Consider the following 576716-nt stretch of genomic DNA (forward strand, 5'->3'; position numbering starts at 1 on the left):
AGATGTGTACCATGCGAGTCTGTCTTGGCATAGATCTGCACACTTCCCTGAAGGCCCAGGGAGGCTTGTGTCATGAAAAGTGTAAATAAAAAGATTATGTGAGACAGGCCTCAGGTGCCCCCACAGGCTTTAGGGTTCCTCTGAAGAGCGCATTCCCTGGCAGAGCCAGAATGATGTCTTGGGCTCTAATGTAGGACCCTGTGGCACATTTAACTAGTACCTCACTTAAATGTAGATTTTTGTACCTAGAAGCAAGACATTATTAATGCAGCAATATTGTTCACGGTTAATGAAATATGGATTTTCTTGTAGTATTGAAACAATTTGATTTAAACTTGTTTCAATACTTGACAGACCATATCAAGTATGCCAACTGAATGAACCAATACCTGAAGACCATCACTGTAATGAGGATGCTTCCTGTTTAAAGAAACAATCTGTGCCAATCTTCACCTGAAAAGAGACAATTCCTTTCAAGGTTTTAATGACTAAATATGATCTGAGTGATGGATTTTCAAAGGTGCAAAAACTGGATTTTGGGTAAGTACTTCTACATTTGCTTATTTAAAGGTTGTTGTTTAATTGAAGCTGTTAATTTCAGTTGACGCTGTCTGAATCATCTGCTACCCAATGGAATGTTATGCATTGACTTCGATCACTGAGAGGTACACCCCTGTACTTCTAAACATTCAATTGCACAATTTAAAATGTAGATAGTTAGATTATATATACTAAGTAACATAGAATACAAGAAATGAAGGGGATAAATGCTGGAAATGGATTTCATTTTTAGGTTTCGCCTGTACAGCGCTTGCGCTATGCTTGTGAAATCTATTGTATTCAATAAAATGTTTACAGAAGGGGTCGCTGGCAGTAATACAACCCTCTCTCCTCTTCTAAACAAGGCTGAGTGGAAGCATTTACTGTTTGTTCGCCAAGATGACTTGCTTGTTACACACCTTAATTGAAAAACCCTTACCCAGTATTAGGAGCTAATTTATTGCTGACATTAACGCCCTTCTCCAGACGTCATCTATTTCATCAATGTTGCCAAATACCACCTCTGTGTCGCAGAAGTCTAATTTACCTAATGCATCTAAATTGGGCAATTATTATGTTCTGTGCCTACTGTGTCATTATTTCTGACATGACAGAGATGTATGTTGGTGTTTGCTTCACCAGAACATGTTTTAGGGAGGTAAAAGACGTACATTTGTACGTAAGCAAGCAAAATGCTTTCTCAAAAAACAAGTCACAACACTTTTATGGAGATTCTTTAACTGACATTGCACATATGTTCACCAACTTGAAACTTTCAATAACTAAAAATATTATTGATCACAAGGACTAAACTGAGTGCATTTACAAATGCTTGTTATCCTGGGCCCCATTGGAAATACTCCCCCTCCCTCGGCTGAGCCAAAAGGCCCTTCCTCCTGTGTCAATGGACAGTGTGTGACTACAGGAGAGGTGCCCCCAATCATGACCAAGGCAGTATGTAAAAACCAAGAATTGGGTACGTTTTATAAAAACAAGAGGTGTGAGTGAATATTTTTCCTTTTTTCTTGCTGGTTTGGCATTAATTGTATGTCTTGTAATGCTACCAAAGAAACGGAAAAGACTGAGGAAAACCACAGCCTACGTGGAGCACAGCTATGGACACAAAAATGTCTCAATGCCTTATACCAATAATTCTGAAAAAACTTTTGTGCTATATGACATTTATATTTATTAGTCAATAAAAAGTCATAAATTGAATTCACAATACATGAAAATGAAAATCAAAGAACATTTAGGGAACATACACTTAATTGCAATGCAGTCAGAAAATGTTGACTCAATAGCATCAAATCAGCAAGTTCATACGACCATACATATAATTTTACATATCAATGGAATTCCAAAAGACAATCCCAATACATTTCGGGTTCATATTCAACCCTTCATCAGGGGCTAGATGATATTGACAGGTAGAAGCTTGAATCAAGCAGCTTTGTCCTCCTCAGGGACCTACAGCACAATAGGTTAAGTATGTCAGACACAGTTTCCTATATAATGCAATAGAATTTGCACTCAAAAAAGGAAAAAAGGAAAGGATATGAAGCTTCTTCACCAGAATGATAAATAGAGAGGGGTGTATGGGGCATGTCCCCAAGACAGTCATACTGTCGAAATGTGAATTCACATATAAAGTGCCACCCTTGTGATACACATGACCCATTCGCATCAGGAATAGCCACGAGTAAAAACCAGTGAATCACCCAAGTGACGCAAGTGCGGAACGGGGGATGCTTACCCTCCAGAAAACTGTTGGGTGCTTAGAACTGAAATTAAAGTAAGCCAGTGTGAGTGAAGACTTATGGTCTGGCTAGGAGAGCATTGAATGCAGCACCAGTACTTACATGTATCTTACCCGTCTTGTAACGATCAAGTATATATTCCTGTGTATCCTTAAATCTAACTGTTCAATATTGTAGTCCGTGTCCTGAAACATGAGAAACTTAATTAACTCTGATCCCCCCAACTGTTTCGAAATCAGCAACAGATTAACTGCAATCTAGAATTCTAGGATGTAAAGAGCGCAAATCTCACTGTACCTATGGAATGTCTTAAGGATGGACTGCTGGCGTGCGCCAATTCCCGACCACTGCATAGCGAGAAAAAAGTTCTAAAAGTACGTAAAAGGGGAAAATTAACTCAACGATTCAAAGTAGGTGTCTGTTAAAAACACGACTATAATGCCAAGAAAAATAAACCACAAAGTTCTCACCGTAACGAGTATAGATGTAAACCACAGCATTTCTCTCCGCCTGTGTTTGTTGTATTTTGCTTCATTGCCTTGCACTTAATACAGTTTGATACGAATGAGGTTACGCGGGTGCCCTTCTGACATTGTCTTTGTAAAACAAACGCGGCTCCTTTAAATTCACCAAGGTCTATGGGTATTCCACACGCATTACAGTTACTAGCGCGACAAACACAGGCGGAGATAAACGCGGCGGTTTACATATATACTCGTTACGGTGAGAACTTTGTGGTTTATTGTTCTTGGCGTTATACTCGTGTTTTTAACAGACACCTACTTTGAATCGTTGAGTTAATTCGCCCCTGTTACGTACTTTTAGAACTTCTTTCTCACTTTCCAGTGGACGGGAATCGGCGCACGCCAGCTGTCCAGCCTTAAGACATTCCATAGGTACGGTGAGACTTGCGGTCTTTACAGCCTAGAATTCTAGATTGCAGTTACTCTCTCGCTGATTTTGAAACAGTTGGGCGGTTCATAGTTCATTACATTTCTCATGTTTCAGGACACAGACTACATTATATAACAGATAGATTTAAGGATACACAGGAATATATACTTGATCGTCACAAGACGGGTAAGATACATGTAAATACTGGTGCTGGTATACACCCGTTACGACGCAACTTTTACTCCGCACTACCATTACAACGCGGGCATTACAACGCATGACATTACAACGCATTGCGCTGGGGGGCGCTCTAGGATAAGAGGTAAGTTTAATTTACTATCCAACACCTTCCCTAGGGTCCACGGGGACTGGAGTTAGAATAGTAAATTATACTTACCACTATCCAGCACCCCAAAGCGCTATGCGTTGTAACGGTATTCGTTGTAAATACCGCGTTGTAATGGTATGCGGAGTAAAAGTATGCGTTGTAACGTCATACATCCACTGGTGCTACATTCAATGCTCTACTAGCCAGACCATAAGTCTTTACTCACACTGGCTTACTTTAATTTCAGTTATAAGCACCCGACAGTTTGCTGGAGGGTAAGCATCCCCCGTTCCGCACTTGCGTCACTTTGGTGATTCACTGGTTTTTACTCGTGGCTATTCATGATGCGAATGGGTCATGTGTATCACAAGGGTGGCACTTTACATGTGAATTCACATTTCGACAGTATGACTGTCTTGGGGACATGCCCTATACACCCCTCTCTATTTATCATTCTGGTGAAGCTTCATATCCCTTCCTTTTTTCCTTTTTTGAGTGCAAATTCTATTGCATTATATTGGAAACTGTGTCTGACATACTTAACCTATTGTGTTGTAGGTCCCTGAGGTGGACATAATGTTTGATTCAAGCTTCTACCAGTCAATATCATCTATCCCCTGATGAAGGGTTCAAAATGAACCTGAAATGCATTGGGATTGTCCTTTGGAATTCCGTTGATATGTAAAATTATATGTATGGTCGTATGAACTTGCTGATTGATGCTATTGTGTCAAAATGTTCTGACTGCATTGCAATTCAGTGTATGTTCCCTAAACGTTCTTTGATTTTCATTTTCATGTACTGTGAATGCAATTTATGATTTTTTATTGACTGATAAATATAAATGTCATATAGCACAAAAGTTTTTTGCTGAATTATTGGTATAATGTATAGAGACATTTTTTGTGTCCATAGCTGTGCTCCATGTAGGCTGTAGTTTTCCTCAGTCTTTTCAGTTTTTTTCGATTGTCTTGAGAGGTTAAGGGCTATATCCCTCACAATGTGGATGCACGCAAAACTCATTTAAAATTGTATAAATTTAGGTTCTACAAGTATTTAATTCTTGATATAAATTAGGTGTCCGGAGTCACTCCTCAAACATATAGCTTGCAATGCTACCAGACATACACAAAACACACATCTTGCTTACCTGTTTGCAGTGTCCATGTGAGGGATTGAGTATGGTGAGAATGTGTTATGGTAGAGCACACCATCCTGCATTCCTCCTACTAGGCCATTTACAATCACTGATTAAGTTGACTTAGGGCCTCATTATGATGACTGCAGACCGATGGATTGCTGTAGCCACGGTGGCGGTGCGGGAACCGCCGTACCAGCTGTCTGACCACCCTATTACAACTTGGGCAGTTGGACCACATTGAAAACGCCGCAACCGCCAAGGACCAGGAATCCCTGGCTGTGTTGCGGCAGTTTTTATGGCCGTAGTATATTTGGAAGGGCTGGTACGGCCCCTCCAAGCATATTACAAGTTTTCTCTCTACCTCGCCCTGCCATGAAAACTATGGCAGAGAGAAAACAAAGAGGGCCCTGCAGGGTCCCCAGTTGCCTCTGGGCCATTGGGTGCATACAGAGGGGCACATGGTGAGCCCCCTGCCTGTCTGCATGCCCAGTTCCTACACGGCATGGAGTTTAACCCCTCCCATGCGCCAGCGATTTTTCAGAAGTGCGGCACTTCCGCAAAATGGGCGGGCCCGCGTCGGCCATTGGCCGACGGCAGCACCAGTGAGGTAGTGTTGCCAATGGCCGACGGCAGCATGGAAGGGGTTAAAGTCGATGGCGTGCAGAAACTTGCTTTGGCGTCCATTGCAGTGCCTTTTTAATAGCCACCATCGTGGGAACACCATTGGTCCGCCCACCAGAGACTTAAAAAGTCGTAATCTGGGGGGGGCGGTCTATTTTGGCTGTCCTGGGGCGGGCGACGCTCCAAGACCGCCAAAGTCAAAATAAGACCTTATTGTTTTTTTTTTCATTTTTAAGCTGGAGCTAACAGAGACTTTTGATTTCACTTACAAAATATATAAGATATATAATGACTTAAAGAGGCCAACTCTCTTTACCCATTGGTTTGTTGGTATGACATTTCCATTTTGCTTCATCCACTAAAGCATATAGCATTGGGCAGTCAGTCAGCCTAGTTACTCCTCTGGTTAACGTCACTTACAGTGACCGCATTTTGCTCAATTACAGTGAGCACAAGGGCGTTTATTTCCTTTTAATGTCAGTGTTGACTTTTAGTGTCAGTGTTGACTGATGCAATAGTAGAACTCATTTGTAGTGAGCACAGGGATATTTCTGCTTTATCAGTTCCTTTCTCCTTGCAATGTAGTTGTAAATTCGTTATGAAGTGGACGGCTGCTATTTCACTGGATACCATACTGTGGTGCTGTACCGTTTTACCAATTGTTCTTTAGTAGAAGGGCAGTGGGTGTGTGAGGGAGAGTTGATAGAATTGTGGATGTGCAATGTGCACTGCTTAGTTGTGCCTGTGTGCCATTGGGCCAGTCTCCCCCCGTCCACCCACTCCCTGGTCAGTGCACACCCTGTTGATGTGTTCTCGGGTCATGTTGGACAGTGTCTGGTTCCCTGACTCTTGTCATCGTCTCCCGCCTGGTGACTGTGGCCACCATCTTCTCCATGTCATTCTACTCCTGGTGTTCCGCTGGCCCCCCTCCTCTGGGGAGCGTTGCTGCTTCCTTGTTGGCAGCGAGTTTCTATTTGGTTTTGCCATTTACATCAGTCCAGGGCCTCTTATGCTCTTCCATTGACCTCCACTGCCAAGTGTCAGCATTCAGATGGTCCTGAGGTGATGTGCCATCTTTGCCTCTTTGTTGCCAATGACACGTTGGAGGTGACGTACAGTTGGTGTTGGTGTTCTGGCTCATCCATACGGTACTCGGGTTTTCCTGGCGACTATGCCCTGTCTTCCTCTTCCTCTTCTCATTGGCCTTCCACGGGTCCTGCATTCCTGGGTTTTCCTCCGTGGGGATTGTGGGGTTCATGTTGTTCTCTGCAATTGGGACAGGGTGAATCTGTGGTACTCCGCAGTTGAGGTTGGTTTTTAGTGACATTTTCTGTCTGCTGTTATTGTGCTTTTTAATGCATTACTCGTGTGTATTGCTGGTCTCGCTGGTTGTCACTTTTTTCTCATCGCGTTTTGGCACATCACGTGTCTTTCCGCTTTGTGGTTTGTGTTTTTATCTCCGCCGCGGTGGTTGTATCGCGGACATTGGCCATGGTTTCGGCAGACTATCGCATGCTACCGCCTTGTTGTGAATTATATGTTAACACAGCGTTATTTTCCTGTGATCGGCTGCGATGTGTAAAGGTGCATTAGCATTTTTTGGTGATGTTTAGCACACGTTCTTGTGAATATACCCCTCAGTTGGTTAGATACTTGCTGCTCAGATCTGGGTAGAGCTTGTTCTTAAATACCAAGGCCTCTGCACAGAAGCAACTAGGAAAATACAGACATTTTAGGTTTGGCCAGAGGATGAGCCAGCTCGCTGTGGGGACATTTTACTGCAGCACTTCCAATTAACAAGCTAATATGGACTGCCCAACATTGAGAAGTAAAAAACAGTTCTTTTTACAGCGTGCTGCCTTACTAACTCTCACCAAGAATAGGCAATGTAGAATGTAGATGTGCTTGATTAATGTGGACGGTTTTGTAATATATTGTGACATTATTTATTGAATGACTCTTTAACCATAAGAGAGTCAGAGCAGCATTTCACGTAGGGAGAGCAGAACAATAATCTGATCTAAATAAATAAATGTACCCATTCCTTAAAATTCCACTTGCAACAAGACAAGTCCGTTTGTGGGCTGGGGTGAAAGGCGGCAAGGTGTCTCATTGAATTTTAACGCTCACTGCTGCAACATGCACTGTTCTGCAAGTAACACTTGTTGGTTACAGAGCATAGATTTTCTTTCAAGTGGTTTTCTGCTTCAATTATATCCCTTCATTCCTCCCCAAATACAAACATAAACACGCTAAACTATGCTGTTAACATATTTCTGTTTGGAAACGGCTCGAGAAAAGAAGAACTGATGTTGCCTGGAGGCTTGAAATGTGCTTCTGTCAGACGTGTGTACACATGGACCCGATGTCAGACAGTTAATATGTATGGCTTTGAAGAGCACGGTGTGTCGCTGAATGTGAAATTCTGCATATTTAGTCTGAGGGCTGCCTTTTGTTATGGGATCACTAGTCATGCAGTTCAAGAAGAGTAGAAGCTTCAGAACGAGAAGATGTTTATTCTAAAATAAAAATGGCTCAGATGGCATTTGTTTTCCCAAGTTAACATCCTAGAAGCTTCACACTGTGCAACTAGATAAGGGAAAAACCATTAGTTGATTCGAAAGGGAATTTAAGCAACTCAAATACGGCATATGATTGGGACATGCTACTGACTGTTCTGTGTTAAAGTTATCTCAATTTGTTTAGTGAGGAGCCCAAATGTGATGAGAAAACAGTGACAACCAGCGAGGGACCAGCAATACCCATGCGTAATGTGTGAAAAAGCACAAGAACAGCAGACGGAAAATGCCACTAAAAAAACGACCTCAACTGCAGAGTACCATGGATTCACCGTGATCCACTGCAGAGGACAACATGAACCCCACAATCCCCACAGAGGAACACCCAGGAATACAGAGCCCGTGGAAGGCCAATGAGTAGAGGAAGAGGAAGACAGGGCACAGTCGCCAGGAAAACCCGAGTACCGCACGGATGAGCCAGGTCAAAGGTCTTTGCAAAGGTGTTTTGAGTGGATCTGTTTGAAATGTCCCAAAGAATAAACAAGGCACTAAAAAATGACAGGTATAACTTTTAATGTATCTCCTGAAAACAGTTTTGTTAACCAACAAAACCCAAATACAAACCACACTTTGTTGAAGGAACATAAGTAACACACCAAGATATTAAATTGTATAGATCAGCTTTCAGAATCTCGGAGCCCTCTTGGTGACACTGAGTACCAGATTTAGGAAGCAGAAAAAAATTAAGCATGTACACACCTGGTTGCTCGACTTAAATGTACATGTGGTTTCTCAGTACTGTTAATCTCACTAAAATGTAAAAGTAGGGAGCAGTCTGCTCTTTGTGCACCACATTTAAGATTAAATGTGAGACCCATGAGGATGTATATACCCTCCTCCTGCTGTGCCGGGCCTCGAGCTTGCAAAATATAATAACAGTATGACGCCCATCCTACCCCCCGTTTCACAATGAAAGCTACTAACATAATTAAAAGCAGATGCTTTCCAGAACGTTTATAATCTGGGCATTGGTGAGATGCGCAAACACTTCCCTGGGAAGTTGCCATGAAAATACAAGCAAGAAGGCAGGGATCTTACAACGCGTCGTGAAATAAAAATATATATATTCGGGGGAGGGGGTTCCTAGGGAGAGCTTGCCTTTGTTCATCCAGTTGTTTATTGTTCTGACAGCGCCTCGGTGTTAATCACACAAAAACATGTAAAGCAGCGCGGCCTCTCGTCGTCCCACCCAAAAGCAGTCACTCTAAAGAGACAGTGCAACTCAACGCACTACAATTCATTTTGCGATGCAGGGGCGCTACGAAATTCGTTTTATTTATTAAATTGTTTACTTACCTCCAATTATCCATATTCCGGTTTTAGTACCCCCCCACCCTGCCCCTCCCCCTCCCGCCTTCCTGCCCCCACCATAACTCCCTCTACGGGCCGCGGCTGAAAGCCAAATGGCATGGAGACTAATCCAGCTCACATCAACTGGTACATCAAACTATCCCCTTGCTCCCCTTTATCAGTCCAAGCATGCATGTGCGCGCTCCCTTTTGCAACTCTACAAATTTAGTGGAACACTCAAATCTGGTGGATAAATAAAAGAATAATTTGCTTTGTTGCCTGATTGAGAGGCGGGTGAAGGGACACTAATGCCAAGTGCGCTCGGAAAGATTTACAGGCAAGAAGCTGCACAGTCAAGGCCCATAAAAAACAAGCAGTGACAAGCGTCGTCGGCATTAAAAGAAAAAGAGTTCTCCCACACAACAGCTGAACAGCAAAATCATAAGGAAACTGTACTTTACCGGTGCGCCTCAGCCTGAAGGGATGTGATGTATCGGCAAAGCAAACAAATTAGGAGGCAATAAAGAAGAAGGACAGTGGATTAAACCAATGGTAAGTAGGAGGCGGGAAAAAAGCAGTATTGTTAATTACAGCAGGTCTTGAAGACAGTGCATGCGCACTGTAGCTCGACCTAAAAACTGGCTGCAGGCCCCAGAATGCAAACATTGAACATGGACTCAGTGAGCTACTCGTGTATAGACCTAAAGTGTACTTTCCACAGCTGTTTACATGTTAAAAGCCGTCAAATGTATTTAGTGCGTCAACACCACACAGTGCAGGGTAATCGTGCAATGTGACTGTACTTCTGCGTGTCACGTGTGTCAACAGTAATGCCACAGAGACTGCCTCAAAGCGCTCATTAGAACAAATTCCTACAGCCTCGGGAGGGTGAGTAAATGATCATCCGGAGTCAGTGGAAATTCCCTTCTTGCAGAGGCTCGAGAGGTTTCCCATATGTAACAAAGTCCTCTTCTTCTGTACCACTGTCCTGCGCCACCATCATTCCCCGGCTACAGGAAGCAAACAGGGCCAAACTGTTTCTGGTACAGTTCAAATAGGGGGAACAGCCTTTACAGTCTTTTGTGCTCCTTGCACGTTGCCTCTCTCACTGTCTTTAGCGCGTGGACACGCCGGTGTGCGTAACGCAGCGCTTTTACAAATGTCCCTATTATTATTATTATTATTACAACGCGGGCATTACCATGCGCTGCCATTACTACGCTGCTTTTACAACGCAAGTCATTTCAACGACTTGCGCTGGAGGGCGCTGTTGGACAAGGAATAGTTTAATTTTCTATTCCAACACCTTCCCTACTGTAACGTGGGCTGGAGTTGGAATAGAAAATTAAACTATTCCACCATCCAGCGCTTACAGCGCAAGTCGTTGTAACGACTTGCGTTGTAAAAACAGCGTTGTAATGGCACGCGTGGTAATAGCCCGCGTTGTACTGTCATACAACCTTCAAATAGGCACTGTTAAGTTTCAAAAACTTCATTTCTTCCATGTGTACATTGGCATCCCCCCATTGCCAGCACCCTAGGTAGGTAAAAACAAGACAAATCCCATGGAAAACATTTCCCATAAGTGTCAACTATAAAACGCCGTCCTTACTTCCCGAGGATAAGCTTAGAGTTGCCACCTCATAGCAACAAATACGTTTTCCATTGCTGAAAAAGTAATCTGTTGAAGCATCCTGATACTTATGCGCAATACTTCTGAATGCACTAACATTATTTTCAGTGCAATAAGTATAAGAAACCAACTCCTCATTCGAACGGTCAGTGCTTAGTTTGTGCCGGTGGAGAGCCCCTACTGGATCTTGTTTTCGGAGGCAAGGACTTATTTTGCATCCTCCTCCTGCAGCCCAGACAAAATTCAGAAGGTGAGAAAGAGGGATGGATGTGAAGATAGGAAAACAGCGACAGAGGGACGCACAGATGAAAAAGAATGTGCAGGCCGGCGATATAGTGTCAGGTAGTGCAGGGTTGTGAAAGAGCGAGGCACGAAGTGGAAACAAGGCAATGTAGCCTTGGTATTCTGCGGTGACGGGCTCCTAAGAAAACATATGAGCCCATTCTTTAAAAAGACAGCATTCTCATCGAGTGGACACTTGCTTCGTTGCCTGAAGCAGCATCTGAACTGATAAAGACTGCATTACCATTCACAGTTCTATAAATGATTCTGAAACTATCACGATCTATCGGATGGGAGAAGTTGTACTTTACACTTGGAAATGGAAAGCCAACAGCTACGGCCCGTGGAGGGTGTTCCAGTGGGGCAGGGGAGGGGCAGGGTGGGGGGGTGCTAAAAACCGGAATATGGATAATTGGAGGTACGTAAACAATGTAATTAATAAAACGAATTTCGTAGCGCGCACTGCAATTCATTTTGCGATGCAGGGCGCGCTATGAAATTCGTTTTATTTATTACATTGTTTACTTACCTCCAGTTATCCCTATTCCGGTTTTTAGCAACCCCCACCCTGCCCCTCCCCCGCCCGCCTTCCTGCCCCACCGTAACTCCCTCCACGGGCCGCAGCTGGAAGCCAAATGGCATGGACACGAATCCAGCTCACATCTACTGGTACATCAAACTATACCCTTGTTCACCTTTATCAGTCAAAGCATGAATTTCTGCGCTCTCTTGTACAACTCAACAAATTTGTGGAACACTCAAATCTGGTGGATAAATAAAAGAATAACTGCTCAGCAAAAAAGGAGTGCATCGGACGCAAGTGAGGAGCTACAAGTAGACAAAGGGTGTCTCTTGTGTAAAAAGAGTAGACCGCGGCTGGAAGTGCCTGAGGTAATGCAAAGGAATGAAATAATGACTGATGTTTCTCTGGTGACATCTCAGCATGCAATAGGGGGGCTAATGGGGGAAAACAAGACTTCCTCAGTGCGCCACTCCCCTGCTCCACGATGATTGTGGCTTCCTGGGGAAGCGGCGGCTTAGAACCCCCTCACATCACACTTTTGCACCTTGCCGTTGTTGCCCCCCCATTGCGGGGGTTTGTATCTTGCCAGGTTCCCCCATTGGACGGCGACCTGGGGCCACTCTGGCACCCGTGAAGGGTCGCGGGGCTGCCATGTTCTGCTTCTAGGGCCCTCTAGGGCACCCAGTACCGGATCCTTACATGGCTCGGCATTGGGTATAGTGCCGGCCCTTGCGGATACCTTTGGGGGCTGCCTCGGCGAATGCGGATGGAAACAGTACTTGACGCGAAACGGCTAAGAGAAACAGTATGCTAGAGCTGCTAGAAACGGAGGAAAAGTGAGTGGCAAGCACAGAAACCAATGAAAAGCAGGGAAAACAAGGGGGCGGGACGTAAGCCCCTTTTAAGTTTTGTAATAAATACAACAGATTTAGCAAACAAAGCACCAGCGTTGTGCAGGCGAAACCTAAAAAGGAATAGCAAAAAGGCTGGCAGCCAATGCATGACCTATTAGTTTTGCCAATGCTTGTTTGCTATAGTTTTATCTCTGGATGGTGCCAAAAAGTTATAGTCTTGCTATCCAGGCTGATGAAGGCTGATAGCCAGAAACCGGTCCATGGATGCTTGATTCCGGTCTGGGAAATACATGGCTTGGTAGTTCGGACTGGACTGTTCCCATGAGGCACAGGGTCAGAGCTGATTTGCTTATAGCCAGTGTCTAACCCGGGGGGGGGGGGGTGTGGAGTGCAAAAAAATGATGGATTTAGGCCCAGATCCTTGTACTGGGGTGAATGTATGACATTGTTCTACATTCTGTCCATCAACTGTGTTTTTTGCAATTTTCACCCCGAGTGGCTGGGTATGCTCAGACGTGAGTCCCAGGCTCTCCACACCACTGGAGTCAAGTTATCCAGGCTGATGAAGGCTGATAGCCAGAAACCGGTCCTTGGATGCTTGATTCCGGTCTGGGAAAGACATGGCTTGGTAGTTCGGACTGGACTGTTCCCATGAGGCACAGGGTCAGAGCTGATTTGCATATAGCCAGTGTCTAACCCAGGGTGGTGTGGAGTGCAAAAAAACGATGGATTTAGGCCCAGATCCTTGTACTGGGGTGAATGTATGACATTGTTCTACATTCTGTCCATCAACTGTGTTTTTTGCCAAAAAGTTATAGCACAAGACAGTTTTGAGAGCCTTATGCCTCATAATTATGGATGAAATGTATACAGCATGATAGGGAATAGTTAGGCCCTGAAGAAGACCATGGACCCGTTCTGGCTTATAAATCAAACGAAACATCTAGGTAAAAAGACTGAATTGATAAGTCATCACATTCCATCCGAAAAACGCCCAAAGCTTTATTTTATTCATACCAAGGGTAACCGGGAATAAAAGGGAACTCCTAGGTTTTACTCTTCTGTATTTTATTGCTAAATCCCTTCTTAATTCCAAAATAAGAATTGTATGAGAACTTCCTACAAGGTTGAAACCACCAGAGTGTTATTCACCTACTGTGGTGAGGATGTCTATGATGAAGCGTCAGTGCTTAGATTGTGCCGGTGGAGAGTCCCTACTGGATCTTGTTTTCGGAGGCAAGGACTTATTTTGCATCCTCCTCCTGCAGCCCAGACAAAATTCAGAAGGTGAGAAAGAGGGATGGATGTGAAGATAGAAAAACAGCGACAGAGGGACGCACAGATGAAAAAGAATGTGCAGGCCGGCGATATAGTGTCAGGTAGTGCAGGGTTGTGAAAGAGCGAGGCACGAAGTGGAAACAAGGCAATGTAGCCTTGGTATTCTGCGGTGATGGGCTCCGAAGAAAACATATGAGCCCATTTTTTTAAAAGACAGCATTCTCATCGAGTTGACACTTGCTTCGTTGCCTGAAGCAGCATCTGAACTGATAAATACTGCATTACCATTCACAGTTCTATAAATGATCCTGAACCTATCACGATCTATCGGATGGGAGAAGTTGTAGTTTGGACTTGGAATTGGAAAGCCAAATGGCATGGACACGAATCCAGCTCACATCAACTGGTACATCAAACTATCCCCTTGCTTCCCTTTATCAGTCAAAGCATGTATGTGCCGCTCGCTTGTACAACTCTACACATTTAGTGGAACACTCAAATCTGGTGGATAGATAAAAAAACAACTGCTCAGCAAAAAAGGAGTGCATCGGACGCAAGTGAGGAGCTACCGGTATGTCATGAGGACACAGGGTGTCTCTTGTGTAAAAAGACTAAACCGCGGCTGGAAGTTCCTGAGGTAATGCAAAGGAATGAAATAATGACTGATGTTTCTCTGGTGACATCTCAGCATGCAAAAGGGGGGCTCATGGGGGAAAACAAGACTTCCTCAGTGCGCTACACCCCTGCTCCGCGATGATTGGAGCTTTCTGGGGAAGCGGCGGCTTACATCCCCCTAACATCACACTTTTGCACCTTGCCGTTGTTGCTCCCCTATTGGGGGGGGTTGTATCTTGCCAGGTTCCCCCATTGGACGGCGACCTGGGGCCACTCTGGCGCCCGTGAGGGGTCACGGTGGCTGCCATGTTTTGTTTCTAGGGCCCTCTAGGGCACCCAGAACCGGATCCTTACATGGCTCGGCATTGGGTATAGTGCCTGCCCTTGAGGCTACCTTTGGGGGCTGCCTCTGCGAATGCGGATGTAAACAGTATTTGACGTGAAAGGATGTACGTTGTTACAACACATGCTTTTACTACGCATGCCTTTACAACGCAGGTTTTTCAACGCAAGTCGTTACAACGACTTGCGTTGGGGGGTGCTGGATAGTGAATAGTTTAATTTACTATTCCAACTCCAGTCCCCGTGGATAGTAGGGAAGGTGTTGGATAGTAAATTAAACTATTAACTATCCTAGAGAGCCCCCCAGCGCAATTCGTTGTAATGACTTGCGATGGAAAACCTGCGTTGTAAAGGCACTGCGTGGTAAAAGTTGCGTCATAAAGGATGTTTCCCGACGCGAAACGGCTAAGAGAAACAGTATGCTAGAGCTGCTAGAAACTATGGAAAAGTGAGTGGCAAGCACAGAAACCAATGAAAAGCAGGGAAAACAAGGGGGCGGGACGTAAGCCCCTCTTAAGTTTTATAATAAATAAAACAGATTTAGCAAACAAAGCACAAGCGTTGTGCAGGCGAAACCTAAAAAGGAATAGCAAAAAGGCTGGCAGCCAATGCATGACCTATTAGTTTTGCCAATGCTTGTTTGCTATATTTTTATCTCTGGATGGTGCCAAAAAGTTACAGCACAAGACAGTTTTGAGAGCCTTATGCCTCATAATTATGGATGAAATGTATGCAGCATGGTAGGGAATAGTTAGGCCCTGAAGAAGACCATGGACCCGTTCTGGCTTATAAATCAAACGAAACATCTAGGTAAAAAGACTGCATTGATAAGTCATCACATTTCATCCGAAAAACGCCCATAGCTTTATTTTAATCATACCAAGGGTACCGGGGAAAGAAAAGGGAACTCCTAGGTTTTACTCATCTGTATTTTATTGCTAAATCCCTTCTTAAGTCCAAAATAAGAATTATATGAGAACGTCCTACAAGGTTGAAACCACCAGTGTGGTATTCACCCACTGTGGTGAGGATGAAAATGATGAAGCATTCCATGATAAGTTGTGGGTGAGGTGCCACCTCCAACATCTTTTGGATTTCTGTGGTCAGGAGTGAGCATTGCAACGTGTACCTATGAAGTTCGCCATAATTTTACTCTGTGCATCCAAGAAACGATTTTGATATATTTACTAAATAGGAGGATGTCCTTGAGTATAAGGCCACTTCTTCTCACATTTACAAGTTTTAACAGGCTTCTGGAATGTCAGTGGAAAAAATAGTCCATGTTGTGGATGAGGTGATAAAGGTGAGAGGGTTAATAGAAAGTAGGTGGGATACAACACAGTATTATGCTATAATTGTATTTATGGAGCACATTGGAGCCCTGAGAACCCGCTGAAGTGCCATGTATGCTGGTTGCACACTACACCACGGGAATTCCATGGATGGAAGAGTACTGTAGCACAGTGAGCACGGTACCCACCTCTTGACAGACATACCCCTTGCTCTGAGGCCTTACAAAGTCTCAGCTACTGGGAATCCAGCAACACCTTAGTAAATGAGAAATGGGGTTCAGAAGCGTCGGCTGCCCTGCATATGTAGTCATATGATATTCCAGTAGAAGGCCTAGAAACCTGCTCCAGCTGCACATTTCCAGGCACACTCTTGGGAATGTTGGAAAGTAGCACAACTACTATCTTATCTATCTATCTGTCTGTCTATCTATCTATCTATCTATCTATCTATCTATCTATCTATCTATCTATCTATCTATCTATCTAACTATCTATCTATCACAAAACTTTAGAGTATATGTAGGTGGATATTGAACCTTCCACCAATACATTTAGGATTTTATGGGTGAATATGCCCCTATTTTTCTACAAGAAAAAGATAATGCCGATTCGAAGGATTGGGGCAGTGCCCACAATACGCGCACCATTAGACGTTTGACAAATTATTGTCGAGACATAATAGAATGCTTGTATTGCTATGGGAAGACTGTAAGGACTGTCCCCTTCTCCCTTCCTATTATAAAGGCAATAGATTCCAGATGGGATACAGTAGGCGCACACATGGAATGCATACCCTGACATCTTTTTGGCCTGGATGCTTTAATATCCATCTGTTCTCCCTTGTCTTTCCACTATGAGGACAGGACAACCTACCTGACCTGATGATTGTCAGTACCACTAGCATGAGCATCCCTACTCTCCATACCAGGAGCTTTCTCCCTTTAAACGTTTTACTTCCTCCTGGAATGCTGGTTGGTCCATACCCTGGACACTTTCTGAAGTTGACCCTCAAACTGTACACATTGCCCTCATTGGCCATTATCATCTCGGTCTGTTGATGCAATTGTCCTACATCTATGTCTAATACATGGGAAACCTAAAAACCCTATACGAAAACCTGTCTCTTACCTGCTAATTGATACACGTGTACAAAAAATATATCGTAGCTGCTCATCTGTAATAACGTATTACAGTTGAGTTGTGATATCACGATGCTAGCAGATACTGTGAAGTGAAAGCCATGGGGCAGAATTCTAACTGCAGCTTAAACAATGAAAATTAGCTTTTTAGCTCCTATGGCCTGTTTTTCTGAAACAAACAGTTATTAGCATTATTGAGACATTTATAGCAGAATGTTTATTTTCTAAAGGCTATATTTCATTACATCAAAGGTGGAATCACTCTGCTGTTTTTGGAAGGGGTTATGTTCAAATGTACCTGATATGTTTTTGCAACAAATTGGTGAGTTTAATTTCACGCTACAGATTCCACATATATTCCTCATTTTTGAAAGCAATGTATCCCCATATGAAGAATGTTCATCCTATAAAAAGAATGAATGTTTAAGGATTTTGGGGAGAGATACAACCATGTGTTCTGAAATATAAAATATTCTCTGCCATACTTTAAAAAAGTTTTGGAAGCCACATCGGAGTGCCGTGACCTTACAAACGTGTTCGACCTTCAACCTTGCTCATAACCTTTTGGTAACTTGCAATCTGCTTACAATGTACAGTGCCTGAGATTGTCCACGTATGTGTTGCAGAAGCAAGCGGACGAGTAGAAACCTGGAAAAATATTGCTGAACATGTGCCCTTCAGGCTATAGGACACCAGGGCGGGGAAGAGACAGTACTTGTTTTACATTTACATAAACATTTGGAATAAAAGCAGCCCAGTGAATAAATGAAGCTCAGCTTGGTCTGCCCCAGATGGAATAGAGGAGAGAAAGCAGGGTAGAGTGAAGAACTTAGAAAAACACAAGAGAAAAGAAGGGATGGGGAGAAACAGAATTCACATGTAAAAGGCAGAAATAGAAAACGAGATAGATAATAGAGCTAAAGAGAAGGGGGAGAAGAAGCAGGTCCAGAAAGATAAAGAAGGGGGATCAGAACAGGGGAAAGTGGGTAGAGAATATTCCGTTCTGTCAGGGTTGTGCACAGGAGAACATCAGAGAGGAGAGACGTGTGTCCACCATGCTGTCCCTCAGTGCTGCCTTATTGGTTCTGGTGGTGGCTGTAATCACAGCACAGTATTGCAAGCTTCAGTGGTCCAGGAGAAGGTATCCTTCCGGACCCACCCCGCTGCCCATCATCGGCAACCTGTGGACCATCAGATTTAACCTTCAGCAGGAGACCCTCATGGAGGTATGGATGCTTCTTTAATGACTCAGTGCTAGTGTGTGTGTGTGTGTGTATGTGTGTGTGAGTTTACTTACCCTGGAATGACTAAAGGCACCTCCCTATCACAGTTACTTCCCATGTCCTTTCATGGGTAAGACATTTTGGACCCTGAGACAAAACATTTCATTTGGTTGCATGCTTTACTTCTAGCAATAGTTCCTTTTTTAGGACGTCTGTTGCCACCTGGCACCCTTGCATGGTCGTTGGTGGTGCCATAGTGGCTTTAATGTAGCTCTGGCTCAAGTACTGGGGCTCATGTTGACACAGAGTTGTTTATAGGATCTCTTCATTCTTTCCCACAGATAGTGCACTTTTTTGTGCTTGTAAGGGTGCACTATGGTGCCCCATAGAAGTCACCTCACATGAACTGGATTGACCAATTGTATAGGGAATCTAGATAGTATCTCCAAAGCCTTAGTAAGGTAGGGTGTCTTGCAGGGTTTGGGTGTACCTAATGCTACCATCCATACACAATGCTTGGACTCATTCTGAGATTCCAATGCCTTGTCAACAACTCACTTGTGTCCCTGACTTTGGAAGCATATAACCGGTTTTTACACTTGCCAAGGACTCGAAGCAAAGGTCATTGAATTCAACTCTTCTTGGACCGTCCGAGGAAAGGACAACCTCTTTCTGGAGCCCCAATGTCACTTCACGGATTGAAAATTGTGAAGATTTGGGGACTGGTAGCCCCAGGCATACTTAAATATTACTGGGCATCACAATTGGTGGTGGTTAACGATTGGGTGTTTGCTGAGCGTGGTTAACCCTGCCTACTGGGTGGATCGAGAGGCTAGGGGACATGGGGGCACGCAGTAGTTCTGTATTGGCGGACACTGAAGCAGGAATTATAAATGCATACCCAAATGGTGGCAAGAGTGCAGAGAGAAGCCACTATCTTCTTAGGATGGGTGGGTAAGCTCACAAATCCCATTATGGGACAGTGACCTCTTGCTGCAGGTGAACAGCTTGCAGGGCTTTTCAAAGTAGGCCGTGATTGGTGTAAAACAGCTGGACGATATCTGGGGGGGAGCAAGCACGGGTCACATTTAAGGTCTTGCACTATGAGTATGATATGGCAGAGTCTGTGCAATATAGATACCTACAACTTGAAGCCTCCTTCAGGAGACATATAGTATAGGCTGAGCAACTGCCAGAGGTGGTTATATGGTGGTATACCATATACACAGCGCCAGTAAGTTGAATTCTACTAGTGGTGATTGTGCCACCCACATGAATAGCCTTTCTTTTTTCTTTTTTTCCTTGGCATTTTTTCACAAATTCCCCACAAGAACAGTAGTGATAATAGCATTTAACTGGCAATAATTCATAGTACAGAAACAAATACATTCTGAGCAGAAATATACATAAGTAATAAGTAATGTTTGTAAAAATACAATATATATATAAATATGAATAAACATTTGAATAAATAACTAAATAAATCGATGAAATAGAAGAAGAGTATATTTAAGATAATAAGTAATGTGAACATGCAGAAGAATGAAATTAGATATCAAATAGTATAATATGATGTAAACTAAAGAAAATAAAACAGGATAAGAGAATAAGATAGGATAAGATAAGAAAAGTTGAGATAGAATAAGGTAAGATTCAATAAAATAAGATAGAATGGGATAAAATAGAATAACTAGGGGAGGGAAAGAATAAAGGGTATGGGGAAAGAAAAGAGTTGAACTAAGTTAAAGAAACAACATCATTGTGGGTATTTACATCAATATTAATACCACTATTCATATTCAAGAAAGGTGACCAAACCTAAAGGAATATGTCAGTTTGATTCTGGAGGTTGTAAATCACTTTTTCGTGTGATGCTGTGTGTATCATTGTGGTCAACCATTCTTCTCGTGAAGGAGGAAGGAGGAGACAGGGACTTCAAATGTCGTAAGGTTCAGATTTTTGCGGTGGGCAATGCTGTATGAAAAAGGCGACATTGAGGTTTGAGGAGAGACGTAGATCATGAAGAAGAATATTAGCAGATGTAAGCAGAAGAGAGATGAGATAAAGGCATTGTAGATCGTAAGATACTACCCACATAAGTCCAAAAAGGTTGTATCATTTGGCAATCAGATACAATGTGTGTGGAGTCACAATTGGTATTAGGGCATCTCCAGCAGTTAGCATGCGACAGTAAACCATCTTTCTGTAGTTTTGCAGGGGACCAATGCCATTCCTTAAGGATTTTAAAAGGGCAGAATTTTAGTCTAGCTTCACGGGTGCCTATGTCAAAATTCTCCAGTATGTCCTCCCATTCCCCATCAGTGTAAGATACTGAAAGCCGATTTTGCCATTTAATTTGCAGCGTCTGTGACAAGGGTTGAAAATGAACATGCAGTGTAAAGATTTTGTAAAGACCTGATATTATCAATTTAATGTTTGCCCTAAATATTTAAATATGTGACTGTGTGTGAAGTCTGAAGTATGGCAGAAGGTAGAGGGAAGTGTTTCTTCAAACATTGTCGAAGTTGAGAATATATCAAACATTGATCCATTGGAAGACCAAATTCTTCTCTAAGTTGTGAGAAGGATTTAAAATCACCATTGTGGAAAAGCTGATCTAATGTTTGAATAGCTGCTAAATGCCATAATGGCCAGGAAAGCACTTTCTAAACTATATGAATACTGATATTATTCCAAATAGGGGCTTTTTCATGAATATTAGGGTTTAAATCTAATAATCGGGGTGCTCTTTGCCAGGACTTGAGCATTGCTGATAAAATTGGGTAGGAAGCATGCCTAGGGTATATAAAAAAACGTGGTAAACTAACCATTGTAACAGTTTGCTCTATTCCCCACATGGGAAGACTCTGAATTTTCCATTTATCAAAACAACGCTGCATCTGAGTTATCAATGGATTAAGATTGTCAGAAACCATACATTCCATACCTTTATCTATTAATATACCTAGATATTTAAGGTGTGAAAATTGCCAATGGAAAGGGAAACCATGAATAGCCGCCTTTATGGTACCATCCGAAATTGGTAGAGCTTCGTTTTGTCCCAGTTTATTTTATAGCCTGAAAAAGATGAAAAGGTATATATGATTTGAAACAAATATGATAGGGAGCGAAGAAGATCCGGTAGAGTGAGTAAAATGTCACCTGCATATAAATGCATTTTTGATTTACCTGTGGGGAGATCTATGCCCATGATTTCATCTGATTGACAGATAGTGGCTGCCAGAGGTTCTAATGCCAAAAGAAAAAGAAGTGGTGATAAAGGACAACCCTGACGTGTCTCTCTGAAGATTAGAAATGGTTCTGATTGAAAACCCCCACAATTTACTTGTGCAGAATGATTGTCATATAAAAGATGTATTTTTTGGATAAACTGAGTCCCTAAGCAGAAGTGTTCCAGTACTTTGAAAAGATTTTCCCATTTTATGCGATCAAAGGCCTTTTCGGTGTCTAATGATAAAGCCAGTGCATCTTGTGGGAGATTTTGGGCATGCCATAAAGTATGTGCCAATGTTCGTATGTGGTTCCTAGAAGAACGCCCTGGAACAAAACCCACTTGAGTTGGGTGGATTAAAGAAGGTAATACCTTCTTGAGACAAGAGGCTAGAATGCTGGCAAGAATTTTTACTTCACAATTCAAAAGTTAAATAGGTTGATAGCTGGCACAGAGTAAAGAGTCCTTTCCAGGTTTAGGAAGTACTGCAATTATTGCTTTGTTAGAGATAGGACATAGGGAATGTTCTAGATCAGCCTCCTGGAATGCAGCATGTAATGTATCAATCACATTATACACAGACCAGCAATAGAATTCAGATTGAAATCCATCCTCCCCAGAAGCTTTATGATATGATAGTTTGGATATGGCTTCTGCAATTTCATACTTGCTAATCTCTCCCTCTAGAAGGGCTCTACCTTCATCAGAAAGATGGGGAAGATCTACCTTTGAAAGAAAGTTAGTCAATTCTTCCATGTCAATTTGTTTCTTAGGTGTGTAAAGAGATGTATAAAAAGAAGCTAATTCATTTACTACATCTTGTGGCCTAGTAAGAATGGTACCTTGGGATGATTTGATAGCTGAGATTAAAGCAAAACAAAAGGGGATGATGGACGGAGTGTTGAACATTGCAAGCACTCACCCCCAGTCAACTGATCTGGGTTTAAATCCATCATCATTCTTTAGCTCACTCCGTCACCCCAGTTAAGACATGGCCATATGCAAATCAGTCTGAAGCTGTGCCTCATGGGAACAGTCCAGCCCGAACTGCCAAGCCATGTCTTCCCTGGACCGTAAACAAGCATCCTGGGACCGTTTTCTGGTTAATCAGCCATCATCAGCCAGGCTAGCTTGAATCCAGTGGCAAAGTGAGCAAGGGACCCATGTCTGGGCATACCATACCAATTTAGGGCGAACAAAGCAAAACCAAAAGGGGGTGATGGACGGAGTGTTAAACATTGCAAGCACTCACCCTCAGTCAACTGATCTGGGTTTAATCCATCATCATTCTTTAGCTCACTCCGCCACCCCAGTTCAAGCTAGCCTGGCTGATGACGGCTGATTAGCCAGAAGCCGGTCCCAGGATGCTTGTTTCTGGTCCAGGGAAGACATGGCTTGGCAGTTCGGGCTGGACTGTTCCCATGAGGCACAGGATCAGACAGATTTGCATATGGCCATGTCTGAACTGGGGTGGCGGAGTGAGCTAAAGAATGATGGATTAAACCCACATCAGTTGACTGGGGGTAAGTGCTTGCAATGTTCAACACTCCGTCCATCATCCCCTTTGGTTTTGCTTTGTTTGCCTTAAGTTGGCAGGGTATGCCCAGACGTGGGTCCCTTGCTCACTTTGCCACTGGATTCAAGCTAGCCTGGCTAATGACGGCTGATTAGCCAGAAACCGGTCCCAGGATGCTTGTTTCCGGTCCATGGAAGACATGGCTTGGCAGTCGGGCTGGACTGTTCCCATGAGGCACAGGGTCAGACTGATTTGCATATGGCCATGTCTGAACTGGGGTGGCGGAGTGAGCTAAAGAATGATGATGGATTAAACCGAGATCAGTTGACTGGGGGTGAGCGCTTGCAATGTTCAACACTCCATCCATCATCCCCTTTGGTTTTGCTTTGTTTGCCCTAAGTTGGCAGGGTATGCCCAGACGTGGGTCCCTTACACACTTTGCCATTGGATTCAAGCTAGCCTGGCTGATGACGGCTGATTAGCCAGAAACCGGTCCCAGGATGCTTGTTTCCGGTCCATGGAAGGCATGGCTTGGCAGTCGGGCTGGACTGTTCCCATGAGGCACAGGGTCAGACTGATTTGCATATGGCCATGTCTGAACTGGGGTGGCGGAGTGAGCTAAAGAATGATGATGGATTAAACCGAGATCAGTTGACTGGGGGTGAGCGCTTGCAATGTTCAACACTCCGTCCATCATCCCCTTTGGTTTTGCTTGATAGCTGAGATTGTCATAGCTGCTTCTCTTTGTCGTAGTTGTGCCGCTAACAATCTGCCTGCCTTTTCCCTTTGTTCGTAGTGTTTCATTTTCATTCTTTGAAGTGAAAATTCTGCCTTAGATGTAAAGAGACCATTTAGTGCCATTCGGGTTTGTTCTAAAGATTTGTGATTGTGTAAGGTTGGTTTCTTGGTATATAAGCAGGTGTATAGTAATATTTCCTGCTCTAATTCTTTTTGTCGTGCAGCTTTCCTCTTATTAGCCAGTGCTGCTTCAGGCATTAGTTGACCTCTAATAGTAGCTTTAGCCACAGCCCACAACATTCTGCTTGAAGTTACAAACCCTGATTTGTGGATAATCTTGAAAGTAAGTTTGTAACTGAGTTTTACCCTTGGGAGATTTGTGTCTGTGTATATTCATGGGCAAAGGTTTGCGTCCTGTTCTGGGTAAATCAATTTCCGGAGCTAAGAAAACTGGGGAGTGATCAGATAATGCAGCTTCAAAGATATATGCGCCTTGATCCGAGTGGATAATTCCCTAGGATACTAAAAAATAATCCAAACAAGACAAGGTGCCGTGCATTGGGGATACAAATGTATATTCAGTATCTGATGGATGGGCGAGATGCCAGTGGTCAATTAAGCCATGGTCTGTTAGTATGTCATCCATTAATGCTCTGTCTGCTGCATTACTTTATTCTAATGGACCTGTTTTGTCTAAGACGGGATCTCTCACGATATTCCAATCACCACCTATGAGATAATGCAATGCACCAATCTCTGTTAATAAGCGGTTCAAATGGAGAAAACATTATTTTTTTGTTCCGGTGGGGGCATAGACTGAACCTACACAAATACATGTGTCTCTGATACGTAATTTGGTAAATGTATAATGGCCTTGTGGATCTGTCCATGTCTTAAATATATTAACATGGAGGGATTTACGGATAAGGATAGCAACTCCACATTTGTGAGTGGGTCCTTTATGTGTCTGGTCATTTTTCTGTACGCTACTATGAATCACTTTACCAACCCACTCTCTACACAACTTCTCACATTCCAATGCATCTATGTGTGTCTCTTGTAATAATGCTACATGCGCCTTTTTAGATTGGAGATATGACAGCACTTTTTCCGTTTGATGTAATGAGTGAGACCATGAACATTCCATGTTACAACAGAAAGAGGGTGTGTTGCTGTTTAGGTGGACATGACCATAAAGTAGAGAAGGGATAAGAGGAAGGTAAGGAGGAGGGGTGAAAAATAGGAAAGAGGAACCCCTGATTTGTAATGAGAATATTTAGAGTCAATAAAACAAAGAATGTTTGAAGTCTTAGAATAAAAAAAAAGAATTGTAGATGTAATAAGATTTGAAAAAGGACAGCAATTAAGATATGTAAATGATAGAGAATGATTCCAGCACTAAAACTATTAAACTGTTAACCGCGGGTCTGGTTCTCCTAAGGCACCATCTTGGAGAGGAGCTCTGACAAAAGGATATTAAGTGTGGGTGATCATAGATAATATACACATTATATTATAATGTAGAATATACCAATGCGTAATAGCTATGTAAAGATCGAATATAAATACAAATATATTATATGATAATAAGATCGATAAGCTATGAGGATCTATGATGAAATGCATGTCTTGTATTTATAAGAAATATGCGTTGTATCGGGTAAATAAACATGCATTATATTGCATGAAGGTATGTAAATTAAAAAGGAGATTGGATAAAAATAGTAGAAGAAGTATGATAAATAGAAGTGATATAAAATATAAAATGGATTAGAAAGTGCTGCATGGAATTTCATAATATAACATCTGATCTTGACAATATAACAATCTATTGTAATAAATAATGGAATAATGACATAATATATTAGAATTTTTTTTCCATTGTTCAGTATATAATTGTAACGGAGTATAAACCTCTGACTATAACATAGATTATAGGAATATATTAAGGCTATGTGAGGATAAAATATGAGGACATATATAGAGTAACAGGATACTAACTTTGGATAGTAATGAGATTAGTACTTTGTAATTATAAGACATGATAAACATATTAGAAATGGAAATATTCATTATAGTGTAAAATATCTATAAGTTAGAAATTGATTTAATATGTGTAAGAGGAGAAAAAATGCTACATAGATTATATTAGAGGTATAAATTAAATTAAAAAATATTATGCATTATTTTATAAAATAATATCCGACTAAAACAATATGATCTAAAACATAGCAATATGATACATTAAAGATGATATTTAAATATGTAAAGTTATATAAAGCTTAACCATAGTTCCATCTTTCAGTAGATAACCTGCCACTAGATAAGATATACACATTACTATAATGCTGACCATAGTAATACATTACATTTATATAAATAGAAAGTATAAATACCTATACAGTATAGGATAATAAAATCAGTAAACTATGATGAAATTAATATAATAAATACTTTAGATATTAAATATGAGTACATTCAAAATAATGCATGAATATATATAAATTAGAGATTAAGCAAGAACCTAGAAAAGAGGAAATATGTTAAATAGAGGGTGTGCATAAATACAAATTGAGAAATAATATTGCATAATATTTTATAATAGAACATTCTAATAAAAACAGTGTAGTTGAATATATAAAAAGACAAAATGCTACAGATAATATTCAATAGTATTACGTTATAGGAGATTGAAACATATCTTCAAGTTACAGAATAGAACCTGTTATTGAATAATCAACCCTACTCAATGATAAACATGCAAATATCCATCTCGGGTTGAGATAAATAAAATGAATTACAGTCACCAAGTTGAAATCATGAAAATGATTGTTATCACGCTTCATCAGAGGCTGATTTCAGAGGAGAACGAGATTTATCTATTTGTTGGTCTTGTGTAAAGTAGGGACAGTATGCACCACTGAAGACTTGTCATCTGATAAGATAATATTCTATTTTGCTTGATTAATTAAAATCTTTGCAAATAGATGACAGAAAGATTGCCATTGTGCATATATAAATGCATTAAAAAACTATTAAACACCGCACAATATAAAAGAGTCAACAATTGCATATTCCTACTGTATACAATCAGCTGTTTTAAAAAAGATTTTCATAACTATTTACATCTCATTTGATACTAACTGCAATGTCTACCACAACTTCTCAAGTCGGATGGCACAGCTTAACCAGATCCATTGTCCACGTTGGAGGCTTGGTTATTAAAGTGCAAGTACAACTAATACAAGATAGGGAATTAATATACTTAAGGAGCATTTTAGCATGTTTTGGATAATGACAAGATTTCAAGTCTGTTATTTACCAGCTCAAAAATTTTTGTTAGCGGACGGTTAAGCTGAACGTCAGTAGGATTGAAGCAAAGCTTCACTGCCTGCCTACAGGACCGGATGCCGTAATGCCTGAAAAAGGGACGTAGCAAGGTGCATCTTATGTCCTTTAATATGGGACAGTTGCAAATTACGTGAGTGATGTCTTCCTTCCCACTTCCGCATAGGCGACAAGTCGGAGTGCCTCCTTTCCTTTCCCATGGTGGAAGATGGGGTTTGATCGCAATTACCCCAAGCGTAACCTTAGAAAGTTTTCTTTCCTGCTTATCTTAATTCTGGCACTCAAGTAGGCTTGGGGTTTTTGCCTTACATAGTCACTGAGCACTATCCAGCCATGTGCCTTATTAGTAAGAATTACTTTGTCTTCTAGGACAGATAGCATGGATGTTGTTTTTCTCACTGCTTTTTTGAAGGAAAGATGGTCTGTTGGAACAGCCCAAAGCTTGGTCAGGCCCAGCAACTCAATAGAGCCAAACAGATAGTCCCTGGCTAGACATTTTTCTTGATTGTGCAAGGCTTTCCAGAGGTGGGAGTTTAAAAATCCAGCCTCGGCACTTCAAATTTTGTGCCAATTTTTAACGTAGGTACTCCTTCTTTCCAACGTTTGTCTTTGGATCCCAAATTCTAACCGGATTTGAGCTGGGGAGACATATTTTTGGAGATGGAATATTGCTCTATATGAGTTGGCTGTTATGAAGTCTAAGACGTCTAAGACTGCTGCATCTTTACCTTTAAGAGCCTCACTCCTGTATGTCAATGTTGGCAGCAATTTGGCCCTCAGGACTTGTAAAAAGGGATCAAGCATGAGGTCGGGAAGCCGTCTCTTCAGTGACTTCAGTGCTAAATACTTTGTGATCCCCATTCTTCACATGGACTCTAGCTGACACAAATAGATCAATCTAGATCTCTTATTTTATGCCTTGGATTACTAAAATTACTTCTTAAATTATCAAATAGCTGTAGTAAATAACCTAAATGTGTACGAGCATTACCAGTTGAAGCATCCAGTGTTTCCACATTTTGTATTTTCATCTGATCTAAACATTTAATTGTTGCAAATCTCCTGGATCAAAGAAGTCTCTAGAATCACCGTTCTTTGTGATTCGAAAGCGAGCTGGTTCGAATAAACCGTATTTAATGTCCATCCGTCTTAATTGAGACCTGATGGCGAGGAATGCTTTGCTTTGTTCATTGGGCTCTTTATAAAATTCTGTGGCTATATGAATGACGTATCCATTATATGAGAAGGAACTTTGTGATTTTGTTGCAGTTAGTAATTGCCTAACTTGTTCATGTCTTAAGAAACAAGCAATGAGGGGTCTCGGTCTATCTGTTTGATCCTTCCGTAAAGGTCCAATGCGATGAGCTCTTTGAATTTCTAATGGAGGATCAAATGAGATATTAGTTAACTTTGGAAGGATAATGCAGAGAAATAACCGAGCATTTTGACCCTCAAATGTTTTCTGGAAATCCAAAGAAGAGAAAATTGTCTCGTCTAGCACGGTCTTCCAAATCAACTACCTTACTGCGAAGAAATAAGAGTTCTTGGTCCTTGTTTTGTACTTCTTTAAGACGACTTTCTACTGTTCTTAGTCTCAGGTCTAACTCATCAGTTTTTGTATGAAATCCTGAAAGTTCTACACTGATAGTTTTAGTTTCAGTTGTAAGGGGTAATATATTAGCGTCCATATCCTCTGGTCGTTGACTGACAGCGGAGATTTCCTGTAGTATACAATTCATTGTGTCATCTTGTGGGGAAGTAATGACATTCTGAGATGATTTCTTTGTAGAGGGAGTACTTCCCTTTGTAGGCATTTTGCTTGGTTTTTTAAGGACTTCAGCAAATAGAAGGGGTGTAGAGGAAGTAGACCCGTGCTTGCTGGTTGACATTAAGATTGGACTCCACAATAGTGTGTGGGTACACAATGTAGACCGCTATAGTGGTACTTCAGAGTAATGCCCTCACTAGATGATTAAAAATCATTGAGGGTATTGATCATGTAAGAATTATTAATGAGAACACAACTGTTTTTTTTTTTTTAACTTATCAAAAACCTTTATTGTGCGTTTCAAGCGTTTACACCGCTATTCAGCCAACAACCCAGAGGCAGGCAGCAGTAGTAGTATCTATGGGACCACAGCTTGTAGTCACGATTTTACACACTTGTACATATTGTTCAGCATAACTTTTCTCAGAACTTTTACAACCAAATTAACAGCGCTATGTGCATTGGTATGTACAATTGGTGGATTCAAATTGTAATTCGTCAACATCACCAGATTATTATTCAGTGCAGTGTAAGTGTAGGGGGGGGGGGAGGCGACTAATCTATCCGGAAGCTCATAAACACATACCATTTCCCACCTTCCTCACGCAATCCCATGGTCCAGTCTCATACACCCTCAGTCGCCACAACACCCGTGTACATCACCTCTGTCCTTCCACATACAGCTCTCGAATCTCCATGCAACCCAACACTCTCCTAGCTCCAAGCTTACATCCACATCTCCAACCACATCATTCGGCCATCTCTTCCCCAGTCAGCCAGGTCGTTAGGGGCTGCCAGATATCAGCGGGTCTGGATCTCAGAGGCATGAGTTCCCAATAAACAGTCAGCTGGACCCGACAGTACAGTGCCGAGTTAATCCACCCCGCAGTTGTCGGAGGCGCCCTTCGTTTCCAATGTAGTGCTATCTGCCTCTTCGCCAGTAAAAGCAGCAACGCGGCTAATTTCCTTGAGGCACTTGGTATGTTCGCCACAAAACCCAGGAGGGCCACTAGCGGATCCGGATCGAGCTGTTCACCTATTATGCGTCCCAATTTCGAAAACACCTCTACCCAATATTGTAGCACTGGTGTGCATTGCCATGTGAGGTGAAAGAAGGTTGCATCCTCACTTCCACATCTCCAGCATCTAGCCTCAGATAGCAGTCCCATTTTGAAGAGTTGCGCCGGCGTGCGGTACGTTCTATGGAGGAAGTTGAAATGAATTAGTCTCAGCCTGTAGTTAGGCGATAGGTTTTCGAGTCGGGTGCAGCAGAATGTCCACTGCTTATCCGATATGCCTATACCCGCCTCCGCCTCCCATTGCGCCTTCGAACCAGGACGCACCCATGGCGTCGTGTCCTGTGTGATTTTGTAGATCCTAGTAATCAGCTTGTTTGAGGAGCTATTTGTTAATACGTCCTCCAGTGCTGCAAGAGATGGGGGCACCTCCGGAAACATCGGGTACCTGGCCTTACATGTCACACGCAGTTGGTAGTAGAGGAGTAGCTCAGAAGCCGTAGGTACTCCTGATTTGCACATAGCCTCCAGCGTTACAAACGTGTCGTCTGGGTACAGGTCACTGGCAAGTGACAGCCCACGTCTCCGCGCTCTCTCCGCTATAGCCGGGTCTTGTAACGGCCCCAGCAGCGGATTACCGCCCAGCGGCATGGACGGGGCGTACAATTCAGTAATTTCTGCCCGCTTTGCTATACTTTGCCAGGCCCACCTCACCGTTTCCACCGTGTCTACGTCTTCAGGTGAGCGTTTGAATTTACGATAGAGCGCTGTAGTCAAGGGGGTGGGCGCTGACACGTCTGTTTCGATCGCCACATGTAGCTGATACGGGATCGGGTGGAGCCAATAATGCAGGTACTGGGCCTGGGCGCAGTAGGCATAAAGTTCAAAGTCTGGGGCCGCCAGACCTCCCTGACGGAAGGGCAGTGTCAGTATTTTCCATTGAATTCTAGGCTGTTTGCCCGCCCACACCAGTTCCAAAAGTGCGGAGCGTATACGTTTAAAGAGGGATAGCGTGAGCGGCAGTGGTATGTTCGCAAAGAGGTATAGAAATTTTGGTAATATAACCATTTTTGTTATGGCTATCCGCCCCGTAAGGGAAAGTGGCAGGGTCACCCATTTCTTTACCTTGGTCTCGAGCCACTCCACCGCAGTGCCATAGTTCAAGAGCCACAGGTCTTGAATCAATCGACTAATGTGGATTCCCAGGTATTTCACCTCATCCTCTACCCAAGTGATGGGGAACTCCGTGTGACACCTAGCTGTGCCGTCTGTCAGTGGTAGCATTGCTGACTTGGACCTGTTCATGTTAATGCCAGTCATACCGCTATATCGCACTAGTTCCCTCATGAGTGGGTCGAAGTTTTCGGACGGGTTTTGCATAAAGATCGTTATATCGTCTGCGTACATAGACACCAATAGCCCTCTGGACGTGAAGCCAATGCTGCGTTGGGTGTGGTGCTGCCTCAGGCGTGCCGCCAGTGGCTCCGTAGCAATTGCAAACAGCAACGGCGATAAGGGGCAGCCTTGCCTGGTCCCTCTCGTGATCTGTATAGGCCTCGAGACTTGCCCATTCACCCTTACTCTAGCCGTAGGGCAATTATAGAGGATGCAGATTTTCTGAATGAATAATCTGCTGAGTCCCATTCTGGTGAACAGCGCCTGCAGAACTTTCCACTCAAGAGAGTCAAAAGCCTTAGTGGCATCCAACAGGGCCGCCGCGGCCTGAACCTTGGGGTCCAGGTAATGATATCCGGAGCGGACCGTGCAAAACTAGGCACCCGGCGAGATCCTGTCTTGTGGGAAAACTCCCAGACGGGCCCCGGTTTCAGCTCCATGGAGCATTTTCCTTGTTTACCACAAGTTTTTACTGATTAAAGAACTAACAACATGGTAAAACCGTGAGTTCCCATCTTTTAGAATTGACCATTGGTTAGGGTACGCCTTAGCGCGCGTATACCGCCATGGTCCCACTTTTCACTTAGGTCCTGATGAATGCTTAGCAGACATTGCTATTGATAAGCAGAAACATGTTCATGTCGACCATTTCTTTTACTTTACCGGATCTCCTAACCCCATTGTCCAGTTAGTATTGGTCCGTCACCTGTTTTTACTAGTACCCAAATCACCTAGAAATAAAGTTTTGAAGGGAGTATTTGGCTACTTTTTAACTTGCACTTATTCACTTGCACAATTTCACAACCCGCTCCGCTGCAATTGCAGGCGTCGTAGCACACCGGAACGGCATTCGGCTGATCCGGTGGGGACCCAATGATGAAGCATGTCACCAACCAGGTTGGTGAGTGAGGATCCTTTTAACAACTTCTGAGTGTTTCTTTCATTGTGTATTTTGCTTATGTAGTCACTCTTTTGTTGCTATTGTTTGTCCAGGTAATGAAGTAATCCAAACAGGGTGCGCAGGTTGTGCGATGTGGACCTACCTGTCACGAATCCCGACTGATCCAACAGTGCTATCTGGGGTATCATTGGTTTCAGCCGTTCCGCCAGAAGCTTAGCATACATTTTGGCATCTAGGTTTATCAGGGATAGTGGCCTGTACGATTCCGGATTCGTGGGGTCCTTGTTGGGTTTGAGGAGTGTAATAATCATGGCTTCACGAAGCGACGGGGCAAGACTTCCCGCCTCAATCGCTTCCATGTATAACTTATGCAGTCTGGGCACGAGAATATCCGCGTATTCCTTGTAGAACGACGCCGTGAGACCATCTGGGCCAGGTGCTTTTCCAGAGGGCATGCCAGCTATAGTTTGCCGTATATCCTCCTGTGTGATTGGCAGATCCATGTACTCGCGAGCCCCGTTATTGAACCACGCCAGTGCTATCGTGTCCAGGTAGTCTGTAATCACCTGGTCTTCCGGCTGCACCCTTGAGGTGTATAGCGTCTCATAATATGATTCCATAGTTTGCAAAATATCGCGCGGCGCTCGGATGGGTTCACCAGCGTCAGTTTTGAGTTCCAAAATATATTCCGCGCCTCTGGGTTTTCTAAGCATAGCGGCTAGTGTCCTACCAGGGCGGTCTCCCTCTCCATAGCGCCTGGCTTGGGCATATTTATGCAGGAATTTCACTTCCCTCTCGGCTTCCTCCTGATACTGAGTAAGCTTCGCCCTGTAGTCGGCACAGGCCATAGCAGTGGGGGATCTGGTTAAGGTGTCTTCCAGAACTGCTAATTCTTTTTCAAGCTCTTCTAGCGTGTTCCTTATAGATCGCAGCACTCCCGTTTTGAGCGCCATGCAGTGCCCCCTGGTTACCACCTTACAGGCTTCCCAAAGCGTTCCAGGCGAGTCTACTGTCCCTTCATTGAGAGTAAAAAACTCCTCTAGTTTGCCTCTCAGCTCCTCCTTGAAGACCTGATCTAGCAGGGCCTGTGATGGGAACCTCCAGCTGAACAGTTGTATGTATTGTGTGGGGGTGGTGATCGTCACTCCCACTGGGGCGTGGTCTGACAGCGATCTTGGAAGGTGTACAGCCTCCAATACCGAAGTATGAAGGTCTCTGGACAACAGCCAGTAATCAAGCCTCGACCATGCAGCTCTGTGCGCTGTAATGCAAGTTCCCGCCCGCGTATTTGGGTGTAACAGCCTCCAGGAGTCCACCAGGGAAGCCTCCAGGATAATGTCTCCCAGTGCCTCCGCCGCCTTCGGGTGGTGTTCCCGGGCAGCGCCCTGTCTATCAGCGGCATCAGAAAGCACCACATTGAAATCTCCCGCCCACAGTATCGCCGCACTGCCAAGTGTACGCATTTTATTCCACAATCTCTCATAGAACTCAGGAGTGTCGCTATTCGGGCCATACACATTCACCAGCAACATTTGAACGCCACACAGGACTCCCAATAACATTATATATCTACCTTCCTCATCCCTGAGCACCTGGTGTGTCACCCAGTTCAGGCCTCTACGGATCAAGATAGCCACCCCCCTTGCATAATTCGAGTATGGGGCATGTAGTGTCTCACCCCATCTAGACTGTTTTATCTGAGACGCAGTAGTGGTGTGCAAATGAGTTTCTTGCAGCATACAAATATCTATGTGCTTCCGCGACAAGTATGCATGCACAAGTCTCGCTTTCCGTCTGTCATTCATTCCTCTCACATTCCATGATAGGCATTTTATCGATGGATTCGCAGCATTCGCACCAGGGTTTGCGGTCTCACCAGATCCTAAGCCGCCTCTAGATTCCATCACAGTGCCAGGACAATGGTGGCGAATAACAATCGGAGCATCAGAATGCAAAAAGTAATCTTCCGGCGGGATATATGTCCCGACTCCCCATCTAGTAGTGAAAGCGTCCACGTCCATCCCCCCCTTTGGGGTTCAGCAGCGTTATCAATGAACACAATTCGAGCAAAATTAGATGATATTTGCAGCATAGCGTCTTCATAGGTTAACTGTTCAAACCAAACAAAACTAAACCCACCTCCACCCCACCCACCCGCTCCAACCCCCCAATCAGGTCGTGCATACACCCCCCCATTGCCCGCCCCAACAGAACCAAATAACATCAGTAGTAGAAGGGCGAACCATACTCTGGGAGACATCCCTCGGGGTACGCAGTCATGGGCCTTCTAACCCTGTACTCATGACAGGGCGATCGAGCACGGATCTGATCCTGAGCGCTCTAGGACCCCCCCCAGACCCCAGGCCAAACGAAGCAGTTATTACCCACTAGCATGGGTCACAAATTTTGAGCAATTAGTACATGATCCCCACCTCAAGTGGACAGTGTTGCTAATAGTGTTTCAATCAACAATACAGTGCATCATTCAACATCACTTAGCTGCTCAGTAGCACCCCGCTCCTCCTCCGCCAAATGTCCCTTCTGGTCCTTAGCTAGCTGTTTAGCAAATTTGAGGGCCGCCTTTGTGTCCGTGAAGAAAGTGGGATTGCCCGGCCCCTGCACCCTCAGTTTTGCTGGGTAGATCAAGGAGTATTTCGTGCCTGTCTGTTGAAACACCTTTTTCGCGGGCAAAAATTCCCTCCTGGCTGCCTGCACTTGGAGAGTAAAGTCAGGGTACATGGATATCCGGTTACCTTTATATTGCAAATCCGCCATGTTTCGTGCCAGCCTCAGTATAGAGTCTCTGTCCCTATAGTTCAGAATGCGGGCTAGAATGGGCCGCGGCGGGGCTCCCGGTTTGGGTACTGGTCCCAGGGTGCGATGTGCTCTCTCTTCCAGGAACATCGTAGACAGTCCATCCCCAAATAAATCCTTCATCATCTGTTCTATGTAGCGTTCCATATTTGCAATGTCTGTCGATTCCGCCACGCCCGTTATGCGGACGTTATTTCGTCTGGACCTCGCTTCCAAAACCTAATTTTTCATTTGTATCAGGGACAGCACTTTGTCCATGCCTCGCAATTTCTTGTCTAGGTCCGTCTGGCATTCCTCCGCCTCGGTCACTCGGGTTTCCAACACTGCGACCACCCCTTCCTGTTTGTCCATTCGTCTAGTCATGCTATCCATCCGGGCAGCCAAGGCATACATCTTGCCATCTATGCCTTGCAGACTTGTTTTTAGGTCCTGGAACATGGCCTTGATGTCATCTGCCGGCAACACATTGCGGGTCTCTCCCGATATCTCCTGGTCCGGTGCGTCCGGGCTTGGTGATTTTTTAGACGTTTTGTCGAACGTGATTCTGGGTTGTCTGGTGTCAGGCTTCCCCATAGCGGTATGCAGTTCTTTCGCACTAGACGTTAGTCGCCCTGAGATCTCTGCTCTTCCGTCTGGGCCGGGTAACCAGGCTGTGTGGCAGGCAACCACCGTGGCCGTCTATCTTAACGTGGCACCTTTTTGACTGCGCCTGTAGCAATGAAGCTGGCCACCACCATAGGTCTCCACCGCCAGCCAGATCTGCCACGTGGCGCACAGCGTATCTTTGTCCGCCTTCGCTCCAGCAGTGCCCAATGTGCCCAGGGGTGTTACTCCACACTGTGAGGCTGTGCGGGCCCCAGGGGCCTTTCCAAATTAACACCACGGATATTCTGGCCTATGGGTTGAGCCCCCGCCAAGTGCGCCACGCGCTGCAGCCTCCGGCACTAGGCCAAAATGGCGGTTCCTGCCTCGTTTCCGCCGGCCGCCACCAGCGCCGTTGGTCGTCGGCCGTGAGCCGGAGGACCTGACGGCCCGTAGAGTCTTCAGCGGCTAGGCCGCGCACTCAAAGGAGCACTCACTGTGTAGAGGCGGGGTGCCGAGTCCCGCACCTCCGCGACCGCAGGATCGCGGCTCCCGTCCCTTCGGACGCACGTCTTTCACCTCACGCCTAGACTTGAGCTGTCTGGTGTCCCGGCCACCGGGATCCGCACCGAGGCATCTGCCATCCCAGGGTCGCAGCGAGTGCCACTCGATCAACGTCCTGGCGGCGCAGGTCCCGCATATGCCGCCGGGCCCACCCTCACTTCCTGTCGGCCAGCAACAGCTCGAGCCCCCTGCGCTCAATGTCCTCGCAGGCCCCGCAGCGGTCTCTGAGCTGGGTGTCCGTTCTCATTCAGGGCGGGAGCGCCGTGCAGCAAAAAACATCGCCGAGGTAGAGGGAGATGCCTCGTCGGTCAGGGGGTGCACGGGGACCGAGTCTCAGGTCAGGAAAAACGGATCAATGGCGGATTAATTCGCTCGATCAGCGGAGCTGCGAGTTCAGGCAGCCATTCTGCTCGGCAGCCAAGCCACGCCCCCAATGAGAGCACAACTGTAGAGAATGTTGGTAGCGTACATCAAGACTGACAATTGTTTAAAACCTTCATTTTGGAAGTTACCCGGTCTAATTAAATAGAAATGCCATAGATGCCAGGTAATGTGTAAGGCTTGATATACTGTGTGAGGCAAAATGTTATATGGAGTATAGGAGCTTTTCTTGAAAGTTGTGTTTAAAAGTGAGAACAGACGGGTAAAGAACTGTCATCAAAATAAGGATGAACACACAGGTCTAAGTAGCGAGTTATGTGGAAATTTTGGGAGTGAGAATCGCTGCATAAGCTCCTCAGAATATATAACCTCTTCCAGTATTTATGTATGATGCAGCAAACGTGAGGTTGTACAACAAAGTATGTCTACAAAATATTCTTAGTGAATTATGGAGTTAAACGCGCCTTATCTTGACGCAATGTGATTTTCCCTATTGCACATTATTTCGAGGGTTTCACATATGACCAAAGTCACAGTCTTATAGAATCCATAAGGATATGTTTCCTGCGCAGTAAATGTTGCTTTATAAAACAATAATATATATATATATATATATATATGTAGAGAGCTTCCTCAAACTGTTGCTATTTTGGGCAGTCAGAATATATTTGAGGTGATTGCTAGGGAAGTGAACACGTTTCACTGCAGTTAAAAATGTAATCATTTTGAGGCTTTTAAATATAAACGTTACTGCAGCCGAAATTCATGTGCCTCATAGCTCCCCCCATGATTCCTGTCAGATGGGGAGACGCGCCTAAAGGGGCGGAGACAATAAAAGGAATCTCGGCCTCCACGCATGCGAGGACCAAGGATTCCAGAAGAAGCGCATGCCAGCTGATGTCACGCTCACCTTATAGAGACGTCAGCGATAAAAGGGGCGATTTGGAATGCCGGACAGCTTCGGGTCCCAGAGCAAACGTTTCCCCAGTCTTCAAAAAGGCAAAATTCAGCAAAAGCTTATACCTTGCAACGTAGGTAAGTGCATCGCTGGCGATAGAAACAGGCAGCCATCTTCTTCGGTGGTCAGACCGCGCCCCCCAGGAATAGCCTTTCAAACTTGGCAAGGCCTGCCACTGAGTGCCTGTGTGTGCACTTTACTGCCACTCCGACTTGGCATTTAAAACTACTTGTTAAGCCTGAAATGGCCCTGTTTTACACATGTCACCCCTAAGGTTGGCCCTAAGTAGCCCTAACGGTAGGGGGGCTATGTCAGTAAAAGGTAGGCCTTGTGAGGCCTACTCCTCTCATTGGCTAGCATTGAGAGTTCCTTAATACACTATTGAGCTTTCATTCCCAATCAGAGAGGAGTAGCTTTTTCGTGTTTCATATCTTTGGAATGGTAATGACAAATCCTCCTTACTAGTGAAGTTGAATTTAACATTACTGTTTAAGAAATGCCTCTTTTATAAAGTGGATATGTCTCTGCACTTACTGCTCTGTGTGCCTGATACTCTGTGTCCAATACAGGTCGTGGGGGGTGACAGTTGATACTTTTGCACTTCAGAGAGCTGCTTTGAAGTCACCTGCCACATCAAAGGCACTTTTGGGTATAAGTACTGGGTCTCTGACCCACTAAAATCAGACATTTCTGGATATTGAACTGAACCTCTGTCAAAAGGACTGCTCTGCTGCTTAAAGGACTCATATTTGGACTGCAGATTTGGAAGGCCTACTTTTCTCTTGTGTTGTCCTGCTGCCTGCTGCTCTCTGACTCTGCTGAGCTGGGCCTTCCCTCCAAGTGATCTCCAAGGTCTTGTTGGCTTGCCTCCTGTTGCTTGAGACTCAGGGATATCAAAATCTCTACCCCTGTTCATGAGCCCGGCACACTGGAAGTGGTCCAGATACTTGCAACACAGATTTTGACTAATATCCTGTCTGTATGTAACAAAAATGGTGCATTGACCTGGTTGCAAGAGTAAAATCATTGCATCGCCACAGAACCAGCGCTTTGCCTCCAGAGATTCCCAATAAAGGCATTGGTGTATCAGACAGCGTATCGCTCCCACTGCAGTTTGATGAGATCGATGCATCCCCTCCACTGCATGGCAGAATCTGGCAAATCATTCAACGCCTCTCGACTCCTGCACCCGTGTTCGGAACTGACACATTGCGTTCACTGCATCGAAAAGACTTACGCTTCTCATTGCTTGAAACCAGGAAAGGTACTTTGTTCTCTGGGGCCTTATAGGTCCAGTAGCTGGCCTACACTTCCACAAGGTGGGCCTAACTTTGACTTTATCGCGCTCCAGCCCAACCTAAAGTAACCTTTGTTAGCTCTACTTGCTTCTACGAGCTTTATTCCATTCATGCTTTTAAAATTCAATATCTCAACTTCTATACATTGAAATTTTGTCATTATGATCTTGTTATGCTGATAAAATAATAATCTATTTTTATAAACCTGTGTGGAATCTTTTTAAGGTGTATTCATTGTGTTACTCTGTGTGTGTGTATGTGTGTGTGTGTTCCACAAATACTTTACACTTTGCCTCGTTAGATAAGCCTGACTGCTCTGTGCCAAGCTACCAGAGGGTGAGCACAGGTTATCTTTTATTATGCACTTAGCTTGCCCTGACTTGAGTGGTGGCTCCTGCCTGACCTAGGTGCTTACCTCAGTCAACCAGGAATCCCTTTTCAGACATCCCCTTCAAAAATAGTTGTTTTGCTAAGTAATATTAGCATTAAGTTGAACAGAGTGAGACATGGCTGCTGAATTTGTTTATACTTGCAAGGTTTTGTAGAAGCGCTGTAAGGAAAGTCCATTAGGTACATTTTTAACTACGTATTCTTAACTTGCTGTGTGTTTTCCAACAGGAATTGCTAGTTCTTTGCCACAAGAATTGTTTCACTTTACAAATGTGGTTAAATGGTTATTTTGTATTTTTGAATTTGTAAAATTGTGGCACTGATCAGTCATATCTAGGGCATAGAAAGACAGACCGTGCATGAATTCAAGGAACCTTGATCATGAGACCAGCTAGGGCTGAAAATGCTGGTCCCATGATCGTTAATTCACCAAAAGGCCTGGGGTAGTGGAAGTGACATCACACGCCATTTGACCTCTACGTTCACTCACACGCACATGCTTACATATACAGACACAATCACATATGCACAACTCTCACTCACATAAACACACTCTCACCAACAAGCATTCACAGTGAGGGCCATATTCCAGCTAGTTGTAATCCATTTTGTTTACACTAGTGGTGAATATGAGAATTCACCATCAGTGTAATAAAAATATTGATAGAAAACCAGGAGAATGAAGTCCTGACCAATGTCCATTGGGATAAGCTTCTCTTGTGGTCTTGGCACAGATTTTACCATCTCTGAGGCCAGGGGTCACAATTGCAGTGCCAAGGGTTGCAAGAAGCAAGCCAGGGGTTGCAGCCGTCCATATATGGTCCCCTCTGAACTTGCATCTAAGTAACCATTTAGCTCACAGATATTGGTCAGCTTAAATTAAGGCCATGTTGCATCTAGTCCCCCCTTCATCTAGATGGTAACATAAAGAATAGAAGGTGGTCTGCCTACTGTATTATCAGTTGATACCCTCATATTTCTTCCTTAACGTGGCAACCAAGATGGAAAAAGAAAATAGTGGATAATTTTTCTTACTTTGTGCCAAAATGTGGTAGTGGTTGGAGCTCTTTTGACCGCGTGTTAAGCTCTCTTAACTTACAAACTAACTTTGTGACCACAGCTTGCAGAGACCTATGGGAACATGTTTACTCTGTGGATGGGACAGACACCAGTGATTGTTCTGAATGGATGCCACGCTGTAAGAGATGCTCTAATCTCCCACTCAGAGGAGCTTTATGACCTTCCCAGATCTCCGCTTTTGGAGGCATTCCTGAAAGGCAAGGGTAAGTAACACTGTGTGGAATGAAATGACCTAATTTTGGGCTGCAGATGGGCAATCAGAGCAAGAGGAGATGTTGGTTTTCACTGTGTCTGATATGAATTATGGGCATATGACACTAGAAGCACTCTCTCTGGTAAACTAGGAATGGCTGCCAGGCAATAGGGCACTGCTGGTCCAAAGACTACTGTAGGCTGATTTTTGTTACATTACAAGCTGGGAGGGCTTGGTCTGGCTGGGTCCAAAATGGAATGGCATTGCGAGCAACAAAATGATGCATTTAACCCAGATCTAGGACTGTGGTGAATGTTTGATTTGTTCCGCATTCTGTCCATCATCTGTCCTTTTTGCGTAATGTATGGAGGGGCCGGCTCAAGAGGAGAACCCCATTTTACTGCGTTCATTAAGTCCTCTTCCTTTATAAGGGGAAAAGCTGCAAATGTTTCCATCAACGTCTTGCAATGACAAAAAGAAACAGCAGTCCATGGCTGCTATATCTTCTCAGGAGAGGTGGCAGAAATATTAAAGATTAAAAAAAAAAGTTTGCTGGATCATTACAACGGTTGGACAGAATAGACACACGGCCCAAGTCAGGAGGATTAGTAAGAGTTTTAACTACTGCATACAGCTCTTTAGTGGAATTCGCTCAAATATATATTTTTGATGCAGAACAAAAATAACATGTGCATCTCATAGCATAATGATATTTTTAACAGCTCTCTTATAATCAAAATTGCTGCTAGAGTGTTACGTTTTCCTCAATATTGTTTGTAAATTTTTGCATTCCTTCTTTAATCCAGCCAGCCTTACAGGGTGTAGGAGTATATGCTTCCTTACCAGAATGTTCAGATCTAAAGATGCCTTGATCCATTCATTGAATTTTAGATTCACCCCTGAGGTGTCATCTCCTATATCGGGTGTTGTTTTAAGGAGCGTTTGTTCCAATTTGATAGGATCCAACTTTGGCTAACAGTGATCTATTCTCGGTATGATAAGGGAAGATGTGCAGAAAATATGACATGGGAGGTGAATCAGAATCATAATATGGTCAGACTGGGTAACTAGGAGAGGCCTCTTAACGAACGTATAAGGGTAGTTAGCAAACTGGATGGATCAACAAGATGACCTTTCTTATGCATTGGTTGACATAACTTACAGCACCAATTGACTAAGTCCTGTCTTAAGTTAGCTGCATTGGAGCACGTGGTATCATCCAAATGAAGATTCAGATCTTCTAGAATGGTCACATTTGCTTGTTTTAACACCAGGTTAGCCAATAATTTTGGTAAGGCTTCTAAAACCCCTGTAGCCGGACCAGGAGGATAATACACAAGAGCACAGGAAATGGTGAAAGTTGGTCTAAATTTGATCAAAAATAACATACTTTAACAATCAGGTATGGAGACAAAACATAGCATGGGGCCACCTTATATATTGCAATTATGCTGCTAACTTTACCCTGATGTCCACATCTAGTGATACACTTGCCCACCAGTAAGGCCGGTACTATGTCAGACATAGAGCTGCTCTGAAGTCAAGTTTCTATAAAAAATACCACAATAGGCTGTTTACCGGTCTAACATTTGATAAGCAGACAAAAGCTGTAGCCGCAGTCTGCTTTGTGCTTCTGAGAGGATTAAGACCCTTGCTTGGTTTCTTCCCTCCCAGAGTACGTCAGACCATCTTGCAGGCTTCCATCTTGGCGAGGCTTGATTATGGTAATGCCTTATATCTTGGTGCTAACAAAGCTAGCATCAAACGCTTGCAGAGGGTCCAGAACACAGCCGCACGTATGTTAGTGGCTCTCCCTAAATCGCACTCTGTGACCCAAGTCCTTGTGAAGCTGCACTGGTTGCCAATTGAAGCACGCATCCAGTTTAAGGTGCTCTGTATTGCGCATAGAATCCTGGGACTTCAAGCCCCAGACGGGCTATTGGGCCCACTGAAGCCATACCTGCCTAGTAGAGCTTTACGATCGACCAACCAAGGTTTGGTCTGTGTCCCCCGGGTTAGGAAAGCAAGGGCTGGGGGCCGGTCGTTTGGCCTTATGGCGGTCAAACTGTGGAACTCTCTTCCAGTAAGTATTTGTGCCTTCCCCAATCTTCTGACATTTTGCAAGTCCTTGAAGACTTGGGTGTTCCCCATTCTGTGATATCCCTAGCTTGCTGCGCTCTCTTGCTCCGGTTAGGTTTCTGGTTGCGCTGGCACGCCTCGTCGCTGAGGCAGCCATGCGCATTACAAATCCTGCATAAATAAATAAATAATCATATATAAATAAACAAAAATCTAATTTATGCTTAGCTAACAATCTGCAATGGATCAGAAAAACAGCCGCCACATATTGTGTTCACTAGATTCACCTCATTAGTGAAATGCTGCTCTCTTGGGCTAAAGTACAGGTATTACAGAACAATATTGTAAAACAGGGAAAGAACGAATGCAAGCAGGTGGGGTTAGTACTTCCATTTAAAGCATATAGTTCATCAGGAAAGTAAGACATATGGTTTGGCAGGGACCGACCAGGACTCCTGAACCCTGGCTTCATCCAGACTCAGATGGATGTAGACAAGCTTACTTTGCCGCCAAATGTGTTGACAAGAGCTCATTAATTGTCCTTCTCTTACAGGTGAAAGTGCAACTTTATCCTTTATTAGTTTGAATCGTTATTTTAGTTTATTGTTTGTTACCGACCCATTCCGCGAGGATTGTTCTTTCTCATTCAGTTTCCTGAATTGTAGTAGGGGCAACATATTCCCCCATTTGTAGCAGGGAATAAAATGTGTTCCAAATAAATCTGGCAAAAAGTCAATAATAATCTTCAAGAGCTTTTTCCCTTTTGTCTTTGTAGATGATGGTGTTTGGTTTAAGTCTGAAACTTGAATTAATCACTGTCAGAGACTCGGACCTTGCAGAAGCACCTTGTGGGTGTAATGCTGCAAGTAGATCAGTAACAGGGAGAGGGTGCTTCTTGGGATCAGGGTTGCAGCAGGGGTTCTTCAATCACCTCCTGTTCAGACAGTACAAGCGGCACAGGCACACACTGCAGTAAGTCAGTTAGCAATACCCCTTGCAGGCAGGTGAGTTCCATGCGGATCTACTAACCGTTAATGGATTTGTCCTATAGTGCTGTTTGCATTTCTTGAGCAATCCAGCAGTGGTTCCCACTCCTGAATACCCGAGCATCCTTTGGTCTATTTTATCTGTTGAGAGACTGTTGTGTGCTCAATAGCTTTGGTTACTGAAGACAATCCCATGTTATGTTATTTTGAGCTTTGTGTGTAAGAACTTTCCCATATCTATGACTGACTGACTGACTGTACTTATAAAGCGCACTACTGCCGAGGCGGGATGTATGACGTTACAACGCATACTTTTACCACGCATACCTTAACAACGCGGTTTTTACATCACAAACCTACCCTTGGTTGTGTGTTTTCCAACAGAGAAATCACGTACACTGAAATTCACCTCACCACGTGGTGTTACTAGTCAATTTGGTGCATGTTACCCAGTCTGTGTCACGTATATAGGGTCTTTTGTGTCTAAAGCTTTTCCTTTTGACTCCTCAATATTGATGTATCCTTAACTCCTAACAACATTTAGATACCTCATGTGTTAGTAATGATTGATTTGGGTGCCATAGACATGTTCTATGACAATAATTTTGCTGTAAGTAATCAGATTCATGCTGTAAAGAAATATAAACCAGAACAAGGCAGAGCTGTTTATGGTTCTCTACTTTCCTCAGGCCAATTACTCACAGTACAGTGATGGAAAAGATAATGAGTTCTGTAGGGCATACCAAGGAGACATTTTTCGATCTAATGATGCCCTACATTTTGGAGTTGTTTTTGGTCTACCTTGGCTAGCCAAACACAATCCTTTCATTGACAGAAAGAACCTGTAACCTTTGTATAAGGTTTTTTTTACACATAATTGTTCAGTATATTCTAAACAAAACCTGGTCATTTGCTGTGCGTCAGCTGACTTGACAGGCTTTTCATCCGAGTTCCAAAGCTTCACAAATAGCTTAAGCAAAAACAAAGCAGAAATCTTACCGCTGGATCAAACATTTGATTGCCAGATTGATCTAGAACCCGGATATCAACATACAGTGTAGTCAGATTCATGCCATCACGGAACATTATGCGTTCTTTTAGGGAAATAGCTAGCCAAACATTTGATTAATGGTTTAATAAACTCTCTAAATCCTGTGACCCATCAGCCATTTTTTTTTACCCCCAAAAAGTTGGGGATTTCCGTGCTTGCACAGACTACAGAGTATTAAATGAGAGATCACCATTAAGAAATTCTGTCCTCCTCTTTGATATCTGTGCTCTTAAGATTTATTCAGTTGGTCTTTACTCCTAAATCAGTTACGGTCCTCAACATTTGTTTACAAAGATAGTCCTGCGAGGAGCCTTTCATTTGGTCATGGTCAGGGAACAAGATGAGTGTTAAACTACTTTCAGACTTTACAGGTTACTGAGGGAGATGCAGCCTTGGGTTACTAATCACCGTCTTTTGCAATATTTGGATCTTTTTATAATGATTCGTGCAGTTTGAAACAATATTGGAATGTTCACTTGGATTTCTGTATCCCTGATGAAGGACCTTCTCTGGGCCTGAAGATACTGTTTTGTTAATTTAACAGTCAGTATTTAATAGTAACCGATGAAAAATATTTTTCACTGAGTTTGTCAAGATTGTTATTTTCTTTGGAAAACATGATCAAAAGGATTTAGGCAATTCCTTGCCCTACGTAACAATGCACAGAGGGACGACCCCTTAGTTTTGAAACTGTAGCAATAATCAACAATTTGCCCATTTTTTCAGTGTTTCAACAAGTCCATATTGTGTTTCTGCAATGCAATGCAATGCAATGCACTCCCGCTTTGCCTACTTCCAACAATGTCTCAGAAAACATTGCCATTTCATCAACACCACAATATAAAGATGCTGCCAGTTTCCACATGTAGGCTGGCATATATGCACAAATAGCAGATGTAACAGTGCCAACAGGCGCACACAGAATAGGTCTGAAGGCAGAAGAATTGTGAGATTCACATCTACAAAAAGAGCAATTGCCATGTACATAAGGTGATAAGGCTAACAAATAATCATTCATTGTTCATGCCTCTACTGGGGTAGCTTTGGTCCGGAAGCAAGGCTTACTACAGGAGGATTTTACAGCTTTGGAATCAAGTGCAGAAGCACAGTCAATAAAGATGGTCAGTCAGAAGTATTTATTGGAAACTAAAACATGCTTAATACACCAATCAAGTAGGTAAAATATATCATTATTGTAGAAAAACAAATAGCATTTCACTTCCAGTCACCACAACATGATTCCAATTTTCTTTTGCAGTCCTAATCTATGGGGCAAAGCACATCCCAGCATTAGCCACTATTAAATTGGCACACCCATCTAGGTGCTCCACTGATTGACCCAAAACTGTGGGCCAATCCAGTAGTGTCACTCCCTGCCCCTCTACCTCTGGCCATGGCTATTCGAATCCTTCTTGCTGGCCTGAAAACCACTGCCATATTGAGGATCAATAGTGCATACTTGCAACTCTGAAGAAACACCAGCACAGTAACTCAATTAATAGTCCACAAGTGGACCTTGAGAAAGGAATATATGCCACCAGAAGCCATAATCATGTGTCACTCCTCTACAAGTGCCAGTAATGTGCCTGTGCCCACTAACATTTATCTACAGTGTCCTCATGCAGGCGTCTGAATCGAATGGCAATCAAAGACTAGGGCTTTACCAGTGTAGCCTTTAAGGTGCCAAAGGACCAAAACCCATGCTACTTACAGAATACTTATTAATATTTACTGTTATCAGGCCTGATTTTTGGCAAACACTTTTCTTTTTCCACCAAAATAGCATAAATATACATACATACAATACTTACATGCATACATACATACATAAATACATACATACATACACTTATCCATTCATTCATACAGAGGGTTTTTCTTCACCGGTTCTATTGCAGTGCCATTCCCATTTTGCTCCACCCACCACAGCTTAGAAAAATGAGTCAGTCCACTTCGACCATTGGCTCCCATCACTGTAAATGACAGAATTTTTTTCTGCACACAACGTGCAAATCTTCTGCAAAAGTAGTTTGCTTAAGTGTCTGATCAAAAGTACATTTAGTAATCATACATTTTGTCAAATTCTATCTGTGATTTAAAATGAGGAAATCATGGAATGTGCTTCTGCTGCTTATTGTCATCCCAGTTATGTCATTTAATTCAGTCTCCCATTTTTTGCTAGTGACGTGAGCAAGAAGAAGGGGGAGCAGCACATGCTGGGTCAGTCACTACAGTGGACTAATCCATCCCCTGCAGGGAGTGTAGCTGACCCTATGGCCACAGGTTTGAATCCCAGTGGACCTTCTCAGCCTTTAATGCCTCGAAGGCTATAAAATAGGTAACAATACACATCTGTATTTCCGTGTCAAGATACCCTTCAGGGTGAACATGAACCTTACCAATTCACGTTCCTATTACATGCACCCATTATGAACTTTTGCTCTGTTACTGAGTTTCATTAGTCTAGATATGTTTGTAACAGTGCTTAATTTGAGCCGGTGGTTTCCAGTGCGCGACACCAGCAGTTAAATGTCAACTCCGGCTCGTATTGTAGTCTGCTACATGGCTGGTCTATTTGCCTGATTTAAAGATAATGTTATGTTTCTTTGTTAATAATACTTATATAGTGCAAATACCACTGGTCTCTTGGTGCTTATCTACGGGTTGTAAAACATGTTACTGCCACGCTTGTTTATATAAAAAAGATTTCAGTCTTTTCCGAAAGGGAAGAATCTTGTTTTTTTTCTTCGGGCTGTCCGCAAACCCATTCCAGATCTGAGGTATCAGAACTGAGAATGCCCAGCCACCCAAGGTTGCTTTATTAAAGCAGGGACAGGTCAGTACGATCACCTCAGAGGACTGTACGCATCGACCAGGCACATAGTGCCCCAGAGGTTCCATAATGTAATCTGGCACAGTACCATATAGTGAAAAACCAAAGGTGGTGATGGACGGAGCGTTGACAATACAAACACTCACCCCCAGTCAACTGATCTGGGTTTAATCCATCACCGTTCTTTAGCTCACTCCGCCACCCCAGTTCAGACATGGCCATATGCAAATCAGTCTGACCCTGTGCCTCATGGGAACAGTCCAGCCCGAACTGCCAAGCCATGTCTTTCCTGGACCGGAATCAAGCTTCCCAGGACCGGTTTCTGGCATTACAGCCATCTTCAGCCATGCTTGCTTGACTCCAGTGGCAAAGTGAGCAAGGGACTCACGCCTGAGCATACCCTGCCAACTTAGGGCGAACAAAGAAAAACCAAAGGTGGTGATGGACGGAGCGTTGACAATACAAACACTCACCCCCAGTCAACTGATCTGGGTTTAATCCATCACCGTTTTTTAGCTCACTCCGCCACCCCAGTTCAGACATGGCCATATGCAAATCAGTCTGACCCTGTGCCTCATGGGAACAGTCCAGCCCGAACTGCCAAGCCATGTCTTCCCTGGACCGGAATCAAGCTTCCCAGGACCGGTTTCTGGCATTACAGCCGTCTTCAGCCGGGCTTGTTTGACTCCAGTGGCAAAGTGAGCAAGGGACTCACATCTGAGCATACCCTGCCAACTTAGGGCGAACAAAGAAAAACCGAAGGTGGTGATGGACGGAGCGTTGACAATACAAACACTCACCCCCAGTCAACTGATCTGGGTTTAATCCATCACCGTTCTTTAGCTCACTCCGCCACCCCAGTTCAGACATGGCCATATGCAAATCAGTCTGACCCTGTGCCCCATGGGAACAGTCCAGCCCGAAATGCCAAGCCATGTCTTCCCTGGACCAGAATCAAGCTTCCCAGGACCGGTTTCTGGCATTACAGCCGTCTTCAGCTGGGCTTGCTTGACTCCAGTGGCAAAGTGAGCAAGGGACTCACGTCTGAGCATACCCTGCCAACTTAGGGTGAACAAAGAAAAACCAAAGGTGGTGATGGACGGAGCGTTGACAATACAAACACTCACCCCCAGTCAACTGATCTGGGTTTAATCCATCACCGTTCTTTAGCTCACTCCGCCACCCCAGTTCAGACATGGCCATATGCAAATCAGTCTGACCCTGTGCCTCATGGGAACAGTCCAGCCCGAACTGCCGAGCCATGTCTTCCCTGGACCGGAATCAAGCTTCCCAGAACCGGTTTCTGGCATTACAGCCGTCTTCAGCCGGGGTTGCTTGACTCCAGTCGCAAAGTGAGCAAGGGACTCACGTCTGAGCATACCCTGCCAACTTAGGGCGAACAAAGAAAAACCAAAGGTGGTGATGGACGGAGCGTTGACAATACAAACACTCACCCCCAGTCAACTGATCTGGGTTTAATCCATCGCCGTTCTTTAGCTCACTCCGCCACCCCAGTTCAGTCATGGCCATATGCAAATTAGTCTGACACTTTGCCTCATGGGAACAGTCCAGCCCGAACTGCCAAGCCATGTCTTCCCTGGACCAGAATCAAGCTTCCCTGGACCGGTTTCTGGCATTACAGCCGTCTTCAGCCGGGCGAGCTTGACTCCAGTGGCAAAGTGAGCAAGGGACTCACGTCTGAGCATACCCTTTCAACTTATAGCGAACAAAGAAAAAACAAAGGTGGTGATGGACAGAGCGTTGACAATACAAACACTCACCCCCAGTCAACTGATCTGGGTTTAATCCATTACCGTTCTTTAGCTCACTCCGCCACCCCAGTTCAGACATGGCCATATGCAAATCAGTCTGACCCTGTGCCTCATGGGAACAGTACAGCCCGAACTGCCAAGCCATGTCTTCCCTGGACCGGAATCAAGCTTCCCAGGACCGGTTTCTGGCATTACAGCCGTCTTCAGCCGGGCTTGCTTGACTCCAGTGGCAAAGTGAGCAAGGGACTCACGTCTGAGCATACCCTGCCAACTTAGGGCGAACAAAGAAAAACCAAAGGTGGTGATGGACGGAGCGTTGACAATACAAACACTCACCCCCAGTCAACCGATCTGGGTTTAATCCATCATCGTTCTTTAGCTCACCCCGCCACCCCAGTTCAGACATGGCCATATGCAAATCAGTCTGACCCTGTGCCTCATGGGAACAGTCCAACCCGAACTGCCAAGCCATGTCTTCCCTGGACCGGAATCAAGCTTCCCAAGACCGGTTTCTGGCATTACAGCCGTCTTCAGCCGGGCTTGCTTGACTCCAGTGGCAAAGTGAGCAAGGGACTCACGTCTGAGCATACCCTGCCAACTTAGGGCGAACAAAGAAAAACCAAAGGTGGTGATGGACGGAGCGTTGACAATACAAACACTCACCCCCAGTCAACTGATCTGAGTTTAATCCATCACCGTTCTTTAGCTCACTCCGCCACCCCAGTTCAGACATGGCCATATGCGAATCAGTCTGACCCTGTGCCTCATGGGAACAGTCCAGCCCGAACTGCCAAGCCATGTCTTCCCTGGACCGGAATCAAGCTTCCCAGGACCGGTTTCTGGCATTACAGCCGTCTTCAGCCGGGCTTGCTTGACTCCAGTGGCAAAGTGAGCAAGGGACTCACGTCTGAGCATACCCTGCCAATTTAGGGCGAACAAAGAAAAACCAAAGGTGGTGATGGACGGAGCGTTGACAATACAAACACTCACCCCCAGTACCATGTAGTGTATTGTGTGCAATGAACAGACCCTTAAACATAAGCACAACAACAGTTCTTTATTCATTCTATATACATAAAAATTACTACTAGCTGTCACCCAAGCCACATTCATAGCTTTGGGGGCCTGAATAGTCTGCATTGTTACACTTGTAGAAGTGAGATAGAAGTTGTGTTGGTACTGTAACTAGAGAACTGGCAGGGGCAATGGGTTGTGCAAGCACTGGTGGCCTCCTGTTGAGCACCCTTGCAATTATTATTATTTTTTTACAAATTAGACAGTCGTTTCTGTTCAGCAGTTTCAAGGCCAATCAATGGGGCAACCAGGTTATAGTGATGTGTACCTGAAGTTTTTTTGGGCCCCTTGATAATGAAGCAATTTAGGTGCGTCAAAACTGTCTGGGATACTCCAGTTTTGCCTATGCCAAAGGGTGAGTAGCCCGAAACGTGTCGGCTTATGGCATGCAATAACGCTGTTGGGATTCCTGACATTACGCCTAAGCCTCTAAATAAAAAGTAATGTACCATCCTCTTGTGGGGGCTCTTCTTCTGAGTGCAACCTCTTTGTGTGTGGATTTGTACGGCTGACCCAGCCTTGGGGGAGCCCCGCTGCTTGTGATCTGACCCGTGGTAACGCCAACCGGCGGTCACCACTTGGGACAAGTGGCAGCTTTTTGGAGGATATAAGATGACAGTGATAGTTTGCACAGGACTGTCCAACGACCCACGGGGGTATTTTAATGAACTTTGTCAATGGAGTACCAGACAACTCACGAGTAGAGGAACACTGGGGGCACCACATATACCAGAAGGCCGTGCAAGCTACCTCGCCCACTGGAGGCGGGTATAAGGATAATGAAGCAATTCAGGTGCGCCAAAACTGCCTGGGACACTACAGTTTTGCCAATGACAAAGTGCGAGTAGCCCGAAACGCGTCGGCTTATGGCATGCAATAACGCTGTTGGGATTCCTGACACTACGCTCCAGCCCCTGAATAAAAAGGAACGTACCATCCACTTGTGCGGGCTCTTCTTCTGTGTGTGTGTGTGTGTGTGTGTGTGTGTACGTTTGTGTGTAGAGAGAGAGAAATATATATGATTTAAAAAATATGATAAATCAAGAGAGCTGAACACTTTCACTGTATGAATTTATTAGTATGTATCAATTTCATGTTACCCTACTAGGCAGCAGGGATCACAGGTCATCAGTCATAAATGGTGACAACTGGTACTTTTTACATCAATAGGCGATGTAAAGCAATATTGTGGATCTAAGGCTGCCACTTTGCATTTAGTATTATAGTTTTGCAATTTGCCACACTTAAAGTTGTATATTGCTAAAAAATAACGGACCAAGTTTCCTCTGGCTAAAAGATATGAAGTGCTCAAGTTAAGTGGATACTGTGATTTTTAATGAACACTAACCAATAATTATTTACCTCAGGCATTTTCACTACCCCTGAACACACCTGGAAGCCACTGAAACGCCTTGGTCTGACCATCCTGCGGAGCCTGGGACTTGGAAAGAGAGGTCTTCAAGAAAGGGTCCAGGAAGAGGTGCAATGGCTGATAGAGGCTCTTGCAGTGAGTAAAGGTATGTGATGGAAAGCGTGGGTGCCATTTATAAACCTTTAAACAAGTTGGGAGCAATTGCAAGGTGTTAGGAGTCTCATGGAGCTTCACATTCTATGATCGGCCAACACGCTACTACATTATTTGAGTCAATGACAAAGACAAAAAAATTACAGCCAAAAGAAAGGGACCTTAAATGTAATTGACTCCATTGCGCCAAGGGATGAAAAAGAGACACAACAGTTTCCCTGACCATCTATTTGCATGGGAGATGGCCCATGTGTGTGAGTCCAGTGACTGAGATCTCTGCAGCGGAATGGTATGTGTATGCTAGTGTGAGTCCTTCATAGAATCACGCCAGTTAAAAAATGCACATTCTAATGCCTCTACCTGGCTCAAAGAGAAGAAGGGTATATATCACACAAGGATGTAGGAATGCTGCAAAAAGATGCATTACGGCAGGCATGACCATCAGAAAGTCATTTGTTAGGAATATATATGACATTTACACAATGATATGATGCTCATCTCCACAATACATCTAGCCTCAGTGTCTCACAAATTTAGGAATGGGATATGGTTTGCAGTCCAATAGGGAGAGTGTTATTCACACTTAGTTCTAGTGGGTAAACATACCTTCCGTAGGGCTAATTGCAGACAAAAAACATGTTGAGACAAGCTAAGTCTATGAGTGGTAATTATAACCCGGTACTACTCAATGAGTTCACCAGGGGCATAGCATTGAAATGCTTCTTGTTGGAAAATCAACTATAGATCTGTGTTATGCATCAGAACTGAGGTGGGCCCCAGCCATGGACAGTAGAGTGGAGGCCTGACTATTCTTTAATCACCCACTCATATTCAGCTATAATCCAGCAGCCACTTACTGGCCAACGAGGTACCCGAAAATTCTGTGTTTCATCAGCTTTCCATCATCTACAGCTGGTTTTGGCATCCTGCTGAGATAGTGTAGGGAACAGCGGATCAAAGAGGAATCTGCCTCCCAGTGACATGAGTCAGAAAACATTGGCCTGTTCTGGATTTTTTAAGGGTTCTGTTGCACCATTGGGAGTACCTTTCAGTCTCACAGAAATTACTAGGAATCCAAGATCCCTGTCAGATTATTCTCAAGCATAGTTTTCATTCAAGAAAGACACCTGTTGGAAAAGTGTCCCTCTCTGACAGGGCACCCCAACTTTGTGCCTTCTTCCTCCTCTTTTTCTGAACTTCCTTTTGTTTACTTTAGGACTCTGAGCACTTTACCACTGCTGACCAGTGCAAAAGTGCATGTGCTTCTCCCCCAACCATGGTAACATTGGTGTATACACAATTGACTTAATTAGTTTACTTATGAGTCCCTTGTAAAGTGGTATACCTTATACCCAGGGCCTGTAATCTAACTGCGACTAGTTGGCCTGTAGCACTGGTTGTGCCACCCACACAAGTAGCCTTTCAAACCTGTCTCTGGGCTACCATTGAAAGGCCTGTGAGTGCAGTTTACTACCACTTTGACTTGACATTTAAAACCACCTGCCAAGTCTTAAACTTGGCTTTCATTACATTTAAGTCATCCCTAAGGTAGGCCCTAGGGAGCCCTAAGGGCAGGGTGCTGTGTAAGTGAAAGTTAGGACATGGACTTTTAAGTTTGACATGGCCTGGTAGTGAGTGACAAACAGCTAAATTTGTTTTTCACTACAGTGGGGCCTCCTCCTCTCACAGGCTTGCATAGGAATTGGGAATTGCTAAAAATACCTTGAAGATGTAATTCATGAGTAGAAAGAAGCAGCTTCATAATGTTTCATATCTTTGGAATGGTAATGATAAATCCTCTTTACTGGTAAAGTTAGAATTAATGTTACTGTTTTAGAAATACCATTATTGGGAAGTGAACATTTCTCTGCTCTTACTTCTCTGTGTGCCTTGCAGCCTGTCTTTAATACATGTCTGGGGTGGGTGACAGCTACACTTTGTGTATTTCCTCCAAAAAGCTACAAACACAGGATGGGTGAGTGTGAAAGAGAATTCATCTCCATTTGTTTACATTCTGATTTACCCTGGGCGTAGTTTGCGTAGTAGCGCTACGCATAGCTACTCGAAGTGCACTTTGCACTACGCGTAGCTACGCAAAGTGCAGAGTGCGGGGTGGAAAATGCAGTTCGGACTGATTGCACAGTGCCGGATGCTTGTCCACACTGTGCAATCATTGCAAGAGGCACATTGCACAGTGCAAGCGGTCGTTTTTTGCTACTCGAGTAGCTTTGTAGTCGAGCTGCAGCTTTCTCAACCCGGACTGGTAGTTTCTCATCGCAAGCAGTTGCGAGCATACGTGACCACACGCAATGAGAAACCTGACTTCCCCGTGTTGAGAATCTCGCCGGGAGGTTTATTTTCCACGCTCGTGGTCGGCAACTTGATGTTGCTGATGGCGAACGAGAAAAAAGACTCGCCGGGATGGTGTTTTGCTCTCTCGCAGTTCCCAACTTGACGTTGAGGACTGCGAGCGAGCAAAAAATGCCCGCTACGCGTTTTTGCACAGTGCTGCATGCAATTTGCGTAGTTGCGCAAACTATGCACACTCCGTGAGCGTAGCGTAGTTTTCCGCCCAGGCCTAATTCTGATAGCTCTTCCGGGGCAGGAAGAGAGGGGGGGAGCTGATACTTACAATTGAATAGGCAGTGTCCTGTTTCCTACACAAAAGGCTGATTACCCCCTATTGATAGTCTTGAGCCAATGCTGGGATGAGAGGGGGACCTGTGCACTTCAAGGGCCCGTTTTGAAGTCACCCCCATCTTCATTAGCAGAACTGGGTATAAGTACTGGAGCGCTGACCCTACCAAGGCAGTACGCTACTGGACCTGGGAAGAACTCTGTCAGGAGTAAAGACTGCTGCGCTATAAGTATTGCCACTCAGCTGATTGGAGGAACTGCTGTTCTGCTTTGCTGTGCTGCCCTGCTGCCTGTTGCTCTATCCTCTGCGGAGGACAAAGACTGGACTCATTTCACTTGAACTCACAGTGGCTCCAAGGGCTTGTTAGCTTGCCCCCTGTTCTGAAGTCTCAGGGTCATGAAAGACTTCCTGCAACTCTGCAACAGCACCTGAACTTCAGGAGACGATCGATAAATGACAACACTTAGACAGACTGTACAGCCCAACGACAATGAACAGCTCAACTCGATGACAGCACAGCACCTACATCGTAAAGGGGTTTAATGCCAAAGCCTTTTTTGACTGCATGGAGCAGCAGAGGCATTGCCTATATTTACGGGTTCGACGATGACAAATAATCTCCTCTTCCCCCGCATGACGTCTTCGACGTTGATACTTGCTCCATCCAAGGTACCTTTTTGGTGGGACCTGCTTGAGTCCTAAGCACCATTTGACTCTAAGCACTATCTTTTGGTTTATTCTTTAAAAATTCATAACTTTGGTTCATCGTATTGGATGTTTGTCATTTTGGTCTTGTTTTACTCAACACATTATTCTCTAATTATCTAAACCAGTGTGGTGTATTTTTGTTATGTTTTCATTTTGTTATTGTGTGTTTCTATTGCACAAATACTTTAAACATTCCCTCTCTAGATAAGCTTGACTGCTCCGTGTCAAGGTACTAGAGGGTGAGCACAGATTATCTTTTAGTGTGTATCTAGCTTACCTTGATGGTGTATGATTAGTGTTACCCAGATAGTCATAGAGATAGTATGTGTTTATAATCATGTTCAAGTCTCCACTGAGATAGTGAGCAAATATAGTGATATCAAGTCCCCACAGTGATAGTGTGCTATTGTAGTCAAGTTCAAATCTCCACAGCAATTTGTATAATGATAGATATGTTAAAGAACCCAAACTTATAGCATTAGTTGGAGGCTTAATGGACTTAAGTGTATCCTCTTGAGGGATCTGTGTTTGACATCCTACACACATGTTTGAATCCTGGTGTTTCTATTTAGTCTTGCATCCTTCCAAGTTGATGCAATATTGAGTTACAATACAATAAACATCTATTTTTCAGCACCATGAAACCTCTAGGTGTGAATGTGCACTTTATAACTACACATGAGATGACGTTATGTGGGAATAGTGTTATTCAAGCCCGCACAGGAGCTAAACTGGAATAATCCCATAGATTTAATAATCTAACTTTAAATAAAGTAATAATTGACTTAAACTATGTTCATCCAAGAAGTTTTACACTTACGTAAGAATGTGGGCTTGATGCAAAAAAGTAAAGTTAGACCAAAAGTGAAAGTTTAAGCCAAAAGTCTAACTTCACTGCTTTTTGGTATTCACAAAGGGTTGTTGCAGGGTTTCTGCTGAGTCACAGAACTATGCTTGGGACCACAGAACCTTAGTTGGCATGTACTGAGTCATCCTACCACCTTAGTACCCATGAGCACAGGCCCAACTAGCTATAGTGTCTCACTTGCCCTCCTACTCATTCACAGAGACACAAGTGATTAGACAATCCAGAATACAACACTCCCGACACACTCAGGAATCAAGGTGACAGGACACACCCTTTCGCTCTCACACTTGTACCTGCCCACAATAAGATCTGACAGAGACACAAGAAAAGTTTAAAATATGTATTTTAACTATTGTGCTCTAGTAAGCAGTATACATGCCACAATAAGTAAGAAAAGGCCTAACACAAATGAGGTCAGCATAGTACGTAAATCATAAATCATAAAAGGAGCTGTCATGATATTAGACAGGGTAGGTTAACCCTACTCTCCTTCTATAGAAGCAAAGTTATTATACATTAGAGGATATATGGGTGTTTGAAGCAGACCTCGTACCTATGAATGCACAGATGAACATTTTATATTTCAGGTATAGTCACGATCTCCTCTCTGGAAATCTCTCTCCAAGTGTGTGTTTTACATGTCTGTGCATACCTATAGTCAAGAGTAGGTGTTCTCCAAACAACAGCTGCATTTGTGTGTTTTGCCTAGTTGCTAGGGCCTGACCAGAACAGAATAACAAGGGGCATTGTCTTTTGGCCTTGTCTACGATGTTTAAACTAAATCTCAGGAAAGGACAGAATGCAAAAAAGACAGCAGGTTCTGTGATAAAGTACAGCCTGGTAGAAAGCAAAATATGCATGTATAGTAATGTGCACAAAGCAGAGTGAAGCCTGCAACGTGCTCAGGCTAACATAGGGAAAACAACATGAGACCTACACAGGACATATGACAGAGTCTACCTAGTTCTTTATCATCAACTTCACCACTAGGCATCATCTTCATACAGCTGTGTAATGATAATCCCCAAAGATATGGCATGTAGTTATAGTAAAGGTCTAGAGTTGAAGGAGAGTGTATGTAGTGATAGTGATTTTCAAGCCCTGTTGAGATTGTGCATGATTATATAGATGCCTAGGACCCCATGCATATAGTGTTTAAATAATAGTCACTCTCAAGTCCCATAGACATAATGTGTGATTATATTTATGTTCACGTCCCTGCAGAGATAGTGTGTGAATATAGCAATACCAAAGTCCCCACAGAGGTAGTGTTCAATTATAGCAATACTCAAGTCCCTACATAGATAGTGTGTGATTTTAGCAATACTCAGGTCCCCACAGAGCTAGTGTGTGATGATAATTATGTTGCAGTCACATTAGATAAAGTGCCATTACAGGGATGCTCAGGTCACTGAACAGATAGTGTGTGATTACAGTCCTGTTCAAATCCTCCAAAAGATAGTGTCTCCAGATCATATGGAAGATTTAAACTTTTCTTTTTCACCACTAAACATTTAAAAAATATATATACTTATAGACCCCTGTGGTCTACTTTCAGGTCTATCACAAATTACCCATCTAGTTTCAATTCCCCTCTATCTTTCTTTTTATTCCTTAGAGATGGATAATATGTTTGTCTTGTGCTGATTTGTGAAATCAGTAGACATGATAATTTTCTTCCATGTTCTGAGGACACTGGCATCAGTGGGTAACTAAATTAGCTGAGGAGACCATGTACAATGGTGTTGCCTTGTCTTATTGAATTTGTCTTTTGTCTTGTCTCTATGGAAGTAGATCAACCAGCAGATGATAAATCAATATCCCCATGGGCAAATGAAGAAAATCCTCCAATATGAGGAAGGCATGATGCACATGCAGTAGTAAAATACTTCATTGTATTAATCAATTGATTACCATAAAAATGCAAAAATTGCAAACCTTACCCAAGGCCATTTTCAATACTTAATTTTGGTGATAACATATTGTCAAGGGTTAATTTTACCAGTAGCCATGTTTCTGAATGTACTCCGATAATAACATTCAGAAGATTTGTATCAATTCCCCATGTTATTAGCTTACTCCATAGCCTTTGTCAATTTACCTTATGGAACGATGCAGAGTAATCCATTAAACAGGCATATAGTGTTGCTTTCTGTAAGCATGATTTTTTCTCCTAATAGAGCCAATGAAATGATATTAGCATTTGCTGAAAACCCTAAAGAAATCCGTTTTGTGTTTTTGGTATTAATGATTTTTCCTCTGCCCAGAGCCTCAATTTGTTTTGGAGTTGTTTTGCCATGACGCATGTCTTTTTAAAATGCACACAGTATCTTATCTGGATCTATATTTGATTGCTAACAGACTGCACTATATACTGGTTTGCAGATGATCCCCTTATATTAATGGCTTATGCTTTAGATGCTAGATAGTGATAGCTTCACTCAAGCTTTAATTATTTGCTCTAGTATAACACATAACTAGAGCTTGGGCTGTGGCTAGATCAAAGATAGAATTTGCACAGCAAGAAAGACCAACATTATTTCTATTAGTGGAGTGTGGCTGACAAAAACCATTGCTGTACCTTTGAACTACTTTGTATTTTATTCTCTCATATTGAGAAGATTTTGTCTGTTAAGTAAATGCCAAGATGTCTCTTCTCCTCAATTTTATTAAATAGTGGGATGGGTTATTTTATTTTATCAGCAATTGAGAAATACATGGACAACGCAACTACTACAGGTAGCAATTTGAGAAAAATATAACTATGTTCTGAAGCGTACAACAATAGGTTATGAATAAACTGTACAGTTTACTAAAAAAGTAATCAAAAAGGGACTCCTTTTTGTGAAAATTAGGAAATGATGAAACTGACGTACACGATACAATCATTACATGAGGTTGGGCATTTGTGTAGATTTGACATCTCAGTACGATTGATGATGATGACTTACTTTACTGAAGAGGTGGATTTTTGTGGTAAATTGACACCTCTTTTGACAAAATACTACTTTGGCGCCAGTCTTCACATTGCATCTTATTATCTCAATGTTTTCTTTCAGTTTAGAATTTGAGAATGTTGTCTATTAAACATTGCATGGGATATTCAGAGGGTTGGCCACATAGATTCCTCTTAAAGAGGGCATTAACTGGCAGCAAATACCTAAAACTCTGTTGAAGGATGTACTAATGTTAAGTTAGCCAATACAATAGTGACCCACACAGCCCTTGCCACCTAGTTCAGCTTAGGGGACTCATTATGATGTAACATCACACAAAGAGCCTTATTTAGAGTTGGGTGTACATGGTACTTTGTCACAAACATGTCAGATGTTCCACTGTATTACAAGTGCCATTGACCATAATGCACTTGTGACAGGTCAGGTGGCTTAGTGGATTAAAGCATCCCCTGTAGGGGCCTGTGTTTGACCTCATGGTCAAAGGCTCAAATCCTGGGAAACATCCTTTACAACACAACTTTTACCACGCAGTGCCTTTACGGCGCAACTTTTACAACGCAAACCATTACAACGCATTGCGCTGGGGGGCGCTCTAGGATAGGGAATACGTTTAATTTACTATCCAACACCTTCCCTAGTGTCCACGGGGACTGGAGTTGGAATAGTAACTTAAACTATTCACTATCCAGCACCCCAAAGCGCTATGCGTTGTAAAGGTTTGCGTTGTAAAAAACGCGTTGTAAAGGCATGCGTGGTAAAAGCATGCGTTGTAATGTCATACATCCCAAATCCTGGAAGATCCACTCAGCCTTTCATTTTTCTGAGGTTGATAAAATGTGTACCGTGGGGTAATAATAAACATCTATTATTCAGCGCCATTATACCCTTCTGGGTGAATGTGCACTTTACAAATATGTTACTCGTAGTATGGCAGATAGGCTATCCATTGCGTGTGTGTCGGAGTAGCTGAGCATCAAATTCTAATTCAGGCCTTACATGTAAACCCAGCTGTCAAGCTTATGTTCTTCTTGGGGCCCAGGAAGCTGTTTTCTATACATACACTGCTTCCAGAGAGTATGTTCTAATAATTGTAACAAGTGTGGTACAGAATGTTATCATTAGATACTTGCCCTTCACCCTTGTTAGGCACCATGACCTTCAGTTCCGCACATAACATGCCAGCAGGCACTTATCACATTGCAACTACTCTAGCACATTCATTACTATTACAAAAACAGAACAAGTAAGTGTAAGCTAAAGATCAAATCTTCTCCGAGTTAGCATTAATAGAATGATAAGTGTGTTGTGTAAAGATACAATCTCTAGAAATAACAATCTCATCATTTGAATTTTATTCAATTTTCTGAAATAATGTTTTAACTAGCCAGTTCACTTTGTGATCAAATGTATGTTATATTCTAGTAACTGTTCCTCTTTTTCCTCTTAGGAAAGGCCATGGACCCCTGTATTGCCATCACCAATTCTGTCACCAATGTCATTGCTCTTGTCATTTTTGGGCATCGCTATTCTAGTGATGATAAAGAATTCCTTCAGCTGACGAAAATCAACACTTTCCTTGTGGGGTTTCTGTTTTCAATGCGGGCCCGGGTGAGTAAATGTAAATGTAAATGTGTTTGTATTTATATAGCGCACTTCTACCCAGAGGTCTCGTAGCGCTGTATTCATACCGCTGTGGAACCCATCCTGACTTTCCTGTGAAATGTCCACTCCTGGGCAACCCCAAGGTGAAGTCAGGCATCCAAGCGCTGCTGGGGCCGTTGTGAAGATTAAGCAAGCTATTACCCAGAGTCACAGAGTGGGACCTATGATTAGACTAGGCACCGAGGCGAGAATTATCATGTCCACCACAGGCTGGGACAATGGAAAGCTAGGCTGTGTCCATGTCTCCCTACCCTCAACGAGCAACTGAATTAGAGCTGGAACACCCCTTTGTAGGTCGAGATTACGAGACAATGCACATGCCGCCTGTTGTCGGGCATATTGTTGCTTACCATGAACATAAAAGGCGTAGAGCCTGCCTATAGCGCGGGGACACACTGTTTCCTAGTGTAACCAGGCGCTTTATAAATTTTGTTATTATTATTATTATTGCTTATCCCTGGTTAGCTTTCATTGTCACTTTCATTTACCTGGTTCTTATTCTTGTCCCAGCTCATCAATTGTTTGTTTTCCTATTCCATTGAGCATTTCCTCTTCACCAAGTGTGTATGTCGAGTGTCTATCCTCAATGTCAGGGAACTACTTTTTTTGTGGTAGCATTCTGTGACAGAGCATGTGTTTTTGAGCTGTCTCCCTGTGTACTTCTTTCCTCCTACTTGTGCTGCTTGCCGCTGAGTGCTTCTCCATGTTGCATCCGCCACCCCACCCTCCCCATGTTGCTTCTGTATCCCCTTGCCCTCCCCATTGGCTTCTACACCTCCCGCCCTTCCCTTATTTCCTCTGTATATCGTCGCCCTCTCCATGTTGCTTCTGTGTCCCGCCATCCCCCATGTTGCTTCTGTGTCCCCCCATTCCTTGGTGTTGCCATTGACCCCTCTGCCCCTGATACTTCGCCCCTTGTGCATCCACCTAACATTCTTACCAGCCTGCTTTAAAAAAAACTGTAAAAACACTTTTGCAGGTTTTGTGTTATTTTTTGTTTACTTAACCAACATGGATTGGTAAAGATAAATCAGAACAGGTTGTTGGTGTTAACGAAATTACAAGAAACACACCTGCACAACCACATTGGGTCTACAACTTTAGTGCTAGCTGACAACAAACAATGCATAAAAAGGGATAGTAAATCTGAAAAGTAAAAGTCACCATATAGGTGTTTTTAAAATAATTAAGAACATGTTCACAATGAAAATATGGATCATACATCATTGTGCTAAGTGCAATGTAAGATCATGTAGAAACTTGTGTACACAAGGGGAAACCGTCAGCCACACATTGGCTATCCCATTTATTAGCCACACTCTACAACATCATACATGTAACTACTCCCCTTGTGTACAGCACATCCTGTATTGTTTACTAAAGTTGTCACAGTATATAAGAAGTTGCAATGCATATATGTACATACCTATAAATAAACAAGCTGAATCAATCACCCTGTAGTAAACTATCCTTTTTTTCTTTTTTTTTACCCATTTTGTTTATTAGCATTTGACATAGAGGACATTTACGCAAATACATATATAGCATAACTCTAGTGCGTCTGCTGGGTTTGGGCAGAAACCTTGTGGTACATATCAGCTCACCTAAAGGGCTGTACATAGGTGTTACATGGATAACGCATAGGGTTATTATGACGTATAGTATGCAATACCACTTAAATGTTAACAGTGATAATCTCACCCTTAAACCACAAGGTATTTGTCCGTAGGCACTTAACCAATGAGCCGTGCTGTATTTCAGGCATAGGGCGTTAACTTGTGGTTCCATGGCCTATTTTTGATTTAAGCAGAATAATATAGACATTTCGGCAGTCATTGACTGTAGCAGCACAAGACAGGGGCATCTCCATTTTTTAGAAAAACATTTAGACAGGCCTGTATATGTGCTAGTAGCCATCCCTCCCCCCAACTCCACCCACAGGTGTGACCCTGCTAGTTTTGGGGGGGACAATGCTATGAGGGTCTCCATTAAATAGCCAGGCAAAAGAGAGCCAATTCAGCCAATAAAAGCAGACATGGCATCCACAACATAGTAAACTATCCTTAAACCAATTGTCAACAACTAATGTTTGGAGTAAGTGTTCACTACTACATAGAATTGCTGCACCTAATTTCAAATGACAATCACATACCATGCTAACCAGTGTATGCACTTAACATAGTAGACAATGTAAATGTAAGCAGAAGTTCCAGCCATCATGCTAAACAAACACATGTACTATAAAGCTTGAAATGAAACATTGGGAATGCACAGCAAAAAGAATGACTGGAAAAAGTTGGTGAAAATCAAAATCATGATTTATTCTCAGAATAGTTATTCGTCTCTCTATGAGTCCAAAATAAAAAGCAAAAGTACAAAACCAAATGTGGACTGCTGTACGGCAGTACACTTGCCTCCAAAAACACTGGCAGGGGAACCTTCCCAAAAAGGGGCATCTTGTGGGCAGTCCGGGCACCTCAATGTTGTCACTTGAGAGGGGTGGGCTTGAATTTGGGAGGGGTAGATTTGATTTTGGGAAGGTGGGTCAGATTTTGGGAGGGGTGCCTCAATACAAATCCCATTCAACACAATCGCTAGCAAATTACAAGGAGAGTTAAAAGTAATTAGTTAACAACATATAAACATTCGTACACTCTCTAACACATTAATAACACCCTAACTCTCTCCTTCAATTAAATAACTAACCTAAATGAAAAATTAACAAAAAATATTTGATCTCACCTGACCACAGCTTCCTCATCCATCCAACCTTGACTGTGAAGATCTGTAGACTAGAACAGAAAGATGCAACAAAGAACGTCAAACAAAATTGCAGATATAAAAGTAAAAAAGCCAATTACTATGATGAAAGGATATGGGAGAGCCTAGAAGAATGTTTAAACAAAATATAATGTTACATTTGAAAATTTTAAATAAATGGTACAGAATTGTATTAAAGTGATAAATATATTATTAACATTAGTCTGTTTCTAAATATTTTTCAAAACGAAAACATAATAAAATATGTTACATTTTTAATGTGTAAGGTTATTATTATTGATACTTTTATTAGCATTCAATAAAATCAATGTGATTTGATTTAAATGTCGATACTATTATTGCAATGCTCATATTTAAATTTTTCAAGATAAGTTTTACTTTTTTTATGTTATTTGTTTTCATTGATTTGTTGTTAAAAAAAATGATTTATGAATGTTATTTGCCACCAGCCGCGGCCCATGCAGGTAACAGCTGTGGGGCGATGGGGCCGGGTGAGGGGGGGATTTCAGCGGATGATGACAAAGGAAAATGTATTATTTAGTCAATTTTGCCTCGTCATCGTCTGTCGAAACCAGCCCCCCACCCGGCTCCATCGCTCTTACCTGCACAGGCTGCAGCTGTTTGTAACCACTGAAAATAGTACCCTTATCTTCTATTCGAAATATAACAATCTATTTAATTTTTGTTAAATAATTTTTATACTATAATATAGAAAATATTTAAAATAAATATTGTATAATATTCAATCAAACATCAACAAATTAGTATTAGCATTCAGAACTGAGCTTTGATAAATTCCCACCCTAATCCCCTTTGCTCCTAGTATCCAAATCCTAAAATAAAAATTAGATAGATTTAAAAATATAATTAAATAATATATAATTTGTATTACAAAAAAATCTAGCATCTTAATTATAAGATTTATGTTACAAAGATTTACAATTTTACATTTTAACAATTTATTTTTCTTAATAACAATTTTTAAATATTTATAACTAATTTATAACAATTGATTACTTTCCAATATTTTGAGAATCTTGAGAGGTGTTGGTCCCCAGGCCTGCAGGAAAGTCCATACGGGCCCCCGGTATTAATTTCATCTTTTGCCCAAGGTAGGTGATGGCCCCGGGGCTCCAGGGTAGGCCGTATAGGCCCCCATGCATTCATTTTATTTTTAGCCCCAGGGAGGCCTGCCCGCATAGATGAGTTTAAGGGCCATGGGAGGTGGTGGCCCCAGTGCTATTGGGGCCCCCACATTTATTTAACACAACTATAGCCCGAACCCCTGAATGGAATTGCACCAATTTTGGTAGGGAATTAAAAATTTTGACCCCCCCCTTTTTTTCAAGATTTACTAGGGCACTTTTTTCCAAAACTTTCGGGAAGATTCATCAAATGGCGTCAAAGATTTAGGCAAGTCAAAAAACGCTTAGTGCAACACTAGGGAAAGTGTTGGACTTTGGAGGGGTTGAATTTACTATTCCTACTCCAGTCAGTGCAACAGTAAGGAATGTATTGGACTCTGGAGGGCATACATTTAGTATTCCCACTCCAGGCTGAGCAACAATAGGGAATGCTTTAGAGTTCGAAGCGGTTACATTTACTATTCCTACTCCAGTTAGTGCAACAGTAGGGAAAGTGTTGGATTTTGAAGGGTTTGAATCTACTATTCCTACTCCAGTCAGTGAAACAGTAGGAAAGGTTTGGAATTCGAAGGTATTACATTTACTATTCCTAGTTCAATAAGTGCAACAGTAGGGAAAGTATTGGACTTTGGCGGGGTTCGATTTACTATTCCCACTTTAGTCTAAGCAATAGTAGGGAAAGTGGTAGACTTCGGGGGTATTGAATCAACTATTCCCACTTCAGTGTAAACACAGCAACGAAAGTATTTGACATAAAAAGTATTACATACATTAATATAAATCATATTAAATTATCTAAAAAGGTTCAACACTTACAATGAAACATTTTTCAATTGGAGTATACCAAAAATATTTATTGATTGAAAAGGTTAACAGTTAAAAAAAAATAGAAAATTACATATAGTAATATAATCTTTACTAACTACAAAACACTCTATAGGTCATTACTATTTAATTTAACTTGATGAATAAAAAATAATTTTGAATAACAAATATCTTCACAAACACTAACCATTAAATAAATTATAACTTTAAGAAAAATAATACACATAAATACATTGTACATAACTAAATTTCAATTAATAAATTGCACAAATATATAAATTAATATAAAACATTAGGGGGCTGATTATGATGTCAGTGGGACCGACATCTGCCCCTGCGGTCCGCCTGCAGCATTACGATGCAGTAGGCAGAAGGACCGTCTGCAGTGGTTCCGACTGGCTCATGGAGCCTGTGGGTGCTTCGGAATGCACCATAATCCCCTAATGACAGCGGAGCCACGCCCGGCTCCGCTGTTGGGATTATGATGGCACTTTCCAACAGTCTTTTCATGTTGGCCTTTCCGACTAGTAAAGGCTGTTGGAAAGTGTCTTTGGTGGCCCCAGCAGTGCCTCCTTCTCCCTGGCCCTCTGCTGTGGGACCTGGGGGGCCCTATGGTACCCCCCTAAACATCCCTGCACAGTGTGGCAGGCACTGTGACATGCCTGCCCGACTGTGCAGGGATGTTTCTAAACATCTATTTTACAAAGGAAGCTTTTGCTGCAGGCCTTTTCAACCCGCAGCACAAGCTTTCATTGTAAAATGCATGTTTGCGGTCACAACTTAATGCTGCGGTCGGAACCACCGACCTAAGGTTCGGCGTTCAAGACAAAATCTATGAATATCATAATTAGGCCCTATGTTCTTAGCAACCTACTCACCTAAAAAAAAGTAAGTGTATTAAAAAATGAATATTTTATAAACATGTAAAAACTCATTATAAAATAAATAAAATGATAAAACAATAATACAATAATTGTGAAAATATTTAATATTCATTATTATTTTTCAAATAGAAATGAATTCTTACAAACAATAGATTTAAACAAAAACATTACATTTATTTCCTCTACTCAACACATTCCCATACGAAATTAACAACCCACAACTAACCTATACCTTAAATAAATCAGCATTAAGCTATTTAAAAAATAAACAATCAATTAAATAACTACGTGTTGATAATGTCTCATTTTAATTAACAGTTAAATAAAATTACCTATACATTTTTAATTTGTATAACTTGATTTACTTCCTATGATATACCCCTACAAACCTGTTAACCCGCTACTAAAATATAACTTACTACAACTAATAATATTACTAAATTGACAATTAAGACTTGAATTTTAAATATAAAATATACCACTAAAATTGTGATTGCTTATTAATCGATGTAAAACATATTTCGCACCCTGCCCCCTTTCAAACCCTACAACCTGCTATGACAGTATAAATCACTAATAGCATTAACAAAAAACACTTAACATTGCAAGCTACACTTATAAAAATGATTACCAATTAATCCAACAATGCTAACAACTAAAATTAATATACCTAAAACTCATTAACATAATCACAAAACAATCTTTTTTACCACTATATCACTAAAAATGATAAAAAAAACATCACTTACCAGCGTTCTTCAGGACCACACCCAATGATGAAATGATCAATTCTGGAAAGGCGATCTTGCAAAAGGTGCCACCATCAACCCCTCCTGTGCTTCCTTCATGAGTTTGCTGAACTTTACTCATCAATCCATTAAGCAGTTTGAGATTCTCTGCTCAAAGAAAATGCTTACAACCTTCTTAGAGTATCCTAATTTCTGTTGAAAGCCACACTTTCAGTAAGTGCACAACTCATCTGCCCAGGTACTTTCTTTCAGCCATTGTTCCATTGGCACTTCTGAGGTGGAGTACTGGTCAAACACCATCCCCCATCCCCTCTGTCTGTGACAAAACTGCTCCTCATCACTTTGAATTGGAACAGTCAGCACTATAGTGAGGTTCCCAATCCCCTCAGCTTTCTGATACCTTTATTGGGCTGACTATATTGATAATAGAAAGACATACATGGTGAAAGAAATGGGCATTATAACTCCAATGAAGTCAGGATTTCAGGGAATGCAGGCAAAGCTGAGATTTACACATCAATATTTCCAAAAGGAAAAAATATATTTCTACCATTTTAAACACAAATCAAAAATTCTTGCCACACCTAAATGCGGCTGCTTTCGTGAGAAACTCATTTATGTGTAACATTTAGTTAACTGTGTGAATTCAGTACATTGAATGTATTGCTCCTTCAAATATATCTGTAACCCAAAAGAATTGATGTTTGATAGTCTGCAATATTTGACAACCTTTGCCAATGTTTCCCCCTCTAGCTCTACAATGCTTTCCCTTGGATGATGCATCATCTACCAGGACCTCATCAGGATTTTCTTAATTATTATACCTTCCTGAACAATTTTGTGAACAAGGAGATACAAATTCACAAAGAGAATTTAGCGCATGAGGAGCCTCAAGATTTTATTGATTATTACCTGATTCATATGTCCACGGTAAGAATCTACTGCTTTCATGCAGGCAGGTTGCTTTTGATTATTGGGAAAGCTTTACCACTTCTAGATAATACTGTATTATTGGAGAAAAGAATCAAATGAATGGAGCCATTTTAAACACTAAGAACCTCATTACAAGCTCTGGGCTAAAGTTGCAAACACTTGTTTGCACAGGGATTGGAATTATGAGTTGTGTGATAATTGTTAGACACTCAACGTTTTCTTCAATAGATTCCAGCGGGTCAAACCTGCTGAAATGTATTGAGGGAAAAAAGCCTGTAGAAAAAGCAATACATGAAGAATTTGGCGTATAAAATACTGATTTTATGTGTTATGTCTCAGTTGAAAATATGGAATAGTAGATATTGATCACATGTGGTAAATATCTAACCCCAGGGTAACAGTACTACCAAATATAGTAAATACCTTACTCCCTTCCGCCTGACTTCATACAAGGGCCTTTGTTTCATGTGCTGTTACTGTAGGTATTTATCCTGACTAACCAACCAGGCCACTTGCCCGGAATAAAATGAAAGCGGTTCAGTTACATCTCAGCATTCTGCAAGATCATAACCTGCTCCGAATTCTGCTAGGCCCATACTAAGAACAGATTATGGGATTGAATTAATAGATAAGCAGGATTTATTGACCACTTTTATCTGCACTAATGTAAACCTTGATTAAATTACTCTTTTTCGTCCCTTTCTGTTTCTTCCCTCCTGCCCTCTTCCAAGCACCCATTCATTATTTCCTCTCTTTTAAAAGAAGCTTAATTTCATCTACCCCAGCCCCAATATTTTTGCTATGGTCTCACCCAACTTAACCTTGCCAAAAATTCACAAAGAGATTCCTGGCAAGGATAAGCTCATTTACATGATCAGAGATATTCACCATGAGGGTTGGATTCTCCATACCTGTAAGTCCCACATAAGGGCTGAGATTACGGGCCTTCCAACGTTTTCCTAGGTGCGGTTAGCATTGACAGATTGTAAACACCTACAAACAACTCTGTATGTAGGCATTCATAAATACCTACATCTCCCTTTTGATTCTTGGAAAGGTCTGATTGTTCTGCAACACTGTGGTGGCATAGATCAATTTCCTGGGGGGTGTTTATCCCCAGGGACAATATTTTACCCACAGAAAAAGTGTGCTTTGAATCATAATCCCATTCCTGCTATGGAGAGCTTCACACAAAGGGAATAGGATCCCAATGGGAATTTCACTTGACCATCACTGGAAGCTACATGAAATTCTGCACCTCTTGCAGCCCTCCAGGTGGATTGCTTGGAATGTTTGTGAATCCCAGAAAGTAGTGAATCGACCCTCAAACATGTGTGAACATTTGCTGGATTAGGTTTACTGCTGTCTTTGTGCCCTGGCTCCACTATTTGTATTTCCCAGCATTTATTTCTAGGATTGATAGAAGCCCTTTCAGAAGACAGATCAAACTTTGGGAGGTATTTACGAAAAAGTGGCGGGGCGTGTCGTTAGCCTCCTGGCCTTAACGTCTCGCTCCGCCACTTCAGAAACGCAAGGCTGCACCATATTTACAAGAATGTGTTGCAGGCTTGTGTTTCTCCCTGTGATGGTGCTTAGTTAATCAACTTAGCGGCAACAGAGGCACCCTTGTACCAGAGCGCAAGGGTGTCTGCGTGCAGGGGAGGATTGGTTATGTGTATGAAGTTGTCCCTCCCTGCACATGAACCATCCTAAAATGCCATTATGTAACTTTCATGTGTGCTGCTTCATGCAGCACACATGAAAGTTACTAAACGGCATTTTTTTTAAAGGTTGGTTTATGATCAGGAAGGGTCACCTTGCTGTACATAAACAAACCATGGCAGTTTGCTTTTCCCGTGTGTGCTGCACAAGGCATTAAACATGGAAAAAGCAAAAACAAGGAGAAATAATGCATTTCTCCTTGTTTCGCCTACTTAAGACCAGGAGTTTCCTGCTCTTAATTTTAGCGCTTCCTCCTATGTATGCAACCCTTGTACATAGGGTGCAGCGTCAAATACAAGGGGTGTTGCGGGGGAACGCCCACCACTACACCCACTGCATGCCCCTTTCACGCTAACCCTAGTGTAAAAGGGAGCTTTATGTACAAGGCAGCGTTAAGCCATGTTCAGTGGCAAGGCCCCTATCGCTGCGGGATTAATTATTGTATTAAAGAGATTTAGAATTCAAGGTAATAATCAGCGTTTCAGGTAAGTTTACCATGAGTATCAATAGGCAGCTGCAGGATGTAGTATAAAACCACACATTCAGCAGAGAGATAACCTTACAGGGAAAAATTGGGAATCTATGATTCCGTGGAAAATGTGCTTGGCAGGAGGGTACCAGCCACCAGTAAGGGCAGGGTGACAGTTCAGGAAGAGTGTTCTCAGCTTAGGCATAGAGTTTAGTCACATTTAGGATAAGAAAGGAGGCAAAATCTGGTAAACCAGGAGTGTCAGCAAGCCCACTGATATGAGCCAAAATCAGCAGAATTAAAGAACTCTCCACTCCAAGAAGGAGATCAGTCCCAACAAGGAAAAGGAGATAGGTGCAGCCTTGACAAAGGAAAAGAAGCCCACTACCACCTCTTAAGGGTGGTCTTTAATAATATCCGTTGACAAGCCGGAGAAGACATCAATTGTCACCCCACTGTAGTCTAAGGTAAATGTGACCATCATTTGTTTCTCAAGAAAAGTCATAAACCGTGTCCGTGGGTCATATCTGCCCAAACGCCGATATTCCGAACGATTGAAAATGACTTTTCTTGAGAAACATTTGGATTTGGATTATCATGTCCTATACTTTGGAATTTTTGAAAGACTGACTTTGAGGATGCTATAAATTACTCAAGTCTGCCCGAATTGTGTGGGTAAAATTGATACCTAGTCACTTTGAATAAGAATGTACTTACGACTGAAATTTGGAAGAAATATCTAGTTATATGACAACAGGATACCGACATAACTTGAAAGAAATAAGAACGCCCTGAAGAATTTCTGTTGTACAGAACGAAACGGGTCGGCTGGCTGTGGTACATAAATTTAAGGAAAATAAAAGCATTTGAATATACACCAAGATTCAGCGCTTCAATAAGGACTGTAAGTGATATGATTTGATTGGACTTGTTGTGCAAGTGGTGCTGTGCCAAACTTTGGAATATTCTCCACTACTCTCTGCTACTCACTCTCTACTACTCCACTACTCTCTAATACTCACTCTCTACTACTCATTCTCTACTACGCTACTACTCTCTACTACTCTCTCTCTACTACTCACTCCCTACTACTCACTATCTACTACTCTCTACTACTCACTCTCTACTACTCTCTACTCTCTACTACTCACCCTCTACTACTCTCTCTACTACTCACTCTTTAGTGCTCACTCTCTACTACTCTCTACTACTCACTCTCTACTTCTCACTCTCTCCTACTCACTCTCTACTACTCTCTACTACTCTCTCTCTACTACTCTCTCTCTACTACTCTCTACTACTCACTCTACTACTCACTCTCTACTATTCTCTCTCTCTGCTACTCACTCTCTACTACTCACTCTCTACTACTCTCTACTACTCACTCTCTACTACTCACTCTCTACTACTCTCTACTACTCACTCTTTACTACTCTCTACTACTCACTCTCTACTGCCCTCTACTACTCACTCTACTACTTACTCTCTACTACTCACTCTCTGCTACTCTCTCTACTGCTCTCTACTACTCTCTACTACTCTCTCTCTACTCCCTATTACTCACTCTCTACTCTCTACCTCTCTACCTCCCTCTACTTCTCTCTCTACTAGTCTCTACCTCTCTACCTCTTCCTCTCTACCTCTACACCTCTACCTCTACCTCTCTACCTCTCTCTAAATGCACACATATACACATATATATGCATATGCATTTATATATATGTATGTGTATATATATATATATATACACATACATATATAAACATATATAATCTGCATATCTATAGAAATTCAAATATAAATGCATGCATACATATACATATATGCATACATATGCATGTTATGTACATGAAAGTTTGAAAAACACTAATAAAAGCAAAGCTAAAAATCCACCTCATTACAAACAGAATGGCTTTAACTTAAACGAGGGCGAGATCTATTGTATTTTCAATGCTTGTTTACTTTGGTTCCATCAAGAAGGCATTCAGATGTGTCTCACATTTGCCATACATTCTGAATGTTAGCACTCTAGTTGCTCAGTAGATCACTGTAGTAAAGCTACTGCTCACAAGGGAAGTCTGCTGCTGGTATTCAAAGTGCATGTTTCAGTCTGCATGTCAGAATTGTTTTAATGAAATAGAAGAGGATTTGAGAAGTCAAAATGTGCCCTAATTTTTTTTTCTTCTATGGCAAAATGAACCATCTTATTTTTTTCCTTTGCAAATTAAATGTTTTAAGTGTTACCACTCTATTCCAATCAAGATGACTTCAGGTGTGCCATACTTTTGTCATAAGTAAGACTGTTTGCGCTCTAGTTGTTCTTTAGAACATTCTGGGACATTCTGTCATTGGGCTATACTTGGGCTACATCTGGGGGATATTTGTGCTACATTTGGGCTCTTTTGTCTCTGGTGGCCATCTTGGGAGACTTATTTCTTATGAAGTTTCCTAATTTCCTCATTTACTACAGTCTCCTCAGTAGGAAACTCTTTCAGTTTTCTACTTTGATTCCATCAAGAAGGCATTCAGATGTGACACACATTTGCCATAAATTCAGAATGTTAGCACGCTAGTTGCTTATTAGATCACTGTAGTAAAGCTACTGCTCACCAGGGAAGTCTGCTGCTGGTATTGAAAGTGCATATTCCAGTCTGCATGTCAGAATTTTTTAATGAAATAGAAGAGGATTTGAGAAGTCACTCAAAATGTGCCCTAATTTTTCTTTCTGAAGCACTAATCATGCTTTCTATGGCAAAACGAACCCCCTCATTTTGTTCCTTTTTAAATTAAATGTTTTCAGACGTACCACTTCATTCCAATCAAGATGGCTTCTGGTGTGCCATACTTTTGTCATATAAGACTGTTAGCGCTCTAGTTGTTCTTTAGAACACTCTGGGACATTCTGTCATTGGGCTATACTTGGGCTACATCTGGGTGATATTTGGGCTCTTTTGTCTCTGGTGGCCATCTTGGGAGACTGCATGTCAGAATTTTTTAATGAAATAGAAGAGGATTTGAGAAGTCACTCAAAATGTGCCCTAATTTTTCTCTCTGCAGCACTAACCATACTTTCTATGGCAAAATATGCCCCCTCATTTTGTTCCTTTTTAAATTAAATGTTTTAAGAGTTACCACTTTATTCCAATCAAGATGGCTTCAGGTGTGCCATACCTTTGTAATAAGTAGGACTGTTAGCGCTCTAGTTGTTCTTTAGAACACTCTGGGAAGCTGCAGTAGAACACAAAGGAATCAACTGACAGTCTCTGTCCTTGTTGGGTGTTTATGTTTTACTGAGAATGTCAGACTTCATTCTCACATGACTGAGAAAGATAATGTGAATTTACAGAAAATATGCTTTCAGTTTGGCTTATAGATCCCCTTCCAAACCACTGTGGGAAAAGCATGAGATAATAGTTTTCTTTCAAACATGATTCATGATATCCCAGCAGAAGGCTTTTTCAGATGGTAAAATCATCTTAGAACACACCACAATTCCTAAAATGAGTATGGTACCATCAACAAATGATTTATAATGTAACTAAAGTCCTAAAACCTTCTATTAACTGCAATGCTTTTTAATGAGGTGCTATCATGTATATTGGTCCCAAGATGGCTGCCAACACTTCTTGGATGAAGTGCTGACAGCCAATCAGATCTCACGATGAGATGGGTGGTTAGGCTCCGCCCAGATATATATATTTTTTTCTTTTGAATTCCTCACGAACTACTGGAGGGATTTACACCATTTAACCAATAGGGTGATCTGCGTACCAGACCCTACCATGTTCCCAAATTTGGTGTAATTCCGTTCAGCGGTTCGGGCTGTAGCCGTGTCTAATCGTCCTATGGAAATTAACATGGGGAAAACACGTTTTGGGACCCCCTTTTTTTCCCAACCCCCGCTTGACGAATCTTCCCGAGACTTTAAGGGAAGGAGCAGAGCGGAGCGGGCCATCTTCTTTGAGAAATTCGCGAAGATTCAACAACTGGCGCCAAAGTTATTCGCAATAGAATGTTGCAGATTTCCTATGGAAACCAGGTCCTAACTATAACTACTTACTAGCGACAGCCAGTAGGTAATATATATATATATATATATATATATTTTTTTTAAAGGTACATTGTAACGATTTTAAGTAATCATATACAATAAACTATTTGACTTGATACTTCCCAGATACTTCCATTCTCAGAGGTAATAACATGTACAGATACTGCCAGCATCTCCAAGACCAAACTGGCAGCTTCTCCTCTCATTCTAAAGCCACTGCAAATGCTCAGTAGCACCCCCAGATCCTGCCAGCTGAACCAACAATACCTTACCAACAGAACGATTTACCAGACAACCGCAGAATAGTAGGTCCACCCAGAGTAAGAAGGGTTGTTCTAACTCTGGAGTAATAGTACAGCCTAGATGAACACAATGCCTTCGAAGTGCACAACTCTCCCAATTCGCCCAAAAAGCGGTCCGTGGATTTTCTGGTAGTTTTGCCATGTGCAAATGCCACACACTTACACACACAATTTAGCATCTGTTGAAAGTCTTTCAAACCATCTCAGAGACTATCCAAAAATAAACAATATCAGCACCTACTTTGGTTGAAGTAGGAGATTTTAAGATGTTCTAAAGTTGAACCAATCAAATACGGCAAAAGCATATTCAGGTAAATGTTTTATTCACAATCGTTTCTGGTGAAAAAGTCAGGTGTAATGTTTAATTCTGCACCATGGAGATATAAACTAGTATTTAAGAAACCAAGGGCCTGATTTTGAGTTTTCGCAGACATGCTACTCCGCCACATATGTGTCCAATATCCAGTCCGCCATATTACAAGCTCATTATATAGTATGGCACTTGTAATACATCAGATGAGGAGAAACCTGCCCACCAAGCCAAACTCTAAATTAGGCTCAATGTTTTAAAATGGTCATAATCCAAGATATTCTTTATTTATTTATTTATTAGGGGGAGGGGCAGGGGTTCATGTCATTAGAGACATGCCAAGAAATATAGTTTCCTAATCTTGTTCACAAGAAGTATTTGGATATTATGGTGCACAATAAACACTGCTAATTTAGAGTGCTCCCCTTTGACCTCAAGACAGAATCACACATTTTCACTAAAGTAATGACTTTGATAGAGATACACATTCACTAATAGGGAATATTCATATTTACCCTTAACTTGGAGACTGGCTCATCAAAACTAGTTCATGTTGTTATTGCGCAGCCTACCACTACCTCACTGGTGCTTTTATATGTGGGTCTCATTCTGAACAAAGCTAATTAATCCCTAAAGAATCATCAGACTCAGTTTGTCATCCAAAACCCTAAGATCTCAGAAAACCTGTGCAGTAGGAAAACAACAAATATGGCTTGGGCGGAAGTCATCTTCCTTCCCTCTAGTTTCAGACTGTTATTACCTGAAAGTGGCACATGAGGAGTAAGATGCTCGTTGCCAGGAGTCAGAGTGTCACTTGGGTGAAAAGGGTGGGCAGTGGGTGTTGCTGTGGGCATTTAACCGCAACACATATTGATTTTGATGCTGCCCCCTGCTTGGGAGGGCAGCGTAAATAAGAGGTAGCACCACAATGAAGACCAGGGAAAACCTGGTCTTAACTTGGCGAACCGAGGATAAATGTTTTATTTCGTCTCGTTTTTGCTTTTTGGAAAAAGCAAAATGCCTTGGATTGTGTATGTGTAGGAAGGTGTCCCTTCCTACACATAAACAATCCTTAAAAAAAGATATTTTGTAATTTCAATGTGTACTGTATTAGGCAGCACACAAATAGGTGACAAAATGGCATTTCAGGATTGTTTATGTGCGGGAAGGGACAACTTCCTACACATGAAAAATGCTCCCCTGCATGCAGACACCCTTGCACTATGGTGCAAGGGTGCCTGTGTTGATGCTACAGTGTTAGGGAGAGGAGTTGGCCTAGCGGCTAGGGCGGTCAACCTTGAATCTGGAGAACCGGGTTCGAGTCTCGGCAATGACTCTGAACATCCTGTGATTCTGGGTAAATCACTTTATCTCCCCGTGCCTAACAAAAATGAATGTGTCCTGATGTAACGCAAATTTGCACTATATAAAAAAAGCTCCATTAAATAAAAAAAGTGGTAGGTGCAGCACCAGCACCACGTGAAATGCAAGGCTGCACCATATCCTTGCAAATATGGTGCAGCCTTGCGTTTCTGAAGTGGCATAGTGAGGCGTTAAGCCATGACGGCTAACGCCTCACTCCACCACTTCCTCGTACATATACCCCTATGTGTCTATGAACACTGCTGTTTACATATTGACCACAGAGGGTTTCTCGCCTGGCAAAAGGATGTTAATGCTGGAATTCTGAAGTTACAGGTATGTAGCATTTATGCTGTTTACATATTGACCACAGAGGGTTTCTCGCCTGGCAAAAGGATGTTAATGCTGGAATTCTGAAGTTACAGGTATGTAGCATTTTATTGGCCGCACCTCCTCTAAATGCGAGATGCAATGTGTTCCGTCAATTCTGAAGGCTTTGGTTTCCAACTGTATCCATTAATAAAACAGCACAGGCCCAATGCTGATTATCCACACCCAGACAGCATCCGTGACTTCATCCATGAGCAATCAAATATATATTTGCTTCTGTTTAAGTGAAACTTCTAGATAAAGTGTGTTCATCCCATGCCAATCTATCCCATCTAGGTAACTGATGATGCCAACTCCACATATGATGAGGCAAACATGAACCATGCTGTGATTGAAATTTTCATAGGTGCTACAGTGCCAGTTTCCTCCACATTGCGCACTGCACTCTTGCACATGGCGGTTCAGCCAGCTATCCAAGGTGAGTCTCAAAGCTATTGATTATAAGACAACATAAACACTTTTAAGATACAAAGGGCGGATGAGTGAGGCAGTGGGCTTGTAGTGGGCACTAATTACATCCACTGAAAGTGAGAACTGGATATGTTTTTCCTGTCCAGCAAAGTCAGAAATATAAGTCTATATTCAACACAGGCCTCTTTCGGGTTTAGTACTAAAATATCGTTGACAGAATATCTTCTGACATGAATAATGGGTCCTAAATATCCTCTACGAAAATATCATCCCACTGCAGATAATAACAAAACATCTACACCCAATGGGATCGTATTTATGGAAATGATATTAAGGGCACAATATTTACGTTAAGGGACGCCTACTTTCATATTCCCAGACATACAGCACATCGCAAATTCCTCAGATTTATGATCACAGGCAGACATTACCAATTCAAAGTCCTCCCATTTGAGGTGACTACTGCATGAGAGTATTCATCAAATGCTTAGCAGTGGTAGCAGCACATTTACGCAGACAAAACATCCATGTCTTCCTAATCTCGACGACTGGCTTATCAAAGCCAGCACTCAACCTCTGTGCCAGCAACACACTCAAAATACAATAGACCTGCTCCATCCACCAGGCTTTACCATCAATGTCAAGAAATCTCACCTTTTACTGTTACAGGTTCAATCATGTCTGGGGGTATCCTAAACACACAACTGGCATTAGCCTATTCCAATACACCAAGAAACAAAAATGTCAAAATGCTACTACCACTTTTCCAAGCCAGTCAACAGTTCACAGTCAGAACTGTCATGCGCTTTCTGGGTATGATGGCCTCATACATTGCCATAGTGCCACATGCACAACTACACATGTATGTGCTACAGAAATGTCTAAAAATAACAGTGGTTTCAGTCACAGGGTCAATTAGAGGATCTAGTGTTGATAGACAACCGCACTCAACACTCCCTGTAGTGGTGGAACACAAACAACCTGTTAAAGGTGCAACCTTTCCTAGACCCTGATCCCCACATCGTCCTGACAACGGACGCATCACTGACAGACTGGGGTGTTCACTTACAAAATCACACAGTCCAGAGTCTCTGGGACACCATACCACCAGGGTCATCACATCAACTATCTAGAGCTTCAAGCTGTTCACCAAGCTTTGAAAGTGTTCACACTTCACCTGATTGGCAAGCTTGTCTTAGTCCGGAGAGACAATATGACAACCATGTGCTATTTACAAAAATATGGAGGGGAACACATTTTCTATAGTCTGCACGTGCCACGTCTATCTCAAACCATATGGCATTGGACTCTACATCACAGCATTTATCTGTTAGCGGAACACTTCCCAGGAACAGACCACCTCAGCAGGATGGGGCAACAAGCCCACAAGTAGGAACTTCACTCCTTGGACCTCCTTCCTTGCTTCCACAAATGTGGATGTCCAAGGGCAATCCTGTATAGATGAACTGCTCAGGGAAATTTGCCTATGCTTTTAAGCCTCTCCCTCTTCTTCCGTTTCTGGTTTGGAAGCTCAGGTAAACATCTCTCATACTAGCAGAACCCGTGTGGGCCCACAGCCCTGGTTCACAAAAATACTAGAACTATCAGTAGTTACCGACAAGAAGCTTCCTCTCAACCTGGACATTCTCACTCAGAACCATGGAGAAATCAGGCCCCCAAATTCCAAGGAACTCAACCTAGCAATTTGGGTCCTGATGTCATAGAATTCGGTCATCTCCATCTCCCACCTGAATGCATGACCATTTGCTTTTTTTTTTCTATTATCCAAAAAAGTTCAAAAGAAATATACAGTTACAATTTCAGTAATTTCATCAATAAGTTACACAGTTCATCCTTCATGCAAACACCATCCCTTAAATACTTAGCTATCTTACCAACGTCATCAATAGCATAGTTTACACTACATTTAAAACTGAAAAACTTCAGCATTGAAGGAGCTGCTTTAATACATTAAATCAAGTTTGCAGTCCCCTAGCCTATCCAAAGTTAATCCCAGACACACGTCCCAGAGACCCCTAGCTAACATCTAGGGTGATTTACGGTTTCTTCCTCTATTCTGCAGCAGATTACCCTTATAGCCAGCTTCTTTATCCTGTCTTGCTACTGAGCCGCGTTGTCATAAGTGCCCAGATCTTTTAGCCCTTCTTCCTGGCTCAGAGGCCCTTGCTCTTATATAATGCAGATTCTTCAGCATAAATGTTTAACAGGCAATGGAACCTTGCCAGATAAGTGGGGGGCTCAGTATCATTCCATGCCATAGCTATTGTAATAAATACAAAATCCTTTTGTGATGTTGATAAGTTAACCCGACCATCATAACCCAATAGCATCAGAGCTGGACTAATGGAGATCACCCTATTAGTTGTTTGTAGCCTGAAGTTCTCTATACCAGTCTTTAAAGGTATCAATATACTGCATGCAGAAAACATGCGCATGCTGCCTGCAGGACCAGTTTGGCATCTAGGACAGTTGTAATTCTCCCTTTTTCCCCATCTAAAAAGGTTTTCAGGTGTATAGTACAGGTTGAAAATGGTTATGTAGTGCTGGGCCATCAGGTTTGCTGACAGAAAAATCTTCTTCCCCATTTCAGCCAACATATCTATATCAATCTCCCCATCCCCCACTCTTGCTGCCCATTTTCACCTCAGTTTTCTCCAGGTCATCTGGGAGGATTTCTAATAAAATTGTATAGTAATCCCTAATCCTGCCGTCCCCTTGGTGTATTTCTTCCAATATTGGAATTTTCTCCAGGTTAAGAGACCCTGTAGGCAAACTCGTAATACATCCCCTGATCTGTATGTATTTGAATTGCATTTTATTATCTATCCCTAGGTTTTGAACTAAATCTGCAAATGTAATAATCTCTGAGTTGTTAAATAGAGTCGCTATCCATTCTATTCTGGCCTGCTCCCAGCTTCTACCCATGACCTCATACATCTCAGCGAGGAGGAGGGAGGAGGGCCATAATGGTGAACACCCATTATACTTTGGAATTTGTAATAATCTACCAACTTTGCACCAGATCTTCCAGGCAGCCTTTATGCACTTAAACTGTATTTTTTTTTATAGTGACTGTGTTCTTGCTGCCTAAGAAAAAGCCCTTCCGCATCTTCCCGATAGCTAAGTGATAGATAGTGGGCAGATCTGGGTCATCAGTTCTCAACCTATCTGTCACAAGCAAAGTACCCATCAGTTGTAGAGCAGCTGCCCACTAATGAAACAGCAGATTAGGGACACACCACCCCCACTGTCTTGAGGGAGTGTCAGTGTTTTCAATGCCCGTCTGGTTATTTGGTGTGCTATATAACATTTGTGAACATTGTATTCATTTTTTTGTATAATAATATCTGTTAGTTCAAAGGGGATGGAACGGAACATATACAGCACTTTAGGGACATTTTTCATTTTTAATACATTGACCCTGCCATTGATTGTTAGATGCAGCTTATCAAAAACCTATATCATCCAACACCGGACCAAGGTTGCTAGGCCATATCACATCAGTGTTAGAGCTTATCCTTACCCCCAGATATATCGCAAATTTAATTTGGCATTGGTATTGCGTGATGCATTGCCATGAGCAGATTATTTGTGTTTTTCCTTTATTCAGAAGATACCCAGATTTACTCCCAAATTCCTCCGCCATGCTTTCAACTTCCTTAATTGCCTTCTCTGGCTCTCTTGTAATGACAGCAATATCATCTGCATAGGCCAAAACCTTAGTCTTGTTTCCATTGGTTGTTATGGGTTTAGAAGTATCCGATTAATAAAAGGCTCCAGATACATGGCAAAAAGAATTGGGGAGCAGGGCTATCCCTGCCTTGTCCCCTGGCCAATTTGATTTTCCCTGATGTATTCCCTATCACCTGCAACCATGCAGAAGGCTTATAATACATCGCTCAAATGGCTGTAATCAGTTGAGGGCGAAACTCTCTCTCTGACAAAACTTTCCAAAGATACTGCCATGCCACCCAGTCGAATGCTTTCTTAGCATTTAGAGGATCACAGCCACATTATCTCAATTGCCTCAGCTATATCCAATAGTGAAATAACCCATCTAACATGGTTTGTGTTCCCCTGCCTGGTACAAAACCATGCTGCGAAGGTGAGACTAATTTGGCGATGACCCTCTGTAGCCGATTAGCTAAGACCTTCGAAAATAATTTGGCATCAGAGTTTATCAGAGAGATAGGGCGATAGGAGGCAGGTAGTTCCTGTGGTTTTCCCTTTTTAGCCAAAATCACTATATCCGTTACCTGCCAAGAGGTGGGTGGGATTCCCCGTTGTTGTACTTCTAAAAAAATATTGTGTATTATCGGGGCAAGCTCATATTGAAGCATCTTATATAGCTCCAAAGGGATTTTATCCGGGCCTGAAGATTTCCCAGAAGATAAAGAGCCTATAGCAGCTACTACCTCTTTGACCGCAAACTCTGCTCCCGTCTCCAGATATGTAGCATCATCGGTTTTGGTAAGTACCAAGTGTCTAGCTTCTGTTCCCATTTAACCAGATAGAAGAGGGTCTGATTGATTTGATTCTTTATACAATTGGCCAAAAACCCCCATAATCTCAGCGGGATTCGTTTCATACTGCCCCTCACTGTTCTTTATTGTTATTATATTGTTTCTAACAGTCTTCTGCCTTGTGCTTAGGGCCAGCAGCCTTTCTGGTGATTCCCCGTATTCGTGGATCTCTCTTTGATATGCTTGATAGGTTTGGGCCACTCTCACATGAAAATAGCTATTGCTAGTTTCGACATGACCTCCCTTAATTCCTCCTCATGTCCCCCTCTGTTGATCAATTTCAGATGTTCCATCTCCAATTGTGCCAACCGTGCTATTAATGAATTAACCTCTTCTTTCTGCATCTTATGATGCTGGCTGACATAGCTAATGACTTCTTCCCTGAACCCAGCTTTAAAGAAATCCCCACTACAATACGTGAGGCACTATATCGATTTATGTCAAAGAACTCTCTTACCCACTGTTTTATATAGGTAAAAAAAATCTTGACTAATAGTTTCTTATTGAAAGTCCAGCTACGCTGCCTGGCCTCTATTCCTTGCCCTGTTACTTCCAACAATAATGGGTTATGATCAGAGAAAAGTTGGGGCAGTTTAGTTATCTCTACATCTTTGAGGATTTTAGTGGGAATCAAAAATTAATCCAACCAAATGTATTTTTGATGGGGGTGTGAGAATTAGGTGTATCCGGGATCAGTAGCTTTCTTATATGCCCATACATCAGTAATACCATGACTGTTCTTAAAGGTAGTTAGTGCTCTATACACCTGGGGCTTCCTCCGAATATATCTTAGCCCACCATCCTGTGAGGGCCCCAAGTGTATATTTAAGTCACCACATATTATCAAGGGGATCGGCCAGGAGGCAAGCTCCACTTCCAGATCCTCCCAGATTTTAGGGTCATCTTGATTTGGGCCATATGTAGTCCCTATCTTCAGCCCGGTAGTTATTGTGAGTATTGCCCATCGCCCCCCTTATCTGCAAATGTACGCTTTACTATCCCAGCTCGATGTCTAATATATATGGCAACCCCTCTTATCATAGAAGTCTGTATAGAGCATACTGCCAATTCACACCCCCTTATCTGACGGACATCCTTATTACACCATAGGGTATGCGTCTCTTGGATACAAATTATCTCTGGGTTAATAAATGTGAGTATTCCATTTACCTTTGCTCTTTTCTTTTTATAATTCAACCCCCCCAGGTTCGCTGAACAAATCCTCAACTTAGCCATAGTTAACTACAGCAATCGTCCATTTGCACCATATAGCTCTAAAGTTCTTTCCTAGATCTTCTACTTTAGCTTTTCCTTTCTGGTGTATTTCCCCTTTATTCCACTCCTACCCCCCTTGAACCTCCCTCTTCCTCCCCCTCCCACCCCCTCATTCACCCCCAACCTTCCCCTATCCTATCCCTCTCCCCTTCCCTTCCACTGGAAGCTTCCAGACCGCTGGTCTGTTAGGTGATGAAGAAGCCCTACACCGAGACCAAATAACCCCCCTCCTATTGAATCCATTAGCTTCCACCAAAATCAAAAGACAAACAGAAGCTTCCTCCCAAAATAGCAAAAATAAAATAATAGGAAGAAAGAGAGAAACACAATAGCTAATACACACTTCAGCGAACCCCTAGTTTATCTCTATTCCATTCCAGATCCTCCATCCTGACCATCCTGACAGTTCATCAATATTTAAGTCCTACTTTCCCTGCACCCACCCACCGAGATCCCACAAGAATCCCTTCGCTTTAATCTCGTATGTGAAAAAATAAGTCCTGTCTCCAACTACCACTTATAATTTTGCTGGGTTTATCAGGTAGGCTTGTGAACCTTTTGCCTGAAATGGACTAATCATCTGCCGTAATCTCCAACGTCTCTTGACAGCTACGTGGCAATAGTCAGGTGGGGTGAAGAACTCAATGTCATCTACCTTGCGCTTACTTTCCGGTCTGGCCTTCTCATAAATATCTGCCTAAGGAGATAATTCCCGAAATACACTAGTACAGCTCTGGGTTTTGCATCAGCTCAAACTGGCTGTTTCAAGGTTAAGGGGACCCGGTGGGTGCATTGGATTTCTTGAGCCCAATTCCCCCCTTCGACATCAGGAAATACGCTTCTTAATAGATCCACCATATAGAGACGCATGTCCATGCCTTCCTTGTTCTCGTGAATACCCAGGAACAGCAGGTTGTTCCGGCGCTGGTGGTTTTCTTGATCCTTCAATTTCCATTGAATATCAACTAACCTGGCCTCACGTGATTCAGTCTGGCTCTCGGCTGCTGCAATACCCGTCATCTACTCTGTCAATCGGTCAGAGATACCGCTGCATACTTTGGAAACTTTTCATACTGACCCTTGCACCTTGCAGATAGCTGTCTGGGAGTGTCTGCTATCCTGCCGTGTTTCTTCCCGATGTGCCATAATAGACTGCAAGATAGCATCCAGTCTTGTGGTAGCACTACCTTCAGAATCAATTGCTTTGCCCCCAGCAGCTCCCATTAGTTAGTTTGTTGGAGAATAATCACAATTTAGATCTTTTCCTTTTTTTTGGTGCTGTCCCAAGAGCCCTGACTTCCTGTTAGCTCTACGCATGGCTGCGCCAGAGTCCATTCCTCTAGAATCGGGTAGGCTTTCATACTTGCTCGTACTGGACAAGGAGACAGAATCACCCTCAGACCAGGTATCATCCAATAGTGAGTAGAAAAAATGTGTTGTCCCTACATCAGTATCCTTCCGGTCTGTCCGCCATCATAATCGGCCCCATAGTTTGATCTTAGCCATGGAGGCAAGAGGCGGAGTAATATCAGTGCGGTTCCTAATTGCGACTGCTAGGGGCTCGATAAAAAAGGCGAAAGGGCAGGAGACAAAGGGCAGCCTTGCCTCGTCCCCCTCTGTACTACAATCGAGCCTACCATGGATGAATTAACAAGAATATGAGCTTTTGCACCCTGATACTGATTTTTAATTAGATTAATAATTTGTAAAGGAATGCCAAAACGCTGTAAAATAGAGAAAAGTGTTTCGCAAACCACCAAATCAAAAGCCTTTTCTGCATCTAAGAGGAGAACTAAAGCCGGAACCTTTCGCGTTTCAAAATAATCTAGTGCCACAATCAAATAGTGGGTATTGGTAATAAGTTGGCGGCCTGCAATAAATCCATTCTGGTCCGGTTGGATCAATTGCTGAGAGACATAATTAAAATGAATAGAAAGTAATTTGGTGACTATTTTATAATCCAAATTAAGTAATGTAATTGGCCTATAGGAATTTGGGTCGTTAGGCTCCTCTCCCTTTTTAAAAAAACTAACCACAGTTCCATCATAGAAGGACGCTTGAATTGGGCCACCCTCCAACATGGAATTTAATAGTAAAAGAAGAAGTTCAGCTAGGGAGCTAAAAAACGTAACAAAAAATTCAGCAGGAAGTCCATCTGTGCCACAGGCCTTACTACGTGGAAGACCCTTAACTACCAACTGTATTTCATCCCTAGAAAATAAAGTAGCCATTGTTTCTTGGTCCAGATGAGAAAGAGTAGGGAGAGGATATTTGTCTAAGAAATCATTAAGTCTATATTGATCCGTAATATGATGTGAAGTATAAATGTTTTCATAGTGGGACAACATTATGGTCCCTATCTCTCCTGAGTCTGAAGTATCCAAGTCATTGATCGGGGACTTTAGGGAATGAATTATATTGGCTGCCGCTTGTTCCTTAATCTGCCATGCCAAAAATGTACCCGTAAAATTACTATGTTCATATGTTTTTTGGGCCTGTCTACAAAAACTTTCTTCACTTCTTTCAAAATAGTATGCATTAAGCTCGCGCTTTGCAGCGTTTAATTGATTCTGTATACTCACAGAAGGATTGTGATACTTCTGATCTATTAGGGTCTGTACTTTTTGCTGCAGAAAATTCTTCGTGTCCCTTAAAACAGGTGATTCCCTTGCGTCTCTTCCTATGACAACCCTCCGAATAAAAGCCTTCAATGAATCCCATACCACATGGAGAGGGGCTGTCCCCATATTACGTCCGATATATTCCCCTATCTCATCTTTAAATGATGTGACCCATGCTTCATCTGATAGATAAGTTTTTTTAAATATCCATCGCTTCGAGATTTTTTTACTGTCCTCCAACACAAACTCAGTGATTAACATTGCATGGTCGGAAAAGCCATTATGCAGAATCCGATGACACCGACTTTTAAGTTTTGTAGAAACGAGGAAGAAATCAATTCGAGACAATGACTTAAACCTTCCCAACCAGCAAGTAAATTCCCTTTTGGAAGGATTCAAAAGACGCCAAAGGTCAACAAGATCAAGGGTGTTTACATTATTAATAATTGATCTAAAGGATTTAGGTTTCGACTGCTTTTTCCCACCAGTGGTAGAGTCTAATTTAGGATTCATAAGGATACTAAAATCCCCCTGATGACAATATCCCCTGCTACCATCAATAGGGACTGAAACAGCTCCTCGTATATCGCAGGGTTATCATTCAGGGGAGCATAAAAGCTCACAAACGTTATAGGTTGTGGTCTAATTTTTAGTTTACAAGTCACCCAGCACCAGCGACCCTGGCCTCCCTCTTCAGTTTGAATAATATCCGCCTCCATTTTCTTATTCAGAAAAAGTGCGGTGGCTCTCTGAGTCTCAGTAAAGAGAGAAAAGCCACAATAGGAAGCCCAAACTTTAAACATAGAAAAATTGGCAACTTTCGGGACGGGAATATGAATTTTTTGTAGCAGTATAACTGCTGGGTTCTCAGACAAAATCCATTTTTCTATGGCCCGCATTTTCTTATTATTATTCAAACCATTCACATTGAAAGAAATAATTCACAATCCTGATCTAGCAGACATTTACACATTTACCTAAATCAATTAGCATTTTTTTTTACTTTCTTTAAACAGAAAACACCACAATCTGTATCGCCCGAAAAGCCGTTTTTTTGTTTGTTTTTTTAATCTCCAGAAATTGCAAAAGAAAACAGAGAAAAAAAGATAACAGAATTTTTGTCAAGGACTCCATTTTTTTACTTTTTACCCACCCTACCCCCCTCTACAACCTGTGGCTCTCTCCTTGCTCTACCTCCCCCTACCCAGGCTACTCACAGGATCCTTTCCCCTAACATTAAGGTGTCAACCCCCAGGGCCGTGCCACCCACCCCCCCTCATAGATTTGTAAAGGTATAATGACTGTAGTGTAGAAAAATTCTAAATATTCAATCCATCTAGCCATTCTGTATCCCACGAAGCAGCTCCTGCGCTTCCTCAACATCGGATAGCATATAAAATTTCCCCTTAATCAGCACTCTCAACTTTGACTGTTGTGCGATCATAGCTTGAGCTCCCTGAGCTTTAAATAGGTGAAGAATTTTCACAAACTCCTTCCTTCGTCTAGCTGCTGCTGCAGACATATCGGAGGAGATTCGGCATTTCACCATAGCATTAACCGGAAACTGCCTCTGTTTGATTGCCCTAGTCAATATTTGCTCTTTAACCCCGATATCTGCAAAGTTTAGCAGAATGGTGCGAGGGAGGGTAGAGTTTGAATCCGGGTGGGCTGGAACCCAGTGAGCCCTAGTTATAGTTAGATCACCTTTATGTTCCGGTATCACCCCCTGCTGAAGAAACATAGTGACCCACAAAAGCATGTCGGCCCCCTCAATTCCCTCAGGAACCCCCACTATGCATAGATTGGATCTTCTGTTGTAGTTCTCCAAATCATCCATTTTACTCTCAAGGGCCCGTGTTGTTTTAGATACGTCTTTAGTCTCTTTCTTCACCGTAACCATTTGATCTTCCAAGGTAGAAATCCTCTCCTCCGCCTCCACAAGGCGTGCTGGAAAAGTAGAGACTAGTTCCTCAATTTTATCGATTTTGTCCAGTCTCTGATGGATGGCAGGAAGTTCAACATTTTGAGACCTCTTGATCTCTCTCACTTCATCTAGGATTAAGTTCAACATGTCTTTCACGGACATCCTCACTTCACCTTCTGTCTAAGTATCCATCTCCAGCAAAGGGCTAAAAGGGTCCGGCGCCACCCCACCGGGTCTCTCATCACGTATTTCTAAGGGGTATGCTACTGCGCTCGTTAATTCCTCTTTCTTTAAATCCACCGAGTCAATTACTTTCTTTGGATCAGGTGCAGCAATGCTTACAGCAATACTTACAACAGTACTTACATCATTTGTCTCTAAGTGCTGATTTTGACTTAAGTCCAGGCTTAGGGAGGGGAAACTAGTTGATGACGGTAAAAACGATTTTTTAACGAACAGGGGAAACTGCTTAGAAGGCTGGGAAGGCTGAGGAGGCTCAAACGTCTTCACTTTATCTTCCAGATTAGGATCATTAGCTTTAACCCCCATGCCAAATTGAGCTGGATTTTCTGTCTCTAATCCCTCCCCCTCATCTGAGTTTTCTGATGAATGTACCAAATCATCCTCTTTGGTGTTTCCTCCATCTATTAATTTAGCCGCTGCCTCTGCCTCTTTTGCCTGCTGTTGATGTTGCATAGCCTTAGCGCGAGCATTTAAACGTTTCCACATATTTGCACACAGTTTAAATGTCGCCACAGAAGTACACCAAGATTAATAGGGGTTACAAATCCAAATAACTCCGCAAATGTTAAAAAAAATAAACGAAGGGTTCACAGGTTTCACAGGTTTCAAAAGTTCAGAGGTTTAAAACAAAATCTGAGTCTGAGATAGAAGAGTCGCAACTGGTATAGCATCGCTCAACTTTTACCAAGTGAAACATATACTGACTCACTCTATGGGTGAAAGTGGCTGTCTTTCCTTCTCCCTCACAACTGTGAGAGCGTCTTAACTCACGCCTCACTAATTAAGCACTCCAGGATCCAGTCACCTCCAGCTCGAGAAACGAATAGAGCTCAGCGGCAGCTGTGGTGAAAAACTCCCTGACTCACCTCACTTCAGCTCCCAAACGCCGTGCATCTAGTGCACTGGTACTGTATTCCTTCAAAGGTATTCCATGAACAGGAGCACAGCACCCAAGAGGGGGAGATTCACACTGCTACGCTTCACTTTTAGACTCGATGGTCAAGAGTCAGGAATCAGAGAGTCAAAAACAGCGGGAACCGCAGCGAGAACCGCAGCAGAAGCCACAGAACGCCAGCAGAACGCCGACCGCCGCCATCATCATCCTCGAGGGAGGGGGGAGGAGCTCGGGACCCAGGTGCTACGTGGAGGCGTGGAACTCCACTGTAGCGGTCCACCGACTTAAATCATTCTCAAAGAAGCTTGCAGGCCTACTACTAGGGAATGCTTTGCAACAAAATGAAAACGATGTGTCTGTCGCTGTCATAATACGAGTATCAATTAATTTAATGCAACAATACAAAACATTGTTTTTTACTTGTATCTACTGCTTTCAGGCCTTGCATTCACATCTATACACCTACATCTGGGTGCAGTGGCTGCCTATTTGCAAAATAGACAACACCTCTCTTTGTTCAAAGTACCAGTCATCAACGCCTTTATGTAAGGGAGTGATTCCACTTTGGGTTCCACTTGCACCTACCTGGAATCTTAGCATTGTGCTCACGAGACTTATGGGCCCACCATTTGATACACTACATAATTGCTCCCTTCAATTTGTATTTTTGAATGTGTTTACTTAATTGTCATTACTTCAGTCAGACGTCCAGGCACTAACTTTGGAAGATCCTTTCATCTAGCTCTAACAAGATAGGGTGGTCCCTCGCACCAACCCAAAATTCCTTCGAAAGGTGGTCTATCATTTCCACCTTAATCAATCAAGTTACTTGTGTTCTTACCTCAACTAGACTCAGTTATGGAGAGTGCTCTCCATGCATTAGATTTTAGGAGAGCCCCTATGTACTACATTGACAGAACAAAAGACTTTCACAAAACCAAAAGCTCTTTTTTTCTTTTACGCTCCCTCATAAAAGAAAGTCCATATACAATTCAAACATTGCTATGTGGATAGTTAAATGCATTCAGTATTTTACGATAATGCAAAAAGGACTTTACCTACACCCCCTAAAGCATACTCTACTCGCAAAAAATGGGCTTCTATGGCTTTCGTGGGCAGTATCCCACTAGCTGATATGTGCTAAGCAGCTACATGGTCTATACAACACACTTTCACTAAATATTATATGGATGTTCTAGCACCCCAGCAAGCTAATGTAGGACAGGCAGTGCTAGGTACACTCATTCAAATAACTGCAACACCCACAGGTTAGCCACCGTGTTGGAGGGCACTGTGATACAGTCTATGCAAAGCATGTATATCGCCAGCCACGCAAGCCTCGAACAGAATATGTAACTTACTCTGAAAGCATCTGTTCTTGGCATGTAGTGCTGTAGATTCACATGCATCCACCCTCCTCCCTGGACACCTGTGACACTTCCTTTACTTTTTTCATATGTATGGACATCTCTTTACTTACACTAACATTACACTCCATTATCACCCTCTGCGGGAAAACAAACTAGCAATGGACTAAGTGCCCATGCACATTATCACAAAGAGGAGAAGTCACTCAACCTTGTGACTTGAAAGACTTCTTCGTAGAAAAACAACTTACACACATCCGGACCGAACACTAGATGGCAGCAAAAGGCAAAGCATATGAATCTACAGCACTACATGACAAGAACAGATGCTTACATGGTAAGTAACACAGGGGTTTATGTACAAGCCATTCGCGCCGCCGGTACGTCACTTTTTCCCATGTTAAAAGTGACACACCGGTGATGCAAGGGGCTTGTAAATCAGCCCCATAATCTTTAGGTCCTGGAGTGAACAGTGAATATAAATGAAAAAAGACTTAATAACAAACATGCTTGTCTGCAATACACAGGGATATTTCAAGCAGTGGTTTTCAATCTCTTTTGTGTGTGTTTCAATTCTTTATTACGTTTGTCTCATTACTGTAATAAGAGTGGCACAATAGAGATACACAAACCAATCGCCAGGCACGGCGAGAATATTAACAAAGTAAAATACAATCCCATAAAGCATTTGTAATGTAGCCTTATGATGACACATAGATTTCTATGGCTGGTCCAATGTTATGTTAAATGTTTAAAAATGTGCAGAGAGCACATACACTAAACAGTTTTTTTTTCTCTGAACTGGAAAAATTCCAATCATATAATAGGTTAAGGGCTATGCATTTTTCGAAGAACCATGGGCCATATTATCAAGGCCGGCAAATAAAATTATCGCCGCTTTAGCGGCAGGAAACCGCCGCTAAAGCGGCGATAATGGGCTTGATAATACGCCCTTGTGAATTCCCATAGAAGCCGAGGATCTGGTGTGAACCTGGGCTTCTACGGGAATTCACAAGGGCATAATATCAAGCCCATTATCACCGCTTTAGCGACAGTTTTCTGCCGCTAAAGCGGCGATAATTGTATCGCCGTTCTTGATAATATGCCCCTATATTTTAAGAGAACGTCTGAAAGAAAGTAGATGAGTCTCCCCACTATAAGTAGCCGGGAGACAGGGTGGACTAGGTGGTGGAAGGATTCCAGAGCACAGGATTGCAGACAAAAAAACTGCAAAATCTGGATTTTGTAAATGTAGGTACAATCAAAACATTCGCAAATGATGAACAAAGAGTATAAACTGGGGTATGCTGAGCTACTCACTTAAAGATGAACGTGGGGCCCGAACCTTGTAGTGCTTTGAAGGTAACACAGAGGGATTTCAACTGGATTTGATGTTCATTGGGGAGTCAGTGTAGGCTCTATAAGAGTGACAGAGAGTCATCACACCTGTGACCATTCAAATATAAACAAGCAGCTCAATTGTGTACTACCTGTAATATATTTAATTATCTCCAAGATAAAGAGAGCTTTCATTTTCTATTCAGCAACCAATTGATGCTTTAACCACTGGTCTTCGTGGTAAAATCTTTAAAATATTCCTAATCATTTCAAAGTGAAAAAAACATGTTAGGACAGCTGAAGGCATTTGGTTAGTTAATGTGAGTTAGTTATCAATTTCAGACACTGTGTATACTTATTGTCCCTTGACATTGCGTCAAAGGAGGACAGCTGTGTGATGTTCACAGGGTCATCTAAAGAGGCAGGAGGGAAAAGTCCCATCTCAGTGTCCACTTTAATTTGTGTAATCTTGTCTGGAAAATAGCATTCAATTGATCAGTAAACAGTTGGGAGGGTTCAATCTACAGCAATATTCTCGTCATGTCAGATTATGGCTATGTTTATAATATTCTTAGAATAAACTCTTACCGTCCACCAAAAAAATCAAATAATTTATAAGATGTCCAACCTTTTTTTTATTATGATTAATCAAGATTATTGCATTTTCCTTCGCCAATTGTGCTCTAACTGATGTAATTTAGTTTTAGTGGTTTTGAGTTCCTGGGTTAACCAGGGAGCTACCCTATTTCATTTGATGATCTGTGTCACTGCTAGGGTGGCGTGGTTGTCTTTTACCTCTCTGAGCCATCTAGTGAGAACTTCATTTTGGGATTCTAATATGTTCTGAGTAGATCTGGCTTTCATATGGGTATTGCAAAGCACATCTGAGCTAGTTTTAATCCAATTATGAAGCAAAACCATTTGTTTATGAGAAGATCCCTTCCCTGCCGATAAACGAATAGAGAATTGAGTAATGTGGTAGTCTGATCAAATTCAAGAAACATTTGAAGTTAAATTGCAATTTATAAAGCGCTCTACTACCCATGGGTGTCTAGATATTCTGGCCGTGTAAAGAAGACAGAGAAAATGACTAACCAGACAGACAATAGGCAGAGAAGTGATGAAGCAATGTGAGCATAGCTATTTTTTAAACAGCCATGTATTGAGGGCCTTTCTGAAAGTTAATAAATTAGTTGTTCTTTTTAAATTCAGGGGCATAGAGTTACATACTTTGGCCATTGGCACCACAAAGCTTCTGCCACCCCAGGTGGCTTTCTTAACTTTTAGAGCAACCACATTAGCCAAATAGGAAGATCTTAATGGTATTGAAGGAATGTACCATTGGAAAAACTGCCCTATGGATTATGGACATTCACTGTGCAGGGCCTTGAAAGCTATACAAAGAGATTCAAATTCCCATGCTTCTTCACTGGAAGCCATTAGTGTAAAGGGAGGGTGGGTGACCGATTAATATTTTGGTATCCCTAAAGGTAGTCTTGCTGCTGCATTTTGAACCATTTGGAGCTTGTGCAGGGATTTTTTTCTGCTCACTAAGGATATCAATAATCAATTTTGGAGAAGACAAGTGCAGCGATCAGTGCCTTGCGCAGGTCTTTTGGGATAAATGGGGGAAAAAGTTCTGAGTATTTTGAACATTAAAAAGCAAGATGAAGCGATGGCATTAACATGTCCTTCAAAGGAGAGTTTCTCATCAAAGTGAACTCCTACGTTTTTTGCTTAAGCACCAGGTGTATGGAGAACTCCCAATTCCTGGGGCCACCTGTTAGGAGACCAAAAGGATGTATGACTGCCAAAGTGCAGAACCTCAGTTTTATCCTAGTTCAGCTTCCGACAGTTATTTGACATCCAACTCCCAATCTGTTGCATGCAATCATGGATCAAGCAGTGGTCCTCTCTAGATCTTCTGTAATAGACACCACAATTTGGGTGTCATCAGCATATGGGACTACCTTGAAACTGTAGCTTTTAATCAGTATTGGTAGAGGTGTTACATACAGGTTGAAGAGAGTTGGACTCAATGAAGATCCTTGCGGTACCCCGAAAGGGTAATTTAAAAGGGTTTTGAATGCTGTTTAGTTAACAAATTCTTCTCTGTCTGAAGGAAATGATAGAAGAAGCTTATGTGCCTTGCCCCGTATGCCAAAAGATAAAAGGAGTTTGATTAGAAGGCCATGGTTCACTGTGCTGAACGCTGATGAGAGGTCTGACAGAATTAAGGCAGTGTTGTCTCCAAGATCCAGAGTTTTTCTAATATGTTCTGTGGCTGTGATCAGAGCCAATTCCGTACTATGCGGACTTCTGAAGCAAAACTGTGATGGATCCAGAAGCTCATATTTCTGGATAAATTGAATTGTGAAAGCTCTGTATTCATGGCTTTTTCTACCATCTTAGCAGGAAGAGGAAGATGCGATATGGGTCTGTAGTTACTGGGATTGCTTGCATTGAGATTTAGTTTCTTCAGAAGCAGAAGAATAGAGGCAATCTTTCATTATCTGGGAAAGTATCCTAGAGCAAACATTTGAAAGATTAAGGGACACAGTTTTATGTATCCTTTTTAATGAGTTGGGGGTCAAACACTCAGGAAATTCCTCATCTTTACCACCTGCTTGGGTGTACTCCACTCAGTCATTGAAATCTCCAGTAACAATATGCTGAGAATCACCTGTGACTAAAGAACTTACCAGCTCTTAAAACCAACACAATAGGCACAGATGCCATGTATGTAGGGCGGACGGTAAGTCAAAAGAATTGTCCTGGTCTTGCAGAAGAACTATTTCAATGTCAATAATGTGGTCAATTGGTTGTATCGAATTGGACATATTGTTCCTTACTATAATGGCAACCCTTTCTCTCCCCACCACACACAATTCGATATGATAACCACCAGATGTAGACATGAGAACGTTGCCCACTGAGGTGCATGTTAAACCAGGTTAGCCAGCTAAAATATCAAAATGCTACAAATGTCCATAGGCTCATCAATTGTGCTGGACAGATTAAAAATAGTATTGCTTGATCCTTTATGCCCCAATTTTAGCTGCCATTTGTAAATGTTTTTGCAAAAAGGAGCTGATGATTTGCTTTGTTAATTTATATTGTGCACCTCTCACTAGAGAGGTGACCGTCCTGATCCGATCAGAAGCGGTCGCTCCTCACGCTGCTCCCAGATCCTAGCTCCCTTGATTGGTATCGTAGCGCCAGATTGCAAAAAGACTGCTAAATTAATAGCTGCTAAGCTCGCATTGCTCACGTAACCAGTAGTGCCTGACTGCACTTTAGAGTTGTATAATAGCGCTATAGTGCGAAAGTGCGCTTTGTATATCATTGTACTGTGTCTGATTGTGCCGGTGCCATTGCCAAATTTTTCGCGTTTTCATTGCTTGTGACTCAATCCTCTTTCGCTTTTGGCTCGCAGCCATCCATTTTGTAGTTTGTTTTTGTGCCTCCCTGCCCGACTATCCACCCCGCCCATGCCTCCTAGCTGCTCCTCCCTCGCCACTCCCCTCCCACTATCCACATATGTCAGATGCCTACGCGTGCAGCGTTCACGCGCAGCGGTCGCGCCCCATGCGCGCCGAAGGTGCGCCAAAGGTAAGCCCGTCTACGCCCGTCCGCGCCTGGACCGCGCCCAGCGCCAGACCCCTTGGCCCCCGCAATACCCATTTCGCCTGCATAAAATACAACACCATAACCCTCTCTGCCCTTAACCCCGGCCGACCACCTAATTGCTACCAAGCTGTCCCAGGACACACTCATGGACCTTTCTCCTGCCACTCCTGCAAATTCGACTGCATCAGGACCCACCCCAAATCCTCTAACTCCAAACATAACTCTGACCCTAACCACCTGAAATGCATCCTGTTGAACACCCGCTCGGTCCACAGACACGCCATTGAACTCTGGAACCTACTCGACACTACATCGCCGGACGTCGCCTTCCTTACAGAAACCTGGATGAAGGCCTCTTCAGCACCCGACATCGCCATAGCCATCCCGGAGGGCTACACGATCATCCGTAAGGACCGCATCAACCAAACAGGAGGAGGCATCGCCATCGTCCATAAGAACACCATCCGCATCACAACCAGCTCAGACGATTACCTCGCTAACGCCGAACACCTTCACTTTCAGATGCACACCAACCCCAAGACCACACTCAGAGGTACCCTCATCTACAGACCACCAGGACCCCGCTCACAATTCTGTGAAGACATCACTGACTTCATCAGCCCACATGCCCTCACCTCCGAGAAATGCATTCTACTAGGAGACCTCAACTTCCATCTGGAAAAGAAAAACGACAGCAACACCAGCTCCCTTGTGGAAAACCTGATCAATCTCGGACTCAAACATCTTGTTGACACCCCCACCCACCTTGCCAGACACACGCTCAATCCTATCTTCACCTCCAGCAGGCACATCTCCTTCGATCACTCCACAGCCCTCCACTGGACGGACCACAGCTGCGTTCACTTCAGTTACAAAAAGACCACGACCCACAACCCCCCACATCCTATCCCTCGAAGAAACTGGAACAAAATCACCACCGACCAGCTCTTCACTTCGCTCCACCAAAACCCCCCTGCCATATCATCGGACCCAAACCAAGCAGCCACCAACCTCACACAATGGATCACCCACAGCGCCAACGAACTAGCACCCTTGAAGAACCATCCTTTCAAGCAAAGTAGCAAAAAAGCCCCCTGGTTCAACGATGACCTTAAGAAATCCAAGAAGACCTCTCGGACGCACGAGAAACCCTGGAGAAAAAACCCAACCTCCGACAACTTGGCCACCTTCAAGAACGCCACCTGCAAATACCACCAACTGATCCGATCCACCAAGAAATCAGCATTCAAGGACCGACTTGACAACAATGCCCATAACAGCAAGGAACTATTCAACATCGTCAAAGAATTTACCAACCCCACCGCTGGCTCCAACGACATCACTCCCTCCCAAGAACTCTGCGACTCTCTATCCTCATTCTTCTACAACAAAATCGCCGATATACATAACAGCTTTGAATACCAATCCAAAGACCAGCCCACCCCACCCACCTCCGTACCAAAACCGCACTCTAACACCATGTGCGCCTGGAACCCAATCACCACCGAAGACACCATCCGCCTTATGAACTCCATCCACTCCGGATCGCCAACCGACCCATGCCCCCACCACATTTTCAACAAAGCAGACTCCATCATCGCACCCCATCTCCGCGATGTCATCAACTGCTCCTTCAACTCCGCTACCTTCCCGGAAAGCTGCAAACATGCCGAACTAAGCACCCTTCTGAAGAAACCCACAGCAGATCCCACCGAACTTAAGAACTACCGCCCCATCTCGCTCTTCCCATTCCCTGCCAAAGTCATTGAGAAAGCCGTCAACAGTCAACTCGCCGCCTTCCTCGAATCCAACAAATCCCTCGACCCTTCACAGTCCGGCTTCCGAGCCAAACACAGCACCGAAACCGCCCTCATCGCAGCAACAGACGACATTCGAACTCTACTGGACAATGGAGAAACAGTTGCCCTCATCCTACTCGACCTCTCCGCAGCCTTCGACACAGTCTGTCACAGCACCCTCATACAACGCCTCAGCAACATCGGAATACAAGGGAAAGCATTGGACTGGATCACCTCGTTCCTCGCCGGTAGAACCCAGAGAGTCCGCCTCCCCCCTTTTAGATCAGAGGCCACCGAAGTCATCTGCGGCGTACCACAAGGTTCTTCACTCAGTCCCACCCTCTTCAACGTATACATGAGTCCCCCCGCATCCATCGCACGCCTACACAACCTCAACATCATCTCCTACGCAGACGACACTCAGCTGATCCTATCCCTCACCAAAGACCCAAACACCGCCAAAACTAACCTACACAAAGGGATGAAAGACGTTGCCAAGTGGATGAAGAACAGCCGCCTAAAACTGAACTCAGACAAAACGGAAGTCCTAATCTTGGGATCATCCCCCTCTGCTTGGGACAACTCATGGTGGCCACCGGCCCTGGGAACAGCACCCATACCAACGGACAACGCACGCAACTTGGGCTTCATCCTGGACTCCTCCCTCTCGATGACCAGACAAGCCAACGCCGTCTCATCATCTTGCTTCAACATCCTCCACATGCTCAAAAAAATCTTCCGTTGGATCCCCACCGAAACAAGAAAGACGGTCACCCACGCACTGGTCACCAGCCGACTGGACTACGGAAACACCCTCTACGCCGGAACCACAGCCAAACTACAGAAAAAACTACAACGAATCCAAAACGCCTCAGCCAGACTCTTATTGGACATCCCTCGGCAAGCTCACATTTCTGACCACCTCAAAGACCTCCATTGGCTCCCCGTCAACAAGAGAATAACGTTCCGCCTCCTCACCCACGCACACAAAGCCCTCTACGACCAAGGACCCGACCGCCTCAACATGCGACTGTCCTTCTACTCCCCCTCCCGCCAACTAAGATCGTCCAATCAAGCCCTCGCCGCCATCCCGCGCATCCATAAATCCACCATGGGGGGTAGATCCTTCTCCTACTTAGCAGCCAAAACCTGGAATTCTCTCCCCACCCACCTCCGCCTCACACAGAACCACCTCGCCTTCAGAAAGCAACTAAAAACTTGGTTATTCGACAAGTAAAGCACCCCCCTTCCCTCTAGCGCCTTGAGACCCTCTGGGTGAGTAGTGCGCTATACAAATATCCGAACTTGAACTTGAACTTGAACTAGAGGTTTTGCTCTTTCCACAGAGCTCTGTGCAGTACCTTCAATGTATTCACTGGTTGCTTACTTTGTCACATACAAAGCATTACATCTTGCGTCCTTTATGTGTTTTGAAGAAATTATTTTTCTTACGTTTTAAATATAAAAATCCCACCTAAAATTTCAAATGAATATTTGTTTATTTTGTAGTCGATATTATTTAAAGTTATGAATAGAATGCATTTCAATTATTTTAAGTCTAAAATGGGTATTATCATAGCTTATAATAAAGACAAAAAAAGTGGATTCAGCACCCATCAATTTTAGATTATTGATAAAAGTTCAAAATAACATCAAGTGTCCATGATGATTTGAAGAAATTCGCAAAGTCCAAGCATTGTCTTTGTATTCAAAAAAGTGTTTTGATCACTTAAAAATATTGGATTTTAAATGACCACTGATCAATAAAGAAAACACTTTTTTGAATACAAAGACAACGCTTGGACCTTGCGAATTTCTTCAAGTCATCATGGACACTTGATGTTATTTTGAACTTTTATCAATAATCTAAAATTGATGGGTGCTGAGTCCACTTTTTCTGTCTTTGTCTTTGGGGTTCTTCCCTAATAGGAAGTGTAGAGGGTTGTACTTCCTGGGTTCTTAGCACCATCACCAATACTAGTTAGCCACGTACAGTGACAGGTGCAGACCTTGCCTCAACACTCTTTTTGTGCCTTTCATAGCTGATAATAAACTATTAATCATATTGTATTTATATTTATTTTTTGAAACAGTAGATTACCTTTTTGAATAGTTCAAAAAGTTAAAATATGTTAATTTAATTTTGTTTTAGTACCTGTGGGCTTTAACTTAAAGTCCCTAACCCACAGTGGTTCAACTTGTCCAAGGAGCACTTCAGTTTTATTTCATTATGGTCATCATCCATCAGCCCATCTAGAGCAGTGGCTATGTCCTAACCTTCATGATCAGTTCCTGTAAGCTGCTATGCCTTCAACTTGATGATGTACTTACCCAGGTTCTTGTCCTCACCGCCACTAACTGGTGCCCTGTGTGCATGGTGTAAACATTTACAGGACACACTGTACTAAACTTCCACATGAAAAAAAACTTTTAACTTTGTAAAACATATCCCAGCACCAAGCAGTAATTCCAGCATTGGCAGGCACTAGAAGTGGTCTTTCAAGAGGAAGTAAGGCCACATGTGTAATGGCAGCACTGCTATAGCCTTTTCTGTACCCTCCCTGTTAAAAAAATATATGGGTGATTCAAAAAAACATTTATGAGTACATAAAGTTTTATGTACTCTTACAAATCTTTGTGAATCATGCCCGAAACATCCAACTTCTTATTACTGAAAGTTGAAAAACTGCACAGTCCTTGCTATTTATACTAATTGTATGTGAATGTTACCTGAATAATCCCATTTTACTCATAGGTTATATGTATTTGCGGTAACTCACAAAATCACGCATGGCCATTTAAAAGAGTACTCCAGAAGTAGTACTTGTGTACTCCGAAATGACTTTCTGAAAAGATTACTTTGTTTAGGCTTCACAAAGTTGGAAGCTCTGGCAATCAATCATATCTCACAAGCACTACAGTAGACGAAAGAAAAATAGATGTGGAGAAAAGCACACATGACACTCAGTGCTAGCTCAGATGAATAAAGCTAGCTCAGTGCTTGCTCAGGTGAATACATTTATGGCTAGGCTAAACACTTTTCTTTTCATTTTATGTGCCGGATACTGCAGTCGTAAAGATATTACTAGTAAAATGCTTCTGAGAATAGCAAACAATCGCAATCATAGGCTTACACAAAAGTGTACGTTTACCTTTGTGAATGGGGCCCTAAGATGGAATTGTACTTGCTGCAGAGCTAGAAAGTCTCTATGTCCATGATCCAAAAAGGCGGCAAACAAAAAAGCAACACAATTCCAGCTAGTCAAAAACTCAAAAACAAAATGTTGTTTTCGTTCAAGCAACCTGTTCATTTATTTCCCCAGAAAAAGTTCAGAAGGAAATGGATACTGTCCTGGGAGAGTCGCATGTGATCCATTACGAGGACCGGGAGAGGCTTCCATACACCAACGCCGTGGTGCATGAGATCCTACGATATGGCAACGGAGGGATCCTTTTTCGACAGGCTATGAAGCAGACCTCGCTGAAGGGATTCACCTTTGAAAAGGTACAGAAACACCACTACTGTGGCTCAGTATAGCACCAACTGCGGATATCCTATAACAAGCCAGGTCCTGACACACCATCAGTGGGGGGTAGTAGATGACACTATCTCTGCAGTACTGGCACACCACAAAATGACGTCCCCACAGCAGAAAGTGATGAGAGGCTCTTATATCTCACAAATATTCATTGGCTTGAGCTGAATGGGGCACCTGAAGGGTAAGGACCCTACAGTGCCGCTACATCCCTTTCCCGCAGAGATTGAGCACGGGAAGGGATAGAAGCACCATGGTTGTGACATGTGGTGCGACATAGACAGTTTCCACCTTCAGGTGAGGTAGGACCTGCATGAGACCTCATTTTATGGGAACAATATTGAGAAAATTAGTAGGTTGACAGCCACTCACCACAGTATCCCTAGCTGCCAAGTTTTCAGATTGATTATGTGTGGCTTCTCTATGGGAATGAGCGACATTCTACTGCCAAATGTGTGGCACTTTGAATCAAAGAGTGACCAGCATTTGGATGCCTCTGAGTCTTTTGTTATTGCACCCAGATGAGTCATAAACATTGTACACAACAATGAACTTACATGCTTCAATTCCTAAAATTTGGACTGCAAGGTCAATAGATGAAATATTCATCGTCAAAGTGTCTCGGTCACTCTCATTCTCCGCTGCTTATCACTTTGCCACAAATTCACAATCGTTAGTGACTTACAGCCTTTTTCTCCATACATCTTTTGGAATTCTTCCATCAGTATGTCTCATACGTCATCTCCTTCCTCTTCATCACCGCTTTTCACTATGTGTTGCATCTACTTTCTGTTGTCCCCTTACCACACACCCATCTATTCTTTCTCTGTCCTCACCTGTAAACAAAATACATTATTTTTGCTTGGTACTGAGTATTTGAACAGCTGTATACCTCCTTCACACACTTTCATATAAAATGATGAATACAAATGGGCACATACGTGATTATCTCTCTGTGTAATCTGCAGAGATGTGCACGATTGGGTGGAAAAATAGCCTGAACACCTTACTGATCCTCAGATAGGCCCTGTGAGAAACGCTCATTGCCTTCAGCCATCAGCTCCAGAGCTCTCAATTGGGCTCCTTCTTGCACATCCACCCATAACCTGAACTTACTCAAACACCTAGAGGTGACTCAGATCACAGCATACTGTAAAAGAGTCATGTGCAACGTGGGAAAGATAAAGAAACATGGCATCTGGATAAAGCATACACTATTAGGGAATGCCAGATGAAGTAAAATGTGAAATGTAAATAAGTACTGCATCACTGAAATGGATTACCTTAAGGGTTAACCATCACTCTATGCACTCTGAACAGGTGCCCTAGAAACAGATTGCACATATTCAGGACACCTTACTGATCCACCGATTGGCACTGTGAGGAATGGTCACTGTTTTTAGCCTCCACTACAGAGTACTGAATCCTTCGCAGTGATGTGCTCCCACCCATTGTCTGAAGTTATCCAGAGACATATAGCCACCAATGACTGGACATGTGGTAACATTTTATAAAATTAGTAATTGTTGAAGGGCATCCTAACTTGCCACTTAGAGCGAGCAACACCACTGTCTAGCGAGCCATGCTCTAGTCTTCCAAGGAGGAGACTTTTTAAACATCTATGGGCGTGCGACCACGCAGCTGGCACGCCAAAGGCAAGCCTGTCTGCGCCAGTAATACACCATGCGCCAGGACTCCTGGTCTTTTTCTTTATTTCTCAAAGGAGCAGTTGCTCAATCTTAACACCTCAGGTAATGTTACTAGGTGTTACTATTTAGATACCAAGATTAACCTACATTTTTATCCCTGCAATTCTTGCAATTTTACCACCTGTCTCAAAGGCATTGATCAAACATTAGGATTGCAACAGTGCTCAGTGCATGCAGAGTACTTGTTTTGCTGTTTTCAGATCAATGTTAGATGATTAGTTAAAATCAAATATGAGCTCTTTGAATTTGGAGAGTCTTATACTCCCCAGTTAGTTTTCTTAACTGAAACTTGGCTAGAAGAAGCTCCCCCCGACCCTAAGGCTAAGTTTCTTGATGGTGTATGTAACTATATTGATATTAATGTTCAATACCCTAATTTCACTATGTAAAGGGATTTTAATTTTCATTTAGAGAATTTTAATGATAACGATTCAGTACAGCTTTCAGAATTGATGATCTGTTTTAGGTTGGAGCAGAAGGTGCAAATTGCCAGGCACAGCAAGCCATATTATAGATAGTGATAGTCCAGTTTAGTATTAATATTCTTACCTCAGACCTCCTGCTGACACACTTGTGAAGAATATATCCATTTGTTTATGGAAGACAACTAATTTTGGAGAGCTGGCAGTGAGCTTGATACCAATTTAGCCTGACTTTACTAATGGCCTCAACAAAGCGGGTGCACAATATCATGATTCGCTAAGTAAGGCAGTCCACAAACATGTAAGGATAAAAAAAGCATTGAATGTTTAGACAAAAGCCATCTGCCCCCAGTTCTCTTTTGCCCTTAGATCTATGAAACAAATATGCCATAGAATGGAGAAATCCTGGAGACTGAATTACAATGAGATAGGCAAAAGAAGATATAGAGATGCAATCGGTGAATATAAAAAACTTGTATAGACTAATTTTTGTCAGAGAAGATTACATTTGCCTCACATTCCTCAGAATAATTTTTAAAAGTAGTTCAGTCTCTTTTAAGCCATAGTCTTCCTTCCATCTTTTCCCCCTGCCAGGTGTCCTGTGATGAACTGATTTTTTTTAAAAACAAAGTGGAGTCAGTATACAAGGAGTTCGGTTATCTCTGCACCTCATCTGATTTGAGTGCAGAAACCTTGTTTACTGACTAGAAACGATCAGAACCATGTAATTTCCCCCTTTTTTTTTTTTCAACAGATCTTTATTGTCAAGATGGCATAATAGACAATCACATAAACAGACATGCATCTAGCTCATGTATCATTGGCATTGTCGAGCAAGAGAGTAGGAAAAACAAAAACATGTCGCGATCCAGCAACTTACGGTTGCCACCTTGATTTGTCCATGGAGCAGTCTTAAGAGTCCGTGAAAGACAGGTTTCAGGTCATACCTTCATAACAGTCTCTCATGGTAGTCCTTACGGTTCTTACTCGTGGTTGGTTTACCCGCTCCCAACAGGCCAAAGTGTAAGCATAACAAAAACAATTAACGCAACTAAGGTCATCACATGGCAATAGGTAAGTCTGTATATGGTCAGCATTCGGCCATTCCACACATGCATTACTGGTCCCAAGATAGCTTCGCCACCCCGCACCCTCTCAGCCCTCCCCAGTTTTCAGTGTGTGGACTCAGTCCATCTAGTCTTCATCCTCCTCCGACTCTGAGTCCTGGCCCTCCGGCAATGGTGTACATGGTTCCCCCCTATATTTGTTCCACGGTGACCATACCTTATTCCACTTACGGGGGCAAGCTCGCATTAGATATACTGCCCTTTCTTTTACCATTAAAAGGTCCATATTCCTGATCCACCCAGCTACTGTAGGCAGTTCCGGGGCACCCCATTTTTGCGCAATATCCCGTTTGGCCACCGTGACTGCCAACGTAACCCACAATCGCCCATACCTGTCCAGGTCAGTAGGTTCCCAAATGTTTAACAGGCACAGACGGGGTTCTGGCAGGACTGATATTTCCATGGCCTGGGAAACAGTGCGCATAATCTGCCTCCACACCTCCTGGATTCGTGGGCAATCCCACAGTGTGTGGAGCAGAGTACCCTCCTCCCCGCAGCCCCTGAGGCAGTATGGGTGTGGCGCCCGCTGTATTCTATGGAGGAGCGGTCTGGTGTAATATGTGCGGTGTAGAATCTTGAGTTGTATTAAGCGGAACCTGGACGATATGCCTACCTCCCGCGGTGATGCAAGCGCCTCGTTCCATTCCGTCTCGTCCATTTCGCCCAGCTCCCCAACCCATTTCACCTTGAGCTTCTGTGTGGGGTCCGGGAAGTTGTTAACTAGTTTTTTATATGTGAGAGAGGTAGCCTTTTGTTCCATAAATTCTGTCAGTAGCCTGTCCTCCAGCGGTGACGAGTCTGGGAGTGTGGTGTCAGGTGGAATCGCTCGTAGGAGGGCGTGTCTGATCTGAACATACCTGAATGTCTCCGTGGGGCCTAATCCATATTGTTGTTGGAGTTGGGAAAACGGAAGCACCGTGCCCCCCTCCCAGAGGTCCCCCACCACTGAGATCCCTATGTTGTCCCACTGTGTGAATCCCTTACAGGACCTCAAGTTTCCCAGCGCCTTAGTGTCCCACAACGGTGTTAACCTGGTAAGTCTGCCCTTCCAGCCCAGACGTGATTGTGCTGTGTGCCACACTGTTGCTGTGTGAAATGTCGGACCTAGTAGGGTCTTAACTTGCGAGTAGTTGTATAACACCGCGAGCATGCCGGCCGTGCCCAGCTGAGACCAGTCCGCCTTATAAGCGGGATCGTCCCGTGGAGTGTGTATCCAGTGGTTAATTATTTTAAGCTGGGACGCCCAATAATATAATTGAAGATTAGGCAACGCAATCCCTCCCTCATACCAGCTCTTAACCAGTTTATCCTGTGCTATCCGCGCTGGGCCATTACTCCACAACAAGCCCGATACCAGTGCAGCGATTTGCGTAAAGTAGCGTGGGTCCACGATATAGGGGGAATTCTCAAGCACATATAGAAACCTTGGGAGAGCCATCATCTTATACAGCGCTGCCCTTCCAAGGAGGGTCAGCGGCAGTGTAGCCCAGAATTTAACAACCGCACGCAGGCGAACTAGAGGCGGCAGCAAGTTCTCTGTATAGAATCCCTTAGCATCAGCAGTAACGAAGATTCCCAGGTACTTAAAAGAGGTGGACGTTATCTTTAGGGGACAGTCGTCCTGCAACAAAGGGGCCGGGCCCCGGAGTATGTATAAGATGGATTTGGACCAATTCTGGGTGTATCCCGACGCCTTGCCATGTTCATCGCATAATGCCAATAGGGCAGGGACTCCTTCGGTAGGATTGATCATGTAAATAAGCATGTCGTCTGCATACAAGGAGACTTTGTCTTCCCAACCTCCCTCCCAGGAGATGCCCCGGAACAGCGGCGTCGCTCTGAGCAGAATTGCCAAAGGTTCCAGCACCAGTGCAAAGAGAAGGGGCGATAGCGGGCACCCTTGTCTGGTTCCCCGCCCCAGTGGGAATGGCGGTGAGATGTGACCATTCGCAACCACCTGTGCGACTGGCGACGTGTACAGTAGCCGTACCCATGCAAGATATTTTGGGCCGAAGCCCATTCGGGTCAGTACAGCAAATAAATATTCCCATTCAACCAGGTCGAACGCCATCCTAGCATCCAGGGAAATTATCGCTGCCTGGTCTGTAAGAAGATGCGCCCGTGCCATCACCCCATGCAGTCTCCGTAGGTTCAGCGCCGTGCTACGGTGCGGCATGAAACCCGACTGGTCTGGGTGTATCAAGGCGTGTAGGTGTTGAGTTAGGCGACCGGCCAGGAGTTTTGCTAGTATCTTTGCTTCAATGTTGAGTAGGGAAATGGGTCGGTAAGAGCTACAATCAGTTGGTGGCTTGGCTGGCTTGGGAATGGCCACGATCGTGGCTGTGCGCTGGTCGAGCGGGAGCATCGCCTTCTCTACGCTTTCAGTGTACATATCTAACAGGGGTTTCGCCAGCACTGAGGCCGTCGCTTTATACCATTCCACAGGTATGCCGTTGGGTCCTAGCGCTTTGCCTGACTGCAGAGCCTGTATTGCCAACTGGATCTCGTCCTCAGTCAGGTCTGCGTCTAGTTCTAGCTGTGTTTCGTTGGAAAGCTCTGGGATATCAATGTGACTAATCGAGGCCATCGCCTCCCGTTCCGTGACGGACCGCTCCGGGGTGTATATCCCCTGAAAGTGGCGTGCCAAGGCACGTACTATTTGTTCCGGGTGAGTCTGTAGTTGGCCCTCACTGTCGTATAGTCTCTGTATCCCTCTATTACTGCCGCCCCGTTTGTCTAGCCATGCCAACATCCTTCCGGCCTTGTCTCCCACATCGTATACTCGGTGTGCGGTGTGAGCTAAGTAACCCTTAGTGATTGTTGTCAAGTGAGCCTGGTATTGCTGCTGTCGGAGGTGCAATGTATGAGTAGTGTCCGGGGTGGGGTCTGACATGTGAGCATTGTTCGCCGCGCCAAGCGCCAGCTCTAAATTCGTAAGTTCTGTTCTGGAGTCCTTTTTATGCCCAGTGATGGCCGCTATGGCAGCTCCACGTAAAACCGCTTTATACGCCTCCCAGAGTACCGAGGGTGAGCAGACTGTTCCTGCATTTTCGGTAAAGTAATGTGTCGTGGCTAGCTTAAGTTTCTTCCTGATCCCAGGGACCTGTAGATAGTTGGGATAAATCGGGTATATTCTGGCGCGCTTTGACTCTTTGGTGGTAAGATGTAGTGATATCGGGGAGTGATCTGAAATGCCCCTGGGTAGAATCTCTAGCTTATCTATGGAGCCTACACCTACCCCCAAAAGAAAGAAGAAATCAATACGTGAGAGGCTGTTATGTGAGGAGGAGTAGTGCGTGTATTGACGTGCTGTGGGATTGAGTTGACGCCATGCATCCGTGAGGCCCATTGCGTTCAGGAAGCTGGGAAGAGCAGAGGCCCCTCTCGGGCGGTCCCGTGTCGGAAAAGTGTCTAGCAAGGGATCTGTTATAGCATTGAAGTCCCCCCCGATGATTATGTCCCCCTCCGGAAGTTCTAGAAGAAACTGCCCCAGTGCCGGCAGCGCAGTAGAGTGCAGCGCCGGGGGGATGTATACTGACACCACATTAAAGGTTCTCCCCTCCCATTGACCAGAGATCGCCGCAAAGCGTCCCTGGTCGTCTGCCTTATGGCTGCGGACCAGAAAGGGCGAGTTTTTCTTAAGAAGTATCCCAGTGCCCCTGGAGCCCGTAGTAAATTGAGCGTGAACTGCCATGGTGTATCCACGTCTATTTAAAGCCTTGCATGTATTCCCTGTCAGGTGTGTTTCTTGAAGTAGAACCATCTCAGGGCCGTGGCGTTTGATGGTGTGCATTACCAAACCCCTTTTTATTTTATCACCCAATCCCCGGACGTTCCACGTAAGTAGTTTCAGTGGGGGCACCATTGTTAGAGCGGGAGCGCCCTCAGTGGGTGCATTTTGTGCTCGCCTTGCCATCCGTATTGAAGGCCCGTGACCCCAACGTGCGGCTATGTGGCGCTATCTGTAAGGAATGACGTGGGCCTGTGCGCCCGATGTGGATGGCCCACAGTGTGACCGTTTTCTTCATGGAAGTAGTGATGACCAATAACGATAACCATAACAATAACAATAACAGTACAATTTTCCCCCCCACCCCTCCCTGCTCCCCTGCTCCACGGACGAAGACCCGCCCGCATTCCCAACTTGGCAGAGTGCTTAGTCCCATCCCTAACTATCTTACTTGCTCGTGGGGTCGGTGAGTCCCCCACAGGCATCGGCCCATGCCCGCCCTACTCAGCTCCAACAGCCACGAGGTCCCAACTGCAGCAGATTTGTCGATCCAAATGTATCACAGTCATTCAGCCCCTAGCAGGTTGTCCCGAGCCGAGAGGGTCTCTTACTAGATCCGAATCCTGCCCCGCCGCCCCTTCTTCAGTTGTAGGGCTGGTGGTTCGGCGTTCCGGCGTTCCTTCGTTACGCTGGTTCCGGCGGTCCCTGTGTGGACGTTGGGGTTGGCCCACCTGCCTCCATCCATCCAGCCATTCTCGTGCCACCTCCGGTGTGTCGAAGAACCATGTCTTGCCCTCAGCCACAACCCGCAATTTGGCGGGGAAAAGCATCGAGTAGGGTACGCCCCTATCGCGTAGTGTCTTTTTTACTTCAGTGAATGATTTTCTGCGCCTAGCCACATCCGCCGTATAGTCCGGAAAGAAGGCCAGGGTCGAGTTCTGGACTTTTACAGGCGGTGCGACCCTCGCTGCCTGCAAGATGGCGTCCCTATCTCTGAAGTTAAACAGCCTGGCCAGGACAGGCCGCGGCGTTGCTCCCGGTTTGGCCGTACCTTCAGGGACCCGGTGCGCCCTCTCAACAGAGAAAAAGTTGGACAGGCCCTTTGGTTGTAGCTTGTTTTTGATAAGGTCTTCTACATACAAGTCCATGGCGCCTTTCCCTTCCGACTCCGGAAGGCCCAGGATGCGTACGTTGTTTCTACGGGAGCGCCCTTCCTGGTCATCCAGCTTGTCCTGTAGTTGCTTCGCGACCTTTTCCATTCTCTCCATCGCCACCTGCAGGTCCGAAGTGTCTTCAATGAGAGATTTTGTGACCACTTCCACTTGGGACACTCTTTCAGACATCTTCCTGAAGTCCGCCCTCAGCAAATTTACTTCGGAAGAAATAGTGCCCACCGTCGCCTGTACATCAGTGAGCGTTTTCATAATGTCCTCCAGGGTTACTTTCTTCGCCCCTTCTGTGTCCTGAGGAGTACCAGTGGAGTGGCGCCCGCCTCCCTGAGAATGGCTTTGTTGACCATATGCAAATTTATCAAGTTTTGCCTGCGTCGTCGTATTCCTTAAGCCTTTGCCTGCCATGGCGTCGCGTTCTCTGTCGTGCGACCCGGACCCCTAAAAATGTCCAACGCAGACCGCCACGTGCGGCCCTTCAGGATTCCCACCGTCTGCAGTCCCTTGCACCGTTAGTTACAGGCTTCTAGTTCACTGCGACTGATGGGGCGCATTCGTAGAGGATCTGTGCCCGTGCCCGTGCCGTGTGGCTCCCCACTCGTGTACTTTGCTCCTCTGCGCGCTACAGCACGTGTACCTTCCGTGCCTCGCGGTGTCTTCTGTGCCCCCAGGACAGGTGGCGTCTTGTAAATAGCGGCAGGATTTCGCCGCGTTTTGAGCCGCAGTGCCCAGGGCAGTGTCCGCTGACCACGGGACAATGTTCAGCACCAGCCCCCCATGTGGGCTGAAGCCAGTGACCTCAGCACGGATCTGTGGGCGCGCTGCCGTCTCACCTCTCAGACGGGGCGGCGGTGTCAGCCCTTCTCTTTCACTGGTGATGGCGCCGCTGAGGAGCAGGGATGTCCTCTCCTGTGTGGGCGTTCCGCCCGTCCGGGGTATGGTCGCTCTCCCAAGGGGCGCAGGTTGGCAGCAGGGAGCGCCGGCGCGAGTCTCTTCACCGGGTGTCCGCAGGTGCCGGGTGAATTCAGTGAGCCTCAGCCGCCCAGGGCGCACTTCCGCCCGGGTCCGCCTAGTACGTCAGCCCGGTGCTGCCGGGCAGTGAAAGGCCGCAGCAGTCCGCCCCTGATCGGAGCACCTCCCGGCCTCTGACGATTGCCGGGAGCAGGTCGGTGCGTGCCGCTGGTTACCCCCAGCCGATGTCGCTCCTTCGAGCGGGCGATGTCACGGATGGGACTACGGATAAGTGGTCAGGCCGTTAGTGCCTGCGGAGCTCCCTCGTTAAGCTGCCGCCATGCTCGGCAGTTGGCCACGCCCCCCGTAATTTCCCCCTTTTAACTGCTGATCAAGTGATAATTTTAATCAAGCACATTAAGTCAGGAGCCCCCTCAGATGCTTGCCCACCTGAGCTAGCACACAATCTGGCTGCGAGTATAGCCCCAGCTCTCATGATTTTGAAGAATATCAGTACTACAGCAGGCATCTTTCCATCAGAATGGAAGAAGGCTTCCATATTGCCTCTACTAAAAAATCCTTCATTGGACCCTACAGAGGAGAAGAATTTTTGCCCAATATCACGGCTTTCGTATGCAGCTAAGTTACTTGAAAAACATCTTAATACATGTTTGGCAGACTATTTAGAAGAGAATTCCCTCCTACACAACGCACAGTATGGTTTTAGAGCAGGCCATAGTAAAGAGATAGCACTGATAGCTGTCTCAGAAGAGATTAGATCTAATGAAGATGCAGGAGGGAGAGCCGCAGTGGTCCTTTTGGACTTTTCATGTTACTAGATCGTATATCCAATAATGGTATTTCTGGTCTAGTGCATGATCTTCTCTCTACTTTTTTTGAGGGACGGGGAACAGATGGTGTCACTGGGTGAATTTAATTCTAGATCTTTCTCCCTTCCCTGTGGCGTCCCTCAGGGGTCCTCACTCACCCCAATGCTTTTTAACATATACATAGCTCCTTTGGCTGAGTTGATTTACTCCTTTAGGTTTGCCACAGTTGTGTATGCTGATGATACACAGATTGTGATCTATGCGGCCGGGAACCTAAAGGAAATTGCTGACCGAACTAACAAGTGTATGAGATCAATTGCCCACTGAATGTCATCTAATTGTCTGAACTTAAATTGAGACAAACAAAGGTTCCTATTTTTGGGAAGGAGACTACTTTTTGGAATGAATCAAGGTGACTCTTAGTCCCTTCCATGAACCTATCACTAAGGTATGGAACCTCGGAGTAGTCTTTGACTCAGATCTGTCTTTCAGGGAATAGGTGAACAAACTGTCCTCTTCATGTTTTTTGATGCTCAGATCCTTAAGGAAAATGCTGCCTTTCATTGCTTTTCAGCTGCAAGAAACTGTGGTCATTGCCTTGGTTTTATGAAGGATCGACTACTGTAACACCCACTACATAGGTGCCTTGCAGGGTGCATTAAGAAAATCTACTGACACTGCAGAATGCATCTGTGACTGTCACAAATTATTAATTGTTTTCCTTGCAGGGTACATACATATCATGTAATCTGTACTCTTTACTAAACGACCCTGACTATTGGGAGACACCTGATCAGTTCAATCCAGGACATTTCCTTGACATAGATGGGAAATTTGTGAGAAAGGAGGCCTTCATGCCGTTTGCTGCAGGTAAGCCTTGATTCTTTCAACAGCATGTTCTTCTGCACCATATGTAGCATTACCACCCGTTAAAGTTTTCAAGTAGCCACATAGTATTGACTTTCTCACCCATTTGTCTCTGATTGGTGGTCTTAATCAGTTTCCATATGTAGGAGTGCAGCATGTCCTATGTGGGTTCTGAGCTCTTTGGTCCAAGGGACACAAGCTGCACCTCATTGATGAGACTCAGTAAGGCCAAAATGCAAGCTGGTTTTGCACGAAGGCCAAAATGAAGTTGGTTTTGCACTTTTTTTTGGGAGAATGGCATTGCCTATACATTTTATTCCGCAGGGTAGCTTTTTATCGGTGTGGTTGATGCCTTGAGTATTAGCAGAAAAGAAATAAAATATGATGGATTGCAATATTTACTAGAGGAATCTCCAGTGATAAGAAGTAATTGATCAATCATTTCTATCAAATTACATTTTTTTGATTGTCCTTTTAATAGAAGAGTTAGCTTCAAAGTCCAACCTCAGAACATGTAGTATAATTATAGACCATTTTTGCTAAGTGGAAAAACACATTTTCTATAGAAAACTAGCAGCCCATCCCGACGTCGTCCGGGGGAGAAAAGTAATGTGTTAAAAAATATTATAAAGCTTTTAATATTTCTCAGTACACAACATTTTTGGTTTCATTTGATTGTGAACGTAGAATAAATTGATTTTGCAAATTTCCAGACCTTGAAAGAGCAACATATAACTGCCCATGAGTGAAACAGTCTTCTCGTAAGTCAATGCCTATAACTTTGTATGTTTGTCCTTGAGATTTTTTAATAGTAGAAGCAAAAGCAATGTTAATAGGGAACTGCAAGCGTTTAAATTGAAATGGTAGATCATTTGGGATCATGGGTATGCGTGAAATGTGTGCTAAGTGTCCTGCGGCAGGGCCAGAGAGAATAGTAGCTTTAATGACATAGGGTAAAAGACTTATAACTTGTAGTCGTGTCCCATTGCATAGATCAGGCGGATGTAGGTTGCGTAATAACATGATGGGAATCCCAACTTTAATTTGTAGTACATGAGGTGGAAGTCCGGATGGGTTAAGTGAGTTTAGGAATTCTTGAGGATAATGCACGGCGTCTTCAGTTTCTAATACTGTATCAATGGATTTATAGACTTTTGCGTCTCCTGGTATTTGAAGTAGTATGTGTTCATTGATATGGTTGACACTTGAGTTTCTGGGTGCAACTATAGCTCTTTCGCAAATCCACCGGAAGTCTTTTGTAGCAATTTGCTCTATGTCCGGGTATACATGTTGTATGAGTTCCTGTAAAGTAGACACTGGCGTAGCAAATTTGTGAATATTAATATTGTCGTTATTGGTAGGTACTTCACCATTACCAAGTTGTAGTAGAAGATCAGCAAAGTGACTATCTCCACCACCTAAATGTGTCCTCATGTTAGTGCGTAATGCGAGAGTTTGAACACAGTCCCAGAGTTGTGATGCTTTTAAGCATGCTTTCAGTATGTCCGCACGTGTTCCTCTTGGAACAACAGGAAGAGTTTGTCTGAAGTCTCCAGCAAACACAATAGTAACACCACCCATTATGGTATTAACATTTTGAATGTCTTGTAGAGTTCTATTGACGGCGTCTATATGTGCGCGGTGTTTCATAGTACATTCGTCCCACACGATAAGAGAGACACTTTGAAGCAGTGTTCCTAAGGGTCCATTTTTGCGTACAGAGCACGTTGACTCTTTTTCCACTGAAACATTTAAAGGTAGTTTAAACGTTGAATGTGCAGTTTTCCCACCAGTTAGCAAAGTAGCAGCTATTCCCGAAGATGTTACAGCAAGAGCCAATAGTCCTGAAGAGCGTATTTTAGCTAGTATGAGGTTTATTAAGTAAGTTTTCCCTGTTCCTCCCGGTGCATCTAAGAAGAATATTTTACCTTCTTTACTTTCCACACTTTGAACAATGGTGTTGTATGCAACAGTTTGATCCGGAACTAAGTTTGGTAAATGTTGTTCAACGTATTGATGGATGTTATAATTAGAATGTAGTATTTGAGTGTGTTTGTTATTGTTATGTATCGTTCTATAACTTTCTGGCAGTTTGAAATCTTTTAAAGATTTCTCATTTAGTTCATAGAGGGAGTCTTCTATTGCTATGAGTCCTTGGTTAAAGATGTCATTAGTGAATGGTATTGAGTCATCATGTGTTTCTTGTTGTTTTCTGTGTAGTATATCCTCACATAAATGTTCTTTGTATTCCTCCCATAAAGACATAGGATTCGAAGGGTTACAGAATAACAGAATAGTAACAAATAATTGGCGTAGTTGATTTGGGCAATCTGAAAGGGCAGCATCACTTAAAGTATGCTTCCAATGTTGGTCGTCTTCAATGAGTCCAAGTGATTTACATGCAGCTTGGTAGGTAGGCATTAATTGTCCATGAACGGTTAAAAGACTTTCAAAGCTTGTAGGTCCCCAAACATGTTGTAAAAGAATGCGTAAATATAAGCACTCAGATTGGTTTGGGTGAATAGTGTACATTCTCCCAAGAGCCGAGTCCTTTTTTACTCCAGGGTGGCCTAATACGTCAATACCACGTTTCCTCTGTGTGAAAATATTTTTTCCCCAGGTATAGTATTGTGGAACCTCTTGGTATAGCAATGTTTTATCAAAAGTGTCCGTGGCACACAATTTAAAGAAGGCAGTAAGTGTTGTAGGAGTTGGATTTTCTGCTACTCGGTTCATTGTTTTTTCATTAAAATATACTCTTTGTCCATTTGGCAGATGTACAGCTAGATATGTGACCGTCGGATGTCTTTCATGAATGTTAAACTGAAGGATGCGCCAAACAGCCTCTGAAGTACTAATATACCTGCCATTGAGATATGTTTCAATTTCATTATGTTTGTTTGCAATAGTAGCAGTTGCTTGATCTGAGCCTTTGTTGATATATTTGCAAATATATTTAATAGCTTTCACTGATTGGCAGTGTTCAATATTAATGTGAGCATTGAAAGTGCGACATAGTACAGGTGAATATGGAACCACCCACTGATTATCGACAGTAATTTCTTGGCCTCTAACAGTCATTGTGATTGTCTGTCCGCCATGTTGTGGGCTCCTTCTACGGTAAATAGGATAACCATTAACACCAGTTTCTGTTTCATTAGTGAGAGGGAGTGTGTATTTTTTGGTACAAATACCATTTTTCATACATGGTGATAGAACGTTGTGTTCACCACATGGTCCATGCAACATGTTCTTTTTAACAATCAAAAATAGTTGTTCATCGTTGACAGGATCTGGCAGCTCAGCGGATATAATGAGATCCACTTCGTCTGCTTGTATTTTAGGTTCAAGCTATAATAGGATATGCACGTGTGGCAGTCCCCTCTTTTGCCATTCTATGGTAAATATGTTAGCTTTGGCATATCCAAAGATATGTTTTTGCGTTAATATTTTCATGAGTGCTCTCACTTTTATATTGAATACACGTGCAACGATGTCATGTCTATCGCATGATCTTTGTTTAGGAAATAATTCTTTTTTAATTTCTGGCCACTCTGGATTGCATGTGAAGGTGATGTACAAATCAGGTCTCCCATAGTGCCTAACGTATGTCATTCCATCTTGTGTCTTTTCGTGCATGTACCTGGGCGAGCCAGTGAAGGTAGCGGGTAAAATTACGTGTTGTCCAATATCCGAAGCGTGAAGGTGCTGATCTTGATTGAGTGCATCTTTTAAGTTTATGTAGTTTTCTACATGTAGTTGAGTTTGATTGCGGCGTATTCAGTCGAGCCTTTCGGTGATCATTTTTGCCATCATATCCACAATATATTGATTAAAAAGATTTCTAAACCAATGTAAGGTATTGAAAGTTGTGGATCTAACCATTAGAGTATAGGCATAGTATTGCATGCATGTAACAGTTTTGTTCTTACCGCAGTTTGCTAGTGGTATGTTTAGACAATAATCATCTTCACCTCTTGGGAATAGAATGGGGTATTGTAAGGGGTCATATGATCTATGCAATTCGGAGACTTTACGTAATATTCCTTCTCGGGTATGTAAGACAATGTCGCGTGGGCCTTTGTTTTCATTAACTAAAAGAACAGCAACTTCATCAGTTGTTGGTGCATTATATCTCCCTGGATGTGTATTTGGAGGGCGTTGATCAGCGTGGATGATAATTTTAAAATCTTCATCATGTGAATGCATCTCATAGTTGTATTTAAGTGACCTAATGTACGTGTTATGAGTGTGCAATGTGGTTTGTAGTTCTTCAATAAGCTGTCTGTTTAAGTTTGGGATCATGTGTGATCGTGCATCAACTTGTTGCATTGCGGAAAGGAAATATATTTGTAGAAATTGTGGGGACTTTCCTTCTTGTGGAAGCATGCTGCCAACTAAGTGGTATAACTGTCCATGTATTTTAAAAGTAGGCATGAAATTTCCTTCTTTAACTTCATTTGCACCAAAGGATGTCATTTGGAATAGAGTATTGTAACGGCGTGTGTTTGTTAAGAAATGATTTGAAAGTGGGTGAGTGCCATCAAGTAGTTGTTCAATGATTGGAGGTGGTTCTTGTATGTTATTAATATTGACCTTTCCTGATAAGCAACAAAGGCCTTTAGGTTCCGCCTTCCCTTTCTGTGCGTAGCACTTGGTACAGACACTGTCCATGTTTCCAATTATAACATCTGCATTGTTCATGTAGTCAATAAGTGGGTTGTATTTGAATGCTGAGTTGAGGCTATGTACTGTTAGTGGAAGCCTAAGTAAAGGTTGGTCTGTAAGTTGTGTTTGAGCTTCTATTGTTGAAGTTTGTAAAGTGGAAGTATGAGGTAAAGTAGTGGACGTTGACGGCTGTTCACTGTTGTGATGAATTGGCTGTGAAAGCTGAGAAGTGTATGGATCAGCGATGTTTGTTAAGTGGTTGTGATCCTGTTCTTGTGTTAGTCGTATGCGCTTATTCCTTTGTGCCCGTGTTTTATATGTTGCCCTTGAAAGTTGTGTCTTCCTCTTCACCATTGTAATAAAGTGATTGTAATATTTGTAAAAAGTGTAATGATATTTATGTTAATTTGTATTGTGTCTTGCAATATTGTATTTGTCCTTGAATGTTCATGTTGTGCAATTTTTTGTAGTAGGCTATGTGTGGTTTGGATATGTTCTGAAAGTGTAATGAATGAGGCGTTACATCCTGTGATTCTGGGCAAATCACGTAATCTTCCCGTGCCTTACAAAAAATGAATGTGTGTCCTAATGTAACGTAACTGGTGCTATGTAAAGCTGGGCAAATCACGTAATCTCACCGTGCCTTTAAAAAAATGAATGTGTGTCCTCTTGTAACGTAACTGGTGCTATGTAAAGCGCTCTGATAGCCGATTCGGGTGTAGTTTCCGCTATATAGGAGTGTTGAATTTTTTTTTTAAAGTAGTACAGTGGGTGTTTTGAGTACAGTAGAGTATGTTAAAGGTGTGTGTTTTAGAAAAACAATATTTATTCTACTATTATAAAGAGAGAACGCTCAAACTTTTGTGCCCGAACAACGTTGTTAGGGGGTGTTAGCGTTGTAAAGAAATAATGTCCTTTTAAATATCCTTAGTTATGTTTGTGATCATGGGTAAGTGTGGTTATATTTTCCGAATAGCAAAGCAGCATCAAGTAACTGTGGTTATATTTTCCATATAGCAAAGCAGCATCAAGTAGCGTAAAGCGCCGTCAATTACTATACATTATGCCTCTTTTTGTAATGTAAATGCGGCAGCATCAAGTAGCATAAAGCGCCGTCAATTACTATACATTATGCCTCTTTTTGTAATGTAAATGCAGCTTATTGACATCCTCCTGTTTTTGTGTTCCTGTCCGCCCCCTGTGGCAACGTGTAATGTATTTTTTTTTGTTTGAAGTGTAAGGAGTGTAATGTAAATCTTCCTTTTTTTGGTTCACTGCCAGCCCCCAACCATCAAGTAGCTGAAATCTGCGTCAATTAGTATACATCATGCCTCTTTTCTCAATGTAAATGAGGCTTATTGAATTCCTCCTGTTTTTGTTTTCCTGTCCTTCCCCTGTTTTAATGTGTAATGTAGCGGGCCTGTAATGTTTAGTGTAATGATTGTTATTTAAATGTTCATGTTTTTGGTTGAGTGCCTGCCCCCTTGTTGAACTTGTGATGTGTTTTACTTTTTTTAAATGTGTTGTTGTATTTTTACTAATTACAGCGAGGGGTGAGAGCAGGGCTATTTGTTTCCCTCTGCAAGCATGTCCGACGTGTGGAAATAGGTATTTTGCAGTTTATTTGTCAATTAGTGCGAGTGCTGCGAGCATGCATTGATGTTAGATGTGTGTAAAGTGACGTCAAGGAGGTCCTGGCTGCCCCCTGTGCTGTGCCTTGCAACAGCGTTATTCTGCCTCGTTCTGTGCCCTGTGACAATCTGTAAGTGCACACAGCATTGAAGTTGTCCCTGGCTGCCCTCTGTGCTGTGCCTTGCAACAGTGTTATTGTGCCTCGTTCTGTGCCCTGTGACAATCTGTAAGTGCACACAGCATTGAAGTTGGCCCTGGCTGCCCCCTGTGCTGTGCCTTGCAACAGCGTTATTGTGCCTTGTTCTGTGCCCTGTGACAATCTGTAAGTGCACACAGCATTGAAGTTGTCCCTGGCTGCCCCCAGCACTGTGCCTTGCAACAGTGTTATTGTGCCTCGTTCTGTTCCCTGTGACAATCTGTAAGTGCACACAGCTTTGAAGTTGGCCCTGGCTGCCCCCTGTGCTGTGCCTTGCACCAGCGTTATTGTGCCTTGTTCTGTGCTCTGTGACAATCTGTAAGTGCACACAGCTTTGAAGTTGTCCCTGGCTGCCCCCTGTGCTGTGCTTTGCAACAGCGTTATTCTGCCTTGTTCTGTGCCCTCTGACAATCTGTAAGTGCACACAGCATTGAAGTTGGCCCTGTCTGCCCCCTGTGCAGGGCCTTGCAACAGCGTTATTCTGCCTTGTTCTGTGGCCTCTGACAATCTGTCACACAGAAATAATGCTGTAGTTCACACAGCAATAATGGTCTGAGTGTGTATTGTGAGCGCTATTTGTCCGAATTAGAGGGACTGCTGTGAGTTAGTGTGTTTGGTTCTCCCTGCAAGACCGTTAGACGGTCAATTAACGTCTATCATGCCTCCTTGTGTAATGGTTTTGAGGCTTGCTATAATTGATTATTTCACTGTCCGCCCCCTGTGCAGCCCCTTCCAACAACAGTGCGTAATTGATTATTTCACTGTCTGCCCCCTGTGCAGCCCCTTCCAACAACAGTGCGCGAGTACGGCAATGGCGTTTAAGGAGCGAACATGATGCCTTGTGTGAAAGAGGCTTGTTCTCCGTCAATCGCGTTTAACCCCTTCCATGCTCATGACGAGCTCAGCTCGTCATGCAGTACACTGGTCGTGTGCTTATGACGAGCTGACCTTGTCATGAACAATGGGATCCACGAGACATCAGCACCGGGGGGGGAATTGCCTTAGCATTGAAGGTGTTAAAGAGCGAATATGATGCCTCGTGGGAAAGAGGCTTGTTCTCCGTTATTCTGTCACTGGCTAAAGAGGCTTGTTCTCCGTTATTCTGTCCCTGGCTAAAGAGGCTTGTTCTCCGTTATTCTGTCCCTGGCTAAAGAGGCTTGTTCTCCGTTATTCTGTCCCTGGCTAAAGAGGGTTGTTTTCGTTATGATGTCCCTGGGCGCCCCCTGTGTATCCCCTTTGAAGAACAGTGCGTGACTACGGAATTGGCGTTTGATGCCTCAATGGCTTGTGTAAATTGCGGTGCAATTTTTTGGTAGCATGTGAGAAATGTCTTGCTCCGTTGTTTGCCCGCGTTAGTGGCCCGGACAGCAATAATGCTCCTAGGAATCACGTGGGTGTTTGACCAATGCCTGAATGTGTTTTGGAAATGTGTTTAAAATGAATATGTTATTTGCGTGATTGCTTGCGTGATTGGTTATTTGTGTAATGTGTGTGGCGCCATTGGTTGTTTGCTGGAAGGCGTGGTGCTTGCGTGATTGGGTATTTGTGTAATGTGTGTGGCGCCATTGGTTGTTTGCTGAAATGCTTGTTGCCGCGATTGGATGGTTGTTCAATGTTGTTTGCTGTGAGGCGCGGGCAAGAGTGTTGCGCGATTGGATGCTTTTGCTGTGAGGCACGGCCAAGAGTATTGCGCGATTGGATGCTTGTGTGGCTTGGATGGATCGTCTTGTATTACCGGCCCTTTTCGTCCCGAAGCCGCGCCCCTTTGTTTATGTTGGCTCGTAACCCTTCAGACTCAGTGAGTATTAAGTTATCGGAATGCACATTCCGATTTTGCACATTTTACGATGTTTATGTCCTGAAGTGGACGTGCATAAAACGTTGTCTATTGTTTGCACATATTAGAAAATTGATGATTATGCCATGAAGTGGACGTGCATAAAACGGTGTTTATTGTGTGTGGTTGCAGAATCTGTTGGTTGCTGTGTTGTGTGTGTGCTTGTGTGTGCTTGCAGAATCTGTTGTTGTGTGTGTGCTTGAGTGCTTGAAACCGAGTGAATGGGACATGCCCCTCTGCCAATGTTACCGCCCACATTGAGAACAACGCCCACAAGGAACTACTTTCTCTGGAATGTTGTTTGCCCTTCGTAATGTATATGTTGTAGAAATGTATAGCCTATGTCCATCTCCTGGACCTCCCCTTTCCAACGCTGTATTGGGTGTTGTGATTGATGTTGCACTTCTGGAGTTTACCCGCCTCAAAGGTTCCCAGTTCTCGCTTTATAATAGTAGTATAGATATACACAACAAAGATTTGAGAATCGTCTCTTTCAGTAATATTTGATCTTTATATTGCATGCTCCCCGCTTTTTAAATTAACAATCCAATTCATTTTAAATACCTAAAAACCTGTATAGCTTTTAAAGAAGGTGGGTTGTTTATTTAACTGCTATAATCATTATTTAATATTTTGAGTGCTAACATTTCAAGTGTGGTCCTATTTCACATCAACACATTTATAGTTACTTAAAACTATGCCACATGTAGTCCCAAATGTTTATGTGTCAGTCTTCTGAGTATTTAAAAAAACTGAAAACATTTGCAAAAGGAAATTAAATATTTGTGTTTAATTTTGAAGTTTAAGACAAATGTGCTTTGAACAACAATTAGAACATCAACAAAAGACGCAAGTTCATTCACATGCCATAAAAGTTATCTATGACCTTTACAAATTTTTGAATTGTTTAAGCCAAATGTTTCAAATACCCTATTTAACTTAAAAGTGTTTCCATTGCTTTATTAGCAATGTACAGGAGGCTGATTACTTACGTATTGTCTTCATTGCTTTGATTCCAGTTCTTCCCTGTCCTAGTTCCTACATTTTGAGATTCACAACCTTAACACAGGCATCTTTACAAGTTAAATGATTGCTTTGAAGAAAGACTTTCTGACTCATGTAATGGACCTTACTCTTTTTTCTTTGATATTTCCATAAATCTTTGCTACAACCTTATCACTTCCTGTAATACCCAATTATGACACATAAAAAGGTAACAATGCATGGAGGGTAGGAATTAGGAGTTAGATGAGGAAAACCAGGACTCAGAGTAATGAAGATTACTTGAAAGTAATTAAGCTATTACCTCCTTATCCATCTTCCTTGTACCAGTTGTTAACAATATATGTGTGTGTGTGTGTGGGTGTGTGTGTGTGTGTGTATATATATATACAATACAAAACAAGGAACCAATTGTGGACAATATTTAACGGGGTCCAGGGTACATGTCCAGATAACTTATCAGCAAAGGAGTACCGAGTTCCCCAGGAAAAGATAAGGAAGAAGGTGTAAGGATATGGAGACAGATCAGAGGCAGGGAACAAGGTGTTCCCTTGTTGGAACTAGGAGACCTCACACACCTAGGAACCTAGGTGTCAGGCTTCATCATCGGTCTCCTGCTCCTCGTCAGACTGGCGCTGCAATGTCTGACGGGCGCCAAAAGGCGCTCTTTGTTGGAGATCTTTTGTTCCAGCCAATGGTTTGAGTGCGTGTAAGGGGTCTGGTGAAGTGTAGTCGTGAAGGGTAAGTGAGGTTAAAAAAGGGTGAGTCAGTCCACACAGGACTTTTATTCGAGTGGCTGACTCCCTTATTAAAAGGGTGAGAGGGGAGAAAGGGAACTGCTTAATTTACAGTGAACTAACTCACCCTCTAAAAAGGTCGACATGTTTCATGCCTGTCTGGCAATTCTTCAGGACCTCGAGTGTTGGGTACTACACAGTGAAAAAAATAAATAAAATATAATTAGAAAGATACAACATCACTGGGCCAATCAGGGAGTAAGCCAACTGGTCCTACTCTAGTGGGGAACCTAGAAAAAACATGTAGAGGAAAGCCAATTTAGCATAAATAGGGGCAATGTCTACCAGAGCTAGGTTCCAACATGTGCTCCATAAAACATACACCTAGCATACATGGAGTGTATTCCTCGAATTACACAATAGTAGACATATTAATGATAACACGTCTACTCCTGACATTTTGACAGTGTAATACAGGGTTGCGGCAATTTATGAACTGCAAGATGCAAGAACAAACAGAATCAAACAGAGCAAAGAGGATTAAAACAGCACTGGATAATGACTGGTTGTGTGCTTACCCTAAGAACAACCCTAAAGGGCCCCGCAGACTGTTCCCCTGGGGCTGTCCGGAAAGGTAGGATACCTGTCAGGGAGAAACAAATACAGGCACCCAGAGGGTATGTTCGTGTAAGGTAGATTATTATTACAGCGAGGCCAAGTGGGAAGGAGGACACTTGACCTAGCTAAAAGGACTGGGAGTTAGTGAATGGAGAGACCAAGTAGAACCATCATAGTCCCCCTCTCTCTCTGCTCCACGGCACAGCCCTCTCAGAGGTGGGTTCTGCGTGAATTACAACAGGACCGCGCGCATACTGCACACATCGCCTCCGTGCACGGCGGCCGGACGGGTCCGTCAGGATCACTCCCGCCCGAACATCGGCAACAGGGCCCGGACAGTCAGACCATTCACGGCCCTGACGTGTAAACCCTCCTCAGGGCACCTGATGGTAATGGACATGTCTAACGGAACAGAGCTGAGGGGAACCCGTAGAGGTGCCCTCCCGGTGGACCCAATCACGTCATCGCAGTTACGACTGCTAGTCAGATAACATTACCGCGACCACGCTTACCTGCAGGTACGGACAGCCTGGGTGAAGAACCTACCCAACACGCGAGGCGCCCCAGCCGGTGGCGCGGAACAGATGGTCCCGTCCCGGAGAGGCCATCGGGATTAAATGCTGCTTGACCGTGACACCGCAGAGCGGCGCCCCGTCAGTGGGTGTGGCCAGAGAGACCTCGGCCGCGCATGCGTGTCAGCGTGGACGCGTGTAGTGCGTCCGAGATGGGAAGGGGCCTATTACAGTGGCGGCCATCTTAGAGAGGGGTGAATGTACAGGGGGGTATTACCCTGCGTGATGTAATTAAGGGGATATGACCCGAAACCATGTGAGTGGTTTGTCAACTACAGTATTCGTCAGCAAGGTAAATTGACATCTGAGTAAGAGGGCGTCGTCCCTAGTGGGTATGGATACCTGAAAAAAAGAGGGGGGAGAAGGGAAGTATACCCGTTACCAAGGGAAACATGGATCGCCCGGTCTACTAAATTTTGATTGTCAACACGGTATAGTAGGGGCCCTAAGGGATAGGATCTGGTGGAAAAGTCCTGTATGGTGGAGTGCACGCCAGTTGGATGGACCCCTGTTATGAATGTTTTCTTTTACGATGATGCCTCCACAAGTGACCTATGGGTAGCAGGTAAGCTGCTTGTACACTTTAGGGTTACTGAATCATTCTTTTCTTTGTGTCGTGCTGAGGTGTCTGTGGGTGATGATTGTGCCACATGAGCAATAGTCACAGAGCGGCTTCGAATGAAAACATATTTTTCCTCACCATTGCCTCCTTCTATCAGTTCAACTTCTCTTCTGTCACTACGACCTATCTTTTCAAACTACTTTTCCCACATGTTTGCATTTTGATTTCTTAGGGCTCAACATGCTGCCTAAGTGTAAAGAGGTCCCAAACTGTGGGATAGATTTAATGTGAAGCCAATGCCTGAAGAACTTGCTAAGGTGGAACTAGGCAGTTCTGTCCACTTTTCTGTTAGTTGGGGAGTAACTTCAGTGGTAATGGTGGTTGTTGCTTTAGAGTTTTGGGCTCTTGACAAGATGGAAGAAGAGTTTTGGTGGTACTACATGACAAAAAATGAATGGAGATGATCTGTACTTGCTCTGTATCACTAACTATGACAAACAATAAATCACTGTTTCATCAAACTACTTACTTCCATGGCTCTCCCGAATCTTTGTTTTACCTTGTCTCCTGTGACAGGTATTGGTGGTGTTCCAATCCATGTCAAGATCATCACAAGGGAGCTTGGGGGATATGGGCAATAGCTCTTTAATTTCCTTGCAGGGGATCATGACGCTGATGTGGCTAATGAAAGAGCAGTCATAACAGCATCTTACTCTGCAGCAAGCTCAACTTCCTGCTCTGCTCTTCTCTCTGGAAGATCAGGTGTAGCAGACCATGGTTGCTACTGAGTTCGATTTTTGATTCACTACTCTCAGCCATGACTGCAGTCACTGCGGTGCTGAGAGACATCTGTTTTGGTTTTGTTGGGGAGGGTGCTATTGATTCTGGGATGATGTTCCTCCCAGCCTCTTCCTGCCTAGGAGAGGGTTCTGCAGATGTGCTGCATTGCATTTGCAAAACAAATAAGTAATAAATACTTGGTGTGCCTCCAAGGCTCATAGGCTCCTATCGGGGAGGGGGTTGTCCATGGCCACATGGCAAGAAAAAAAGGAGGCATGGAGAAGAAAGACAACATGGATGTCACTGACACACACACTAGCTCCACAAAATAGCCATCACCCCATGACCAGGAAAGAAGGAGGCACACAGAGCAAAGAGTAAATTAACAGCCTATGAGATAAACACACACATAAAATGCTATCACCAGCAAAGAAGAAGTCATGGAAAGCAAGAAAACATGGCTGCACTACCCTGTCGGGAGCCCCTTCCTCCCATTTGTAGATAATAAAATTGATCTTAGAGCAATCAAATCTACCTTTGCTCTGTGTCATTTGAAAATAAACAGAAACTGTTTGGGAAAGATACTTCCATTTGCTTTCTAACCTTTAAATTATGGTCTACATCTGTCAAAGAATGGTCTAGGTGCCTAGCTGTCTGCTTCAGGTCTGTCACCTTGGACCTATCAGAGTTGAGCACCGACTGTGGCTACCACTTAGATCTCGCTGGAGATGGACTCTGTAAAGCTCAAACCAAGCCTGTCTGGCCCTTCTTCCTGGGAAAGCCCACACAATTGACTCACAGATGGGGGTGGTAGCTCAAATAATTTGGGTATATGTTGGTTTGTCTTAAATTTACTTACTAAACCTTTGACGCTGAATTACAATATGACCTGGTTTAGTTCACTCCTGACTCCTGAATGACATGACAAACTTATTTTCCATCAGTGTATTGCAGATGGTGGTGTGGCACCCTTTTTATTTTCCACTAAGCTGCCCTTGTGATATCAATGTTTTAACTGTAAAAATGAAAATAGATGTGTTACTATTTTGCAGCACATGAGTTACTTAAGCATACTAGTGTTACTTAAGCATCCTACTTCTTATAACAACTCTTTATGTCGGAAGAAGAAACCTCTATGGTCTTGAAATATATTGCAGTATACTATAATATACTCATTCTGCCAGATAACGTGAATCAGTGCCTACAACGACTATATTGCAATATATAATGGGGTAAAAACATTGTTTCAAATAATTGACACCCACTCTCTTGTTTTCCTTTTGCAGGACCTCGTGGATGTATCGGGGAGCTGTTGGCCATGACTGAAATCTTCATCTTCTTCACTAGCCTTCTACGTACCTTCAACTTCAGGCTACCTGAGGGGGCTAAGAATGTCGTCATAGAGAGGGGTACACTGTTGCCTCAACCATATGAGATATGTGCTGTGCCCCGCTAGATTTCAAGCTATTCCCTAAAATTCCCTTATTTTAGGTATAGTATTAGTACATCAGAACGATTCTCCTGCCACAAAATACAGTCTTCATGGTTTAACAAATGCTTACCTTGTAATCAGAAAATGTTCTAGCATTCACTAAAAAAGTAATAACAAAATAATAATTTTTAAGCCCTATTGTTATAGATGTTAAAGTTGATCTTTACCATTTTGTCAAATGTTTCCCAAATGTTAGTTATTAAGTCTGACTGTCTTAATGTCTCAAATCATCTGACATATAGTAAGAGAAACTAATAACCTGCAGCCCACGCATTAGAAATTGTGTTCACGCCCAATGGAGACGTGTCGCTGCATTGTGGAAAAGAGAGAAGAGGGCAGACTGTAGGCCGTCATGCCACGCCTCTCATTCCTGCTCCAATGTCAATCCCTCATTTGGCTTTTACAAACGCTAAGTCCCCTTGCTGCCTCATCCCTGGAGGAACCCCTACACCGTGCACATTCCTGCTTGGCTGCCATGCTCCTGTGTTCAACATTTGGGCTGACCTGTTTCCTTGGAGAACCGGAGGCTGGGCAATTGCTGCACAGAGTACAGCAGCCAACAGGAGTCATGGTCCAAATGAGATGTTGAACAACCGCTCATTATGCGTTGTGGTGCTGGGTAGAGCCAAGGTGCACGGAGGTGGCTGGCCCAGGTTTCAGTGTGGCTTGTTCGCTGTATCGCCCCCCCCAACCTCTCCCCGTGAAGCCGTTTGGCATTCCACCAAACATTGAGGAGTTTCGTATTGGTTCTTTTCCTTATTGAGGGATACACTACAACTTTGTTCATCCCCACTGTAGGATTTGTGAAGTATTCCCAATGTTTGTCCTAGACACCTTCTATTTGATTGTTTAGGGTGTTGTAGGACCTGTATATGTTTTGTATATATGTCTTTTACACATCACTCAATATTGATATCTAAAGAAATTGTTGTTTTTGTTTGTTTTGTCATTACCTGATTCGAATAATTTTTTGATATGTCGCATTGTCTTTGTAATGTGTAATTGTTTGGACATGATTGGAATGATCATATTGCCCTGTCGTATATAAATGTGTTATGGCTGCATTGTGTACTTTTTCACATGTTATAAATATTTCATAACATAATCTTCTAAAAATTTTTATAAAGAAAAAGGTGAATACAAATCTGATCATGCATAAGTAAGTCATTATTTGATCTCAGCGTAAACTTGGCTGCGCAACTAATTGGTACGAGGGCTAGGTCCATCCCCCATATTCATAATTCTCCCATGTTCAGCATTTGGGCTGGTCTGTTGCCTTGGAGAACCGGAGGCTGGTCAATTGCTGCACACAGTGCAGCAGCCATCAGGAGTCATGGTCCAAATGAGATGGTGAACAACCGCTCATTATGCGTTGTGGTGCTGGGTAGAGCCAAGGTGCACGGAGGTGGCCGGTCCAGGTTTCGGTGTGGCTTGTTCGTTGTATCGCCCCCCCAATCTCTCCCCTTTGAAGCCATTTGACCCTACCCTGCTGCAATGATAATTCCTACTCCTTGACACGGGATGCCGCATTGAGTGCTGTAGAAGAGACTGGTGTGCTCAAGCCCTCCCCTATTGGGACCTCAGTGTGTTGTAGACTTCCAAGGCTTTGTCAGACTGTCACAGGTGGAGAGCCAATGATGGCAGCAAAAACACTATTAACCCCTCTGGGGGTACTGGTTTGGGAGAAGGTGGATCCATTGCAGCTTGTGCACAGCTGAAGTTGTTTTGAACCTCTTGGCTCCTGTTCAAAGATTGAGGAGCATGCAGATTCAGAGTCTGAACTCAAAGGTAATACAAGAGATCCAAATGGAGTACTGATATAATTCCTCCCCCTATCTCCACTCTCTACCCCATTTCGCAAACATCTTTGTATAAACCTGATGTTGAATACTGCAAAACACTTATCCCCTTTAACAGGACATTTGGTGGAAAGGTATTTATTAGGGTGGAATTCCTCTTGAGCTTTTTTTGGAGCAAACAAGATTACAATAAGGAAACTTTGCTCAGAAAGAATGATTCCTCTAAGGGCATGTAAAAGGAGCAAAAGTAATTTCAATTAGGAATAAGTCCACGCACCTGAAAGCATTGAAAGACTCGAACGCTTTTTTCTCTTTCTTCCAAAAGTTAGAATGCGGGACCAGTGATAATATCTAAAAGTTGATCAAACAGAAGGACCTACCCGTCTGCTTGGATGTAAGGAACCCTTCATACCATGTTTCTTCATCTCATTTGGCCTCAAATCCAGGGCACTCCGTAACTATCAACAAATTGCATTGTTAGATGCCATGGGTAAGGGGTGTACTAAGTGCCTACTGGACCATCTTCAGTCCTGGGTTAATGAGGAACCATAATACCACACAGGTAAAACAATGGCACCATGGATAATAATATAGCCCTGCAGCCTATTGAATGCCAGAGGGTCCCCTGTCTATGCCAGCTTCATACAGCGCTTGATGAAGTTGATCCCCCTACCCTGTAGAAAAAGTTGTATGAACTGGGCATGCTTAGGTCATTATAACACCTAATTATTGCTTTTCACTTCTCTATCTGGGGTCAGGTCTCGCTAGGAGGTACACGTACCTCTCTGCTGTGATGCCTACAAAAAATGGCTTGAAGCTCGGCTGTTTGCTTGCCTCACTGCATTTTTCCATTTATATCTCTGATCAACGAGTTGTCCTGAGTAATAGCTTGGGATATTCCCTGAGTATTGGGGTTCACTTGGTGTTTTGCCTGGTATATGTGGATGATATAATTTTTGATCTAACACCTAAGGGATTAAATAGCTGTCTCACTGCTCATCTGTAGGAAGCCGGGTCCCACTTTTTGAAAATCAACATTTTCAAAAGTGAAGCTTTTTGTTTCCAGGTCAATGGTCCATGTAACCACTAAAATTACTCCTGGTATCTTGGTATAGATACATTGGAGATTGTTAAATCTTATAGATTTTTAGGCAAACTTTTATGCAGCACTTTATTTCAGAAGAGATTTTCAACAGGATTTGTAAATCTAAATCTGAGGCTAATGGGTTCAATGCGCCCTATAAAGCGGCAGGGCTGAAATATTTTTTCCAACTTCTCTCTCTATTCCATCCAGAATTCCAGCCACTTTATTGTATGCAGTGGAATTAATCAATGTTGCAAAATGTGGTTTCTTAGACAAAAACCAAAGGACAACTCTTAGGGAATCTTTGTGTCTTTAATACCCAGAAGGCTGATGTGGCCTTAAGTCTTGAATTTGGGTTAAAGAGCTCATTCGTGGAGGGGTTTGATGGGGTCATCACATACTGAGAAGTGATTCAAACTCACTAAGGAACCATATGTGTAAAGAGATTTGTGTAATGAAAAAAGAAAATTTAAGTTTTTCACTAATTTCAAATGCACCTTAAGCTTGTGTGACTGAGATCATGGTCATGTATCATCCATGTCTGTAGTCCAGTTAAAATCCCATCTCAAACTGACCTCTTCTAACTTAACACTTCGCCTGGACATCGATGTTTGTGGTAAAAAGGAAATATTTCAAATTTCGCAAGAAGGGCAATCCTTTGGGGTTTGGTTAAGCGAGTGCCATTTTGCTGTGAACTCACAAACAGGAAGTGTGCCGAGCCTAAAATGGATGTAAAGCATCCTGATCCGGGGAACCTGAGTAATGTCTGAAAAAGGCTCAAGGCATCTTTTAACTTCATATGTTTTTCATTCGTGGAGGGTTGGATCTTTTTACAAGGCCCAGAGGGGGGGGGTTTCATCCCGTTGCCTGACTCCTCCTAAGATGACATGCCACAATTATTCTCTTTTATTCCTCCTATTGCATTGTTTGTATGTTTTTACTGTTATGATCATTTTAACTCTTCAAATGTGGAACTAGGTAACTGTAGTCTATTCCGATGGGGCAGCTGAATATTTGGAGGGTCTAGTATCATATCACCGTTTAGCGCATTGTCGAAACGATAAAACGACTGTGTATTTGTTTTTAAAAGTGTTTTTTATTGCTTTAATGGCACTGGATGTAGAAATAAAACTAGATGATGATGTTGATATAACTCTATAATTTATCTATCTGAAATTTTTAAAGTGAGCTATTACCCCAAATTGTGCTCTGTCCCTGGGATTTGAGTAGGAAGAACACACAAACTCTAAAATTCACATTTTGAAAGCCTCACAGAATGAATGTGGATGGGCTGGCAGCCAAGAAATTTCAGTGACAAAGCCAATTGAGCTCTCCATTTATATATAAAAAATGTTTAGAGCTACAGGCAATGCCTGGTTACATTCTATAAAATAACTTAAAAAACAAAATTCAATTCCAAGAAGGCCATCCATGCAGGATCATATGCATAGTGATGCACTGCTTTTTATTTGATACTTTTTCTATTAATTTACTTTTTCAAGATGGCCCACAACCATTTATGGTAAATTAAAAAGTTACGTTTGTATGGGATGAAGCAAGCAAGCAGGTAGCACTGTGCAGCTGTCCGGACCTTGCATAAAAAGTTTTTTTTTTTTTATTTGAGGAGGGAGGGTGCTAGTGAAGCCATGCGCTTCCATGGCGCACAGGGACAAAAATGAAAAAGCATTGGCGAAACAATAAATCTAGTGTCATCTAACAACCTTTTGACTTTGACCATGCTAGTTTTGTCACAGTTTTTGTAAACCTTCATTTTTGAGAGCTATTGGACCCTTACCAACATAAAAAAATACATTGGCTAAATAATGGCTGCATGACAATATCCAGGTTTCTACATCAGGTCTCGTACTGGTAAATACTGGATAACTTTACTGGTGAAGGCAGAGTGCACTACCCATCCCAGGTAGGCTGAATGCACTGTATTGTCCCTGCACCAGCAGCATGGCTGAAGGCAGTGCGGTATGTGGCCCAGGTGTACTGCTGAAGGAGGTGTGTTCTACCTGACCCAGTGTGCTGTATGTGGTGAACGTATATGGTCAAGGCAATGCTTTGCTGCTGGCCCAGGTGTACAGATGAGAGCAGAGGGCTGTACCACGCCCAGGTATATGACGCAAGGCAATGTGTAGTATCTTACTTTTTATACAGTTCAAGGCATATTGCTGTACCTGGCTTACACATATGGCCGAAGGGAGTGTTTATACCTGGGCCAGTTGCATGGCTTTAGGCGGATTGGTGTATCCGGTTCACCTGTAATGGTGAAGTCAAAGTGATGTATATGGCTGAAAGCAAAGTGTAGTACCTGGCTCAGGTATACTGCTGAAATGAATACGTTGTTCCTGTACCATGCATATGGCTAACTGTACCTTGCCCATGCATATGGCTGAAGGCAGTACATTCTACCTGACCCAGGAATATGCCTTATGGTACTGTGTTGCATATGTCTGAAGGCAAAGTGCTGTACCTGATCCATATATACAGCTTAATTTAGTGTGTTGTACCTAACCCACATGTGGTGATTGGAAAAGTATGACCCACTCATCACCTGGCCTGACAATCTGGGACAAACACCTAAGGAAATAAGAAACCTCAAAATTACCATGGAATCCAAGCTATGAATGAATCCCCAAGTGGACAAATTAGCAAGATCTAGCTTCATTACTTTAAGAACTCTACGACGCATCTTTACCCACCTGGGATTTCACAAAGAGGTCCAGGCTACCGTCTCTCTTGAACTGTCTAAACTTGATTATGCCAATAGCCTCTACCACGGATCATCTTTAACAACTATGAAAAGACTACAACAGATCCGGAACTCTGCTGCCAGACTACTCCTACATGTAAAGCCATAAGGCCACTTCTCCCCGTCCTTGAAAACCTTGCATTGGTTACCGGTTGGTTACCAGAATTTACATATTCAAGCTGCCTTGTATCACCCACAAAGCAATACATGCAACCAGGCTGCTCTTCTTCGGGAAATAAATCACCAAATACATTGAACAAATAAACCTCTGCTCTAGATTGGTATTGGTATAAAATTCCCACAATACAAGAAAATAACATAGGTGGCACGTCCTTCTCTGTTCAAGCAGCCAAACTATGGAATTCTTTACCCCAAACATAAGATCCACAGATAACTATCTTATCTTAAGAAGACTACTCAAGAGTTGGCTCATCCCCATATAACCACCATACTCAAACATAAATATACAGCATATTTCTGTGTATGAAAGCAGTTATTTGGATTATATGTGTGTACCTAGATATGTGTATCCCTTTCTATAAATCTGTATAATAATCTTGTTTATAAATATATAGATTTTCGTTAGTTCTGCTTAACAATTGTACATATTACTTTTTGTTATATTTTCTATGCATGTATATAGGTCACTGCATGAATAGGTACATTTTTATCATAACTATCCATGTACAATTGTTTTACTATTGACTTGTTAAAAGGGAATAAAATATATTTAAAAAACAAATAAATTCACCTAAAGTACAGTAACACTTGAAAGTCTGAGCTTAATAAAACCAACTTAAATCTAGATATATTACCTTCCTTATACATATATACATTCCATATACTTAGGCTCTTCCCACATCTACCCCTCCTTGCATCATCTCAAACCTCATTTACTATTCAGATCTCCCAAACAAGCCTTTCTAAACCCTTCCCTTATGTATCCCTCTTCGACTCATACAATACCTCATCATGCTCCCTAATCCACTTCTAGAGACTCTACCCCTTCCATCTCTCCTTAACTCATCCCAAACCTCTTCCTACTGCTACGATCTCCAAGTAAACACCTTCTAGACCCTTCCCTCTTCTATCCCTCCAATATCCTTTTCAATCCAAACAACAGACTCACATGCCCACCACTCAAATAAATTTCATATTTCCTATAGTAATTCACTACTAATCCTTTTTGGGTTCCGGAGTAGAATGCTACTCACCGAAAAGTGCTTCAGAGGACAGTAGGAGTGGCTTACTGGATGCTCCAAAGTGCACATATCACTTTGGACTGCTTTCTTGTGCCTGTCAAAGTGTCATGTGCACTTTGAGGTGCTCCACCTGATTGTCTTGTACAGCTGGGTGGAGACTAAGCACATGCCTACAGTGCCTGAAAGAGTGTCCAGCCAGCCTGCTCCATCCAGTCCTGGCGTTCCTCTCACAGCATGAGAGCAGCGTCATGATTGGTTAAGGGAGTAGGCTGGGCCCATGCTGCAGGAAAGAAGAAGATCGGGACCGAAGTGAGGAGTGCAGTCAGGTAAAAGATTTATTTAACTTTTTTCTTTTCCTTCTGCCCTCTATTTCCATCCCTCCTGCCCCCCCCCGGTCTTCATAACTGGCAGCCGGCACTGAATATAGTATGAAGAAATTTGTGTGTACATTACGGTTTCATCTTTGTCTTGAGAAAAAATCAGCTGAAGATTTATAAAGCATGGATGGTGGTCCCCATCTATGATGTGAGGATGTGATTCAACCTGTACTTTTTTGGTATAAGTCTGAGTCGGAATACATATTAACACAATACCCCCACTAGGAGTCCATAAGCACACACTAAGCACCGAAGCTGCAGTCATATGTTTTATAACCCTCCGCTTGCAAATGAAAGATAAGGTGGTATTGCTGTGGGGATGGGGTGCTGCCTTTGATTGACCGGATATCACTCCAATGGTGGCCAGTTGATGGTTCTGGACTTAAAAGTGGCTGAAAGATCTGCAAGTTTGGTGGGACTCAAAACCGCTGCTTTACAGCCGCACTACTATCCCATCAAGCTCTAAATTGCCCTCAATCATTAAGTAACATTTTAAAATGAATACCATGTTCCACCACCTTCATAAATAACACAATTATATAAGTATAATAGATTTAAATACTATGCTAGAAATAAAAAAATTATGACACAATCTTTGAAGAAATATCTTGTTTTTCAGTAAAGCTGAATACCATAGCATGGTAACCATAGATATGATACACTTACACCCAATGCTTCAGATATCCCCAAAAAGAAAATTCTTTATAAAAGAAACTGCTTACACATTACAATGAGCCAGATGTCATGCATATCCAATGGCTACAAGTGTTGGACAAAGAATACATTTGCAATGTCTCCATCTAAGATTCTGCAGAGAGTTATCAAAAAGAAGGAACATTAATGTATGCAAGGTCACTGGCTGTGCATCCCAAAGATTTAGGCACTCACACATGCAAAATGAATACGAGAAGTGCCTAAAACTGGATCTTGTTGCATTGACAGCCCCCAGTTTACCATATAAAGTAGTATCACCACATAATATGACATTAATTATTATCGTTCAACACATGAATAACACCACTGTTATTTCTCTATTATTGGTGTATACTTCCCATTCAAAGGAAGCACATTTTAAATATATATTTTTTTTAAAATAGAGAAACTAAGACCTTGTTTCTTTATGAATGACTCTGCCATGCAAATGTCCATATTGACGTTAAACACTAATTACTTATGTAATAAAGAGTATCAACATGATTTAATTCCATTTTTCATATAATCCTGAAAAAGTAGTACTATATATTTATAAATGCAGACATCACATTTGCACTAGTAGAATTTAGTCGACTAATCCAGCACGGCCAGTTAGCATACACTTTGAGGCAGTAAAAGAGAGCCGATTTCCACCGATGATATAAATGCAGCAGACCTTTGGTGTAACCACGTGGGCAACTACTCTATATCCGCCATGGTTACACCCCCTCCGATGGCCTGACAGAGAAGGGCTCTCAGAGGTTGACCTGTATGTCTGCCCACCTAACTTAGATGGTCAGAAGCACATGTCAGTTTTTACTACCCGTCACTGCCAGGAAAACCCTATGGCAAGGAAGGCACTGTTTTTTTAGTTTAAAAAAGAAAAGAAAAAATCCCACTATTACTTTCCATTTTTGAAAAACTAAATCACGCTCTCGCGCTCCATCACTGCTATGAAAAACGTGGTTACAGGGGACAGTAAAAACATTTGTAGGATCCCCACACCATGGGAGACACCTACCACCGTGTGGGGGTCTTTGGTTTTTGTTTTTCCAAATACTAAATCCCGGTTTGGAGTTTTGTTTTTGAAAATAAAAAACATTTTGACTTTGCTATAAGGCACAATCATCCTTGACAGAGCTGTATGGAAAAAGTTACAAAACAATGGCAGGAGCTTCCTGTCAATGTTTGAAATGCTCGCCAGCCCCATGGACATTTTTAAATTTGGCATTCAGGACCTCCACCAGGGCGACGGAGTAATTTACTCCATCACCCTAGTGGAAGCCGGCCCGGACGCCAAATATTAAATCAGTCCCAGTGTTTTATATTTCAGTTTTGACTTGCATATCTTTTCAAGTATAGGCTTCATGGATCAGTTAGAAACAGAAAGGTTATTCTCACTGCATATTCTTTCAAATAAGCACTTTGTGGACCTTATTTATTTCTTGTTTTGTTTCTCAATAAAAATGTCTGATCTGGCTGGCTTTCCTTTTTTAGGTTTCGCCTAGGCAGCGCATGCGCTGTCTCGACGAGAGATGCTGTATCCAGTATAGCGAGGCAAGTTCCGCCCACTTTCCGAGCATAACTTTGATTAGCTACAATCAAAACTTCAGCATTTTGATTGGTGTTCGGCATTTTTGTCCCGCCTCCTGACTGCCCTGGCGTCATTTTTGCACATCCGAGGCTATCAGCCCCTTTACTTACAAAAACATTTACTTTCCCTCCCTCTCCCCGCTCCCTCCCGCAGTCTGTAACTTCGTGTGTCACAACCTCCCCCTCACCCCCTCCTGTTCGTGCCTTCATTCGTGGTCGCTATTCCATTTAAAATGCAATAGGGCTCGGGTAAATCCAAGTCCTATTGCATTTTCAATGCTTGTTTGCGTCGTGATTCGTGGCTTGGTTCGCACTCTTTGTCTTGCATGCGTGCGATGCCTTGCATCTTACGCATGCACAACAAAGCAGTGGCTTTCCTAATTGATGACGGGAGGCAGAGGCAGCACAAGCTGCACCCGTCTGACTACATAATCTTGTTCTATAAGTACAACCTACTAAAATATCAATTGACTATCTAAAAACAATTGAACATGCCACAGAGTAGCAGTAACAAAAGCTGCTGGCTCATTTTTTTTTTTACAAACTAGCCCTCTAAAAATATCTCCCTATTGCACACTAATTTGAATGTTTTCCATGAAACGTATGTTGAAATTATTGATAGGAATCTTATGAGTGCCTGGGTGGAAGAGTCTATTAGTGGTGATGAGCATTGACCCGTTTTCAAAAGTCATCATTGAGAGTTAAGGTATCATAGGTCACTTGGCATTTTCTTCGTCTTGCGTGGAATGGCACAGATCTTATACGGATGAGGCTGCAAAGTGGCCAATAAAATAAAGTCAAGTCTCACTTCCTTCACCCCTTCAGGAAGCCGGAGTGTGAATGCCCGGAGGAGGTTGGTGAAGAAGATGAAGAGCTCAATTCTGGCCAACTGCTCCCCCAAACACATGCGGTGTCCTGTCAGAGAGAGAAGGGGGACAGAGGGATGGCTTTTATAAAACTTTACAGAGACAGTGACGATAAGATTGATTAAGTACGCAGGATAAGCAACATTTTGCAGGTAGAGAAAGACAATAAATGCTTATTAGTGAATTTGACAAAAGCAATCATGAACAATTTTTCATTCTTGAAAGGATCCTGGTGGGAACTTCCATGACAGATGCTCACTGATATGGAATTTTTGCCTTAGACAATGTGATATCTCCATGCCCCTTCTACTTCTCTTCCAATTTCCATTTTGCCTTAGACAATTTGAAATCTTCATGCCCCTTCTACTTCTCTTCCAATTTCCATTTTGCCTTAGACAATGTGAAATCTCCATGCCCCTTCTACTTCTCTTCCAATTTCCATTTTGCCTTAGACAATGTGAAATCTCCATGCCCCTTCCACTCCTCTTCCAATTTCCATTTTTCATCTACTTTTTAACATACAATGCCCGAGTCACTGCTCTCATGTCATCGTTCACTAGGTCACCTACAGCCTTAGCTGACAGGACTTTGTTTAGCACATCCGATTTCTATTCACGTTGTCTTTAATAGAAATAGGTCTGGTGGTTCACTGCCCTACACCGAAGGGTAACAACTTACCTGTACTGGCGAATATGAGATATTAACGCATGATGTTTACAAGGCATGCTTCTACCACAGATTTTAATGACACGCTGTCATTGACAACGTGATGCTTTACAAGATGGCATTTTACAATTTTACAAGGCATTACTCATTGCAACAACTTATATCCTATAAGTGTGTGCGTGTGTAAAAATACATAGTTGTATGTTTCTGTACACCTATTTTCAATGTTTTATATGTGTGTGTGTGTGAGTCTGGGTGTGTGTGTGTCTGTGTGCGACACACATTAATATGCATGTGTATATACCTCATTTTTATTGGAATATATATTTATATTTAGATGTGTGTGTGTATTTTATTTTTGGAGAAAAAAAAACCTTATTTTAAATTGAAGGAAATCTATAAAATCCCCAGTGTTTAAATTGTATATAAAACTAGGATATGGTGTTGTATGGTCGAGGGGTGGTTACGAGCCATTAAAACAACAACAAGGAGCGCTGAAACTTTTCAGACACTCACCCCCGGGTTGAATTCATCATCGTTCTTTAGCTTACTTCGACACCTCAGTTCAGCATCCTGGGACCAGTTTCAGGTTAACACACCTCATCAGCCAGGCTAGCTTGAATCCAGTGGCAAAGAGAGCAAGGGACCCACGTCTGGGCATTAGACGAACAAAACAAACACAAGGAGATGATGGAAGGAGCACCGAAACTTTTCAGACACTCACCACCAGTCACAGATCTGGGATGAATCCATCATCATTCTTTAGCTCATTTCGCCACCCCAATTCAGACTGAGCCATATGCAAATCAGTCTTGACCCTGTTCCTCATGGGAGGAGTCCAGCCCGAACTGCTAAGCCAGGTCTTCCCTGGACCAAAAACAAGCATCCCGGAACCGGTTTTCATATAACACCCCTCATCAGCCCCAGTCATAGATCTGGGTTGAATTCATCATTATTCTTTAGCTCATTTCACCACCCCAGTTTAGACCCAGCCATATGCAAATCAGTTTTGACCCTGTGCCTCATGGGAACAGTCCAGCCCGAACTCTAAGACAGGTCTTCCCTGGACCAGAAACAAGCCTCCTGGGACCGGCTTCGGGATAACACCCTACATTCCTTATCCTGTTGTTTGTCACTTTCACCCCCGCCCCACCGCACTTAACTGCATGGGCCGCTACTGCTTACATCCCTTTACCTCTGGCCACCCTTCGACTCTAAAAACCCTAACCATCATAACCTCTACCCCTTCCTGAACCCTATCAAAGCCTTACTTCCTTTTACTTCAACCGACCACTGAATCCTTACACTGGAACACCCTTTTCTTCTACCTACCTCTGAACCCTAAATACCCCTTACCTCCCTTTACCTCCACCCCTTACCTCTCTTTACCAACACCGGCACTTATGACAGTCTGCCACATGATGGGGCTGTTTGTCTTATTTAGAGATAAGCACACCAACAGTTGTTTATTTTTTCAATATGCATACAAAATTACTAATACATGCTACCCAGGACATTCTTATAGCTTTAGGCGCCTGAAATTGTTTGAAGTGTCACATGTGTAGGAGCATGGTGTTAGCAGATATGTTTTTACTGTCATTGGCAACGCTGGCTGGGTTAAAGAGTGATGCAAGCTGCAGTGGTCCCCTGATGAGGGCCCAGATACTTATATATTTTTTTTAAATTTAGTACTTGGTGTCACATAGTAGAGCACATTTGTCACACTCACATATGCATGCCCATGTCTAGACGTGATATGCGCAAATTATTGGAAACAAAAAATTGAAAAACCATATTGGACAAACCCAAATCATGGAAAACCAGTTTTAAGTAAATACAATGAAAAGTAAAGGAAACATTTTAAAGGAAAGATCATTTGAAGGGAAAATCGAAAATTACATTATTCTTGGGTAGAGTTTAGCAGCAGTGAAGATGGTTTTGCGTTCAGCGATGGGTAGTGTTGGGATTTGAGGTCAGGTATGGGTGGAGTTTAGAGGTGGTAATAGGTTTTAAGGGTCAGGGATGTGTGGAGCTTATGGGCAGAAAAGGTTTTTGGGTTAAAAAATAGGGGAGTTGAGGGGTTTTGAGGGTTCAGAGATGGGTAGAGTTTACGAGGGGTGTGACGTTTCTAGGGATCAGGGTTGTGTCGGGTTTAGAAGTGGTTAGAGTTTTCAAGGGTTCAGGGATGGGTGGGGTTAGGCTTAGAGTGCATCACCCCATGAGCACTAGTTACCAGACACCATGTCACCCCCACTTGAATGTATACTGGCACCCCTAAGAAAAATTTACCCACCTAGAAAATTTGGTTGGTGGGTCTATTCGGAATCTTTGAGCATCCTTTTTGGCTTAGTAGCTAAGCATTGGGCGAGTTCCTCAATATACGTGCAGATAAAAGCTTGAAGGGATAGATTGGTCAACATAGCCTGACTCCAAGGTAAAAAACATTGGGGTATATTACCAACAACTAGCGATAATTTTTGTCTCTAACTTGTTTAGAGACAAAAATTATCGCCGCACATCGGCGATTTTTATCGCAGATAAACCTTGCTATTATCAAGGTTTATCGCAAATGCGATAAAAAACGGCCGCAATGCATGAATATCGCTGAAAAGTCAGCGATATTCATGCATTATCGAGCAAATGCTCTTAGCCATGTTATCCACCTCCCATTGGATAACATGGTGAAGAACTGCTCAGGGCAGGTGTTAGCTTTTGGAGATATTCGCGCTTAGCGCGAATATCTCCAAAAGTTGGTAATAGGAGATAGCGATGTTAGCGACTGTTTCCAGTCGCTAACATCTTGGCACGCCCACTTTGCATGTCATTAGTGATAAATATCACTGACATGCAAAGCGGGGCCCAAGATGGTCGCTATCTCCTATTAGCTGTCACTAACTGGTGTTAGCGACAGCTTGGTAATAGGGAGATAATTTTATCTCCGCTTTCTTGGCTTTTAAAGCCAAAAAAGCGGAGATAAACCCCTTGATAATATACCCCATTATTAGTCACAATTAATGCCAAGTAGCCTGAGGGCCCTGGGGTCCTAAGAAAAGGCCTCACAGGTACAACATTTAATGGGGTATACCCTCTCCGCTAATTGGGGAAGTGCATTGGTGTTACCTCTTCCAACCGAAGGACCTAGCATCACCAACCTATGTGCTCTTCCGTCATGATTCTACAGTAATGGAAATCCACTGGTGTCGACCCTGTCATCATTCTTGCTCGAATATATGAACATTGGTGATAGACATTTTAAAGACTAACCTAACGTGTGCACAGGACTTGTTGTGAAATTTACAGGGTGGCCCCGTCCCACTCGTTGGGGTCCTTTGGGTCTCCCCTGACCTAGTAGCACCGTGTTTATTCTGTATATGTTTCCAACTTCACCGCTATCAGTTAAGAGCGCCATTCTTCCTCTATACCCAAACCCCCACGTAAAACCCTCTTTTTAATGGAAATCAACACTAAGGCTTCCAAACTACTTGTTCAAAATGGCCATTGGAAAACAGACAGATTTCAAATAATTGAATAATATGGATGCCATTGACAATAACTATACCCCTACTGAACGTCTCAAATGTTGTAGTCTGGTACCATTCACAAGTCAAGGCCACCATAGTTCATACCATTCAGAACTATTGGTTACCACCTTTTAGATTTTCTAATGCACCAAACATCTTTTAGGGAATGGTTAATTTGTAAAACAAAATAAGTGCTGGGGCTCTTGTCAGGAGGTAGCTTACACCAGCCCATTTTTACTGTTAGCAGCGCTTAAAACAGAACCAACTCCTAACTACGAAAGTGGGGACAGGATGCAGCGTAGTGGCCAGAGCTGCTGACTTCTAAGCTGGGGGACCAGGTTCGAGTCTCGGTGTCGGCTCAACACCCTGTGATTCTGGGCAAATCACTTAATCTCCCAGTAAATGAATGTGTCTTTAATTGGTGCTCTTGAAAAGCACTGGTTTTGATGATTAAATTAAGTGCTGGTGTTGAGCCCTGGAAAACACTGGATCAAATTAAGCACTGCTTTTAGGCATTGCCCTAAAAAATGCTATGCTGGTAGCAGATAAGGGCTTACATTTCTTCACAATATAATACGAAAAATCTAATTTTGTCAATTATTGAACCGGATGCAGTACTTCATAAGTATCTACTCACTCTAGTGTAAAATATATGAATGGAAAAATAATGCCTGGTAGGTGGAAAACATAACAACGGAGCAGTGCCTAAGATGATTTGTGGGTTACCCAAAAAGATGTGTCTTTAATTGTATGTGGATGTTGTTGCTGCAAAGTTATAATCCCACAGAAATTATAGAAAATGTATTACCTGCAGAGAAGGGTAAGAACGCATCCCTGTTGATGAACTTTCCTTCTTGGTCCAGGAAGTGGCGCGGGTTAAACTGCTTTGGTGTCTCCCAGCATTCAGGGTCATACAGGACTGAGGAAATGTTTGGTAAAACAGTGGTTCCCTGCAATGAATTATAGGGGGCAGTCAGTAGGACCAGGAGCGAGAGCCCAGAATTTTGACCTGCATCGCATTTGTCCCCATTGAGATGGAGAGAACATGTCCCACCTAGCTTGGGGAACATCCCACAATGCTCCTCTGTGGTCCCAAGCATCCAGAACCTCTTCAGACAAGAGTGAGACAATAAAAAAGCAGACTATGAGAATGATAATCAGAATATATTGTTAAAAGAACTCCCTTGATTTTAGGCTAACGCAAAATCTACTCTACCGGATGTGAAGTCATACATACAGGTCTTGACAATACTGATCAAAAAGAATGATTTCAGTCAATTGTGTTCATAAACCAGCCGCCCCTAGAGCTGCTCTGATCTGCATCATATCACGTTGCTCCAGCCCCCGTTATATTCTGCAGGGTAGTGGGGGCTTTTAGTCGCATAGAGCATTTGTTTGAGATGGCCTAAAAATGACCATTCCAGTTTTATGAGAATTACAAAACCTCAAAAATAATATTAGAGACTTGTCTGACAGTTGGGGAGGGTCAATAGTGTGAGGTTAATCAGGGGTCCCTTAATAAAACCACAGAGACATATGGATTGTGTGAGTTTTAATGAATTGTGTGTGTATCCTTTACAAGACAAAAACATAAAAAGCATTTGCAAAGCTTGTAAGTATTCCCATTAAAATGCAAGTGCTGAGCTACTGGCTTTGTCAATGATCCTTTCCACTGGCAAAACCAAAATATTATCTGAAATGAATACTACGGCATCAGTGCACAAGTGCATCCAAGTACATTGTTACTTGAGATCGTTTTTCTTAAATAAACAGTCCAAGAAAGCTGTCAGTCTATTATGATGCATGCACACACATGAACAGTTTATTGGAGAGTTTTTTCCCATAAAGAAAACACGTTCCAAGAGGGGCTCCAATGCATGTGTAATAACAGACTAAAGCTAGTTTGGAATGTTTTAAAAGGTTAATTTACAGTCCTAAAGTGGTGGACAGCTAGCTTAGAATGGTAAATTGAAAATAAAAACAAAATTGGCAGTAGATGCTGGGCCCTCACAGAATTAAAAAAAAAAAATATATATATATATATATTATAAAGCATGGCACTGAAATAGCTGACCTGGTAGCAGTGTGCAGATGCTAGATCCTAGTAAAATGTAAAAGAAATAGAGAACTATAAAGTTGCAGTGTAGAGTTGCATGGTTGCAACAAATGAGCAGAAGGGTTGGTAGCGGCAGTAGGTGGTTCAGAGAGAGGGCAGAGCCATGCACTCCCACAGTGTGCTAAAAGAAACCAATGACAAATGAGTTTCCACATGTCAACAGTGGAAGTATACAATTCAACCTATCAAAAAGGGTGATAAAGAAACCAATCTCTAAGGCCAGGGCAAAAACAATAGTGAGGAAAGCCACTGAATCAAGCATAGGGAACTGATAGACAAGATAAACGTCAAATTATGCGCATGGGGATGATTCCAAGCTCCTGGTAATGGCTAGTTGATACTTTTGACTGATTTTTTAAGCCACACTTCTTCAGCCTTCCTTCCCTTACCATGATATCATGGCTGTTTTGATACTAAATCCCAGAATGTGTACTTTTTATTACACCTCTTGCTGCTATTATGTCATTAACCATTCGAGCCTTCATATTCTGATCATACTCTCTATTTATAGGTTTCAATACCTATGGTGATGTAACTCTCTATAACCATATTTTTGTTTCCTCTTTAATGTTATTCATTTCTGTGTGGGGATCCTGGGGAAGTTGAAGCTCTCTCCTAATCTATCTGTTGCTCATCATTTAGTTGTACTACGCCGCAAATTATTACACCAATCGCAAAATCTGCCTATTTGGAAAATATGCTTACGGTCACGCCTAAAATAATTCTGCAGTCAAAGCTCAGAAGGCTGACCCTACTAAATGCCTTAAATAATATCTTCCCTCTCCTGATTAAGTATCTTCCTCCATATGCTTTGAAATTCTCCAAGAGGAAATACGGGCTTTGCATCCATTTGTGGAGGAAACTAATATCAGTATACAGAAATTAGATAAAAAAGGACTTCCATGGAATTTCAAATTACGGAAGCCCAACAATGGATCAGTGATTTTCAAGACAATCTTTCAAGATTGCGGTCACACAAAGAGAGATTACCTCACTGAAATAACATGCTGAAGAGCTTGAAAACAAAAAAGAGGTGCAATAAACTTTGCATTTATGGGCTTCTTGAAGATTTTGAGGGCAAAGATCTGGTCTTCTTCTTCACCACTTTCTTGCCACAGATTATTAATCTTTCTCACTCAACCAACCTCAATATTGAAAGTGCTCATAGACTTGGTTGCAAACTCTCTACTTAATCTAAATCAAGAGGTATTATTAACACCTCTGGAAACTCTCTTCTGTGGATGCTTCTTCAGTTTTACTGAAGAGTAGACTCCACATTATAAGGGGCAAAATCATTTGAGTAAGCTTCTATTCAGGTATCTCAAAATCCAAAATGATTATGCAAAAGTGGACTCTTTACATTCCTTCATCAGCACACAGATCTTTAAAGATTGTGATATTCTTCATGAATTTACAACATTTTATAAAACACTTTATGCTCCAGAACACCATCCTACAGACTCTGATATTGATTTTTTTCTTCCGACTCTTGACAAATCAGCTACTTCTATGCCTGGTTTATCCAGTTTGGAACAAGATATTTCCCTTTCTGAATTAACACCTGCTCTTTATCTCTTAAAGAAAGGTAATACACCTGGACCTGATGGTTTTATTAGAGAATTTTACTTTCACTTTGCTACTGTACTACTACCCTAATTCATTTAATCTAATTCACCCAAAGGTACCTTTCTAGAAGCAGTTATCTGCCTTATTCCGAAAGAGGGGAAAGATCCCACTTCTTGTAAAAATGATTGCCCTATTTCTCTGATCAATGATGACTATACAATTTTTGCTAACATTTTTTACCCAAGTTACTTAGCCCAGAAGAGGCTGGATTTATTAGAGGTCAAATGGGTTCTGACAATACTCAACGGTTTTTTACAGTCTTATATAAAGCCTCTAATTTCAATTATCCCCTTACTGCCATTAACATCAAAGAAGAAACCTTCGACATATTTAATTGGTTGTTTATATTTAACGTTTTACAATGGTATGGATTTTGATATAAAATTCTTTCACTCTTATCCGCATTATGCGATTTTCCCAGACCCTCTGTTATGGTTAATGGCTTAAATTATTCAAACTTCACACTCCAAAGAGGCATCCGACAAGTTGTTCCCTATATCCTCTATTATATATTTGCATTAGAACCATTTTTTTCAAATGTTTGACAAACCCAGTATAAGTCTCATCATTTATAATTAGCTGCATCTGCTGACAATATTATTCATTTTATTTCGAACTCTGAAACCTCTCTACCACTTCTTTCTCAAGAAATTCTCTTTTTTTTTCAAATGTCTCCAGTTACAAAACCAAACTTGATAAAACTGAAGTTCTACCATTAAATAAGTACTGTGTCAAACCATTATTTGCCTCTTCGGATTTCACCAAGGCTCCTTTCAAAATCATATATTTGGGATTTTTGTTTACCAATTCCATCACTTCTTCTGTCTCCCTTAACTTTTCGGGCATTCTTCTTAAAATTGACTCTCTTCTATCCAAATGTAACCTGCTTTTCTTATGTTGGTGGTATTGTATATATCAAGATAACAATTACCTCCATTATTCTTTATACTATATCCATTATACCAGTACATATTCCCCGCACATTTGTTTTTAAATAACTCACTTTTATCCAAGTTTTTTATGGAATAAAAATAAATCTCATATTTCTCTGTCTAAACTCAGGCACAGTAAATGTAATAGTGGGAAGATCTTCCCTGATTTTCAACAGTATCATGTGGCTTTCTCACTTTGCCAGGCTTCTTATTGGTTAACCAATAACTCTTCCCCTTTCTTACCACTTTGGTTATCTATAGAATTTTTTTTATCCCTCCTTTTTCTTTTCAAGAATATCTGGCTCAATCATGTCACCCCCAACATTTAACTTCCCATTTTCCAACATTTGTGTCAAATACTCCAGCCCCATTCTCCATCTAATTTGTTGAATCATTTGACCTTTTTCCAGCTACCCATATAGTATAATAAGGTAATTATGATTAATAATAGACCCTTTTTTTGGAAAGCATGGAAAGTAAGGGAATTAGTTGGGTCGGTGATTTCATTGAAGGTGAAATTCTGCTCTCTTTCCCCAATTCCAATCAAACTTTAAGTGCCCTAAATCCTTTCAATTTAAACATTCCATTTCATTGAACACACTATTAGACATTCTGGTAACTTTGCCTGATAATTCTCCTGAGACTACTTTTATTAATTTTCTCATTCATATCGTGTCTGGTTGACCCAAAGCCTTTCTCATCTACAAATTGTTAAATGCTTTCCCAAGCCTGAGACCTACTTGGTCATTGGAACCTTTGTGGGAAACTGACTTAGGCCATACTTGACCAACTTTTCGCTGTAACAAGGTATGGCTTAAAATTCACAAAAAGGTTTAAAATGGCTACACTTACTCATACTTTATTTTTTGTTTAGGAGAGAATTTATTATAACGCAATCCATGTCTCATTTTTTTTATTCCAGATGATTCCAAATGTTTGTCCATTCCCTTTCCAGACTGCAATCTCAAACACATATTTTTTTTTGTCCTAACACTTTACTGATTTGGCATAAGGTTTGGTAACAAATTAATTGATATTTCCAAACTTCCATTCCCTTTACTTTTGCTTCTCTTTTCCATGGTAGCCTTGACAAGGATTGGCACTCAACTTTTTTCAATAATAAATTATTGGGACTTTCAATTGACATTGCTTTTCAACAGATTATCATTATTTGGAAGCGTACATCTAACATATCTAATAAAGCCTGTTGGTATGCAGTCTGTCCCCACCATTGGCTGGATAGAATTTACGAAGAATCCATCCTATCACGTAAAAATGATTTGCAATGGTTACATCTTACTTTCTTTTTAAATATCATTTGTGCCCGTTATAATACTATGCAAACTCCATCATTTCATACCTTTAAACCTCACTTATTATTATTAGATTCTCTACTTACCAATTTTTTCATGTTTCCATTTTTGGATACACATTCTTGCTTGTTGTTTATTCAATGAAGGTTATTTATGAAAAATTATATTTCCTAGAAAATCTATAAAATCCTTAAAAAAGAGCTTGCATTATATCTTCAATTAACTAAGCTTTCTCAATGGTAGCCTCTTAATTATTATGTTATTATAATGTTCATCATACATTTTTATGGTTAAGTTTTGTACCTAGACGGATACATTTTTGAATCCCAGGGGGTCCTATTCTATCTTTCCAACTTTGTCTGTTCCATCTGTTATATATTAAGCAGCCTGCATCTGGCTTTTCTCTGGAGGGTTGTATCATCCCGGGAGCAGGGACTTGTGAATGGAATAGGCCTAACAATTGGGCCTTTCCAAGTTGGACGTGCTCTATGCTGTCCAGATCTGTGTGCTCAGGTAAATTAAAAGAACAGGCACTGGTATCAGAACATCGAAGGGGATAAGACTATCCTCTGGCCAGGCAGGTGACATTCCTTTGAGTGCCTGAGCCAAAGTCAGGCCTCAATGCCATGTATTATCCATGTGCCCCCAAGTCTTGAGATTGCATTGAATTGTTCCCAGCACACATGAGTAAATCATGCCCTATTGCTATGTGAAGGGAAGAATCAATACCAGTCCTTTTCATGCTAGAACCGAAGTGTCTTTGGCCTCATTACTGTCCACTCCCAGCCCAAGGAGCAATAGCAATGCTCTGAGTGTACCTCGCAAATCTTTACCCCGTGGTTAAAGGGTGTGGAAAGAGATGGCATTTCCTGCAGTCCTCTGCACTCCCTCAACTTGTAATACAATTAGCTGGTGTTTCCTCTGGAGATGGTGGTAGTGTAAGATGCCTGCATATGATGCCCATGCTGTAAGTGGACAATATGCTATTCTGATCTACCTCTTTTATATCTCTTCATGCCACCCTCTTTCAGCAATCTTAACAATGTAACCAGCAGGTGATGCTAGTTAATTTCTCAGTGTTCCTCAGTTTATTGGCCTTGAAAGGATAAATAACTGGGTTAACTCAACTGGGATTTGATCCTGTAACCTGCAGAGTTGTGCCAGAGCACTGCATTTTCAGACATTTTCTTAGTTCTAGTTTTTACACATTTACCGGAGGGGATAGGGAATATTAAACTTGTCTCTGGCCAATCAGGCCTGGTGCTTCCTGTTGAAGTGTGATTTGCCAGATTGCAGCACCGAAAGCCCTCTTGGAACATGATGTTACTTACACCGAGAGGCCTCTTGGACCATGATATTTCTCAAACAGAGTGTCCTCCTGGAACATGACGTTACTCACACCAAGAGACCTCTTAGAACATGACGGTACTCACATCGAGAGCCCTCCTGACACATGAGGGTGTTCAGTAAACAAAATTGTGTACCAAGGCACCTCTTAATGTATGTGAAGTATGTGCTGAACATCATCTTATGTCAACAGTAAGACTGTATCAGAAAAGGCCTTAGGGTTGTTAAAAGTGTAAACCTCTGCTTCCCACCTTGTTGGGGTTCAATACTTCAGTCAGAGATGGTCTTCCATGCTTTTAGAGAACAAGGCCTTTGCCTCTGTGTCTCCAATTCTGTTAGAAGGTAAAACCTCTGTGTAGCACTCTTCCTGCCAGAGACAACCTCCCAGCTCTTTTAGAAAGAAAGACCTCAGTCAGATGTTGGTCTCCAGTTTTTTTTACTCTGGCAGAGACAGCTGAGATTGCAGCTAAACACATCTTGGTAATAACACTGTAGTCCTGCCTATGCTGTCATCCTGCATCCACCTCAAAGTGACAGAATGCCAGCGGCTTAGAATCCCGCCCAGAGGCCTACTGCACCAGCATACAGGCAGCGGGGAAAATTTTGTAAATACCATAAAATGTATGCAGATAGTCTTGACTGTAATTAAGAACAAATTCCAGGCAGACTTTGGTATTTCAAGCAATTATGTGTGAGTAAATTCTCTCCAGTGATAATATTTCTGCAAAAACATGACTTACTCTTTACTGTGGGTGCTGCTTTGTCCCTCCCTTTCAGGCCTGAGGTCACTGTTGGAGCCTTTGCACAGACCCCACTGTAAATCAAAATCTCAGGCTGTAGCAGGAATTCAATGTCTTAATCTGCCTTTTTGTGTGCCAATGAAGATGGAACCTCCTATTCCATGTTTCTGTGAGCAGTGTGGATCACTCCCCAAATCTGTTCAGTAATGTGTACTGACACCCTCTTAACCTGATTTGTATTAATGTGCACTGACGACTCCTCCCCTTTATCTTACTGCACTTGAACCTCTAAAAGGTATTTCTTGGGCAGTGAAACTGCATTGGCAGGTTGTTCTGGCCTGGATCCATGCCCCTAATTAACCTGGCAAGAAGTGACAGCAGTCTGGAGCTCGAGCAGCAGAGGTACTCAAACTGCTCCAGGGCGCTTTGGGAGCCCCACCCCATGCTCGGCTTATCACAGGGTGAAGCATGGCCAGCAAGGTTTGAGGATCCCACACCACTCACTGTCAAGTTGTGAAAGGTACATCCTCACTAACTGATTCACAGCCTTGGGCTGAAGCCTAATGCGCCTGGGCTGTGTTCAATCTGTAAGCATGTTGTGTGTCGCAGGTGGGTGTGTCCCAACAGGGTCGCAGGCCACAAAGGGTCCAGGCTGACATCAGAAAAGCTTTGCAACAGGGGGAGGGGCACACGAGACCGAGGGAATGTACCAGAGAGAAGCACCAAAAATCTGCATGACCCTTTTCACAGAGTGAAAGTCAGAGTGAAAGCATAATAGTGGCTAACACTGCTGCAAACAAACTTTTAGATTTCAGAGGGAGAAAATAGGGAATAATCGGAGCCCCAACATCCCTTTTAATAAGCCACCACTGCAGTTTAGTGGTGTGTTTCATGCTTGCAATGCAAGCACTGCTGACTTGCTTTAAGACTGTACTTGGAACTATACTTGCATTTTTGGGGTTGCTGTTTTCAAACAGTGGTGTTTCAACAACCTTTATTATTGTAGGTACAATTCTATTCATTATACTTCTGAGGCAATGAGGTTGAATATTCTGTAACCATCTGAGCAACACTGTTGTCATGCTACAGCTTTCTCCTTGGGAGTAGATTTGTTGTCCTGCCTGAGTGACCACTGGACCTTGAGCTTTCAAAAGCTTTTACTACCTGTAGTAAGATTGCTCTTCTAGTACCCAATTGTTATCACACTATTGTCTGAAAGATTAATTAGGACCAATACATTTTGTTTTCTGTGGATCATTGACAGCTGATTCAACCAGTGGTGCTGCATTGTTCATATTGTGGTGCTCTGCAGTTGCTTATCATCAACTCTGATTCATATAGTTCACTGTTGATGCTGTCACATGTGCCACAACTGTAAGCTAGAGCTACATTATCTCTGTTCTTAAACTGATTTCGCTCTGTGGCCCATGTACTTCCTGTTGATGCTTCCACACCACCAGTACATTACTGATTCTAATGCCTTATTTGCAAGTACGATCGAAGACTTCACATTTGTGTTTGCATCTTCTGCATATTCACTGACAGTTCTGATGCAACCAGCCCCTTCTGTAAATCTGCCTTCTTTGAATTTTGGCCCTGGTTTGTCTTTTTTATTATTTCCTCCAATCTTTGAATCTGGATTCAATGCTTCAGTATTGGAAGTCTCACATTTGCATGTTACACCAAGCTCAGACAAAAGGAACTCAGTTCAACAAGAGATGAGAGATCAGTGGCCACTGCTGATCATCCTCTTCTAGCCAGATTATTATTATTATTTTATTTTTTTCACGGTCTACAAACAATTTTTATTCAACGCCAAAAAAAAGAATTTTTTGAAAACCGAATCAAACTAGCCAAAAGCTCATCAAAAGAACTTTCTTTTTGTTTAATCTTTTTATTAACAAAACCAAAAGAAAAAGCATTAGGTGACATATGCCGTTTCCACATTTGCCATATATACATTTCCGTACTACAAGATAATACATACAGAATAACATTTAGGGATAACAGAGATTCATGTATTACCGCTTCATCCAGAGCAACTGTAGGAACACAAATATCCCCCTGATAACTATTCCAGGCTCCCCAAATCTTCCCCCACTTCGCGGGACAGCCCCTAGCAACGTAGACCGACCTCTCCCTGTACATGCACCAGTCCACGTCTTCCATCCACCTCTTGACCCGGGGCGGTTGGCTGGTGCCCCACAGCTGAGCAATATTACGCTTACCAATCATACATGACAGGGTCGCCCACTGTCTCCCATATGCTCAAATCCGTAGGTTCCCAGACATTTAAGACACACCTTCGAGCCTCCAGTGTTATCTCCACCCCCAGAACCTCTCTCATCTTGTCATGAATTTGAACCCGATATTCCTGTATTTCTGCACAATGCCAAGAAAAATGCATGAAGGTTCCAAGCTCCCCGCACCCCCTCCGGCACTCCCCACTCTCCGCCCGACCCATGTGCACTAGCCGGGGCCCCGTGATATACGACCTGTGGAGAATCTTTAATTGCACAAGCCTAAGTCTCATTTGAATAGCCACCACCTTTGGAGAAGGGACTGCCTCCCTCCAGTCCTCATTGTCTAGTTCCAAGCCATCGGCACCCTATTGTGCCCTAATGGTTGCCATCGGGTCTCCCATATTGTTAATACTTTTTTTATATATCAACGAAATAGTATTTTCCTTGAGATGACCATCTAACACTCGATCTTTCAGGGGGGAGTGTGGCCCCTCTGGGAATAAATGTAAGCAAGGCATGTCTAACTTGGATGTATCGGTAGTGCTCACTCTCCTGTAGGTGGTACTTTTCTTGGAGGGCACCAAATGTAAGAATTGTGTCCTTTCCCCAAATATCCTTGTTCTGCGAGATCCCAATGAGATCCCATTTGTCAAATCCCTTTGTTTTCCACAGGCTGCCCAGCTTCTCCGAGTTCCATAGTGGGGTCGCAGGGGTGAGTTTTCCGTCCCACTTAAGGTGCTGAGTATCCGCATGCCACACCTGCACTGCGTGGGCCGATGGTCTGACGAGGGGAAATCGGCCGGCCCTGGCATATAACGCCCTCGTAAAGTCACCCCCAGGCACCTTCCCGCGGCCCATCGCATATCTGGGGTCTGTGGGAGACCCATAAAGTGGGTGGTTCACCACCGCTAGTTGGGGGGCCCAGTAGTATTTCCGCAGATCCGGCAAGCTGATCCCCCCATCATACCAGGGGGAGAAAGTTTAGAGAAGGCGATGCCCGGCTTGCCCTCCCAAAGGAGCTGCCGTTGAAGGGCCTCAATTTCTCTAAAGTAGGACGATGGCACCGGGTTTATCGTGTTCTGGATCGCGTACAGGAATCGGGGAAGAGCCGTCATCTTGAAGAGCACCGCCCTACCCAAGAGGGAGAGCGGTAGCGCCTTCCACCTCGCCACATCTTTACTAAGCCGGGCCATCGGGGGCCCAAGTTATTGGCGCATCTCAATTTCGGGTCTGACGTCACATAAATGCAGAGGTATCAGAATCCTACCAGTTCAAATTGTAACTGGCAGGAATTCGGGACTACCGGAGGGTCTCCACTAAGGATAAAAAGCACTGATTTCGACCAGTTAATTGCGAAACCAGAGTACCTCCCAAATATAGTAAGCACGTCTAGAAAACAAATCAGCAATTCCCTTGGAGTGGTGAGGTAAAGCAGGATTTCGTCTGCGTAAAGCGAGATCTTGTCCTCCCAGTCTGGCGTTCAACGCAGCCCTCTAATCGACCGGTCCCATTGGACCCATGCCGCCAATGGCTAGAGAGACAGGGCAAAAAGAAGTGGGGACAGGGGACACCCCTGTCTCGTGCCTCTGCTCAGAGAAAAGTCAGCAGATTTTCGATTGTTCACCACAACCCTGGCGAGGGGATCTGCATACAAGAGACGGACCCAGTTGATAAACTTAGGGCCAATGCCCATCTTCCCCAAAACTGCAAATAAGTAGGGCAACTCAACCCTGTCAAATGCCATGGTAGACTCCAATGACACCAGCACCCGCCGCCTCATGTATCTTCGAGGCGCCGCCTAATATCCCATGCAGTCTTCGTAAGTTAAGGGCCGTATTTCGATTCGGCATAAAGCCAGATTGGTCCGGGTGAACCAGGGTGGTGATGACTTTAGCTAGTCTCATCGCCAGGAGCTTCGCCAGCACTTTAGGCTCAGCATTTAGTAGTGAAATGGGCCTGTAGGAGGAGCAGTGCGCCTTGGGCTTTCCCGCTTTGTGCATAACTACAATATTCGCTACCCGCTGATCATAGGGAAGCTGACCCCTCTCTTTACTCTCTACAAACATGGCGCAAAGAAACCGAGCAAGACTATTTGCACTCAATTTATACAGCTCTATAGGGATTCCGTTTGGGCCAGTGGCCTTCCCAGAGTGTACACCTCTAATGGGCTGTGCCACTTCATCATTTGTGAGAGGGGAATCTAGGTAGTTCCGATCATCTTCCGACAGTGCGGGCATACGAATGTTGTGTATCATGGCAGCACTGTCTACCTCTGTGTAGACCCTTGCGGACGTATATCCTGAACAATAATATTCCGACAACTCATTCGCTATAATTTGCGGGTCAGTTATCCTATCCGAGTCACTTTTCTGCAACTCTGGCACTAGCCTCGACACCCACTTCCCTCTCTCCAGCCACGCTATCAGTTTACCTGCTTTGTCACCGTGTTCATATATCCTGCGTGTCTGCGTGCAGTGTCTGCGTGCTGTGTTTTGGCCGAATCCCTAGCTAGGACCCTATATTTTCCTGTAGCAGTTTCAATCGGTGTGTACCCTCGGGTCACATCCTTAGATACCGCAATCTCCATCTTGGTCACTTCCGCCTCCGCACGGTATACTTTGGCCCGATTTTCCATCTTTTTCCCTGCGACTAATGATAAAAACTCCCCTCGAATAATCGTCTTGTACGCCTCCCACAGGATCAGTGCCGAGTCTACAGAGCCTGTATTATCATGAAAATACCTTTCCGTGCTCGTAACGATTTCCTTCTTGGTGGCGGGGTCTAGTGCCATGCATTTATGGGGGCTATTCTACCTACGTAGAGTTGGCCAACTTCCACCCGGAGACAGATCGATGAGTGAGCAGAGGTTCCCCAACCCAAGAGTCGCACCTCTCTGACCGTTGCCGCCTGAGCCGCTGGTATCAGTACATAATCTATTCTGGATAGGGTGTGGTGTGCAGCAGATGCGTGCGTGTGGTGTATCCCGCTAGGGTTCTTCAACCTCCAACCATCGAAAGCCCTGTTGTTTCTAGGTAGTCGGGAAGCCACCTCTGGAACGGCTTCAGAGTTCGGGCTGGGTGTCTATCTCACCATCTATCACCGCATTGAAGTCCCCGCCCATCACCAGTAAACCCACGGGCAGCGTTAAGAAGATCGCACCTAAGTCTCGGAAAGTGTCAGTTTGCAGGCCTGGTGGAACATAAACAGACATAAAGGTAACAGTTCTCCCCTCCCACAGCCCCTATATGCCGATATACCTGCCTTGATGATCAGCCCATGTGGCCAGGATGGCCAGGGGAAAGGAATTTATCACTAAGATACCCACCCCTCTGGACCCCGTAGTGAATCCGGCATGAGCCACCAGCTTATATCCTCCTTATGTAGGGCCTTGCAACGATTACCAACTAGATGTGTCTCCTGCAGCAATACTACATCTGGGGATTGTCTCCTAAACAACTGGTTTACCATCTCCCTCTTAATTTTATCGCCTAGACCATCCACATTCTAACTGAGAACATTTATCCCCGATCCCCATCTAACAGCTGGCATTATAGTGGTAAGGAAACAGTACAATCATAGCTATGTCACCAGATGCAACAAGGAAATGAAAATGAATTGCAAATATAACTGAACACAATGCAATCCCAATTCCAAAAAAAACCTTCACTCTCAACCCCCCTCCCCCCTCCCTGCACCCCTGCATATGGCTGACGCCCATCCCCAACTAGCATTGTGCCTGTCGCCCAATCACTAATCTACAAACTAACTAAAGGTAGAAAAAGTAAGGAGGGCCAAAAAACCCCCGCCCCCTCCCCCAGCCTCCATAAACACTTCTTCGAATCCGGGTCAATCCACAGTAATTTTCAATTAACCAGGTCTAGTCAAGATATTGGCTGTGGAGCCACCCCACCCCCTGACCATACAATATAACACTTTAAATCCCACAGCCTTCTTTATGCTTATTCCTGTTGTTCTTCCGCTCCACCTCGATCTCGGTCCACTGGCTCGCTCGAATGCACAACATCCAGCCAGTCCAATGCCTCCTCAGGGTTATCGAAGAACCAGGCCTTCCCGTTAAGTTCCACCCGCAGGCGGGCCGGGAACATAATAGCATATTTCAGTCCCTTGTCTCTGAGTTTCTTCTTCACCGGCAGGAAACTCTGCCATTGTTTCTGCACCATTTGAGCGAAGTCTGGGAAAAAGGAGAGCGTTGCATTTTCATACCGCAAGGGGGTCCCAGCTCGCGCCGCCTGCAAAATCACATCCCTTTCTTGAAATTTCAAGACCCTCACAGTCATCGGGCGAGGGGGGCCCCAGGCCTGGGCCTTCCTCCCGGCACTCTGTGTGCGCGCTCAATTGTGAAAAAGTTACTTAGTCCCTTGGGCATGAGGTGGTTGAGGACAACGTGTTCGACAAACAGATCCGGTGTTTGGCCCTTTGATTTCTCGGGCACCCCAAGAATGCAAATATTGTTTCGCCTGGCCCTTCCCTCATATTCATCAAGTTTGCGATCCGTGAGGGTTCTTGAGGCCTTTAGGTCTTGTACCTCTTGCTGCAGCAATGCCACATTGTCGATTAAACTGGCCGTCTTGATTTCAAGTGATTTCACTTTCTCACTCGACTTTGTGAGATCCGCCCGTATCAATCCCACCTCAATCGTGACCGTGTCCAGTTTGTTATCTAAAGCTTCCATTTTATGGCCTAGGGACGCCTGGACCCCATTTATGGCTGCCATGAGATCCGTCAAGGTTGGTTCACTGGGAGTGACTATGCCGTCCCCTCCCACCGACTGAGCCCTCTTCATTTCCGCTGAGGACCCTTTGGGCATGGTATAGCGATCTAAATTATTGGTTTGGATATTCCTGGACCCCTTGGAAGATCTGGGCAGGGATCTTTCAGTGTCTAGCTTAGTCTCCATCTAGATGCCTTTGTCGTTACTGCCGGATACTGGACAGAGGACTTCACTCAGGAGCCAGGGTCATAAGGCTCCCTGCGCATCTCCCGGACACACCGATTCCAGTCGCTGTGTCGCCATGCCCCCAGGAGTCTCCGCAAGTCAATACACGGGTCTCCCAGCCGGTCAGCAAGTGGGGCAGTCCCCACAGCCACCGGTCATTCAAGCATACAAGGAACAAAGTGCCAGTCGTTAGTGCCCACACCACTGCCCACGAGGCAGGTAGTTTGAATCTTCTGTTTAGCTTCGAGGCACAGAAATCCCAACCGAGGATAGGCCACTCTATTCCAAATGTTCCACTGCCCCCACAGCAACTGGACTCCTCATCTGACACCCACAGTCAGTAAGAAGAAGGACCGGGTCCGCTGAGGGCTTCACTCGCGTCGCGGCGTCATACGAATGTCCACACCACCCTGCAACCTTACCAACAGGCGGACCTCACCATGGCAGGGCAGAGTGCACCATGTCAATGCGCCTCCCGAGCCGTTCCTCCCGCAGTGCGGATGATGGGCACCCCCGCACCACTTGCTCTCATTATCGGCTTCTCAAGTATACGGGCGGTGCAGGGTAGGCAGCGGGAGTCTCAAGGGGGCCAGCTCCACCAATCCAGTGCTCACCGGGGCCTCAATTCGTGTTTCGGGCTCCCCAGCAGTGTCACAGTTCATCTCTGTCCGCCTCGAGCCGCCACGGCGCAATGCAGCGCCTCATAGTTATGCAGGACGGCCCCACTCTCTAATTCCACGGGGCTGTCCAGGCGAGTCACTCGGCGCCCGGGTCTCTCTGCTGTCGCCCTGCCTCTCACGCGGCCATCTGGGTCTGCCCCCCCCCCCTTCTAGCGAGATTTTAAAAACCTTCAAAGCAGCTTGTAAACAAGTTTTTTGTACATGCTTTATAGCCCTGAAGAAGTCTCAAGTGGACGAAACGGGTTGGCTAAAGCTAAAATTAATGCACTTTAATAAGAAGATATCTAATAAAAAGTTTGACCTAATTGGGAGTGCTGAGTGACAGTGCAATAACTTTGGAACAAAGTTTTTGTTTGGAAGAGCGTTGTTGGTGGTGGATCTCTTACACTTGTCCACCCATATGTTTTACTTATTATTTGCAAACTAATGTGATGTACTGTATTGATAGGTGCGTTAGGTTATGAAACATATATATATATATATATCTATACTACTATTATAAAGGAAGAACTTTGAGGCTTTGAGGCGGGTAAACTCGGGAACCACAGCGCCAATCCACACACCCGATACATCTTTGTAATCCTCAGGGTGTGCAGATGGACATAGGCTATATAAAGTAAAAAAATATGTTATATTTAAAAATAATTACATTAAAAAAAAATAGTCCCTGAGAAGTAGCGCCGGCCGTGACCTGCGTGCTCACGTCAGGACATGGCGCGGGGGAGGAGCGGTGACGAGCGACCGGTGAGGAGCAGCGGACCGTGCGGACATGGTTATTGACTAGGGCTTCATGTCATATAGTCCGATTTCCAGTAAGTTCATCTTGGGTTACAAGTTATGTGGTTTCTTTTCTGCGAATTAGTGGTTTTAAAACTGGAAATGTCCAAAGACTGTTGGCTGGTTTGCGGCTCCGTACCCGGTCCCAGGCAAGCCAAAGCACTTCACGGCCTGCTGTTCGCCCGAGTTTGGTTTCGTCTCTGCTTTCCAGGGCGGGCGGAGGGGAGAGAGCGGGTGCTGCACGGGTGAATCGGGCTTTCAGCAGCAGAAGAGAGAGTGAAGAAATCTGCTGCTAAATGAACCCAGTTTGTTCTTAATCCATCATCAGAAAGAGACATTTCAATGCACTGCATCTACCTGCAAAATAAACCCATTGTGTGTGATGCATGCGCCAATGTTCCAGTCCAGGCCAAGCAAAACAAAGCAAACAGTGCTCATCTGAGCCCCGTCTCCCTTCTGTTCTTGCGTCTGCCCTTGCAATCTCGGAGTCTGGGGGCCAAAGAGGGCAGGCCAGGGGTCGTAAGGGGCATGATGCCAACTGAATTCCAGGAACATGAGAGGTCGGGGGCTGCTGGGGGGTGGCGTTGTGTAGTGCCCCATGCACACACACAACCCCTGACAGCAGACAGCGCCTCCCGGACTCATCTTGAGCGAGTTTGGGGTGCTGCTGCTCCCCGGGCGCCCAGTCTCTCAAGGAGTCGCACCCCCGGCCCTGCCTTGGCTCTGCCTTCGGACAGTGCTTTAAAATACCAGAGGTAGAAGAACAAGAAATAATGCTTTAGCACACTGGTGACTGAGGAACGCAGAGGAATGTTTTAATCCATGGTGTAGACGTACAGGACGGCACAGCACTTTATACTCCCACACAAGAGGGTGAAGTGAAGTGCTTTGTGACACAGGAACAGCAAGCAAACCTGGAAGACAACCACATTGAAAGGTGTCTGCAGGACTTGTGCGCCATCTCGTGGTAAAAAGATGTAATGCACGGCGTGTGCACATAAGGAGGTAGTTACAGGGAGGATAAAACCAGACAGACTTTGTGGGGATGCAGTGTGCAGCCTGACAACTTTACCCTCTGGATCCTGGCCCACCATCACATAGCACAGAACCTGACCATCTACCACACCCGGCCTCAACACAGCACAGGAGGTGTTGAATGAATACGTCTTTATTGTATAGAATCTATATCTATATCTATACCACTATTATACCTTTGCACCTTTGAGGCGGGTAAACTCGGGAACCACAGTGCCAATCCACACACCCGATACATCATTGTAATTGTCAGGGTGTGCAGATGGACATACGCTATATAAATTGAAAAAATATGCATTATTTAAAAAATGTACATTAAAAAAAAAGTAGTCCCTTCGAAGTAGCGCCGGCTACGACCTGCGTGCTGACGTCAGGAGCGCGGGGAGGAGCTGCGTCCAGGAACGCGAGGGGGAACGGCAGACATGGCGCGGGGGAGGAGCGGTGGACATGGCGCGGGGGAGGAGCGGTGACGAACGGCGGAATGGCGGTGAGGACTGGCGGACAGGCGTGAGGAGCAGTAAGCGGCGAGGAGCGGCGGAGCGGTGAAATGAGGAGCACGGGGGAGGAGCGGCGGATAAGAATCCGGGCAGGCGGGGGTCGGGGCAGGCGGGAGTCGGGGCATGCGGGGGGGCGGGCGGGGGACGGGACGGGGTGGGAGGGGGCCCAGGCTGCTTGACAATGTCGGGGCAGGCGGGGGACGGGGTGGGCGGGGGACGGGACGGGGCAGGTGGGGGCCTGGGCTGCTTGACAATGTCGGGGCGGGCGGGGGGCCGGGAAGCCTGATTGCTCCCGGACAAGGTCGGGACGGGCTGCTAGTATATATATATATATATATATATATAATCAGTAACTGCTGAATGCCTGAGTGCTAATTCATGTATGTGAATTTATGCTATTTCATGTATGTAGATTTACAGTTTCACAGCGTTTTAATATTTCTTTAATAGTTATTTCATACTCATTAAGAATGACGTTTGGAGAAAAGCACTGGGATTTTGAATTAATAAAGCCTTTCAAATTAATAGTGCGGATTTCTTGTATGAGTGCTTCTTCTGAGGGAAGAGTACTGGCAACCAATGAGAAATATAAATGTATTCATGACTGTCTCTGGCAGAACCTGGTTGATACCTAATACACAAAGGGCCAGATTTATCAATGTTTTGAGTCGCCCTTGCTCCATGCAAAGGGGCTAAGGGCAACGCAAAACATAAGTGAGATTTATCAAGCCAAGCAAGGCCACCTTTGCATGGCCCTGCACGGCCGAGTATTGTCAGCACAAAGCGTTGCCTTGCATTACTCTATGGCAGGGAGTCATTCCATGGGTGAAGTGTGGGTGTTCCTGCATATCCACCCATGGATTTTGGCTCATTCCCTGATTTACCGTTAGTGGTAGACCTGGTAATGCATCAAAATGTTACGCCTCTACAGGTGAGGTGTAACATGGAGAAATAGCTTTAATTCTCCTTGTATTTTCCTCTTTCTAAGTTTGCTGCATATTTCAGCACAAAGAGAAAGAGGAAAATGCCTCCCAGAATTGTTTTTGAGCAGGAAGGTGTCCCTTCGGGCACAATAATAATCCTGCCTACAACACAGACTCCTTTGAACCATGATGTGAGGGTGCCTGAATAGACACTAGACAGCCAAAAGTGCTCCTGAGCTAAAAAAGGACATGAATGCGCTGTATAATCTATACTACTATAATAAAGCAGAAACTTTCAGGCTTTGAGGCGGGTAAACTCGGGAACCACTGCGCCAATCTACACACCCGATACACCGTTGAAATTGGCAGGGTGTGTAGATGGTTATAGGCTACATAAATTAAAAAAATAAACGTTATTTAAAATGTTAGATTAAAAAAAAAGTAGTCCCTCAAAAGTAGCGCCGGCCGCGACGTGCGTGGTCACGTTAGGAGCACGGGGAGGAGCGGCGTCCGAGGAGCGGCGGACATGGCGCGGGGGAGGAGCAGTGACGTCAGGAGCAGAGGCCCGGCGGCGGAGGAGGAGCGGCGGACATGGCGCAGGGGAGGAGCGGTGGTGCGAGCGGACAGGCGGGAGCAGCGCCGGCGGAGGTAAGGGCACTCATCTAGGGGCAGGCGGGGGACAGGACGGGACGGGCGGGGGACAGGACGGGCCAGGCGGGCTGGCGGCGGTCGGGGAAGCCTGAGGACAAGAAAGAGGAGGCAAACGGTGCACTACAAATGTCAGACAAACGGTGCATTACAGGAGGAAAAGGAGGAAAAAGTGACGTGTAGCCAGAGGGGTTTTAGATGCTGTAAAAGTTTGAGCCACCTCGGCTTCCGTAGGATAATCCCATGCTCTTCTCAATGGAACTCTGTGCTCCGCCGTTAACAAAGTGCGCAACGAAGGCCTACACACGGTCAGGAGAAAAACGGTACCCCCTCGAACGAGGCCACCTTCTGTCAAAAAGGGGAGAGTTTGCTCACATAACGGTCAGCGGTGAATATGTTATTGTTTAGATGCGTTTGCTTCACTATAGGAGATTATATTTATAGAGGAGTATTTCCTTCACGAATACCTGCGTCCCTTGGATGGAGTGGAGGGAAGGGGGTGGATGACGTGTGCACGAGGAAAAAGTGACGTGTGCAGGTTACAAAAGTGGGGCGGGCGGGGGCCCTGAAGCAAAGTAAATTACAGGAGGAAAAAGTGACGTCTGCAGGTTACAAAAGCGGGGCGGGAGGGAGCCCTGAAGCCTAATTGCTCCCGGGCAACGTCGGGACGGGTTGCTAGTGGCTAATACAGTGCATTCCCGCACCTTGCCTTTCATACTACATTAAGAAAATAGCACCACTATACATATATGACAGAGAACTTATATCTGTAATTATGTTATGATTTGTTATCTAATGCTTTTGGCAGGAAACTGTCTAGATAGTTTTATATCAATTTATTGATACATATATATATATGCGCACTACTGTCCTTCATCACAATCCCTCCCATGCGCTTACAACCTCACTTTTCTGTGCACCTTTATATGGTTGTTATATTGTATAGTGGTGCTTGACTTTGTTCAGATACAACGGATTAACTCTTGTACACATCTATCTTTCTTAAATTGCTTTCCACTGGGATATTATCTTATTCTAACATTATCTACCCAGGCCCAGTGGCTTTTTGGGTGGCCCCATTGTTAATTGCTGCCTGAAACGTTGCTACATCTGGCTCAAAATCTCTGGGTAAGCTGGGGTCATATTTGAAGTGGGTTTAGAAAATCTACTGATTAGGCACCCATTCAGCAAAAAAAAAGAATATGGATTAAGAGAAACAGGTAGAAAAAGGGCATATGGGATTGCATTAAAAATAAAAAAAACATTTTCAGAGATTAATCAAGTTGAATTTGTCAATTTATTGAACACTGTCCATCTTGAAACTGTTGAGAAAGCATTTTGGTTTGATAGGGTTTATGTGAAACTGTTTCAGCAAGATGCTTATCATCAAGAAGACATAGAACCACAGTTTGTGAATAAATAGCATTAAGAGTAGAACTTGGTGTCTTGAAGATAGCTCTGTAATCCCCTTTCTCTATGAATTCATTTTTTGTATATCACCAGGCCGGAGATAGGCTCCTGATTTACTCCAAGACTAGTGACTCAACGACTTAGCGCTGAAGGTAGTAAAGGAGACTTCCTAAGTCAAAAAAGATCCAGATGACATAAGAAGCAGAGACGTTGAAATAGAGGACTGTAGCTGCTCAACACTAAATTAAGGAAATTAAGGACTTCAACGTCAAATGCATGCCTGAGGTTCATTGACAACGACAATTAAAGTTTACACCCCAAGGGTGGGTCAGAGGAAGAGATATCTGAAATGTCCACGCCTTCAGATAGCTTTATGGAAAACCCCATATATATGTATCAGAATCAAGAAAAATGAGAAAAACAACTCGACTGAAAAACCAGGAAAATTGTTCTTCTTCGAACTGGTTGTGATCAGTTATCTGTGACCAGACAAAAAGCATGCCTGACTGAGCGCCCCGTCCCCTTCCCCCATGCATAATGCTTTAGTGCAGTTTCTAGAAGTCCTAAGGTGGAAGGAACCCCTTCCCCAGCTGTGCTGAGTCACTGCTGATGCATCATTTGCTGCTTTTTTCTTTTACAAAATACATGAGTGAAGTGGCATTGTCAGTCAAATGTTCTATTGTGTGTCAAATGTGGCTCAATCAACTATTTTGTAAATAATATGGCACCTGCTGCCTCCTAAAGACATATTCTTTGTTAAAATGGTTTCAATTTCAGAATATGTTAGAAATGAGTTCCTAGGCCACTGAAATACCTTCACCCTTTGATGACAATCAAACTGAATTCCATAATGGAGACTTACAATTGTGCCATCAGTATTCAAACACATTTACATTTAAGGCTGCTGCAGGTGGGTTCTACGTGCATGTGGGACAGAGTGAAACTGGAATTGAGAACAAGACAGACACTGAAGGTACCTTGTTTTTACCTTTTCAATATGAAAACCCTGGATCTCTGTGTTTTTCAAGGCTTGCCGAGGAATCCCCACAGAGACAATATTCCCATAGCGAAGGATCTCATGAATCACGGCGTTGGTGTAAGGCAGCTTCTTTAGGTCTTCATACTCAATGACCTGCGAGGGTCCAAGAACAGCATCCAGTTCCTTCTGAACCTCACCTGGAAGGGAACAGAGCAAGAGAGGGATCTGTATTTGTAAACCGTATTGGATCATGGCTCACTACAGTGCCTCGGATACCATGCCCCATGCTCATTCAACATGTAGGTGGCTTCTTTTTTCCAATCCTCATGGAATAGGAACATCCTACGGGAAACAATCTTTACAACACAGTCATGACATCACACTACCTTTACATAGCAGTCATTACATCGCAACATCCTTTGCATCGCATGCCATTACAACGCAGCCATTACATTGCATGTCACTACAACGCATGTCATTACAATGCATGTCACTACAATGCAGGCATTACATCGCAAGTCATTACAGCGCATACCGTTACGACGCATAGTACCCTTAAACTATTTGACACTTACCCTACTTTTGCACTCACTGGAGTTAGAACATTAATTATTACCCCTATACTATCCAACACTTACCTTAAATGCAATGTAATGGTATGCGTTGTAAAGGTATAATGCGATGTAATGGAATTCGTTGTAAAGGTAGTTTCTGAAAATGCAATGTAATGGCATGCTATGTAAAAGAATGGTCTGAGCCGTTTCTGACAGCATCAGAATCTGCCCCTAAGTTCTAATTATGAGGTGGGTGTGAAAATCGATGCAGCAACACCAGACCAGTAAGGGACAACTTAAGGGGCTCTGGGAAAGGTATATTTTGTGGGCACTGGTTGAACTAACTTTAAATTTGTTGCCCATTTTCAGTTAATTCAAGGACACATTATTCCAAACAATATTGATTACTATCTTAACCTTCAGAAACAGGGGCACACAGTAAATTAAAGTGCTAAACCAGGTGATTATTTTAAATGTCTCTGCATGCACACTTTTCCCATGCCTTAAAATGTCTCAGCCCAGAGTTATTCATACCACAGGTAGGTAATTATTAGATGTGGTATTTTCATGACATTATGAGTCTTTGGTCTTAAGTGATGAATAACTGTGTGTAAATGTGTGTTCCTCTTATTCCAAAGTCTTTTCTTAGACATATTGGGCCAGATGTAGGTAGCCAAATACCGGTCGGTAACGGCCGATTTCGGCCGTTACCGACCGGTATTTGGCTTTTGAGATGTAGGTGGGTCTGAATTTACAGAATCGGTATATTTACAGATTCGGTAAATTTACCACTTCGGTATTTTACCGAATCAGTAAATATACCGATTCTGTAAATCCATATGTAGGTAACACTCCTAAGAGTGCCACAGGCCCTTAAGAGTCGGTATTTTACCACCCAATCCTATTGGGTGGTAAAATACCGAATTCAGGTGTGCATGCACATCTGTGCATGCACACCTGTGCCATGTGACACACAGACATGCCCTTAGGGCATGTCTGTGTGCCACATGGCACACATGCCTGCACTTGGGGTGCTAGAGGGTGTCAAAGTGACACCCCTGCACCCTTGCAGGATTCGTTATTTACCGAATCTGTAAATACCGAATCGGTATTTCACATTGATTCCTATGGGCTTCAAGGCCCATAGGAATCAATGTGAAATACCGAATCGGTATTTACAGATTCGGTAAATACCGACTCTTACAGATTCGGTAATTTTTTACCTACATCTGCCTCCTTCCTATTTACCGACTCTTAAATACCGATTCGGTATGAGTCGGTATTTAAGAGTCGGTAAATAGGAATTAACTACATCTGGCCCTTAATGTCTAGAAAATATCCTGAATGTGCAGGTTTAACTTTTGATAGGACTGTGCAAACTAATCTTAGATTCTTTTTGCATTCTTTTTGCATAGTTTTGGGAAATGTCATAAAAATTACATGACATTACAAATTCAGCATTTAGCATTCTATTTTAGTGCAAAATGTGTTCTTGTGTTCAATTTTGGAAGCAAGAAGATCACATTTAATGCTAAAAGAATAGGCCAAAAACACAACTGTTGTGAAGAGAATGCAAGCAGGTGTTGTTCACAGCAGTTGTGTTTCTGGACTATTTCCAGTGAGCCGATTTTAATCTTAATGCTTGTGAAATTGTATGGCGTGGCATATTATGTAATATCGCAACACAAACATTACGGAAATGCCAGAAATTTCTCAGGATTACGCCAGCGTAACAAAAAGTTCAGCTAAGCCTAGTTTTAATGTAACACTACTTCCTACAATTTGGGCAGAATTTCTTCCTTAATCACTATTAACTTTAAATATGTAATGAGAACTTCACTTGCTCTATCCTTTGCTTAATCTTCCCATTGTTAACCTTTTTTACTGACATATTTGTATCCCTCGCTTCTCTGGTTTGCTACTTCTTCTCCCAACTATGTAAAATATAGGGGCATATTACCAACAACTAGCGATAATTATCGCTATGTTGGCTTAGCGGCAATATTTTTATCGCCGAGCTACGGTGATTTTTATCGCTTAGGAACCTTGCTATTATCAAGGTTTATCTCCTAAGCGATAAAAATCGGCCGAAATGCATGAATATCACTGAAAAGTCAGCAATATTCATGCATTACCGAGCTAATGCTCTTAGCCATGTTATCCACCTACCATTGGATAACATGGCTAAGAACTGCTCAGGGCAGGTGTTAGCTTTTGGAGATAATCGCGCTTAGCGCAAATATCTCCAAAAGTTGGTAATAGGAGATAGCGATGTTAGCGACATCTTGGCACGCCCAGTTTGCATGTCATTAGTGATACATTTCACTGGCATGCAAAGCGGGGCCCAAGATGGTCGCTATCTCCTACTAGCTGTCGCTAACTGGTGATAGCGACAGCTAGGTAATAGGGAGATAATTTTATCTCCACTTTCTTGGCTTTTAAAGCCAAAAAAGCGGAGATAAACCCCCTTGATAATATGCCCCATAGTTTTGTAGCTTTTTCTCAGCCCTTTTCTTTCCCTCTTAATCAATATTTTTTATGCATTTCTTTTAATCCCTTTCTATGCAGCTCTTTATTTGTCCACCTCCACTTCTTTTTTGTCACAGCTTCCATCTTCTCTGTTTACATTCCTGTTCCAATTGTGCCTCAGGGTTTGTGGAACTTGGGGCTGAATTTTTGACTCCCCAGCCCCACCCCTCAAGACCCCCAAACCTGAACTGAACATAAGCTTCATGAACAGTCCTCATCAATAAAGTACACGTGTTATAGGAACCACGAAACCCTGGCAAGCTTCATGTACCTATGCTGGTCTATTTGCGAGTTCTGCAAATCTAAAACCAGATCCACGGTTTTAGACCTGTCAGTCTTAGCGTGCTCTTCCCCTCAACATTTTGCCTTCTTCCTCCATTTTGTCTAACCTTGTTTTTGCTGGCCTTAGGAATCTGAGCACTTTACCACTGCTAGCCAGCGCAAAAGTGCATGTGCTCTCACCTCAAAACATGGTATTATTGGCTCATACTCAATTGCCATATTAATTTACTTATATGCCCCTAGAAAGTGGTACTATAAATACCCAGGGCCTGTAAATTAAATGCTACTAGTGGGCGGCATGGCTTGGCAGTTCGGGCTGGACTGTTCCCATGAGGCACAGGGTCAGACTGATTTGCATATAGCCATGTCTGAACTGGGGTGGCAGAGTGGGCTAAAGAACGGTGATGGATTAAACCCAGATCTTTTGACTGGGTGTGAGTGTTTGATTGATTCAGATGCTCCGTCCATCACCATCCCCTTTTGTATCGCTTTTGGCCGCCATAAGTGTGGCAGGGTATGCTCAGACGTGAGTCCCTTGCTCACTTTGCCACTGGATTCAAGCAAGCCGTGCTGAAGACGGCTGCAATGCCAGAAACCGGTCCTCGGAAGCTTGTTTCCAGTCCAGGGAAGGCATGGCTTGGCAGTTCGGGCTGTACTGTTCCCATGAGGCACAGGGTCAGACTGATTTGCATATACCCATGTCTGAACTGGGGTGGCAGAGTGGGCTAAAGAACGGTGATGGATTAAACCCAGATCTTTTGACTGGGTGTGAGTGTTTGATTGATTCAGATGCTCCGTCCATCACCACCCCCTTTTGTACCACTATCGGGCTTGCAGCACGGATTGTGCCACCCACTTCAGTAGCACTTTAAACATGTCTCAGGCCTGTCATTGCAGAGCCTCTGTGCAAGGTTTAAACTGCCATTTCGACATAGCAAAATAAACATTGCCAGGCCCAAACTTTCCTTTGTTATACATATAAGTCACCCCTAAGGTAGGTCCTGGACAGCCCAGTGGGCAGGATGCAATATATTTAAAAAGCAGGGCATGTAGTTTCGTTTTTGCTACTGCAAGGCCTATATCTCCCATAGGATGATGTTGGGATTACCCTATTACATTTCATAAGTGTAATTTCCAAATGGGAAAATATAACAGATTTAAGTTTAGTGTCTCTGAAATCCTAATTAAAAAATCCCAAATTCTAGTGAAGTCAGATTTTAATTTACAATTCTGAAAATGCCACTTTTAGAAAATTGGCATTTTCTTGCCTGCTGCAATTTGGTGTCTGCAGCCTGTCTCTGGTCACATGACTGGGTGTAGTTGGCAGTTGGGCTTTGTTTATTCCTCCTAGACAGCTACACACAATGGGAGCTTAGGTGTGACAGAGTGGGCTATCACAGGCAGAATGGGAGGAAGGAACTGGACACAGCCTCACTTACATTTGAATAGACTGTTTCCTGTCCTGATACATAGGGCTGCATACACCATGTAGTCAGTCTGGAGCCAGGGGAAGGAAGGCAAGGCACCTGTGCACTTTTAGAGGCATGCCTCTAAAAGCTTCTCCCCACTTCAAAGGCACCACTGTGTATAAAAGAAGGACCTCAAACACCACCACCTTAGTACACTTCTGTACCTGTGGATAATCTGCTGTGCTGCTGAAGGATTGCCACTCTACTGGACTGCACTCTGCTGGATCCCGGCGTTGCTGTGATGATCTTCTGTCTGCTTCCCTCTTGCCAGGGTGATGACTGGACTTGCAGCTCTTGAGCGTTTTACCCCAGAGTGACTCCAGGGGCTAATTGGCTGGCCTCCTGATCTGAAGCCAGTCTTTCAGCTTCCTGCACCTAGACTCTGCCATCTGTGAGTCATCCTTGCCAAGTGGGCCCACCCCTGTCCTGGACCATTGGAAGTGGGCCTAAGGTAGCGGTGACCGGCACAGGTAAAGCGGGGTGGAAGCGGGGGACGTCGATAGATGACGGAATATAAATAAATAAATAAATAACACCTATTTTGTTGCCTGTCGTTTACCCCCTGCCCTGCCATGCCCCGTAGCTCTGCATTTACCTGTGCTGGCTGCCACTGGCTTAAGTGGCTTGCCAGCGGAATGGAGACATCTTCTCTGCTGAGTGATGTATCCCAGAGCAGAATGGATGCATCTCCTCGGATGAGCGGCACATCCCTGAGCAGAACTGATGCATCGCCGCTGCTGCATGGATTGGACCTGTTACAAAGACCCACATCGCCCACCGCAGTCCTTGGAACTGACGCATCGCCTCCATGGCATAGTGCATTCACAGCGCGGGTCCTCTCATTTCTCATTGGGGGCAGCCTCGACAATGACGCCGTACTCCACATCACAGCCTAGAAGTTCCTCGGAACCAACACATTGCCAGTTGTGTGCCACATCCCTTGCACCAGCCTTGGCATTGCAAGTCCCACCCACAGGATCCTCAATGATGATGCAGCAGGTCCTTGGCAGCGCTGCATCTCAGAAGTGCCGCATGGCTTCAGCTGCAGGGCGCATCTTTGGCACGGATCCATGCAACGCTCCCCAACTAGGATTTAAGGTACTCTGTTCAGGGGGCTTAACGGGGTCCCTGTAGCCATTAATGCTCAATTGCCATCGGCCTGAACTTGTGACTTTGTCCCGGTCTGACATAATCAGACATCTCTAATTGGCGCTTTGTGCTGTTTGGTGTAATTTTCACAACAAACTTAAACATTCAATAACTCTAGTTCTACTAATTGGATATTTGCCATTCTGTACTGTTTTATTTATTAAAGCTTACTCTATTTTTCTATTACTGTTGTGGACTCATTTTGTGGTGTGTTTTAACTGGTTTTCTGTTTGAAGTGTTGCACAAATACTTTACACATTGCCTCTAATTTAAGCCTGGCTGCTCTATGCCAAAAAACCAAGGCGGTGAGCACAGGTTAATTTGGGGTTGGCTTGTGCCTTACCTTAACAAGGATTGTCGCTATTGTTTGACCAAGTCGTACACCCCAGTCAACCAAAAACCTGATTTCCTACACAAGGAGCTCATTGAAGGTCCAAGAGAAAGAAGGGCTTCATACATCCTATTATAGGATCTACAAATCCTAAACAAATAAACTTTAAAAAAGGCAAGCCTCGTGGGACTTGGCCATACACTGTGCATTGGACGCAGGGCCCTTTAATGCTGAGACACTGTGAGAATGTTGGTGTAATGTTCTGCCTTGTTTGAAGGTCTTATTCTAGTTTTTGTGTGCTTTGTACTGTTCTTGTCTCTTGGTCTTCTAATCCTGTCTGTTTGTGTATTCAGAATCCTTGTCTTGAATTCCAGTGTTCCTAGTTCTGTCTGCATGCTTTTAGTCCTTAACTTGTTTGTGTCCAGATTCCTCCTTATGTACTTCGGTGTTCCTTGATCTGCATGCTTCCTGTCCTGTTCTTGTTTCTTAGATTCTAGCCCTTCTCTTCCTAAATATCCAGTTCTCTTGCTCCATTGCTTTTACCCTTTCTTGTGTGTATGTGAAATTCTTAGTTATTGTAAACAGAGATTACCAGTGACTTTTGAAGCAGGGTGGTTCTTTCACAGAGATTCATTTAGTGAGCGTCTACCATAGGACATGTTGGTTGCCTTCCAATAACCGGTGAGATTAACTGTTCCTTGTCTTTGTGCTAGAGGTCTTATCCATTACACAGTGCTCATTTTCCACAGAGCATACAAACTATCAGTTACAGTACTTTGTCTGTTCCTCTGCTTACTTTCTAATTCCATCCAATGATTTTCCGTATTGCGTTTATGCTGTCTTTCTTATTTTATCTAATGCAGGCATTACCCCGTTCATAGCCAGCATCCCAGTTCCAGTACCTTTCATGGTTCTCCATTCATCAGCTTCTATCCGCTTCTTCTATGTTTTCGGATACTCCCTGATGTGTGTTAAACTCCTTCTCTTGAATTGCTTTGTCTCTGTAGAGAACAAGCTCTTACTGTTAGGTAGTGTAGCCCAGTGGCGCAACAAAAGCCCCTGCAGACTCCCCGGTGTGAGCGGGTGGAGCCCAGCATTGGGTCCCCTCTGGCACTGGGACTGGATCTGGAGCATGGGGGGGGCGGAGGGGGGGGGAGGGCTGATGTACATTTTGGAGAGGGGAGTGGGGCACTCGAGTTTTGTTATGCCACCAATCTATCCCTGGTCTTAGCAGAGGGCCTGACAGATGCAGGTTATAGCTGAAGGCCAGGCCCTATAGCCAACCCCTGCCGTGCATAGAGATATGCACAGCATAGTGGGGCCTGGCCACCAGTGGAGGGTTGGATGCAGGTCTTGGCACTAAACCTCTGCTGTGCATGGCTGAAGGCCACGGTTGCTTGCAGAAATTAGGAAGAAGTCCTGTGGCCCACTTTGCTGACATGCGCAGAAGTCTGGCTCTTGGGAGTTAGGCTCAGGGCCTGACTGAAGCACAATGTGAGCTGGTCGCTCACACAGAGTTGGAGGCTGGGTTTGGCCTTTGGCTAACCACCTTATGCACGGCCAAGGGCACAGTACTGGTATCATGACATGATGTCAGCAATTGTGTCATTTCAAATGTTGTGAGTGATGCTTTTAATGACTTCATTTAAATTATCATGAGTGATTTCATATGAAAGGTTATAAGCAGTATGTAAGTTAAGTATTTATATAAATATATAAATATATAAATATATATATATACAATGGGCCTATTTTTTATCCTCATAAAAATTGTTGTTGCACACTGTGAAGACCTCATATGAATCAATGGGTAGAAAAGTTGGGCAAATCTTCATCGTGTCCAATAACAATGTTGAGTTCACTAAGGCGATATGAGAAATCGTTGGCTTGTTCCCAAATTGTAGACAAGGTGTGTAAATATGTATATATTTGTATATACCTATACATAAGCCCAGACGTTTGCCAATATGTGTACTTCACAGAAATGTTGAATAATAATGGCGTCTAAAAGAAACCATGTAAAATGAGCGAGGTTGTTGGTCTAGATTTTTAACAGACATGGAAGAGGGTACTTTCACATTGCACTATAAATGAAGGTCTAGATCACTGGGACTCTATGGTCCAGTGGAAGGCTAGAGTAGCCGAAACGCGTAGGCCGTCCGTTTTGTGATGAGCTGCATCCTGCACATGGTGTGTGAATAAAATAAAAAGTTTTTTGAAAGACTTACCTGCTGCTGTGCTGTGACTTCTGCCGAGAGTGAGGGGCGAAGAGAATCCAGGATATATATATATATATGTATATATATATTTATCAAACACAAGGAGATGATGGACGGAGCGCTGAAACTTTTCAGACACTCACCCCCAGTTGCAGATCTGAGTTGAATACATCATTCTTTAGCTCACTTAGCCACCCCAGTTCAGACCAAGCCATATGCAAATCAGTCTTGATCCTGTGCCTCATGGGAACAGTCCAGCCTGAACTGCCAAGCCAGGTCTACCCTGGACCGGAAACAAGCATCCTGGGACCGGGTTCGGGGTAATACTCCTCATCAGCCATGATATCTTGAATCCAGTGGCAAAGTGAGCAAGGAACCCACATCTGGGCATACCCTGCCAACTTAGGGCAAACAAAGCAAACACATGGAGATGATGGATGGAGAGCTGGATGGCGCACTGAAACTTTTCAGACACTCACCCCCAGTCACAGATCATGGGAACAGACTAGCCCGAACTGCCAAGACAGGTCTTCCCTGTACCAGAAACAAGCCTCCCGGGACCAGTTTCGGGGTAACACACCTCATCAGCCAGGCTGGCTGTTCGGGCTGGGGTGTTACCATGGGGAACATAGTCAAGACGGAATGGTTGGGTCTGAACTGGAATGGCATGGGAACCAACAAAACAATGGATTTAGGGCCAGATCTCTATACTGGGGTGAATGCTTGACATTGTGCAGCATTGTGTCCATCAATTGTTCTTTTAGCGTTTGTCACACTGAGTGGGACAGGTGTGCCCAACATGGGTCCCATGCTCACCGTGCCAGTGGAGTCAAGCTAGCCTGGCTGCTGAGGGGTGATGTCACAAAACCTGTCCCAGGATGCTTGTTTCCAGTACGGGGAGGACCTGGCCTGGCAGTCCGGGCTGGACTGTTCCCATGGGGGACAGGGTCAAGATTGATTTGCATATGGCTGGATCTGAACTGAAATAGCATGGGGGGGCAAAAAAACGATGGATTTAGGCCCAGATCTCTGTACTGGGGTGAATGTTTGACACTATGCAGCTTTCTGTCCATCAATTGTTCTTTTTGCATTTATATATATTTATATCGCTCATTCTCATTCTTAGTTTCTGTCTCTTTCTTGCACTCTGATCAATTTAATACTTTATGTCATTCTTTTCCCCTCCCCCCTCTCATCTCCCTGAATTTCTCTATCTTCCTTCCACGCCTTTCGCTCTGTCTCGTTACCGTCTTGCACAGTCTTACTTTGAATGTCTGGATGAGCCACCATGTAGAGCAATGCCCAACGCAGGGTAGTAGTGGCAGTTTCTGTCCCAGTAAGAAAAAGGTCAGCCACCATCTGTACCATGTTTTCTTCAGTATACGTAGAACCGGGGTCATCTCGGGTCTATGAGTGGTTCACACAAAGACATGGTTAGTACACTGTGTTTTATTATTCAATAGGAGCACATTGAACTGTAGTAATAGGAAACAGTACCAAAAGCATCAGTGCAGTCAAGCCTCATTTAGTATAACATACCTTTGATATCTGATCCAGATAGAAGCCAATATAATCTTGGGGATTTTCTTCTGGGTTTTCCCTGTGATTCTTGACCTCTCTCTCGATGAAATTAAGAAAAATGTGGTAGTGCTGGAAGACATTGTGATGGGGTCCTGGAAGAAGTCTCATCAGTTGTGGGAAAAGATCATAAATCTGCAGGACAAACATAGATGTTATCAGAAGATGAGGGAAACTCAGGGTAAATAAAATTACCCAATGCATCATTGAGGAATGATCTGAATTGCTGATAGTGTCCCATTTTCTGGGCTCCTGAGCACTATTTGTCCCTTTGTGTAATCCGGTGCTGCTGTAAGAGTGCATTCCCACATTTGCATGGAAGAAAGGAAAAAATAAACAGGAAGTGCATTTAATGTGTGTCGAAAAGTGGTGATGCACAGTCAGTGCTCATCCTGAGGGAAACCTTCCAGAGAGAGTAAGGGGGTCCAATTAACAGTAACTCACTGTACACACCTGCAGGAGGATCTCTGTCTGAAGGCCAGCTATCACCAATAAAAAGTCATAGGCAAAGCATGTGAGATTATACATGTAATGGTGCCTGTCCCTTCTCCTACCTGGCGGCCAAGACGTGGAACTCCCTTCCCATCCACCTCCGCCTGACCCAAGACCTGGCTGTTCGAGCAGTAGCAAACCCCCCCCCCCCCCCAACCCCCCCCCCCCCCCCAAGCGCCTTGAGACCCTCCGGGTGAGTGGCGCGCTATACAAATGCCTTGATTGATTGATTTATTGTGCCACTATCCATGGAAAATATATGGACAGAGAAAGACACTTTGGGTCAGCCTCATTCAGCCACTGGTTTCTTTGGCTCTGGAACCTTTGGCCATTGACTGTAGACATGGCAACACATCCTGAATCAGCCGACAATATTATTTCGGTTGCACCATTTTCCTATTGGCTGCTTGGGTGTATCCTTCCGCCCCCACTGGAATGCCTCAGGAGTGCAAAGTACTCTGAATCGCCACATTTTCCTCACATTTCTTTGATACTCGTTTCCTAATAGCACACATGCATTTACTAAACAAAGTCATTCTTTTTTTTTTGTTTAACAAAAGCAGCTATTTTTAATTGTTTTCTCCAATTTGCCTGTTATTGTTAATCTTTTTTTGTCTATTGTTAGTCTTAAGTGAAAGAGGTGTTCCCCTCTGAAAGCACAATACTAGCCTATTTCCATGCAAGAAAGTAAATTACTCTTGCAAAATGTCACAGTGTGTGTTTCCATTCTATAAATAACAATAGTTTTTAATCATCCTCCTGAAAGTGTTTGCCATAATAGTTTATTTTACTTCACATGAATTGAACTATTATTAACAATCTTATATAGAGGTCCTATCCTTTATGGATTTGATAAAAATATACTATACTGAGACAGTAATATGTTGCAAAGGCTTTATTTGTAGACATAATAGAAAAAAAGCACCTATGCAAGCACATAAAAAAACAACAAGCATTGCAAGCCAAATAGGACTATATTTAGGGCCGGACATATCAACAGATTTCGCATTTGCAAACGGACCAGTTCGCCAAACATAACATATAAACATCATGACACCAGTCCTGCTATCTACAGACTGCACTGTTCTGCTGGCAGGTGTAGAAATCACTCTGCATAGTCTGGTCTTTGTTGTTCAAGGATCCTACAATTAGATGAACTTAGACAATATAGCTTCAATGAAAGTGATGAAGGAGTAATACCTAAAGCTCAAGCCAAGAACTTCTTACAAGGTGGATAATCTGGGTACATGCAGTAATTGAATTGAAGTGGGTGGTACATGTACACAAGGCAGGCTTTACTTCGATGCAAATTATGGGAACAGTTTAGGCCATATTATCAAGAACGGTGATAACATTATCGCCTCTTTAGCAGTAGTAAACTGCAGCTAAAGCGGCGATAAGGGGCTTGATAATATGCGCATGAGAATTCCCATAGAAGCCCAGGTTCTGGTGTGAAGGACATCAAACCTGGGCTTTCATAGGAAATCTCACGGGCATATTATCAAGCCCCTTATCGCTGCTTTAGCTGCAGTTTCCTGCCGCTAAAGCAGAGATAATGTTATCGCTATTCTTGATAATATGGCCCTCGGTCTTTTGATCGCTGTGCAGGTGGACCCCATTAGAAGAGAATGGTGACAAGGCAGTATCAGCTTCGAAATAAGTGGCTAAAGAATGACCAAGTGAGTTGAAGTGTAGCAACGAAGCTCTTCAGAACTAATGATGCCTGTTCACGCAATGGTTGCTGATTGAGAAAGGCCAACAGTGTCGAGAGGTGGAGATGTACGCCATGTGGTTTACTATACCTAACCTCGTGTTGGCTCACAAGCTGTTCACATCAACTCAGTCATCATGGTGGATACATATTTAAAACATTCTCTCTTGTATTTGAGCTTGGCCCTGTGATACATTCTTACAGCAATCTTTAGCTAAAAACAATTGCTTTTATCCCCATTTATGTGTGATTCATTGCTTACTCTGTCTGCTCATCCAGGTTATTATTTTATGGCCCTACTTCCAGTACAATCTTGATGCAATTTGAAAGAGTCAATTCTCTTAATTAGTGTTTAAAGACAATCCAGAGCTGACTTGTGGGCCCAAACTCCTGAGTGTTTCATGATGGTGTCCTAGGAATATTGCACCATCTGCATTTAAGTAGTGCATACCAATGATGCACTCAGTTGTTTGTTTAATAGGATCTCTGTTTGGATCAGTACTCTTCCCAAATAAAAAGGTAGCTATCATTTGTTGCCTACTTTCCGAATGGGGCGCTTAAATGTGTTTGTATATAAGGCAGAAAGAGTAGTTAACATGCTCAGTATGTTCCTGACTTCATGCAAGAATTCCTAGTAAAAACAAAAATTTTGAAAAAATATTCTATGTAGCATATTATATTTTAAATGCTTATTGCTGTAATTTAAGGGACTCAAATTTGTGTACATTAAACATTTTAATTGATTTATAGATTTCCTCTCCACGAATTTGGGAATGCAGCAAAACAAATTGCTACTATAATTAATGACAACTGTTGATACCCCACCTGGTCCAGAGTCACTAGATTAGTTTAGTGATCTCATGGTGTCTCCAATAGGATTTGGTGGGTAAAATAGCATCATTTTAATTTTTCATTCCACAATTGTATCCTTTTATTTTATGACCTATAAAAAGTCTTCCTCTGGCTCATCATCAAGTTCTTTGCACATCCTCCAGAAATGTCACAAGTTACTATTCTTGGCTTCCTATTATACGTTCCTAGCACATTTTACCCCTATAACATCCTTATATTGGCATTGACCTTTAGCAACAGTTACCTGTGGAAAATAACCCACCAAAGTTCAAGATGTTCACTGTTGTTGTTTGATTCTTTCTTAGTTTTTAGGTCTCGGCATAGACAGCACATGTGCTGTCTTGAAGAGACATGTATTCACTATGTGGGCTTCAGCTCGCCCATAGACCTCCCATGGTTGCTCTAATACTCGTTCTCTCCATTTGTCGATGCCATGCATGCGTCATGCCTCTTCCTGTGTTTCGCCCTCCCCGAGAGCATGGACCAATTACTTCTTTCGAAATAATAGGAAACAAAAGAGCAAACATGGATAGGAGGATGCCTTGGTGGAGGCAGGTCATTTAACGTTTATGTTGTCTGAGGCTCCACAAAACTGACGTGCTTTTCAGCAATAGTGGTGTAAATAAAATAAAGACTTGTTTTTTCACTTTAAATGAAATCAATGCAAGCAAAAGCGAAGAATCCAGACTCTGACACCTCTCTCAAATAATGTAACAGATTTGGCTGCCAGTAGACTCAGCAGGCTTTCTTTACTTTCTCTACTTTAATATAACAAGGAGTACCAAGTGTGCATTTGCAGTTGTCGCGATAAAATTATGCATAAATATGGTGCCATGTACTGGGTTTGGCCACACTGTTCATTACGACTAATGCTCTGTCGTGCCAGTGTCCCGCCTACCTACAAGGTTTATAGACTCATTACACACTGCTAAGGGCCAGGCTCCATATGCCAGGAACTCATGGCTTAGTCATTTTTCATTGTCAGCGTCAGTGGTGGTTGGATAAGGCGTTTAGTCACTAAGGCAAGTCAATTTTCCCTGTGACAGCCCATCCAAACAGAGCAACATCATTCATCCACACGCCAGTGCCTGCGCATGGAGGACCTATACCTATATGCTACTGTCTATGTGATGCTGTACATCCACACACTGCTTTTTTGATTTTCATGCTGAAAATTACAGAAGTCACCAAATCCCTCACTTCTTCAGCCTCAAATAAAATTGACATCTGCATTCAAAAATCACTTTCCTGACCAGTAGATAGCACCCTCTCCATTTGTCTTGGTGGGGTCGATGTGACACTAACAAGTTGATGCTGGTTCCCTCAACCTCTTTACGCTCTCTAACATTCCTCTCACTATCCCTCTTAAGTCGTACAATAAAATTAATTCAACACTTTCTTCCTTTCTTTGGAATAACAAAAACCTTGTATGTCCTGAGTCAATTCAAGCAAAAGACACACAATTGATGGATGGAATGCAGAACACATCATAACATTCACCCCCAGTCAAGAGATCTGGGTTAAATCCATCATTCTTTTGCTCACCATGCCACCCCAGTTTAGACCTGGCCATATGCAAATCAGTCTTGACCCTGTGCCTCATGGGAACAGTCCAGCCAAAACTGCCAAGCTTGAACCCTCCTTATTATATACTCAATTGTCAGATGATTTAGAATGCACATTTACATCTCCTTATTCATTTCAAGAATTCTTAACGTTCATGCGTAAACCTCGAAAGCATAACACTCCCATTTTCAGAAACACTTTTGTTTGAAAAAGACTCCCCTATCTCTTTTAAACTAGCTCAGACACTGTTTGGTCTCCCAATTACCTTTTGCAGTAAGTTTAACACTCTACAAAATATCATTTCTCACGCATGCAATAATCTCACATCAATTTCTATACCCATCATCTCTACACCTTTACAGTTGGCTAATCTTTTACATGTACACTCTAAGGCCTCCAACATCTATTTCCACCTACTGGATATCTTTATTAATATACCTAAATCTAATACAAAAGTGGCATAGGATAAGGGCCTGTCTACCACTTTGCCCATATCTATTTGGAAACAGATTTGGATTAAGATTAGGAAATCCTCCCATGTGACCAACACAACGCAAACACTTGTTTTTATTTATAATATTCTTTTCCTGAGACCTGAGTTCCTACATAAGATTAACCAGGACATCCCAGAGACCTGCTGGACTTATTCGATGCAACCAGTTGGTTTGAAAGAAAGTCCTTTTTACTTGTTCCTCCAGTTGTGTTTTTGGTCACAGGTTTGGTGCCAGATCAATTCTATATTTCATTACAGTGGGGCCGATTCACAGAACTAACTTAAGACAAAATCGTAAACTTACTACTTTTGGTATTCACAGAATTTAGCATTTTGTCTTAAGTTTGTCTTAAGACAAACTTAAGACAGACTTAAGTTAGGATTTTGTCTTAAGTCTGTCTTAAGTCTGTCTTAAGACAAACTTAAGACAAAATCCTAACTTCTGTGAATACCAAAAGTAGTAAGTTTAGGATTTTGTCTTCAGTTAGTTCTGTGTATCGGGCCCAGTATATCTTATTCTCTTTCTAATTTATTTTTAGGAAGTATATCTAACATTTGGGTATATGTTTCATCTAACATGAAGATATTGGACCTATTATTAGCAATTGCCTTCCAGCAAATCACTCAAAACTGGAAAGACTCTATGAAATTATCATCTAAAGCGTGATGGTATGGAGCCTGTCATAATCATCGATTTGACGCTGCATAATCGGTTCTTTGATCATTCTGCCATTGTGTCTTTTGCCCCTCCACCCAACACCCAGGAGGTTCTACAGCCTCCCTGACTTCCCACTTCTGATCATCTTATGTTTTTACTATGCATGTTTTATTTATTTTAACTGATATATTATACTTATTATCAGTCAACGTTTTCTTTGAATTATGTGCCTATTTCCCTCATTCTTATCCCCCAACTTAACAGCTGCTTTTTGTTATTCTAATGTATTGTTACTTTTCTCTTAATAGACTCAATTTTAAACTTGAGAGTCTTACCCATCTGAGTAAGGAGTTCTGAGCACTGATGGTAAGATTGACAGCCTCCAAGAGCTGGTGGAAGATGGGATCCTCTATGGAGAATCGATGTCCAAAAACTACACCCGAAATCACATTGCTCACAGTATGGACGAGGCTCTGTGAGGGGTCTATAGGATTCCCTAAACAAAAAGAAAACAATTAGTAAAAGGAGAAATGAAATGGGCAAAACCAACCTGAACCGTGGCCCAAAACAATGGAAAAATATGAAGTGAATAAGCAACTTGAATCCGATGGTAGGGAAAGTACTCACTGATTACACGGAGAATAAATGGATATGCAGTGGTCAGCACCTTGGCTTACCTACACATTTGCGCTACTTGCATGGACATGAGGATTTGCAAGGGTATGTCTATCGCATGAACACTTAACACATACACAAGGGCTTTCTTATCAAAAAACCCTAAATGTTGAGTTTGGTCTGAGGGCAGTGAATGGTAGAACCCTGTCGGACAAGCACGACACACACGTATAACAGAGTCAGCTGCCCATCCAGCATCGACTACATTCTTCTTGATGTGAGGCTTTGTAGAGATTTGGTAGACATGAAAGTGGGTGCAACAGCAGAGAGCAACCATAATCCTCTTTGTTTAAGTATGAACACTCTGTACAAATTGTCACTTTACAAGAACACATGGTTAAAGGTATTTAGCATGACCTATTGTGATGTATCGAGGTTCCAGTTCTGGTGTTCTGACATGGAACCTAGTACATGGGGGTTCTAGATACTGGCAGTTGCTGCTTCTAGCTTGATGGCTGAGGTTGTTCAATAAATACCTCCTGTGCTTTCTACCAAACTGGCTCCAGTGTCACCTTATTACACTATTAGTAGGCACTTCCGAGCTCCAGTCCTTGGCTGCTAGCAAATGTGTAATGGCCGATGTAGCCACGGCTCACTCGTGAACTTTTGTCTGACTTAGCTCATACTTTTTAGCCCCTAGGTCGGAACGGAAGTCCAGCATCTCATCAGGAGGAACATATTCGTGGTACACAAACGATTGTAGACATGCACGATCCCTTCTATCTATCGCAATCAAAGCTAAGAACGGCCCTCTGATTAAAGCATCTAGGAAACGCTACAAGGCTACCTTGTGCACAGTAAAAATGGCTTGGGATGAATCCGGCTGGCAGCAGCCTAAGGAACCTGGTATTTGTTAGCGAGTGCACAGCCTGGTGAGTTATAAGTTTGTGGAGGGTTTATATAGTTAGTAGGTGCTCCTATGGTATCGTCTCCTGTCCATGTGACGATATATAACTTGTAGACCTAAGATGTGCTTCTAATTGGAAATTAGTTGCATCCCATAGGGCACACTGAACCTAAAGTGAAAAGCGTGGCTCACCACGCTTTCCACTTTACGTTGTGCACATCACATTTGACACTTTTTTCACTAAGCATGACATCATTTTCGCATGAATATCGTCAATATGTTAATGTTCAGGTTTGCGATGACCTCATGTATTAATCATCAGCTATGTTAATTCAATTGTAGATATGCCCCCAGATGAAGAGCACTGGCCCGAAATGTATTGGAGCCAATATTGAGAATGTGAATTTATTTTCAAATAAGAATGAAGAAATGAAATCAATTTCTAAATCAATGGAATAAAATGCAAATAATCAACTAAAACGTTCTTGAATGAACTTTATTGTTTGAATTTGAAGAAGGATTTCATTTATTAGTGTGCCCTATGGGATGCAACTAATTTCCAATTAGAAGCACATCTTAGGTCTACCAGCAGCCTAAGGAAACCAGCACAGCGAAGGACTCTAAGTCATTCTGGTCCTCAGTCACCTGGGGTAGTATTTCAGGAGCCTGATCACCCCCTAACTTTATCACTGATCAGGAATGGTATGAGCACTTTTGGAAGCTCTATAGAACTCTGGAGACATGCCCACAGAGGAGGCGGCTGACTTCTACTGCATCCTTGCGGAGGATGCTTTTTTCACCTTGGGTGAAATAGAGGCCGCAATACGCAGAATAGTGCGATCCAAAGCTGCAGGCCCTGATGGCAGACCGGGGGATCTATTTTTAGCTGACATTCCAAACTGGGCCCATTATATTTTAATCTTGTCCAATGCAATGGCTAGTGGTGCCCCAGTCCCAGAGTCTTGGAAGGGCGCAGAGGGGGTCCCAATCTTTAAGAAAGGAGCTAGAGATGAACCCTCAAACTATAGGCCCATTAGCCTGATCAATGCTCTACAGAGCGTCATCTGCAGAGTTGTGCTGCAGAGGATCCTACTGTGGATGGACGATAATGCAATCTTATCCCAGTATCAGGCTGGTTTTAGGATAAAGACGGGGACCATTGATAAGGCATTTCGGCTTTTGCTCCTCTATTGGAAAGTGCAAACAATCGGCAAAGGCAGTCTTTACTTAGCTTTCAGCAAATATGACGGTCCAATGGAGCGCCATAGTCATAATCAGGCTGATAGATTAATGGGATAAGTTTTAGCTTATTTGCACCTTACTATATGTTGGATACTGACTAAACGATGACACCAGAACATTCAGATCCTGGAGGGGGTGCATAGCAGTCAGGGACAAGCGGGCCCAAAACAAGGTGGTTGAGGTTGTTCGCCACTGGTGTACCTCCTACGATGGCTCTGTAAGCTGGGCCAACTGCACCTCTTTCTGGCCTTGACTCTCACAGTAGCGAGCAGTCCAAGGCATCTCAAGTAGGTAGAGCTGAAGTAGAACCTTAGCCCTCAACAATCACAGATTAAATGCAATATTATAATGTTCAGTCCAATTACTGTTTTAAGTATTTTAATCAAAACACAATTTAATCCATTACACACAGAGTTAGACACTCTAAGGGATGCAGTACAGGGTCCTCTACAGAAAGGAAAAATGGAAGAATTCACAATAAAATAAAATAATTAAAGCTCAGGTAAAATCTCACTGTGGTGCAGGGGAGCAGCTTCCTAGAATTCTGTGCCCTGTAGGTCGGTCTATACAGCAAATAACTAGTCAGTTCTTGCTCACTGGATAGCAGCATTGGATATATTGTCCCACCAAACTCTGTTAACCAACATTAACACTCAATGTTTCTCAGGTGTGTTGAATTGTCTAATGTGGGGTTGACCATGAATTACCAAGTGTGGGAGGACTGGTAGGCTTTTCATAGAGGGAGCTGTCATGCTCCTTGTGGCTCATTTGTGCAACTCTGCCTCCTCTCCACGGTCAGGCAGCTGGAATGGAAGAGGCTCCACAAAGCCTCCTCCAGCAGGTTCTTCCTCTTTTAGTCCATGGTGCTGGAGTTGTAGCTGAGGTGCAATGAAGTACAAAAGGGGGTGGTGATGGACGGAGCATCTGAACCAATCAAACACTCACACCCAGTCAACAGATCTGGGTTTAATCCATCACTGTTCTTTAGCCCACTCTGCCACCCCAGTTCAGACATGGCAAGATGCAAATCAGTCTGACCCTGTGCCTCATGGGAACAGTCCAGCCCGAACTGCCAAACCATGCCTTCCCTGGACCGTATTCAAGCTTACTGGGACCGCTTTCTAGTATTACAGCCGTATTCAGCCAGGCTTGCTTGAATTCAGTGACAAAGTGAGCAAGGGACTCACGTCTGAGCATACCCTGCCACAATTATGGCGAACAAAGCGGTACAAAAGGGGGGTGGTGATGGACGGAGCATCTGAACCAATCAAACACTCACACCCAGTCAACAGACACTCACACCCAGTGGCAGTTCAGGCTGGACTGTTCCCATGAGGCACAGGGTCAGACTGATTTGCATATGGCCATGTCTGAACTGGGGTGGCAGAGTGGGCTAAAGAACGGTGATGGATTAAACCCAGATCTTTTGACTGGGTGTGAGTGTTTGATTGGTTCAGATGCTCCGTCCATCACCACCCCCTCTGTACCGAGGTGCAATGAAGGTAGAGTCAGTAGAGGACGTCTCCATCTTTCTCCACAGAAGTCTCTGAATCAGGCAGTCTTTACTTTGGGTTAAATTTAGCAAGGCAGACTAACAAGTTGTATCCACTGGGGCTTCAGGTAAAGCAATTCCAAGGCCCTACTGCTTGTAATTATTCGGTCTGCAAACACTAATAATAAAAGAATGCTGCTGACACATGTGAAAACACAATGTCTAAGTGCCACCTGAGCACAAAAGAATGAATAAAAGGGAAACATGATTGAAAAGCTAGTCCATATTCCCTACATCTACAATGTACATTTCTGTCTAGCTTGCATTCTTTAAGTGCTTGTTTATCCACAATCTTTCAAACACTATCATACTGCACCTTTCTCCCTGCTGAAAGTTTCCAGCAGGTGCTGTGCTTCCTTTTGAATCCTATGCTCCAGACCATTCTTCCCAAGCCCTAGATTTCGGAAGGTCGACAGGGCAAAACGTCTCTGCTGTTTCCAGGTGTGTCCAGATGTCGCAATGACTCCTGAAGCAAACAGAAAAGAACAATTATCCCAAATTTACCCTTAAAAAAACGTATCTAAACAATATACCATAAAACCCGGCTTTGAGAAGTATACAATACAAAGCATTTTTGTTGTTGAACTATGCCAAACTTGTCACAGCCTGTGCATCCATGGCATATACCAGCAAGAGAATAATCCTGGAAACTTTCAATGAAAGCATATGGCCTAACATATGCTTGAGTCTTCATGGAGCGCAAGCTTTGGAAGTCACATAAGGTTTCTGGAAATATTTATCCTTGAGATAGCGCCACTATGTATGACGACTAAGCTGGAATTAGACCCAATTTAGAGTTTGGTGGGGAGTGTGCTCCACCACAAATTTGTCAGAGTACTCTGTGAGGTAAACTGATAATTTCTCCATTTTATTTAGAGTTGGACAGAATATCATGTTTCCAACAGCAATGCCACCACTACCTCTGCCAATGGGAACCCTACACTGATTGGCAGACGAAGTTGGGGCCATCGGTATAGGTGCATCAAACCATGCACCCTATTCAGAGTGGACCGTCTGATGTGCTTTTTTTCTGTTTCCAGGTAGTCCTGGTAAGAAAAAAATTAAGAAATGATCCCCGCACTATTGAAGGAAAGTCCAAAACTGTACAGATGATTAATTTTTAGTTTTGTTTTTAAAAAACTCCCACTTTAGGAGTATGGTTTTGAAGAACAACATTTTTTTCCGAGCAGCCCACCTAAAATACAGCAGCTACCCACCAAGATTTCAGGGCTTTCAAAGAAACAACATTGAATGTGGCTCCTCTCAAGGAAGAGAGATCTTCAGAGGGCCAGCCTAGATCTCTAAATATGGTGGGTGGTCGTCCAGTCCAGGTGGTGATGGTAATTGCTCCTCCTCCCTGACAGACAACGTGCCCTTTGCCACACTTTAAATCAGGCCCTTAAGTCCTCACTTAAAGTTTGTGCAGCTGATCCTTCAACTACCATTGTAGTGGATTTTTCTTCTCTGCCAAGCCACCGGGTGGAAATCCACCGCATTTAAAGTACTCCTACTGGGAGACAAAGCTTTCTTTGTGAATGCTGCAGAATCCATATTTAAAAGAGTCCATTATTAAAGACAACTCTAGTGGAAAATATGCCAAACCTTGTTTCTGTTTGGGAAATTTTTCACCAGTGGATGTGGGTTCAGGGAAGGTATCCACAAAGGGTGACTACCATCTCAGCACCACAATATCTAGCATCCTAAACATGTTGGAAGTGCTTCCTACCAAGTCAGGGACACTATATTCATATTTACCTCAAATTAAACCACAATGTCTGCATTAATTGTTAACAGTGGGAACTTCACCAGTCTTGGCGGCAGGTCAGCCAGCAGCAGTAGTTAATTATATTTAAATGTATATCCTGCCACTGGCTGTAATTGTTAACCCATTGTCAGTATATTTACCATAGGAGCTTAGCCTGGATTGATTGGCTCAATCAATCAATGAATAGCTTTAATCAGAAGTATAATAAACTCCAAAAAAGCACATGTAATATTACATCAAATATCATTTATAATAATTCATAATAACAGGTGCAGCAATAGTTAAAAGATAACAATATATGTTAAAATAATTTTAAGACAACCTAGACCTACGAGCTTGCACAAAAGATTTTTAAAAAGCCCTGACATACAAGACAATTTCAGTGTTGGGTAAGGTCATTAGAATTCTGAGGGCAGGCCTACATTGACCAAAACTTTGAAAATACTTTTTTAAAACCTGGATTAAAAATAACCTTGTATACCTTACATAAAAGTTGCAGAAAAAGGTAAAATGGAGCACTGATTGACCTGAAACATTATCACAGGGATATGACACAGCCTCTAAATAATTAACGAAATCCTGTGGGAAGCAGAACAGATATTTCATTGTATCTGATCTAAAGGGGAATAGCAAAATTGAGCCATTAATACTAGTTGGACATGCTGGGGAATCTCTTGTGAAAATAATCCTAGAACTGGAATGGAGCTGAAACTTTTAAATGGATCAACACTACTGAAATAGCATTTGACATGCCCTCTACCATCTGTGAGGAAACTGTCTAAAAGTAAGTGATAATTTAGAAACAGACGAGGCACAGCAAATTCTTCTTCTTTAAATATTCTACAAGGCACCAAAAAAAGGTAGGGAAATTAGGTCTGTTAGACAATGGGGAAAACTAGAGATGTCACAAGACATATGGGGACTACCTGCACATGTTTATACATTGTATTTATCAATGAACTGCTGAAACAATATGAACAGCAGGATACAAATGATTCTAAGGGCAAATATTACCCTTTATTCTTAAGAAATGTTTAATGTCAGGCCTACTGTGTCACAAATACATAAATGAAATCAGCTATAATTGTTAGAGGGTTTAATGGTGGTAAAGACAATTGTACTACAGGAGAGAAAATCAACTTACACACTTCAAATTGGTACATGGCTACTGGGCATGGCTAATCTGTCAGGCAAGATTTTGTTTAAAGAGTCAAATGAATGTATTCAAGTCAATATAGAATGAATTGCTTGAAATGTATGAATATTAGATTGTTTGATACTGGGCGATGTTTTCAACTCATTAGTTTTTCATAAGTTACTGTATGATTCTTCACTTCCTTTAAGTTAAACACATCAAAGTGGTTTACTTTTTGAAAATTCTATATTTTATGTGGTTTCACTGACCTCTCTACTATATGTTAAGGAATTTAGGGGCTGGTGTATCACAGGGTTTTTCATTCTGTGTCAATGAGAAAATTTGCTAGTACACATGGGCTGTAATTATCTTTTATTATACTTAAGCACAGTATCTTATAAGAAACTTTGAAAGCTATTAGAACCAATGTTATATTTGCAGAAATTGCAAAAAAGAACCCATCTGGATGCTGGATTAGGAAACTTTATTGAAAGATTACCACTTTAGGGAAGGGTACCTGCAATGTTAGTGAGTGGCTGACAAGCGCAGTGGACCTGTGCATCCAGTGCATTTATATATGTGTGAGCTGAAGGTCAATCTGGCTGATCATTCTAGTGCAGGTGACAAAATAGGTGTGAAGCAGTTTAGTATTTCAATCAATCAATCAGGTTTCTTGTAAAGCACAACTACTCACCTGTTAGGGTCTCAAGGAGCTAGGGGATCTGTGTTTCAGTTGAAGAGCCAGGTCTTGAGCTACTTCTTGAACTGAGGCAGCGGCGGTGATTACTTGAGATGCCGAGGCAGAGAGTTCCCCAGGTCTTCACAGCAAGGTAGTAGAAGGATCTTTCTCCAGCCGTGGTCCTGCAGATTTGCGGGATGTGACCAAAGCCAGTTTCAGCGGAGCGGAGATGTCTGCTGGGTGAGTAGAAGGAAAGGCGGTGGTTGAGGTATGAAGGTCCGGCGCTGTGGAGGGCTTTGTAGGCATCTGTGAGTAGCTTGAAGGTAATTCTTTTGTTGATCCAGAGTCAGTAGAGGTCTCTCAGGTGGCTGGTGCTGTGGCTGCAGTGGGGCAGGCTCAGGTGGGTGGTGCTGGCGTAGAGAGTATTGTGTCTGCTGCTGACCAGGAAATGGATGACTGTTTCCCTGGGCACACGGTGGCAATTCACTTGAAAATTCTGAAGCAGGCAGAGCATGTGGAAGCAGGAAGACGAGACGCCGCTGATTTGACGGTTCATTGAGGGCGAGGAGTCTAGGAGGATGCTGGGGTTTTGTGCATGATCTGTGGTTTGGCAGGGGTTCCGAGCGCTGTGAGCCACCAGGAATCGTCCCAGGCAGAGGGGGTGTAGCCTAGGATGAGGTCTTTGGTCTAGTCTGAGTTGAGCTTGAGGCAGCTGTCCTTCATCCAGGTGGTGACTCCCTTCTTCCCATTTTGGAAGTTTCTCCTGGGGTCTGTGGGTTCATCGGTGAGGGAGACAAACAGCTGGGTGCCATCGGCATAGGAGACAATGTTGAGTCCTTGGCTTCTGACGATGACGGCAAGCAGGGCCCTGTAGATGTTGAAGAGGGTGGGGTTCAGGGAGGTTCTCAGAGGCACTCCGCAGCTGATCCCTGTAGGTTCTGAGTGGAACTGTGGAAGTCTGACTCTCTGTGTTCGGCCGGTAAGGAAGGAGCTGATCCATTCTAGGGCATTGTCACAGATGCTGGCGTCATAGTCTTGTGCAGAGGGTGTGGTGGGAGACAATGTTGACGGTGATTGAGAGGTCCAGGAGGATGGATGCTGCAGTTTTGCATCAGTCGAGGAGGGTGCAGATGTCATCTTTAGAGGCGAGGAGAGTGGTCTCAGTGCTGTAGTTGCTTCTGAAGCACGATTGGGAAAGTTCCAGGACGTGGTTAATTTCAATAAACTCGGAGAGTTGTGCGTTTATGGCCTTGATGGCATTGATGGCCTTCCAGTGTTTAAAACTGTAAACATAGTCTGAAGAAGTTGGATTTTGCTGGATGTGTGGTCAATGTTGGGCCTGGGAAAAATGAATTTCGTCAAACTCAAAAAACCTACAATTTGAAGAGATCTGTACTTTACCAAACATGCCTATATTTCTGGAGGTTTCAAAATTCAAGGTTAGGTTCGAGTTAGGTTACAATGTCATAAATTAAGATTTCCTTTCCCTTACCCACGTGAAAACAATTGGCGCAAAAAGGAGGGCACATTATGAGGGACACGTTTCAAATAATGCCATGCTCCAAGACAAGTTATATTCATGCAAATAACTATTTTCTAACACTTTATATATGGAGCCACAGTTTCAAAGAGCATATTGTTTTCAGGCTGGGCCTATGGACAACTGCTGTAGGTGAAGGTGATATCATGGATGTGAAGTGCTGCTTCTATGAACTCAACTCAATAACAAGTATTGGCAAAGCCAATGGGCCTTTTCCTTTTAAATGAGGGCACAGAGCTATTGGTTTTGCCAATGCCTGTTTAGTTTGGCATACTTCGAGGCTAAAACCAATGGAAAATGTCTGACCTTGTGTATGCATGCATGGGCATACAGGATAGCCAGCTGGGATTTTTTCTCACCATGAAGTATAAAAAAACATTTCATGATGGCTGCCCACAAGGGTGCATGCGTATGAATCCATAGCGACCATGTATTCTTGATTATTTTTGTTGTGCTTTATGAATAATTTAATATTACAAGATTGAAAACGCCTATTTAGAAATGGTAAATTATAAAGTTGATAATGTTATGTAACTAGACAGAAGCATGCAGTGTGCAGTTGCTGGGTGCAGACAAAAATAATTCAATTACAAAAACAATAAAGTGAGGACATGAAGGCAGGGGTTGGAGAGCAATAGATTATTGGAGAAGCAAGTGTCCCAGTGACAAGATATAGTGCAGATGAGGGAGACAGCAAGGAAACCCATGTGCCCCTAAGGAGTAGTAAAACACAAATGAAAAAAATAGTTCTATTATGTACACATCAGAAGGATAAAAGTCATCCAGTCAATACAATCATAAAGAGGCTATGCTCCCATGTGGGATTAAAAACAAGAATAGGACAAAATGTCATAGTACCAGGAGCATCAAACTGAGACAAACAGGACAGCTGTTCAGTCATGAATAAGGGGCTGATCCAAAGCCCAGCCTGTGTATTATATTGTAGACAATAGGTTTTTGACAATAGCCTTTGAATTGCGGGACCTAAAAACCACTGGCCTAAAGACATAAACACAAATATGTGTACTGAACTATCATTGTCAGAATATCATATGACATACAAGTTGTGTCCTAAATATTGCCTAGCTCACGCCCATTGTAGTGAGTTCTAGTACAACTACATCAAATGGGACAATGGTTCTTGCTAACACTACAAAACAACCAGAGATCATGAATGCCTACTTTTAAGTCATTTAAAAAACACTTTTGTTTAATATGACGTTTACATTTCCTAACATAATATTTTTAGAGGGAAAACAATATTAACAAAATGCTGAATGTCTAGCATCAGCAAAACCAATCAAATTAATCTATATATGGAAATTAGGAATTGAGCCCAATTGAATTTGAGTGAACTATAATTTAAAGCTGATGTCAACAAGACAAAATTAGGAGGACAAGTAGGAAGGTAGAACTCTTCTATTGTGCAGTAAACACTCTGAAGGGCCGAAGACAATTTTCAGCACATGCTATGCCCCTCTGTGTGATGCAAATGCAGTTGAGGCACAGGGGGGCCCTACTGGTTTCCTCCATGTAAACCCTAGAGGAGAGGAAACTCGTAATATTCTTGGTGAGACTGTGGTGGCCCTGAAAAGCATATTGAGGCCTCTGACAGCCGCTCCAGCACCAGGGAACAGCGTTTCCCTGGTGGAGCTGGCTGTCCCAGGCCAGCCTGACTGTCCAAGTTGTAATGGGGCGGTTGGACTGCTGGTGCATTGGTGGCTGGATCTGCCACCGCCGCACCACCCTGAGTCTGGCGGTCATCAGATCGCCAGACTCGTAATAGGGCACTGAGTGTTCTGCATTTGATCCCATTAACGTGTTTTTCAGCTGCATGTGGCACAAGAGATGCATCTCAAAATCTGCAATGTCTGGTAGCTTCTAGATCTACAAACCTACAAGTCTGTCACATTTTTAGCATATAAGTAGGGCACTATGTGGAGGTAAGTGAGGATTGCGATTGTAAAATGTCACACATTGAAGTGTCACAAATATAGGAGCACAGTGATTCTCATTTGGTACCTTTTTCGCCCATCAACTCCATGAAAAAAGGACTCGTAGGCCTCCCGGTCAAGTCTTCTGAGTGAGAGACTAAGGCGTTACGCACAGCTTCATATCCGTTTACCACAATCATCGGCTTCTGTCCCACCCATAGAGTGTACACGTTTCCATAAGTTTTTGCCAACTGCAATCAGGAAAAATAAGTGATTAGTAATATAGATTTCTTAGTAGCAAACTTGGACTATCATTTGTCTTATCACATGACATGATATAATCAGGAGCACATTACCTTATCCTGGTCTTACTTTTTTACTGACAGACAGCTGTGAGCAGTTACCTCAGTCCAAACTAGTCCATTCACATCAATCAAGATGATTCTTACCATACTGATTTGGGTTACTATATTGACACTCAGAGCTTTATGTCTCCAGTGAAACAAATAATCTGGTAAACCTAGAATTCAAATTCTCCCTCTTTCTCTGTAATTTTATGCCAATTTTGCAGCCACACTATAGTATGAAGTCCTGCATTGGTCGCCATATAATGTGCCGGGTTACCCTCTAGTGGAGCTTCTTCTCTCACCCGAGTTACCACCGCTGTGTCGCCTCTCCACGAATCACACAACACCTTAATACATCTCATTGTGAAAATCAGTTATTTGCAATCCGGAATTCAATATTTAACTTCTGACGCAATTCCACTAATGCCAGCGTGGTGTTACACCAACCGACCAATTCCAGTGCGGCCCGCACTGACGTCACAATTCCCTCCTTGCTGCGGCTCACCCTCCTTTACAATTTCACTTTATACACTCGCTCACACATTCGTCCACAAGTAACTGTATAAACTAAAGTTATTAACCAAGTAACTGATTCCTACTACAGCCACAATAACTTACAGTAACAGAAACAAGTAATTGTTCATTCGCTAACAGATCGATAGAACACTCTCACAAGAACATCCGCTGTGACCCCTGACATGCGTTGGTCAGCCACTCGCTGTAGCCTACCCCCGGTACCTGAGGATTTCCACCGCAACATTACTCCTACATTCACACAAAGTTCCCTATCACAAGTGGATCACCGATAGCGCATCACGACTACCAACAATTTTGATCGAACAATTACATACACAGAATTATCCCGGGATATTGGACTTCTCTTGAGTCTGCTCACTAAAACTTCCTGATCCACACATGTCCAGACCTGTAAACTGATTAACCCACAATCACAGAACTTGAATTTTCACTTAGCAAGACAACACACAATAAATTCATCACCCAATCTAGCACACCACACAGTTTCATACTCATGCTACCACTGCTTCCGCCCCACCATCAACATCCGCCGACCTCCATCAATCTTCATTTCTGGCCGTCCTCTACTCCAAGTCCAGAGTCAAATTTTCCTCCACTTTTTCTCTAAATCCCTCATTTCCCTTCACTTTAGAGGCAAACAATCCTCTGCTACCATTTGATTATGCCAAATTTAGTCTCTGCCTCCCCTTCCAAATTTAGCACTGATGGTCTTTTATTTGCCTGCTGAAAGTGGTTGAGGAGAATAAACACTTCAAGATTATACTTACAATTAGTCATGTTTAAAACCCCACAGACTATGAATTCTAGTTCATGGATTTTATTATGAGGCCAAAAATAATTGGATGTAAACACATTGGAGAATCAGCTGATATAGGTACATAAAAATCGATACAGAGCGGAACCTACACATATAATTAATTTGGCACAAAAGGCATAATGTGACAAACTCTAGAATTAAAATACAACACAGGATTGAGGCTGAGTCCAACTCTTTATTCATTAGGAAGGAAAGCTGGAGTTATCTTTCCCTACACTACTCTCGCTGACGGTCCTGGCTGAGTACCCCAACTTCTTTCCCAAAGGTGTCAGCATGTGTAGACTTCCTAAGAAGTACTCCCATCAAAATGGGTCAAGATAGCTTAAGGCTATGGAGCTTGCTCTTAAGATGCTCCTCTCCTCCGAAAATGTAGAAGTCTGATCTTCTGTCCCTGTGCATAATACAAAAAAGACAAAACTCAGCCCCTCCTTAATGTACCACATGACGAATTATTTCATTTGAAAAGTTCCCCAGTAGCTTTCCGTTACTTCTTTAATTAAGTTCTTCTTGTCTTCCAGTGACCTTGAGGTTAATATGGGCCAGGCACAGAAGGTATCCTCCCCTCCCACTTCTCAGACTCTTCAAAGACATTCCAGTTATCTCCTTAAACTAAGAATAACGAGGTCGAACTCCTGTACCTGCAGTGGGATGAGAGCATACTGTCCTGGCACACACAAGAGATTTGTTTAATTATTTCAGTAGCAACCAAGTATTTTTAAACTGTCAACAACTTGCAGCTCTGGGCCTCTAATGCAGGCAACTTGAACAACACACAGTTACGTTGATATGAATATAATGTCATCCTGCACATTATGCATAAAGAAATGATAGTGTCTCTAATACCTGTAAATCCTACTTAAAGGTGCACATTCCATTTCTATGCATAACATGTTGAATAAATGCATTTAATAAACATAATACACTTCAAGACAATAAAAATATATTTGAGTGCATTTGAACTATGAGTATAATGCATTCATACAATTTAGAGTGATGTAAGCGCTTTATCAGTATCTAGTATGTAAACGTTTGGTGGCAGTTACCATCTGGTTCTACTTTTCTTGTGGGTGGTATCACTGTAGTGCATACCATGGGTCAATTCACCTTTCAGATTGCTAATGATCTTGCATGTTGGTGTGTCTGTTTTCTCCCTCCTTAATATGTCCGGATAACAACATGTGTGCTGGCGATGTTGCTCTTTTGGGTATTTCTATACTGCTTAGTGTATTTACACCATGTTCTGCATCACTTTGTGCCGAAAGAGTTTTCATGCAAAATCATAGCAAATACCCCCCTTAGGCCCTCATCACGAGTTCAGGGCTAAATTCCGATCCTTGTGCGAACCCGTGTTTACACAGGGATGGGATTACAAGCTGTGCGGTAGTTATCACACCCTCGTGGTCTTCCCCTGCAAATTACAGCGAGTCATGGAGAAAAGGCCCAGAAAAAAAGGTAAAAAGTGCAGAATTAGATGCGTTAATAACTAGGCCTACATACTGTGCCTCATTTTCCTGTTGAAAACTCAGAATAGGAGGTATTTCCCACACCTGGGAAATACCTTTATCCTGCATGTGGTATCCCCATGTGGTAAATACCTCATCCTATAGTGAAAAACTTTAAAATAAATCCTATGAGTTCTTTTTTCAAGAAACTCTAGGCTTTGCTTCATTTTAGTGTATAGCACTCTCATCTTCTTTGAGCTTGTCTCTATGCCTAATGTATTCTTCTTCAGCTCTATTAGCAGACCTGCTGCCCTTTGGCTTTTATCTCAAAGTAGTGCTTTCAAAATGCTGATTTTAGCATGCAGTTATTGCGAATCTCTAATATGTAATTTTTTTAAGTTCTGTTGTGTCTTCCCTTGCGCTATTCATAATCACAACGATTTTGCACAGGAAAGGCTACAAATGAGGTGGGTAACATAAAGATGTGATGGTGAGGTGAAGTAAGTTTGGTGACATAACGAAATAGGTAAAAATCTAAGCATGTTTACCAATATGTTCATGTTGGTACTACTGAGGAAGTGTGGTGGCGCTTTTCAGAATTCCTGGAGTTTGGTGATTCACGAATCGGAAGTGACATTTTCAAATCACCCATTTAGGGCCATATGTATCAAGCCTTTTTGGATTCGCAAAGGCCGGAATTTGGCGAATTCCGGCCTTTGCGAATCGCAAAAGGCTGTTTAGCATTTTTTGCTATGTATGTAAAAATCGCATCATAAGGAATCGCAAAAATGTGCGATTCCTTATTTTGCTATAGCATTTAAGAAATCGCAATTTTGCGATTCCTTAAATGCTATGTATGATGCAATTTTCAATAGCGATTTTAGCTTAAGAAATCGCAATTTACTACCAACTTTCAATTGATTGTAATTTGCGATTTCTTTTAAAAATGCACAAATTGGCATTTTTGAATGTGGCATGTGACGCACATACATGCCATAGGGCATGTATGTGCGCCATATGCACACACATGCTGATTTCAGGGGCGCAGCAGGGTGTCCTTGAGACACCCCTGCACCCTTGAAATCAATCTCATTTTGCGATTCGCAAATTGCGAATCGCAAAATGAAATGCATTTCACAATCATTCAAAATGAATGGGAAATTATTCCTTATTTGCGAATTCGCAACTTGGAATCGCAAAAAAAAGCGATTTTGTACATACATACCATTTTGCGAATTCTAAATAGCGATTCCTTAAAAATCGCTATTTAGAATTTGCAAAACGGAACTATGATACATATGGCCCTTTATCTCCTAAATGTGGGAGGTAACACTAAGGTAGAGTTAGAGGGGAGTCATAGAAGACAGAGAACTTTGAGTAATCTACATTTCGAGGGGGCATATGGGAGTGTGAGAAATTAAGGAGGGGAGGTGGCTGAGTGTGTGGTGTGTGTGTGTGTGCTTGCGTGTGCATGCGTGTTTGTCTCCAGTTGTGAGAGGTAGTTTAGATCAGTACAATGTATAGTTTTAATGTAAGGGGGACGCGTTTATTCCGCACTCTGTTTTGGAAGTCAGCCAGTCAGCTTCCTTTCCAACCATGAGTTTGACATCTAGCACAACTGACTCAACCGTACATGCGTGAAGAATTTAAAACATGATGATCTTGAGTTAGGAAATAAGAACACAAGCAGTAATTGCAGCAGGTTATATAAATATAAACTATTTATCTATTCCTTCATTAGGTTTTTGTAAGAAATTATTACTATGGAAATCGATGCATTTAACAATGAAAATGATATTGCGTCCTTATTTACAGAATTACCCGTTGTGAACTCTACATCACCCCGACTCACAAATATGTAGTCAAGCAGGCTCTGAAACCTAGGCTTCGGAATCCTAAGTAATAGGTCACAGGTGAGAGGGTGTGTGGCTGTCAGGCAAACACCTGGGCAGGAAACTCTTGATCAATCCCACAGATAGGCGTAGTAACATTACAAAGGGTCAAAAGCACACGTGGCTAAAGGGGATACATGTGTTCCTAAAGCACCATATAAATCAGATGCCACATGAGTTAGGAACACATAGCCAATCAACATTTTGCACACATAGTGATCATGTGCTCCCCATGCAGGATATCTGGACACATTGTCCACTGCTCAAATTTAGTCCACAAAAGGTTGAGAATCACCTGTGGTAACTATTTGACAAATAATTGATGACTCCACAGGTAGCAACCAATATTCCTCACCATATATGATATGCCATAAACTTTTACAACCCATCACGTTTTTGTATATAAGAAGGACATATTGTAATGAAGCTGTTTCACCGGAGTAGGTTAGTAGATAGTGTCTGCATTTTAAGATAAGGCTGTTGTGATGCAGATGGGGTAAGGGGCATGTGGTTAGTAACATGTGAACACGTGTGCAGGCACAGGGTGTGAGACTACCATCGTACATAGCCTGGTAACTGCGCACAGTTAGTTTGGCACAGGAGAGGACTCTGCAAGTTAGATATGGGCGCTCATTGGTGAAGTCAGTAGGGTTTATTGTTTTATCTGCAGTGTCACTGAATTATACACAGAGGGGAAATCTGCCTTAAAATGCAGTTTTGCTTCCCTTAGACATACAAAGTCCAGTAAGTCGCAAACTGGGGTAGAATATGTGTGCCAAGTTGAATAAAACAGGTCTTAAGAACCTACAATCACACCTTATGGGCCCCTTAGAATTGTCATGTCTATCTGGCTCAGCTCAGGTTCAGATTCCAGGCCTTTTGTCACCCTGCCAGGCCAAGCAAATTACTTTACTCCCCAACAGAGGGAACAATTGGGCCTCCCCGGGAGAAAAGGAGCTATTAACAGTGCTTCAATCAACTCCTGAGAAGGAAGTGGTAAGGAACAAAACCAGCATCTGTTAATGAGCTGCCACACTATACCAGTGTTGTGCCAACCAGGACCCTCTGAACAAAGACGTTAGCGTAGGCAACTGCAATAAATGCAGGTGCCGGCTGTCCTTTGAAGTTTTGGTGGGAAAGTCCCTGGTGGTGATGTCAGCTAGGGGTGGAGCTGATGCCACCAGAGGAGTTGTGCAGAGCGACCATTTGACACCATCTTGGATTGTCCCAACATGCTGTGCAGGAGGATTGGGACAGGGGTGGAGGAGTGATGTGGCATCCTAGAATTGGCCACGGTTGCCTGGCATGTAGAACGGTACAACCCCACTTACAAATTATTGCACAAGGGAGAGACAGAGAGTTAGACACTGAAATAGGAAGGCGGGAACACCATGGAAAGCTGGATAGACAAGCCCCCGATGCCCTACTGGACTAAAGACCCTACCTGCAGCTGACCCCAGGACCACTGGGTCTCTCAAGGGCCAGTGAGGCTGCACCCCTCATACCCCCTAAGGACCAGCTGGGGGGAAATCTGGACTTCTCTGCCCCAGCAGGAAGAGAGAATCAACAGAGACAGAGCAAAGGAAAAAAAGCTGCCACAGGGAGCCAGTGGAACTAGAACTCTGCAACATGTGCTGCTTTAGAGGCTAGGAGGCCTGTCAAAAAGGTTCCAGGTGGATAGCGTATAGGGAGCAAAATTAGCCCAGGTTCAAGCAAACCGCCCTGATGGTGCATGAGGTTTTCATGGGGAAAATATTTGACCTTTGACCTCCAGGTTGAGCTGGAGCATCAAGTTTCTCCTTAACAGACTTGCACATAGAAAGAAAAACATATAAGGTGAAAAAACGTCCTTGTCAATCTTTCCGATCTTGGTTGAGTATGAAGAAAAATGATAAATTAGCAAGGCATGAAATTGTTTCTGAACAACAGGACGGAGAATAGAACTGGGCAGAATTTCAGGGGAAGAATCTAGAGGAAAGTGATAGCTGCAAAGAGTAAAACATCAAGTAGTGAAAAGAAAGCAAAAGGATAAAGGCCACTATGAAAAACTACAGGATAGAATCCATTATAGCTTATCCTTCACTAAGAACTGCCTCTACATATATGGTTCTAGCAGGAATTGACATAATGGCAAAAAGAACTTATGTCACCTTGGTGGATGGACATTATCTTATAACATCATTGACTGACCACCATCATGGAAAGTGTGGCAGGGTATGCTCAGACGTGAGTCCCTTGCTCACTTTGCCACTGGATTCAAGCAAGCCGGGCTGGAGACGGCTGGAATGCCAGAAACCGGTCCTCGGAAGCTTGTTTCCGGTCCAGGGAAGACATGGCTTGGCAGTTCGGGCTGGACTGTTCCCATGAAACACAGGGTCAGACTGATTTGCATATAGCCATGTCTGAACTGGGGTGGCAGAGTGGGCTAAAGAACGGTGATGGATCAAACCCAGATCTTTTGACTGGGTGTGAGTGTTTGATTGGTTCCGATGCTCCGTCCATCACCACCCCTTTTTGTACCACCATCATGGAAAGGGCATGTTATATGGCTTCTTTCTGAATATTAAGGGGTACCCTTGGTAAGCAAGGTAGTGTAAGTTCACCAACTTTCACCCAGAGCTACATTCCAGGATCCTGCCACCCCCATTCTTGGCCTTACTCTCAGCTGCTTACGGTACACCCCTCTAGGTTACCAGAGCAGTCCCTGCAGCACAAGTGCTCAGCCAAGCTCTAAGCACAGGGCATTGCTACACGCATGACACTCTGATAACCTCTCTACTTTTTTTGCTGCACTTATTTAACACTAATGTAAGTAATTAAATGTATATTTATATCTTAGCAATGAAAATAAATATGACACAATGTTATTTAAAGCAACTGAACTATTATTTGCCTAATGACACATAACCACATAGCAAATATTAGATTTCATGTAATTGCATTGTATAGAGAAATTGATCTGAGGAAAGCAGTGTTCACTGCATAAAAGATTAAATGCTATGACTGTTTTAAACAGGAACACTACTCTTCCAACAATCTTGAGGCCAGTTCAATGTTACTTTACCTTAATGAACAAATGTAACCCCCTGCCTCCTGACTGTGATAATTTACAATTTTCAAAACACATAAAGGAATGCCACGGCATAAACTATATCTATATGTGTAGAATGCAATATGCAATTTAATACCGTTGTTGAGTCTGTGGTTTCCGGTGCTCGGCATCCGCACTAAATTGTGAACACCGGCACTTATGACACTCTGCCACATAGTGGTGCTCTCTACGTAATTGAGAGATTAACAGACCAACAGCTGTTTATTAATACAAAATACATTAACATTAATAGATTTCTGCCACCCATGCCGGTATGCAACATTTACAACGAAATTTTTACAACGCACTACCATTACAACGCAGGTATTACCACGCATACCATTACAACGCATTGCGCTGGGGGGCGCTCTAGGGTAAGTAATAAGTTTAATTTTCTATCCAACACCTTCCCTAGTGTCCACGGGGACTGGAGTTGGAATAGAAAATTATACTTACCATTATCCAGCACCTCTAAGCGCTATGCGTTGTAACGGTATTCGTTGTAAATACCGCGTTGTAAAGGTATGCGTGGTAAAAGTATGCGTTGTAACGTCATACATCCACCCATGCCTTTCCTATAACTTTGGGGGCCTGGAATAGTCTGAATTATCACCCTTGTAGGAGTATTATTGTTAACAGCTGCGTAGATATTGTGGTTGGCAGCACTGGCAGGGGCAATGGGTGGTTAAAGCTGCAGTGGCCACCTGACAAGGGCCTTGGCACGTTTTATTACAACATAAGCACTCGTCCAGAGGCTTCGCCCCATCCAAATACAACAGTTTATCCAACAGCTTACCCACAAAGGCCTGATAGAGGTCATAGGAAAGCCGTCACTTCCTCCTGCTTTCCCCTACTGGATAACTTTAAATGCTACAATTAACTCTTCTCTTCAAAGGGGCCACTAACATTTCCCTTTACTGGAAGGATGCGAGTTGGGGTAGGCTAATTCTCACATCTGTTGCACAAACATCTTGTTTTGGCTATTAACCCATTCCAGGCTTATGACGAGCTCAGCTTGTCATGAGCGTAACCTGCCGTGCGCTCATGACGAGCTGAGCTCGTCATGTAACGCGGTAATTTTAAAATTGCCGCGTACAGCGGGAAAAGCCGCCGCATCGATGCGGTTAATAGACCTGAGCCAGACAGGTGTTACTATCATGTGTTCTGTACAAGGTCCATTGTAGTTTTCCCTATGTTAGCCTAACTGTGCCTGACACAGGCTGCATTAGCTTTGCAAACATTACTATATAAACACGTTTGCTTCTGTGCCACATTACATTTTCACACTGAAGCTGCGGTTTCTTTCTCGTTCTGTTCTTTCCTGGCATTTAGTATGAACAGCCGACAAGGTAAAACAACAATATCCCATGTTATTTTCTTCTGCTTAGGCACTTGCACCTAGACACAACACAGGAAAGCAGCTGTTGTTTATGCACAAATTAGCCTTGTCATATAGGTATGTACAGCAAGGTAACACACAGAGAGAGACGGGTATTTCCTGAGAGAAGATCATGGATGTGGTCTCTAGCATTGTTCTGCTCCTGAGCAGAATCCCTGCAGAATTACATGCCTTGTCAGCTCCCACTTGGATGACTTTCAGCTAGATTCATCAAAGACCCGTTTTGCAAGTCTTTAATAGCGATTCATAAGGAATCGCTATTAAGGACTTGCAAAACGGGATTCATGTAGGAATTGCAAAAAATATTGCGATTCCTACATCTTCCTTATTTGCGATTAGCAAATTGCTAATCGCAAATAAGGAATAACTCCCCATTCATTCCTATGGGCCTTGAATGGGGAGTTATTCCTTATTTGCGATTAGCAATTTGCTAATCGCAAATAAGGATGCGATTTCAAGGTTGCCAGGGGTGTCCAAACGACACCCTGTAGCACCCCTGTAAAGCAAATGTTGCCAGATATTGCGCACACACATGTCCAAAGGACATGTGTGTGTGTAACATACCACTCAGAAAAATGCACTAAAGTGCATTTTTCTGAGTTTTCCCTATTTACCACGAAGTCTGACTTCGTGGTAAATAGCGGCCAGAAATAGCAAATTCGCTATTAGAAAATGGTTAATGAATTGCATTTAAGGAATCTCAAATAGAGATTCCTTAAATGCAATTCCTCGCAAATATGCGATTTCGCAGTTAGCGATTTTTGCATTTGGGATGATGAATCCCATATGCAAAAATTGCACTCCCAAAGGGCCAGATTCTCAGAATCTGGCCCTTTGCGAGCCGTTTTCGGTTTGATGAATCTAGCTGTATGTTTTCCGTCAATTGCTATTTGCTGCATTACACTCTCAAGCACTGTTAAATGTAACAGGATAATAGCCCTTTCTGGTCACCATGCATGACACCAAACCACTTCCCATACAGGCCCTACTATAAACATACAGCCTTCCAAACGACCACACTGGACAAATGCAACTACACTGCAAAAAACATAAAATACAATCAGTAAAATAACTTAGTGAGCTGCTAAGATACCGACTCTCGCAGGTTTTAATCTTAGCTGGGATATCGTGGATGTTTATCTTTTTAGTTTAGCAAAGTGAGTATCTCTGGATTTGGAAACTGATGCCTACTATTATTAAAGTGGCAGTTACTGTTCTAGTATTTGCTAGAAAGTTATCTATTTACATCTTGGATTACCCGGGAGCACATCTGAAGACTGCAGAGTAGCCGTGGATTTCACAGTGATTCTGCAGATGTGTCTGTCTACTTTCAGAAAGAATTTCACCAGAAAGGCCTAGAGGCATGATTAGACATGCTCTTATCCTTCATCTGAAGACATACCTGAGTTATCTGTTTCTGAGATGTAGAACAATTTTTCCTGTATAATCAGTTTACTTCTGTAGAAGGGAAGGGGGTTAGGTTATTTTGTCTTATAAGATGACAGGTATTTTCATAATATACGGTTTACTGATGCTGCTGGTATTTTTTCTAGGCAGTTGTTTTGGGATTATGGCATGCATACCGCATTCTAGAGCACAATAGTTTAAAAAACATTTCCAACTTCCTTCGTGTCTCTTTCATATCTTATTGTGGATGAGAACGAGTGTGTGAGTGAAAGGGAGTGTCCTGTCACTGCAATCCCTGAGAGGGTCGGGAGTGTTGTGTTCTGGGGTGCCAATTCCCTTGTTCCTCTGGTTATGAGTAGGAGGGCAAGTGGAACACTATAGCTAGTCGGACTCGGGCTCATGGAACCGAGGTAGTATGGTGACTCAGTCCCTGAATACTGATGTTCTATGGTCCCAGCATAGTTCTGTTCCTGAGCAGAATCCCTGCAGCATTACATGCATTGTCAGTTCCCACTTGGATGACTATATTTTCCGTCAATTGCTATTTGCTGCATTACACTCTCAAGCACTGTTAAATATAACAGGATAAGAGCCCTTTCTGGTCACCATGCATGACACCAAACCACTTCCCATATAGGCCCCACTATAAACACACAGCCTTCCAAGCGACCACAATGGACAAATGCAACTACACTGTAAAAAACATAAAATACAAGCAGTAAAATAACTTAGTGAGCTCCTAAGGGATCGACTCTCGTAGGTTTGAATCTAAGCAGGGCTCACTCGGATGTTTATCCTCTTAGTTTGACAAAGTGAGTACCACTGGATTTGGAAACCGCTGCCTATTATTCAAGGGTCAGTTACTGTCTAGTGTTTGCCAGAATTTATATGTTTACATTTTGGATTGCCCAGAAGAACACAGGAAAACTGTAGAGTAGTTGAGGATTTTACAATGATCCTGCAGATGTGTGTCTCTACTTTCAGAAAGAAGGTTCACCAGAAAGATGATGGAGAAGATGTGGTTAACCGCAAGAGCTGCCAACTTTGGACCTGGGGAACCAGGTTTGAGCCTCGGCGTTGGCTCAACATTCTGTGATACTGGGCACATCACTTAATCTCCCCTGTACCTAGGTAAAAAACGAATGTGTTGTGGTGTAATGCAACTGGTGCTCATGTAAAGAGCTCCAGTAACCTGGGATAGAGTTTGCGCTATATAAAACTGCAAAAAGAAAAAAAAGACACAGAGGCATGTCCATGAGAGTCCAAAGAACTCGACTTTGGAATGCACCTATCTCTCATCTGCGGACGTACCTGAGTTATCTTCTTTACGGAAAGCAGTTGAAAACCAACTTTGGTAAAAAACATTCTACTAACACAGTGTATGGGGCCTGAGTGCCTATTTACATCAGCTCACCAACAACACAATGACCCAACAGCCGCAGCTGCTGACTTTGGAATTAGGCAACCAGTTTCGAGTCCTGGCGCAGGGACAAGCTTTTGTGATTTTGGACAATACAATAGCGGCCAGATGACTGGGTGACAATTGCGCTGAGTTGAAAAACAGTAAGATAACACTCAGAAAATAGCTCAAAGGATAAGGTAATGGTCATCCACCATCAGCCAGCCAGTAGCGAAAATTCTCTACCTTATAGACAATACACAAATATATCCTTAGCTTGAATCTGCACAAATAAATGTCCTTATTAAATCAGTACAAAACAGACGATCTTCTTTTTAGTCCTTCATTTATTCTTCACAATTATATTCCAAACTTGGTCCTAGCCAACACGTGTTTCGTCTTTCTTGGTGTCAACCACAGACTTCGTCAGGGCTATTTCAAATATGGGACTCTGTTTCTAACAAAAGCGAGCAAATCGTGTATAGCGATAACAAATGTTCCCAAACTCCACGTATTTGTTGGGGCACAGTAATCAGGAGGTGAAATGTAACCTCTCCATTGCTGTCTTCAATACCAAAGTCCTCTAACATCAGTGCTTTAAATGGGCCGGTACTCACCGGTACTGAGTACCGGCACTTCCGAATTTTCTGGCCCTCAGTACCGGCACTTTTTTTAGGTCAGGGAAGAGTACCGGTACCCTGATTGAGAGCCCAGAAGGCTCAGGTTACTGCTCGCCTCCAGCTCAGGGCGAATGCCGCCCTGCTTCCGATGAGCTTGCAAAACACTGAGCCCTTCAGTGGCCTTTTGCACATTCGCTGCAGGAGATTACAGCAGCTCTCACTTGAGTGCCCAAGACTGCAGGGGTCTGAGAGGGCTGCCTTGCGTCATGCTGTGATCAGCAGGACAGGGTCCAGACAGGCCCTGCACTGTCGATCAGGTGCGCAATGGCTATTAGGCTTGACGTGTTAAGCCCCCCCCTTCCTCAATCAGGCGTGTGAAATTGGCTGGGGCTGCCTGTCTGTAATCCTTATGTTACAAATGATATCCAATATGCCAACACTAGCATTTTGCTATGGGTGTTTCATGTACCAAGAATTACATCTGGTGTGTCAGTGTTTTGCCGTGGGCCCTCCTTGTGACAAAAACTACCACTAATATGCCAGCATTTGCAATGGGTGCCCCTGTAAGCCAATAATTACCTCTAGGCCAGTGGCAGACTAACGAGCGTAACAGACTCAAACATGCTCTCTCACCTTCACTCCACCATATTCTCACCCATACGAGCTCACTCTCTTTCACACTGCCTCACACTCATTTTCACTCACTTTTTCATGCTCACTCACTCCTTGGTCACTGACTTTCGCAGTCTCGCTCTCAGTCTCACTTGTTCTTATTCACTGTCACACTCACTGTCACTTATTCTTACGTCTTCTGATGTACTCACTCACTTTCACACACTCAAATACCCACTCTCTCTTACAATCACGTTTGCTCACTGACATGCACTCATCAACACTTATTCTCACTTAGTCACTCTGTCAATTACTCTCATATGCACACACTCACATGCTAAGAGATGCACGCATCTATGCACACAAATACTTCCCAGGGGCCCAGGGCTGACTGGACATCCATGCAAGATGGGCAGAAGGAGCAGGGGTACAGTGGCACCAATAAAAACATCGGGCCATATTACAATTTGCCAATTAAAATGAATGGTCGGGAGACTAAAGTTCTGCCCAGTACGAATCTAATCTCATCACAGGGAATCTCAGCCACCATAAGAGTCAATGAAAACGTGGTGGGAGGCACCACAAAAAAGAAACTAAAAACCTTCCGATAATTCATTCACCACCACCAGCCTGCCCTTATGTGGTGGTGATGACAGGAGTTCCACCATTGAGAGATGGACAGATCGGGTCTCATGGGGCTCTGAAGAACGAGTGTCTAAATATGGGTGGGAAAGTTCAGGGACTATCAAATATCAAAAGCCCACGACATTCTTCTTACCCATCGAGTAAGGCGGATTGGTAGGGGAATGAAAGACCGCCCAGGTGGCTGCGTAATCATCAACTTCAGGAGCCCTTCTGTGGCCCACCAATTGTTATTCGGTTTTCATTTTCATCAGGCAAGGGGGCACTGAATTATTACTCCATTAGCTGGGGTATTTTTATAACCGCATATCGGCCTTAGAGAGAGCAAAGTTTCAATCCTGAATGACAATTATTCACTCCCCGCTGCACTTTGCACCTTCAGCATTCATTGGGTGGTCTCCCGTTTAACGTGCCAGTAAACAACAGGTTTGGACCATTGGACCATGTTGACTGACTTAATGATGACACACTGCAGTGGTGAGAAATGTTGTGTCGGTACTGGATCAGATGGCAGCCCCAGCAGAAGGGTCCCACCCCAGTGTTAGCGTCTGAAAAGGATACTCCGTGTCAGCCATCTCTTAACCATCACTAGGGGCGGGCACCGACAGGTCTACAACCTGAGAATCAGGAGTTGTCCCATGGCATACACAGGGAGGGGGCAGTGGGTGATCCAGAGGCACCCCTAGAGGCGTCATATCATCATGTAACCTTTATAGGGAACAGTGCCCTGAAACCTTTCTCCCCCTGCTACTGATTGTGTCCAAACAAGTAAAATGAGGCATGTGAAATTGGCTGGGACTGCCAGTCAGTAATCCTGTTCATTTAGGGAAATGCACGGACCGTACTAGAGTGTGCGGCAGCGTCACACAAACATCTACCTTCCCCAAAGCTTTTTTTTTTTTGCATCACTAATTGCTGCCTTTGTATGATAACATGACTGACCTGAATACTGGCTCCATGGGTGTAAAGTAAGCCCTTCCCGTAGAGAAATGAACAGCAGGGGACGTTGCAGCACTCCAGAAATGAGCTCCAGGATTGGGGGAGGGATGACTGTATAGAAGTGAGGTGACAGGTGAAGTTAGGATTGCCACTTTTTGCACATAAAAATACCAGATATTTGTTGAGTTCTGAAATCATGAATGTGCTTTGAAATTGTATTTTAACACAAAATTGTGTACAGTCAAAAATCCTGTGCATTTCTTGTTAACTTTAATAATCGTTTATACATGTCTGTGTGCTTGCCAACCTGTGTGTGCCTATTTTTGTGTGAGAGGGAGAGAATCAGGACACTCGTAAGAGATATTTTGAAGGGAATGGGTGGAATGCTTTTGTGTTCATCTAAGCTTGTTTTGCTGTCAGTGTGTGCCCGCTTGAGAATATATAGTATGGTGCCAAACAACAACCAATACCATATGGCATTAAGAAGCAGCAAATATGACAAAACAAGGAAATGTTAACATATCATTCTGTTTGGCTTTCATTTTGTGTAATGAGTTAACCCGATTTGTTTACATAAACGCATTTCTCATGTGTTTTGATATGTGTTGCAACTGGTACAGAAGTCATTATGTATCATCATATCTTGCCCTTAGCCCCGCCCCTAGCCCCGCCCATTTGCCACACCAATAACTTATTTTAATGAGTACCTGTACTTATTTGTTCCCATTTAAAGCACTGTCTAACATCAATGTCTATCTTCATCGATGTTTCTGCAGGTGAAGAACCGGAGTGTTGCAAATACGCGGAGTTTGGGAACTTTTATTATTGCTATAAGAATAAATAAAGAACTAAAAAGAAGATCGCCTGTTTTGTTATGATTTAATAAAGACATTTATTTGTGCCTTGTGATTTTGAACACGTCACTTAATCTCCCCTGTGTAGTGTCGTAGCGCGGACACAGACGACACTTACTCCAGATATGGTCTATTGACTTCTTTATTTAAGGTACGTCTGCCTTCAACCCATTCCTGCTTCTTACTAGCTTTCCCACTTTCCTAACTCCTCCTATTCCACCTCCCGGCTCTCCTCCCACCTTCTACAGTTGCAGGTCCTAGTGCATGTTCTACAACATTACATCTTCCCCCTTCTTGAACAACTTGAAATACTTCAAAATGTCAGTTCATATCTGGAGAGATAACAAAACAAAATAAAGAACAACATAGTTACAGTTCTTCGATGAGGCGAACAGGTCTTCGATGAAGACGCTGCAGACGGTGTGCCACCTCCTGAGTCGCCTGTTCTCCGTCACTCAGAGAGGTGGAAGGTCGATGCTAAGTTCCTATCTCAGGTGTGTCCCCGTTTAATGCACTGTCAGGTGCAGCCAACGCTTGTCTAACAGTGGGCGTACACTCATGTCACTGGTATGAGGTCCCGGGTGTCTCTCTCTTTCGATGGCGGTATTGGGTGCTCTCATATCGACACAGAGACGCACTTTGCCAGGTGAGGCCTTTTTCGGTACTACAACCACTGGAAAGACCCAAGGAGTGGGTCCAGATGTTCTCTCAATTATGTCAGCCCTGAGAAGATCCTGCAGTTCCTCCTCTACGCACTGGTGGAGATTAAATGGAATTTTTCTGTGGTGTTGTGCTACAGGTGTCACACGTTCATTTATGTGCAATCGAAGTTGACAATGAGCCATTTTCCCAAGCACTATGAATAGTTTTGGAAGCTTGTGAACTATGTCAGGTTCGTCTTCAACACAGTATAATATTTCTACTAAGCGCAGTCGTTCCGTCGTGGGCAAACTAAGAAGGCAATTTGCTGCAGGACCGTCAATGACGTGAATACGGGCTGGAATGGTCCTGTCTTTGTATGTGAGATGAGTCTGAAATTATCCTAGACAAGGAAGAGGTTCCTTTGATATCCATGTGTATGCTCGCACGGCAGCTTTGTGCAGGTGCGGTTGTGGATCCATTTTGTCATATTCTGCCACAGAAATGTAGTTGAGAGATGCCCTACTGTCCAATACAAATTTGGCCATCTGTGTGTCCATTTGAATATGGAGTCGTGGGTATTTCTTCAGTGTGTCAGGATCCGTGATCATGCAGACATATTCATCACTGTCTTGCGATACTGGGGACAACAACCTTGGGATTGTGATCTTCTCGATTTGTAGGTGCCATGAAAATGAAGGCTGGATCTTGAAGAACCAGTGGAAGAATCTCTGCGGTCCCACACTGCTTTGGCATGATGGTGAGTGTTAAGTTGTTGTGATTGTCTGTGAGTGTCTCTGTATGTATCTTTATGGGGTGCTCTGCAGACATTCTCAAAGTGATTGTCCCTGCCACACTTCCTACATCATTGGACTACTGCAGGGCAAGTCTCCGTGTGAGGGAAATCATATCCACAGCGATAGCATTTAAGTTGGCGCCCCTGTCTTTTGTCAATCCAACTGAGACTGCGAAGACGACAACTTGTCAGGTGGGACTGAACTTTGTACCTCGAATATCGTTGTTTTGCAGGGGAAGACCTGTTTGTGTTGCAAGATTGGAGCCGGAACGCCTGTTCTCGTTTTTCATTTCTTCCAGCTTCCATTCGCTTTGCGTGTTTTTCCGCATGATCATGTACTCGTGTCATTTCTTCAATCTCATCAAGAGAGTAACATTTCTTCAACAGGCATCTTTGAGCCACTCAGACTGACATCCTTCTATGATTCGCAGGCAAAGAGCGTCTTCCGTCGTGAAAGAGTCAAACTCACAGTATGGAGCTAGACGTCTGAGGTATGTGAGGAAGGTTCCCATGGACTCATCTTTCTCTTGAGACGCCAGGTCGAATGTATACCGTTCATAATCAATATTCCTTTTGTGAAGGAATTTTCAATTTAGAGCGTCACGCACATCTGTCTAGGAGGATGCAGCCTCAGCCGGAAGTTCCTTTATGATCTGACCAACATCTTTCCCAATTAGATTGCGCAGTGCTATGAGTCGCTGGTCCTCATCAATTACGTGCGAACCTTTCATAAAGTCCTCAAAATCCTCTAGTCATTTCTGCCATCGAAGGCCCATTACTCCCCTAGATGTGAGCACTAGGGGTCCTGGCGGGCGAAGAAATGGAACTCCGAGCATTGCAAGTCTGTGGCCATCTCTTTGAGACGTCGATGTAGCGGAATCATGCCGGGTGCTGGCACCAGCAGAGGTATGGCGCTGTCTTGACGTTGGAGACCCAGACATGGTGCATAAATGTGCGGGGAATAGTTGGTGTCTGACTCCAGAAAGCCTCACAGCGCCTGACACCTGGTGTAGAGTCAGTCACGTAGACGACGTCAGCACTTGAAGAAACATGTAGAATCAGCTGCGAGGGACCCAAGGTGCAGCAGCCACAACAACTAATATAGTTAGACACTACTGACATCCAGTATCTTCCTTGACTTGCAGCAGGACAACTGTGTGTGGATCATGTATTATTTGGCATGAAACTGCATTGGCCAGTCAGTGGCATCAATCAGAACATTTGTATAGCGCACTACTCACCCGGAGGGTCTCAAGGCGCATCTCAGTCAGTATATACGCTGGTTTACATGATATTGGGTGCTCGTCTGACCTCAAAATGGCCGCCGGACAATCCTCGCAGGGGATTGGATGGGGTGCCTGACCCCAACATGGCCGCCAAGCAAGTCTCGCTCCTCGCGAGAATACGGGCCAGTTTCATCAACTTGGGAGCAAGGCAGGCACCGGGAACTTACTGATACGGCAAAAGCAGCCACTAGACCAAAGCACGGATCCATGCGCATTCCGCGGCAGAAACCAGCAAAGTGGGCACCTTGCAGCCCGGATCCTGCACGACCGGGGTGGGCTCTACGTCTACAGATAACAGGCAGCAGGCACAGCAGGGTGAGCCCGCGACTGGGGTGGGCTCCGGGATCGCATCACAGCAGCTCCAATGCAGGGGAGCACTCGTCCGGATGGCACCACACGGGCTGCAGACACAGCAGGAGGAGCACGCGACCAGAGTGGGCACTCGGAGCGTGGTACAAAAAAAACAGCTCCAAGACAGCAGAACACTCAATAGCTGTAGTGTCGTAGCATGGACACAGACGACACTTACTCCAAGTATGGTCTTTTGATTTCTTTATTTAAGGTACGTCTGCCTTCAACCCTGTCCTGCTTCTTACTAACATTCCCACTTTCCTAACTTCTCCTATTCCGCCTCCTGGCTCTCCTCCCACCTTCTACAGTTGCAGGTCCTAGTGCACGTTCTACAACATTACACCCTGTACTCTAAAAACACACTAGTTTGGCCTTACATATTTTAACCTTGTACTCACATAAAAGGCTCTAATGGAATTGTGTAAAATCCACGCAATATAAAACTGCTTTCTTTTTGTAAACTGCCCCTCCCCTCTCACCTCTTATGACAGCTCACAGCCACCACTAATAATGTTGTCTAATAGTCAATGTGAAAGTATTAGAAGTATACGGAAGGTTATCACATTTTTATCAGCAATTCAGGGACACCCTTAGGGCCTGATGATTTGTGGGCTGTTAAATTACAATCCGATCATGGATCAAAATGGAATTTGTGTGGGATAGCTCCAACCTCTTGTAATTCTACCTGGGTGAACTCAAAATAGTTTGGCAGACAAACTCTGCAAATCCCGACACATGCATAATTTGGTGCAGAAAGCATCAAATGATGCTTGTAATTCCTCGTCGTTGCCCCATGGACAGTTGGAATTAGTACTATATGCCACGCCTTTGAAATTGTTCATCTCACAGCAGCATCACTATTTACAGGGTACCTCCCATCCTGGGATGGTACTGGGTACCTCCCATCCAGCTGTCCCACTGGTAATTGAGACTTACGCTTTCTGTCAAACCCACAAAGTAAGAAATGCTTGGGGTCTCTCCCCACTTAAGAATCTTTATTTTATAAGTGTTTTAAAGATGCATTTTTTTTAATATTTGACAACTATGCCTTCAATTAGGGAGAGGAAATAATGTGGAATGTCCCTAACTAATTTACGAGACATTTTCCTTTGATCAGACACATTATGAATACGCCTGAACTTTGCCAATGCTTGTTATCATTGGCAGTAAAGTAAAGGTTATTTAGTGTAAAACATGTGCATTTCGTGCCCTCTTCAGAATCTTTTTAGGGTGCCCCTGTTCTAGAAAAATGAACAATATTATTGTTTGTGACGTGATCCTCACTGTTAAAGCAATTCCATCAAGTTCTCATGAATTGCCTATAAAGCAGTTTGTCCTTGCTACCTGTGGGATGAAAGCTGAATTAGTGAACTGTGAGACATTGGGTTGTTGATTGGGGGGGGGGGGGGACCCTACTCAAGCAACAGCCAAAAAAACCTTGTCAGGGTGCACCACAAAAATTCACTAAATTAACCTGTGCTGAACGTAATGGTAGATGGGCACAAAAGCATTCAGGCTTAATTTACAGGAAATATGCAAAGTATTTTTACAGCACTTAAACAGTAATAAAGGGAAAACACAACACAATAACAATCCCCCATCAATGTAGAGAAATTAAGTAAACTTTAATAAATGTTATGACACCAAAAAGACAAACATCCAATCAGTACAACCGGAGTTCTGGATTTTTAAAGTTTAAAATAAAAAATAGCACCTTAACGATCAAAGCGCCAACCGCGGGCATCTAGTCGCAGAAGACTGGGACAAAATGGAAAGTTATTGCTGACCAAATGGAGAGTGGTACAGATACACAACATGGATTGGGCCCGGTCTCCACTTACTTTTGGACTTCGAAAAAATATTGAAGAAAAATGTCTGAGAAGGTAACGTTCAGCACGTAAGGGCAGTTGGCCGTGTCAGAGGTGGAGGCGTCATTATTGGGGAGCTGCGGTGCGAAGTCACGATGAAGATTTCTACATTCAGACTTAGTCCCTTTTATGGAAGTCAAACATCTCCATAAGGACAAAGCTGCAGGCTGTATTTGACAAGTGCTCTACGAAGCCAGAAACCCCTTCAGTGAGGAGTATTCCTCGGCGGTGAACTCTGCTCCGTTGGCAGAATTTGCTGAGTTTTCTGCGATCCGCGTAGCACACAGAGTTTTTTCCTCACTCGCCATCATCAAGTTGGCGTGATCAACCAAGGAAAATCTACCTCCTGGCAAAATTTCTAAACACCGGTGGTCAGATTTATCAACAAAGGCGGTCATGGATGGTTTTGATCGCTCATGTTGAGAAACCTTTGTTTGCGTTGAGAAAGCTGCCACTCGGGTAAAAAATCTACTCAAGCAGCAAGAAAAGAAGCAGTGTCTTCTTGCACTGTGCATGTTGCCGTTCACGCTGATTTTACAGTGCGAGAGGACCAGTCCCTACGTAATGTTAAAGTCTGAATATCCCGGCAGCAATTTTCACAGTGAGGACCAAGTGCACGCTCGCGACTGGTCCTCTTAAAGACTTTTTAAATTTTTAAGTATTTTAAGTGTGTGTTTTGGCATCTTTTAATTCACAAACATTTACTTTGGTCCTCTGCACAGCACACTTCGGGTCCCAACAAGGCTGGGCTGGCCGCAGCGGGCATCGGGTATTTTCCCGGTGGGCTGGAAGGGTAAGGGATAGTTTTGGAGGGTGTGGGGGCGTTTTTGTTAGCGGGCCGGTTTTGCAACAGTGCTGCAATATCGGCCCCCTGCAACAAAAACAGCAATGTTGGGTATCGGTTTGGTTACGCAGCAGTGCTTCAACCTCACTCCCTCGCCTAACCCCCCCCCTTACCCCACCAAGCAGGGGCCGGTGTGATATTATTGCCAGGGCTGCTTTGTGTTCTCTGTCACGCCCCGGTACCCAAGTAAATACTAGTTGGAGTAGCACGCACACGCGTCATTTGAGTGACCGGGAGGACATCATAAGGAGAGATGCAAAATTATAGTCAATTTTCCTTACTATTTGTCCATCATTATGGGCAAGCTAGGTAACTCTGCAGAATTGTCACTGGTAAATGTGTTATTCTCTGCCACAAATATTCCTATATTTTGGCTGTTATAAAAACCACCACGTCTAGGGGCCCCTCTCTGAACTACATCTTACTTATCTTGATTTTCCTCCGTTTTCCTTACAATATTGTTTAACTACTGCTGTGCTCTGAATATTGCTTTCAAATGGATGAGAGTGACTTTCTGGTTTTGTAGTACAGGCCATCATTGCAACCCTTAGATAGTGCACTGTATAGTCTACTATGTAACCTGATATTGTACCACCGTCGCTTTTTAATTTGTTTTCTCTGCTTTGGAAACTTAATTAAAAAAATTATGAATTCAAATGTTCCTTGCATGCACCAGGGCCTAGGGTATTCCTGCTAAACTACTAATCCTGCATTGCAACACATATTAGTGACAAACATGAGAGAGGGCATATGCTTCTTGGCTCATAAAGTGGCATTCCCCAGGATTCATTGTTGCTCACTTCTCTGTGTTAAGATGGCGCCATGCCAAGTAACACACCGGCTCTCACCCTGGGAGCGCGCACACACACACACGCACCCACGCGCGCACACACACACACACACTCCAAGGCGCACCCAACCACGCGCTCACGGTACCTGCACGAGGGTCTCGTTGCGCAGCTCAAAGCGGAGCGTCCACAGGTTCCCGATAATGGGGAGCGGGGTGGGTCCGGGGGGATACCGTCTCCTCGTCCACTGCAGCTTGAGGTAGTGTGCAGCCAGGAGAATCGCCAACAGAGCCAGAAACAGCTCACTGAGGGCCAGCATGGCGCCCCCCTCCGGCTCCTCGCTTTACCCAGATCGAGCCCCGTCTTCTATATATTTATTTTCCTTCCCCCTTTTCTTCTCTTTAGCTTTTGTATATCTTGAACCGTTATTTTTCTTCCTTTCTCTATTTCTTTTTTTTGCTGTTATGTACTTGCTGCCCTTTACCCGTATTTTTTTTATTTTACCCACGTGCCCTGGGCATGCTTTGCTCTATTTTTCCTGCTATCACGTTCACCCGTTTCCCCTTGCCTTGCTTCTCACTGTTCTCAATAGCTCTCTGGGTCTCTATTCTTTCCTGTCACGTATATGTTGGTTTTTGGGAAGTTTCCCGGTTGTTGTTTTTGCTTTAAAATTCTGGCCACCCTATTCTAGCCTTCTCTCCTCCACTCCTCTGTTTTGCAGCCCTTCGCTCTCTTCTCTCTACCCCTCAGACACAGGTGCAAGCTCAGTGTGAGTGTTGTGCTTCTGCTCAGGTAACTTTTTTAAAAACAAAAATCACAGCGACCAATCAGCAGGGTGGAGGACCTATTACTGCCGCGCCCGCGTCCTCGCGCAAGCCCTGAAGCGCACAGGTTGGACAGCATTCCTCGTGTTTGTGCGGGTGCGCACAGCGCGAGACCCTCGGGTGCTAATTTAAAGAAAAGCAGACGAAAGCACAGCCTGGCAGTCAACCTAAGCATTTATGTTTTAAAAATCTTTACTACAACAAGGCATTTGGCAACAATGAGAAACATGACAGTAAATTAGTTGTGCTTTATTTAACTGGTCACAAAGAGGCCGCATTTCAAACTATGGGGTTAAGGCACCTACTGCAGAAATCTTTGTCTGTCCATCAATTTAATGAGGATTTTAAACATGGTCAGATAGCTCGGGTCGTTATTGCACGTCCTGGAGGGAGTTGTGATTCATAAAGTAACATAGCGGGTTGATGTGCCTGCTGCAGAGCATATTGTGTAACATGCAGGCCACAGATTTTATTTTATGGTGGTAAGTGGGTTACTGCTTTTGACACAGATCCTTTTCTTACTCGCGGTTCATAAATTGCAATCCTTATATAGCACAGTGAAGTAGCATCAAGGAGCTGTACGCAAAAAATGCATGCATGGGTTCAATCTTTATTGTGTTTTTCACCATCTGTCCATTTTCTAATAAAAAAAGAGTTCATATGCATAGTAATAAACTCTTATTAGTATAAACAAACACTACCCCTGTGTCACGTTTTAAATCTTGACTTTGAGGTTCTCCTGACCTTGCCATCTTAATGTATAAGTGCAGATTTACAAGAAACTGACACAACTCTGCGTTATAGTAGAGATGCGTCAGTTTACTTGCGTCTTGCAAAAAAAAACTTGCGCAACCATGGATGCGGCGCATTTACAATGCAGTGCACCATGGCATAAGGATTGACAGATGCTTCACGCATCTGTTGGCGCAAAGGTCACGCATCGCTGGAGTTGTGTCACACGCACAACGCAACTCCAGCAATGCTCAGGTGCGGCGCAATGGCAGTGCAAAAGTGTCGCAAGGGGCTTGTAAATCGGCCCCATAATGCCTACCAATGAGGATGAAATAGGAGTCCTACACCTTGTAGGCTTGATGATCTAATGTGACATTTCCTGTACATTTATTTACACATTTTTATAATATATATGGGCAGATTTGCAAGCCCCTTGCAAAACTTTTGCACCGCCGTTGCATCACTTTTGTGCCACAGCGGCGGTGTGAACAATGTGCCACGTTGCAACATATTTATAACATGACACATCGAGGGAGATATGTCACATTGTAAAGCCATGCGCCACATTATACCTGCATTAGGTATAATGTATGCAGGGTGGGCGTTTCGACTCAAGAAAGCCTCATAAAAGTGATGCAGCGAAAGCTTCAAGCAGGCGAAAGAAGTGACGCAGCACAATAAGAATAGGCCACTCCTGAGCGTTGCTGGGGTTGTGTTATGCTTGCAACATGACTCCAGCAATGCATGACCTTTGCGCCAACAGATGCGTGATGCACCTGCCAATCCTTGCTCCATGGTGCGCCGCATTGTAACTGTGACGCATGCATGGTGGCGCAAATGCCTTTTTGGAACGAAGCAAGTAAACTGGCGCATCTCTGCTATAACGCAGAGATGCATCCGTTTCTTGTAAATATGCCCCTTAATCTCTGTATTAGGTGTGCATGTTAAGGAAAGCACTCCGACACCCTACATTGGGATAAATAGCGCTGTAAAAAATGTAGTGAGTGCTATTTATATCGTTATTTGGGTAATTACTCATTCAGACATGCATCTGACATTCTTACAGTACATGTGTTGAACAAAGTCAAAACCCTGCCACCAAATCATACTTTCTCTTAAGTACTTGGGGGCATATTTACAAGGAATTGGCGTAGGGCAGCTTTGCAAATCATTTTGCTTAGCTGCCCTACGCCAATGCAAGTGGACAGAAATGCTCCGTGTTGACAAGATACAGTGCATTCCTGTCCTTTCAGCTGGTGCACATTTTGCAGCGGAGCCCAACGCAGGCCCCCTTGCACCATGGTGAAAGGGTGTCTGTGTTGTTGGCACAACTGTTTATGTCCATGAAGGGGCATCTTCCTGCACAAAAACAATCACGAGAGGCGTTTTCTTCTTTCTAGGTGTGCTGCAGAATTCAGCACTTGTGAAAAGAGGAAGAAATGAGAAGAAATTTCAACATTTTTCCTTGTTAAACCTGCTCTCGGAAGCACAAGGTTTTGGCGCTGCCCCAGGATTATCGGATGTTGTAAGTCTGGGGCAGTGTCAAATTCCCTGGGTGTTGAGTGGGAACACCCACAGCAACACCCATGGGTAACCTCTTTCCTGCAGAGTAAGGCAAGCCAGCGACTTGCGCTGCCTCGCCTTACCACATATCTCCCAGGCTAAAAAAAAGCCAAGTAGGGTGACTTTACATGTCCTTGTAGGTAAGGAATGTCACAAAAAGTGACGTTCCGGTGTTGCAGATGTCTTTTAAATATGCCCCTTGAAGTGATAAACAGCCATGTGTCCTTTTTTCCCTCCATTGCATTAGCCTATAGGGGCACATGCATCAAAGGAAATTGCATTCGCAAACGGTGCGAATCGCAAAATTCAGCCGTTTGCGAATGCAATTTCCATTTTTGGGATGCATTATGCATTTTGATGTTTTCGCAATTTAGGAAATCGCAAAATTGCGATTTCTTAAATTGCGATTGCATTTATGGAATCTCAAATTGAGATTCCTTAAATGCAATGCATCAAACTTTTAGAATTTGCGAATTCGCAAATAAGGGGTGCAAATTACCATGAAGTTGACCTTCATGGTAATTTGTGAAAACTTTGAAAAATGCACTAAAGTGCATTTTTCAAAGTTCCATTTTACACACACCCATGCCCTTGGGGCATGTGAGTGTGCAAAATGTACTTCTAAGCAGATTTCAGGGGTGCAACAGGGTGTCCTTTGGACACCCCTGCACTCTTGAAATTGCATTCTTAATTTGTGAATTTCTAATGGTGAATTGCAAATTAAGAATGTCTTTCCATTCATTCCTATGGGCCTCTAGGCCTATAGGAATGGATGGGGAGGTATTCCTTAATTGCGATTCTCAATTAGAGAATCGCAATTAAGGAATTTTAAGAAATCGCTATTTTTCTTAGCAATTTCTTGATGCATTACAGTTTTCAATTCCTTAATTACGATTCCTTATTTTTCGCAATTAAGGAATCGCAAAATGCAATATTGATGCATGTGCCCCATAGAGGTTAGGCTTGAGGTAGCTCCAAGCCCAGATAATACTCAAACAAAGGGGCTGATGGCCCTTTAAAACAGTCGTTTTGCTTTGGGCCCAGTTGGAAAACAAACACCCCTCACCACATGCTGCCTGCTGTTCCGAATGTGTGGGCACTGTTGAATGTGTCCTGGTGTCAGAAAATTACACTGGAAATATTCAAAATATTTTACTAGGGCACACCCATATCTGGCTCAATATTAGGTGTCAAGTGAGATTGGCTTCATTTCCGGCACTGCTTGGGTCTTAAGCCGGATTATATTACAGCCTCAGGCACTGGTAAATGGCTTGAACTTTAAAGGAATGTGCTGCATTTCGTTGGAAATGTAGCACTATTTTATGGCATGTCTAAAATAATTGCATAATACAGCAGAACACAGCACCACAGCAAAACGAAGTAACAACCAAACAAAAACATAACAAGGCACAACAAATCAGCAAAAACAGAGAGTAACATAGCAATCAAAGTAAAACACAAAAATAACAGAATGCAATATAGAAAGTGTTTACACTATTCTCAAAGATCTTAGATTGTGTGCATGCGTACCATATATGATGGCAATGCATTACCTAACGCCATTCAATGATGAAAAATATTTGAAGTAGTTATGAGATACATCTACCATACCTAAGCATTGCAGCCAGGACCCGGTAGTAATCGTACCTATGATATTTTTTCAGAGGAATCTCTTGATTTCACTAGTAATTCTGGTAATTGTGCATCTTGAGTTGCAGAGTCAGATTTAGGGGTACCCTCAGTATTAGTAACTTAGGAGTGCAGTTTAACCACTGCAAAATCGAGGGGATAAACCAGAAAATATTTGCATTGTATACACAGAGCAGAATATCCTACAGTACACATTACACAGAACACTTCACACATACCCCACACAGAACAGCTATGCCTCAAAGCTGCTATCATGTAGACCCCAATTGCACTAGTCTATCTAATTATATAACGTTTGGATATTTTTACCTTTCTATAGCACATTTTTTTACAGAGTTATATTAAACTGATTCTAATATCTTTATGCAACATATATCTAACACATTTTTGATGTGTATAATTTTGCACTAAAAATTCTATTTTAAGTATTTATGTTTGCGAACATAATCTTTATTTCATATGAAAAAGCTATGCACCAGGATTCAAGTGGGGTTTGAGAAGGGTAGTGGTGTGATCATGTATTATAAGGAATAAAGTACCGCCCTGCTGTACTTGATGGGGTTATTGCAAATCACAACAGAGTTCTATTCCTGCCTAAAGGAGCTCCTTAATGACTTGGCAATATCCTTATAATGTACATTGGGGGCTTTATTCCATGTATATTAAAATGGAATACAATTGAGAACTGGAACTCATTTAAACTATTGGAATTCATTTAAGCTATTCAATCAGGTAAAGCGTTTATTGTTCTCCAAGTTTTATCTTTATCTATGCTGCCTCTGTTTTTTTCTCGCTCATTTTACAAAAAACGCACTCTAGTATTATATGTGATACTATGTGGAATCTTAAGCCTTCCAAAACAAGTGAAAATGATAGTTACGATTATGTGATTTTTATAATTGTCTTACAGCATTTATTGTCCAACAAGGCTTTACTTGATTTCAAATGAATACGCTGAAAAATCCTACATTATGAATCAAGATTGAGGAACGATGGGCTCCGTGAACCTGTCGGACACATTGGTAGGTCTCTCTGACTGCAGCGTTTGCACTGACTGTATCATAATGTGGTAATTGGAATGCTATGCTGGATTGGGGTCGGACCACCACCCTTCAGCCTGTCGGTTGCTATCGGGCTGCCATCCCAACCTGGCCCAAAGTGTAATGTATGTGTATATGTGGGAAAGTAATGTATTGTATGGGTGGGTGGTTAATGTTTTTATTTACAGGTTTTTATCTATGATCGGCTATGATGGGAATTTGGAGTTTATGATAATTTTTTTAAAGGAAATCAATTTTGGTTTATTATAAACCAATTGTTTTTACTCATCAATTGTTTCTTGGAGCTGGATTGATTGTTTGTGTTTTTGCATTTTTTGGGGGGGCATTTTGAAATGTTTTTATATTGATTTATTGTTGTGGGTGGAAAACTTTAGATACTGTTAATGTTGTGTTTTTTTATTATTATGTGGAGATGTTTATAATATAGTTTGTATTTATTTAATGTGACTGAATTTGTTTTTAAGTTTTTTAGATGCTTAGTATTTCTTTGTAATTAATATATTGTTATTATATCAGTGTTTTTTAATTGTATATAAAATACCGATGTAATCAAATATAAATATAAGTATACCCCAAAAATATTTTGTGTATTGGTTTAGAGTATGTTGTAGTTTGTGAGGTTCTTGGTAGATTTATATTTGTTTTAAAGGATGGATTTGGCTATTACTTCTAAGTAGTCTAGTCCTTTGTTATTTACAAAGATTTGGACTGTGCATGTCCTCATTTCTTACATTTTTTTTGTTTGTTGAGATTAGGGCCAAGTAATAGATTGTTCTATTCTTAGTTTTGGTACATTTACTCTTTTTGTATTGCTTCGATAAATTTGTATAGGATGGGTTGAATTCCACCTTGTGTGGATTGGAAGGCGTTGTGCCATCTTTACTCTGTGTTGTTTGTTTTGGCTTTTTGTGCCAGGGTGCTGTCATAGACATTCCACCATGGCATTTGGAATTTATCGTGGTGACTGTGGCCTGCCCGATGCAGCCTGCTCACCCATGTGTCTTCAAAATAATCTATTAGGGAGACTAATTTTATCTTCACCTTGTTGATATAAAGGGCTTTCTATTAGTATAGTATAGTATTAGTATAGTTGTTGACTACCTCTGTGACCGGAACGTAAGCTAGTGTCATGATTTTTTTTAATTTTGAAGGCAAAATTGGCTGTTGATGGAGTATGTTATGCTTAGAGTAGGTTTTGTACGTTTCGCCATATACTCTGATTAAAGTGGTAGCAACAGCCTTGTATGGCTGTGTGGGGGAATAAAGCATATACGAAAGGGATGTTGCTATTCACCATGGTGTATATTTGAATGAATGGTTTTGGACACATAAGGTTCTATCCATCATTCAGGTTTGGCATTGGGTAAGTTTCATTAACTGTTTGCAGTAAAAATGATTAGGGTTTGTTTAATGTTATTTAGATTGTCGAGTAAAATGAAAGGGCTACTCAGTATATGTACCTGTCAAATGGTCTGGGATTTGTATGTCTTGGTATCTTCTAGGAGCAGGTGGGGTATCACTGGTGGCCCTTTTAGTGCATGCAATTAGACATTGTAAAGTGGGGATACATGGTATTTTGCCTCTTATGTGTTCAGGAACTTGGGGTAGTATGTCTTTAAGGATTTTAGTTGTGGTCCCTTTAGAACTAGTGCTTGCTTCTCTTATACCTAACTTACATTCCTGTTGAAGTTGGGGGTGGGTATGCTCTTTTACATTAATTACAACACTTTCTTTTGTCGTTAGCCTTCTATAACATCCATTAGAGTAATATTTAGTAAATTTACAGTTTATAGTTTCTAACAATGCACTTTCTTTGATGTAGGTGTAGGTAATGTGACTTAATAATTGCTTTTCTTTCTGTGAAGTGTTAAATGTGGCACCTTCTGACATTGTATCTGAAAGTAGTTTAATAATTTAAAAATATTTTATAGTTTAACTTTTGCATGTTATTCATTTAAATATTTAAAACTGCAGTTAAATTAATTCTGTTACTTACTTGCATGTTTTGTGGATTCTGCTGGACCTAAGAGAATCGTCAGAGTGCAGTTTGGTTACCCAAGACGTTCACTAGCCTCGGTTAACCCCTTCAGTGCTGCGCGAATTTAGCTGCAGTGCTGAAGGGTTTAAAACCGTATTGGCTCATGACGGAAATGTTCCGTCATCAGCACCGGAGCACCGACGCTGATGACGGAACCGTTCCGTCATGAGCATGGAAGGGGTTAAAGGAACTGCTGTCTTCCCTGTGTTGGGAGACCAGTAGACCAGCAGCATTTGGTTTTTGGCTGGACTTCATCTGGACTTTGAAGGACATTGACTTGTGTGGCCAAAGTCACCTCACTGTGTGTGTGGACTGAGGGGTGTTACCAGGAAGACCCCGTTGACCAGATCAGCATCCACAGCATCCTCAGTATCTACAACATCTTGTATGCCTTGCATCAGGACCACTCCATTGATGTCTATGGCTTAATGTAAGAGTCCTGCTAAGCCCTATTGGCCATTGTAACTTGCTCCCTGCCATGATGGTTGCCAAAAGCCCGAGTAACCAAACACAACTTTACAAAACTTTTAAAGTACCAGCTACCTGCAGTAGTTGCCATTGCCTGTTTGCGATTGTAGTTAAAAGGCAGTAATTTACAATTTGCCTACAAATATATATCCCCGGAAGACTTTTGGTGTCTAAAAATCTAAAAAAATAAGATCTATTTTTCAAAATTGATGTTAGATTTCCTTTGTGTTGCATTTCCTTCTTATTTGATCCCTTTGGTAGTTTTTCATGCTTTGCTATTTTCCCTTTAATAATCCAGACTGCTCCAAGTCAATGTGACCCAGGGTTTAGCAAAGGTTTAGCAAAAGAGCCAGACTGGACCCATATCAGGTTTGTGAGTTTATTATATGGTGAGGTTGCACAGCCATACCATATAATAAGCGACATTTCCTCACACCACAGTATCTGAAAGTGTTCAGCCTCCATGTGGTGTAATTGAAAGGGGTATTTAGAACGGGAATGTTTATTTTACTGAGAAATTATGGATAAGGGAATTTTGCGTAATCTTATGTAATGTATTTCCTACTAATCTGTAGGATCGAACTGCATGTTGTTTGGACAACATAAACTAAGGGATTGGTGTGTAGACTGGTTCAGGACACGCCCGCAGGATATGTTGGCCAGCTAGCTCACAGTATTACCTTAATCCCCGCTAACCATACCACAGAGGGAATGGACTCTGGCAACCACTGAATTTGACAACCCTGATTATTCACCCATTCACTCATGCTTGCTTTCTCTCGGAGAAGTATACAGAATACACAGTGCATCGTTTTCAATATATTTATTGAACCAATGTTATTCTTGTATAAAATACATGTGCTGCAAAAATTAGGATACAGAAGCAAATAAAGGAGATTACAGGCACCGAAGAGTGAACAGTAGTTTCTACCATGGTGCTGAAGCAATGAATATTTGCAGGCATATATGCAAAATATGGCAAACTAATGTACTCCTACGATGCGGATCCTACTCTGAGTGTACCATGAGTGTGTATCGGTGTAGAGCCACAAACCCCACAAGGGAAAATCTAACCCCATTACCTGATAGGAGAGAGGGAAGGACCCTGTCTTGGTTTCAAGTTGGACACCCCTCATGGAATGTCAGACCGGTGTGTGGAGATTTCTCAACATGCAAAAACCTTCAGTGTCAGCAAAAGCTCCTCTTCTCCCAATCTATCGGGATGCCTATTATTTATAATAAAATGCACATTTTCCAATGTGCACCTTAGAGTAGTGATGTTATGGTTATGTAGATAGCGCTGTTGCCCCTTGGATGTTGATAGGAGGACTTTTGTGCCTAGTGTGTAGATAGGCCTAGTACATGATGTTCAAGGCATCGTGACAATGTTGTGCGAAGCATGGTGTGTAAACAAAGCAGTTTCAGAGAAACTAATCTAACATTGTCGTGCATGCAAATGTGTGCAAAAGTTCACTGCTGGGATGCTATTTTCTTGGACAATGTGAGAAATAAGCTGCTTTGCTACATGGGCCTAATTTGGGATATATATATCATTTAAACTGGGTAAATAATAACCTGCATTACTTGCCACCGTTTTATTGTAAACTAGTTTTTCACCACATTTATTATAAATTGAAAAACATGGTAATTTCCCACTTTTTGAATATTTTTAGGGGCAGCATCTATGTGTTTGTTTATAGCAGAAATCAGTTTATTCCTTTTGTGAGTTCAGAAAGTACTGCCAGTGTAGTGTATTTGGGTGGTCGTCTCTCCCATGTACAGTGTGCACACTGTGTCATGCTGGCATAGAACAGGATTTAATCAGACCCTATTGCAAAATCAGTTATAGTTTCTTCAAACCTCACAAATCTGTCCCCATTGTACAGGTCACCCAATAAACAATACCCAACCTGATACCATTCTGACATTCTAGCCCCACCCCAAGGTTTGTCGAAATGGGGAAGATTCAAAGCTTGGCTGTTGCAAGAAATGGGTGAGCATTCAATTTGTTTGAGGAAGTTTAAAATTGTATGACGGTGTGAGTAAATGTTACAGGGATTGTTAAGCAATATTTTTCAGCCGTCTTGCGGATTTTAGATTCTTTGGAAGTGCTTTGGCTGAATTTGCAGTAGAAAGCACATTATTACCATGTTGTGGCATACTAAATGTTAAGGCTTCCATTGTAGTTGCGACAATTAAATTAGTGCATTGGAAGGAAGTGTTCGGCATGCTCAAAAGTAAATTTGCACACCTCCACCCGTGCCACGTTGGGTATTTGTGATGTCATTGTTAGCTTGTCACAGAGGTGACAGACACACCAGGTAGACTCCGTCCAACGTATAGTTGACTGTAATTACCTTTGTTGGTAAGAACACCCTTAAAGAAATAATAGTGCATACATTTGTGATCTATTCATATTGTGAGCTGACTCAGATCTTACTGGTGAATGACAAACCATTAAGCTTATGACCTAGTATCATTGTGTGCTCACTTGGATCATATTCAGTGACTGACACACCATTTAGGTTCTGAAAGGTTCATGTATTTGTGCTGACTCACGCAATACCCAGTGACAGGCAAACATTTTCTCTGCAAGAACACAGAGTTTGTAAAGGAAGGAACACATGACAACTAGATTTATTAAAAACATAGGGGCGGATTTCCGATGTCCGCGGTCTGAGTGTAAACCAGGCGGTCATTCCTATGTGGTTCCGACAGGCTCTCGGAGTCTTCTGGCCGGTTGGACCCGCACCATAATCCCCTATGAACGGCATTGCGATGTTGGTTTCGCACAGCTTTTTCTTGCCGGCCTTTCCGACACAGTAAGGCTGTCGGAAAGAGACTTTGGGGGCCCATAGCAGGTCCCCCTTGCCCTACGGTTGATGGCCGTGGGGGTACGTAGGGTACCCCCTGTAAATCCATGCACTCTGTGGCAGGCACCATGGGGTGCCTGCCACAGGGTGCAGGGTTTTACACACACCCATTTCTTTATTGGAGCCTGTATTACGGCCAGTTGACAGCCGTAACACAAGCTCCCATAGAGAAATGGAAGTATGCAACCGAACAGTGGGGCCGATTATGATGGCGGACGGACCTGAGTCCGTCCGCCACCATAGAGTAGGAGGGAACCTCCGCATGGAATGCAGAGTTCCCTCCTGTGCAATTAGGATGTGACCGCCACCCTGGCGGTCACATCCTCTATTTTTAACATTGAGGCGGGTGCTGCTTGAAACAGCAGCACCCGCCGCAATGTTAAAAATGAAAGTTGTGCATTTGCATGCACAAAGCGGCAGGCACCGCGCGGTGCCTGCCGCTCTGTGCACGCAAATGCAGGGGGTACCATAGGTACCCCCCATGTGCACCCCCCAACCCCCCTGCACCCCTGGGGGCCCACAACGGGCCCCCAAACAAGACTCCGTATGCCTTTGCACGGCGGACATGCCGCCGTGTAAAGGCATTGAAATTCAGACATCCTAATATGGCTGGCGGTGTCTGAGAGACACCGCCACCATATTAGGCCTTTTCCGCCGCAGTTGGCTTACACATTATGTTCATTTGTGTCAAAGAGGAGTATGTAGCTACAAAAATGTTATTGCTGAATTTGTTTATATGTCGTAAGTTGTTGTTATTAGCAATGTAAAATATTTCTACATCATAGTTTTTCCTTCTCAGACCTCGAGAACCACAAGTACTGTGGTATTTTTTTATAATTATTCTTGTATGCCTATACAATATGACAGTGGATAATGAAATGGCTCTATTGGTACATTGTGTAGGGGTTGAAGGGCAAGAAGTATTGGAAGATTCAGCAGAGTTGGATCTAGAGGAACCTTGTGGGTTAAAATAATAGTACATGTGCATAACAAAGCTTCAGGCCCATTAGTTTATATAAATAAGCACGTTCTTATGGCGTTACCATTTTGGTAAAATGGTGCAGGGATAGAATGAGAGTATGGAGGAGAATGTTACAAATCGTCAAAAGACAGGGGGCTTGTACATTTGCCACGCTGTGTGAAGAACGTATATGTCATCAATGTCTTCTCAACTGTAAGGACGAGAGGGTAAGGGAGGAACTTTGACTTAAAGATGAGCCACCCTTGCATGAAGTATTAATGGCGTATAAAGAAGTGGAGCTCTTCACTTATCAGAGCTATAGAGGAATTTAAGCATGAAATAACAGGCACAAGTTAGTGCTTTGAAGTGTGTGAAAGAAAAGGAAGTAGAAAGAATGATGGGAGAATGATAGCAACATGCTATAGGTGCATACAGCGAGTTTCAGAGATTGCCCTACCCAAAACATAATTTATAACGAAGGCAGAACAAAAGGGAATGTTATGAAGTGCTGCAGGACAAAAAGATGTATGAAGTCAATAAAAGTTGTGCAGCAACACGTGGCAACATGTGTGAAGCTGTAAGAGTGGATGTCGTGACCGTGTTTGTATGGAGAATGTAATAATCTGAAAATATTAGATGTAAAACCAAGAGGTTATGGTGGATTGTAAATCCCTATGTGAGGTTACTTTTACGGTAAATTAGAGTTTAGAGATCGATCAGGTATTACAAAAATGTATGTTTCGGAGAGGGTAATTATTTACTTGGATGACCGAAGCAAAAGGTGCAATACCTTTGCCGAGGTTGGGGAACTTGACTGATGAGAACAGGAATGGTAAAAAAATTCAGAACTCCAACTATCTGAAAGAATATGTTTTAAAAAATGTTAAAGGACGAAAATGAGTTTTTGTTGCACGTATTATATTGTTTTATATGTAGTCTAGTTGCATCTCTGTTTTGGTTTAAAAAAAAAAACAACAACAAAAAAGGGAAGAAATTGAATGTCCTGGAATGTTTATGTGCAAGAATGTGATATAATGGAATGTGGAGGTAATTTTCTATGAGGAGACAGGTGATGAGAAAGCTTGTGGATGAGATCCTTTTGGAATAAAGCTCTGACATTCTCAGCCACATGCTGTGCCATTGGAGCTTACTTCATATTCTGCTTTCAAGGTGTGGTATCCTGCTCTTAGTGCCTTGTATTTCTTCATGGGTATTCTCTGCCCAGCTGCTCAGCCAGGGTGAGTGTGATGTCATAGAATGTTTATGTGTGCCTGGTGGAGTGAATGTCTGCTGGAGTGAGTGGGCTGAGCAGCTGGGATGCTGCTCCCGGTGAGGCTACCTTACTACTAACAACAACTGTGACCTATGACCCCTACTTGAAAATGAAGAATACATTCTCATCTTGATTTCATCATCTACACTGGCTACCCTCATTCTTACAATTCCTTTAATAATTTAAGTAATTTACCGCACAGCATACACAATCAACACTCCATGTTTGTGTCTAAAGAGTGATGTACACTTAAAATGCATTTAACAAGGCAAATTGACACCCTGGAGCAGTTAGGTTCTCTGGTATAACCATCAAGCACTGGGCCACAGCCCAGAAAGACTATTCTGTTAGCAGGTCATTTGCAAGCACTTTGGAAAGGTCATATGATAAAAGTATATCGACACAGGAAATCATCCACCCAGTGTGTTATGTGCAAGAGTAACTGGAAAATATTCACATTATTGTATTAACATGCCTTTGGTCACCTTTTTTCTAGAATACCCACAGTAATTATTCCTTATTTGTATCCGAGGAGTCAATTTAAATGTAATTGGCTCTTTACAATATAAATGGGTCATCAGGTGCTGTGGCATAGATTCCAAGCACAGGACAGGAACCCAGGAATAGAGCTGTGTTTATTGGCAGTACATTTGCATGCACTTACAAGAGGTCAAACCACAGCAGGACAGTGATGAAAGAGCAAATATTCCAACTTACAGGCGATAAGCATGTCTGTTACACAAGCAACAAACCCTCAGATTGCACACCCTGAGGATATACGCCTCCTCTAGGGTTCCTTAGACAAAGTATAAAAGGAGAGAGAACGAGAGAAAGAATGAGATAGACACAGTGGGTTTTACTGAAATAGAAAGGGACAGAGGTGCATAGGCTAAGCTTATGTACAAGAAGATAGACATTGAGGCTGGACATAAATGAGGAAAGTGGTAAAGAGAGAGAACAGGAGACAGGAGATAGCTAGAGGAACAGATACAGGATTCGCAAATAACGAGGCACAAATTGTACTTAGATAATAGGGAAGAATAACAAGTAGAAGAATTTAAAGGTAAAAGTCCATTGTGTAGGGGAACAGCTCGGAGCAGAGACAGGCACCTACCATGCTGTTAATCACAGAGCTGTTCATTGCTCTGTTTCTTACTCTCTTCATTGCAAATTACTTGAAGCTTCAGAGGTTGAGGAGAAGATACCCTCCTGGACCAGCTCCCCTCCCCATCATTGGCAACCTGTGGACCCTGAACTTTGTGCTTCACTACGATACCCTCATGCAGGTACTGTAGACCTGGTTAGAAGGTTGCTGTTACTTCTGTTGAGTGTGTAAATGTTACCCAGCTGCATGTGTAGTTTATAGTGCTCTTTACACATTGATACTAGGGCCTAAGAAAAAAGTGAAGATGTTGTCACTGGTCGTAGATTGTTTGATGCTACATCACAGTGGCTCATGCAAGGCTTGAGTTTGTCTTTGAACGCACACACGCACACACACACATAAGTACCTATTAATCAGAATGCTTCTTCTACTGCTCTTCCATCCACCATGATAATGTTGCTCAATTATAATGATACTTGTAATGCTGCAAGTTTTCCTATGGGTGCATTTGTAGGTCTTCTGTGTACCAAGCATAATTGTTTCCTAAGCTAGTCTATGTCTAGTTTTACTACAAAGTCACCTCAACCAAACTCCCAATGGTGGCTTCTCATAGGCGTATTTTCAAGATGACCATGAATTTTGATGGCTTGTCAATGGTCTGTGCCGCTTTATTTTGTTCCCTTATGTACTAAAAAATATAAACCAACTCATTACAAGACCGAGGGAAAGTCCCCATTCGATGGTTCCACTGGGCTTCTCTGCGCCCACATAGATTAGTAAGTGAGCCCTCAGACTAGTTAGTAACTTGATGGTTCTTCCGGGTATGAGCTCAGGTGCAACAGTTTAGAAACGGTTCCTGTGGTGCAGTTTTTAGTGCACCAAGTATAAACTTTTCCAAAACTGAGCTAAACTCACTTTTACTGCAAAGTTATCTCAGACAAACTCTCAAGGAAGGCTTCTCACAGGCGTTGCCCAAGAAAACGAGGGTCTTGGTTGCAAGCCAGTGCTCTCTGATGCTGAATGTTGCTCCCCCTTGTAGCTCAAAAGTGAGTCAGTTCATTAGCAGGGTGAGAGGATGCCTCATCCAGCCTGCACTGAGGTGCGAAGGATCAGCCAGGGGATTTCTCAGAGATTCATTAGTATATGGTTTCCTAATGATGTTGGTTCAAGAGAAGCAGCTGCCTATTCTATGTGACCACTTTATATGTTCCTGCTCGCATGTTCCTGTTACTTCAGCTCTTTTAAAATCAACACTGTTGGTGCCAGAGTTGGTGGCACAGATTACAAGGTTTGAATGCTTAGGCAGCAGATTTACTCTCAAGCTACAGGGAGTGCAATAAGCTAGTTTACAATTACTCCCCAGAGAGCAAGCTTTATCAAACCAGCTTCCACATTATTATTATTATTATTAATACATTTATAAAGCGCCTGGTTACACTAACTAGTGTGTCCCCGCGCTATAACTAGCCCCTATTGACTTGTTCTGCCAAGATCTTTAACGACAGATCAAATGTCCTTTGGGAACAGAAAGGTTTTTAACTCTTTGCGGAAGGCCTGCTCTGATGTTTCCAGGCGTAGCTTCTGTGGTAGTTGATTCCATTGCTGGGCAGCCAGGACCCTAAAGGAGTGTCCACCCATTCTCACTCTGCTAAACTTGGGAACAGCTACTCGTCCAGTCCCGCACGATCTTAACTGACGGGTAGGGTGGTAGGGGCTTAACAGATTACGGAGATAGGTGGGTCCTTTCCCCTGAAAGGATGCGATGTCCTACACAGAGGGCTTTGAATTTCACTCGTTCCCTAATAGGTAGCCAGTGCAGGGATTTGAGTGCTCTCTTAAAAGAGGCCCTCCTGGGCAACATGAGAACCAGCCGGGCTGCCGCATTCTGTACCCGCTGTAACCTATGAATGCATTTTGCACTGGCCCCCAAATACAGGACGTTTCCATAGTCCAATCTGGACGAAACAAGGGCATGCACCATGGTTTTTCTGGCAGGTAGGGGGAGTATATCCAACGTCTTCCTCAAAACTCTCAAGATGCCAAAGCAAGTCCCTGCCAACTGTTTCGTCTGTTGCTCGAAAGATATTTTATTGTCGAGCCATACCCCCAGATTTCTTACTGGGTTACTGGGGGACGGTAGGGGACCCAGCTCCGAGGGCCACCATGCCGAGGTCCATACTGATGGCGTCTTTCCCACAATCAGAGTCTCCCACAGTTAAGCACACCTTGAAATGCCTGTTTCTAAGTTGCCTATTAAATGACCATGGAGGTGTACACATTGGTCCAGCAAAGCACAGCACACATTGTCACACCACATGATCATGCTACTCTAATCGACCGTGTCACTGCCTTAGGTATCGGTTACAAGGCCAGGGCCCTTGTATCATCATTCCTAGCCAATCATTCACAATCTGTTACGCTTGGCACCTTCACATCCCCCCATTTTCCTTCCCATGCGGGGTGCCCCAAGGATCCTCGCTAAGTCCAACACTATTTAACATCTATGTGTTGGACTTGGCAAGGGTCATCAAATCCTATAATCTGGGCCTTACCTCCTACGCTGACGACACCCAGCTTGTGCTAGCTATACACAATGATGGTCCTAGGGTTGCAGACAACTTCCAGAAGGGAATGCTTGCCATAAGCTCCTGGATGGCAGACAACTCCTTGAGGCTGAACTCTAGTAAGACAGAAGTCATGATCTTTGGTAACCTCTCTCCGGCCTGGTCAACTCTCTGGTGTCCAGCGGACCTAAGAACCGCCCCTTCCCCAGTTACTAAAGTTAGAAACCTAGGAGTCATCTTCGACACCAAACTTTCCTTCATTTACCATGCAAATTCGGTAGTCTCATCCTCATTCCATACTATCAAAATCATAAAGAAACTTCTTCCATACCTCCCAGCCTCAGCCGCCAAAACATTGATCAGTACACTCGTTATGTCCAAAGTGGATTACTGCAATGGACTATTTGTCAATGCACAAGAAAAAGTGCCCAATAAACTCCAGCTAATTCAAAATGCGGCAGCTAGACTCCTGACAGGGACTCCCAAATTCAAACTCATCTCCAAAGTAGTTCGCCAACTTCACTGGCTACCAATCAGAAGCAGAGCCAATTTCAAGGCGCTCTGCATCGCTTACAAAGCCATGCACACTACGGGTCCCAACTTTCTCAAGCAGTCTCTCTGTCCCTACACTCCCCCCAGACAACTCTGCTCCTCCAACACTAATCTTCTCATTGTCCCTCGCACAAAAAAAAGCCTCCTGGGGCGACAGAACATTCCTATGTGCCACCACTAAACTCTGGAACAGGCTCACCCCAACATCAAGACCAGCCCTTCCCTGTTTTCTTTCAGGAAACAGATAAAGACCTGGCTCTTTAATCAATGATCCATCTTGTCCCCTCAGCTCTTGTCAGCCTGTAGCACAGAGACACCTTCAGGTATTTGTGCGCTTTACAAAATGCATAAATAAATAAATGAACAAACATAATAACAGACAGATGTGCACAGAAAGAGAAGTGAATTGCAAGCTCTCCTCACACTTAGGACAGAAAAAGCACAGGTTGGAGAAATGCAAGATTCCCTTACAAGCAACGCAGGAACAGTACAGACAGCAGCATGGCAACCTTCCCTTCTACACATGCAGTGCACAGGCATCAGCATTGCGAGTGTCACAGAAAAAGTTTCAGTTGATGAAGCAGCAATACAATGTCCAGTAAATACCCAGAATAACTACAGCATATAAAACAGCAATGCAAGGTTCACTTGCACTTGATAGGAGTGGCATAGGCAACAGCTGTGCAGGCACAGGCAGTGTAACCCTCAAATGCAAACACACACTCACCTACTGGCATTCAAGTCACAGAGACTCACTACATACCCACAGACAAAGTCACTCACACCATGTAAATCATGGCAGCAACAATGCACACTTTTCTAATGGCACCAGTACATGTATATTATGAGCATCACACAGGTACTCTGCTTATACAGTACAGTATTAGTAAGAAAAACAGACAAACACACTAGCATTACCTGGCTATTACGTCAAGGGTGGTCACCTGGGTAATGAAGTTTATTTGTAAGTAAATAGGCAATCTGGTAGTCTCTCCACACTGGCAGAAGTAATCACATCGAAGTTGGAGGCTCACGGGTTTCACTGATCTACAGCCAAGAACATAATTCCTGCAACATGGTCTAAGCCGAAAGGAATCAGTGCAATCTCAACCCTTATTCAGCACCTGCACTGATAAAAACCTTCTAATCTTTATTTCACAAACAGTAAAGTAACTACCCTGCCAGTGGAGATTTCACAATCCACTATAGTGGCTTTGAAAACCTTGGTGGAGGCCAGGCTGCCCATTCCACCTAAAGTCATTTCTCTTGGTCCATTCCTTACTCAGTGAACTTTTTCCAGAGAGACCACAACACCTCAAAATTCTATGGTAACTCGACCTTACACTCAAACCTCTCCTTGAAATTTTGGGTGCCAAACTACAACCGACCCTTACCTATGGGAGCGAATCACATCATGGAAAGGATGCAGCATTGCTGGACACACTCATAGCTAACTCATACAGGGCTATTTTTAATCTTCCCAAATATGTCCCTCCTGCTCAGATTCAACTAGAATTCGGCATCCTGAAACAAACTTTTGAAAGGCGGAGTGTGTATTCAGCCAGCTGGCATAAGATTCGCAATGCAGAGGCTGGCTGGCTCCTTATGTTCTAACGTATGGGAAGAGTTACTTCGGCATCGCAACTCCCTGCCGAGAGTCTATTTATACGAATCACTCAAAGTTCTAGGCTTGATCGATATCTGGGAAACATCAATAGATCTCTTGTCTTTTAAAAAAGTAGCCAAAAAATCAGCACGCTTTATTTCAGCAATTGTAGACAAGAAGGACCTAGCAAATAGAGCGCATGGATGGCTAACGCTGGGTGATTACGGAAAAATGCAGCCACGAGCATACCTCAACATTGGCATGAAAGTAAAAGTTAAAGAGAAATTCTTAAAACTACGCCTCGGCGTAATTCCCATACTCCCACATCTTCCACCCTGGGAGAGAAATAACCCTTCACAACAGTGTCACCTGTGTAACACTGGCAAGGAGGACATCGTCCATGTGATTTGCATCTGTCCTAGTCTAAAGGACCTGAGATACAACTTCCTACGTCCATCCTTTAACCTACATGCCGTTCGTACCCGTAGGCAGGCAGTCAAACTGTCCTTTTCCACCAGCGACACCAAATTGAATTGCCAGGTCGTGAAGTTCTTCGACTTAACAAGAAAGAGACTTAACAACGTCTGACACACATTTTTAATGCCCTGAGGATAATCATGAACTGTTTCCAACAAATCTGTAATTTTATGTAATCTAATTCATCAAGTTCAAGTTCAAATGGCTTCTTTTAACAAAGATTTTATTGGTGTTTTTACAATTTTGTAAAGATTTTAATTAAACATGTACAAATAAACATTACTTACTTACTTACTATGGTAACTCTTGTCCTTCACTGCTCCACCTTCACTGACACCCTAACCACAAGGGTGACTGTAACTGGGATTCCCAGCATTAAGCTACTCTAAATACCAAGCCAACCCATTCAGAGGAATGGGGAATGCATACGCATTTGGCAGAGTCCAAACTGAGCTGATATGGTGACCAAAAGACCGGTGGGTTGGGATGCTACCCCGAGTAATTGCCAGTGCTTAGACAAATTTCACGAGTTAGCCCCATCACCTTTTGTGTGTTTTATTGTCAGGTTTACGCCATGTTATCTTTGACAACTTTGGTGGCATTTGTGGTGTTGGTGGTGGTATGATCTATGGGTCATGTCTGAAAATCCAGAGAACTTTATAGACTCCAGACAACTATTTCTAGTTAAAGAAATGTATCTTCTCTTGTGTCACTTGAAATCCCTGGACTGTAAGATATTGCCACATTTTAACCCTTCGTACACTGCTTGTCTCAATTGACATTATCAACAGCACCTAGGGAGGAAGCGGACACCCACTGGAAAGAGTGTCTGGAGTTGGCCAACATTCAAGTTCCCTCATGATTGTGCTTAGCATTAAAAGTAAATCGTCTAGATTAAACCTTTGACGTGACAAAAAAAGTATATATCTGAGGGGAAGCTGCGGGTTATTAAACATCATGCCATTAAGATAATACACTCCATTGAGAAGGTAGGTCTCCTATGTGATAAGGCGATATAAATAACTCTTTTGAAATGAAATGTTGTGTCTAGTGCAGTGGGCAAATAATGTTATTTTCTGCAGGTAATATGTATAATTGTATGTATTATGCAGGAGTGGCCATCTCCATTAAAATCATACAGGATATGTGCTCTTATATCCAAAGACAGGGTTCACCCTGGACAGTAAATGACATTCTATGGATTGTCATTCTTTTAGACAGTCTAGTGAAGTTAATGTGAGAGGTTCACTTCAATGAACTCCCGTGTGCTATTTCCAGAGCAAAGTCTGTAAACAGGTGTATGGGGACATTTACATAAGAATCTGGACCATGTGAGAGATATTCAGGTGTCTGTAGCTGCCATTAAGACCTAATTTTAATCCAGACTAGAGAATTTGTTATATACATAGCTTCTGTCATTTGTATCCTACCATGCCCTCTTGCCTGCATGAACTGTAAGCTGAGTGACTTTTAAATTGCTCGTTTTACATTCAATCATTTCTACTAATCAGTTAACAGATCTTTTCAAATGTGAGGATTGGCTACCTTAAATTACCAGGAGGTAAATAATGTCTAGGCAGGGACAAGGTTTGCGTGAGCCACTATCTAACTGGAAGGTGCAAATGATGGATTTAACCCACATCTCTTGAATGGGGGTGAATTTTTTGATTTGCTCTGCATTCCGTCAATCAGTTGTGTGTCTTTTGCCTCCTCACCCTAAGTGCCCTGGGTATGCCCAGATGTAGGTCCCTGGCTCACTGTGCCACAGAAATTAAGCTATTCTGGCTGCTGTGGGGTGAAACTCTGAAAACGGTCCTAGGGTGCTTGTTTCTGGTCCAGGGAGGACCTGGCTTGGCAGTTCGGGCTGGACTGTTCCCATGAGGAACAAGATCAGAACTGATTTGTATATTGTCAGGTCTAAATTGGGGTGGTGGCATGGTGAGCAAAAGAATGATGGTTTTAACCAAGATGTCTTCACTGGGGGTACATGATTTGATTTGTTCTGCATTCCGTCTATCAATTGTGTGTCTTTAGATGCAAGCATGTACATAAAGTAGCATAAGTAGTAGGTAGCTAACATGCCGTGCCCAGGCTGCCCAGGGACTGAAATGGATAATAGTTACCTTCCCCCAAGAGATCATGTATTTATTTGGTGGGGGTAGTACTCTCTTTCCTCTTCTTTGCTGTTCTATTAAATTGCTGCATGATTACTTTCCACCCCCAGCTTGCGAAGACTTATGGGAACGTGTTCACTGTGTGGCTGGGGCAGAAGCCAGTGGTTGTGTTGAATGGATGCCAGGCCATAAGAGATGGTCTAATCTCCCACTCCGAAGAGCTTGTTGGACGCCCTAAAACCCCAACTTACCAGGATCTTACAAGGGGCAAGGGTAGGTAGCTCTTGCTTCACAACAGCATAGTTAAGAAGCAAATAACTTGTTTTATATACTACTTCATACCACACTTCAGTCATTTCGAAGCTCTGTAAATAATAGTTTAATGGTGTTCAATTTACCAACCTTGAAGAACACGAGGATGCAAAAATTTAAATGTGCGATCTGCACAGACTTTTCCAGCATACTAGGTGTAACTGAGTCAGGCATTAGTTCAGATTTTGAGAGTATTAAAAAGCAGGGGTCAGAAAGCAGGAGGAGCTATTCATTGGGTTATGGACAGATGGAGTAAGAGCTGTGTTGATGAAATGATTCACTGAGCGGATATCCTGGCACTGATCTACCTTTCAAAAGAGAGTGGTTCGGCATACATGAGCAACAATCAGAATCTAAGAGCTAGCATTCTATACATAAAACAAAAACAGAGTGAATCTACTGTGTATCCTGGGCTGCAAGGGAGGAAGACAACTGTAGATCCCACAGTGTTCTAAAGACTCTTGACTATCTTCAAATGTTATTTTCAGAAGCTAGAAAAGGCAGCGACAAGATTTGAATGAGTTGTTAATAAAGTAAAAGAGAGAGAGAGAGAGAAAGCACAATATTTTTAGCTAAAAAATAAAAGCCATTGACAAAGCAGTCTTTATTGCAGCCTTTAGAGTAGAGTACCTCTACTTGAACATGCATTACAATAGCAGAGAGGACCAAAGTATTCTTTAGCCAGACTTCAAAAATATAATGGGCATATTACATTGAAGAGACAACTAAAAACATAACACACAATTGTTTACTCAGGAGTTATCTTTTCCACTGGACACAACTGGAAGCAGCAGAGACGCTTTGGCCTGATGACTCTGAGGAATCTTGGGGTTGGTAAGAAAAGTCTAGAAGTGCGGATCCAGGAGGAGGCTCAGACCATGGTGGAGTTCTTTGCAATGACGAAAGGTAAATGATACCAGCCCCAGGGGCTACTTCTAAGATAACAAAACATTCATTCATAAATTCTTTATTTCTGCTGTATTCGCCATAAAAGAGTGTACAATAAAACATGATTTGAACGGAGATTATGGATAGAATTCATTTGGATGGACACAATAAATAACAAAATTCATGCAACGTATAATACACGTATTGGCAGTAAAACAATCTTATGAGTATTTACAGCTTAACAGTCATTTGCAGTTAAATGCCGTCGCTTAAACCACATTGCTAACAGATACTTAGAAAGTGCAAATACAATGTGTCCAGAAGAATCAGATTTTAGAATTCTAAAAGCATTAATGATAACAAAACGTCTGAGCCCCATATTGGGCTCTTTCAGTTTCATCAGCAGTAATGTGAAGTTATTTATTTATTTACGTGGTTTCAATAGCACAAGGCAGACCCAGCGGGATGTCTAAGCACCTTACATAGAAAAGTTACTACTGCATAGAAGCAGCTTGCAAAGAACAGTTGTATGGGTAAGTGTGGTAAGTTGACAGGCACCACGAAGGAGAAGTATTTCTATATTTAAAGTCTTGTTTATTACATACAACTTCAGCCATGGCAAGGAGCGGCGCACTCAGGATCCTGATCAGACCTGACAACTGCTGATCGAACTCCTAAGGATGCACACTCCAAGCAGGGCAACCAGAACACAGGATGAAGAACATTCTAATAAGAGCATAGGCAATACAAACCCGTTACAACACCTCCCCCCTTAACCCAAAAGGAAAACAAAGTGTCAGTCAGTATGTAACAAACCGCTATATGTATCAACAAACCATTTTGCATTTCCTAAATAGCGAATTTTAAGGAATCGCTATTTAGGAAATGCAAAACGGTATGTATGTACAAAATCGCTTTCCAATAGCGATTCCTTAGCATTCCTTAATTTGAGATTAGCAAATTGTCAATCGCAAATTACCCCTTCATTTCCATGGGCCAGGAGGCCCATAGGAATGAAAGTGCAATTTGCAATTAGCAATTTGCTGATCGCAAATTAGGGATGTTTCCAAGGGTGCAGGGGTGTCTCAAGAACACCCTGCTGCACCCCTGAAAAAGACATTTGGGGGCATATGGCGCACATACATGCCCTAAGGGCATGTATGGGCGTCATATGGCACCTTTGGTTTTTATCAAAAAAGATTTTTGATAAGAATTCGCAAATTACCACCAACTAGAAGTTGGTGGTAATTTGCTAATCCTTAATGGCTTTTTTTGCATTTTATTTGTTTGATACATTGCATTTAAGGAATCGCAAAATTTGCAATTCCTTAAGTGCAATCGCAAAATAAGGATTAGCAAATTTTGCTATTCCTTATTTTGCATCAAACTAGTTTGATACATTCCATTTGTCTAATTAGCATTCGCAAAGGCCGAAATTCGCAGAATTTCGGCCTTTGCGAATGCTAAATAGCTTGATACATATAGCGGCTAATCCTTAAACCTGGAAGGAAGTCTTTTACTATGACACCCCCTTGCAAAATTGTCCAAATTACCGCCCAACATACATCCAACCGGCTCCGCGGCTGATGGACTCACATTTTCAGTCCTGAACCCAATCTGTTCATTATCATGCAACCAACGTGTCCACTCAAGACCCTGCTCACTCCTTGAGGCCTTTTAGTTTCTAATCAATTCTGCTTGATCGTTTCCTCAACTAAACTAACTGCCTTTTGTTCCACCAACCTCTGCCTTCTAAAAATGCTGCACCTTTACTGACCTTACAGACTAGAACTGGATCCGAAAATACATATTCACCCTTTTTAACCTTGAATGGTTTTTTTTAAACAAAACCCAGTCCCCCTCAGAAATTTCCAAATCACCAAGAAAACCTCTCCTGTGGAACCTTTTCTTCATATCTGACTGTTTCTCCTTGACTACCTTACCCACACCTAAAGGGTCAACACCAACAGATACCTTGCTGTCCAGCCGTGATGGTAAGAAAGTAAAGTTTGCCTTTCTAATATATGGGCGTGCCTGGAAAATACAAGATTTTAACTTGGAAACACACTTGACACATTTTATTCGGTCTTTGCTAGAGGTACTGCTATATGGATCAGGAGCGGGACTCCCTTTGTGGTCTTAGAGCAGAAGATAGATGAGCATGTAGATATGTGTTTCTCTCTGGCACTTTGGATCGAGAACCACATGTTTTGGGCAGTGTCTACTCCCCCAATATTTATCAAGACAAGTTTTCGGAGACCGAAAATTCGCAAAATCCGCGAGCGTAGCGGATTTTGCGCTCATGCTTATTCTGGGCATGCTGCTATGCCAGTCAACTACAGTGGTTATCCTAGTGGACTGCCGGCCACCACCTGCAGGAGATAGGCATGACACAGATAGCGTGGTAGAAGGGAGCATTATATACGCTGTTGCTCCCCAGGTGCTGTCCCCCCCATTACTCAAGGTGGCTATGGCGTATTGGAAAAAAAACATTCAGTACACCAAAGATCTCAACCTGTACGCCCCTAATATCCCACTGATGGGGTTCCCCACACCGACCGGTATTATTTCGGCTAGGCAACTGTCTCAGTGACTGAGGAGGGTGTGACCACTGTAGGCATGCTTTTCGCGGACAACTTGCTCCTAGATCATGATGCATTTATTAGAGAGCAAGGAGTCCCTAACTCGCTTTATATATTACACGCTAAGATACACAGATATATTAGGAGCACCTGGGCGCCGGATGACACAGAGCCCCAAACAAATCTACTGATACACATGACTTATTTTATTGGGAACGGGGGTCACCTGACCAGATGGCTATATAGAGGTATCCGTACCCATGCCTCGGTCTCACTTCAAGACTCCAGGATAAATGGTCGACAGATCTAGGCCATGTTTTGACAGACAAAGAACGGGAGAAAACTCTGGAATACCCCAAGAAAGTGTTACGCAGCCCTAAATTTAAGCTAATTCAATATATGTTGTTACATAGAGCTTACCTGACACATCACAGACTGAGCAAAATGTTCCCCGATATGTTAGACACATGTCCCAGATGCCACACTCAGCCGGTAAGACTGCTTCATATGCTCTGGTCCTGCACAAAATTGGCACCCTTCTGGGAGGTGGTATACAAATTCCTCGCGGATGTGATACTGGGTGTGGGACACAATGGAGCAGAATTTGGCGTGCTAGGGCTCTGTAGGAAACGTAAATCACAGGGGACCCAGTACCGGTTTGCAAACTTTATGCTTATTCTAGCAAAACAATCTATCACTATGAGGTGGAAATCTCCCCAGCCCCGTCAGTATTGACTTGGCATGCCGAAATGGTGCGCTGGGGGAGGGTCAAAAGTATGGCACTATGAAGGGAAGAAAATAGAGGCTTCAGGAAGAACCCATGTGCACTGGAATGGGATATGATGGTAGAACAGTTTGTGTCCGCTGAACCCTCGTTGGGCTGAAACACTGAATGTGTCTACTGTTCTTCAATTGTGTATATGGTGAATAAATGACAGACCCCATCGTATCCCTCCACTTGTATATAAAAAGCTTTACCTCACAATTACCCAACTTGGTTTATAGGTAGATGATGTCTACACAGCTATTTAGTAGTGAGTTTAGGGACGGTGGGGGAGGCCCTTTCTATTTACTACCTGGGAGGTGGGTGGGATTGCTGGGGGGTTTAGTAGATTCTTTTTACATTAGGAATGTTAATTATCGATTGCTGATCAATGTGTTTTTTCTACTGCGATGCTGATGTTCTGATACCATGGTGCATATTAATTGTATTGCATGTTGCTGACATACCATGGGTGTGAAATTGTTTGCATGAAAAAAATTAAATATGTTATAAAAAAAGGAGTTTGCCTTTTAAACCCTTAGCAACTCAATGGGAGTGAGTCCGGTGGTACAGTGTGGAGAGTTATTCTAATTCCACCCTTTTCTTCCAAAAAAGGCTCCAACATCAAGATCAGCAGCCAGGGCCATTCGAGTGCCTTCTTTAAGGACTTTAGTGCCCCGTTACACCAGACCATTGGAAGCCTGGGAATACATGACCACTTTCAAATGTTTGATATTGTGAGTTTCCAAACATTTATACATTTTATCTGATACAAAGTGAGTTCCATTATCTGTCACTAAAGACCTAGGTTTTCCTTCCAACAAAAACACTCTTTTTAAAAAATGAATGGTATTATCTGATTTGGCAGAATCCACACATTTTTAATACATCCATTTTGAATGATAGTCCACGGCCAAAATCAAGTACCTTAACTCCTTCACCAAAACAATATAAGAACCAGAAAATTCCAGGCCAACTTTATCCCAAGGTTCCCCCTGAAACTCAGTGGGATGCAAAGGTAACTTAGAAAGTTTCCAGTGCTTGTCTGAAAGCAAACATTCTTCGCAACCATCCACGAGACTTCTAACCTGAGCTTCGAAACCGGGCCACCAGTAATGTTGTTTTATTTTCATGAACTTTTTTGTCACACCCAAATGCCCCTTGTGAGCAACTCTAATAATAGAGATTCTCAGACTAACAGGAGGAACAAATGTATCCCCTCTTTGCACAAATACATCCTTAACTGAAAGTTCATCAGCAACTAATGCGAAATTCCTTAATTCCCCAGTTAGATTCCACCACCTTGGAGAGAATAACATAATTTGAGCAAGCAATCCTCCAATCTGCTTCTGAAATAATTGGACCACAATATTCAACTGCGTCCAGAACAGCAACACACTTTACCTCATCCTCATTAAAATCCTCTTCATCATCCTTCTCCATCAACATTCTTGACAAGCAGTCGGCACGAAAATGTTTGCTCCCCTCAATGTGTTTCATATCAAAGTTATACTCTTGCACCTTTGATACCAAACGAGTCAACCTATCCGACATAGTATTATTAGAGACTTAGCTGAAAATAAAAGTGAGTGGCTTGTGGTACGTAAAAATTTCAAACTGTCGACCCCAAATATACATTTTGAATTTTTGAGCCGCCCAAACACAGGCTAAAGTCTCGCGCTAAATGGTGCTGTAATTTCGCTCGAAGAGTTTGAGATATCTCGATGCGAATGCCACAGTCTGCTCCTTGCCATTCACTCTTTGGCTGAGGACAGTCCCCAGACCATTCATACTTGCATCAACTGTGATTATAGAAGGACAATCATCACGGAAAGCATGCAAAGCTTGCGCCCAAATATTCAACTCTTTTACTTTCTCAAGCATGCCATCCAGTTCATGAGACAATAAACCTTTTTGTCCCTTCTTGAGTAAAACGCGAAGGGGCTCTACAACCTGAGCATAATTGCCCTTGAATCTAGCGTAATACTCGGCGAGCCCCAAGAAAGAGCGCAGGGCATTCTTATCACCAGGTGGTTTAGCTTCTTTAAGGGCCCTGGTAACAGAAAATGTAGGTTTGATACCTTTGTCAGCTACAGTATGGCCCAGATAATCCAGCTCCCTCACTCCAAATGTACATTTATCAGCTCTTACAGTCATGCCATGGTCCCCAAGGGCAGACAACACCCTCCTCAACAAACTATAATGCTCACTTGCATTTTCCGAAAAATTCAGGATATCGTCCAAATAGGTTTTTACACCTACCATGCCTTTAATTCCTGTTTCCCTTATCCTCTGGAAAACGCTAGCAGCGGAGGCGAGGCTGAAGGGAAGCCTCTGGAACTTATACGTGCCAAAAGGCGTAACAAACATCATCAGTTCCTGAGACTCCCTATCCAGAGGAATCTGATGATAGGCGGACTTAAGGTCGATAAGGGAAAACCATTTAGCTCCCCCCAAATTATCCAGAAGTTCATGAATGTTTGGGAGCGGTTGCTAATCGATCAACATTGTCTTATTTAGACCCCTCAAGTCTGTACAAAGCCTAAACTCCCCAGTCTTTTTACGGGCAACGACTATGGGGCCCACCCACTGCGAAGATTCTGTCGGTTGGATGATACCTGTAGCACATAAATCATCGAGCATGGCTCTTAACTCCTCTCTTGCACTTACGGGTACAGGACTGACCTTGTGAATCACAGGTTGTGCATTAGGCGATAGCCTAATTTTATGCTCAAAACGTTTCACACAACCCACTTGATCTTTGAACACAGGTTTAAATTCATCCAGCAACATTTTAAAATCCACATCTGGCTCGCCCACACTACACACAGAGGTTTCCTTGACCCTAACTGGGTTATCTTCACCAGGCACTAAATACAGACCCATTTTGGCAAGATCTTTCCAGCTCACAATGTTCTTCCCCTCTACAGCCACATGCACTTTAGTAACAATTTTGCAGCCCAAGACCTCTACATTAGACATAAAAAAAACAACATGTCAATGTCCTTTTGTTCGAAGGCTTTCGGGTTCACATCTGTATGGGATGAAGTAACCTTTTTGCCCCATTTCTCAAAGAAGTAAGAATCACAAAGAATTGTTATTGGCAATCCAGAGTCAGCCAAAACTTTGGCTTCCACTCCATCAATTAAAGCGTCACAAAAAGGGCCTTTAACTTCCAAAAGATCATCCTTATCCACCTTTTTGCAAATAGAACATCATTTACCCAACGCCGGACTGCCAGGAATATTGTCAATGTGGAACTTTGAACTACATCTATAACAATAAGATTGGCCGTTCCTTTGTACTGGTTTTTTAGTCTTATCTTTTACCCCCACAGCAAGCAAACCTTCCTCTGAGGCTTCTTCTTGGTCAGAAACTAGATTAACTTTGGCCGGAGCACCTGCTTGCATGACCTTAGTAGAAATAACAGATCTCTCAATGCTTAAGGCGAGGTCAATTATTCAGAGAGAAGAGGATTTTTACAGATCAGACTCCTTTCCCTTATTTTGTGAGAAGCACAATTAAAAACAAATTGGTCCCTGATGAAATCATCCAAAAAAGGCCCAAACCCACAAGTTGTAGCCAGGACCCTCAAAACTGATATGTATTCTTCCACATTTTCCCCCTCGCCCTGTTTGCGTTTGTAAAATTTGTGCCTTTCAAGCATTATATTAGGTGGTTCAGAGAACTGTTTCTTAAGTCTTGCGATTGCCTCTAAATAAATATTCCAGAGCCTGTCACTAGATTTGCCAGCTGGAGAGGAATTTGAGGCAAACTGTCAAAAATATGTTGTGCTGCTTGGCCCAAACTACCAAAACGTAGAGCAAACTTGCGAGCAGGAGAATACTCTGATGCGTCAATTGCCACCAAGTGATTTTCAAATAAATGAAACCACTCTGACCAGGGCATGCATGGCTTAACGGTTTCGCAAGAAATGGAGGAGGTTGTGTGATTTAATGCGTAGTAGCCATAGTCAAAATGCACCCTTTAATATATATCATCATCATCATCATCTTTATTTCGGCATCATGTGCCATAAAAGGTACATAAAACATTAAAACAGTAAATGTTAAGATATATACAAGCATTAAAACATGTAGAAACATTATAATAATAAATAATAATAATACTGTATTTTCTATAGCGCAAACAGCTACCTCAACTAGGAGGTGTGCCGGCGCTGTGAGAGCAAAACAAAGCCAGACTGCCCGGTAAGCGAGCAAAGTTAATGATCCAGTGAAAATAACCAAAACTTGAGCTGTTTCCTAAAGCTCTGTTCTGACGGGGCCCTTTGCAAATCAAGTGGTAGGGTGTTCCACAGTCGAGCCGTGTTAGCTGAAAAAGTCCGAGCAGCCTTTTGGCATTCTCAGAATATCTAACTCAGGGTTTATCATTTTAACATTTTTCATAGGTCCCCATTTAAAAAAAGTCTCCTCTTATGCCATACGGACCCCAAATATTTGGCTAAAGCAAAGACAATATGCCCAGAAAGATCCGTCTTTAAAACCCTGTATGCTTGCAGGCAATGGGAGAAGCCCACATTTTTACATAGTGGGACAATCCATTTTCTCCGCGCCTGCACATACGCATTACAGAAAAACAATATGTGCAAATCAGTTTCTTGTTCAGATTTGCATCCTGGGCAATGAGACGGGGATGGCTCGGCCCATTTACTAGTAAGGGCCCGTAGTGGTAGACTACCATACCTCCATTGGAGATACAGTTTTCTGATTGATATTGGGGCTATGATATCTAAAACAGTTTCGAGCCTGTAGCTGTCCTTGATTATTAAGAATGATGACGTTAGGGTGCCGGGGGCAGTTCCTTGCATGTGGGTAGCCAATTTACTCTCCTGATACTGGATGATAAGCTGCCTCCGCGTTAAGGATGGGCGGAAAATCCGTTCCGCTCGCGGATTTTGCGAATTTTCGGTAAATTTGCGATCCGCGAACTCCCGCGAATTTGCAGAGAATTCGCAAATCCGCGAGCGGCGGATCCGGGCCCGGGGCAAAAGTTGAAGCCTGGCCTGTTGTAACTATTTTACGATGGCGCCGGCAAGCTGCCGGCGCCATCCGAAAATAGTTACTAAGTTAGCTTCAACAGGAAGCTCTAATAGATAAAATTAAGCAGGTGCTCGATTTTATCTTTTAGAGCTTCCTGTTGAAGCTAATTTAGTAACTATTTTAGGATGGCGCTGGCAGCTTGCCGGCGCCATCGTAAAATAGTTACAACAGGCCAGGCAGGTGTGCCTTCTTCCCAAATCTACCGTCGAAAATCAGCTGTGATGCTGGACAGAGGCCTTTGCATCCTTGACTTTCAGGAGCGCAATCCCTTTGCTGTTCCCGTGACCAGGAGGGTCTGTCTCTTCATCTACTGCTCTGATCGGTCTAAGACCTTTTACCCACACAAGAGGCATGTGCACTCGCATGGAAGCCCCGCCCACACACTCGTGGTGTGCACCGTCTTCCCGCCATTGACCCACTATGATGGACAGCTCACCTAAGGGATCCCTGCGCCCTTCGGGGCGATTGCATATTAACACACACATGGTCGCTGGAACTAGTTGGAGCTCAAATGCAGTGACTCATTCATCAGCCCAAAAAACAATCGTGCTCGTCATCGAGGCTGGGCAGGTGTGCCTTCTTCCCAAATCTACCGTCGAAAATCAGCTGTGATGCTGGACAGAGGCCTTTGCATCCTTGACTTTCAGGAGCGCAATCCCTTTGCTGTTCCTGTGACCAGGAGGGTCTGTCTCTTCATCATGTGTACCTTTTAAACACACAAGAGGCATGTGCACTCGCATGGAAGCCCCGCCCCAAATCCGCGGATCCGCAAATACGCAAAATCCGCCGATTTTGCGGATCCACGATCCGTAAATCCGCAAATCCGCGGATCGTGGATCCGCAAAATCCGCCCATGCCTACTCCGCGTAACCCCGGGACAAGATGTAAGCGGGTCAGACCATAAGGTAGGAATCCCTAATTTCCTTAATTCTTTCTTAATAAAATTTAGCCATGGAATTTTCCCAATATTTGGGAGAGTGAGGATTTCTTGCAGTTCTAACCTATAGTTAGCTAACTCAGGTACTGCCCAAATCCTGCGCCAAAATAACAGGGGCCGCAGGCCCATATCTTCATCCAGGGGTCTCAGGGCCAGGTCAAGTCTAATAGGCAGCAGGGGTGTGCTAGAGGGAAGTGATAGGAGCTGTCTGATAAAGTTGTTCTCGGTTACTACCGGATCACGGTTGCACGTGTGGCCCCAGAGTTCACTTCCATAAATAACTGCTCCCCTAGCTTGTGCTCTGTAGATCTCTAGGGCGGGACCCACCGGCTTAAAGGTAGATTTATTCTTGGAAATTAGTTTGGTAATTCCGCCTGCTATTTGAGCCAGCTTTAATTGCGCTTTCTCCCGTTGATGTACCCACGACATTTTTTCATTTAGGGTAATCCCTAAGTAATCAAAGGTTCGGACCCTCTCTAGCGTATTAGATCCAATAGAAGGATTAGAGCTCGAGATGGAGGGTTGAAGACCATATATTTGGTCTTCGAAGCATTGATCTCTAGACCATGATCTTTACAAAATGCCTCAAAGCCATTAAGAACTCGCTGAATCCCCATTGGGGACTTGGAGAGGAGCATGGTGTCATCCGCAAACATAATTGCGGGAACCCTGCTACCTTCAAGTTTGGGAGCATCAGTATTCTCAACCCCATTCAAATGCTCTATTACCCCGTTGACAAAGAGGCAGAACAGAGTCCGTGCAAGCACACAGCCCTGCCTAACCCCCCTGTCAACGGGGAATTTGTTGGACAATATCCCTTCCCTACCGCATCTTACCTGGGCGTAATTATCAGTATGTAATCTGATAATCATAGTTAATAGGTGTTGTGGCACCCCCAAACCAGAGAGCACGAACCAGAGTTTCCTACGCGGTACCAGGTCGAAGGCCGATCTTAGGTCAACGAATACAGTGTAGAGGCTGCCACCCTCCAGCTGTACCATTTTCCAAAATATCATAAAAATGTGTGCCTTTCAAGCATTATATTAGGTGGTTCAGAGAACTATTTCTTAAGTCTTGCGATTGCCTCTAAATAAATATTCCAGAGCCTGTCACTAGATTTGCCTGCTGGAAGAGGAATTTGAGGCAAACTGTCAAAAATATGTTGTGCTGCTTGGCCCAAACTACCAAAACGTACAGCAAACTTGCGAGCAGGAGAATACTCTGTTGCGTCAATTGCCACCAAGTGATTTTCAAATAAATGAAACCACTCTGACCAGGGCATGCACGGCTTACCGGTTTCGCAAGAAATGGAGGAGGTTGTGTGATTTAATGCGTAGTAGCCATAGTCAAAATGCACCCTTTAAAATATATATATATTTTCCCCTTGAAAAAAATAAATATATATATATATATAATATTGATAATAATCAATATGAGTATTCAACTGCCTTGGATATAATACATTTCGATGGCTGCTTAGAAGAATTGTGCAGGAGAAAAAGTAAGGTGTGTGTATCACCGGATATGCCTAAGATTAAATAGCACTGTGACACATAAAAGAACCAAGAAATGTGAGCGTGTCACAGAGGTCCTGGGGCATCAGCTGTTATAACTATGTAGACGTTGACCCCAAAAGGTGTGCGCATCACCGAGATACGCAAACAGCTGCTTTCAGAAAGGACAAGGCATGGAAGTTGTGCGCATCACCGCAATGTGCAAACCGTTGGTTTGCCAAGTACAGCGCATGCAGGCATTAACCAACAAGGGATGAGAGGTCTGCGCATCACCGCGACCCGCACACAGCTGTTCGCCGAAGGACAAGGGGTGTGTGCATCACCGCGATGCACGAACAGCTGACTCCCACCTCTTTGTCATACAAGGTCTTTACCCTAGCCAAGATTGCCTCCGTGCATCCTCACGTAGCGTCAAGGCGTTACGTAATACGTTAGACCCAGCAGCCCTGCACAGAGAGTTCCAATCACGCTATGACCGTGGAACCTCCGACTCCGCGTGAGTAAGCGTCTGAGCCACCAACGGTCAAGGATATCAATCAGGTCCAAATACGCAGAACATAAAGAAAAATTGGATATTACCGGACCTCCTCTGACACACGTAGGAAGGTGTGAGACAGCTACAATGAGAAGTTCCGTTCCGGTTGCAGGCGCTGAAGGTCGGAGAAATAGTGACGAGTAGACCCCACTGTGTAGATGTCTTCCAGTGGCTGAAGCTGGCTCCCGATCGTCACCAAATGTGGTAAATTGACAGACACCACAAAGGAGAAGTATTTCTATATTTAAAGTCTCCTTTATTACATACAACTTCAGCCACGGCAAGGAGTGGCGCACTCTCAAGATCCTGATCAGAACTGACAGCAGTTGATCGAACTCCTAAGGACGCACACTCCAAGAACATGAAGAACATTCGAATAAGAGCATAGTAAAACCCATTAGAGTAAGTGTTGTGCTTGTCTTTAAACCACGCGCTGTACATACCGATACTGATGTCAGTGCGTCATTGTTGTTTTTATTAGAATATGGGAATGTTAGGGGAATTTGGGCAGTAACAGCTGGACTTCCGATGGGAAAGGACGTGTTGGCCTTGATCTCGCATGAACTTAAATAAAGAAGTTTGCCTACATAGTCGTTCCCGTAGAATATTACTGAACAAATTTGACAAAGAGCTGGGTGGTTGTATCTAGGAATTCCTGCAGTTTTGCGCCAAAGTAACCGCGGAATGGGGGACCAGTCAGCCGGAGCCTGGTTACCCGAGTCAGATTGATCGATTGAGACCAAAATACTCGCAGCACACATGCAGCGATGCTGAGGAGGATTTTTGGGAAGTTGTCGGAGAGGGCTTTTGGCATGTTCACATGCACGTCAAAGAGTTTCACAGATGGCAACCTTTGAGGAGGCAGTTGCTAAGAAACCAGTGATACGTAACCTTGATGTGCACACTTAACGTGACCTCCATTTTGAATTTGGGTTGAAGGCATTTATACGCACAATACTGTACATGCTTCAGTGAGTGCTTAGTGAAGAGTTATGGTGACAGGGAGCTGACAGGCTGCATGAGTGAAAGGTACTTCAGAAAACATAGTGCCCCCACTGCTATAGAATGGGCAGATCTAATCAGATCTGCAATGTTTTTAACATAACATTAGTAACACAACTACCATTTACATACAGTGCCAGCTCAGCCAAGGAGAACAACTATATATTTAATAGACGGTACCACTTCTCTGTCACCCATGTTTAGCACTTGAAGTGATACACCTAACAAGCACTATGTCACAATTAGGTGTATGATGTTATGTTGGGATGGGTCATCCCATGATATGTATTTCCTAAGGTGGGTTGAATAATGGACCAAACCACTGTTGATGATAAAAAGACTTGGGGGAGTCTACTTAGTGGTCAGTATGCAGTACCAAGTAAACCTGTGTCAGTGTGATCGTTATACTCCAGTGGTGGGGCCTAAAAACTAACATGGTTCCACCAACCCAACAACTAGCGACGAGCGAACTCTGATTCACCCGTATGCGTGCTGCCTCTGCTGCTTACGGTGGCCTTCGCTCCTGTATTCTGATTGCAGAACATCTCCTGTGGCCCCGCTGCACCCATGTGCAGTGCAAAAGGGGGTGGTGGTGATGGACGGAGCATCTGAACCAATCATACACTGCACCCATGTGGCCTGTACCTCCGGTTACGTGGTCCGAGTGCATGGCGGTACACGCTCGCATCCTACTGACATGTAGGTGATGCTACCCCTTTTCTGGAACACTGTGGTGCCTGTGGGGATTAGCCACATCATCTGGCTGCTTTTTCAGGTCGGCGCTGCACCGCCTGGTGCCTGTGGGACATGGCATTCTTGGCTGATGGCTGATTCCTGGCCCGCCACCATCTCAGAAGGTTTGTGCTACCCATAATGGGGCAGTAATGCTGCTGTGACCTCCTAGTTCCTGTCTACTACTGTGGACTCATAATTCCTGCATCTGCAAAGGTTAGAGGCGAGAAGTGCCTCGCTACCTGTTCCGCAGCCTACCAAGTGGCACCAGGTATGTCCTGTGGAGTATCCAGCCCTTTCAGGTTCCTTGCGGTGGAGAGTTTTCCTGTGCATTCACCATATGCATACCCTGTAGCTGTGCAGGCTGCAGCAGAGGAACATTTGCAAGTGTGCAGACTGCATGAAGCCCATCAGACCCCGTCCTGTGCAAAGACAGATGATAACATACAACTCCGAGTACCTTCGCCATGTGAACTTAATTGTAGGTCAGACCACTACCCTTTGGCTTCATCCTGCACCTGCTCATCCTTCTGCTGCACCATTTGTGGGTTGTTATTGAGTGACTTTGCCCCAGGTCAGTGCTCAGATCCCTGTATTGGTGGTGACGAGCCTCGGTCTGCTTCATCATGACCTCAATTCCTGCGCTGGGTCCATTTGTGATAGATGGCCCTCCACTGGCCCTAGTTGCCAAATGAAAGGATTGGGTTGAGCAGCTGGAGACCTACTTTGCAGCTCTGGCACTGGGAGATGACAGGATTTGGCTATCTAGAAGTTGGAGACGTCTGTCGTGGAAGCTGGCCCACCTTTCACATATTCAACATTGAAACAGGCGTTAACTGCCCACTTCGAGCACTTATCACATCCTGATTGTGAGAGATTCTTGCTGCGCCAGGCTCGTCAACTACCTGAAGTCAGTGGACACTTTATACACTCAACTCAACGACCTGGCAAGTACCTGCATCTTGCCAGACGTTAATGATGCGATTCGGGTTCAGTTCATTCAAGGCTGTTCCTCAGTCAAGCTCGGGGGAAGCATTCTTTGGTTCCTAGGATTACCCCTGGCTGATGATAAGTTGGTACAAAGAACTCTTCACAGTACGAGCATCGCACATGGAAGTGACTCTGCAACAACAGGTAAAGACTGAGCCTGTCAAAGGGATGACTGCTATGAACACTGACAAAATGAAAACACGCCCTAGATCCAACTCAACGACTAAGATGTGTTTTGGATGTGGTGGGTCCTACCCGCATCTAGAGCCCTGTCCTGCCCATGAAAAGAAGTGTAAGGCCTGCAACAAACTCAACCGTTTTACTAAGGTGTGCCGCTCTTCCACATTCAAAAGAGAGCAGAAGAACAAAGCAGTGCATGCTATGCAGACTCCGGAACTGCCAGAGGATGAGGAAGCCATAGACGATGATAACACAGAAAGAGCAATTCATGTAATTCTTTCTCTGCAGCCCGGCTGACATCCGTGGAGACCCATCCCTAAATGCAGAATCTTTCTGACAGGTCATCACCTGCCGGCGTTGATCGATACAGGTGCTTCCATTAATATTCTGCCTCAGGATGTCCTGAAGACTCTCCCCTTACAACCGACCTTATGTCCCACGTTAAGCCAAGTCTTTGCGCATTGATCATCAACGCTGCTCTCATTGTCAGGTTTTTTCGTGAAGGAGATCAAGCATGAGTCTCACTCCACTCATGCCAAAGTATACATGACCAAGTGTGGCCCAGGAATGTTGCTGAGCTGCCGGACAGTGGAATGTCTTCAACAAGTCGCTTTTGGTTTCAGTGTCCATCTGGGTACCATGGACGAACTGGTGAATGAGTTTGCAACATTATTTGATGCTTTAGGATGCCTCAAAAAACATCTCATACACCTGCACATTGATGACTCTTTCCAGCCTGTCATGTTGAAGCCTTTGAGGGTGGCATCCCATATGTGCCCCTAAGTGGAGGCAGAACTACAGAAGCTGGAACAGATGGACATTATCGAGAAGGTAGACGGTCCTATGCCGTGGGTATCCCCGATTGTAGTCACAATAAGAAACCCAAGCAGCCAGGAGATGTCAGGATATGTAATAATCAACAAAAGGTAGTGGTGGTTTCAATGGTAGCACATCACTCTTAATGTGCAAAGGAGATTGGCATACAGTATTGGTGCCCCTCTAGGTTGTGAACATACACCCCACTACCTCAGGTGTCAACCCACTGTGGATCAACTGAACCCAGTGTACATGTTATATACAAAGATAAACCTTGACACACTGACCTGTTCAATACTTCATTCGTGGCGAGTTATCCAATGCAATGATACTCAATTTAAGCAAGGAGCAACAAATATTTTGCGGTTCAATGTAATGTATATAAGATACACAAATTCAGCAATATTCTCAATACATTTGATTCAGAAGCAAAACATTTTGCAATGACATGATATTACAAGGCTGGAAGGTGTAATACAGTAAACCTTTTGTAGAGCGGTGGATCGGCAGCCGACACATGTTTTGTTACAAAGTAACTTTTTCAAGGCTTAGAAACAATCCATATAGATCGCTCGAATTTCATAGACACCCAGAATCTTCTTGTTAGGTTGACTGGGTCCTATTCTGTGACTTTGTTGATATCGTCAAAAGCGATAACCGCACCACACAATTTCAAGTGGGTTAGATATTTTGCTGAGTATCTGCAGTCATGGGGTATTTGTCATTGGAAAATCACACAGCGTTGGCCCCAACCTAACAGAGAGGCAGAACGGTTCAAACAGAACGCCCTCTGAAATGGACAGAACATGGACTGTGCCCTCTATTTCTTCCTGCGGAAATACCCTCTCAACCACATGCCACACACAAGTTGTTCCCAAGCACTGTCTGCATAAAACAATCGGTGGGTGACACCATTCTACATGTGGTGGAGCCTTCAAGGCTGAGAAAAGGAGTAGCTAAAGCACTAAGTTCTTGCACAAAACGAGCAAAACATACCAAGAAGCAAGTCCTACGGGTTGGTGATCAAGTACTAGTTAAAACCTGGCATCACGGAACAAGTTCTCGCTACCTTTCGAAGTTGACCCTTAGAAAGTGACTGCTGTAAAAGGGTCTATGGTAACTGTCCAGAGGCATGTCGAGACAGTCACGAGAAATATATTGTTTTTCAAATGCTACAAACAACCACCCAGATAATCACCTGCAGTTGCCCCAAGCAAACGTGAAGGGATACGATGAGGAATGCTTGCTGTCTGGGAGTCTGAGGAGCCCAATTCCATTCCCCATGCTCACGCCCTCGCCAGAGATGGATAGATATCAGCAGCCTCACCAATGACTCAAGAAAGAACAATTTGAACATGTCTGCAGCTCTTGAGCCTTCTAATGCCAGGAGGACTGGGAAGTGGGAGTGGAACTCCCAAGTGGCGTTGGACCAAGAAAAACCACCTCAGGTTGCATCCAATGAGATCCTCCGGTCTGCAAGACTCAGTAGCAAAATAAACCAGTTTATGAGCTGGTACTACCATCCAGAGGTTATATCTGTCTCTCTCACTTCTTCTTTTCACTGCTCATGTTCCCTATCTTTCCTTTTCTTCCTGGTATCCCTCCATTTCAGTTATTACTTGATGTCCTACTTTGTGTTGATACTGTGCAGGAGCCATTATGTTTTTGTGTTTTTGATGTCTGGGTAAAGGAGGAATGTTATGGTGGATGGGTCATCCCACAATGTGTATTCCTGAGGGGGTTTGAATAATGGAGCACACCACTTTAGACAATAATGGTTGCTTTGACGACATATCAGCAGAGCTATTATATGGTCCAGGGGAGTCTACCTTGTGATTAGTGTGCAGTACCAAGTAAACCTGTGTCGGTGTGATCATAATACTCCAGCGATGGGGGCCTAGCACTAACCTGGTGCCACCAACCCAACATATGACAGCAGACAAGATCTATTATATCTAGTTATCACACTTTCTCGAACCATTAAACCTTTGTTTCTATATGGTTATCTGTAGTAATCTGCTTCTTATGTAATGCATCTCCCTTGCCCTGCTTCTCTGCCTGATGCTCTAGCTATATGATGTAATTTGGAATGTTATGGATGTTTGTACTTGAAGGGGGAGCAGTTGGAGAAGATGGGCTGAGCAGCCAGGAGGCTGCTCCTGGTGGGGCTTATATTAAGACTTACATTGGAATTTACCAAGATCTAACTTGAAGAATAAACTACAACTACAAGAGCTGTCTACCAGACTTTATTGATTTCTACATTGGCGATGATTTAAAAGGAATATAACTTATGCGTTGAGAAAAGAAGGCTATTTGATGGCTACTGGAACTTAAGGTACTAATATTACTAAAGACATTAAACTATTTAAGCTTTCTGGCACCCGCCCCACCAGTGACCCTGACAACGGTCGCCCTAAATAATTTTAGGTGCCAGATCCACCTTTGTATGAAACTGTAAAGTGAATCTGCAGTCCTATTTTAAAACTGTGAAGCCCAATGAAGAGGTATGTGCTAAATCAACCTCAAATTGTCACTAATGCTGAATGGGTATGGAGCGCTGTGTTGAAATGGACTGCGATGTAGTGATGTCGGGGGCACACATCGAGCCCCGGTAGGGGCGAAGGTCATGCCCCGGTGATGAATGCTGACAAGGCTCCGGTGTGCCCTGAAGAGAGGTGGCTGCACATGGTAGAAAATAATCGGGGGCAGATTTTGATCACATGCTTTTAAAGAATCATCAAGCCCCGCTGTTAAAAATGTGACAGAGAACAAATGTGGAGAAAACTGCAGTCAACAACAATTTACAGTTTCAACTGTGAGCAATGATTGCAGATTTTGATCACATGCCTTTAAAGAATCATCAAGCCCTGCTGTTAAAAGTGTGACAGAGAACAAATGTGGAGAAAACTTTGGATTGTAGTCTGCAGGCCTTTGCACAGTCTATTGTAACTGTGCAGTGTTTGCCAACCAAGACTGGTGTCTCCATGGTATTGAAATGGAATTGAAAGAAGACCCCCGTTTGTTGTTGTGTCTCTGTGCTCTGTAGCTGACCTGGATTACCATCAGAGTTAATTTCGTGAGTCAAGTACTGGTGATAAAAATGATTTTAATGTGAGGGCTGCCATGAGCATTGCTGCCTGAAGATCGTCACAGGTACTGTCATTTACACTAATTGAAAACTACATATTACCGAGAATGTCGCTTTGGAAAACTTAGAACTAGTGTAACAACACCATCTTCTGGCTATGGAGCGCAATTGCACCAAGAAAAGGAATTAACTAGTTCACTTGGAGAGAAAGGAGGATTCAGAACTGGAACAGTAATGAAATATTGCTATAAGGAGTTAGAGTATGGGTCAAAGGAAATAAGAAACCCAGAACTGTACTGTGTGAATGATTGTTAAGTATTAAGTCACTCACTCGTTTGTTGTGGTGCATGTGATGACGGGTAAGTCACTTAGTGACACTACATTGAATTTGGTGATATATGCCAATGTTATGTACATCTGCTTTTGTTTTGCAACGTGTCATTCTAAATTGATACTCAATGTGATTTTCATTTTACAGTATTAATATAGGGAGGTGGATTCCCCCTTTACAATTATTTGGGAGGTTACTGTGAATGTGTGGTTTATAGGGAGGTGGATTCCCCCTTTCCAACTATTTGGGAGGCTACTGCAAGTTTGTGGTTTATAGGGAGGTGGATTCCCCCTTTACAATTATTTGGGAGGTTACTGCGAGTGTGTGGCAATAGGGAGGTGGATTCCGCCCTCGGAGGTTACTGTGTGTGGTGGTTTATAGGGAGGTGGATTCCCCCTTGGGTTACTGTATGTGGTGGTTTATAGGGAGGTGGATTCCCCCTTTATGAGGAGGTATGTGTTCTCTTATTGGGAGGCTACTGTGTATTAATGTGTGTGTGGTCCTGCAATAGTATGCAGACGGAACATTATAATGTGTGCATTAGAGGATATGTAAATGTCCCTGGTCCTGCAATAGTATGCAGTAGAGGGTGTTCTTGGTAAGTGACCAGTATATTATAGTGTGTGCAGTAGAGGGTGTATTGTATTCCCTAGTCATGCCATTTGTTTAAGTTTATGACTTCCATATTACTACTTTATTATTACTACATTTACTATGTCATTCTTATTATCATTAATATTACATAGAGAAGGCTGTCTTACTGTTTATTGCTTACATTATTACTATTGCATCGTTATTAATATTACATAGGGATGGCTATTTTATTACTTACATTACTATTTTCTCGTTATTGCATTATTTTTACAATATTATTATTATTACATAAGGAGAGTTTGGCTCATGTTATTATGGTGTTCTTTTACGTTTACCTCTGGAATGTTTATCTTCTCTTCCTATGTTTATATATGTGTATACTATTTCATTTTGTTAAATATTATAAAGGAGAAGATGTGTAGTAATCTGCTTCTTATGTAATGCATCTCCCTGGCCCTGGTTCTCTGCCTGATGCTCTAACTACATGATGTCATTTGGAATGTTATGGATGTTTATACTTGAAGGTGGAGCTGTTGGAGAAGATGGGCTGAGCAGCCAGGAGGCTGCTCCTGGTGGGGCTTATATTAAGACTTACATTGGAATTTACCAAGATGTGACTTGAAGAATAAACCACAACTACAAGAGCTGTCTACCAGACTTTATTGATTTCTACATTATCATTACATAAAACATAAGTGTCCAAAAACTAAAAACATTCCTCTCCTTTGCACTCCCAATTCCAGTGTAATACCCTAATTTGTCACTGACTCACTCCAGATACTTTACTGGAATCAGCACAAAATCAGTTCACTCACATTAATCCTATTAAAGGCCAATAGGCACTAACCTCACTCCGTAGTGCCCCATTACACTGCAGAAAAAAATGGACTGGTGTATATGAGGTGGTCTGAAGTGAAATGGGACTAGTAATTTTCTGTGACACAGGCTCATACTGTTCCACTCAGGGTCCTTTTCACAAAGTCCTTGTGTGCAGAAGCAACCATCTCCTCCATGTCATGGTGAGTGGTCTGCACTTGTGAAGGGCATCAGAGAGAGTCTCATCACCTGCTGGACACCGCTACACGTCTTCAGGATCTGCAATATAGCAGTGTCCATGGGCGTCCGCAGGGGGTGGCAAGGAGGGGCGCTTGCCCCCCCTGGATCGCAAGTCCGTGCGGTGGGCAGCGCCCTCCCTTGGCATGTTCAATCGAGGTGCAGCTGCAAGGCCCGAGGCGGGCCCCCCTCTCCTGGGCCATGCTGCCATGGGCTGAAAGGGTAATATGACCCCCGGATTCCTTTCAGCTGTGGCAGACTGGGCAGGGCTGGTTTTGTGGCCATGATCAGCTTTCTTTGCTGGCAACTCTCTTATACTAATCGCTGCATCTGCATGATAATTGCAGATACTTGAACTGGCCTTAGGTGTGAAGTGAGCCATGCCCCTGCATGAATGAAAGGCAGAGCATCCTACAGGGCTCAAAGCAAAAAAAATGAGTGGCCTTAGTGTCACAATCGACGTGCTCAGTTTTAATGAAGGGAAAAGGAGAAGAGCAGAAAATGGAGAGAGAGGCTATTCTCCTTTTTTTTGCAACTGTTTTCTTGTTTTTTGTTCCAAACAAGCATGTGCATCCAAAACAAACATAAATAGAGTCAAACCTAAATAGTGATATCAGTTGAATATAAGCACTTGGTGTTTTTTTATTTTCATGTAATTTACCTAAAAAAAGGAATAATGAAAAATTGGGTCGGTAAAAGAATAGTGGAGATGATAACATTGAGTTGGTAGGAGGGAAGGAGGGGTGACCCCCACATCCATTCTTACCACCCTAAGGAGGTCTGGTGTCCACATTTGCTTTTATTAGAAGTATCGGGGGAGAGGCACATTTAAAAGGGGCTAGACAAACAAAAGAAGGTAATAGGTGGGGGAGATGACAGAGCAGCAGCGGTGAGATCTGAACATCAGTGGCAAAACAACTATATAGAACAAGACACTTAAGGAAAGGGAGATGGGGAAGGAGTGATGTGTATATAATGGCAGAATCAATGAGAGAAGGGAAGAGTCTTGGTTAGGTAAAAGAAATAGCATGCAAAAGAGAAATATAACAGGCTTGGGGAGAGTGGGAGGGTGGAAGGGGAGAGAATGCTGTAAATTAAACAGGAGCAGTGGTGTAACCCAAAATAATGTGGTCCCTCTCTGCAGAATGTGATAATGGGCCCCTGAGTCTCACAGATATTCATTGGCCCTGGGCTGAATGGGAGCCCCGTAATGGGTTGGGGGCCTCCTGAAGGGTTGTGGGCCCATCTGTGCTGCAGCGGCCTGTATTGCGTCTTGGCACAAGAGGTGAAGCGAGGTAAGAGGCCGAGGAGAAGAGTGGTAAATAGCAGTGCATGTAGGGCAGACGTGGAAGCTTGAGGGTCAGAAACAGTGAATTGAGGGTAGAGGTGAGAGGAAATAAAACATGAAGAGTTGAGCATGGAAGGGAGAGGTGGACATAAAGGGGGCAGAACCAGTGAACAAAGTTGAGGCTGGAGAGAAAGATGAAAGGTGAAATGAATTGATTGAATAGGAGAGGTAGATATAAGAGAAGCTGAGCCATCAGGAGAACTTAAGTGTCATAGAGAGGGTATGGTGAGTGTTGGATGTAAGAGGGCAGACAACCAACAGCAGGTAAGAGGCAGGGGGAGAGAGGTAGAATATAGAGAGGTAGAACCAGTGAGAGAACGTTAGAGGCTGTGACGAGGTGGGAGGTGAAAGGTTCAGTAGGTAGGTAAGAGGTGAGTGTAATAGAGGCAGAATTAGTGTGAAAGGAAAGAGACAGTAGTAGAGCTAAAGTGAAGTGTCAAGCATGGAAAGGAGATGCTATCAAAAGTAGCATGTAGATCAAGTAATATGAGGATGAGGTGGGTGGAGGCGATAATAGCTTCATGTGCAAGCACTGATTCAGTAGAGTAGAGGGCACGGAAATGAAGTGTGAAGGGGTTCAGTAGGTTTGTTAGCACAGAGGGATTCAACTTTTTGCAGAAGAAGGGAACTAGAGACTCGGGTGTAGTTCGAAAGTGAGGTGTGCTGCAGGTTTCTTGAATTAGGGTAATGTCTCAGCAGTTTTTTTGCACGCATTATGGCTAAGTAATAGACAAGACCAAGGTTTAATAGGAAGGTCAGATCACACATTCTAGGTTATTGCTTGAGATCTGAAAGGGTCGGATTGGGAATGTCCAAGATTAGTAGATTTGAGTACTGGATTTAGGATGTGGGCTAAGTAGGTGAAAAGAGCCACAAGATAGATGGTGTTTTAGGGATTGATCACTGTTCAATAATAGTTTTGAAATGTAGGTGGGGAGGTGAGAATTGGAGCATTTAATGATGTTGGATATCTTGTTGCAGATCTACTAGGCTTTTCAACAAGTTAATGTAACCAAGTGTTCACCAAAGCAGGACACTGTTTCTTCAGATGGTTGTTTAATGTTTTTTAAAGTCCCTCTCCTATGTTAAAGGGCCTCGCCTTCGGCTCGAGCCTTTAACGCTGGAGAGGGCCTTTAATAGCCGGTATAGCCCGCTACGCCGGGCTATAAGGCTGTAATAGAAGACTGTAGATGAGATGGCAGTGATGGACCTGTCGTGCTGACGGTAAGCAGGGAATGGTGGAGGGCTTATGCAGCAAGGCACCATGATGACATATGGTGTATGTGATATACGGCAATAGTTCAAGTTTTTTATTCTTGTGTTTAGTCTTTTTAAAACCATTAAACTATATGATAATAAAAATAAATAAAAAAGCATTCATAAAACCTTTTGTGCACTTATTTTACAAAATTTTAAAAATAAATATAAATGTACGAGGAAATTCATAATGTCACCTCATTAAAATTCATAATATAGCCGTAGAGGGCTATACCGGCTATTAAATGCTCTCTCCAGCGTTAAAGGCCAGAGCCGAAGGCGAGGGCCTTTAACAAGGGAGAGGGACTTTAATAGCCTGTATAGCCCAGCTACGAAGGGCTATAAGGCTATTAGAACATTCTGCCAGTAGAGGGCAGAATGTTCTAACAAAAAAAACGAAGCCTTATGGGAGCGTGAGGGGACTGGAATCCCCTAAGGCTCCCTGAAGCCTTTGTTCACAGCCACAGCTGTGAACAAAGAAACATTGGAATGTCGGAGCGCCGGGCTTATACCAGCCATAATAAGCCCTGAGCACTCCATTGTTTTTAATGAAGCTCCCAACATTCCAATGTTCTAATATACTTCACATATCTCTCATGCGACAGAACATTGGCAAACAAAGTTTCTTTACAGATATACGCCAATAGTGGTGGACCCTAACAGGAACAGAAATAATTTTCAGTTATTCTATTCCCCAGAGCCAAGAAAGAAAGTGGTTTTAAATTGAACTGAGCAGAAGCTAGATTGTGTATGATGTAGGAAGAACCCAGTTGCATCCCTGTCTCTCTGTGAGAACATGCCCATCAGATCTGAGGCAGGAGAGGATTGGATTACCTTGTTGAGAGAGCTGTCACACCACTCACTCCATTCCAGCAGAGAACCCAAGAAACAAAAGTCACTTTGGTGAGGTCCAGCCTCCTATTGGCTGCCTGAATTCCGAAGCAGGGTATCAAACATATTTTCTTTTACCTGCACTGTGGGTGCGAAGGGCCCGATTCACAGAACTAATTTAACACAAAATCCTAAACTTACTTCTTTTGGTATTCACAGAAGTTAGGATTTTGTCTTAAGTTTGTCTTAAGACAGACTTATGACAGACTTAAGACAAAATCCTAACTTAAGTCTGTCTTAAGTCTGTCTTAAGACAAACTTAGGACAAAATCCTAACTTCTGTGAATACCAAAAGTAGTAAGTTTAGGATTTTGTCTTAAGTTAGTTCTGTGAATCGGCCGTGAAGAGACAAGCAGGCTATATAGAAATATATTGTCTGAACACCTGAGCATCTATTGGACCTAGGAAACCGCCCGACAAAGAAGAATCACACAGCACAGCTGCAATGATGGTACCCTGCCAGGGACCACAGTGAAGTAGTTAACCCCTTGTGATCGAGTGAGAGGCTATAGGAGTAATGAGCCTTTGGGCCATGTGCCAGCAGAACGTTCAAGTCCTAAAAGCAATTGTGTTAATCAGAGTGGGCTATGCATACTGTGCACTGTAAATGAGTAATAAATATTTTTATCTGCAGATCCAAGACATTTCTATTTCTTTACAATACAGTGAACATGTATAGTACAGAGGCGAGCCGCCTCTGCTATGTCCGAGTAGCATTGCCCCACTGCTGTCAGAGCAGGAAAAAATAAATGATAATAACGTTATTATCATTTAATTTTTCATAGGCTCTGGCCTGGTTAGGGGAGGGCAAGGCTGCTGTCACAGGGGGAGGAGTGGTTTGCACACTCCAAGTGTACACGACGGTTTGGTTGGCCATCTTGGACCGGCCAAACAGTCATGCGCACTTTGCCTGTTCCTCACCAGGCTGGAATGCACAGCCTGGTCGGGAACATGCACAGGCTTCTGGTCCCCGTCTGAGCACCAACAACGGCGCTCAGACCAATCACAACTCTTCAATGCTGCAATGTTGTGATTGGCTTGGGGAGCCTGTGTGCTCAGACCAATCACAACACTGCACTGCAGCAGTATTTTGATTGGCTTGGGGGAGCCTGTGTCCTTCTGCTTCTGGGACTCACCGGAGAAGGAGACACAATGGTGGAGAGTCGGCCACGGCGTCTGTGAGTAGGTAAGTGTTTTTTTGGGTATTTTGTCCCTACCCCCTTTCCCTTCCAGCCGCCACTGGTATAGTATATAAAAATGTCAGTATTGCTCATTTACATCTCAACTTACTGGCACATCTCTCTTGTCCTTTGTTCAAGAGGTATAGAGAAATGTAGGGTTTGTCTGTCGACCCCCAAATAAACAGAATGATGCACTAAACAGTTCGTACATGATCACTGTAATCCAATCCGTTGTTTGCAGGGTTTGGGGTGGGGTATTTCGAGCCAACACAAAACTAGAACTAGGAACATGTGCTTCTTCTGCAAATGTATGCTTTTATCAGCCCCCCCCAAACTTATGATATGAATGCTTGGAGTGCGTGGAAGGGGGGCCCAGGCCAGGGGCAGCAGCCTCAGGCAGGCGGCACCACACAGCGCAGACATGCTCTTGTGAAATATCAAAACCAAGGCCTCCAACTGCACGGTGCGTTGTCACGAATGGCGCCGACTTAGGACATACTAGTTTTGTACTTGATCCTGGCTAAATGAGACTAAATTCACCAAATGGGGCACAAACAAGAACAAGATTTACAGCCCTATGTACAGGAGAGCTATGAAAACAGGAGCACTCGTAGAGACAAGCAGGAAACTAAGAAAAGAAGGAAACGCACACATTGAGCAGAAGAAACGTAGTGTCAGTGAAGCGGGTGCTGCACTGAGCAAGGGAAATGAGAGAAACACACTTGTGGGAAGTGCTCATTGAAAAAAAAATTGTCTCTGTGACAGGAAATAAAATAGGACAAGTGGAAGAGTACAAGCCCTGGGACACTGCTCCATGTGAGTTAACTATTGAATTTTAACGACACTGACAAATACATTTTAAATGTAGGGGTGGGCTTTAAGGTCACAAAGTAGAAAACAACATGTCTGTCTCAAAGAGACAATGCAAGTTCTTTCTAGGCTCGACCACAAAAGGGCTGTGGGCAAAATTCTTGATATAACCTATTAAATTATTCTGAAAAGCATTCTAATCCACTGTTGTTTAGCTTTGTTTTCCAGGTACGGCCAGCCGTGAACCCAACCGCTATGGTTTACTATAACGTGCTCCACTCTGTTTTGTTTTTTGTTTTTTGCTCGCAGGGAAAAGCCAGAATCCCTCTCCGGCGATCATCCATTCTGTCACTAATGTGATCTCTGTTGTGATTTTTGGACACCACTTCTCCAGAGACGATAAAGAATTCCCTCAGCTCATCAAAGCAAATTATGTTATTGCTAGCAGACTAGGCAGCGCGTGGGGCAGGGTGAGTCTTAGGATGACTTCATATTCTTTTTTAAGTTCAAGAAAAAGTTTATTGAAAAGATTAATATGACCATAAAACAATACTTCATGAAAGCACTTATTTGTTAATACATAAATACATGAAGATGTAATAAAGAATAATGATTTATAATATCCATTAAAATAGTAAAAGGATAATATAGAAGATGATATGAATACAATCAAAGGTTCACAAAAATCATAAATAACAGTACATGTCAAAAATACACAATTTTAAAGGGTGTTAAAGGAAATGATAAATTAAGCATAATATAAACAAAACAATAGGAGGTCAAGGAGGCTTGGTAACTTCTTGTTGTGAGGGAATAGGTAAAGAAGTTTTCTTCACGGTATCATCTAGGAACTGTGTGAGTGGGCCCCAGAGGTGAAGTCGTTTAGTAGCAAGAGAGATAGGATGAACAAGTGCTGTATCAAGGCGGTGTTTGTGACATACAGCATACCACCAAGCTAAATAGGACAATTTAGAAGAGTCTTTCCAGTTTGTTTATATTTGCTGAAAAACTACAGCTATTAACAAATCAATAAGTGGTAACCGAGATTGACTTGTTTTCCAATCCGATGACAAACTACTTGTTTGGAAAATGTTTGTGAGAGAGAGGGGAATTGTGGTGTGGAAGATATTGTTGATTTGGTGCCAGACCTGTTTCCAGAATATAAAAACATGTGGACAGGTGAATAGCATGTGATAAAGTTCAGCGTCAACCTGGGAACATGTCCAGCAGGTGTTGGGATTTGTGGTGTGTATTTTATGTAGGTATGTGGGGGTAAGAAATAATCTATTGTAAATAAAGAATTGTGTTTGTGTTGTGCTGGCTGCTCTGGATGATTTCCGGAGTTTCGCCAAATTCTGTTCCAAAAAGAAATAGACCAATTCATTACCAGATCGGATTCCCATGAGAGTTCCACCTTGGTTTTGTCTCTGATCTCAAGGGGTGCCATTAAATGGGAATAAATGGTGGACGCTTTGGGGTTTATGAACAAAAGGTTATGCCATGGGAAAAGGGGTTGGGAGGTTGAGGAAGGTGAAGATTTGAGTTTAGCGTAAGTATCCAATATTGTGTTCTGCAAGATCAAAAATTTAGGTTGAAAGGAAGAAGGCAAATGATAAAGAGTTTGCAGTTGCGTAAATTGAATGGGTGAGCCCTGATCTGAAAATTGATGAACCCAAAGTAGACCTTTGTTTCTCCAAACCTTCCAGTATATAGGTTTCCTGTTAAAAAGGATTTGTTATTGTGCCAGATTGTGGAATTAGGAAAAGTGTCCAAATTATGTGCCTCTAAGTGGGATGCAGTGGATAATAGTTTACAAGATTTCTTAATTATGGGAGTAGAGAGCTTTTGTGGTTTACGAGTAAAGGAGAGATATTCCTGAAATGAGAAGGGAGCTAAACATGAGGTCTCAAGATCAACCAAAGAGGTTTTTTTCCAGATTGATTAGTGATCCGATTTGATAGTTGTTGTAACTGAAAGGCTTTGTGATAATTGGAAAAATTAGGGAAATTGACACCACCTTCAGATTTTGGTTTTGTTAATTTCTTCAATGCCATTCTTGGTTTTTTACCGTTCCATAAAAAAGAAGTCAAAATAGAATTGATCTTTTGAAAGAATTTAGATGGAATGGATAATGGAATGTTGGAAAGGTTATACAATACTATCGGAGTCAACATCATTTTGATTATTTCAAGACGCCCCCACCAAGAAAGGTGAAGAGGATGCCATCTTGCAGTCAGTGCTTTAAGTTTGGCAGAACATTTGTCTATGTTTAAAGAGATAGATGTCTTTATAGAGGGAGAGAACCAAATGCCAAGATATTTTATATGTTTAGGGTTCCGAGTGAAGTTAGAAATCTTAAAATCATCCTTAAAGGTGTATTTGGTTAAGGGTAGTATCTCACAATTTCCTCCATTCAATTTATAGCCAGATACCAATCCATAGGCCTCCACCTCTCCCATGAAAGCTGCAAGTGAAGATTGTGTTTGGGAGAGAAAAACTAAAATATCGTCAGCATATGCTGCAGCTTGATTTGTTGAGGGTCTGAGACAAAACCTGTGATTAAGTTATTCTGGCGTATTCTTGAAAGAAAGGGTTCTAAGGCCAAATTGAAAAGAAAAGGGGACAAGGGGCATCCTTGGCGTACTCCTCGTTTAAGATTAAAGTAGGGGGAGATGAGGCCATTGGTGGATATGGCGGCCTTGGGCTCAGAGTAAAGTAGGGCTATTAATAAAATGATTTTCGGTCCAAGCCCAAACCGCTTGAGAGCGTGGAAGATAAAAGGCCAGTATACCCTATCAAAGGCCTTTTCTGCATCTAACGCGATTGCTGCCAAGGAGTCTGGGTAATGTGATGATTTTGATAAAATGTCAAAGAATAGGCGTGTATTGTCAGTGACATTGCGACCTTTGACAAAACCTGATTGTTCTTTCACCAAGCACCATGGGGAGATGTGGTTCTAATCTTAGGGCTAGAGCTTTTGAGAAAATGTTATAATCTACGTTGACTAAGGATATAGTTCTGTAATTCTTACTGTAACGTAGATCCTTATCAACCTTTGGTATTAGACAAATCAAGGCTTCGGAGAAAGAGCTAGTGGAATTACGAGAGGTAGTAAAGGAAGAAAGAAGAGTGTGTAGATGTGGGAGTAATAGATGAGCGAAATGTAAATACATTCCTCTGTGAAACCGTCTGGGTCTAGGGCCTTGTCTATTTTAAGGGTTTTTAAAGCATTTAGCAATTCTCTTTGTGTAAGTTCAGCTTCCAGAGAAAGTAAATCTAATTGGGGATTAATATGTTTTGGAATTGTGGAGAAATATTGAGATATGTCTATATCTGAGGGTGTGTTTTCTGGTGTGTAGAGGGATTGATAGAAATGTACAAATTCTTGGAGTATTTCTGTGTCTTTGGATTTCGATGCTTGGCTATCATCTATAATGGAGTCAATATGAAGTTTCTGTTGTTTAATCTTCAGATAGTTGGCTAGAAGTTTGCCAGATTGTTTTGGGCCACCATAGTACTTCGCTGAGGATTTTAGTAAGTATAGGGAGGCCAGTTTGGTAGTAGATTCATTAAAGGCGATGTTTGCATTGATTTGATCTTTAAGGGAGTCCTTCAACTTGGAGGTATGATAAGAGTGCTCAAGTTTTTTGATCTTAGCAAGAAGTATGTTATGTAATGTGTGGAAAGCTTTATGTTTATTTGACACAAACCTAATGATGACTACTGCAATGCCCACCCCTGCCCGGGGGAGGCGTCTCCGAGCACTACGTGAAATGACCAACTGGGTCTTATTCCATAAATGAAGTTAGTCCAAGCAGCGTGGCTTTCTTTGAATCATCCTCGATTTATTAAACACATTAACGTTTCATGGTTTAATTTAAAGCTGTTGCTGCACAGAAGGTATCATAATTATAGCCAATCCCGATGCATTTCGGGCTCTGCCCTTCCTCAGGGGATGACTGTTACACCAAACAGTGCCGGAACTCCTCGGAGCCCTGGCACTGTTTGGTGTAACAGTCATCCCCTGAGGAAGGGCAGAGCCCGAAATGCATCAAAGAAAGCCACGCTGCTTGGACTAACTTCATTTATGGAATAAGACCCAGTTGGTCATTTCACGTAGTGCTCGGAGACGCCTCCCCCGGGCAGGGGTGGGCATTGCAGTAGTCCTCGTTGAGTTAACACTGTCAGGTCAGACAGTGACAGTCTCGGAGCACACAACAGAATTTACCTGCATTATCTTGGTGAATAACCATCGGGCTGTGCGAGTTCCATCACCCATTAGACAAACCTAATGATGAAATCCCAAGCAGTGGCATTAAAGGCATCCCATACTGTATTAAGGGAAACATCATTCGTTAAATTAATGTGAAAAAACTCTTGAGCGAAAGAGATGAAAGATAATTTGAAATTGGTGTCAAGGAGTAAAGAGTTGTTAAATCGCCATTTTTATGGTAATGTCGATTGGTTAAAAATATCTAATTGAATCGAAACAGGTGCATGATCCGAAATGAGTATAGGGCCTATGTCAGCACACCGTAGGGATTCGGAGATGTTGCGTGAAATAAAAATATGGTCTATTTGGGATTGTGTTTGATGCGGAGGGGAAAAAAAGGAGTATTCTCTTGTGGATGGGTTACAAAGGCGCCATGAGTCTAGTATGTTCCTCTGTTGAATAGTTTGTGTGAAAACTTTGTGTGCCGTGTTTGAGATAAAGGGGGATTTAGAATTTCTATCAATAAATGGGTCCATCACTTGGTTACAATCTCCTGCATGATAAAGTTTTCTGATGGGTACTTGAGAAATAACTGAGATATACGAGACCAAAACGTGGCATCTCCGCTAGTAGGGGCATAAATGTTAAGCAAAGACAGAGCGGTCTTTCCCAGCAGGAGGTTACTGAGAATCCATATGCCCACTGTGTCGAATTCTTGAGATACAAGCTTGGCATTGAGTGCTTTGTGACAAAGAGTTATAACCCCGTTTCTCTTGCCATCACCTGGTGAAAAAAAAGATTTCACCAAACCAATTTCTTTTAAGTTTTAGAGATTCGTCTTCAGTGAGATGTGATTCCTGCAGTAACGCAATATTAACATCTAATTTGGAGAGGTGGGATAAGACTCTCTGTCGCTTAATGGGGGAATTCAAGCCTCTGACTTTCCATGTGACAATTTTCAAAAACATGTGTGAAGTAAAAGTAATAAGTACATATGTGAACCAATAAAATCCTGTAGATTGTAAACAATAATATTTGTGAAAAATTCAACAATGAGAACTATAAAAAACATTGAAGTAAACCTAATATTAGGTACTAAGATATTGAAAGCTAAAACCAATTGAGAGAAGCTGATAAGGTAGGAAAGATAAAGGAAAGAAGGAAGCAAGATTAGACAAAGAGGCAAATGATAGAAACTTGTATGATAGAAAGAAAGAAGGGGGAGTAAAGAAGAAGGGATGAGAACTGTAAGGAAGAATACAAGAAAAATTATTATATCCACATAGAAATCAAAACAATGGAAGGTTAGGGGGGGGAACCACATGGAACGATGACGTACCCGGACTCCATGAGGTAGGGCGGGGAAGACTTCGGGATGTAAGCAATATTTAAGACTAATAGGTCAAGCACATGAGGTTGGGTCCTGTGTAAAAAGAAATAATAAATGGTTAATACAAACAGGATGGAGTATGTTGTGACATATTATTATAACAGACAATATAAGGTCATAACCTGAAATGAAAGAGAATAATGCGAGCAAACAAACCATTAAACCATGACAGAATCTATTCTAGAATTCTGTAAGTAAAACAACATGTTGGAAAGTGAAATCCTTTTCCAGTATATAACCAAGTAAAGGGGCTATTTAAAGTGAGTGTTTGAAAAGTCCATCTTTTCTGGGCAATGTGTATTAAGGAAACTCTTTAACTTTATTGGATCCTCGTAGGTCATGGTGTTGTTATTGAAAGTGACTTTGAACAAGCAGGGATGGAAAAGCCCGAACCGTGCTCCAATAGAACGTAATGCTGGACGCATAGCAAGGAATTCCTCACCTCTGTCTGCTGTGGATTTGGCATAGTCCTGTGAAAAACACAAATGGTGACCAGAGAATGAAATACGCTTCAGGAGTCTAACTGCTGATAGTACTTTGAGGAGATCCGTATACTCAAGAAAATACAAAATGACTCCTCTCTGTCTCTTTGTACTTGAGGATGATGAATGCAGTGGGCCCAGTCTGTGCGCGCGTTATATATTGAGAGTAGTGTCCTCTGGCAGATTTAGTGATGACGGTTAGAATTTTTGAAAAAAGGAGATAGGATCCGACCCTTCCACACCCTCCGATAGGCCATAAATGCGGAGGTTGTTGCATCTATTTCTGTTTTCAAGGTTTTCAATCTGTTTTTGCATAGATGTTGTAAGATGCAGTGAGAGTTTCAACACTATGTTCGACCTTAGTGACTCTTTCTTCCAGTTTTTCCCATCCATCTGTTAGGATTTGTATCTTGGAATTGGTCTCTTCAACAAATGGACGTAGGGCTCGGATTTCCTCCAGGAGAAGATCCATGGAAACAGACGAAGATTGATTTGGTGGAGAAGGAGAATCCTTTTTGAGATGTTTAGTTATTGCTTTATTGAGAGAAGAGGAGCCATTAGCCATAACCGAAGAAGTAGATGTTTTTGACATTGATGCTTGGGAGTCCTCCATTGGAATGAAATTCGCACGTGACTTTGAACGAACTATGAAACTACGGTGTGAGGATGCTTGCAGAGGGAATACCCTTTTTAACCTGCCCATACAATAGAAAGAGTATAAGCTTATACTTAAGAGGTTGTATAAAACTGCAAGATACAACTTAAGTACACAGTTCCACTTAAGGCGAAGAAATGGAACAACTCCAGCAGGAACTCATCCTTCTCCGTGACCAACAAGTGGACCAGCAGGCTCACGCAGATGACCTTGAAAACAAGTCGAGACGGAACAACATTACGGTCCACGGAGTGCCATCCTAAGCAGAGGGAGAGAACATCGTCAGCTTCTTACAGGATATGTTTCGGGAGATCTTAGGGGAAACAAAGGATTTCGACATCCGCATAGACAGAGCACACAGAGTTGGCCTGGCGTGCCGCGCACCTGCACCCCCTCCCGATATACCAGCTTTTTTTGCCCGACTTCCCTTTAACGGAGAGAATCCTTTGGGAGGCGCGACAGAAGCAACCCCTTACATACCAGGGACACCCGGTGACACTCTATCAAGATCTCTCGGCCATCACCCTCCATAAACAGAAAGCCTTTAAGCCTGTTACGACGTTCTTACGTGATAAGGGAGTCCCCTACTCCTGGGGCCACCCCTTCCGACTGATTTTTAAATGGAATGGGTCCCTGCATCAAATGAGGTACTTACAAGACACCTGCGCCCTTCTGGGTATCGACTTCCGCGAGGACGCATCCTCACCAGATAATTCACAAGGACCTCCGCCAGCTCTGTCGCAGCACCCACCCCAGCATGGGTGGCACAGGGTTGGTCACAGACAATCATCTAAGACGGCAGACTGACCGGACTGGGTGAGGGGTTTCCATCGCATCACAACAATGCAGGTCGGGGAGGGGGTGGACGGGGGGCCGGAAAGGTCGTCAGTGCCACAAGTTCCTTCACGTAACTTTACCACAGGCCTGATTTTGGGGCAACCTGGCCTGGGACTATGATGCAACAGGTCGATGGAGGTTGATGGAACCCCTCTTACAGCACTTAGAGATAGTCCAGCAACTCCGAAAGCGCATCACTGATTACATTGAGGTTAATGACCGCTCCGATACACCTATGACGGCAGTGTGGGGGCGTTAAAAGCAGTAGTGCGGGGTGAACTAATCGCCGTAGCAGCAGCGGAGGCTAAAGATCGTAAAGTCAAACGAGAAGTCCTCACCGCCAAGTTAGTAGAGCTGGAACGGGTACACAGCCATACGGGAGCCCCATCGATCTGGAAACAACTAAAAGTTGCCAGAGTACAATTAGCACGTTTAGACATGGATCGTGCCGAGTATGCGGCTCTCCGCCTACGACATACCTATTATATAGGGGGGAACAGAACGGGATGCCTCCTTGCGAGCGCGTTGCAGGCCAAGGTTCAACGCTCAAAAATGTTATCCTTACTTAATGAGAGGGGGGACGAGATACATGATGAGGCACAAATAGGGGGGCGTTTGGGGACTATTACGCGTCCCTTTACAAGGCGGACCCCATACCAGTGGCTAACGCTGACACTTACCTGCGGGGTGCGACAAGTACCGCGCTGAACTCAGTGAACGCGAGCGCTCTGGATGCACCTATTCGAATCAAAGAGGTGATCAGTGCCATCTCCGGTCTCAAACCTCTAAAATCGCCATGCCCAGACGGCTTCTCTGCAGTTTTTTATAAAACTTTCTGTCCGCTGCTTGCCCCGATTATTACAAAGTTTTTAATTCCTTTCAGGGCCCAGGCTCCATCCCGCCCGATATGCTGGAGGCGGATGTAATAGTGCTGCCCAAGCCGGGCAAAGACGCTGATCAATGCTCCACTTTCCGGCCAATTTCTGTACTTAATCTTGACCTTATGCTCTTTACGGGTGGGCTGGCATCGAGGCTTGGACCTTGACTCCCGGGGATGATAGATCCGGACCAATCGGGCTTTATCAGACAATGCAGTGACAATACCAAACACATCCTCCACTTGATCGACAAAGCCCATTTCCAGCAATCGAGACTCGGTACTCCTAGCCATTGAGCTGAGAAGGCGTTTGACCGCGTCGATTGGGGCTTTCTGGGGAAGGCTTTAACGCACTTCGGGGTGGGTGAGCGTTTTCAAGCCTGGGTTGCAAGCTGCTACCATTGCCCACAAGGGGGGTCTGCCTCAATGGCTTATGCTCCAGTCCCTTCAAAATTCAACGCGGCACCAGGCAGGGGTGTCCCCTTTCCCCCCTCTTGTTTGCGCTCTACATAGAGCCACTGACACGAGGAGAGTGCGTGACCACCCTGACATCCGAGGCATAACTTTTGCAGGGAGCCACATTCTATCGGTCTGTACACAGATGACATCTTGGCGGCTCTCGATAATCCCGAGAGCTCAGTGCCGGCCTTCCTGGAGGAGAATGAGTCTTTCAGCAGGGTGTCCGGCCTTAGGATGAATAGAGGGAAATCGCTGATCTTACGGCTGGGCAAAAACACTCACGCTCAACGTGGAGCACCTGCGTACAGAGGGGGACTGTTAACCCAGATGCAACTCCCTTACCTGGGTATTACCCTTACACCGTCAACAGACGGGACAGTGGCTTTGAACTATGCCAACATAACATCGCAGATTCAAAGGGACCTGGGGCACTAGGCGAAACAGCCGCTGTCCCTGCTGGGAAAGATTGCGGCTGTGAAAATGTCGTCACTTCCCAAGATACTATATATCTTTCAGACTATCCCCGTGTTCCCACCGGCCGTGACTATTAAAACTTTGCAAGCGGCGATCCAGCACTTTATCCGGGGGGGGAAGAGACTGCGAATGAACAAACAACTGGCATATCGGGGGATGGACGAGGAGGGTCTGGGGATTCCCAATTTACAACAATACTTTCAAGCGGCACAGCTGAGATATCTAGGGGAGTGGTATAGGCCAGAATCTGAGAAGAGATGGCTCTTCCAAGACAGGGCCATGGCCCAAACATCTTTGTGGAAAATACCATTCCTTCGCCGCCTACACAGACCGCGCTATCTCCAGAACTCACCCATTACGCGCACCATACTGAAAGTGTGGGGCTTGGTTGCTACCGGACGAGAGCTCACAACCTTCCCTTTGCCGCTCACTCCACTATTGGACAATCCTGAGTTCCCCCAGGCACTGACCCCGATTCGTTCCCACAATGGCGAGGCTCCAGCTGTAGATCAGCGGGGTATCTCTTCGACTAAGAGGGCTTTATCCCATTCACCGCGCTGTCTCAGGGGTATGATATCACCTCGCCACAGCGTTTTCAATATTTCCAGCTCAGTCATTGGCTCACACAACCCGAGATTAGCCCTTTCGTTGGAAGGCACATAACTGAGTTTGAGAAATGGCTGGTTACAAAGGACTCGGATCGAGGCCTTATTACGGACCTCAACAAGATGCTCTCTCCTTTCTCTGAGACACACCACACGGCAGGGCAGAGACGCTGGGAGGGGGAGTTAGGGAGAACATTGACACTTCGGGAATGGCGGTCGATTTATTACAGGGCCACTCACACAGCTAGGAATACAGCGGGTAGAGAGTCAGCTGTGAAGTTAGCCACGTATTGGTACCTCACACCTGCTAGGCTCCACAGGGGCAACCTATCCCGGAGCGCGTCCTGCTGGAGGGGATGTGGTGGAACAGGCACTCTGCCACACCTCCTATGGGAATGCACATAAGTCAAGGCATATTGGACAGCAGTCCTTAACGATATAGATAGTTCCTTAGACACTGAAATCCCACGGTTTCCAGCCTACACCATTCTAGGACTCCCGAATGCACTCACTTTCCCTCTGAAATCCATTAGGGGGCACCAAATGGGTCTTGCGATACAGGCAGCCTCCCAGCACATCCTATCCCTTTGGGGACTAGCACGAGGTCCACTCACACGGGCTGGTTGCACAAACTCTGGTTTACTTTAGGGATGGAACGCATCCAAGCTACACTCACACAGTCTGCAGCCACATTCCACACAGTTCGGCAACCGCTGCTCACACTTCTCTCTCAAGAGTTTAATGAAATTATTTACCCAAGATACCTCCGTCTACTGCGCCTGACAAACACAAACTATGCCACCACAGAGTCTGAGAAGGAAGCGCCATGAACACACCGCAACAGAGATACCCCACATTAACAAGGTTCGGCACACTGGTTGGGGAGGGGGAAGTTTTCGGGGATGGGAGGGGGGTTTGTTACTTTTGTTTTTACTAATTTAGCTTCGCGGACGATTATTGCTCAGTGCCATAACTCATTGGGGTGACACAACGAGAGAACGATGGTGGGGCCCTACGACCTTTGCAAGATATGTGCTATGCTATACAAAGCCGTTCTTCCAGCATGTCATTTATTGTTTCTTGTGGCCTCAATATTGCATTGTACTATCTATGTTTTTTCTTGAAACCAATAAAACAAATTTAAACATAAAAAGTACACAGAAAAATGATCCCACCAACTGTTGCTCAAGATCTCTACAACCTTAATACAGCCATTGGAAAAGACCGGATCAAGGAGATGGCCTGCAGAGAGGGTAGGTTTATTCATGGATTGCTTCATATTCCAATTGGACATAATGTCCGAGAGAAAGATGAAGAGCCACAGGATGAGATGAAGTCATTCTCAATCCTTTGCAATTTTGCATCAAACCCTTTCTGAAACATTTTTTTGGGCATTTGAGTTGAAAGAAATTTTCATGAGTTCTCCATGACTAGTTAGGAGCTGGGGGCAGTTTGCTCTTATCAGGGAGCCTGATGTTTTCAGAGGTAGAATGAAATCTACCACAGCTGACATCACTTTAATATTCCCTTGAGCAGTGATTATTTTAGCACCATACGGTCTTACAGACTTATGTGTTGAATTTGTGAAGGTGTTTGTATGTTTTGCATTACTCCACTGTTAACCCACTTCAAAGCACTTTAAAATATACACAAAATAGAAGAAGCACAGTCATATTTCAACACAGAGAAGACCACAACAGAATTTGCATCTTACATTAGGAAAGAACACAGTACAGTTAGCAAACAGTATAGTATGATGTGTTCTCAGTTCCATGTGTAGGTTTAGGTGAAGAAGAGATCACCATTGAAATCAAATTCACATTGACTAATTTTCATTCCCTTTCTGATGTGTGCTTCAGTTTTCTCCATCTGTCCCCTGCTCTTAATTCCATCACATTTTTAATATGATTTTATTTTTTTCTGCCTTGTACTTTTGCATATTCTGTATTTTCTCATTTAGCGTTGTTAATGGCAGAAGACATTTTAAATCCCAAATTACATGGGTGCTCTGTCACTTGCTTTTGGTGCCCTAACTTTCTTACTGGAGTGTTGGAAACTGTATCAGAGTCGAATATACTGCCCCAGCCGCAAGATATAGGAGACGCTTCCCGACATAAGTAGCAGAGATCTGTGGTTGTTGTGGATCCCGGCTGTGGGTGGTGGACACAAATGGACTTAGAAAATTGGGTGAGAAGGGACCAGATGAAGAAGAGGTAGAGTAAGGAGGGTTCAAGTATAGAGGAAACTGGACTTTGAAGCTCTGAGGGAGGGAAGCCGCAAAGGTGATGTGAGTTGTGGTTGAGGTCTAACATGGTTACACAATATGGCACCTAGAAATAAACACTAATCACTGTAGGGAATCCGAGCTCAACCATAGAAGCTTGGCACAAACAGTAAGACTTTCCTTGGAGAATACCCATGAGAATCAGGACTTCCATAGGCAAGGTTTAATCTATGTCACCTTGCCTAGTCCCTACATAGTATCACTGTAGTTGTACGGTTCATACCACAACTTCCTACTTATGTTGTAAGTTTTCTGACAATGCAGTTTCTAATTTAGTTTTGTCTTAGACATTACACACACTTGTTCCACACACCTACTCACATAAATAAGAGTGTGACGCTTCATGACTGTCTACCCATAATTCATAATGCATCTCTATTAGAAGTAAATTGTCAAACTAGAACATTCAAGAAGTATTCTACTAAGTTCCTTCAATATGTTTGTTACATGTATGATCAGAAAAGGACACTCTGTTAATCAATACAATATCTTTTATTCCAGCTCTTTGATGCTTACCCCTGGCTGATGCGGCATATTCCAGGACCTCATCAGGATATCTTCAAGAGCAATGCCTTCATGGAGAAATTTGTGAAGAAGGAAATCCAAAGTCACAAAGAAAAAGGAGTGACTGAGGATCCCCAGGACGTTATTGATTTCTACCAAACTAAAATATCAAGAGTAAGTGTTGACTTCTCCCGTGTTGGCTGCTCTAGTCAAGCTCCCTGGGGGTGCTTTCTACATAGAAAACACAAGCAATGATAAGAAAAAAAATCAAACAACAGCAATCTTTATGACTTATTGGTTTCTCATGCAAGGGGGCATCTATACAACAAAATGAAGAATAGTGTGTGGGTAAATATTAAAATGCTCTGTGTTCACAATTTCTGAATAACCTTAGCTCTTAATTAACAAACCAACTGAGCTTTCAAAAGCCATGCCTTTTAAGGTAATAAATCCTCAACTGGCCGATTTTGTGAGCCCTCCTTCTTCATCTGTAAAAAGGAGTGGCCCTAGAACCTCAGCAAGTTTGTTACTTATGGGAACAAACCGAGATCCTGTCAAAGCTTTCAAAAGGAAGTGAAAGGGAATAAATGTGGCAATTTACAGAACACAAAAATGAATAAATACATAACCTAGGAGAGAGGAGTTGGCCTAATAAGGGGCCTAATAAGGGGAGAGGAGTTGGCCTAACGGCTAGGGCGCTCAACCTCGGACCTGGGGAACTTGGTTCAAGTCTCGGTAACGACGCCAAAACCTCCTGTGATTCTGGGCAAATCACTTAATCTCCCCGTGCCTAAAATGAATGTGTATCCGTCCTCATGTAACGTAACTGGTGCTATGTAAAGCGCTCTGATACCTGATTCGGTTCGGGTCTAGTTCGCGCTATATAAAACTCTGCAAAAAATAAAAAATAAACCTTTCACTAATTCTATTATCCTTTCTTCCTTTTCCTCTTATATCTGCTACTAAGTAGTTTGATTTCTCTTTTCAGAGGGAGATACTGCTGTTTCAAATCACTCCTCATCATGAAGTTATTGAAATTGCCCATTTCTCTAATTTCTGAAGTCTTTTCTTTTCTTCCATTCCTCTAGATAGAGGAATCAATTTATCTCACCATAACTACTGCAGGCATGAGCCCCCATCCACATTGATTAGGCCCCCATGTCAGAGTTTATAATATACCCTTACTCTAAACTAGCTTACCAAATGTTATCCATACGTTATGTTATGTTATGTTAAATGTATTTTTGAGCGCACAGCTGCCCCAGCAAAGGGGCGTCCTGGCGCTATATCTGAAAAAGAACATAACAAACAAGCAGAGTAGGAAGCTAATAGAGCAGTGGGAAAAGATACGTTTTCATAGCTTTCCTAAAAGCAAAAAGGTTTTCTAGAGAGCGAATATGAACAGGAAGTGCATTCCACAGTTTGGCGGCCAACACCATAAACGATCGACCGCCCAATCTGCATTTGCGAAATCGGGGAACACATGCCAGACTTTGGCCAGCAGAACGCAGACTACGCGAAGGAGTGTAAGGAGTCAGGAGATGCTGAAGGATGACGGGAGTATCAGATTTCAGAATTTTAAAAGCAAAGCATAATGCTTTAAATTCGATGTGTCTGATGACTGGCAACCAATGTAGTTTAGCAATTGTGCTGCGGACTGAGCAGACACGTGGGAGGCCTACCAGGGCTCTAGCTGCCGCATTCTGGACCCGTTGAAATCGCAGGACTTCCGCCTGGTTAGCGCCCAGAAGCAGTGTGCTGGCATAGTCGAGTCTAGATAGTACACTCGCTTGAACCACCATCTGGCGAGTGGGGGCATCGAAGAATTTGAGGATAGGCCTCAAACCACGTAAGATGCCGAAGCACATAGATGCCACCTTCTTAGTGTGCCACGAGAAGGTAAGTTTGGAGTCCAGCCATACGCCAAGATTCTTTAGTTCCGACACTGGTTTTGGGGGGGGTCCTAACTCCTTGGGCCACCAGTTTGCACCCCACAGATCGGGCTGTTTACCCAGTACCATCACCTCGGTTTTGAGGGCGTTGAGCTGTAAGCAGTTGGCCGTTAGCCAGCTGGCAACTGCCCTCAAACCATCCGCAAAGTTGAATGCCAGTTGGTCGGAATCTCCGTTGAGGGCCACCGCCAACTGGGTATCATCGGCGTAGGATACCATTGTGAGACCCCATCTCTTCGCAACCTCCGCTAATGGCTACTAGAAAATAAAATCTGCAATCTATACAAATTCATTCTGCAATTCACTGTACTAGTTTCCATCAATTCTATTTTATGACCAAGACTAGAGTGCTCTACATCAGTACTCAGTCCGCAAGTTGGTAATATGCATAAGCATAAGCCATAATAGGCTGTTTCAATATTCACATTTGCTGAATTCTCATAATAATATTCCATTTAGGACCCTCCTGATGTTGCTTCTACATTTGATGAGCATAACATGGTCCGCCTTGCGGCTGAATTGTTTCTAGCTGGGACAGAGACCACTACCACCACCCTGCGCTGGGCACTGCTTTACATGGTGAAACACCCAGAAATCCAAGGTGAGGGTTAGGATGGGTACTACTGATTGTAGTTTGTACCCCATGTGGTATGAATTCAGAAGTCTAAGGAATGGGCATGTTCAGTAGATTAGCAAATCTAATTAAATAAATATATTTGGGGTGCATGATATTCCACTTGGAAATAGATGTTTAATTTCAGTTTTGTCACAATGTATGTGGTCTGTCAAACACACTCCGAAACAAGCACCATTTGCAGAAAGTACTTTATAGCGTGTACAGGGGAACAGTCAATGAAATCAATTCACCAACATGCCATGGGTAGTGAGATCACATAACCTTAAAACTAACCCTGGGCATAGTTCGCGTAGTAACGCTTTGCATAGCTAAGCGCAGTGTACTTCGCATTATGCGAGCCACGTGTAGCTACGCGAACTGCGTAGTGCACTGTGCAAAATGCTGTTCGCAGTGATTTCACAGTGCCGGATGCTTGTCCACACTGTGCAATCAGTGCAAACGTCATCTTGCACAGTGCAAGCGGTCGTTTTCTTCCGCTCAGTAGATTTCTACTCGAGCTGCAGCTTTCTCAACGCAGGCTGATAGTTTCTCATCACGAGAGGTCGCGAGCATACGCGACCATTCGCAATGAGAAACCTGACCTCCCTGTTTTGAGATTCTCGCCAGGATCTTTATTTTCCACGCTTGCGATCGGCAACTTGATGTTGCTGATTACGAACGAGGAAAAAGTCTCGCCGTGACGTCATTTTGCTCGCTCGCGGTCGCCAACTTGCCGTTGGGGAACGCGAGCAAGCAAAAAATGACCACTGCACTACGCTACGCTATGCTACGCTACGTGTGTTTGCACTGTGCTACTTGCAATTTGCGTAGTGCGAAGTAGCGCAAACCTCGCAAACTATGCGAGCATAGCGTAGTACTTTGCCCAAGGTTACTTAAAACCTCCTCTATTTTTATCACAATTTTTGACATCACATTACCTTTGACCACGTTAACACAAGAAGGAAGAGATGAGAAGTAAGCTTCGACATCAGTGAAATCAAAAAATGCAATGACTAGCAGTAAACAAAGTAAAATAAAGTACAAATAGGTAAATAGTTGAACATTTATATTTTAATTCATAATAACATATAGCCCAGGGTGCAGCCACTATAGGTCGAATCACCCCATAACAAACCAACAATTGATGCTTCATAAATGATTACAGAGACTTTTCTCTTTTTCTACTGACTGGTTGATACACTACAAAATATCAATATGAACTGATGGTGAACCAGTTTAAGTTGAACTGTTGTTGTTTTGTGCTAGTTGTGTTGACCTAGGACCGGTAAAGAGCACAGGACTTGGCATTTAAAGTTACTTCCCAAGCCTGAAATTCCCCTTTTACTACATGTAGGTCACCCCTAAGGTAGGCCCTAGGTTGCCCTGTGGGCAAGGTGCTGTGTAAGTAAAAGGTAGGCTATGTGCCCTCATTGTGTGGCTTGTCCTGGTAGTGACACACAGTCTATTTGGTTTCTTACTGCTGTAAGGCCTGTTCTTCTCATGGGTTTGCATCGGGAATTCCCTGATATGTTTTTCAGTGGTCATTTCTGATCTGAAATTAGTAGCATTGCCATGTTTGGTATGTTTGGAATATAGGTGATAAATCCTGCTTATTGGTGAAGGAGATTTTCTCATTGCTATTTCAGAAATGCCGCTTTTAGAAAGTGTAAAGGTACTAGCTGTTCATTTAACTACTGTCAATCACTAAAAAGACAGGGACCAAATTACTCAATATTTTGATCCAATTATTTAATCATTTCATTATTTTTAATTATTATATAATTATTATTATTTGTGTTATATCCACAAAAATTGTTTTGCTACTGGATAAGGAGAAACATTACACTGTTTACCAACAGGGGACTACGCTTTTGAATTAAAGGAGCAACTGAAGGAATTTGTTTCAATCAGGTTGCCTATAAAATAAATCCCTGTTGGATGGTGGCCCTGAACTATAGTCTTTGGGCACCTTGTGTTGATTTCTGCTTATGACTGATAGCAGTGTATATTTGTATATACTTGTCATTATATGCTGAGGTTGAAAGTCATTTTATGTTTTTTCTGTGCAATGTGTATTTTTGTCTTAATTCATTTGTGTTTAATAGTATAATGAGTTATTTGTATAGGCTTTGTAAATGATGAGAAGTATGTAATGTTGCTCCTCATCCAGCAGCAAAACAATGTTTGTGGATATAACAAAAATATTTAAAATAATGAAATGATTAAATAATTGGACCAAAATATTGAGTAATTTGGTCCCTGTCTTTTTAGTGATTGACAGTAGTTAAATGAACAGCTAGTTCCTTTTTTCCTTAAATTCTAATATTGACCCATTCTAGCTGGGCGTTATAGGGTCCACCCCATCTTCCATACACTTTTAGAAAGTGGGCATTTCTATGTGCGTATGACTCATTGTGCTTTGCAGCCTGACTCCAATCCGCATCATGGGAAAAGTGACAGCTGAGCTTGTGCATACTTTCAGGACAGCCATCACACAGGAAGGGTTGGGTGTAACAAGGTTACATCTGCATTCATCTGCATACTGAATGATATTTCTGGGGTGTGGTAGAGAGATAAGGGCCTCACCTACATTTGTAAAGGCTGGTCCATGCCCTCACACAAATGGCTTGTTTACCCCCTACTGATGTATGGAGCCAGAGCTGTGATTGAATGGGGGTGTTGTGCACTTCTAAAGTTCTTTTGAAGTTACTTCCACATCAAAAATATTTAGAGTATAAGTACAGGGGTTCTGACCCCATGATTTTAGACACTGCGTTGGACTTGTAACCAGATGCTGCTGGCCCTACATGCTGCACATTGCCAGTGACTGGACTGCTGTTCTGCCAGGAGGGACTGCCATTTCGACTGCTTGCTTTGCTGTGCTACCCTGCTGCCTGCTGATTGCTGGGTTGTAAGAGGGTCTATCACCTTGCACCGCCTTATGTGCTGGCCTGCTTCCTTTTTTCCTGGCTTTGTTCCCTCAGTGATCTCCAGGGGCTTGTGGCTTGCTTCTCCCACCCTGTTTTGCTGGAAACCCAGCAACCTGTAGGATTCAATTGCCTACTGCTGGTTTGTGGAGTGTGTGGTGAAGGCTACATTTTGCCCTTATCCCCTACCAGGAACTGGCACTTCATTTATGTGAGCAGCGGGGAGCCTTCTAGCTTCTCTAAGGATTCAGCATTTTCTTTTCTATGGTTGTACTGTTTGGCACTCTGCCTCTGTTTCTGTTCTAGCGTGGACTGCGCCAAGGAGAGGAGACCAAACCAACATGCTTTGCCAGACTTTTGAATGGGGAAACAGAGAAGCCACCAGCGACGTCAGCACCCCATTACTGCCATATTAGCATTGCCTGGTAACTAGGGGCAGGAGATGAACGGCAACCTGTACATAAAGCTTTTCCGGTTCTCAACTCTAAGTTGAAATGCTGGGTGCTCGAGCTAAAATACTTCCACATACTGTTGCTTCAAAATCTAGCTCAGTCTTCTGTGTGGCCCTTGCCCCTGTTCTACCTAATCAAGATGTCCTCCAGCATAGTCCATGTGGGTCTACACAACATACTTTAATTTTGCGGAGACAGGAGATACAGACCAATGAGAAGGCGCACTAGTCAAAGGTCTGCACACGGATATCCAGCTTAAGAGGACCAGTCTTCCAAAGGACACAGGGGGCAGGATGACAGAACTATTGACTAGCTCAAATGTGGTTTCAAGGATATCAATGATAGATAGCATTCAGTTGGAAAGGCCTGGTCTTATAGCGGACGTGGGTTGTGAGCAAGCTGTAACAATTTAGGATAGCCCAGAGGTTTTCTTTTCGCTTTCTGACTATTCAGAGGATGAACTATCAGATTTCGAGATGGATAAGTACAAGGGCAGGCACGAGGAGTTACAGGCTCAAGCCAGAGGGTTCACATCACTAGGTGAGCCCCAGGAACAAACACTTACCAGGGCACAGCTCGCTAAGAGCTCGATGAGACTGAGAGTGGGAGCGATGAGCTTGAAGGACATCTGCACTGGGACATGTCTGCTATCAAGTTGGCAGAGGACACTATTCTTCACTGTCAGGAGGCTTTGACTGGTGCTCAGGATTTAGAAGAGGGGCAGAAGTGCCAACCTCCTCTACATGACGCCCTCACTGATCGGTATCTATGATCTTTTGAGTACTCATAGGGAGGAATACTAAAATGTAACATAATGTAAAGTAACAGAAGCTGACAAGGGATCTCAGAGCTCGAGGATAAAGCCAAGTGGGCAAGGAGCATTTGAAAGACCACGAGAATATCACAAAGGATCTCTCATGAAAGTTTGAGGATTTGGAAAATTGGATGCCACAGAACAATTTCAGAGTCCTTGGCATTCCCAATGATGTAGAAGGGGATGATCCCCATGGCTATATTGTACAGTTATTCAGACAGGCCTTTCCGATTGGGAAATTGACTGTCAAGTTCAGAGGGCCCATTGATTTCCATTCTGTCGATCGCAACATGCTAACACCATAAACAAGCCTAGGGCAATTCTAATATACGTGGGAACTTGATTCTTGCACCAAGTCGTCTATAATGCAGGATGCCCTAGCAAACCAGCTGAGGTTAGGAATATTAGGGTCTTCATTCTGTCTGACTTTTACCCAGCAAAAGTAACTCGGTGCTGGCAACTCTGGAGCATGTTTCCTCATTTCCAGTCCCTGGGGCCCAGGTCTTCCTGGAGGAGTCTGCTAAGCTTAAGATCCTCTACAATAGCAGGTTTTCTTCTCAGACTCAGTACAGCATGCTAAGGGCCTCATTGAACTGTAGTCTCAAAAGCCTGAACAAACTGCTTCTATAAATAAGGATTAGAAGGATACATAGCCTGAGAAAATGCATGATTTTGGCAAGATGGCCTTGCTTGACCTGTAGTCTTTCACATGATAAGGGGCACTTACTGGAAAGAATGCATTTAGGGTACAGGCATTGGGGTGGTCATGCAGCACTTCACCGGTTGTAGCTATTTTTGTCTAGAGGGAAGGGATGGGGTCGGAGTGTAAGGGACTTACATGAGTGCACTGTCTCAAAGTCAGAGGCAATGAAAGAAGAGTGGGCAGTAGGGGCGGTTGGATGTAGGGGTGAGCTGAGGAGTTTAGGTGTTCCGAGTTTTTCACATTTTATTCGAAATATGATGCTCAAAGTTGTTAGAGAGATCAATATACATGTTTATATGTTTTGGAATGGGCAAATTGATTAAAACGTTAACTGCACACAAGGTGAGCATATTAACCTGGAATGTCAATGGCCTACTTTGCTCTTCTAAAATATAATTGGTCTGGCAAGAGCTACGAATGATGAATGAATATGTCACTGTCTGTCTTCAGGAACTCACTTGATGCAGACAGAGGCGAGGCTGGAGGGCATAGGATACCAGATAATGGTTACTTCTGGGTAGGACAAGCCCACAAGAGGGGTAGCAATATTAGCAAGTAGTGCCTTATGGACATTCTTAAAGCTAAAAAAGAACCAGATGGGTTGTTGCGTCATTGCCAATCTAAGATCTAGCCAGTTCCGACTAACAACATGCTGTATGTACAGTGCCAATGAGGATGACCTTACTCTTATTCAGCGGATTCTGGTAGAGCTAGCCAGTTTGGAAAATCCCATAATTATATGTGGGGCTTTGATGTGACCATGTTTCCCAAGTTTGATTGTTCAAATAGGAATTGTGGATCTAGCAAGATAGCTTCATGTGCCGCCTGCATCACCTGGTGAAAACATATGGGTTAGTCGGTAATTGGCACAAATGCTACATTATCAGGGTATACATACTACTTGTCTCCTCATCGGCATTCTTTTAGGTTGGATATAATATTTGCCAGATGCCAGGGATAGCTCAACCTGTCGGTTCCCATGCATATTTTCAGATCATAAGCCAGTGTTGGCTAGGTTTGCTACCTCAGGGGATGTTGATGCCTGTATCAATGCTTCAACGTGCATCAACGTATAGCATAGCTGCATAGCTGCATATGCTGATGACGTGGCTAATTTAATTTCTGATCCATCAGTATCCATGGTAGAAATTTAGCGGGAACCTCAGATATTCAGGTTACTCCTTGGATATAAGCTTAAAAGTTCAAAGATGCAATTTCTTTTTAATACGCCCAGTCACAAAAGGAGATAGGAGATATGTTGATACAGCACAATATTTGGGGGTCCATCTCTCTCCATGGAAAGGACATTGTGGTTTTGAATTATGAGTCAGTTTTGGCTAAATTGAGGCACTTGTTCGAGAAATGGAAAAGGCTACCATTAGGACTTATGGGACGTTTTGACCTGATCAAAATGGTGTTCCTGCCTGTATACATTTATTCAAAGCTATTTCTTTATATTTAACAGTTGCTTTCTTCTGTTGGGTTGAAAGGTCTTGGGTCCAGTTTATATGGCAATATAAATGCTCTCGCTGCTCAATATGGATCCTGCAACTAGCGAAAGCTAAAAGTGGGTGGTTACTTCCTATCTTAAAGTACGATTATTGGTCTGCTGTCTCGAAGCGCATATCTTAGGTAATGATTTACCATGAAACCTGGTACTTGCGGTCTCTATATTTTGAAGGTTGCCCAAGGCTACGGTTCCACAATCCCTCTTACTTTAGGCGTACTCAGTTTAAGACCCTCCAGGTGTTTTACCACATGTTGAAAAGTTTAAGAGCTACATTTTCAATTCCCTCTCTCACTCGTTATACATCTCTATGGTTTATCCCAGTTTTTCCTTCTTTTTTTAATGATCTGCAAGCAGTGGACTGGTCCAAGTCGAGCCTTCAATCCGTGGGCCAGCTGTTTGCAGGGCATCAGATCTTATCCTTCTCATATTTAGGGCCTCATTTTGAGTTTGAAAGTCCATGGACCACCATACCCGCAGTCCGACTGTCTTGATCTCTGTATTACCAGTTGGTCGTGTTGACTTTGCAAAGACCGCTGACACCGCGAGCCCACCGCTGACTGTGGCGGCCGTGGAATGGGCCTATGAGGCTTTGGAAGGCTCGGACCACCATTGAAACTGCTGGCCCAATTACAAGTTGCTTTACTGCTGGCTCGACCATGGCAGTCCAACCACCTCATCTGAGAGGTAAGCATCCATTTGTTCGCGGTCATTACACCACGTACCATTACTACCCAAGTGTTACAACACATGCGCTGTAATAACGCGTAGCCATTTCTACATATGTGATCATATCACATGCGCCGTAACAACACATGCGATGTAATGCGAACCACAACGTTGGGAGGAAACAGAGGCGTTTCCTCACAATGACGTGCAACGATTACCGCCCCTCTGATGACGCAGGAAGAACAGAGTACACAAGGAGAGAGAGGTAAGAAAGGCTGTTTTTAAGGGTTTAGGGTAGGGTGAGGGTCATGCAGGGGTAGTCTTTTAGGATTAAGGGTAGTGTTGTGTTTGAGGAGTAGTGTATAGGTTTGGGGTAGTGTCGGGGGGTTGTGCAGGGGAGTGTTTGGGTGTAAGGACAGGACTGGGGCTCGGGGGAGGGTTGTGCATGGGGTAGTGTTTTAGGGTTTAGTGTAGTGTTGTGGTGTTTGTGTAGTGTAGGGTAGTGTTTTAGGGTTTAGGGTAGTGTTGGGGTGTCGTGCAGGGTAGTTTTGTAGTGTAGGGAGCGAACTGGTGGAAGGGTGAGGGTCATGCAGGGGGTAGTGTTTTAGGGTTTAGTGTAGTGTTGTGGTGTTTGTGTAGTGTAGGGTAGTGTTTTAGGGTTTAGGGTAGTGTTGGGGTGTCGTGCAGGGTAGTTTTGTAGTGTAGGGAGCGGACAGGTGGAAGGGTGAGGGTCATGCAGGGGGTAGTGTTTTAGGGTTTATGGTAGTAGTGTGTTGTTTGTGTAGTGTAGGGTAGTGTATCAGGGCCCGATTCACTGAATGAACTTAAGTCTCAATCCTAAATGTACTACTATTTTGGTATTCACAGAATGCACTTACTACTTTTGGCATTCACAGAATGAACTTACTACTTTCGGTATTCACAGAATGAACTTACTACTTTTTGTATTCACAGAATAAACTTTACGTCCGCACCCGGGCCGTAATTTCCGCCTGCAGATTTGAATTTAGGGCTCTGTGGCGAGATTTACGATTACGGCCCGGAATTTACGTCTCTATGTCGGAATTTCCTAATTTAAGCCGGAATTTCCGATTCCGGGCCTGAAGATACGAATTATGGCAGTTGGTCATGTTAGCCAAGGGTAAGCACCTGTCCAAGTGCCTACCAGCCCCTACCATACATCAGCTGACACACTGCAGCCAATCGCAGCCAATAGCTCAATTTTGCCATGATAAATGTTGCCAATGCCTACCATCCCCGACCATGCTCAAGCTGAAGCCAATTAACACTAATTGATGAGCACCACACAACACATAAAAGCAGCACACATTGAAGGAACAGGTTTGGCCACAGAGAGTTCGTGTCCACAGTGCTCACATTGCCAGAGAAAATGGAAATGAGGAGAAAGAGGAACTTCACTGCAGAGGAGAAAACAATGCTTGTGGAGTTTATAGTCAGGCACCACAAATGCCTATATGGACTCCCACCCAACTGCACCAGTGGAACACAGAAGGCAGACCTATGGCAGCAGTTAGCCACTGCTGTCTCAGCATTGGGGGAGGAGAGGCGCACAGTACAGGACAGCAAGAAAAAGCGGCAGGATGAAAGGCAGAGGGTGAAGGAGTAGTACTCCAGAATTGAATTAAGCAGGATCCTCCCTGCTGCATACCCAGGACCATGCATCCGTCTCACCCCACTGGAGGAGGATATCCTGACCACAATACACCCCCACTTGGTCCATGGGCTGCCTGTCAGTGATGTCTGCTACGTGGTGCCAGGTAAATGGAATGAAAAGAAAAAGTGCATGAAAAGATTGTCTGTGTTACACTGTCATTGTGAGTAAGGAACTTGTCCAAAGTGTATATAAAAATATAGTCAGTCAGAGACTCATGTGTCACCCTCTATGTAGCACCACAAGTCCCAGAATCCTTTGCATTAGAAAAGGCTAATCCCTCCCCCCTTTTGAAAACATGGGCACAGTACTGCTGCCGTACATACACAACCCAGCTAAGTAGCAATTGACAAATATTAGCAGGGAAGCGCCAGTACCAATGTGAAAGAAGTGATGCAACAGCAGTGTAAATCTTTTTCAAGGGGCATGTAAACCTGCCACAAATTCTCCAAGAATTAAATCACCCTGTGCCAGCTTAAATCACAAAGCAGAAGGTGAGATAATCATCAGATCAATATATGTCATATGCGTATTCTGTTGTCCATTTCCCACTCTGCCACGCAATTACATCCCCAACATACCACTGCTCCTACCTGCCCCGTCTGCGGCAGTACTTCACAACACTTTTAGCACACAGAAGATGTAGGGAAATCCCTGAAAAGTTCCACAAGCACATTTCCCATTTGGTTACTTTTCTATCTTCTCACCCATTGACACATCCAGCCAGAATACAGACAACTGCAGTAGCAGAGGTCACCGCATCTACTGGGAGGAATCAATGTACAGAGGAAGGCATTAGAACCTCACTAACTGGTAAGTCAAACTGGCCAGGAGATGGTCAAAATGCATACATTTACAGGAGACGACAGAGGGACTAATAGTGCCCACCTATGAAAGTCAACCAGAGATGCAAATATTGCTTCATTACAATTGGAGTTGTCAATGAACAATCACCTTTACCATATGACATTTATAAACAGCGAAAGACAAAATATAAAATGTCTTGGCTCATCATACCTTTGTAATTGTGGTACATAACATGTATTTCACTAATAGTCCCAGACCGGGGAATCCAATCCTGTAAACGAGTGCCACAACTAGTCAAGGGTGTGCCCACTATATTGTAATAGTGTCTGTAGACCTAACCAAGAAATCCTATATGCACAGATATGGTAATGAGGAACAAGCAGTGAGATACCAGTCTCAGTAGTATCGACAATGCATCCACTGTCCTACTTCAAATCTTTCCAATATACATTAAATTGCACAGTCCACACATCTGGTGATGTACTGCTTACATTGGATGGACTATTTGTTGGGCATCAACAAAACACGATAGTGGACCTTACCTGTGGATTCGTAGGCATGTAATTGTGATATAGGTTGCGTCTAGGTAGTGAGCCCATTCTAAGTCATATGTGGGATCCCTCATGACATTATGTATGACACACTTCTGCAATGGTGGGGCCAACAACTGCTTCTGCTCGTCCTTTGTGCCAGAAATTGAGTGCATCACATGTGGCAGCGGAAATGTAAAGTTGCAAAACACACTTATCATTGTAGGCACAATGCGGTCCTCCCAGAATCAAAGACACACACTGACTTCTGCTACAAGGTTGGACTTGACATCTGTTGAGGGACCACACACTGCTCCGGTGCTGGGCTAAGGGAAGTCAACCCTAGAATAAATCTGGCTGAATGCTCATTAATTGGGCCTTTCACCTCCACCATATGTTGTATGAGTTGTACAACACTGTTGTCCTGCATCCCAATATGCTCACATATGGCATTTGAGCACATGGCAGATCAGACCCTGGTGGCAAATGAGAGGCTGACACAAAATGTATGCCAAGTGAGTGCAGAAAGGACATACAATAGAACAATATGTCATATGAACTGACCAAAACACAACAAGCTTGCAATTCAATGATAGGATAAATCCCTAGCAGAATATACATGGTTACATCAAAATGAAATTGTTATGGCTGAGGCACACACTGATGCCAGTTGTGCACCTTTGAGATGGGTGTAGGGGCTGCTAAGGAGAATCTTCATGCAGTTACGCCTACAAAATGACTTGGCTGAAGAGCAACACGATAACCCAGTGCAGGCGGGAAGCCTCAAAGCATCTCACCTCATCTGCAATGTGTGATCATAATCAAATGTTGTTTTATGCTTGCCTCCCTTCTATTGTATTCACATGTATAGGTGAGTGTTTAACATATGAAGTTTGGATGTCTTCTGCACAAGACACCATCCGTTGTCAGCTAAGTAGTACCATGATGTTGGAAATAGAGTATGGGAACAGAGACACTCAAAGGATGGAAATAAGAAATCTGTGTTCTCTCATTCAAAAATGAGCTGTGTGACCTCATGGGTAGGGAAGCACAAATGAGCAACATCACGTCCCTGACTACTGCACATCTCACACATGAACTCCTTTCTGACTTGTTAACAGACAACATTACACTCATGAAAAATTTTAGTCTCAATGGTAAAGGTGAAATCAGAGTGATGCGGATGAGTCCGGGTCATTTATCCCCTTCCTTGAAATATCAGTAACCTTCTCATACAAGTTTGTCAGTTGATGTGTCCTTTTATTGATGTCAGTGCTGCATGAAGGTAACAGCTGGCAAATGCTGCATGTGAGCAGGTGCCCACATGTAAAGTCCATGACGGAAAACATGCTGCACGTTGTCCTGGATTATCCGTGAATGGTTATTGAGAATGACATGTTGGCTCATAGCTACAATCTGTTGTACTAAAATATGGACATCTATGTCTCATCACAGGTGCTGACAGGATGATACCACTGCAGCGGACAACATCCCGGGGGATGCATGACATCCTGGCTGAAGCAGTGAAATCCTCGCAGGCCTGTCCTTCAGGTAAATCTGGCATGAGGTGTGTTACTAGCTTAGATTACTAGGCCAAGACAGAGATCAAGATCCCCTTCTGCATGGAATCAACAGTTGTTGTTTGCAAAGTGACATACAAATCAGGAGTGTCACATGTGCCTGTCTGTCAATTGGTGATGCAGATCATTGAGAATGTTGTCTCTACCCTCTACAGGTATGTCTACAACATCTTGAGGAGACAGGTTCAGCAGGATACACCAGGGGGGAACGCAAAGGGACAGAAAGTTGTGGCTGGAGCTCGTGAGTTTGCTAGAATTATGTACATCTCTGTGTAACACCTCAGTGCTATGGTGTGAGCGGCATTTGGGGTGGTACCCTAACCAGGTCACATGATCCTCATCTGCTGGTGCAAAGTACAGTTAACACAACCCTGGTGTTGCACCACATGAAATACCAGGCCAATTACTAATTAGGTTGCAACCTCTGTGTTCCAGATGATGCTGAGGAAGAGGATGACAGAACTACGACCAGTGCTGGCCAACGGGGAATCAGAGGGGAGAATCCCCTGATCCTCCAGGCAGTCATGTCGGCAGCAAGCCATGTTCAAGAGGAGGAGGAAGATCATGAGGGCGTTGACTTTGTGGATGATGATGACTACATATCCATCCACTCGGGGGATGACGATTCTGATGTCACGGCATCACATCCTCCACCAAGCAACGTTCGTCAGCCTCCTCCGAAACCCCAGCATAGAGCAAACCAGCCACAGCTCACACGCATCACAACACAGACATCACTCCCTCACAGCCCTCACGTCCTGGACCGACATAGTGGTTCTCCTACCCGCTCTTCCCTACACAGTGTATCCCTGCCATTCTCTCCACCATCTGTGGGAAGTACCAGCCCTGTTGTGCAGGTATCCCCTGGGCACCATTCTCCTGCCCACAGTCTTCCACCTGCCACCCCCCTGGTGCTGGATCTGCTCATCCCATCCCTGGCAGACACCTGCAGAGGGGGCCTGCACCTGGCGATGGTGGCCAGTGGGAGCAGAACCTCTTCCAACAGCAGGCAGATGTGAGGCAGGACATTCGTGCCATAGGGGCTACCCTGTCAGACATGTCTGGTTCCTTGCAGGACATGGTCCAATTCCCTCAGGTGGTGGACAGGTTGAGCCAAGCTTTGGATAGGATGGATAGAACTTGGCAGGACATGTCCAGGAATATGAAAGACCTGATATCCATCCAAAGGGAAGAGAGTGCAAGACACCATGCCTTGGCCATGATCCAAAGTCTTCCTTCGTGGCCAACGCAGCACATCCACACACCTGTACCACCAACTGCACAGCACCACAGCAAAGGTATACAAACACACCGGCACCCTGAACAGGCACCCCCACCACCTGCACAACCCCCACCAACCCCTGTACTGTCACTCTCACCACCCCCACCACCTGCACAGCCACCACCAACCCCTGTACTGTCACTCACACCACCCCACCACCTGCACAACACCACCAACCCCTGTACTGTCACTCCCACCACCTGCACAACCACCACCGACCTCTGTACATTCACTCCCACCACCTGCACAACCACCACCAACCTCTGTACAGTCACTCCCACCACCTTCACAACCAGCCCTTGTCCAGGCACAGGCACCAAATGTTCAGACACCATCTGCACCTGCACTTGTAGATCACCCTGTACAACACCCACATACACGTAGGCGACAAGCTCAACCTGACCCCTCACAGCGATCATCACCCCAAAAATTGCGGAGTCGCAAGCACGATCGCCAGTGACATTCACCTGGTCAAATGGTCTTGGGTCCTTAGGTGTATAGTGAAAATAAAGATCTACAAAAGTAATATTCTGTTGTGTATCATGTCCTGCCTAACGATGTAGGCATGTGTGTGTACTATGGAAGGGTGATCGTCCCACCTGTGAGGCCTTCTGCTCCTGGATTAACCAACAGAATCCTTTCCTCAGATTTACTGGTACCATCTCAGAAACAACTATCCCATTTCTGGATTTATGTATCAATCTAGATCATACTGGGCTCAGCACCACCCTCTATCGCAAGAGCACTGACAGGAATAGCCTCCTACGGTATGAGAGCCACCATCCACGGGCCTTGAGGGACAAACTCCCCATTGGACAGTTCCTCAGGGTCCGGAGGAATTGCACTGCTAAGTCTGATTTCCAACAAGAAGCTACCCTTCTTCAACACAAACTTCAGGATAGAGGGTACCCAACTAGACTCATCCGCAATTCCTGAAAACGAGCCCTAAATAATCCAAGGGAGACTCTGCTGGAAACCCACCCCAAAGTGTCAGATGAACTCATAACTTGCGTAACTTGCTTTACCAAGAATTCAGCGTACATAAAGAAAACCATAAACAAGCATTGGAATATAGTCAACTCTGGTGGCTTAGATATTCCTCGCCCCCGATTTGCTTTCAAACGAACCGCTAACTTGAAGGATGCGCTGATCCACACACGGCCTAAGAAACAGAACCTGAACAATCAAAACACCCTTTCGGGCCTCCCCCCGGTAGTGGGTCACTTTCCCTGCGGTGGTTGCATAGTGTGCCCACAAACACTACAGTGTAAGGAAGTCAGACTGACCGATACCTTTGTTTGTGAAATCAAGAGAGAGAGAGAGGACCAGAAAGCTAGTCCTTATCCCCGGGGTAATATGTAATTTAATCAAAAGGAGACTAGCTCATATTTATTTTGGGTTACAAAAAACAAGAAAAGACTCTAGTATGTTTCGTCATAGAGTGGGAACACCTGGTGAGTGTGTTCATAAAGCCCTCACCCACCAACCTAGTTGGTGGCATGCTTCATCATCGGGCCCACCCAGTAGCACCTAGCGTGCCCCGGGTGTGCTTCAACGCCTGATTACAGCGGAGCTGGTATTTTGCTGAGTGTGCAGTGAAGATAGTTAAGAAAGTGATGTTAAAACGGCTTGGCAGGGGTCCCAGTACCCGAGGGTAGAATTAGACTTTAATACCTGGGCCTCCGTCAGCGGTTAAAAAATAAGGCTGGAGGATGTAAGAGGCGAGTTACAACCTCTCACATCCAATGGGTCAACATGTTTCCCCAGTGCCTTATGTCTATGCTGGCTTTCCTCAGGACCTAAAATAAAAGGGGGTGAGTGTAAGTAAGCTAATGGGAGTGTGGTTTAGACTATGTGTCTACACGCCCTAAAGTGTATCTATGTGTGAGAGGGGGGATTCCCTTCTCAAGACCACGCTAGTTTTTGCTCAGTCTGACCGGTATGCGAAGGAGGCACTACAGGTCAAGAGCAGGCTCTGCCCGGAAAAGCTGGTCAAGCCCTTGCCACCTCCCAACCTTGAGGTCAGACTGAGCAAAAACTAGCGTGGTCTTGAGAAGGGAATCCCCCCTCTCACACATAGATACACTTTAGGGCGTGTAGACAAATAGTCTAAACCACACTCCCATTAGCTTACTTACACTCACCCCCTTTTATTTTAGGTCCTGAAGAAAGCCAGCATAGACATAAGGCACTGGCTGAAACATGTTGACCCATTGGATGTGAGAGGTCGTAACTCGCCTCTTACATCCTCCAGCCTTATTTTTTAACCGCTGACGGAGGCCCAGGTATTAAAGTCTAATTCTACCCTCGGGTACTGGGACCCCCGCCAAGCCGTTTTAACATCACTTTCTTAACTATCTTCACTGCACACTCAGCAAAATACCAGCTCCGCTGTAATCAGGCGTTGAAGCACACCCGGGGCACGCTAGGTGCTACTGGGTGGGCCCGATGATGAAGCATGCCACCAACTAGGTTGGTGGGTGAGGGCTTTATGAACACACTCACCAGGTGTTCCCACTCTATGACGAAACATACTAGAGTCTTTTCTTGTTTTCTGTAACCCAAAATAAATATGAGCTAGTCTCCTTTTGATTAAATTACACGATACCTTTGTTTGCCACCTTCAGAGACACACAAACTGCAACAGTACCATGTGTATCTACATGCTCACCTGTTCCTGTGGTAAAAACTACATAGGGATGACGATGAGACAAATCAAACTGAGGATCACGGAGCACAAGAGCAATATTAGGTGCTCCAAGACACATACGAGACTATATGAACACTACTCACAGCATGGCCACTCTGCTGACAGTGTCACATGGCTGGTATTAGAATCCCATCCGGCCATCACCAAACAGGCACTGTTTAGGATCGAACAAAGATGGGTGCACCGCCTTAAGCTTGACACCATGGGGTTGAATGACTCGGTCCCTTGGGCATCTTTGGCACGGTGGCCATTCTGTACACTTCTTCAGAGCACTGACTAAATCAACCCCCCGAATCCCCCGTAGTGTGAACATTCTGCCACTATGTTGATTTACGATTCCACTATATGGGCTGTACGATTACGCATAGACTACCTTTCCTACGGGTATCTATCAGGTATTAGCCTGCCTATCAGTACTGTTTATTGGGCTACATACAACATCATCAGTCCCACACTTACTCACCAGTCGTGATAACTCTATGGTTTGAGAATACCCTTCCCTCTATTTGCCTGCCGCTCTAATATTCAGACTCATTGTCCCCTTATTGCTTGCATTACAGACGACTGTTACATTTCTGTGAGGCGCCCCTTTGGCCAGCTCTCTATACCTTCCTCAGTGCTGCCCTCCCGTCCTACTGGACTGTATGATAATAACACTCTCGGTTATACACCATTCACCAGTTGGCCATCCACAACCCTCCCTGGACATGGGCTGCAATACCATTGCTCCACTGCACTTTGCCATTTTCCCTTTGATAGTATCCACTGCCAATATGGCTGCCGCCCACACCCTTGGTGCGGTGCAGACTTCACATCGTGTTGCCGGACCGGCGCATGCGCGGTCCATGACGAGAGACACCGCGCCCCCGGCGACGCTGCGGAGGCGAAATAGTGATGGCTCTTAAACAAGGTTTTCTCTCGGGCTTGCCACCAGCTGCTCTGCGTCCTGTCGGGACGCTTCTCGTGGGGGTAGGTTCACACGGCTTGGACCGCGCGCCGCCGAAGGTAAGCGGGTTGGGAGCCTCCACTGTGAACGACTCCGTGTACTCTGTCTCTGGCACTGGGTAAGTTGTGGTAAACTTCGCTTCGTGTAACCCTTGGTGGACGTTGTCGTGGAAGACACTTGCTTCCAGGATACGACGCTATATGTAGGGCTTGTTCGTGTTGTCCTTACGGATGCTGCCATTCTACTTGCTGGGCGCGGCCACGCTCCCGTCCGTCCGTCGGTTTTCCGACGGGGACGGGACACGGGCGGTGTGCGGCTCCCTGGTTTGGCGGTCCCCTACGGGAACGGACAGCCTCGAGTTTTGCGTTTGGCCTAATAGGCAACTCTGTTCTCCACGCAATACGGACTCTGGGCTCGAGGAGAGTTAGCAACTTACTTGAGCTGTCCTTGATTAGCACCATGGTCTCCATTGATACGGTTTGACAACACATGCCCCGAGTTGTCTCCGGTTTCCTAAATATGCTGCCTACCCGGTATTCTTTCTCTCCTTTAGGTACCATACCTATATTGCCGGTCCCACGGGAGCAGTCTGCGGGGCACCTTAGGGAACTCCCCAGGGTAAGCACTGAGCCCTCAGTTCCTTCATTCGCAGCGTTTTTTTTCTCTCAGGCTCGATTGAGATTGTCTCTGCATAACTAAGAGTAGTTTGATTCTACAATACTCATTGTGTTTGTTTATGTTTTTAATCACTTCAGTGTATGTGCATAGTATAGAGCACTTGCGTCCTAGTATACAACAGAGTATTGCACTTACCACGATGCTCTTTTGTTTGTTTTCTTAACCTCTAGGTCGCATTACTTAAGCAGGATCAATGGGCCTGCCCATCCACAGACCTACAAACTAAGGTTGTAACTTACACTTTCTATTTTTCACTGTGTAGTACTTAACACTTAGGTCCTGAAGAATTGCCATTAAGGCAAGAAACATGTTGACCTGACCTGAGGGTTGTAGGTATTTTGCTTTGAATCTTCCAGGCACATATCTCCCCTCCCACCCTTTTAATCAAGGGAGTTAACCACGCTAATAAAGTACATTGTGGATTGACCCACCTTTTTTAAATTCACTCTCACTTCACAACTACACTTTCCCTGCCCTCTCACACGCATGCATCATATGGCTGGAACAAAAGATCTCCGATAAAGAGCCCCGGTTTCGGGAGCCCCGGTTTCGAGAGCCCGTCAGACATTGCAGCGCCAGTCTGACGAGGAGCAGAAACCATATGATGAAGCATGACACCTAGTTTACTGGGTGTGTGAGGGTTTTAGTTCCAACAGGGGAATCCCCCCCTTTGTGCTCTCCTCAGTACACTCGCACGGTTTTTACTTGTCCCGGGGAACTTTGTACCCTCCTTGTGTTACTAGTTGTCGGACTTGTACACTGGACCCCGTTAAACAAAGTCCACTTCGGTTTCCCCCCCCTTTTGTTCAAAAAACAAAAAAATCAGCAGAGATGTGCCAGAAGAGTTGCGATGCATCTGCTCGCTCGTGCGCTACCACTGATGCGCTGCATTCTTAATGCGGCGCACCGTGGCGCTTGGGTAGGCAGATGCGTGACGCATCCCCGGCGGAAAAGGGGCGCGTTGCTGGAGTTGCGTCGCAACCGCGACCACGCTCCAACAAGGTTTGTGGTGCCCTATCACTAACTTGCTGCGTCAATCCTTACGCTTGCTTCAAGCCGGCGCAGGGTTTTGACGCAGCATGACCCTAAAAGTGACTCAGTGAAATCTTGTAAATTTCACTCAGCCACTTTTACGAGGCGTTCCTGCACCGGAAGCCCCCCCGCAGTGCCAAACGCCTACATGTGGTGCAGGGCTGTACAACGTGACACATCTCCCAGATGGGTCACATTGTAATTACCCCGCAGCATGGCGCTTGGTGGGCGCCGAAGCTGCGTCACAAAGGTGATGCAACGGCGCTGTAAAAGAGGCGCAAGGGCCTTGTAAATCTGCCCCTAAGTGTGTTTATGAACTTACATTACATGTATGTTCACTGTCATTTACTGAATTGAGTGTCACATGGACATCTTGTGTATTATTGTGGCTTACGCAACTGTATTGGCCAACCTTCAACCTTGGCATTCTTGTGATCCGTGTGTCCTGTCATTGCTACATGTGCCAGTTCAATAAGCAGTCCACCAAAGGAGAACATGAAGAGTCCAGATTCAATTGAATTTGGCCATTGCTATTGAACGTCTGGACAAGTGTCATCTGCTTTTTAGCATTGTATGGGACAAGACGAATGCCGAATGTGGGTCACACATCCACAAAGGGTCTGGGCTACTTCTCTAGCTACATTGTGAGTCTAGCCTTTTGCCGTCCCCACACATCATCGGACAATCCAGTGCCACATATTGGCTTTGTTGACTTAAAAGGTAGTGCAGTACACCGGTGAACAGTGGTGGGTGGTTGTGACAGCTACCTGTACATGTGAAATGTCATACAGGCCACTGAGGGTGAGACGTCTGTCAGTGGACACACCTTGCAAATTTAGGAAAACTTAAGAGTGATGCAAGGATATCAAAGTCTGTCTTGACTCCATGGCACAGGAATCAATTGGAACCCAAACTCCACAAATGCAATGCAAGTCACAGCATCCAATACCCTTTGGCCTACCGTGCACACACTGGACAGTGTCTGTACCATTGCTCATCCAATGCACACATTAGTTATGATTTCCTCGGTTCAATGGTAGTGGTGCTGGCAGAGCAGAATTCAATATGAATGCACAAGTGTGACTCATTTACCCAGTTGGCATGAAGAAAATACAACTCCCAAAATGCACTCTGCCCTGTACAGTCCATATGCCACAGTGTGCCTTTTTAATCTTGGTGACTGCTGCATGGACACGGAATTGATGCATGGGGGCATGGGACACACAATGGTACAGCACTGTTTCACTCACATCATACTCCCAGACACATATTGCATATGATGCACTTACTAGGTCCCTGCTGCTCATGCTCCTCCAGCTGAGCATGGAGGGTCGGCCAAGCTGTTCGCAGGACCCTCCTGTACAGTGGGGCAAGGCAAGGATGATGCACATGGGGCTGGGAAGACAGGCCCACCAGCTCCGTAGCCTTGTGGAGGGACCAGCGCTTTAGGTCCTCGCAGCGCTTGCGGCATGCCCTAGCACTCCTGGTGTACACTCCCACTGGACTGCAGCACTCGCCGATGTTGGCCCATAGCCTGGCCCGGGCTGCAGTGCTCAGCTGGTACTCAGGGTCCCCATATAGCTGAGGAAATATGTCCAGCATCCCCTTTACCAAGATGTCCAATTCCCTTTCTGAGAAAGGGGGTGCTCTCTTTTCATACTCAGCCATTTTGGGGGAAATAAGTGTGATGAGAGCAGCAGGATGTCTGAGGATCTGATCAGTGATAGAGGGTGACTCAGAATGAACACAAAATTACTGCCAATTACTTCCTGTGATGTATTTCCTGTCTCCCACTTCCTGTATAACATTGCCTGTATGAAACGATGTGTTCCAGTTTATTTTCAGATATTACGGCCCGAAAACGTAGTTTCCCGGTCCAGAGCGTCGTTTAGGCACGCGCGTATTACTCCACAAATCCGGAAATTACGTATTTGGGCCGTAACCTCCGAAAATGACCTGGAACACATAATTTCATATAGGAAGTGGGAGACAGGAAATACATCACAGGAAGTAGTAGGCAGCCATTTTGTATTCATTCTGATCCATCCACAATTAGTAATCAAATCCACTGCCATCCTGCTGTTCTGTTGTAGAAAAAACTGAAATGACAGTGCAGGTGAGAATCATGAATATGTAACAAAAGGGGGAACAGACCATTTAATGACATTTCTGCACAGACGGGGTGGGGGCTGACACAACATCAAACCCCAGTTTAATTTTCTCCTACTTTGCATTATGGTACTTGTATTCCATATTGAGTGCTCATTATCAGAGTTGTGTGATGTGTTACGTAACATTGGGGTGGAGCTGTGTGGATATATCACAGACACATGGGGGCGGATTGACAAGCCCCGTATGCCACAGTTGCGTCACTTTTGTGATGCAGTGGCAGCGCAAAGCCAGCGCCATTCTGCGGGGTGTTTTCAACGTGACACATCTGGGAGATGTGTCACGTTGTAAAGCCCTTCGAAACAGTTGGGCGTTCCGGCGCTGGGTGGGCGTTCCGGCACAGAAACACCTCCTAAAAGTGGCTGAGTGAAATCTACAAGATTTCACTTAGTCACTTTTATGGCCATGCTGCGTCAAAACCCTGCGCCTGGAGCTGCGTTGTGCTTGCGACGCGACTCCAGCAGTGCATCACCTTTATGGCAGCAGATGCGTTACGCATCTGTCTATTGTTGCTCCATGGTGCGCCGCATTGTTAATGCGGCGCATCCATGATGGTACAAGGGGTGTCTGCCGTGACGCACAATAACTGGCGCATCCCTGCTGATATACAGGGATGCACCAGATATTGTAAATCTGCCCCATGGTGCCGGATTCACCCATGACATCATAACTCACATTCTGGGCACATCATTTGTGGGGGAGTCAAATCTGTTGAGGTCACAGGCCTGAGTACGCAAGGGTTATGGCCTTTGGTGATTAAGTGACCCATCCTCATGAGGTCGAGGTATGTCTCTCAGGACATGTATTGTTTGTCATCAGCGTGAATAGTTATATTTAGGGACGCCCACTACACTGATCGCTGAAATGAGCACATGACCTGAGGCACACTCCACCTTTTGACTACAGTCAGTAGCTGTGATTTACATGCAGTTAGTGTGGCTTGCAAAGTCGTCTCAGGGTAGGATTTGTTGACACAGTCGTGTCTATCCAAGTTATATCATTGACAACAGACCGCAAACCACATTTTGTCCATGACACTACAGGTTGCTCATGTGAAAAACGTGGCAACGAACTGATCACCGACTTGCATGCCCTGACGTTAATGATGTGCAATGGCCCGGTTTCCCAGATTCAGAGCTAGCCGAGGTTCCAGAGGTATGTGTAATCCATGCGTTAAAGCAATGTTGTGCAAAACACAACAGGCTAGTATGACCTTGCACACAACTTCTGTTGAGTACAGCAGCACACCCCCTGTACAGTCGAGACATCTGAATCGCGACTTCAACAGACCAAAAGTGCGCTCTATGATGTCTCGAGTCTGTATGTGCGCCCTATTGTACCTAAGCTGAGGTACAGTGTTTGCACGCCTGTAAGGGGTGAGGAGATGTGGGGAGAGTGCATACCCAGCGTCGCCTGAGGAGGGAAGAAAGGGCAGTTGTTTATATTTCCCTCTTTGACTTGCACAGAACATGATCTATACGTTAATACATGCAGGGTCTGTTGGTTCATGATTCTTATTATACAATGGTTAATATTGGGGGACATTCAGACATTTCATTGACACATATCACTCATTTATAGTGCTTGGTACTTACCCAGTAGCCACATGTTGTCAAATTCTCCAGCAGCCATCCGCCGGGCAACAGGTGACATGCGGAATATGAAGCTGTCATGGGTACTGCCTGGAAACACTGCATGCACATTGATGAACCTCCCACTGGCATCACAGACAGCTTGCACATTGATGGAATACCATCTGTGTCTGTTGCAGAAGATGTGTGCAATGTGGTGGGGTGGCTGAAGGGCCACATGGGTGCAATCAATTGCACCCAGCACACGTGGGAATTGTGCAAGGAGATAGAAATCTCTTGCTGCCCTTTGTCTCATGGCCAGTGTATGTGGCATTTGTATGTGATTGGGGGCTCTAGCAGTGGTGCATCTCAGTACCTGATGCAGGCACTGCGACTGGCTCACCTGGGAAATGCCCACATGGTTACTGGAGACCCTTTGAAAGACCCAGTGGCAAAGAAATGGAGAGCAGAAAGGATCTTGAGATATGCTGATATCGCATGTGAGCAGCAGGTCACAGAGTCAAGTTCCTGCTCCCACTCACATATCATATCCAAGATGACTTCTGGAGGGAAACCATACCTGGCCCTTACATCTTGGCTGGACATTCCAAATAGGTTGATCCTCTCTGCTCTCCTCCTCCTCCTCTAGTAGTTTTGCCGCATGGCAAGGGGCAGTGCTACAAACACATTCAGTGATATCTTGAAATAGTTTGTTTGTGTCTGCTCTGCATTTATACATGCTGCAGGGCTAGGATTGGCTGCAGTGTGTCAGCTGATCCATGGTGGGGGATGGTAGGCACTTAGACAGGTGTTTACCCTTGGCTAACAAGATCAACTGCCATAATTTGTATCTTCCGGCTCGGAATCAGAAATTCCGGCCCAAAATCAATTCCAACGTTGAGCCGGAAATTCCAGCCCGGAATCGTAAATTCCGCCGCAGAGCCGGAAATTACGGCCCGGGTGCGGACATAAAGTTAGTAGTCGTAAGTCTCTTCTGTGAATACCAAAAGTAGTAAGTTCATTCAGTGAATACCGAAAGTAGTAAGTTCATTCTGTGAATGCCAAAAGTAGTAAGTGCATTCTGGGAATACCAAAATAGTAGTAAATTTAGGATTGAGTCTTAAGTTCATTCTGTGAATCGGGCCCAGGACAGGATTGGGGGTCGGTGGAGGGTTGAGCAGGGGATAGTGTTTTAGGGTATAGGGTGGGGTTGTGTAGTGTAGGATAGTGCTTTAGGGTAGTGTTAAGGTGTCTTGCAGGGTAGTGTTGTAGTGTAGGGAGCAGACTGGGAGTCGGGGGAGGGTTGTGCACGGGGTAGTATGCAAAGTAATGATCTTCGCTGTAAAAGCCAATTCTTATCTTATTAATGCATTTGTGAAGTAATGGTATGCGCAGTAAAACTAAGCGTAGTAATGGCATTTGCGATGTAAAAACATCGCACTAAAAGCATGCATAGTAATGGCATGCAAAGTATCGTCATATATTCCATCTGAGACAGCGGAAAGGGAGGGATATAAAGCCGAAACTCACCTCTGCTCACCCTTACTCATCTTCTAATGTCATGGAGCCCATTAAAAACGTCCTGCAGCTGCTGTACCTGCTTGGCCACATTCAAAACTCACTCCTACCAGTTTCCATATACTCTGCTGCAAAATGATGGCCCACTATTTACCAGGCATGGGAGTTGGGGCCTCTAAGTAATACATGTATACAGAGACCCTGTCTGGTATTGGTTCATAACAACAATCATGAATACATCTGTAGGATGCCCTTCTAGGCCAAACCCTTGGTACTGCACAGGCACATGGTACACAAATGGACGTATTTGCAACGTTGATTCAGTGATAGTGATGTGTGCATGATATTGTGTTCTCCAATAGCACTTCTTCATCAATATCACACCTGTTAATTTCTGCAACACACATCTTTTGCCCTTTCTCTCTTGTCTGCCATGTTACTACTGATCGTCATTGTTCATACAGCTGCCATATACCAAGTGTTGGTAAAGTAAGATTGAAGTGATTACAACTACCATGAGGTCATGTCACTGCAACTCCAACCGATATGCTAGCCTCCTTTTGCCCATTCTCAGTCTGCCATGTCACAACTGATATTCACTGTTCATGCAGCTTACCGTATGTCAAGTGTTGGTAAAGTGAGATTGAAGTGACTAAAACGACCATGAGGCCGTCTCACACCAACTCCAATCAAGTTGCTATAGTGAATGTGACACACTCACATTGCACACATCCTAGGTCCTGTTTTGATGGCAAAGAAACATCTGTATGGATGTGTCATTAAACTGGAACACCTTCTCTGCTACAACTCTGTATTGGACTTTCACACATCTCCCACATGAAAAGGCAATGTGGGTCAATAGGATCACATAGATTCAGTGTGAGAACCATCCGAAGGGCACAATTGCAACACTATGCAGAATAATTATGCCTCTATCAAGTGTAACACTGAAAAGCTGGGGCCATGGGGCACAGTAAATCTTGCACATGCCTGACAAATTCCATGTGCACTGGACCTGGGAACTGAAGTATACCAGGGCCAACCAATAACATAACTAAGTGCAAGGAATGTATAGGCAATGGGTAAGTGCACCTTATGACAGCAAACACAGCAATAACAGCAGATGGCACACATCTAGATGAAATCGCTGTAAGGTACACATTGCAAAATGGACACATGTCTATGCAGAACTATGCAAAGGTATGGCACCTTCCATGTGTGGATACACAAATATCTAACTTCAACACACCTAACACATGTTCAACCTACATCATAGGGAGATGTGCAAGCTAAATTGCGTTGATAGTGCCCATTTGGATATCTTAAAAGGAAAGCAGGAAAACCTACTTGTAGAGTGCACTGTTCCTGTAGGGAAAAGAGACCCTTTTCCAATACTTCAACAACAAATTACTAGTAATCAATACTTTACACTAATGTTCACGTACACATTTAGTGTTTTATTCTAGAATATCTGTAGGACATATCTATATTCTCTCAGAATACATCATAACTGTTAATCTTTTTGTACCAAAAATTTGAGTGTTTAAGGAAATAAATGAAAATTGGTCTTTTTGCAGTTCATAAGTTGAGGACCATATGTTTTGCTGACTCGTCTCTTGGTCAGATGTGGAAACAGGATTATTAATCACTCATAAAACTGTTGGTTCAATTTTCTCACGACATGGTGCCCAATGCATTTCGGGACCTGGAGGTACCCTTCATCAGGGGCAAATCCTAAAATATATACAAACAATCGATCAATGTAAGATTAAGGTGCAGAATAATATCACAGAAGTTAACAATTAAGTGGTTATTCACAGACACTTCAGAGAAAATTGAACCAACAGTTTTATGAGTGATTAATAATCCTGTTTCCACACCTGACCAAGAGACGAGTCAGCAAAACATATGGTCCTCAACTTATGAACTGCGAAAAGACCAATTTTCATTTATTTCCTTGAAAACTCAAATTTTTTGTACAAAAAGATTAACAGTTCTGATGTATTCTGAGAGAATATAGATATGTCATACAGATATGCTAGAATAAAACACTAAATGTGTACGTGAACATTAGTGTAAAGTATTGATTACTAGCAATTTGTTGTTGAAGTATTGGAAAAGGGTCTCTTTTCCCTACAGGAACAGTGCACTCTACAAGTAGGTTTTCCTGCTTTCCTTTTATGAGTATAGCCCCAGTTTGTGTCAGCCAAACACAAATCTGTAGAGTAGCACCTTTGGAAAAAAATTCAGATTACATTGTGTTTATATTTATGAGTGCTCCTCAATTCTTACTCTCTACATTTGGATATCATCCCACATAGACATCCATTCAAAAGTCCCCTTGTCCTGAATTACTCCAGCACTGGCTCCGAGGTCACATCATACTAATCACTTCAACTGGATCAGCAATTGCGGATGAAACAAACACACCTATACTCACACATCACTAACTTTACAAAAACATCAAATGTCAGATAAGTAATTTCAGGATCAATGTCTTCACAACTCTGAATTTTTTTTAATGACAGTATGTCACAACAAGAGTATGAAGAAAGGCCAATGGCCAGTCTATGCTAGCACTCTAAGGCAAAGCACAAGGCTGGGCTCCAAAATTGCCCTTACTGACACTGCCAGGGAACCTCCTCACAAAGGTTATCCATTGGGCATAGCAGGTACCTCGACGATGGAACTTGGGAAGAGGGGGGGCAAAGGTTTAGGGAGGTGTGGGTTTTGCCTTTGGGAGGGATATTCTTGGGTTTAAGTGGTTTGGGACTGGGTTTAAGAGGTTTTTGTCAGCTTTTTGTCTTTTTGTGCTGGGTTCAGGGGGTGGTGAGACTGTTTTTCAGTGTTGGAGTGGAAAGTGGAAGGGATGGGTTCGGCTATGAGAGATGTTTTTGGGACTTTGGGACTTTGGGGGGGGTGTCAGATGTCAGAGAGGTAAGGGCAAGGGTAAACATGACATCCTCACAGGGAAAACGGGTAGAGTGCTCGGGGTGACGTTCCTGTTGAAAGGAAGAGGGAGTGGAGGTGGGTCTGCTTCTGCACTGTTGTGTTGGTGTCTGTTGTGTAGGTGACTGAGCGTTCACTTTTTTTGGTAGGTGTGATTTGGATGTGCTGGGTGTTGTGGAGCGGTCCAGGGCTGTTGCCATGGTGTCTGTGGTTATGTTTGGGTCAGTGAGTGTTGCTGTGCTGTCTTTGGGTATGGTTGTATCCGTAGAGGGGGTTGTGAGGGTTGCTGTGGTGTCGCAAGTATGGCTGTGCCTGCGAAGGGATCACTGTGTGTTGCTGTGGTGTGTGTGGGAATGTAAATGTCTGTGGAATGTCAGTGTGTTTTGATGTGGTGTCTGCGGGTATGGATGAGTCTGTGGAGGGCTCTTTATGGTTTGCTGTGGTTTTTCAACAACAAATGGAGGAGTACCCCCTGGAGGCGTAACAGTGAAAGGCTCTGTACCTAGAGCTTAAGGCTCAGTGAAGCACAGTGTGCCCAACCTTTTTGCAGGACAAAGCATGTCCTTTTAGAAGACCCCTCACTCACCAACCTGGTTGGTGACATGCTTCATCATCGGGGTCCCACCCCGAAGGCCGAGTGCCAACAGGGTGTGCTTCGACACCTGACTACAGTGGAGCGGGTATATTTTCTTTTTTATATGTGCAATAGTTCTAAAGGTGATAAGTGGTTTAAAAAGGGGCCAATACTACTTACCGCAAGACTTTATTCCTGAGTGATTGAACCCCCATAAAAAAGATGTGACACCTATGTCTAATTAGGTAGACTCCGGTGTCTAAGACGTGTAGTGTTTAAATATAGCGACGTGTGCTATGTGATTTTAAAATTTAGGTCTACATGTTTCAACCATCTTGCGATTGTGAGTTTTCGTCAGGACCAGTGTGGGTGACCTGGGTGGTAGGCACACGCTAAGGTGCGCCCTGCCCTGGATCACGTGAAAATTGTTTGGAACCACAAACTTGTGGACCTTTGCAAAATATAGTCTTCTCCCCAATCTGGAAGAAAAACTGAGAGAGTGGTGTAAGGCGCTACATGGGCGTCCGGGTTCCAAGAGCTGTGCTCACGTCGCTTGTGGCTTCTGCTCATCGGACTGGAAACCTACTTGGTTCCTGTTCGGTACGCCCCGTGGAAGTCCCTGGTTTGCTGTGGTGCCTGGGTGTATATTAGTGGTGGTGGGTGTGGTCATGGGCGTTAGTGTCTGTGGTGTGCATGTATATTTGAGGTTTTTTTAACTCTTTTGTATGTGTGAAGTGCTTGTGTCTGATGAAGTGTGTGCATACTTAGATGTGAATGTGCTTTGGATAGAAACGGGAACAGGGAATTTGGATGTGAAAGGGGCAGGAGGTGGGGTGGCAGTTTAGGATGGGTGGAGGGCTGCTGTGAGGGCTGCTGTTAGGGGGAGACAAGAACCTGAAAAGAGCTCTGCAGGCCAGACATGGCAGTGTTTTGCCTTCCAGGTAGGCAACCATCTGGGTCAGCTGGTTGATTTGCCCCTAGAGGTCATTCAGAACTGCACTTTGACCCACATAGATGTTCCTCAGGGAAACAGTAGCCTCCTCACTCAGAGCAGTCTTGCTAAGTGTGGCAAGAGCTGAGGTGCCTGGAGTGAAGGAGATTGCTCCCCTGTTAGGGGAGTGGGAACTGCCAACTTGTTGGGAGACAACAGGAAGGATGGTGAGGGAACTGGGAGAGGTGGACAAGGAAGGAGGGTAACTATTCCTGTTGGGTCTGCCACCACTCTGGAGTTTCCACCGGAGGATCACAAGGATCTGGGTTTAATGCATCGTTCTTTTGCTCACAATGCCACCCCAGTTTGGACCCAGCCATATTCAAATCACTCTTGACCCTGTTCCTTATGGGAACAGTTCAGGCTGAACTGCAAAGGCAGGTCTTCCATGGACTGGAAATAAGCAGACTGGGACCGGTTTCAGGCCATCAGCACTCATCACGCAGGTTAGCTTGAATCCAGTGGTGCAGTGAGCACGGGACTCATGTCTGGGCATACACTTCCCTCTTAGGGTGACAAAGACAAACGGAACAAATAATGGTTGGAATGCTGAACAATGCAAACATTTCATCCCCAGTCACAAGGATCTGGGTTTAATCCATTGCTCTTTTACTCACCACGCCGGACCAGTTTGGATCTAGCCAGGTCCCCCTACACCAGAAAAAAAGCATCCCGGGACCCGTTTCAGGGCATCACACCTCATCAGCGAGGCTAGCTTGAATTGAGTGGTGCAGTGAGCATGGGACCCATGTCTGGGCATACCCTTCCCACTTAGGGTGACAAAGACAAAAGCAACAAATGATGGACGGCATGCCGAACAATGCAATCATTCACCCCCATTCACAAGGACCTGGGTTTAATCCATGATTCTTGTGCTCACCACACCACCCCAGTTGGACCAAGCCATATTCAAATCAGTCTTGACCACGTCCTTAAGGGGAACAGTCCATCCTGAACTGCCAAGCCAGATCCTCCCAGGACCGGAAACAAACATCTGAGGGCCAGTTTCAGTTCATCACCACTCATCAGCCAGGTTAGCTTGAATCCAGTGGCCCAGTGGTGCAGTTAGCATGGGACCGATGTCTGGGTATACCTTCCCACTTAGGGCGACAAAAACAAAAGGAACAAATGACGGACAGAATGCTGAACAATGTAAACATTCACCCACAGTTACAAGGATCTGGGATTAATCCACCGTTCTTTTGCTCACAAAGCCATCTCAGTTTGGACCCAGACATATGCAAATCAGTCTAGACCCTGTGTCTAATAGGAACAGTCTAGCCCGAACTGCCAAGCCAAGTCCTCTGTGGACTGGAAACAAGCATCCTGGAACCGGTTCTGGGGCATCACACCTCATAAGCCAGGCTAGTTTGTATCCAGTGCTGCAGCGAGCACGGGACCCACGTCTGGGCATACCCTTCCCACTTAGGCTGACAACGACAAAAGGAACAAATGATGGACAGAATGCTGAACAATGCAAACATTCACCTCCAGTCACAAGGATCTTGGTTTAATCCATTGTTCTTTCGCACACCACGCAGTCCCAGTTTGGACCCAGCCATATGTAAATCAGTCCTGACCCTGTTCCTCAAGGAAAAGTCTAGACCGAACGGCAAAGTAAGGTCCTCCCATGACCAGAAACAAGCATCCTGACAACGGTTAAGGGGTGTCACCCCTCATTAATCAGGCTACCTTGAATCCAATGGTGCAGTGAGTACGGGACCCACATCTGGGCATACCTTTCCCACTTAGGGTAACAAAGACAAACAGAACAAATGATGGACGGAATGCTGTACATTGGAAACATTCACCCCCAGTCACAAGGATCTGGGTTTATCCATTGTACTTTTGCTCACCACGCCACCTCAGTTTGGACCCAGCCATTAACAAATTAGTCTTGACCCTGTTCCTCATGGGAAAAGTCCTTCACAAACTGCCAAGCCTAGTCCTGCCTGGACCTGAAACAAACATCCTGGGACCTGTTTCGGGGCATTACCCCTCATCAGCCAATCTAGCTTCAATCCAGTGGTGCAGTGAGAGCAGGACCCACGTCTGGGCATACCCTTCCCACTTACGCTGACAAAGACAAAAGGAACAAATGATGGACAGAATTCTGAACAATGCAAACATTCACCTCCAGTCACAAGGATCTTGGTTTAATCCATCGTTCTTTCGCTGACCATGCCATCCCAGTTTGGGCCCAGCCATTTGCAAATCAGTCTTCACCCTGTTCCTCATGAGAACAGTCCAGACGGAACTGCCAAGCCAGGTCCTCCATGGACCGGAAACAAGCATCCTGAGATAGGTTAAGTGGCAATACCCCTCATTAACCAGGCTAACTTGAATCCAGTTAGGCAGTGAGCACGGGACCCAAGTCTGGGCGTACCCTTCCCAATTTTGGGGACAAAGACAAAAGGAACACATAACGAACGGAATGCTGAACAATGCAAACATTCACCCTCAGTCACACAGATCTGGGTTTAATCCATTGTTCTTCCGCTCACCATGCCACCCTAGTTTGGACCAAGCCATATGCAAATCACTCTTGACCCTGGTCCTCATGGGACCAGTCCACCCTGAACTGACAAGCCAGGTCCTCCCTGGACCAGAAACAAACATCCGAGGGCCGGTTTCAGTGTAACACCACTCATCAGCTAGGCTAGCTTGAATCCAGTGGTGCAGTGAGCATGTCACCTACGTCTGAGCATACCCTTCCCACTTAGGGCAACAAAAACAATATGCAAATCAGTTTTGATTCTGTTCCTTATGGAAGTATTCCAGCCCGAACTGCCAAGCCAGGTCCTACCTGCACTGGAAAAAAAGCATCCTGGGACCAGTTTCGGGGCATCACACCTCATCAGCCAGGCTACCTTGAATCCAGTGGCGCAGTAAGCATGGGACCCACGTCTGGGCATTCCATTCCACTTAGGGAGACAAATACAAAAAGAAAAAATGATGGACGACATGCTGAACAATGCAATCATTCAACCCATTCACAAGGATATGGGTTTAATCCATTGTTCTTCTGCTCACCATGCCACCCCAGTTTGGACCAAGCCATATGCAAATCAGACTTGAGCCTGTTCCTCATGGGAACACTCCACCCTGAACTGCCAAGCCAGGTCCTCCCTGGACCAGAAACAAACATCCGAAGGCCGGTTTCAGTGCATCATCACTCATCAGCTAGGCTTGCTTGTATCCAGTGGCCCAGTGGTGCAGTGAGCACGGGACCTACATCTGGGCACACCTTTCCCACTTTGAGCACCAAAAACAAATGGAACAAATGATGGGCGGAATGCTGAATAATGCAGACATTCACCCCCAGTGACAAGGATCTGAGTTTAATCCATTGTTCTTTTGCTCACCACGCCAAACCAATTTGGACCAAGCCATATCCAAATCAGTATTGACCCTGTCCCTAATGGGAAAAATCCAGCCCGAACCGCCAAGCCAGGTACTCCCAGGACTGGAAACAAGCATCCTGGGACAGCCAGGCTAGCTTGAATCCAGTGCCGCAGTATCCACAGGACCCACGTCTGGGCATTCCCTTCCCACTTAGCGTGACAAAGAGAAAAGGAACAAATGATGGCCAGAATGCTGAACAATGCAAACATTCACCCCCAGTCACATGGAGCTGGGTTTAATCCAGTGGTTCCCAAACTTTTCCAAACTGCGGCTCCCTTTACCTATTGACTCATGGCCATGGCTCCCGATTATGTTACCTTTTTTTGGCGAGTGGTGAATGTAAGCCCATTCTCGGTAGCACTTTCATGTTTTTCCCCTGAAAATAATTGGGATGAAGTTGATGAAGGTATTATATATCATAGATGTAATCCTATTCTGGCCACTGCAGAGCCCCATTCTGTGTCAGCGACTGATTAAACTCATTGGAGGGACATAGTGTTCTCAGAGAAGTGAACTGTAAATGCACGTCAGTGTGCATGCCTGAAACGCATTGGCATGCGCACCACAGCCTGTTTGACAGACAAATGAATTACAAACACTTGTGAGAAACAGAATAAATATACCATAGCTTGCCGAACTAAATATTCACTTGACTTTTGCAAACAAATATACATTGTATAATACTATTGATAGTGACCACTGTTCTCTGGTTGTTTATTCCCATGTCCTTTTAACCTCTTGCGAGCTCATGACGAGGTCAGCTCGTCATGAGCCACGGCCCTCTGGTGCTCATGACAAGCTGAGCTCGTCATGACCGCGCCCGTTACTTGGACCGCTCCCACGCTGGGCTGATTCCCTGCTGTGCTGAACGTTCCATTGGAACGGGCACGGTCATGACGAGCTCAGCTCGTCATGAGCACCGGAGCGCCGTGGCTCATGACGAGCTGACCTCGTCATGAGCATGGGGGCGCTGTACGCGCCCCCCCCCCAGCCCAGCGGGGGAATCCCACCAGCGGCGAAGGGGTTAAATAAAATGTGTAAAATGAGGACAATAGAAAAAAAAAGAATGAAAACGAACATGATCTACACACAGTCAAGCACAATCAAGGTTTGGAGTAAGTCTGCAGCAATTTTGGGCAAACAGAAAAGGCAAATAAAAAACATTAGATTGGGCACTGGCAATGCACGTGGTTTTCCTGCAAATTCAACGTCATCTCATTTGATTTGATGGTCACGGCTGCTTCTGTGTGCTGGGCTCCTTCCTGTTGATCGTTCTAGATTTAAGAAGGAGAATAAGAAGGGCACAATAGGGAGGTAAAGGAAAGGCGTGATGAAGAATTGTTTACTTACAATAGTATGTCAGACTGTACAGGCGCATTACTGAAACTTACTTTCTGAAATTGAAGAAGCTGATTTTTTTCACCTAAAAATAATTAAATACTAAAGCAGAGTTGGAAATTAGAGACCTGGATGTCAGCCCTGGTTTCGATCAGGTCAAAAACCATGCAATTGTGGACAAATGTCTGTGTTTCTAAGCTCCCTAAATTGTAAATATTTGTGATAAAAAACAGCGTATCCCTTGCTCCCCACCTACCACCCCCACCTTTTTCTGAATAAGTGCATAAATTATAATATATGTGCCTCTTTGCAAAGAGATACTTTATCTTACCGCCTATCTCTGGTGCCAAGGCCTCAGCAGAAGCTTTAACATTTTGAAGACCTTAGTAGAGTCTAGGTTGAGCTGCAATTCTGGGTAAGGGCCCTCGAGTAGAACAGCTGAAGATTCAGCAGGAAACCAGTGCAGGACCGAATCTGTGGGCAGTCCTACTCAGTGAAACTCCTGGACAGCAGACAAGCACTTCCGTTTCTACCACCAGCGCCAAAGCAAATGCATTGAAATATCCTCGCCTCCCTGCTGTCCTGATACTAGACGCCTTGAAAGTGAGGTTGCACTGCCCTCTTAAGGCCCAGGGCAACCACTGCAGGCCTGATCACACTGAGCATTGTTGAATTTAGATACACATAAGTGCAACATACTATTTATTACTAATTCCCAAACTGTGTGCTCATCTGTTTGTGGTGCCCCTGGCTAGTTTTCGCAGCGCACCAGGGAGCCGCAGCGCACCGTTTGGTAACTGCTGCTTTAATCCATCGATCTTTTGCTCACAACGCCACCCCAGTTTGGGCCCAGCTATATTCACATCATTCTTGACCCTGTTCCTCATGGGAACAGTGCAGCCTGAACTGCCTAGCAAGGTTCTCCCTGGACTGGAAACAAGTATCCTGGGACCGGGTTCAGGGCATCAGCACTCATAGCCAGGCTAGCCTGAATCCAGTGGCGCAGTGAGACTAGGACCCACGTCTGGGCATACCCTTCCCACTTAGGCCGACAAAGACAAAAGAAACATATGAAGGATGGAATGCTGAACAATGCAAACATTCACCCCCAGTCACAAGGATCTGGGTTTAATCCAGTGGTTCCCAAAATTTTCCAAACTGTGGCTCCCTTTACCTATTGATTAATGGCCGTGGCTCCCCATTACGTTACCTTTTTTTGGCAGGTGGTGAATATAAGCCCGATCTCGGTAGTACTTTCATGTTTTTCCCTGAAAATAATTGGGATGAAGGTGATGAAGGTATTGGATATCATAGATGTAATCCTATTCTGGCCACTGCAGAGCCCCATGCTGTGTCAATGACTGATTGGACTCATTGGAGGGACATACAGGCAGATGCATCAAAGAAAATACCGGGAGCATACGGGCAGATTCTCAGAATCTGGCCGTTTGCTCCCGGTATTTTTGCATTTGGGATGCATCATCCCAAATGAAGAAATTGCAATTTAAGGAATCTCTAAATAGCGATTCCTTAAATTGCTCTTGCATTTAAGGAATCCCAAAATGAGATTCCTTAAATGCAATGCATGAAACCCAAAAAAATAGCGAATTCGCTAATAGGGGGAGCAAATTACCATGAAGTTGAACTTCGTGGTAATTTTCTAAAACTTAGAAAAATTCACTTTTGTGCATTTTTCAAAGTTACATGTTGCGCACACACATGCCCTTAGGGCATGTGTGTGTGTAACATTTCTGCACAGGTCCATTTCAGGGGTGTAACAGGGTGTCCTTTGGACACCCTGGCACCCTTGAAATAGCAGAACATTAGCGATTCGGTAAAAGCTAATCGCTAATAAGGAATGGCTTTTCCATTCATTCCTATGGGCCTTTAGGCCCATAGGAATGAATGGTAAAGCCATTCCTTATTAGCGATTAGCTATTACCGAATCGCAAAAAAGGAATCTGTAGGAATCGCTAATAACATTGCGATTCCTACATGCATCCCGTTTTGCGAGTCTTTAATAGCGATTCCTTAAAATTCGCTAATAAGGACTCGCAAAATATAACTTTGATGCGTCTGCCAGATAGTGTTCTAAGAGAAGTGAACTGTAAATGCATGTCAGTGTGCATGCCTGAAACGCATTGGCATGCGCACCACAGCCTGTTTGACAGACAAATGAATTACAAACACTTGTGAGAAACAGAATAAATATACCATAGCTTTCCGCACTAAATATTTACTTGACTTTTGCAAAAACATATATATTGGATAATACTATTGATAGTGACCACTGTTATCTGGTTCTTTGTTCCCATTTCCTTTTAAATAAAATGTGTAAAATGAGGACAATAGAAAAAAAAGAATTAAAACGAACATGTTCTACACACTGTGAAGCACAATCAAGGTTTGGAGTAAGTCTGCAGCAATTTTGGGCAAACAGAAAAGGCAAATAAAAAACATTTGATTGGGCACAGGCAATGCATGTGGTTTTCCTGCAAATTCAATGTCATCTCATTTGATTTGATGGTCACAGCTGCTTCTGTGTGCTGGGCTCCTTCCTGTTGATTGTTCTAGATTTAGGAAAGAGACAAAGGGCACAATAGGGAGGTAAAGGAAAGGCGTGATGAAGAATTGTGTACTTACAATAGTATGTCAGACAGTAAAGGCGCATAACTGAAACTTATTTTCTAAATTGAATAAGCAAACATTCACCCCCAGTCACAAGGATCTTGGATTAAATCATTGTGCTTTTGCTCACAACACCTACTCAGTTTAGACCCAGACATATGCAAATCAGTCTTGACCCTGTTCCGCATGAGAAAAGTCCAGTCCAATCTGCCAAGCCCAATCCTCCCTGCACCGGAAACAAGCATCCTGGGAACTCATTTGGGGAATCAGCCCTAATCAGCCAGGCTACTTTGAATCCAGAGGCGCAGTGAGCACGGGACCCACATCTTGGCATACCCTTCCCACTTAGGGCAACAAAGACAAAAGCAAAAAATGTTGGACGGCATAGTGAGCAATGCAATTATTCACCCCCATTCACAAGGATCTGGGTATAATCCATTGTTCTTACGCTCACCACACCACCCCAGTTTGAACCCAGCTATATGCAAATTAGTCTTGACCCTGTTCCTCATGGGAACAGTCCAGCCTCAACTGCCAAGCAAGGTCCTCCCTGGACCGGAAAGAAGCATTCTAGGGCCGATTTCAGTGCAAACCACTCATCAGACAGGCCTGCTTAAATCCAGTGGCCCAGTGGCCCAGTGAGCACGGGACCCACATCTGGGTTTACCCTTCCCACTTAGTGTGACAAAGACAAGAGAAACACTTGATGGACTGAATTTTGAACAATGCAAACATTCACCCCAGTCACAAGGATCTGGGTTTAATCCACCATTCTTTTGCTCACCACGCCACCTCAGTTTGGACCCAGCCGTATGCAAATGAGTCTTGACGCTGTTCCTCATGGGAACAGTCCTCCACGAACTGTGAAGCCGAGTCCCCACTGGATCTGAAACAAGCATCCGGGCAGCGGTTTTGGAGCATCACCCCTCATCAGCCAGGCTAGCTTGAATCCAGTGGTACAGTGAACACTGGACCCACATCTGGGCATACCCTTCCCTTTAGGGCGACAAAGACAAAAGGAACACATGATGGATGGAATGCTGAGCAATGCAAACATTCAACCCCAGTCACAAGGATTTGGGTTATTCCATCGTTCTTTTGCTCACCACGCTACTCCAGTTTGGACCCAGCCATATGCAAATCAGTCTTGGCCCTGTTTTTCAAGAGAACAGCCCCGCCCATGCTGCCAAGCCCACCCTGGACGGAAATTAGCATTCTGGGACTGGTTTTGGGGCATCACCACTCATCAGCCAGGCTAGCTTGAATCCAGTGACGCAGTGAGCACAGGACACAAGTCTAGGCATACTCTTTCCACTTACGGTGACAAAGACAAAAGGAACAAATAGTGGACGGAATGCTGAACAATGCAAACATTTCATCCCCGATCACAGGGATCTGGGTTTAATCCTTATGTATTTTGCTCATCAACGCGGACTGGTAGTTTCTCATCGCGAGCGGTCGCGAGCATACGGGACCACTCCCAATGAGAAACCTGACCTCCCCGTGTTGAGAAGCTCGCCGGGAGGTTTATTTTCCACCCTCGCGATCGGCAACTTGATGTTACTGATCGCGAACAAGGAAAAAGTCTTGCCGGGATGTCATTTTGCTTGCTCACGGTCGCCAACTTGACGATGAGGACCGCGAGCAAGCAAAAAATTATTGCTACGCTATGCGTCTTTGCACTGTGCTACGTGCAATTCGCGTCGTGCGAAGTAGCGCAAACTACGCGAGCGTAGCGTAGTGCTTTGCCCAGGCTTTTTTTTTTTTTTAATCCTCATTAGCCTCATAGCCACCCATATGCAAAAATGAAACTCAATACGATACCGTCTATGGGCTTTTATCTCATACGCCGACTTTAACATCTAAGGCTTGTGCTGCGGCCCAGTAGATATTAGGCCTCTAACTTCATGCTAGCCGAAAAACCCCGAGACTTCAATCTTCTGGCAGCTGCTACCTTATCTGTATAGCCTCCATTAGAGTAAGAGGCCGCCAGCGAGATAGGCCAAGACCTTAATCATCGGATTTTTATTATTTCCCCCCTTAACCAAAATGCTGTAAAAAAGGTAACCAAAATCTGTACTTTCTCCTTTTCTGACCCAAAGAGTCTAGTTTAGCAAAGTATCTCATGGCTTTTACCCATTCTAGTAGTGTTGGGGATGTAGGCGAAACCCATAATTTACAAATCTCCCTGCGGGCAAGCAAAACTCCATAGAACACCAATTTGACCTCATCCGTAATATTCTTTCTTTGCAAGTCATATCTTCCAGTAATAATACGTTCAGGGCTTACCTCCATATTTACATCAAGCCCCTTTGACAAGCTTTTTCTTACATCCTCCCAAAACTCTCTGTTGTTTGGACATTGCACAAACATGTGCAGATCGTCTACGTTGATACTTCTGCATTTAGGGCATTCCACCATACCTCCAGCCTTAAACTTCGAGAGCCTTCGAGGAGACCAGTAAGCTCTGTAGATAGTGAACAAAAGATTTCTCCTTAAATTTGCATATTTGACTATTTTATACAACATAGCCATCGTCACTTGCCATTGTTCTTCTGTAGCGATGTCTGGCAAGCAATCTCCCCACAGAGCCTCTGGAAGCTGGAACACGCCGTCTTCAGTTTCCAGCATTGCCCAGTACCATAAAGCAACTTCTTTCTTGTATGCTTGACTAGAAAAAAGTTTATCTTCCAAATCGTTTTGCCGGCCAATATCGACCTCCAGTTTCCTTGCCCAACTTTGTATCTGGAGGTACTTGAATTTTGAGAATCCCTTCCCCCAGGTAGCCTCGCCCTGGCCCCAATCAATCAGTTTTCCGCCCGGAAATAGATCTTCCCAACAATCTAACCCTGCTGCTCTAAGCGGTGTAGCCAAGGCATCCTGAGACCAGAGTGGAGAGCCTGGGGCATCCCATATTGGTGCCCTATGTCCATAATAGGAAATCTTTATAGTCCTCCTGAGCTTATACCACAATTCCGCTGCTTCCCGCAAGATTTTCAACCTTACTTTCTTGAAGAATTTGGGGTCAGAAAATTTACACATAAAGCCCTCCTTGTTATAGTTACTTTTTTTCAAGCATAACATAAAACATGATTCCAACATCTGTATCCTTTGGAACTCCTAATAAGATCCTAAAATTCTTTAACTGAAAAGCCCATGAATATAACACAAAATCCGGGGCCGCCAATCCACCTTTACATAGTCTCCTCCTGAGTTTTTTCCAGGACAAGCGGGACCCTTTCATGGCCCAAATAAACGAACAAACCTCACTTTGGAGCCTCTTAATCCAGACTGTGTTAAATAACAAAGGTATTGTCTCAAACAAGAAGGTCATCTTTGGAAGAATCATCATCTTTACCAGATTGGTGCGTCCATAAAGAGTAAGTGGTAGGTGGCCCCAACTACGCAGAGTAGAGCTTATTTCTTTTTGTATCTTCTTAAAATTAGTTTTAGTCAGGTCTGCTATGTCATGGGTGATCCTTACCCCCAAGTAGCGCATGTCTTTTTTTACTACTATGTCTTCTGTATCCAAATTCCATGACATAATTTCAGTCTTATCCTGATTAAGTTCATATCCAGACACCTGACCAAACTCCTTAGTTATTCCATATAAGCTCGGCAGTGAATGATGCAGGTTGGGGGTATAAATAATAATGTCGTCTGCATACAAACCTATTTTTTTCTCCCATCCTTCTACTACAAATGGTGATATGCTGTCTGAATTCCTAAACCTAGAAGCAAGAGACTCAATATATAAATTAAATAGTAGTGGGGATAGGCACCCTTGATATGTACCACGCTGTACCCTAATAGATTTTGTTAAAGTACCATTTACCAAGACCTTGGAGGTAGGGGAGCAGTAGAAAGATAATATAGTGTTGGTGAAACTTGTGCCTAAATCAAGGTGCCCCAAAAAAACCATAAAAAAAGACCAGTTGACACGATCAAAAGCTTTGGCAGCATCAAGAGCGATTACTGCCAATGGGAGCCTATAGGTTGTTGCAATATCTGTAGCACCAATCAATTAAAATGTGAGGTCCTTTAAAAATCTTCCCCTGATAAATCCCTTCTGGTCCTGGTGAACTATCTGTGATATAACTAAACTTAGCCTATCCGCCAATATCTTAGCAAAGAGTTTATAATCACAGTTGAGCAGTGATATCGGCCTATATGAATTTTTGGGGGGATTCAGCGGGTTTAGGAATCAAGACTATAACCGCCTCATTCCAAGAATCTGGCATTGTTCCTTTTCCTTGAAAAATACTGTTAAATAGCTGATGCAATATTGGAGCAAATAAACTTGTCAGCGATTTATATACTTCTGATGGAAGGCCGTTCGGGCAAGGCGCCTTGCCTCTCTTGCAGAGACTTAAAGATCTTTCAACCTCCGTCAAAGATATCTCAGAATTCAAAATCTCTTTACAGTGAGGTGGAAGTGGGTCTACCAGTTGCACCCACTCTCTGGCAACCCGAAGGTCCGGTTCTAGATCTTCTTGATAGACCTTTGAAAAATACTCAAAAAAAGCCTCTGTGATCCCTCTGCTATCTGATATTGTAGTATCTACATCAACTTTTTTAATTTCCTTAATAAAGTTGCGGACTAGATCCTTTTTTGCCTTCCATGCCAGTAATTAGCTGCTTCCCTCCCCATAACTAAAATGTGCCAAATTAGTAGCATCCCATTTCTCTTTGATTCTGTGTGCCAGCACAGCCACCAAGTCAGATTTCAAAACAGCTAATTCCTGTACCTCCTGCTCTCTTTTCATTAAATCTCTCTCCTCCAGGACCTTCCCTTCTATTTGCCGAATCTTCTCTTCCAAGTCTGCCACCTTTTTATAATACTGTCTACGTTTTCCTGCACCCAGGGCACCCAACCTACCCCTTAAAAAAGCCTTACAAGCTTCCCAAACTATCTCAGGCTTAGCCGAACCCTTATTTGCTTCCAAGAAGACTTCTAATTCCTCCGTTATAACCTTCAAATACCCCTCATCTAGAAGAAGAGTTCGGTCAAGCCTCCAAGCTGTGTCCACCCTCTCTATTTTGAATCCCAAAGATAATGTTATAGCCGAATGATCAGAGAGATGGACTCCTACGTGGTTGATGTTTATTAACTGATCCATTAATCTCAGGTCCAACAAAAAGTAATCTATTCGAGATTTATGCTTGTATTTTTGATTATAATATGTATAACCAAGCTGTTGACCAATTTTTTTGCGCCATATATCACATAAACCAAACTGGGACAACAACAACCTAACCCTGTTTGACATCTTCACATTACCCTGTCCTCTCTTCCCAGAACTGTCTAAATTACCATCCATTACTGTATTAAAATCGCCCGCTATGATAATCTTCCCTGAAAAATTTAACAATTCACAAGCTAGAGTATCCAAAGGTCCGACATCGTCCTGGTTTGGTCCATAATATCCAATAATAATCAATTTTTCTCCTGCCAGCTTGGCCTGCAAAATCAACCTCCTTCCTCTAGAATCAGCTACCATAGATTAAAAACTAAAATTTACACCTTGTCTTATCAAAATCGCCACTCCCTTAGTTACAATAGATTGGGAAGTATAGAAAGAATATGCAACCCAACGATGTTTTCCAAATATATCTTTAGACTCGGTGGCAGTTAAATGTGTCTCCTGTAAAATGATTATATGGGCCAATGAATCTTCTAAATATTTCAAAATTAACTGTCTCCTGGACTTTACACGCAATCCATTGACATTCCATGACAAGACTTTTATTTCCAATAGACTAGCCCCACTCATCGGTTAACTCACCAAATACAAAAATCATCCAGGCGACTATTTGGCTTTTGAGGATCATTTTCAATTTTTCCGCCCTCCCCTCCCCCCCAACCCAACCCAATCCCGCCACCCCCTATCCCACTGTGCCCCACCATCCCTCCCTTGGAAAACCCCACCAGCCTACCCATGGCCTAGGCCCTTCGAGTGCGGCTGGCGGTGGTGCTCACGTTTTTTATCATCAAACTATTTACATACTTTTATGCAGGTCTATTTACCAGCCTAAATTAGATTTGGAGCTAGGGATTAAACAACTGCCTCTTTCGATAACTCACGACATTGCTCAATAAATATGTCAACCTCCTCGACAGTGCGAATAGAGTACATTTTATTTCTCCACATTATTTTCAGAAATGCCGGAAATTTAAGTTGGATAGTTGCACCCAGTTCTCTAAGTGGATCTATCCGCTTCCCTAGCTCCCACTGCCTATTGGCTGTTACTGGGGACAGGTCGGACCTTACTTCAACTTTTATTCCATCTACAGTTATGCTTTTCTTCCTTAGAGCAGCTGAGAAGATTTTCTCCTTTAAATTATATGTGAGAAAATTAATTAATATTTTCCTAGGCTTGGTTCTATTTACATTTAACCTGAAGGGATCCCGATGCACCCGCTGAATATCTATAAAGATCTGCTCCTCCTCCTCTTCCAATTCTAACTCTTTCTTCAATAGATGAACCACATATTTTTTAATATCAGTTCCCTCTTTGCCTTCAGGTAATTTAAAATTTTTTATGTTGTTCCGTCTCTGCATGTTTTCCAATCTCTCCACTCTATCTTCCTGGAGCCTCTCTCTGAATTTAATCTCCTCAATCTCCTTACGGTTTTCTATTACCGTCTCCCTGAGCTGCTTTGTCTCGTTTTCTAAAACTTCTGTGCGAGAGCTTAGCTCACTAAACTTAGTCTCTAACAAGCTGCAAGAAGCTCGAATACTCTCTTGATTGGCCCGTGATATCTCGAAGCCTTCATGCATGTCTCTATCAAGTTTCTGCAGTAATCCTATTATCGGTAAATCCGGGTTGCCATGCTCTGATTCGTCATCATCTAAAATATTCTGCTTTTCCATAGCCTCCTCCTTTTTTGCTAGATCCTCCACCTCGTTTACGAGCACCTCCCCTACCTCGTCTGATATGTTCACTAAGGTGTTGTCTGAACTGTCTTGGTCCGTCATGCCTACTGGCTCTAGAGTATCTAAAGTATCTACGCCTTCCATCTCGATATCTGTCTCCGTTGCTAATATTTGAAACCTATTGGGGCTCAAATGGGGAGACCAATCTTGCCAGCCTTCTAAATCTGGACCTTGCTCCTTACTATCCGATCTTAAAATTAATGTTTTAGGAATGGGCTTTAAGTATCCGTTAAGGGAGGGGGTTGGTTTTGTTTTATGCACCACCGAATGTTCCACCAATTTAAGTCAAGTCAAGTCAAGTCAAAAAATTTATATAGCGCACTACATACCCAGAGGGTTTCAAGGCGCTTAGGGAGGGGAGGAGGATTATTTGTCAAATATCCACGTTTTAAGTTGCTTTCTGAACGCTAGGTGATTCTGGGTGAGGCGAAGGTAAGCGGGAAGTGAGTTCCATGTTTTGGCAGCCAGGTATGAGAAGGATCTGCCTCCCATGGAGGTTTTGTTGATGCGAGGGACAGTGGCGAGGGCTTGGCTGGAAGAGCGAAGATGGCGGGAGGGGGTGTAGAAGGACAATCGAGAGTTGAGGCAATCTGGTCCGATGTCGTAGAGTGATTTGTGTGCGTGGGTAAGCAGTCGGAAAGTAATCCTCTTATTGACGGGTAGCCAGTGGAGGTCTTTAAGGTGACCAGAGATGTGTTCGTTGCATGGGATGTCTAATATGAGCCTGGCTGAGGCGTTTTGGATTCGTTGTAGTTTCTTCTGGAGTTTAGCGGTGGTACCTGCGTAGAGGGTGTTTCCGTAGTCCAGTCGGCTCGTGACCAGAGCGTGGGTGACTGTTTTCCTTGTTTCGGAGGGGATCCAGCGAAATGTTTTTCTGAGCATGCGAAGGATGTTAAAGCAGGAAGAGGATACGGCGCTGACTTGTCTGTTCATTGAGAGTGAAGAATCCAGGATGACGCCAAGGTTCCGTGCGTGGTCTGTCGGTATGGGTGCATTTCCGAGGGCATCCGGCCACCAGGAGTCGTCCCATGCAGAGGGGGATTTACCTAAGATGAGGACTTCTGTTTTGTCTGAGTTCAGTTTCAGACGGCTTTGTTTCATCCATTCGGCGACTTCTTTCATTCCTTCGTGTAGGTTAGTTTTGGCGGTGCTGGGGTCCTTGGTGAGAGATAGGATCAGTTGGGTGTCATCCGCGTAAGAGATGATGCTGAGGTTGTGTTGGCGGGCGATGGCCGCGAGGGGGCTCATGTATACGTTGAAGAGGGTGGGGCTGAGTGAGGATCCTTGTGGTACGCCGCAGATGATTTCAGAGGCCTCGGACTTGAATGGTGGGAGGCGGACTCTCTGGGTTCTTCCGGTGAGGAACGAGGTGATCCATTCCAGTGCCTTTCCTTGGATTCCGATGTTTCTGAGGCGTTGTAAAAGGGTGCTGTGGCATACTGTGTCGAAGGCTGCAGAGAGGTCGAGGAGGATGAGGGCGACTGTGTCTCCATTGTCCAGTAGAGTTCGAATGTCGTCTGTTGCTGCGATGAGGGCGGTCTCAGTGCTGTGTTTGGCTCGGAAGCCAGATTGTGAGGGGTCGAGTGATTTGTTGGCTTCGAGGAAGGCGGCGAGCTGGTTGTTGACAGCTTTCTCGATGACTTTGGCCGGGAATGGAAGAAGCGAGATGGGGCGATAGTTTTTGAGTTCGGTGGGGTCTGCTGTTGGTTTTTTCAGAAGGGCGGTGAGTTCCGCGTGTTTCCAGTCTTCTGGGAAGGTAGCGGAGTTGAAGGAGCAGTTGATGACGTCTCGGAGGTGCGGAGCTATGACGGAGTCTGCTTTGTTGAAGATGTGATGAGGACATGGGTCTGTGGGGGATCCAGAGTGGATGGAATTCATCAGGCGGATGGTGTCCTCAGTGGAGATTGGGTTCCAGGCGTTAAGGGTGTTAACGGGGGGAGGATAGTCAGCTGATGGAAGGGTGGGTTGGCTTCCGGGTTGGTTGTCAAAGCTGTTGTGGATGTCAGCAATCTTGTTGTGGAAAAAAGAGGCTAGGGAGTCGCAGAGGGTTTGAGAGGGGGTGATGTCGTTGGAGTTGGCCGAGGGGTTGGAAAATTCCTTGACGATGTTGAAAAGTTCCTTGCTGTTGTGGGCGTTGTTGTCGAGTCGATCCTTAAATGCTGTTTTCTTGGCTTTTCGGATCAGTTGGTGGTGAGTACGGATGGCGCTTTTGAAGGCGTCCTTGTTGCTGGTGGATGGGTCTTTTTTCCAGGCCTTTTCAAGGGAGCGGCATAGTTTCTTGGATTTCTTGAGGTCCTCGTTGAACCATGAGGCCTTCTTGATGCCAAGTTTGTGTTGGCGTTTTTTCAGTGGTGCTAAGGTGTCGGCGGTGTTGGATAACCAAAGGGTGAGGTTGGAGGCGGCTTCGTTGGCGTTAGAAGAGAGGGCTGGGGAGGTTTGAAGGAGCGATGTGGAGATCTGCTCCGTGGTGATTTTGTTCCAGTTTCTTTGTAGAGTTGGTTGGAGGTGGATGATTGGTTTCGGCTTGTTGTAGGTGAAGTGAACGCAGCTGTGGTCAGTCCAGAGGAGATCCGTAGTGTGGCTGAAAGAGACATGGTTGCTGGAGGTGAAGATGGGGTCGAGTGTGTGACCTGCGATGTGGGTGGGGGAAGTGACTAGTTGTTTAAGTCCGAGGTTGGCGAGGTTGTCCAGGAGGGTGGCGGTGTTGCGGTCGTTGATCTTCTCAAGGTGGAAGTTGAGGTCTCCCAGAAGGATGTAGTCTTTGGAGGGGAGCGCGTGTGGGGTGATGAAGTCCGTGATGTCTTCACTGAATTTAGCGCGGGGTCCTGGTGGTCTGTAGAGGAGGGTGCCTCTGAGTGTGGTCTTGGGGTCGATGTGGATCTGGAAGTGAAGGTGTTCGGAGTTGGCGAGGTTGGCGTCAGAGCTGGTTGAGATGCGGATGGATTTCTTGTGGACGATAGCGATTCCTCCTCCTGAATGGTCGATGCGGTCCTTGCGCGTGATCTTATAGTCATCAGGGATAGCGATGGCGATGTCAGGGGCGGAGGAGGCGTTCATCCATGTTTCCGTTAGGAAGGCGACGTCTGGAGAGATGGTGTCTAGTAGGTTCCAAAGGTCAATGGCGTGTCTGTGGACCGAGCGGGTGTTGAGAAGGATGCATTCTAGGTGGTTGGGGTCGGGAATCTGTGGTGTGGTCGGGGCGGAGATGTCGTCGGTGCCGCTAAATTTGCAGGAGAAGCAGGAGAACGGACCATGGGTGCGTCCAGGAGCGGCTTGGACGCAGTTGGGGGCGCGACCGGGGTTAAGGGCTAGGAGGGCGGCGGCATCGTAGGAAATGCGGGGGGGTTGGGCAGCGCGAGGGGCAAGGGGACTGGCGCTGGGCGCGGTCCAGGCGCGGACGGGCGTAGACGGGCTTACCTTTGGCGCACCTTCGGCGCGGGTTGGGCGCGGTCGCTGCGCGTGAACGCTGCGCGCGGGAACTCCTGTCATATATGGATAGTGGGGGGGAGGGGCGAGGGCGCTTCAGCTGGGAGGCGGGGCGGGCTAAGGAGGACGAAAACAACAACAAAATGGAGGTGGAGGGGTCAGGGCGGCAGGAGAGCTTGGGGGGGAAACGCAAGGACTGAAACAGGGTCGCGCTGGTAAACAGAAAGCAAATTAGCAAAAGCGGCGATAAGTAAATAAATTAAACTGCAGAGTCACGCTGGCAGAATCACACTGCGAAAGGGCAGATCGTCAATTTCAGCAAGTAAAATGGGCAAAGCAGCGAACAAAATGGGCAGAGCGGCAGGAGCAAAACGCGATTATTTGCAGTCTGGAATAGATCAAAAGCGCTGCACAGACGGTACCTTATCAGCAGGGGAGCGACCACTCAGCTCGGAAGCGTAGAGCGAGTCACGGCGCTTCGAGGTGTGTGAGCGCTGTTTGTTGTCTGTGGGAGGGCGCTTCAGCTGGGAGGCGGGGCGGGCTAAGGAGGACGAAAACAACAACAAAATGGAGGTGGAGGGGTCAGGGCGGCAGGAGAGCTTGGGGGGGAAACGCAAGGACTGAAACAGGGTCGCGCTGGTAAACAGAAAGCAAATTAGCAAAAGCGGCGATAAGTAAATAAATTAAACTGCAGAGTCACGCTGGCAGAATCACACTGCGAAAGGGCAGATCGTCAATTTCAGCAAGTAAAATGGGCAAAGCAGCGAACAAAATGGGCAGAGCGGCAGGAGCAAAACGCGATTATTTGCAGTCTGGAATAGATCAAAAGCGCTGCACAGACGGTACCTTATCAGCAGGGGAGCGACCACTCAGCTCGGAAGCGTAGAGTTTTTGTTTGCTGGCAGTTCTATTTTTAAGAGCCTTTTCAATGAACTAGCCGCGTCAATAGTAGTTACTTTCTCCACACCTCCTTTCACGCCTTTTGCTGCACTCCTCAAAATATACGCCTGTTTAGTTTGTTCCAATTGTTCTACTTGTCCTCCAGAGGTCTCTTCTCCTATTTGAGTCCCGCACTGAACCTTTAGCCTAAACTGATTATTTTTGTTTTCACAATCTCTTTACACGAGAGTCCTAAAGCTACCTCTGCCCCTCTTCCACGACCTCCTGCCGGTCTCAGGGGAATCTTGGCCACTGCTCGCCGCCCCCTTCCTACCTCCTTTGCTGCCCTTCCCCAGCCGACTGAATCCGCCCGAACTCCCGCAGCTGCTGCCGCTTCGATCTCCTGCAGAGTTTCTACGGCTGGATTCGCTCTCCCCAGCGCTTCCGGCGTCTCCAGCGTCTTCGGCGTCCCCGGACACTCGCTAGCAGCACAGGTGAGCTCTCCGTCGCCTGGCTCCATACGGAACCGCTGATACCAGTTTACAATTCTATATAACTATTTCGACAGTGAAACCGCCGTGGAACCACCGTATGCCACTCTAGACTGTGTAGTATAATTAACCAAAGAACCGCTATCCTGTCACTCAGCTAAACACCGATTAAGCCACCTGCAGAAACAAAACGCACCACCGCCTCTCCTCACACCCGCGACCCGCTACTAGCCGACCGCCATGTTTTCCACTCCTCCCCGTGCTTTGCCCAGGCTTGTTCCTCATGGGAGCAGCCCAGCCTGAATTGCCAAGCCAGGTGCTACCTGCAACGGAAAAAATCATCCTCTGACCAGTTTCAGGGCTTCACACCTCATCAGCTTGGCTCGCTTGAACTCAGTGAGCACAGGACCCACGTCTGGGCATACCCTTCCCACTTAGGGAGACAAAGAGAAAAAGGAACAAATAACGGACGGCCTGCTGAATAATGCGATCATTCACCCCCAGTCACAAGGATCTGGGTTTAAGCCATTGTTCTTTTGCTCACCACGCCACCCCAGTTTGGACCCAGCCATATGCAAATAGGTCTTGAGCCTGTTCCTCATGGGAATAGTCCAGCCCGAACTGCCAAGGCAGGTCCTCCCTGGACCGGAAACAAGCATCTTGGGGCAGGTTTCTTGTCATCAACTTTTATCAGCCAGGCTTGCTTGCATCCAGTGGCGTAGTGAGCACAGGACCCACATTTGGGCACACCCTTCCAACTTAGGGCAACAAAGACAAAAGGAACACTTGATGGACAGAATGCTGAACAATGCAGACATTCACCCCAGTCACAAGGAGCTGGCTTTAATCCATCGTTCTTTTGCTCACTGCGCGACCCCAGTTTGTACCCAGCCATATTCAAATCAGTCTTGACCCTGTTGAACAATCCAGCCTGAGCTGCCAAGCCAGGTCCTGCTTACCACAACTAAAAGAACAGATACACACTTTTGTGGTCATCTGAGGACCAACCTCAACCCTTGTCATGACCTACACTGACTGAGGCAGCCCACTAGCATATTAACTTTGTAACAGAAATTACCATCAACATACCATTGTATGTGTTGTGTGATAAGGAATATTGTAGCCAAGCAGATGATTTACACTTCTAAATCTATTCACATGTAACCTGATATCAACACTGTTCTTGTCTCAGATGTGCAATAGTCCTGTACATTAGAAGCAACACTATTAGAAAAGTGTCAACAGACCTATGTGAATGAGGGGACAGTCATTAGTGACCGACACACATTGACACTGTGCCTTAAATTATCCATGTAACAGCTATCAGGGCCACAAATAATACATATACCTCTTTCTGAGAACAACCTTGGATCAGCAGGTCTACAGGGACATTACTGTGTGCATCAGTTCACCTGCCACTGCCAAGTCTTGTTCTCTGCAGGCTGAGGATACTTATCCCACATGAACCTCATATTTCCATTAATTCAATACATATGGTTGTGTGACACTCTCAAGGGGTCTGTGAGGTATAGCTACCACCCATACAACTGTTTTACAAAGGCTGATGTGGGCTGAGTGATCTGTGGGATGGTATACCTGGCAATATACATATATGGTACAACAACACCAAGGGGAACCGTATGCGGACAATATTTAGCAGGGTCCAGTGTACATGTCCGGACGACTAGTAATTAATTAATTAATTATGTGCTTATATAGCGCTGGAATCACTCCCGAAGGGGTACCTCCGCGCTTCGACCGCTGCGAAACCCTTCCTGGCTTCCCTGAGAGATGGTCCCTTAATGGGTATCTCCAGGGTGAGACCAGGCATCCCCGGCGGTCTGGTGGGGCCGTTAGTGAAGATGAGGCAAGCTAGTGCCCAGAGTTGCCGAGTGTGATCGCTGATCAGAGTGGGCACCGAGGCGAGAGAATTATCGAGTCCGCTGACCCTGGTCCAGAAACCTGCCGCGTCGGGAATCGAACCCTGGTCCCGGGCCATCCTCTGCTCTCAGGTCGGCCGCCTCTAACCAGTGAGCCACACTACTCCACTAGTAGCACAAGAGGGGTACAAAGTTCCCCGACAAAAGTGTGTGAGACAAGAGTGCGTGCAGCATAGAGAAAAAAGAAGAAGAAAGGGAAGGGGATTTCCCTTTGTGGAACTAAAACCCTCACACATCTAGCAAGCTAGATGTCATGCTTCATCATATGGGTTCTGCTCCTCGTCAGACTGGTGCTGCAATGTCTGACGGGCACCCGTAAAGGGGCTCTTTATCGGAGATATTTTGTTCCGGCCATATGGTGCGTGTGGGTGAGAGGGCAAGTGATGGTGTAGTCGTGAAGGAGTGGTGAAACTAAAAAAGTCACAGCCGTCAACACCTACCCCCACGAGCCTGGTAAGGGCATCAGAGCAGCTGTAGGTGTTGACGGCTGTGACCGCGCATCTTTATGGTACCTGACCATTGGCGCAGGTCCCACGAGAGCAGACTGCGAGACGCCTTAGGGAGTTACTTAGGGTCGCCACTCAATAGCAGGACCTGCCGGCCTGCCTTCCTTTTGACCTCCTGGAATAAGGTTGTACATTGAGTTTTTAAATTTTATAATCACTGTGTAGTACTGAGCACTGTAGGTCCTGAAGAATTGCCACCTGAGCAAGAAACATATTGACCTGATCTCAGGGTCACAGGTATTTTGTTGAACACACTTCTCGGCATATATCTCCCCTCCCACCATTTTAACCAAGGGTGTCAGCCACGTTAATAAAAATCCTTGTGGACTGACCCACCTTTTTTAGTTTCACCACTCCTTCACGACTACACCATCACTTGCCCTCTCACCCACACGCACCATATGGCCGGAACAAAAGATCTCCGATAAAGAGCCCCTTTACGGGTGCCCGTCAGACATTGCAGCACCAGTCTGACGAGGAGCAGAACCCATATGATGAAGCATGACATCTAGCTTGCTAGATGTGTGAGGGTTTTAGTTCCACAAAGGGAAATCCCCTTCCCTTTCTTTTCTTTTTTCTCTATGCTGCACGCACTCTTGTCTCACACACTCTTGTCGGGGAACTTTGTACCCCTCTTGTGCTAATATACATATATGGCTCATGGGTGAGCCTAAACATAACAATGCACATATACCATGATTAGGGAAGAGTAGTTGGCTTAACGGCTAGGGCGGTCGACCTCGAATCTGGGGAACTGAGTTTGAGTCTCGGCAACGACGCTGAACTTCCAGGGATTCTGGGCAAATCACTTAATCTCTTGTGCCCAACAAAAAAATAAATAAATGAATGTGTCCTCATGTAACACAACTGGTACTATGTAAAGTGCTCTGTTACCCGATACCTTTGGGTCAAGTTTACGCTATATAAAACTGTATAATAAAAAAATTAAAAAATTATTTGATTTGAGAAGTAGTTGTAACTTGAGCACTGCATAGAGATATGCATGTAACACAAGTAGAAATCACCGCTGAACTTCCAGGGATTCTGGGCAAATCACTTAATCTCCTGTGCCCAACAAAAAAATAAATAAATGAATGTGTCCTCATGTAACACAACTGGTGCTATGTAAAGTTCTCGGTTAACCGAGCTTGTCCTGACTGGTGGAAAACTCAAACCTTGGTCCTCTGTTTTCTGGCCCCCCTTGCTCGGTTTCCCCCCTCTCCCTTCCTTTTCTGTTAAAACCTTGGGGATCACTCTAAATCAACACCTCACTCTCCATTCACACGTGAGCACGGTGGTTTCGGCCTGTTTTTTTGTTTTACGCACCATTCGTAAAATCTCACGGTTTTTTTCATTGTCAGCCCTCAAACTTATCCTTATGGCGATGGTCCTTTCACGTTTAGATTACGGCAATGCACTTTACAATGGTATCCCCAATTATGCTTTCCGCCGACTCCAGCTTGTGCAAAACCAAGCGGTCCGCCTGGTTTTTGGTTTACCTAGATTTCAGCACATCACTCCCGCTCTGTGCTCCCTCAACTGGCTCCCAATCAAAGAGAGAGCTCTGTTCAAACTTGGCTGTCTTGCCTTCCAAGTTCTGGCTGGAACAGCCCCGGCCTTTATGACATCTCTTATTCACCCTTATGTTCCCAGCAGACAACTGCGATCCTCCGCCCTCTCTCTTCTGGTGGTCCCCCGCTTTAGGAGGAAGAGGGCGGGAGGATGCAAGTTTGCTGTTCTTGCCCCGTCCTTTTGGAACTCCCTACCCCTACCTATTCGTTCCTCAGCTTCCTACATGGAGTTCCGAGGGAGACTCAAAACTTTTCTTTTTTTGCAGGCATTTCCAGCCTGAGCCAGCTTGGAGTATGTAATTTGAATTGAGCTACCCCACAGCGCCATGAAACCGCTCGGTATACGTGCGCTATATAAATATGTTTAAATTCAAATTCAAATTAACCGATACCTTTGGGTCAAGTTTGCGCTATATAAAACTGTATAATAAAAAATAAAATAATTATTTCATTTGAGAAGTAGTTGTAACTTGAGCACTGCATAGAGATATGCATGTAACACAAGTAGAAATCACCCTAATCACACAGTCCATTGATGGCCTTCTCTCCACAAAGTCAATGGGCCCATAATCCATTACGTGCATGCCCTATGTAGGTGCTACACAATGTATGCAATCAACATAAGGCCTACACTCTGACGCTCATAGGCACATTGTAGCCTATGGAAATAGAAAGGAAGCACTGAAATGGAGTTAAATATGTATTTGAGAAACTTAAATGTTTCTCTGGTAAGCTGTAGAGTTTGGCATACAGGGAAAGCACTTCGTCCACCAGGGCATCCAGCTCCTCTGGAGTGAAGAGAGGTGCCCTATCGGCTGTAGTGCTTGCAATGATTTCTCCCACAGGTAGCACACAGCAGCTAAAATGGAGGCGGTGTTGATAGCATCAGTGTCAGGAGGCAAGTTTAATTTTTTTGAACCGCCGCTTACATTTACGCCATGTATGCTGTCATCTATGTCAGTGCACACAACCATTGGGCCTTGACCGCCACTATCCCCAACATTAGGTTATGGCTGTGACTGCCGTGCATACGACCACCCACCGTGAGGTCGACTACCGTGGGCGGAGTACGTTTCACATACCCTATTAGCGAGGTCAGGTATCCGCCATGTTAGCGGTTGGGAAAACTGTATTGATGACAGTTAAGTGCGTCACCACCACTACAAATGAGAGCAAACATGTTTACATTTAAAATGCTCTATTCCCATGTCATCTCTAGTACAAAATTACATCTGTGTCGTGCATTACTGTGCAAAATGGGTCAAATGTGAACGGCGCACTGTACACAGCGATCGGGAGTATTTCACATAGAAAGTTATGTCACTATAGTTGTATTTTAACTTTTCTGAATTGATGATGTGCACAGTTCTGTTACAGACGTGTTATAGTCACCTTCAGGAAGACGGTTGTTTGTTTAAGATTTGACAATGATGATGTAACATATATAATACATTAATGTTCAGACAAATGTATTTTTCCTTACTCCTCATATGTGTTACTCTGCACTCTGTGGCCAGTATAAAACATTTGTTACTCCTCACATAGGTACCCTGAGAGAGGGAGGAGACATTAGGCTCCAGTGGCTCCAGTGTACCGCCCATTTCCAGACATATACACCCTGGAAAAGTAGCATGTTATCCAGAAGTTTTGTTTGAATCATCAAAAAATCCTGGAATTAAGTCATCAGTTGGAGCCTGACTTCCTACCTCAAATTAATAATTCTACATCAATACCAGTCATGTCTGTTTTACATTTTATGGCCACAGGCTCATTTCAATTCATTGTTGCACTTTCAGGTGGAATGACACAACCTATGTTCAGTCGGGTACTCACAGAAGTGCTAGCAGAACTTTTAAGACACGTCACCAGCTACATCCAGTTACCCAGACATGAGGATTTAGCCACTGTGAAGGCAGATTTCAATGGATTTGGTCACATCCCACATGTAACTGGATTCATTGATGGCACCCACATTGCCTTCCTCCTACCACAAGCCAGCGATCAAGTGTACCTGAACAGGAAGCACTTCCATTCTATCAATCTGCAAGTTGTCTGCTTGCCGGATTTGTACATCCGAAACGTCTGTGTCTGATTCCCAGGTTCTGCACATGATTCCTTCGTACTGCAGAACAGCACCATACCCAGCTGATGTAACAACCACTACTGGAGAGGGCCTGTCTTGTAGGTAATTGTGATCTGTCCTAACTGTGTGAGAGTAATGTCAGGTAGCATAATCTGAAAGTGTGTAATTAAAAGTCGCATTTCTGTCTATCTTCCATCTAGGAGACTTAGAGTATCCTAACCAGCCATGGTTGTTGATACCACTGAGGATTCCTACAATGTCAGAGGATGTCCGCTTCAATGGTGCCGATGGAAGGACACACATGCCAGTGGAGTATGCTTTTGTGCTCCTGAAAGCCAGATTCAGATGTCTGTACAAGACTGGGGGAGGCCTCCTCTACTCACCCGGGAAGATGTGTAAGATCACACTTGCCTGCTGTATACTCCACAACATTGCCTTGTGATGGAACATACCTTACATTACAGAGGATGCAGATCATGAATACCCACCAGGTGAGAACTATGGGTGGGCAGAAGTCGCGTAAGGGACTTACGCGGAGAGGCACGGAGATTGAACCAATCTCCGTGCCTCTCCGCATAGTTCCGTTACGCGACGCCCGCCCGCCGCCTACCTCCCGCCCGCCTCCCACCCGCAGTATTAAATTACATTAAAAAGCCTAAAATAACATTTAAATAAAACTCACCTTATTGCCTGCGCATCTGTGTCCATCGCGCCTTGTTCTGGGAACTGTGCATGCGCTGGAGCCAGCGCATGCACATTTCTCGCCAGGAATGCGCATGCGCAGGCTACCACGCATGCGCAGTTCCCAGAAAAAGGCGCGATGGACACGGATGCGCCAGAGATAAGGAAAGTTTTATTTAAATGTCATTTTAAGGCTATTTAATGTAATTTAATACTGTGGGCGGGAGGCGGGCGGCCAACTTCCGTTATGCCCCGAGTGTGCGGAGATTTGCCTTGTTTCTCGGCCTACATTGCGAAAGGGGCAAATCTCCGCACATTCCGTGGGCGGAACGGAGATGTCCACCCACCCCTAGTGAGAACCCTGAAATGAAAAATAAAGATGATGATAGTGCTGAAGAGGAAGGAGCTGACGTGTCAAGATCTTACCCAAAACTACTTCTGCTGAGTGCAAGTATGGTGTGAGATGTGATGACCTTGACTATTCTTGCAACTCTTCTAGTGATTTTGTAAGGAGGATGTTAATGCTGCCTGCTAGGAATATGTGTGTCTGGAAATATCTGGGGGAAGGTATTTATTTCGCAAGTGTACCTTTGTTCAGCTGTAAATGTTGCCTTGGACTGTGTTCTCTTGAAGTTGACAACGTGATGTGTGCCATATGTATTTTTTATTTGCCAATCTCTCTGTGTTGGTCTGTTATAGTTACCTTCACCATGTCATCTTCATTTGGACATTTCAGAGTTGTGACATAACAGGTATATGATGCTGTTCAGACGTACGAAGTGGACATGGATTGAAGCTGGTAATGTCTTTCACAGAGTTTAGGTGCACAAAGCTGGTACCAAGACAGCTTGCACAGCGATCGCATGGAGGTTACCTGGATTCCATTGGACTTGTTCCTTGTGGTGTGTGTTGGTCTAAATGCAATATGTGTCCCATCATGTACTCCAACACAATGCTGTATTGTGCCCAGTTCATGCTATCCTGCCTTCACATTGGATAATTCCTCATTGTAATGAATAAAAAGGGGGTGGGGTGAAGAAGAGGGTAATACAGCTACAGCTTGGGATTACCACCAAAGTTATTATCACACACCCTGCAACTACGGTGCACAAGATAAATGATTGTTCACCCCACATTCATAAATAAGAACCCTTATCAAGCATTCGTTGCAAGACAATATATTTTCATCTGACACATGTAAAATTATATATAACACAAATATAGTAAGGTAGTCTCCAGTCCAGGTTTCTTCAGTTGTTTAACAAGTTGTTTATTGGGATTTTAGAAAGGTCTTCACATAGCCGTCATTGCAACAGTAGCCAACACTGGTTTTGTTACGTATTGCGGCTTCATGAGGGCTCCTTATTGAGTAATTGCCAAAAAGATATATTACTGGTTCATAGATGGTTAATATTTCATGTTACGTCCCTCAAGATCAACCAACACTGTGTCGAGGTGATATTTATAGATTCCTGGTGTGTAATGATAACCAATGCAAGTATCTCCCTGTATAGTTGAATATTCCACATTCGTATTCACCACACAATAATAATAATAATAATAATAATAATAATAATAATAATCCACATTTGTAGAGCGCACAATCACCCGTAAGGGTCTCTAGGCGCTGCTGGCCGTCGGGAAGATTAAGCAAGCTATTGCCCATAGTCACATGGTGCTGGGCTAATCTGCCGCCGGCGCCGGGGATCGAACCGTGATCCCCAGATTCCGGAGTCAGTCGCCCTAGCCGCGGCGCCACACCTCTTCCACAATGAGAAAATATATAAATACTGGTTGGCGTCTGGTCTCTGGGAAATTCCCAACTATCTTGTGAGTTTCCTGTGAGGGTATGCTTTGTTTATTTGAAGTCCAAACAAAGGCTTGTTTACATCCTTCCAGTCACAGGGCCTCAAGGTAGTAGTGGTAGCTTTTCTATCTCAACTTGCCAACACTTGACAAATGGTAACCTGCATGATGAGCGCAAATCATTTGTTACATGGCAGACAAGTGAGAAGGGACAAAAGGAGTCTAGCATCTTGGTTAGAGTTCCAGTCAAAGGGCCTCATGGTAGTTGGAGTCACTTCTATCTCAACACTTGAGAAAAGGTAAACTGCATGATGTGTGAAGAACAGTAGTAATGTTGCAGACAAGTGAGAAGGTGCAAAAGGAGTCTAGCAGCTTTTTTAAAAAAAAATAAAAAAATTGTATTGCCCTTTTCATATTATGCAATGGTTAGAAAAGTACATCTGTAACAGCTCATTTATCACATTACTAGAATTTCCATATGTGATATGTAAGAGGTCCCTTGCAGTGATGTAAATTCCACAATATGTGGCAATACAGGAATTATTCAACAATACATTCACATGCATCACATTAGTTATCATTCGAGTCCTACTTGGTGCAGGTTCATTAGGGGAAATATACAGACCTGAGTTATCTGCTGATTACGTTAGTTACGCATCACAAAAATGACTCTGCCTCAACAATAAAGTATATTGGAGGGGTAGCCTATAATCTACTTTTCAACTATTGGTACCTAAGAAAAAACAATGCAGGGAGCCCAATGCGTTAATGCAAGAAAAATTTATGGATTGTGACCAATCGGGGGGGGGCGGTAGATGTTTCTCAGGTCACTTCAACTTTAATAGTGTCTGACGCTCGTATCCTTACATTGCTTGGGAGGCACTCAAAGTACAAGGAGGGGTCCTTTCCACAGCCCCCTCACAGCTTCCAAACTGGCACTATGCACACAGGGGTGCCTTTCCATATCCGGGGAACCTAATCAAGATCTATTTGTCCCCTGGTGTCACGGGAGCAGCGCCGGCCCTCGGAGTGGACTATCAGTTCTGTGTGCCTCCAGAAACTCCCAAGCCTCCTATGGGATCATTACAAAAGTGTGCTTTTCCATCGAGGATAATTCTGAGACATGCAAGAAATGTTAATGAGTACTGTAGACCCTCCACCTTCAGAGCCTTCTTGAAATCTATAAAGGAGGCCCACTGCTGCTGTATTTCCATCATGTAATCCGGAAATAAGGAAACTAGTGGGCCCCTGGAGCATGCCCTCTGGAGTATCCTGTCTCTATCCTTATAGTGGAGGAGCCTAGCCTCCCTTGGGGGGAGGCTCAGCTCCGAAATGACGTGCAGGCACCCTGTGTGCTCACTTCAGCGTATAAAAAGGGGAGAGGTATTGAGGTGCCATCACCGTCCTGGGCCAATGTTCGAGGGACTCTACCATGTCCTTGCCTTTAATACCTTCGGGCAGCCCTACCACTTGGATATTGTTCCTCCTATTACAACCTTCTGCACCCTCAACCCTATTTTCAAGTAAGCTGACCCTATCTGTTAGGGCTTGCACCTGGTGTGACAGATCCTGTTACGCAGGCTGCTGTTCAGCAACCACATTTTCTGCCGCTTTGACGCTCTCAGACAGTTTATGGTGTTTGGCTCAAAGCAGTCCCATCCCCAAAGACAATGTGCTAATATCCTTGTACAGCAAAGCTTTTGTGTCTGCGATGGTCTTAAGTATTTTATGAAGCTGAAGTTGAATACGGCCATCCGTAAGCCCAAGCTCCTGCTTCTCCATAGCATGTTGTGGGGCCATCTCCCACATCAGGGGGAAACCCAGTTGTTCTGGTCTGTGTTTTACCTATGTCTGCAGGGCTGAGGGACCCCCAAGCAGGGTCAGCGGTCTTCCGGGGCCACCTGTCTGAGTGTCTCCCTGTCCTTGATCTCTCCCAGAGTCATGTCTCTGCACAGGACCTCAGCCTACCACCGGCCCTAAGCGTCTCGCAGCTGTGACGATTCCCCATTCTCCGATGTCACCAAAGGACAGCAGTTGGGGTAACTTCAGGGATCTCGGGGAGAATCCTTGCCGCCGAGAACCGGCCAAAAGAAATATTTGCCACAGTTCGCGAGCTGGCTTCTTCTGACAGGGCCTCCCCCAAAATTCCCCCTTCCCAACATCTGTGCAACTCTCTCAATGACTTTTTTATTGAGAAAGTTGCACTTATCAAGGCTGGGATACCTCCGCCCTCCCCCTCCTTTTGTGCTCCTCTGCCTCCCCCTGTCACGTCCAGCCGGACCCATCTTCCCTTTTTGACTAAAGAACCCTTCCTCCCCCTGTTGACCCGCATTAAGTCAGGATCCCCTGCGGACATCGCCCCGGCGAATGTCCTCTGCAAGATCTTCACTGACTGTTACCTTCCCCCTCTCACCTTCTTGAATGATTCTCTTGAACAGGGCCTTGTACCGGCTCCCCACAAAGCGGCCACCATCATTCCTATTTTAAAAAAACCTGGGGCCGATCCTGTACCTCTATCAAACTACCGCCCCATTTCTCTTCTTCCCTTCTTGGCCAAAGTCCTTGAGGCCCATGTCACCCAGGTTCTCGGTGCTTTTGTGTAAGAGAGTGGGGGCCTTGCCCCCTGCCAGGCGGGCTTTCGACCCAGGCATTCCACTGAGAAGGTTGTCATCTCCGTGATGGACGAACTAAGAGAGGGGCTAGACACCAATGCCCCCAAGGCCCTCGTTCTTTTAGATCTGTCCGCCGCCTTTGACACGGTTGACCATTCCATTCTGCTCACCCGTGTTCAGGCAGCGGGCATCGGGGGCCCAGCTCTGACCTGGATCAACTCCTTCCTAAAAGACCGTACCCAGGCTGTCCATCTCGCTGAATTCCCTGCCCCCCCCGCCCGGTCCATTGCGGGGTTCCTCAAGGGTCTTCCCTTTCCCCCTTACTATTTAATCTTTATATTTTTCCACTTATCTTTGCACTACAGCAGATGGAGGTCACTGTGTACAACTATGCTGATGACCTCCAACTTATCCTTCACCTTTCTCACTCCCCTGCTAGCATCCACAATTTTCAATCGGTCATGCTGTTCATCAGAGATTGGATGAATTGTAACCACCTCAAATTAAATCCGGACAAGACCGAACTCGTTGTCACTGGTAGCTCTCCCAGCCCCTGGTCCCCCAATTTCTGGCCTCCCTCCTTGGGCACTCCGCCCCTACCTTCACCCTCAGTTAAAACACTTGGCATTACACTTAATCAGCACCTCACACCTCACTCCCAGATCAGTTCAGTTGTCTCTTCTTGTTTCTTTGCTCTCCGCACTATAAGGAAAATCTCCCGTTTTTTTCGCTCCCTGCCTTAAAACTGATCCTTATGGCTATGGTCCTATCCCGTCTGGACTACGGGAACATAGTGTACAACGGCTCCCCTGCATATGCCCTTCGTCGCCTCCAGCTAGTCCAAAATCAATCTGCCCGCCTGATGTATGGGCTGCCCAGATTCCATCATACCACTCCGTTACTGAAATCTTTACAGTGGTTGCCAATTAAGGAACGGGCCCTCTTCAAGGTGGGCTGTACCACTTTCCAGGCTATCGCAGGGATGGCTCCCGCGTTCATTTCATCGGCAATCAAGGTCTATCGCCCCAATCGAGAACTCCGCTCCTCTGCTAAGTTCTTGCTTTCTGTACCCCATTTTAAGAAATGTAGATCAGGGGGTTTGAAATTTGCTGTTCTAGCCCCGACCTTTTGGAACTCTCTCCCCCTGCACATTAGATCGGTCCCTTCCTACCTTGAATTTCGCAGGGCCCTTCAAACTTTTCTTTTCTTACAAGCTTCCCCACCTCTGTAATCCTCCCCTCTAACTCTTGGTCTAAGTATCCTCTAGCGCCATGAAACCACCAGGTATACGTGCGCTTTAGAAATTCCTTTAAATTCAAAGTTCAAATCTACTGTCTCTATGCCAGCAGTAGCCAGAGCCACCAGCACGGGGCAACAACCAACTGGGGTCTGTGCCCCTTACACTCTTACCAGGCTGTCTCCAAGATCCGGCGACCCCCAGTATGGATCGGGCCCCCAAGCCCAACATGAGTCGTACCCCGGGCCTGCACATCAGGTAGGCCCAGTGTTTTGCACAAGGCAGGGCCCACATAAAGGATGGGGGTTCACCCAGTCAGTCTCCCAGCCGCCTGCTCCACAACAGTCTCGCCGGGCCCCGACCTGAGCCGTGAGTCCCCTCAGCTCCCAAATAGAGTTCCAAGCATTCTTTCTCCTTTCCCGCATGTTCCAGCCCACTACATATACTGCAGCGGCCATCTCCTCAGGGTGCCGGGCTGCAATCTTCCCTTGTGGCTGGTCAGTCACGGACATTATTTTGGCTCTAAACATCTCCCAGTAGGAGTCTGACGATTTTCTACTGTATCAACATCTGTCATTGAAATGGGCCAACAGCCCCAGTCTCTACCCCGCTCTGGGGCTGGCCTCTGCCACACTGTGTGCCTGTGTGCCCACAACCTCACACCGCCAGACAATCGAGTTCACTCCGGCCCCTTCTTCCAAGGGACCTTCCTTGGAGCTCAGGCGAAAGCTTCCTGCCTGCCTCGTCCCTCGGCTGCGGTCCCGCGCCGCCCCTGGGCTTCCAAGCTCTTTATGGGTGGCAAGGGTCAACAGCTTCGCACCCAGGTCCCCTCTTTAGGCTGTGGTCGCCATCTTAGGATGCAGCTGCCTGGCCCGCAGAGCCTTCCCATGCCAGTCTCAAAGCTCACCACGGAGCTTTGGAGCCTTATACGGGTGTCCAGGATCTCCCGCTGGCCAGGACTTCTCTTTTGACTGTCACAGGGTGCCGAGAAGCTGGATATTTCAAAGGATACCAGTTGGGCTGAAGCGGAGCAGCAAACTCATGTGTCAGCCTTTGTCGGCAGCAAGGCCACGCCCCCGGGAGTCTAGAAGCTTAGTTAGGGTTGCAGTCACAGGACCTTATGGTAGTAGTGTTATCTTTTCTATCTCAACTTACCAACACTTAATGAGTGTAGATCAGTTGTAACATTGCAGGCAGATGAGAAGGGGCAATAGGAGTCTAGCTGCTTGGTTGGAGTTCCAGTCACAGGGCCTCACTGCAAAGTCACTTTATAAACAAAAATAAGAGAGACACATTGTAATATCCTCAGGTTTGTACATTTGTTCACTTACACCTCTGTAACTGTAGAATGTTAGTGTGATTGACATGGATGGAAGGCTTGGATGCCTGGTGTGAGTGTTGTCAGTTGGGAGATGGGCTGAGCAGCTAGTAGGTTGCTCCTGGTAGGGCTGCTTGTTCCAGACCTCTGCTTCCTGTTATCCTACTTATGGACTCAATAAACCTACTATTTAACTCAGCTACATCTGCCTCGGCTACTTCATTACATGAACATGTGGGCCAGCATACTACACATTTTTGGCGATGATCTTGAGGAGACTGACCTGCGCTCAACGTGTCAAATAACAGGAGTTGGGACTATCCAGTAACGAATGTCAAACAAGCAACAACATCTTGAGCTCTGTGCTGCAGCTCACTGTTGTGAGAAAAGAGATACCTTCCGCTAGTGAGCTAGCGTCATATTTTGGGATTTGGCAACAGTGAACTGCGTTATGAGGAAAACCGACACCCCTGGTGAGCATTTACGATGATTTAGGTGCTGGTTATGCCTCTGAATCTGGGGTCTGTGTGAGCATGGAGGTGTACCAGGATTGACGTGTGCTGTGTCTTTTGAGTGCCAGGTTTACTTCTCAGCCTCTCTTAGTATTGGGAGTGACGTGTTGGTGAAAATCGACATTTCATACATATTTTACTAAGAGACTGCTTGTGGCGCATTATTTGGTATTTTTTTTCTGTTTAATATTGTACTTTAATGCAATTTTGGATCTTTGACAGTTTCCTCGCAAGTTTCAAATTTGAAATTCAAAAGCGTCTTGCTCATGTCGCGCGCACACTCACCTCTGTGATGGAGTCCTGCAGTCCTTTCGTGTAAGTTTCTGTGATGTATGCTCTTCCTAGTCGTTTATGGCTGTTCTGGACGTTTTGGTGCACAAGCGCACCGTGAGCCATCCAGCAATCACGTTGTTTGCGTGCCTCCATTTTGAAGTTGGACATTATCCATATGTTTTCAAATGTTCTTTCTTCCACACTTTCCTCATCGTTGGTCTGATAATGAGAGTGGGAGTGCTGTTTTCATTCGATTTTATGCAGCGCTAGAAGTTCATCCCATGATGATCGGATGGATCATCTAACAGAAGTCAGTGCATGCTATCATCCGGTGTCAGAGTTGGTGTGTCTTGTGGCATTTTTACATTTGGACATAACAAAAGAGTAACAGGAATATTTTTTTAAGGCTTATTGGAGCGGCCATGACTTTTCAACATGAACTGTGTTTAATTATTTTAATGCTCTGCACAAGGTTACGTTGCCATCTAGTGTGCCAAGTTGAAATTCATCCTTTATATCAGGGACTATCCGTCATTCCACAGGTTTTATGCGTACAAAACCTAAATCCAGCATAATCTGGGTGAGAGATCGCTCACCGGAGCTGTCCTGTTTGTCTCTGCTGCAAAGTACTATTTTGTTCATAGATATGCCTGTTCTTTGTTATCATCGTGGTGACAGGCCCACCATTGAGATTTTTGGTGCATTTCTACTGTATTGAATGCTAAAATGTTTTCCATTACAGGAAAAAGAAATCCATGTATTTACAGTGTTTTGTTATTGCAGTATGCCAACTTTGTTGATTTGCATTTCACACGTACATGTTTTGTTGGCATGGGGGTGGGTTTTAGTTCCATCTCCCCTCTTACACTCTTGGTTCAAGGGGTCTGTCCCTTGTCACGCTGGAATGGGTGTCAGCCCCATTTCAAGGTCATTTCACTATGCATTTCTGCTGTTAACCCTCATGCTTGGGTTATGGGGTGATAATCCTCTTTCTATGTGGTTGGACACTTTGATCTTGTGGGTGTTAGTCCCACCACTTCATTGTACATCATATGTGTGTAAGTCGCCCTGCGCTTCACCCTGTTGTGTCCAGTGTGTAAGCCGCCCTGTGCCTCGCTTCTCTTTGTCATGTGTAAGTCGCCCTGCACATCACGTTTTCTCGTGTGTGTGTGAGTCGCCCTGCGCCTCACTTATCATTGTCGTGTGTAAGACACTCTGTGCATCATGTTCTCTTGTGTGTGTAGTCGTCCCGCGGCTCACTTTGTCTTGTGTGTGTAAGCCGCCCTGCACATCACCTTGTACTCTTATGTCGTCTTGTGTGTGTAAGTCAACCGATGCTTCACCTTGACGCTATGTGTGCGTGTGCCTCATTGTGCTTCACCCTTTCGTGCTGTGTGTGTTCTTGGGTCTAGGTCCCATGCAACACCTACACTTATTTTGTTATGGATCAGCCCCATGGCGTGGAGGGTTTCCTTTCCTTTGGCCATAGTCTCCTTTCGTGAGGACCTCCTCTTTACGTTAGGTCATGCTCACTTGTTGTTTGTGAGCTCTTCCTTCACTCTTTATCTTTTCTTTGTTCACTATTAAAGGAGGATAGTGTTAGTGTTTTCTATTCCTTTCTTCCTTCTTTCCTTCCTTGCTTGCCTGTTTTCCCTCTCGCGATGTGGTCTCACCCTCATCCATGGGTTTATGGACTTCCTGCTTCGATTGTATATTTTCTGTGCATAGTTTTCCCTCTTCATTGTGTTTTTCATTTAGAGAGGAAGAGGATAATGTGATATCCTCAGGTTTGTACATTTGTTCTCTTACACCTCTGTAACTAGCTGCTCAGCCAGTGTGAGTGTTCCGGGTAGAATGTTAGTGTGATTGACATGGATGGAATGCTTGGGTGCCTGGTGTGAGTGTTGTCAATTGCGAAATGGGCTGAGCAACTAGTAGGCTGCTCCAGGTGGGGCTGCTTGTTCCAGAGCTCTCCTTCCTGTTATCTTACTTATGGACTCAATAAACCTACTATTTAACTCAGCTACATCTGCCTCGGCCAGCATACTACATACATGTGAAGAGACAAATACACAACAATCCTTGGAAACAGTCCACGACACACGGATCAGTGACGATGACAGAAACAGGTTAGGCTGGATGTAATAGATCTTTTATTCATAATTTATATACAACACAGCCAACGCGTTTCACCCATGCGGGCTTCTTCAGGGCAAAAAAAGTAGTCCGACAAGCGAAATTCACCCGCGTTGGTCGAGGAAGCTACTGCAGAGTCCTAGCAACAAGGCTTCAATGAACATACAATGTAAACCACGTCAGAATTTACAAGTAAAAAGATTGTTGCTAATATTAATGGTTCACAAATGGTAGCCACGCGAACCCAAGCGCATCAGGTGTCGCGCTATACCACCAAATTGTATACGGACGAGAGACATACTTCTTCCACATATAATTTTAAAAGATTGTATTTGTCTCTTCACATGTGCCTCTCTTATTTTTGTTTATATGTTACATTTAAGACCAATACTGGTGGCTGGTCTCTAGAGACGGGCAATTTGTGAGAGGTTATATAGGAAAACCTTATTAGGGTTTACTTATCATTATTACTTTTTAGATAATACCGGTAGTAGTGCGGCAGCATATATCCTGCCACTGTGCGCTTTAGACAATGTCACTTTACCAACACTTGACAAATAGTACGTTGCATGAAATGTCATCGGTAGTGACATGACAGACAAATGAAAAGGGGCAAAAGGAGGTTAGTGTTGCAGTCACAGCGCCTCATAGTAGTTGTAGTCACTTCAATCTCAACTTTCCAACACTTGACAGGCGGTCATTGTACCATATTTGTTGACAACATGTATTTGGGATGGACTATCCTTTAAAATATTGACCCATATCATGGATCCTGGAATTAGATTTAGATATTCACTTACAGATAGCATTGCAACATGTGGCATGTCGTCGAGTTGGATACATGTGCTCTTATATGCAACAATACACGATGACCCAGGCAAACCAATATCTCTTAACTTTGAGTAAATAGAGAACACAATAACATAAGCAGAGGTGAGAGCAAGAAGGACAATGTGATATTGTGCCAGTTTTTGAAGTGTAACTTACCAGAGTCCTCTGCCCTTTCTATTTCTGTCAAGCCCTCAAAATGCAGGCTGGCCAAGACCTTCTCCTCCCAGGGAAGGAATTGTAATGGTGTGCTGCGAAGGCCACCGCCAGTCCTCTGAGCCTCCAGGTGTTGTTTGCTGTACCTGGTACACACCCTCAAACTGAGGACAGTCTACCTCCTCCTAATGTTGGCCTGTGTGTGCAGGGTGGTACGAATAGCATTCACTCTATTGATTGTCCTGTCCCACATTTCTGATTCTTACTGAGAGGAGTATGCTGGACTTGGGAACCAAACCGTGGGGGCTCATACTCTAATGATTTCATCCATCATGACTGTCAACTCTTGCTCAGTGAATTGTTCTTTTTGGCAGGCATAGTGAAAAACTTAAATGTGAGTGAGTTTATGAATAAAAAGCAAACAAGTGATAGACAGACTTAAGACAGACTTAAGACAAACTTAAGACAGACTTAAGACTGACTTAATACTGACTTAAGACAGACTTAAGACAGACTTACGACAAAATCCTAACTTAAGTATGTCTTAAGTCTGTCTTAAGTTTGTCTTAGGACAAACTTAAGACAAAATCCTAACTTTTGTGAATACCAAAAGTAGTAAGTTCATTCTGTGAATACCAAAAGTAGTAAGTGCATTCTGTGAATACCAAAATAGTAGTAAGTTTAGGATTGAGTCTTAAGTTCATTCTGTGAATCGGGCCCAATGACCCTGTTCTCTAAGTAATACCCTTTGCATGCCTCCTCTTTCTAGGCTGTCCAGGTCCCTTAATAGATCAACGTCAGAGATCTGCAGTGCAGTAGTATCTTCGGTTGCCACAGGGCCGCCCCTCTGCTGTCCTGCCTACTGCAAAATATTTGGCCAACCTAAGCTTGTAGGTGAATTTAAAACAGTCTATTCCAGTTTGAACATAATCCATGTCCTCAGGGGCACCGTAAGAAAGACCACGTGAAAAATGTTGGTTTCTTCTGCATTTAACGGTAAATCAGACAAATTGATTATACTGATGTTAGTGTCCATCATTTGCTTTTCTTGTTGTTTGATTGCTTGGTCGCCTGATCTTCTTGATCTGCGGTTTTTCCTCTTCCTGCCCCTCGGAAGGTTCTTTCTTGCCCTCGTAGCTGTCTTAAATTTGTATTCCTGTCCCATCAATACAGACGCAACTCATCCTCCACAGAGGGTACACTTGTTATCTGGCGTGAGTCCTCGTTATCTCTCTGTCCGCTTCAGAGATGATTTCTGACTCCGATTCTGCATTAATTTTTGCTGTGCTACCTTGTAGACCATTTGCCATTGTCTGGCGCCGAATATTCTCAAAAGGCTTCGAGAATGTAAAGATTTGGCCTCTCTGCTAGTCCACTTTGTCTCTTCTGAACTGCACAGCTTTCTGGTCTTTGATGGGTTGCTCGTACTTTTTTACCCTTTCTTGTATCTCCATTTGTAGCTTTTTAAGAGTGTCTTGATCTGGTAGTTTGCTTAGTTGCTGAGAGAGCGTTTCAATTTCTTTGAGTAGGGCTTGCCTGTCAACATCGGCGTATTCCGCTCCCAGAGTGCCATCCTCTTCCTTAATTCAAATGAAAGAGGGAGGATTTTATTTTATGTCATTAAGTTTTGTGGTTTGAATTGAACTGAGCAGAGTTGAGTTGCAGTGAGATGAATGAACTCAGTTTGTCTGAATCAAAATGGCTTGAAGGCTTACTTTGTCAACTATTTTGGAAAAACTTTTTTACTGGTAGACATTAGTGAGTTAGAATGTCATAATTTCCCTGATCTATGTAAATATGTCTCTCCAGAGAATGTGCAGAAGGAGCTCGAAGATGTCCTTGGAGAGTCCCAGATTATTCACTATGAGGACCGGAAGAGGCTTCCCTACACCAATGCTGTGATTCACGAGATACAGCGCATGAGTGGCATTATACCTGTTGGACTTTTTAGGGAGACTGGGAAGGAGATCACTTTGCAAGGATTCAACATTGAGAAGGTACTTATGCACCAGCATTGGCAGACCTAATGACCAGCATTGAGAGACCTATTGAACATCATTTAGAGACCTATTGATCTGCATTTAGAGATACATTGTGAAGCAGGCACTGCATGGTAATCATCTAGCAGTATATAGGTAATGCATTATAGTTAGGTAAAATACATAACACTGAGTATAAAGTTAACCATCAGGCACGGTGCAAATGCACTAACATTGTGCCTTACATTTGGGGGGTCTATTGTTGAGCAAGATAAATACACTAGCATTGTGAGGCAGGAGAGGAAGAAAAAAGTGTGGGATTTACCTCATGAAATGGAAAATAATCATCTGCATTACAAGGTGGTGCAGTGGCAGAGATTACACTTTTTTCTATCAGTTACATTAAAGACACAACTCGCGCATAAAGTAGAGTATGGAATAGAAATTAAAAAAAATTCTTCAGAAGTTGCTTATCTGAATTAAAGATCCCGTCTGAGTCACTCACTCTTTCTGTTGTTAATCACAATAATATCTTGTGATCCATTCATATGTCTATGAAAACATCATTAGTATATTTCAATAGTCTATAGAATGTATTTGTTTGATATAAAAACAAGAATGTATGATTAAAAACCATAGTATTTACTGTCATCAAATCTCTCAATCATTACACATTCATTTTGACATGGATTTTACGATACTTCTATTGTAACATAACAGCGTTATTATTTTACGCTAAATAAATGTATAGAGCATTACAACTACCTGAAGGTGTCCTGGCGCTTAGCTCAACACCCGAGATAGCAGAATAACATAAAAGACCCAGGTAAAACTAATTGCTGAATAGCCAAGTTATTAGTGCCATCCTAAATGACAAAGGGTTGGGGGAGGCCCTAAAATGGAAAGGAAGTTCATTCCATTCCCTAGAGGTGCAAGTAACAAAGCTTCTGCCGCTCCGGTTAAAAATTTTAATTTAGGCACTATCACTGTCTTAGCTCATAAGGAGCGAAGAATTCTGTTGGGGGTGTACCAACTAAACCACTGCCTAAGATGATCTAGTCCACCGTCAATCAGAACCATGAAGGCAGTACAAAGCAATTTGAATTTGACCCGTTGCCTTATTGGCAGCCAGTGGAGCTCTGTAATTTCTTTTTTTACAGATTTACATTTAGGAGTACCTGTTAGCAGCCTAGGTGCTGCATTTTGCAATAATTACAGTTTTCGCATGTGTTGCTGCTGGATATTCAGGTATTAACCATTGCAGTAATCAAGTTTTGATAGAATAAGGGAGATTATCACTATTTGTTGGCTTTCCTAGGATAGTATTTTTCTTATCATCCTAAGCGTCTGGAAAGTAGAGGAAGTAACCACGTTCACCTGATCCCAAAAGGTAAGCCTATTGTCAATTACTACTCCTAGGTTTTAGCTTTCCTGCTGGGCATCGGAAGGGTACCAAATTCCTCAGGCCACCATCTAGGTGACCAGAAGTTAGCATTATTTGCAAAGATGATCACCTCTGTTTTGCTCGAGTTCAGTTTTAAACAGTTTTCAGTCATCCAAATCTTTATCGACCTCATGCAGTCATGGAATTTCTCACCACTCTCTATTTACTCATTTGGATTCTTTCCAAAGGAAAGAGCATATTTTCAACCTTGTATTTGAAAGTAGTAACTTTGAATAAATGAGACATTTCTTCATATAATAGTGTTCAGTGTTTAGACAGTAGAGAATTTGGGTGTAAAAGATGATTGGTATCTATATACCCAGCACAAATTAGGATATATGACTGGCGGAAAAAGTGAGTTACACAAAAGGGATCCCTTCTTGTTTTTATTGTGAACTGACCCTGTCCCTTTTTAGTTAGAAGGGCACCCCACATTTGTGGTGTGATTATATAAATTAAGGCCAGCGAAACATGCAACTATATACCTGTCAGTTGGAGAAACCAGCAATGTGTGTCCAAAATTTAAACTTAAGTTGTGAAATAAATTAACATTCTTATCTGACATCACGCCAGGTGGCGTCACCTTAGATTCTAGAGATTGCTCCATAAACATCTAATCCTACTCTGATCTATTCTCCAAAGTAGTTGCTCTAGAATCTTAATCTCCTTCTGGTAGACTGTTTGTATGCTTCTTTATGAATGTCATATCATGTCATTTCTGTTCCTCCACCTTTTTTTCAGTTAGCATTTCTAGTGGGACCTTGCAGACTCCTTATTTTACCATGAAGTGCCATCAAATCAAATGCCTTTTCAACTGTTGAGTTCAACTTTCCCACATGTTTATGAACTGAACACCATATAACCCAAATAATCCTGCCAGAGAGTATCTGGCCAAAAGACTTCTAAATGAATTTCAAACCCATATCCACCATCTTACTTGCTCTGTGAGAGGGAACTTGATAAGGGTGTTCTTTAAAAAATATTGTCTAACAAGTCAACTGGAGATGTCAAAGGGCTATACTCATCAAACAGTGACCTTTAAAATTGAGAACATAGTGGATACATTGGCCTGTTTCCTGGGGGCTGTCTCTGGCTTCTCAAAGATATTGAATTCCACTTGGACCACTATCCATTTTTATGTGCATTCCCAATGTTTACATTATCATGTATTACCTCTAAGACTTCTCCATTATCAGTCCCCAGAGATTGTATGACTTCATAGTTATCTTCCTACCAAACTCCTAATGATAATTGTTAAACTCACTTTGATGACTGCATAAGTTTAGGAGTCTGAAAAGATTAAGACACCCGTCCAACTTTCTCAGAACAGAGCTTAGAGCACTTATATGCACCTTGGGGAGAGTTGTGCTCTAGGAAAATGTGAAATAATAAATACATAAATAATTTCAATATGAGGACCATCTTTAACCATCATTCTAATCCAATAACCTATTTTTTCCTCATAGGGTTCCCTCATCATACCTAATCTTTCCTCTGCTTTGTTTGATCCTGACCACTGGGAGACACCTCGACAGTTCAATCCAGGACATTTCCTTGACAAAGAAGGGAAATTCATGAACAAGGAGGCCTTCTTGCCCTTTTCTGCAGGTACTCCTAGTCAGGGTTTAAGAGATTTAATTCCTGATTCAGAGTTTGGTGGACAGAGTAGACTCCATCAGGATATCTGAGGACATTATCTCCTTCATCCAACCAATTCAGAGATGACTGCTGGCCAAGTATTCATCTCTGTACCGTGAAAGAAACTGCCACCACAGCAGTTCCTTTTAATGTATTAAAGCTTCAGTGGATGGCTGCAGTCAATTTTGACAGCCGTCTATCAAACCTTTGAATTTTTAAAGTTTTTTAGAAACAAATTACCAAGCAGGAGTTTTTGGTTCTGAAAACCAAAAATATATTATCCACTGCAGTGTGGGAGTTTTCTCCCAGGATGTGGGAGTCATTATTGTTTTTTTCCTGGTCTTGTAATGGACAAGAAGGAAAACACATTACACTATTCTGCCTAAATAGGGTGAATGGCATTATGTTCTTCCTAAATCTAAATCCAGTATTTGTAAAGCTTACAGCTACCCAAAGGCATCCCGGCACTGGGGGCCGTCGGGAAAATTAAGCGAGCTGTTGCCCAGACTCACATGGTGCTGGGCTGACCTGCCGTCAGGGATTGAACCGTGAGCCCCAGCGTGTGGTGTCAGTCATCCTGCCTGCAGTGCCACACCTCTTCCTCCAACAACCCATACTCACTTGGGCCGTTAGAGGAGGTTTTCCATTGCACCATAGTAGGAATATTTAAGGTCCATCAGCCCCGAAATGAGCTGGGCGAACTGACAGTTCGGAGGGCAGGGTATGCCACAGCATTTGTGATGGAGTACCCTGTTGCCAAATTCTAAATCAGGCCCATAATATATTATGATCAAGTAATGTAAGTCTCCCTCCTCTTGCCTCCACCTGAAGTCTCTCTGCCTTTTGTTCAAGTTGATATGGTTTTTCTAAACAAATACTTCTTCATGACTAGTTTGAGGTTTTAGTTTTTCTTCTAAATTAAATAAGGTCAGAGGTGAGTGATACATGTGATATCATAGTAAAGACCTCCATATATTCTTCAAGCAAAATACATAAATATTTTCAGGATAAGTAAATATAACTGAGAGTGACTACTCCACTTGTATTTTGGAGTCAATCTGAGGAGCTATGGATTGGTTGAGGTTGATTCGTGCAGGAGCAAATTTAAGTCCTTGTCCAAGGTGCAAAAAATGTGCAATCCTTTTTTCAAATGGCAAATGGTCCATTAAAAGCTAGTGCCTGGATGTATGACGTTACAACGCATACTTTTACAACGCCTACCTTTACAACGCGGTTTTTACAACGCATACCATTACAACGCATAATGCTTTTAGGCGCTGGATAGTGAATAGTTTAATTTACTATTCCAACTCCAGTCCCCGTGGATAGTAGGGAAGGTTATTGGATAGTAAATTAACCTATTCCCTATCCTAGAGCGCCCCCCAGAGCAATGCGTTGTAATAGTTTGCGTTGTAAAAGTTGCGTTGTAATGGTAGGTCGTTGTAAAAGTTTCATTGTAAAGGTTGTTTACCGTCTCAGTAGTTAAGTCTGACATCACACTTCATAAGAAATTACCCTCTTGTAACTTTGTCCCTTTTGTTTATACATAAGTCTGCAGAGTCCTTTTCTCCCAAGTTAGACTATAGCAGTGTAAGTATTACATACATACAACCATGCAGCTTTCTCCTCACCCTGTTTCCCCTGTGGGTGAGAGATCACACTAAAGAAGACCTTCATCCTAATGTTGCCCTGGGGTAGTTACATTTATTACCTGCCTTGAGGAGTGGTGATTGAGGACTTTGTGATCTAAGAGTAAAGGAGTGTGATCAATGTCCCACCCTCTCCCTAAGTTATATTAGGGTGGTACTGGGGGCCCACTTTTATACAAAAGGGCAGCTAGTAGCTATGACCCCTATTCTGTTCAAGTGTGCGTAGAGATGTCAATTGGTCCAACATCAGCAGCCTTTCTCAAGGTGTGGTAATACTGCTGAGGGGGTTCACTGACAAAATATCGACCCTCAAAATATAATGACCAAAATATCCTCATCCAATACTAATAATGGTAAGTACAAAAATATCGAGAGAAAAATATTATAATAAATATCATTATATTAAAATATATAGATTTTAAAATAATACATTTAATAGAATCATTCATTAAAAAATAGATTTCATATATATTTCAACAAACATAACAAATAAACGTAATATTAAAAAGTTAAAAAGCCATATATAATAATTAATATATAAAAAGAAATCATATATTTTAGGAGTTTATATAGCGCCTACAAGAACCATAGGGTATCAGAGCACTGTAAAACAGCATACATGTATAGAAGCATAAACAGTCAAGTACAATGATACATCTAGATACTGGAAGTTACACAGTTCTGGGAAAAAAAAGTGTTGGGTGGTTATTGTCCAAAGGCATATAGATGACGGATGAGGAGAAAATCTTTTAGTTGTTTTTTTTAAACTTGTGAAAGAGGGGTTAGTTCTGATATGAATAGGGAGAGAATTCCAGATTTTGGGGGCTTCCCTGAGAAAGAGCGGGAGAGGGCTCTTTGGGTGAGACAGGCAGTTTTGAAACAGCAGCGTGCTTTGATAGGTAGCCATTTTAGGTCCTGCAATGTGGGGGGGATGTGGTTGTGTTTCTTGGAACCCATGACCATTCTTGCTGCTGCGTTTAGGGTGGCTCTCATGGGGGCAATGTGTGTTTTAGCTGCCACAGGTCGTGTGGCATTTCCATAGGCAAGTCTGGACAGAACTAGAGCTTGAGTTGCCATTTTAGGTCATTGGGGGGTATGAAAGGCTTGATTTTGTTGAGAGGTATTAGGCTACAGAAGGCACCTTTAGCAGTGGAGCTTACGTGGGAACTCATGTTAACTCTCGTGTCCAGAGAGATCCCTAGAGATTTAGCTGAGATTGCTGGGGTAAGTTTGACGTTTAGGGAGTCTAGGTTGTTTATCCATACTTGGATCTGAGGGAGTTGGTCATGATTGGAGAAGACAAGAATTTAGTTTTTTGCTTGGGTGAGTTTAAGGTGGTAGAGGGTTAGCCAATTTTCTACTTTTGAAAGTATGGAGTTGAGCCGGAGGATGTCTTTAAGGGAGGTACAGCTGGGTGTCATCGACATAGAGATGATAGGCAATGTTTGCTTGATTTAGAATGGTAGTAAAGGGTTCCATGTAGATGTTGAAGAGAGTGGGGGAGAGGACTGAGGCGTTAGGGACCCCTTGGGTTGTGGGTGAGATGTCGGACATCGAATTTTTGATTTTATCAATTGGGAACAGTTAAGCAGAAATGAGGAGAACAATTTTAAAACAGTGTTATCTGCTCCAATACGCTTTTGTAGGGCATCTAAAAGTAGTTTGTGATCCACAGTGTTAAAAGCTGCTGATAGGTCAAGGAGAGCAAGAGGCAGCATCTGTTATACTCAGTATAGCGGTTTCAGTACTGCATCCCTTCCTGAAACCAGATTGGTGTGAGTCAAGTAGGTTGTTTGATTCCAGGTGTTGGTTGAGTTGGGAGAGAACACATTCCTTGAGGATTTTAGCTGTGAAAGGAAGGTTGGTGATGGGCCTTAAGTTTTTGAGATCGTTCGGGTCAGCATCAGGTTTTTTTTAGTAGGGGGGTGATTTGAACCTGTTTAAGGAAGTCGGGCATCAATCTGTTGTTTAGGGAACTATTGATGATCTTCGTCCACAGTGGGGTTAGGTGAGGTTGAGGTTCTTAGCCAGGGAAGCAGGTAGTGGGTCTGTATAGCGGTTGGAGGGTTTGGCAATCACCCTGGAAATGTCCTCTTCTTGGAAATAGGGTTATTTTGTTGGTTGAGTCGTGAGGGGACTCAACATTGGGGATCATGGAGTGAACTGGGGTTGGGTTTTTGTTTCGTCATAAGCAATGACTTGCTAGGTTGTGATTGAGGGGGGTGGTCTAGGGAGAGCTCAACTTTGGTGATTTTGTCATTGAAGAATTTGGCCAGTTTGTCACACTGTAGTTTGGAGGCAGGAGGATTTACCTTGGTGTGCTTGGAGGTCTGTTTATAGATGATGTTGAAGAGTTCTTTGGGGTGTTTATTTGCTTTGTCTAGTGCAGTCTAGAAGAAGGAGGCTTTCTCCTTGATTATTTGTAATTCCTGCGTTCTCTTCTAAACTGGAAGAGGTTGGCTGTGGATTGGTTTACTCTCCAGAGTCTCTCAGCGGCTCTTATTTGTCTTCTTTCTGAGTTGAGGGCTTTGTTGAACCAGGCTCTGGATGGGATGTCTCTGATCCTTTTGTGTTTCATGGGAGCTAGTTCGTTAAGTGCAGTTTTAATCGTTGTGTTGTACAGTGTCGTGAGCTTGACCGTGTTAGGGTTTTCTGTGAAGGGCAGGAGAAGTGGTGTTATTGTTTCTTCGAGGTCAGAGAGGGGGATGGTATTGAGGTTTCTGCTCCATTGATGGGTAATCTGGGCATTAGCTGGTGGCGCTGCTGTTTGGTTGATGTTACATCGAATGATGTGGTGGTCTGACCAGTCGATTGGGAGAATGTTATTGATGCTTTTTATTTTGTTTTTGGCTATGATTGCACATTAGGTAGAGCCTTTGTTGTGGGTTTGTCCCATGCAGCGTTGGGTGAGCACATTGGTGAGAAGGAGTTCATTTAGTTACTGTATTAAAGTGTCCTTTCGGTTGTTCCAGTGGAGGTTAAAGTCACCTAGGATGATGTTATCGGAGTTGGATAGAGAACAGTGTGTAAGTAGGTCAGAAATGTGTTCTCCGAATGCAAGAGTGTTTCCTGGCGGGTGGTAGATGAGATGTCATTTAGGTACTTTGTTGCCTTGTCGTATTAGGTTGGTGTTGAGGTATTCGAAAGTAGAGAAGGAGTAGGTTTTGGTCTATTCTGTCCTTTTTAATCATGGAGAAACCAGGGGGGGACTAGTAGGTCAAGGATCGGATAGAATGTTTCATTGAGACAGCTTTTCATGATGAACGCAACGTCAATGTCGTAATTCAGTATGACAACAGCCAGCTTTGTTGCGTGCTTGACAGCAGATCTACAGTTAACAAGCATGAAGTTGACCTTGCAGCTGATGGAATGGTTTTGGCAGAAGGGGGGAGCCTGGGGTATGACTGCTTTGAGAGGGAAGTCTTGTAGTCCTAAATTGGTTCTTGACTCTACAAGTTCCAGTGATTACCTGTATGCTGGGGGGATTAGGTTGTTCTGGGTTTGTAGGTTTTAGCATGATTCATCACCTCTCTCAAGGACATCTCAGGTTTCTCTCTTTTAGGTCTGTGATATTGGGCGTTGAGAGGCGTAGAGCGCCAGCTGTTTGTTTGTGGATTCGGCAGGTGAGAGGGCTCACTGATGTTTTTGAGGGAGGGGAGTTGTAAGTATTTGGTGTGGTAAAGTGGGCTTTTGTGTTGCGAAGGATTTTGTTTATGCACTGAGTGATTGTGTTGATTTGGCTATGGGGATATGATAGGATTTCAGTTATGGATATGATGTGCATAGGGTCCATTGGTAAGAGAGCGTGGAGTTGTTTTTCCATACGTGTAAGGCGTTTGGTTAGTTCTGCCATCAACTCTAGGTTAGGGGTAGGGGGAGCAAAGGAGTTGGGAAACAGATTAGATTGGAAGTGTCGGTTGGGGCAGGAGGGTTGGGAGTGGTAGGATTATGGGAAGTGGAGACATACGTGTCTTCAGATGGACGGAGGTGGGGTAGATTGAGGAGAGTGCTTCTCGAGTGTACTGTTTATTTTTGTCTGAGGATTGGGCGGTGTTTAGGCAAATGTTGGTGTTTCCGCGGGCAGAGAGAGTAGGGTAAGTGTATTGAGTGGGGTGTGGGGTGAGATAGGGAGCGATGTCTTGAGGTGGGAGGTGTGGTTGAGGGGGATGAGGGTAGGGGAGAAGAGGGATATGGTGTAGGGGTGCAGTGACGATCTGAGGAGTTCAATAATTGAGAGTTTATGGCAGGTTTCATGAGCGTTGTTTCTTGGGTCGGGTTCTGGGCATTGGGTTGAGAAGTGATTGGATAATTGGAAAGGGTTAGAAATGTAGTTTCGCAGCTTGGGGAAGGCGAGTTAAAATTGGTGAAGGTTGAAGTCATTGGCTTGGACCATGACTTTGCCATTTCTGTATACTGTTATGGTGACGTTGATTTTGAAGGCAGATGACCTGGAGATTAGCAATATTTGGCCGTAAGGTATGTTGGTGGCTTTGGTGACTCACAGGTTGTTAACAAGGTTATTTCTCCCTTTGGCCTGGTGGGTGGTGTAAACCGTTGGAAGGGTTATGATAGAGGTCAGCTATGAGTGTTTCAGGGTGTTGCTTGAGTAGTCTGTGCTTAAAGATTTTGGTGGCGTTAGCTGAAAGGTTGGGCGGGTAGGTGATGGAGAAGGAGTGAGGGCCGTGGGTATTAAGGTTGGTGAGATGTAAAGGGGTGGGGGGTTCTGGGGTAGTCTGGCGGTGCTTTCTTGTGTTTCCTGTCATGTTCCTCACTACAGGAGTTGAGAGGGAGGAGAATTCAAGTGGAGATTCTAGACTGAGCGGTCTCCACAAAGTATAGGGGGCACTAAGAATTGGGCATGGGAAGATCCTAAAGCAGAGGGTTGTTCAGGAAGGAGTGGAGGTGTAGAATTCAAGTGGCTCCTAATGATGAAAATTAAAATGTGGTCATAGTGTGACGCTCCGGAGTAGAGCATATGGGATGGGATAGGATAGAGCTGATCTGTCAGGGGAGAGTTGGGTTGGGCTGGGCAGGGTCAGTAGCCTTTAAAGTTTGTTCTTTTGAGATGGGTGGTGGAAGGTATTGTTGTGTGAAACAGATGGCAGCTTTAGAACTGGAGCTAAGCTCATGAGAGGGGTTGAAAGTGTAGGCTTATAGTTGAGTCACACAGGAAGGACCATTACAGGGTGTCCGCCCCCTAAAGGACTCTAGAGAGGGTTGAGTCCTACTATAGTTTTAGTGGAAACAGCAGGAGCACAGTCCTTTGTCAGTTTCTCTGGGTGAGGGTAGTCATCTAGGTTGGGTGTTGGGAAAGCTTTAGTTCACCTAGGGAGGGGTAAGTGTGTTTAAAGTAGAGGGTGCACCCTTGTAGCAGAAGAGGGTTAGTGGGGGTAGAGGTGAGAATGAGACCAGTCAAAGATGGCCACCATGGCAGGGAGCTGCTCTCAGTACTCTATCTATTTCGATAGAGTAGACTGGAGGGAAGGGCAATAAGAGAATAGGACGAGTGGGGTGAAAAGAAAAAATGGACCAGCACTTTAAGTTGAGGGTACAGGGTAATAAAGTGGCTGCTAGTCGTCAGGGGGTACACAGAATAGAGGGGGATAGACCAGCACCCTTCTGTGAGGACATGCAAAAAGCAACCTACATCAATTGCCCGATTCAGACGCAGCCCCTCCCCATGGCACAAGCAGTAAGCTAGACATTTAGATGGACCCCAAAAGGAGTGTTTGTGCAGGAAAATAGGCGGGGTGGACTATCGCGCAGAAAAACTGACCCCTCCAGGGATTTCTCCTGTCAGGCCAGCAATTGTTTATCCAGGCGGGGAGGGGGCGGACCGGGCAGAAACCGCACAGAGACTGATCCCTCCAGTGGCTACTTTCACCAGGTCAGGAAGCATGGATCCAGGCACAATATGGGGTGCGTAGTGGCCCTGGGTGCCCAGCAGCTATAGATTTTAGATATATCTAATTAAAAAAAGAAATATTAGGCTAATCATTTTAATTTATATTATAATGTTGAACAAATCTAAAAATATAGCAAATATACATACACTTTGTTATAATTTAACGGTTTGTTTTTTTAAGTTTTTGAGTTAATGGTGTATGTGTATATACATGTGAACAAGATCCCACGGGATCAAAACACGTCATGCTGAGGTGTACCAAACTGGGCTGAAACAAACCTTTTTGCACCTACCTGTGGTCCGGGCTCCTTTTTTCCTGCCTATACCTATACCTATACCAAATCTTCACCTTGAGAATCCTTTGCCAGGAATAAAACGAGCGCAGGCCCCAGTTCCGTGCTTATAATGACGTTTATTTAGCATAGATAAATATATATATACATATATATATATATATATATATATATATTGTGCAGGAAGGAATACCTTCCTGCTCAAAAACAACCCTTAGAGGCATATTCCTCTTTTTACAGGGAAAGATGAAGGAACAAAAAGAAATGAAGATATTTCTTCGTGCTGTGCCTCTGTTAAGCCCACCATTTTGATGTAATCCCAAGTTTATAAGTCTTTGTAAATATGGATTTGCATCAAAATACATGGGTGGATGCATGGAAAAGCTGATGCTTAATCATGTAACGCCTACCCAACAAAAAGGAACACACGGTAGAGCATGGCTTTTTATTTACTAAACCACGCAAAGCCACTAAAATCAACTTCTCAATGCTTAGTAAATACCAAACTGGATTTTGCATCTTAGTTGCGCCGTAAAAGTGACACAAAATATTAGTAAATCCGACCCAAAATCTGGATATATAGAGAGATGCCTCTCAGCATTCCACAGCTGGTATTTTAAGTTATTGCACTGTGTAGAAGGATGCCTCAGTGCATTCATAGCTGATTCGAGTTATCGTAGTGCAGCTTCCCCCATGTGCTTTCGAATGCATCTTGCCCACCCCCACATCAGGGGTATTCCTTCTCCCATGTTATTGGAGATTATGTATGTTGAACATTGCATTTGACTGCTTTAAGAGAAATGACTGCAATGTTCTTGTCTCCCTTGTGCAGGACACCACGTGTGTTTGGGGGAGGCGCTGGCCAGGATGGAGCTCTTCATCTTCTTCACAAGCCTCCTCCGGGCCTTCACCATCCGGCTTCCCGAAGGGGTGGAGAATGTTAAAATGGACCCTGTTTTCGGTGGAACACTTCGGCCTCACCCATATCAGATCTGTGCAGTACCCTGCTAGGCTGAGAGGGCCCCTGAGCAGGCGGAAGGGTCAATGATTCAGAAGCTTTCTATCTACAGTATCAATGTCCTCCTGACACCTTCTTATAACTACCTACAAAAGCTGAATATCAATTGAAGCACTTTCAATCCAACACCGGCTGTTTTATTATGCTGAAGTATTCAATACTGCTGTAAAATATATGCTTCCAGACACTTTTTTGCAATTTCAGATGACCTTCAATGTGTTAGAACCTGTGACTGTAACTATGTCAGGCATTCTGTCAACCTGTTAGAGAATCTCTTGTTATAGGCCTGAGTTAGGCCCATGTAGCGAAGCAGGTTATTTTTTCAATTATCCTCACAAGTAACATTTTCAGCTGTGACCTTTTGTACATATTTGCATGCATGACAGTGTTGGAATAGCTTCTCTGAAACTAAACTTGTTTTCACATCTAGCTCTCCACAACATTATCACAACGTCCTGGGCATCATGTACAAGGTCTCATTTGGCAATACATACAAATGTCATCACTCTCTTTATCCACGGGATGACATGGCTGTCTACATATCCATAACATCAATAATCTATACGCACATCACAAGGCAGCTTTCTATTATAAAAGATGAACATACCAATATATTTTTAGCAGAGGAGGCACTTCCACTGACACCGAGGTAGGTCCTTGCATGCTGAGAATTCACCACGCAGCGGTCTTACCTCTCATGAGGGTTATCTTGTTCCTGACCAAGGCCCTTCACGCAAACCCATCAGGTAATGGGATTGCATAGTCTCTTGGGGGAATTCTTGGCTATACGCCTACACACACTCTAGGCCCACTTAGAGTAGGGTTCGGATAGTAGGAGTATGCTAGATTACTGCCTTGTTTTATATGCCTGCATATATACATTGTTTCAGCACCATGGTAGAACTATATCTACTATTTACACTTTAGGTGTTTGTAATCACGTTTAACTGCTTCTCTCTACTAATCATTACAGCACACGTATTTTATGCAAGAATCACGTTGGTTCAATAAATATTTTTGAAAGCGTCCACTGTGTATTCTCTGTATATTTCACTGAAAATAAGTAAGCATGAGTGACTGAGCGAAAGCTTTTACAATGTTTCCATGATCCCAGAGGAGTCAGGGTTGTCATGTTCAGTGGTTGCCAGAAAACCATTCTCTCCCTGGTAGGTTAGGGGGGCTTACTGTGGCACTGAGAGCTAGCTGGTCTATAGGCCAGCATATCCTGTGGGGCTGGCTGGAATCAGTCTTGGGACCAAGCCCCTAGTTTATGTTGTCCAAATAATGTGCTTATTATACAGATTAGTAGGAACTGCACAACATGGTGCTGTCCGAGACCTCTACTTCTGGTTTAACCGGAGACGTCCGTAGTGGGAAGGGAAACAAATCCGCCTCAACAGAGTAGGTATCCCCTATGAAGTGGCTGTAGGTTAATAAAGCTTAGAGGATTAGAAGTTCCCACATTGTGCATACTACATCTCTATAAGAGTTTAGGTAAAAACTACTGCTCTGACAATGACTGAACAAAATGAGAACGTTGAAGAGTAGGTAGAGGCTCTAAATATTTCAGAAAATTGCAGACAGGCAGTTACCATTAAATTATCACAATATGGTATCCTGGCAATGGGTGGAGATGTTACCTTCATGGTTGGATACCAATGGTGGCGGAATGCACACCGCATACTCCTGGTTTATGCGTCACTTTTATTCTGCTCTAATATATATCAAACTAATGGAGGCGTGCATGCTTGTTACGCACTCCACCCACTTGCGCTATGAAAGTAGAAAAACACATAAGGACTGCATCTGATTCCTATCAAGCTGTAGAGCAAAGTCTGCCATAAATGAATGACATTTGAAAGTAGTTGGGCGTAAATGTTTGGGATGAGTGTCCTCTGGTGAGTGAGCGAGCCAGACTGTCAATAGGGGGAACTTTTTGACAAAATAGTGGGCAAATGGTACATTTTTAAGCCAATTTGAGAAAGCAAGAAGGTTAATAATATCAATAAAATGTTTCAATTCTGACATTGTGAGATTGAATTAAACATTACTGAGGCCTTTTGAAAGGGTAGTGGTCACCAGAGTGTCTCAATCATGCCCATTATCCTCACCTCGTCCATCTGCATATCGTATCCACTTCAGCAGCCTCCCTTCACTGACTACTGAATGCACTTCCTTGCATCTCCTTCCCTTCAAAAATCCGCAAACACACAACACCCCCCACCTGTAACCACTGTATTTTTTCATTTACTTTTGCCTTTTCAATATTTTTCAACTGTGTACCTACTTTACACACAGTTGCACAGAATCACAATTGCTACTGGAATAAGTGACATTTGCTAAGTAAAACAGCTAATGTTCAAGTAGGCATATACTTTGAACTGTGTTTACCATTATGCTAAAGGGTGAACAGTGCTGGGAGGGGAGGAAGTGTGCTCCCATCCCCCTACTATATATAATGAATGTTTATGTGAATTTTATCAATACATTGGCACATTGCATGTATCTCTCTCTGCTGCTGCAGTTGAGAGGCAGAGCAGTCATTCCCCATAGGCATCCGAGGTGCTCTATAACTGTTCTGCATCTATGAGCTGGTAGCGTAGAGTAGCAGTGAGTGTGCTATAAGAGGAGAATGCTTGCCATGGTTTGTTCAGCCCAATTAACATATAAATATATATGAATAAATGAATGAACTCTGGGAATTACGCGGCCCGATCAGCAAACATACGCCTTGCCTAGCAATGAACTGCTGTCTTCTATGAGCCAGAGCCACGTTTGAAGCTTCATTGTGTATATGTCCCCTTCAAAAGCAGCAGGGATCTGAGAAAGAATGTTAGCACTAGGCCTCTCAAAAAAGAGGGAGATGCTGCCTAGGAGTGTCAAGCTGTAAACAAAAACATTGTTTTCTTCAATAAAAACAAAATCACAAAGCATAGTGTTAAATTCAGTAAAATAAAGATGATGGGTCCTCGTTGCAATGTTCAAGTAGTATATTTATTTTTGGGATTAGATGGTCAGGTACAGCAATAAAGTAGAAATGTAGTCTGGTAAGAAACCCCACCGGGAGCAAATAACTTCCTGCTCAGCCTCCAGGTAACTGATAAATCCCTTGAACAGAAACAGGTAGAATCCTGGATGACATCACAGAGACATCACATAGACAAGCAGACACTAACACTAAGGAGGGACAAAAAGAGAGGAAGAGCACAAAGAGAGAGGAAGAGCAGGATATAACACACCTCCCTCCTTTAATTGAAAAAATGGATAAGATGAAACAGAAGATGGCAGAAGCAGAAAGGCAGAAGAAAGAAAGAACATATATGCACCAGAAATAAACACCCTCTTCAACAAGATGGAAGGAAGAGGTAATATCAAAGGGGCGCAGGTACAAAGGTTGTACAAGCACCGTAAGCTAACAAAAGAATGTAAGCTTAAATGAAATGAAAACTGAACATCTCAATACAAATGAGCAAAGGTACAGTATGGCTCAGTACCGTAGATAGAAAATGAAATATCAACTCCTCAAATTCGAATATTTTCGATTCCTCCAAAATAAAGCACAATAAAATGAGCCCAACTCCTCAAAGTAAATACATGAACTCCTCAAAACATAGAGCACAGTAAAAGTGGTTCATGACAAAACGGCTCTTCACAGAAAATGCACAACTTCTCTATCAATAGAATAAAACTGAGACTATGCAGCTCCTCACAGTAAGTAACAGAAAATCAGCAATAAAACTGAGCCCTGCAGCTCCTGACAGTAAATTGGGGCCCGATGTAGGTAGGCCGTTACCGATCGGTAACGGCCGAAAATACCGAATCTGGGCCCTTACCGATCGGTATACTGGCATCGAGATGTAGGGCACAAAAAAAAGTACAAATGGGAGCGAAAACCGAATCGGAATGATTACCGAATGTAAAAGAATGCGATACGTACATACCGAAAATCGGATACAGTACGAATCGGTAACACACCGAATCGGATGCAAACACCGAATCGGTGCATGTACCGATTCGGTAGTGACACCGAATCGGACATAAGCCGAATCGGTGCATGTACCGAATCGGTAGTGACACCGAATCGGACATAAGCCGAATCGGTGCATGTACCGATTCGGTAGTGACACCGATTCGGACATAAGCCGAATCGGTGCATGTACCGATTCGGTAGTGACACCGAATCGGACAGAAGCCGAATCGGAGAACCTACCAATTCGGTAGATTCACCGATCGGGAAAATCCCCGCTTCGGACAGATGGGGAGATGTAGGGAGACACAGAAACACCGATTTTGGCTCAAAATCGGTAGAATCCACTCGGAAATTACCATGGATTACGATCAGGTGGTAACCAACTCCAACCCATAAAAACAGCCCCAAAATGCATTGCAACTTGCAGGATGGCAGCTTTTTATGTCATAGCGAGGCGGCTACGGCTACAGCAGCAAGGAGAGAGGGAATGGCAAAGAGAGGAGCAGGTATACAGACAACGTATCACCCTGGTCATGCTGACAGATGCAGAGATCCTACAGCGGTACAGGCTGGACTCAGAGACCATCACAGACCTCATTAGGGACCTCCAACCCCTGTTGCAGCACCCCACCCCAAGGGCACACGCAATCCCTGTGCAGGTGCAGGTGCTATGCTGCCTACACCTGCTGGCGTCTGGCAGCTACCAAAGTGTAGTCGCTGTGGCAGGAGGGGTGACCCAGAGCAGCCTGTCAAGGTTCTTCCACAAGTTCCTTGATGCCATGATCCAGAGGATGGCCCACTACATTTCCTTCCCTGCAACCCAGGCAGAACTTGTACAGACCAAAGCAGACTTTTACCAGATGGCAAGATTCCCCCACATCATTGGCTGCATAGACGGCACACACATTCCGATTTGCCCACCATCTGACACAGAATACATCTACCGCAATCGGAAGTCCACTCACACCATCAACGTACAGGTGATCTGCAATGCGAAATGCATCATCACAGACCTGGTAGCAAAATTTCCGGGTAGTACCCACGACTCCTACATTTTCCAACAGAGCGGCATCTATGCACGGCTGATGGCTGGGGAATTTGGAGAAGGATACCTCCTAGGTGAGACACATCATCAGCCCCCCATAACCAAAAACAGCAAAGTGAAATACATGTATGCATGTAAGTAATTTTACCCCTTTTCCTTCTAGGCGACAGTGCATATGCCCTCCGTTCATTCATTCTCACCCCCTACCTCAACCCCTCTACACCCAGCCAAAGGAGGTATAACCGTGCCCACAAAAGCACCAGGAATGTTGTGGAAAGGACATTCGGCATCTGGAAAAGCAGGTTTAGATGCCTGCACAAGAGTGGAGGTGCAAGGCAGTACACCCCCATCACCTGTTGCAAAATCATAGCTGTCTGTGCAATGTTACACAACCTTGCGGTGAAGAAGGGCACTGAGGTGGAGTTGAGTGACTACGAGGACCATGATGACGATGAAGCTGTGCCACTAACACAGCCAGCTGGGGTGTGTACGCCAAGTGATGGGAGACATAGACGTGAGGAGATAACAGCAAACTATTTCTGAGTGAGTAAAAATGCACAGACAGGTGAATGGTTGTGTTGAATAAGCAATTTTTAATACTGTTGCTACACAGTTACTGCACTGATGTGCAACAAAACAAAGGTGTAATGTCAATGAAAACAAAAGTCTAGGGTCCAGGTTGCCTCACCCGCCCTTGCTAGGCTATTTCTTTGAGCGCTTTGCAGCCCCACTGTGGTGTCCCTCACCCCCTTCAGAATGACCAGCGGCATCTGCGGAGCGCCTGGTGCTCCTGCGTGGCTCTGACGCAGCGCTGGCCGGGCTGCTGCGGCTGCTGCTGTCCCCAGCATCCCCCAGGTCCAGGGCAGGATTTGCGGCAGTGTTAGAGATGATCAAGGCCTCCATTGCTGTCGTGATGCGGGCCATTCCCCTTGTCAACTCTGCGGTATTTTGAGCGAGACTAGACTCCATGTTGGCACCACGCTGACAGAGTTGTGCCGTTGCTGCAGCAAGGCGGCTCAAGGAGCGGTTCTGCACCCGGGCATCCCGCCTGCGCACCACCTCTTGCTCCTCCATTCTGCCACATAACTGTGTGATGGCAGTGGTTAGCCTGCCTAAACCTGCTACTGCCTCCTTGTTGGAAGCCACAAAGGCCTGAAATCCTTTCACCATTTCCCCCATCTGCAGGTTGTGCTGCAGGAGCTGGCGTTGGCATGCCATGATGGATTTCGCCTGCTGCCTTTGGATCTTCACCATATTGCCTTCGAGGGCCCGGAACACTCTGGCCTCCCGTGCTGGGTCTGCAGTGGTGGGAATGGCACGGCGCCGGGTACTGCTGCTGCCCGCCTGCTGCGTGGGCTGGGGTGCCACTGGTGGGGGTGTGGTGCTGGCCGGGGCCTGAGCCCCTGCTCCCAGGACAGGGTGTACTGGAGCCACAGTGGCAGGAGCTGGTGTAGGTGGAAAGAGCTCCCTTGTCGGGGAGTTCTCTGGGGAGAATTGCAAGGAGGGTGTGCTTTGCATTTGTGGGGAGTGAAGTGCATCAAAGTCAATTTCCAGGTCTCCCTCAATATCCAGGCCTATGGTGTTTTCCTCCTCCTCCTCGGCAGCCTGACTCGTGCTCGGCCCTGCGAGTGCAGTGGTAGATGGTGCTGCTGCCTCCTTTGGCAGTGTTTGTCCGCCTGATGGTGCCCCTAGGTACAAAGAAGCATTTGTAAATAGAGTACCGATGTATTACAGTCAGTACAATTAAAGCATTCCACATGTCCTAGCATCTCCGTAGAATGTGTTCCACTGTTTCATGTCTTGTGATTCTGCACTGCCATATTTTGATACCTACTGCTGACTGGATGTACCATGATGCTTGTCTCTTGTATGTTGGTTGCAGTACTGTGCTGGGGTTTGGCTATGCATTGTGTCTAATGGGGAGGTGTCTGGTAGGGTGTGTCCTGATGCGCATGCCTCTTACCTGTAGCTGTAGCTCTGGCTGAGCTGTCCAGGGTCCCAATTCCGGTCACGCTCTCCCTCTCAATGGTGCTGGAGACCAGTTCCTCCAGCTCGGTGAGGGGTGGCGCCGGGTTCCTGCCACCACCAGTGACTCCAGCCTGCTTCTGGATCTCTGCCATCTTCCGTTTGGTCAGGCTGCGGATGTCGTAGAAGCGCTTCTTCAGCTCATCCAGGGACCTGGGGGTGACACCCACAGCGTTGACCTTCTGACCGATATCGCTCCAGAGCCTCCTCTTGGTGCATTCTGGCACATTGAGGGACAGCCTTCCGAATAGCTGCCGGTGCACCCTCACCACCTCCTCAACCAACACCTGCAGCTCGGTGCTGCTGAACTTAGGCTTCCTCTTCTGGCTGGACTTCTGGCTCTCACTCTGGTTTGCCATCTTGGTCTGAACAGTTCACTACCTCCTACTCCCACTGCTGCTAACTGTGACTGCTCAGCTCAGGCAGGCTCTCCAGAAAGTTCTTAATTGGCTGCACCTGCCAGGGTTGCCACTCCCTGTTTGGGAGGGGGAGGGGGAGCCACCTCATTGGCTGAAGCGGCTTTAACCGATTCGGCTATCTCCGAATCGGATATTACCGATTCGGTAAAATCCGAATCGGTATCATCTGATTCGGAGATAGCCGAATCGGTTTCTTCAATGCATTCCTATGGGCTTTTTGGCCATGGGTGTGTTTTCATACCTCCGATTCGGTAATAGCCGAATCTGATTTTTCCGACTCGGCTAATTCCGATTCGGTGGTAGCCGATTCGGCTAGTTCCGATTCGGTGGTAGCCGATTCGGCTAGTTCCGATTCGGTGGTAGGCGATTCGGTAGTTTCCGATTCGGTCCGTGCTGATTCGGTACGTACCGATTCACATTACCGATGCCGACCGATTCCTTATTATTTCGCTGTTTGTTTCCTACATCTCGTTTTCCGATTTCAGAATACCGAATCGGCCCGCCTCGGTATTTTGGAATCGGAAATTCCCTTTTACCTACATCGGGCCCTTGATGAACTCCTCTAACCATAGAGCACTATAAGTGGTTCATCTGAAATGACAATAAAATTGAGCCCCTATGGCTTCTAATAGCAAGCACATGAACACCTCTAACAATAGAACACTATAAAACGGTCCATAACAGAAATAAACATCAAAATTGAGCATCACTCCAGCTCATCATCACTAAGAATGAAAACAAACTGGAGCACCTCAACATAGTTGAGCACATAAATGACCCCAATAAGCATAACGCCTACAAATCATCACCAAAATGAAAGCAAATGAGCACCTCAACAAAGGTTGAGCACAAACGTGGCTCCAGTAAAGCAGGCAATAATAGAATAAATTATTTCAAAATGTATCACTTGCAAATCCACACAGAAAAGAGCATGTAACAGCATACATACATAACCTAGAAACAGAATTCTAAGCATTGAGCATATAAATCGATATTTAGCACACCACCGTACTTAGAAGAAATGCACTCAAGGGTAAATTACAGCGCAAACTACACATTGCATAAATTAGGAAAAATGCAAAATTGTACACAACATCTTAAACATAACAAATCAAAATAATAAAAGTAGTCACCATTGTCATTTGAATGAAGGGAAACACAAACAGCTCTGTAGAAATCTCCATGGGAAAATGTAAAGAAAATCAAACAGTACCTTGTTGGAGAACACCCTTTTGTTTAAGTAAAGTAAATCAATAAATAAATCATGAAACAGCAAACACTGGTGAGCAATCTCTCACCCGGGTTGTAGATCCAAACGTAGTGAAATGGTGTGCAGATCAAGTTCTCGAAGTAAGGAATGTAGACAGACTCTCAAATGGTGTAAAGCCAAGCGCTGGCATGTGAATTCCAGACGACAGTGCACAAATATGGAAGATTGGAAGTTAAAGAAGTAACGCCGTAGTGCTGCATGACACAGAAATTGACAAAAGTACAAACCAGAAGTACACGTAGTACTGCTGCAGAGTATGCGCAGGACGTGGCTGGCAAGAAGGCAAACTGCAATGACGGTACCAACCACAACATGGCGGTACGTTTCTTGAAGCCAAGCTGGGTGGCTCAAGGCACGCAGAAACATGCAGGCGTCGATAGGCAGCTGAACAGGCGTCATGGAGGAACGAGGAGAGAAAGACGTAACAGAAGCACTCCGCTTCCACGCGACGCTAGAAGTAAGGTGAGTCTGCCCTGGAGCTCGAGCTACATCTTTATTTTTAAATTTTGAAAAAGACAGCTGTCAAGAAATAGGCATCAGGTCTCAGCGTAGGCCACACGGCAAGCCAAATAACAAAGTAGAATAGCCGTCTCTTCACTCAAACTGCCAGTGCACAACCTCCAAGGTACCGAAACATGGAGTTCACACAGATTGATGCAGGCAGACTTTAATTTTAACTGCAGGTTGTAACGGTCCCAGTAAGTAGCACTTTTGTAAACAGGAGACCTTTAAACAGCAGGTTGGCACAAGTTGCGCAGGCAATAAACTGAAGTCACAAAGTGAGTTGACAATCTTTTAAACAGCAGATTCCAGAAATAGCACAGGCACACTTCCATTTAAACAGGAGGTTGCAGAAGTAGCACAGGCACACCTAGGACAGACAGCAGCAGCAATGTTACTCACGTAAAACGCTGAATCACTAGATGAAAACAGGAAGCCCTTTAAGTTTGCTCTAGTGCCAGATGATTTAATAGTAGTATTACTTCAGCAAAGGTTATTCCAATGCTCTGGGTTGAGACTGTCCGTTGGAACCAGACACCGGTGGGGCACCCAGACGCAGGAAAGTCATTTTAAACGTTTCTCTTCTTGTCTTTGGTTGCAATGATGACCTCTTAAATTCACTGAAGTCCCTTTTCTTTTAAATAGTAGTATATTTATTTTTGGGATTAGATGGTCAGGTACAGCAATAAAGTAGAAATGTAGTCTGGTAAGAAACCCCACCGGGAGCAGATAACTTCCTGCTCAGCCTCCAGGTAACTGATAAATCCCTTGAACATCAACAGGTAAAATCCTGGATGACAACACAGAGACATCACATAGACAAGCAGACACTAACACTAAGGAGGGACAAAGAGAGAGGAAGAGCACAAAGAGAGAGGAAGAGCAGGATATAACACATAACAGTAAAACACCTTCCTGTCTGTGCATTAATGACACATGATGAAGATTTGAACACAGTCATTAATTGCACTTTTAACTATGTAATCACGGCTGGCTTTAGTTTTGGTGGCGCCCGGTGCAACAATGTTTGCTGGTGCCCTCAAATGACCACCTCTATCACGGATTGCTTCCCCACCACATTGTAACAGTGTCCAAGTCTTCAAAACCGCCCTCTCTGAGAAGCATTTAAAAAGTTATAACACCACTCATACCAGTGTAGGGTGTCAGAGTACTTTGCATCACACTCACATTATACAGAGATAATCAATCAAACGTTTGTAAATCAGTGTATAGGACATGTTACATAAGTCAGAGTCTTACAAGGTGTAGGAGTGACATGTCATCCGTATTGTAAGAAGTATAGTTTATGAGTGCTTGTTCTAGAGAAGCACAAACTCAGAATCTAAAAAGGAACACAATAGCCAGGGGTTCTCTTTAATAATAAGAATACATTTCTACCCAAGTTAACTCATTTTGCAACATTCATCTATACTCTAATCTATACTTTGCAGTGTAAATGCAGTTCTTTGCTGAAAGTTAATAGTTCACTGTTCTATATTTGGATTTTACCATTGAAATTGCATGTAACTACAGGATGTCTCTTTTAAAAGCAGTAACCACTGACCTAGTTATATTATATGCACTTTATAATCTGCGTGGCACACTTTCTTTGCCAAAGAAATACTAGCAAGAAGGCTTGCTGGCACGGTGCTCTGTTCACTGGGTTTAAATAAAACCCTACAAATTACTCAATGTTCTAAATAAATCAGAAGATACTCAGAACTAGTTCATCCATGAAATTTCTTTAGTCTCTGTGGTAATCAAAACATGAATGCAACCATGGACAATTATCAATCATAATATTCCATAATATCAACAGTATTCACATTATTTACAATTTGTATGTCGTAAACAATACAAAGCAAAACCTGAATATATATTCTATATAATACTTGTGAAAGCCCAATGCATTTGGCCCCTTCCTCAGGGGCCAGCCTACAATTGATGCATTTAAAAAATATAAAGACAACCACATATATGAGTAGCATTACCCAAATTGCATGCTGATCGAACATGTGTGAACTGCTGTCAATCATGACCCTGTGGATGGTAAGTCATACTGTGTTTATAATTTTGAAATGTAGAAGTGAAGTTAATAACACACAATATACACCCAACGTGAAAACCAGATGAAAAATGGAATTACAAGAATTATACGGAATATATAATCATGTTTTGCTTTGTATTGTTTACGACATACAAATTGTAAATAATGTGAATACTGTTGATATTATGGAGTATTATGATTGATAATTGTCCATGGTTGCATTTATGTTTCGGTTACCACAGAGACTGAGAATAAGAGATTTCATGAATAAACTAATTCTGAGTATCTTATGATTTATTTAGAACATTGAGTAATTTGTAGGGTTTTATTTAAACCCAGTGAAGTGCACGGTGCCAGCAAGCCTTCTTGCTAGTATTTCTTTGTGTTTGACTAGGCACTTGTCATGACAGCAAGTGTAGCACTGTAGCACCAGTAGTCAATAAATAAGAAGTAGATCTTAGAGGATTTAGTCAGGTAATAAAAAAGGTGTGCACCTCCGTTTCCTTCGTGCACACTTTCTTTGGAACAGGTATATTGACCCTCATGTGCTACTTTAATGTGAGTCAAAAACTAAACTAGACAAAACTCCGATCTCTCTCAAGGAAGAACATTAGTCACAGCAGTTAACCTATCTTGACCTTTAGGTCTTGCCTGGAAATTGTTTGAGGAAAGGAAGACAGCAGCAGGTTCTTGAACCATAGAAAAAACCTGCAAAAATGGCGCCACCGGAACACAATGTAGACAGTAGCAAGGAAGATCATCACATTTATATATTTACAAATATTTACAAATTCCATGATTTTAGAAATAAAAATCCCCCAGCAATGAAAGAACAACCAGGAAATCTTGATAAGGCTTTTCTAAAAATTTGATGTTCAAAATTTGTAATCGCCTAGGGCCTGCTTTCTTTGATTCCAAGCACAGTAAAGAGAACGAGATACTGCAAAATTATTTATTCTCTTGGATCACTTTTCAGTAGCCTTGCAGCTTCCCAATAATGCCTCACTCCCATGAGTTTACATACAGTAATCAACCATTTCTTATGTGCTGTTTTACATAGAGGGCAGAAAAACAAGAAGTGCTCTTTCGATTCTACAGTTTGTGGACAACTTTGACAAAATTTAACAATTGAGAGGTATATTAAACCATTTTGAGGTATGAGCTCTCAGTGGAAGGAGGCCACATCTATGTTGTAGATATAAACATTTAGTTTGGAAGGAATGAATTCTATCCATATAATTCTCTAACTGTGATACACATTTATGGTTCAAAAACTAGCCAGATATACTACTCTTCTCATGCACCCTCAATGTTTGCTTCAAGACTTCCTTCCAGTATAGATGCTTTGCTGTCTTTGCATCTCCTTCGGCGTCCAGCTCTGGTGACATCCACAGTTCTCCCATTCATATTCTATTTGCTGTTTCTCTTATTACCTTCAACCAAGGAGTACTCACGTCCTTGTCAAGAATTAGCAGATCCTTTACCGAGTCCCTGTATATTGCTAGTTCTTGAGTAGACCAACGTCTGATCCAGTACAACAATGGTTGAATCAGAAAGAAATAAGTGTATTGGGTTTAAAGCTAGATATATTCTCACTGGTGTGACAGGTGAGGTTGGAGGGAGTTTAAATAGAGCCCTGATAAACCTATTCTCAATTTTGGTCAAAGTTTGTGATTTAACATAGCCCCATATCTCAGCTCCATAGACTGTTTCTATTAATGCGCTGAGGATCTATATACTGTGAGAACAGGGGGCACTGCCCATCCTGAGGAGGCCTTAGATTTTCTCCCAATTGCAGAGCTTATACATGTAGGGTGGTTTTTCTTTTTTCTAACTTGGCTTCTCGTGTTTGGTTATCTGTTAGTCTGACACCCAGATAATCAAAATGTGAGCCCGTATCAAGGGGCCCCTGCTCTATTGTCATATTCCCTTAATATGATCTATGGGTATTTATGGGCATACATTTAGATTTTGTTGGGTTCAATTCTAAGCCACTTTCCTCACAGAAAGTGACAAAGGCATTCCATTTGGATTGGAGCCCCATTGGTGTTCTCAAGATTAGTAGGGTGTCATCCGTGAACATCAAGATCAGGATAGGCACTCCTGCTAATTTTAGGGGCATCGTGTCTGCATTCAGCACTTTCTCACAGCTCCGTTGATTTATAAGCTAAAGAGTGTGGGGGCAAGAACACACCCTTGTCTCTGATCAATCCGATCTGTCAAGTCTCCTATAGTATTACATCTCACCTTTGCATAGGTATTTGCATGGAGGGCCTTCAGTATTCTTAATATATCTATAGGAATTCCATACCCATCCAGACTTCCCAGAGGGTTTCCCTTGGTATCAGGTCAAATGCTGCTCTCAAGTCAATTAAAGCGACATATAGATGGTCTCCCCTCAAGGTGACATATTACCAAGTTATCACCTTTAAGCGAAGGACCTGGTCTAAGGTACTGATCTTAGTTCTAAAGCCTGCTTGCAACTCTTCAAGGATGTTATTCTCTTCTATCCAATCATTGAGCCTAATAAGCACATGCCTACAACAAAAAATCTGAGTTCTACCCAGCACACTAATAGGTCTTTAAATAGAGGGATTATTTCTGTCACCCTTTTTATAAAGGGGAATAATAACAGCTCCATGCCATGTGGGGGGAATTGGACTGTCTTTTAGACTGCTGATTATTTCTGTCACCCTTTTTATAAATGGGAATAATAACAGCTCCATGCCATGTGGGGGGAATTGGACTGTCTTTTAGACTGCTGTTGCATACTAGATTTAGATATGGGGACCAGATGTCTGGTTGAGGTAAGATGAGATTGCCTGGTATACCATCTATTCCATGTACCTTTTATTTTCTTAACTTTTTTAATGCCCGATCTGTTTCAGCTAGGGAAAAGTGTAAATGTGCTGCTCTGGTAGTGGATGCCACACTCTCTTCATGGGTAACGATTCCCACTTACCTACCCATTCCTCCCACAGGGGAGCTGGTAGAATTATTTCAATGATCCCAACCCTTGTACAAATCACCAAAGTTATGTGGATAGCATTTGGTAGTACTTGAGTAATATTACTGCAATACTACTAAACATCCTACAAAATAAATCTGTCAGTTGGGCCCATTGTATCATAGCACTTCCCACACAGCAATGCCAGAAGCACAACGCAACCAATTACACTTGTTACATATACCATATATCCTTATGAACATATACCTATCATCGCAAAAATGCACAGACTAGTGAATCAGATCTATTTGACATTCTCTAACAAAATTACATTTTTAACATACCACATTATGATCAACTCCAATTAGAGGTTAAACGAGGGTTGCTGCATGTTAAAAATATACAGCCTCGGTTCTCAAAAAGAATATTACGTTAGAGCCCAACCCAGTAGCAAGAATTGGTGCTGATAGACCAGAGGTCATATCAACTTTGCATTGGTGCACGCAAAACAGGCAACCCTTTTGCTGCATTTTGCTGATTGTACATCACAAAAAGTAGAAGATAAAAGTTTCTCCAGTTCATATCAAAGAAAAGAAATTGTGGAACCATATACAACACATTTATTGTGTGTAAATGATTGTATGTTAGTCATAGATATTTTGACAAATAATCCATTAATATTCCTTAAAAAAAAAATTGGAAGTGAGAAGCAAGATGGCGGCTGCCTGTGGTGGCAGTTAGGCAGTACTTCGAATCATGGTGAATTGAATGGATAAAGACTCTACTCACCCGGAAAAGTGGCTATGACCCTGGGCAGTTCAATTACGGCTCGCCGGGTGCTTGGTGGTTGCTCCAGGGCTGTGAGGATCCAAGAGAGCCTGATTGCTCTCGGATGACTAATAGTGGCGGTATTGGACCATGCCAACTACGGTGTTTGTTTTCCGACAGCAGCAAAGATGGATCCCAAAGTGGCAGGAGCGACTCAGAAGGAGAAGGTTGTCCCTCCTATTTTGGTATCCCTGCCGGGCCCCGTGGATTCGAGAGCTGGAGCCGGAGCCACAGGTGGCCCAATACACCGGCAGAGTGGGAGACATGCAGTGCCGGCATCTTGGGTGGAGAACACCTTGAAAAGAAGGGGGAAAGGAGGGGCTGTGTTGAGTCAATACCCGACCGGCTCCACAGGACTGGAGATGCTGCAAGGTACAAAAGGAGTGCGGGCGTCTCAATGTCACAGGAGACTCCTGGAATCATCTTACCTGACAATGTTTTGTTCTAATATCTTTATTACTTTAAGAGAAGAAGTACAAATAATTAAAATACCATAATAAGCAATACAACCAAAAAGAGATTTACACAATAAATAAATAAGCATTAATCAGTGTAAATATAATCAATGTCGTATATATTTATTTATTTATTTATTTATAGCATTTATAGAGCGCTCTGCAACCCTATGGGCATCCTGGCGCTGAGTACATATAGCTGAGAAAACCTGTGTAACAGAGAGGGCAGTGGTCTAAAGTTCTGATCGATTAGATTTTTGGGAAGAGCCATGTTTTAACCTTTTTTCGAAAGGCCATCAGTTGTTCCACAAATGAGCTGCAGCTATACTAAAAGCTCTTCCACCGCAGGTGGCTTTCTTGATCCTGGGTATGCTGATAAGGTTTAAAGATGAGGATCGAAGAGACCGGGTAGGCTCATACCAGTTAAGTTTATTTTGGAGTGGTCGGGGGCCTAGCCCATGAGCTGCCCTAAAGACAATACATAGGGATTTGAAACAAATCCTCTGGTGTATAGGCAGCCAGTGATGGTCAGCCAAAGCGAGAGTGGTAGAAGATCTTCGTTCTCGAGAGAGTGCCAGTTTAGCTGCAGCCGCCTTGATACTTTGAAGTCTGGAAATAAGATAGGCAGGGGATTCCAGTAAAAGGGCATTGCAGTAATCCAGGCGCCTGAGGATGGTGCTCCTGACTATGTTGGCTCTGTCCTGTGAAGGCAGGAGAGGTAGCATCTTTCGCAGTCCTCGCATTAAAGCAAGGCAGCTGCTGACCTGCTTGTTGACGTTGGTCTCTAGGCTCAGACTGTTGTTAAAAGTAACTCCGAGATTCCTTACTGATTTTACATATATCACCGATGTATCACTCAATATGGTGAATTAAGGAATAAGCAAGGCATACGAGAAAATCAGTTGTTCCACTTGGATAAATCCATCATCAGGAAAAAGAGAGGAAAGAAAAAAGAAAGAGAGAAGAGAGTAGCGTGGAAGAAGAAGAGGAGAAGAAGGAGAAAAAAAGAGAGAGATCGAGACACCTACTACAATAGAGAGGGTAAATTAAGAAGAAGACACAAAGGGATACTGCACCACCAAGCCTTGTGATGCTAAGTTCATATATTTATCAAGAGATCTCCAGACCCCACTAGAAACAAAGGGTGTAAGGTGTTTGTCCTCCACAGAAGTATGAGCCCCTCGGAGAAACGATGCCCATGCCCATCACGTATGATAGGATATGGACTTAAAGGATTTCCACTCTATTAATATAATTTTGACCGCAATTGATAATAAATCTAGCAATTGCATATCAAGAGTATCCAAAGATAATGGAGATGTTGTAGCCCTTGGGCCCAACAAAATTAGAGGCAGCGAGAGCTCAGATTGAATATTGAAGATTAGTAACAGATGTTTGTGAACCAGCTCCCAAAAAGGTTGGAGTAAAGAGCATTCAAAGAACATATGTTGATACGTACCAGCAGCTATATTACAACTCCAACAGAGACCATTATCTTTAAGCTTGAGGGTATGCAAACAAGCTGGGGTCCAATGTAAAAGATTGAGAGAACATTTTTAGACTGAAGAGGAGAAGGAGCAATTTTATTTCGTAGGGAAAATTTTCTAATGAGTTACCAGATTTCTGGTGAAATATGTTTAAAAATATCATGGTCAAAATGATGTAGCAATTTTTGTTGTGTAACCGTAGTCTGCAAAGGCGGCGTGGTGGATACAAATGTATATATTCTAGAGGCAAGTGACCTGCTTTATACCACACTAGCAGCCCGTCCCGACGTTGTCCGGGGATGAAAAGTAAAGTGTGTAATGTTGTTACAGATGAAGTATGTCATTATTGTAAGATTTCGCAGTCAACTACATTTTTAGTTTCATTTGAATGAGGATGTAGAATAAATTGATTTTGCACATTCCCGGTGCGAGAGAGTGCAACATATAACTGGCCATGAGTGAAGAACTCTTCTCGTAAGTCGATGCCTATAACTTTATATGTTTGACCTTGCGATTTGTCAATGGTAGAAGCAAAGGCAATGTTAATCGGGAATTGCAAACGTTTAAATTGAAATGGTAGATCTGTAGGTATCATGGGTATACGTGGAATGTGAGCTAACTGGCCTGCAGCAGGGCCAGATATAATAGTTGCTTTAATGACTTAAGGTAAAAGACTTTTAACTTGTAGTCGGATTCCATTGCATAGATTTGGCGGATGTAGGTTTCGCAATAAGATGATTGGAATGCCAACTTTTATTTGGAGTACATGAGGTGGAAGTCCCGTAGGGTTAAGTGAGTTTAGGAATTCTTGAGGATAATGTACTGCGTCTTCAGTATCTAATACTGTGTCAATGGATTTATATACTTTTGTTTCCCCTGGGATTTGAAGTAGTATGTGTTCATTGATGTGGTTGACACTTGTGTTTCTGGGTGCAACTATAGCTCTTTCACAAATCCATTGGTAGTCTTTGTTAATAATATTGTGAACGTCTGGGTATACATGTTGTATGAGTTCCTGTAAGTTCGAGTCAGCCGTCCCTAAATTTTCAATATTAATTTTATCATTTGTGTTGTGTAAATCTCCATTACCAACCTGTAGTAGAAGATCAGCAAAGTCATTATCTCCTCCTCCTAAATGTGTTCTCATGTTAGTGCGTAAGGTAAGAGTTTGTACGGAGTCCCATAGATGTGATGCTTTTAAGCATGCTTTTAGTATATCAGCACGTGTTCTTCTTGGGACAACAGGAAGAGTCTGACGGAAGTCACCTGCAAAGACAAAAGTGACCCCACCCATGATTGTAGGACAATTTCTAATGTCTTGAAGAGTTCTGTGTACGGCGTCTATATGTGTGCGGTGTGTCATAGTACATTCGTCCCACATAATAAGAGACACTTTTTGAAGCAGGGTGCCTAAGGGTCCATTTTTGCGTACTAAGCAAGTGGATTCATTTTCAATGGAAACAGTTAAAGGTAGTTTAAACGTGGAGTGTGCTGTTTTTCCTCCAGTTAGCAAAGTGGCAGCTATTCCAGAAGATGCAACTGCCAGAGCCAATAGTCCTGAAGAGCGTATTTTTGCAAGTATTATGTTGATTAAGTACGTTTTCTCCAGTCCCTCCTGGTGCGTCTAAGAAGAATATTTTTCCATTTTTTGTTTCCACACTTTCAACAATGGTGTTGTATGCTATTGTTTGATCGGGCACTAAGTTTGGCAAATGTTGTGCAACGTATTGCAGTAGGTTCTCTGTAGAGTTTTTAAAATCAGTATGGTTGTACGGTGTATGTATAGTTCTATTTGTTTGCCGCAGTTTGAAATCTTTTAAAGTTTTTTCACTTAGTACATACACAGAGTCTTCAGTTAGTATGAGACCCTGGTTAAATATGTCATTACTCATTGGTATTGATTCATCATTTGTTTCTTGACGCCTATTGTGTAGTATATCTTCACACAAATCTTCTTTGTATTGGTCCCATAAAGTAAGAGGATCAGATGGGTTACAAAACAGCAGAATAGTAACAAACAATTCACGTAGCTTAGATGGGTAGTGTGAAAGTGCAGCATCACCTAATGTATGTTTCCAATGTTGGTCGTCTTCAATGAGTCCAAGTTCTTTACACGCTGCTTGATAGGTAGGCATTAGTTGTCCCAAACCGTTAAAAGAGTGTCAAAGCCTGTAGGTCCGCGAACATGTTGTAAAAGAATGCGTAAGTGGGAACACTCCGATTGGTTTGGGTGAATAGTGTACATTCTACCCAGAGCTGAGTCTTTTTTTACACCAGGGTGTCCTAATACTTGCTGTCCACGTTTTTGCCATTTAAAACTTGATTTTGACCATGTATAGTACTGTGGTACTTCTTGGTATAGCAATGTTTTTGCAAAATTGTCGGTGGCACACAATTGGAAGAAGGCAGTAAGCGTTGTGTGCGTTGGGTTTTGTGCTACATGTAGAATGTTTTTGTCATTGAAATAGACTCTTTGACCAATTTCAAGATGCACAGCTAGATGTGTGACAGTGGGATGGCGTTCATGAATGTGAAACTCTAGAATGCGCCACACTGCTTCGGAAGTGCTAATATACCGTCCATTTAGATATGTGTCTATTTCATTGTGTTTGTTTTCAATAGCAGCAGTTGCTTGATCCCAGCCTTTGTTAATATATTTGCAAATATGTTTGATAGCTTTAACATATTGGCAGTATTCAATATTAATGTGAGCATTGAAAGTGCGACAGAGTAGTGGTGAATATGGAACAACCCACTGATTATTGACAGTGACTTCCTGTCCTCTAACCGTCATTGTGACAGTATGTCCACCATGTTCGGTGTTCCTCCTACGATAAATGGGATAGCCGTTAACCCCAGTTTCTGTCTCATTAATGAGAGGGCGTGGGTATTTTTTGGTGCAAATCCCGTTTTTCATACATGGTGAAAGAATGTTGTGTTCACCACAAGGACCATGTATCATGTTTTTCTTGACAATAAGAAACAGTTTTGGATCGTTAATAGGATCAGGCAGCTCTGCGGAGATAATGAGATCATCGTCATCGGCATTAATTTTTGGTTCGAGCCATAATAGTATGTGTACATGAGGTAGTCCTCTCTTTTGCCATTCAATAGTAAATACGTAAGCTTTAGCAGATCCAAAGATACCCTGTTGTGTTAATAGTTTCATTAGTGTTTTAACTTTTAAATTGAAGACCCGTGCAACGATGTCATGTCTATCGCATGTTTTTTGTTTTGGGAACAGTTGATTTTTAATTTCTTGCCACTCTGGATTGCATGTGAAAGTGATGAATAAGTCTGGTCTGCCGTAGTGCCTGACGTATGTCATAGCATCTTGTGTTTTTTCGTGCATATACCTTGGTGATCCAGTGAAGGTAGCTGGTAAAATAACGTGCTGTCCAATGTCTTGAGCTTATACGTTGTGATCTTGATTGACAGCATCTTTTAAATTGATGTAGTGGTCTGCGCGCAGTTGTTTTTGATTGTGCCTGATAAAGTCTAGTCTTTCTGTGATGATTTTGGCCATCATATCTACAATGTATTGATTGAAGAGATTGCGGAACCAATGCAAGGTATTGAAAGTTGTATTTCTAACCATAAGAGTATAGGCATAGTACTGCATGCATGTAACTGTTTTGTTTGTTGCAGAGTTTGTTTGTGTTATATTGAGACAATAACCATCTTCACCTGTAGGGAATAGGATGGGGTACTGTAAAGGATCATAGGATCTATGTAATTCAGATACTTTGCGTAATACTCCCTCTCGGGTATGTAATACAATGTCGCGTGGTCCCTTGTTTTCGTTGACTAAAAGAACTGCAACTTCATCGGTAGTTGGTGCATTATATCTTCCTGCATGTGTATTTGGTGGCCGTTTATCTGCGTGTATAATAATGCGCAAATCTTCCTCTTGTGAATTCATTTCATAGTTGTACTTTAGTGAACGAATGTATGTGTTATGATGGTGCAATGTGTCTTGTAGTAGTTGTATAAGGTGTGTGTTTAAATTTGGCACCATGTGTGAGCGTGCGTCTATTTTTTGTTGTTGAGATAGGAAATATATTTGTAAGGAACTGTGGCGCTTTCCCTTCCATTGGAAGCATACTTCCAATCAAGTGGTATAACTGTCCCTGTATTTTAAATGTTGGCATGAAATTGCCTTCCCTAACTTCATTTGCACCAAAGGATGTCATTTGGAATAGAGTATTGTAACGGCGTGTGTTTGTTAAGAAATTATTTGAAAGTGTGTGAGTGCCATCTAGTAGTTGTCTAATGAGTGGCGGTGGATCTTGAATGTTGTTAATAAGTACTTTTGCTGATGAGCAGCAAAGGCCTTTATGTTCTGCCTTCCATTTAAGTGCGTTGCAGTGAGTACAGACATTGTCCATGTCTCCAATTTTGACATGTGGACTGTTGCAGTAGTCATGAAGTGGGTTGTAGTTGAATGCAGATCTGAGAATGTGTGTGTGTTGTACTGTATGTTCTTCTTGTTGTGATTGCATATTTGGAGTTATGAAATTTTGCTGTTTTTGTATGTGAGTGGTGCCTTTGTTGGTTTTGTTAGTGTTGTCCACGTGTGTGGTATTAGAGGTGGTTGGCTGTGGAGTACTGTTATAATGCTGTTGCGAATGTGTTGTATTTGTTGTTTGTGAAAGATATGAGGTTGATGGTGCATCGATGTTATGTAATGTTTCCTCATTTGTCTGTGTCAGTCTTATGCGCTTGTTTGTGTTTGCGCGTTTTTTATATGTAGTCTGTGAAAGATGTGTTTTCCTCTTCACCATAATGAAATGTATGTGCTTTAAATATTTACAAAAGAGAGAGAAATGTAGTTACATTGATGTTCACTGTTGCTTTCCCTAATTGTTTTTGCGTAGTAATGTCACAATTGTCACTTTTCCCTTATGTATCTTAACGTCTGCTTTTGTAATCTGTTCACGTGTAATGTGCTCCTTATGTTTCTTGTAACCTGCACACTTGTCACTGTTTCCTCCTGGCAGTTTTTACTACCTCATGTAAATTTGTTGTTCACAATTGTCACTTTTCCCTCATGTATGTTAACGTGTGCTTTTGTAATTTGTTCACGTGTAATGTGCTCCTTATATTTATTGTAACCTGCACACTTGTCACGGTTTACTCCTGGCAGTTTTTGCTAATTTTTTATTTTTTTTTGGTTACAATTGTTACTTTTCCCTCTTGTATCGTAAGGTCTGCTTTTGTAATCTGTTCACATGTAATGTGCTTCTTATGTTTTAATTATCCTTGTACTTGTGTTTAGTACCTGTTTGTAAGTTGCACACAACACTTTTCCCTTGTAACACACAGTATGCAACCTCTGAAATTTTGTTTGCTGTTGATACTTGCACAAGTGCCACTATTGCCTACGTAACGTTTATTCTTGTGCCTGAGTGTGTAGCATATATTGCAGTATTATACCTCTAATTGTACGTTGTTTTGTTTTGTAACCTGCACACTTGTCACTGTTTCCTCCTGGCAGTTTTTGGTACCTTATGTATTTAGTTTGGTCACAATTGTCACTTTTCCCTTATGTATGTTAACGTCTGCTTTTGTAATCTGTTTACGTGTAATGTGCTCCTTATGTTTCAGTTCTGTTAGTTGCACACACCACTTTTCCCTTGTAACCAAATGTATGGTACCTCTTATATTTTGTTAGCTGTTGATACTTGCACAGCTGCCACCATTGCCTACGTAACGTTTATTATTGTGCCTGAGTGTTGAACATATCTTGCAGTATTATACCTCTAATTGTACTTGTTTTGTGTTATAACCTGCCCACTTTTTAGTGTTTCCTCCTGTTAGTTTTTGGTACGTCATTTATTTTGGGTGGTCACAATTGTCATTTTTCCCTTATGTATCCTAAAGTCAGCTTTTGTAATCTGTTTGCGTGTAATGTGCTCCTTATGTTTCAGTTCTGTTTGTTGCACACACCACTTTTCCCTTGTAACACAGTATGCTACCTGTGAAGTGCCCCCATTGGCTACGTAACGTTTATTTTTGTGCCTGAGTGTGGAGCAAATATTGCAGGATTATACCTCTAATTGTTGTTTGTTTTGTGTTGTAACCTGCACACTTGTTATTGTTTCCTGCTGTTAGTTTTTGCTACCTCATGTATTTTGTTTGGGCACAATTGTCACCTTTTCCCTCATGTATCCTTAAGTCAGCTTTTTTTGTTTGGGCACAATTGTCACCTTTTCCCTCATGTATCCTTAAGTCAGCTTTTGTAATTAGTTAGCGTGTAATGTCCTCCTTATGTTTGTTCTTTGATGTGCTCTGACGCTTTTGTAATTTGTTAACGTGTAATGTCCTCCTTATGTTTGTTCTTTGATGTGCTCTGACGCCTTCGGGTAATGTCGGGGCTATATAAACACGCCTTCGTCTAAATTGAGCGCTTTGTATTTACGGGACCGCGCGTGTAATGTCCTCCTTATGTTTGTTCTCTGATGCGCTCTGACGCCTTCGGGTAATGTCGGGGCTCTGTAAACACGCCTTCGGCTCAGTTGAGCGCAGTGTAAGAACGGCTCCGCGCTATGTAAAGACGCCTTCGTCTAAGTTTAGCGGTATTTTAGAATGGGATCGCAGTCTATGAATACACCTTCGGCTAACTTTCTCGCTATGTTTGAAACGCTAGCGTTTGTATGTGATGAAACGGCGCCTTGTTTTCTTCCGGTTTTGCCCCTTTATGAAGTCGTTGGCCAATGGTTAGAGTTGTTTTATTTTTTGGGGGAAGTCGTTCATGTGTGTTCTTTGCTGCGTTGTCATTGGTCTACAATCGTATTCACCCTGCCCCCTGTGTGACGTAATTGTAGAGTCATCGTGTATTGAAGGCACGCCCGCTTTAGATTGTAATGGGAGTACAAAGGCGTCAATGTTGTGAGTGTAACTACGAGGAAGGTGTGTATATAGCGCGCCCCTCTTTTCCTGTGCTGATGGCTGTATGTGTGTATCGCATTTCCGATGTATTTACTACCGCGCTGATTATAAGTATGTTTGTTATACTGCACTGATTTTCCTTAGCATTTCCGATGTATTTGCAAATGTTGTAAGTATATTTGTTATACTGCGCTGATTATCTTCCTGCTCTGATGGCTGTATGTGTGTATTTAAATAGCATTTTCTGATGGCTGTATGTGTGTATCTAAATAGGTATTTGCAAATGTTATACATCCACATTGGTTGTTTGATACACCCACAGCCACGTTGTTACACACGACCACACCCTCAAGGGACTACTTTTACACTTTTGGCGTTTTTGCTTTTGTAATGTATATGGTGTACACATCTATAGCCTATGTCCTTCTGCTATATCTCCCCTTTCAAATGGTGTATTGGGTGTAGTGATTGGTGCATTACTTTTTTAGTTTACCTGTCTCAAAGGTTTGTGTTCTCTCTTTATAATAGTAGTATAGATAGACAAGAGGGAAACAGTATGGAAATCCGGGTAAAAGGAAAGCTTAGCCAAGGCAACCTTTATTTTTAAAAACGTATAGAAATCCAAATTACTGAGAGTATACTGCCAAGCTAAGGAAAAGAAAGGCATTGGGTCATGATTTGAATCATAAAGGTGCTTGACCAATGTAATACCTTTGCTAGCCCAGTCTGCCAATGTCGCAGGGTCAATATCAAGTTTAGTTTTGGAATTTTACTATAAAGAAGACCACCGAGATTTATGAGTTGGCTTAGAAACTTTTTTATTTATAGCTTTCAATGCGGCGATGGTATCAGAGATAATACATCTTGAAAAAGGTAGAGTCAATGTGGATGCGGTTAAAAAGAAGCGGTAAATAAAGGAGAAGATAATTCCTGCTCAATAGACAACCACAGCAGTATATGTCTTGAATCCGAAGAGAACCAAAGAGCACCCTGAGAAGCTAAGAATGCAACTTGGTACAAGTTCCAATCTGGGAAATAACATCCCCCCCCATATCATAAAGTTTCCTCAGATGTTTATGAGCTATTCTAGCGCTCTTAGCATTCCATAGGAAATTTGAAGTAAGAGCGTCAATTTCATGAAAGAAAGATGAAGACAACTTGACAGGAAGCATTGAAGACACAAAAATAAAAATGGGAGTTATTATCATCTTCAAGGTTTGAAGACGTCCCCACCAGGATAGGTATTTAAGCGACCCTGTATCCAACAACTGTTTAACCTTAGCTATAACTTGAGACTCATTATACGAGACAGTCTCTGTCAAATTGTTACAGAACCAAATCCCTAAGTATTTGATGCACTTTGATTGACATTTAAAGCCAACATCCCCCATGCGGGAAGGAAAACAAAACGTATTAGGAGGAAACATTTCCATCTCGTCTTTATTCAGAGTATACCCTGAAACACGAGAAAATTCTTTAATATTTTTGGAGATAGCCGGAATTGCATTGACTATATCTTCAGAGAAGATGAGCACATCATTCGCATTCGCTGTTTTGATGTTCTTCGGGCCAAATTGAAAACCTTTAATATCTTGATTTAGATTAAGTAGCCGAAGTAGAGGGTCAATCGACAGCAAAAAAAGAAGAGGTGATAACGGACATCCTTGCCTAGTACCCTGGCAGAGATCAAAAAAGGAAGAGGTAGCCCCGTTAATTCTAATATTGGCTTTAGGTTGTGCATACAACGACATCACCATACTAACAAATGAGTCCCCAAGATTATGAGATTGAAGTACTGCTTTTAGGAAAGGCCAAAAGACCTTATCAAATGCCTTTTGGGCATCGAGAGCGATGGCTGCTGAAGGAAGGCTAGACAACTTCGCTTTCCCCAAGATGTGACAAAATGTCCGAATATTATCCCTAGCCAGCCTACCTTTAACAAAACCGGTCTGCGATGGATTAATAAGCGAAGAAATATACTGTTCCAAGCCTTTAGTCAAAATCTTGGCGAAAATCTTTGTTTCCATAATCACAAGAGAATTTGGGCGAAAATTCCTAGGATCAGAGTGATCTTTACCCTCCTTAGGAATCACCACAATAGTAGCCTCAGTAGCTGATCCAGAAACCTTCCCTGAAGAGACAAAGTTATCAAATACGTCCTTGAGTTGAGATAGAATGGATGGTCATCACCATTAGGTGCATAGATATTCATGACATAGATATCCAATGAGCCATGAGATAAACAAGTAAGCAACCACCTACCATCTGAATCATGATCCGCAGTAACAATAGACAACACAGCATTCCTGGAAATCAAAGTCACCACTCCATTTCTCTTACCAAAGGCCTCAGAGCAAGAAACATCAAGGGCCCACTCCTTCCGCAACAATAAGGCTTCTTTATAAGCTACTTTGTTTTCTTGCAATAAGACTATGTCACTAGAAAGACTTTTACAATAATCCAACATTTTTGCCCTCTTCACAGGGTGATGCAAACTGCGCGCATTGAGTGAAAGCACATTCAGACAAGGCATATTAGCGAGGAATCAGTATACATAAGTGTACTTGGTGTATGAAAGAAAGAAGCGCAAAATAACTGCATCTGTAATGTAATGGAAACGTTTCTGTGTGTGGGCTTTGACTGCAGTTCCTGCCGGTGACCGCTAGGTGGCGATCCCGTGCGTGGCCCCAGAGCAGCCTCAGAGCAGCAGAGCAGAGCAGCAGAGCAGGGCCGAAGCTCCGGTGAGAGTCGGGGGCGAAGGTGAAGCGTGAAGCAAGCCCTCAGTACTGGGGGAGTCCGGCCTGCCGCGTTTTTCGAGGAGCACGGAGCTAGAGCGAAGAGCGGACCGGCTGTGAGAGGCTGGTTGGCAGCGGTTTGGCGTTTGGCGTTTTCAGCATTCTGAGCCTCTAAGTACCGGGCTGCACCTGGAGCGTGCCGGCCGGGCCGCCTTTGGCCCCACTTGGCCCTCCCCAATCGGGCCACAACTCCCTGAAGCTGCCGGCTGCCCTGTGCTTTCAGTACCATGGCAGGGAGAATGACAGCGCTAGAGAGACAGCGCTAGGGAGATAGTGTGAGTGGTGCTGAGCTGCTGTGTTGAGCCAAGCCAAGTCTGCTGAGGGTACTGGCAGGAGGAGTCCAGCTGCCTCAAAAGGTTGCTCCAAGGGGTCGGACCCAGTCCTTGGACCGCGCGTCGTGACCTAACCACACCCGAAGAGGTAGGGGTGCAGCGTTTGAGGCTCGTGTTATCCAAAACTGTCGCTTGCCTTCTGGGTTTTTGGGTTGACAGGGACACGTCGGAGAACTACCACACCTACTCCCACACCCAGTCTCCACTAAAAACTGAGCCCTAAGGCTAAAGACTGTACCGTCGTCGCCATCACCCTGAGTGCTGGGGGTGCGGGCTGGCGAATAGAAGAGAAAGCGGGGACAAGGCAAGGGACACGAGTTTGTGGGTTTTATGCCTGAACGCTAGCCAGCGCGGCCTGAGGCGTGTAGGCATAAGAGACCAGTGACCAGCGATCTGGGCCTTGTGAAAAGGGACCTGTGCCCAGCGACTGGTGGCCAGTAGCAGCAGATTGAAGCTCTGCCGTAGCAGAGGTCCAGCAGCAGTTCTGTGAGTCTCTCCTCATTTAAGCTCCTCATCTACTTTTTGCCTCGAGATGAGATCTGGCAGGGTGAGGACAACGGCTCCCCAAAGGAAAAAGAAAAGCAAAGGGAGAGACGTGAGGACAGTCTCGGACCCAGAACGGTCACCTATTCTGCTGCTGAGCGACACCGATATCACAATTGATAGTGAGTCTCAGGCCCCCAGGAAGCGTCCTGATACAAGGGGCAGTAAACCTATTGGAAATCAACCGAAGATAACAACAAAATTCAACTTCATAAAGGACCCCGGGTCAACGGTTTTTTCTAGCAACAAGAACATCACTGGGCTTCCAACCCCCCTAAGCCCACTGGTGATCATTTCCAAGGGCCGCGCAGCAGATGGGGCATTAAGGACTCCTCAATGCAGTTACAAGTCAACCACAGTTTCCATCAAACCGCTAACGGCAGTTCGAACCGCGCTCAGGTGGAGCCCAGTAAGGAAGACTCCCCCAAGACTGAGAGTCGCCACAAATCTGCTCCATCCAGACTCGCTTTATCCATATCCAGCGTTGGCCTCAACACAAAGGAAATCGATATAGAACCAGCGGTAGAAAAAAACAGCATTTTGGGAAACTTTAACCAAATGCTTCCTGAAGCCAGCTTCAGCATCCCGTGCAGTCAAAACGGAGAATCTGCGCTTCATTTCATCAAGGGCATTAACACCGCCTTTACGACGGAAAAACCAGGCACCTCCCTCGGGGGGGGTGGTTGCAACCAACAGGACCTATACCGTGTGTGCAAATCTGAGCCAGTGCACACTGAAATCGTAACGAACACAGAAGATGCTGAGGGTGTCATGAAGGAGCTTTCCTACCTCGATTCGACGGAATGGGCAAATATGTTGAATTCATATGGGAACTCAAATCCTGGCCCTCCCAAGCCACCAGCAACTCCAAGGCAGGACAAAAGCGAGGTCCCCTCACAAGAAAAAGCATGGGCTACCGCCCTTGATATCCTTCAAAAGTCAGCAGACGCAATGTTCTACCAGGCTGATAAAATGGACATTCAAATCAGCCTTCTAAATACACTTGCCGTATATGTTGCAAAAATCGACGAAAGGATCTCAAATCTAAACAGCCTGATTAGACGGGCCCAGGAAACTGTAGATCGCCCGCAGCAAGGATGTGATTGCTCACCAATAGTGGAGAAACTTTGTTCGCTTCCAGGCATAATGGAAAAGCTTGTAGCAGACTTAAAAGAAATAGCAAAAGCTACACCTATCTCTGGGAATGGCAGCGATCCAGATGCCGGTAATCCAAGCGAAGCTCGTCAATCCAAAACAGTTTCTAATTCAAGGCTAAGTGAGGAAGAAGCTGTCATCTCCCCACGACCTGAAGAGAATACGGTGCAAGGTGGCGGCACGAGAGGAAAGCAATCTCCCCAGGTCACTAGTAGAGTTAGTTCCACTCCTCTCTCCCCAATTGAACAAGAAGAGGAAAACCCTGCGGGAAAAGTCAAAAGACAGAGGAAGCGGAAAGGACGTAATAAAATGAGAAGGAGCAAACAAGTCCCAAACCTCTACCCGATGTTCAACAGCCTTAGACGTCCTGGTGTCTCCGGTGACGATGAGCAAGGAAATCCCTCTGACCCAGGAATAACAACGGAAGCACAACTAATTAACCAGGATTGTGACAAAAGGAAGAGCCTCATTTCCAGCTCGCCAACAGTAAAGAAACCACCAACGGTCCCCCCGGGAAAATGCTTGCTCATTGAAGCAAAAGAACAAAAAAACACTACCAACTCGGCTCCCCCTAACACACACATCACGCAGAATGAAACAGATGTGAATCATACTCCGAGTCTCCATTTTAAAGCAGGAAGATACAGTAAAGCGTGTCAACTACCAACAGGGCGCACTCCCAGCAAGTGAAAACTGGAACTTTGGTCAGGCAAATAATGAAAGGCCTGATACTGTGCGCAACGAGATCCCTTTTACGGGTCCTTCGATAAAAATTGCGCAATTGCCAATCATGGACAAAACAGAGGCAATTCCCAGGCCAAATAGCACAGTTCGGAGTGGGGACAACCTCTCTACCCTCTTCTATCCAGAATATAAGTCTAAAGGCAGCCATGATATCCTAAACCGGGGTAACATCTTAAAGCTGATACAAGCGTCAGGTTTGTCAGACGAAATTACCACTCAAGACATAATATCGGTAGAATTCATTGCACCATGTCAAGGCCAATTAAACGAACCCACAAAGATCACCTGGAGAACCGCAGAGGCAATGAACAAAATTCTAGGGCAAATCGACACCTTCAAGCAATGGGGAATACTGATACAACCGAGCAGGGAAGAGGGCTATCCATACGTTCTACAGGGAAGCTGTGGTGTTGAACATAGAAGTGTAGGGAGGGGTACAGTTTACTCCGTCCTCAGGGGTGCATGCAACATAACCCCCACTTCTGTCCACCCAATGAGGAAAGCAAAAGAAGACGGGATCACAATAAATAGGAATCAGGACGAGGTGGGTTCATGGTCATGGCTGGCCGGCGCCCTGAATACAACCCGCCTTTTACGTTGACATCCCAGCAGGGTAGACTGCCACGAAAAGATTCCTTTAAAAATCTGTTCATGGAATATAAATGGCCTTACGAGCAAACTCGAGGACAACGCTACCATTTCCTACTTTCGGGGTTTCGACATACTCTTACTACAAGAGACATGGCTTACGGCACCGCAGCACCTAGAAGGCTTTAAAACCCACCATATTCCAGCGCACAAACTGAATCGTCCAGGAAGAGGGAGTGGCGGTCTTGCAGTCTATATATCGACAAAAAATGCAGTCACCTCCTGGGACCTGCCGGGCTCATCAAATCGCCTCCAATGTGTGGGAATCTCTCTTACTTTGAACAATGGCCAAAATTGGAGGTTAATCTTCATGAATGCCTACGTCCGCCCAAACACAGCATCCAGGAAATCCTTTGTAGACGAAGTAACAGCGTCAGTAGTAAGAGTGCAAACAGGTTTTCTAAACTCAGAAATCCTACTCACTGGTGACTTTAACATGTGGTTAATGTCAGTCCTCCAAAAAAATGAGGTCACTAAATCACATGATAGCATCTGGGTGATTCCACCACAAGCCAAGCCTGGTTGGCACAAGGACGATCCACATGGAAGTTCTCTACAAGGTAACCTTGAGAATCTGGGCTTAAGAGCCTTAAATGGGCGTTTTCCTGCCGACAAGCCACCTCGATTCTCATATCTATCGAAAAAAGGCACTTCATTAATTGACTATACCTTCGTCAGCATCTCATTGCTCCACCAAGTAGCAGGATACTGTCTTGGAAACAGAACAGAAAGTGATCACTGCCCGCAAGAAATTATTCTGAGGACTTGCCTCACACAACACAAAAAGGTAAGGGACATGCCATCTGAGAGCCTTACAATCAACCTCAAACGCATCAAATGCTCCTTTAAGGATCTTCAACTCATATCAGCAGAGGCCAAACAAATAACTGAGCGCCAAACGTGCCTGGACAATATATGTGCCAACTGGTCAACATTTGCTACCGAACTTACTGACAGATTCGCCAAACCAACAAAATACACAAGTCAAACTGATCAAAAGTATACGCCGCGCTCAAATTCTGAAATACTATCTGCAACAAGATCGATGAATCGCTTATGGCGGGCTTTAAAAGCTGATCCAATGGATCCCATTAAAATAATAAAATTGAGAGAGGCCCGTAACCACCTCAAGAAAGCGAAACGTGAACTACGCACAAGCCAATGGAACCTGTTTTGATTCAAACTGCAGCATGACATTAAAACAAACAACTCTGCCAGGTTTTGGCGCACAATCAATAGCGCATCTGGGCGCACATCCAAAGTTGCTTCCTCGAGCATTCTTGAAATAGAGTGGGTTGAATTTTTCTTTTCCCACTTTAACGACCAGGAACTGCTCATTAACCATCCAAATCTCCCTCCCATGGACACATTATCACAAACAGAGATTGTCCTGGAACCTCTCCTGAACACTTCAAACTCCCTAAATAAGCTAGGTCATAAAATGACACCAACAAAAGAACGTCACTCGACCCAAAGCCACGTCAATTTTGCGACAGTCCAGAAGGACGAAATTGAAAAAATAATAAAAAAGGGACGCAAGGATGGCGCGCCTGGTCCAGGTGGAATTCCTCAAGCTCTGTTCAAGGAAGATGCAACTTTCTGGGCTGCGAAACTAAGCCCCCTTTTTAACACGTGTCTGCAAAACAACACCATACCGCCCTCCTGGCGTGGATCCATCCTTGCACCAATCTTCAAAGGCGGGGACAAAAAATCCCCAGGGAATTACCGTCTCATCGCACTCATTGACAACGAAGCAAAATATTTTGCAAGAGTGCTGCTCAACTCACTTAGGGCATGGGCTGATGAAAACTCTATAATTCCTCCGAATCAAACAGGTTTCACAATAAACACCGGTACCTCAGTCAACCTCATGACCCTATCATGCGTAATTGACCAAGCGAAATTCTGCTCTTGTTCACTTTATATGGGGTTTATTGACTACCAAGCGGCTTTTGACAATGTCAACAGAAGTAAACTCTGGCAGAAGCTGTCCAGACTCAACATTCCTGAGGCCCTTCTAAGAGCCATACAACTCCTACACCAGGACACATGGGTTAGAATTAAGATCGGGGACGGCTCAAGACTGTCTCGCCCGATTCCGACGGAAAAAGGCCTCAAACAGGGTTGTGTCTTGGCCCGACACTTTTTAATCTATTCTTAGCTGACCTCCCTGAAGCCCTTAATAAGGTCAACTCCCACGCTCCCAAACTATCTGGCTTGCCGCTGACAAATCTACTATATGCAGATGATGTGGTACTGTTAAGTAAAACAAAGATCGGAATGCAAAGACTTCTGGATGCTACTTCCGACTACTCAAACGACAATGAGCTTCGAATCAACAACAGGAAGACGAAAATTTTAGCGGTGCACTCAAGGAAAGTTAAGAAACTGTCATGGGCTTTGAACAATGAAAGCATTGTTGAATCAAACTGCCAAAGGTACCTTGGAGTCACTTTCAACAACAACGGAAAATACAAATCCCACCTAGAAGAGCAAAAAAGGAAGGGTACGGCACTTGCTTATGCAATCGGACTAATTCAAAAGAAACTACAAGGCCCTACTCTTGCACCCACTCTACAAGTGGCTCAGGCAAAAATCATTCCTACCTTAACTTACGGCAGCGAAGCTTTAAAAGGATTGGACAGTGACCACCTGGATAAAATAATTACTAAGATCTACAGGTCTGTGTTCAACTTACCAAACCATACATCACCGGCACAAATTAGGTTGGAACTTGGCATCTGCAAACAACGATTGGCCAGAGCCATGTCTTTCCTCGTGTGCTGTCACAAATTGAGGTTATCAAAGGAGGGAAGTTTAGGATACCATTTGTGGGCCAGCATTGATAACAACTCATGGCGAGCAGGACATGAATACTGGTCAAAAGGCTTAAAAACCCTGTGCCTAAATGACCTCTGGAACTTGCACGCAAGTCAGATGGAATTTAAAAGGCTAGCGAAAATCAGCACTAAACAATTATCAATAGTGGAAGACAAAGCCAGCCTTGCAAAAAAAAGCCATGGGTGGATGACCCTTCAATCTTATGCCTCGCTAATTCCACAGCCGTACCTTACTATATTGTTTAGTGCTCGGATGAAACTAAGTTTTTTAAAACTGAGACTGGGAGCTATTAACCTGTTGACTCATTGGCCAAAATAGAAAAGAGAACATGGAAAAGTTCAATGCCGACTTTGTGGGATGCAAAATGAAGACATCATACACATCATATGCCTATGCCCTCTACTATTGACAGAGAGACGGGCCCTACTCAAGCATCACTGGAATAGAAACATGATTAGAAGCTGTAGAGCAGCAGTTTTGGCCTGTTTCGACCCTAGGAACACTAAATTAAATTGTGCCCTAGTAAGATTCATGGAGCGCGCTGCAAAAAAACTTACTGAGCTGCCCAGAGTTTGCGACACCCCATTGGAATAATGCTGCCAAATTTTACTTGCTGTTGCTGGCTTTTAAGAATATGACTTTTTAAATGGAAGTTTCACTTGTTATCATCTATACATACTACTGACTTTTAATGAACTCAACATTCTAAATGCAATCTTGAACCTCTTAAATGTTTTGTACTTGCAATGGTTTATTTTTAAATCACGCAATAAAGTTTATTATTATTATTATTAGTAATGTAATGATAAGAAGAAAACAATGCAAAAACACAAAATGTATTGAAGCAGGAGCCTCAAGGGGGAAAAAAAGAGTAAAAAAGGAATAAGTTAAGAATGGAAAAAAGAGAAAAACAAAGGAAGAAAAAAGAACAAAAAACTGCATATAAAAGAAAAAGAACCCCACCAGGGGAAGTCTTTAAAAGACCAAATGCATGGGAGGGAAAAACATGAAGGGGCAGCCAAGGAGGCCAGCACACCCAGTTGCGCCTATTCAGAAAGCAAAGTAATATAATAAACGACGGAATATGGAGAGCTATCTCAGAAGTTTAGCTAACAAACTATTAATTTCTAAAACTTTTGAAGTATTGCAGTACTAATAGCTCTTTATAGTTTAAACCTGTGTAAATTCATATTATTAAATATATAAAACACAAAAATACATGTTACCTGTAGAAGACAACGTGAATTGATTGGCATTGCAAATAAATACAGAGAGCAAATCATGAGATATCATTACTGTGTAAAAAATAAGCAGTTACACATAAGGATAATAAAGCTGATAAAACAACATTCTTTAAATACTTAATGGCTGGTATCAAACTTTGAAGCCCAATTGTGCATAATAAATACTACCTAATACATACTACATAATACATATTCATAACAAACAAAGTTGGGTAATGCATTGAGAGGATGATGGAGTAGGACAGATTCCAGGAAAAGAATGAGGTAAGGAATGAAAAATTTCAAAAACGAGCAAAACAAAGAGTCCTACACAAAAGCAATACTAGGTACTGACCGGGATCCATTACCAAACAAACATATATCAAGGACCACAGTCAGGAAATCAACTTAACATATATGTGAACCCTAAGAAGAAGTTAGACAACAAGAATAAAGAATCAACTGTATGCCTGTAAAGAGATATAAGAAGAAGAAAATAACGTTAGAACAAAGAGAGAGCTTATCAGAAAAGAAAAACGTGAAACCTGTAACATTAAAGGCACCAAGGAACAGCCAAAGGATCAGATTGTGCCATGGAAAAGGAAAAGAAAAGAATATAAGCCTGTAGAGAAAAACTACGTAAATTCACAAATATAATCACAACAACAGCCAACCTACCTAAAGTAAATGGCCCATTCAACCCATGTAGGAACAAAAGGATAATCACATCACAAATGCGAGAAAAAGGCACACAGGAACTAACACCTAAACAAGGATTAATAAATAGACGTGCTTCAAAGTAAAATCAGAGTTAGAACAAAGAAGGAATTCATCAGATAACGAAAGTGTGAAACCTGTACAGTGAGGGCTAACTAAGAATATCATCAGGATAACATTATATTATGGTAAAGGAGAAGAAAAGGAGAAAATCCTGTAAAGAAAAAGATTAGTGAATTCACAAGCATAAGAATCATAACACCCAGGCTTCCTAGGGTAAATAACCCATTTCATCCCTAGAGTAGTAAAGGGATAAAAGCATCACAAATGTGACACAAAGCACCACAGAACGTTAATCCCATCACCAAATCAAAGATTGATTAAGAAAGAACAGTGCTTGAAGAAGAATCAGAGTCCAGCTGCGATTCAGACTAGTTATCCAAAAACGTGGACAAATCAGAAGGCTCATAAAATATCTGAGTGCGACCTTTGAAAGTTATTTTAAAGCTTGAAGGGTTAGCAAAGGAGAACGGAATGTTCATCTCTAAAAGTCTTCTTTGTAGGTTTAGAAAAACCTTTTCTTCAGATGACAGTATCTCTGGCAAAGTCCTGGGATATGGCAATTTTATGACCCTCCCACTGATTCGATCTTATTTTCCTCATTTAAGCCAAAATTTGTTCAGAATGTTGATGCCTCAAAGGTTTGAAAACCACCAGTCTGGGATACGACACATACTTTGATCTAAACATTGGAACCCTATGGGCACGCTCAATTTCAAACTTTCTTTGGAAAGAGATATCCAGCACAGTAGGAATCCAATTGAGCAAAAAGTCTAACATTGATGGAGCAGCTTTCTACAAATCCTCTGGTAGCCCAAATATGCGTAGATTACTTCTACGATTCCTGTCTTCCTGCTCCGTGAGGTCTCTCAGCAAGGAAACCAGGGAACGTTCCATGCTCTGCATATGTTTAAACTGTTTCTGTGTGGTATCTTCTACTGCACTTATACGAGACTCTGCATTGGAGACACTAAGCGACAGATTTTTGAAATCATTCATGATTGCCGCTACTTCAACCTGGAGTAAATCAGTGTTTGTTTTGGTACTCTGTGCAATTTCATGAACAGAATTAAGGCAAGAGAGAATAGTATCCAAAGTAGTGCCAGAGTCTTTAGGTACTAAATCCGGAGTGGGAGAGGCCTGCTTAGCCCTTTTCAGATTCCCTTTAGAGTCTTTGTCTTTTGAAGAAGGACCCATACTTTCTGCCATTGGAGCAAAGACACTATAGTAGAGTTGTAAACAAGTGAAGGCAGCACAAACAATGTTGGTCAGTAATAAATATCTCTTTATACCCTTGTTCCAACAAGGTTATATGCAGCGCACAACTAACTTGCTGACAGGAAGGCAATGCCAGCCGCAATACAGCAATGACTGGTAGATACTGCCAAAGAGTACCAAGCAGGACTCACATAGCGCTTCGTAGCACACACTGCTTAAGAGCCTAATGAGCTTCACTCCTGAAACAGCTCTTAGTTGTGACCCATCAGCAAACACAGCTGAAGCTTGGAAAAGAGTATTATCATACCTCACATAATGCTGAAAAGCAAGACCTCAGGTCCACCTCCTCAAAAAACTGCATTATTTGGCACTTTAACCTCCACAGGTCTCCTTGTGTCCCTCGGAACCTCTCGGTGAAGCACCAGAGCTCCCTTGCATGCAGCCATTTTGGCGACTCGCAAGCCACGCCCCCCATCCAATCTAACCTGACGATGTGTCAGCTCTACCTTTCTCTGCGAAACTGACGGCAGACACATCAGATCTCAGAGCGCGAGACGTTAAGGCAATTGCATCAAACATGAATAAGGTTTCAGCAGAGACCAGGACTCCAGGTTCCCTAGGACGGAGGTATGTCTTTTTTAATTCCTCTTTTTCCAATAAAAAAGGTGAAAGATAGTACTGGCTTACCTGTATGAGGAAAAACAAACCCTAATAGCGATGCAAGTACTGCGAACATCAAACGTTTGGTGTGTGAGGGCCCAGATGAAAAAAGGGGGATTTGCCCTTACCAGGATCGGTCACTTTGATTAAGACCCCTCTGGTTAGCGATACAGCAGAAAAGTATATCCCTGCCAAGAGTTCAACCCATCTAGTTTATTCAGACTAACTCATTTAGCAAGTGCCTAAACATCAAACGTACTTCAGCAACTGGCTGCCCATCCTGTGGGGACTGAAAGTGTGGGGGGGGGGGAAGCTCGAAAATGGAGCATTATGATTGTTTCTTCTCGCTTTTTGACTGTACAGAATGGTCAGTGGATGAGTGGGGGTCCCTTACAGGGTCTAGCAATTATGATTGTGATCCAGATGTTGCTGGAGGGGTTCTGCCATGACAGCACGTGAGATGGTTAAAAAGATGATTTGCCAAATATTAGGTGCTAAGGATCTGAAAGGAATTACTTTCCAACAGAACAACAAGACACCTCTAACTCAAATACTCCCACACTCGACATTATTTTCCAATCCATATTATTACATTGAGAGGAAACATGACAGGACGGTCATGGGTGGTGGGGGGGGGGCGGTATGAGGGGTCGGTGGGTAGCAAGATAAATATAAACAAGCATTGACATAACCAATAGGTCTCACCTTTAAGACAGTATAATATCTAGCGATGCAGCAGATTCCCTCCCACACCTTCCTGTCCTTCCAATATCTTTTGGCCTCCCCAAATATTTTTTATGATATCCTGTGTCTGTCTCAGCACATGTTGTCACCTCCTGCTAACAGTCATTCATTAAAAGGGATTAGCGCTGCCTGCTCTTTGATGTTAAAGTGAATACTCCTTGTTCCCAGAGGTCCATTTGGATCAGCTCCCTCATGAGCTCTTCCTATGGAAACACATCCACAACGTGAAAACTAATTTACATTCATTAATCAAATTCACAGATCAAATAGCACTACACAGGCTGCCTCTGCAGTGACTGTAAGTCTGTTCCTCGAATCCAACAACTGGTGCTCAAGTCTATGCTTACCATGATGATCGTTTGTGTGTCAGTTTGACTGGGATCGCTGCTAACCGTATCATGTAGTAAAAACCTTGCGATCAACTTCAATGCACATCCAACCTCCAGTCCCCAGATCAATGACGCTATGAAGCTAGTGTTCCACCACTACATGCTTTGGGAAAGCCTTCCACAACTTCAAAACAACCGGAAAGACCAAACCCTTGCCCTCACTACAGCAACAACTTCATTGACACTGGACTTCCCAACAAAATTTTAGGTCAACTGTAGACCGTACAGAATACTAGATTACATCCCAACCTAAGTAAACAAAACTATGATCATTATAGACTCAATAATTTCAAATTTGTATTCACCGTAGCCAAGACCTAATGGGGCGAGAACTAGAACTCTAATGAAACTGGCACCTACATTCATGACAGTCTGAGCTCTTTGATCAGCCACCTTTAAACTAATAGAACAACTCGAATGTGGCGGTAGATTATCAGAAGTACTTAGAACATGGCTCTGTGTTCTGCTGTCAAATTGGGATTCACATTTTTCCACACAACTGTACTTGCGAAATCCTCTGATAATGGAGATGTTGAGGCTGGCAGCTGAATGAGAACCAGTCACGCAGAGGGTAACAACTGCGGGCTTCATTTATGGAAAGTGTATCATTGCTGGGGAAAAACAGAAATGCCACACTTTCCATTGCGCCATCCTTGCGACACCATGGATGCACTGTATTTACACGATGGAGCTCCATGTCACCAGGATTGGACAGATGCATCAGGAATCCTGACGTATCTGGTGGTGCAGTAACGACACATTGCTGGAGTGTGCTGGTAAACAGACGAAACTCTTGCAATGTATCATTACACCTGGGGTGAGTCCCAGGCAAAAAGCCCTGCATCACTCCTTACGCCTGTTTAAAGCAGGCGTAAGGATTGTGATTGAGTCAAGTCATAGGAGTGGCCCTGCGTAACTCCTTACTCCTGCTTGAACCAGGCAAGAGGATTGTGACAGAGTCAAGTCATAGGAGTGGCGCAGCAAAATCCCATAGATTTCACTGCGCCACTTTTACAAGGCTTCAGGCCCCTCAACATTGTCAGACAAGAACCCGATTGTGATGAAACGTGTCTGCAATGCCTGTTGCAAAGCAAAAACTAGCTTTGGGACAACTGTTGACACGAAGAAAACAGACTGCAGCACAGGGAAATGAGCTGTAACGGTGTTACTAGCACCCATGCAGCGCTTTCACATTTATGGAGGCCTGACCCCTTTCTTTAGACAAACGTGTCTAAAGGAAAGGGCGTGACTGACATTAAAGTGAAGCCACTGTATGCAGTGCTTTGACAAAAAAAGCATCTGTTTGTGAAGCTGACAAACAGATTTTTTGTTGTTTGTGAAAGCACCCATGACGCGCTTTCACTTTAATAGCGGCCACTCACAATTCTTAAGGCACAGCTTGTCTAAAGGAAGGGGCGTGGCCTTCATGAACGTGAAAGCACGGTTTGGTCGATAGCAAACAAACACATTTAAAAATAAGTATGCGCGCTCGCTATACTTAAAGCGGACCGCTATTAGTAAGTAAAATAAAGAAAGAAACGCAGCCGCTATAGTTAAAGCGGACTGCCATTAATAAGCAAAATAAAAGCGGCCAGTGTGCTGCGACCCAGTGGCTGGAATAGGGGCAAATCATGAGAGAAAATAGTGCTCACAGCCAAGATAAAGCAGACTATGTAACAAGTCAAGTAAAAGGTCCAGTCATGGTGGGTTTTCAGCCTTAATAAATATGATTATGGAAAAAAAAAATATATATATATAGCTTTTCTGTTGGTAATTCCCCACTCAGGTACCTTGAATATATACATATTGTGAAGGTACATTTATGATGAGTAAGTACAGTAAACCTGTACTTACCTCTATATGTACTTACTTCCTCAGTATTGTGCTCACAATATTTTGCTCATAACATTTTTGTATCACAATATTTTGACATGTTTCAGCAATATAGATGGACACTCTTGTCCTTGCCTTCTTCCGGACCTTCAATTTTAATTGCTACTGCAATGTGCGACATAAACAACAATGTGTGAAGCAGTCTCGGGGAGTTGAGAGCCCCCAAGAAGTACCGACGGACAGAGCGGTGCTTCCTCTCCCTGAGACGCAGCCAGGTGAGGTGAGGCCTTATCCTCCTGCAAAATAGTGGCCAACAAGACCACATGCAGAAGGATACTATTAAGATATCTAGGATTTCAGGTGAAACTGTTTTTTTTCGTTTGCATCACACATAGTTGTTTATGTTGCACATTGCAGTAGCAATTAAAATTGAAGGTCCTGAAGAAGGCAAGGACAAGAGTGTCCATCTATATTGCAGAAACATGTCGACCTGAGAATTATCTTGGCAGGTATTTGTTGAAACTGCTTTTTTGCTCTGTTTTTAACCTTGGGCAATTGAGTGTAAAAAATAAAATAATTTGTCCTCTCACTTACCCAATTTTAGATCACCTTTTCCACACATGCACTGCAATTTCTTCCCCACCCATCGCACATCACTACTAGCCAACATCCGGGAACCATCCAGTGATCCATGAGTTGATGTAGGACATTTCCATCAGGTCCTATTGTCATCATTTATGTTTTCACGATGGTATTGCCTTAAGAAGTCCCAAATGATGATGAGGGCGGTATTGAGTGGTGACTGATGGGTATCCTTACATTGGAGGAGAATTATTTGCTCACATACACTTAGGGGCAGATTTATGAAGGCCTTGCGCCGCCGGTGCGTCATTTTTAACATGGGAAAAAGTGACGCACCGGCGGCGCAAGGCCTTCATAAATCTGCCCCTTAGATTCTTTAGTCTTTGGTCTTAGGTTTTGCATTTTTATTGAGGTAGTCTTCAGTTTTCAGAACCGTGGACATTTCATATGTAGTATAGTTAGAATTGGGAGCTGTGTCCATGCTAGGTCACAAAGTACTCCCTAGGACCCTTTATCAACGGTTTGTTTTGTTTTTTCACAATATTTTGCCCATGATTTTCTGGTAGCCATACCATCAATGAGTTGGCCATCAAACCATACGCTACACAAATGACTACCTCTTAAGTGTGCAAAACTGAACTGGGTCTATAACTGACTCAGACTCCATACAAAGCTGTGATTGAACTAATGTTGTTTACGCCCTTAAATCTTAATACATTTAGGGGCGCAATGGTTTTCTGTACTTTGTACGAAAACAAATATTCAGTTGCCTGCAGTAAAGTGGCTACAGATTTCTAGAATACTTTGTTGAAATAAGAATTCTTCAGAAATATTTTTTTTCAGATCACAGCCTTCCCCTCACAAACCAACACTTCCCAGGGGGTGAGTATTTAGACTTCTATTTGGTATGAATGATTAAACATAGGCCTGCTAAAACATCCTAGCTAAAATATTGTTTACCAAAATGCCGTGAACATAACCATTTATACATGTGGATCATCCTACATACATCATGACGATCAGAATTTAAGAATTCTGTGTATGTAATGCTATATAATTTAAAATTTTATTAATTTCTGTGGGCGCCCTTGAGAAGGATGAATGTGCATAGCCCATGATATGCAGGAACTCAGGAAATGTCTGTATATGCAGTGTTACATAGTTAATAATAGGATTTTTGTACTTGGCATATTGATACTTTTTATAACTTTCTGTATTATTTCTGTGTCGTGGGTCTGTATGTATCTAATGAGAATGCAGAACTCGGTTCTTAACAGTTGCTTCTGAGAGAGGTAGTTCTCATAACATGACGGAAGATGGCGCTACAGTGACAATAATCCACATGACCGACAGACTAACAGCATTTGGAAAGCCCACACCTGGTCACAAGACATCAAGAACATTTAAGAGAGTCTTGGTTACAATGACTTCCTCTGGCCTTCGCCTAATTAATAATTTTTGTAATAATACATTTCAGAGATTGTACATGAGTGCATTAGGAGATAGGAGAGCACTAGCAGCTGGCCATGTGAAGGCTGCTTGGAGTGGTAAAAGGCTTTTGTCATTTTACAGTTCGGCGTGGATGGCACTGTGCTAATTCTATGCTTAGAGACTTTGCTGTAGAAAAGGCATAAGGCTTTGGGGCATATTTACAAAAAAATGTTACCGTTTTGAGCTGCTCCAAAATAAGCAGTGCCGTGCTCTGACATTTTTAAAATGCAAGGATGCACAGTATTCACAAGAATACGGAGCACCCCTGTATTTACCCTAGCACTGGCGCAAAAAAAGCCTAGCACCAGCGCAGGCCCCCTGCCACCTTGTAGCAAGGCTGCCTGCACTGCATGGGCAATTGTTTATGTGTAGGAAGGGACGTCTTCCAAATGGAAAGAGCAAAAAACGAGGAGTAATCAATGATTTCTCCTCCTATCGTCATTCTAACCCTAGTAATACATGGTGTTAGAATGGCGCTGTATTTGGCGCTGCCTCAGCCTTGTAAATCTGGAGCAGCGTCAAAAAGCAATAGGTGTTGTGGTGGATGCCCACAGCAACGTTCATTGCACTCCCCTTTGCCGCAGAGGACCTTAGCTGAAAGGGGCATATTTACAAGGTGGCCTTAAGCACATTAACTGGCTTAGCGCCACCTTGTAAATATGAGAAATGGTACTATTCCTCCGGAGCATTAAAGAAAGCGACGCACCGGTGGTGATAGGTGCTTGTACATATGCCCCCCGTCCCTCTCTATCTCAACGTGGATGGCACTGTGCTAATTCTATGATTAAAAACTTTTATAGAAAAGCAGACATTTGATGTGAGCAAATTCAGAGTGTCACTTATGTTATAGGGTGGTCTATACTGGAGCTGTCACTCCACCTAAACTTGGGAACTACCCACAGTTCTCTGTTTCTTTTTTTGTGTATATAATATTGGCAAATATATTGTTTGTACACCATGATATATGTACGTATAATAACAAAGTTGCATCACTGTAGTTGAAATCACCCAATATGACCTACCCCAGTCAGAAGTATGTGGTCAAGCAGGAGGACATGTAACCGTTAGACAAATGCGTAAACAGGAAAACAAGATAGGTAGTGACACCACAATGGTCTCAGGAGATTTGCCCCAAAAGAAACACGTTTGGCCACAGGGGCGCATTCCCAAAACACCACAAAGTCAGATGCCACACTAAGATAGGAAAAATCTGCCAATCAGAACATAGCCTGCACATAACACGCAACCATCATGCACTCTCCATGCCGGACATCTGGACAGATATCCCCTGGCCCTGCATTGTGACCACGCAGGGTTGAGACCCACCAGTGCTGCTTATCAAACTACCAGATGTATGGCCCTGTGACTAGGCCCAGATTTCCTTCTCAAAAGAAATGCACATATTAAGTTATTATTTTTCATTTATTGTATAAAATGACGACAGAAACCCATGTGCTTTGAGACAGTCTTCAGACCCCAACTCTATTGCCTGTGCTCCTGGCCGCTGCAGTTTATTAAACCAACTGTTCCGGTTTTGCAAAACACCTGTCTTTCATGTTTTAAAGGTACATCCCCATTCGGGCAAAAAAATGTTTGTACGTGTATGTGTCAATGTATGTATGCATGGGTGTGAGTGAATGTATATGGGTGTGTGTGATGCCCCCTTGCCCCATTCTCGCTAAATTACCAGCCACCACAGTATTCCATTAGAATTACAGTAACACATATTCATGTACTATTTTTTTTAATTGTTAATATTTGAGCATTTTGCTAATATTTCTGAGAATAACAATATACTTTTCTTCATGGCTGACATAAATACTTCTACTGAAAGTAAAACTATGCATACCAATGCTAATAAAAGAAAACAAGTGACTTCTCCTCCAACACGTAAGTTAAAAGCTGTTGAAGCACATTCACCTTCTCTTAATAAAACTCTAGGAAACGTGGAGACATTTATGACAAAACACATACTATTAGTCATGATATTAAACACATTCAAAAGGAAATTGCTGGACTTTCTATGAGTGCTTCTGACAATGGAATTAAAATTTGAGACAATCAAATCAAAATTGATCAAACAAAACCTGTTATTGGGAAGACACTAGGGGCCCGATTCACAGAACTGACTTAAGACAAAATCCTAAACTTACTACTTTTGGTATTCACAGAAGTTAGGATTTTGTCTTAAGTTTGTCTTAAGACAGACTTAAGTTAGGATTTTTTCTTAAGTCAGTCTTAAGTCTGTCTTAAGACAAACTTAAGACAAAATCCTAACTTCTGTGAATACCAAAAGTAGTAAGTTTAGGATTTTGTCTTAAGTTAGTTCTGTGAATCGGGCCCAGTGGGCCTAATTTGGATGTTGGGCAGACTGCCATCGAGAGGCCTTCGGAGGCAGTCCGCCCAACAGCCAGGGTATCGATCTGACCATTGGATTATGATGCCAGCGGTCAGAGTGATTGGGGCCGGGGCGGGCAGACCGCCGTCTCCGACAGGCTCAAGGAGCCCATCGGAGTGGCAGTCAGAGCCTATTCCTTACAATGGGCGGTGCCCATGGAGGCACCGCCATAGGGATTAGGATGTCCGTTTCCAACAACCTTTTCATGGCGGTCGGACCGCCATGAAAAGGCTATCGGAAAGTGCCATTGGCGGGCCCTAGCAGGGCCTCTGCAATGTGGCCTGGGGGGCACATTTGGTGCCCTCCCAAACATACATGTTTGGGAGGTCTGTTAGTGTCACCTCCATTTGCCACGGACAGATGCCCAGTTAAATACCTCAATGTCATGTACCCTAACACATGCTCCCTGGCTAAACATCAATTAGAAATGTATAATGTATAATATTTTAGACACTGATTTGATTTGATTTGATTGGGGGATTTATAGAGCGCACAAATGCCCACGGGCGTCTTGGCGCTAATGATCTGAGCTGCAGAAGTGAAAGAGCCTTGCGGCCCACAATACTGGACTAAGCTGAGAAAAGCCAAGTTTTCAGGTTTTTCCGAAAGGCCAACAGTGAGGGGCAGTTTTTTAATTCCATCAGTAGCTTGTTCCATGTTTTTGCTGTGTTTAGTAGGAAGCTTCTTACCCCCCAACGTAGTTGTTTAAATCTGGGGGTTATGAGAAGCTTAGCATTACTCGATCTTAGTGACCTGGATGGTTCGTATGGTTTTAGATTTCTCTTTAGGAATTGATAGCCCGATCCATGCAGTGTGTTGTAGGCCAGGCAAGCTGATTTAAACTGGATTCTTTTATCCATAGGGAGCCAGTGTAGATCTCTCATATTTTGGGCCACTGGTTCGAACCTAGGAATGCTCAGTACCAGCCTTGCTGCTGCGTTCTACATCCACTGGAGTTTTTCTAATAGCTGTTTTTGTAACCCTGCATAAAGTGCATTCCCATAATCTAATTTTGAGAGGACCAGCAAGGTGACTAGGGTTTTGCATGTGTCCGGAGGAATGTTTGGCAGCAGCTTCCTGATTAGTTTTAATGTGTACCATACAGGGGATGTGAGTTTGTTTATTTGTGCCTTAAAGGTGAGTTTGGAGTCGAATGTAACCCCCAAGTTCTTAACGTTTTCAACTGGCGATGGACATCTTCCGAGGCTGTCGGGCCACCAGTTGCTAGACCAGATATTGGGTTCAGCCCCTAGAAGCATCACCTCCGATTTGTCGCCATTAAGTTTTAAGCAGTTAGCCTGAAACAATGACTGACCTGGCCCATGCAATGCCTAAATCTTTCCGCAGTCTCTGTAGTGTTATTTGAAATTGCCACCACCCTCAAAGTTGATTGGCTCCCTCGAGCTAGAGCTGACGAGCTCGGAGATCGCACTCGCGCCAGAGAGGTACATACCTGAGAACACTTGGCAGCCTGCACAGCTAACCCCGAAAATCCTACACTCTGCTGACGAGGAACAAGAATTCCGAAACACCGGTGTCCAGAGTTGGTGCTGCAACCTTGCTACGACACACTTTCAACGCAATAGCGCACACGCTATTTAGAGACTGCATCTACCATGATGCTCCTGGGGCACACCTGCTGGTGGGTGAGTCGGAGTGCGAAAACCCCCCCCTCAAAGTTGATTGGCTCCCTCGAGCTAGAGCTGACGAGCTCGGAGATCGCACCCGCGCCAGAGAGGTACATACCTGAGAACACTTGGCAGCCTGCACAGCTAACCCCGAAAATCCTGCACTCTGCTGACGAGGAACAAGAATTCCGAAACACCGGTGTCCAGAGTTGGTGCTGCAACCTTGCTACGACACACTTTCAACGCAATAGCGCACACGCTATTTAGAGACTGCATCTACCATGATGCTCCTGGGGCACACCTGCTGGTGGGTGAGTCGGAGTGCGAAAACCCCCCCCTCAAAGTTGATTGGCTCCCTCGAGCTAGAGCTGACGAGCTCGGAGATCGCACCCGCGCCAGAGAGGTACATACCTGAGAACACTTGGCAGCCTGCACAGCTAACCCCGAAAATCCTACACTTTGCTGACGAGGAACAAGAATTCCGAAACACCGGTGTCCAGAGTTGGTGCTGCAACCTTGCTACGACACACTTTCAACGCAATAGCGCACACGCTATTTAGAGACTGCATCTACCATGATGCTCCTGGGGCACACCTGCTGGTGGGTGAGTCGGAGTGCGAAAACCCCCCCCTCAAAGTTGATTGGCTCCCTCGAGCTAGAGCTGACGAGCTCGGAGATTGCACCCGCGCCAGAGAGGTACATACCTGAGAACACTTGGCAGCCTGCACAGCTAACCCCGAAAATCCTACACTCTGCTGACGAGGAACAAGAATTCCGAAACACCGGTGTCCAGAGTTGGTGCTGCAACCTTGCTACGACACACTTTCAATGCAATAGCGCACACGCTATTTAGAGACTGCATCTACCATGATGCTCCTGGGGCACACCTGCTGGTGGGTGAGTCGGAGTGCGAAAACCCCCCCCTCAAAGTTGATTGGCTCCCTCGAGCTAGAGCTGACGAGCTCGGAGATCGCACCCGCGCCAGAGAGGTACATACCTGAGAACACTTGGCAGCCTGCACAGCTAACCTCGAAAATCCTACACTCTGCTGACGAGGAACAAGAATTCCGAAACACCGGTGTCCAGAGTTGGTGCTGCAACCTTGCTACGACACACTTTCAACGCAATAGCGCATACGCTATTTAGAGACTGCATCTACCATGATGCTCCTGGGGCACACCTGCTGGTGGGTGAGTCGGAGTGCGAAAACCCCCCCCTCAAAGTTGATTGGCTCCCTCGAGCTAGAGCTGACGAGCTCGGAGATCGCACCCGCGCCAGAGAGGTACATACCTGAGAACACTTGGCAGCCTGCACAGCTAACCCCGAAAATCCTACACTCTGCTGACGAGGAACAAGAATTCCGAAACACCGGTGTCCAGAGTTGGTGCTGCAACCTTGCTACGACACACTTTCAACGCAATAGCGCACACGCTATTTAGAGACTGCATCTACCATGATGCTCCTGGGGCACACCTGCTGGTGGGTGAGTCGGAGTGCGAAAACCCCCCCTCAAAGTTGATTGGCTCCCTCGAGCTAGAGCTGACGAGCTCGGAGATCGCACCCGCGCCAGAGAGGTACATACCTGAGAACACTTGGCAGCCTGCACAGCTAACCCCGAAAATCCTACACTCTGCTGACGAGGAACAAGAATTCCGAAACACCGGTGTCCAGAGTTGGTGCTGCAACCTTGCTACGACACACTTTCAACGCAATAGCGCACACGCTATTTAGAGACTGCATCTACCATGATGCTCCTGGGGCACACCTGCTGGTGGGTGAGTCGGAGTGCGAAAACCCCCCCCTCAAAGTTGATTGGCTCCCTCGAGCTAGAGCTGACGAGCTCGGAGATCGCACCCGCGCCAGAGAGGTACATACCTGAGAACACTTGGCAGCCTGCACAGCTAACCCCGAAAATCCTACACTCTGCTGACGAGGAACAAGAATTCCGAAACACCGGTGTCCAGAGTTGGTGCTGCAACCTTGCTACGACACACTTTCAACGCAATAGCGCACACGCTATTTAGAGACTGCATCTACCATGATGCTCCTGGGGCACACCTGCTGGTGGGTGAGTCGGAGTGCGAAAACCCCCCCCTCAAAGTTGATTGGCTCCCTCGAGCTAGAGCTGACGAGCTCGGAGATCGCACCCGCGCCAGAGAGGTACATACCTGAGAACACTTGGCAGCCTGCACAGCTAACCCCGAAAATCCTACACTCTGCTGACGAGGAACAAGAATTCCGAAACACCGGTGTCCAGAGTTGGTGCTGCAACCTTGCTACGACACACTTTCAACGCAATAGCGCACACGCTATTTAGAGACTGCATCTACCATGATGCTCCTGGGGCACACCTGCTGGTGGGTGAGTCGGAGTGCGAAAACCCCCCCCTCAAAGTTGATTGGCTCCCTCGAGCTAGAGCTGACGAGCTCGGAGATCGCACCCGCGCCAGAGAGGTACATACCTGAGAACACTTGGCAGCCTGCACAGCTAACCCCGAAAATCCTACACTCTGCTGACGAGGAACAAGAATTCCGAAACACCGGTGTCCAGAGTTGGTGCTGCAACCTTGCTACGACACACTTTCAACGCAATAGCGCACACGCTATTTAGAGACTGCATCTACCATGATGCTCCTGGGGCACACCTGCTGGTGGGTGAGTCGGAGTGCGAAAACCCCCCCCTCAAAGTTGATTGGCTCCCTCGAGCTAGAGCTGACGAGCTCGGAGATCGCACCCGCGCCAGAGAGGTACATACCTGAGAACACTTGGCAGCCTGCACAGCTAACCCCGAAAATCCTACACTCTGCTGACGAGGAACAAGAATTCCGAAACACCGGTGTCCAGAGTTGGTGCTGTAACCTTGCTACGACACACTTTCAACGCAATAGCGCACACGCTATTTAGAGACTGCATCTACCATGATGCTCCTGGGGCACACCTGCTGGTGGGTGAGTCGGAGTGCGAAAACCCCCCCCTCAAAGTTGATTGGCTCCCTCGAGCTAGAGCTGACGAGCTCGGAGATCGCACCCGCGCCAGAGAGGTACATACCTGAGAACACTTGGCAGCCTGCACAGCTAACCCCGAAAATCCTACACTCTGCTGACGAGGAACAAGAATTCCGAAACACCGGTGTCCAGAGTTGGTGCTGCAACCTTGCTACGACACACTTTCAACGCAATAGCGCACACGCTATTTAGAGACTGCATCTACCATGATGCTCCTGGGGCACACCTGCTGGTGGGTGAGTCGGAGTGCGAAAACCCCCCCCTCAAAGTTGATTGGCTCCCTCAAGCTAGAGCTGACGAGCTCGGAGATCGCACCCGCGCCAGAGAGGTACATACCTGAGAACACTTGGCAGCCTGCACAGCTAACCCCGAAAATCCTACACTCTGCTGACGAGGAACAAGAATTCCGAAACACCGGTGTCCAGAGTTGGTGCTGCAACCTTGCTACGACACACTTTCAACGCAATAGCGCACACGCTATTTAGAGACTGCATCTAACATGATGCTCCTGGGGCACACCTGCTGGTGGGTGAGTCGGAGTGCGAAAACCCCCCCCTCAAAGTTGATTGGCTCCCTCGAGCTAGAGCTGACGAGCTCGGAGATCGCACCCGCGCCAGAGAGGTACATACCTGAGAACACTTGGCAGCCTGCACAGCTAACCCCGAAAATCCTACACTCTGCTGACGAGGAACAAGAATTCCGAAACACCGGTGTCCAGAGTTGGTGCTGCAACCTTGCTACGACACACTTTCAACGCAATAGCGCACACGCTATTTAGAGACTGCATCTACCATGATGCTCCTGGGGCACACCTGCTGGTGGGTGAGTCGGAGTGCGAAAACCCCCCCCCTCAAAGTTGATTGGCTCCCTCGAGCTAGAGCTGATGAGCTCGGAGATCGCACCCGCGCCAGAGAGGTACATACCTGAGAACACTTGGCAGCCTGCACAGCTAACCCCGAAAATCCTACACTCTGCTGACGAGGAACAAGAATTCCGAAACACCGGTGTCCAGAGTCGGTGCTGCAACCTTGCTACGACACACTTTCAACGCAATAGCGCACACGCTATTTAGAGACTGCATCTACCATGATGCTCCTGGGGCACACCTGCTGGTGGGTGAGTCGGAGTGCGAAAACCCCCCCCCTCAAAACCACTATTTGGGTGTCATCCACGTAGGAGAGAGGGATGAACCCGCAATTTCTAATGATGTTGGCTAAAGGGGCAACATAAATATTAAACAGGGAAGGGCTCAGCGAGGAGCCCTGGGGTACCCCCCAAGGCAGACTGAAGGACCTTGAAGGGAATTCCCCGAGCTGAACAGAGAAAGATCTTTCTCCCAGAAAGGAGGCCAGTAAGGCAATTGCTGATGAATGTAGGCCTATTTCCTCCAGCCGGGTTAGGAGAATCTCGTGATTAACAGTGTCGAAGGCCGCCGACAGATCTAAAAAAATGAGGGCGGCCTTCCCCCCTGCGTCCAGTATGCTCCTAATTTCCTCCGTTGCCATCACTAAGGCAGTTTCTGTCCCATGTTTCTCTCGGAACCCATATTGGGAGACATCTAAGGCATGGGAGTCCCTGACAAACCCCACGAGTTGTGTGTTCAACAATTTTTCCAATATCTTAGCCTGGAATGGGATTCTTGAGATTGGCCTGAAATTGGCAGGGATGGTAGGATCGAGATTGGGCTTCTTAAGTAGTGGCAACACGGAAGCCGCCTTCTAGGCTTTCGGGAAGCAGTTGGACTGTAATATGTAGGCAAAGAGCCATTGAAGTTGGGTGCTAAGCAGCTCTGGGAACATGTGCATGACCTTGGGGGGCATGGGTCCAAAGAGTTCCATGATTTGGTGATAGAACTAAATGTTTGATCTGATCAATTGAAGGAGCTGAGAATCTGAATTTTGGGGGGCTAAAGACTGTGGGTATGTCTTGATTAGGCTGGGGTTTTCACCTTGATTGTTGATCGTAGTGTGGAAGAGTAAAGGAATCATAGATGAGTCTACCCTTATCGGTAAAAAATAATCCTAATTCGTTAAATAGATTTGTGCTCCCTACAACCTGTTTTGCCGCGAGCTCCGTGAGTTTCTTTACGGTGGCAAACAGTTCCTTACTCAAATTTTTTGCCTCGTTGATTTTTTTTTACAAAGAAAGCCGATTTTTCTTCCGCAATCAGTTTCTTATATCTGGCTAATGCCTTGCAGTAATGTTCTTTCTCCCTAGCCTCATAGTTGTCCCTCCATCTCCTTTCAGCCCGCCTGCAAGTCTGTTTTTGTATTCTCAGATTCTCAGAGAACCAGGGTGCCGAGAAATTTCTGTTTTTACAGTGTTTATTTTTTATAGGAGCCACCGTGAGAACTGCAGATTTGATCCAATTCTCAACTTGGGATGTGGCTATATCGCAGTCTTGATCTAAGCCGGGTATAGTGGCCCCCAGCTGTGCTTGTAAGAGGTACGTCTAAGGATACAGCAACATAAATCAAGAATAAAAAATAATGTTGCGACAGCACCCTTGGTGAATCATTGGCGTGAAAAAAATCACAAAGACTCTGATATATTATGGACAGTTATTTCAAAGGTGGAAAATGATGCACGAGGCGGTGATTTGGATGCCAAACTAACAAGAAGAGAAGCCATGTTAATAGTTAAGTTCAACACGGCAATACTAGGACTGAATGAATTGTCCGAAATGTTCAAACTATAACTTAACATATCATAATCATCTGCATAAATAAGATCCACATTTCCTAGGCATTTATAGAACATCAATGAGCTGCCTGTGCAGAACAAAACAGCACTCTAAATGTAGTATCCAGGATGTCTAATTCCTGTATACAACAAAAAACTATATGCAACTATATGCAACAATATAGACACCAATGAAAAAACCGAATGTGAGATCATACAACGATGACTCAATTATCTCAAAGCAAACACAATGGAGATCGCTCAGCATAAGGAAACAGCACCCTCAATCAATTAGCCAAGACGTGCAACGCCTCTGCATAATGATACCCTCCATAATCCAAATATGTAAACACATACAGTAATGTATAGAATATACGAATAAATGGAAGGTGAGACTGCACAATATCAATTAAAGAACCTTGTGTAGAATGCCATGTGACTCAATGAAAAACTACAATTCCCGTCGCACCTTGACCAGAAATTGCGGAAAGACACGAACGACATCAACACACCAAACTAGATCGTTTCAGATTAATATTTTTCATTTCCTGAAGATGCAAGACATCTGCAAGTAAAAGCTAAATGAACCGTGAGTGTTCAATAAAAAGCGTCATGAGATGATCGAACCTATCGTATAAAGATCTTGACCCGATCGCACTACACTTCCCATGATCCTATGCGGACCAGGAAGTGAATGCGTCAGAGAAGCAGTTTGCACGGAAAGGAACAGTCGTTCGAATACGCCGCATTGTGCCCCGTCCCATTCAAGTAAGTAAGACCAAAACGTCAGTCTAAGGAATTATTTTACCCACTTGACGGAGAACTATACATTTTTTAACACTGGGTCCTTCATTGGTTGCAGATACGCCGGCGGGAGCACACAAAGAATAAAACCCACACAACCAGCCTGAGCGTCTCATGAAGGTAAGCGCTGCCTCGCAGCGACCGTGCATTCAGAATTAGTACCATTCGAAATAGGCTAGCTCGACTGACTGAGTCAACCCTTTCTCCTCCTCGTTCTTTAGAGTGCTGAGAGTCAGGCAGCGTATACACAAAAAATAGGACGCCAAAATGATACAACAAGTAAGTGACTGTAGATGTACAGGTGGCAGAAAGTTGTATGACATGGTCAGAATTGGGCTTTTGATCTTGTTTTTTTCCTGCATTTATTGTAGTTGGACGTCGTGGACATTCCAGTTAAACTCTGATGAGCGAGAGGTAAGGTCTGGAGGCTTGTAGTTTTGGGGACAGGCAGCTGAGAGACAACAACTCGAATTCTAAAAAAGCCTTTTTGTTCTCCATTACAGATATTGGTCCTGATGAGAACTCCTAATTGATGCGAGTTCGAAACGCGTAGACTTTCAAAAATAAGCCAAAAATCAAAGAATTAAAAAGTGATAGGAATCAGTAAATTGTATATATTTCTTGGTCTAAAACATATATTGGCTTGTGTTGTGAATATTTAGATTCCAGCATATATCTAATCATTGATGTATCTTTGTTTTGTCTGTACTGGTATGATTGATGGATGATTGAGGTTTGAATGAAGAAATGTTGAATGTATTATTGTAAATAGGAAAGTTGTTTTTGACAATAAGATTGCGAATTTTGTTGTGTATATAAGGTTTTAGAATTGTGTAAAAGTTTGATAAAACATATGTTCAAATGGAAGAGTAATTCATAAAATAAGAAGCAAATAAAATAATTGGAATTGAATCCAACAAACATATTGTTCCTATCGTAAGTTTTTGACCCAAAAAGATGTCAGGTTAACTTGTTAGCGGCACGTGCATCTATTTTGTTCATTATGTGCTTGTAACTCGGCAATATCAATTCTGTCCCAGTCCTGTTGTGGGTAGGTCCTCCGCTGGGCCCTGACCGCTTTTGCTTGGTCCACAGTTAGGGTGAAATGGACCACTTTATGATCCGACCAAGGGACAGGCATCACCTCCTTGATGTTAGCATTGGAGGAGAAGATCCCGTCCAAAGTGTGTCCCGCAAAGTGCGTTTTTTGTTGTACTAATTGGGTCATGCCGCAGCTGGTCATGGCCTCTGTGATAAGTGCCGTGTTGCTGTCGTCCATTTTTCTAAGTGAATATTAAAGTCCCCCAGGATCGTATAGTCTGCCCCAGTTAAGCTGGACTCCAGAGCTGGGCCCAGCAGTTGTACTAAAGGGGCATTAGCCTTTGGAGGCCTATACAGCAAAAGGCCATTGAATGTGTAGTGTTTGGTAATGCGGATTTTAAAAGGCAGGGTTTCACACTCCGGGGAGTTTACTCCCTCCAACCCCCTCACCTGGAATGTGTCTTTGCTGATAATAGACAGCCCTCCTCCCCTCTTACCAATTCTGTCTGCGCGAAGGATGGAGTATCCAAACGGCACTGCCAGTGCTAGGTCAATTGCCGAAGATTTATCGGCCCACGTTTCTGTTATAAATAGTAGGTCTAGTTCGTACGTGTCTATCAAAATGGCTACTTCCGTATTATGTTTCACCAGGGACCTAGTATTGATTAGTGCTGACTTTAGCTGTGTACTTGTGGTGGCCCTCGCTAACTCACTGTGTTGCCCTGATGCCCTGATGCACCTGATTTGCTATTATTGACTGAAACTTGGCTCACAGAGGAGTCCTCCCCTGATATTCTGGCAGCCCTTCCTGACAACTATTTTCTCTTTCGCACTGACAGACCACAAGTGAAAAAAGGGTGAGGAAGTGGCAGCGGACATCAAAAAAGAACTATCCGCCTCCACTCTGCCCCACTTTGAAATTCTGTCAGTTGACTCTCTTGTAGTCAAATTAAATCTGCACAATAGCACTTTGATCTGTGTGGTATTATACAGACCTCCGATAACAATGCCTGACTTTACCAAAATCATTGCCAATTATATTGCATCCTTGCCCACCGACTATGACAAATTAATAATTGCAGGAGACTTGAACTACTGGGCTAATGAGACTGATGGGGGAAAGTCTTCCAGGGAACTCACTGAGTCTTTTGCCTGTCTTAATCTCACCCAAAACATCAATACCCCCACGCACATTAAAGGCCACACTCTTGATCAAGTGTGGTCCATCAATATCAGTTAGCTCAATTTGGTAGTTCAACCCTGTGCGTGGTCTGATCATTATATCATCAGTTTCAATCTGCATGCTCCTCCACTGATTCTAAATCCCTCACACTCCAAAAGTACCTTCAGAAATTGGAACCGGGTCGATCTGGGAAAATTAGTAGATACACTGTCCAGGGAGCAGGTGCCACTTGAAAGTGACCCAGACAACTGGGAGAGAGAGATCACTTTGGGCTCCACGCCCCTTTACAGACTAAAAGCCACTGCTCTAGGCAGCACGAAGCATCAAAATGGTTCGATAAGGACTTAAAAACGCTTAAACTCCAAGTGCGCCAAGCTGAGCGAAGATGGCGGAAAACTTATAAAGTGGAAGCTAAACTACATTTTATCTCCAATTTGCACCTGTATAAAGCAGCGATTTTGGAGGCTAAGAGAGCCTTTTTCACTAAAAGGGTACTCGACGCTGACAATGGCTCCAAAGAAATCTTCAAGATAGTGAAAGAACTCTCTAACCCAAGCCGCACTACTTCATCCCTTGTGTCTAGCCAGGAACTCTGTAATGACCTGAATTCCTTTTTCGTAGAAAAATTGTAAAAAAAATCAAAATTCCATTGCCCCCAATAACTGTAGCACCATAGACAACAGGGACCTTTCCAATTCATGTTCTCTTAACACCTTCCCTATGCTGGATAAGAAACGTTTCTTGGACCTCGTAGCAAAGGTCAAATCAGGCTCCCCCAAGGAGGACTGCCCCATTAACGTTTTGAAAGCAATTTATCGGTCCTTCCCAGACATTTTTCTTAAGTTTCTGAACCTCTTACTGTCCCATGGTACTGTACCGCCCTCGTTTAAAGAAGCAGTGGTCATCCCACTTCAAAAAAAGCAAGTCATAGATCCCAATAAACTGTAGAATTACAGACCAATCTCTCTTCTCCTGTTCCCGGCTACATTTTTGGAGACCCATGTGGCTACTTGTCTTAGCTCCATCTTGGAAACTACTAAGTTCCTGGACACTCACCAGGCAGGCTTTCGCCCTGCGCACTCCACTGAAGCTGTGATTCTATCGGTTCTGCACGATCTCAAGGGACAGGCGGATATTGATCACACTCAGGCCCCGATCCTCCTTGACCTGTCTGCGGCATTTGACACTGTGAACCACAACATTTTGTTGGATCACATTGACGCAGCGAGTCTCAGGGGCTCAGCACTTGACTGGTTCAGTTCCTTTTTGGAGGGACGTAAACAGTCAGTGTGGTTATCCCCTTTTAAGTCCAAAACATTGGCTCTGAGCTGTGGTGTCACACAGGGCTCCTCTATCTCGCCAATTCTGTTTAACATTTACATACATCCCTTGATCTCTGGTCTGCGGCAGATGGGAGTCAAGATTTTCAACTATGCTGATGACATGCAGCTCATTTTTGCACTTGATCACTCCACGGAATCTAAAGACTTCGTTAGGAGGTCTATACTGCACGTCAAAACTTGGATGAATGACAACCATTTAAAGTTAAATTCTGAAAAGACCGAGATTATTGTCCCCTACAGCAAATCAGCTTACTGGACCCCTTCCTATTGTCCCCCTGAACTGGGTGCGGCACCCATTCTGAAACCAGCGATAAAGAGCCAAGGCCTTCATATTGATGTGGATCTCTCTATGAAAACCCAAATTGGCTCCGTGACATCGGCATGTTTTGTCCAATTGCGCAAATTGCGCAAGATCAGACGCTTTTTCAGTAAAGAGGCTACTACCCAAATTGCAATAGCTCTTATTCTATCTAAAATTGATTATCGGAATGCCCTTTTCGTTGGACTCCCACAATTCCAGAGACATCTTCTTCAGATGATCCAAAATCAAGCAGCAAGAATCATTTACCTGAAGGCTAGATGCTGCCATATCAACCCCCTGCTTAAAGAACTCCACTGGCTTCAGTGGAGCAGCAAGCCTTGTTTAAAACTGGCTGTATACTTTTCAAAGCTATACAAGACACAGGCCCCAGATTTATTGTCTCGCTCATCTGTAAACACCTACCGAAGCGCACTCTGAGATCTATGCATCAGAATCTTCTGACTGTGTCTAGAATCCGACGTAAACGCACGGGCGGGACTCGGTTCTCTTTTTTCGGTCCTAAGATCTGGAACGCATTCCCCGCCTTCCTCAGGCTTGAGGGTGACTATCTTCGGTTTAGAAAACAACTTAAGACCTGGCTATTCACCTTGGCCTACAACCAGCTGCTTTCTTGTCTAATTGTTCACACCTGAGACTCCAGTGTCAAGAAACCTGTTGGTGTACGTGCGCTATACAAATACCTATGTAACATAACATAACATGCAGCGTGTGCCAGGCACCACATGGTGCCTCCCACACGGTGGGCAGGTGTTTGAAAACATCCCTTTTTCCATTGCGGCTTGTGCTATGGCCCTTTTACGGGCCGCAGGACAAGCTGCAAAAGAAAAAGGGGTATTTACAACCGCCTGCATGTTGGTCGTATCATAATTGGTCTCTCAGGATCACTGACTCCTTGTTGAACGCTCTAGATCCCAAAACGACTGCCATCTTAATAAGGCCTGGGTGATTTTGAAAATCCTAAGAGAAAAATATAACTCCACATTTTTTTTCAACTTGCCTGAAAATGCTGAGGGTCAAGACAATTTTTTTTGTCCTCCTTTTTGTGCAATAAGTGAGATATGGAAAGACGAAAATCCCTCTTTTTGAAACTTTACCAACAAGATTCACCTCACCAGGTGGGGTAACGAGCTTTTTACTGTTTTAACATGATGGTCTGCCTTATGATCTCCAAATCACATGGTAAACTTACTCATGCCTCCACCATGGTAAAGTCCCAGAATGTGTTTCGTTTTTTATTGCAAGGCTGGTAATCATTGGACTTCCCTTCCTGCTATACTCCTTCATGCTACCCTCTCCTTAAAAACTGCTTCTGTCCCATATCTCCCAAAATGTTGTTTGCTTATTTTCCTCTCTGCTCAGGTCCAATTTTTTAACTTTACACACTGATGTTAACCATTTGCTTAACATTTGGGGGCTGGTAAGAATTCATTTTATACATATCTCCTGCCTAGTTTGTAAAATGAGTACTGATTGTAGACTTTTTGTTTATCATTTAAGATGGATGGTCCCACATTATCACTCACAACCCCAAAAATGGTTACTTCTATGCTTACCTCCATATCTTGTCCCAACACTTCAGTTGTGACCTTATCCACACTGGAGCTGAGGACACTACTGAAACAAGTGGATGTTGTTTGCCCTTATTTCTCTGCATCTTGTGCATCTCTTCTCCACCAGTATGCTCTGTGTAATGTAAAAAGATGGTTTTTCCTAAGAGGTGCAGATTTGATTTTATTAGGCACCATAATGTGATCATAGATACTTGCCATAAGTATTGTACATCCCACGTCGGCGGGTCTCTCTCCCATAGCTGTATTGGTAGAGTAAAGTCTTCTTCTCCAGCCAGAGTCATTAACCAGTACCACTTTTATGCTTCCTTACACGAAGAGTCCCCTTGTAGTTCTTCCTCCAGTTGTGTGTTTCCCACGTAATCTTTCTCCATTCCTTTTACTCCGTTTGTCGGCTGGTAGAATTTAGATGTGGACTGTTTAACACTGTTACTTAATAACAGGGGGTCCCAGCTTATCAAGGATCCTGCTTTTATTAGCTGCCTCCATTTTGTTATACCTGCATATTTTATAGGGGTTGCCAGTTTGTCCTTCAAGCATTCTGGAGTTCCTGGGGATTCCCATATTGGGGCAAAAGTGCTATATTATGGGAGTTTTAGCGCTTTTCTGATTTGGTACCAATGTTCGCAAGTGGCACGTCGGACCTTGAGCCTAATTTATTTAGGGTCAAAGCTATTGCATCTATTTGCATAATTTGCTTCATAACCTTTTCCATGCGTCGGATGCCCACTGTCATGGTGGGCACGTGCGGAGGATTGCCGGGGGCCGTCCGAACCACGCCATTTTTCATTTTTTTCAGCATCGCGGTGGAATGTCCACCGCGGCGAAGAGGTTAAACTGTGGACATTAAATTCATTGAACCTCTGGAGGTTGACAAACCTTACACCAAGTAATTTTTCAAGTATTGCAACACCATTGTTTGGTAGTAATTCAGAAATAAGTTTGAGACATACCTTCTTTGAAGGTTGATGTCAATTAAATATATATCAACCACAACTTTTGCAATATACACCAGTGTAAATTTGAAACTGTGTCTTTCTCTTTGACTTAGACTCAAAGACATTGGATATAAATATGACCTATTTGATCCTTCAATCATAAGAATATGGGAAGATGGTATCACAAAATCCTTCAGTACTCAACAAGTCTTGATTGATTTTCTCGATAAACTTCTTCCGATAGACATGGAATAACTATCTATTGGAGACTCTTAAACAAGATGATGAAGCATATGCAGTATTTTAATCTTATATTTCAATGTGACAAGTTTATAGCTATGTGTCTCTTTTCTCTGTCCAATAGTCCGCCCACTGAGCTTCATTTATTTTTAACACTTCTGTTTACCTGACTTTCTTGTATGTTGTTTTATCTTGTTTGTCTTCTGTCTACTCTGACGTACTTTCTAACTTTATATTTCACTTTGCCTTCGATGATAATATCTTCTAGTATTATTATATTTACTTATGCTTTCTACTCCTCTTAGAATTATTTTATTAAATATGAAGAGGCTAAATGTAAGAAAATATTGAAATACTTTGTGGTGTGTTGCATAGGTAGATGTGTCTCTTCAAAGAAGATGGAAGGAAAAATGGGCTCGCCATTCTGTTTTCTACCTATATTCCATTAAAAATATTACACAAATAGTGCGATACTACTGGTAGAATTTTATATGTTATGGTTAAAATGGATAAACCATATTACATTTAATCTACATGTATGGTCCCACAGCTGATGACCACTCCTTTTGTCTGTACTTGCCACTGATATTCTTAAACTCAACAATATTTCTCTGATATATGGTGGAGGTTTTAAACTCATTAGAAATCCTTTGTTAGATCTTCTTTCTTCAACTTCATTTTGTGCACCTATGTTTACATTTATATTTAAATCATTTTATAAAAATAATAAACTGCTAGATATTTGGAGACTCCATTTTCTTACAAAGAAAGACGTTTTTCTCAAAATCCTCACTCATCTCACTCAAGGGTTGACTACATATTATCGTCCAGAACGTTGTGTTGACTTATATCTCAAACTAAGATCTATCCTATGGATATTGGACTCATGTGATGATTTGATTCACCATTAAATTTGATGAAGTCGCTTTGCCGAGACTTCGTTGGAGAATGAATATTGATCTTTTTCTTAATAATTATGATAATAGAAATAACGGTTTAGAATCAATCACATAATATTTCTCCATTAGGAATGAAGTTGATTAAGCCAACCTAATTTGAAGGGATGTTTATAAAGGTGGTATAAGGGGTTCTGCTATTTTAATTATGGCTCATGAAAACAAAGTATTAAGCTCGAAAAAGTTTGAAATGGAAAAGGTAATTTCTAAATATGAATAATCTATTTTTCTTCATGTATATAAAATACAAAGCACACCAACTCAAAATGAGTATCATCTAGTACCCACCAAAGGAGCAGGTTTACAATATCCAACAATAAAGCAAAACTGTCTTTCTAAGCTAATAAATCTGGATTGCAACTTTCTAATTATTATGTATTAAAAATGATTTAAAAAAATAAAATCCATGATGTCCATGCTAATTATGGTCAATTACTGTACCTGAGCCTACTGATATACTGGATGAGTTTCATAAATATTATACCGAGCTCTATAATAATCCTAGTTTTACAGATTCTGAGTTAATATGTAAATTGTTATCATAATGTGCTAATGCTTCTTCATCCCTAGATGATAAGTCGTTTTTAGATAGTCCAACATCTATGAATAAAATCAGATTTTCTATTGCCTCACTAAACACAAGGAAAGGTTTGGTCCAGATGGTATTCCATTTGAATTTTAGAAACCATTCTCAACACAAATTTCTCCCTCCTCTTATCCCTTTTTGATTAATTTACTCACAAATACACTGTAGCTGGATACTTTCATGATATGAAGCACTCATAGTAGTGTTTCCCAAGTCAGACACATATCTGACTATGATTTCCAATTTAAGGTCAATATCATAAATTATTCAAGAATGTAAAATGTATGCATAAATTCTTGCCAATAGATTATCTTCGGTTCTTGCCTCTCCGATTTACCCTCACCAGTTTGGTTTAATGAAAGGATATCTGCTCATAAAACTAGGCTTATTTGCCTTGCTTTATCAGAAGTAACCAATACTAAGCCCTGTCGCGATTATTAGTACTAGATGCTGAAAAGGTTTTCGACAAAGTTAATCAGCAATATTTAGTTAGTGTCATGAACTGGTGCAATCTTGGTCAATATTTTATTAACATGGTGAATGTTTTCTAACCTAGCCATCCAATAAATGTTTCAGAAGTACTAGGCACGAATATCAGCTTTCCCCTTTCACTGCTTTAGCTATCAAACCACTTCTTAATCCTTTCAGAAACTCTCACATTTTAAAGGCATCGTGATTCAGAATAACAGAATTAAAGTGTCTGCTTATGCAGAAAATCGTTTTTTTTGTATGTAGAACAGATATGATTAGTTCTTCATCTTAGATATTAACTACTCCGTAGGCCTGGGCGGAGCTCGCGGAGTGGAATACTGCAGATTTACAGAACAAGCATTTGCAATGCAATATGTCACGCATTTGCAAAAGTTTGAGCTATTGGTATTGTAAAGGACAAACCTTTTATCTATGTATTGGTTTTGAAAACAGATAAATAAATGGTATTTTCATTTATAATGCCAATAGCTTAACGTTTTGCATTGTAAATGACAATGCTTTTTATTAATCGTTTTAAAAAAACATAAATAAAACAAATTGTCATTTATAATAGCAATAGCTCAAACTTGTGTAAATGCGAGACCTATTGCATTGTAAATGCTTATTGTTATAGTTTTCAAACACCAATGAAAGAAAACAAGCTTTGGCAAAGTCAATTGCCTGATTACCAATGCGGGCTCCTTCAGTAATTTGAGTGAGATCGTGTACCAATAGTTTTTTCCCCAATCTTGCCCATGCATGAAGCAAATATTTCCTCATAATTTATTTTTCAGGCATGTTTCCCCAACTTCTTTGGTTGCTCGGGCTTCAAAGTATGCACTATGTTTGTATATGAGGGGATTTATTATGTTTTACCTGCAGTGGCTGCAGAGATGAGGGATAAGGAAGTCAGACAGGAGGGAGGGATATGGAGGCCAGAGCGGAGGGAGGGATATGGAGGTCAGAGAGGAGGGAGGGATATGGAGGTCAGAGAGGAGGGACATGGAGGTCAGAGAGGAGGGACGTGGAGGTCAGAGAGGAAGGATGTGGCGGTCAGAGAGGAGGATTGTGGAGGTCAGAGAGGAGGGATGTGGTGGTCAGAGAGGAGGGATGTGGAGGTCAGAGAGGAGGGATGTGGAGGTCAGAGAGGAGGGATATGGAGGTCAGAGAGGAGGCATATGGGGTCAGTGAGGAGGCATATGCGGGTCAGTGAGGAGGCATATGCGGGTCAGAGCTGAGGTCGGAGTGATATCGAGGTCGGAAAGGAGGGAGGGATATGGAGAGCTAATCAAGGCTCAGATTTAAAAACCTTTTCTTTCGGACCCTTTCTGCTGCACTGGCTCTGTGTTGTGCAATAATCACATCACATGCCAAATTCAAAGGGATACATTTTGTTGATAACACAGCGGCAGAAAGATGCATATTAAAATAACTTAAAGCAGAAAGAAATAAAGAAGTTGATTTCTTTTTCAATGCCTCATTCACATTTTAAGCATTTTCCGTGTACATAAAACAGTATAACCTTTAACAGGTTGACAGAGGAGGAAAGCCGATATTAATATAAAATATACAAAAGATTATTAAGAGATTACATTCCCCACATCCGGGAGAGGGCACGTCGAGACGGGAGCTTTGCTTTGACTGGAGGAAACAGTTGAGCAAACGTACGTGTCACCCTCTGACTGCAAAGAACAGCGATAACCTTGGCGCCCACACGCTGGCTCCCACTTAAAACGTTACCTTCCTCCTATGTCCCTACAGCATTTTACAGACTCCCCTGGGGCGGGACTTCCGCCTTCTGCGGGAAGCCCGCACCCACGGATTGCCTGGCCGAGAGGAGCAGTGGAGACGCGGAGCTCCCATGCCTGAGGGAGAGCCCGCGGTGGCTGCAGACGTAAGGAGGAGCAAAAGTGGCGGCTGAGGCCGCCGATGCAAGTGCGGGGCTCCCATGAGTGAAGGAAGCCCCGCGTGTGCCAGGTGATGCGGCGGAGATGACACCAGGGGAGTCCTGAGCGTGACGGAGCCTGTGGCAGCGCAGCGACAAAAGAGCCGGGTGAGTGGGGCTTAGTTGTACTGTGGGGGGAGGTGTGTGTGTGCCCGTGCGCACTGTATTGCAGGAGGCTGATTTGCCTCAGAAGCGGGACAGGAGATGTGCACACCGCTTGACTGTACGTGCGCGTACACCTGCTCAAATCGCCAAAAGCTCTGCGCGTGCCCATCTCCTGTCCCACTTCTGAGGCAAGTACACAACAATAAGCCTCGCTGGCGATAGCGCTTCACGCTGCGAACGCCAGGCTCGTCCTAAAAACTCCATCAAATATCTTGGAGTTCTGCAAAAGGGCGGAGTGAACAGATATATCTTGAATGTGACTTGCATTTAATAATAACAACCTTGCGTTAATTAAATTTGCCACTAGAGGGCATTGCACATTTACAAATACAGGCAATTTAACAGCGTGTAAATAGCAAGTGTTAATTTTCCAATCTTTATTTATTTACACTATTTAGTCGATTTTCTAAGCTGAATCACATAGGTGCTGCTGATTTAATACATATTATTTTCAGTTCTGCGCTGTATGTTATCATTTTGCAGGTCGGGTGTCTTCCAGCACTGGGACGACGTGCACTGTATTTTCTGTGATACGCTGGTACAAGTTAAAGCGTAGAAAGGACATTAAAAAGGGGGCAACTCAGCGATGCCAGCATCAGGGAATTGTACGGACGAGGAAGAACTTAACAAATCAGTAACTAATGCATGTAGTTTGGCACTCCTTTGGTTACTGTGCAAGCTTGCACTTACTCTGTAGCATCTGCACAAGCGGATTCCCCATGCCTGCAGTTATCCCTTTTTAGCATGGAAATATGTGTGGCTGCACACTTGCAAATTGACATGAAAATGGACGTCATTTATCCAGTATCCACCCTTTGCACAACCACTGCAGAGCACTGAACACATGATCAGACAGGCTAGCACTGCAAGACAGAATATGGAGCGCAATATATTGCAATGAAAGTCAGGCTCTCCTAAATGGTCTAACACATTAATATCTTAAATTAATAACAATGCATACACATTCAAATGTAAGCAGAGGAAAATATTTTCAGTACATGTTGATTTTTTGCACTCCCTAGGTAATTATATAAAAATTCGAATATTTTTACATGTTTTTTACTGACTTATACTAAACTCATTCTAATATCTTTATGCAACAAATATCTAACACCTTTTTGATGTGTATAACTTTGCACTAAAAATTCAATTTTATTTCTTTATGTTTGTGAACATGAGCTCTATTTCATATGAAAAAGCTACGCACCAGGGGCCTCATTTATGAAAAGTGACGCATAGCTGCGTGAAAACAGCGATGCGTCACTTTTCACTGCGCCCTCCTTGCGACACCAATGATGCATCATATTTACAGTATGACGCATCATGGCGCAAGGAGTTACAGATACGTCAGTATTTCTGACGTATCTGTATGGCGCAAAAGTGACGCATTGCTGGAGTGTGTCACAAAAGTGACGCAACTCCAGCATTGCATCCTTTCACATGGGGCAAGCCCCATGTGAAAGGGCCTGCGTCAGTCTTACGCCTGCTGTGAGGCAGGCACAAGATTTTGACGCAATGGCGTCCTAGAAGGGACACAGTGAAATCTCATAGATTTCACTGCGTCACTTCTACGACCCTTTCTTGCGTCAATACGCCCCCCTTGCATACATTATACCTGGCCGCAGGTATAATGTGGCGCAGGGGTTTACAAAGTGATGCATCGACCTAGATGCATCACTTTGTAAATATGGCGCAACAAAATGCATTTTTTGCGCCACTGGTGCGTCACAAAAAGTGATGCACCGGCGGCATAAAAGTGACGCACAGCCTCATAAATGAGGCCCCAGGAGTTAAGTGGGTTGTGGGAAAGGTTGCCGTCTGACCATGTATTATAAGGAATAAAGTACCCCCGCTGTACATGATAAGGGTATTGCAAATCACAACGGAGTTCCATAACTTCCTAAATGAGATCCTCAATGACTTGGCAATATCCTTATAATGTACATCGGGGGTTTTATGAGATATATAATAAAAATGAAAACAAAAATGAGAAAGGAAAATCATTTAAGCTATTGAAACTCATTTAAGCTATTCAATCAGTTAAAACGTTTATTGTTCTCCACATTATATATTTATCTATGCTGCCTCTTTTCTCTCTCGCTCTTTTTACAAAAATGTTTTTTACTATTATATAGGATAGTATATGGAAATATAATCCTCCCAAAACAAATGAAAATGATGATTTAGGATTAAGTGCTTTTTATAATTGTCACAAACCATTTATCATCCAACAATGCCTTACTTGATTTCAAATGAATAAGCTTACAATGCTCCATTATGAATCAAGATTGAGGAAAATATTACACATCCTTTTCTAATTCCTATGCTGCTGACAATCTTTAATAATAAAAATGGGCTTTAAAAATCTCAACATATTAAAGTACTAAAAATCAATTCTTAAATGTTGATTTGTTATATCAAACATTTATTAAACATTACAACAGAGCTTCTTTATGTCCGCTGCATTTCTCAAGATAAATCATAATGTCAGATATTGGTAATCTTGGGTTGATGCTAGAATATTTTATCAATGAGATATCTGTCAAAGTAGTTTTTTGTAGCTTCCACTGACCTATAAAACAAGTTTCAGTTTCCTTCATCTGACTTTATTTAATGTGACATTCAAAGTAATATAATACTCAATTAATTTCCTAATGGTTTACCTGTAGAAACATTATTGAAATAGAACTATGCCTAAACCTTTTTTAATAGACCTCAGTTGGCATCTAAGGTTTATAAGACATCAGTTAACAATATATCCAATATACAAGAAACCAAAGACTATTACAATTTGGAATTAGATGTTACTTTTTCACTTAAATGTTGGCATCAAATATGTTTATCTAATATTTCTGGTTGGTTACCTGTTTCTCTTTATTAACAAATATGATTGTTAAATATAGTTGTTTTTTGCACCTGTTAAACTTTTAAGGTCAATCTGATTCATAGTTCTACCCTTTGGTCTTGCAACATTAATGTGGGCTCATTAAAACATCTACTTTAAGAATGACCTTTTATATTTTAATTTTGGCTATTACCAAACGCATTTAATTTTATACTAGTATTTGCAAATTGTTTGCCCTTTCATATGAGGTTGGTTGAATTTCGATCTCTTCAGCAATGAAAGTTATAACCTCAAATTGGAAAGATGCTAAAATGTTATCTGCTATTCAGTGGTGGTCTTGGATAACTTTTACTAGTCTAGGTGATAAATGATCATGCTTTAAACAAACTAATTTAAACATTAAGGACCTAATTACGAAGTCCGCCCTACACCGTCTCGGTCCTGAGACCGACTGACCTCTGGTCGGTGGTTCCGACTGCCTAATTAGGATGCGACCGAACACTATTCAGTCGCATTCCTAGATTTCAGTATGGGAGCATGCAGTATGGCCGTAAACAGGCCGTAATACATGCTCCCTTGGGGAAATGGGAGGTGCTGTTCATTCCTGCACCCCGTGGCAGGCACCTCACACAGGGGGGCACCATAGGTGCCCCCTCGACCCCCAACCAGAGGTTGCACACACAATTGGGCCCTTCTGGGTGCCTTCAAACACACTTTCTGACATGGTTTTCATGTCTGACAGGCCGTCATGGAAACCATGCCGGAAACGGTGCATCGTAATCCAAGGGCAGAAAGACCCGCCCTTTGGGATTACGGACCAGTTCCAAGTGGACGCCAGCCGGAATGACCAGCTGTTTTTTTCTTTCTGACCAGCAGCATTGTAATGCGGCAGTCGGAAAGTAAAGCGAGGGGCTGATTACAATGTGGCCCGGAAGGCTCCGATGGTTGGTCGGAGCCTTTCCGGCTCGCATCATAATCGGCCCCTAAATTGTTTGTAAGTGGATTGTGTATTACATTTCTTATACTGCCTAAATGTATTTATAGCAATGAATTGATATTAATAGATTTCTAGAAGCTCAGCCATCTTTATTTACTTTTATTTACCTGTCTATTACTTTTCTGTGCTGGTATTTTTTTAATTATGTATTCAATGTAATTTTTTTTAACTGTTAACGTTTTGCTTAGATATGATACACTTTATGTATGTTTAATATATTTGACTATTTCCCAACATCTAATACGTATATTTGAATTAAAAAGGAATACAGGTGATTTTTCACACAATCTTATTCAACTACTAGAACATGGTCTGTCCAGAATATAAACCTGAACATACGCCTGTCTTTTTTTCTGAGAAAGGAAGCAATCTTATGGCCAGGTTCTCTGTTGCATCATTTATGTCCAAGAGGAGATAACTAGGACCCCCTTCTCCCATTGAAGGCGTCTCACTTACCTGCAATAATCTTATCCCTATACCTGCGCCACAGGTCAGATGACCAAGCAAATAAAACGGAACTGGGGCACACATGCCGTGGCACCAGTCCCTTAACAGGAACAGTGCCTGTGTTCTTCTTTCTCGCTCAAGCTATTCCATTGCACTCTTCACTGGAGATGAGGTGCCTGAACATGCCTGTTGACACAGCCCCTGACATGGAGATGTTTTATTTGCAAACATATGCTGCAATTCTGTCCCAGTGGAAGCCTCTGGGGGTGTGCACCCATACACCCCATATTGGTGTATAACTAATCTCTTCTTCACTTTTTGTAGGAGACAGGAATGTGCCAGGGAGCCTGGCCCCAGGTTGGACACAATACCCTGATGCAACCAAAGAAACAAATGAGGCCCATCATCCACAGAGGCTTTCTTGTCTATTTACATAAAGTAACTTTTGCTGTCAATTCCTGGCATGCTAAAATCATGTCTCACGGGGAGCGCATGGTGGCGGCGGATCAAGATGGCCGCTCCGTGAAGCGCCTCGCGGCACCGGCTCCTGACAGTGCTGAGGGGAACGCTTCCACCAAGCAATTTCGCCTCATTTTCTTCGCTCCTTGCTTCTAAGTATTCAAGGCACACTGAGGCAAGTTTTCCGGACAATTTGGGGTCTTTTTGGTGCCTTTTTTTGCCTGCGAGTGTTTCTCTTCACACCGCCCGTTTTGCGGCCGTCATTTTGTATTCTTTTTCCGATGGCTGACAGATTTCCTCATGTTTGCCTACTTCAGCAGGGGACCATTATATACCTTTTTTTTTTCTTCTTTTTTGCCTGACTTCCCACCTAATGCCTCTCTAGTATTGCTGCCTGAGTGTATTATACCAGAAGACTTTTTAGACCACTGCTTTTCAACTGGACCTTCTGATTTTTGATTGCTGCGCAATTTCACACAACACCTGCATTGCTGATTTGCGACCACATGAGCCTCTCTTTATGCTGCAGTCTCATTTCGGATGTCTGGCTACTTGTGTTAGCGGCTGCGTATACTACTGAGTCGGGCTTATGAGTTGTATTGGATACTGCTACATGTCTCTTCGTGGTGGCATTTCTCCTCAGAGTCTCTACTTCGTTTCTTCCTGTTGGTATTGTAGCATCATCCAGCTACGCTGCTGCCTCACACTTATTAGCTGGCCCACTTTTCCTATCTTTTGGACCACTGTAATGCGCTTTATATTCTCTATCTATGTCTAAAAAAAACTGCTACTACTTATTTACTACTGCATTGCGCAACAAGCTTCAACATGGAACCCCTACATAAGCTGACTGGTGCCTCAGGGTCTGGCTCTGGAGGTCGCAAGGACTCTTCTGCTACCACCAACAAGTGTGCCAAAAAGGACCCGTCTTCTACATTGAAATCACCTCTCCCTCTGATGTTAGAGGATATTATGGATGAACTACGTCATATCAGACCTTTCATGACAGATGCTACTGCTACTTTCCAGAGAATTGAAGAGAAATGGTCCGGACTTGAATCGAAATTTGCCTAGCTTATGTAACGGTAAGTTTCAATTCTATTAAGGACACGGAGGCGAGGATTATGCTATATCTTCCTTCGCTTTAATAACATAAAAACTCCACAGCAGCTTAGGAAAATATTCAAAACAGTGAACGAAAATGCTTTAAGTCCCAAAGCATTTGAAGGAACGTTTTAACAGTCCAAAACCACAACTCCCAAGAGTCTCTTGTGTATTGCTAGTCCATAGTCCTTCCATCATGTCTATCACCGCTAGAAAGCCAGTCCTCTCTTCCTCTTCCTCCTCTTTCTTCGCGCAGATCACGCATTCGCCTCATTGATCCTGCTTAGCACCCTCGTTGCCTGTCGGAAAAAAGACAGCGTAAGCGAGGCGGCATAGGCAATTTACAATAAGGCAAAGGAGTACTCAAAACGAGTCACAGTACAGAGACTGCATAAACGAAAACGCTTTACTTACTGTCATACGGGTGGGTAGAGACACCACTGTGTGTTCTGGGTGGGATAATCCTCGCCTCCGTGTCCTTAATAGAATTGAAACTTACCGTTACATAAGCTAGGCAAATTTCGATTCTATGTCAGGACCGGAGGCTTCAGATTATGCTAGTTCAAAGCTTACTTACCACCAACTGGGCCAAATCCACCACCGGTTTAAAATAAAACCTCTTAAAGGTGGAGTCCGAGGACCAATCCGCAGCTCGCATTAGATCCTCCAAGCGAGCACCTACAGAGAACGCCTTAGAAGCCATGGCCCCTCTGGCAGAGTGTGCCCCAAAAAGACTCGTATTGATGCCTGCTTCTTGCATGACCCAACGCACCCACCTAGCAATAGTGGGGGAAGAGACAGCTTTGTGTGGCTTCCGCAAGGCAATCAACAATTGACGCTCGCCCGGGGGGCGCAATTCCAACGTCAAATCCTCATATGCTTTGAGGCATTGCACAACACACAACTTAGGAGTGTCTAGAAAAGCTGGATAGGAAATGGATCGTGACGACGTCTTAGTGCGTCGACCCACCGTAAAAGTAACCCCATCCGGGGAGAAAATGCGTGCAGATATATCCAGGGCACGCACGTCAGACACACGTCTACAAGAGACTAAGCATAACAACATGGCCAACTTAGCTGAAAGTTCCTTAAGAGACAAATAGGAGTTGATCGGCCAAGAAAGGAACAAATTCAGGACCAAATTGACGTCCCAAAGGACGGAATACCTGGGCTCCGGAGGCAATGCGAGTCGAATAGCCCGCAGAAGACGACAAACAAAGGGATGCTCACCTAACGGAGAGCCATCGATGTTGTCATGGCCTGCCGAAATCGCTGACCGAATTGCATTAATTGTTCTGTAGGCAAGGCCTTTGTCGGCTAGTTCCGCCAGGAAATTCAGAACGGGAACGAGGCCCGTGACCAAGGGATCCAAATCCCTTCAAAGACACCAACGCATCCACTTAAGCCAAGCGGATCTGTAGCGCTTCGTCGTACTATCGGCCCATGCTTTGGAGAGAAGGTGCTCAGCTGACCCCGAAAGGCCTGGGAGCGCCCAACGTCTCCTGAGAGCCTCCACGCCATGAGGCGAAGCGAGCCCCGCATGACGAGAGGATGCGGTTCCTGATCTGGATTCCTCAGGAGGAGAGGAAACAGGGGGAGTAGGATTGGAAAATCCCAAGAAAGTTCCAGAAGAACCGGAAACCATACTTGAGACCTCCAAAGCGGTGTAATCAACACCAGCTCCACTCTTTGGCGGCGTACCTGGGCCGCCGTCCGCATCACCATGGAGAACGGGGGAAACGCAAACGGTGTTTCCCGACTCCAATCCTGCAGAAAGGCGTCCGTGGCCTCCGCAAGTGGGTCCGGCCTCCAACTGAAAAACCGCGGCAGTTGGTGGTCCAGACGGGACGCAAACAGGTCCACCGAAAAAGGGCCCCAAAGGCTTTGTAGCCACCGGAAGACCTCCGGATCCAGTTTCCACTGACTGGCATCCCTGAGGTACCTGGAGTGTCAATCCGCTACCTGATTGGCCCGGCCTGGCAGGTACTCCGCTGTCACAGCGATGTGGTGCGACAGGCAGTAATCCCAGAAGTCCTTCGCCAAATTCGCAAGAGCGCGAGAACGAGGACCCCCTAGATGGTTCACATAACGAACCGCCGAAACATTGTCCATTTTCAGTAAAACACAGGCCTTGACCGAATCCTTGGTCCAGCAACGGACTGCGAAGGAGCCCGCTAGGAGCTCCAGACAGTTGATATGTAACCGTTGTTCGTCTGAAGACCAGGCGCCGCCGGTGGAGAAATCCCCACAGCGGGCGCCCCAGCCCGACCTGCTGGCATCGGATTCTATGACGAAATCCGGTACCGACCCGAAGATCGCCCGACCATTCCACGCCTCCATGTGAGACAGCCACCAAGACATTTCCTCCTTCACCTCCTCCGTGAGAGGAACCAACTGATCGTAGCTCATTCCCCTTCGGAGGTGCTGAGCCTTGAGGCGTTGAAGCGCCCTGTAATGGAGGGGCCCCGGAAAAATCGCTTGGATGGAGGACGACAGAAGTCCCACCACCTTGGCGACATGTCGTAAGGACGTGCAGTCCTTGGTGATCGTCTGCCGAAGCAGATGTCTGATCTTCGCGATCTTCCGGGGCGGAAGACTCAGAACCGCCTCCACCGAATCCACGACGAACCCCAGGAAGGTAAGTCTCTGAGTGGGGGCCAAGACTGATTCTGAGCTATTGATAACGAACCCCAGTTTCTGAAGGAGTTGTATGGCCTGTTGCAGCTGCCCAGCCAAGGTTACCGGGCATTGCCCCATAAAGAGGATGTCGTCCAAGTAGACCAACATCCGCACTCCTTGACCCCTGAGGAACTCCACCACCGGATGCAGCACCTTTGTGAAGCAGCAGGGGGCCGAGGAAAGGCCGAACGGCAGTGCCGCGAACTCGAATACCCTGTCGTTCCACAAAAACTGAAGGAAACGACGATGCGGCGGGTGGATAGGAACGACTAGATAAGCATCCTTGAGATCCAGTCTCACCATCCAATCTCGAGGGAGGAGCACGTCCCGAAGGAGGTGAATACCCTCCATCTTGAAGTGCCGATAGACCAACCACCCGTTGAACTCCTTGAGGTTGATCACAGGTCTCTTGCCCCCGTCTGCCTTGTCCACTAGGAAGACATTGCTGATAAAACCATTGGGGTGGCGCGTTGATAGACGGATGGCACCTTTGCGAAGCAACTCTGTGACCTCTCCGTCTATCAAAAGCGCGTCGGACTCCGAAAACACCATCGGCCGTGGGAACACTTCTTGAGTGGGTTGGTCGTAGAACTCGATATGGAACCCACGTATGGTTTGCAAAACCCAAGCGTCGGCAGTGAGCAATTCCCACTCCTCGTAAAAGGCTGCCAACCTCCCTCCAATCGGAACCTGATCCAAACAAAGTACACTCACCGGAGGTATTTCCTTGACCGGAGTTCTTCCTGAATCCTCTGCCGCCGAAGCGTTGCCCTCTGGTGGGGTAGAAATTATTGAAGTTTGCAGAGGTCTGGTACTGGCCTCTGCCGGAGCCTTGCCCTCTATTATTGGCCTGCTGGCCACGGCCGGTCGCGCGGCCCCTGCCGCGACCGGCCCCTCCAGAGAAACGCTGGTGAAAAACGCGTTTGATGCTGGACTGGGCCTTGTCCAGCGATGTAAAAGTGGACACAAACCTGCCGAGCTCTCTGATAAAGGGCTCGCCGAAGAGGCCTCCCTGGGCCACCGCCCCCGCCTCCGACGAGGCCAGGTCCCCCAGCTTAGGGTCTAATTTAATCAGTAAGGAACGCCGGCGCTCGGTGGACAGGGCGCAATTGGCATTACCCAGGAACACGATAACACGTTGTGCCCAATTCGAAAGCACCTCTGGGGAAATGACCGTGCCATTCGCCTTCGCTTCCTCCGCCATGTCGAGGATTTTTGTGGCAGGACCCACGGCATCTAGCAATTTATCCTGACAAGACCGCCAGGAGCGGTCAATACCCTTCCGTGGATCTTTCATGAATTTGGCCAAGAAGGTGTCCATTTTCGAATCCAACTCGGGGGTCATAGCCACCTTCCCTTCCAAGGACGGCCGCGGGCATTCCCCTCGCAGACAACCCCTGGCTTCCTTCTCCAGCGGTTTGCGCAGTCGACCCGCAACGAACTTCGCCACCGTCTCACCCGGTGTCCAGGCTGCGGACCGCGGATGAACGATCTCATCCGGGTCCAACATGCCCGATTCATCCCGAGGGAGCTCGGTGGCTGAGCTCGATGGACGCCAAGAGCGCACCGACTCCCCGTCATCGTCAGTGTCCGGGGAATCATACATTGGAGAAGCGGGGGCTGTGTCAATGTCCCCTGTAGCGTCAGGAGTCGCCAGGGGGGCAGGCGGCGCAGCAGTTGCCTTAGCCAAAAATGCGTCACGCAGACGCTCAAAGGCGCCTCTGTCTACCCCCTGCGTCCCCGAGAACGGCCCCTCCCTGCAGGGTTTCTTCGGCGCGGGAGGCCTCCCGCCCGACGTTCCCGGGGGGTCAGTAGACACCCCCGAATGTGCGGACGCTAACTTTGCGCATTCCTCCACAATGCGTGCGGAGAGGCGGTCCTCCATGGGCCCTACCACCTCCGTCACACAGCGGTAAATGGAGTTATCCACCGCTTGGTAGAACTCATCGTCCTGTAAATAGGAATAGGGCTCACTCTCGTATTCCCCCTCCATCATGAACTCACAGAAAACAACCCCACAGGCACCCAAGAGGGTGTTGATCGAGGGACAACTCGAGTATGGGCAGACAAACTGACTGCGATCACGTTATGGGCCACCAGGCGTGGCAGGTAGGGCTGCACCGACCCCCCAGCGCGTGGACTCTCCTCACCGGGACCGAGTCCGGCTGCCCATCAAACGCGCTATGCCACACAGAAACAAGCTTGGTGCACAAAAGGCGCCCGAAGGCGTTTTACGCGGTCTAAGCCGCAATACAGACCCCAGCGGGGCGTCAGGGAAAGGATTACCGACCCGGAAAAACCAGGCGTCAGAGGGGCAACCGAGGGCAGGCTCCGGCGCAGGCAGACTCCTCAGCGCGGTCTCCGTAGCTGAGGAGACGCGCCGAAGAGCCGGCGAGACGCGTGGGCGCCCTCTGGCGGTATTAATCAGTCACCGCACACATCGGGAAAGAAAGAGTCGCGTAGGAACGAGCAGAACGTTCCCGCGACCGGGGACTCTGCAATGGAAAAAAAAATAAACCATGCGACAAGCCCCAAACAAATTGTACATGTGATACAATCATTAAACATCATACAAAAGGAAACACGAAAAAACACTTATCTGGCTGCGGGAGCAGCGAAGAAAGAGGAGGAAGAGGAAGAGAGGACTGGCTTTCTAGCGGTGATAGACATGATGGAAGGACTATGGACTAGCAATACACAAGAGACTCTTGGGAGTTGTGGTTTTGGACTGTTAAAACGTTCCTTCAAATGCTTTGGGACTTAAAGCATTTTCGTTCACTGTTTTGAATATTTTCCTAAGCTGCTGTGGAGTTTTTATGTTATTAAAGCGAAGGAAGATATAGCATAATCTGAAGCCTCCGGTCCTGACATAGAATTAAGACTTTCAGATGTGGAACAAAAAATAAGTGATGCTCAGGATATTGTCGCCAGAGTCGATTCCCTCACTAAGAAGTCTCACAACTTAAGAAGACTTCAGAGGATTTTGAAAATTGCAACAGTCGCAATAATCTAAGTATTTATGGAATTCCAGAAGGTTCTGAAGGTTCGGACATGATCTCCTTTTTGAAGTCTCAAGTGCTACAGATTGTCGGCCTCCCGAAATCCATGGACTTTAATATCCAAAGGGCGCATGGATTGGATCCTCAGAGTTCTTCTTCCTCATCCAGGCCTTGGGGTATTATAGCCTAATTTCTTCTGTATTCTGACCTCATGGCTATTCTTAATGCTGCCAAGCAACACAAACAGATGCTCTGGTCCGGTCACAAAGTATTTTTTAGCCAAGATGTCTCCAAACCAACTGCCAGTGGACGTAAGGAATTTCTTGACCTCAGACCCTCTTTGTGATCCATGAATGATCATAATGGTCTTATTCATCCTTGCTTCTTCAAGGTAACTTACAAAGATAGAACTTTCTCGTTTGATGATCCAGCCAACCTTCGGAAATTCATTCATGTTCATAAGGGAGAGGGTATGGAACTGAGCAAACCTTAAATGTTTCTTGTTTGCTCTCTTCTTTTTGTATATGAGGTCTTCCTCGTGATGTTGATGTCTTTATCTTGGTTCCTTCTCTGTTTTGTCATATAGGTTTGTTTCCATTACATTGTTCATCAACTTTTCTTTACTTTTAGGCCTAGTTTTATTTAACTATTACTGATGACTGGGTTTCGTGTAATCTCTTGGAATGTTAAAGGCATTCGAAAATCCTGTTAAAAAACAGCGGGTTTTATCTCATTTCACAAAAACTGAAATGTCATGTAGCATTATTACAAGAGACACACATAAATCTGCAAGATGTATACACAAACAGTGGGTAGGTGAGGTTTTCTGCTCCCCAGCAGTCAACAACAAGCACGGTGCGATTATTTTGTTTTATAAATCTTTAAGTGTTCAGTTACAAAACGAGTTTCATGATACCAATGGTGGATGGTTGTTTTTAAATGTTAAAGTTAACAGTACTCAACTTTCTTTTTGTTATGGTATGTTATGTTATGTTACAATACATTTATATGGCGCACGGATACTCAAGAGTGTCCCGGCGCGGCTGGTGAACGTAACAGCAGAGGGGCAGAGATGAGATGGCTTGATTAAAGAATAAAGTCTTCAGCTGTTTCTTGAATAGCCTAGTATCCTGAATATTATGCAGCTCCAGAGGGAGGGAGTTACAGACCTCCGCTGCTTTAACAGAGAGAGAGCTTCCCCCCAAACGGACCCTGCGGAAGCGGGGGAATGAATACTAGACTCTAAATTGCAGAATGAAGACTTCTGCGAGGGACGTAGAAGGCAAAGTGCCTCCGAAGACAGACCGGCCTTAATCCATGCAAGGCTCTATGAGGCAGAGTAAGAGGCTAAAACTGGACTCGATGGGTCACAGGGAGCCAGTGGAGGTTCCGTAGATGCTGTTTCATACTCGATGTTCCAGGGATTTGCAGCAGAACCCTAGCTGCCGCATTCTGTATTGTATGTAATTTTTTTATATGATACCCTGGGAGGCCAATGTACAAGCCGTTAGCATAATCAATGCGGGACAAGTTGAGGGCTCGAGTCTCCATGTAATCTTTATGGCTCTAATGGCATTGATTTAACTTTTTGGAATTAATTTTCTAGGCTTCTCTCTTCCCATGATGCAGACAATTTGATTGTGGGTGGTGACTGTAATCAATTTATGGACCCCTTCCTTGATCGGAGATCTCAAACCAAATACATTCCTAATAAAATGCAGAAAACATTTCACAAAGCCATCACATTTAGAGGTCTGGTTGACTCATGGAGAATTTCCCATCCCAACACACTAGAATTTTCCTTCATCTCCCCAGTCCATAAATCCCACTCCCGTATACACTATATTTTTCTTACTCCACACGCTCCACAATTCATGACTAATTCAGATATTGGCTCCATTTTTATTTCAGATCATGCCCCCACAATTTTAGATATGGATTATCCTTCTCCTTCCCCTACATCCTGTCACTGGCATTTTAATAACTCTCTTCTTCTGGACTCCCAATTTATTAAACAATTCACGCTTTTCACTCAGGAATTTTTTCAAAATAATCTTTCCTCTGACTCTCAATTCCATTTTATCTGGGATGCTTTCCAAGCCACTGACAGAGGCTTCATCATTGACTCCGTATCTCAGAAGAAAAAGAAGGCTCTTATGGAGTCCTCTCTTTTTCAAAACAAATAAAAGCTCTTGAATATAAATATTTCACTACCAACTGCCCCGATACTCTGTCATCTCTTATCAAAGCTAAAATGCAATATAACAGACACTCTTGGGATTCTGCGTGCATTAATCTTCTTAAATTCAAAGCAAAAATGTATGGTGGGTGGAATAAAGCAGGCAAATCCCTTGCTAATTACCTCAAAATCAAAAAAACTAAAATCTAAAATTGTTGCTATCACAGATAACTCTGGAATTCGTCATACTACAGACACTGAGATTCTTGAATGTTTTACCCAATATTATACTACTCTTTATACCCCAGAATCCACCCCTTCACCTGAACAAATTGACTCTTTTTTACAAACTATCCCTAAATCTTCAGATCATTCCTTGGATTTTTATCCCTAGATGTGCTGTTCTTGAAAAATGAAATTTCCAATGCTATAAACCTACTACCCAAGGACAAAACACCCGGTCCGGACGGTTTTACAGTTAGATTTTTTATTCACTTTAAACAATTTATAGTCCCCCAGTTACTTACATTGATTAACAATTTTCTCACTACTGGTGAGTCAAGAGGATCTTTCACTCAAGCGATGTTGTGTCTGATTCCTAATAAAGACAAAGACCAATCCCTCTGCAAAAACTATAGGCCCATTTCCCTTATTAATACAGACTGTAAAATATTTGCTAAAATCCTAGCCATTCGAATCAATAACGCAATGACCTTATTAATATTTATCAATCGGGTTTTGTCAAAGGTAGATCAATTACTGATAATTCGAGAACATTCCTTAATAATATTAATCGTGCTTCCAAGATGGATTCACCAGTCACTGCCATCATATTAGATGCTGAGAAAGCATTTGATAGGGTTAACTGGGATTTTATCTTTGGTGCGTTGAGATGGCATGGCTTTAGGCCCTCTATTATTAAATACATCCCCCTCTACTTCCATTTGGGTTAATCTCTGTCAATCTAGCTACTTTCCACTCCTTAGAGGTACTAGGCAAGGTTGTCCCCTTTCCCCACTCTTATTTATTCTTGCATTAGAACCCTTCTTAGAGAAAATTAGAAGTTCTCCACAGTATACAGGTCTCCATTTTAACAATATTTACATTAAATTCACTGCTTATGCTGATGATATTTTATTATCAATCAATATCAATATAAAACTTTATTCGGATACAAAATTATATCCATAAAAGTACACAAATATCAATAAAATGTACATTTTTTTAAAAAGAAGAGTTTAAAATATTTAAAAATGGATAGTATACATCAAAAGAAAAAATTTGTATACACTAATACATACACGATAAAAAGAAGATGGGTGGTACAATATTTTTAAAAACCTAGTGCAAAAGGATTTCTGACCGATAGCAGCAAGAATAGATATAGGACAGTCAGAATCAATTTACTACCACCAAAATATGCTGATATTGTAAGGGCACACTCATGGGGCATCAGCTTTAAATAGACAACCAAACAGTGAGTAGTCTTTTTAGGATTTCAATCATAGTTTTTACGATATTTGATACATGCTTTTAAAAACAGACTATGGGGTTAACACTGTACTCAGTGTCTAAACATTGTAAGTCAAGAAGTGCTGGGCGGCAGCGGTCTAGGCCCATGTGTTTTACCAAGGGGATAATCCACTGCCTACGTGGGTATTCATAGAGGCTGCAGAAAAAGACTATGTGCAAAAGTGATTGCTCAGACTGCCCATCACAAGGGCAAGGAGTAAGGTTGGAGGACCAGTCATTTTTCTTCGGAAATGTTAGTATCCGATGGTAGATGGTAAACCGGAACCGTGTCAATAAATATTTTTCGTAATCATTGATGGTAAGCAATAAGTAAGGCTGGATCCCAAGTGAGACTTGCACTGTCAGTAGATGACGATTTGAGGGCTTAGAGATCTCCTTAGTTAATCGGAGCTCACGCAAGTGTGATAAGCACAGAGTTTTCAGGTGTTTCCGGGGTACTTCGACTATGGTCTCAGGGTTCATAATGAAAGACTCTAAATTTGCATTCATCAAATAATTATGGACATATGCCAACCAAGGAATGTTTTTCCAATTTTCTAAGACTAGACAGTCAGTGATTAATGAGCGGGTCAATTTGCATTCATTAGTTTGCCAGATACGGTGCCATAGCAGTATTGGTTGAACAGCGATGATGTCAGATATGTGCTCCAGGCCCAACTCAAAATGACAACCGTATATCGGGGAGCTTTTAGGGACAGCCAGGAGGTATCGTATGAACCAGTTTTCTATTTTTTGGATGACGTCAGTGGTGACAAAACCCCAAACTCCCGCCCCATGTTTTATTATATATCCCCAATCTGTCCACTTCCCTGCCTGCTCTTTTCTCTTTATCACAAAAACGAGCAGCCGGTCCCGACGTTGTCTGGCAATGAAAAGTAAAGTGTGTAATGTTTTTACAGATGAAGTATGTCATTATTATAAGATTTCGCGGTAAACTACATTTTTAGTTTCATTTGAATGAGGATGCAGAATAAAGTGATTTTGCGCATTCCCGGTGCGAGAGAGTGCAACATATAACTGGCCATGAGTGAAGCAGTCTTCTCGTAAGTCGATGCCTATAACTTTATATGTTTGACCTTGCGATTTGTTAATGGTAGAAGCAAAGGCAATGTTAATCGGGAATTGCAAACGTTTAAATTGAAATGGTAGATCTGTAGGTATCATGGGTATGCGTGGAATGTGAGCTAACTGGCCTGCAGCAGGTCCAGATAGAATAGTTGCTTTAATGACATAAGGTAAAAGACTTTTAACTTGTAGTCGTGTTCCATTGCATAGATTTGGCGGATGTAGGTTTCGCAATAAGATGATTGGGATGCCAACTTTTATTTGGAGTACATGAGGTGGAAGTCCCGAAGGGTTAAGTGAGTTTAGGAATTCTTGAGGATAATGTACTACGTCTTCAGTATCTAATACTGTGTTAATGGATTTATATACTTTTGTTTCCCCTGGGATTTGAAGTAGTATGTGTTCATTGAGGTGGTTGACACTTGTGTTTCTGGGTGCAACTATAGCTCTTTCACAAATCCATTGGTAGTCTTTGTTAATAATATTGTGAACATCTGGGTATACATGTTGTATGAGTTCCTGAAAGTTCGAGACAGGCGTCCCTAAATTTTCAATATTAATGTTATCATTTGTGTTGGGTAAATCTCCATTACCATCTTGTAGTAGAAGATCAGCAAAGAGATTATCTCCACCTCCTAAATGTGTTCTCATGTTAGTGCGTAAGGTAAGAGTTTGTACGGAGTCCCATAGGTGTGATGCTTTTAAGCATGCTTTTAGTATATCACACGTGTTCCTCTTGGGACAACAGGAAGAGTCTGACGGAAGTCACATGCAAAGACAAAAGTGACCCCACCCATGATTTTAGGACAAGTTCTAATGTCTTGTAGAGTTCTGTGTACGGCGTCTATATGTGCGCGGTGTGTCATAGTACATTCGTCCCACATAGTAAGAGACACTTTTTGAAGCAGGGTGCCTAAGGGTCCGTTTTTGCGTACTGAGCAAGTGGATTCATTTTCAATGGAAACAGTTAAAGGTAGTTTAAACGTGGAGTGTGCTGTTTTACCTCCAGTTAGCAAAGTGGCAGCTATTCCAGAAGATGCAACTGCCAGGCCATAGTCGTAAAGAGCGTATTTTTTGCAAGTATTAGGTTGATTAAGTAAGTTTTCCTAGTCCCTCCTGGTGCGTCAAGAAGAATATTTTTCCATCTTTTGTTTCCACACTTTCAACAATGGTGTTGTATGCTATTGTTTGATCGAACAATAAGTTTGGCAAATGTTGTGCAACGTATTGCAGTAGGTTCTCTGTAGAGTTTTCCAAATCAGTATGGTTGTACGGTGTATGTATAGTTCTATTTGTTTGCGGCAGTTTGAAATCTTTTAAAGTTTTTTCACTTAGTACATACACGAGTCTTCAATTAGTATGAGACCCTGGTTAAATATGTCATTACTCATTGGTATTGATTCATCATTTGTTTCTTGAGGCATATTGTGTAGTATATCTTCACAGAAATCTTCTTTGTATTGGTCCCATAAAGTGAGAGGATCAGATGGGTTACAAAATAGCAGAATAGTAACAAACAATTCACGTAGCTTTGATGGGGAATGTGAAAGTGCAGCATCACCTAACGTATGTTTCCAATGTTGGTCATCTTCAATGAGTCCAAGTTGTTTACATGCTGCTTGATAGGTAGGCATTAGTTGTTCGTTAACAGTTAAAAGACTGTGAAACCCCGTAAGTCCGCGAACATGTTGTAAAAGAATGCGTAAGTGGAAACACTCCGATTGGTTTGGGTGAATAGTGTACATTCTACCAAGAGCTGAGTCTTTTTTTACACCAGGGTGTCCTAATACTTGCTGTCCACGTTTGTGGCGTTGAAAATTTGAATTTGACCATGTATAGTATTGTGGTACTTCTTGGTATAGCAATGTTTTTGCAAAATTGCCGGTGGCACACAATTGGAAGAAGGCAGTAAGCGTTGTGTGCGTTGGGTTCTGTGCTACATGTAGAATGTTCTTGTCATTGAAATAGACTCTTTGACCATTTTCGAGATGCACAGCTAGATGTGTGACAGTGGGATGGCGTTCATGAATTTGAAACTCTAGAATGCGCCACACTGCTTCGGAAGTGCTAATATACCTTCCATTTAGATATGTGTCTATTTTATTGTGTTTGTTTTCAATAGCAGCAGTTGCTTGATCCGAACCTTCGTTAATATATTTGCAAATATATTTGATAGCTTTAACAGATTGGCAGTATTCAATATTAATGTGAGCATTGAAAGTGCGACAGAGTAGTGGTGAATGTGGAACAACCCACTGATTATTGACAGTGACTTCCTGTCCTCTAACCGTCATTGTGACAGTATGTCCACCATGTTCGGTGTTCCTCCTCCGGTAAATGGGGTAGCCATTAACTCCAGTTTCAGTTTCATTAATGAGAGGGCGTGGGTATTTTTGGGTGCAAATCCGGTTTTTCATACTCGGTGAAAGAATGTTGTGTTCACCACATGGACCATGTATCATGTTTTTCTTGACAATAAGAAATAGTTTAGGATCGTTAATAGGATCAGGCAGCTCAGCGGAGATAATGAGATCAACGTCATCTGCATGAATTTTTGGTTCAAGCCATAATAGTATGTGTACATGAGGTAGTCCTCTCTTTTGCCATTCAATAGTAAATATGTAAGCTTTAGCAGATCCAAAGATACCTTGTTGTGTTAATAGTTTCATTAGTGTTTTTACTTTTAAATTGAAGACCCGTGCAACGATGTCATGTCTATCGCATGCTTTTTGTTTTGGGAACAATTGATCTTTAATTTCTTGCCAGTCTGGATTGCATGTGAAAGTAATGAATAAATCTGGTCTGCCATAGTGCCTGACGTATGTCATAGCATCTTGTGTTTTTTCGTGCATGTACCTCGGTGATCCAGTGAAGGTAGCTGGTAAAATAACATGCTGTCCAATGTCTCGAGCTTGTACTTTGTGATCTTCATTGACTGCATCTTTTAAATTTATGTAGTTGTCTGCACGTAGTTGTTTTTGATTGTGCCTGATAAAGTGTAGTCTTTCTGTGATCATTTTGGCCATCATATCCACAATGTATTGTTTGAAGAGATTGGGGAACCAATGCAAGGCATTGAAAGGTGTATTTCTAACCATAAGAGTATAGGCATAGTACTGCATGCATGTAACTGTTTTGTTTGTTGCAGAGTTTCTTTGTGGTATATTGAGACAATAACCATCTTCACCTTTAGGGAATAGGATGGGGTATTGTAAAGGATCATAGGATCTATGTAATTCAGATACTTTGCGTAGTACTCCCTCTCGGGTATGTAATACAATGTCGCGTGGCCCCTTGTTCTCGTTCACTAAAAGAACTGCAACTTCTTTGGTAGTTGGTGCATTAAATCTTCCTGCGTGTGTATTTGGTGGGTGTTTATCAGCGTGTATAATAATGCACAAATCTTCCTCTTGTGAATGCATTTCATATTTGCACTTTAGTGAACAAATGTATGTGTTATGATGGTGCAATGTGTCTTGTAGTAGTTGAATAAGGTCTGTGTTCAAATTTGGCACCATGTGTGAGCTTGTGTCTATTTGTTGTTGTTGAGATAGGAAATATATTTGTAGGAACTGTGGTGCTTTTCCTTCCATTGGAAGCATACTTCCAATCAAGTGGTATAACTGTCCCTGTATTTTAAATGTCGGCATGAAATTTCCTTCCCTAACTTCATTTGCACCAAAGGATGTCTTTTGGAATAGAGTATTATAACAGCGTGTGTTTGTTAAGAAATGATTTGAAAGTGTGTGAGTGCCATCCAGTAGTTGTCTAATGAGTGGCAGTGGATCTTCAATGTTGTTAAGAATTACTTTTCCTGATGAGCAGCAAAGTCCTTTAGGCTCTGCCTTCCATTTAAGTGCGTTGCAGTGAGTACAGATATTGTGCATGTTTCCAATTTTTACATGTGGATTGTTGCTGTAGTCATGAACTGGGTTGTAGTTGAATGCAGATCTGAGAGTGTGTGGGTGTTGTACTGTATGTTGTTCTTGATGTGATTGCATAGTTGGAGTTCTGAAACTTTGGTGTTTTTGTATGTTGTGTTCCTGCTGTGTTTGATTGGGAATGAATGTGTCAGTGTTGTCTTTGTTGTTGTTAGTGTGTGTGGTATTAGAGGTTGTTGGCTGTGGAGTACTGTTATGATGCTGTTGTGAATGTGTTGTATTTGTTGTTTGTGAACGATATGAGGTTGATGGTGCATCGATGTTATGTAATGTTTCCTCATTAGTTGTCTGTGTCAGTCTTATGCGCTTGTTTGTGTTTGCGCATTTTTTATACGTAGTCCGTGAATGATGTGTTTTCCTCTTCACCATATTGAAATGTATGTGTTTGAAATATGTACAAAAGAGAGAGTAATGTAGTTATGTTGATGTTCACTGTTTCTTTCCCTAATTGTTTTTGCGTAGTAATGTGTGTGTTTGGCTATTACTTCTTTTTGTTATTTGACCTTGTACTGACGTTTTACTTTATTTAATATCTTAATAAAGCATTCTAAACTCAAAATTATGTCTCACAAGAGATGTCAGAGAGTCTCCAAGGAAAATTCACCCACTTTTGTGCAACTATTTATCCAGACATACCTGTGATAACTGAGTCCCGCAAATACTTTCCTGCCATCATTCGATGAGGAGAAACCCAGAAGTTGGTCCCCACCTACTAAATGACCTGTACTAAATAAATATGCTCTACCACGTCCTGAAGGATGACCAATGCCCACAAACTGTTCTAACAATGTGGCACTAAACCAGTCTACTACTGGAAGAGAGTAACTTTACCAAGAGCCCACAGACTCCTTCCAGAGCCCTCCTAAGTGCAGTCAGCCTGACCTGCTCCTAGGTAGTATTGAGTGGAATCACTGTCTTGCTGTTCTATGGATGGAAAACAACGAATTAAGATGCCTCTGCATCCCTTCTCCATCTTCAAGATGGCCATTTGACAAACGACTGTCAGGGGAGCAAAGAGCATGCCACACACAGCAATTGTCTGAGACTGGTTGATGACTACCTTACACACCATGCCACTCAGACAAGAAGAACCACTGACATGTCACACAGGGTAAAATTAAAGATTCTTCAAGGGGGGCAGTAGATCTGGCAAGTGCAATGACCTGGTAATGCACAGGTCCACCAGGACATAGAGTCTGTTGTGACTTACTCAGATGTTTTACCAGCCTGGGAACTAAATCATCCAGCTTAGTTGCACTGTCCTCATATACACAATGGAGCAGACACTGCGAATCTGTGGCCAAGCAGCCAACACCCAAGACAGGTAAAGTTAGAAAGTTTTAAAAATATGAGATACAGCTGGCAGGGATGTTATTGCAGTTACCATTGTGCCACCTTGGATGTCTTACATCAAACCGTTTCAGACAATATATGACTAGTAATGGATCCATACATCCATGTCATGTCAGAGAGTCCCAACTGGCTAAAACACCACCACCATGCCAGTTTTACCTCAAAGTGAATCATTATTACCATATGCTATCAGTACCATGCCAAGAGGTTGACAAAGCATACTTGGCATTCTGAAGCAACGGTCAGCCCCTGAAGGTCCTCTTCTTCCACCCACTGGTATCCTGATGCAAGTTTGGGCACCACTTGACCATCATCCACCTACCTCAAAGCTCTCCACAAGTTACCAGGCAGTAACTCATCAGCACTCTAGCTGTAATGTAGCAGCAACCCATATGCAGCCACACCACATCCCAGACCCAGAGGCACTCTTCTGAAATCAAGCATTTCAGCCAATGCGATGTGACTTTAGCTTCACTCCATGTACATAAGCAATGTTTAAAATGTTGGGACAATGATCACCATCTATTACAGTAATCAACAAGGTGGACTCAACCAGAACTCTCCTGGCATCGTCCTGGCCTTTATGCCATTGGTTGGCTGAAGATGTTGCCACCATCTGGGCACGTCATTAGGGAGTGTTCTTTTCCAGACCTACCAATCAGGATAAACCTTGAGCCCAAATGACGATGTCCTGTTGCAGCCAACATCATTCAATTAATATTCATTGCGGCCCTCCTGAATACATTTGAGACTATGACAGGCTTACAGTGCTGTCATGTTGTTTTGTTTCTTGCTGCTGTACTGTTTGGGGCTCACATTTGTTTTTTGCAGGAACCTGATGTCTAGAAGGACATGCTACTAGGACAGTCCATCTTCTGAAGGGCTGTCAATCACCTGAACCACACCACTCCTTACGCCAATGTCACCAGGTCAAGTCACCAGGTTAATTAAGGGAATTGGGCATGTGTGCCTTGACCCCATTAACTAATAAGACACAGTGGCTGTGGGGATTGTTCAGTACAGTGCAGCCTACACCATGCACCATTTCAACTCTGACGACCTCTAGACTTTCACGCAGTGGCAGAATCACTTGCTCACAGATAGCATCTGCATTCTGTCACTGCTAGACTTTACATTATTTTTCTCACTGAAATACTCTCTCTCCCCCCTCTGTCTCTCTCTCACTCTGTCTCTCTCTCTCCCTCTCTCTCTCTCACACAGTGCTAGCATCTGAACTCTCTCTGACACCCTCCACACCCTCTCAATGACTGTGTCTGCACTCTCACCAGTATATGGACTTTTGGGCAATTTCTGGCATCCTTTCTTGCATTACTTTCCCAAGAGCCCTCTTGTTACCTCCAGTTAACCTCTGTAGAGCCAAGTTGCTTGCTCAGCCCCTTCAAAGGAGATAAAAAGCTGGCGCACATGGTGTTCCACACGTCCAAATCTTGCAGGCCCTACACCAACCAGTCACAATTGAATTTGAATCAATCCTCTCCATTACTGACTGACACCGGGACCAAATAAAATAAAAGTTACCCTTGAATAAAAATATATATTGGGTTATGGGGAAAGCTGTGTGTTACATGAAGATTATTTTCAGGGGCCCGCATTTACTAAGTAAAACAAGCATTGGCAAAGCCAATACGCCTGGCATTGTCTGCCATCCATCTGGCAATTTATTTTTGTTTTGTCACGTCTTTAGCAAAACTTTATTTGATAATATGCTAGGCTCTCAACAATCAAAACAAAAATATTTGCTACAGGGAAATATGTTGTCTGAGTCTCAAAAACACATTACGACAGTACTCCCTAGCACGAAAGGGAACTACGTTGTGTGTGGATGTGAATGTGAGGCATGTAGTAACTTGTAGAGAAGTCAGCCAATGGCTGATGTGGGCTGATGCTTTGCACCTTAATGCATGCTGGAGTTTGTAAAAGCAAAATGTAAAAGACACCAACCACAGATTAATGGAAGAATCATATCCAAAACCCCCTATAGGTAACTATTTTATGCACATAATTTTATTGAAATCAAACACTTTTGGTTAACACGTACCTAAATCTCTGACCACCCTGCATAACTTAACTACTCATAAGAAAGAAACTCAGTCCATCGCTCAATAAGATTTAGATCATGCCCCTCACTTTCAAGGAAGGGGCCTAGGAGAGGATACACAGATCAACACATCCATTTGTGGGACAGTATTCGAAATCTACAGGCAGCAAAGGCAGCCTTAGACCAAAGCATGCAGCTATGGAATTGTGAGCATCCATAAGCCACACATCTGACCTTCAGCAGCCACCTCTTACCAGACAATAAAGTACCATCCCAATCTGGCTGAAAGTTGGGTCACCATCCCAAGGAACTGGCAACAAGACATCAACATTGAATCCATTACCTCCTGGTCTGAGGAGCGTGAATTGACAGAGATGATGGATACCGGGTCTCTGCCCTTAAGCTAGAGAATTAGCCAGGTCAGGGATAAGCCAAGTGAAGGGACTGCTCACAACATTGGCCCACAACCATACATCCAGACAGGAGCTTTAGGTAATGCTTGTTATTATGGGAGACTTAAGACGGGTTCAAATCGCATCAGCTCACATCTTCTCATTGCTACCTTACCATTTAGGGTGGTGAGAACCTGGAGTGCTTCCGGTTATGGACCACCAAGGAGGTGCAGTCAGCCTCAAGGGCCTGCAAGTAATTACAGAATGATTATGGGCATCGTTCTAAGAGCCTAGTCTTGCCAGACAGTATCTCCACCACCTCTCCAAAGTAATCAGCACCAGGGATACCGGTGACTCTAGTGGTGCATGTGTACTGGGGATTAGGAATGGCACCCTCAGGTTCCACTGAGGAATTAGTCATTATCTGGGAAATTGGAAAAATGACTCTTGATTCACCTTATAATTCCTAGCTCTACCACATAGTTTCATGCGGAGTATTTCAGCTGCCTCAGTCCCAAGATGTAAACAGAGTCCTCATAATTCTAATAGGAGCAGTTACAAGGTTCATGCACTCTTACCTCAACACTCTAAATTGAGAGCATTGTAAATTGCAGCGAGAAGGCTGTCTCAGAGCTGGCTTTCGAAGGTTTTCTTCAATATGATTGGACTTTGGTATCTGCTGCTTTAGGAATGGCACACGGCCAGAAGCAATAACAGTAACCCATGAGATAAAGGCTGAAGGGCAAATGTATGTTTACTATTCACTGTGTTTATTGCCTTGTGGAAGAGATACTTCTGTGAAGTTGGAAGGGTAAATAGTCAAAGAGCTCAGCCCCTTCAATAATGTATTTGGTGAAGCAGTAGTTATTAATTCTTTGGAGTATTACAGAGCTTGTTGTGTTGATGTAAGTTGGAAGAAGTGAGAGGTCACCAAAGTTTGCCGTGATAAGATAGGCTGGTAAACATAGGAAGTCAACAGAGATTGCTGTGATCAGATAGGCTTGTAGATGTAAGAGTTCAGCAGAGTTTTCTGTAGTCAGGTAGACTGGTAGACATAGGAGGTCAGCTGAGGTTGCTATGGTCAGGTAAGCTGTGAGAGCAAGAGGATCATCAGAATTTGTAGTTTTCACATACATTTGAAGACGCAGAGGCCCTGTAGAGTTTCAAAGAGCTCCAGGCTTGTGAGCATGTAGGTGGGCTTGGGGATGAAGGTGCTGAGACATGTTGTAATAATATTGCACTTAGCAGCCTTTGTTGGTTACTCTGTGATTTCACTTAGCAGGTTGTGTGTGCACAGTGGTAGCAACATTGTGATGTGCATGTAAATCTGATGATTTATCACCAAGTTTGATGGATGCATTAGTCAATGCCCTAAAGTAGTAGATTTGTCAGTGAATCTCAAGTTGTTTTTTTGTTGGTGAGTTCTATAGGTAGATATTTTAGTGAGTCTGAACATTCTGATTTGTTGGTGAGTTCTAACAATACATATCCTAATGAGTTCTGGGACTTGTCAGGAGTCTAAAAGCAGAGATTTGTCTGGCTTCTAGTGGTAGAATTGTCAGTGGCTTTGTGAGAAATTGGGTTGTTGGTTGACTGGTGTGTGAGCCCTGATCAAGCAACAGCCACAATACGTGTGGAGTGACCACAAAAAATCACTAAATTAACATGGACCTAACCATGGGTATCTTGGAACAAAAGGCAGTCAGGTTTAACTTAGAGGCAAAGTGTAATTTATTTATGGAACACACAAACAGCAATAAAATGAAACACAACACAAGAAAAATCCCAAACCAATTTAGAAAACTAGAGTACATTTTAATAAATTATGTGAGAGTACTGGCAAAAATCCAATCAGTAGAACCAGAGTTCTGAATTCTTTAAGTTTATTTGTGTTCCAAATATTTTATAAATTTTTAGAAAAAAACAGCAAGCAAACAGGAATAAAGCACATATGTACCTCCAAAGCCCAATCTAATATGAATATGCCCCACATACTAAGTGATGTCAGAAATAATTCAAATAGTATACATGACATGGGGTAACCAAGTGATGCCATAAGACCTAGTACAAGATATAAAAAGGCAAAATTCACATTATCATACTATACTGCTACAGTTACGGTACAAGATCATACGCCAAGATTGCGTTCATCAACAAATAAAAATACACTGTGCCACTGAAATAGTCTACTGCTGGAAGAGAGTAACTTTACCATGAGCCCACAGACGACTTCCTGAGCCCTCCTAAGTGCAGTCAACCTGACCTGCTCCCAGGGGGTATTGAGTGGCATCACTGTCTTGCTGTTCTTACAGGAGCTTACATCTATGCATGGAGAACAAAGGGTTAAGGCATCTCTGCATCTCTTCTCCACCTTCAAATTGGCCATTTGGCAAACGTCTGGTAGGGAAGCAAAGAGCATGCCACTCACAGCAACTGTTCTAATCCCGGTCGATGACTTCTTTACACACCATGCCACTCAAGACAAGAATCACTGACATGTCACACAGGGTAAAATTAAAGATTCTTCAAGGGCGGCAGTAGATCTGCCACATGCAGTGCCCTGGCAACTCACAGGTCCACAAGGACACAAAGTCTGTTGTGACTTTCTCAAATATTTGACCAGCCTGGGAACTAAATTGTCCAGATTGGTTGCACTGTCCTCAGACACACTATGGAGCAAACACTGCGAATCCACGGACAAGCAGCAAACAGCCAAGACAAGGTTACAGTTAGAGAGTTTCAAAAGTATGAGATACAGCTGGCAGAGATAGTGATGCAGTTACCATTTTGCCACCTTGAATTTCTTGCATGGAAGAGAGTCACTTCTGGTGACAACATCATCACCCTGCCAGTTTTACTCCAAAGTGAATCTTTGATACCATATGACATCAGTACTATGCCAAGAAGTTCATGAAGCATACTTGGCATTCGGAAGCAACAGTCAACCCCTGAAGGTCATCTTCTTCACCCTGCTGGTATCCTGATGCAATTTCGGGCAGCCCTTGAACATCATCCACCTACCTTAAAGCTGTCCACAAGTTACCAGGCAGTGGCTCATCAGCACTCCAGTTGTAATGTAGCCGCAACCCATATGCAGCCACACCACATCCCAAACCCGAAGTAGGCCCATAGGCACTCTTCAGCAGTCAAGCATTACAATCAATGCCACATGATTTTAGTATCACTCCATCCTAAACCTACATATGCAATATTTAAAATGTTGGGACAATGATCACAATCTATTACAGGAATCAACAAGAGGACTCAACTGGAACTCTCCTGGCATGGTCCTGGCCTTTCTGCTATTGGTTGGCTGAAGATGTTGCCACCATCTTGTTTGCGTCATTAGGGGGTGTTCTTTTCCATAACTTCCACCCAGGAAAAAACCTTGAGCTCAAATGACGATGTCCGGTTGCAGCCGACATCCTTCATTAAACATTCTTCTCTGCCATCCTGAAGGACTATGAGACCATTACAGGCTTACAGAACTGTCCTGATGTTTCGGTTCTTGCTGTTGTACTGTTTGGAGCTCTCATTTGTTTTTGGCAGTAATATGATGTCCAGAATGACATGCTACTAGGACAGTCCATCTTCTGAAGGGCTGCTATTCACCTGAACCACACCAGTCCTTACGCTAATGTCACTAGGTCAAGTCACCAGATCAATAAAGGAAACTGGGAACATGTGCCTTGACCTATTTACTAATCAGACACAGTGGCGGTGGTGTCCGTTCAGTACAGTGCAGCCTACACCATGCACCTTTTAAACTCTGACAATCTCTAGACTTTCACACAGTGGCAGTATCACTTGCTCACATCTGCATTCTGTCACTGATAGCCTCTACATTATTTTTCTCACTGAAATACCCTCACTCTCTTTCTATCTCTCTCTCTATCTCTTTAGCTCTCCATGGCAGCATCTGAACTCTCTCTGATAGCCTCCACACCCTCTCAATGACTGTCACTAGTTTTTTTAATGAGCAAGGGGCTGGTCATTATACCCTAGCTGTGGAGAACATAGAGCTCTCCCGGTTGAAAGGCTTCACCCTGCACTGGTCCATGGTTGGCCCGTCTAATTGTTTAGAACAACTAATCCTTGATAATCCCCACTAATCATCCTGCAGAGATGGGCTTTTGAGGAATGCCTGGATGAGCTAGCAGAAACTAGTATGGTCATTGAGGCCTTTAACCAAATTAGAAAGGAAATTAAGGCAGGGCTAACCCCCAACCAGAAGAGAGGGGCTGGAAAAATCCAGGGTTGATTTAATCACGCATGCACCCAGGCCCACAACAAATTGAAGAGAGCCCTCAAAGAGACTCCTAGGAACACCACAGAAGCACAGAATTGTAGGCAGGCCTATAGGCTAGCTTTAGAAAATCACAAAAAAGGCCTTAAAGAGGAGGCGTGGGGAAATCTGTATGAGGCAAGCCTCAACAAGGACTCCAAGGCATTATGGCGTGTTACTTCAGTGATGATGACAAGCCCAAAATTGAGGTTGCAATAAATGAAGAAGACTGATAGCTCACTTTTCTAAATTATATATAGGCCCCACCAAAAATGGCCGAAAAAGTCCTGCGTCTGTGTCAGCAGTCGAGTCCTCTGGGTCCACATTTCTGCATGAATACTTTGATTTTAACTTTACACTGGATGAGGTGAATCGGGCCTTGGGATCAAGTAAGGGAGGAAAAGCACCTGGCCCTGATGGGATCCCGATTGATATTTTTTTAAAATAACACCGATCTCTGGGGCCCTCTTTTGATTTGGGTTTTTAGCTCTTGCCAGAGTGTTGGATTCCAAAATTCCTGGTCTGAATGTCAATATTGTGCCAATATTCAAAAAGAGCAATCGTAACTGTCCCGCGCACCTCAGACCCATCTCTTTGGGATTACAGGAGTGGGTGGATTGTTTCAAAATTATTTCAGATATCAATATGGTTTTCACCAGGGAATTAGGACAACGGAGCAGGCCATCAATCTGAACTTACTGGTGGGCAAATACACACATATAAAACGTGGCAATCTGTTTTTAGTCTTTGTGGATTTGTCCTCCACATTTGATTGTGCCGTTCACGATTAACTTTGGTCTGTCATGACTTCAGTGGATATAGGCACTGCTATTGTCAAGTTCCTCAGACATCTGTACTCAAATATCTCTGGAAAGATCTGCTTTGGGAAGAGAGGTGAATGCCCACAACCTTTGGCATAAAAAAGGGGTTCACCAAGGGTGCGTACTCGCTCCATTTTTATTTAATTTATACACCAATATCCTGGGTAGCACCCTTGCGAACACATGCATCGATCTGCCCCAAATTGGACACCACCCTATACCAGTTCTGCTATATGTGAACGATGCCGTGCTCATGGCCTGCACCCCACTGGCTTGGCAGCGTCTTTTGGATACATTTGTACATTATATGGAGTATATGGAGAATCTGGGGTTATTAATCAATATAAGTAAAACTTTTGTCATGAAAGCAGGCCGAAAAATATCCAAGGGGCATAATATTTTAATAGGAAATGAGATTTTACCACAAACATCCTCTTTTTCATACTTGGGAATTTTATTTGATGGTGAAGGGAACTGGAGAAGTGCAGTAAACATTAGAAGGATGCAATTTTTTGGAACGATCACAGGCCTGTGCAATTTTTCAAGGAAATTGGGTTGCAAACATCCCAAAGAAATGTTAACCATTCATAGCGCCAAATGTCGGTCAATTGCGATGTATGGTCTGAGCTGTGTGGGCATGTAAATGTGGATTCATTACAGCTGTTAGAAAATGGGTTCTTTAAAAATCTCCTTGGGCTCCCAACCAGCTGTTCTAACTTTGTATGCCACTCGGAATCGGGAGCAACTTATTTAGCAGATCTGATAAAGGTGCAGCCAGTACTTTTCTGGCACCAGATTTGGACTTCGGATCATACGGATTTTTATAGTGCTGTTGTACAGGACTGTTGTGGTTCGGAGTTTGCCCTGAAAATCCCATGGCTAAAATGTATCAAGAAATGTATGTTTGATATTAGCCATTTCGAATACTATGATAAGCCTGAAACCCTGACGTACATTTACAAGGAAATCTCTAAAGACATTGGGGCCGATTCACAAAACTAACTTAAGACAAAATCCTAAACTTACTACTTTTGGTATTCACGGGAAGGCATTTAGTAGTAGTAAAGTTAGGATTTTGTCTTAAGTTTGACTTAAGACAAACTTAAGACAGACTTAAGACAGACTTAAGACAGACTTAAGACAAACTTAAGACAGACTTAAGAAAGACTTAAGACAGACTTAAGAAAGACTTAAGACAGACTTAAGACAAACTGAAGACAACATCCTAACTTAAGTCTGCCTTAAGTCTGTCTTAAGTTTGTCTTAAGTCAAACGTAAGACAGAGTCCTAACTTTACTTCTACTAAATGCCTTCTGTGAATACCAAAAGTAGCAAGTTTAGGATTTTGTCTTAAGTTAGTTCTGTGAATTGGGCCCAGCATCTCTAAACCTTCTGGAGGATGTGAGATTATCAGTGGAACTGGTCATGCCAACTGAACAGCATAACCAAATGGACTTGACCAGTTTCTCGTGCAACTGTATTTAATTAGTGTTCCTAATGCCCAACATAGGTTTGTTCTGACACATTTCCGGCTTGACATCTTTCACCGGCTGATGAGCTTACCAGATACCAATAATTGGTGACGTTAATTAATGTACTGTCCCAGCGACAAGATGTCTAAACAATTGACCATGCATGTACAGTTTTTTTGTAAATTTTATACAGATCTAAGGATCCTTTTTATTATGGCCCTATTGAAATCCCTACATTTTAGGCTTTGTAGACCAGCGTATCAATTTTTACAATCACTTCCAAACTTGTATACATGTGTGGTATTAGCAAGATTTTTGAGGGCTGTTATTTCAAGGAGGAAGTCATTAACTGCTGTATGCTAATTCATGCTTGTTTTTACCTTTATCTGTTCTTAAATTCTTTCTCATGTTTTAAGTATTGTTATGTATACTTTTATGCTTCACTATTTGAATCGAATAAAGATGATTTGATTTGATGTGACTGTGTCTGCACTCTCACTCTCTCACCTGTAGTCCTTGCAATGTATGCCTTTTTTGGCAATTCCTGGCATGGTGAAATCATGTCTCGCATCACTTTCCCAAGAGCACTCTTTTCACCTTCAGTTAACCACTGTAGAGCCAAGGTGATTCCTCAGCCCCTTCGAAGATGACAAAAGCTGATGCAGATGGTCCTCCACACCTCCGAATATTGGAGGCCTTCCACATAACAGTCACAATTTCAGCAAGGTATGAGGGCATTTGTTTTCAACCAGATCCTTTCTTTTCACATGCTTAAGTTAGGCGTAGGTTTCTGATCTCTGCAATTCACAATTGAATTAGAATCACTCTTCTGTATCACTGGCTGACACCTAGACCAAATTAACTAAAAGTTACCCTTGAATAAAAATAATGCAAGCTCTCTTGCACAGATTCACATAGTGGGTAATGGAGAAAGCTGTGTGTAACATGAAGATTTTTTTCCAGGGGCCCGCGTTTACATAATATGGAAAACAAGCAGTGGCAAAGCCAATAGGTCTGGTGCTGCTTGTTTTATCATGTTTCTAGAAAAACATTGTTTGGTAATATGCTGTCTCGCAACAATCAAAATAATGACATTTGCTACAGGGAAATAAGTTGGTTGAGTCTCAAAAACACATTACCACAGTACTCCCTATCACAGAAGGGAACTACTTTTTGTGTGGTTATGAATGGGAGGCATACTATAACTTGTAGTGAAGTCAGCCAATGGCCGACATGGGCTGATGATTTGTACTTTAATGCATGCTGGAGTATGGAAGCAAAATGTAAATGACTCCAACCACTTGCTAATGAATGAAGCCTGTATAAAAACCCCTATACGTAACTATGTTATGCATATAATTTTAGTGAAATCAATCAGTCTAGGCTAACACATACTTAAACCTCTGACCACCTCGCGCAACTTACCTACTCACAAAAAAGATACTCAGCCTACCGCTCAATAAGATGTTGACCATGCCACTCACTTTCAAGGAACGGGCCTAGGAGAGGAAACACAGATCAACACAGCAATTACTGGGACATTATCAGAAACCTAGAGGCAGCAAATGCAGACTTAGACCAAAGCATGCAGCTATGGAATTGTGAGTATCCATAAGCCACACATCTGACCTTCAGCAGCCACCTCTTGCCTGACAATAAAGTACTATCCCAATCTGACTGATGATTGGCTCTCCATTCCTAGGAACTGGCAACAAGACAACAACATTGAATCCATTACCTCCTAGTCTAAGGAGCGTGAATTGACAGAGGCGATGGTTACCAGGTCTCTGCCCTTAAGGCTAGAAAATAAGCCAGGTCGGGAAAAAGCCAAGTGAAGGGACTGCTCATAACATTGTCCCACCACCATGCTTTCAAGACAGGAGCTTTAGGTAATTCTTGTAGTTATGGGAGACTGAAGACGGGTTCATACCACACCAGCTAAAATCTTCTCATTGCTTCCTTACCATTTAGTGTGGTGATAACCTGGAGTGCTTCCGATTATGGACCACCAAGGAGGTAGAGGGGCTACTTTCTGCAGTCAGCCTGAAGGGCCTGCAAGTAATTACAGGGTGATCATGGGCATCCTTCTAAGTGCCTAGTATTCCTGGACAGTATCCCCACTAGCTCTCTAGAGTTATCAGCACCAGGGATACCGGTGATTCCAGTGGTGTAGGTACACTGGGGATTAAGAATGTCACCTTGAGGTTCCACTGAAGAATTTGGAATTATCTGGGAAACCAGAAATACAATTTTGATTCGCCTAGTAATTCCTTACTCTGACGCATAGTTTCAGTTGGGTATTTTGCTGCTTTCAGCTGCCACAGTCCCAAGATGTAAACCCAGTCCTTATAAATCTGATAGGAGCAGTAAAAAAGTTCAGGCACTCTTACCTCAACACTCTGAATTCATTGCATTGTAAATTGCAACAAGGAGGCTGTCCCAAAGCTGGCTTTTGAAGGTTTTCATCAATATGATTGGACTTTGGTATCTGCTGCTTTAGGAATGGCACATTTGCCAGAAGCAATAACAGTAATACATGAGATAAAGGCTGGAGGGCAAATGTTTGTTTACTATTCACTGTGTTCAGTGCCTTGTGGAAGATATACTTTGATGAAGTTGGAGATGTAAATAGTTAAAGAGGTCAGCCCTATGTTTAGGTGCATTTGGTGAAGGAGTAGGTAATAATACATTGGAGTTTTACAGAGCTTGTTGTGTTGACGTAAGTAGGAAGAAGTGAGAGGTCACCAGTGTGTGCTGTGATCAGATAGGCTGGCAAATAGAGGAGGTCAGCAAAGGTTGCTGTGATTAGAGAGACTGGCAAACATAGGAGGTCATCAGACTTTGCTGTGATCAAATAGACCAGAAGGCACGGGAGAGCAGCACATTCTGTTGTGATCAGATAGGCTAATAGATGTAATAGGTCAGCTAAGTTTGCTGTGGTAAGATAGGCTAGTAGATGTAGGAGGACAGCTAAGTTTGCTATGGTCAAGTGAACTGGGAGAGCAAGAGTGTGATGGTGCATGAAGATTTATCACCAAGTTTGAAGGCTGTGTTAGTCATTGCTCTAAAATAGTAGATTTGGCAGTGAATCTCAAGGTGTTGGTTTGTTGCTGAGTTCTATAGGTAGATATTTTAGTGAGTCTCAAGATGCTGATTTGTCGGCGAGTTCTGAGAATACATATCCTAATGAGTTCTGTGGGTTGATTTGTTATTGACTGTCATGAGTACACATGTTAGTGAGTTCCAGAGGTATATTTTTTAGGAAGGTCTTGGGGGACTTGTTAGGAGTCTACAAACAGAGATTTGTCAGGCTTCTAGTGGTAGAATTGTAAGTGGGTTGGGATAAATTGGGTTGTTAGTTGACTGGCGTGTGAGCCCTGGTCAAGCAACAGCCACAATCCTTCCAGGGTGACCACAAAAAGTCACTTAATTAATCTGGACTTAACCCTGGGTAGCTTGCCACAAAACACTGTCAGGACTAACTTAGAAGCAATGTGTAAATTATTTCTGCAACACACAAACAGCAATAAAGTAAAAACAAACACAAGAAAAATCCAAAACCAATTTAGAAAACTAGAGTAAATTTTAATAAATGATGTGACATTAAAATGACAAAAATCCAATCAGTAAAATAGAGTTATGCATTTATTAAAAATATGGTGTTCCAAATATATATATATTTTTTAAACAGCAAGGAAACAGGAATAAAGTACATATGCACTTCCAAAGTCCATCCTAATATGAATATGCCCCACATACTAAGTGATGTCAGAATAATTCAAACAATATACCTGACATGGGGTAACCAAGTGATGCCTTAAGTACAAGAGACAAAAACGCAAGATTATCAATATTATCATACCATACCACTGCAGTACAAGAGCATACGCCAAAATGACGTTCATCAATAAATAAAGATATACAGGCATCATGTCAACAAAGAACACTCATATGAATTAAGAAAGGAGACATATCAGGAGATATCTAAGCATAGTCACACAAGTTCTGATAGCAAGAGCTGCAATATAAATGAAGGGGTAAGGAAAAGAGGAGTGACGAAATTTGAAAGTTGAATTTTCAAACTTTAAAGAGAAATCTAGTGCCTAAAAGATCAAAGCACCAACAGTGGACAGTTTACACAGTTTTTGTTTTTTCTTTAAAACAAAAGCCTGCTGCTGAGCAATTGAGCAGTGGCTTAATAAAACATGATGGGGCTCCCCTGCAAAGTACATGGAGGGGGCACCCCATTATCCACGTCAGTCAAGAGATTTCAGGCCAGCGACCCGTCATACTGCAAGGGCTCACCCCAGCCATTAAAAAAGGATTCTGGTTCCTCCATTGGTCACATCTGCCCTTTCATTGGGTGATTTACTTTCATCAGTGAATACTGCTTCTGCGCTCTCCAGCAAAGTTACATAACACTGCCTCCCGCCGGCCCACCAAACACATCCTCCTACTTGATGACCCACCTTCAAGCGAAGCCCTCCCAGTTGACCACCTCCAAACACAGACCACTGCCTTCATGCCTACTACTAACGCATCCATTAACTCACTCTACTCTCACCCCTACGAACCCCGCAGTTATGCTTTTCCACCCACCTTTAAAACCACCCCTCAGGTGTCACTGTGAACCCGTGACTGCCGCACACTGCTCCCCTGTCAACCACCGGCAGAAAGAATGATGGCCGGTCGCAATCAAACCACTGCCTACCAGTAAAGACAGAGCCTTTCAGCTGATGCCGTCCCCAATGCCACTGTAGTAGTTTAAAACATGTTAAAAATCTCTTCAACTGACCACCCCAAAACAGTTCTTTCTGCTAGCCTCTACGGCATCAAAGCAGTTCCTGCTACTTTTAATCCTCTGCATGGTGCACACAATAATATTAGATGTACAAAGGGTCTGATTTTTGTTTGCTCACAACAACATTAATTTAGTCTATGTACCCCACTAAACCATACCTCCTGTCAAAGGCAAACCTTATCCATTGTGTAGCACCAGTCAGCAAGTACCCCAAGGACAAACACTAGAGAGACTGCACGATTCAGGTAATTAAACCTACAGTGACAACGTAGCATTCCCCACCCACTGTCAGCCCAGCCAAGTCTGCAACCGCACAGTAGCCATCAATACCGGCAACATCTAAAGTGCATTTCAACTTCCTTTCAATGGCAGCTGCTGATACATATACCTTTGATTTCTGGCCGGCAGATACCACAGACCACAACATTCTTTGTCTCCCTAAGACTAACTGAATGCTGTTGGTGAACGCTTCTCTTCCCCCTTCCTTACTAATAATTAATGGAGGATAACAAAATAAATATATAGTATTCTCTTACTCAAATAGCGTATCAAGCACTTGCTGTGCCCAATCCTCACAAGATCCACACGTATCAATATTCTGCTAATGCACCTTCCTGTCAACCCTATTATTATCTGGAGATGGTTTTTATCCCTTCCATGAACTGGGAAAGCAATACCTTGCACGAAAACAAGTCCCTTCAAAACCTTTGCTACTTATACAGGCTCGCAAAGCACTTACTTGTTTTTACTAACTGTTGTTTTAAAATAAACAGGTAACTCATTCTAGGATTGGAATTACGGCTTAGAAGTGTGGAAGTTAATACTGAGACGTAGGATTTTTTTTTGCATGTCTGTCAGACACTCGTTTTTTCCTGCATGAGCACACAATGCTACAATACAATTTAGCTTAACAAATTGTTCAGAAATGTACCAGGAAGTAAAGAAACAGCCCATATTATTTTTACGAAGAAAAAATAGACAAACGTCCACCATGACATAAAAGCCTTAGCGTGTACAGCTTGTCCAAAACCACGCCACCTAACCCATCCCTGCCAAGTACCACACATCTGGCATTAGACTAACGCATTTCAGTGTGGTGATCCGCATCACCGCACTGAAATGCAAAATCACGCATAAAAGGCATCGCGCCTACTCAGGTACCAGTGCTGCTAATCAATGCTGGTGTAGTATTATTTCCATGTGGCCGCTGTCTGTTTCTGGTGCTCCCCCTGTCTCCTAAACGCGATGTGGTAAATTTCATTATGCAGTACAGCTGCCTGTGTAGTAGTCCTGTAATGAATGTCCCTTTTCTCTATGCCCACAACATTTTGCAGTATTTCCGTAGTGTGTCCATAATGTTAGGTCTCAAGAGGATTTGTTGCAGGCGCGCGCGCAAGCCGTTCACCGGCAGCCCTACTATGTCAGCCGCTTCAAGTGCGACATCTGCAAGGACTGGTTTCTGGTGGGAGCTAGGGGCTTGAGAAGGGCACCGGCGCTCTGGAGTGGGTGATGTTGTGACCCGGGATAACGTCCCTGCGGGGAGCAATGTGCAAAACGGCCGCTCTGCATTGAGGAGCCAGGATCTATGATTCCAACATGATGACACCACAGCGCTAAAGTGTCCAATTTCATTGCTGTTTTGATGTTGGGGGGACGGAAATAACGATGAGTAAGTATTAAAGAAATAACTTGCAGGAGTCTGTTTCCAGGCTGATTTCTACAAGTTTTCTTTAAAACTTTTACCTAGCGGTAAAAGCTACTTTTAGCAGCAGACATACCGGAATGAAAAACAAAAATGTTAATTGTGAAGGTCCCGTAACTCCTGTGACCTAGGTGTATTGGTAACTCTTATCTGTGTCAGAGTGTTGATTTCTTCAGATGCAAGATAGATATATAGCTGCACTGATTAAGAGTGTTACATAGAGTAATTGATAAATGAGTAACAATGGTTTCCGAAAGCGTTACTGTACCCAGGTGACATTGTGTTGATACCGCACAATACACTCTCCGAGTGCATAGACATAACCTCCCCTCCCCTTACTGCCATTAATTATTGCTCCCCGAGTGTTAGTACCTCTAGTCATCTCTCGTAGTCCCACCTGTTACTGTGGTCAGTCACCTCGCAGCCATCCAACGACCCTCCCGCGGTCCTCCATGCTCCTATTTTGACTCGAGTTCATTAAAGGAATGCTCTAACCGTCTACTATATTGCCTCATCCGGCCTCTCAATTTGTCCACCATAAGCGTGGAAGGGTATACTCAGATGTGAGTCCCTTGCTCATTGCACCATCAGGATTCAAGCAAGCCGGGCCGACGACGCCTGAAATGGCAGAAACCGGTCCCCGGAAGCTTGTTTCCTTCCCAGTACAAGAATTGGCTTGGTAGTTTGGTTTGCCCTGTTCCCATCATGCACTGGGACAGGAACAGACTAATTTGCATATAGCCAAGTTCTGAGCTGGGATGGTGCAGTGAGCTAAAAAACGGTGATGGATCAAGCCCTGATCTTTGGACTGGGTAAGAGTGGTCTGCTTAATTCAGGCACTCTGTTCATCACCACCCCCTTTTCTGAATCATTTTGTCCACCATAAGCGTGGAAGGGTATACTCAGATGTGTCCCTTGCTCATTGCACCATCAGGATTCAAGCAAGCCGGGCCGACGACGCCTGAAATGGCAGAAACCGGTCCCCGGAAGCTTGTTTCCTTCCCAGTACAAGAATTGGCTTGGTAGTTTGGTTTGCCCTGTTCCCATCATGCACTGGGACAGGAACAGACTAATTTGCATATAGCCAAGTTCTGAGCTGGGATGGTGCAGTGAGCTAAAAAACGGTGATGGATCAAGCCCTGATCTTTGGACTGGGTAAGAGTGGTCTGCTTAATTCAGGCACTCTGTTCATCACCACCTCCTTTTCTGAATCATTTTGTCCACCATAAGCGTGGAAGGGTATACTCAGATGTGAGTCCCTTGCTCATTGCACCATCAGGATTCAAGCAAGCCGGGCCGACGACGCCTGAAATGGCAGAAACCGGTCCCCGGAAGCTTGTTTCCTTCCCAGTACAAGAATTGGCTTGGTAGTTTAGTTTGCCCTGTTCCCATCATGCACTGGGACAGGAACAGACTAATTTGCATATAGCCAAGTTCTGAGCTGGGATGGTGCAGTGAGCTAAAAAACGGTGATGGATCAAGCCCTGATCTTTGGACTGGGTAAGAGTGGTCTGCTTAATTCAGGCACTCTGTTCATCACCACCCCCTTTTCTGAATCATTTTGTCTACCATAAGCGTGGAAGGGGATACTCAGATGTGAGTCCCTTGCTCATTGCACCATCAGGATTCAAGCAAGCCGGGCCGACGACGCCTGAAATGGCAGAAACCGGTCCCCGGAAGCTTGTTTCCTTCCCAGTACAAGAATTGGCTTGGTAGTTTGGTTTGCCCTGTTCCCATCATGCACTGGGACAGGAACAGACTAATTTGCATATAGCCAAGTTCTGAGCTGGGATGGTGCAGTGAGCTAAAAAACGGTGATGGATCAAGCCCTGATCTTTGGACTGGGTAAGAGTGGTCTGCTTAATTCAGGCACTCTGTTCATCACCACCCCCTTTTCTGAATCATTTTGTCCACCATAAGCGTGGAAGGGTATACTCAGATGTGAGTCCCTTGCTCATTGCACCATCAGGATTCAAGCAAGCCGGGCCGACGACGCCTGAAATGGCAGAAACCGGTCCCCGGAAGCTTGTTTCCTTCCCAGTACAAGAATTGGCTTGGTAGTTTGGTTTGCCCTGTTCCCATCATGCACTGGGACAGGAACAGACTAATTTGCATATAGCCAAATTCTGAGCTGGGATGGTGCAGTGAGCTAAAAAACGGTGATGGATCAAGCCCTGATCTTTGGACTGGGAAAGAGTGGTCTGCTTAATTCAGGCACTCTGTTCATCACCACCCCCTTTTCTGAATCATTTTGTCCACCATAAGCGTGGAAGGGTATACTCAGATGTGAGTCCCTTGCTCATTGCACCATCAGGATTCAAGCAAGCCGGGCCGACGACGCCTGAAATGGCAGAAACCGGTCCCCGGAAGCTTGTTTCCTTCCCAGTACAAGAATTGGCTTGGTAGTTTGGTTTGCCCTGTTCCCATCATGCACTGGGACAGGAACAGACTAATTTGCATATAGCCAAGTTCTGAGCTGGGATGGTGCAGTGAGCTAAAAAACGGTGATGGATCAAGACCTGATATTTGGACTGGGTAAGAGTGGTCTGCTTAATTCAGGCACTCTGTTCATCACCACCCCCTTTTCTGAATCATTTTGTCCACCATAAGCGTGGAAGGGTACACTCAGATGTGAGTCCCTTGCTCATTGCACCATCAGGATTCAAGCAAGCCGGGCCGACGACGCCTGCAATGGCAGAAACCGGTCCCCGGAAGCTTGTTTCCTTCCCAGTACAAGAATTGGCTTGGTAGTTTGGTTTGCCCTGTTCCCATCATGCACTGGGACAGGAACAGACTAATTTGCATATAGCCAAGTTCTGAGCTGGGATGGTGCAGTGAGCTAAAAAACGGTGATGGATCAAGCCCTGATCTTTGGACTGGGTAAGAGTGGTCTGCTTAATTCAGGCACTCTGTTCATCACCACCCCCTTTTCTGAATCATTTTGTCCACCATAAGCGTGGAAGGGTATACTCAAATGTGAGTCCCTTGCTCATTGCACCATCAGGATTCAAGCAAGCCGGGCCGACGACGCCTGAAATGGCAGAAACCGGTCCCCGGAAGGTTGTTTCCTTCCCAGTACAAGAATTGGGCTGGTAGTTTGGTTTGCCCTGTTCCCATCATGCACTGGGACAGGAACAGACTAATTTGCATATAGCCAAGTTCTGAGCTGGGATGGTGCAGTGAGCTAAAAAACGGTGATGGATCAAGACCTGATATTTGGACTGGGTAAGAGTGGTCTGCTTAATTCAGGCACTCTGTTCATCACCACCCCCTTTTCTGAATCATTTTGTCCACCATAAGCGTGGAAGGGTACACTCAGATGTGAGTCCCTTGCTCATTGCACCATCAGGATTCAAGCAAGCCGGGCCGACGACGCCTGAAATGGCAGAAACCGGTCCCCGGAAGCTTGTTTCCTTCCCAGTACAAGAATTGGCTTGGTAGTTTGGTTTGCCCTGTTCCCATCATGCACTGGGACAGGAACAGACTAATTTGCATATAGCCAAGTTCTGAGCTGGGATGGTGCAGTGAGCTAAAAAACGGTGATGGATCAAGCCCTGATCTTTGGACTGGGTAAGAGTGGTCTGCTTAATTCAGGCACTCTGTTCATCACCACCCCCTTTTCTGAATCATTTTGTCCACCATAAGCGTGGAAGGGTATACTCAAATGTGAGTCCCTTGCTCATTGCACCATCAGGATTCAAGCAAGCCGGGCCGACGACGCCTGAAATGGCAGAAACCGGTCCCCGGAAGGTTGTTTCCTTCCCAGTACAAGAATTGGGCTGGTAGTTTGGTTTGCCCTGTTCCCATCATGCACTGGGACAGGAACAGACTAATTTGCATATAGCCAAGTTCTGAGCTGGGATGGTGCAGTGAGCTAAAAAAACGGTGATGGATCAAGCCCTGATCTTTGGACTGGGTAAGAGTGGTCTGCTTAATTCAGGCACTCTGTTCATCACCACCCCCTTTTCTGAATCTTCTCAATTTGGGCTTCAGCTTGCTGGTCGCAGGCCTGTGAGGCACAATTTACACACACACACACACAGAAGAGGTCTCAGGCCCCCGTCCCTCCAGCAGGTGTTGTATTATGACACCTACAGACCTTGCTCCACAGACGAGCTGATTGTGCAGAGGGTCTAGGTGCCTACCGTGGTGCAGGGAGCTGTGCCTAACTCTAGACTGGGACTCAGAGGCACCACTGCACATACTGCTTCAGGCTCGGATCTCCCCTCCTCTCATACTCCGGGCTAAATGAAAGATCACTGAGGAGGCACTAGAGGGTAGGTCACTGGGTCCTACTGTGATGTTAGCATCCCAGAAACGGACTGATTACTCATAGATGAAAGCAGCTCCTTCTGGAAGGTTTAATCTGACCACAGATTAGCATTTTAAAAAAAACTTTGCAGGATTTCTACACAGAGCAACCAGACATTATGGGAGGCCTGATTGGACCTTGAATGAACTGCCACTTTTAAAGTGCTGGAGTAAGTGTAACCTGGCTCAGGCAAACCTCTGATTCCTGCAGAGAACATCCTATGTATTTCAGTCAGTCAGTCAAATATCTTTATTTCGGTTAATTAAAACCATAAAAGCAATACACAATTCATTTAAACATACATACATTATACAAGTAAAATTTACAAATATACCGATATACACATGATTGCAATTCAAACGTTCATTCTTAAAACAATTAAAATCTTTGATGCAAAGAAAAGATACTGAGCAGTATAAATTCAAAAAGGCCACCCCTGTTTCCCAATATGCTTAATACATTTCCCAAGACGTAGTTGACAAAGTATCAACCTAGTTAATTGTTTGTCTGGGTGAGTCTTATTTTGTTTATTCGAGCTGCCGCTACCAAAAAACTGGCTACACTATATGTGACCTGCACAGAATTAAGCATTTGCAAGTGTAAAAGTGCAGGCCTCACCTGGACAAAGTTAAGATCCTTCAAGATTGGATATAAAAAAAAATTTCGGGCCACCGGATAATGTTCACAAAACATCACTAGGTGAAGCGTGTCCTGTGTAGAAAAACTATCACAGGTACAAGGTGGGGTATTTACTGGGGTCCCCCACTTTGTATAGGCACCAAGCACAAGGTGAATGAGGTTGAACCTGAACCTAAGTAAAAGAAAACGATGGTATGGTTTAGTCACGTATTTTAAGTAAGGTTCCATGACTGGGGAGATTGATAATTGATATATTGATCTCACCATTGGTTTGCTAAGTTCGACCTCCTCCCTTTCTGTCTTCAACAAATTTCGGAAATGCAACTTAACCCACCCTACATCCTCTTTCCTGAGGCCCTGTGGTGATAAATACATGTCCGGACGCCCCAGCCTCACGTATGCCGCTCTAACATACGCAAGCCAGGGTATACTATCCGCTTTATCCAAGGCCATGCAGTCTTTAAGTATGAGGTGGTTCAGCGTAATGTCCTCATTTGTCCAGGTTTTAACCCATCGTAACAGAGGGGTCATTTTTAGGAGATCAGTAATGTATCTGTAGTGAAATGATTATTGAGGCAATAGTAGATGAAGAAATAGGATTTATTCCAATTAACAAACTCCACCCGGCAGTGGAGCGTCTGATCAGCGGTAAGCTAACTGTAATAATGCCAACCGTAGATCTAACGTCCATGCACGGGTGGACATACATTTGTATAATAACATGTTATTCACGAGATCACAATCCCTATCGTCATACGTCGCGTGGGACTCCTCATGATGCGAGAAGCTCCACGCGGCGTATGACACCATTCTAACACTTACATTACATTACATCATCTTCCCCTTTATAACAACGAACAATGTAAAGTTAATAGGTACCTAGAATTTCACAAATTCATTATATCTTTCTGGAATTTTAATGCATCTACCAAAAGAAGAAAATTGTTGATTACTATTAGAGTTTTGAACATTCATACTTTGTCCTCCAGAAAGAGGTTCATCAGAATGACATGGAATTTCCAATTCATGTCTGACCGAACATGTTTCATCAGAACGATTAGAATCTTCCACTATGTGGGGGCCCTTGATCCAAAAAGACCAGTCTAAATTATCAGAGATGTTAGAGTTCACTCTACCTTTAATAATTTCAGCTTGGCGTTCTGTAATCTTTACCAATTGGCGTTTATTCCACCAACCTCTTTTATTAAGAAAAGCAGACCCTTTGCTGACTTTTAACACCTGAACAGGTGTACCAAATTTTTAATGACCTTTCGTTACTTTCCCGGGACTTTTGATTAACACCCAGTCACCCACAGTAACATCAACAAGATTACTGTTTAACCCTTTGTCAAAATTCAATTTCATTTGGTCTTGTTTTACTTGAACTACATTTTTGATTGAATGAGACTCAAGAGGGTTCTTCACGGAATCTTTTTGTAACCATGATGGAAACAAAACAGAACGATTTTCTCTCCCCCTTAAAAGAGAAAAAGGGGATACACCTGTTACACAGTGAGGGGATGTGTTGTAATGCCAAACTTTCCGAGTAACAAATTCTCCCACTTTATAACCACAAGAGACTGCAGTCTGGACACCCTCCTTAATTACTCTATTTCCTCTCTCTACGAGACCATTTGAAGATGGAGAATATAAAGCAACTTTAAGTTGTTTGATATCTAATCCTTCTAAAAATGTTTGCATTTTATCAGATACAAAATGTGTACCATTATCTGTAACTATGTACTTTGGGGTCCCTTCTAAATCAAAAACTTTCTTCAGAAATGTAATGGTGGAGTTTGAATCTGGTGACTTGACGAAATCAAAGTATAACCATTTCGAAAAATAGTCAACTAAAAGGATCACATATTTATTCTCTTGTTGAAGAATAGAATATGGGCCCGAAAAATCTACACCAACTTTTTCCCAAGGCGCATCAGGGAATTCTGTGGGGTGTAAAGGCATTTTCATAGTGCGCCAATGTTTATCTGACAACAAACACTCAGGACAAGTATCAATCAGATTCTTGACCTGAGTATCTAAAGATGGCCACCAATAGTTTTGTTTGATTCGCATAGCGGTCTTTGTTATCCCCAAATGCCCTTGATGTGCCAAATTAATAATGGATTCTCTTAATTTAAAAGGGGGAACAAATTTCTCACCTTTACGAACAATATCATTTTCTACAAAAAGTTGATCTGCCACCTGAGCAAAACTCCGTAGTTCTCCACTCAAATTTCTTGGTTCAGGCCAATGTTGAGTTGAAAATTCTATAACCTTCAACAAAACATTATCATTCTTAGTGCCATTTTTCCAGTCTTCCTCTGAAATGATAGCACTAACTTCATTTATAGCATCTATTAATGTAACACATTCTACATCTTCCTCAACCGAGTCTTCTTCATCATCGGTAGACATAGCCATTCTGGATAAACAATCGGCACGAAAAAAAATTCCACCTACTATGTGCCTAATTGTAAAGTTGAATTCTTGCAATTTTGATACTAGCCTCATAAGTCGAGCTGATAAAGATGGACTAGACTTGGTAAAAATATAAATTAAAGGTTTGTGATCGGTCACTAGCTCGAATTTCCTTCCCCAAATATACATTTTAAATTTGTGAACCGCCCAAGAACAAGCCAACGCTTCCCTTTCTATCGTACTGTATCTTTGTTCAAAATCTTTTAATGCTCTTGAAGCGAAAGCGACGGTTTGTTCCTGACCGTTCACTTTCTGAGTAAGAATTGCTCCTAAACCAGAAATACTTGCATCTACTGTAATAGTTGAAATGGCATCTTCCCTAAATGCATGAATGGCTTTTGCAGAAATAATCATCTTTTTAACCTCACGAAAGACTTTATTTAACTCATCGGTCCAAATAAAACTTGCCCCTTTTCTTAAAAGTTGTCTCAGTGGCTCTACTAACTGCGAATAAGATTGCACAAACCTGGCGTAGTATTCCGCCAGCCCAAGAAACGATCGCAGAGCGTCTTTATCTGGGGGAGGTTTTGCATCTTTAATGGCCCTAACAACAGAAACTTTAGGAGTAATACCTTTGTCTGAGACCGTATGCCCCAAATATTCAATCTCATTTACTGCCAGTTTACATTTTTCCTTATTAACCGTCATATTTCTAGACATTAAAATTGTTAAAACTTTTTTAAGTATTTTGTTATGTTCATCTAAAGTTTCTGCAAAAATTAAAATGTCGTCCAGGTATGCTTGAACACCTTTAATTCCCTGAAATAATTTATCCATCAACTTTTGAAACACACTACCTGCAGACGCCAATCCAAAAGGCAGGCGCATAAATTTGAACGCTCCGAAAGGAGTAATGAAAGAGGTGAGCTCTTGTGACTCTTTCGACAAAGCCACCTGATGATACGCTGACCTCAAATCTATCAATGAGAACCACTTCGCTTGACCAATGTTTGCCAGTAATTCGTGAATTCTCGGTAAAGGATGGCAGTCGATAATAATGTTCTTATTTAAAGAGCGTAAATCCGCACACATCCTAATTTTGTTTGTCTTTTTTCGAATAACTACGATAGGTGCGACCCATTGTGAAGAATTAATAGGAGAAATGACACCCTGTTTGCATAAATCATCTAACATTCCTTTTAATTCTGTTCTAACGCTTAATGGAACAGACCTGACTTTGTGAGTGACCGGTTGAGCCCCTGGAATTAATCTGATTTTATGTTCAAATCCTTTCACGCTTCCAATTTTCTCTTCAAACACGGGTTTAAATTCTGATACAATGTCCTGGATATTTACACTAGAATTCTCTATGCTTGCTATAGCAAGTTTATCAGGACTTGTTTTAAATTTAGGCAAGTCTCCAACTTTGATGGGATTTTCGTCACCAGGAACCAAATAAAGTCCCATCAAGGCTAAATCTTTCCACCCTACGATGTTTTTACCTTTTTCTGCTACATAAATTTTTGTAACTGTTTCTCTTCCCAAACACTGAACCAAGCCTTCAAAATACCCTAACATATTAATATCCTTCTCACCGAATGCTCTTGGATTGACATCAGATTCTACTAATACAACTCTTTTGTCCCATTTCTCATAAAAAGTAGAATCTCTGAGAATTGTATATGGCGAACCCGAATCCGCCATGAACTGTAATTGAACATTATCAATAATGGCTGAGCATAAAGGACCCTTAATAGATTCCACATCACCATTAGCATCAAGAGTTACAATAATGTTTTTAAAAGAGTTTGCGCAATCGTCCACTTCAATGCAATTAATATTGGGATTTTTCTTTGCAAATCTACAAACACCTTGTTAATGGCCTATTTTTTTGCAAATTGAACAACGTTTTTTTACAGCTGGACAATTTGTAGCATTTGCTAAATGATCCCTTGACCCACATCTGTAACATAAAGTGTTCCTTTTCTTTTGAAAACTTTTGTTAAGACTCCTGTTTTTAGGATTAATTGTACAGACAGCACCTTCTTGATCTGAATCAGAGTAGTCTAAAGCATTAACTCCTTGTTTAGATGGTTCCATTACTACCTTACTGGTTAAAGTGGATCGTTCAATGCTGAGAGCCAGGTCGATAACTTCATTTAAAGATGGATTTTTACATCCAAGAATCCTTTGTTTGATTTTCCTAGATATACAATTGAACACAAACTGATCCCTTATGAATTTATCCGGAGAAGGTTCAAAATCACATGTAATAGCAAGGACTCTAAGCGCTGCAATATATTCCTCAACCTTCTCTTCTTCCTTTTGTTTCCTGGAATAAAAATTGTGTCTCTCAAGCATGACGTTAGGCTCATCACAAAATTGTTTTTTAAGTCTGGCAATGGCTTCGATATATACATTCCATATATTATCTCCACTTTCATCTTGAGAAATAGGAGGAGCAATAGGAACAACACTTTTAAAAATTCGTTGACCAGCTTGACCCAAACATCCAAACAGTAACGCGAATTTCCGTTGTGCAGTGTAACCAGTTGCGTCAATGGCCACCAAATGATTCTCGAATAAATCAAACCACTCCGACCAAATAATGTTAGGAGTGCCTGGTTTGCTCAGGAAAGGAGGTGGTTGTGTAATCTGGTGCCATTGGTTGTTAGACATGTTTAAGAGCGAAGAAATAAACAAAAACAATTCTTAACAGACTTTGAATGGCAACCAATATGTAATAACCTACCAATTTGTACGTGCAATTATAAATGACACTTAGATCCTGAGTTGAAAGAGCGTGTGTATTGCAGCAGGTTACGCTGAAAAAATTTATCCAAGTGTGAACAAGGTGTACGTATCGCAATAATGATATGGAAATTGTAACGATGTAACTCCAAAGAATAGTTAGTCTTGGATTGAAACAGCGTGCGTATCGCAGTAATGATACGCAGGAAGTAAATTATTTAAGCGTGCGCATCGTTGGTAAATATACACTTGAATACCAAAAGCTTAAATAGTAGGAGCGTGCGTATCGCAGTAGAGATACGCAGGGTAAGTTGTTCAATCATGCTCGATGCTGATAAGCATGTCATTTAGGATGCGCAGAGTAACTTATTCTAGCGTGAATTATGTTGATACTTAGAGATGTAATTAATAATAGCGTGCGTATCGCTGAAAGGACACGCGTCTCAATCTTGAAATTACGCTGTCTTGAATAAACCATACAAACAAAAGATCAACAGTACCTTGTTCAGACGGTAACCACGTCTGTCTCTTTGTTTGTTTTCGTCGAGCGCGGTCCAATTAAAATGCGCTTTTGAACTCGTCCAATGGGTGAGGTTCGTTTTTGTCGAAAAGGATATGTAACGAATCCATGAAGTCGTTTAAACCTCAGGAACCCTATTGGACGTCTATGCGCGTTGAATGCTTGACGTGCTGAAGAGCTCCGGCGTGTAGTCAAATGTGAAGACGAAGCATCCGAGTGAAAGTAAACGAAATTTCCTCTTTGCGTGGGGAAAGGGTGGAGTTTGATTCCCAGCGTCGCCAAAATGTAGTGAAATGATTATTGAGGCAATAGTAGATGAAGAAATAGGATTTATTCCAATTAACAAACTCCACCCGGCAGTGGAGCGTCTGATCAGCGGTAAGCTAACTGTAATAATGCCAACCGTAGATCTAACGTCCATGCACGGGTGGACATACATTTGTATAATAACATGTTATTCACGAGATCACAATCCCTATCGTCATACGTCGCGTGGGACTCCTCATGATGCGAGAAGCTCCACGCGGCGTATGACACCATTCTAACACTTACATTACATTACAGTATCCCAAGCCCACTTCACAGTGGATTGAAAATGTAGGGGATGACGTTGGGAGTGACAAAAGAGATCGTATAAAATTGTTTTCTATAGTTTGAATGCCTGGTGATGGTACGTAGCCCCAAATATCGGCCCCATAGGATGCAATTGCTAAACATTTTGATTTATACATACGGATCATAGCCTCCATGGGTCTCGAGCCAAGTCTTTTAGAGAAATTCATAAGACCTGTGGTGGATCTTGCAACCCCATTACCCTTGAGTTTCAACTGAGGCGCCCAGGTTCCTCTTTCATCAAAGGTGACACCTAAGTAACAGAAAAAGGTACCCTGGAGATTGGTGTTTCATTACATCTAAAAGTTTGGATCTTCATACTTTTCCTGCGTAGACCAGTTACCATCACGTGGGATTTTGATGTATTAATTTTTAGATCCAAGGCTTCCATAAAGGAGCCAAAGTGGTCTAGCAGTCTTTGTAAGCCCGTGCCTGTACGTGCAAGTAGGACAGCGTCGTCCGCGTACAGGAGGACCGGACTGGATACCCCTTCCATACGCGGAACGTCCAGGGTGGCTAGGTTCAGAGATTTACCCAGGGAATTGATATAAAGTGTGAAAAGGAGAGGGGCCAGAATACAGCCTTGTCTGACCCCTCTCCCTGATCTGAATTGCTCAGTACACCTGCCTTCCCTTGTTACCCTAACAGAAGCGAACAAATTCTGATGAAGATCATGTACAAAATTAACCAAGGTAATGTCCAGACCCATATCCCGCAAAATAACCCATAGTTTAGAGCGATTAACCAAATCAAAAGCGGAGGATAAATCCATGAAACCTAAATATAAAAGCCCCTTCTTCACCACTGTGTATTTACTAATAATAAGGTGAAGATTTAAACATTGGTCCATGGTCCCCCTGTGTGCTCTAAAACCATACTGGAGGTCAGAGAGAACCCCACTCCCCTCAAGCCAATCCCCAAGTCTTTGTAGAATGACTCTGCCCAAGATTTTAACAGCAGAGTCCAACAAGGAGATTGGCCTGTAACAGGCAGGATCCCCCCTGTTCCCCTTCTTAAAAATCGGGACAATAATGGAGGAGGACCAGGAGGATGGGAAGCCTGCTGAAGGTATTGCATTAAAGACGTTAGTTAATATTTTGGACCAAAATTGTGGATACTGAATATAAAGATCGGCAGGGACCCCATCGGGTCCAGGAGCCTTATGTTTGCTTGTATCTTTAATCGCCCTTTCCACCTCGGAGATATTAAAATTCATGGTCATAGTGTTTCGGGGAGGCGCTATGACTGGGGAAGTTGAAGCCCCTAACTCAGTTTCATAGATTTGTTTAAAATGGTTAAGCCATCTTTCGTCTTCGATCACACAGTCCATATCTGTTTTCCCATCCTCGGTGAAAAATGACTGATTAATAATGGCCCAAAATGCTTTGCTGTCTCCCAATACGTCTATAGATGATAATTTGTCCCAGGCTTCCTCCTTGATTTGTTTCTTACGCTTAGCAAGTGCAAATTTATATTCCTTTCGAAGGCTCGCCACCAGTGTCTTATCTTTAGGTCTATGTTTAAGTGCTTTAAGTAAGGCACTATGTGTAAGCGAGCATTCCTTGTCAAACCATTTATATATCTTCTTGATACCTTGTGAGCCGTTCCTGGACTCCAAGTTCTTGGAGATCCTTGAGCATATCTCAACATAAGCAGCCACAACATTAGGCCCTGATGAGGTGGGATCAAGGCAGACTGCCATCTTAGCCTCGGTTTTCTGCGCTAATGTTTTGAAGAATTTTTCGGGGACAATCTTCTCCCATTTTAACCTCCTACCCTGCTCCTTAGTTGAAAGATCTCTTGGGGCAACCACCCCTGTGTCTCTTCCAGTCCGGAAACAATCCAGGTCCACGGTCAGTAAGACAGGATTGTGATCGCTGAAGATGGCGGTCACCACCCTGTATTCCCGTGCTTTTACTAGCACCCCAGATGATACAAAGATGTAGTCAATGATGGTATTTGCGTCTCTCCCAATGAATGTGGGCGCTCTGGTCTCATTATTGCCACCCCCTAATTCAAATAAATTTAAGTTGGCAAGAAGACTCTCAAACCCCTCACCCTCCTTAGTATGTTCAAAGTGGGGAATCCCCTCAACCGGTGATCCTCCATATATGTCATTATAACAGTCCCCCTCACAGGGGTGAATATTAAAATCGCCCAGGATAACCATCTCTGGGGCGGAAGTGCAATCATGTTTATAGACTGACAAAAAATCTGACAGGGCAATCAGGTGCTCATTCACAAAAAAGCCCTCCCTAGAATTATAAAAGTTAATAAATAAAAAGGTTTGGTGGTCCGAAATAGCCCACTCAATTATTAGCGTATTCATAGGAGCAGGTTCTATTTTTTTTAAAACCCCAACCAGATTAAGTGAAAACAGTATGAGTAGGCCTCCCTTAGCTCTCCCTCTTACACCCGATACAGCTGGGGTGGAGAAACTGTGAAAGCCATCCAGTGAGAAACAGGTTGATATATCCCATGTTTCTTGGAAAGCCAATATATTGTATTGTTTAACAAACCCCTGCCAAATAGGATCTAAAGCCTTAGCGGTTATTCCCGCCACATTCCAAGTAAGAATTTTACAGATTGTTTTTTGAGAGTTATGCACCCCCCTGACCTCAGCAACCACAGGACCCTTGTCAAAAGTTGGAATTAGATTTAACTTCTGCATGTCCAAAATACTATTTTCCTTTTGCAGAAGAGTGGGGGAGATATGAGGCCTCTGTCTAACTAGTGGGCCCTGTGTTTGTCAGTCAACCCAGTCCGTCGTTGACAGACATTCATAGCGGTTAACAGTTGGGAAGTTGTGGTAATTATCTTACCCATTTGCAGTCTGGTGATAATAATGTGGGTGACTATTTTGGGGCCCTGCGACAAACCCACCTTGAAGCGGTCTGCCTCTTCTTCTTCTAACCAAGTTCCATTCCTCCTCTCCACCCTCATCCCAGCCATGAGGTTGCGCCTCCCATGGTGGATTAAACCTCTGTCTGGCTTTTTGGTCTTGTGGACCCCTTAACCAACTCCATCTCTTATCTACTTGATTCCCAGGTAGGTAGAAATAAGAGAGGGGCCTAGCAGTAACCGTGCTTGCTTGATATCTAGAGGATCCTCTACATATATATTCTACCACCTGTGTGTTCTCAAAAGTGACCACAACGCAATCCCCTTGTAAGTTTTTTCTATTCCCTCCCACCCAAGGGGTTCTCTCCACCATTAGAATGTTACTTGGAATATTCGGCGGTAGGGGATGGTTTTTGGAGAGCCAGTGGCACACTTTATTTTTCAAGGCCTGGTAGGATTCTACTTCAGATGGTGAAATTTCAGTAACTCCAGTAAGAATCACTACATAGGGGCAGGCATCTGGGGGAAGATGGATGTTTCTGCGGTCCACTGCCTTGACTCTTGGGGCCGGGTCCGGATTTGGGGTCGGCGGAGTGGGATCATTAAGTTTAACTTGGGGAGTTGACTTATATATAGTTGGATTCTCTGGTTGTTTTAGATCAGGGGTCTTTGCTTTAGTACCTCCCAGGTTTGGATTGTTACTAGGGTTCCTGGGAACATTGTTTTTAGGCATAATGACGCTTTTGCCAGCCAGAGTTGACTTTTTAGCTGTGATCGCGACCTGGGGTGTCTTAGCATTCAAGGTAAAGCTTGGGGCACTTATATCCTTATGAATGTTTTTCAAAATGGTTTCTAGACAACGTAATCTAACCTCTATGGGTTCGAGTAGGGTTTTTAACATATTAAAAATATTAATATTATTAGCCGTGCTTAACCCGCTCCCATCTTGGCTATGTTTGGCTAGATTAATGACTTCGCCACTAAGTTCCAGGATTTCCTCCAGACTATTGTCAATAATAGTGTCATCTGGAAGACTTAGAGGCAAGCCAGATTTTGTCGAGTGCACCCCCCCTGTATCATTTGCACAGACTGCCAAGTTATTATTCACAGTTGCCGGGTCTAAGGTGGTATTGTCTCGGTTGTGGGCAGTTTGTGCTTTCTTCCCTTTAAGGGTGGTTGGTTTGTTGGCCTTTTGTTTAGGGATAGCCCCTTCTTTCAAACCCCTTTGATTCATGGCACTTGCCAAGGGTGGATTGTCTGACTCATTTCTGTCTAAGCCACTCTCTGTCAGAAGATTAAGATTAGGGGTAGCTTCCAAGTCCTGTTGTGAGCTTAAGACATCAAAATCCCCGGTATCCCCAGTGTTATGTACCATGGCAAAAGTGTTGGGGCGGGACTCGATGTTGGGCGTGCATGCCTGGGCAATGAGGCCTAGGGAAGATCTTTTGGCCATGGCTAGGTCTTGGGACACCCTCCTGTCCATTAGTACTATCCCTTCATCAATAAGCGCATTGGTGCGAACAATAAAGTCGTCCAGAGTCCCGGTTAATTTTTTTGCTCCTGCGACGGCCATGCTTCTGGTCTCCCGACAACTCATAACGAGCCCCAATGCTAATCTCAAAGGATCGTTTAAAATGTTAACTGTATAATAACAGGCCCCTGTACTTATGGCTTAGCAATGAATGGCAACTAACAACCCTGTATCCTGTAATGAGATATTAGCAGACTTACAGTTTCTGCGTCCAATGGTTATGTGGACTGAAGGAAATCGGGCAGGGTTGGTGGCCCAGGCCAGACTCCTCAGGCCTCTGAGGGCCACAGAGGGCCCGCCCTTTGCCCGGGCTTAGCCCCGGGCGTCCCACTCGCGTCCCGCGACGCTGAGGGCTTGCTGGTTTTCTAGCCCCTCCTGGCGCGTGTTCCGCGTCAGGGAACGCGCCGCCGCAAAGGCTGCCGGGATATGAAGTCCCGGAGCGGCGAGCGCGCCTGATGGCAGCGGTATCTGTGTTCGCCTGGTATTGCTCTTGTGGCTGTGAGCTCCTCTTGTGCCTCGAACCTCTTTCTCCACGGAGGTATGGCTTTCAGGACCCCCCGCTCCACCGAGGGCTTGCTGGTTTTCCAGCCCCTCCTGGCGCGTGTTCCGCGTCAGGGAACGCGCCGCCGCAAAGGCTGCTGGGATATGAAGTCCCGGAGCGGCGAGCGCGCCTGATGGCAGCGGTATCTGTGTACGCCTGGTATTGCTCTTGTGGCTGTGAGCTCCTCTTGTGCCTCGAACCTCTTTCTCCACGCAGGTATGGCTTTCAGGATTTATTTTGTATAGTTACATTAACATGTAGCTGATGGAAAACTGCTTGGCGCTTGCAAATTTGCAAAGACACCTGGCAGGCTGGTCACCATGAGGGTGCAGAGGAATACACTTAAATTAGAGCACATTCTCACACTGATTCCTCATAGATGCCAAGGTTTCAGATTGGTAAGTGTGACGTTTTCATAATTTAACTGTAATAATAGGTGAGATTCACGAAGGTCGGACTCTGCTCAGTTTTCAGTAGCCTGCTGTTAGAACCCTTTAGTTCAGTGACTTTCTTAGAGTTTCTAGTTGCTCAAATGGGTGTCATTTCTGATATTTATATGTTTCCCTCCTCTTCATTGCTTGATTTTGCTCACAAGCAAGTGTCACTCATAGTCATTGAAATGTCACTCATAATTACACTGAAATTATGAAAATGTCAGAAATAGCAATCTGAAACCTTGGCAGCTATGCTAATTCTATCACACACAGCACATTTGAACATCTAATAATTCCATGCCACACAATTCAACTATGAATAATTTAACCCTACCACATTCCATACCACATAATTACAATCCTAAGAATTTAAAAACACATATTTCCACTTCACTCCATACCACATAATTCCACATTGCATAATAACATTCCACACAACTTAATATCACTCCAAACCATATAATTACAATCCACATACATAAGTACACTCCACATAACACAATTCAACAACACATAATTCCACTTCAACCTATATAATTATACTTCACACAACATATTTACACCCAACTCCAAAACACATAATTACCCTCCACAAAATACAACTCTGAAACATGCTGCATAATTCCACTCTCCACAATTATACACCATATCATGCCACATAATTCCACACATCACACAATTCCACAATTCATTCCCACCCAATTCATCACTCAACATAATTACACTTCACATAATACCCCTCAGCACCACATAATTTACCTCCACATAATTATGCTCTACTCCATATTGCATAAGTACACTCCGCATAAATGCAGTCTATGCCACGTAGCAACATTCCACATAACTACACTTCACACCATGCATCATAATACCGCTGAACATAATTTTCACTCAACAGATCACACTTCCACGTCACACAAATGCCACTCTACACATTTCCATTCCACAGCATATAATTCAACAACAAACTACATAATTCAAACCAACAACACAATTACACAACACACCACATACATCCAATCTACATCACAAAATTGCACATCATGCTACAATATTTAACAGCACACCACATAAGGAAACTCTACTACATACCACTCCACAACACAAAATACCATTCCAGTTAATCTCACTCCAAGACACACAATCCCACTCCTTGACACACAATCCCACTCCACATAACTCCAATACACTTAATACCACACAATTACTATCCATATAATTGTACTGCACACCATGCCACATTATTTCACTACACTGATCCAATCCACACAACACAATTCCACAACTAACAATTCCAATCCAAACCATATATGACTTGCATACATGCAAATGCATATATTGCAAAACCATATATTACAAATGCTTGTTTACCTTCCAAATGCGTCCCAGCAGATACTGTTTCTGGAGCTGCAAACTTTCACCAGCCCAAGTCAGCTCTGTGCTGCCTCAGAGGAGCAGAGCCCTGTGGCGAATGCTCTCTCTGAGGGTTCACATCCCCATCCTTTTTCCAAGCCTGGCTTATGGCTCTGACTGAAGAGAATTAACATAAGTTGTTACTTTGTTTCCCTTCAGTCCTGGCTCAGCACGAGGAACTCAGAGCAGGCTGCACACCGCAGCTGCTTTAGAGCAAGCCACTCTCTCTCTCTCAGCTCTCTACAAATGAGCTGAGGGGGGGCCCTTCACCTATTGAAGACTGGGGGGCCCCCGCACCGCAGGGGCCGCAGGGGTGTTTGTTATGCCCCTGGAATTTAGCTATTGTCGGCGATTGCTTTACCTTAGAACATTTCTGAATGTACATCACAGAAGCCGAGCAACAGCGTTGAACATGGAAAGTATGCAATTGAACCACTGTGTTTAAACAGCGTTCTCAAGTTAAAGGACAGCTGGGTGTGGCGAGACAGCAAAGGTTAAACATAAAAACATGGAAAGTCAGGGAATGCACAGGACCGGGCATTAGCTGTCACAGAGGGTATAAAGGGCATGGAAGGCGGGACAGACGCACATACATTGAGACGCTGAGGATAAAACACTTGGCGAACCCAAAAACAGCAACACAGGAGTCTGTAAGACTTTATATAAAAACACCGCAATGAGAAAGGAGCCAGAGTGAAGGGTGAGGAAAGATTCCTCCTGCTTGATACACAGAGAGGCAGGGGTCTTTTTTGGCAAGCGTGTACCATGCCGGCCCTCAGTGCTGCCTTACTGGCTCTGGTTGCTGCTTTCCTGGAGGCACAGTATTTCAAGCTGCAGTGGTCGAGGAGATGGTATCCCCCAGGACCAACCCCGCTCCCCATCATCGGCAACCTGTGGACCCTCCGCTTTCAGCTTCACTACGAGACCCTCATGCAGGTACTGACAACAAAAACGATTACATTGCTTTGAATCGTGTTAATGCAGTAGGGTAGTCAGTGAGTCATGGGCCATTGTGCCCCCGGCTGCTATTTGAATGATAAAATATGGCATAATCAAGGTAATGAATCTCTCATGCCTCTTGCTCTGGTGCCACTGTACCTGCTGCACCAATGGATGCTGCTATCCGTGTGAATGCTTCTAAAATGAGAGTATTCCGTGTTTCTGGGAGTGGTTTTCCTCCTAGAATATGTAAAGTGGGACCACCGTCCATCTTGAGCAGGCCTCATCACGCCTGGACAGTCCTTCTTTTGGTGTAAAGGAAGGTCGGTCCAGACTTGGGGCCAACTCATGATGGTTAGTGGCCCTACTTTACTGGTGAATTTCCCCAGTGCGGTGGAGCTCTTAGACGCCAGGTTTGAAAGCTTTGGCCCCTCCAAGATCCATTCTTCTGCTCTCCTTTCCGCTCTCCAAGAAAGCATGTGCACATGCACACACATATATACACACTCACAGAAATACACCGAGACACAAATACCGACTCACACTAATTAATCAAGATATAAATGTATTCACATGTGCGTATGTGCACAAATACGCCAAACTAAATGAATATTTGTACTGACACAATGGCAACACACAAACACATACTAACATAAACAAACATTGGCAAAGCCAATAGGTCTCACCTGTGAGATCTGTTGGCTTAGGCAATGAAGTTTAGCCATGATGTAAAGCAGCTCAGTTGCTGTTTAGTATGGCTGAAAATAATGTAAAAGAAGTGCTGTGGTGCAGCCGTCGTATCATCTTGTAGCTGCCTGGCAACAAGGATGTGTGCACATACAAAGAAACGACTGAGGCATGTACTATTTTATTTTTTATTTACCAAGCTAAGATAGATTAGTAAAATAAAAAGTTATAGAAAGACAAGGTAAACACAAGCACTATACTTAGCATGCATACAACAACCCCACCACGCGGGCGAATAAACCTTTTGTTAACATGCCCCACATGATCTTTGGCTTCTCCACTACTAATTCATTGTGTTATACAAACCTTTCCTTTCACCATGGTACTCCCTAGTGAAGTTACACCTCCAATACTTCAGGGTTGGGGAGCGGGTGGGTGATGCGCCAATAAGGAGGGAGGGAGGGCAGAGGTGATACAGGTGGAGGAAAGAAGGTAAGCTGTGACGAGAATGGGGAAGGACAGGGACAACAGAGGGCGAGGGATGGGGAAGCAAACAGACAACTTATGGAGGGCTGGCGGAGATGGCGAAGCAAACAGACAACTGAGGGAGAGCAGTAATGGGTAAGTACATAGACAACGGAGTATGGGCAGGCAGGGATGTGGAAGCACAATGTCAACGGAAGGCGGGCAGGGATCAGGAAGCACTCTGACAATGGAGGGTGGGCAAGGTGAGATGGGTAGGCACACAGACAGCTGGATGTGGGGAAGCAAGAATGGCAACTGAAGGAAGGGTTTGAGAGCGGAGAAACACATAGTCAAGAAAGAGGAACTTGAAGTACATGAGTGGGACAGCTGGAAACCCATGCACTCTTGAAAGATGTTTAACCAGAAAGAAAAAAGTAGTGCCTGAAAAGAGAGCAGTGGAAGGGCTCAAGTAATGGGTCCATGCTCCAGAGGAGGGACAAACACCAGAAGAGGAAGGAAATCCCACAGAAGCTCAAGGATAAGTAGCAAGCAAATGAGAGTGACTATAAAGCCAATCAATGGTAAGCAATGGATGAGCTCTAAGCCCACTGTCAACTTACAATATGTCTTGCAGCAGACAGCGAATGAGCTGCCTTAAGCAAGACCTAAAAAGAGATAATTGGTGGACTGATTTAATTAATCTCAACTGCTGGTAATCCCTGAGGACCACATTCTAGTCCTTCATTTTTTTCCCAGACTATCACTCTAGACAGAGAACATCTATATAGAAATTAGATTTGGTTGTGCTCCTAAAAGGGCCGCCCAGCTCGAACTATCAGGCAGAGACCCCATCATACAGAGACACAAGCACCCCAGACCAGTTTCAGCATATCTGTGCCTCGCCAGTGATGTGCAGTTTTAATCCTGTATGCACAGTGTTCCTAGGATGAATGTCTGGTCATATATTTTGCACTTAGGGCTTCTCACTCAGAAAATAAGCAAGCATTGTGAAAACCAAAAATCTGGCTTGCTTTTTAAGTTCTGACTAAAACATTAAAAAAAAGCATGCCACAGTGAAATAAATACTATTTTTTTATACAATTCTTCCAGGAGATAAAAAATGTAATATGTAATTTAGCATACCTTTGAGAAGTAAAATCGCCCTGCACTACAGTGCAAGCATTCCATAGGAAGCATTCTAATAATAATAATAGCATGAAGTGAGATAACGAGCCAAAACCCGCTAGATGTATATTTTAATGACTGATAACAACATGTATGCAAACAACTGTGAGGAAAATCAGAAAAATGGTCAGGCGATTTAGTCGATGTTTCTTAAGTAATTTTGCCCGGCGTTAAACGCCTCTAATACCATACGAAGTTTATCAAATAAAGAGGCAGGCGCTGGAGACAGGAAGACAGGAAACAAGTTTTATTCCGATGGAGCAGAACACATCAGATCGGACAACAAGGTATCGTCTCGAGGTGCTCTCTAACAGCCTCTCTGAGGCCTGGCCTTTTATACACTGGTTTACGACATGTGACCGCTCTTTATTACAATAAAGACATTGTGAAGTAATGAAAAAGACATCCCCGGTACCCCCCAGTTCCGGCTCATTCCAACACGTGGCTACAGTAGAGGTCCTCACCCCCCATACAATAGGAGGGGGCTATCACGCAGCTGAGTGTTCCGCCGATTCCTTTGGAATGAGTGCGCCTGATCGAATCTCAGGGGGTGGGGAGGTCATGATCAATAGTAGCTCCTTTGAAGAGGGGCGAGTGCATACAGTAGTGGGCAATAAACTGTATCCTCAGGCTAAGGGATGACCAGCGGTCCGTGCAGACAATCGGGCTCAGAGGAAGGGGTCATCAAAGGAGAGATATTCATGAAAGGAAGGATCGGTGTGGACAATCGAGCGTAGAGGAAGGGTTTATCAAAAGAGGGGTATTCATGGAAGGAAAGGAGGTGTTGGTCAGGCGCGGGGTGTGATTCCCAGAGACAGAGTCATGCGGAAGGGGAGGGTTCATGACTTGTGCATGTGAGAGCGGGGGCAGCCAGGGTGCATGGGGGATGCTTGCAGGGTCAGGGAAGTGCGCTGACGAGCGATCGTGAACAGGGAGACCATGGTACCTAAAATGGCTGTCGTGTATGTTCATACGTGAGTCTGAGGAATGGGCAAGATGGCGCAGATGATGTTCAGTTCACGAACTAAAATTCCACAGTCCTCCCTTTTAACATGTCTCGCCAGCTTGTCAATTCGGATCTATCCCCATAAGACCACGTATTTCTATCTCATAGAGGGGACTCATGTGCTCAGTTCTAAAGTCCAAAGTCTTAGGGCACATACAGTTAGAAATGAGTGAACACAAAGGTGGCAAACATTGAATACCTAAGCAACACCCACACAGTACCACGACTGGTATCAGTATAAATGTAAACAACCTCCATCCCCAGTCCTTCAAAGTGTCCCAAAACCAGCTTCCAAGCGACCATCCTTCTTGCTCCTGGTGAACCTCTGAGGATAGTCTGTGGAGGTGTTCGATTGCTTTGTAGACTGAAGGCGAGTTATCTGGCACGTAGGTGCAACAGCTGGAGCCGATGATGCGGCATGCTCCTCCATGGTCGGGCAGAACCACATCTAGAACAAGGCGGTTTTGAAGAGCCACCAGGCGGACTGCCTGAAGCTCAGCCGTGTTGTTAGCGAGGATGCCAGCCGTGATGTTAATGGTTGTTTCTACTGCCTGAGTCAGGTGTCGGATAGCGCGGCTATTTGCCATTGGGCCCCACAGAGGAACAAGTCCCTTCACCGCATCCAGGAACTGTGCTCCGGTGGAGTCGGCTTGTCCAATGTCTCCGGCACGCTTTTGCCGGTGATGGTAGGCTGGGGCCACATACGTGGGGGGAAGAATGAAGGCGATGTAGCACGTACCCCTCCAACCTTTCGGGAGCCAAGTGTAAGCTTTGGTGCCACAAACAAAGTACATATTCGGAGAAGCAACAAAGGAGGGGGGATCAACTGAGACCAACGTTCTGGTGATGTGGCAGGAACTTTGACCCACCAGCTGTGTTCCCTGGCCTTCGAGGCACACGAGACCTGTGACATTGATGACAGACAGGGCCACAGTCAGAGTGGCAGCCGTTCGCTTCCGCAGGTAGGAGAAGGTGGGTCTAGCTGGATTGTGGAGCACTTGCATTTCAACTCGTTCTTTGGCAGGGATGTTCATATGGAAGGGGGAACCTGAGGTCCCAGGACAAAAGGGGGCAGACGTCCTTCCTGTTTTGTTCAGCCAGAACCCATAGTAGAAGTGTGACACTGTTTGACCAGAAGCGGCATTGTCCTTGTGGCTTTCCTGCAAGAGGATCAACCAGGCGAGGCAGGAGCCGTGAACTGAGAAAGGAGAAGGGATGAAGGGGATGGAGTGTCCAGTGGCATGCAGGGGCAACCCGCAGATCCAGCAGTTCGTGGCATTTGCAGCAAGGTTGTGCTGGTGCAATAGTTGCACGAAGGAATTGTTCCAGAACTCCTTACGCCTTTCTCGGAGCTGAGGCGAAAGGGAGATCAGGTGGTGCTCTTTCATGGTGGTTGGCTGTGCAGTGGTCGGCAATATCTGATGAGCGGGTGTGCTTTCCTCCAAGATCCAGAAGGAAGTCATGAGGAGGAGGCAAAGGAGGAAGACAATGAAGAAGGCGATTGTCTTTGATTTGTGCAAATTGTCAGCCTTTGGGTTCCTGTAGTGGGTATTTCCGGTTGCTTCCATCATCTTCTTATCTGGCGCTTCCATCATCTTCAAGGTGCTCGGTAATGGGCAGAACCACAGACTTTGTTTAGCTTCTCTCCGGGTAACCCTTGGTTGTTTTAGGCCACCGTTCTGAGATTTTAACTTAGTCCGTGGTCTACTTAGCCGAAGCTCCCTCCTTTTTGACGCAGGAAATACCCTTCCCGGGATGGCACAGTGGGATCAGAGAATTCTGCAAGTTCAAGTGCCTCGGTATCAGGATAGCAGTTCAGTGATGGCCGGTCTTTGTTCAGGAGCTCTTCTTGGGTGTCGACGTTTTCTGTCGTGGCCAGGGTCGAGGAGACCTTCTTGCAGTGGTGTGCGTGCAGCCAGTGCCTTTTCCCCTCTACTCGAAGAGCCGTCCGAGTGGTGATCAGTACTTGCCAGGGGCCCGTCCACCGGGGTTCCAGACTCTTTGCCCGTTGAAAATTCCGGACTAAAACATAGTCTCCCGGTTGGATATCGTGACCGGGACCCCTGGAAGCATCGGGGATGGTCTGCTGCACCTGTTGATGAATGACAGACAACGTTTTAGTTAATTTGTATAAATAATCTGACAGCAGGACGTCGGGGACATCGTGAATGGAGGTCGGTTTGGGGGCAGTCCAGAGGTTCATTGGTCGCCCAAATACAACCTCGTAGGGGGTCAAGTGGTGCTTAGTGGGAGTGGAGCGCATCGATAGCAATGCCAGTGGGAGGGCATCTGGCCACTTAAGTCCTGTGGTGGCCACTATTTTTGACAGTTTCAGTTTCAGTGTAGCATTGTGTCACTCAACTAGGCCAGCGGATTGGGAGTGGAAGACCGCATGAAACCTCTGCTTTACCCCCAGCCCCTTCAAGATTAGTTGGATAACTTCAGCTATGAAGTGGGGGCCATTGTCGCTCCATAAAATTCGACAAAGGCCGTAGCGAGGGAAAAACTCTTTCAGTAGTACTTTGGCAGTAGTCATGGCAGTGTTTTCACGGGTTGGATAGGCTTCCACCTATTTGCTGAAGGCGCATACAATGACTAATAAGTACTTCAAGCCTTGGCATCTCTCCAGCTGGATGTAATCCATCTGGAGGACCTCAAAGGGGTGGTCGGGGATCCCAAACCCTCCCCGGGGTACCACAGTTCCTTTCCCGGGGTGATGTTTTAGGCAGATAAGGCACTGCTGGACCAGGCGTTTGGCTGAGTCGGGGATTTTGTTGTTGTGCCAGACTTTGGAAATGAGTTCAATCATGGGGGCAGAACCTATGTGTGCAGGGGAGTGTGCCATAGTCAGTATGGGAATCAAGTATGAGTCAGGCAGCAACCACTTGTTTGTGTCTTTTGTCCGTCAGCAGCCTTCATCGTCCTTTAGACCCACCCGTGCCCACTCAGTCAGTTCGTGAGGTGTGCTGGCCGACTGGATGTCCCTAATCGTTTCCCTAGCGTCAGTCCATTTTTCTGCTTGTGACCTAGTCACATACATGCGTGTCGTCGTCCTATTCTCAGCTGTGGTTCGGGCAGTGATGTCGGCCAGTGCGTTTCCCTGTCCAACTAAGTCCGTCACCTTCTTGTGTGCCTGGCATTTGATCACTGCTAATCGTTTGGGGAGGAGAACTGCTTCAATCAGGGCGGAGACTAGATCTCCGTGAAGGATGGGCGTGCCGTGGGACGTCAGGAATCCCCTTTCCCTCCACAAGAGCCCAAAATGATGAACCACCCCGAAGGCATACTGGCTGTCCGTGTAAATGTTCGCCGTGGTTCCTGCTGCTATGATACATGCTTGTGTGAGGGCAATTAGCTCTGCCGCCTGTGCGGATCGTTGCGTGATGCGGGCTGTTTCAACTACTGTTCGGGCTGTCGTCACCGCATAGGCAGCTGAAGTGGTGCCGTCTGGGAGTTTGATACAAGAGCCGTCTACCCATAGTTCTCCATCAGGGTCTGTAAAAGCAATGTCTCGGAGGTCAATTCTACTCCTGGTCTGTTCGTCCGTGAGGGTCACACAGTCGTTTATAGGAGGCACATCGGGGTCATTTTCAGGCAAGGGCAACAGTGTAGCAGGATTCAAAGTCGTGCATCTCTTCAGAGTGATGTGGGGTGCAAGTAGAGTCAATTCGTACCCCGTCAGTCGTGCACTAGTCAGGTGTTGAGTCTTGGTCTGGTTCAAAAGGGTGTCAACTGCGTGGGGTACTAACACCGTGAGAGAGTTCGAAAGTACAATTCCCTCACTCTGACGGATAGAGACAGCAGCGGCGGCTACTGCTCGAAGGCAGGCAGGTAAAGCTCTGGCGACTGGGTCAAGAGTGGCAGAGAAGTAGGCACAAGGGCGTTGTTTGGAGCCGATGGGCTGAGTTAGAACAGACAATGCGCATCCCTCCCTTTCGTGAGTGAAGAGGGAGAAGGGCTTGGAGTAATCTGGTGTTCCTAGGACGGGTGCCGAGCAAAGGGCATCCCGCAACTCCTTAAAGGACGCTTGGCATTCGGGGGTCCAAGGGAGTGGGAAGGGAACATCTTTGGCCAACAGGGAAAGTAGGGGTTTTATAATGAGACTGAAATTTGGTAACCATTGTCGGCAAAAAGAGGTAAGGCCCACCAATGAACGGACTTGCTTCTGTGTTTTTGGGATGGGGGTGTCTAGGATGGTTTGGATTCGGTCGGGCGTAAGTTTCCTCCCTTCTTTGGACAGGAGATGGCCTAGGTATGTCACTCGAGGCTGGCAGAACTGCAGTTTCTTTTTGGAGACTTTGTGGCCATTCTCCGCAAGAAAGTGCAAGAGTTGGATAGTGGCCGTGATTGCAAGTGGAGTGGTGTCGGCCGCCAAAAGGATATCATCGACATATTGGATCAACACCACTCCATCTGGTAGCTGGACGGCGTCCAGCTGTCTTTTGAGGACCTGGCTGTAAATGCTGGGACTTTCAGTGTAGCCTTGGGGAGCTCTACAAAATCGGTACGAACGTTTTTTTAAGGTGAAGCCGAAGAGATAACGGCTGTCTGGATGGATGGGGATAGAGAAAATGCATTCTTGAGATCAATAACGGTGAAGGTGGTGGCAGTGGACGGGATGAGGGTCAGAATGGTGGTGATGTCTGAGACTACGGGGTACTGTGGCACCACCACTTTGTTGACTTCTCGCAGGTCGATGATGAAGCGGTACGCTTTCTCATCTCCCTCACCTTGCTTCTTAACAATGGGTAGGATAGGGCTGTTGCAGACATTACTAACCACTTCCTCTACCACTCCTGCATCTACCAGGGACTGAATAATCGCTACCAATGCCTTCTCGCCTTCGGGCGATATCCGGTACTGTGGGAGTTTCAGGAGTATTGCGTCTGGTCGAACAGTTATGTGCACAGGGTCGATCATCATTCGTCCTACATCCGAGTTGTTTCTGGCCCATAGGTACAGGGGTAGGGTGTCGAGCAAGGATAGGTCAGCATCAGTTATAGAGTACATATGTCGTGCGGGGCGGGATCTGGACATGCTCGGGTTGTCGTACAGGATGACTCAGACTCCATCTGGGGAACACCTAATAGTAGCTCGGAAATGTTTTAGTAAATCAATACCCATAATGGCGTCAGGGGAGTTGGAGGAGAGCAGAAATGTTGTGTCAGTGGGGTTGTTTCCTAGGTCAAAGGAGATAGGTACAGACAGGGGATTAGTGGAGGGCGTTCCATCGAAACCTATCGATGTAATGTGTGAGCCAGACAAGGGTGCCCTTGGAATCAGTCGCTTTGATAATACACTACGTGTCGCTCCAGTGTCTACCAAGAATGGAGACTTTGTACCCAGGACCTTAGCGGTGACGTAAGGACCTTGCTGGTCAACACAGAGCTCGACTGGATCCCTCCCTTGCCCCTGGCAGTCCTATGCGAAGTCGGGAGTGTTCTCACTGTCAGATAGTTGGTACTGGTTCTGTCGGGGACGGTCAAATGTGTTCGATCTTCCTGGTCTGTCGCTGTTGGTGTCGTTTGTGTACCCCTGCCCTCTAGTCCTGGGGCCATTCGTCATGTCCCTCGTTTCTTTATTTTTAATTAGTTCCAGAAGAACCGGACATTGAGACTTCCAATGCCCGAATCCTTTGCAAAATGCACACTGATTATCTTCTATGTCCCTACGTCCAGAGTAGGGAGTGGGTGTGCGGTCCTTTGGGGGTGGATTTCTAGGGGAGATTGATTGGTAGCTCCCCCTGTGTAGTTCTTTCCCGACTGCCACCCCTTGTATCTGGGCTATCATCACCCTTTCTTTCAAATCTTTCTTCTTTCTCTCGGTTGCCCTATCATTCTCATTCTTTTGGTGTTCGTAGTACTGAGCCATTTGGAGGATAGCGGCGGGTTTGGAGGCCCCCCAACTACTCTCGCTCGTTTGTAACTTTTGGGAAACCTCTCGTGACAGACCCTTTACGTAGTTTTGCACAAATAGGTGTTGTCCGGTTGCGGTGGTCATGTCTTGGCCACTGTAGTCGGAGAACACCGTTTCAAATCGGGAGAAGTATTCTGATACGTCTTCCTGGGGTTTCTGACGGCAAGCCGTGACTATTGACCAATCTACCTTTTTCTCTGGGATCAAGGTTTTTAGCTTCTGAACTATTTTGTCTGGAAGTTCCAGTATGTCTTTTATCGGTTTCCTTCCGGGCTCTCGTCGTCTATCTAGCTCACTGAGTTGATTCCAGGTATGTCCGAACAGATCTGTGTGATCGGCTTTCCGGATTTGCTTCCACACGTCAGCCGGCAGACATAACCCGAAAAACAAATCAATGTCTGCTAGAGTCATTATCGTTGAGCCCAAGGCTGTGCCTAATTCGGTGTAAAATGCTGTCGGGTTCTTCCTTAAATCAGGCAGGGTTTGCCTAAAGGTTAAAATATCTTGTCGATCCCATGGTTGGTAAACCCAATTGTACACAACCCTCCCTTTTGCATCTGCGTGGTTGATATCGTCGTTTGTTCCCTGACCTCTTGGGGGAACCCAGTAGGGGGCGGCTTCTCTGATAGGCATCATAGTGTTGGCTACTTCTAATGGGGACTCAGCTGTTTCAGGGACTGTGATCTTAACCTCCGGTTTCTGTTCCGTGAGGTGGCGGAAGACTTCAAGCGTTTGCATGAAGAGGTCCGTCACATCGCGCTCAGTCCCATCTCCAACATCGACCTTTCTATATAGAGCCGTCAGCTTAGCAGGACCCTTATTTTGATACCTATCCTCATATGCGTTCAGGGTGTGGTAGCTGAACCGTAAAATGAAATGCCGTCTGTGGCTACCGGCATGTGAATTGTGCATATCCATCGTATATTCTTCGCTCTCCTTCCGTTCTACCAGTGTCTTTGCTATCTTGTCAATCCAATCCCGCTCGTCTTTGCTCAACCTATTTGGTCTGGCTGTTGGCTGCTTGCTAGTCTCGAGTTCATCTGATGTTGTTACCAATGTGGCCGGTGCGAAGGCCGTAAGAGCCGGGGCACTAGCGCTAGGGTCACCCCCGCCCGCACTCAGAACTGGTAGGTGCTGTGCTAGAGGCTGGCAGGGGGCATAAGGAGGGGGCATGTAGATAATCGGAGGACCTAGCAGTAACTCGTCGTTTGCCCGTTGTTTGGAGGGCATCTCCGGGTAGAGCGTAGAGGGGGTCCTAACAGGGCATTGGCCTGCCGACCCTGATTCTTGCGTTTGTCTAACTTCCTCTCTCCTTCTTATTTCTTCATCTAGTTCCTTAGCGGCCAGGTGGGCTGCCTTTCGTAACTCTTTCCCTATTTTTGCTTCTTCTCTTTTCCTTCGTTGCTCTGCTTCTTTGCGCCACATGCCGATACTATCGAGCATGGTGGGCGTTGCCTTATTTGTTCTAACAGCTGCTTCTAACGTTTTTATTTTATGATCATCAAAGGAACCCATCAGTGGCCACTGACTTTCGGGGTCCTTTTTTGTATATTTATGCCATAACTTACTATAAGCTATAGCGACTAGTCCTTGCTTAGTGAACATGTCCTTATTAGGGGTGCCTTCCAATGGAGCTGGATGGTTCATCTCTAATAAGCGGTCCGGGTTGTACCAACTACCAATCAGTGGGGAGAAGACAGGCATGACAGATTACAACGGGGGACAAAGGTCCGCACTACCTATCTTTCACTATTTGCAAAGACTAGACAGAATATTGCTATTCTACGTTATTTGCAAGCAGAGAACCTCAAAAGAACTATACTCCAAACAATCTATGTTCGGACAATCAATCAGTGGGGAGAAAAATAGGTACGGCAGATTACAATGGGGGACAAAAGTCCACGTTACCTACCCTTCACTATCCGCAAAGGGAGATAGAATATTCCTATTCCTCCCCGTTTGCAGGCAGCGAATATCTCAAAGAGCGACAAAGCAAATACTAGTATTTCAATCAATCAAACAATTAATCAATTCGCAATTTGTCGTGTGTCACGACCTTACCCGGACCGCATGGACAGTTTCTCGTCTTCCGCTTCCAGCGCCCGATCGTCCTCTACTCTCTGTTGCTACCGCGGCACTCCTGATGGTTCCCAGTCAGGACCGTAGATCACTCGGGAGAGGTCTGCTCGGAACCAGTGAAGTTCGGATGATCGGCTGTCAGACGAGGGTCTATCGGACAGGAGCTCTCCCGATCGTTGCAGTCGTTCACTCTGTCGTCGGGACCTCTCCCACTGGATCCACGTGTCGCTGATGGGCCCCACGTTGGGCGCCAATTGAGGAAAATCAGAAAAATGGTCAGGCGATTTAGTCGATGTTTCTTAAGTAATTTTGCCCGGCGTTAAACGCCTCTAATACCATACGAAGTTTATCAAATAAAGAGGCAGGCGCTGGAGACAGGAAGACAGGAAACAAGTTTTATTCCGACGGAGCAGAACACATCAGATCGGACAACAAGGTATCGTCTCGAGGTGCTCTCTAACAGCCTCTCTGAGGCCTGGCCTTTTATACACTGGTTTACGACATGTGACCGCTCTTTATTACAATAAAGACATTGTGAAGTAATGAAAAAGACATCCCCGGTACCCCCCAGTTCCGGCTCATTCCAACACGTGGCTACAGTAGAGGTCCTCACCCCCCCATACAATAGTAGGGGGCTATCACGCAGCTGAGTGTTCCGCCGATTCCTTTGGAATGTGTGCGCCTGATCGAATCTCAGGGGGTGGGGAGGTCATGATCAATAGTAGCTCCTTTGAAGAGGGGCGAGTGCATACAGTAGTGGGCAATAAACTGTATCCTCAGGCTAAGGGATGACCAGCGGTCCGTGCAGACAATTGGGCTCAGAGGAAGGGGTCATCAAAGGAGAGATATTCATGAAAGGAAGGATCGGTGTGGACAATCGAGCGTAGAGGAAGGGTTTATCAAAAGAGGGGTATTCATGGAAGGAAAGGAGGTGTTGGTCAGGCGCGGGGTGTGATTCCTAGAGACAGAGTCATGCAGAAGGGGAGGGTTCATGACTTGTGCATGTGAGAGCGGGGGCAGCCAGGGTGCATGGGGGATGCTTGCAGGGTCAGGGAAGTGCGCTGACGAGCGATCGTGAACAGGGAGACCATGGTACCTAAAATGGCTGTCGTGTATGTTCATACGTGAGTCTGAGGAATGGGCAAGATGGCGCAGATGATGTTCAGTTCACGAACTAAAATTCCACAAACTGCACTGTCAAGCCAGACATAAAAAATAATGGGTGGAATGCTTGAATTATTCTCAGCCACTAGTAATTACTCTCACCACATTTTGGTCCATCTTTTTTGACACAGCATGCCACTGTAAGCCGACTCCACTTATAGCCAAATCAGTAACCCTCCTCCAATGGGAACAGTCCAGCTTGAACTGCCAGTCCAAGTCCCCTTCAGAGGGGAACGAAAAGAAGAAACTCCGGGCTGGTTTAGGCTTATGCAATGAGAAGACACAAGCTAAGAGCAAGACTTCATAACATGATTGAGCTGACTTCTTCAAGCCTCAAAAAATCGACATGCCCACTTGCTATGGCAAGTCAGGTTTTATAAGGTAAAGCTATTTTTAGCACCTACTCCTCAGTTGTGAATTTAAGCTGGAAGGAACAGGTGTTTCAGTTCATTCAGGAAGTGAATGTGCAATAAAGACACCTTTATATCATGTTTGTATCATGCCATATTTGCTCTCTGTTCAAGATCAGAGGTCAAATGTGAATTCGTTTTTTTACTAATTGTTTCGTATCCTGGAAAATTGTGGTTTTTTTCCTCTAATTAAAGTTAGAGGTTCTTGTCAAGTGATCTGTCTGACAATCAGTGTGAAACAAAAGGCGATAAGAAGTCGTTTTTTTTGTAACAACTTTTAAACAGCTTGTAAATCAATAGTACAAGTATATCAAAATATATTCGGAATTACAAAAAAAAAAAATTTGAATTCAGAGGTGTAATGCAAACAAAGATCTAAATTTGAGCAAACAAATCCGAATACTTTTCTTGGTGATGTGCAAATGACAAATATTTGGAGATACTCGATTTCTAAACCTATTACACTATATACATGTATCATTAAAACAACATGTCAGTGGGAAAATCTGCTGATTGCAAATAAGTGTGCTACCACTTCACGCTTCAGGTATGAATTTATTAAAAGTGATAGTTTTTTAAAATGATTTGATAAACATTCCTACTCCACCCGTATAAAAATACAGTTAATGAACTAAGAGCAAGTCAGCGGTCATGTGTATCCTATATGTGGCTATTTTTGTTTTGCATAGGGAGCAAACGTTTAGTCTATTAAATCAAACAAAAGTGTTTTTTGTACAGCTGACATTCTGAACTCGTGTATTCGAAGGTGCTCTCATATGCGATAAAGAAGAATAGGGGGGCCCAGCATCACATAATTTAAAAACAGTGTATGGGTCAAGAGCATCATAATTAATTTAGTTCGATTATTTAAGTCACTAGACCTGCAAAACTAGTAATAGTTTTATGATTGTTGTGGCCTGCCCTTTCAAGGTTCCTGGAAGCCAGGTGTATGGAAATTAACAAACATTTCCATAACTAAATCCTCAAGTTTATTTTCAAGATCTAGGAAGGATACTGTGCAGCCATTGCTTTATTACTCCTTCACAGGTCCATCCTCAAAGTGATCAAATTTAAACCCCTATGGAGCATTCACATTCCTGTTAATCTCACTCTCCACACACATATACCTCACTCACTAACAATCCACATTTCACATTCCGCATATTCTTATACACAAAATCAGATATACACACTTGATCAATAAACCAGAGTAGTTAAGGATAAATATGGTACTAAAGATAGATCGGTGACAGCTTGTTCAGACTGCAGCAAGCAAGACAATGTAATTTGAAGAGGGTTCTCAGCATCATCGTAAGCCATACCTGTTTCCTCCTAGTGATGGTAAAGCCAGCGATGGTGCAGGAGCTTAGCCGGACCAAAGACCCGTTGAACATTGCTCTTTTTGGCCTTTAGTATCTGTGGATCTGGACTCTGGGGTGCTGGCCTAAATTGCAATACATCACTCAATACATGCCCTGGAAATTGCAACCACTATAACTGCTTATGTTTACTGGAAAGAAAGGAGAATGTATCTTAATTTGTTAAGTGGTAGAAGCAACAATCCACTCGGGACCCATCTGGGCACACATATACATTTCAAAGTCTAGGATAAAGCCCACATTTTTAACTTTGTGGGAGATTGGGAAGCTGTGCCCAAACAGGTCTGGGATGGAAGGAGATGAGGGCTGCTTTCCCATTACATCCAAAGGTTTGAGGTTGGTCTTGGCCCTTGCAGGTTGGAGACAGCCACTAAGGTTTAGATCTTATAAAACATCTGCAGAATCAGTACAGTAGAACCATGAGCTTGATGTACATCTGCATTCCATCAGCATGGAGACTGGGGGCCTAGGCATGTTCTCCACTCAAGCTGTAATGCAGCCTGGGTGGAGAACAGGCTAAGTGTGCGTGAATCTTTGGCCAACCCGTGACAGCTGGCCGAACATTCATGTACACTTAGGGAGTGAAAACCAATCCTCCCAAGCTCTGTCAGTAGAGCAGCTCGCCCACCTCCCAAGTTGTTGCGCCCTGAAAAAGAAAAAAGAAAATGATAATAGCACTGAGTTATTATCATTTTCTTTTTCCTTACACTGCTTAAAAGCAATGGGGTGATGCTCCTCCCACTAGCGGAGGAGCCGCCACTGACATTACTGATAAAATCTATGCATGTTTTGAGAGTATTTATTATGGTGTTGCTGAGAGACAGAAATGAGAATGAACAAGTATGAATGTGTTTTAATGGTAAAGCATGTAGACCTGTTTACAAGTTGCAAGCAGAGAAATCTCTGAATGGAATAACGCCCCCTGAATAATAATTGGCCCATTGTCTTGCATCCAAATTTTGCCATGTGGGTACACCGGCTTATAAGATCGCATGAGACTCAGGCTGCAAGAGTAGCCTGGCTTCAGCTCCAAGCCCATTTTCAACACCCGCCTATGCAGTGCTTAATTTGTCCTGTCTGTGGTACTGTCTGTGCATTTTCAGCAAATGACATTAGTTTAGCAATTCTGTTTACATTAGAAATAATAATTCCAATGATTTTAGGCAATTGGACAGGCGCGGCCGGTACAAGTAAGAGCAGTGGGGCATTGGACCGGGGTGGGAGTGGCGTGGTGGAAGTTGACAAAGGATGTTATAGGTAAAATGAAATTTAAAAAAAATAAAACCAATTACCCTACACTCGCTGCATCACCAAGTGGCCGAACTTGAGGGCCCGATGCGACTTCACATATATTGTGGCAATATCGTATTTAAAAATACATTTCTTTGTGTTGTTTATAATATCAATGTTAAAAAATATCAATGTAGTGATTATAATTGGGTATTATTTTGTTTTTTATCATTAAATAGTATGTAATGTCTTACATTTATTTTAATATTTTTGTTCATAATTTCTTTAATTCTTTTATTTTTAGAAGTTTTTTTATTTATTGAATTGTTGAAATTTTAATTTTTAATTGTTTTAATGTATTTTTTATTATTTTCTAGAATACATTTTTTTTGTAGCGAAATGTTGGGTTAATAGGGGATAAGTGTGGGGAGATTTAAAAAAAATATATTTCCATTTTTATTTGTAAGCTAAATATGCAAATAATTTTGTTTTATGAATAGTATTTTATTAGATTGTTAATTTATATTGATATTTTATATGAAATATGATATATTTTTATGTTTTATAACATTGATATAATTGTAATAAATATTTAAAATTAGGGAAAACTTCGGAAATGGTTTTATGAAAATGTTTGTATAATGTAAGACATTTTTTATACAATTTATTTTGTAAATTTGCTAATATATAATAATTGTAATGCCTTTGTTTTTCAGTTTATGAATGGTAGATTTTATTATTTACGAATTTGAAAATATCATAAAATAAAATATAAATGTCACTTTTTAAATTCAAATTTGTAGCTAAATGTTGGTAGTTGAAAATTGTGGTTTATGATATTAATATTTTTTTATTTAAACATTTACTAAAGTTTGAGCATTTGTACTATTACTAGTGTATTGTGTATTTTTTATATAATATTTGAAGCAAAAAGTTGTATTTAGAATTGCAATAAAAAAATTTAGTTTTTTAGTTTTTTTATAGATTACTTTAATTGGTTTAGATTGGAGTGGGAATAGCGAATGTCGCCACTTTAGCATCCAACACCTTCTTTGAGGTTGTTAAGATTGGAGCCTGAATAGTAAATGTCATCCCTTTAGTGTCCAACACCTTCCCTAATATAGTTGGACATGAGTGTGAATACTAAATGTCACCCCTTTAGTATCCAACACCTTCACTAATTCGGTTTAGATTAGAGTGGGAATAGTAAATGTAAGCCTTTAGCATCCAACACCATCACCAAGGTGGTTTTGATTGGGGTGGGAATAGTTAATGTAACCCCTTAAGTGTTCAACACCTTCTTTGAGTTGGTTGAGACTGAAGTGGTAATAGTAAATGTCATCCTTTTACTGTCCAAGACCTTCCTCAATATAGCTAGATTGGAGTGGGAACAGTAAAGGTAACCCCTTTAGTGTTCAACACCTTGCCCAAGTTGGTTTAGGTTTGAGTAGGAATTGCAAATGTCAACTTCTTAGTTTATAAATTTATAATAATAAAAAGATGTCACGCATAATTTAAAAGTTTCATTTTTTTATAATTTTTATTTATTGTAAAATAGAACATTTTGTTAAATAAATATTTTATGAAAAATAATATTAATTATGAAGTCAAGTAAATGAAAGAATTTCTTTATGTATCTTAAAAAATACAAATAAATTAGATTGCATACATATTTGTATATTTTCACATGGACTATTCGATTAAATATCATTTAAAAACTTCTTTTATAAATATTTTAAACATTATTAAACAATTTTTAATTAGTGTATATTAAATAAGTGCAAATATTTTATACAAACAATTTGTACTTTACACATTTTGCCACATTGTTTACAATATTGTTTGGAATTTTTAACATACAATTTTTTCTCTTTTTTCACAATTATTAAACATTTATAATATATTACCCATTGATTTCTATGGTGAGATAGTCTTTTTTGTGTCTTTGGTAGCCATTTTGTTTTGTGGCTACCTTGTTTTTTTCAGTCTATAGGTTTAGTTTTGGGTCTTTTTTCCAGGAACCGAGTTGCAGTTAGGTGCTGCTGTTGATTGGAACAGGTAAGTCATTTATTAAGGATTTTTTTACGGGTAGGGGAATCAAGGATGGATGTTTAAAAGTTGAGTATACTGTCATTTGGGAAATAAAAGAATATGTAGATGTGTTTTTATTAATGCATTTCACTATTTTGTATGATGTTTTTTTCACAATGTATTACTAAGATATGATTATGTTCGGTTAAAATCATGCTACTTATGTTTAGATGATTAAGGGCCTATCGCAGTGGGTTGGAAAATCCACCGACATGTAGGGGCCGATTACGATGGGAACATTATTTTCTATTCTTCGAAAATGGCCATAATGCTGCCTAGACACCACAAAGAAAAATGCCACAAAATTGTAATGTATGCAAGTCTGTTTTATTGTACTGTTTATTGTACAGTCTGATTGCACATACTTTGACATTTATATAGTGCTTAGTGACCCAATGTGGGGCACCGAAGACCTTGTTCGGTGTATGGTTGGAAGTGTGTTTTCTTTGTTTTGATCCAAAGTAGGAAGTATTTTCATGTTGTGCTTGATGACGACTGAGCTGCAGTATGGTGTTTTTGGACGCAGCACTTAGCAGTGTGATGAATGAACAAGTGTGAGAGACATGCGCAGAATAAAGTTTTCAGTAAACTGACAGCTTTTAACAGCTTAGCAAGTCGCTATATGATATTTTGTATGATCACTGTCCACTTAGAGGTACTGAGGCTCCATTCTGAGATATTCTATTTAAGGTTTATGATCCTGAGCAGGCACAGGTTGGAGGGATAAATTGTGTAGAGATCTGCTGGAATTGACTTAATATTATCCCAAATCTAATTGCCATTGTGAGATGTTAAGAAGCAGCGGTAGTGTGAAACTGCAATGGTGGACTAAATTGAAATCCTCTATTGGCCAGCAGCATGTGGTAGATCTCTTCAATTAATTAATTTCATGACTGTTCAGGTGGTGATGGGTTCTCTGTTGCTGTGAACTGGTACAGTACCGGGTGATGGGGACATTACTGTAGCAGTTTTCTCTTATATGAGTGCAGAAGTGCAAAGAGGTGTAAGGGAATTTTTATGAATACTGACCGCTGAGTCTTATAGTCACCTTTACCTTAATTGTGATTTTGTTTTACAACTTGATTGAGAATCCTTTCTCCTGATGTTTTTTTGCTTGATGTAATCTATTTTCTTTTCATACTTTTGCCATTTTCTGTATTGTAATGCATTCATCAAATATTTTTTACAAGCTTTGGCATGAGAGGTGTAAAATAGCATGTCTGTTTGTGTAGCTTTAATGTGTCATTCACGGGGGTTATGTACTGGGGTCATATGATGCCTTTTAAAATCTTGGTTCCTCTTGTTTCAAATAGGTGCTCTGTGGTAGCTGAGCAAACTGCTATTGAGATTGGTTAGAATGTGGATTATTAGTGGGGTTGGTTTTGAGATATCACTAAGTAATATTGTCACAATCCTGTCTAAAGTCCAGTTAGGTTACTTTAATTTAAACATCATTTCAGTACTGGGTCTCTGTGGCACAGAGCATTCAAGCTTAATTTTAAGGAATCACATGTAAAGCATTTATCAGTACCAAAACAGTTAGTAAATAAGAAAATAACACAATAAAAAGCCGACTCCAGCACAGAAAAATATGATACATTTTAATAAACAGTATTATGAAATCGCCTGAGTACCAAAATTAAGTTATTTAAAATTCAATAGTCCAATGTAATCAGTTGTGCTTTATTTCGTATTTTTGACACGCATCCAGGAGTCTTGATCCCCTTTGTAGCCAACACATGTTTCGTCACTATGGTATATCCACCATCAACTTCATCAGGGCTACAAATAAACTAAATAAACCATACATGACTACTTGATCTCATTCTGATGCAGTAATCAACCACCGTATCCTGGTGCACAAACTCCTGTTACCCCGTAGTCCAAAAGACTATTCCTTGAGATTAAAATTAAGAGTTAAGAACTGTGTAACCACAAACAAGACAAATCATCCAAAGGAAAAAGTGTAAATAGTTCATCCTATAAACCAAAGAAGAAACATGTAGTGATCACTTAAAAGAACACCTGTGTTGCAGAACAGTGGGTATGCTGTTATTTGACTGGCAGTCAACACCAGATTTAATGGCAATGCTAATGTCTATTTAAAGAATTGTCATCTGTTCTGTATGATTACTTATTCATGTTAAAATGTTTTAAAAGAGTTAACCCATTTCTCTTACTCTTCCTATTGAAGGACACTGTGTCTGTGTTTGGGGAACTGCTAGCCAGAGCTGGGCTCTTCATCTTCTCTTGGACTCTGCTTCGGGCCTTCACCCTTAAGCAGACAGCATTTGAGCTACATTTTGGGATTGTCATGGAAACCTCACCCACATAACATCTGTGCTGCGCCATGCCAGACAGTGAGAAGACTTGAATAAAAACAAATACACGTATTCATAAAATCAGGTCCGGCTTTAGGAAGGAGGGACCAACACCACACTGGGCACCAAGCTCGGCGGAGAACTGTTTCATAATATCTTATGGGTTTGAAGGCACTTGTTGCAGAGTTCCTTGTGTATCCAGCGATTTTCTTGCAACAATAAAAATATCAATATCACTCTGGTAGTTAATGATCCTGTTAGAGAGAGAACAGAGTTTTGTCTAGTGACAGTTTTGACTCATCATAAAGTAGCGCAGAGGGTTAATATGCCTGCTGCAAGGAACGTGTGCCCTGCATATCACAGAACTGTATTTTAATTAGATACCTCAGTGAGTTATTGCCTTTGTCAGAAATTATTTTGGTTCAGATGTACTAACATTAGAATAGCGAGTGCCTAATTGTGATTTGCTGAGAATCGCAATTCGGAAATTGCTATTTCTGATGTATGAAAGTTTTAAATTAAAATTAGTGATTCCTAGTGGGTCAGAAATCAACCTACCTCATGAGGATTAATGATGTAAGTCGCAGTTTGAGACCCATTAGGAATGACAGCCATTGCAGGGATTGTGGCTGGCTTGGGTCAGCAGACCACCATGTCTTTGATTGCTTTTTAATAATCAGTTTTTCTATGTAATTCAAGGCCTTTTCCTTAAAGGAAAATGAAATGAATTTCAAATAGAAAACATTTAAAATTATTTTTTGAGAGTAGGACGTGATTCTTGGGACCACTGCCTGCTTTTATTAAATATTTGGATATAGATTGTGGAATACTTACCACTCCCTTTCAGTAGTTGGTAAAAAAAATATTGTTTTGCAATTATAGTTCAGTCATGGAACACTAATACATACTACTGAAAAATGGTATTTAGAAGAGATGCAGTAAAAACACCTCATCCAAATACTGATTTGCAAACCTAAACTATGATTCTATAGAATCGCAGTATGGTGTTTGTAAATACCAAAAATTATTTTGTAATCTCAGCAAAGCTTCATACATCTAGACCTTTGTTACTTGTATTGAATAAGTCACAATCCTAATATAGCATAGTCAACTATAAACTGTTAAAATGCTGCACTCAAACTGCAAGGTATGTGTTAGAATGTTATGTTTCTCCCCAGTCTTTCATTAGCCTGATGTTTCTAAAAAGAGGTTCGTTTTGGGTAGAAATAAATTATTGTTTGTTAAGCCAACCCCAAACTCTGTGTTCAATTTTAAATCCTGAGTTTATGCTTCTCTAGACCAAGTACTCTTAAAATATAGTGCGTACTGGATAAGATGTGACTCCTTCACCGTGTAGTCCTCATTGTTTTACATAATATTTCCTATAGACTGTTTTACACATATCATTTGTTGTCTCTGCATAACTTGTGTGATGTAAAGTGCTCTGACACCCGACACTGTTATGAGTAGTGCTAGAAAACTAATTAAATATATATGTGAGAGAGGGGCTATGGAGATATGAGGTGCTCTGCTGAAGAGTGGTAGTGAGGGATTCCTGGCGTAGGAGGTTATTCGGGGCTACCAACAAAGATTGCCGCACCGGGCACCACCAGCTCAAAAGCCGCTCCTGCATAAAATTTACAATTATAATGGCTGTCCAGCACAGAGCTTCTGATACTTTCCTCTAGCTGTTCTTTTTTTTCTCCTGTAAAACATGTAGTTTCCGATTTCGAACTCGACCTGCAGCATTTGTAAAACAGTATCAGTAAATGTATTGGCTGATTGGGTTCATGGCTGTCCAACTATAGAGAAAAGATGAGTGGTTCACCAAGGGGTAACCACTGTAATCAGTTTTTTTCTTCAATTTTGCATTACAAATGTTAATAAAATTATTTGAATGGATGACTCAAGAACTCAAGTAAAAAAAGAGAAATTGCCTAGCAAACATATGCAAATATCTGTACCAATATCACCTTTTCTGGAAGTCATTTCTAGGCCTGTCAGAGGTTCTCCGGTGCCCAGGTCAACATGCTAAGTCTGGTCCTCACCCCCAGGTTTAAACTAAAGGGAAAGGGGGCTGCGTGCCCCTTCTCCTCAGCCGATATTGGCCCCGGCGAACCCATCCTTTGGTGCACTTATTTAAATAAAGGGAAGGGGGTTGTGTGTCACCACTGCCCAAGCCTTATTAGGCACTGGGAACCCATCTCCCAGGACTACTTTTTTAAATAAAGGGGACAGGCGCATGTGCCCCCACCTCCCCAGGCTGATTTTGGCCGGGGACGCCATCTCCCGGGGCCCAGCATGATTTTTATGCAGGGCACATGGCCTCCGACCCCAGGATGATTTTGGCCCAGGGGTCCCCATGCCCTGGGTCCTGGCAACATTTACAGAGCTAGGGGGGGAACATGGCCCCCTCCCCAGGCCAATTTTATCCTGCTGCTCCCATCCCTAAGGGCCTGACTTTATTATCAGGGATGGAGGCACTCAGCCCTCCCAGGCCGCATTTGGCCCCGGAACTCTAACACCATGGGCCTGGCGTCCTTATTTGGGGGGAGGGGGCAGATGGTCCCCCTCCATGAGCTGCTTTCAGCCCCAGTGACCCCATCCTCGGGGTCCGGCGCACTATTCGGGGGAAGGGGGCATTCAGCCTCCCTCCTCGGACGATTTTGTCTCCAGGGAGAACCCGGGGCCCGGCACGTCTTTGGGCGAGGGGGCATGCAGGACTTTTCCTGTGTGGATTTTGGCCCTGGGGACCCCTTCTCCCAGTTTTATTATAAGGGGGGGGGGGTGGACATTCGGTCCACTTTCCCAGGCCAATTTTGGCCCCGGGTACCCCATTCCCCGGTGCCTAGTGTCATTTTTATTGGACTGGGCGCATGCGGCACCCTATTCCCTGCTGATTTCGACCCCATCCCCTGCCCGCCAACATTCAACAGGGTGAGGGAAGGAGCATGCACCCCCCACCCTGGGTGGATTTCATCTTCAGGGACTCCATCCCCCAGTGACTGACAGCATTTTTAGGGGGAAGGGGCATTCATGGCCCCCTTTTCAGGGCTGGTTTCAACCCTGGTTTTTCCATCCTCCAGGGCCTTGCAGTATTTAGAAGGGAGCAGGCGTACCCCCTCCTCAGGTCAATTTCGTCCCCAGGGACCCCATCCTCCAAGGCCAGGAGCAATGTTATGTTATGTTATTTGCACTTATAGAGCACACGGTTACCCTGGGGTTATGGCGCTAAGTACTGGTTACCGGGGAAGACAAGCGTATGCTACTGAGAAAAGAGCCATGCCTTCAAGCCCTTACGAAAAGAGAGGCGTTCCGGACAGCAGTCTAGCAGCTGCATTCTGGACAAGTTGAAGCCTGCTCATCTGTTGTTTATGGACATTGAGATATAGGCCATTACAATAGTCCAAACATGACATTATAAGGGCCCTCACCACTGTCCTGAGATTGCTCTCCATTAGGAAGATCTTAATATTCCTTATGATTCTGAGAATCCTAAAGCAGGATGAGGTCACCATGCTTACTTGATCTCCCTTGGTAAGTTTGTTGTCCACCAGTACTCCAAGGTTTTTAACTCTCCTTGTGGGTACTGGACATAAACCAAGGTCCTCCGGCTACCACTCCAGTGTCCACACCCGAGGATTGTTCCCAAATTTTATGACCTCGGTCTTGCTACAGTTGAGTTATAAACAATTAGAGGACATCCAGACCCAGATTGCACTCATACAGACATTAAAGCATTCCCATACTCCTTTTCAGCTCCCTTTGTCAGCGACAACACAATTTGTGTGTCATCAGCGTTGGAGGTGAGCTGGAAGCCAAATGACCTGATAACTCCAGCCAATGGTGCCACATATACGTTAAAAAGTGTTGGGAGTGAGAAAGGTTTGGAAAAGGTTTGGATGTATTTGCCATCCAAATCCACGGTTTGCAACCTATCTGATAAGAAGGATTGTAAAAGTTTCCATGCAAGACCTTCAACACCGATCTCAGCCAACCGGTCAATCAATACTTTATGATGGACCGTGTCAAAGGCCGCGGACAGGTCCAGTAGAATCAGGACTTCCTTTCCTCCCCTGTCTACGGCCTCTCTAATTTCCTCCGTGGATTTCAACAGAGCCAACTCAGTGCTATGATAAGCTCTGAACCCATATTGTGATGCGTCCAGAGAGTTGTAAAGATGAAGAAAAGCACTGAGTTGGTTGTTCATTGCCTTTTCCAGATTTTTAGCAGGAAAAGGAAGCCTTGAAATCGGCCTGTAGTTGTTGAGATCTTTGGGTTCCAGAGTCTGCTTCTTCAACAAAGGAAGAGCAGAAGCTTTCTTCCAGATTTTGGGAAATATGCCAGATATAAAAACGGCATTCAGCAAGGGGGTCAGTGTCATTCCAATTACTTCAGGAATTTGCTTAATAACCCGAACAGGGCAATGGTCATTATGGTCCCCTGATCGAATCGAATTTAGAACCTTGATGTTATCTGTGACTTCAGGAGTGAGAATTGGTCAAATATCGCTGGGGAGCCATGACTGTTCACTCCCTTCAGAGTGGAGCTTTTCTGAGCCCTTTTATTAGTTTAGATAAATGAAGAAAATGTAATTTCAACTTTATGTTTAAAGAAATTCGCAATTTTATTGCAGAATTCAGAATTTTCCTCACTCTTGGGAGTATTTGAGGTAGAAAGTTTTTTAATAGTTTAAAAAATCTCCTTTGAGTTTGATTTGGCTAATGCTATTTGAATTGAGAAGAACTTTTTTTTGCTTCTAGAAGCGATTGCTTATAGGTAGTAATGGAGATTTTATATCTTTCCTTATCCGCTTCAGCATACTTTTTGCGCCATGCCCTCTCTAGTTGTGTACAAGCCAGTTTTTTTGCTCTAAGCTAGTCAGAAAACGAAGGAGCTGCAGGTAAAGCTTGTTTGTTAGTCCACTTTTTTCTAGGAGCTAAATGATCGCACGTACTGACTAGCCATTGATTATGAGCAGCTGTGGCATCTTCCACATCCGATGGAAGGTGACGCAACGAGCTCCTAAGGGATTTTTCAAATTTCTTAATATCCAATTTTTCCCAGGCTCCATGGCCAATTTGGTGCTGGCTGAGTGGCCCCTGTGGCCATTCAGTTCAAACTGAATGGTACGGTAGTCAGACCACGAGATCGGGAAGACTGAGGTGCTAACTAAGTCACCATTTTTGGAATATATACCATCCAGGGTATGTCCTTTTTTATGAGTTGGGGCCTTCACCAATTGTTTGAGGCCTCCGGTACCCATGATTTGTTCCAACCGATCCGTATCAGGATCATATATGATTTCTAAGTAAAATTTTAAATCACCCAATACCGTATAGGACTCTAGGCATAGCCCTTCTTCAAGTAAGGTACCCACTGTATTCAAAAACCCACTTTAAGATCCGGGTGGGCGTTATAGTAATATGCCTTTAAAGGTTCTATAATTGGCTGAATGAATATTAAAAGCTAAAGCCTCACATGCCATATTAGAGGCAGAAACAAAGTTGGGTTCCACTGATTCATAATACATGACTGCAAGCCCTCCTCCTTTTTAAGTGGCCGGTTCAGAGTGTAACAATGAAACCCCGGGGGAGTTGCTTTCACTAGGTTTGGTCCTGAAGCATTGTCTGTCCACGATTCAGTGATGAAGACCAGCTTTATATCAAGTTCCTCCAGCAATAATGTACATTTGGTGCTATGCTTAGTTAAGGATTTGGAGTTGAGAAAAAGTCATTTTAAGGGGGCCTATATTACTGGCATTAGTAATGTTGTCTATCATACCGCTAGGACCAATTGCTGGCAGGTTAAGGATAAGAGGGAGTTGCTGCCGGCAGCTATTGCAGAAAGTGCTCTCCATCCCCTTATTAACTGCAGTGAGTGGCATAAAGGAACAGCATAGCCTGCCTTTAACCGGGTTTAAATTGTGCAGGTTCTCTTTGGTGTACTTCCTAGTTGCTGTAAGAAAATGGCAAGGGGGATAGGCCCTATGCCCGGCCGGTGCGCGGACAGGTGCAGACGGGCTTGCCTTAGGCATGCCTGCTGCGCGTGTCCGCATGCAGGCTATGGGGAGGGAACACGCATTCCCCCATCCTGGGCCGACTTCAACCCCGGGACCCCATCCCCTGGGGCCTTCCAGCATTCAACATGGGGAGAGCTACACACCCCTCGGGCCATTTTCAGCCTCTGTTACCCCATCCCCCGGAGACCAAAAGCATTTTTAGGGGGAGGGGCATGCTTGGCAGTCCGCCCTTAGTCTTTGCAGCAAGGACGTGCTTCCCGCTCCGTTAAGCCTAGAATCGCTGATACGGCGTGAGTGTTGAAGAGGGAAAACAGGATCTCGTCTACACAAGAACTTATTTAGAGATCACCTCAGCTGGAGATTGTTCATGTGCCTCAATGCCCGGCGTCCCTCCAACTTACTTTTATACGGAGGCTTGTTACTTTCACCAGCCCGATTGATATTCGATTCGCCAGACGAGCGACGAGACAGTTCCGTCCAGACAGGTTTCCTTTGGCCTTCAGTCCTGATGAGGCCCAAATTAACTGGGCCGAAACGCGTCGACCACATATAAAAAAGAAGCCCTTGGTTATTTGAATTCATTACATAAAAAGAAATTGTGAAAACACCAGCGCATAGTTGAATAGGGCTGAATGGTATATGCCCTCAAAGTGTTCTCATTTGGGCTATCTTAAATGTGAACTGCGAATTCTAGATTGTTGTGTTTTTTGAAAAATGGATTTCACAGCACCATTAGTATTTTGGCTTTAAGGATTCTGTGTTGTCCCTTGACATATAATTGTACAGTTGTGTAAATGTATATATGTGTATATATATTTGTGTATGTTATTGTATATAAATGTTTAGTGTGTATACGTTGAAATAAGAAAAAAAACATATATAAAGAATTGGATGTACAATGATTTACATCGGATCCACAATTCGGTGTGATTGTGTTTCTTAATTAAGTTATTTGGTCACTTCGAGAATAATCGCTCATCAGTGGACCAATTAAAGTCTCCATTGAGTCTATTTGAAAGTTTGTTTCATCCATTCCACTGCATTATTTTGTTTTCACTGGTTTCTTTTGCCCAGAATATTAGGGCAAACCCGCCCATTTTTGATAAATGGCCCTCCTTTCTTTGCTGATTTCTGCCCTGGGGTCACCATCCAAAGGAGCCCTCCTCCTCAGGCAGATTTCTGTACCAGGGACCCGATCATTGGAGCCCAACACTGTTAGTTTGGGTGCCTTGGTACCCACACAAGTCGCCCACGATTCTGTAGTTGGGGTCTGCACAGTGGAACATTAAAGACCCCTCTGCCCCAGCAAGCTCCACCGCATCCAGTGGCAACTGGCAGTGCTCTCACCCGCAGGAAACAGCTTTTAATGCTGGTCCCTGCAGTTCGCAAAATATGTGGATCTGTTTCCCTGCCCGCATTGCAGTTTCTCATGTCCTGCTTTTAGCTCATTGCCAGTTCAGGGAATATACTTTTGTGTGTCTAAAACAATCATCAATTTGTTCCTGAGAGCAATCTTCATTTCTTTCACCAGCTGGAGCTATTTGTAGATTTACAATCATTGTAATCCAACAAAACTGACATCCATCAATCTATTCAGCCTATTTCACTTTCAATGGTTGCTCCTTATAGGTTCTGAAAATATAAATTCAGTGATCCTGAATTACATGTGGTTGTGTACCAGTCAAAGAGGTGGTACATCTAAATGGGCATTTAGTCTAGAAGAGCAGCGTAAAAAAAGATGAATATTATGGCAACAAACAAATGATAAGGTCCATTGTGTGTCTGCACACCACAAAACTGTGGATGAATGCAAATATGATTCCAGGGCCTCAAACATTGAGTTTGTGACCTGCTATTGAAGGACAGAGAGTGCAGTTTGAACACTGGTGGGGGACTTGCTCCAAGTTAGCTTCCTGGGTGGGACATTATATATGTAATCCACGTTGAAGGAGTTGAAATTGGATCAGAAGCTGGAGGTGTAGAGAAAAAGTGCAATACAACATTAGCTCATATGAATTTGCATCAGTACAACACGTATGCCTGCAAGGCATGTTAAAATGTAATGCTTGATATATGCATGCCTTTAAAAAAATATACAGAAGCATTACAAATGTATTAAAATATGCCAAGACAAAATGTAAGTACAAATATCAATGGCAAAGACTGCTTATGTGAAAATTGGAAAGAAGTTATTACCCTTGTTGCAAGAAAAACACTAAATAAAGCTCTGAACTACCCTCTAAAAAGTTCAGATCACCACAACCACTACCTGCAAAAAGCACTGAAAGTCAAAATTTGCCAAAGAAGCTTGTGCCACTTGTAGGAAGCTGGCTGTGTGTATATTATACCATACTGAATTATGCCCAATTGTGCCCAATGTCCAGTAGCTCCCTAAAGGCTTTACTGAGGCTAAAGTAGAAATACTAATGCTCTGGTTTGTGGTAGTATGGGCAAGCAGTTAGGCTTATCAGAGGGCAGTGCTAAGCATTTGTAGTACTCACACAGGCAATAAATATTTACACGCACATACTCAATGACTAAATCAGGGACCAATGGTTTGTAAAAATATTCTTCATGTATATTTATTTCTTAGAAGCAAAAATACTTTGTTGCCGTAAAATACATTTTGCAATATCACTGTTTCTCAATGTAAAAAGTGTACAGAGTGCACTTTTCAAACAGTACAACGTTATCCTCTGGGCGGTGACACAGTCAACAATTTGCAGAGAAGAATGAGCTTTTTGATGAAGAATCAGTACCAGGCAAGGTTCAGGTGAATGACCTCACTGCACCACCAGTGGCACTGGGGTGGCCAAGTGAAGAGGTCTAACTCGGTCTCTTGTGACAATGTTATCCAATGAAGAAAGGGGGCAATTGAAGTGGTATTGCGTACAGGTAAGTAGCTAGGTTTTTGTAACCCAGTCTTTGGGGATTAAAGCAAGCACGGGGGCACAAGGCAGCACCAAACTTACACCCTCAGCAGCTCAAGGCCGGCCAGGTGCAGCGTGTCAACACAGCATCAGAATCCTAATGCAAGCCAAAGGCGAATCTCGAATTTGGATAAAGGGGCATGCTCAGGCCAGGAGGCCAGACAAGAGAATCCTACAGCTGCATAGGTAAACTGGGATAGGCTGGAGCACCAGGACACCGTCAGTAGATCTCCCCAAGGCCCAGGAGCTCTGCGTGCCAGGGTGTCCTTTGGCATTAGAAATCAACTTACTGGTGCAGTTGCCGTTGGGGGGGGGTCGTGCAGAGGCTGCAGGTGTTGATGTGGTGTCTAGCAGGGGTAATCCCACTAGGAACTCTTGCTCAGGATCACTGGGTAACCCTTTCTGGACCAGGGGACTCTTGGACTTGGGCCATGGGCGTCGGGTGCAAAAGTGGTCAACTTTGTGGAACTGCAGACAGAGCTATAGGGCCAGATTCACAGAACTAACTTAAGACAAAATCCTAAACGTACTACTTTTGGTACTCACAGACGTTAGGATTTTGTCTTAAGTTTGTCCTAAGACAGACTTAAGACAGACTTAAGACAGACTTAAGTTAGGATTTTGTCTTAAGTCAGTCTTAAGTCTGTCTTAAGACAAACTTAAGACAAAATCCTAACTTCTGTGAATACCAAAAGTAGTAAGTTTAGGATTTTGTCTTAAGTTAGTTCTGTGAAACGGGCCCATAGTCTTTAAACTTAGTTTTTTACTGGATAGGTCTGCTATCCACAGAAGATCAGGCATCTTTTTTGAAGGCAGGAAGTCCTCCCCATGTTCTGGAGGTCATTCAGGGATGTATTTTTTTTAAAAATATCTTTATTAGATTTTTCCAAATTACAAAACACCCTCCCTCCCCCCCCCCAAGTCAGACAAGTTCAGCAAAAATATTTCCCACAAATAAACACAGAGAAGTTAGAAAATTAGATGAATTCATAAATCATACATTGATGGATAAATAGGTTGATATTATAGATTTCATACAATTGACAGCCATAACAAATTAAATGTACAGACTAGAAAACCACTGTTGAAAAGATGGTGGGTTAGGGTCTAACCAGGCGGAGGCAATACAGATTCTTAAAACCGCCATGGCGATAAATATTAATTCATGTCCAGAGGATGGTTCTGCGAGGTTAGTTACCCCAAGCAAAATCATTTCATTAGAGAGGGATATTCCGGTTTTTAGGACATCAGTTAGAAACCGTTCAATGCTCAGTTTTATGGAGGATAGGTTAACAGAGGAGGAGAATATATGTATGCTGTCCGCATTAGATAATGTACATCTAAAACAACATGTACCCCTCCCACTCCCCCATTTAGCAATTCTATCAGGGGTATAATACATAAAGAAGCAGGTTTTATAAAACTGTGTTTGCAGTTTAGTTGACATAAGGATAGTTTGGGATAAATCATAGGCATAGTTAAATTCTTCCATAATGATTGCTAATTTTCCCTGCCACTTCTGTCCTGTTTTCTCAAGATTGTTCGGACGGGGGATAAGAGGTGAGAATATATCTCGCCAATTGTGATTTTTTTGTTTAAAGCCCAGATGCTCCATTGCCAGCCACAGAAATGACCAGGAGACCCGGTCGAAGGCTTTTTCGGCGTCTAAGAGAATAAGCGCCATTGGGTCTCCTGTCACCTCTGTACTGTCAAAAAGGGTGATCACTCTATGAATATGATCTGTAGTTTCTCTTCCGGGTACAAACCCATGCTGGGAGTTTGAGACAAGTTTGTGTATTAATGGTGCCATTCAGGGATGTATGACGGTACGACGTGGGCTATTACCACGCGTACCGTTACAACGCGTGTTTTACAACGCAAGTCGCTACCACGACTTGCGCTGTAGGGTGCGGACCTAGGAATAATTTAATTTACTATTCCAACACCAGTCCCCGTGGATAGTAGGGAAGGTGTTGGAATAGTAAATTAACTATTCCTTGTCCTTGAGCGCCCTCCAGCGCAAGTCGTGGTTACGACTTGCGTTGTAAGAGACGCGTCGTAATGGTAGTGCGGGGTAACATCCGCGTCGTAAAGGATGTTCCCCGTCGTTCAGTTGTGGGATGAGTCGCTTTTCTGTAGCAGGGTGTTTGAGGGCAGCAGACAAGCCGGTATGGCTATGGCCAAGTCAGTTGGTGTCTTTAGTCTTCCTGATGCACGGCTCTTCCTTGTCTTCTTCGTAGGTTATCTGAAATTTGAGGATTAAGGTTCAGAGAAGCCCCTAAATACTCAATTTAGGAGTGTTACAGGATTAGAAGGTAGTAGCTAACGGGCTACATACTTTTAGGGTGACAACAACTTTTAGGCCTGATGTAGGGGTAACTTACCTATGCCTCTTGCAGTGCTGGTAGGCCTGGCACACAAGGAGGTATGCTAAGTCGACTCTTCACTTTTATCTGCACCAAATCACACAGGCTGCAGTGGCAGTGTGCATGTGGTTGGTGAGGAGACTCTTAGGGTGGCATAATACATGCTATATCACCTAGAGACCCTCTCTGGTCGCAAGGCCCTTGGTACCCCTGGTAACTTTTACAAGGGACTTATAATAAACCAGAGGTATACCAATTGGGTAAACAATGGTACAGTTTTGGGAAGGAACACTCGTACTGGGAACCTGGTGAGCAGAGGCCAAGTACTCTACAGTCAAAGTTGTATCACAGCCAGGCAAAAAGTATGGGGGTAGTTCTGCAACAGGAACACACTTTCTTACACCACTGTTGCTACAACCACACAGACAGTGTCCACTAGTCGACTAACAACCACACCGTCTGTGACTTCAAGCACTGTGTTTTCCATCACTCAATCGAATGCTACCATCACAACTGCCACAGTAGAGTACCACACAGTCAGTCTGTTTCTGGAATGATGGCCACTGCCCAAGCTCCTGAAACACCTATAACTGCCACCATCACTGCAACTGGATCACGTTGGCAAGCCTCCAGCCCTCAAAGTCTGTTAGATGTGCAAGGAAGAGGAGGAGCAAGATGATGGTATGAAACAGCTACATGGAGGGGCAGACATAAATTGGCTGATAAATGTTCACCATCTGCCATCATCATCTTTGTAGTACACACCTTGGTCACACTTTTTCAAAGAATTCCTGCCACATATGAAGTCATGATTCTTTACTGCAAAATTCCAAATACTCCATGAATGCAGCAATCCCAATGGGGAATCTGATGGAAACTCTGTGTAACAGAATAGGTCATATGGTGAATTTCCAACAGCAGAATTGAGCAGCAACAATGCTGTTGCATACAGTTGCAACACAATATAAAGTCCTCTCATAGGCAATGTTTGGTGGACCTTTGCTGAAAAGATGAAGAACTAATGTACAAATGATGTACAAATGATGCATATAGTAAGATCATTTATAAGCATGGTTTCTGAAGGATATATAAGCATGCTTTCTTCACTAACGTCTAATATGTATGCTCTTCGGGCCAATCATTTTAGAAAAATGCCTGGTGGCATATTCATTCTTCAAGCACAAGCAGACCTTTATCCTACCATCCTCCGCTTCCACACCTTCACAACAGGTCTTAGTTATCAGGTCTTGAAAAAGGTCTGCTCTTACAGATAATATTTAAGGGATAGATAGTACATTTGCAAACAAAGATTGCTGCATAAGTGTCCTTAAGAAGATGGGTTCTGAATAATTTTGATTAGTTTGGTATTTAAGGACGAATCACTGACAGAATATCGAAATCAAAAAAATCGACATACAAAATATCGAGTCGAAAATATCGAAGTACAAAATATCAACAGCCTATCTTCAAACAGGTAAGTACCAAAATATCGACTCCAAAATATCGACTTACAAAAATATAGACTGTAAAAATATCGATTTTTTTTAAATGTCTTAAAATTAAGTTAAAAATAATATATATAAATATATTTAATATAAACTTAGAAATAATTATTAAAAAAATGTAAGATTAATAAATATTTAATATAAATAAAAAAAATTATATCAACAAAAATAATACATATATATATATATATATATATATATATATATATATATATAAACATATTATTAAATAAACATCTTAATATAATATAATTTAATTTAATTTAATTTCATTAAATTAATTTAATTTAAATTTAATTTTACTTTATTTTTACACTGTACCCCTGTACCCCAAAAACCCAAAAATGACCCTGAACCCTAAAAATGCCCCTTTACCCAAAAACTAAAAACTGACCTGAACCCTAAAAATACCCCTTTACCCAAAAACTAAAAACTGACCCTGAACCCTAACAATACCCCTTTACCCAAAAACTAAAAACTGACCCTGAACCCTAAAAATACCCCTGTACGCCAAAAACCCAAAACTGACCCTGAACCCTAAAAATGCCCCTTTACCCAAAAACTAAAAACTGACCCTGAACCCTAAAAATACCCCTTTACTCAAAAACTAAAAACTGACCCTGAACCCTAAAAATACCCCTTTACCCAAAAACTAAAAACTGACCCTGAACCCTAAAAATACCCCTTTACCCAAAAACTAAAAACTGACCCTGAACCCTAACAATACCCCTTTACCCAAAAACTAAAAACTGACCCTGAACCCTAAAAATACCCCTGTACCCCAAAAACCCCAAACTGACCCTGAACCCTAAAAATGCCCCTTTACCCAAAAACTAAAAACTGACCTTGAACCCTAAAAATACCCCTTTACCCAAAAACTAAAAATTGACCCTGAACCCTAAAAATGCCCCTTTACCCAATAACTAAAAACTGACCCTGAAACCTAAAAATACCCCTTTACCCAAAAACTAAAAACTGACCCTGAACCCTAACAATACCCCTTTACCCAAAAACTAAAAACTGACCCTGAACCCTAAAAATACCCCTGTACCCCAAAAACCCAAAACTGACCCTGAACCCTAAAAATGCCCCTTTACCCAAAAACTAAAAACTGACCCTGAACCCTAAAAATACCCCTTTACCCAAAAACTAAAAACTGACCCTGAACCCTAACAATACCCCTTTACCCAAAAACTAAAAACTGACCCTGAACCCTAAAAATACCCCTTTACCCAAAAACTAAAAACTGACCCTGAACCCTAAAAATACCCCTTTACCCAAAAACCAAAAACTGACCCTGAACCCTAAAAATACCCCTTTACCCAAAAACTAAAAACTGACCCTGAACCCTAAAAATACCCCTTTACTCAAAAACTAAAAACTGACCCTGAACTCTAAAAATACCCCTTTACCCAAAAACTAAAAACTGACCCTGAACACTAAAAATACCCCTTTACCCAAAAACCCAAAACTGACCCTGAACCCTAAAAATACCCCTTTACCCAAAAACCCCAAACTGTCCCTGAACCCTAACAATACCCCTTTACCCAAAAACCCAAAACTTAAGTTTAATTTCCAAAACTTATTACTTTTATTTACAAAGTAAATTTTATTTAATGGTCAATTATTAATTAATTAACACATTTAATTAATTAACATATTTAATTAGTTATTATTAAATTACTCCCCACCCTATCCCCCTATAAACTCACAACCCACTACAGAAATTAATTTACTAATTATTATTTATTTATTCTTTAAATATTTATAATTACCAATTATATTTCAATTATTTACCAAATAATAATTAATTAACAATTATTATTAATTTACATATTTAATTAATTAAATTTAAATTACTTCCCACCCTATTTCCCTATAAACCCACAACCCGCTAAAAAAAAAATATAGTAAAAAGTAATGATTTATCAATTATTCAATTATTATTAATTACCAATTATAATTTAATTAATTAACAATTATTAATTAATTAACAATTACTATTATATTACATATTTATATAATTATATTTAAATTACTTCCCACCCTATTCCCCTATAAACCCACAACACGCTAAAATAAATAATATAGTAAAAACTAATGATTTATCAATTATTCAATTATTATTAATTACCAATTATAATTTAATTAATTAACAATTATTAATTAATTAACAATTACTATTATATTGCATATTTATATAATTATATTTAAATTACTTCCCACCCTATTCCCCTATAAACCCACAACCCGCTACAGATTTATATTATACAATTATTACAAATTATAAAAAACCTAATTTGACATATTTTTGTTGTCTATATTCTATCTACTCGATATTATGTCTAGTCTATATTTTTGAATCGATATTTTTGCTATTAATATCGATAGTAATCGATATTTTTGTAGTCGATATTATGTCTGGTCGATATTATGTCTAGTCTATATTTTTGACTCGATATTTGTGTATGTCGAAATTTTTGAGGTCGAAATTATGTCTGTGTACCTTTAAGGACATATGTAGTTAACATTAGTTTGTGTGTTCCTTTGGTTTGTGGTGGGTTAAAACCTTATCCCAGGAAAATACAGTAGAATTTGTGTGTTTATAAAATTATATTTAGGCAAATAATTTTGTGACTGAACAAATAAAAGTAATCAATCTTGACTTAGTTTGTTCCATTGTTTGTTTTTTGTAGCTATTTAATGGTAGAGATTAATGGGATTTTATCTTGTAATGTATTTGTCTTGAAAAATAACATTCACCGTGAGTGACTAATTATGTCTTCAATCATAAATGTCTGCATCTATATTATAGAAAATAAATGCCTGGGGGATTCTTCATCGACGCTTCTGCGCCCACAACATTTTTTTCCTGCATGCGCGGGGGTGGGACCTTGTTCCCAAGCGTGCTTTGTTATCGGAGGGGCCTCTGGCTGCTGCTTGTTGGCCTCTGGCCTCCCACACAACGGGACACGGAGAGGATGCGTCCAGGCGCATGCCAGAACAAAGAGCAGGCCCGTCTGGCTTGGCCCACTCTCTGACATTGGGACCTTTAGGTGGGTGCCCATATTCTGCATTAGTAATTTCTTATCTCTGTGGTTACATCTTGTGGAAATATCTTTTGTGTTTTCTTGAGCTAATTACCATGTGCAAAAGGAAAGGGGGTTTACCCTGAGACCACTCTCTTCCAAAGACCACCACCATAGATAAATTGCTCCAGAGGGCCATGAGGATCATCTCAACTGAGATTGCACTAAAGGAGAGGAGATTGTCCTTGGGAGCCCCTGTTGATCAAAACACCAGTCAGCCTTTGTTGTTGGGACCTTCTAGTGCGGACAATATGGAGGACTACCTAAAGGTGGACCACCAAGAAGCAGATACAAAACCTGGCAATAAGGAGTGCCTAACCTTGGCTCATAATTGTCTGGGGTTGAAAAACCGTGTCTATTTGGCATCCTTGAGCTGCTAAACATCACAGGCAATGGTCTGCCCCTCCATCCCCCTTGGAGGACCTTGCTAGTCCTTAAATAGATCAAATTTGGACTGATCTCCTTGCAGAGGCTCCTTTTACCTCCAGCTTCCAGGTTGCAACGCCTATACCATCCAGGGCAGTTGACCTTATGGAATCATACTTTGGGAAAATCTGCTACATAGAGAGTTATCCTCATTATCAGAGTGGTTGGCAAACATTGAAAAGGTCCTGGATAATATCTCTAGCTACCAAAAACAACCTTTCTGCCCTCTCCTTAGGTAGAAGTCGGTGCCTGTGCTTTAATATTTGATTTCAAAACAAATTGATCAGTAAGCTGGGTATTTCTAGCTAAGTTTCAAGATGCAACAAGTTTGGATCCACTGCACCCACTCATGCTTTACCAAACAACAGCAAAGAGACTGAAGCTTAGGGGACTCTGCATTCTACCAAATCCTTAGAAGTTACGAAAGTCCGTAACACCCTTCTTATTGGTGTGGAGCTGAGTTATCCATCAGTGCCTAACCCCCCTTTTTCCATAAAGAGGCAGCATGTGGTAGATCTTCCACCAGCCTCTTGCCCCTATGTACTCATATTGGTTTGTGGTCCGAGACTGGGGGAAAACCAGAGAGAGTGCCAGGATGAACTGACCAACAAATGCTCAAATTGGCTGACGCATGAGGGACATTTCCCTACTTCATGGCAGGAGAGATTTTGCTCACACGGAGAGTGGGCTGGTTGGGGACGGGGACGAATGCTCACTGTGGCGCTTGTGTTATTCATTTATTTTAGATCCTCCCAGGTAGTATAGAAGTTGTTCTTTGGTCCTTTTTTTGCGACACTTGAGGGAATCTAATATTGGTCTATTTTCGTTGGGGTATTTTTACAAACCTCCTTTTATTAAAAAGTCTGACTCCCTCACATTCAAACCTTCTTCTCGCCCACTTAGTACAGATACTTATAATGTAATGAATCCTCCGTGTTTTAACTTATCTGTTTCAAACTGCTGTGATGCCCTTGAAAGGGTAAAGTGACCAGTTTCAAGAGGCAATGGTCCCTTTTTGACGTGCACCCCTCTGGGAAAGGATGGGGAAGTCAATGAAGGTATGGGGGTCCTTAAAGTAGGAAAGGTGTGTGATGGGAGTTATAATGTTTTAACAGATAGTAGCTTAGGGAATGTGAGTATCCCCCCATATAATAGACTCACAATGCATGAAAATTATATCTCCACACGGTCAACAGGATTGCCAGTGGAGGGGAACATATTTTTGTTATGAAACTCAAAGGGGGAGGCCTCAGGCTCTCTGTGTCCAGTTGAATCTGCAAACAAAGCCAGTTTCCTCAGGTGGAAGTAGCAGTAGTAGCTATTCTAATCGACCACTTAACTCTGAAGACTGTTGTATCAAATCTTCAGTTGATAAATCTAAGTTATTTTCCTGAAATATGTCTGGGTTAAATTTCAAGCTCAATATTTCAGATTGGGCTGTATATATTGATCAAAATACCACTATCTTTTTTCAGAAAACATGGGCTCTCATACCATTACAGCTTCAATTGGCTTTCATATGCCCATAGACATAGACATACATTGCTCAACTGACTACACATGTCCTAGTGATTGGTGGTAGGGTTACCCCACTGCCCCTTTCCTTCAACACTCCAGTTACTCCCAGGGAGGCAATCCACAGAGCTAAAGCTGACAAAAAAACATCCACAATCCAGCAGACCAATTATCTTCTATAAGCTCATGAGCAAATATCACTCCACCAATCCCCTAACAAATCTACATCAATAAACTTTAAGTCAAAGTTACTGGTAATAATTCACTGTTTTTAGGTCTGTGAAATCACACTTAAATCTACCTTACCAAAATGTCTAATAGATATACTCCTAAACAACTACTAATACAGAAGGAGCTACCTCTACAAATCTTCTTATAAATGTAGCACTACAAATACATTGTTATACTTACCTCTACACAGATCAATCCTGTAGATGCTCACTGACAAAGTTACCCTTACGACTCCTTGACAAATCGACCCATGCAAACCCACTGATAAGTTTACATCTGTAAATTTACTGACAGATCTATCAGCACATGCTGACTGACAAATCTGTCTCCACAAGACCACGGACAAGTCCATTGTTTCAAATCCACTGCCAAATCCACACATTGAAACTTACAGGCAAGTTGATCACCATCAACTGACTGACAAATATAGTTGTGAAAATACCCTGATAAATGTACCAGGTAAATACACCAATAAATCTATCTTTGCAAAATGTCTACCAGAACTCTCCCACAAACCCACTGTTGGGTGTGAATCTGGAACCCATCAAGACACTGCAAACTTAGTAACAGAGCTATCTCTTCAAACCTAGTTATATCTTTACTTCACCAAACAAATCGAGGATTTTCCACTGACGATGGGCTTAATTGCCTCTAGCGTAATTACTACAAAATTGCTCATAATTACTTGAGAAGCTTAATCCAACAGTTAGCACTTTTTGTTAGCACAAAATACACCTTTTTGTCTAAAATAGACCAGAGATTGCTTTTTTATGGTTAGACATTAGCACTAAATGCAGTACGACAAGAATGGCAGCAGCCAGTAGCCACTCTGTCCCTCTAAGTTTGTTGCAACGGTCCTCCTAAGGAAAGATTTTCGTCCCAAACTACTCGAGCAGGCTGAATCGAATAAAGAGTGCAAATGACTAAAATTACTCCAATTACTTCAGCATAATTAAAATCTTGTCCAGGCCTACTTTCCACTTACGAATCAAAAGACTGATTTACCTAGGCAAACACTATCTACCACTAAATACTGACAAATCTGCCTCTAAAAACTCACAAACACGTTCACCTCAACAAGTCGCTAATAGCTGTACATTGACATTATGACTTCAAGTTATTCATTCTTCTGAGATACTCACCTGCCTCACAAAGCTCTTTTCTTGCTTGCTTTACAGACTACTGACCTTTAACTTTTTTGAACTTGGCTAACCATTTCTCTCGTCAAACTCTGCTGAACGCTTGCCTCTTAATACTCTCTTGAACTTTTCTGTCCATGAACTCTGACGAAACTATTTGCTTGAACTTTTTCTAACAGGTAAAAACTCATTTGTTTGCTTTATCTTAATGGTTCAAACTATACAGAACTTTGTCAAGCTCTCCTGACCTGATTCTTCAAACGTTGCTGAACATCTCTATCTTTGAACTGCCCTGTACTTTTCCCTTTCCAGCCACTTGTGAAATCTCAACCTTGCCCCACTGATGCAAGCTCGGTTGAATTTCAGGTTATGTCCTTGGCTTCTGGCCTGGATTTAGGAAGCTGCTGTTGGCACATTTGGTACACACATTCACAACATTGTACAGCTATCTCAGGTACTTCCTCTGTTATGCAATGTGCATGATATTCATAGTAAAGGTAGTCAAATTCACAAACTAACACAAGTGTGATGAGACAAGATTCTGAGAACATGTTCTGTCACAGTGGAAATGGTAACATGTGTGCTAGTAAATGTGATCTCAGGAGAAAACTGTGATAAAAAGATACTTTACTTTTTTATGCATATAACACTACTAATACTCTTTGTTTGCATTAAAACTAGTTTCAGATGTTCACACTTGTATACCCAGGTACACTGGGAATTCGGCAAGTCAGATCTTGGAGTGGTTGAGTTAAAAGAAAAATAATAAGTTGTTATTTACTATGGTGTTTATTTGCACAAAAATGATATGAATGTATCTTACATGTCCTAGCTGGCCATGCATGTTTCTGCAAGTTTCCACCTTGGACTTGATTGTTTTTACGTCTTTGTGGGATGGTGCATAGTATTATTCACCTGCCCTTATTAGAGCATGACATGCAATTTGCATTTCATATTTTATATTGACCTAGCTGGGATTGCATATTCTCAGAAATTAAAAATGTTTATTTTCATGTTTTTTAAATTGAATTTTGATTTGTTATTTATTGTAATATATTTGTTGGCATGACATTATTTTACTTCATATTACCCAGTTGGCAATGTGTGCTTTTGCCCACTTGGCCATGATTATTTTTATATCTTTTCAGGGACAGTTTATAGCATTACTTATCTACTTTGATTAATTAATGAATTTATATGTGCCCTGTTGGAATCACATGTTTCCAGTAACAGTTTATATATATTGCTTATTCTATAAAAAAATAATTTAATTTTGTATAATTTGTATTATTGGTATATTCCGGCAAGAGTAACATTAAGAAATTGTGATTGTATGCCCACTGGGTCAACACTGGCGCTGATTTATGTTGATGTTGATGATTCTTCCCATATATTACATATGTCCATTTGGAAGGAATATTTAATTAATTAACAAATTCTTTAATTTTATTTAAGAATTTTGAAAGTTGTTACTATTTTTAATCATTTCTGAGAACAGACTGCAAAATGATGTTCCATGCTTACGCATCAGCTGTTTATAAAAATGTAATGTACATATTCCACTCCAAAATTACACATTTCACTTGATATGATGAGTCAAATTAAGATATTGTCCTTGTTTATGTTTATATACATTATAATGTTATTTTTGGAGCCATCCCACTCTTGAACAATGAGAAAGGCCTTTGTCTGAAACTCGCTGGGTAGAAGTCTTCAAGCAAATGCAAAAGCTCTCAAAGTGTGTCTGCGTTTGTCTTTTAGGTTACGAAGGACCTGTTTTGCATATATCTATATATATATATATATATATATATATATATATATATATATATATATATCTTTATTTATTCAATAAAAAACCAAAGATTAAAGCTTAGGTATAGTTAAGGTTTATTTTCCTTATACAAACCAAGTGTAACCTGCATAAACTTTTTTAAAAAGTCTGAAGTTATAGTTCTGACTTTAATTTATGATTTCATCCACTACCTTTCAAATTATTAAAAGTATCGGACCTCTTTACAAGTTCTCTTCAGCATACTAACAAGACAGCACTATCTAAAACTCACCACGCTACCATGTACTGTGTTGTGATAAATAATGTAATTTGAGAAGTTATAAGTGTTGTTATGCATGTTATGATTTCAAATGCTATAAATGGTGCATGCAAATGTATAAACAGTGCATGGAAAAAGCATACGTATTAGTTAATGCTGTGTGGCGAGTGAGGTGACAAGAATGTGTTCGGGGGTGTGCGACTTATAGTAAATTTGAAAGTGGTGTGTAACTTATACATTTCAGTTATACATATTACTATGCAATTTTTAATGTTTGTGTATTTCAAATTGGGGTTGTTTAGAAATCAAACATAAGGTATTGCTGTCTATAAATTATCCTTAAGCTTTGTTTCTTTCATTTTATGTTATTAGTTTTCATTTTTTAATAAAAATGTGTTTCAAATTAATACGTTCATTGTCATTGAAATGAGTGTCATGAGTGTAGTACAGTACAGTGAAGGAGAGGGTCATAGAGTCTAGTGTGGCAGAGTAGAGTCCTGTAGAGTGGACTATAGTGACATAGAGTACAGTGGAGTGATGTAGCATAAAGTGGAGTAAAGTGTTGTACAGTAGAGAAGCCTAGTTTTTCGTACCAAGGCGTGGAGCATCTTAGAGGGGATCGGCTTGTTGTACAGTGCAATGGTGTATCAAACAGTAGAGCTGGGTGTTGTACAATGGAGTGTTGTCAACTCGAGTGCCATGAAATAGAGTGTGGTGGAGTGGAGTGGAGTGTCATCAAGCAGAATGTAGGAGAGTGGTAAAGAATAATGCTGTAGTTATTTATTTATTTAGGAGATGTATTGAGCGCGCAAATACCCGAGGGTGTCTCGGCGCTATGGATCGTGCTAGCAGGGGAGAATTCCCTATTGATTAAAGAGCCAAGTTTTTATTTCTCTCCTGAATGTGAGTAAATACGTGATTGTCTTAATTTGGGGCAGAAGACTGTTCCAAAGTTTGATGGTGGCAACTAGAAAGGATCTGTCGCCCCATGAAGTTTTTTTTTTGTTCTTGGTACCATCAATAGGTTTGCTGAGGATGAACGTAGGCATCTTAAGGGAATGTAGGGACATAGTGAATTTTTTAGAAACTCAGGTCCAGAGTAGTTGTCGAATAGTGTTGGAGATTCGTTAGAATTTGGGAGTACCTGTGAGCAGTCTCAGTACCATGTCCCCATCTAAATCCAAACTGAGATTCATCCAGGCAATTGTTTTGGTCAATGAAATCTGATAGTTGGATATTCATAACCTTTTCAATGATCTTAGCTGGAAGTGGAAGACAAGCTATAGTTCTATAGCTGGTGACAGCTGAAGGATCCAAATTGCTCTTTTTAATAAAGGGTTTGATGACAATTTTCTTCCAGATAGAAGGATATGTGCCTGTTTTGAATGTCACATTAAAGTGAGTGTATTGGTATAGAATGGAGTTCAGTTGAGTAGAATGTTGATTAGTTCATTGTTACTGAGTGTAGTGCCATGCTGTAGAGTGGTGAAGAATCTTGTGCAGTGTAGTATTGTACAGTGGAGCATCATTTTTTGTGAGAACACAGTGTATGGTAGAGTGGGGAGTTATATTTAGGGGTCGATTCCGATCCGGTAAAATCTCCATCCGTACGATTCGTATCCGGAGCCGTTTCTGTACGACTCGTACGGACGCCGTACGACCGGACGATTCCGATCCCGATCGGCCGACCCGGGCGCGATTCGTACGGTACACGTCGATTCGTACGAAAATCGCACGATCACCTACACACCGTATGGCGCGTACCCCCCATGATCGCAGGGGTACGCGCTGTACCCCTGTGATCATGCGGGGTACGTGCCGTACACCCAGCGTACATGGGGTACGTGCCGTACACCCACCGTACATGGGGTACGGTGCGTACCCCATGTACGCTGGGTGTACGGCACGTACCCCGCATGATCACAGGGGTACGGCGTGAACCCCTGCGATCATGGGGGGTACGTGCCGTACCCGGGGGGGGCGTTCCGTACCTGTTTCGGCGCGAACTCTGCGTTTACAACTGTTTTCGGCTCCCGTTGGAAAAGGGTCGTACGGCGCGTACCCGACACGAATCGTACTTGCTGGGTCGTAAAAACCAGCCGCGAACCGTAGTGATGTCGCGTACAGCCGGTTCCGAGTGAAACTCGTACGGAGATCTGAGTCGTACGGAGTCCTGTACGACTCGTACGGAGTTTGGCACCTGGTACGGATCGTACTTCGTCGTACGTACGGGACGTCTACGGGTACGATTCGTATGGGGAAAAAACTCTCTGTACGATGATTCGGAGCGCATTTTACCGGATCGGAATCAACCTACTAGTGTTGTCTGGTTAGCAAGCTGAAAAGATTAAGTAACGAGGTCCGCTACTTAAAATAATTTGAAGGTGGTGGATGAATTGTAAATGAAAGTTATAACTATAACTATTGCATTTTTAAAGTTTGTGTAGTTTAAACCTGGTTTGTTTAGGCAAAATATGTTTTCCTGACTATAATTACGCTTTAACCTTTGTTTTTGTTTTTTTCAATGAATCTCAATTTTTATTAAAATGTGTTTCAAATCTTAGAGTCCAGTGTCACAGTGAAGATTTGTCGTGTAGAGCGTCGTACATTAGAGTGTTTTCATAGACTGGAGTATTGTAGAAGGCAATCAAGTGGAGTAGAGTAGAGCGTAGCAGTGTATTGTGCAGTGTAGTAAAGTGTCATAAAGTGTAGTCCCGGTCAGAATTTGCATAGCTGCAAGGAACTCTGCGAAGGGGAAAAAACACTGCCATGCTAAAGGGAGCTCCGCAAATGGGCAAACTACACAGTGCGCGTGACGTTTGCGTTATGTCAACGCAAAGTATGTTCTCGGTTGGAAGTCTTGTGCAAACTGCACCACACAGATTGCATGGGCACAGTCTTCTTGTTTTCAGTCTGATTATGGTGCAGGGGCCTACTTTCAATGTCAAAGTCAAGTTTATTCAAATGTTCGGCCTTTTAAAACCATTACATCGTTCAAGTTAATTTTCACTACTTCAAGTATAGAAATGTTTGTTCATTGTTCTACACTTAAAAAAATCAAGACCCGATTATATTATCCATAAAATGCTGCATCCCTAACGTCATCCTCATCATAAAAACCATCTTCATCATATAAATGTATATTAGGTTGTATGATTTTCTTCTGCAACTCTTCCTAATTCTTTTCAATACAAATGTATGAATTTAATGCCCCTGCAGACAAGAGGAATCGAAGACCCACCTAACCAGGTGGTTACAGCTTCTCTGCATGCTCGTATGTTCATATTAGTGAATATTTCTTTCAAAAGTTCTTTTCTTTCTTTTAATAACTTTGGACATGAACAGAGAATTTGTGTCAGGGATTCATGTTTGTATTTGCAGAATCTGCAGGCTTGATTTTGGTGCTGATCTTTCCAAGAGGGGATCAGATCCTTCCCACATACCAAGCGTAAATTCATGAATTGTTTTTTTCTTTTATTGTTGAGAAATGTGCTGATAAATAGACCTCAGGTTTTCTGGTGTATATGAATTAATTACCATCCAGGCATGACGTCTTTGTAATAAGCTGTTTATATCTTTTATGTTAGACAGGAGTTTTGTTGACAGATTTAATGCTTTATCAAGGGTCTTTTTCCCCATACCTGAGTTAAAAATGTCTTGAGCGCAAAGATCCTCAATAATCTGTGCTACGTAATAGCCCCAGGAACCTTGTATTTTGTACTCACTTTGAGCTTCTAATTCCTTCCAGCACAGATTCTCGATAGAGTCGGATGTGGCTGCTCTGAGCCTTCCACATAGTTTAATAAAAGCACTTTTACTCTGGAATATTTGATTGATCAAGCCAACTTTAGTCAGACTTGAGCCGGTGATGCTACTTGCTGAATGAGGAAGACGTTTTTATAAACCTTTGGTATAGAGATTTCGCGACACTACTTTTTCAATCCTTTCCGAATCTGTTTAATCCTTCCCTTAATAAACCTTTTCCCCTGCATTTATATTTATTATCTTACCATTTGTCAATGTGTGAGCGTTTTTATGTTTTTTCAAGTTTTTTGTGTTTGGCGCGCATTTTTTACTTACATTTTTTTTCACTTTGCCTTCTTTTTTTAGCTTACGTCCTACTTTTTCCTGTTTTTTTTCTCTCTCTTGAACCCAGCGCCATGGCAGAGCAGGGCTCCGAAAGAAAGGTGAAAAGCAGCTGCCTTACTTGCAGAAGGCGGCACCAGGAAGGGGTGCAGCCTGTTTATCTACCTGGGAGCATCAGCCGCGGTGGGAGAGGGTTTGACGGGCTGTGCACCGCTGCTCTGGGGTTTAGCACACCCTGCAATAGCTGATACACCACTGGTCTGATGTCCTGGAATGAGACCAGAATCTGCTGAACCTGCTGGGTGTTGAGGTCACGGGGCTCGGTGAGTAATTATCATTAATATTACTACTTGTATTCTATGCTAATATTGTTTTCCCAAATAGCAAGCATGATGCTCACATGCAGGTAAGTTAAGTTTACAAATATTATGTGAACATTATCCTAGAGAGGCCCTTAGCGATACCTAATCGTACTTGTTGGCTCTCGCTTGGGCTGATTATTTAAGAAGTAATGCAAGTCCATTCCTTGTCCTGTCACTAATCTAGTGGTGGTTAATATTAGGAGGTTACCACATTCTCTCTTGTCTTGGAGTCTTTTTGTCTGTAGCTCTCACAGTGTCAAGCAATTTCCCAGTGATAGTTATACATGCGTCCATCTAGGAGTTGGAAAAGGCAGACTTAATGAATTGGCCCGTCACAAGAGGTTGAGGAATTGCGAATGAGGTGAGAAGGAAATGTCATTCATTGCAATTTATTAGTAATTCCAAAATCTAGTTTAGTAAATCTGGAATATGGTGAGGTAGGTATAGGAAATTTGGAATAGGACAGTCCGCCATACTACTAGTCGATCTGATTTTGAAAAGTTTGATGTAATTGTGATTGCTTTTCATGCCCAAAAATATTTTTGTAGAGATTATTTATTTCCAAAACAAACAATTGATGGACAAAATGCAGAACAATGCTATACATTCACCCCAGTACAGAGATCAGGGCCTAAATCCATTGGGCCTCATTTATGAGGCCTATCGTCAGTTTTGCGCTTCCGATGCGTTACTTTTGTGACGCATCGGCGGCGTAAAACATGCCTCCTGTTGTGCACTATTTACAAAGTGGCGCATCTAAGCAGATGCGTCACTTTGTAAACCCCTGCGCTACATTATACCTGCGTCATGTATAATGTATCCAGGAGGGACGTTCCCTCGCAAAAAGCCTCGTAGAAGTGACACCGTGAAATGTATGAGATTTCACTGCGTCACTTCTAGGACGCCGTTGCGTCAAAATCTTGCACTGCCTCACAGCAGGCGTAAGACTGACGCAGGCCCTTTCAGATGGAGCTTTCCCCATGTGAAAGGTTGCATTGCTGAAGTTGCGTCACTTTTGTGACACACTCCAGCACTTTTTTTTTACAGAAATACTGACGTATCTAACTCCTTGCGACATACATTAAATATGTCGCATCAGGTATGTCGCAAGGAGTGCGCACTGAGAAGTGACGCATCGCTGCTTTCATGCAGCGATGCGTCATTTCTCATAAATGAGGCCCATTTTATTTTACTCACCATGCCATTTCAGTTTGAACCCAGCCATATGCAAATCAGTCTTGACCCTGCCCACAATGGGAACAGTCCAGCCAGAACTGCCAGGCCAGGTCCTTCCTAGACTGGAAACAAGCAGCCTGGGACCGGTTTCGGGGTTTTCCCCTCATCAGCCAGGATAGTTTGGCTCCAGTGGCATGGCGAGCAATGGACCCATGTCAGGGCATACTTGGTGAGCAAAAGAATGATGGATTTAACCCAGAACTCTTGACTGGGGGTGAATGTTTTTATTTGTTCTGCATTCCATCCATCAAGTGTGTGTCTTTTGCATTCTAGTCCTAAGTGCGCTGGGTATGCCCAGACATGGGTCACAGGCTCACTGTGCCACTGGATTAAAGCTTTCTCGGTTGATGAGGGACAAAACCCTGAAACTGGTCCATGGATGCTTGTTTCTGGTCCAGGGAGGTACTGGCTTGTCAGTTCAGGCCGGACGATTCCCATGAGGCACAAAACTTGCCACCAACAAAATGCCAAACCTGATATGTTTGACAGAAGATACTGCAACCGAATTGTAGTGATGGATTGTGGTTTTATTTTGCTATGAAACAATTAATAGGAGGATGCATATCAGGCATCTAAAAAATGTGTAATGTTGTTTCTAGCTGCACTGTCTACCAATGCCGCGGCCAGCAGTGACAACACCAGCTAAGCAGACATGGCATTGGTTTCAACAGGGTGAGCCAGCGGCAGTGGCGGGCTGTGATAAGTCGTATTGCTTGTTTATTGACAATTAATAATATACTCACTGCAAGTGTGTACTGTTGACTTGTGAACACCCCTCTTTAGCAGATACAGAGACAGTGGAGTACTTAATGGTTTCTTCTCTCTGCAACTCAGGAGACAAAGTTTCATAATGAACTTTCCTATGATAGGTTGATGTAAAAGAAAAAGAAGGATGGAAAGAGAAAGGATGGGTGAAATGTAATAAGGGTGAAAGAGAAGGATGCTGTCATGTGGTTGCTAGAGTCATTGTCAACATCTTTAAGTTAGCATGAGCCCGGTAGCTATGATGCTGCTTTTGCGCACAACACTGCATGTCTTTATTTTTACACAGCTCTGTTTATGCCTTTCACATGAGAACTCTCTGCTGTGTTTGTTCTCTACCTGTCCCTGGAGTTTAGTCTTGTGGGTAAGGCCGATAAACACTGACTCTTGTTATTCTGATCTGATCAGGCCCTAGCACTTAGACAAAGCATACCACTGCAGCTGTTGTTGCTGGAAGCTCGTACTTTGATATTATGGGGAAACACGCGTAGGTAACACACACTTGGAGAGGGACCAGGGAGAAGAGAAACACGTACCTGTGATTTAGAAATACAATCTAATGCATGAGGTGAGGGGTCTGCTGACAAAGCCCAGAGATCTTCTATTATATAATATTACTTCTGCTTACCAAAGGGAGGGTTGTTAGGCCTTATAGTCCTTTATCCACTTCATTAAATGACATCTCCCTTTATGATATATGGCCTTGCTGCAATGCTAAATGTATTGATATTATGTATTTTGGTTCTGGTTGTGGCACGTATAATGCATTTTAGAGCACGTTAGTTGAAATAAATATTTTAAACTATTTTCATATCTCTGTCAGATCTTATTGTGTACAAGTACGAGAGTGTGAGCAAAAAGGTGTTTCTTGTTACCCCCATTCCTGAGAGATACAGGAATGTTGTATTCTGACTTGTCTAATCATTGGCTTCTCCGTTAGTGAGTATTAGAGCAAGTGAGACACTATAGCTAGTCGGTCCTGGGGTCGTGGGCACTAAGGCAGTAGAAAGGTTTAGCCCCTATACACTGAGGTCCCATTTTCCTGGGTATAGTCAGTGTATGTGGAGAATCCCTGCAACGATGCATGTGCGAAAGGATACATATAGGTAGGTGATAGGATGCATGGCCTACAGAAGCTCTCCCTAGCGAGGGGGACTGGGGCTGCGAGCGTCTGGCGAGGCAGGACAAAAACACGATCTTATGCGCACTGTTAGCCATTGTTTTTAGCATTTCTGAAATACAATTTGGAGCGTTTTTTAATGTTTGTAATTCCGCCTTATTTTTAACTTGGGGGCTGCTACTATAAGGGGAATTAAGGAATCAGGCACACTGACACCCTACACACCTTCATTTTCCTCTTCCTTCAGCCCAACCGCTCTGTATTTGCCATCACTCGGAGGTGGGCGCCATCTTTAGTGAGGAAGGCGAGGTCAGCGCTCAAGTCGGGCCGGCCTCCCGCCCTCCCACTGTATTTAGACGCGCCCCTCACAGCGCTTCCTGCCTACAGAAGCTCTCCCTAGCGAGGGGGACTGGGGCTGCGAGCGTCTGGCGAGGCAGGACAAAAACACGATCTTATGCGCACTGTTAGCCATTGTTTTTAGCATTTGTGAAATACAATTTGGAGCGTTTTTTAATGTTTGTAATTCCGCCTTATTTTTAACTTGGGGGCTGCTACTATAAGGGGAATTAAGGAATCAGGCACACTGACACCCTACACACCTTCATTTTCCTCTTCCTTCAGCCCAACCGCTCTGTATTTGCCATCACTCGGCGGTGGGCGCCATCTTTAGTGAGGAAGGCGAGGTCAGCGCTCAAGTCGGGCCGGCCTCCCACCCTCCCACCCTCCTCCTCCTACATTATGTGCAACCCCCCCAGACGGCGCAGCGGGCTGGCGCAGCGGGCGCGCCGGATGCGCGCCGAAGCCGCGCCAAAGCCAAGCCCGTCTGCGCCCGTCCGCGGCAGTCCGGGGCTCGGGGCCACAACCCCTGGTCAAATACAGATTTACTCTTCACCTGAGTTACTATCACTTAGACCCCCTACTAGCATGGCACCCGTCCTCCCTGCATATGTTTTAAAACGCGCTGCCACCTATGGTATCTTGAGACCAGAGTTTACCATCGCTAAAACCCCACTGCCTAGTCTCCCCGATAGTTTTCCACCTCCTCCTAACTCTAAAACTATCCTCAAATGCTCATACCTTAACACCAGGTCCATGGTTAAGCACCATTTGGACATCTTTCTTTTTCTTCAAACTGAGCGGCCTGATATTTTATTCCTTACTGAGACTTGGCTGAATGCTGACTCCCTACCCGATATTTTGGCAGCGGTCCCTTCAGATTATTACATTCTGCATGTGGACAGACCCGCTGACAAAAGGGGCGGGGGGGTCGCCGTGATCATACGCAAGTCTCATAATGTCTCCCTTCTACCATCTATAAACCTTATAAGCTCAGATAACTTGATTATCAAACTGGATAACAATTGCGGCACTCTACTGATGATCCTCATTTACCGCCCCCTCAAAATATGCCCAGTTTCGCGACTGTTTTAGCAGAACAGCTTGCCCCCTTAATAATTTCACATAAAAAAATAGTGCTGCTAGGTGACCTTAATCTTTGGTTGGACTCGGCGGATTAGGTACCCAGGCAGCTGCACTGAAAGATGTCCTTCTAGATATGAACCTCACTCAGCAGATTCACCTCCCTACTCACATAAAAGGTCACAGCCTTGACCAAATTTGGTCTCAGAACATCCCTCTGGCCATTAGCTCCATCCTGCCTTGCATCTGGTCGGATCACTTCATGATCAATTTCACCCTGACCTTTGAAAATAATAGGAAACCTCCTTTTCAGACAGGAGGCAAAACTAGAATCTGGAAGAATGTTGATACCTCGGCTTTTATTGGCACTCTAAGATCTTCGTGTCCTCTCTTAGATCAGGACACTGAAGAAATGGAAGCAGCATTCTCGAGGTGGCTACTTCATGCAGCCGATGTCTATGCTCCTTGCACCAACTTTCCCCGCTCTCGCCCCAATGACGCTCATAGGTGGTTTACGCCTCTTTTGAAAAGTCTTAAACTTGGAGTTCGTCAGATGGAGCGCAAGTGGCGAACTGACTATTTAGAAGTAGACAGAGTTAACTACTGCAAGACACGAAAGGATTACCAAAAACTGCTTCAGGAACATAAAACTGACTACTTCTCAAAAAAGATCCTTAATGCTCACAACAAGTCCAAAGAGTTGTTTAACATCGTTGAGAACTTGAGTGCTAGCGATAGGACGTCTCTCCCGCTAGCTCCTACTCAGGAGATGTGTAACTCGCTAAACTCTTTTTTTTCGGATAAAATTAGTGCCATCAAACAAAGCATCCCTATTACTCAGTCCCCGCTTTTATTGACTGACAATTCTCACAACACTGCGACCTTGAGTTCGCTTCCCCCTGTTGACAGCACTACGCTGCTCAAACTCCTCGCCAAAGTTACATCAGGTTCTCCTGATGATATCTGCCCCCCTTTTATCCTGAAAGAAGTGGGAGCCAGTATTCCGGAGGGTATACTCTCCTTACTGAATGGCACGCTCTCTCAGGGTAAAGTCCCGGAAAATTTTAAAAAAGCCCTTCTCATTCCACTGTTAAAAAAAGTAGGCGCTAATCCGCAGGACCTGCAAAATTACAGGCCCATATCCCTGCTACCTTACTGTGCCAAACTTTTGGAGGCTCATGTCTGTAACAGCATCTCCAAGTTTTTGGAAGAATCAGAGTATTTTGCGCCGAATCAGGCTGGATTCCGCCCATGTCATTCCACCGAGGCGGTCATCCTCTCGGTGCAGAATACTCTGAGACGGAATGCGGATGAGGGAATACATCAGGCTCTGGTGCTGCTGGACCTCTCAGCCGCTTTCGACACGGTCGACTATAACATCTTGGTCGACCGTGTCGAGCAGGCAGGTCTCAGGGGCCTGGCATTGAGCTGGATCCGCTCATTTATTACTGGGCGCACTCAGGCTGTCAGACTAGGACCTTTCACTGCCCCCACTATATCCTCTACTTGTGGAGTCCCGCAGGGTTCCTCGTTATCACCCCTGCTTTTTAATGTATATCTACGCCCCCTATTGTACTCCCTTAGGAGGGCCAAAGTTACGATATTCAACTATGCAGACGATTTGCAGTTGATTTTCCCGTTAAACACCAAGGATGCTGTGGTTGAATTTCAAAACACTATGTCCCACATTTTAAAATGGATGAACTGCAGTCATCTGAAGCTTAACCCTGGCAAGACCGAATTGGTCTTGCCGGGACTGAGCGCCCACAGCTGGAACCCCAGCTTCTGGCCTTCCTGTATGGGAACTCCTCCATCTAAGTCATGTTCGGTCAAGAGTCTGGGAATACACATTAGCGAAGACCTCTCCCTTAAAAAACAAGTCGGAGCAGTTGTCTCAGCTACTTTCTTCCAGCTGAAGAAAATCAAGAAAATTGCCAGCTTCTTTTCCCCGGCCGCTCTCACTCAGATAGTCATCTCCCTGGTTCTGTCCAGACTTGACTTCTCCAACAGTCTTTACCTTGGCATTCAAGCTGGAGAGCTCAAACGCCTTCAGCTGGTTCAGAATCAGGCCGCCAGACTCCTCCTGAACCTCTCAAAGAGGCAGTCTGTAAGATCTGGCCTGAAACAGCTACACTGGCTGCCTGTGGAGCAGCGTGTGGCGTTTAAAACAGGGTGCATTGTATTCAAATCTCTGCACGACTCTGGCCCCCTCTTCATCAGAGACATGTTTAAGAGATATACTCCCTCACGTAATCTCCGTTCTATTCATAAATTGCTTCTGACTGTTCCATCCTACAAGAGGAAGCGTCTTGGAGGCAGCTGCTTTGACCTTCTGGCAGCTGGTTTTTGGAACTCCCTTCCCCTCCATTTGAAACTGAATGACAACATCCTCAGTTTTAGACATTCCTTGAAAACCTGGCTCTTCACTCAGGCGCACGGTTGAGCTGCTCCCCCTCCCCTGTGACCCTGCGCTTGCTCCTTTCTACAGCCCCATGAAGCCCCCGGGCGTACGAGCGCTTACAAATACCTATTAACATTAACATAACATTAACATTAACATGGGTGGGTGAAGGATAGAAAAAGGGTATATGGGTGAAAGGATGCCTGCCTGGGTGAGTGAAAAGGTATAGGTGAAAGGATGGCTGCCTGGGTGGGTGAGAGGATGCCTTCCTGGGTAGGTGAAAGGGTATGGGATTGGGTAAAAGGATGCCTGCCCGGGTGGGTGACAAGAATGAGCATGTGGGTTTGATTGGTTAAAGGCTGCATGGGTGGGTAAATGTATGTTGGTAAAAGGTTCATTAAGGCTAAGAGCAATGTTTGGATGGATGGATATATGGATGGATGGTTTTCCATGGTGAAGACTAGATGAGAGAATGTAAAACTTCAACAGTGTGTAGCAAAGCCAAGGGTAAAGAATAATAATACTAGAAGAAAAATGCAATGATGAATGGATAAATGATTGGAATGAAGAAGGAACAAGGGACTAGGGGGCTATTCTGGAAGGGTGTTCTTCTCACCTACTTTACTTGCTTGCAATGGCTTTAGAATGGCTTGATTCAAAGGATTGAGGCGGTACTTCTTACTACTCCCTTGACTCACAGTAGTCTTCAAGTGTGGCATATATTATACATCCTACTCACCCATCACCAATCACCGCCCTCCCTACCCATGGCATTTTAACAGTGACACCCACGGTGACCTAACGGGTGCATGGTTTAACTCTGTAGCACTGCGTTGTGGGCTGTGCAATGTGCATCTTCTTCAGTTAGTGTGCCATTTACAAAGTACATGGCAATGCAAAACCAAGGTGTGCTTCCCTTCCGTCCCAGTGCCCACTCAGTTACTTTCTTGATATAGCTAATCTTGCTGGTCCCAACAGGCAGGAGATAGCAGCCCATATGCGGCAAAGGAAACTGGAGGCCATCAGGGCACAATACCAGTGGCTGGTGGTCAAGGAGGAAGAGGCAGCAGCAGATGCCCTGGGCCCTAGCCAGACCTGAGAGCCTCCAGTCGACCAATACCACAGTCCGATGGCAGCTGCCCGCCGCCCTTCCATCAATGTTGCCCCCTTATATCCGCAGGTTTGAGTGCTGAATCATGCAGAGGCTGGAGCGCATGGAAGCCAGGCAGGTACTTTTTTTGGTGGGTGAGACTAGTTGGTGGGAGAGGGTGGGAATGTGGGAGTTAGGACATTCAGACTTTTTTATTGAAAATTTCATTTTGGGAATTACTTCAGTTTAAACCAACTTTCCTTTGGGACAATAGTTGAGGAGAGGGACATTTGTTTGGGCAGAGGTTTGGGCCAGTTGTGGGTTTAGATTATAATGTTAGGGGAATAAATATGTCATAACTGTACATTATGATTTAAATCTTTTTTGGGGTGTTGTACTTTACACTGCTGCTTTTGTCACAGCCTGTTTTTAAAATCTGGTGATAGTGTCTAAAAACATATGCAGTACCATTGTCCTTCTACTTTCCTCCTACAATGCGCCACAGTTCTTTAACCTGAATAGATGAAGTGAGGGCTGCATGGTTTCCCAAGCTGCCATGGTGGAGGTAGTAGTAGCATCAGAAGTGTGGCCCCACTCCCTCCTAGGTGAACTAAAACTGTAGTATAAGGACTACTACTAGCAGGAAACTAACTAAATTGAAATAAAGACTGAGTTAATGGGTTATATATTATTATATAAAAACTATACAAACAATTGAGGCAGTCACCAAACTAGACTACTAGTACACAAGAAGAGATACAATAGAGGAAATATACTAAGCAAGGCTAAATTGAATTATTCAGAACAATGGTGAGCTAGCAAAAGTTACGAAATGAAGGGGACTTGAACTCTGAAGTGAACAAGGGTAAGCTATGACACAACCCAGCACCTGAATAATGATGCTGGCAGTGATGTTCTTTTGAAAATATCAAACACTGTTTTTATGTATGGGTAGGTAAAAGTGGCCAGTATGGGATATATTTAAAGCTAAAGATCCTGCTCTAAGTTTGTATTGCTATCACCACATCGACCCACTAAGAGTGTGATCAATTAATGGTGTAAATTATTGAGTCACACCTCAACAAATCACACAGCCTGGGGGTAGAGAGTTATTGGTTTGATGAATGGATAGAAAGGAGGATTTGGGGAAAGGTTTGACAAAGACACACACTACACAAGGATACATTCATCTGGCAATGAGCAGCCTACCATCATACATCTGTTATGGAAGGAAAACGAAACAAATTAATGAGTACAGGTAACTTAAATGCCATGCAAACCCAAATGTCGGTCTGCCCTCAGAAAGACCCAAGTTACCTAAATGCTCTGTTACCTGCCTTTGATAGCAAATATATTACACATTATGTAGGAGTCAAGCAAACAACAAACACAGTTCTAATGATTATTAAAAGAAACAATTATACTGTATTGCTAAATTGGAAGTTGCATCTGCATTCTTCTTGGACTGACCCTCAATCTTGGGTGCCTGGCGGATGCGGTCCTTTAGGGTAAGCATGAGTGCTATGTTGCTTTTCCAGATTTGCGCAGAATTAGAGGGCTTGCGGACTGCAAAACTAAAATGATATTGTTGAATAGTTAAAATTCATAAGGAGTGCAACGAGAAGAATCAGAGGCAGCGCAGAAGAGAAGAGAAGAAGAGTCCTTTTTGCATTCATTCATTTTATGACTGATGTGTGAACAATTAAGTGAGAGCAATTTTACAGCAACCAAAAATCAAACTAAAGTGGCTGCATTTAACTATCGGTATCAGGCTATCATTCATGACCAAATGTCTGTCTCTAGTTACCGACAATAACAGGCCCCCATCCAACCACAACTTAGCTTCAAATTTGAGCTAGACCACAAGGAGTACAGAAACCCAGCAACATTGCATTTTCAAAATCAAGTCAAATCAGCCCACCACTGTCACCACTCACCACCACTCCACAGAGTTGGGTAGGCTGCTTTGAAATCCTCACCAAATAGGTTGGTTTCAGGGAAGTTGAAAACGTCCTTCTTTTGGTAGCAGTAGTCAAGCTCTGAGTCCTTCTATCTTCCTGGTCCTCCTGACTCCGAGTAAGGTGTCCAACTCTGTACCAACTGTGTCCTGACTCCTGATTCAAATGCAAAAGATTGACCTGTAGTACAATGCTGTTGATGCATGACAAGAGACACATTGAGTCATTTTCTGTGTAGTCTAGATTTGTATTTACGTTATCTTAAGGGACTGGTCGGGTCTGACTCTTTGGGGCGTATAAAGCAGAAAATAAAGCAGTGTGGAATGGAACCAGTTAACAAATCTTGCTAACTCTCAAAGGGGAAGTAAAAAATTGCTTACAGGGAAAAAATGTTGGAAGGCCACTAACATTGAAAATCATCACAAACACATTTAAGCCTAATATTTACAGATAAACAAACAGCAAGCGCCACTTCCTGCCATCACATGAGTCATCCAAACACACTCACAAACAACAGTCACTCAGTATGTAATGCATGCCATTTAGCTGTTCTTCTAATGTAGGCGTGGTCACAGTGGTACATTGCTGATGCATTGTTCACGAAACAGACATTGGCCAGTCTTTTAATAAATCCAATAATATTGGGAAGTCTGGCTAGCGAAATAAACTAGAAAGGATATATAGACATGACCTCGGGATGGAGACAGGCACAAACTTGTATCTCCAATGTCCTTGAGGGAAATGCGTTGAGGGTGCTTCTTCACTGCACACTGGTGCAACTCCTATCTGCCAATAAAATGTGTCTAAGACAGTGGTGCTGAATCAGGCAGCCAGACACAAACAAGAAAAAATATATAATGTCCCCTATTAGCTATATCTCTTTTTTTATTGGTGTCAACGCAGATCAGTGATAGAGAGGAAGTTCGATGGTTGTTGGCCCAGGCCTAGTAGCTAGGGAAGTAGAGGTCATCCTCAAACTCAGAACTTTTCTGTTGCCTTTATGGGTATCAGAATGGATACTACTAATCACAAAAGGGAGGTCCCAGGGGTATATTAAAGACTCTACCTGTTGAATCCCCTGAACAGAAATGACACCAACAAAAATCAACAGAGAGTCTACATACACTAACAAGGTACCCAAAAACAAAATACTAAGGAAAAGTTTCTCAAAAACGAGTTCCCATCAGTACACCATCGAGACCGCCCTTCATCATCTGGGATCTCTTTAGACACATATGCCTATTGCTGTAAGAGGTGAAAAAACCTGCACTGGCTGTTAACAAGCCATGTACCAGGAAAAACCACAGCAATTATATAGGATGTGAAAGAAGACGTGTCTGGTGGAGTACTGAATAGCAGTGCAAAGAAATAATGTGTGTGAAAAGAATAAGAACAGGGGTTCTAAAATTAGGTAGTGTTCAGGGACAACAAATTTAATAACCACCGTCACACTCCTAAATCAATAAAAACAGTGCAATAAAGTGGCGTAACAAATAACCACTTAGTAGATGTATAAGGTCGACATGTTTCTGCAGTCTAAAAGAGTCTCGAGATCTCCTGCTGCTTCCTCAGGACCAATTAGTGCTACTGCTAGATAAGATCAAAAAGATCAAAAAATGAATAAATAAACCATATCACCTGAATAGTGTAGATTACTGTGCAAACATCTTCCCATCCTAAATATAAGAAGAAAAAGTGTAAATGCAAATCACTGAAAATAAACAGAGAGTAGCTGGGTACAGTGTGAGGTATATAAATAGCACGCAATATTATGCATACAAAAACATGTGATTCCAGTCACGTGTAATTAATGGCCGGCACAGGGACCGTCTAAGTCAGTCACCACTCAACAAATTGTGAGTATACAACATTAGGTTCACTCACCCACTCGATGGGAAGGAAAAGCCCCACCTCACCTGGCGCGAGCTCAGGTAGATGGATGCACCGCACTACAAAGAAGGTAACACAAATACAAACATTGATGTAAGTAACACCTGCTGGTACTCCCGGGCAAACCAGTCTTCACATGCGCCACCTCTAGCGCCAAACAACACAAGCCAAACAGACAACAATCTGGCCGTTTACATCTCTAGTTACAAAGAGAATGTTCAATGGAGCTGTAAGCTTCCACAACCACTCATTCAGGATTACAGCATATTCAGCGTGCTTGCAGCGTGGTTAGGCTCTCAACTGTTGTCCCTGTTGCTGCACATTCAATAGTTATCATTACTCCACATTGGTCTTGAGGCAGAAACGTCTATATGTGGGAGCTATAGAGCTTACTGCTTCCACCGCCACTCGTTTCTGTCCCCAGCTGTTTTAGTATGCAGACGGCGTGATTACGCTTTCTAATGCAATCCCTCCCGCTGCGCACCCAGTCAACTTCTTTCCGATTCTAAAATAGTGAGAAAATGAAGTTTTAAGAAAATGCAGGGCAGCTCACCTATCCGTCGGTACACCGGTCGTCCCTCTAAGCTCTGTCTTGGGGAGGAACCGACGCGGTGTACCGGGAGGTGTATATGTAAACAGCCTGCTTCCGCATCAGGCAGAGGGCGTGTACGGACGTACACCAAACGCGGTGACGTCACCCGCAGCACGGCAAGCGCGCTGTGCCCATAGGGAAATGTAGTTTTCCAGGCATTTAGCAGGCTCAATAGTAGGTTCGAATCCCGGCCGGGGTACCAGATCTCAGCCTTGTTAAATGAGTCATTCTAAATTATACAATTATGGTCATGATAGCCCAATTCTAAGAGCTATTGACTTCCTGAGCAGAAAAAGGCGATCTGCAATCCTTAATTAAAGAAGAAGAGCAGGGCAAGTAATCCCAAATAGTCAACCCTTCAAGATGCACCACCAGGCTAACCACTCAGAAATAGCTATTCGCACTACACCACCATAATTATAGAGAGTGTGTGAGTGAAAACAATGTATCAGTGAAAACACTACATTGCATTCCCACCATTATATACATGATATTAAATACAAATTTGTACATCAGATTGGGATGCCACATATAGTGTGTCAGAGAAGTATTTAAAGAAGTATTTAAACTCTTGTTTCAGATGACCCATGCACTCAGGCTCAACTGCTAATTATATACAGGTACTTGGTCAAATCTTGAACCGTGAAAACACTACGTTGCATTCCCACCATTATATACATGATATTAAATACAAATTTGTACATCAGATTGGGATGCCACATATAGTGTGTCAGAGAAGTATTAAAAGAGTATTTAAACTCTTGTTTCAGATGACACATGCACTCAGGCTCAACTCAATCCTAAGATGCCGTACTTTTACACATTGCCAAAAGTACACAAAACACAACGCCCCCCACCCGGAAGACCCATCATATCGGGAATTGGTTCGCTGTTGGAACCTTTGTCTACATTCGTAGATGTCTTCTTGCAGCCCATTGTGCGAGAAATGCCTACTTTCCTTAAGGACACTAATGATGTCCTTAGGATCTTGCCAGACATTGAGTTCAATGCTGATCTTGACCTCCTAGTATCCTTTGATGTAGAGAGTTTGTATACATCTATCCCCCAAGCAGAGACACTGGAAGCTATTGAAGGTCTCCTGACCAACAGAGAACTCAATTCTATTACTCCAGTCAGTTTCATCATGACGTTGGCAACTCTTGCCATGACTGAGAATTTTTTCGAGTATGAGGAATCCATCTATCTGCAGGTTAGCGGGACGAGTATGGGAAGTGTTTTTGCTCCCAGTCTCGCTAACCTGTATGTCCATACTTTCGAACAAACACACGTACTCGCAGACACTAATCCCCATCTACAGTGTCTGCGAGTATGGAAAAGGTACATCGACGACATTTTTGTCGTATGGCGGGGAACGGTAGACGATCTTCGTCTCTTTCATACTTGGTTGAATGAAAGGAATCAATTCCTTAAATTCACGATTGAGTTTCACAAACATCAACTGCCATATCTGGATTTGCTAATTTCTGCATCAGGAGGAGGCCTGCAGTCCGAACTATATCGGAAACCAATGGCAAGGAATTCCTTGCTCAACTATGAGAGTTTCCACCCAAAATCACTGAGGGATAATTTACCCTTTGGGCAATTTCTCCGTATCCAGAGGAATTGTTCAACCAAGTTAGCTTTTTCTGAACACTCCAAAACCCTTGAAGTAAATCTACGGGAAAAGAAATATCCAAAACACCTCATTAGTCGTGCGAGGAAACGGGCAGCTAACAACAATAGGGAAAGCCTGTTAGAAATACTACCCCAGAAAGTACAACAAGAAAGGATCACCTGTGTGAACACATACAGCACTTTGTCCAACAAAATTAAAAACATTGTTTCCAAACATTGGAAGATCTTAAACACGGGCATGGATACGATACCTCCCCCCTTGTTTGCCTTCAAGAGAGGCCGTAATTTGAGAGACCAGCTGGTTCATACTAGACCGAAAACTTCAATTCCCCGAGCGGTCGGCACCCTATGGGACTTACCCGCAGTTAATGGACACCATCCTTGTGGTAGCTGTGCGGCTTGTCCACAAACCAAGAAAACACTCACCATTGACATTGGCACTAACAGACCATGGCAATTGAGAAGGTTCACTAATTGCAATAGTTTGAACCTAATCTACCTAATAACATGCCCCTGCAAACTGAACTATGTGGGGATGACCACCAGAAAAATCAAAACCAGAATCTCTGAGCATAAGAGTTCAATTCGTTGTGGTAAACAAGCAACGAAATTAACGAACCACTTCCTACAAGTGGGTCACCAGCCCTCAGACATCTCGTGGACTGTATTGGACCAACCCTGGATTCCTCCCTCTGTAACTGACATCTCTAAATTTCTGTTCAAATGTGAACAGAAATGGGTTTACAGGCTTCGGAGTGATGTATGTGGGTTAAATGATGAAATTCCGTGGATGTCGTTATAGACAGTAGGCATCCTCCCACATACCACAGTTCTTTATGAACTCAACTGTTCAAGATTTGACTAAGTACCTGTATATAATTAGCAGTTGAGCCTGAGTGCATGTGTCATCTGAAACAAGAGTTTAAATACTCTTTTAATACTTCTCTGACACACTATATGTGGCATCCCAATCTGATGTACAAATTTGTATTTAATATCATGTATATAATGGTGGGAATGCAACGTAGTGTTTTCACGGTTCAAGATTTGACCAAGTACCTGTATATAATTAGCAGTTGAGCCTGAGTGCATGTGTCATCTGAAACAAGAGTTTAAATACTTCTTTAAATACTTCTCTGACACACTATATGTGGCATCCCAATCTGATGTACAAATTTGTATTTAATATCATGTATATAATGGTGGGAATGCAATGTAGTGTTTTCACTGATACATTGTTTTCACTCACACACTCTCTATAATTATGGTGGTGTAGTGCGAATAGCTATTTCTGAGTGGTTAGCCTGGTGGTGCATCTTGAAGGGTTGACTATTTGGGATTACTTGCCCTGCTCTTCTTCTTTAATTAAGGATTGCAGATCGCCTTTTTCTGCTCATGAAGTCAATAGCTCTTAGAATTGGGCTATCATGACCATAATTGTATAATTTAGAATGACTCATTTAACAAGGCTGAGATCTGGATCCCGGCCGGGATTCGAACCTACTATTGAGCCTGCTAAATGCCTGGAAAACTACATTTCCCTATGGGCACAGCGCGCTTGCCGCGCTGCGGGTGACGTCACCGCGTTTGATGTACGTCCGTACACGCCCTCTGCCTGATGCGGAAGCAGGCTGTTTACATATACACCTCCCGGTACACCGCGTCGGTTCCTCCCCAAGACAGAGCTTAGAGGGACGACCGGTGTACCGACGGATAGGTGAGCTGCCCTGCATTTTCTTAAAACTTCATTTTCTCACTATTTTAGAATCGGAAAGAAGTTGACTGGGTGCGCAGCGGGAGGGATTGCATTAGAAAGCGTAATCACGCCGTCTGCATACTAAAACAGCTGGGGACAGAAACGAGTGGCGGTGGAAGCAGTAAGCTCTATAGCTCCCACATATAGACGCTTCTGCCTCAAGACCAATGTGGAGTAATGATAACGATTGAATGTGCAGCAACAGTGACAACAGTTGAGAGCCCAACCACGCTGCAAGCACGCTGAATATGCTGTAATCCTGAATGAGTGGTTGTGGAAGCTTACAGCTCCATTGAACATTCTCTTTGTAACTAGAGATGTAAACGGCCAGATTGTTGTCTGTTTGGCTTGTGTTGTTTGGCGCTAGAGGTGGCGCATGTGAAGACTGGTTTGCCCGGGAGTACCAGCAGGTGTTACTTACATCAATGTTTGTATTTGTGTTATCTTCTTTGTAGTGCGGTGCATCCATCTACCTGAGCTCGCGCCAGGTGAGGTGGGGCTTTTCCTTCCCATCGAGTGGGTGAGTGAACCTAATGTTGTATACTCACAATTTGTTGAGTGGTGACTGACTTAGACGGTCCCTGTGCCGGCCATTAATTACACGTGACTGGAATCACATGTTTTTGTATGCATATTATTGCATGCTATTTATATACCTCACACTGTACCCAGCTACTCTCTGTTTATTTTCATTGATTTGCATTTACACTTTTTCTTCTTATATTTAGGATGGGAAGATGTTTGCACAGTAACCTACACTATTCAGGTGATATGGTTTATTTATTCATTTTTTGATCTTTTTGATCTTATCTAGCAGTAGCACTAATTGGTCCTGAGGAAGCAGCAGGAGATCTCGAGACTCTTTTAGACTGCAGAAACATGTCGACCTTATACATCTACTAAGTGGTTATTTGTTACGCCTCTTTATTGCACTGTTTTTATTGATTTAGGAGTGTGACGGTGGTTATTAAATTTGTTGTCCCTGAACACTACCTAATTTTAGAACCCCTTTTCTTATTCTTTTCACACACATTATTTCTTTGCACTGCTATTCAGTACTCCACCAGACACGTCTTCTTTCACATCCTATATAATTGCTGTGGTTTTTCCTGGTACATGGCTTGTTAACAGCCAGTGCAGGTTTTTTCACCTCTTACAGCAATAGGCATATGTGTCTAAAGAGATCCCAGATGATGAAGGGCGGTCTCGATGGTGTACTGATGGGAACTCGTTTTTGAGAAACCTTTCCTTAGTATTTTGTTTTTGGGTACCTTGTTAGTGTATGTAGACTCTCTGTTGATTTTTGTTGGTATCAGAATGGATATTCATTCACTTATGCCTATGGCTGGCATGGTTAACAAATCACAAGCTCCTTTGAGACGTCAATAAAGAAGGACACAAGAAATGCAATAAAGTTCTACTTGTTTGTATGGGATTCAAAGAGCCACATGCAATATTCTGTCCTGCACTAGTCATGACATCACAATATTTCTGACATGCTATTTAAGTTAAAAAAGAAAAACTATAAACAAATGTAGGCAAAGTAAATATAAGAATTTTTAAACACTTACTTCACTTAATTTATTACGGAATTTTACCAATAAGCAATGACTAAAAATAGAAAATGTATAGAAATATATTTCAAAACACTTCCACCCTACCTCCCTACAAACCAAATGGGACACCAAAAATAACATTTGTGAAAAAACCTATTAGAATGTTTAAAAAAACAATAATAATGATAATGATGTTAATAATTATTATTATAACAATATGAATAATATTAAGATATTAGAATTTATACTTTATCGATTTACAAAGTAAATAACTACTTATATATTTTTTATATTTTGTGTGTTTAATAAACAAATTCATGAATTAAGAATTAGGGGCCAGATGTAGGTAGCCCTTTACCGGTCGGTAACGGCCAAAAATCGGTATTTTCGGCCGTTACCGACCGGTATTGAGCAATCGGGATGTAGGAGACCGAAAATCATCCGATTCGGTAAATTTACCGAATCGGTAAAGTTACCGAATCTGTAAAATACCGATTCGGATAATTGACCGAATCGGTAAATTTACCGAATAGCAACCGTTTGCGAATCGGTAAATTTACCGAATCTGTAAATTTACTCATTCAGTAAAGTTACCGAATCGGTATTTTACCGATTCGGTAAATAAGAAGTGGTAAAATTGAATATTGAGATGTAGGTAAGCTCTTAAATACCGAATTTGCATGAAATTCGGTATTTAAGAGTCGGTATTTACCATGGATTGAAATCAGGTGGTAACCAGGTGCAGCCTATAAAAAAGGACCCAAAATGCAATTCTTTTGGCACAATGGCGGCATTTTATGTCATTGCAAGACGGCTACGGCTACAGGAGGAAAGAGAGAGGGAATGGCAGAGAGAGGAGCAGGTCTACAGACAGAGGGTCACCTTGTTCATGCTCACAGAGGCAGAGATACTCCAGAGGTACAGGTTGGCCCCAGACACCATCTTGGACCTCATCAGGGACCTCCAACCACTGTTGGAGCACACCACCCCAAGGGCACACGCTATTCCACCACACGTGCAGGTGCTGTGCAGCCTACACCTGCTTGCGTCTGGGAGCTACCAGAGCGTGGTTGCTACGGTAGGTGGGGTGACCCAGAGCAGCCTGTCCAGGTTTTTCCACAAATTCCTTGACGCCATGTTACAGAGGATGGACCATTACATATCTTTTCCTGCAACCCATGCTGAACTGGTCCAAACAAAATCTGACTTTTACCAGATGGCTCGATTTCCCAATATAATTGGCTGCATAGATGGCACGCACATTCCCATTTGTCCCCTTGCTGCCACTGAATATATATACAGGAATAGGAAGTCCACCCACACCCTCAATGTGCAGGTGATTTGCAATGCAAAGTGCGCCATCACTGACCTTGTGGCAAAATTCCCTGGGAGTACCCACGACTCCATTATATATTTCAAAACAGCGGCATCTATGCACGGCTGACTGCAGGGGAATTTGGTGAAGGATACCTCCTAGGTAAGACACAGTGTCCGACCCCCATAACACCTATTGCAGTAAGAAGTACATGTATGCATGTGAGTAATGTATTCCCATTTCCTTTTAGGAGACAGTGCATATGCCCTCCGCTCCTTCATAGTCACCCCCTACCTCAACCCCTCAACACCCAGCCAAAGGAGATATAACCGGGCCCACAAGAGCACAAGGAATGTCGTTGAACGAACATTTGGTATCTGGAAAAGCAGGTTCAGATGCCTGCACAAGAGCGGAGGTGCAAGGCAGTATACCCCCATAACCTGCTGTAAGATCATTGCTGCCTGTGCTATGTTGCACAACCTTGCTGTGAAGAAGGGTACTGAGGTGGAGTTGTCAGAATACGAGGATCATGACGACGACATTGCTGTGCCTAAAACACAACCTGCTGGAGTGTCAACACCAAGTGATGGCAGATCACTTGTTGGTCTTGCTGGATTTAACAGCAGCTTTCGATACCCTGTCCCCCTCGATCCTGGTGGATAGACTGAGGGGGATAGGGGTAGCGGGCAGCGCCCTGAACCATTTTGTCCTCTTTTCTGCACCAGAGACAGCAAAAAGTAAAATTGGGCGATTTCATGTCCCCCACCATGGCGGTGCAATGTGGATTCCAACAGGGCTCGGCGCTCAGCCCGGTTTTGTTCAATGTATACGTGACCCCCCTCGCCAAAATAATAGGAGAATTTGGATGTCAGGTGTTATCTTACGCTGATGACACGCAGATCATTGTCTCGACAAATCAGTCCGGGCAAGATTGTGCTGCAAAATTTAAGACCTGCATGGAATCAGTATCATCATGGATGATAAGGAACTTTCTTAAGCTCAACGGTGAGAAAACCGAGGTGCTGGTAATTGGTAGGAATCAAGATCTGTGGAATGAGGAGTGGTGGCTCGTCGCCTTGGGCTAATGCCCTCGCCCGGCCAAATTCGTTAAGAATTTAGGCGTTATCATAGATCCTACCCTGTCATTTGACCGACAGGTCAATAAAACGGTTAGCACCTGCTGTACCATCATTCGGACCTTGAAGAAGATAGCCCCTTTTCTATCTCCTGAGGCGCGTAAACAATCTACGGTCGCCCTGGTATTATCCAGGATCGATTATTGTAACGCTCTTTATGGCGGTATAAATCAGAAGGAGATACAAAAATTACAGGTAATCCAAAATGCGGCTGCCAGATTAGTTTTGAATCTGCCGAGGCGATCATCAGCGACGGCGGCAAGAAGGGAACTGCACTGGCTGCCCATTCAGGCGAGAATCTCATTGAAGAACCTTTGCTTCGCCCACAGTGTGTTTTTTGGATCAGGCCCAGAAGCGGTCAAATCCTTACTGAAATCCTACACTCCCAGCAGATCCCTTCGATCTGCCTCGAAAAACCTGCTCATAGTTCCGAGGGTTAATAAGGCGAGATGGGGCGGTAGAGCTTCTTCCTCGCTCGCTCCAAAATTATGGAACTCACTCCCGCCCGAAATTGCTAGACAGCCGTCCTTGACAATCTTTCGTAAACTTATAAAAACGTGGCTGTTCTCCCTATCCTATTAGCCCCGATTCACCCAGTATTTCTACTCTCTTAGGTTCTGCCAGTGGTTATGTCTATGTTGTTTCCATCTGATAGCGCCTTGATGCCCTTTGGGGCTAAGTTTTTCTAGCGCTTTACAAATATCCCATTATTATTATTATTATTATTATTATGGCAGATACAGACGTGAGGAGATTACACGCAACTACTTCTGAGTAAGTAATGAGACACAGACAGGTTGTGTGGGGGACCAACGTATTTTAATGTAGCCACAACGTTCAAGCACTTAAGTGCAACAAAATTAACATCATGAACGTGGGGACTGTATGTCCCGGGTTACTTCACCCATGACCGGTAATGTCACTTGCGCCCGCGCTTCCCTGAGCCACTAGGATGTTGGTCGCTGTGTTCAGCGTGCCCTGCAGCCTTAGCTGGGCACCTGCTACTCCTCCGTGTCTCCACAACAGCGCTTGATATGCTGCTCCGGCTACTAGTGTCCTCAGCCTCTGCACGTCCAGGGCAGGATTATGTGCTGTTTGGGAAATCAGCATTGCCTCTAGTGCACTTGTAATTCTGGCCATGCCCCTGGTGACCTCAGCTGTGTTCTGTGTCAATGCCTCCTGCATATTTATGCCCCTCCTGCATAGAAGGGATGTGGCAGTGGCCAAACGATTGATGGCCGCATTGTGGACACGGCTCTCCCTGTGCCTTGTGTGTTCCAGACTGTCTAGTTTGGTGCATAGCTGTGTTATAGAGTTGCTCATCTGCCGCATCCCTGCTGCAATGTCTGTATTTGTTTTGGCAACCTCTTTATTTGCCTCCACAAGGTCTCTCATGCCCTTCCCCATGTCTCCTATTTGTTCATTCAGGGCTCTGAATTGGCGTTGGCAGGCTTGGATGGATTTGCCCTGCATCCTTTGAATGCGCACCATGCTCCCCTCCAGCCCACGGAACACAGTGCCATCACCACGTCCACCTGCACTGCTGGGTCTGGGTTGTTCTCTGCGAGCTGTGACTGTATCATTTTTGGACTGCAGTGCTGCTGTACTCACATCTACGGTGACTTGTGCCTCACCCTCACCCTCTGCTGCCTCCATTACAGGTAGTGCGGCCACGACACGCCTCCTCGCTGGTGGGGTTGCAGGAGTGGACAGGAACAGTGATGGTGAGGTTTCTGGTGAGAATACCAAGGGAGGGGATTGTGAAAGCTGTGGGGAGTGCGGCAACTCTGGGGTCTGTACAGTGTCATCATCATCATGGGCGCTGCCTGTCGTGTCGCCTTCCTCCTGCGAGGCTTGTACTTGGCACGGCCCTGCTTCCTCACTCTCCTCCCTTGCTGGTGCAGTCCCTTCTGTGTCTGTGGGTCGACTGCCTGATTTTGGCCCTAGGTATAAATAAGCGTATATCAATTGAGTGCTACTGTGTCACAGTCACTACAATAAATGCTTTACACATTTCACTTCAATTTATCTGAATTACTTTCACTAACTTGCTGATGTCTGCGCTGTTACACATGGTCTTACATTAGCTGACTACATTTCCCATAACGCATTGCTCCTGTATAGTGCTAGCAGTACTGGACTGGGGTTAGCTTGTCCACAAAGGGTAAAGGGAAGCAGGTTGGTATGGGGTGTCATGCTGCGCATGCGTCTTACCTTTTTTCCTTGCAGGTCGGGCTGAACTGTCCACATCTCCAAGTCCCAAGACGCTGTCTGCCTCAATGGTTGAGGCCACCAACTCCTCCAGGTCAGTCAGGGGGGCGCTGGGTTCCTACCTCCTCCGGTTAAGCCAGCCTGCTTGTGGATTTCAGCCATATTTTTCTTGGTGAGGCTCCTGATGTCATAAAATCTTTTTTTCAGATCCTCTGTATTCCTGGGTGTGACTCCCACTGCATTCACTTTTTCAGCAATTGCCAGCCAGATTTTTCGTTTGGCAGACTCAGGCACAGTGAGGGATTGCCTGCCAAAATGTTTGGTGTGCACTCTCACTACCTCCTCCACAAGTACCTGCAGCTCCATGCTGCTGAACTTTATTTTTCTCTTTCTTTCTGCCTTCTGGCTTTCACTGCTGCTTGCCATTTTTCTGTTTGTAAAGTTTCAATGAAACTCTCCCTGCTGCTCTGTGTCTCTGCTCTGCTCTGACTGCCTCTCCAGAACCTTCCAATTAGTTGCAGCTGCCTGGGTAGCCACTTCCTGCTAGGGAGGGGGAGGGTGGTAGCACCTGATTGGCTGTTTTCTTAAGTTTCACTTTTGCTTGCTTTCCGATTCTGAATTTACCGATTCGGTATTTACCGATTCGGTAAATACCGATTCGGTATTTCCCATTCATTCCTATGGGCCTTTTGGCCCATAGGAATGAATGGTAAATACCGATTCGGTATTTACCGATTCGGTGAATACCAATTCGGTAAATTCCGAATGTCCGATACGACTTTTACCGATTCGTTAAATTATACCGATTTTTTATCTACATCTCAATTACCGATTCTTGAATACCGATTCGGTAAAAATCGGTATTTAAGAATCGGTAAATGTAATTTACCTACATCTGGCCCTAGAAAACTATAAAACATGAAAAATAAGTATTTTAAAATACCACCCTACTCTCCTACAAATCGCTAATCACCCCAAAAAATGTAGCTAAAACCTTTTAGCCATTTTTAAAATTCAATTTAAATGTTGCTAAATAGTATACACAAAGAATACTAAATATATTATTAAAACATATTAAATTTCATACACAACAAATGTACAAAACTTACATATACAATTCATTATTCAACTAATATACACATCAATCAATCAAAGTTAAATCATTAATAAAACATTTATAAAATATTATAAGATTACATTTTAAAACACTTCATACCACATATTCCTACAAACAAGCTTCCAATAAATATATTCCCAATCCTAAAAAGTAAATGTAACTATAAAACAATAAAAAAATAACTTATATTTTTAAAACTGATAAAAACTAACATAAAAATAAAACAGATGTAAAATGTAACAGTAATAAATAAGGCAATATCAAATACTTCGATATTTTTAACAAGTTGCAAAAAAGATATTCTTTTCCGAGATATTATGTCTCATAGTATTATTTTCATACTATTGTTCATTCATAGCACAGTTTTCAGGTTATGGGTTCCATAGTTTAAATTTGGTTAGGTCCCTTATGTTGAGTATTATTTTTTCCCTTTGTTAATCCGTCAGACCTTGATAACACTTGTAAGTGAGAGAGCTCAGAATGGTTATACTGGTGTTTCCCGGTCACAAGATTAAAAACAGGAAAGATGAGCAATGTTCTGTTAACGTGTTTCAGCACACCAATATTGCCCTCACAGAGGCAGATGTTTTCTACGGGACTATATCTCTCAGTATCTCACATTAAACATTGTAAAACTATGAATTGGGTATGCTATGCAAGTGGATTCAAAATGATTTTATTTCAAAAATTGAAGCAACTGTGGAACAAAACCTTATTTTTAGAACAGGTACACCTTTGGTTTAAACAGTGCAAACTTCTCTCCTTCAAAGGTCAAGTATAGCTAGGGCAACCACAGCACCCACTTTCCTCATTACATGACATATATATTTTAGACAGCAGCAATGCAAGCTCTGATTCCCCATACAACAGAAAGAGCATGGCAGTAATAAAAGATTCCCTCTCAGAAGCCAGCAAGCACAATCTTCTTCCTCCAGAACAGCAGGGAAGACTAGTACAATCTTTCATTGTTCACAGAACATGTTCATTTATGGCATGAATGAAATGTAGGTCACAGATAGATATGTGTAGAAGGTGCTTAACACAGTGATAGCAATGTGCATGTGGAAGCATAGGTTGACAAGATAGTAACTATACAAGATCTGACCCCATCCTTACTAAGTGATACACCAATCAGTGTCCTGAAAATTATGTTGCAGTCAATTGGATACCTGCTATTTGTGGCGATTCCATTGTTTTTGATATATTAAGAAGTAGATGTCACCTAGTATGTCCTTCATTTTGAGCTGGCACCAGAAGGGGAACAACACTCATACATTAGCAGACTTCCAACCTGCAGAAGCTTGCCCTGACCAGTGTGCCCAGTCCTGCGAATTTAGGAATAAGCGACAATCAGCCCTAATTAGCAAAATCTCAAAATATCGATGTTACCTCCCTGTTGGAAAATGTCACTTTCTGCAGTATCACTCCCAAATCTTTTGCCTTCCTCCTCACACTTTTTGCTTAAATTCTACTCTTAGGAATCTCAGCATGTTACCACTTTTAACCAGTGCTAAAGTGCATGTGCTCTCTCCTCTAAACTTGGTAATATTGGCTTATACTCAATTGGCATATTTACTTATAAGTCCCCAGTAAATTCGTACTACATGTGCCCAGGGCCTGTAAATTAATTGCTACTAGTGGGCCTGCAGCATTGATTGTGCCATCCATTTAATTACACTTTAACCATTGCTGAGCCTGTGTGTGCAGTTTTTACTGCCATGTTGACCTGCAAAATAAACTTTTTTCCAGGCCCAAACATTACTTTTTAATACATATAAGTGAATTCTAGGAGTGCAGGGTCTAATGCATTCTAAAAGTAGGACAAGTTCTTTTAAGTTTGACATATCCTGGTAGTGAAAAACTCTTAAATTCGTTTTACAGTACTACAAGGTTTATATCCCCCATAGTATAACATTGGGATTACCATATGACATTTTCTAAGTGTAATTTGCAAATGGGAAGATAACACTGATTAACGTTTGGTGCCTCTGGAATCACAATCTAAAATCCATACTTATGGTTAATTCAGATTTTAAATCGCAATGCTGAAAATGCCACTCTTAAAAAGTTGACATGTTCTTACTTTAATCATGTGGTGCCTGTAGACTGTCTCTTATCACATGACTGGGTGTAGTTGGCAGTTGGGCTTTGTGTATTCCTCCTAGACAGCCACACACAATGGGATTTAGGTGTGTCTCATTGGGCTATCTCTGGCGGGATGAAAGGGAGGAGCTTAACCCAGCCTCACTTACACCTGGATACGCTGTGTCCTATCCATTACCTTCCTGTAGTGGGTCTGGAGGATGCCTGTGCACTTCAAAGGCATTTATATGAGATCTCCCCCACTTGAAAGGCACCACTGGGTATAATAAGTACTGGACCTTAGGCACCACCATTTCAGTACACTTCTGGACCTGTGGATGCTCTGCCAGGAAGAAGTACTGCTATGCTGCTGACAGACTGCAGTGCAAACTAATATTTTGGAGGAGGTATCAAGTAAAGATATGAGACGGTAATAAGAGGCAGGATTTGTATCCCCCTATTTAAATTTGGGGACAACAAATGACTCTTTCCATGTGCACCCGAGTGAACCAACATATACTGCAAAAACCCCATTTGTCCAGAAAAGGCCACCATTAGTCCACTACTAGGATTTAAGGTACGGTGTTCAGTGGGCCAAACTGGGTCCATGTAGCCGGCCTGTGCTCCATTGCTGTCGGTCTGAACATGTAACTATGTCCCGGGTCAGTGCGACCAGATATCCCTAATAGCGCTTTTTGCTTCTTAGTGCTATTTTTTCACTATAAATTTAAAAAAATCAATATCTCCTGTTCTACAAATAGGACATTTGTTGCTTTGTGCTTGTTTTATTTATTAAAATCAGAGCTACATTTCTAAACTGGTCTGGAATCATGTTGGGTTGTGTTTTCACTTTTTTACTGTTTGAAGTGTTGCACAAATACTTTAGACACTGCCTCTAAGTCTAACTACTCTGTACCCAGCTATCATAGGGTGAGCACAGGTTAATATAAGGTTTGCCTACCTCTTACCCTGATAGGGTTGTGGTGCTGCTTGACCAGGGCTTAAACCACATGCCAGCAATGATATAATTTCTAACAGTCTCTATCTTGGTGTGACTGATAACACTTTAGAGTACACCTCACCTTAGCTCACACTATTGCAACCTGTTCGATCTCTGGATTACAGTTACCTTTAACTGGTATAAAGCCTAATATAATACATCTGGAGTGGAACTTAATGGAGGTGACAACCCCGATAATAATTGGTGGAGATGTTAATACTCTTCTCAACCCTTTTTAGATAGATACACTAGGAAGTTCCATGCCCAAGCCCCCTAGGGTTAGACAAACCCTTAAAAATATGCACCATAATATAGGGCTGGTGGTTATCTGAAGATATTCACTGGGCTCAAGAAGAGGCTCAACTTTCCATAGCAAGAAGTATGGCCACTTCTACAGATTGGATTATATCTTGGTGGACAAAGCCCTGACTGGGGAAATAAAAGAGGTTTAACCTATTGCCAAGACATATCTCAGACCATGCAGTAGTTAGTATGATGCTTAAGTGCTTTAGAAGTCAAAGAAATACACGGTGGACATTAAAAAGAATGACCCTCCTGGATCCTGACGTAGTTGCCACTTTGAAAAGAGCTAGTGTGGAGTTCTTTTCAATCAACGACAGCTGTGCCTCATTGGATCTATTCTGCGACACTTTCAAAGTTTACATTAGAAGGGGGTTGAAAAGTCTGGTATCAGTAAAAGTCGGGCTGAAAGGGTCGAGCTCAATAGATTGGAGGAAAGAGTGGGGGACTTGGAAGCCGAAATGCGGCAGCAAAATGCTTGTCCTAATAATGTTTGGGAGAGACTATCAAGTAAGCTGGAGGAAGCCAGGCTAAATTATAAGGCCAAACTGGAAACAAAGTGTAGAGAGAAATGGCAAGCTGAGCGTATGAAACAATTTGAATATGTGGAGAAAGCATTGATAGCATGGAAGGCTAGGACTGAGAGGTCTAGAAATGTCATCAGGTATTTGGTAGTTAATTCACAGGGAGATTTTGTGAACAAGGCTGAGGAAATGCAGGGCCTCTTGGTATCCTTATTTAATGAGTTGTATACAGAAGAAATCCATCCTGACCCTGAGACTCTTAGAGCTTGGTTGGAAAGCGTCAGGCTTCTGAGGCTTACAAGGGGAGATGGAGAACACATGGACGCCCCAATAACTGAGAAGGAAATTAGGACCCACTCCAATGAGAAAAGAGAGGAAATGCTGCTGGCCCCAATGCAATACCCTCAGAGCTTTATAAGATCTTAATGGATGGAATTGTTTCTGAATAGGAATTATCATTTTAACTCAATTTACTTACGGGGAGGACGGATTCTTAACTAATGGAAAGAGGCCACAAATGTTTTTGTTTTAAAACCAGCCAAGGACCCTATCTCCATGTTAAATGCAGATTATAAAATCTTTATGAGCATTTTGACAGGGAGATTGCCTAAGTTAGCCCCCAATTGCTGCACTCAGATCAGAAAGGATTTGTGCCAAAGAGGCAAATTCAAGAACTTACACAGCTACTTATAGGAACTATGGACCTCGGCTCTGCCCGAGCGAGTACCTGCCCACCTCTACTCTGTCCACTGATTGCGGTCTTGCTTGGTTATTTCAGGAAGTCCTTCCCTGGTAGTGAGGTACTTGTACTCTGGGAGTACGGGGCCATCTTGGAATGGGACCGGAAGTCTATTTTGGTGGTTAGGTTCTGCAAGAATGTCGTAAACTCTGACGTGAGGACAGTGACGAGGAAGACAAGGACCCGGAGTAATGAATAGTACTGGTAAATAACGGGGCATGCCCAGTTATGGAATTAATGAGATGTAGCTCACAGACAGTTGCCTAGTGGGCAATTATTATAGGAGCAGCCCAGCCACAGCCTAAGTAACTATGCTTTAGACGTGGACACAGGTGCCATTCTTTTATAAAAGGCTTTCAATGTCAGCACACTAGGTGCTGTGCAAACCCAGATTCTGTGCTGTACCTGTTAAAAAATGCAGAGAGCCAGCACTCTTTGGTACTGTGTTTGAACATATTCAAAACTCTCTAAGAATGTCCAACAATGTACACACACATAGGTGCAAAGCAACACCATCCACACCGACGTTTGAACATCCATCACCACACATTTTTGACTGGTGCTATTACCTGTCCTTGGTGGTAAGTCAGATAGTGTTTGGAACTTACTCCTTCTAGCACTGCATCATGGAAGCAGATTTGGGTAGGTAATAATATGCAACGAGAATATATGTTATGTTGTATTTTGTTGTGGTAGTGATGTGTTCAGCTAGTCATCTCATTATGGGCATAGATGCCCCATGCAGGAATTTGCACATCCAGAGTGGAGCCGGCTACAACTGAGGAGCAGGCAAGCATTCTGAGGCTATATGTACAAGGTTAGTCAGGAAGTGAGCATCTTTTTAATTAGATGACTGAAGCGGTCATCCAATTAGAAAGCAGCTCCGCTCATGCCAGCGCAACAGCAGAATACCACAGCAGTGTACCACAGAAGCATCTTCTGGCCCATTTCTGCAGGAGCTGCTCCAGTCATGGAAAGACGCAAGGGAGAGAAAAAGAGGAGAGGGTAAATGAAAGCATGAAGAAGAGAAATATTAGAAAGGGAGGAAGTAGATCTAATGGCATGTGTTTTTGCCAGTGCTTGTTTTGTACAGTGCTCAATAGGGCAATGTTGACAGTTCCTAAGTGGCAGTTGCCAGTCTTACTCATTTTAATGGTTCTCAAAAAAAATTGACCTTGAAAGAATTACAGCTTTGAATTGAGTGGCAGGATTAAAACGGTACCCGACAGTCACATGAAACTGCCAAAACCAAGCATTCTCAGTAAGCACAAATTGAATACAACAAATATGTGCTTAGGGATGTAAACACTAACATTTATACATTGACATCTCACGAGACATACAAGCTTTAGAAAAGTGAATATGTCTGGATTTAATGTGCTACAGAAGGCAAACATGTATGCGCAGAAGGCCCAGTTTGTGCCATATATCCCTGCAATATACCTCTTCCTGAAAAACAAGGAATGTAGAGAAGGGCACTTTGTGTTTGCAAGCCTTAGCTCACTAAAGTCAACTGTATTGGCTTTGCTAATGCTTGTGTATGATCTATTGGTAGTAATGTAGGGCAAAGTACATGCAATTGAAGCAATTAGAGGAGGTAGCCTACATTACAGGCCTCCTATTAGACCTTTTGCGCTTCTTCATTGGCATTTTTGAGCAAGTTGGTACTCCCTTCTTGCTTTGGACTTTTTCACATTATTACTTACAGCATCAACCAGGAGATGCCTCCCTGATGGACATCAATCAATAACAGCAGAGGTTGAGGAGATCCATGACACCAAGCTCACACCCAAGCCCAAGCCCAAAAACAACAATGCACCTAGAGCACCAGCAAGCAAAACCAAAAGCAAACAGGCAGAATCCTAGGATACACATCCTTTAGGAGGTCCCTGTAGGTCAGAACAAGTAGGAAGCCAGGAGACACAGCCTAAATGTGCCTTGCAGAGAGGACTCTCTTTATCCAGACTATCATGAAAAGAACAGTCCTTGTCATGACACAGAAGAATGCCACTGTTACTATTCATGACAGAACTGTTGTCTGTCACGGGTGGAACTGTCATTAGCAGGAAAGTCAGTGCTAGGGCTCTCACTGAGGCGAGTGTCATGAATAATGAAGTCACTGTTGGAACTCATCAGTGCATTCCCACTGTCAATCCTATCACTAATTGAAATGTTGTCTGCCAATAATAGAACTGTCTCTAATGGAAATGATGGTAAAGTGATCTTCATTGTGGAGACTGTCATAAAATGGGACTCCCCTATTCATTATCGCTAATAAGACTTTCATAAACTCAACAGGGCTGTCATTAACTGGACAATGTTTGGAAACAAGAAGTCCCTGTTAAAACAACTCCATGTTGCCAGCAGAACTCACTCCAACTCCCACCAACCATGCCAGAAAATGGAGGATTATCCTGGATGACATGCTCAACATGACTGCACAAGTCAATGCAGTAAGCTCTGTTTGCTTTCACATCCTACGAATGCTAGGAAAAATCTTAAAGTGGCTCCTGTAGAACACCAGCTGTACCATCACGCGAGCACTCAACACAAGCTATGGAAACACTATACGCGGGAATCTTCATACATCTCCTGAAGAGAATCCAGACCATCCAGAAAGCCGCTGCGAGACTCATATTCAACTTCCCTCACAGCACCCACATCTCACCTTACCATCGGGAACTCCACCGCTTACCTCAACAGCCACAAACACTTTCTCAACCCATCGAGACACCTACACTCAACCTCTCACTAGCGCACACCTCCCACATTCACAAATGCAGAGCACAAGGTCACCCATTCACACAGATGAGACCGAAAAGATGGAAAGACCTCCCAAAACAAATAAGCACAACCTCCTCGCTACTTGAGTTTCACAAAAAGCTGAAGGCCTGGCTCTTCCACAAATGTAGCGTGGGCCACATGCCTGCACCCCGCTGAAGTGCCTCGATACCTCTACAGGGATTAGTGCCCCATAAAAATCAACAACACAAAACAATCACTATGGCAACTCTATCAGATCAGCTTTTGCTTCCAGAGCTAGCACACCACTCTTGATAATAGGTCTGTCATGGTGTTTGATGAAATATCGAGTTGCAAATATCGACAGACAAGAATATTGGGTTTAAAATATTTTAACATGGAAATATCGATGTCAAGAATATCAATGTCAAGAATATCGATTTGAAGGTAAGTGATATCGATTTTTAAAACATAAAAGTCATTAATATCGTTTTTAAAAAAATAGTTGTTTAAAATATAATTTTTTAATTAGTGTATTGTATTTTAGTATTTGTTTTAAATGTATGGGATGTAGCGTGGCCAACTGCCGGGCATGGCGGCAGCTTGAAGCGGGAGCTCCCCAAGGCGTAGCCGCCCGCATTAAAATCCGTACACTCATCCGCATCATCGCCCGCCCGAAGTAGCGGCATCGGCTCAGGGACCCGAGCGGCGCTGTTTGCTCGGACCCCGTCGGCGATCGGGTGCCGGGAACTGCTCCGTTTTGCAGCGACGTGCTGGGGCCTGTAACTGCCTGGCCGCACCGGCCTGGCGTGACTGCTGAGCCCGGGCGGAAGTGCGTCCCGCTTGGCTTGGGCGCGGCGACACCAGACGGCCCCTTCAGGACGCAAACACTGAAAGTGCTCCGGCGCTCCGCATTGCCGGCGGAGACCCCCGAGAGTGCAGAGGGTATTGCCGAATATAGGACTGGCTGCGTACACCATTAAAACACAACGCTGATACCCCTGGGTCCCGGACGGCGCCATATTGGGAGAGAAAGACAATCAGACACGGCGCACACGCTGCAGGGTGAGGAAGATCGATCGGTGGCCATGCTGTCCTCCCGCAGTGCCGGACATCCGTGACATCTCGCAAGAATAACGGGGGGCCGGGACTGAGCCCCCGGTTCCTGACACAGAGAGACCATCCTGAGGAGGCATCCATAGAGGCGGCTGACCCATCGAGAGGCGCTGTTGCTGACCGAGCAGTTGCACCCTGACGCTGCTAGACTGAGGTACCCTCCTGCTGCACAGTAGAAGTCTGAGCACGGTGCGCAGGGTGTCCCTGCCGGAGGACCATCGTGACCACACCGGAGCGCCGAGGCAAGGTATAATAAAGTGGACACGTGGGGCCGGGGTGGCCACGCGGCGGGCCGCGCAGTACAGCACTGGGACTAGGGTACTGGTCACCACAGCCGCCGACTACATCGCGCCTGAGCCCTGTGGGAGATAAAGCGAGCTCCTAAATCCGGTGGACAACCCACCCGAATGCACACCGCCTGACGCCCGAGGGAGCCACATAGCTCATTGGAGAGTGGTGCTGACCCTAACGCCAGAAACGGACTATTCATTCTCGAGCGCGACGCCATGGCAGGCAAGGGTACAAGGAATGCGTTGGCACAGGCAAAACTCGACAAATTTGCGTACGCCCAGCAAGGACACTCTCAGAGTGGCGTGCGTCACTCTGCAGGCGCAGCTTCAGATGCAGACGGAACTAAAAAGGTGACCCTGGAAGACATTATGAAAAGCCTTTCCGAGGTGCAAACAACGGTGGGCTCCATTTCTTCCGAAGTTACTCTGCTGAGGGCGGACTTTAGGAAAATGTCAGAAAGGGTGTCTCAAGTGGAGGTAATTACCAAATCGCTCGTTGAGGACACCTCGGACCTGCAAGTGGCGATGGAGCGAATGGAAAAAGTTACCAAACAACTGCAGGACAAGCTGGACGACCAGGAAGGGCGCACCCGGAGAAATAACGTCCGTATCCTAGGCCTTCCGGAATCAGAGGGAAAAGGTGCTATGGATTTGTATGTCGAAGACCTCATCACAACCAAGCTACAACCTAAGGGCCTGTCACACTTTTTCTCTGTTGAGAGAGCACACCGGGTTCCTGGCGGTGCGGCCAAGCCAGGAGCCACACCGCGGCCTGTACTTGCTAGACTGTTTAATTATAGAGACAGAGACGCCATCCTGCAAGCGGCCAGGGTCTCACCACCTGTAAAAATTCAAAACTCGACTTTAGCCTTCTTTCCGGACTACACGGCGGAGGTGGCTAGGCGCAGGAAATCCTTCGCTGGAGTGAAAAAGACGCTACGTGACAAAGGGCTGCAGTACTCGATGCTTTTCCCCGCCAAATTGCGGATTGTGGCCAATGGAAAAACTTGTTTTTTTGATATGCCGGAAGTGGCGCAAGAATGGCTTGATGGTTGGAGACAAGTGGACCAACCCCGGCGCCCTAACAGGGACCGCCAGGACCAGCGTGACGGAAGACCGACGGAGCACCCGACCAGTAGCCCCACGAACGAGGAAGGTGCCGCAGGAATGGAATCTGATCTTGAGAGGGACCCATTTGATTCAGGACAGCCCGTCGGGGACTGACAGCATGGCTGCGTGGGGGGCAACACACTTGCGGACTATGGGACCTTGAAGCCGATGGAGCTGAGTAGGGCGGGCATTGGCCGGTGCCTGTAGGGGACTCACCAACCCCACGAGCAAGTAAGATAGTTAGGGATGGGATTAAGCACTCTGCCAAGTTGGGGTTGCGGGCGGGGTATCGTCCGTGGTGCAGGGGAGCAGGGAGGGGGTGGGGGGAAGAAGTTGTATTGTTGCTGTTATTGTTGTTTTTAGTCATCACTACTACCATATGGAACGCGGTCCCGCTGCGGGAGCATACTCCTGGTACCCTAGCACACGTCATTGCATATGCGTTACATATCACTGCCACGCACTAGTAAAACTAATCACATGCACAGATGATCCAACAGGAACAGGGTGCACCCGCTGAAGACGCCCCTGCGATGACAGAGGTGCCCCCCTTAAAGCTGCTCACATGGAATGTTAGAGGCCTGGGGGACAAAAATAAAAGAGGTTTGGTCCTACAAACCGTCAAACGACACGGGCCTGATTTAGTGATGCTACAGGAGACACACCTGGCGGGGTCTACATGCAAAGCACTCAACAGACGTGGATACGCCATGGCAGTACACGCAGAATTCACTACGGGGTCCAGGGGCACTGGGATACTCCTCAAAAAGAACTCGTCCTTTATGGTTGAAAGCCGCAGGACGGATGACCAGGGTCGCTTTGCGGCGCTACATGGCCAATGGGAGGGGAGGCCCCTTAGTGTGGTGTCAGTGTACATCCCCCCGGCACTCCACTCTACAGCACTGCCGGCGCTTGGACAGTTCCTCCTAGACCTGCCAGAGGGTGATATGATCATTGGGGGGGACTTTAATGCAATAGCAGACCCCTTGCTGGACACCTTTCCCATACGTGACCGCCCGAGAGGGGCTGCCAAGCTTCCTGGTTTTCTGAGCGCATTAGGCCTCACGGATGTCTGGCGTCAGTTGAACCCCGTGGCGACTCAGTACATGCATTACTCCTCTACACATAATAGCCTCTCACGTATTGATTACTTTTTATTTCTAGGGGTGGGGTTGGGATCAATTGACAAACTGGAAATTCTGCCCCGAGGAATATCTGATCACTCCCCAGTATCCCTCCACCTTACTACCAAAGAGAGGAAGCGCGCCAGAATATATCCAATATATCCCAACTATTTAACAGTCCCTGGAATCAGGAAGAAACTCAAAATGGCCACAGCGCACTATTTTACCGAGAATGTAGGCACAGTCTCCTCGCCCTCGGTGCTCTGGGAAGCATACAAGGCAGTCCTACGCGGTGCAGCCATATCAGCTATAACGGGGCATAAACGGGACTCCAAGAGTGAACTCGCAACACTGGAATTGGCGCTCCACACCGCGAACACCACCCACATGTTGGACCCAACCCCCGTAACGACACATGCGCTGCACCTCCGACAGCAGCAACACCAGGCTCACCTCACAGCGACTACTAAGAGACATTTGGCAAGCACCGCACATAGAATATATGACATGGGTGACAAGGCAGGGCGGATGCTGGCTTGGTTGGACAAACGGGGCGGTAGTAACAGGGGAATACAGAGACTCTACGCACATGACGGCCGGCTACAGACACACCCTGAACAAATAGTACGCACTTTGGCACGACACTATCAGGAGATATACACCCCGGTGCGGACCGTCACAGAACGGGAAGCGATGGCCTCACTCGAACACATACCTATCCCCATGCTTACGCAGGAAGCGCAGCGGGAACTCGACACTGAATTGACGGAGGCCGAAATCCAATTGGCAATACAGGTGTTACAACCCGGCAAGGCGCTGGGGCCCAACGGGCTACCCGTAGAATGGTATAAAGCGACGGCTTCAGTGTTGAGCAAACCCTTGCTGAATATGTATGTTGAGAGTGTAGAAAGGGCGGAACTCCCGCTTGACCAGCGCACGGCCACGATAGTGGCCATTCTTAAGCCGGCTAAACCGCCGACTGTGTGCACCTCGTACCGACCCATTTCATTGCTCAACGTTGAAGCGAAAATCCTGGCGAAACTCCTGGCCAATCGCCTGACCCAGCATCTACACATGCTGATACACCCCGATCAATCGGGCTTCATGCCACACAGGAGTACGGCACTGAACCTGCGGAGGGTCCATGGGGTGCTGGCACGGGCACATCTCCTTTCAGACCAGGCTGTAATTTTATCCCTGGACGCCAAAATGGCTTTTGACCTGGTGGAATGGGAGTATCTATTTGCGGTCCTTGCTCGTATGGGCTTCGGCCCGAAATATCTTGCGTGGGTACGGCTACTGTACACATCACCGGTGGCGCAGGTGGTGGCAAATGGTCACATTTCACCAACGTTCCCGTTGGGGCGCGGAACTAGACAAGGGTGCCCGCTATCGCCCCTACTCTTTGCACTGGTAATAGAGCCATTGGCCATCTTGCTCAGAGCAACGCCACTGTTCTGGGGCATCACTTGGGAGGCGGGTGGGAGGATAAAGTCTCCCTGTATGCAGATGATATGCTCATCTACATGACTAATCCTAACGAGGGAATCCCTGCCCTATTGACTCTATGTGATGAGCACGGAAGGGCGTCAGGATACACCCTGAATTGGTCCAAATCAATAATATACGTGCTTAAAGGCCCGGAACCACTGTTGCGGGCAGACTGTCCCCTGACACTGGCAACCACCTCCTTTAAATACCTGGGTATTTTCATTACTGATAATGCTGCGGACTTTTATGCCGAAAACTTGATGCCACCTCTGGCACGCCTGCGTGCAGATGTGAAATATTGGGCTACTCTGCCATTGACCCTCCTTGGACGAGCGGCATTATATAAAATGATGGCTCTCCCCAGATTTCTCTATGTACTAGAAAATACCCCTTATGTAGTGGCACCGCGTTACTTCAAACAAGTAACTGCGCTGGTATCCAATTTGCTGTGGAGCAACGGCCCAGCCCGTATAGCGCATGATAAATTAGTGAAAAGCTGGTATGAAGGGGGGATTGCGTTGCCCAATCTTCAGCTGTACTATTGGGCGTCCCAACTTAAGGTAATTAATCACTGGATCCACGTATCGCGGGATGACCCCGCGTACAAGGCGGACTGGTCACAGCTGGGGACGAATGGTATGCTTTCGGCACTATACAATCACTCACAAGTTAAGAACCTACTCGGACCGACGTTTCATACGGCGGCATTATGGCACGCAGCACAATCTCGAATGGGCTGGAAGGGGAAGATCACTAGGATGACGCCATTGTGGGACACAAGATCGCTGGGAAATTTACGATCCTGTAAGGGATTCACACAATGGGATCACATAGGAATTTCCACGGTGGGGGACCTTTGGGACGGGGGCACGGTGGTTGCTTTTTCACAGCTCCAGCAACAGTATGGTTTGGGCCCCACTGAAACATTCAGATATATACAGATTCGGCACGCACTACTGCACGCAATTTCGCCTGATACCACACTCCCAGACTCATCACCACTAGAGGATAGGCTACTGACTGAATTTATGGAGCAGAAGGCGACCTCTCTCACATATAAAAAGCTTGTCAACAACCTGAAAGATCCCACACAGAAACTAAAAGAGAGATGGGTTGGGGAACTAGGCGAACTAGATGATTCAGAGTGGAACGAGGCGCTTGCATCACCGAGGGAGGTGGGCATTTCGGTTAGGTTTAGGTTAGTGCAACTCAAGATTCTACATCACACTTACTACACCAGAACACTTCTCCACAGGATACAGAGGGCACCACACCCCTTCTGCCTCAGGGGCTGCGGGGAGGAGGGTACTCTACTCCACACACTGTGGGACTGTCCACTGATCCAAGAAGTATGGAAGCAAATTATGCGTACAGTCTCCCAGGCCATTAAACTGTCAATCCTGCCTGAACCCCGTAAGTGCCTATTGAACATTTGGGAACCTAATGACCTGGACAGGTACGGACAGCTGTGGGTCACGTTGGCCGTGACGGTGGCCAAGCGGGACATTGCACAAAAATGGGGTGCCCCGGAGCTGCCTACGGTGGCTGGATGGATCAGGAATATGGACTTACTTATGGTGAAGGAACGGGCGGTGTACGTCTTACGGGCCTGCCCCCGTAAACGGAATAAGGTGTGGAAGCCCTGGAATGAATACAGGGGAGAACCATGTGAACCTTTGCCAGAGGATGAGGACTTGGACTCTGAGGAGGAGGAGGACTAGGGAGGGCTGGCATGCATGAATAACGACCTCTGGTTTGTGTTGGGGCGGCGCTAGGGTATGACAAAACCTTTGATAACGAGCTGGTCGTGGGCAGTGATTAATAACCAACTATGTATGGGTATACCTCTCTACTGAGTGATGACAACTGTTGAAGTTTTGTTGTTTTTCATTTTCTGTTAGTTGAATTTACTAGGAACTAATAACTGTGCTGTAATTGGGCGGATCACACAGGGCAAAGTTGGTCTGGTATGATGGATAGATAGACTCTGTACGAAATAATTGCTGACAATTTATTCATGTCCACGGCAGGACAACAGACGTCCCGTACCAGAACGTGATTTGTGATATCCATTTCTTTTGATAATAACCAATGCTTCTGTGACACTGGCATCTAAATGTGTTATTATGCAAATACTCTCTGCCTTCCTATCAATAAAGATTTAAAAAAAAAAAAAATGTATGGGATGTAATTATTTGTATATGTGTTGTTTATATTTTTTTAATATATGTGTAATTTTTAGAGGTTTGTGGGTTTATAGGGTAATAGGGTGGGAAGTAATTTAATTATAATAAAATAATGATTATTTTTTGTTTAATATTATTTCGTTAATTGGTAAATGTTATGTGTGGATTGTGGGTTTTTTAGGGGTAAATGGTGGGAAGTAATATATTTTAAAAGCATTATTAATTAGTTGCAAACTAATATTAATTAATTAATTGATAATTAAATATGTTAATTGTGTAATTTATTTTTGGTGTGGGTTGTGGTGTTATATGGGTAATGGGTGGGAAGTAATTCATTAATAATTAGTTGATAATTAATAGTAATTAGTTAAATGATAAATAATTATGTTAATTGTATGTTTACATGTTTTAGGTGCACATTTTAGGTTTATAGGGGGAAAGGGTGGGGAGTAAATTATTTTGGGAATAGTAAATGTACCTCTCTGCAAACCAACACTTTCCTTACTGTTGTACGGACTGGAGTGGGATTAGTAATTTTACCCCTCCGCTATCAATCACTTTCCCTATGGTTGCACTAAGTCCGCCCCTCATCCTAATGACCCCCCAAATGTTTTGCTACTGTTGTATTGGCTGGAATGAGTACAGTAAATATTACATATCCCCAAACCAATGCTTTTAATACTGTTGCATTTATTGGAGGGAAATTTGTAAATTTTAACCAGTTTTATTATTTTTGCGTTGTGTGACGTGGGAGTAGTACATTTTGTATAAATTTATTTTAATAGTTTGCGTAGTTTGGTATAAATGATAGTGGGAACAGTATATGTATTACATTTTATATTTAACATTTTATTTTATGCTGTTATATTTATAATATGTTTTTTCTTATTAAAAATTATAAATATTTTGTGCTGCATTAAAAGAATTTTAAGTTGTTTAATTTTTTATTTAATTATAACGGTTAGTTTTTTAAAGATTTGATGTTAATGCTATATGTATATATATTTATATATGTTTATTTGTTTTTATATTATTTTAAAATTATAACATAAATTAAAATTATTAGTTTAATAACTTTATTGTAAGTAGATATATGTAAATATATTAGAATTAATATATATCTATTTATCTATTTTTAATTACCTTTATTTGTTATATTTGTTAAGATATATATTAAATATATTTTTATTTTTTAAAATTAATTTTACTATGTAATATATTCAATATTTTTTTTTATATATATTTAAACATCGATGTGTTATACAACTATATTAATGGCTGATTTTTTTTTCTCAAGATTATAAGTATAGGGTGTCAATATTTTTGACATCAATAGTTTGATCACAATATTTTTGTATATGTATATTTAGAGTGTTGATATTTTGTCAGTGTACAGCCTGTCACGTCATCACACTTCTCTAAATCACTCCCTTGATGTTTGCACAGCAGAGCTATCCCTCCAAATTACACAACACGGATACGAAGTGTAAATGAGAATTAAATCTAAACTTTAATTTAGAATAATTTCTTTAAAAACACAATCCCAGTGACAAATGTCAGGATTTGCACATGAGAAATTGAATGTAAAATAATTTGAGGACAGGAGAATCTTTTTGTAAATACTGCGTGCACTGATGAATGAGCATTTCTGCACTCTGTGCACAGCAAAACCTGTTTAACGAAAGTTGCCTTAATCAGGTTCAAGTTGTTTCATGTAATCCCATTTGTCTTACAATTGAAATGTGAACCTTTTCTTGTTTGAGTTAGAAACCCACAGGACACTCTCCAAAAGGAGTGTGCACCAGAGCTCATGGTACAGTGATCTTTGACACCTTTATCAAACAGGTACACTAAATCCCTGAGGCTGGAAGCCAAGCAGTGAATTCTTCAGTAGGGTCAGAGGGTGGTGGCGAGAGGTATTTCAGGTGAGCTTAGAGGGCGTCTTTCAAATGATGTGGAAAGCCAGAGCATCACTGGTGTTAAGAGAAGGACTTGTTGACTAAACTTTGGAGTTCAGCAGTTTGCAGAGGAAGGAAGGAGGAGTGCGGAGAATGAGACTATCGAAAATCTGAAGATCAACAGAGGTTGTAGCTCACTCGATTACTTACCTGAAATCTACTTTATTTCGAATCCTCGGCTTACTGATATGAAAAAATGAGTAAAAACTCTAAGACAGGCAACCTTCTATTTCCCTACTTCAAATTTCAAATTTCAAATGCTTTATTCAGTATATAAGATATAACCATATAGCATACAAAAAAGAATATACAGATAAAAATCGATTACCATACTAAAACAGGGGCAGGAACTAGGTCTCAACAAAATTAGATAAATGAATTCATTTTTGGAGGACAAAGTTGCGGTGCTTAGCTCGAGACATTTTGCAAACAGTTAATTGCATTATTACATTATTTCCTTTAAATAAAGTGACAAAATGCGTTAATCCCAAAAATGTATAAAATAGGATTAGGATAGCTCATGTTTCATTTAGAGATATGGTTTCTAATAAATTCATGCTAAAATTATTGATAATATGTAATAATTTCATCTAGATAAATAATCAATTAAATTAAAATACAATGATAAAACCAATACAGACAACAATATACAGACTGTTAGAATTACAGGGATCATGTAAATCCAAATCATGGGATGATCGATTTTCTACTGGAAACACATTTTAAAATGTAGGTGGCTACATGGAAACATACATCCATGCTATTCAATTCGAACATTAGCAACAAGGCTTCTTTGGTGGTTCTTTTTTTATGTTTTAAAAACATAGGCTTTAAGTATATTTTCCCATAAGAAATGTAAAATTTGCAGAAAAGCATAAAGTGGCAACAGCTCTGTTTGGATGACCCGTCGCATGGGCAGGGCAAAGTGCTATTCCTTCCAGTATGAGGGAAGGACACTAGGTGGTGCACAGTGCCCAATCTCAGCCGAGTCAATGCAAAACGATGTGAACTTCTGGTGACGGTTATCAGGTATTGTTGGAGACCTTCTACGATATTATGTTGGTTAAAGAAAACGTATGTGTGTTGACTTACATATCTGGCAGCCCTAACCTTCTTTGCATTTTCCAAGAACAGATCTTTTAGCTCTTTTTTTGAAAACGGGATGCCCAATTCTGGGTTCAAAAATGGATCATGGTCAAAGACTGCCTTAAACCAAAACCGGATGTGCCTAAACCAGGGGATACGCATATGATGTTCTAATTTTAAACAATCCTTGATTACAGTTTGTGTAAATTCTGTTTCAGCCTTAAACCAAATGGATCTCAATAGGGAAAGGGGACGAAATGCGGCCAGATCTCCAATGTAGGCTAAACCTACTTCCCTATGTATGATCTCTATAGAAGCAGATGCCGGGGTACATAATAAGCGGTTAAGGAAGTGATTTTCCTGATGTTGAAGCAGCTTACAACTATTGGTGTTATGTCCCCACACACCAGCCCCGTACAGTGCAGATGACAAGCACCTCACGATGTAAATGTGGATCATTTCTTTTATTCTACGGTTCCCCAGTTTAGTGGCAAATCTAAAGATGCTATTGGTGTTCCTCAACAGTTTTAGCTGTACACACTCCTGTTCACTGGTCCAGCCCCCGTCCCCAGAAAAAGTTATCCCTAGGTAACAACATTTCTTGACGGGTTCTAGCCTGACTTTATCTAAAAAGAAGGTCCTGTTTTGCTTGGTCTTTTTCCCACACGCCATTGTAAACGTTTTAGCCTTATTAATTACCAGTTTCCGTTTAACTATAAAAGCAGAAAAGTTGTCAATGAGATGTGGATGTATGACGTTACAACGCAGGCTATTACAACGCCTGCCTTCACAACGCGGTTTTTACATCGCATACCATTACAACGCAAAGTGCTTCTGGGTGCTGGATAGTGAATAGTTTAATTTACTATTCCAACTCCAGTCCCCGTGGACACTAGGGAAGGTTATTGGATAGTAAATTAACCTATTCCCTATCCTATAGCGCCCCCCAGAGCAATGTGTTGTAATAGTTTGCGTTGTAATGGTTGCGTTGTAATGGTAGTGCGTTGTAAAAGTTTCGTTGTAAGTGATGTTTCCCATGAGATGTTGCAGACCGTTTTGAGTGCATGATAAAAATACCGCGTCGTCTGCATTGAGCAGAATTGGAATGACTTACCATCAATACATGGTGCATCCACCGCGGTTGTTCTAAGTATCGTATCTATCTCATTGATAAACAGTGAAAACAGAAGTGGTGCTAAAATTCATCCTTGCCTTATGCCTCTGTTTACTTTTAAAATAAGGCGTGCATTCGCCGCCCGTATTTCCCTACTTACCCTCTTTGGTAACAAGGGGGCCTATTTACAAGAGGGCCTGTGCCACTGGAGCATCACTTTTTTTCTGAAGAATACATAGAACAAGAAAAAGGCACCCATGGATTGTTTTTGTGCAGGAAAGTGCCCCTTCCTGCACAAAAACAATCCTGCCAACAGCGCAGACAACCCATGCACAATGATGCACCCTTGCACCATGGTTCACCCGTTCACTGTGGTGCAAGGGTGCCTGTTTTGGTGCTGGGCACCAAATTGTGTGCCAGTGCAGGCAGAAACTGTGCATTCGGTGCATTCCTCCTCTTTCAAATTGGCAAAGGGCAGTGCAGCAAAAAGACTTGTGACGCTGCCCTATGCCAATTATTTTGAAAATGAGGACCTTAGTTCTTTTTCCCGCTGTAAATTGTGTTACCCTTTACCCCATGAGCTATAAAAAGCCCTAAAGTCTCCATTTGTAAGATAAGTTGCACCACCACAACCTTGACCCAAAAGCCATAAGCCATGCCAGAAAGAACAAATATAAGAGGCCCTGGAAGGAGCATAGCAGGGCTGGAAGACTGACTAAGAAGTACTTATGAATAATTATGAAGTCTCTAGAAAGCAGAGTTACGCTAAAATGTCCTGGCGATTAATTTAGATCGCAGCTGCAGGTCTACCAATTTAATGAAAAAATGGGAAATATGGCAAATAGAAGTTATTATATTTTTCATAAGGTTGGGTATCATACACAGAGTGAAAATATGACTTTAAAAGTGAGTGGCAGGGAGAGAGCAGAAATTGTATCCTGCTTGGTGTATGTGTTAGGAGTGCAACATAACCACTTTTAGTATACATTGCCATTTATTTAGTGGTATTGATTACCATACCTTTGTAATATTAACATGATTTAGGGGCCGATTACGATCTCGTCCAGAAAGCTTTCCTACCAAATCGGTCCCGGCATGCTCTCCAGACCACTCGGATCGGGTGAGTCAGGCTGAGCGATTTGGATGCATTCGGATGATTCCTGATACGATTCGGCCGGACTCCCATTGAAGAAAGGGATGGCTGGTGAAAACCTTGCACCCTGTGGCAGGCACCCCATGGTGCCTGCCAACCTGTTCATGGGTGGAAAGCGGGGTCCCTTGGGTACCCCCACTGACTAGATTGGAAGGGCCCAGGGTGAAGGGGGCCTGCTTTGTGCCCCCAAAGCCAGATTCCGGCAGCCGATAGTTCCAGAGAAACCGAATAGGAACGGCTGTCCGTATCGGTCATCGGAAACGCTCGCTTAGAAAACGAGTCTATAAAGCTGTATGATTCGGCTCTGAAAGACGCAAGCTGTGCGCATGCCTTTCGGAATGGATTTGGACAGGCCTACTTGTTTACAGGCATCATTATCGGTTGTTGGGAACTGTATACGATCCGGTCAGAAACAAGGGTTCCAAATCAGATTCGGCAAACCCGAATCAGATTCTGAGCCCTTCCAAACGGGATCGTAATCGACCCCTTAATGTGAGTTTAATAAATTATTATAGAATTGTAGTGATCATGTGTAAATGATTTAACATGCTTACATAGATAGGGTTTATTAGTGATGTGGCAAACTGGTACATTAAATGCCTTTTGAATGTTTATTATGCTAATGATGTAGTTGGAATAATCTAATTAATGTAGTTGAGTAAAGGTGCCTATTGAAAATGCTAATGAATTTATGAAAATGTTAACAGTGAATCATAACTAACATGGTGCATTTATTATTTTAGCTTAAGCCGTAGGCCTGATTCTCGCATACGTCGTAGGCCTGATTTTAGAGCACATTGAATAGATGTTCTGAATTAAATCTTAGATTCCCATGCACGTTTTGAAGAAATGTTACATGTTTTCATGCATTACACTCCAGTTGGACTAACGCTTCGTTAGTAAAGAATAAGGTCATTGTTTCATTAGCTAGTTGAGGTATGAAGAAGCTACCGTTGGTACAGTCTGGCGAAGATAAGATGGAAGGAGGTGAACTCACATGGGAAAAGGAGAGGAGACCAAGGACGAATTGTTGCAAAGGATTATACATGGAGAAGGCAGTGGAAGGAACCAACGTCATGGAAAAAACCTGTGGTTGAACCAATTCTGGGAAAAGTTTGAGAACACCATTATGGGACATCTTTTGAATGAGATTTGGTATATGATGTGTTGTAGCAAGGGATAAGCAGCCCATTTCCATTTTGCCTTTCAGATACGAAGCCCCTGCATGCTAAATTGCTTTTTCCTGTTAGAGGTTTTATGCTGCTTAACCCATCTGGTGGTGGTGTGACTTCTTAGGAAGGCTCTAAACACTGACACTTTTTCTTAACCTTTTGATTTAAATTCTAAAATACGGATGCCACTTTAGAGTAAGAGTAGGGTTAGATGGGACTAAATGCTTTTCTCAAATGAACTACTGATACAGGGAAATCTCCATTTTTGCTTCCTGATAACCTATGTAGTAATTTTGGAACTTTTTGACCTTTTGTTGCTTTATAGAGTGATTTTTTTCTGAAGATTTGTGGGGCATATTACCAAGCAATAGCGATAATTATCGCTATTGCTTGGTTAGAGATAAAATTTTACCGCTGAGCTGCGGCAATTTTTATCGCAGATAAACCTTGGTATTACCAAGGTTTATCGCAAATGCGATAAAAAATGGCCGCAATGCATGAATATCGCGGAAAAGTCAGCGATATTCATGCATTACCGAGCTAATGCTCTTAGCCATGTTATCCACCTCCCATTGGATAACATGGCTAAGAACTGCTCTGGGCAGGTGTTAGCTTTTGGAGATATTCGTGCTTAGCGCGAATATCTCCAAAAGTTGGTAATAGGAGATAGCGATGTTAGCGACTGTTTCCAGTCGCTAACATCTTGGCACGCCCACTTTGCATGTCATTAGTGATAAATATCACTGACATGCAAAGTGGGGCCCAAGATGGTCGCTATCTCCTACTAGCTGTCGCTAACTGGTGTTAGCGACAGCTAGGTAATAGGGAGATCATTTTATCTCCGCCTTCTTGGGTTTTAAAGCCAAAAAAGCGGAGATAAACCCCCTTGATAATATGCCCCTCTATTCCTTCTGTTTCGTCTGTATTTTTATACCCTTATACTGAGATTCATGTATGTGCAGCTAATTTTGAATTTGTAATACATTTTGACTAATCTTCATTTGGTTGTCTACCTGGGTTATTGTTTACCCAGACTGGTTACATTGCGCATTACATTTGCTTTTTGGAATTTTCTTGTTCCATTTTACACTTTAATACTGCAATAAAGGACCATTGAGTGTTCGTCATCAGGAAATTCCCCTGTAAATGGGCCCAGCCCCTCACAGCAGCCAGAAAGAAAGAAAAATGGACTACTGCCTGGGTTCTTTTGACTATAAGATTGTGAAGTAAATGACGTGTGGAAGAGCATAAGGTTTGTAGAAGGGAACATCAAATCCCAGTATTGACAGGACAGAATATCGTTACAATATCGAGGGACAACATATCAAAAGGTAAGTGTCCACCGGGACGTAATGGGTCACTCCTGATCTAAATACCTTGAAGCGATATATCACCAAGGTACATGTATGTGGAGTTAGGTATAGAAATGTGTAGACATTTACCATTCAATATATTGTCAGTCAATATTGTTGTAATGTTAATCTGTCCAGTGAATATTTGAGATTCAATATTCCCAGCCCACACTGTTTGTGAAGGAACATAAATATGTAAATATTAGTAACTGTAAATGAGGACAGATCTTGAAAACTGAGCGTTTCACCAGCGTTGCACCAGCACAAAAACTTGAACATGGTCCTTTTGTGAATTGGGAGCCTGTGACATCTAGCCAGCTGAGCAGCTACTCAGTAATTAAGATTGCCTCTTATAAGCCACAGAGATGTAAACAGTCTGCCAAAGGGACCACTGAACATCAGGATACCCGAAGCAAGGAGATCAGATAAGAACGCGAAGCCAACCAGTGGAACTACACACCCAAAATAAAACATACATTCAGAATAGTATTATGCTCTCCCACTGTCCCCACTACCACATTACACACTCAGAGAAGTGAAACACAGAGGAGATGGTGCAGAGGGGGTGGTGAAATCTACCAATGAGTTAGGTGGAGCCAAAGACAATTGGGTGCACTTCTGGAACAAGGGCAACGAAGTTCGAAGAGACATCAGCCCAGAGGAAGCAGTGCCATGAATACTCTTGATAGACAATCAGTAGTGGCCTTTGGGTGTCACCAAACAAAATCAAAGACAAAACTGTAGCAGCCAAGATTACAGATCCTGTAAGGAAGGTCAAGTAGGTCCGTAGAAACAGAGTATGTCATAGATCCCAAGAGCCAAAGCTGTGAGCTTCCACTTTTGAAGGGTCCAAGAAGACCAGCCTGCAAGAAAAGCCAGGGCAACCAGAGAGCAAAAGTCTATAAAAAGAAGGAAAAAAAAGAACCTGTGACCAGCATTCACAGTTCCGGAAAACCACCCAAAGAGAACTGACCTGGAACACCAGTGTTGGACCTGAGAACTGACTTAGAAGACCAGTGTTGGACCTGGCCCTTTTTTGCTGGGTCATGCCCAGTTATTTTCCTTTTTTTGCATGTGTTGCTGACCCATTTTTGTTGGCATTAGGACTCTGTGCACTTTTCCTCGCTAACCAGTCGTAAAGTGCTCCCTAAAACATGGTGTAATTGGCCTTCACCTGATTAGTACATTTAACTTACTTCTAGACCCTAGTATATGGTACTACCAGTTCCCAGGGCTTGTAAATTAAATGCTACCTGTGGCAGCAGCACTCATTTTGCCACCCACTAAAGTAGCACTATAAAACATGTTTCAGGCTTAAACCTTCCATTTTAATATCTATAATTCACCCCCTAAAGTAGCCCCTGAAAGCTCCTAGTGCAGGGTGCATTGCATATAAAAAGGAAGAAATGTGGGTTCAAGTTTTCGTGTCCTGGTAGTGAAAAACTCTTAAAGATGTTTTTCACAATTGTATGTCCTACCTCTCCCTTGGACTTACATAGTGCAGCCTTATTATATTTAATATGTATTGACAAATGCCACTTTCAGAAAGTCTGCATTTTTGCGTACAAATCCACTATACCGTTCTGCCAGTATCCTGGCTCACATGACTCTGCTGTTGTGGGTGGTGTATTGCAGCCAGACAGTGAGACAAGGGGACCCAGTGTTGCAAGGTTGCACCATCCTGCCAGGATGGCTGAGGGTGGAGCTGTGCCCAGTCCAACTTACTCTTCAAAGGGCTTTGTCTGCTCTATACATAAAAGAACATGACACCAAGCCTGCCCTTGCTTTTGCTACCCCAGACAGTTTGGAGCCAGGCTCATGAATAAGGAAGGAAGGGATCTGGGAGTAAAACGTGGCACTCTCGAACCCCAAATCAAATCACATGTGGACCTGTGGAAGATTCAAAAGTCTGTGCAGCTGGAGGAACTGCCCTGCTGCTGGGAAGGCTACCCGGCTACCCTGCTCCCTGGGGTACAAAGAATGGACCAGCTTCTTGAACCCAAGACCACCAGTGTGACTTCAAGGGCCACCTTTATGGCCTCTAGAGTGAGCTGCAAGGCACAACAGATTCAGAGCCTCTGCAACGTGCCTTCCTGCTGCTGCTGGTCCCTGCTGGATTAAGTCCTATCCCCAAATTGTAGCTCTCCCAGGTTCAGGATCCTTGGAATGGTGCTTAAGTTGTCTCTCCCTACTAGAAGACAAAACCTGGGACCTGCAAAATCTTTCAGGAGACCGGGACCTACCTACTAGCTGGCGCAACGAAGGGGCATCACCAGTGGGACTAACTTTGGCATAGCTCTGGCTACGTACTTGGCCACAGCAAGAAAACCTCTTCAGCATGCTGCAAAAGGTCTTCAAACGGCTGCCACAGAACACCAGATGCGCCATCACGCAAGCACTCATTACCAGCAGGCAGGACAAGGGCAACACTCTCCACAGCAGAATGCCAATGCAGCTCCTATACAGACTCCAGACAATCTCGAACGCTGCAGCAAGACTCAACCTCAACTTACAATGCTGCATTTCCATCATGCCACACCTCTAGAAGCTTCACTTGCTCTCCATCCACAAGCACAGCCAATTTAAACGTGTCACACTCATATACAAAGTCCTACACAACACAGGACAAGAAAGACTTAATAGCTGCATACACTCTTAGCAGCCCACTAGACACCTATGCTCTTCTTCACTCTCACTTGCAAACACCCCTCACATTCACAAAAACAAAGCAGGAGGTTGCTTATTCTCCTACATTGTGCTCAAAACATGGAACAAAATCCCTCACCACATCAGATCCTCCTCCTCATTTCTTGGGTGCAGCAAGAAGCTTGAGGGCTGGCTCTTTGAATAACACAATGGGGACCACACACCGACTCACCTGCCAAAGTGCCTAGATACCCTTACGGGTAATTAGTGTGCTATACAAATCTAATCAACATAACAGAATGGTAATTTACCGGCAATGCAAACACAATAGGATGATGGACAGAGCGATTAAACTTTTCAGACGCTCACCCCCAGTCACTATTAGATCTGGATTGAATCCATCAACATTCTTCTGCTCGCTTCACTACCTCAATTTCTGGCACTGGCCAATCATCAATGGCATACGGTAGATGCTCTGAGGGATACAGGAACCAGCATGACTATGATGGTGGACAGACTGGTTTCACCAGAGCTACCAGGGTTTAAACTTACGGTTAAATTACTGTGCTGTGTGTTTCTTGCAATGCCCATTGTCATTTTCCCTATGTTAGCCTAACTGTATGCAATGTAGGTCCCTTTTGTTTTGCACATGTTACGATTTGATATGCTTGTTTTTTTGGCACATTGCATTTTCGCGCGGAGCTTGCCCATGTTTTCTTATTTTGTTCTCTTCCTTGGATTTGGTCTAAACGTAGTAGACAAGGTAAAACAACAATGCTCCTTGTTATTCTCCCTGGTCAGACTCTAGCACCTGGACATAAAAAGAGAATGTAACTGCTGTTTGTGAGCACACATCTTGTCATATAACTGAGGACAAGGGTTCTGAAAAATACACACTGAAGGAAGGTTCTAAGGCAAGTGTGCAGCATCAGCTGAGATGTAGAACATCCACCTATGTATGCTAAGGTACAGGGTCTGCCACTAATCCCAGAGATCTATAATATATAATCCTTTAGCTTTAATAGAAAGGAGGGGGGGTAAGGCTAATCTGTCTTATAATCGTCGGAGGAGAGACGTGGGCATCTGGAAGGGGATTCCAGAGATGACCTACTTTAATCATGAAGGCCCGTCGCTCAAGTCTGATTTTTCAGAATTTGGCCACACGGGCCAGATTCGTTGACGAGGAGCATAAGCTCCCGCCAGGAATATACCATTTTATTCTCCTTTATGTAGGCGTATCGGACCACATCCATGTAAAGATTTCAAAACAATACAAAGGGACTTAAAATTAATCTTTGCCGTAAAGGTAGCCAGTGAAAAATGTTCATAGAAAAGGATACCAAAGATCTTCAGGGTCTCTTCATGGCCAATTTCGCCGCTACTGCTAGAACTCTGTGAAGCTGATTGAGCAGATATTATGGAGCTCCTAACTACAATAATATAGCCTGCTTAGGATCACACTACAAACTACCAATGCTCTAGACGAGAGATGAAGTAGCGGGGGAATCTTACGCAGCGCTTCAATTAAACAAAAGCCGATCCCTGCTGTCTAATTTACATGAATTACATGGGATTCAAAGCTAAGCTACCTATAAAAATATTATCCTTAAATTTCTGACAGCCTCTGACAGGATGAGGAGCTTGTCACTGGGAATTGGCGAAAGGCTGGATGGAAGTAAAGCCGGGGCCTTGGTCGCTGGGCAGCAGGGAAACTCTATCCTATCTCCATTAAACTTCAAAGAGTTGGATTTAAGCCAGCCTATAATATCATTCATGCATTCATGGAAGGAATTAATTGTCTTCATTTGATTTCCTTCCCATGACCAAATTAATTGAGTGTCATTTGCATAGTTTACCAAGCTGACATTATGCGACTTGATAAGTGAAATCAAAGGGCTCAAATAAATATTGAAAAGTATTGGACTAATTGATGACGCCTGTGAAACACGTTTAATGGGCCTGAGCTCAGAGCAGTAAGGCAGGAGGGACACTGCCTGCTGTCTATTTGACAAATGGAAATGCAGCCACTTTGCAACTATGCCCCTGACTCCAATCGATGACAGCCTCGCCAAAAGGATATTATGGTTCACGGTATTGAAAGCTGCAGATAGATCCAGTAAAATCAGTGATTGACCGTTATCTACTCGCAGTCTAAACCCATCCATAGGGGTGAGAAAAACTGTTTCAGTCCGGTGGCCTGGATGGAACCCAAATTGCTCTTCTTCCAGGATTTGGTTACCTTCAGTGAGATAAAGTTTTGCAAACAAAACAGGGAGAGGATGTGGCCTTATGGCTAGAGTGGTCAACTTCGAAGCTGGGGAACCGGGTTCAAGTCTTGGCAATGACGCTCGACATCCTGAGATTCTGGGCAAATCACTTAATCTTCCCGTGCCTAACGAAAATGAATGTGTCCATCTGTAATGGAACTGGTGCTCAAGTAAAGCGCTCTGATACCTGATATCCTTGGGTCTTATTTGCCCTATTTAGAATTTAAAAAAAACACATTCCAGGAATTTTACAGGGTAAGAGGGATATAGGCCTGTAGTTGCCTAGTGTCACAGTGATGCCTTTTTTAATAACGGTATGACAATTGCTTTTTTCCAGGCTGCTGAGACCACACCTCTATGCAAAGTTTGGCAGCACATTTGACGAAGGAATGGGAAAAATTCTCCCGCCTGTTCCTTCCAATCCCTGTGAGATAGAGGGTCCAAAGGTGAGCCAGATGACATGGCCAATGCTGAGGCTCGAAAATCATCCCCATTCAAAGTGTTCTAGTTCACTTATCTGCTTCAGATGCACATTACTATAAATGGTCTGCATGCCTGTAGCGCCAGCTTGGATAGAACTGTCTCTGAAATAGGCCTGAGTCAGAAGAGTACTGTCAATACCTTCGATAATTTTTTACACAAAGAACCCTGTGAGGTTGTTGCACAACTCATGAGATGCAGGTATAGAGGGATTCCAGCAATAAGGATATGACAGTTCTCGCATTATTTTGAACACTTTTTCTGCACTGTTGGGTGCAGCCAAGATAGCTCTATAATGGTGTTCTGCTTTTGCTTACATTAATTCAGTCTTATAATTCTGCATAACATTTTTTAGGATTACCCTCTTCTCTGTAAAACGTATGCCATTTTTTATCTCCATTTTTACAGTCAGTTTTAAGTCTTTGAGCAGGGCACTGTACCATGGAGCCAAATTTCAATTGTTTGATGGGGATGAGCTGGTCTAAGGTGGCTCTGATACTATTTTCTACATCTGAGTAGTTTTCCCCCACCGATCTACCCAAGTCAATAGAAGGGGAAAGAATAAACATGAAAATTATACTTTTATTCATGTAAACGAAATTGTGCCTTTAATAATGAATTTGCGCGCTGTGAACTCCACTTCTAATCAACTCGCAAATACGTAGTCAGGCAAGCACTGAGACCTAGGACCGAGGTTATCGATTGATAGGTCACAGGTGGGGTGGCACGAAGCCAGCAGACAAACACATAGATAGGAAACCTTAGATCAATCCCACTGATAGAAGCTTGGGGGGAAACAACATTTACAACGCAGTCTAAACCACAATGTACCTTTACAATAGTTCTAACCATGCATTAGTCGTAACCACGCAGGCTTTAACACCTGCTATGTCTTTAAAACTAGTGTCAATACCACGCATTACTTTACAACTATTTTTGGAGTTAGATATTTAGCACACATATGTCATTGCCTCGCATTCTTTAACTGTTGGTGTTGTTAGTACTTATGTGTTTGACAACTAGTGTCCTTACCAAGCATTGTGTTTCTGCTAGTCTAATTGGTACTTATGTGTTTTATCACTAGTGCCATTATCACAAATATGTAGGAGGGGAAACTATATAAGGGTATGTTACAGGTATTTGGTAAATATTAATTTGATAAACATTTTTTATATATGTTTTTAATGATAATACGTTTTAGGGATGGGATGTAAGAGATATAGGTGTATTCGGTGGGGAAGTGTATTAACACTCAGGTATTAGTTTTATTACTTTAATATTAATAATTATAGCTTTGAATTGTTTTAAATGAATGACAACTTACAGTTTTTAGATTTTTTGTACAAATATTTAGGGATGAGATGCTAGGGGGTATTCGGTGGATAACTGTATTAATACTCGGCCATAATTTTGAATACTATGGAGCTGTTTAGGATGGTGGGCGGATTTTAGTCCGCCCGCCACCCTAACAGTGCTGGGACCGGCCGCCAGTGGTGCGGCGGTCCTTCACCTGCAATTAGGATGCCACAACCACCGTGGCGGTGGCATCCTCCATTCCCAGCATTGTGGCGGACGATGCCTACTGCACTACCCGCCACAATGCTGCGAATGCACTGTCATGCACAAGGTGACAGGCACTGCGAGGTGCCTGCCATCATGTCCATGACAATCCATAGGTACCCCCCATTTGCACCCCTGACCACCCCAATACCCTGTGTGTCCACAACGGGCCCCCAAAAGCAGACTCAACATGGCTTTCCATTGCGGGGTCTCCGCCATGGAAAGCAATGCTCCGCTGCCCATGCTAATATGAATGGCAGAGTCTAGCAGACACCGCCACCATAGATAGCCCCTTTTCCACCTGGTCGACCGGCGGAAAACCGGCAGGTGGTCTTTCCGTCCGCCAGGGTCCCCCCCACCATACTTATATTGCGGGGGAATGGGTGGCGGGCGGGGAAGGATGCAGGGCCCGATTCACAGAACTAACAAAATCCTAAACTTACTATCATCTTGGTATTCACAGAAGGCACTTACTGATTTTGGTATTCACAGAAGGCACTTACTCATTTCAGTATTCACAGAAGTTCTAACTTTAGGACTCCTAAATGCCTTCTATGAATACCAAAAGTCTTAAAGTTAGGATTTTTCTCAGTTTAGGAGTCCTGAATTAACTTTATATATTGCAATGGATATAGGGGTTTTGGGGTGGGAAATGTATTAATAGTCAGGTATTAATTGTAATACTTTAGTATTAATGGCCAAGGTTTAGAATTTAGGAAATATAATATTAATATCATTTTTTTTTTAAATAAATAAAATTGGTATTTAGGGATTGGATGTAAAGTATATAGGGGTATATGTTGATGAGTTGTATACCTAGGTATTAATTGTAGTAGCTGACTATTAATAATTAAAGGGGATATATTTAAGTGAAAAAGTTGATGTTACCTTTTTTTATTATAGACAAATATTCATTAGTGAATTTCTAAAATATTATTTATTAGTTTACAAACATTTATTTCTTGAAACTATATTTTAATACATTAGTTGAAAAAATGTAAATGTAATGCAAATTTTTATTATATCATTTATTTGAAAAGTGTAAAAAACTAAAAAAGTAAATAGTATAACCTATTTTAGAAAAATATAATATATTTATTGTTTTTATTTAAACATGTTCTAAGTTATTTTTCCACAGTTTACCATTAAGTTCTATGGCGAAGATTGTCCTTTTTCCTTTTTTCCTTTTCAGCTCGACGCTCGCGGTTGGATGTATGTTTCTACAGTTGGTGGAACTTTGAGGTTAAGATCGGAAACGAGGAAGAGCTGCAGTCAGGTAAGAACAATCTACATTACATTACTAAATATTTAGAGATTTAAGTTTATTGTATGGTACAGTAAGTTAGATAGTAATATCTGCTGTTTTTTTGGTGTTTTGGTCTTATTTTCATTCCCATGCAGGTTATGTTCATATGTTCACGTTGGGATGTTTTTTTGTTTTCAAAATCAGTTTAGAAAAAGTATCAAATAAGTTAGCGAAAATTTTTAAAACTTTTTTAAATAAAAGCAAAATTTTTACTTTTTTCCCTTCATATTTTATATACTGTATGTACTTCCAGAGTAACTGCTCTGCCTGTGCAATGGGATGAGAAGTACTGTCACACACTTCCAATGACACCTGGTCTCACTGAATCTGTCCTTACAATAAAGGTAGCCTGCATACTTTAGTAGTCTGTTGAGTCTCTGGGAATTGACGTAGTTAGCTTCATTAGCTGGAGATGCCTTTGGTGGTGGTCATGCTAAAAAAGAGTAATACAAAAAAGTGTATTTATGTTTTTGCTATTGTATTATATTTTTGCTTGCCTGTTCTAAAATTGAAAGAAAGTTTTTTCTGTGGAGTGAAAAATAAAGGTTATGAAATATTTATTGTTAGTTACTAGTTTTCGCCGGTGAAAAAGGAAATATTGTTATTAATGAAAACTTATTTATTTACCTTGAAATTGGTGATTTGTTTGTTACTGAGGGATGTTATTGGTGGTTGTATCTTTTTTTGAAGGATTATGAAAGTTAATTTTTCTTTTGTCAAGTTTGTTGGTATCTGTTATATATAATTTATTAGTTTTTCATAAACTTTTGTGTTTATGCCATTTTTCTTATTATTTACTGTTGGTATTTACAATACCTATGTGAATATTTTAGTTTTTGTTGTTTAGGACAGGTCCTGTAGTTGGGTTTATTTTTAGTTGTTTGGTAGATAGGTGTATCTGTTTAAACAAGGAAAACAATACAGGTTATTACTTTTTTGAAAAATATGTATTAGATGAATTTGAGCATTTTGTTTTAGTTAAATAATTGGTGCTTTTAAACTATCAAAAATGTACTTTAGTCACTGTCTAGAGCAGTTCTGAGATAAGTACTTGATGAAGTTTTAGGAGTAGTTTTGCTTTCTAGTCACTGTCCAGTATCTGTCCTGAGGTAATACTTGGTGGTGTTAGAATAGTAATTTCAACCTTAGTCACTTTCCAGCACCTACCCTGAAATAAGTATGTGGTGGAGTTAGAACAGTAATTTTTGCCTATTCAGTGTCCAGCACTTGCCATGAGGTAATTACTCGGTGGAGTTGGAATAGTAATTTTGGATTTTTGTCTCTGTTCAGAATCTGCCTAGAGGTAAGTACTTGGTGAAGTTAGAATAGTATGTTCCCCCTAGTTAGTGTCAAGCACCTGCCCTGAGGTAATTACTTAGTGGGGTTGGAATAGTAATTTTGCCCCTTAGTCAATGTCCAGCACCTGCCTTGAGGTAAGTACTTGGTGGAGTTAGAATCGTTATTTTTCCCTTCGTTAGTGTCCAGCTCCGGCCCTGAGGTAATTACTTGATGGAGTTGGAATAGCAATTTTGCTCCTTAGTCACTGTCCTGCAATTGGAGTTAGTATTCTAATTTTTTCCATAGATAGTGTCTAGCACCTGCCCTGAGGGCATTACATGGTGGAGTTAGAATAGTATTTTTGGTCTTTACACAGGGTCCAGCATCGGCTTTGAGCTAAGTACGTGGAAGAGTTAAAATATTAATTTTACCCTTTAGTTACTGTCCTGCAAGTGCCCTGAGTTTAACATTTAGTTGAGTTAGAAAGAGGATATTTTATCAAGCTGAAAATATTGTATGTAAAATCATTTTAAATATACAAACCCAGAATGTTGTTCTTGGGTCAACTATTGAAACGTTTATGGATGAAATTTGTAAATGTAGCAAAATTAAAATGAATAGGTGTGTCCTATAAGTAGGCAGTGCAAATATAAACATTGCAGGGCTGATTACGATGTCTGGTGAAAAGCCTCCTCCCGACAATCAGAATCTGCTAGACTGTGTCCGAACCCTTCCGACCAACTTGGTCAGCTTACAATCCTACCGACCGATTACGATGTTTGCAAGCGGTTTGTAAACCACATGGTCTTTCCGAATCGGTTCTTACTGGCTCTCTGAGAATTCATGTTGGTCGGACCCGGATTGTACAGCTCTACGGACTGCGTTTCTGACAGAGCGATTACGATGTCAGTATCTAACAACCTTTCCGAGTCTGTCTGTCTGACCCGAAAAGGCTGTGTGGCAGACACCATTGGGTGCCTGCGACAGGGTGCAGAGTTTTCCGCAGACCCACCATTTCCTCATATGAGCTTGTATTGTGGAACACGGTCTCCCGTAGGAGGAACAGCGAACTGCGAGTCACGATTCTGAGTCAGTGTCGGGAGGAAGAAATTCCGACCGACATCGTAATGAGGCCCTTCATTGGGAAAGTTTTACTTACTTGGATGGGTAGATGGTGTAGTTTGTGCTAGTGAAGTCTCAATTCGGTATTATTTTCTGTGTGCTTTCAAACGTAATCACTATAGTAGTGGATGTGAAATAGTGGGAGGCCCTTTTTATACGTGACTTAGTGTGGTAGATACAAATTTAAACAAAGATATGTGAGTGAATGTCTGTTTTTCATTGAGTTTTAATATTTATGTGTTGTTTAGCATTTTATTTGTAAAAAATAAATCATTCATTTCACTTCCTGTTTTAAAACTAGAGTCATTTATCTATACTACTATTATAAAGGAAGAACTTTGAGGCTTTGAGGCGGGTAAACTCGGGAACCACAGCGCCAATCCAAACACCCGATACATCTTTGTAATCCTCAGGGTGTGCAGATGGACATAGGCTATATAAAGTAAAAAAATACGTTATATTTAAAAAAAATTACATAAAAAAAATAGTCCTTGAGAAGTAGCGCCGGCCGTGACTTGCGTGCTCACGTCAGGACATGGCGTGGGGGAGGAGCGGTGACGTGCGGCCAGTGAGGAGCAGCGGACCGGGCGGACATGGTTATTGATTAGGGCTTCATGTCGTATAGTCCGATTTTCAGTAAGTTCATCTTGGGTTACAAGTTATGTGGTTTCTTTTCTGTGAATTAGTGGTTTTAAAACGGGAAATGTCCAAAGACTGTTGGCAGGTTTGCGCTCCGTGTCCGGTCCCAGGCAAGCCAAGCACTTCACGGCCTGCTGTTCGCCCGAGTTCGGTTTCGTCTCTACTTTCCAGGGCGGGTGGAGGGGAGAGAGCGGGCGCTGGACGGGTGAATCGGGCTTTCAGCAGCAGAAGAGGGAGTGAAAAAATCTGCTGCTAAATGAACCCAGTTTGTTCGTAATCCTTCATCA

General features: G+C 43.5%; 6 protein-coding genes and 1 pseudogene across 9 annotated transcripts; 2 read left to right on the forward strand and 5 right to left on the reverse strand.

Moving 5' to 3' along the window:
• Positions 1-51728: 51728 nt before the first annotated feature.
• LOC144791494 (cytochrome P450 2J2-like) lies at positions 51729-125032 on the forward strand. Its single transcript, XM_078666190.1, has 7 exons — positions 51729-51820; positions 60447-60607; positions 67799-67975; positions 76861-77002; positions 99955-100136; positions 110834-110975; positions 124863-125032. The coding sequence occupies exons 2-7, from the start codon at positions 60455-60457 to the stop codon at positions 125030-125032; spliced, it is 966 nt and encodes a 321-aa protein (XP_078522316.1). The 5' UTR covers positions 51729-51820; positions 60447-60454.
• LOC144791983 (uncharacterized) lies at positions 111618-115994 on the reverse strand. The gene is given in 2 exon segments (XM_078666855.1): positions 111618-114721; positions 114905-115994. Coding segments are annotated over 2 exon segments (4194 nt in total).
• Positions 125033-134781: 9749 nt separating the features above from the next.
• On the reverse strand, positions 134782-337785 carry LOC144791898 (cytochrome P450 2J2-like). Of its 2 annotated transcripts, XM_078666693.1 has the most exons (10): positions 337489-337785; positions 265956-266039; positions 189191-189353; positions 182366-182515; positions 178069-178229; positions 171923-172096; positions 171649-171790; positions 161860-162047; positions 140436-140577; positions 134782-135489 (listed from the first exon to the last, which is right to left on the reverse strand). In XM_078666693.1, exons 3-10 carry the CDS (start codon positions 189300-189302, stop codon positions 135284-135286), a joined length of 1275 nt encoding a protein of 424 aa, XP_078522819.1. In that variant the 5' UTR covers positions 189303-189353; positions 265956-266039; positions 337489-337785; the 3' UTR covers positions 134782-135283. The 2 variants fall into 2 exon arrangements, with proteins under 2 accessions (XP_078522819.1, XP_078522818.1); XM_078666692.1 differs by lacking the exons at positions 265956-266039; positions 337489-337785 and adding an exon at positions 211821-212344.
• Positions 225899-355552, forward strand: LOC144791897 (cytochrome P450 2J4-like). Of its 3 annotated transcripts, XM_078666690.1 has the most exons (10): positions 225927-226401; positions 233644-233806; positions 234602-234751; positions 260713-260873; positions 273181-273357; positions 275595-275736; positions 287288-287383; positions 342406-342593; positions 345486-345627; positions 354337-355552. In XM_078666690.1, the coding sequence occupies exons 1-10, from the start codon at positions 226231-226233 to the stop codon at positions 354513-354515; spliced, it is 1569 nt and encodes a 522-aa protein (XP_078522816.1). In that variant the 5' UTR covers positions 225927-226230; the 3' UTR covers positions 354516-355552. The 3 variants fall into 3 exon arrangements, with proteins under 3 accessions (XP_078522815.1, XP_078522816.1, XP_078522817.1); XM_078666691.1 differs by lacking the exon at positions 287288-287383 and having other exon boundaries at positions 225934-226401; XM_078666689.1 differs by lacking the exons at positions 342406-342593; positions 345486-345627; positions 354337-355552 and adding an exon at positions 287848-288534 and having other exon boundaries at positions 225899-226401.
• A 1976-nt stretch (positions 355553-357528) lies between these two features.
• Positions 357529-361804, reverse strand: LOC144790710 (uncharacterized). Its single transcript, XM_078665430.1, has 3 exons — positions 361501-361804; positions 360797-361225; positions 357529-357653 (listed from the first exon to the last, which is right to left on the reverse strand). Exons 1-3 carry the CDS (start codon positions 361655-361657, stop codon positions 357529-357531), a joined length of 711 nt encoding a protein of 236 aa, XP_078521556.1. The 5' UTR covers positions 361658-361804.
• Positions 361805-371859: 10055 nt separating this feature from the next.
• LOC144790712 (ATP-dependent DNA helicase Pif1-like) lies at positions 371860-373651 on the reverse strand (annotated as a pseudogene).
• Positions 373651-380874, reverse strand: LOC144790713 (uncharacterized). Its single transcript, XM_078665431.1, has 3 exons — positions 380748-380874; positions 380341-380538; positions 373651-374927 (listed from the first exon to the last, which is right to left on the reverse strand). Exons 1-3 carry the CDS (start codon positions 380872-380874, stop codon positions 373651-373653), a joined length of 1602 nt encoding a protein of 533 aa, XP_078521557.1.
• Between the last annotated feature and the right edge of the window lie 195842 nt (positions 380875-576716).

This window comes from Lissotriton helveticus, chromosome 11, assembly GCF_964261635.1.
Source record: "Lissotriton helveticus chromosome 11, aLisHel1.1, whole genome shotgun sequence".
In the NCBI taxonomy this organism is placed as follows: Eukaryota; Metazoa; Chordata; class Amphibia; order Caudata; family Salamandridae; genus Lissotriton; species Lissotriton helveticus.

What these genes read in the sequence shown, in the direction of transcription:
- LOC144791494 (XM_078666190.1), top strand. Translation starts at nt 60,455, where the DNA reads ATGGACCCCTGTATTGCCATCACCAATTCTGTCACCAATGTCATTGCT. An exon ending in ACCTGATTCATATGTCCACG is followed by an intron (nt 67,976 to 76,860) that starts GTAAGAATCTAC and finishes TATCCCATCTAG; the next exon opens with GTAACTGATGATGCCAACTC. An exon ending in AGGGATTCACCTTTGAAAAG is followed by an intron (nt 100,137 to 110,833) that starts GTACAGAAACAC and finishes TTTTCCTTGCAG; the next exon opens with GGTACATACATATCATGTAA.
- LOC144791898 (XM_078666692.1), bottom strand. Translation starts at nt 211,991, where the DNA reads ATGCTGGCCCTCAGTGAGCTGTTTCTGGCTCTGTTGGCGATTCTCCTG. An exon ending in GGAGTTGATGGGCGAAAAAG is followed by an intron (nt 182,516 to 189,190) that starts GTACCAAATGAG and finishes TGTTTGCTTCAG; the next exon opens with GAGTCATTGCGACATCTGGA. An exon ending in AACTTTCAGCAGGGAGAAAG is followed by an intron (nt 178,230 to 182,365) that starts GTGCAGTATGAT and finishes CTTTTTGTTTAG; the next exon opens with GGAATCCTATAGACCCCTCA.
- LOC144791897 (XM_078666689.1), top strand. Translation starts at nt 226,231, where the DNA reads ATGCTGTTAATCACAGAGCTGTTCATTGCTCTGTTTCTTACTCTCTTC. An exon ending in GTTCTTTGCAATGACGAAAG is followed by an intron (nt 234,752 to 260,712) that starts GTAAATGATACC and finishes TTTTGCTCGCAG; the next exon opens with GGAAAAGCCAGAATCCCTCT. An exon ending in TAGGCAGCGCGTGGGGCAGG is followed by an intron (nt 260,874 to 273,180) that starts GTGAGTCTTAGG and finishes CTTTTATTCCAG; the next exon opens with CTCTTTGATGCTTACCCCTG.
- LOC144790710 (XM_078665430.1), bottom strand. Translation starts at nt 361,657, where the DNA reads ATGGCAGAGATCCAGAAGCAGGCTGGAGTCACTGGTGGTGGCAGGAAC. An exon ending in AGCCAGAGCTACAGCTACAG is followed by an intron (nt 361,226 to 361,500) that starts GTAAGAGGCATG and finishes CTTTGTACCTAG; the next exon opens with GGGCACCATCAGGCGGACAA. An exon ending in AGTGTTCCGGGCCCTCGAAG is followed by an intron (nt 357,654 to 360,796) that starts GCAATATGGTGA and finishes GATGTCATCCAG; the next exon opens with GATTCTACCTGTTTCTGTTC.
- LOC144790713 (XM_078665431.1), bottom strand. Translation starts at nt 380,874, where the DNA reads ATGTTGGATTATTGTAAAAGTCTTTCTAGTGACATAGTCTTATTGCAA. An exon ending in TTCTTGCTCTGAGGCCTTTG is followed by an intron (nt 380,539 to 380,747) that starts GTAAGAGAAATG and finishes TTGTCTCTTCAG; the next exon opens with GGAAGGTTTCTGGATCAGCT. An exon ending in GCAGACCGGTTTTGTTAAAG is followed by an intron (nt 374,928 to 380,340) that starts GTAGGCTGGCTA and finishes ACAACGTATAAG; the next exon opens with CTCAAGACATTGGACAGCAC.